At 43.1% G+C, this 576716-nt stretch overlaps 1 protein-coding gene across 1 annotated transcript; it reads right to left on the bottom strand.

Moving 5' to 3' along the window:
• Nucleotides 1-151249: 151249 nt before the first annotated feature.
• On the bottom strand, nucleotides 151250-408098 carry PDZRN3 (PDZ domain containing ring finger 3; the record flags this gene model as incomplete). Its single annotated transcript, XM_079712275.1, has 11 exons — nucleotides 151250-151349; nucleotides 152116-153698; nucleotides 154412-154528; nucleotides 155820-155921; nucleotides 158197-158259; nucleotides 159677-159775; nucleotides 175548-175635; nucleotides 178981-179228; nucleotides 385247-385354; nucleotides 391791-391877; nucleotides 407376-408098. 10 exons carry the CDS (start codon nucleotides 408096-408098, stop codon nucleotides 152130-152132), a joined length of 3204 nt encoding a protein of 1067 aa, XP_079568401.1. The 3' UTR covers nucleotides 151250-151349; nucleotides 152116-152129.
• Between the last annotated feature and the right edge of the window lie 168618 nt (nucleotides 408099-576716).

Below are 576716 nucleotides of genomic sequence, written 5' to 3'. Positions count from 1 at the left end.
CTGATTATGAGTCCACATTTGGTTTGCACAGATGGATTTGTCCACCTAACAGGTGTTACTGGGCCCTGCTCTGGGCAGGTGTGATTCTTAGACCTGCGTCCGTTTCCATCCTCACAGAAAGGCAGCGGCAGATTGACTGGGAAGCTGGTGCCACTGAAGTCTCTGGGTCCCTCCCGTGCACGGCCCCCTCCAAGGCTTTGGGAGGGCCTTTAGAGATTTTGAAAGTATCTTTATGCAAAATTGTATGACCTTCCGCTCCATCTCTGCGTCCACCTCTGCTGTCAGGGAGCACTGTTTTGAGATTTATGGGAGTGTTTCTGGTTGTCATAGTAATCGGAAGGGGGCCATGCTGGCCCTTGGTGGCAGGGTTAAGGGTTGCTAGACTGCCTGAGATGCACACGCAGTCTCACACGTTAGAGAATTTCCTTCCTTCCCATGTGAAGTTCAAATGACTTAACCAGACATTCTTGTAAGTGAACACTGGTTTCTGTTTACAGAAGGCAGGATCTTAGTGCCGTTCTCCACGTAAGTACAATACATTTTTGCATGGTTTTAATATACACTGAATCATCCAGGAATGCAACTGCAGTAAAGTAAAAATAGAGGGCATATTGTATAGTGTGCTTCATCTGGAACTTTACTAAGAATTATCCTCTAATTTTGAGGGGTCTGGGGGCAACAGTGCTAGTGGTTCTTAACCCCTGATATGGCACTCTTGTCTGAGTCTACACTGGCTGAGGTGTTCAGGGTGCTCTGATGCACATATATCACACAGGTATACTTACATAGGCTTTATTTAGACATGTCCAGTCCAGCCTATTGATGATAAGGAGGTCCAAGCATCTGACATCTTGGTTTTTTTTTTAAATACATTTATTTATTTATTTATTTATTTTTGGCTGTGTTGGGTCTTCATTGCCGAGCGCAGGCTTTTCTCTAGTTGCGGTGAGCGGGGCCTACTCTTTGTTGCGGTGCCCGGGCTTCTCATTGCGGTGGCTTCTGTTGTTGCGGAGCACGGGCTCTAGGCGTGCAGGCTTCAGTAGTTGTGGCATGCAGGCTCAGTAGTTGTGGCTCACAGGCTCTAGAGTGCAGGCTCAGTAGTTGTGGCGCATGGGCTTATTTGCTCCGCGGCATGTGGGATCTTCCCGGACCAGGGCTCGAAGCCGTGTCCCCTGCATTGGCAGGCGGATTCTTAACCACTGTGGCACCAGGGAAGCCCCTGACATCTTGTTATAGGTCTAGTTACTGTTGTTGTTCCAGGAAACTAGAGCTTCTGGGCCAAATCCATCCCATGGCCTGTTTCTGTACAGCCCATGAGCTAAGATTGATTCTTACGTCTCTAAAGGGTTGTGTATATAAAAAAATATATATATATGCAACAGAGACTCTCCGTGGCCCACAAAGCCTGCAGTGTTTGCTAAATGATCCTTTACCAGAAAGGTTTGCTGACCCCTGGTCCACCATAATAATGTTCAAGCACCTATATATCACAATACATAGTTAATTTAAATTATTTTCTTTTTTATTTCTCCTTTACGTTAGAGTCAGGACAAGGTATTGATTTGAGCAACTTGTCAGCTGGTAGGATATGTACTACTTTCTTTCTGAACAGTGGATGATGATGTTACCCAGGACCTCTCCATCTCCCGGCTCAAGGTGACCTTCATTCTCAAGCTGGCCCTTCCCACCTGGGAGCAGTGCTAGCTTTGGGTGAGGAGGAAATGCGTATCTCCTCATTCCTCCTGCCTCCAGAGAAGCAGGAACTTCTATTACCCTCTCTCTCCACAAGGGAGAAGGAGTGACGTCTGACGATATTTGCAAGAAGGAACTGGGCATGTGCAACTCAGTGGCCTTTTCTTTTTTGGGACGATCTGTCTTCAAGATGATCGTATTATTGGCTGTTCATGTGACAAGCTTACTAGGGTGGGGCCTGCCCGCAAGACAGATGCCTGCGGTTTTTAAGGCTGAAATTAGGGAGTTCAATTGTGACTTTAAGAAACTTCATCCTCCAGTAATAAAGCTGATTTTTTTGTGTGTGTGTGTGGTACGCGGGCCTCTCACTGTTGTGGCCTCTCCCGTTGCGGAGCACAGGCTCCGGACGTGCAAGCTCAGTGGCCATGGCTCACGGGCCCAGCCGCTCCGCGGCATGTGGGATCTTCCCGGACCGGGGCACGAACCTGTGTCCCCTGCATCGGCAGGCAGACTCTCAACCACTGCGCCACCAGGGAAGCCCTGATATTGTTTATCTGTATCATTAACTCCTATGTCAGTCTCTCTTAATTAGATTTGTATACAGGGGTGGAGAAAGAGTGGTATTTAACCACCAACTTCCAAACCCCATGTATGACCACAATTCATGGTTTCATTTCATCAGTTTAGCAACCTGGAAAGAAAAGTTTCCTTTCTCTGTTATCGTGTTAACACGTTATCGTGTTATCTGACCCTCCTTGGATAGGCCTGAGTCCCATGTGCACCCTTGAACCAGTCTTACAGATCAGCCACGTCTGAGGGTCAGCCCCACTGGGGTCACAGACACAGTGAGCAGAGAAAGGGTGGGTGTCTTAAGACAGTGCTTTCCAAACTGTAATGTACAAACAAATTACCTGGGTATCTTTTTAAAATGCAGGTTCTGATTCAGTAGGCTCCTCGGGTGGGGCCTGAGATTCTGCATTTCTGACAAGCTCCCAGGTGATGCTGATGCTGCTGGTCCACGGACCATCCTTTGTGTAACAAGGTTTTAAGGAACATTTTAATGCGGTTACCATAGGAGTAATGATGGTGGGCAGGGGAAAAACCCACAGATGCTCAGCATGCTTCCTATTGCCCACCTCTTCTGCTCAGTGAACATGAGTCCCAAACTTCCCATGAAACTTTCCTCAACAACTGCAATCCACAGTGATCTGTTTCTCAGTGATCTCTGTAATAGTTACTGTACGAAATTAATCCAACTTTAAAAAAATATTTTTATTTATTTATTTATTTATTTTATATAGCATGTTCTTATTAGTTATCTATTTTATACATATTAGTGTATACATGTCAATCCCAATCTCCCAATTCATCACACCTCATCCCGCCTGCCGCTCACCCCCCTTGGTGTCCATAGGTTTGTTCTCTACATCTGTATCTCTATTTCTGCCTTACAAACATGTTCATCTGTACCATGTTTCTAGATTTCACATACATGTGTTAGTATACAATATTTGTTTTTCTCTTTGTGACTTACTTCACTCCGTATGACAGTCCCTAAGTCCATCCACGTCTCTACGAATGACCCAATTTTGTTCCTTTTTATGGTTAATACTCCATTGTATATATGTACCACATCTTCTTTATCCATTCATCTGTCGATGGACATTTAGGTTGCTTCCATGTCCTGGCTTTTGTAAATAGTGCTGCAGTGAACATTGGGGTACATGTCTCTTTTTGAATTATGGTTTTCTCAGGGTATATGCCCAGTAGTGGGATTGCTGGATCATATGGTAATTCTATTTTTAGTTTTTTAAGGAACCTCCATGCTGTTCTCCATAGTGGCTGCACCAATTTACATTCCCACCAGCAGTGCAAGAGGGTCCCCTTTTCTTCACACCCTCTCCAGCGTTTGTTGTTTGTAGATTTTCTGATGATGCCCATTCTAACTGGTGTGAGGTGATACCTCATTGTAGTTTCGATTTGCATTTCTCTAAAAATTATTGAGGTTGAGCATCCTTTCATGTGTTTGTTGGCAATCTGTATATCTTCTTTGGAGAAATTTCTATTTAGGTCTTCTGCCCATTTTTTGATTGGGTTGTTTGTTTTTTTGATATTGAGCTGCATGAGCTGCTTATATATTTTGGACATTAATCCTTTGTCAGTTGCTTCATCTGTAAATATTTTCTTCCATTCTGAGGGTTGTCTTTTCAGCTTGTTTATAGTTTCCTTTGCTGTGGAAAAGATTTTAAGTTTCATTAGGTCCCATTTGTTTATTTTTGTTTTTATTAATCCATTGTTTATGATGGTAAGATATACGGATGTGAAAAAAAATCCTTGAGGAGAAATACATCCTTAAAAAACTAAAAGAAAGGAAGAAACATTGTTTCCCACATTGGAGAACTATTCTGTAGAGCTTTTACTCTAAGTCCATCCATTCTACAGGTAGATTGGGACTGAGAGGCTTCTGTGGCCTGGCCCACAGAATAGATAACTTGCTTTGCTGGAGAAAATTGGTTCTATATTCCAAACCAATAATTTATAAAAAACAGTCTTCTGGAACAAAAAAATACTTGGTTGAGCAAGTTTCTTTCATTGCTTGGGAATAAGCAAGAAATCTATATATCATTTGAGAGTAGTATATGCCAATGTGGTAACAGTGGTTTATCTGAAGTTGATGGGCTTGTTCCTTAGTTAGGTAATGCTCTATAACAAAACATTCCAAAACTATAGTGGCTTAAAACAACAGCCATTCATTTGACTCAGGAGTCTGCCATCTGGGCAGGGTTTGGCGAGGAGAGCTCATCTTTGCTCTACTTGGCCTCAGTTTGTGGGGGGCAGGTGCGGGAATAGGAAGCTGGAATCACCTGGCGGGTCACTGGTGTGTCTGGTGGAGACTCAAACAGCTGGGGCTGGACAGCTGGAGCTTAGCGTTTATCTCCTATTTAGTTTCTCCTTGTGATCTCTTCAGCATGGAGACTTCTTTCATGTCCATCCAGGGCTCCCAAAGCCCATGTTGAGAGAGACAGAGAGAGAGAGAGAGAGAGAGAGAGAGAGAAAGGGGGAAGAGTGGAGAACGCAGCTGCAGCCACATCACCTTTTATGACCAATCCTTGGAAATTATACAGCATCACTTGCACTGAATTTTAAGTGATCAATGCAGTTTCAAAGACCCACGTAGCTTCGAAGGGAGGAAACATGGATTCTCAATGTGAAGTATCCATATCACAGTGTAAGAAGAACTTGAGGGGTGGTGTGTGGGTGTATGTGTGTGTTTATAGCCATCTTTAGAAAATAAAAAGTGCCACAGAGGCTGTGAGTGACATTATAGCCTTTAAAAAATACATACCTTTTTGATTTTTTCAAGGAGAACATATTGTATTAATAACCAGAAAAAATTACAGTAAAGCAACTTTGATAAAAAGGTCTTTGTATAGGATCTTAGAACCAAAGACTTGGCTAATATATAGTGTGTTTCTTGGCCCTAATCTCCTAGCCCCTCTGATCACTGATTATGACCGAATCAAGCCTGCTCAGCACAGAACAAGCCATTGGTAACCAGGCTGGCCAAACCACAAACAAATTGATTTATTCTCAGTACTTCTTGATATTTCAGACCAGCAGCAAGTGAAAAGCTGAGGATTTTCTAAGTCAAATTAGAGAACCCCCGCCCCGAAGCACTTGTCAGTCCTTTCTGTTCAGTGGAACTGTGCAATTGCTGAGACTGGGGTTGGGCTCCGACAACAATATCATAGCTGCAGGACATGGCGGCAGGTGGAGTACAGCGTCTAATAAGCTCAAACTCCCCATCATGGCCTGGCCACGTAAGGAGAGCGACAGAAACACTCAGAGAATGAAAACGTCCATCAAAGGCCGACAAACCTCTGACATAGATTTCCTTTCTGTTACTAAAGAAGCTAGTTAAATGTGATGGAGCTGCTCATAAAAATTCTTTGTTGGTCCTAATGAAACAGCTCTGTATGCCCCATCTCCTTCCTTGTTAGGTGAGCAGAAAAGAGGCACTAGAATGTTCGGTGGCTAACACTGTAGTCTAAGGCAAGGAGACCAGTGACACCCAACTCAGTTGTCTTTTGGAATCAGTGATGACTCGGCGGTGAATTGTTTGAATGGTGGTCTTTGCCACTGAGGGGCTCGCTTTGTTATTGTAGCGAAAGTGCAGATGCTTTAGACCAGCGGGAGGTGAGGGAGACAGAATCTGCTCTTCCCTCCATGAGTCTAATGTGTTGCTTTTTTCTATCATCAAAGATGGTACTTTGAGGGCTTCCCTGGTGGCGCAGTGGTTGAGAGTCCGCCTGCCAATGTAGGGGACACGGGTTCGTGCCCTGGTCCGGGAAGATCCCACATGCCGCGGAGCGGCTGGGCCCGTGAGCCATGGCCGCTGGGCCTGCACGTCCGGAGCCTGTGCTCCGCAACGGGAGAGGCCACAACAGTGAGAGGCCCGTGTACCGCAAAAAAAAAAAAAAAAAGATGGTACCTTGAGGCAAGTGAGCTACTTCTTCTAGGGCTCAACAGAGGAGAGTGGTCTATCTGTTCCATGCTGGAGGAAAAACTGGTTTCAGAGGAATTAGTGAATAAGGTTCTTTAGTTGCAACATGGTCATTCTTAGGTTGTGGCCCCTCCTTACCTCACCTGCGCTGACCACAAAACATCTGGGGTGACAGGGCATTGTCTTGGTCCACATTGATTACTTTCTGTTTTCCAGTGTCCACTGCCAGGAACTTTGATTCTGGTGGCATCCTTGCTTTCCTGACATTGAAAGGGGTGGCCTCTTTGGCCAAGTAGGAGACCTGTGGCCTGTGGGCCCTTGTCTTCCTGTGCTCCACACAGCCATCCCTCCTGAGATATGGCCACCTCCCAGGGCATAGTCAGGGAGCAGGGACTTCTCCTGGCAATGTAGATTGTGACTGTTCTCAGGACCCAGAGACCCCTGTCTTCTTCCCAGTCGGGGGGGATTCCTCTTCCTCATCGTTCTCCTTCCTTTCCAAGCCTCTTGTTTCTTGGCTCATCTAGCATTATGGCTTTCCTGGAGGTGGGCTTTCATAAAACACCGAGAAGGTGGCAACATCAGTCTGCTTCTGCTTTCTTTCCTATTAAACAAACAAACAAAATCCCTGAAACAGTCTAGAAGGGACTGTCTACCTTCCAGGAGGGGAAAACAGAGAGAAAAACATATAAAGCAGCTTCTCAGAAACATACCCTTCTCTGTCACCAATTCTGGCATGGCGTGCTCTTCTGCAGATGAGGAAATCAAAGCCTGGGGAGATGAAGGGATTTGGACACAGTGATGTCATTAGAGGCTGCTCTAGGCCGAGGTTCTGCCAGTCAAAGCCCAGTATGTCTGAGTATGTCTCCATCAGTTGGAACCAACTCTGCTCGTCAAATGGGTAATGCACTTCTGAGTGCTTACTCTTGGCACGGCTACGACTTCTGTCCTCTGGACAGATAGGTGGACTGTCAGAACACCTTGGAATTCCAGCTTTCAAGCTGCCATAGTTGTGTGATTTTGGACAATTCACCAGCCCTCTCTTGATCTCCAATTTTTAGAATCTAAAACACTTCCTAAATCAACCTCAAGAGATGGTGAGGATTAGAGGAAAATTCTGGAAGTCTTCAGTGCGTTGTAAGCCCCCCAGGGGTGGGGTGTAAGCGATCAGAATTGCTATGATCTGCCTTTGCTTGCTTCAGACTTCAAGGGATCGTTTTCTTCACCTCTTCTAGTCTTGAAAATCTCCACAGAGTCCTGACGTCACAGTGTGGGCATTAGAGACATTTATTTGCTTATTATTGTTTTTATGACCTGCGACTATCTCTTGCCTCATTGGGATTTGACTCCTCCTACACAGAAGTAGTTTGGGATGTCATCCTGTTGACAGAAGTCACTGAACAATTAACCTGTGTCCTTGATAGTTTGTTACCAACCTCTATGCTTTGGTGATGTGTGGCCCTGGGCGTCTCAATGAACCATTGTTCCTCTCTGGTCTATTGTGAAAGGGGTTGACTGTGCTCTAGGGCAGCTCTATCCTGGAGGAAGAAGTTCTCCTTATGGAAAATAAAAGGTTCTTCTCACATCTGCTTTGCCAGTACAGCCCCTTCCCTTGCTCAAGACCTGTAGGTCTTAGGTGCCAAGTACAGCAGAATGCTTCTTTTGTAGGTCTTTGTTACCATCAGCATAATGGAACTCTTGTTTACTTAACGACTTCTTTCCTGACCAGATTGAGTCACCAGGGGTCAGGGCTCCTCTATTCTTTCTAGTATCCCCAACACCATGTAGCTGGATATTTCACATATTGTATTTGGTGGATAAAGCTTGTTTTGAGCTGAATTTTACTCCTGAGTTGCCTTCTCCAAACAGAATGGCTGGTGGACTTATGAGCTGTTGGTATTAACCTAGCAAGTTTATTTTGCAGATAAATTGCTTGTTTAACTGCAGAGGGTGAGTAGAGAGACTCATCTTGTGTCATGTAGGATTGCACCAGATAGTATGTTGAAGTAGGAGAAATCATGGCGTTGGCAGGCCTGATGTCTTTCTGCTGCAGCTGCCAAAATGCCTCTAGAATTACTCTGGAAATTGCCTTGAAAATAAGCAGGCTCAGAATTTCAGAAGGTCATGAGACCAGAATGCATATATGTTAGGTGTGAGGGGAGTGTTTAAAAATACATGTTTTAGGCTTTACCATCAGAGATGAATATTCAGTGGGTTTGAGATGGGACCCAGGAATCTACATATTTAACAACCCCAGATGTTCAGATGAAGGTGGTCCTCAGAACATGGTTTGAGAAACACTGATATTTTCTCCCAATTCCTGAACAAAAAGAAAACCGGACATCAGAGTGATTGGCAACATTGAGATTTCCGAAGTATTGCGTTGACTAAAAAAATTATTCACAACCTACACGTTGAGAGTTATGTGTTACTTGGTGGGAATTTTTAGGACTTCAAGCCCAGGAGGCAGCATCTCAAGTCAGCTTTAGAGAACTGCTCGGAGGAGGTGAGAGGGAAGCTAGGATGTACAGGAGTTTTGCAACAAAGGGCGCGTAGTCTGAATGTCAAAAGATTATTGTTAATTAAAGAAAACCAGATATCCCAAGTTAAGGAATTTAGCGCTTTTTTATGTATGGGGAGATGCAAGAGTCTGGGCTCACTGAAATCATTCCTTTGATATGCACCTCAGCTATCTGGGGCCAGTATCTTGGAGTTTCCTCAGGGCTCACCAGAGGGAGTGGCTGCAGTCTGATGGCTGCTATATGGCAGGTATTCTTTCCTTCCTGAGTTTCCTCAGGGCTCTCTGGCACACAGCAGCGGGCTGCAGTTGCTGCTGACTGTGACATCCTTTGTTTACTGATAGGGCAGGAAATATTCCATTTCTCAAATGAAAAGTTGCATGACAATATTTCAAAGAAGGATGAAATTCTTAGAATGCAACGTGGGCAAAATACACATTTGCAAGGTGAAGCTCCAATGTGGAAGATTGATGTTCTGGTTATCTACTGCTGCATAGACAACTATCTAATTTGTAGGCTAAAAGAACCATTTTATTTTGTTTTCGAATTTTGGGGGGTCAGGAATTGGCAAAGGACTTGGCAGGGCCGTTGGAGTCTGACTCACAGGCTATCACCTGGGCCCACAGAGCCGGAAGATCCACTTCCACTGGCCTTTACAATCACATGCCTGGTGCCAGCAGTGCTTCTTGGCCTTTCTCCGTCCACATCCTGCAACGCCTCTCTGTGTGGCTCGACCTTTCCGAGCGTGGTGGTTTCAGCGTAACTGTACTTTTTCACAGTGGCTGACTTTGGAGGAGCAGGAACAGGAAACCACCAGGCCAGTGAAGGGCTACTTGTATAACTGGTGCAGTGTTGCTTCTGGGGCATTGCACTGGTGAAGGCTGCCCAGGTTTAAGGGGATAAAGGAATATACTCCACCACCGGATAGGGTGTTGGGAGGTCTCATGGCAAAAAGAGCCTGTGGGTTGGAGGAGGTTGTTGAAGCCATCCTTGGAAAATACAGTCTGCCACGTGTAACGTGCCCGGGATTAGGCAAAGAAGAGTTCTCCTGGAGGATGCATGCCTAGGGTGGGGGTCCCATGGTATGTATCCTGTAGAAACAAGTGCATATATTGGTAATGAAAATGTTGGGGGTAGACTGTTACAGCACATGCTTAATAATCTCTATGTTTACAGAATGTTTACTCTGTTACTTTGCATACTTTCTTGGCATTTTTGAGAAACGCAAACTCCCATCACACACACATTTTCACATTGATTCTCTTCATCCTGTGTACCTTCGTGAAGAGTGAGACTCCACATAACACGTGCCTCCCATTTCCTGGATGGTCTTGGAATGTTCACCTGTACTCATGGGTCACTTTTCAATTTACATATCCTCTGACTTTTTTTTCCTAGTTAAAAAAATTCATAACCTCGTGTCTTTGCTCCCTAGTGGTATTTCTTCTTTTCCAATCATACTTTAAAATCCAATTTCATTGTCCCATTAGATGTGGTTCTTCTATTTCGATTTCTGCTTTTTCACTCTTTTGCAATTGGTGCTATCACATCAGTGACACTGACTAGTGGTCTTATTACACAAGAGGCAAAAGAATTGCTTTCCTCCGCTTTTATAAATGTCGTACCCACATTCGGGCTGTGCATAGATTTTGCTGAAATAACCTGAACTCGTTAGTTGTTCCACAAATAGCTTCTCTCTCTGTTTATGCTAATACTTTATGCTGAACAACAATTTCACACTTAGAACTGTCCCTGTTGGTTTGTCTGTTTTAAATGTCATCTGCTCATATTTATCAATGTGGAGTGAGCTTACTTAAATTGGATTTCTTGGGTCCAAGACACATCTGATTTTCCTAATGACCAAATAACCAAAAAAGCAGAACCGGTTAAGAAGAAAAAAAGAAATCTCAGGCATACACAATCTCCAAGCGGTCAGGGTTTGTTTAAAGCTGCTTTGTTCGGCAGGAATGGTTAATAAAAGAAACATTTCCCCAAAGACTTGTTGTGGTCTTTAATTAAACTCCTTTCGCATAGGTTTGTAATACAGCACTGGACAATATCTGGTCAGTTTCTCTGCCTCTCCTTCTTAGTCACAGGCTGGACTTGATTGGATCCCAGGTCCTAAGGGAACATTAGGAACAGAGAGAGGCAGGCTGCATCCGATGAGAAGTTAATTGTGTTTAAGCTGTGTTGGAAACCAGCCTCCCGTGCACCTCAGCTGAGAGCCAAGTTCAACATGCAGGTGCCCTGGCTGTCTGGCTGGATCCACGGCCAAGAGTTGTCTGACACAGAGTTTAGCAGCACAGAGGCTCGTGATCGTGGAAAAGGCCAGTCTGCAGCCTCACCATTTAGCTGTCATAGGCTCTGGAACAATGCACAGTGGAGGTGATTGATTCTGCTGAGGGGGCTGGAAGTTGGGGTTTTCTCTTTGAAAACAGTGCTCCTGGGCAGCAGTTTCAACACATAGTTCGTTAAGACCCAGAAGTGTCTTGTGGGAAAGCTCTGATGAATTGCTCTAAATGATCAGGAAACTAATCGCTGTTGGAATTGTTGAAGAAGTATTTCATCTGGCTTTCTTCCTCTCCTTGAATTGAAACTCACTATACCGGAGCAGACACATGCTGTGGGCCATGTTTTTAGAGGAAATGCGCCCTTTCCTTCTTGTCTGCACCTAGGGTGGACCACTCCCATCTCCCCCAGCCTTGGCACATCCCTGAACACACATCATTGGGAAGGGATGCTCAGAGGTCTTCTGGGGCCACTGTGAACATTCTCTTTCTTCATCTGGATGGTGGTGCCATACCCACGCGATTTACGATTACTTATCCGTTCACGTGTTTTACTTACCTTAGGGTGTGAATTAAGGTACAAAATGCTAGTAGTTGAGCATTTTTCAGCCTATAAAAATGGCAATTTTATAAGGTTAAACATATATTTTACAAGGAAATCATAAAGTAATGTAGTGCAAATACATCAGTATTTGATCAGTAGTCATGAGATGTACGTAGGGCAAAAAAAGAGGCATTTTCTATAATCTAGGTGTTGGTGGTAGTTATAGAAGCTATTCCATTAAATAATGGTCCTATTTTCTTTTGCTCTGAGAAACAGTGCAGTGTGGTGCCTCCACAGCAGGACATACTTGGGTTTGATCCTTTGCTCTACCGTCTACCAGCTGGTTGGCCTTGGGGAAAGCTCAGGGCCCCAGTTTTCGCATCTGAAAATAAGGCTGGTTAGTACCTATTTTCTAGGATTGCTAAGCAGATCATATGAAATAATAGAGTCGATCCTTGGACAATATGAGTTTGAACTGTATGGGTCCACTTACGTTCAGATTGTTTTCAATAAATACATACTACAGCACTACATGATCTGTGATTGGTTGAATCCCCAGTTGGTTTAAGCCACGGATGCATGAGCTGACTGTAAAGTTATACTCGGATTTTCTACTGCACAGAGGGTCGGTGCCTCTAATCCCTGCATTGTTCAAGGGTCAACTGTAGCTATCTTGCCAGATACATCTCCCACCACATTCCTTTCACATTTGATGCTCTAGATGCTCTGGACTTCTTTTCCCTTGAGTCTTCTGGGTCTTCCCTTCTGCCACTGAGTCTCTGCATGTGCTCTCCAGAATGTTCTTCTCCCATTTTCCCACTCTCCAGAATGTTCTCCCATTCCTTTGCCTACATGATTCCCCTTCCTGCTTGGGATCTCAGCTCCCTTATTGTTTTCTTAGCTGTCCTTGACATCTCTAGCTGGGTCATGATTGTTGACTTAAACTCTAATGGAACCCTGTAACTTTTCCTTTGTGACACTGATGACCTCTGTGATTTCAGAGTAAGACATGTGATGGTTTGATCCATCTGTCACCCTCATTTGACTGTGAGCTCCATATGGGCAGGAAATGAGATGTTTCATCGTTGTTCTCTGGGGGATCTGGCTCATAGTTGGGGTTCCAGAAATATTTAATGAATGAAGGGGCTTACGTTCTAGCCATTCTTATGATTTAAGACTTTCTGATATTTCTTGTAAAATAATGAAATAGGAAACCATGTACTTACGCACATGTATATGTGTTTGCATAAGAATAATTGATCAACCCATCAGCTTTCAGAAAGTCACTCTCGGCATTTTGTACAAAGTAGTGGGTGGGCAGTAAAGTGCAAGGTTTGAGAGCAAAGTCTTTGCAGAAGTTGAGGTTCAAGCTTAGCTCATCACTTGTGTGCTCTGTGATCTTGGAAAAGATACTTTTTCTGGAACTCAATATCTTTATCTGTAAACTGAATATTAAAAATAGCACCTATATGTTGCAGGTTGAATTATGTCCCTCCAGAATTCATATGTTGAAGTCCTAACCTCCAGCTACCTCAGAAAGTGACCTTATTTGGAGGAAGGGTCTTTATAGAGGTCATCAAATTAAAAGAAGGACATTAGGTTGGACCCTAGTCCAATATGATTGGTGGCCTTATAGAAGGGGAAATTTGGACATAGAAACACAGATAGAGGGAACACGATTAAAGAGATATATAGAGAGAAGATGGCCATCTACAAGCTAAGGAGAGAGGCTCAGAGATGGGCCCCAGAGCCCTCAGAAGGAACCCAAACTGTCAACCCCTTGATTTTGGACTTCTAGCCGCCAGAAATGTGAGGTGTTAAATTTTTGTTGTTTAAGCCACCTAATGTGGTACTTTGTTTCAACAGCTTTAGCAAACTAATATGCTGAATCAGTTTAATATGCAGTAATGCTTTGTGTTGAACAATCCAAAAATCTCAGTGACTTAGAGCAGAAAACATGCATTTTTCTTGCTTGTGGGCCTGTGGGTTGGTTGAAGTTCATCCAGACTCTAGACCAGTTGGGTTCTGATCCTTGTGCATTTCTCACTCTGGCACTGGCAGCTACCTAGGGCATGTTCTCTCATGGAAGAAGGTAAGAGAAATGCCCAACGCAAATGATGCAGACCCACTGAAAGTCTTTCATGGCACCATAATCATGCCTGGTAGCATTGCGTTGGCTAAAGCAAATCACCTGGCCAAACCTACTTCCAGTAGGCTGAAATAGATACACTCTGTCTCCTGTAGGGGGAGGCATTGAAAGCCACATGGAAAAGGCAGTGAAATAATCCAATTGACCACAGTACCTACACATCACAGGGTTGTCTTCAATAGATAAGATTTTGCAGGTAAAACTCTTTGCGCAGTGCCTGGCACCTAGTAGCTGTTCCATAAACGGTCATTGCTGTTGTTGTGGTTTTTGTTCTTATTCTTGAACAAATTCTAGTGTTCATCTTCAATTGCAAGTCTTCATGGACATTTTCCTTTCAAACAAGTAGAATTAGCTGAATAAATTGCATTAATACTTGGTTAAGTAAAAGTCTCTGTAGACTGCATTCTCGCATCTGTGATTAATTCTTTTAAATTCTTTTAAATTGCATGTCTGCTTCAGTGGATTGGAACAGAGATATGACTTCAAGCTTATGTTTCTCGTTAGGACATAGAGGCCACAATTAAATGTACTTTTTCTTCTTTGAAAAAAATCAAAGTCTCTTAAAATGGATTGTTGTGAAAGGACACATAAATATGTCTAAATCGATAGTTGAATTCTCCAAAGCACCATCAAGACAAAAGTGTTAAATGTTCTGATTAAATTTGTGATTGGTTAAGCTAGAAATCCATACAGTTGCATGTCACACAATATTTAATAAATGACATGTAGAGTATCTTAATTGTACCCATTTATCTCTTCCCTCTGCTTCTAACTGCATAAAGTTATCAAAATCTGGACACTCAAACATTTTTATTTCAACTTGCTTGGTTGGGCTTTGTTCTCTGTATTTCTTGCCGTATTGGGTCTGGTTTTGAGTTAAATATTTCTGACACAACCTTCATGACTCATTTACATTTAAATAGTAACAGGAAATCTCTTTGCCAAGAAGGCTATTGGAATCAAATTTTATACCAGATCTTTTCTTTTAAATATGTTATTATCAAATATTTTGTACATCAAAGTACTCTTTTGCTTTCCTTTTTGTAAATCTAAGTATTTTAGGCTGTATACAAATGTTTCATTTTTCATCTTGGGTGACTGTTATTGCTTCTGATGCTCATAATTTATGCCAGTTGCTATAATGTTAAAAATTAGAAACGGACTTCTGAGACGTTCATTGCCATTGAAGTTTTGTTAAAGAGAGTTTAAAATATAATGCATGCCCTTGAACTTGTTATTTCATGTTGAATGAGATCTACCTATAGGATAGGGAGTATATAATTATAGGAAAGGTGATGAAATCAAACAGATTCCTAATCAGCAAATTGAGGTGTAATTTACCTACATACAGATGATGAGAAGATTTAGTGGAACTTGGTGCACGTTGAGGATGATCAAGAGTAACTCTCTCGAGCTGGGAAAACAAGTACCTTTTTTTTTTTTTTGTAATTAATTAATTAATTAATTGTTTTTGGTTGCGTTTGGTCTTCGCTGCTGTGTGTGGGCCTTCTCCAGTTGCGGTGAGCGGGGGCTATTCTTCGTTGCAGTGGGCGGGCTTCTTGTTGCAGAGCACGGGCTCTAGGTGCGTGGGCTTCGGTAGTTGTGGCTCGTGGGCTCTAGAGCCCAGCCTCAGTAGTTGTGGTGCACGGGCTTAGTTGCTCCGCAGCCTGTGGGATCTTCCTGGACCAGGGCCCGAACCCATGTCCCCTGTGTTGGAAGGCAGATTCCCAACCACTGCGCCACCAGGGAAGCCCAAAACAAATATCTTTAATAGAGGCTCAGAGAAAAAAATTCTCAGGCATCCAAGTGGATTTCAGTTACCACACTGCCTCATATTCTAAGGAATTCTTTTAAGGAGGTATTCGAATCACAAGAAGGTTTCCAAGCTTGTAAGCCAACGTCAGTGGCATCAGCTTCATTAGACATTGTTATTCTAGATTTCTGTAGGAGGAAGAACAAAAGTATTGTGTGCTGAGATCTTGTCATGATTCTCCCTGAATTGGATTTTTTTGAAGGGCTGATTAAAACCTTGTTTAAAAATAACTTACATTTTATTGAGTGCTTAGTTTGTACCAGGCATTGAGGGTCTTACTTATATCAGTTCATCTTATTCCTCCCCAAAGTCTTTTTTTTTTGGAGGTGATGGATAGGTTTATTACCTTGATTACAGTGATGGTTTCATGGGTGTAGGTATATGTCCAAATTCATCAAATTGTATGCATTAAATATGTGTAGTTTTAAAATATATCAGTTACATCTCAGTAAAGCTTAAATAAAATGAGAGGATACAGATTTCTTGAGTTTGAAAATCTCCCCATTTTCCTCCTGAATCTTCTTTGAGGGAGATTTTTTTTTAACTTTTAATTTTATATTGGAGTATAGCCAATTAACAATGTTGTGATAGTTTCAGGTGCACAGCAAAGTGACTCAGCCATACATATACATGTATCCATTCTCCCCCAGGCTCCCGTCCCATCCAGGCTGCCACGTAACATTGAGCAGAGTTCTCTGTGCTCTACAGTAGCTCCTTGTTGGTTATCCTTTTTAAATATAGCAGTGTGTACATGACAGTCCCAAACTTCCTAACTAACCCTTCCCTTTGAGGGAGATCTTTGATGCCCATGTTTCTCCACTACACATCCTCCTGTATCTAGAATTCAGTGAAATTCCCCTGCGAAATCCTCATGTAACAGACTCACTGGGACAGGCAGGGCTGGGGGTGTCCTCCCCAAAGCCTTCTGGGGTAGGTCGTATTATTCCCATTTTCAGAAGACAAAACTGAAGCCTGAGGAGGCTGGGCAGCACGCCACGTGGTGGAGCTGCACGTGAAACCTTGGCAGCCAACCTGGAGTGTCCACAGTCTTAATCACTGTGCTTGTCTTCACACTCTCTTGCTGTCCTTGGTGCAGTCTCTCCCTCGTTCCCTTGGGTATATATATAGACACTATATGTGCTGGGCTCTGTTCTAGACACTGGGGATGAGATGTATTTACAACAGAAACGATGCCTGTCTTCAAGGAGTTGATAGTCTCCTGGGGCAAACAGACAATAAATCAGTAAGTGAACAAAACCATAATGCAATTTCAGGTTGTGCACAGTGCTATAAAAATAAGCCGTGTCGGGCTAGAAATGCTGGGAAGAGAGATGCTGTCATAGAGATGCTGATGTTTGAGAGATTTCCAGCAAGGGATTCAAGATGTTGAAAAATTCATCGACTTGCAAAGTGAGCAAGCATGCTCTCCCAGTGTAACTAAGGCTGTGATCTGGAATGTCCGGGAAACTCTTTGTGAATCTTTTACCACACTGGACCGCAGATGTAGAAAGTATAAATGCCTGTAGGCTGCATTTTGAATGATCTCAGAACAAACTTGGGACTTACTTGTTTTGCCCTCTTCGCCTCCCCAACCCCCGGTATCTTCCCTTTGAAAATCCAGGCTGGAAGAAGCAGCAAATCAACTGCTTTCTCTTTAATTGGGAAGACACTACAACTGAAATAGTTCCTCTGTATTACAGACCTAGTGGGGCAGATCAACATGGAAGGAACCTGCTGCCGTTGAAGAAGATTAGATGGTGGCGGGGGGGGATTTAAAAACATTGCAGAGTGATAGTTAGAAACCAGTATCGGACTATGTGTTGAAAACTATGAGATAAAAACAGCTCTTAATCATCTGCTTATTACTTCCTTTCTTCATTTAACCAAGTACTGATAGATTAACATCAAGGACTGTTGGTGAGCTAGGACGGGGATAAACCAGAAGAGGGATGAGCAATAGGCTGCCTCTCAAGTGCCTGCTCTGATCCTTTTTAGAGGCTTCATAGAGTGCAGTGTTGAGAAGGATTCTGAGGCTGCAGTTGGGCTTGGTGGTAAGAATGCTGTAGCCAGTAGTGTTTTCTGCTGGGAGCCCAGGTAGGAGGTGTGGTTCTGGGTCTGTAGAGTGGCACTGGAACCAGGTTATGGAAACCATTATACTCGGACTTCTCTGGCCTGATTGAAGTCAAGCAGTACAGTGAGGAAGTATAGCAGGTGGATGTTAATTAAGGCTGACTTCCTTCCTGTGTCCCTTATTTTCCTCCCTCCCCTGCCCTCCTCACCCCTCCATTCCCTTCCTCCTTCTCCTTCTCAGCCAAGTAGTACCATATAACAGTCTATTGTTGTGAAGATCAGAAGTTCTAGAGTTGGGCTCCTTGACTACCAAGTCTGGTTCTATCACCTTCTACTCGTGTGACCTCGTGCAAGGCACTTCAGCTCCCTTGTCTGCAGTCTGGGAGAACAATGCCTGCTTCCTCATGCCTCTCATTTCTGGTCTCTTGTAATATTACTGAGAGGGACTGCTTCTCAATATGTGACACATACACCCAAATTGGCAGTAAGTCTGAGACAATTTTCGGTGTTTGGCAGACAAGGTGTTAAATAATACTGTCTTACAGAGTGAGATGTGAGTCTTCTTTGGCTTCTCTTTGAATCCTTCTGTGAAATCAAGGATAAAGTCTCAATGTAGAGTGCTGTTCTCTAACACTTTTTCTAACACTTGCACATCTACCTTATTAGCTAAAGAACAGACCTGAGGCTCAGAGCTTTCTCTTGGGACCATCTCTAGCCTGAAATTAATGTAGTTTGTATCCTATAGCATTTTGGAGTTACCTTTCTTCATGGCAAGCGATACTAGTTTTATGCTGAGAGAGAGGATACAAAATTTCTGTTCACATTTTTGTGCAAAGAGAAAAAGTCTTTTTTAAGAAAAAATCCCAAATGCACAGTGGAATGGGATATAATCAGGACTGAAGCATGGCATGCACATGACTAATACTCTGGTGTGTGCAGTGGGATAGATGGAGAAGGACAGCAGAGATGGGCAACCAGTTGGGATTCAGTTTGAACATGGTTCTCTCTGTTCAAGCCAAACTGGGCTTCCCTCTGCCCTGCCACCAGCTGTTTGTAGGGCTTTTGCCAGATTGTTCCCTCTGCCCGCCTTTCCACTCCCCTTCATCTAGTATTTTTAATGTTTCAGATTTCTCTTCCTTTATCGCATTCTCAAAAAGGCCTTCCTTGATTCCGCATTCAAGGCCATATTCTTTGTTATTGGTTCTCCTAGACTGGTGTTCAGTCCTTGTGAGCACACACAGCCAGAGCACACATCTGGCTAATTGTATATTTCTTGGCAAATGTGTTAGTGGTGTCTGCCTGTGCTGTTGAACTCTAGGCTATATGTGGACAGGGTCCATGTGTATTTTAGCTCATCCATTATCCCCAGAACCTACTAGAATGTAGAAGTTATATCTTTGGTAGTTTACTGTAAATATCAATACATCAGTATTGACAATTTCATATATCTTTCCATGTGGGTTTAAGTCAACTTTATATTCTACTTTAGGAATAGTTAATGTTTGGATTAATGTAATCATGGACCCACACTCCAGGGCAGCCAACAGGTATCGCTATCTGAATATGCACCATTGGGTCTGTTAATTTACATAAGGGACATTAGAAATAAGTTTTATTACTTATGACACTGTTACAGATGGTGAGGCAGGCTTTCTTCAGGACCATCATGACAGGTGGGTAGTGTCCACTGCAATGGGATTTTACAGTGTGGGAGAGAGATTGGGCCCAACTTCGAATACAACATGAGAAAGCGGGGATTTATTCCAAAGGAGCGGATGGGGGTCAGTGGATGGGAAATTACTAAGAGGGAAACATGTGGGGCCCAGAGGATTCTGGCTAAACCAACTAATGGGATTCTTGCCGAGGACAGGCCAAGGTAATCAGACATCACCTGGGGAATGGTGGAGGATGAGGAAAGTGGTCAGATATTGAGGGTGATCGGTTATCGAAGATGTGGGGAATTTTGATTAAACTAATTCAGCAGGGTTCTTGCTAAAACTGGATTTTACAAGGGGTCTAGGAAAAGGTTCAGGAACCTGACTAAAGTGTGGTCAATAAATTGTCTTCGTCGGGGTTTAAAAATAAGGTTCATAAAGGTGCAGAAATCCGAAAGGTTCTAGTCCTCTGTTCAAGGGAGAATTCTGTTGCCTGAATTAATTACACAGAGTTGAACCTGCCTTTAGAACACTGTTGTATTTACCTCAGAGTGCATCTATGCAAAGTGCTTTATAAAGCACCTAAAAAGCCTGAGAACAGGGACTTAATTTTTCTCTGCGTAGGCCCAGGTGGTTTGATTCTCTGGGGACCTGCTTGCTCATAAACGTTTGTAGGGGTGGTGGAATTCAGCGTGAGACTTGCTTTAAATGTGACCTACCACCTGGCTAGGAACAGGGGTTTGAGGAGACCTGTGGTTCTCAGCCACCTCTAAACATTGGATGTTACCCATAGTCACTAAGAGAGCTCGGCAACCATTAATGGCCAGTTGGCTTGGTCATCGTACAACAAGAGAGCGATAGACCGTTGTTGAAGGAAGACCTGAATGGGAGGGGCGGTGGTGGGTTGAAGAATGTCGAGACGGAGTCGAAGGATCTTGATGATTGATTTACGTGGATGTGCAGGGCGGGCGGCAATGATGCCTGGTCCTGGGAGCAGGTTTTGAGGTGTGGGTTGGTTGAAGGAGGCTTATTATTCCATCTTGTAAACTGGGCTGGTCCCTGACTCTTTTAGGAAGCAGACAGTGTTGGGTTTTTTTTTTTTTTTACATCTTTATTTGAGTATAATTGCTTTACAATGGTGTGTGAGTTTCTGCTTTATAACAAAGTGAATCAGTTATACATATACATGTGTTCTCATATCTCTTCCGTCTTGTGTCTCCCTCCCTCCCATGTGTCTCCCTCCCTCCCACCCTCTCCATCCCACCCCTCTAGGTGGTCACAAAGCACCGAGCTGATCTCCCTGTGCTATGCGGCTGCTTCCCACTAGCTATCTATTTTATGTTTGGTAGTGTATATATGTCCATGCCACTCTCTCACTATGTCACAGCTTCCCCTTCCCCTTCCCCATATCCTTAAGTCAAGTCCATTCTCTAGTAGGTCTGTGTCTTTATTCCTGTCTTACCGCTAGGTTCTTCAAGACATTTTTTTCCCTTAAATTCCATATATATGTGTTAACATACGGTATTTGTCTTTCTCTTTCTGACTTACTTCACTCTGTATGACAGACTCTAGGTCCATCCACCTCATTACAAATAGCTCAATTTCGTTTCTTTTTATGGCTGACAGTGTTGGTTTTTGATAACCTCTCACCTCTCTTTCACTGTGGCCCATTGTGAGATATTTCTTCCCCTAGTGCTCCGTCTTAAATAACATCCTACCTGTCTGGTGTGCTGTGTGTGACAGCAGGCTCCCAGGCTCTGTTTTCCAGAAAAGGCACTTCAGAGTCATCTATTTACCCAACCATTGTTGTGATGATTATGGCGGGAAATCCCATGGGACTCCAGCCCATGTAAATAAATCTGTGGTTTCAAAAAAATCTTTTATATTCAACTCATTTTAGATTTACTGAAAAGTTGCAAAACTACTGTAGAGAACTCTCTGAGACTGCTCACCCTACTTGCCCTTAGCATAACATCTTATATAACCACAGTGTTATTATCAAGAATAAGAATTTGATATTGGTATGATACTATTAACTGAACTACAGACCTTATTTGAAATTCACCAATTTTTCCTCTAATGCTCTCATTCTGTTTCAAGATCCCATCTAGTCTCACATGTTGCCTTTGGTTCTTTGTCTTCGTGACCTTGATACTTTTGAAGAGTACTGGTCGCTTATTTTATAAATAAACCTCAATTTGGGTTTGTTCGACGCTTTCTCATGATTGAACTGAGGTTATGCATTTTGGGCATGAATTTAACATAAATATTGTATCCTTCTCAGTGAATTATACAGAGGGGTTCATGATGTTGACATGTCTCATTACAGGTGAGGTTTTCCTTGATCGCAGCTTGGTACGTTGGTGTTTGCCAAGTTTCTCCCGTGTAAAGTTACTATTTCCTCTTGTAGTTGATAAGCACATCTGTGATTTTAAACCTGGTAGTGTGCCAATGAGGGTACTGAAATTTTGGGTGGGAGAAATTGTCCCCCTCCTCCCAACCTTCCTTTATTTATTTATTTATTTTGCGGTACGCGGGCCTCTCACTGTTGTGGCCTCTCCCGTTGCGGAGCACAGGCTCCGGATACACAGGCTCAGCGGCCATGGCTCACGGGCCCAGCCGCTCCGCGGCATGTGGGATCGTCCCGGACCAGGGTACGAACCCGTGTCCCCTGCATCAGCAGGCGGACTCTCAACCACTGCGCCACCAGGGAAGCCCCCAACCTTCCTTTAAAAAGCATTCGTTTGAACACTTTGGCTTGTCCTGGAAAACCCACGCAGAATGGTTGATACACCTCAAATAAAACTATCTTTTGGCTGCTTCGGTGGCAATTTTAAAAGATGGAAAAAGTGATAATTCCTTTCTCCCTACCGCCATTAGTGTAGAACCTATCTTTGATCATTTTATCTTCCTGACTAAAAATGTTTGGGCTTCACACAACTGTAGGAAAATGCTCTAACTACTCCACATGCCACCGAGGACCCTCCACAGTAGGACTGCAATCTACTTTTCCATTTTCCTTCTTACTTTCTCTCTCCTGTGCCCTCCACGCCCACAGATCCCATATGTCAGCCATGTTCCACCAACAGCTGTCCTTGGGTCTCTGTTTTGGCTTATGCTGTTCTCTCAGCCAGACATCTCTTCTTTTCTCACCTCTCCCTCTTAAAATTCTTGTTTTGTGTGGATTACATCATTAGTTAATTACATCATTAGTAATTAAGCTATTGTCTCTTAGCTCCAAACCCACCTTTCTCTATTTTGCTTTGTGAGGCTTGGGACACTACAAACCACATTTCTGCTTCGGTCAACTGCTTCCTAGAAGGCTCTGCCAGTGTGGGGAATTAGAGGAAACTGGAAGCGATTTTATTCCTATGAGCATCACCCCAATCCTTCTTCTTCATGCCAGCAGTGGCATTTCCTTCTCGTAGCAGCACTGGAATTCATCTGCAGTTTTCCCAGCACTGTCAGAATCAGCCACGTTGTACCTTCTCAGACACTGGTCCTAGCTGCAGTGCCCTCTCCTTGAATAGCTGAGTCCCAGCCCCGTGGGAACCCCTCCTTTAAGCTCAGACTTAACAGCACCAGCCTGGCAGTACCTCATCCTCAAAGATCTGCATTTTCAGCTCTGCAGAGAACCTTCTCTAAGCTTTGAAGTTCTAATAATTCCAACCTCTTCCCTTGGTTCCTGCAGTCCTGGGAGTGGTAGCTTTCTCCCTAAGTGGTAGCTTAATGTTCCCTTTTTGCTCTTTTTTTTTTTTTGGCGGTACGCGGGCCTCTTACTGCTGTGGTCTCTCCCGTTGTGGAGCACAGACTCCAGACGCGCAGGCTCAGCAGCCATGGCTCACGGGCCCAGCCGCTCCGCAGCATGTGGGATCTTCCCACACCGGGGCACGAACCCACGTTCCCTGCATCGGCAGGCGGACTCTCAACCACTGCGCCACCAGGGAAGCCCCCTTTTTGCTCTTTGTAAAGTTAACAATCTGATCCTTAGGTAATGCTTATTTTTATTAAATTCTGTGTTACAAAACCAAGCAAACAAACAAAAAACCCTGGTATAGTTTCTGTCTCCTGATTGGACCCTGAATGATATGGACACTGGTAGCAGGAGCAGTCCTAAGAAACTGATGCTCCAAGATGGGTTTGGGGATTTGTTTCATGGGGCCCTAAGGCTTGGGCATGGCTGGGTTTTGCCAGTGGCAAGTGCACTGCTGGGACTCCATGCAACCAGTCACATCGTAATTTGTGGTACCTTCTGAAGCAAGGATCAGGGGTCCACGTGACCTCTGTCCTTGACTGTAATGGCAGTTGTGATGACTATTAGGATGACACGCTCAGATATTTAAGCTCTCAGTTCATGTCATGGATACAGAACCAGAGAGCTTCCCTGGCAATCTGAAAAAAAAAAAAAAAAACTCGCTTACTTACATCATAGTTGGAGATGATGGTGACTCTCTTTGTTATCATGTTTCCCTGGTTTGAGAGAAAGAGAGAGAATATGAATAAACCCAGCTTGGTTAAGAAGTCTTCCCCTGTACAATGAAGCTCTGGCCAGGCAGGAAATGCCACACAGTGGGAACAGGGCTGCCAGCTAAGGGCAGCTCTTTCCCACAGCAGAGGGTGGAGGCAATACACCAATAGTTGTCTTTTTTAAAAATTGAGATATAATTTACATATAACACTGTGTAAATTTAAGGGGTACAACATACTTGATACATTTATATTGCAGTATGATTGCCATCGTAGCAATAGCTAACAGCTCTGTCAGGTCACGTCATGTTCATTTGTTCTGGGAGCAATTCAGATCTAGTCTCTTAGGAAGTTTAATGTTTTGTTGTCTCTAATTAGTGTACTATATATTAGGTCTCCAGGACTTACTTATCCACCAGTTGCAAGTATAAGCCCTTAAATAACATCTACCCAATTCTCCTGCCCCCAGCCCCTGGTAACCCATTCTACTTTCTTTTGTTCAAGATTACACATATATGAGGTGTCACACAGTATTTGTCTTTCTCTCTTTATCTCACTTAGCATAATGTACTTAAGGTCCATCTATGTTGTTGCAAATGGTGGAATTTCCTTCTTTCTCATGGCTGAGTAATATTCCATTGCATATGTATGTGTGTGTGTGTGTGTGTGTGTATATATATATATATATATATATATATATATATATCTCACATCTTCTTTATCCATTCATCTGTTGATGGGCACTTAGGTTGTTTTCCTATCTTGGCCATTGTAAATGATGCTTCAGTAAACATGAGAGTGCTTATATTTGATAACCTCTTCTCATTTCCCTGGGATATATACCCAGAAGTAGAATTGTTGAATTGTATGGTAGTTGTATTTTTAATTTTTTGAGGAGCCTCCACTCTGTTCTCCATCGTGGCTGCACCAGTTTACATCACCACCACCACCAATTGCTGCCTCTAGAATAGGTATGGGGGTGCAGACCATGGCCCAGGGGAGGAAATCTAGTGCCTGGTCACCTTGAGGGTGGGGAGAATTGTTTTCCAGCTCAATCTCAAAAACAGAGTCTGATCTTTAAACTGAAATGTCCTCCGGCAGATATCTGAAGAAGTTGTTTTCAAGAAGGACTTTGAGATTCAGGGCCAAAGCTTGGCTGCGCTGCACCTTGGTAACAGAGCAGGACTCCGAGTGAGGGAAAGGGACATGCATTCCTTTTCTTCACGGAACTCAGTATGGCTTTAGAACAGCAAAGACCGAGGGTTGCTTGGTGCTGTGTGCCCCTTGAAAACCATGTGTGTTTCATCTTTGGGAGCCTTAAGGAGACTGCAACCCAGGCAGAGAAACAGCCTTCTTGAAGGGGAAAAGGGGTGGGCAGGGTGGGGCTCCTTCACCCAGCAGATGCCAACCGGGATGCCAGAGAGAAAGACACATCAAAAGGACTTCCCTAAATAGTGAGAGATTTTGAAGTGGGGTCTGAAGAGCCAGTGTAATTCAGATATAAGTGTAATTTCATTTATGCTCTCATGCTGGCGAGGCTTGGGATTGCTCAGGTTACATTAAAACCTGCCTAAACAACTTTACTTTTATTTTTTAAACATCGTATTGTTATTCTGTACCATTAGCCTATGGCAGGCTCTCCTTATCCTGAAGACTTAAGTGTTTGAAACCCAGACCCAGAGAATGGCAAAGAAAGCCGTGGGCATTAATCCCCTGGTTTTCACTTGCATGTCTTTTTCACTGGCATCTTTTCAGGGTTTCCAGGAGAATGAAGCCGACTGGCAAGGGGCTTCTGAGACTGTCCATTCCTCAAAGGCAGTTTGGGGTTTGTCATGAGCAGACCTGGCCAAGCACACGTGGGAAGAGCTCATTACTTGTTTTACCTGTTGTTTTAAAAAAGGGAGCTTTGAGACACTTGGAGTATCTTGCTGTAGGGGTTTTGGCAAAACATGTTTCAAGTGCAGGGGGCAGGCAGAACCAACAGTGGGAAACGGCAAATGAATGTCCTCTGAAGGAAGGCTGGTTAGGACACATGTGGATGTTGCTTGAGGATGTACATGAGGATACTTGGAGACCCTGTGGTATTATTTCTGAAGCCCTTTACTTATTATTCATGGTTTCATTATGGCCCCTTTTATTCACAGACACATCTAGGAGCCGTGGGGGGAGGGGCAGGTGCTGTGGTTAGCCTTAAAAAAATAAAAAAACTAAACATAAAACTCGCCATATATTTTAGAGTTATAGGTGCATGCATGTTTTCCCCCCTTCCATCAAATCTTGCTTTTCCATTTTAGCCACATAAATGGTTGTCATAGTGACATTTGCTTCCAGCCTCCCTAGCTTTGGTACGGAGCAGAAAGCTCAGACAGCATCCAGTGACCATCAATTCAGCTCTAACTGTCTCCTTAGCTCTCTGAAACTAATCAGAAACAAGGGCTGTCGTGGAGCCTCTCCTGCTATCACAGAACGAGTGAAAATTCTGTTGAAATTAGGCTACAACGGACCCTTTGTCTGAGTTACTCAGAATGGTGTTACTCATTTTTAGGGCAGAGTTTGCAAGCTCAGCATTTCAAAGAACATTTAGCCAGCAAAAGTCGTGATTTCTGTGAGCCAGCAGTAAAGTAGGACATTGAAATCCTTCTAATGATCTCTGCATATCTTGGGTCTGGAGTCGACCCTTAGCAGTGGTGAGATGGCTCAAGAAATAATTTTTCAAAATTTCTTCCAGCAGGGCCTCCCTGGTGGCGCAGTGGTTGAGAGCCCGCCTGCCGATGCAGGGGATACGGGTTCGTGCCCCGGTCCGGGAGGATCCCATATGCCGCGGAGCGGCTGGGCCCGTGAGCCATGGCCACTGAGCCTGCGCATCCGGAGCCTGTGCTCCGCAACGGGAGAGGCCACAACAGTGAGAGGCCCGCGTACCGCAAAAAAAAAAAAAAAAAAAAAAAAAAAAAAAATTTCTTCCAGCAGACTTCAAATTCTCCTCTTTTGTAATATTTACTAATGTTATTTTGTAAAACTATCTATTCAGATCAATCATCATCTCTAAAAATATTTCCTTAAGGATTTTTTTTTTCATTGAAAGATTTAACTATAATCTAGAGGCAAAGTCTTCAGGTTAAATTCAGCAGTTGAAGGTTCTAAGGTATTGAGCAGACGGTGGAAGACCGCTGAGGTGGAACTAATTTATGGGGAGGGGATGGAAAAGTAACTTCCTGGTCTTAGTTTAGGTGGAGGGTCCGTGAAGGACTGGTCATTTCCCTCAAGCCTTTCCTGGTAGGTCCTGTGGGCCTTTTGCTGTGGCCAGTCTAACGTCCATCAGAGTAGGACACACAGCTGTCAGCAGTGGCACAAAATATGAAAAAAAAAAAAAGGCAAAGATGACCTGGGATAATATATCATCCGGGATGCTTTTGGCTGCAAGAAAGAAAATAGCACCTAAAAGTGGCTTAATTTGTTTGGACTTATTTTTCTTCTCATAACAAGAAGTCAGGAGGTAGAGAATTCCAGGGTTGGTTCAGCCAACCCATAATGCCGTAGACCTTGGTCATTGTCTCTGCAGTTTTCTTACTTTTCCCCTCCTCCTGCCACTTCAAGTTCACATCCTAAGTTGTCATCATCCATTGTTGAAGGAGGGAGAAGATGGGCGGGCTCCGCTTGCTCTTCCATCTGTCTCTTTTTCTCTTTCTCACGCATTTTCTTTTTTAATCTGAGATATCTCTCTGGTCCTGCAGATATCCACTTATGTTCACTGGTAGCATCGTATCACACGACAACCCCTGGTGCCGGGAAGGCTGGGAAATTGAGTATCTGGCATTTTTAGTCTCTATTGTGGGAGGTGGAATCTGCCTACAGAGTAGGAGAGAGAAGTAAACGGTTGGGGTGGAGTGCTGACAACCAAAAATGTCAGGCAAAGGTGGAGTTGGGGAACTGAAAAAACTTCATGGCATTGCTTTGCCCTTCTAGTCTGACTTGTGAGGAAACTGGCACCAGAATAGAATAGCTGACCTGCCCACACAGCTTGGTGTCAGGTCCAGACTTTGAGTCTAGATCTTCTGGCTCACAGGGTCAGTGAGGTGGACGATGCCTAACATCTGACCTGCATATTCCAGCTGGCACAGTGAGGACTTTGTTTAGTGTGCATCAGCTTGCTTAATTTCTGCCTTTAGCATTGAGGGGCCCACAGACTTCTCAGAGCAGAGGGCACCGATGCTGCGACGTTTCGCTTCTCCTGCTGAAAAGTGGCCAATCCTTGCTTCCTAATAAAAGATCCAACGTGATTTCAGATGGTCCCCTTCCTAAGCTGTCACGGGAGATGTTCCTCATGTCTGTCAGTGGTCCTGATCATGTTGTCATTCTTGGCAACTAATTCCTGGAATGAATAATAAAATTATAATAATCTCGCACCAGAGGGAGGACAACCAATTTGTAAAGTCCATTAAGAATTGAGCAAAGGATTGTCCTCTAATGAGGTGGAGCACGTCACGGAGACCGTACATCAAGCTGCTCTGTCACCGATGCACAAAGGGATCCTGGAGGGAGGGGCTCCTGTAGGGCTGGGAGACAGGGCGGGTTGTCCTGGATGCACATGTACACGTTGTCATCGATCAGCTGCCAGAGAAGGGAATGGCAGGAAGAACACCAGCGTTCTCCATTGTGAGGCTTGAGGCGTGTTTATGTCACTAGTGATTCATTCGCGTAGGGCAAGAAGCATTACTCACCATTTCCTCATGTGCCAGAAAGAGAAATGGAATCAACGGGCATATCATCTCCTTGTTGGAAGATGACAGCTCCCTTATTATAAATCCCCAATAAATTGATGGAAGAGCCGTTCAAGCTTCATAGATATAAATGTTTCCTGGGATTAATGGAAAGTTATTCCTAGAAATGACTTACAGTTTAGGAACCAATCTTTGAATTTTGAGGTATTGTTTTTGGTTTTTGTTTTTCCTCTAGATGTCATGATGCCCCTCAAAGCAGCTGAATACAAACGGCAAAGTTTTTCCATTGACCCCTTTCCTGTACCCACCATTTCCCCACTTCTGTTACTAAACATTTATAGCTTAAGAAATGTTATACCTTCTTTTTGGAGGAAATCTTCTTCCTTTTGAAACTCCTTTATAGGGGAATTTAAAAAGTACAAATCTCCTTGTGACTCCTGGGGAGATGTAACCCTTACCTGGTAGCACAGAAGCTAAACTACTGCTTGTTACTGTATTTTAAAGAGTTAAAGTGTTTTGTTCAATAGATATCTTAGCATTTTTGCTTTTAGTGTCGTTTGTAAATCAGGATATTGAGCCACTTGACTGTCACTTTGGGAAGGGATTGTGGCTGCAAATGGCTTATTTGTTGAATTATCAGAGTGCTTCTCCCATGTAGCCTCTAAGGGTCATTTTGGGACTGTCACTTGGTATTTATATTAACGTTGATACTCTTTTTAACTGAGAGCTTTGACAAATGGAACTGGATCGTTTGTCCAGCACCAGGAGCATGTGGGCACTTAATAAGTACCAATCAATAGCTTTTGCTGATACTGGAATGTGGACCCATCTGCTTCCCAGATGGCTCCATGGGGAGAGATGTGTCGATAGCTTGTGATTTATTCTAAAAAAGATGCTAAGGGCTGACACTCTGTTGCCTTTGTTGAACCTGCGCTGGTTATGACGGTTACCCAGGTGATGCCGTTTCTGTCTGTCATTTGCTGGGGAGCCAGCACTACAGTTCCTCTTCCACCAGATTTGCTCTACTTTTAATTTGCCCCAAGAGCACCTGACTGGGGGGGTGAGGGTGTTGTCTGTAACCCTGCCAGCCTTCTAAATGGCTTTGAACCCACACCTCAGCCTCCTCCCTGGATTTCCAAGAAGTCAGAGTTGGCCATTCCACACTTCACCTAGCTTCTCCAAAGCGGGCAGAATTCTGGTGACTGCTACCTTCTTGTCGTTTCTACAGGAATTGATTCATTCCACCTCTTCCCGCCGCAGTCCCAATGCTACATGGATGTGGTGTATAACAACAGTTTACAGAATTTGAGGGGAATGGAGGAGGAGAGCACAGGGAACATGTTAAATCTGAGAATTAGATGTCACTTTTTTTTTTTTAAACCAGTGCCTTGGTTTCCCTCTCTAGGGGCACCCTCACAGGTGGTCTTGACGACTTAGGTTCTGGACTCCTGCCATGCTACTGCCCCCGCTCTCCTCTTTGCTTATTCAGTCGACAAATTTTGAGGATCTGCTATGCATCAGGCGCTAGACCAGCCGCTTAGATACAGACCAGTAAATGCAAAACAGACTCCAGCCCTGACGTGAGGGGGCTTTTAGTTTACAGTGGAGGGTTACAGAGGGGAGGAGAGGTTAACTGCACAACACACAGATGAATTCTAGCTGCGATAAACTGTGATGAGGACTAAAAGAAGGAAAACTGGGTTCTGTGGGCAAGATTAGTATTATATCTTCCCTGTTTCCTAGCTCTGTACATCTCGCCACTTTTACAGGTCACCTTTGAACCTGTGGAACTCCAAATCTCTCTCTCCTCATCTTTCTTTCTTTCTGTCTTCCTTCCTTCCCTCTCTCTTTCACCTCTTTTTGTTTTGATGGCCTCATTCCAGATCTGTCCCAGGTTGAGGATCCTCCCCTTTCCTACCCAAAGAGACTATCAAAATACTTCCTTAAAGAAAGGGCCACCACCTCCCTCCATAAGAAATATGCTACTACTTTCCTATGGGAAGACCTCAGGGAGATGGTTTTATTTTAAATTGCAATTATTTGCTTCCTGGAACACTGTCTTAATGTTTTGTTTTAAAATGTGAGATGTCCAAAATGAGAGTGTGGAAGTTGTTTTAGACGGTTTCTGGGAGAGTATTAACCAACAACATATTTCATAGTGATACAGGCATTTTCTCCACCTCTTTTTATTTTTATTGAGATATAATTGACATATAACGTTGCATTAGTTTTAGGTGTATAACATCATGATTTGATATATGCCTATATTGTGAAATGATTACCACAATAAATTTAGTTAACACCCATTCCACAAAGTTACAGTTTACACACACATATGTGTGTGTGTGTGTATATATATATATGTATATAATCCATGATTTTTTTTTCTTATTTCATTATTACTCCTTCCCTCCCTCTCTTCTCTTCCTTCTTTCTTTCATATTCACTGGAGGGTAAAACCTGATACTTATCAGTTGCCCATTTATGTGTTAGCAAACATTTTTATAGTACTTTTATGTTCCAGGCACTGTTCTGAGCACTCATTCCAAATTGATACTGGCGATTGGGTCCAAGAGAAAATCTCAGCTTGGTGCTGTTATGATTTGGTTATTTCCCCCTGTGAGTCCATAATGACCAGCTCTGGGCTCAGAAGCTCTGACATCTAGCTAGAGTTATAGAACTCTGTTTGGTTTTGTTTCATTTTACTATCTTATTTTAAAGATTATCTTCTACTTATAGAAATCGACTAAAAGTTTCTTTTAAAAATAAGTTTATTGTTAATGTGACATATAACATGATGGATAAATACACTAGGGTGGGTAGTGCCCGGATATAGCAAAATCATGGAGCTAACTAGACTGTCTAAACCTTGGAAGTCCTTAGTACCGTGTGTTTCAGCAGAGAATGCAGTGGGCAGGCTCATGTCGTGTAATGAGAATGGAAAAGGATATTGGGTTAGCGTCAGAAGACCTGGTGTGAATCCAGGTTTTGCCCCATCTTGTCTATGTGGCCTTGGGTAAGTCACTCTTCTCTCTCAGCCTTGATTTCGTCTCCTTCCAAATGATGATGGATACCGGGCTGCTGTAAAGATTAAATGAGAAAAAGCTTGAGGAAATTCTTGGCATGGTGTCTGGCAAGTAGTTGACGTAGAAAAAATGTTTGTTTTTAAGTGGGAATTGCAACATTTGATTGAATTAAGAATTAATTATTTAAAAACTGAAAAGGCATCATTATGGAAAGCTGCTGGGTTCCAGACCCTGGGTTGTCCATGATGGAGATGAAGGACTGGGCCCCATGCTCCAGGAGCTTCAGTGCCACAGGACAGACAAGACACATTTCACAGTGAATCCTGGAAGGAGAGTTGCGATCATCTTGAGGAAGAAGAGAGAGGTTGGCGCTATGGGAATATTTGACAAGCAGGCTTCACATTGACTGGGGAATGAAAAAGGTGTACCAAGACAACAATGATGACAAGAAAATGCTGAAACGGAGACCCTACCCGCCGCAAATGTGTAGGTGTCAGCCAGACAAAGAGGGGGATGAGAGAGTAACATTTAGTAACATTTAGACGATGAGCCTGCGGTCACTTCTACCTGAGAACTTCACGCTGACCATCGTGCACAGAAGAGATAAACTCATAGCAAGCTCCGTTTATGACATCCATAAAAGGGTTTCATCCATCCCCCATTCTCAAGGCCGTCCGTTTATAGTGGTGATCTTTCTTCCTGCTTTATATTACAGCCAAAGCTGTTCCTTTTCCAAATTGCCTGGCAGCCGGGGGAGTTTTATGCATGCCTGGGTCTCTAGGAACAAGCCATGGTTCCAAGGCCTCGATTTCTCCATCTCTGCTGGCCTAGTACACTCACCTCCTCCAGGCACTCCACTGTCCTTAAAATGAGAGTCTCATTCTGTGATGGCTGATTTTAAGTTTTCCTGAGAGTCATATTTGATGAGAACAAAAGACCAGATTAAATCCTGTATTAGATGGCATCTCCCTTTATATTTTGGGCTCATTTTGAAGAGAGAGTCTGTATCACTGTTCACCGTGATATGCCCTGTAAAGAGAGGGGCATGTCAGAAGCCAGGCCGGAATTAGGATGGAGCATATTAAACTTTTCCTATTCATTGGCTTAAAAAAAAATCCCTGTTCCGATAAAGGCAACTTGACCAGAAATGGGTGGTTGCACTAGCTTTCTGCTTCTTGCTTATTATTCCAAGCCAGGGACTCTTTCTGGTTAGGCAAGTTTGCATTTCTACTTTCATTGCTGTAAAATAGCTCCAGTTTCGTCTAATCTCATCTCTTGCTACTTGTGGGTATGCTAAGCATGAGCCATACCAAACGTTTTAGTTTCTTGAATAATACTCGTCCCCTCTCACTTCTGGGATCTGCTCATGAAGTTCCCGTTTCCTGAAATGCTCCTCTGCCTGGAACACCACCCACCACCCCATTCACCTGGATGGCTTCTTCCGGTTTCAGCTGATACATAACCCCTGGGACGCTCTCTCTGAAAAGGGCAAGATGAGGTTGGAGCCCCTTTCCTCCACACATGCTCAGATGAGGCTCTATAATTTTCCTACCAGGGCACTTATCACAACTGATTCTATTAGTCTGATTACATGTTAGTTTGACCTCCACTCTCTGCTGAGGCTGGGGCAAGCCACCATGTTTGCAGCTGTGTCTCCTGAGTCTAGCAAAATCCCTATACCTGGTGTTCAATATATATTTAAATGAATGAATGAATAAACTAATGAGGGAATAATGTGGGTGTTTTCATATGGGCTTGGATTTGCATTCAAAATCATTAAAAGTCAGTATTTTCCCCAGTCTCTTGATATGTTCCTTTATTTTCACCCAAGGCATATCCCTCTTAAAAATGTGTTAAAGATAAAATACTGCCTTGGGTTTCATCATCTCCATTGCTCAAGGCAGTCCTTATAGGGTAGTATCTTTCTTCCTATTTTATATTACAACTTGCCTAATTCAAAGTAGTACTACAGGAGTGCTTTTCTAATAGACTTCCAGCAGTGAACTCAGTGGCTGAAGCAGGATTGTTGAGGGTAGAATAAAATTAGTCCAAGCCTGACTTGGCACTGGCCAACTGACTTATCTCTTGAGTTTTTGGTTCCTCATCTGTAAAATAGGGATTTTCATAGTACCTACGTCATAGAATTGGTGTGAAGAGTAAACGTCATCTATGTGAATGAAGTATAACTCAAAGGTGACTGTAAAATATTCCTTAGAGCAATGGCCTTTCTCACCAACACATGTTGTAATGTAATTTAAAAGCTCACATTAATTTAATTTAATTTTTTTTTCACGTTAATTTTAAACAGCTAGGATACGGTGTCAGGCACTGGACAAGTACTCAGTAAATAGTAGCTGTTATGGTAATGCTCATTCATATTAGCTTATGAATACATGGCAGTGCTTGCCTCAATCTGGAGCACCCTGGAAAATGAAAGCATGTTCCAAACTTCTGAGAGGGAAAGCAAATGAACCCTCATCTCTGCCATCTTGAGAAGTCCTTGTCAAAAGATATTTCAAGCATCTCTCACATCAACCTTCCCGTCACCACCATCTCTTTGGTTCTTGCTGCTGGTGACCCCAGTGACTAAACTCACCCTGTAACAGGGATGATTGTGACAAGGGGCAAATGACTGTGAAGGAAAACTCTTGGGTAGAGGTTGGAGATGAACGCGTGCTTTGCAAATTTCCCTAGAGGCGCTCATCAGAGAGTTTCAACCAACTGACATTATTCATGATCTAGTGTGAAAAATTGGTGCTGAAGCCGCTTTGAGCTTTGAAGGTAATTTGAGCTTTTTATTTGCTTCGTAGATTTAAGATTCTGACCACTTTAGGGAAGTTTTGAAAGACGGGGCTAGCCTCTTTAACCCCACAAAGCAGTATTCACAGCCAATCAGACTGTTTTGGTTAATGAAATACTGTTGACATTTTTTTGGAAATCACCTTCAGACGTAATAATATGGTTTTATGCTTAGTTTTCATGGAACTGGGCTCACATTAGCATTTGATTCTTCTGTCCATTGTGCTCTTCTGCCTGGAAGTAGAAGACAGTATACCTGGAATGTCTTTTCTACCTCTGTAGATGAGAGTATACCTAGAAGTTCCGGAATTTGACCAGAATTGGATTAATAATAAATCTGGAGTTCACATAGTTTAATTATAATGATCATAATGATGGGCATGAAAGGGAGAATACAGCTGTCTTAGTACGCATGTTTGTGTGTGTGCATCTGTATATGAACATGTATATATTCTGAGATATATAATATGTGTATGTATATACGCATGCACATGTGTACATCCACAGGTAGAATTGCAGTTCATTGCTTTAAAACAGTTGTCACTTGCCAAGGTATATAAATGACGTAGAACAACCCTTTCAACTTGTAAATTATGTTTGGGACTGATAGTAATGTGAATGGGATCAGCCCTTTTTACCCGTCCCATTCTCCCCCAATTGATGGATCAGTCTATCATGACATCCCCCATGAGACATTCATAGCCTTGCTATCACTACACTTTGTGCATTATTTACAGTGGTGTGACTTTAAAATTGAATTATTGGCAGGACTTCCAGGTATGGCTGAATAAGGAAGTCAGTAAATCCTTTCCCCCCAAAACATCTGTAAAGCTGGATGAAATTGACACAGCAACCATTTCAGCATTCGGGAAATTAACCAACGGCATACAGCAATTTAAGAAGAATTTATGCTTGAAAATCTGCTGAAATTCAAGAACACTGGGGAAGTCTGTGGTGTGCTGGTCTGAAGCTTCTCCCCTTCCCGGCTCAGTTGGTGCTGTTGCAGTAGAATGGCACTTTTGTGATTTCGAGCAGTGGGTGACATACTGGTTTTTGGTAACCAGTATAGTGCTTATGATCTTGGTGACCAGCAAGTGGAGAGGGTCAGTAGCTCTACTGGCCTCAGTTTTCAGTCATGTTTGGGGCATGTTCTGAGGTTGTGTACATGTACAGCTGAGACCAGAGAGAGCCTAAGCTATTCATATACTCCTGGCCAACCCTAAACCTTTGCACATATCCACAGAATACATGAAAGGGCCTAGCAGGAAGCAAAAGCTGGGACAGACTTAAGAACAGCCTGACCTTTTTAAAAATAAATTTATTTATTTATTTATTTTGGGCTGTGTTGGGTCTTCGTTTCTGTGTGAGGGCTTTCTCTAGTTGTGGCAAGCGGGGGCCACTCTTCATCGCGGTGCGTGGGCCTCTCACTGTCGCGACCTCTCTTGTTGTGGAGCACAGGCTCCAGACGCACAGGCTCAGTAGTTGTGGCTCGCGGGCTTAGTTGCTCTGCGGCATGTGGGATCTTCCCAGACCAGGGCTCGAAACAGTGTCCCCTGCATTGGCAGGCAGATTCTCAACCACTGCGCCACCAGGGAAGCCCCCTAGCCTGATCTTTTAACGTCCACTTCTATCCTCTATCATCAGCAGAAGATAATAGACTTATTGGTTCCAGTGTTTGAGTACAACCTCTTTCTAGTAGCTGACTACTGAGCTATGCTGATACAACCCATATGATGCCAGGTTTAAAAGTAAAATCAAGAACTTAAAAAAGCCTGAACAGAAACAGTAGCGGGTACACACTTTGGAGGTGATAGGTTTCAAAGTTTAGCCAAGGAAAGTTTCTAAATAAATAGAACCAATGAAATAGCAACAATTACCATCACAGGGAAAAAATCAGAATCCAGAGTTGCTACAATACGCTATCCAAAATGTTCAGCATTCAACAAAGCAGATGAGACATACAGGAAAACAGGTGTGACCTGTAATTGGAAGAAACTGCAGTTAATAGAACGGTTTCTGAATGTGCCCAGATGTTGGATTTAGCAGACAAAGCTTTCAAAGCAGCTATTAAAAATATGTTCAAAGAACTAAAGGAAACCATGTTTAAACAACTAAAGGAAAGTGTGTTAATCACAGTTCTCCTGAGAAACAGGACCAATAAGATAAAACATATATGTGTATATGTATATATATTATATACACACATACATAAAAAGAAAAGGGAGGGGAATGGAGCCATGCTGGGGCAAAGTTTCTATACTTTATTAGGATCATGTTAGTATCAATCTGAAGTAGGTTGCAATAAATTGACACATATAGTAATTCCTAGAGTGACCACTAAGAAGATAACAACAACAAAATAACAGAGGAATTAAAATGATACACTAAAATTTATTTAATACAGGAGAAGGCAATCAAGGAGGAAAAAAGGAACAAAAAGGAAGAAAAAGATACAGAAAACAAAGTGGAAAATATAACTCAAACCATATCAATAATTTCAATAACTGAGAATGATCTAAATATTCTAGTCAAGGAGCAGAGAGTGTCAAATTAGATTTACTAAGAAGCAAGACAGTCCTTGAGAGACAACACAAAGAGCACCATCTAGCAAAGAAAAAAAAATGCATTTGTATAATCAACATGAAAAAATTTTGTGCTTTAGAGAACACCATTAAGAAAATGAAAAGACAGGACACGCACTGGGAGAAAATATTCAAAATTCATATATCTACTGAAGGACTGTAGCCAAAATATATTTTAAAAACTCTTACAATTCAATAATAGGAAGACAACCCAGTTTTTAAAAATGGTCAAAAGATTTGAAGAGACATTTCACCAAAGAAGATACATTGGATAGATGGCTAATAAATGTATAAAAAGATGCTCAACATCATAAATCATTACAGAAATTCAAATTAAAACTGACATGAGCTACCACTGCACATCCATTAGAATGGTTATAATCAAAAAGGTGGACAGTACTAAATGCTGACAATATGTAGAGAAATTTTATTATAAAGTACGGATGGGAATATAAAATGGTATAGTCTCTTAGGAACACAGTTGAACAGATTCTTAAAAAGTTAAAAATAACTCACCATATGACCCAACAATTCTGCTTCTAGGACTCTTTCCAAAAGAAATGAAACCATGAGTCCATATAAAGACATGTACACATAACACCATTATTTATAACAGCCTCAAATTGGAAACAATGTGAAGGTCCATCAGTTGTGACTGGGTAAACAAAACGTGGTACCCATACCTGCTGCAACATGGATGATCCTCAAAAACATGACGAATGGAAGAAGACAGAGGTAAATGACCACATGTTGTATGATTCCATTTATATGAAGTACCCAGAAGAGGAAAATCTAATAGAGATAGAAAGCAGAGCAGTGGTTGCCTTGGGCTGGGTAAGAAAGTAGGGATTAAATCAAAATGGACATGAGAGAACTTTTGGGGGTAATGGCTAAGTTTTATGGTATGGCAATTATACCTCAGTAAAGCTGTTTTTTAAAAAACACTAAATCGTTAAATATTATCTTTGGAAAATTTTATTAAGCCATTCAGATAAATTCTTCCAGTGTGTGGATTTCTGAACAAATGGTCTACTCTATGGTCACATCTGAGAAAAACCATTTCAAATGAATATCTGTAGTACATTACTTAATTTTACTTTGTATCTGTGCTTTACACATACCCAGAAGTATACTCTGAAGCTGCTGGTTTCCCAACTATTCACCTGTGTGGGATGTCATTGGCAAGCAATCTCTTGATGAATAAGAACCTTCCTTCAAGGACTGGACTGGTTAAATGTCAATTAGCACAGATTTTTTTAATAATGCTAATTTTGGGACACATTTTCAAAAGTATATTCATATATAGCCCTCCTTCATAGTATATTATAGGATAGAAATACATTCCCCTATAATCTGCATGCTACATTATATGCTCTCATTCAGTAGGGTTTGGCAGGTAGCAGCGTATGACTTTTGCTGCTGAGTGTCACAAGGTGTTTCATACAGTGAAAGCTTTTGGCCAGTTAGTGTCCTCCCATGTTATTTTGAGTGTGTTCTGTAATGTGTTCTGCATCCTCTCCTTCTGTCGTATTGTGCTATCACACACCCACCCCACTGCTCTTAAATATACACACGTGGTAACTTTCCCTCAATTTTGTTTTCAAGTCTCTGTTGACATGTCTGGCAGGCTCCCCTCCCCCTTATTGCTCAGGGGTGGCCGATGTGCCTCTCCTAACTGTCCCCTTAGTATTTCCTAAATCCTGCTTTCTTGCACTTACCGCACTTAAGACAGGCACTGCTGATTACCACTCCAATATCCATTCTCTCTTTCTTATTACTAGAACCCTGATTTTTCTCAGAGCAGCTGTGTGCCCAGTTAAAAATTCTTACCTTCCCAGACTCCCTTGCAGATGTGTGTGGTCATGTGACCCAGTAGCAGCCAATGAGATGGAAGGGCAAGTCTACGGGGTAAGATTTCCAGGCAATCATTTCCATTTAAAAGAGAAGTCAACTCGTCTGTACACTGTTTTGCCCTTGTCCTTTGCTTTGTCTCCTCTGTCCATTTGGAATTCACCTTTGAGCCTTGAGGAGCAGCAGGCTTCTTGTGAGAACAGAAATGAAGCCAAATGTTAAGGATGGCAGAGCGGGAAAATGAACTGTATCTGTGGCCTTGCTCACTGCAGGGACTGCCTTAGATGTCTGGGACTACCTGCCTTTGGATTTCTTTTCCCATGGAAACGTATCTGGTTAAGTCAAATCCATGTTGGATTAAAGTATTACGTGCAGCTGAACACATTCCTAACTGATAGTACAATCTTCTAATGGGCTATTTACTTAACTGGCTTTATTTCTAAGGAGTAACTTCCACAGAAGGCAGGAACCCTGTCTTGTTCCCTTCTGTATTCTTCGTGACTTGGTGATGATAATTGGCACAGAGTAGATGTTTAGTAAAAGTCTGTTGAATAGATAACTGGTTGGGTGAATGAGTCAAGGTGAAAATGTATGGATTTCCCCATGATTTGTATTTACTCTCTTTGGGTATTTTCTCGTAGGGAGCTGGGTCTTGAGACCCAATAAGACTTTTCCACATACTTTTTAGAGCAGGATTTCTCAGCCTCGACACAATCAACATTTTGGGCCAGATAATTCTTCATTGTGGGGAAACTGTTCTGGTTATGGTAGGTTGTTTGACAACATCCCTGGTCTCTGCCTGGTGGATCGCAGGAGCACCAAACTTCCTCCAGTTGTGACAAGCAGTGGTGTCTCCAGACATGGCCCAGTGTCCTCAAGAGGGCAAAATTGCCCCTGGTTGGGAACCACTGGTATGGAGAAGGGATTCTGAACTTGAGTTCTATGAACTACTGGGTAGTATGTGTGCGTGTATGTGTGAAGCCTGTAAATAACACACAAAATTTGTTACGTGTGTGTGTGCATTGTTTTGGGTGGAAGATCTGCATTTCTTATATATCCTCGAAGGCTAATGGTTCCAGCAAAGTTCAGAACCATTGCTCTAGAACTGTCAAGCTGCTTCTAAACTTTTCACCATGTTCTTTTAACCTCCTATACACTGTTGAACTTAATAGTTAGAGAGGCTAAGACCACTGCTTAATGACTAGGTAAGTTCTAATCAAGTGTTAAAGTCTAATAAACTGGAATTGCTTTGAGGTCCACAAAACAAGCCATTTGAAATATTTTGGAGAGCTGTTATAAATATGGAAATCGAGGACAGTATTCTTGTGCCTTGTAACATAATGGTCAATCCACTTAACAAAGGAGAATCAAGTTGCAGTTCTGAAACTCTAAATGCAGCAGTAATTGAATGAAAAGTAAGAAGAGAAACTCTCATAAACAGATTACTTAAAAATGGTCTCAGGTGAATATATACTGGCAGGAAAATTTAAATTATAAAAAAGAAATAAGATGGATGTAAGCATGACTGAACTGAATTTAATGGTTGATGTTCTCACTTACTTAATCACATAATGCCACTACTTGGGACTCTTACTGAAGCAAATCATTTGTTGCATCCAGAGGGAGCCATAATAATGCAGAACGTGCCATGAAATACCCAATTAAATTATTTTAACACGTTGGAGATTGTGGGCTGATGCATGTGTCTTAGTGTTTCCTCAGCCTGACAGTCTGGAGAGTATGATCCATGTTTAATATCTGGTTTGTATTTCTTCCCTCTGACCTCTGTGTGTGTGTGTGTGTGTGTGTGTGTGTGTGTGTGTACGTGTGGATTCATTGCTCTGTTGTAGCTCTGACAATGTTTGAGCATGGCACAGCCGGGAATATAAGGAATGAAAAGAATCTGTACATAAGACAGTCACCTCCTGCAGCACTCCTGGGGGAAGCTGGGAACGTGACATACCAGGAACTTGGAAATGAGGTTTCCTAAACTTCATACCACAGCAGAAGCTTATTACGGTGAATGTGCCGGGGGCACGTTCCTTGCTAACTGATAAAATAGAGCTGTGTGATGGAAACAACTTCTTCACTTGCTTGCTTGGTTTTTGGGGATCGGGAGTGGAGAGACTGTACACAACTTCCCTTTCCACCTGTAAAGTGTTTTTACAAATTTAACTTTTAATCATCCAGCTCATTCTTGACTGTGACCAAGTATGTAGATGACCCATGTATAATTTAATTATATATTCTGTGTATAAAAATTATATGCATTCATTAGAGAAAAAGATAAAAAAGAAAATGAGAATTTCCGTATCACCACCAAAAGACAACTGCCCAATAGTATATTTCCTATTCATATGTATTGAAATCTAAAAAGTTTCTTTTTTTTAAAGAAATAGTCTCATTAATACACAAAGCTGGGGAAATAGCCTGTAATACTTGGGCCCAGAAATAGCAGTTTTTCATTTTTGTTTTGTTTTGGTTTTTTGGCTGTGCTGAGCGGCCTGCTGGATCTTAGTTCCCCTACCAGGGATCGAACCTGGGCCCATGGCAGTGAAAGCGTGGAGTCCTAACCACTGGGCCACCAGGGAATTCCCCAGTTGTTCATTTTTGTATGTTAATGTTCCACTTCCCCCCCCAAACACTTTTGCACCCACAGACATTTGTAGATGGGATGTTACCCACCCATGGGTACCCATTCTGTCATGGGTATCTTTCCAAGGCAATAGTCAGACCAGTGTAGGAAACAAAACTTTATTGTTTTTATACAAAAGGATATGTTCTACGGGATAGGAGGAGAAAGGCTCTACAGAAAGATTTGCAAAAGAGAGTAATAATACCCCAAGCCCACCATGCTGATATAACCTATGCTAACACAGATGGACATTTAAAAACACATGTACATCCATTAATTCAGTTTTACATGGTATTGTAGAAAGCCAGCTTTCATCTACAAAGTGCTTTCGTGCAAACTATAGGAGGTACTCCCTTCCTGATGGATACAGCTCCTGCTTGCCCCATCGAGTACCGGTAGAGCTCAGAGTGCACACACATAAAGAGCAGACCTAGATTCTTTCACTCAGCAATATGTGGAAGACACATACTATCACCTAGAGATGTACCACCATCTCCACCTCAACAGCCCCTCTATAAGAGAGAACACTGAGTTTGGTGCCTGCTGCATTCTGTTCTGAGAGTTTTACAGATATTACCCTATTTAACCCTTTAACAATGACGTAGTGGGTACCGTTATTTTCCCCATTTCATTTATGAGAAAACTGAGGCACAAATAAATTAAATCGCTTGTCCAAAGTCATCCGGCTAGTGAGTAGCAGGGCTGGGATTTGAACTCTGCTCTTAACTGCTCTGCCATTCTAATTCATCTCTTCTTGGCTATTTCTTCTTCTTCTTCTTTTTCCTTTTAAAACAATGTTGCAGTGAACATTTTTATCTAATTATTTCCTTAGGATCATTTTCTACTTCGTTTTTGTTTAAATAACACGAAATGCCTGACACTGTTAAAAACATTTTACCAAAATTAATTCACTTGATTCTCCTACCAACCCTAGGAGTCAGTATTTATTATAAACTTCATATTAGGTAAGGCAGAGAGAGATTAACTAAAGTAAGTGCCAGAGCTGGGATTCCCACCCAGGCAGTCTGACTCCAGGACCTGTTCCTTAACCATCAAGTTATGTAGCCTCTTCCTCTCTTCAGGAAGCAAGGAAGTATCATGGGCCTTAAACTGGTTATACAACTACCAGATTATACTCAATAGAGAATATCCCAATGGATGATTTCCATATTAGGGAATTTTGTTCTAGCCATCTTTTCAGATGCACATCAAAATAGAATTTATATCATACCCTATATATAAATATATTTGTAATTTTTTATTAAAAGTAACTTAGAAAACAAAAACTAAAGAAAAAATTAAATTTGCCAATGACAAATCATGCAGAGATAATTACTGACGTCCTGTAGGCTATACAGTAGTTTTTTTTAATGGGAGTAGAACTATACACACATTAAAAATAAAATTGCTATCCTTCTTGGAATGAAAATGATTTTTGACACTAACAGTTATTTAAAAAGTAGTTTTTATTGTTTGTGTTACAGTGAATTGTAAAAATGAAGTATAATATATTTAACAAGTCGTTTAATGAAACAGATTACATTGAATTTTTGTTTTTTGCAGGAAAAAAATACTACATTGATGAACATCTTCATACATTATTCTTGGTATGATTTTACATTCCCTCAAGATATGTTCTTGGGAGAGAAATAATTCAGTCAAGGGCTATGAATATTTGAGGGCTTTATAGATACACTTTTAGCTAACTTGTAAGAGGCATTTTTCTAAGTTACTATAAACTATTAATAAGAACCATTTTACTCTCTGAATAATATGTGGTTATATATCTAGATCATACCTTACTTAACTCTTTCACTTTAGCGTGATGACTTTATTTAGAGTGGTGTTATTCAACCATTTAAAGTCCCCTTTTGATAAACATTAATACCTCACACCTCCTTTAATGTAATTTTTAGACAGTATTCAAATCAATGACAATTTTAGGAATGAAAAATTCATTTTGATTTTGAAAAATTATTCCCTTCAGCCTGAAAAATCTTTTATCATTTCTTAGAGTTCAGGTCTGATTGCAACAAATTCTTTAAGTTTTCTTTCATCTGAAGATTTTTTTTTGTTTTGCCTTCCTTCTGAAGGACATTTTAGTTGGGCATAGAATTCCTTTTTGACATTATGTTTTTCTTTAGGATTTTACAGGTATAAAAGCTAGTCCATATGATATTATCCCAAATTTTTCTGAGGCTCTGTATATTTTTCTCAATCCTTTTTCTCTATTTGCTTTAGATTTGGTAATTTCTTTTGATATAGCTTCACTTTTACTAACTCTTTTCCCTGTCATCTCTCTTCTTTTGTTAGGCCCGGCCACTGACTTAAATTTCAGATATTTTAATTTTCAGTTGGAGAATTTCCATTGGGGTCTTTTTTCATAGTTTCTATTTCTCTTCTCATTCATCTGGAGAAATTTTAAAGTGTACTTCATTAAACATTAGTTAGAACAGCTGTTTCAAATGCCAGCATGGGGTCATTTCTGGATTAGTCTCTATTTCCTCTACTCTTGCAACTAAGTCATGGTTTTTGATTCTTTGAATATGGAGTAATTTTGGATTGTATCCCCAATACTGTGATGTTATACTGTAGAAACTCTGGATTCCATTATACTCCTCTGAAGACTATTGATGTTTTTGTTTTATCAGGCAGTTAACTTGGTTGAATTCAAATGGTTAACTCTGACTTTTGAGCAGCAGCTCGAATCTCTGTTCAGTTCTTTTGTCTTTAGCTGAACTGCTTGGAAATCTGCCCAATTAATGTCAGCCAGATACTTGGGCAGAAACTACGTATAGAAATTAGAGTTCTTTCACTGTGGCTTTCTCGTCTCTCTCCTTACTTTCTAGTGGCAGTAGTTGACCCAGACTCTATCCTCTTGTTCCTCAGGTCAGAAAAATTGGGATATTTCTTTCAGCCACGTCGTGTGGAGCTCAGGCTTAAAGCTGTAGAGACAGGTAAGTCATTTTATGCCTTTCTTCCAAGTTTTGACTACCCTCTTGTTATTAAACAATGATTTGCATACCTATTTGTCTAACATATCTTTTCCATGAGAGCACAGGAAACCCTGTGACCCCAGCACATAGGCCTGGTACATAGTAGTATCTCTTTAAATATTTGTTGAGCAAACAAATACAGCCAGGAGATGCTGAGAGTCTAAACCAGGGCACACGCAATGAGGGTAGAGAAAATAGGGTGTGTTTAAGAGAAACTTCAGAGAGAGCTTTCAGGGAATTTGCTTATTGGCTAGATAGGTGGGGAGACTTGTGGAAGGTGGAGGAGCTGAGGTAAAACCTCAAGGACTCTATCTGGGGTACCTTGGTAGATGGTTATATAGGGTCAGTGAATGGGTGCTTGGTTTGAGACAGGACTTCTGAGCATTGAGAAAAATGATCCTTTGGTCTCTGCATGTTGTCTCTCCTAATTTTTTTTTTTTTTGCGGTACGCGGGCCTCTCACTGCTGTGGCCTCTCCCGTTGCGGAGCACAGGCTCCGGACGCGCAGGCTCAGCGGCCATGGCTCACGGGCCCAGCTGCTCCGTGGCATATGGGATCTTCCTGGACCGGGGCACGAACCCGTGTCCCCTGCATCGGCAGGCGGACTCTCAACCACTGCGCCACCAGGGAAGCCCTCTCCTAATTTTTGATTAGCATTTATCCTGCCCTTGGCCCATCCTTGACTGGAACTGAGATTAAAGAAAGAGCAGTACCCAAACTTCTAATTCTTCAGTCCTGATCAGGTGAGGCTGGCTCTGCTGAGAGAGAAATGAGCAAGTCTGGAATCCAGGGCATCTATTAAAGAAGGGTGTTTCTGTATGATAAGAAGCTGAGTATTGAAATGTAATCCTCCAAACCCCTGCATCCCCAGGACTGCATTAAATTGTTCCTATTAGTGTGATTGCTCCAAGCTACCCAAAGAGCAGGGGAAATATTAGAAACCCTGCAAATGAGGGGAGAGATGTTGGAAGCTGCAGCTCAGTCATGATTTAGGAGCCTCACTAAATTCATAAGCGGAAATGTCTGACAGCCTCGGAACCTGAAATCTTTCATCCTCCTGGTGGAATATGAGTTAGCTGGTGCAGTAAAATGAAAACTGGTGGTGAGCGCGGCAGTCAGGTTAATGTTCCCTTAGCAGCAGGGTTTGGGATGAGAGCATAATTACATGTAGAAACGGTGCCCTGGGCTTCCTTTCCTGCGAGTAGCCACGATAAAGGCGGCTTGTAATACCTGATGCCAGGACAACCTGCACTATCCAGAGGTTTCTCATTAGCACCTCTGATTTCATCTGGAGCCACAGGCTTTCAGCTAATCCTTCAGTGGAGAGCAGCTGCTCTTGCCGGCCTCAGTCCAGGCATTTAGCACCAGGAATGCCTCTCCTGATGGGCACCCCAGCCACAATTAAGAAAAACAGGTTTCCAAGGGGAGGAACTTGTGGAGGGCTGTGCCTTTCGGTCCCTATTTCTGTTCTGAGGCGGGGCTCACCAGGATGTCTGGTTCTCTGCCACCCCTCAGGCCATGCACTGGGGGACTGATTACCTTGCCATGGTCGGGGCCGGGGGCATTGCATGCTCTTCTTTTTTTTTTTTTTTTTTTTTTTTTTTTTTTTTTTTTTTTGTGGTATGCGGGCCTCTCACTGTTGTGGCCTCTCCCGTTGCGGAGCACAGGCTCCGGATGCGCAGGCTCAGCAGCCATGGCTCACGGGCCCAGCCGCTCCGCGGCATATGGGATCCTCCCAGACCGGGGCACGAACCCGTATCCCCTGCATCGGCAGGCGGACTCTCAACCACTGCGCCACCAGGGAGGCCCTGCATGCTCTTCTTGTCATGCCTTTAGAGGTGGAGACAAGGAGATGCTAAAGGTAGAAGCCGGCCCAGCAAATGGACGGGACTTGTAGAAATGCAGCCGAGAGTGCATTCATAGTATTTGCACAAGAGAACACCATTGCTAGCCGAAGGTCAATGACCCTCGCCTGTGGGCTCCCTCCCACACAAGCCCCAGCAATTAATTCTGAGAGAACCCAGGGGCTGTCTTGTGAGCGCTCAAAGCACGTCTCCTCTGTTTTTCTGTGCCAGCTTCCTCACTGCATTCCACTGCCCTCATGCACGGGAGCACATCTGCTGCACCAGCTTGGTCCAGCCCAATAGGCACTGCTGCTGGGCTTGGAGTTTCTCTTCTGCTGCTTCCCTTACACGTTGATGCCCCATTGCTGCCTGCCTAAGTCCACAGGCTCCCAAGGCTGGGATGGGGTGGGTGTCCGAGGGCTCCCCCTCCAGTTCCCTCCACGAAGTCACCTTGTGTGTGGTCAGAGCTTCGCGATATTCTTCTAGAAAACAGACCCTGCGCTTCTTCTCTGCTGCGCCTCTCTCTGCAGCTGTGGTTCACACCTCTGGCTCACAGTGGGTCACACATGCAGCCTTTTATAGACACTCTTGTCCAGGTCCCAGGCCAGAGCTTTGAACTTAGCATCTCATGGGCTGGGCCCTGGAGTGGTGGTTTTTAAGCTCCCCAGGTGACTCTAATATGTTGCCAGGGCTGAGGGCCCCCTCTCTGCAGGAAGCAGGGATGAACTTGACCTCAGTGTGGGCTGGGCAGAGGGTTGCTCTCCATACCCTCGTCTCCCCATCGCCAGCCTCAGAGGCCTGCAGGCTCTGCCCTTCTGCACAAATGGATGTCTGTCCTTGGATGGTACTGGCCACGGGCCAGCAGTTTGGCTGGAAGCCAGACTGTGGATTCCAGTTCACCCTTAAACATTTTAATGTAGTTAGTTCAAATATTACTTTGGCTTAGCTCACATAAATCTTATCGGAAGCCGTGAGCTCAGCATCACATAGACGGGAAAAAAATGTGGGGTGGGACACTTAAAGTAGCCACAGAATCCATTTCTAGCTGTGTGATCTTCAACAAGTAACTCACACTATGTGAATCTCAGTTTCTCCGCCTGTAAAATGGGTATAGAGTTTACCTGGTGGGGTCGTTACCATGTACATATTAAGTGACATGTGTGAAAGTATTTTGTAAGAGTAAGGCACTGTGGGAAAGCAACACCTTGGTATGTGATATTGACCAGCCATCTTGCAGATATAGGACTTGAATGACTTGTGGTATGAGTGGTTCAAAGGGGATTCATTACCACTCTTGGAAAGGCCGTTCCGAGCGCACATGCTGGGGGTGAAACCTTGATGTTTTATTTTTGTGAATGGGGAGCTGCTGCATCACTAGGATTTAATTCTGCGATCCTCTGTATGACTGCCACTCCTATGGCAGAATTATCAATTTTTTTTCCAGTACTGGGAATTCTGACCCTGGAATATTTTCACATTTTTCAAATGATATCTTCTAGACTGGAGGTTCTTAAGCACTAGAAGCATCAGAACCACCTGGAAGGCTTATTAAGACAGATTGCTGGGCCCTACCCCCAGGCCCAGAGTTTCTGATTCAATAGATCTGGGATGGGGTCCGAGAACTTGCCTTTCTAACAAGCACCCAGCGGCGCCGATGCTTTTGGTTCAGAGAGCACACGTGGAGAAGCCCCGTGCAGACTGCTTCTGCAGTGTCACGGCATTTCCTCCAGGGCAGCAATTCTTATCCTTAACTGCACATTAGAATTACGTGGGGAGCTTTTAAACATACTGATCTCTGAACCTCACCCCACAGCAATGGCATTGGTCTCTGGAAGTGGGCCCACGGTATCATTATTTAAAAATGGTTCTGTGGGTCATTCTCAGGTGCAGCCAGAAGTGAAATCCCATTTCCCTTCCCGTCTTATGCCCTATAACACATTTTCCACTCGGCAGCAGAGCCTGTTTTAAGAATACAAATCAGATTATCTCATGGCATTTCTGCTTAAATCCCCTCACTTACTTTCCGAAGTCCTTAGGAGAAAGTCCCAGCCCTGTGCCACAGCTCCGAAGCCCTGCCACACCTGCTTCCTCCCGACTCCACACCCCCGCTCTGACATCTGCACATCTCACCTATGTGCCAGAGCGCGGGCTTGCTTTCTTTCCTCAGATAGACCTAGCCCTGCCCCGAACCAGGGCCTTGCTCTTGTCCTCTGGCTGGGATGCTCGACCCCACCTCCCAGCACTGCTGTCTCCTTTCATCCCTCCAGCCTCAGCTCCAGTGTCCCTTCCTCACAGAGGCCTGCCTTGGCCAGCCTGTTAATGGCTAATGGTGATGCCCCTACTAAAATAAGTCCTTTCCCATCCCCCAGTTTGCGCACTCATATTTGCCTGATCAAATTTTAGTATCTTGTTTATTTATGGGATTGCTTGTGTATCATCTGTCTCTAGAAATCATTTTCATGAGGGCAGGGACCTTGTCTACTTTATTCATTGCTGTTTCATGTGCTTGCCAGGTAGAAGGGCCATAGATATATTTATCAAATGAATGAATGAATGATTGAACCCTCCAAATTATGGGCTACAGGAACCTACTCTGTTTGGTGACTGCAAGGCACCATCACTCCAGACACACGTGACAATAGACTCTTCCAGACCACTGAGCTCCAGTTGGCCAATACTGGAGGCCACATGCCCATCAGGTCATCTCTTGAGCTGGCTTGACTGCTTGCTGACTGCCCGTCACAGCTTAGGTCAGACAGTGCGGGGAGAGGCCAGGGCAGACCAGCAGTGCATTTGCATTTGGCAGGGAGATTTGACAGGGGTGATGGAGGGGCACTGGCATCCTTTACAACACGGTTCCCTTACAGAGGGATGGAGCCGTGCAAGTGTCAGTAATCGATAATTGCCTATTTTATGTGGATGGTTTATAGGCTAATCTCAATTAATTGTTTCTGAAAGAGCAGTAAAATTAGGCAGGGAGGCCATCCGCTATGATGCCCTGCGAAGTGCAGCAGCACAGACAGGCTATTAGCATCGCAGAGGTCACGGCAGTCTCGAAGTAAAGGGCGTAACGCCTCCAGAAAGAGATAAGACATTCAGCTTCCTGCAGAAGAAAAGGCTGAGAGGACAGAGTCTGTGCTGGAGGAGGGAGGTATAGTCGAGGAGGGTCAGACGGAAAATCGGGTGATCAGAGCAAGCAGGTCTCTTTCTAACACTGCATTTTCTTTTTCTCTTACACACACAAGTTTTTCACAATCAGTGCAACTCCCTCTTTGAAGTTGCAGTCTTTTCTCCTTGTCGTACAAAGTGATGCAGCGTGCACATTTCTATGTGAAACTGAAGTGAGGTGGAAAAAAAATTGTGCTTCTCCAGTAATTATCCTTGAATTCCAGGATAATTGGCAGGATAGTCCAAAATGTAGCCACCCTTGCTGTTTGTCAGTGAGAGGGTGTTAGGTGTGTGTGTGTGTGTGTGCGTGCATGCATTTATCATTAAAAAATTTAATAGTATAGGAGAAGATCTATAACTAGGACATCATACCTATGTGTTTTCCTTTGTATTGTGGTATAAGGTGTTTTGTACAAACCAATTTACTTTAAAAAGGATGGGTTAATTTTAAAGAAAACTAGTAAGGAACTATCGGAAGGAAGTAAGGAGATAAAGCAACAATTATTTGGGGTTTGAGAATTCCTGGGCACCAGGACTAGGATACCCAGACCTAAGCAAATGATTAAGCAAATTTTTTCTTTGTTTAATGGATGGAACTGGGAGAAAAATTGGCTTTGCTCAACATTTTCAGCATAAACACTTGAGAAGTGCAAGGTTAACCAGCCCCTTTGACCACCTGTTAATTCGTTGGGTGAGCTGAGCTTCCTCATGGTGGACCCACGGAGCAGAAGAAGATAGCAAAGAGACTGCAGTTAGCTGGAGTAACCAAATCAGTGTTGGTGTTTTTTTTTGTCAGTGGAAGATAGATGCTGCTGTCACATGACGTTGGCTTCCTTAAAATACCTGCCCTGCCTCTGGACACAAGAACTCATCAATCTTTCCTAGCAGCCTTTGACCCCAGCAGGAGGACAAAGTTGGGCAAGGCTTAGCAAACTTGGATCTCTTCCTAACTCAATTACTCGAGAGGGAACAGTTTGCACTGCTGGTCACACTAAAGTGCCATCAGTTGCCTGTCTTGTGGGAATGCCCCAGAATGAATTTAGCATGGAAGTATTTTCAGATGATTGAAATGTGGGCCTCTCACTGTCAACCGTTGCTAGTAGTTTTGAACACATCAGTAGGTGCTGACAACTGCTCTTAGCCCATTTCTCATGATGATTTTACTCTAATTGAAAAGAGACTTGGGTAGGAGAATTTCTTTTTTAAAAAATTTATTTTATTGAAGTATAGTTGATGTACAAAGTTGTGTTAGTTTCTGCTGTACAGCAAAGTTATTCAGTTATACATACATATATATATATATTCTTTCTCATATTCTTTTCCATTATGGTTTATCACGGGATTTTTTTTTTTTTTTTTTTTTTTTTGATACGCGAGCCTCTCACTGTTGTGGCCTCTCCCGTTGCGGAGCACAGGCTCTGTACATGCAGGCTCAGCGGCCACGGCTCATGGGCCCAGCCGCTCCGCGGCATGCGGGATCTTCCTGGACCGGGGCATGAACCCGTGTCCCCTGCATCGGCAGGCGGAATCTCAACCACTGTGCCACCAGGGAAGCCCTATCACAGGATGTTGAATATGGTTCCCTGTGCTATACAGTAGTACCTTGCTGTTTATCCATTCTATATTTAATGGTTTGCATCTGCTAATCCCAAACTCCAATCCATCCTTCCCCTAACCCCATCCCCCTTGGCAACCACAAGTCTGTTCTCTATGTCTGTGGGTCTGTTTATGCTTCCTAGATAACTTCATTTGTGTCATATTTTAGATTCCACGTATAAGTGATATCATATGGTATTTGTCTTTCTCTTTCTGACTTACTTCAATTAGTATGATAACCTCTAGGTCCATTCATGTTGCTGCAAATGGCATTCTTTCATCCTTTTTTATGGCTGAGTAGTATTCCATCATATATGCATACCACATCTTCTTTATCCATTCATCTGTCGATGGACATTTAGGTTGCTTCCATGCCTTGGCTATTGTGAATAGTGCTACTATGAACATAGGGGTGTATGTATCTTTTCGAATTATAGTTCTGTCTGGGTGTATGCCCAGAAGTGGAATTGCTGGATCATATGGCAACTCTATTTTTAGTTTTCTGATGAATCTCCATACTGTTCTCCATAGTGGCTGCACCAATTTACATTCTTGGGTGGGAGAATTTCTAAATATATAGTCACTTTGTTATTGGTGATCTGCGCTATTCAACATGGTAACCACTAGCCCCTGGGGCCATTTAAATCTAACTTAATTAAAATTAAATAAAGTTTAAAATTCACATGAAATGTAAGAGTTAAGGTTCAGCTTAAAATTCTCCTTTGCACCAGCCACACTCCAAATGCTTAATAGCATCATACGGCTATTAATACTGGATATCATATTATATAACACAAGTATAGAATATTGATTCAGGACAGAAAGTTCTTTGGACAGTGCTATATGAATGAATCTTTTCTGAAACTTTGGACAGTATCAGCCTGGTTTCAAGGAGGATCATTACATCCACAGGGATTAGAGTGTGTTGGGGTGGAGGTGTCAGCAATCAGCAGTTAGGGATGTTTTTCAATTTTCCAATTCCCAGCCATTTCTTAGTGTATTTGCATCACCCCAGAGTACGTCTCTCGTCAACATACCTACTCCATCTGAGGTTGACTGGCTTCTCCACATGAATGTGTTATCTGTTCTGGCTTTTAATTCAAAGGAATTCTTGCCATTTCTGGAGAGTGTTAATAGTCAATGAATCAAAAAGGGAAAGTCACAATTAAATCCATTCTTAAGACTTTCACCGTCTTCATTCTTAAGTCTTCCCCTTAAGGTGTTAAAATAGTCTGTGGTCAACACTTAACTTTTTTTTTTTTTTTTTTTTTTTGCGATATGCGGGCCTGTCACTGTTGTGGCCTCTCCCGTTGTGGAGCACAGGCTCCGGACGTGCAGGCTCAGCAGCCATGGCTCACGGGCCCAGCCGCTCCATGGCATGTGGGATCTCCTTGGACCGGGGCACGAACCCGTGTCCCCTGCATCGGCAGGCGGACTCTCAACCACTGCGCCACCAGGGAAGCCCAACACTTATGTCTTAAAGATACTCTCTACCAAAAAAGATGAAGAGGTGATCTAGAGGTGGGAGGAAATTTATTTTGGAATTTCTCTAGGTGGAGTCAGGACATTGGCTTTTCTAAAAGCCAGGACCGGCTGTGGAAACTCTGGACGTTTTTGTTGACTGGATCTTGTCCCTTGCACCACAGACTGCCTACTGCCCTTTGAGGGATGCAGAGGGACATTGATTGAGCCTCTGCTAAGAAAACAAGTATCTCCACTCGATTCAAGAAAATACAACGTGTCACACACTTAGTGAAAATCAATGATGCAGGAAAATTTACTGACTGCTATTCAAATCTCAGTTCCTCTAATTGTAGGGGCTGGAAAAGCCCTGGTTTTTGAAGTTTAGAGGTTTTGCTGTAAGTACAAGTCACTCGCTCTTTGGGTGACCTGAAAGGAGTCTCAATTGAGTTGTTTATTGTGATAATGACATGGGAGACAAGGGGAGGAAGCCAGTGACACAGACACACAGACTGGAGGCACCTGTGTTCAGAGCTGCTCCTGAGGCTGCAGGCTGACTCTGTAGAAGAGGATGATAAAACAGTGCTCTGGTGGGGTTTCTCAAAGCAGGAATCCTCTCCTGGCTCGCTTCACCCATGTCAGTCGTCCACCTCGCACTGGCTGGGATTTACGTTTATGACCCACCTTTAGGGAAACCTAGGTATTGCTTATAAATAGATAGATTTGAAGGCAAAGAGGAAAGAGAAAGGGAGCCCTCAAGGAGCCCTGGAATCGAAGAGTTGTCTGCTGTGGTCTGAGTTGAGGCAGAAGTCACCTACCATGCTCCATCCCTTCCATTAAAAAAAGCAATTTAGAAGCAGAATAAGAGAGTTGTAGAATGCAGGGCAGGGGTGAGCTGGAGGATGCAGATACGGAAAGACTGATGAGAAATTGTAACTGAGTATTGAACTGTGGGCAGTAATATGGTGAATTATAGCCCCAGCCCTTGAATGATGGCTGGAAGTCATCAAGTCTCAGGATTTTACTAAGTTGTCATTCACATGTTATATTAGCTGCAACTGTAACGGCTGCATCCCTCTCGGAATGGCTCTCCAGCCTATGTTACCACCCCCGTGGTACTGATTTTGGGTGGGTAGGCAGTGATTCATGGGGCCCTCCCCACCACTACCTTTCTTCCCCCTAGCTCCAGATTTTCAAGAGTCTTGTGTGAATTGTACTAGTTTAGCGACAACCCAGTAGGAAATCTCATCGTATTTGCAAATGACTGCTTGGGATTTGGGGGAGACAGGAGGATTAGGGAGAGAATCACCAAATATAAGGTGAAATCATTAAGGCCAGGAATAAGGGGACACTTAAAAATCTATCAGGGACAGGGGGCTTCCCTGGTGGCACAGTGGTTAAGAATCCGCCTGCCAATGCAGGGCACATGGGTTCGAGCCCTGGTTCGGGAAGATCCCACACGCAGCAGAGCAACTAATCCCGTGCACCACAACTACTGAGCCTGCGCTCTAGAGCCCGTGAGCCACAACTGCTGAGCCCGCATGCCACAACTACTGAAGCCCACACGCCTAGAGCCTGTGCTCCGCAACGAGAAGCCCCAACAATGAGAAGCCCTCACACCACAACGAGGAGTAACCCGCTCTCCACAACTAGAAAAAGCCCGCACACAGCAATCAATACCCAACACAGCCAAAAATAAATAAATAAATAAATAAATTTAAAAAATTTATCAGGGACAGAAGGGAACAGTTCTGCCTGGAGTTCTCACCCATTAACTCTGGCATCCCTAGGGAAGAAAAGAGGGGAAGATAAATATTTGGGCTGGTTCTCTTTCTGTGTTTTATTAACAGTTTCCACGACACTCTCTCCCTTTTTTGCTGAAAAACTTTCTCAGAGCCCTTCTCCGGTAGGCGAGGGCTCTCAATGAGATGCAGCTAATGCATCAGTAGTACTTAGGTGCTTTTCTGCCTCTTTATTCTCTGCTGGGATTTGGGATCGAAGCAGGCTTCTGCTGACTATCAGTGTTCATCCGGACACGACCCTGGAGTCTCAGTCCAACTCCCCACCACGCCTTGCCCCCAAACTTGGCTGATGGTGAAGGGTGACATTCATGAGAATCTTAAAATCTGAAGGTTTTTTTTTTTTTTTTTTTTTTTTTTTTTTTTACGTTGGGTGATGCCTTGACCTTGATCTTTGATCTAAAAACCCCCAACTTCATTCTGGGTATACTTTCACTGTAATTTTTTCTGTTTTATTCCATTCTATCTCCTTGATTTTAGGTAACATATTTAGCAGGTAGCTCTCATCTGAGATGTGATATAGTAATTAAAAATATATAATAATAACAGTAATAGTTATCATTATACTTTTAGTAATATATTACATATTAGTTATAGTAACATGTAATAATTGTTATAGCTGTATACTTTTTTACTACTGTTGATATAATAATGCTTTTTTTTGTCACTGCTAACATTTCTTGAGCTCTTACTCTGAGCCAGATGATGTGCTAAACACTAATCATGTATTATCTGATTTAATCCTCACAAAACCCTGTAGGTGAGTTTTATCATTTTACCCAGTTCATAACTGAGGAAACCGAGACTTACAGAATTTAAGGGATATGCCCTAGGACACACAGAGAGATGATGGCAGAGCTAGGCATTCTGCCTCTATTGTCCTCATTTGTCACCTCTGTAAACACTGCTCTGTGATTTGGTGGGGCAAGACAGGTGCCTCCAGGCCCAGGTGTCTGGCCCTCCTTCAAGCCTTCTGTTCTCCGGATGATGGAGAAGCCAATTTCAGCCTCCAGGATGATGTCATTTTCCAATGAATGGATGATGGCCCCAAGCCCGATTAGTTGGCTGGCGTGGTGGGTTTCAAGGTGGCTGTTTAGTGGATCATGGGGCCAGTGCACATATGGGTCGCCCCATCCTTTCTGACCCCGAGTGATGCATTGGTAGATGGGTGTGGGGCTCCATCCAGCAGTAGGTGCGTTCTGCAGGGTGCAGCCCCGGGGGCAGTGCAGTGAATCCAGTTTGTAGATTAGCAGGATCTCTCCTCCCACTGCTGGCTGCCTCATCTAAGTAATGGGCGAGGAACTGTGCAGGGAGCCGCGTGATGATGAATTACAGCTGGCGCCGGGGCTGGGAAGTGGGCAGAATCGACCCAGTCTTGTCTTTGTTCTCACTGACAAGAATAACAACAAATCCCAATTGCTGAAGGTAGAACCTTCCACCTCATCCCATGGGATCAAAAGGGCCTGAGTTTGCCTTATGCACTCTGCTCTGGGGTCTGCAAATCAGTGCACAGGGCTAGTTTGGGCAGCCACATGCGGGCATATATCTTGGGAGCACCAAAGAAAAAGCATCTGTAATTTGTCCTGTAACATATACCTGGGAATTTACGACAGTGTTGTCCTTCCAGCCCATACTCTTGAGCCCCTAGCAAGTCCAAAGGCCCACCCGTGGACCTCCCTGCTAGAGAACATTCCAGAGAGGCCACTTATCCCAGCTGAGGAGGGTTGCCTGGGGCAGTCACAGTTCACACCCATCATTCTAGAATAATTATTAATAGCGTCTCCTTTCACTCTTCAAAGTTCCTGTTGGAATATAAATTATATGGTCATTTTATGACCTTGTAAAGAACAAGAGTGCTGGAGTCTACAGCTTAAGTGTGAATCTTGGCTTTTCCTATTCAAATCTCTGTGGCCTTGGACCATTAGCTTTCTAAGCCTTCACTGCCTCACCTCTAAAATGGGAGGAATCATGGCCACTGTTTCTGAGGCCAGTTCTGAGGATTAAATGAGATGGTGTATGTGAAGGGCTTAGTAGGAGGGGCCTACATGATAAGCACTGTGCAGACTGAGTCTAGATGTGGCGGTGTGTGTGGCTCTTGTACATTCTGGAGTGCCAACAATGGAAAGTAGCTTGTTTTCTGTACATCAGTTGAATTTCTGGTTCAGACCCTCCTTTTCTTTGAGGCCGATAACACCAATCTGTGAGTCTCAAATTTTGACCCTACTGGTGAATAGCTGTGCTCCCTAAAGCAATTTTGCAATTCCTTACTCAGTGTCCTCTTCTGTAAGTTGAACTGATTGTTACACTTTGAGACTCTGGAAGCTGAAGCCAAGTGTCTGCTTTCAAATCCTGGCTCATGTACCCCATTGCCATGTGACCTTGGGGGGGCTTCCTTTGCCTCTTTGTGTCTGTTTCTCATCTGCAAAATGGGCATAGAATCTACCCTATAGGGTGTTATGAGAATTAAATGTGTGAACACACATAAGCCTCTGAACTGTCCCCAGCAAATAGTGAGCATTTGGTGAATGATAAATATAGTGTTATTTTTCTGGGAGGTATGAAGAAATGTTTTTAAAAGTTCATGATCCCAACATCTAGAGATATCCACCGTTAAAATTTTAGTGTATTTCCTTTCATTTATATTTTCATACCTAATATTTAAAAAATAGAGTAATGACAGACCCTTGGCACTGCGTTTTCTTAGGTCACAGTTTTTTCCCCCATTTCATTGGTGTTAAACTCAATTTTTATTAGAAGCATTATATTCCATCACAGGATGAAAATTATTTTTTATTCTCCTGCTATTATATATTTACATGATTTCTAACTTTATTCTCTTATTTGCTCAACAAAATATTTTGTTCAGCAAATATTTTGAATGAAAACTGCAGAAATTTCTGGACTCCTTCTTTGGTTACTTCCTTTGGATGGAGTCCTACCTGCAGAAACACTGGGCTGATGAATATTGATCATTTTTCAGGTTCTTGATATGGATTGTCAAGTCGAGCTCTAGAAATGTACCAAATTTATGTTCTTAGCAGCAGAGTGTAACAGTGCCATTTTATCACACCTTCACCAGTGTTCTTTTTTTTTTTTTCTCTCACTCGCTGGCTTTTGTAAACAACCTACCCTGTTATCTCTAGACCAGTGCTGTTTAATAGAACTTTCTGGGATGACGGAAATGGGCTGTATCAGCATTGTCCAGTATGGTAGCCACTAATCTCATGGGGCTATTGAGCTTTTGAAATGTGGCTAGTGCAACCAAGGAACTGAATTTTTAATTTAATTTGGATCAGTTTGAATTTACAGAGCCGCATGCGACTGGGGCTTGTAGTATTGGCCAGTGCAGCTCTGAACTCTACCGTGACCGTGGCGGAACAGCACGGTGTGTTGTCACCCTGGAGCTCGTTTTGTGTTTTCTTCTGGTCCACACGGGGGAGCAGAGTGACTGGCCAGACCACTGTCAGTTGGTGATATCGGGGAAATAATCTCCTTTTCCTCCAGTGTCACTCAGCAGCCCTCCCAGAAGGCCACCAGCCCCGAGAGCTGAGGATACTTCTTGCATTAAAGAAGATTTAATGTTGTGTACAAAACTGTTGGCCGTTTTCTTTTCCCTTTTGTCCAAGGTTGCTGCCTCTCATACCCTGTTATTTTTAGACCTATTTCCCAGGTGATGTAGAAGCCCTGGAATAGCGGTCCTGCTGCTGCTCTGCCACCGGCTCATATTGGTTTGGAAAGTGATGAGTTGGTTCTCTGCTTCCCGCCGCCCTTTCCACAGATGATGCCTCTCGTAGCTCAGAGTCCAGGGCTTCCACTTCTTACTCCGCAAATGCTTAGCTTGTAACACCTTCCAGTAGTGTTTGTCCTGGTCACATGACTGGTGACACACAGCGGTTTAGTGCAGGCCTGAGCTCAGGACCTCGAGCTGCGAAGTGTGACTCCGTCCGTCTGCTCAGCCCTGACCGGTGGGGCCAGAGTCGAAAGAGCCCCAGACGCCCAAGGCAACAGCTGCCAAATGGCTCTTGGCAGATGTGGAGGTGCCCTATGGCCTCCTCCTGCCCACATCAGAAGAGAAATTAATGTCACGCTGTATCTTCTTGTTGTTTCATTCTTGGCAAGCCCAAGCTACAGATAATCTCATTTATAAATAGATGCACTCATTTTCAAAACCCTGAAAGAAACAGGCAGCAAGAAGCAGTTTTAAAAAAAGGCTTAAAATCTGCTTTTGGGTAGCACTTGTCCACCATTCTGTTCAGATAAGAGTTCACTTGCGTGGTCCCCCTGGGGTCTGTCCTTGCCTTTTATTTGTTAATCATAACTTTTAATTCCACTAATTTAAGAAAAGTCCAGGAAGTTACACATGTAAACTCTTACGTATGAATTCGCTCTAAGGCAAATTCTTCCCCATATAGCTGGGACACTAAGAGACAGCCCTCTTGGACTGTGCCTATGAGTTTGCTGAGTGTCAGGCGTGAGCTCTGTGCTTCATGTGGATTATTGTGTTTAATCCTTGCAACATTTTCCTAGAGGCAGTGACGTTTTTATTTCCAGCTGCAAATGAAGTGGTTTTAAGGGTAGAGAAGGTAGGTGGCTTGCCTCATGTTACCCATTTAGTAGGTGATAAAGCTGGGATTGTATTCCAAGCAAATGGGCTCGAGGGTCTGTATGCCTGCCCTATGTACTTAACATACTTACAAAGGTGAACAAAAGTGCCAGGCACTGTGCTGGGCATTTTATGAGGATTCTTCTTTTATAATTATTTTTTAACTCTCCCAACAACCTTATAGGCTATGGGTACTACTCTTGCCCCCAATTTACAGATGCATAAACTGAGGCTTATAGACTTGAGGGAGGGGATCCCAGGTCACATAGGAAGGAAAGTGGTGGAACCTGGGTGGGCGAAAGTTTGGCTCTTCACAGAGCCCAAGTTCTTAACTGCCAGGTTATACTTCCACCCTACCAGTTTGAAGGTTTACATAGAGAGGTGGCCAAAGTGTCATTTCTTAGAGCTTGCCAACTGATAAATAATATAGTTACATGCTTTTCAATTAAATTAGATCTGTGGTGATTGGTGAGAGAGACTTAATGGTATACATCAGTGCTTCTTGAACTAATAGTCATGGTGAAGGACCAGATTTTAAAAAAATTTCCAGTCCAGAATAGCCCCACCATACATAGATAATGATGGTGCTTGGGCCACACACAATTCGCTAGGGAGCTGGAAAGACCCAGAATTCAGAGAGACTGGACCATGGAATTATATGGTATGCTTAGATGTCAGCATAGTCACCTTGCTCTAAAGGTTTCTCAATGCTTATCCTCAATTTCTGTACTTACGTCATTGCAGACAGGCAACAGAGTTCATGGATCAGTGCTGGCCATGGACCACAATTTGAAACTCATTTCCAAACATGAGATTTCAGGCTCAGAATTCAGGAAACACTCATTCTAGCTCTGCCTCTACCTTGTAGCGTGGCCCTAGGAAAGTCACTTAATCTCTCTGAGTTTAAGATTCTTCATCTGTCAGTGGATAGGTTTGGAGCAGACAAATACAAGATCCCCGCCAGTTCCAGGACACTAAGATTCTATGTGGATTTTGAGGGTCTTCTGCACTAGAGATGCCTGCGATCAGAAGTGCAAGAGCAACACACTTTTAGAATCTGCTGAAAATGGTCTGTTTCTTAACAGTGCCTGGCACAGGTGACTTGGGAGCTTTGCCTTATAAAGGGCTCTTGTGATTTACAGCCTGTGACACCCATTTGTTTGACAAATGAATTCCAAGGGCATGGGAGTAGGTTGAATTTGCTGAGCATCAAAGCATGTGCAATGTGCCCAAGTGAGTTTTGTGTGGTCAATCTTTGAGTTTAATTACAGTGATAGTTAAAATAACAGGAAATATAAAGAGGTTTGTAAAGTACAATTCCCTTGTTGGTTGTTAAGTCTGGTTTCTTTTAACATCAGTCAGGAAACTGGAGCTGGTGTCCTGGGTTTCTATATCAATAGTATTTGACAAAGTGATTCAAGGGCCCCTGCTTATATTGCAGCTTCAGTGAGATTCCTTTATTCTGTGTTTTCTAAATCCTCACCATCATCTAAAGTGTGGTCCATGGACCAGCAGCCTCGAAATCTCCTAGGAACTTGTTAGAAATGCAGAATCTCAGGTCTTACCCCAAACCAAATGAGTTAGAATCTGCTTTCTAACAAGATCCCCAAGTGAACCTTATGTATTAAAGTATGAGAAGAGCAGCTCGTGGGCACTGGAACTGCTCTTGAAAAGGTGAAAATGGAAGACTTAGTCATTCAGTGAGTGGCACTCGGTGGCCTGTTGGATGCAGGCCTTATACCGGGCACTGGCCTGGCGTTTAAAGGGGACAGATCTGGTCTCCTCCTCACAGAGAGACACCACATGGTCATGTACCTCACACTGAACTTGGTGCTCTGATAGGACCCATGAATGGGTCCATACGCATCCAGAAGAGGGTTGCTCACCCAGTCCACGGAGGTCAGGGAGGGCTTCCTGGGGCTATGGCTTTTAAGCTAAGACACAAAAGTGTGATTAAAAATACTGGCGAAATGCTGTTGCTCCTAGTTGGGGGAGAGGGACTTGCTTTGCTTTCTGTCCTGGAAGGTTCCTGATTCCCCTAGACCAGTGGTGTGTAATCTGTGGCCCACGGAGCCCAACCCAGCCCAGTATTTATTTTTGGAAATGAAATTTTTTTGGAGCACAGCCTTGCTCATTTCTTTATATATTGTCTATGGCTACATTCCTGATAAACAGCAGAGTTGAGTAGTTGCAACAGAGACTTTATAGCCTGCAAAGTGAAAATGTGTTTACCGTCTGCGCCCTTAAAGAAAACGTTTTCAGTCTTCTCTTCCAGAGCGTGGTTCTCAAAGTGTGGATTCCAGCTCAGCATCATCGGTGTTGGCTGGGGACTCTCTAGATGGGAAAATTCTCAGTCCCCAACCCAGACTCACTGAATCAGATTCTGGGGGTGAGGCGCAGTGATGTGTTTTTAACAAGTCCTGTTGGCAATTCTGATGCACAGAAAGTTCCAGAAATACTGCCTCAGACCGGGCTCTGCTGTGCTGCGGGACCTTCCCGTAGTCACATCTTCTCCCTAGACCGCAAGGCTCATTCTGTCCTCCAGACCCCAGCTCAGACAACCCGCTTCAGAAAGACCTTCTTTGGACACTGAGTCTAAAGGGGACTCCTTAGCCAGTCTGACCCATCACCTATGCTTCTATTTCTCATGGCCTCTATCCTATTTCCCCCACTTTTTAAAATTCATACCACACCCCCCTTTTTAAATCTGCAAAGTCATTCTCTCTTAGCTTCAGTTTCCTCATCTGTAAAATGGGGATGCTAATAGTACCAGTGCTACCAGCTTATTGGGGGGGAGGAATTGAGTGACCATGTTAAGTACTTAGGCTCTGGCACTTGTAGGTGTTAGCCTAAGGATGACACAGTGCTCGACAGGTGTCCTGTGGCAGGAGTCACTTGTCACAGTGAGTGAACTGGCCTTGGTTTGGAACTCATATCTCCTGGACTCAAAGTTCTTTTCTTTTCTTTTTTTAATAATTTTTTTTTATCATTGCGTTCTGAATTCACAGCATTTTAAAAAATTTATTTTTTACTTTAGGCTGCGTTGGGTCTTCATTGCTGTGCACGGGCTTTTCTCTAGTTGTGGCGAGCGGGGGCTACTCTTTGTTGCGGTGCGTGGGCTTCTCATTGCGGTGGCCTCTCGTTGCGGAGCCCGTGCTTCAGTAGTTGTGGCTCGCGGGCTCTAGAGCGCAGGCTCAGTAGTTGTGGTGCACGGGCTTAGTTGCTCCGCGGTATGTGGGATCTTCCCGGACCAGGGCTTGAACCCCTGTCCCCCGCATTGGCAAGTGGATTCTTAACCACTGAGCCACCAGGGAAGTCCCTCAAAGTTATTTTCACTGGGCCCTCTGTTTCTCTGTTCTGGTAACTGGACCAGTGGAATGTTGGAGCTGGTGAAGCTTGAAGGTCATCAGGTCTAATGCTCTTGTTTTCCAAGGGAGCTGGGCCTTGGTAGGAAGTCCTGTGTGCTCTGTTGCTGTGGAATGCTAACAAGTACTTGACATGTCCTATCTCGTTAGTTCCACAACCCCTCTCCGTGTCCCCAAGTTGAGGAGAAACACTCAAAGAATTTCAGTGACTTGGCTAAGATCAAGAGCGGTGGCTCACACACAAAGGTCTGTGTTCTTAACAATTTAATAAGCTTATCCAATGAGGTCACAAGGAAGTGTGATTTCTGCCTGTAGTGGCTCCTTCTGAGGTTGTGTTTTTCTGGAAGAGTAGGATCTCAGCCCCCAACCTTGACATCAAACTCGCCGGCACTCTTACTGCCTCTGCTGGTGTGGCATTGATAGCCTTCTCTCCATGGACACGTGATTCAGGGAAACCTGGGTAGAGGAAATGCCCAACAGACACAGTGGGCTCCCTTCCCTTGTATGTTGCGCTTCTTTCATGACCTTTGAAATGGTCAACACTGAACTCAGCACTGCTGGAATAGCCTTTCGCAGCCAATTAGCTTGAGATCTGGTTGGAGGTAGGGTGCAGGGGACAAAAAAAAAAAAAAACCCACAGAAAGATACTATGTAGGAAATTAAATTGTCAGGGTTACTTACAAAGGTAAGGGCAGTAACATACCCACTTAAACATGTAGAAAATTTCCCCTAAGATACCTATGGAAAAATATTAACATGCAATGAAGAATTGTTGGCAAAAACAGATACTTTCTTATAATTTCCTTGTATGTTTTAAGAGAGAGGCCCTTTGAAATGAAGCAGGCATGAGCCAGGTCCTCCTTGTTCATCGAATGAAACAATAGGAAGGGATGCTAGCTTTCCCAGGCAGCTCAGCTCAGGACTTTGTAATTACTTTCATCCTGATAACATGCTGGGCCAGGATATTTTTATTGCTTTGCAAAGAAGAAGTGCCCTCAAGTTATCTAAGAAAAGCCAGTCAAAGGCACGTTTATAAAGGTATTGACCTTAAGCTAATAATAAGGTGTGTGGCTGAGGGGGTGTGAAGGCATATTGGGTTTGTGCGGGGTTTGGAGGGAAGGGGTTTGTCCCTGGGAATCAAAGGGCAAAGGGAGGATCGGAGAGCTGGAACCTAGCAAGTGATGGAAATGCATGTGGATTCTTTTATTTTGCTCTGACTTGGAGAGGCCCGAGGTCGTTATAGAATGGAGATCGTCATGGTGCCTTGTGCTCATGTGGCTTTCCTTGAGGCAGTTTCAGTGTTTGGAAAGTGCAGGAAGAAGAAAAAGGGATTTAAACTAAAACCACTAGTTCAGTGCTTTGTACTGCGTCCTTTTCCAGAATGTCACAGAGCTGGAATCACAGAGGACGGGGCTTTTTCAGGTTGGATAATTACATTCTCAGTGACTGATTTGGAGACATTTAATCAACCAATAGGTTTATTTGCTTGGGTTCTGCAGGTGGCTATGTGTCTGGTTGCTCTGGAGGCTAACATAACACTGTAAAGCAAAACTTGGCACATTTTTTCCATACAGGACCAGACAGTAACCATTTTAGGCTTTGTGGGTCAAGAGGCAAAATCAAGGACATTAGGCAGGTATTTATAGAATCATTTATAATATAACCATTTAAAGATGTAAAAGTCAGGACTTCCCTGGCGGTCCAGTGGTTAAGAATCCATGCTTCCACTGCAGGACGCATGGGTTCGATCCCCGGTTGGGGAACTAAGATCCCGCATGGCGCACGGTGTGGCCAAACATACATACATACATACATACATACATAAATAAATAAAATAAAAGAGACCCTAGGGGATAGTATCCAAAATATATGAACAGCTCATACAACTTAACATTAAAAAAAAATAGATGTAAAAATCATTCTTAGCTCATGGGGCATACTGGATTGGGCCCACGGCTCTAGTTGGCTTACCTCTGACACTATAGATTTAGAGAGAGAACTCAGCATACAGACAGCCATCCCCTCTTCAGTTTGCCATGGATCACTCTACTCCCATAAGCTGACTGCTTCCTCTATTTACATCACCTCTCTGACCCGTTTAGGTAACTAAGTTTGCAACTCCTGGGCTAAAGGAATGAGCTCTAAAGCATAAAATCGTCCTTCAGATACTTTATATGTCATGTCTTCAAAGAGTTGGTGTCAGTGTTGGGTATGAGGGGAATGAAGACAAACAGTTGAGGGTGGGGAAGTGTTATGAGCTGAGAAAACAAGGGCTGGGGGCTCCGGTAGGTGGTTCTCTTTGGTTGGAGTAATCCATTAGAGCCAAAGCAGGCCTGGCTCTGCCATCTGCAAGCTGTGTGACCTTGGACCAGCCAGCTCTCCAAGACTCAGTGTCTTCATCCATAAAATGGGGATGATGGTCCCTGCCTTCTGGCTGGATAGGCTTGTTGTGAGACTCAGGTCATATTCTTTTATTATGTGAAGCTGTGTTGGGAAGTGTAGTATTTAGTATTTTTTTCTCCTGTATTTAGTATTTTTGACTTTGGATCATGGAAAATTGAATGAAGGTAAGTTTGAAGTGTGTTTTGAAGGGCCTGGGAACCATAGCCTAAGAGACCAGAATTGGAGACTCTTAAATGGTTTAGTTTTAGAAATGAGAAGAAAATGTGTCACCGTTTGACAGACAATTCTTCAGAAGCTGTTACTGTGTAAAGCCTGACGGATGAGACGTGTCCATTTAGAGACTTAATTAGGACAAACAGAGTAGCTCTCTTTGGTCTAGAGTCTGGCCCTTAGCCATGTGGCCTCCCACTGTCCACAGTGTCCTGACTGTGTTCATCTTTCAGGACAGGACTCAGGCTGGCAAGACTCACGTGACCAATGTCCCAGAACCAGACTATTAATGTATTCATTTCTAGTGAAAAGTTCAAGTGCCAAAGGGGTCACAGCGCTCATGCCTGGTGATCCTGTGCTTCTCTCCCTCTTTGCAGAACCATGTGGGAAGCGCAGTCGGACCCAGAAAGTTGCCTGGAGAGTGAGGTGTGGGCACCAGAGAGGCGAGTGAAGTGAGTCCACAGGTTTGGGGTGGGGGTAGCCTGTTTCTGTCATCTCCCAAGGTCCCGTGGATGGCTTTGCCCAGGAGACTGGAAAACTCAGTCTTTTCCCTGAAATTTACTATATCTCTCTGTAAAAATATATACCTATTTCCAACAGCCTTTGGAAAATGCAGACACGCACACACAAATAGAAGTTGTCTGTAATTCCATCAATCAGTTCTAACCTCAGTTAATATGTAATGGTAAGTTTTTTCTATGTGTATACACATTTTAAACAAGAATGTCATTATAGAATGCAATAGTGGACTAGTCAGGGTTCTCAAGAGAAACAGAACCAATAGGATCGATAGGTGGATTGATCCATCCATCCATCCATCCATCCAGAGACAGAGGCGATGGAGAGTGGGGGGAGTAGAAAATACCCAAGGAATTGGCTCTGGCTCACACAATTACGGAGGGTGAGAAGTCCTGGGGTGGGAATCAAGATGGCGGAGTAGCAGGATGTGGAACTCGCCTCTCCCCACAAATACATCAAGAGAAGTCCCAAGATCTGGGCCACCAAACTGGAGACCCTGGTGTAGCTCCAGTCCCAAGGCCGGCAGGCTCGAGACCCAAGTAGAGCCAATGTTTCAGTTCTAGCCTGAAAGCAGGACAAGACTGATAGTCCAGCTCAAGGCAATCAGGCAGGAGCTTCCTCTTATTCTAGGGCAGGTCAACCATTTTGTTTTATTCAGGACTTCAATGCGTTGGATTGGGGTCACCCACATCCGGGAGGGCCATCTGCGTTATTCAGTCTACCGATTGACGTATAATCTCATCCAGAAACACACTCAATAATATTTAACCAAACGTCTGGGCACCCCATGGCCCAGTCCAGTTGACAGATAAAAATTAACTGTCACAAATGCTGCTTTAGTATTTATATACCTTTTCCATATAATATATTGGGAATATTTTCCATTTCATTACATAACCTTCCACAACACCTTTTAAATTATACCACTTTTTTTTTTTTTTTTTTTTTTTGGTGTGTGGTACACGGGCCTCTCACTGTTGTGGCCTCTCCCATTGCGGAGCACAGGCTCCGGACGCACAGGCTTAGCGGTCATGGCTCACGGGCCCAGCCGCTCCGCGGCATGTGGGATCTTCCCAGATCGGGGCACGAACCCGCGTCCGCTGCATCGGCAGGCGGACTCTCAACCACTGTGCCACCAGGGAAGCTCCTATATACCACGTTTTAATGAACCATTTCACCATTGTTGTACGTTTACATTGTCCTTCCTAGGTTTTGGTGCACTTCCTAAAATCCTTTCTGAAACAAGAATAGTATAAATAAAGAAGTAATATACTCTATAAATAAGAGGAGTAATACAGTTAACCCTTCAACACCACGGGGGTTAGGGGCATCTCCCTCTGCACACTCAGAAATCCACGTATAACTTATAGTCGGTCCTCTGTATCCTGGCTTCCTCCTAATCTGGAGTTCCACATCTCCAGATTCAACCAACATTGAACTGTGTAGCACTGTAATATTCACTATTGAAAAAATCAGCATATAAATGGATCTGTACATTTCAAACCTGTGTTGTTCAAGGGTCACCTGTAAACATCATAGGGGATAAAATGCCTCCCCAGGCAATGATATGTTATTTCACTGTCAGAGATGGCCCATGGGTCTGACTCATGGGACAAGTCTAGTTGCATTGCCTGAAACCCCTTTATATAGATTCTTCTGTTTTCTCTCTGGTCAGCACCTCCCAACCCTTTCCCTGACAACGAGCACAGTTCCTGGCATATAGCAGGTATATGCCTCTGTGTTTCTTATCTAAAATTATCTCCCCAGCCCCTTATTCTGTACTACTATTGTTACCTTCATAGCACCTACCTCTATCTAAAATAGTCTTGGTAATTTATTACATATTTTTATGTCTTCCCACCTAGAATGGAAACTCTATGATGGCAGGGACTATTGTATCTCATGCACTTAGAACACAGGCACATAGTCAGTGTTCAATGAATATCTGATAAATGAAAAACAAATACCTGGGTGACTATCCTATGAAAAATCTCTGAATTTCTAGAATCAAATTTATTGGTCCAGGAGGGAAACCTACATGATTCTCTTCTGTAGTTAAAAATGGGACAAATATGAATCATGTATTGGTTAGCTTTTGCTGCAAGTACGCTGTGCAATTTTGATCATTTTTTGTGGTCTTCTTGAATCCACTGGTGTGTATTTCTGGTAGTATTCTCTCAAATCAGATTTTGGGAAGCATGTCCTACACAGTGGTCCCTTCCTGCTCTTTTGTGGCTGTGACATCTCCTTTTGTTAAGCTTCTCCACCCCCAAGAAAAGGCTCTCACTGGAAAGCTGGCAGAGAGTGTTTGGAACACCTGTGAGTCCATCCACAGAAGGCATGGGCCTTGCTAACCCTCCCTGCCAGGGGCCTGTTTTTTGGGGGCAGGGGCTCAGTGACAGAAGAGGGAGGGAGATGTGTGCCTGGTCCACAAAGACCTGCTGGGCCTTCTCACCTTTGACTTCCATGCATCCTCTTGCTTCCAGTAAGTGGGAGCTTTCTTTCATGTCAGTGGCGAAAATGTAGCCTGCAAAATATCAGGGCTGGTCAGATAAGGCTAGGCCATCGTGGCATAGAAGGCTGCCACAGGGGTTTGGCATCTGCTCCATGGGGAGATTCTGTCTGGCAATGAAAACTATCAATTGCGTATTTTGGTCTCTTGTGGTACAGAGCTGAGTTCTACTCTTCTTATCAACTGGCACATTACACTGTATTAGGAGTCAGCACACTTTTTCTGGTAAAGAGTCAGATGGTTGCTAGGTTTGGTTTTGTAGGCCTTGTGGTCTTGGCTGCACGACTACTCAACTTTCCTTTTGAAGCGTGAAAACAGCCCTGGACAGTACTGAATGGCATGGCTGTGTTCTAATAAAACTTTATTTACAGAAACAGGAGGTGGGCTGGATTTAGCCCATGGGCTGTAGTTTGTGCACCCCTGTGCTTTAGCACTGTGGTTGCAGATGTGGATTCTCAATCAAATGTGCCTCGTTTCAGAAGACAACCCCACCACTTTCTGGCTGTGTGACTTGGGGGCTTGGGGGAGGCAGCAAGCTACCTTAAATTCTGTCTCCTTGTCAGAGGAGATCTGGTGAGAAAACTGCTCAGCACAGGGCCTTCACGTTAGTTTTATTTTTCTCCAAGAAATTAAATCAGGAACATTTTACTTTTTACTGAGAGTTCCTTTAGTGGAAAAGAAAAAAATTCATTCTAAGGCAAAACATGAGACCCTTCTTTACTTAGGCAAAATGTGATCTTATGACCACTTGAGGCAGACAGTAGCTTAGGGCATCAGACAGGAACCTGATCCTCTAAAGAATGTTTTGCTTTGAAAGGCATAGAATAAACCAGGCCACTACTGGCATCTTTTAAAAATGTTAACTGTTTTTTTTTCCTAGAGAAAATACAAGTAGGTTTCTAAAATCAAATTTCTCTTTGTTTCCCGTACAAATGTACTTAGAATAGACAAAACGAACCCAACTTGCCTGTGAGACCTCCTCCATGTGGTCCAGCGGGGGCCGCCAACTGCACAGCCCCTCACGGCAGTGGCTGCCCAGTGAAATCTGGGGGGCCTGCTTAATGAGGGGTGAAGACAATATGGACTCTGGGATGTGGCCAGTTGCTTTTTCACAGTTGGTAGGCAGTGTTGCAGGTGCATTCTGTTAATGAGGGTTAATTTGTCTCATATTTTAATCTGACAGAATCTGGCCATGTTGCTAGTATTCCTTGGAGGTGACTTGGCTGTTCTTGGTTGGGATAAAGAGAGAAAATGGAGTGTCATTTGGGGGTTATTCAATGAGGAAGCAGTGAGCTGGAATTTGTAGGAAATCCTGCCTTTTGGGGGCCCAGAGTAACAATTACCTGGAGGGAGAGCATTTTAGTAGAAATGGCACATATGAAGGAGGCCTGAATAATGTTTCTGGAAGACTCCAGCTTGTAATGGCTTGCTGTACAATGAACTGAATCAGCAAATGAACTAGAGGCCTATTGTGCACTGCGTGTGTAAATTTGCTGGTTTCAGATATTGCTACCTGTGGGGTATTTGGTGGGTGCTACTCGGAGATGAACACAGATTCTTCCTCTCCTTAGAGACAAAAGTGTTTCTGAAAAAACTGGGTTTTACCTGAAAAATCAATCATGAAAAATAATAGGTACCTATTGAAAAGTTAAAATAAGTGAATAAAATGGAACATTTTTCCCTACCTTAAATTTCAATCATAGATTTTTAGATCTAAGTGTTGTTAAACTGCTTGGATGTGTTTTGAATTGGGTAGGGAGGCATACAAAAGCATACATGTATATATTCACAGTATTTGGGAAAGTTCTTTAGTTTGAGCACGATAGAAACCAAACTCCAATCGGCTTGAGATAAAAGTAGAATTAATAGCTGTGCTATTGGGAAGTCCAGGAGTGGATCTGGATTCCAGCCTGATTGAGTCCTGGGGTTCATTTGAAGTCTTCCCTCCTTCTTTCTCTCCCTTTCTCCTTTCCCATCATCTAGTTCTTTTCTTTTCATTCCAGTCCACTGCAGAAGGATCTCCTTCCCTTGAGGGGAAAGATGCTTACCTGTATCCCCAGGCTTATAACACATCAGTTCAGTGATCCCCCGTGAAAAGAGGAACTTGTTTATCTGGGGACCTGTAGATCAGTCCCAGGGAAGGATGGTGACAGCTCTGCTTGGGCCAATCTCTGTGGACAGCGGGGACTCTTAACACGACAGACCTGGGTCACCTCTCTTTGTGACCAGGTCGGGGGTGGGGTGTTATTTTGGGGCACTGCAAAGGACAGAACCACATGAACTCAAAGGAGAGGGAGTTGCTGACACCAGAAAAAGGAGATGGAATGACAATTAAATAAACACACGTATATGTGCGTGCACACACACGCGCATATTAATTTAAACAGAAAGAAGAATATAGAATCTTTGCTATTCTACAGCTTTATTTTTCACTTGGTGCATACCTGTCTGTGTGTGTATGTGTGTCCTTCTAGTTTTCTTTTGAAAAGTTAAATAAATTTCATAACCGGCATGCATTCTATTTTACCAAAGCCAAAGGAATGACCACTTAATGAAAAACAATCATTTCACATCCATCTTAAAGCATGTGACAATTTATATTTCAGTATTTGCTGTGTGTCTCTGACAGCTACCACCAAACTCCTAATTTCATTAAATAGATTTTAAAAACAGAGAGACACCATATTCTGTGTCGGATTGGCCTTTGTCAGCAGGAAACAAAGTAGAGCGTTCTGAGCCTTTAGAGAAGCCTCTTCACTTATTTCTTACTGCCTGGTGTTCCACTTCTGCAGCTGCTTTCCTTTGGGCTTGAAAAATGAAAATCTTAGCCCTGGAGGGGTGATGATTTTAGCAATGAATCATTTTTATCCCTTAAGGTAAATGAGTTTTCTAGAGCCTTTCTCTGCTTAGAGGTTTTTTTTGTTTGTTTGTTTGTTTGTTTTGCGTTACATGGGCCTCTCTCTGTTGTGGCCTCTCCCGTCGCGGAGCACAGGCTCCGGACACGCAGGCTCAGCAGCCATGGCTCACGGGTCTGGCCGCTCCGCGGCATGTGGGATCTTCCCGCATCAGGGCACAAACCCGCGTCCCCTGCATCGGCAGGCGGACTCTCTACCACTGCGCCACGAGGGAAGCCCTGCTTAGAGGTTTTGATAGGAGATGAGAGGGAATCCTGGACCCTGGGAGCGAGTGTTGACACAAAATACATGGGTGCTTCGGGGGACAAGGCAGAGCTCAGTGTTTCATTAGAGAAAAGATGAAAACCTCTCCTGCCTCTTGGGGATTTGGCTCCATACGTACCAAGACCTGTAGGCGTCCAGAGGACTCTCCCCTCCCCAATTTCTGCCTGTGTCCTTCTGCCTGTACACGCCCCCATCTGCCTGTGCTGTTTCGACTCCACACTTGTTAATATCTGCACAAAGCCCAGGCCCTTCTTGGTTTGTACAAGACACTTCCTCATCCCCCAAACATTAGTAAGCACAGTAACTTTTACTGAAAACTTCAGAGAATTCATGGAAAGGAATAACAGTGGAATCCATGTGACTCTTTTGACCACCTCTGGTGCCCACGTGATTTTTTTCTTTATTCCTGTCTGCCTTTCTGGGATCAAAAGAAATGCTTCTTTTGTTTCCTGTAGAATAGGTCTGTGTGAAGTTCCCCAGTTCTAATAACCCCAAGCACTTTTCAAGAGGCCGAATAATGTTCTCCATCGGACTAAAGCAGTGTAGGAGAAAGAACATACGTGTTGGAATCAGGCAGGCTTGATTTGAAATTCTCTCTCTTCTGCTTCCTGACTATGCAACCTTGGGCCAGTCCCGAAACCTCTCCAGACTCGGCTTCCTCGGCTGTGAGACGGTGGCCGTGACGCCCACTGGAAAGCATTGCTGTGAGCCTGCAATGGTGCTTCCCAGGCAGAAAGCCCAGAGCCTGGACACTTGTGGGGCTGGAGGATAGGGTACATGTAGCTCTGTAAGAGGTGGGGTTTAAAAGGGGAGCAGAAGCTACGTTATGGAACCTTCTAAATGTCAACCCAGTTTTTGACTTTATTTTGTAATCTAGTTAGGAGCCATTAGAGGTATATTAATAGGGCTGGGCCTTAGAAAGAGAATTCTGGGAGCATGGAGGAAGATGGGGGTGGTCCAGGCAGGCCCAGGAAGTGCTGATGAGCTCTGGTGCTAGGAAAACTGCACCACCACGTCTGAGGTGGTGTCAATGGAATTTGATAACTTATTAGATTCTAGCTGGGAGTCAGCTTCCATTCGTCCCTTTCCCTCTGTGTTTAGTTTTGTGATGTGATGCTACTCATTGATTATGCATATTATGATTTTTTCTAATCATTTATTTTAATTTTTTTAATGGCGACCAAGAGAACGCCTTTGCAAAGTTCTGGTTCCCAAGAATGAGGACTACTTCTCTTACCAAGGTCCCCTAGAGAACTTGCACCCAGCACACTGGGGGTCTTTAATACATATTAAATGAGCTGTTATCTTTGTACTTGTTTGCTGTGGAAAGTTGAATTGAGGGGTATGAACGGTAGGGCTCTTCGATGGACAATTTGGAAGGAAAAGAATCTCTCTCCCAGGCAAAATGGCAAACATTTCTTTACACATGGTAGTTATCTGTCATTACGGGTATCATCCAGAGTACATCTCTCAGTAGAATTCTATTGCTGCAATGTCAGACCGGATCCTCAGCTGCTGGCGTTAGAGATGGTGCTTTAGGCTTTTCTGTTGCCTACTCTGTGGGATAGGGGCTATTTGGAGGGAAAGGGATTGGAGAATGCTATGAGAAACTTTGTATATGCAGACAAAGCACAAAGCTGCTGGTAATGAGAGTTTCCAGTTTCGACAAAGGCACAAGGGCTTCAGAATTTCCTCACACCTCAGGTGTGAGAGCGAAATTTACCTCTAGGCTGTTTCAACTGAATTGCGTGATTGGTACTTCTTTGATAAACCCGTCTCTAAAGGCTTGGCGACCAGTGAGGCTGATCTTCCATAAGGTTGAACAGTTCTCAAACAACTTCCCTGGCAGTTTAGACGTGCACTGGGCTTTCCCCACCTCTGCCCCAGTCCTATTAGTAACGCCTCCTGCCTTGTTCTACTCTTGAGTTTTCTTACCGTGTGGGTAGACGTAGCATGAAATTCCCAATTTGTTTACGTCTGACGTGTCCCGTGTTTATCAGGCTCATCTCTCCATAATTATGAAACGCTGAGATGGACCTTTGAAATGGAAGCCCAATCTTATTAAAGACTTAATCATAGGTCTTCAAGTTATATAATTGCTTGTGATCTCCCTCTCTTGGTCCCTCTTATGCAAATTAAGTTTGGTATCTAAATTTCTGTAAGGTAATTGAGCTGGAAGAGGCTGCATCCAGTAAAACCCTATTCAAATGGTACAGAAAAGTGTGTGTGTGTGTGTGTGTGTGTGTGTAGGGAGACTGGATTCTTGTTATGTATTCTGCATGTTCATTTAATCTTTTTAGATGCATGTCCTTATTACTATTGTACATTGAAAATCATGTTGTCTTCCCTGTGTGAGCCCCGGAAAAGTGAGTCTTGCAAACCAGACTTGCTTGGCAGAATGATGAGCCTTGTTTCGTGGCCTGAATCACTTAAGTGCTACCTGTGAGTTAGGTGTGGGCGTCTGTGTCTGGATTTCTCTTGCTGTAGGATCCAGGAGCCTTCAAATCTCACTCCCAGAGGTCCATGAGACCCATCTCTCAATGAAACGAAAAACTTTTCCTGAGTTAGATAACGTTCGAGTCTGCCTAAGGGCTTGAGTCGAAGTGAATGAGAAAACGCAGAAGGCTGTGCTTATTGAACAAAGCTGCCCATCTGGAGTTCATCCAACCAAGGCTGAAATAAAATGGGTAAAAAAAACTGAAATGGGAGACTTTGCTTAGTTTTATTTCATTTTTGGCCTGCTGTAGCCAGAACTTTCCATTTGCTGGGTAATATGCACATTACCCCGTTATCCCTGTCTATGCTTTATAGCTCTTGAAAAATCAAACTGCCCTTTATGTTGACTGTTTTTCATCAAATACAAATGCTTACAAATACACTAAGGCATAAGGTCAGAAATCAATTCCATCTTCCTAAAATTACTTGCATGCGGGAGATGGCTGCTCCAGGGAACCTAGTTCAATATCTCATATTTTACACTTAGAGATTACTTGTTTAGTTTCCTAATATCTGGAACATGCTATGGGATATTTTCTCTTAAAGCAAAAATTCAATAGTGCTTGGTGAAAGGAGATCAGTGTTTAAAATCCAGGACTGGGCAGCACTGGAAAAGCAGTTGGGCTGAGGATACTGCTTGGTGGCTCCTCTGGACACTTGAGCATCTGATGGTTATGTTTTCTTTTTGTTTTTTTGTTTTTTTGTGGTATGTGGGCCTCTCACTGTTGTGGCCTCTCCCGTTGTGGAGCACAGGCTCCAGGCGCGCAGGCTCAGCGGCCATGGCTCACGGGCCCAGCCGCTCCACGGCACGTGGGATCTTCCCGGACTGGGGCATGAACCCGCGTCCCCTGCATCGGCAGGCAGACTCTCAACCACTGCGCCACCAGGGAAGCCCTGAAGGTTGTGTTTTATCACAAGGGTCTAGGAGTCCTTTCCCTGCCAGTGTTATTAGTGCCCTGCATTAGTGGTCTTATTTCTTTTCAAAGTAGGTAGATGTTTCTTTTCATGAATAAACTTAAATATTTGTCATAAAGACTGTTTTGTCCCATCGATAGATGTATCTTCACCCATTATGAACTGTGATGCGAGTGATTTGCTCCTAATGATAATGTAGTATATCAAAGCCCTTCAGTTACACATTATTTTGAAAGGAAATGAAAGCTTTCAAGGTTATTTCTTTCATAGCACCCCTCTCACCTGAATCCTGATAGTTTTCTTGAGTGGGACAAAAAGGAGTAGCCTTATATTCATTAAAACTTAGATGTATTCCTCCATCTTTCCAACTGTCTGTCCGTCGGTCCATCCATCCTTCTAATGCTCACCAAACACTGCTCTGTGCCAGGCACTGTGGTAGGAGCTGGGACAAGGGGTGACCGAGGCAGCCAGTGTCCTCAGTCTCATACGGCTCCCAGTCTATTGGGAGAAACGGAAAATAAAAAGGTGAAGAAAATACTAATAAATAAAATAATTAAAAAAATAAAAAAGTGATTCACATAGCAGTAACTGTCATGAAAGAAATGAAACAGATAGCAGAGGCACAGAGATGGAGCAGAAAGATGATCAGGGGACGTTTTCCTGGGGAGTCAACATTTGAGCCGAGAGCTGACCCATTAGAAAGACTAGTCCACGCCGAGACCTGGGGAAGAGCATCTTATGAAGAGGGAAAAGCAAGTGCAAAGGCCCTGACGTGGGAATGAATGTGATAGATTGGAAGAACAGAAAGGAAGCGAGCAGGGAGGAGTAGATGATGGAAGGAGAGGCAGCATGGAGTTGTGTTTAGATAGCGTGGACTTGGGGCTTCCCTGGTGGCGCAGTGGTTGAGAATCTGCCTGCTAATGCAGGGTACACGGGTTTGAGCCCTGGTCTGGGAGGATCCCACATGCCGCAGAGCAACTAGGCCCATGAGCCACAACTGCTGAGCCTGCGCGTCTGGAGCCTGTGCTCCGCAACAAGATAGGCCGTGATAGTGAGAGGCCTGCATACTGCGATGAAGAGTGGCCCCCACTTGCCGCAACTAGAGAAAGCCCTCACACAGAAACGAAGACCCAACACAGCAAAAATAGATTAATTAATTAATAAACTCCTACCCCCAACATCTTCAAAAATAATAAATAAATAAATAGATAGATAGAGTGGACTTGAGAGCTGTCTCTGCCTGGACTGGAATCCCAGTCACCCCACTTATTAGCTGTGTGACCTTGGATAAGTTTCTTAACCTCTTCTTTGATGCCTCGTAATTCCTCGTAATTTGTGTAGACACAAATCTTACAATGGCTTGGTTAAAAAAAAATTGCTAACCTAGGTCAGTACCCTTCCTTTGGAGAAGAAACTGAGCATTGTTTGCAGGTTTCATTTAAATTATTTATTAAGTACAGTATACAGGACTGTGTCCTTGTGGTAAGACATTCATAGAATGCTGCCAAAGCTAAATTCTGTGCTGTTTTCACGGTCAATCCTTCTCAGTATCCTTGAAGGTCAATATCTGGCTCTGATTGACAGTTATCTATACATATATATGCTTAAGTCATATGCATTAAAATACATAGTTTTGTTTTTATAGATGATATTAAAAACACCTTTAAAAATTGTGACAATACACGTAACATAAAACTTACCATCTTCACCATTTTTAAGCACACAGTTCAGAGTCATTAAGCACACTCCCACTGTTGGGCTAGAACATCTTGTTCTTGTTTGTTGTTGATTTCACTTCAGCATTATGTAGCTTTTCCTCATTCTTCTTGATCTCCGCTCAGCATTTCACAATGTATTGAATATGTTGTTCTTTGAATCCTTTCCGTATCAGCAGACGTTAGCTTTCTTTCAAGTTTTTGCAGTTGCAGGGAAAGTGAGTCTTTCAATTATCTTCCCCTTTCCTGCTAAATAATAAAACACAATCCAGGGTCATATTGGGTATAAGTGTAATTTTTCAATATTTCCTTGTTGGTTATAAGGCAGAATGACCCCTTCCTGTTTGGCAGAAAGACTTCTTGTAGTCAGAAAAGAAGTGATGGGCAATTGCTCTGTCGTAATCGTCTGAGGTTCCAAGCTGGTCCAAATGGAGCTTTAGCTAACGAATTATGGAGGTGAGATTTGTTTTAAATAAACTCCTACCAGAGAGAATTGCAATCTGCTTTGTCTCCTATTTGTTTTCCTTACTCATGATTTGAGGGGTGCCCAGATGGAGCCAGGTAAATAATGGCAATGTGATTTGTCATCAGATACCTGTCCAGCTCACCACCACCGTCGGGATTCACAAGGGTCCCGCCACACACGTGGTGGTGCTGGCAGCCCCACGCTGAGCTGAGCAACCCTTTAGTGGCTGAGAGAGTATGAGAGGGTTAGGCTTTCCAGGAGGTGCCGGCTGCTGAGTCCCAGGACCGGAAGCCCCCAGCACCCCCATGGATTGGTAACTGTTTTCCAGAACTTTCTCTATTGGCAAATCTTTGGAGTAGAGTGTCCTGTGTGCTGCCATCAAGGATCAGCTGTGGGGCTGTATGTGTATAGCTAGGACTGTTGCCAAGGAAGTGCCGAAAACAGGTGAATTAAACTGGTCAGGGTTTTATTTTGCCACCATGCTGTACATTACATCTCTAGGACTTCTTTATCTTAGAACTGGAAGTTTGTACCTTTTGATAACCTTTACCCATTTTTCCCACCCCACTATCCCCACCCTGGAACCTAGCAAACTGTCCTCCATATCTATGAGGTGCGTGTGTGTGTTGAGATTCCACGTATAGGTGAGATCATGCACTGTTTGTCTTTTTCTATCTGATTTACTTCACTGAGCATAATGCCCTCAGGCTTCATCCATGTTGTAAATGGCAGGATTTCCTTCTTTTTTATGGCTGAATAATATTCCAGTGTGTGTGTGTGCGTGTGGGTATGTATGTATGACATCTTTTTTAGTCATTTACTCATTGATGAATGCTTACGTTGCTTCCATGCCTTGACTATTGTAAATAAAGTTGCAGTGAGTGTGCGGATGCAGATATCTTTTCAGGATATTGATTCCATTTCCTTTGGATACATATCCAAAAGTGAAATTGCTGGATCATATGGTAATTTTATTCTTTATTTTTTGAAGAGCCTCCATACTGTTTTCCATAGTGGCTACACCAAAAAAAAAAAAAAAAAAAGTAAGGGTTTGAAAAGATGCTTTCATTCACATTCTACATAAGATTTAGAGATGTCGATCGTCCACATCAAGTATTAGTATTGTTGCTCTAGATTATTATTGTTGTTGTAACGATCATTATCGTTGTTACTACCTCTATTTCTACTTCCTGAAGTGTAGCTGTGGGGAGAAGAGAGATTATTCAATGGGCTGCAAGCCTTAGTCCGAATAATCCCTCCATAGCCCTGGTCTTGTCTTCACCATGGCCTATTTGCTTGCAAATAATTCTCTCTGCCACTATTTTCTAATGAGTAGGACTCATGGACCAGATTTTCATAAATTAGACCCTCTTTCCTACTGCCTCAGATCAGTAATTGTCTTAATATCGACTTGGCTTGAAGCAGTAGAGTTTAGTCTTGAAAGGTTTATTTTTTTTTTGGAAAACGACATGAATTTTTCTGCCTGACACTAAGGTTTGGCAAGTATATTAAAGAATGGGACTGTCTGGGCACCTTAAAGAGTCAAGGGAGTCATGGCATCTATGCAGCTAGGTTCAACTGCTTCCTACATCCTATGAAAGGCTGGATTTTTCTATGATCTTCTCAAAGAAAGAAGAGAACAACAGCAACAAGAAGACCAATGCCAACAACAAAAAGAAAAAGCAGCCCCAAGTGCCCCTGCCCAAAGGAACAATCCAAAATGGACCTTCTCAAGAAGACAAGAATACGGAATCTGGCTGATGTGGCTCTTTTGATATTTTGGATGGAGGGTGCACAGTTTTGTGTATTAGAAATTCCAAGTCGCCCAAAGTGAGGAGGAACAGAAGGATATGGAGCTCGAGTGATTCCTGTCCCCTTTGTCACCTACATGCCATTAATGCCCTCAGTGATCATTTGCGCTCTCTGTTGGGGACACGCACTCTGCACTTTGTAACTGACTGGTTCCATACTGTCTAAAGGAGGGGGTTACCGATCACGGGCCCCCAGACTCCCTTTCGCTCAGGGATGTTAAGTCATCAGTTGCCACGGCAACTGGGTCAAAGTCTGCAACACCGGTGGTGTGACAACCTGGCAGAGTCTTTGTCCAGGTCCGGTGAGGAGACTGTTGTCCTGGTGGTGTTGCCATTAAGAAAGTGGCCTCGGAGCTCAGGTTCAGTCTGGTTAATGGGTTTGTTCTTGATGAGAGTTGGCATTTATTAAGCATTTACTACGCGCCAGGCCTCGTGATGTGTTCCTTACATGCTTTAGGTCAATTAATCTTTATAGCAACCCCAGGAGGTGGGTGGTATTATTATCCCATTTTAGAGCCAAGGAAACTGAGGCTTAGAGGGCTTAACTTACCCAAGGTCACATAACAGCTGTTACTCTTTTTTTTTTTTTTTTTTTTTTTTTTGCGGTACGCGGGCCTCTCACTGTTGCGGCCTCTCCCGTTGCGGAGCACAGGCTCCGGACCTGCAGGCTCAGCAGCCATGGCTCACGGGCCCAGCCGCTCTGCGGCATGTGGGATCCTCCCGGACCGGGGCACGAACCTGTGTCCCCTGCATCGGCAGGCGGACTCTCAACCACTGTGCCACCAGGGAAACCCCAACAGCTGTTACTCTTATAATCAGGGCTCAGCTAACCTATGGCTCATGGGCCGAATCCAACCCCCACCTGGCTTTGGATGGCTCACATCCAAGAATAGTTTTTACGTTTTTGAAATGGTTTGAAAAAAATCGAAAGGAGGATGATATTGAGTGCCAGGTGATAGTTCTATGAAATTCAAATCCTGGTGCCCATGAGGAAACTTTTACAGTGACAAAGCCTCCTTCGTTCCTTTACATACGTACTATGGAGGGCATCTTTTGCTAGATAGCAGCAGGGCTGAGTAGCTGAGGCGGAAGTCGGGCGGCCTGCAAAGTCCAAGATATTTACTATGTGGCCATTTGCAGAAAAAGCCTGCCCACCCTGCTCTTAATCAGTGCACGTTCACCTATCTGTTGATCATCACTGACCATACTAGTCACACTCCTGTTACACTTGCTGTGTCCTGGACACTGTTCTAGCCACTCAGAAACAACCTTTTGTATCCGATGTCATCATCACCCCGTGTTCACCCATGAGGAATCCGAGGCATCAAGAAGCACGTTCTGGGGACTTTGCACCTGAACACAGATCCGTGCACAGGTGCCCTCATCGCCTGCATTTGACAGAGGAGGAGAATGTGAGACAGAGAGGACAAGTGACTTTCCCTGGGTTGCACAGGAAGCTGGAGACGGACGTACCCCCGCCGTCACGCTCCTCCGCGCCGCCCTCAGAGCACGCCAGGGCTGCCGCGTTTTTACGGAGCTGCCCTCGACACGCGTCCCCCAGGTGACGTTGTGCCCTCGGTGCCCCGGATGACCTGGCCACACCGTCTTTCATCCTTTGAGAGCCGGCTCCCCTCCCCACCTCGGTGCTCCCCACGCCCGTCCATCCATCCCGGCTAAACCGAGCCTCAGTAATGATCTCATTTGCATCTGGGAGGGAAGGGAAGATTTAGTTCAAAACCGCGTGGGCAAAGGCGTCTTCCAGTCGTGCGGCTTTTCAGCCGCGTGCTAAAGCCGGTCTCAGTAATTCCTTCTTTCCCTTCTCTCCCCGGGAACCAGAGGATTCAAATCCCAGCAGGCTGGCAGCAGGCCCTTCTCCTTTCAAGTCGGATAAGTGGAGGCTCACGCGGCATCTGCGGGAATAGTTTTGATGGTCTCACAAGGTGAGGGCAGCCCTTTCCTTTGAAGACAGTGCTTTTTAGGCCTTATTGCTGAGTCCCTGTTAGAATAAATGTATGTGGTATTTCTTGAAAGCTCTCGTGCCCACACTATGGATGCTTACGTAGGATGTCTCTTTTGGAGGCGTGAGAAGAGAAAGGTACTCCTTATAGTCTTCGAAGAGCTTCCCTTCCAGACCTTTCTCCATTTCATTCTAAGCCACCCTCCCCTCCCTACCCCCACAGCTTGCACCCATTGCAAGAAAATGCTCATTAAGCATCCCACAGCAAAGCAACTTCATTTAGTTTTTTTGTGACTTGTGTTCATTCCTAGAAATATTCATCCCCTGTAAAAAAATTGGACAAAACAGAGTTACACAGGCATCTGAATCGACAGTGAGAAAGCTCTGTTCTGTGTTTGTAAGTGTGGGCAGTATACTGGGAGGAGAGACGCTTGCATTTAAAACAGAAGACAAAATGTTTAAAAATCCCTTCTAAGGCAAGGCAAAGTGTGAAGCCCTACAGTGTATATTGCTTGACATTGACTCCTAGTGTGTGGGGAAGCCTAATTCCTATACGTGGCTGGGGATAGTTTTAGGATGCTCCCTGATGCAGGTAGGATTAGAAATCAGCTTAGAAATGAGAATAAGATTTACAGAAGAACACTGGGGCTGGATTAGCAATAGGAAATAGGCAACATCATTCAAGAAGTAAAAAGAAAAGAAACATGCTTGAATTCCTTAGCGTAGCCAGGTAAAGCACAGGTCAAGGATTGGCGAACTATAGCCCAGGGGCCAAATCTGGCCCTCTGCTGGTTTTTGTAAATACAGTTTTATTGGGGCACAGCCATCCCCATCTGCTTTTGTATTATCTCTGGTTGCTTTTGCCATGCAATGGCAGAGTTGCATAGTTACAACAGGGGCTGAATGACCGTGCAAAGCCTAAAATATTTACTATGGACTCTTTTTTCTACTCTTCATAGAAAACATTAGGAAGATGCACTAGACGTTGGTAAGAAAGCTGCACTAGGGAAATAGAATGGAACAAAAGGTGAGAAAAAAGGGCAAAAGAGGAAAGTTTAGAAGAGTAAGAGAAAAAGAAAAATAGAGAGACACAGAAGGCAAGAGTTTACTAGCTTTTGTTTGTGTGTATGTGAACCCTTTCTTTTAACCAAATATGTCATAACTGTTATTCATGGTACTTGGCAGTGCCACTCCCTGTGGGACTGTGGAATCACAGTAGAATCACCGTTGGCCAAAGGAACCCTATGACAACAGGTTGACCTGAAGAGTTCAGTGTCACAGAAAATCTGAAAGAAAAAATTCAGAACTCCTGAGAACTAAATAATGTGTGGATAAGAGCCGTGTGAGGCCTGAAGGCAAAAGCATTACCATCCTGCTTTAGATGTTTCACACTAAATTTGACAACCAGAGCCACTCACTAGGGTGAATTTAGCATTTCCCCAATTTCTAGAACATTCTCAATGGTATCACATGCTTGGTCAGGGAAGTTAGGGAAGTGCTGGGTAAATACAATTAAACTTGCTGCAGGACTTCTCCGAGCCTTTAATGTGGCTCACAAAGCTCTGGGAGCAGAAGAAAAGGTATGGTGCTTCTCAGATTTATTTGACATGAGTTTCATCTGGCTTTTCAAGTAAAGCCCATTTTGGGATGCAGTGGTGTAGGCATTATTTTGAGATTTTTATTTATTTATTTATTTATTTTGCGGCACGCGGGCCTCTCACTGCTGTGGCCTCTCCCGTTGCGGAGCACAGGCTCCAGACGCGCAGGCTCAGCGGCCATGACTCACAGTACCAGCCGCTCCACGGCATGTGGGATCCTCCCGGACCGGGGCACAAACCTGTGTCCCCTGCATTGGCAGGTGGACTCTCAACCACTGCGCCACCAGGGAAGCCCCCTAGGAACTTTTTAAAATCAAATTTAAGCCTGAGAGTCTGTACTACTGATTTTAATGTTGTTCTTGGAAACTTGTTCATGAAGTTTGGGTTTAGAGATTTTGTAATTGCGATTTCTCATCCAATTCTAAGCTCAAATTCTACTTTTCTCTTGACCCTTGAATTCTCTCCTTCCTGAGGGGGTAATGGCAAAAAAAGGGGGGGCTGAAAATGATAAAACTTTGTATTTGGAGACTTAAAGGTCAGTCACTGGAAAAAAATGAACCAGCATGTTGCCTCAATGGTCGTGGATGATGAGTTTTGGGTTTAAAAAAAAATCCCGTATTTCAAATACAGCACAGAATCAGCCCTAATTGACTGAACTGTGGGCTTCCAGATGAGTGTCTGGAAATTGGCAATCAGCACAAGTCCACATCTGCTGTGATAAACTCCTGACTGCACTGTGGCCTCGATCACACGAAGAAGCCTTACTCATTTTTCCAGTAATACTGTCCCCTCAATGCAGATTTTGCATCCTCTGTGACCTGCTTTGCAAACAAGGGAGGGCCACCTTAGGGGCTTGGGGAAGTGTGCAGGGTTTACTCAAAGCTCTAGGATAAACCCGGTGTATTTTCCTGGAGAATCTTTTAAAATAACTTTTTACTGAAGTAAAATAAACAAACACACACACACACACACACACACAGAAAAGTACACACATCCTGATGGTATAACTTAGATTTTCAACATATGAACATACCCACATAACCAACACTCCCAGAGTATCAATTTTAATCATACTTTATATTAAATTATGTGAAGCTATATTATCAAGTAATATACCTGATATATATTTTTTTGCGGTATGCGGGCCTGTCACTGCTGTGGCCTCTCCCGTTGCAGAGCACAGGCTCTGGATGCGCAGGCTCAGCGGCCATGGCTCACGGGCCCAGCCGCTCCGCGGCATGTGGGATCCTCCCGGACCGGGGCACGAACCCGTGTCCTCTGCATCGGCAGGCGGACTCTCAACCACTGCGCCACCAGGGAAGCCCCTGATATTTTTTTTTAATGAGATTTCAAATAACTTTCAGAGCTCTGCGTGTATCACTCCAGGCTCTGCCCTCGGAAGAGCTGGTATCCACTTCTAAGGGAACAAGTGGATGCCTCTTTGCTGTTTGGGGAAAAGTTTAGTGGCTGTTAGGTGAAAAAGTTCCAGGAGAAATGACTAGGCAGGTATGAGAAGTAATCAGCATCACACTGAGTCCTTACCGTGGGTTAAGCATTGCACATGTGTATTGTGAATGTTCACAACATACCTGGGCGTAAGCACAGCACGCTTGAAGCAACTGAGGCTTCAAGGCACAGTATCAGTTACAGAGCTGGGATCCCCGATCCTTCAGAACTGAACATCCATCCTCTTAGTCTCTCTGTTCAACTGCCTTCTGTGACATTTCCCTGTTTCCTTTTGTTTGGAGCCAAGCGATCTTACAAAGGAATGTTGTTATCTTTTTTTTTTTTTAATGAATTGAACATCCTGACTTCTTGTTGTAGCATTCTGAAAGCAGAAAATTCATTTTTAGGATAGAGATACACACCAATGGTCTTGTAACATAGCCCCCCGTCAATTTTACAGGAAAAGCAATCCAAGTTGAATTTGGAATGAATTACCTTCAAATGGCCATGCTCTGCAATGTACTACTGTAATCTGGGATATTGCAAGGAAGCTTAATGTGCTGGGTGATGACACGTATGACCATTATGTGGCTCTCCCTCATTGAATGCATTGGGTGCAACCCAAATCATAAATCTGCCAGCAGACAAAACATAAAATTTACATGCAAGATCAAATCTCTCCTGTCCTGATTTTTACACAAGGGTCACCAGTGGGTAGTAAATTAAGATTCAGAATAAAAGTTACCTGCAAGTGCTAAATCACTAGACCATGTCAGGATCATAGCAGTTTCTTTTGTGAATAATGTCACTGTTTGTTATCAGAGCCTGTGCTTAAATAAAGCACGGGTCGCTGTTTGTATAAGGAAAGGTGCCCTTTGTCCCTTAGAGATTTTGGATTTCTTTGGTCAAAGGTACTCACATTGTTTTCCTGAACAGCAGGATATCTGGTATCAAGATCTGGGTTTGAAAGCTAGATGTAGGAGAAGCAGACATGCTTGGATGGTCTTTTGTACTTATAAATCTCTGGCTACCAAGAAATTACACATATATTTCAATTTCATTAGCTTTCAAGAAATATTTATTGAGCACCTGCTGCCAGTTCCCGTGTTAGGCACTGAGTGTATAAATAGGAATAAGACAATTCCACTGAGAAATGATCAATCAGGGAACAGCACAAGAAAATACCACCCTAGGTATTTTAAGCAGGTAGAGGTTTAATGTTGGAAAGCAGATGCTTAGAAAATTGCAGGAAGCACCGAAGGAGTACTGTTAGCCCTGGCCTCCAGGGCTGATTCCATAAGCACCTCTGGTCATCAGGGAGGAGGTACAAGAACCATTGTCACCAGCGTTATTACCTCAACTGCCCCTTGACACACAGAGACTGGAGAAACCATGCTGAATGCTGCTGGACAAAAACCTTGTGTTTCTGAGCCCTTCCTTGGTGATACGAAACATCCTACAAAGGCAGGAAAATGGTCTCTGCTTCATATCTGCCTTCCAAAGCTTTCATGAGTGCAGTTGAGTTGCTGAGTCTACTTTATGTCCAGCTGCAAAGGAGTCTGGGAAGAGTCATTCCAGATACTCCCACTAGAAAGATGGCATGGAGATCAGGAGAGTCAGTCTGTAATATCTCCCACTGGAAGTGCAGCAGGGATAGATGTAAACATGCCTACTTTCAAAATAATATGTTAAGAACAGGCACTGGGGCTTCCCTGGTGGCGCAGTAGTTGAGAGTCCGCCTGCCGATGCAGGGGACACGGGTTCGTGCCCCGGTCCGGGAAGATCCCACATGCCGCGGAGTGGCTGGGCCCGTGGGCCATGGCTGCTGAGCCAGCGCGTCCGGAGCCTGTGCTCCGCAACGGGAGAGGCCACAACAGTGAGAGGCCCGCATACCGCAAAAAAAAAAAAAAAAAAGAATAGTCACTGTCCTCTGCATCAAGTGTTGCAGAAATAGAGGGAACCCATGCTTATCCAAACCTGAGGGCTGTCTGAGAAGTTTCTGGGCGGGTGATGCATCGGCATTGAATCTCAGAGGGTGAGTAGGAGTAATCCAGGTGGAGGGGTAGAGAAACAGCCATGGGGACAGCATGAGCAAAAGTAGAGGGCTGTGTTTGTGTGTGTGTGTGTGTGTGCGTGCACATGCATGTCTGCCTGTGCACACACACATACAAACCATAAAAAAGTCAGGGTAAATAAACCATTCAGTGTGAAGTGGGTTTTACTAGGCGATGGTGTCGGAGAGAGATGCAACTAGGACTGAGTTAAAGAAGGCCTTGTTTCCCGTACCCAGGAACGTGGCTACTCTGCAAAAGGAGAGTGTGTTATGAACTTTTATTGTTTTAATGTTTCCTGTACCTTTAAGAGTATCCCTTAATTCCTCTGGGGAACTTCTCCCCAGTCTCAGTCAACATGGCTAAAGTGAGGTTGACCCCACCCGCTGACTGCAGTGGAAGGCATGGGACCCAGGCCTGCCCAGTGAAGATATTGTATATTCCATGCCCTGCAAATAGGAGATTTGAGTCGAGCCAATCGGTGACAGTATGCATCAGACCATAGACTCTTACTGCATTTATTAGTAAATATAAACGTATTTAAACCCTCCTGGGGTTGCTAGGTGGAGATGCCGAGGTTCCCTAGGGGGATGCCTGAGAATGACATCAATAGAGAGTAGAACAAAGCCCAGAGTTGGAGAAAGACCGGGTGCTAGTAATTTTCCTTGCATCCATGAGCCATTGGCCATGCTGGTCACTAGCCTAACAGCATCCCCAGTTACCTGAGCCAGTAAACTCTCCTTTTCTGTTCAAGCAGTGGTGATTTGGTTGTCACTTTCTGTGGAAGGAATCTTGAGGGTTATTTGGGACCATTGAAATGTTTTAAGACAAGTATCAATACGACCAGACAGAATTAATGGGTCTAAGACTGAAAGCAGGAAGATGATTCTGGAGGCTCCTGTACTCATCCCACAGAAATACCGTGCAAGCTGGCTTCCATAGCGAGCAGTGGTGGAAGGGACAGATTTGGGAAATGGTTAGTATGTAAAGTCAGCAGTGCTTATGGCTGCTAATTTTATCTGGGTTGATGGCCACATTCCACAGCCTGGCTTGCAGCTTGGCCAGTCATGTGACTAAGTAGTAGCTGGTGGGAAGTATGCAGAAGTGATATATACCGCCCCTCTCCCATCAAGTCTTTAAAATGAAGCTGCTTATCCTCTACTTCTGCTTGTCCTCCTCCTTGCCCTCTGAGGGACTGAAATACAGACCTGGGGATTGTCGGCAAGCTCAGCCACGCAGATGAGACCAGCGCTCTAAGAATGACAGGGCTTGGGCTTCCCTGGTGGCGCAGTGGTTGAGAGTCCACCTGCCGATGCAGGGGACACGGGTTCGTGTCCCAGTCCGGGAGGATCCCACATGCCGCAGAGTGGCTGGGCCCGTGAGCCGTGGCCGCTGAGCCTGCGCATCCGGAGCCTGTGCTCCGCAACGGGAGAGGCCGCAACAGTGAGAGGCCCGCGTACCGCAAAAAAAAAAAAGAATGGCAGGGCTTGCAGAACCCTGGATTCTGATGGCCTCGTGGAGCAAAACTGCCTACCTCCTTGTGCGACTTACCACCTTCGCCTTTTACTGAGAGAGAAAGGAAACTGTTATCTTGTTTAAGCCAGTGGTTCTTAGTGTATCAAGGGCGGCTGACCCATTATTGTAACTAATATTTATATTTAGCGTGAGGACAAGGAAAGAATCCAGACAGAATGATTGCCAGTTAAATTTGTGTTTCAGAGAAATTGCTCTGGTGGAGAGTAGATTTGGAGGATGGCACCAGCTGAGGACATGAAGGCCAGTGCAGTGGTCCAAGGGGGAGAGAATGACATCTGGGACAAGGGTGTTAGTAGATGGGACAGAAGGAATTAGTGGATGGACTAGACATATATTTAAGAGCTAGAAGCAACTGGACATGATGAATGACTGACTTTGGGGGTGAGGGGGAAAGAAAGAGTCAAATCGCCTTAGGCCATTGGGTTGAAGATGGTACGGTTTGTTGAGTTTGGATAGGTTTGCAGAAAAAGAAGAAGAAGTGAAGTTGAGGCACACTGAGTCTGAAGTGTGACACCCAAGAGGGTATGTCCAGTAGGTTTTAGCAGACAGGGGCCTAAAGCTGGGGTAAAGATCTGAAAGTTAGCAGCAGGTAAATGGTTATTGAATTCATGGGTGTTGATGGAATTGCCTGAGAAGGGGACAAGGTCTAGAACAGAATTTCAAGGGTGTGATATTTCCGAAAAAGAAGAGTCCATGAAAGAGTGGTCAGAGAGGTGGGGGGAAGGAGGGAATAGGAAGATGTTTTGAGAGGAGGAGGAGGTTAGAAATAGCCTGCTGCTGAGAGGCTGGAAGAGGGAAGATTCTGGAAAGTGTCCACATGGGTTGATGACCTTGACAAGGGAAATTCCAGGGGAGAATTGGGGACAGAAACCAGCTGGGAGTGGTTTGACGAGTGAGTGGGAGTGAGATAGGGAAGACAGGGTGTGTAGACGATTCCTTCAAGAAGTTGGTTGTAAAGGGAAAGCCAGGGATTTGGTGGCAATTGGAAGATGACATTAGACTCAAGGTGAAACTGTACTTGGGATTTTTTTCTTCCCTGTTTCTAAGTCACATCAGCCTGTGAATTAGTGGGTCTGCAGAAAGGATGTAACATTTTCTCAAAAAGAGTTGGAAAGACTTATTTTAATGTTTTAGGTAGATGTAACAGGGCCATGTAAAGGTCTTTGCATCTGCCACCAGGTCCATAATGTACGTAACGGACTCACTTTGTACTTTGATTAAGCCAAGTGGCATTTATTGAGGACCTACTATGTGCTTAGCACCATGCTAAGTGCTGCGAGGGCTACAGAAGGCAAGTAAGATATGATTTCTGTTCTGCAAAAATAACAGTGGGTAACAGCCCAGCGTTTTGAAATGACAAAGTGCTCTTGAATATGTTTTCTTAATGTGAGTCTGATGGCCGCACACCTTAAGTGTGGAGTGCTGGGTACCCACAGGAGCAGAACAGCAGTAAGGGATCCACGTGTTCCCTGTCTCCAACCATCAAACCCCCTCCTTCTTGCTAGCAGCGTTTTCCAAAAACATGGACCCGAGGATGGAGAGTGGGCGGGAAGCAGAGCCCTCCCTTCTCCCTGCCATGACTTGCCAGGCCTTTCCTAAGGGCATCCAGCCCATGCACAGGATGAGTGGTGTGCTGGCAGAGGGACACATCAGAGCAAAGAAGCTTGTCGTTCAGGACCCTAGAGGTGGGTCGAGGTGGCTTTGGGTGACAAAGAACCCCGGGGGTTTGCATTTCATCGTCTTGTGCTAGTCAGCCTCCCTAAATCAACCTTTCATAGCTGGAAGGCTCTTTCAGATTGCCCTGAAATAGTGATGCACAGAGTGGAACAGAGTGATATACTGTCTTCGTCAGGTGATATTAAGGTAGATTGGGGGGGCAGTGGCATAGGGCATGGTTGGGGAGAAGTTAGTGTAAGGATAGAGTGTAAGGAACATAGAAACATCTGGCCAGGTCCCAGGAGGCCAGGGCCATCATGGAGAACACAGCGTAAGTTCTATGTCTGATGAGGGCTCCCAGGACAATAATAATGATAAATAATCATAACCAAAGCCACTAATAGTTACTGAGAGCTTATTACATTCTAGGTACTGTGCTAAGAGATGTGTATCCATTACTCTTTTTGTTTCGTTTCTCTTTAAAGTTTCATTTTTTGAATAGATAAGAGTCACAATTCAGAAAAGCATACATGGCTATCCCTGTCTCCTGGACAACAATGCTATTAATGATTTTGGTATATCCTTGCAGAGATATTTTATGCATAAGCAAATACCTATGTTTATTCTTAACCCTTATCTTGTTTCTTTTAAAAAACACAAACAGAAGCATTCTGTACACCTGTTCCACACCCAGCATTTCCACTTAATAATGTAGTATAACTTGCGGTTCTTTCCAGGTCAGAAATAAAAGAATCCATTTATTTTTGTTTATTTTGGGGAAGACAGCATTATATCCCACTGTTTGGAATAATAAAATTTGTTTAGTCCTCTACTAAAAGCCACTGAAACTGTTTCCATTTGTTTGCAAATACAAATATTTGCAAACCTTGCATATAAGTCATTTTCCATTGCAAATAAACCTGTAGGATAAATTCCTAGAAGTGTAATTGACACATCAAGGGGTATGTGCCTTGGTTATTTTGGTAGATAATGCCCAGGGGTCCCGCCTGGACATCTATTTATACGGCCTGCAGCCCTATATCTATTCTGTACAGCACAATGCGTTATTCAACTTTTATATTGTTGTTGATAAGCTAGGTAAAAACTGACATCTTAGTAGAGTTACAATAGACAGTTTTCTTATTGTGAGTGAGCATCTTTTTGTGTGTTTCGTCATTTGCTGTTTGGTTGTATGGTTTTTTTTCTGTTTTGGGTTGTCTCTATGACTTCAATTTCTAGACGTTCTTATTTATGAGAGAGGTTAACTTTTTGTCAGGGATGTGAGTTGTTGATATTTCCCCATTTGTTGCTCTTTTCACTGTATGTAAGTGGTTTTGCCATGCTGATTAAAAAGTTTTCTACATAATTTATCAGTCTTCCGTGTTTTATCAAAAGGGCGTCTCCATTGTGATGTTATAAAAACATATTCCCATGGTTTTTCTCCCAGGACTTCTGTGGCTTTATTTTTATATTACCATCTTTGATCCATTACTCTTTATTCTGGTGTAAGATCTAGGTACCTGTATCGCTTTGTGTATTTCTGATGGCTACCCTGTTATCCCAGCACCGTTTGTTGAAAACCCATCTTTTCTCACTGATTTGAGATGCTTCATTTATTATACACCATTATTTCATTTAATTCTTATGACAATCCTTTGAAGTTAGTGTTGGTCTCCATTGTACAGATGAGGAAACCGAGACCCAGCGAGGCTGCATTACTTGAGTCACACGTCTAGAAGTGGAGTCGCGAGGGTCTGAGCCCAAGTGGCTGCTCTGCTGTATTGTTTGTCGAAACAGCAGTTCTAGCAGTGTCTTGGTCAGGGGCTTGTGCCTCTGCTTGGCCCCAGTGTCCTCATGTTACTGTGGCTCTGCATTTGTCTGTCTCTGTTCCTGCTGTCCCTGCCACTATGTGCTGAAGTCCTCTTTGTGCAGCTTTTGGGCTCAAATGCTTTAAAGGGAATACTGATTGCGTCAGCCTCCAGCCATTCGCTGGAGCACTCTTGTTGGGCAGGGCTCTTAGGCAAGACTGCATCCTATGCCATGAGCAGCTGGCTGTTTGTAGATCCGCTGCCCACTCCAATGGTAGCCACAGCCAAGGTAGAGGAACCAAACTATGCAGTGTCAGCCACCGCAGAAGAGGAGTGTCCTCCAGGCTCAGGCTTTCCAGAGTGAGGCGCTCTGCTCAGCTGACTACGGGTATGAGCAGTGTGTGGATGACGTCTTGTATCCTCTGTACAGATTGAGACTCTTTGGGTTGTAAGTGACAGAAACCCAACTTGAACTAACTTGTGCAAAAGGGAAGTTTCTCTTCTAATCAAGCAACAGTAAAAGCTGTGATCTTATTAGCCCAGGATGCCTGGATTCGGGAACATCAAAACCATCAAGTGTCTGTCTGTCTGTGTTCTCTCCCATTGTCCCTCCTTCTCTTTCTGTGACTCCATAATTCCAGAAGAGGAGGTTCTGAGCTTACAACATTACAGTTCATGAATTTCAGGGAAAGATTCTGATTGGCTGGACTTGGGACACAGATCTTCCCTGAAACAATCACTACGGCCAGGGAGGGGAGGCGTGGGATATATGACTGGCCCAGGTAGCCAGGTGACCACCACCTGGGTGAGGGTAAGTGGGTAGGGTCATTGGAAGATCCAATAAAATCTTGTGGTTGGAATGGAGAGGGGCCGGAAGGTGGTGACTTTTTCCAAAGACCATCAGGCAGAGATAGAGAACAGATTTGCTCCACTTTATTCTGCCCTTTGGTTCAGAGCCAAAGCAAAGTACTTTGTGCGGTGTTATCTAATTTTGGCACTAAATACTGTCTCCTTATCTCCTTCCTATTTCTGGAAAAGGGCTTATTCTACTTAGAGGTTCCCATAAGTTTTACATCAGTAATTCTCTTCTTCGTTCGTGGCCACTGATCAGTTTGTCTTAGATAAATTTGTTCACATACTTATAGATTGTTTCATCCAACACATTTTATTGAATTCTCCTCTGTGCTGGTGTGTCTGCTCCGTTACCATTAATGTGGAATTGGAGATTCAAGATTTATATAAATGCTCAGTATTGGAGGTATTAGGAGAAATAGAAATCCCCTGGAATTAGCTCAAGGAGAGTGGTAGGAATCGATTAAGGTACATTGGAAACCAGAGCCTCAGGAAGCCACCAGAAGCGGGCCTGGAAAGTATTCAAGAGTTCTCCGGCACCTCTCCTGTCTGCTTCTGCCCTTGGACCTTTTTCCTCCTTAGGCTCAGCAGACTGACTCTCCCAGTGGTCCCACCCCCATCCCTGGAGCATCTGCATTATAGTTCTGAACACCTACAGAGACGAATTATATCAGTTTGCTAGGACTGCCATAATGAAGCACCATAAACTGGGTGGCTTAAGCAACAGAAATTCATTATCTCGCAGTCCTGGAGGCTGGAAGTCCTAAATCAAGATATCCACAGGGTTGGTTCCTTCTGAGGGCTGTGAGGTCTCCTCCATTAGCTCTAAACGATGACTTCTCTCATCCGCTTCTAAACTGCAAATGCCCTTGTGGTCATTCATTATTGGTGGGCATTGTGGTGATGAATTAGCAGAGAGCTGTTAAGACTGTCCCCCTTAATCTGGTAACTGATATCAGGCTGGCCCTGCCCAAACTGGGATCCCAGTCACATTCCCTAAGCTTTGTTATGCCTGGGAAAATGTGCTTCATTTGGTGAAATAGCTCTTTTGCTTTCTTATTTTCCCAAAGAAAGGAAAGCATTTTGTTTCAGAGTTATAAATGTTCTTCTTTTTTTTTTTTTTAAGAGAAATGGATAACACAGAATACTAAGAAAGTATAAAGCACTCCTAATCCCACCTGCCTGAAATGAGCACTGTTAGCAGTTTGGTGCACTTCCTTGCAGACTGTTGTCATTTATGAATAAATATATACACATGCAAACGCATGCACCCATGTGTTGATGTGTTCATGGGATTGTATCATATATAAATTTGCCTTTTTTACTAAAATCTTATTGACGTCATTCCATGTTAATCTGCATAGATCTACATCAACTTTGTAAAATAGCTACATAGCACTTCAAATCTATTTACTCCTTCTATTAATGGATATTTTAGGTGATTTTCACATTTTTGTTCGTGATTGTCCTTATCCATGTGTCTTTATGAATTTCTGGAAGGAGAATTTCCAGGTCAAAGGGTGTGCTCTGCCTTAGATGGAAAAATAGAGTAGGAATACTAGTAGCCTGGTAATCACACCCCTCTCCTCCGCTCCTGAAACACACACAGGCATTTAGAGAAAATTTGCTTCTGAGTGGCATCTGGTAGATGAGAGGATGTGGTTTTCCTGGTAGTGTTCTCTCTTGGCTAGAGTTTGCATCAGGCTGCTTATATTATTGGACACGATCTCCTTTGCTCTCATATGGCAGTTTACAGCCTCAAGCCCTGTACTGCTGGGGCAGCAGGCACAGACCCAGCGTTCAAGTCCCCACCCACCAGAGTAAGTGTTGATGGGTTTTCCCGTTCCATTTATGATCTAGTTGTAGATTTCTTCTCTTGCTGTGTCGGGGTTGAAACCTTGTTTGTGAGATGGCCTCATGCCTGCTGAACCCACACTGTGTGCCAAGCAGAGCAAGTGGTGGGCCTGCTGTGGCCCCAGAGGCTGGAGAGGGTGGGTTTTATGTTGACTGGTGTGGCCAGGTGATTTTTTCCTTTAAGCCACCCATGAACCTACAAAACAGCAACAAAGCATAAATCAACTGGCCCTTTGCTCTCCAGGAAAATGTCTTGGTGTCTGTGATTTTCGAGGCATCTGCGTTACAGAGGAGGATTGATGTGTGGCATTTTATTTAAGCTGGCATTACTCATTATGTCACTGCAGTCTGTTTCCAAATCGCCTGCACATGACAGATGATAAAAATCTGGCCATTGTGACATCTGGGTTGAGAGACAGTCCCCTGTAGGCCTTTGTCTCTGGGGGTGTTTATAGATCTCTCATTCTAGGCTTGTCTTTGGGTTTATGGAACCTGCAGAGAAACTTTGCAGGGAGGGCAGTGAAGGCTGTGTGTGTGTGTGTGTGTGTGTGTGTTTGTGTGTGTGTGTGTTTGTGTGTGTGAGATGCATACCCATATACACAAACAACCATCAGGCATACTGTTAGTGCATCATCAATGGAGTTCCACCTGGGCACAGATGTACAACTTCTTAAAAGCTTCACACAAAAATATATTTTTAAGAAGTGCCCCCTCACTCACTCATCATACTCCCTGTAGTTCATCCTGAGTTGATTGTGATTACTGACAGGCTTTGTGTTATGACAGCCTCTCATCAGCCCATCACTAGCCCCAGTGACAGTGCAGCAGCAAGTGATGGAGAAGGACCAAAGGAGAGGTGGGTCCACCAGGCTCTGAATGCAGTGGTTTGCAGGAGAGGAGGAGGTTCTAGCCTGTTTCTAAGAAAACCTGTGATATAGGATGTGAAGTAGGAGAAATAGATGAAGGGAATCCAGAGAGATTCTTAAAAATGCACATTGTTGGTGCGTTTGGAGAGAGATGAGACAATGCTAATTTTATCATTTGTAAGATAAATTATACATACCCAGAGCTTACTATGCATCAGGCACCAGTGCTAAGTGCTTTATATTTTATAAAGTACTCATAAAACCCTCTGTGGCAGTATTAGTCCCATTTTACAGATGAGGAAGCCGAGTCAGGGAGAAGTTACATCATGTGCCCAGGATCACACAGCTGTGATTTCATCCCGTTCCTCTCAGATTTCAGAGGCCCCTGTGTCTGCAGCCACAGCCCTATATGGTCCCACCAGTTCATGTGCAACTTTTGGTTTTGGGGAGAGTGCTTTTCCGAGACGATAAGTGAAATCGAGGCGGACATCATCTCATCAGCTATACATTTCCTTTCAACACTGGAAAGATGATTCTTTCCTTCTTTCCTAATTATTTGTAATAATAATTTGAGTTGACTGAGCATGGACTGGGGGCCAGCTGTTGCACAAAGGCCTTGACATGTATTATTGCATTTAATCCTCTTATAACCCTGTGATAGATCCTATTATGATCCGTACAATTTCCAGAACTGTTGCCTGTTTACTTCTGTTGTGTTTTGATCCCCCTCTCTGCAATTAGAATCCAAGCTTCATGAGGGTAGGGACCATTTCTGCTGGTTCTAACCCTAGCAAAGATGAGGATTCAGTAAATCATCACTGAATCCAAGAACGAATCCGTATTCTAGGGGCAATAAGTGACGCCTGGAGAGATTGGATAACTTACCCAAGCCTCAGGGCCGGCTAGTAAGTAGGGGGCCAGGGGCACTTTGATACTTTGTCTACTCCAGGTGAGAGTTAAGAACTTTACTGGCTACTCCAAGGGGATTAAGGTGGATGGTTATAATTAGGGGGAATCAGAATTTGAGGAAAGTTTTTAGAAAGTAAAAACCTGACCCATTCCACCTTGGGTAGGCAGTGCATATCAGCTGTGAAGAACTTTTAGCCAGTGCTCCTGCCAGAGAGCAGGGCTACCCACCTGGGGGCACGCTGGCCTCATGAGGTCCATGGCCCACCTGTGGTTGAGGTGTCAAGATCCCAGCCTAGCAGTTGGAATAAGCTGCACTTTAAAATCCTTTTGTGTCCAAATTGGGAAACATCAAGGTACCTATATGAAAACTGCACAAATGTTTTGCAAGAAGCGCCCTAGTTTCCCTGGCACATGGTGCTCTTAAGTTGGTCTTCCTATAAAACCATTGAAAATCGTGACTGTGGCTCTACAGGCAGGAACACTGTGCCCTAGGGACATCTTTCTCCAAAACCAGTAGGGGAGACCTCAAGGATGGCATTTTTAACAAAAAGCTTCTGGGTTACTGCAACACGGACCCCATTCCCGCTCTAAAGGCCCGAGCAGTTACCTTGCTTCTGGACAGGGGCTGTTGAGACTAGGCCAGGATGGGCCAAGAAGGCACTCATCTGGGCTTCGGATGAGAAACAGCCCATTTGAAAAGAGGTACCAAGTTCTTTTTGCCTTGTTCGTTTTCGTCATTTTTTATCCAGATCTATTAAGCACTCAGTGAGTTCTTTCTCTCACCTTAGGTGTGGTGCTAAGTCAGGGTCTCTCAGCCTGGGCGCTCGTGGCATGTATGGCTGGATCACTCTGCATTGTGGAGGCTGCCCTGAGCTGTAGAGAATGTGTAGCAGCATCCTAGGTCTCTGCTCACTGGAGGCCAATCACAGCCCCTTCTCATTTGTGACACTGAAAATGGCTCAGGACAATCCTGAACATCCCTGGGGAGGCATAATCACCCCAGGTGACAGCCACTGTGTTAAGTGACTTACATCCATTATGACACTAAATCTTCCACAGCCCACCAGATATTATTCCCCCTCTTGCAGGGTTGGAATCTGAGGCACAGGGAAGGTAAATGTTGCACCCAGTGTTCAAACCCTAGAGAGCAGGGATGTGTCCCCAGAGCTGAGGTTGGTTGGTTTATCGAAGTATAGTTGATGTACAGTATTGTGTTAGTTACAGGTGTCCAGCATAGCGATTCAGTATTTTTGCAGATTATATTGCATTATAGGTTATTACAAGATAATGGGTATAATTCCCTGTGCCATATCCTTGTTGCTTGTCTATTTTCTATATAGTAGTTTGTATCTCTGAATCCCATACCTCTGATTTCTTCCTCCCCATTCCATCTCCCCTTCAGTAACCACAAATTTGTTTTTTATATCTGTGAGTCTGTTTCTGTTTTGCATATACATTCATTTGTATTATTTTTTAGGTTTTTAGCTGCAGTGTTCTTGGTTGCCCTGACAAGTACAGTGGGGTCTTCCTAGAAACCCAGGTTACCTACCTGAGCTGAGCAATTTCTATTGAAGAAAAGGCTTCTCATTTGTTCCTTCTTTTGTTCAACACATATTTTTTTGAGCACCTGCGATGTGCCAGCCCTGCTCTGGATGCTGGATGGGATACAGCAGTGAATGAAATCATACAAATTCTGCCTTGTGGGGTTTAGAACTTACAAAAATGCGGCATCTCTTTCCCTGAACCCTCAGGATATGTGAAGAGGCAGTGTAGCCTCTCATCATACGGGGGCATCACACAGGTGATAGCTTGACATCTTGCTTTTCTTTCTATTTTTATTACCATGTGATTGTTGTCATTTGACTAATAGTGACCTCAGTTGAAGAGCTTTACTCCAGGCAAGCTGTGAATTCCTGAGCACTGCAATTCACCTTTGAAAACCAAACTCTATACAGCTTTGGTAGAAATTGAAGGAAGACTCAGGATCAGAAAGCATATGTATTTTTTTTAACATCTTTATTGGAATATAATTGCTTTACAGTGGTGTGTAAGTTTCTGCTTTATAACAAAGTGAATCAGTTATACATATACATATGTCCACAAATCTCTTCCCTTTTGCGTCTCCCTCCCTCCCACCCTCCCTATCCCACCCCTCTAGGTGGTCACAAAGCACCGAGCTGATCTCCCTGTGCTGTGCAGCTGCTTCCCACTAGCTATCTATTTTAAGTTTGGTAGTGTATATATGTCCATGCCACTCTCTCACTTTGTCACAGCTTACACTTCCCCCTCCCCATATCCTCAAGTCCATTCTCTAGTAGGTCTGTGTCTTTATTCCCGTCTTGCCCCTAGGTTCTTCATGACCTTTTTTTTTCCCTCTTAGATTCCATATATATGTGTGAGCATACGGTATTTGTTTTTCTCTTTCTGACTTACTTCACTCTGTATGACAGACTCTAGGTCCATCCACCTCACTACAAATAGCTCAATTTCGTTTCTTTTTATGGCTGAGTAATATTCCATTGTATATATGTGCCACATCTTCTTATCCATTCATCTGTCGATGGACACTTAGGGTGCTTCCATGTCCTGGCTATTGTAAATAGAGCAGCAATGAATATTTTGGTACATGACTCTTTTTGAATTATGGTTTTCTCAGGATATATGCCCAGTAGTGGGATTGCTGGGTCATATGGTAGTTCTATTTGTAGTTTTTTAAGGAACCTCCATACTGTTCTCCATAGTGGCTGTACCAATTCACATTCCCACCAGGAGTGCAAGAGTGTTCCTTTTCTCCACACCCTCTCCAGCATTTATTGTTTCTAGATTTTTTGATGATGGCCATTCTGACTGGTGTGAGATGATATCTCATTGTAGTTTTGATTTGCATTTCTCTAATGATTAATGATGTTGAGCATTCTTTCATGTGTTTGTTGGCAGTCTGTATATCTTCTTTGGAGAAATGTCTATTTAGGTCTTCTGCCCATTTTTGGATTGGGTTGTTTGTTTTTTTTGCTATTGAGCTGCATGAGCTGCTTATAAATTTTGGAGATTAATCCTTTGTCAGTTGCTTCATTTGCAAATATTTTCTCCCATTCTGAGGGCTGTCTTTTGGTCTTGTTTATGATTTCCTTTGCTGTGCAAAAGCTTTGAAGTTTCATTAGGTCCCATTTGTTTATTTTTGTTTTTATTTCCATTTCTCTAGGAGGTGGGTCACAAAGAAGCATATGTATTTTTAACGCAGTATTGCAAAGTGGCTGCTCAACATTTTTGCAAGCCCAATCGGTAAAGTTTTTTCTGAGTTTCTCTCCCTTCTTGGGTAGACGATGAGGTTTTGATGTTCTCATGAGTCATTTAATAATAAAGGTGTGGATCTAGCCCATTCAAACCCCCTCCTAACTGTCTAGAGTTGAGGTGGTGATTTTTTTTTCCAAAAGGGGGAATTTTCTTTCATTTTAGGTTCAGTGTGAATCCTTACCATAAGTTTCTAACACTGATGGAAGTCTTTTGATCAATGGTACCATAAACACAGGCAATTTTCTGCATCATGTTCGTAGACTTTTGAAATTTACAAGGTTTCTCTTTAATACAATTTTCTCTGCTGGGTAACAGGCAGTTTTATAGTCTATCCGTATTTATCATTAGGATGAAAAAAAATACCCTCACCTTAGATTCTTTCTTCTCCCAGGAACATAAATAATCCCAAATAACTAGCAATATCTTAGCCACAATTTGATTTGGTAGCTCTGGGGGAAATAGCTCCTATTTTGCTAACTGTTAAACCCCTTTCTACCACTGACATTTGAGTTTTGAAAGGCCTGGGCAAATTCTAAAATGTGTGCTATGAATCTGATTAATGTATACAAAAATGTCAGAATGTGGTTTTGAAATAATCATTACATGATTGAAGTTCCTCGGAACCCTTTTCACACTTTTATCTTTGGCTACTTTGGGGGAGCGGAAGAGAAAAGTGGTCAGAGTGGCCAGAGTTTTGAGGTTCCATTTGTGACTGTCATAGCTCACAAATTTATAGAATTGTTGAAAATCAAGTTACATTTCTATTATATTGGTACAATCAGTCAGTTTGTCATCCTGTTAAGACCGTAAGATCAAATCAGTTTTTCTCCCAAACGTGTAAATTAACCCATTTCAACAGTTCTTAATAGTTATTTTAAAAATAGATTTTTGGCCTCTGCTCTGTATACATCTAACCAACTGCTACCAACACGTTATAAAATATAACAAGATACATATGTGTGTAGCAGGAGATACATTAAATTTTAGGTGTATAAAAACTTATCTTTCCTTATTGGCCATTACTTATCAGCTCTTGTTCACAAGCCACTTTATCAAGACTATTTCAGATAAACACTAGTACAACAGGTAATAGGAAAATGACAGAAACTTAAACAAGATTGTTAACTTTTCTTTCACATAAAAAAAGTCTGGAGGTGGGAGATTGAGGGCCGACAGGACAGCACCACATTTGTGATGACTGCTCCTGGCCATTTATTCTCCTTCCTTAAAGCATGACCATTGACTCATCGTCCAAAATAGTTGCTGGGGTACCAAGCATCACATCAAGGTTCCAGGCAGCAGGACAGAGGAAGGAGAGAAGTCTCTGCTCACATTCTTTTAAGGAGACTTTGTGGGAGTCTCATACAACATGTCTATTTACATCTTATGGGCCAAAACTTAATTACATGGTCACATCTGCTTGCAAGGGACAGGGGCTGGGAAATGTAATTCTTTAGTTGGTTGGCAATATACACAGCTGAGAATCAGGATTCTTTTACTGAGCACATTGGACAACAAGCCACCCCCTTATTCCACTAGGGGAGAGATTCTTGCCAAGTGAAGGTAACTAGGACTTTTCCTGTTGAAAACAGCTGCTTTTGGGTTAACTCTGTCTCTCCTGAGTAAATATGGATTCTCTGCTTTTTTCTCCTTCTTTTCTCCCTGGGTGGCATCTGGTTAAGGAGGTTAGCAACCTCACAGGGGGACTGCTGGGTGGAAGGAGGTGCCTCTTGTTTGTGCTGACCCTCTGGGCCTGAATGGTTCCTGCTGTGTGTGGCCCAGGACACGAGGCTGGTAAATGCTGCACTGTGCCTGGTCTTGTTCCGTCTCTGGAGGTTGCACTGGCCCCCTGTGGCTGCTGACCACAGACCATACCTTCTGTTCGTGAGGTCTCTCCTGGCCTCTCCTGATCTCTCAGAACCTCGACAGCTGTGCCCTGGAACACCCATGAACTTCCCACCTTAGCACAGGCAGGTAGGGGGGACTCACAGGTGGGACATCAGGCCCATATCTTTTACCTTAAGTGTCCTCTTCCTCTCTTAGGTGGGTGTCTCAGAGGGGTGAGGACTCCCTATAGTTCTTCTAGGGGCGGGGTGTGCCAGCCCCCAAACTTCCACCATCTCCTTCTCTCAAGGTCCAACCCTGCTGGTGGACTAGAGAGAAAACTGAGGGCTCTGAGGTCTTATGTCTTTGTCCTGCTTTCCTTTTTTCTTATGTCCATAGGTTTCCCTGCTCTGTGGACTTGTTTTGGGGTAAACTGCCTTTTCCTTTCCCAATAAAGCTTCATGGCTGAGCCTTACTGGTGAAAGAATTGCAGGGGAAAAAAAAAGAAAAAGAAATTTATTGTAAGGAAAAATACTTTAGAAAATGTCCTTTGACACATGCAAAAGCTGCTTATTTTCTGGGTAAGTCAGAAACAGCATTGCAGTATCCTGTGTTCATGTGTATGTTTTCTTGGAGATGGCATAAAAATCAACTTTAATTCTATCCTGGTCCAATTAGCAACAACACAAACTTAACAAGAATCCTAGTCAAAAGTTGTTTATAATAATATTAGTATGTGGTAAGATTAGAATATGTACCATTTCAATGAATAGTGAGTGATTTGGATTTTTTAAAAAAGGTATTATCATTATTGTTTTACTACTGTTAGTGTTTTCGGTTCCTGGCATGTATTTGTTGAATGAATGAATAAATGAACGCCAGATCAAGACTGCTTAAGGGGGAAAAGAAACTAACAAAAAGAATTCACAGTTCTCAAGCTCGTCTTTGATTTTAACTTTAGATATTCTTTCCCCTTTGGCATTTTGATTGTCTTAATTCAAACCCAGATGCCCCTCGGCACATATTTTATCCTGCTCAGAGGCAATATGAAATTTACGCTGTCTGTCATGGGCAGTAATTGCTTTAGGGAGACTCATCAACACAGCCTCTCTCCAACCCCCTGCTTGGGGCTGCACCTCCTGCTACACATCAGCTTATCTCTGTCGAAATGCACGGCACCCACATTAAGAACATGTTTTATTCTGCATCCCTTCCTCAGTGACACTGAAAAAGGACGATCGTTACCCAGCTGAGAGGAGAGCGCCACTGTTTCTAAAGCAATAAACATTTTCACTCTCTTCTTCCCTGTTGGTGGCTATTAATTGTAAACTTTTGTGATATCAGGAGCAGTAAAAAGGGCAATAAAATTGTTCCTGTGAATTGTGGGGCTTTGGGCCTGTGGCATTTATTTGTTTAGATATGTATTTATTACTGAAAATATTTTTTTTTCTTTGAAGATCTAATAAGTCTGCTTGAGAGACCCAGGTAGCCACTTGTTTTATAAGGTGACCAAACATTAATCTAAAGATTAATGAAGCTCTGCCGGTTTCCTGGGGCTGTACAAGGTACTATGGCTTTTGGTCATACTTTCTTTTTTTTTTTGAATTCCTTTGAGAGATGAAAATGCCTTATGATTTCAGGCGGGCTTTATTAAACTGTAAGTGGAAGTTTGAGGCTTTGTAATTTATGTAAGAGAAATGGCCATCTCTGTAGTACTGGTATATCTGCTGGGTGTTTTATTTGTGGCCAACATTTGCTTTGGAGGGAGAAAGCTGGTTTTTCACTCGCCTCAGTGGGCTATTGGAATGATACCTCTGGGTCAGTTTGGATCCTTTGAGAAATTTAAATCGATTAAATCCCCTAAGCCCTAAATCACATTCTAAAGCAAAACCTAAAGAAATAGGAGTGTGGGTTTCTCAGCACCCCTTTGGTATGTGGGAGGCTGTCTGCCTCACCCACACTTGGAGAGAAAAGCCGCCCCCATTCCCTGGTCCCCATCAGTGGTCCCCTGCAAACTAAGCTAAATATTTATGTCCATTTTTTCTTGTGGCCAAATAGTACAGAAATATATATGTTCACAAAAGCAAATAATACAGAAATATAAAAAGTAGACAGTGCAAGTCTCTGGGTAAACCACCTTTAGAAATACCTATTACTTGATGCATATCAAATGACATAGATTCTAAAAGACATGGAAAATTTAGAATGTATGGGGACCATAGGATTTAGGAAATGGGGAAAAGTAGGGAAGATGTGGTCATTATGGAAATCAGTGATTCCCAGTTATACCCTCTGCCCATCTCGTGGGGATGGGGGTGAGATTCCACCAATTTCTGGTGAGGTGAGAAAATAAGCATAACATAGGAAAATAGGAATAATGTAAGTTCTGTTCTTCCTATTTTTGTGGTGTTAAAGTATCACTAGTGCAATAATAATAGATGTTAGTTAATGTTATTTTCTTAAATCCTTTCTTCAAGTTGTAGATTGGGTTGTTAATTCAAAGTACATAGTTGCTGCCCCAGCATAGAGGGGAAATATATATATCCTCTCCCACTCTTGCCCCTGAGACATCAGTCTTGGCCATCTGACTTGCTTTGGCTGTTTCGCTGGTCAACTGTGTCATTTCCTATGAGAATCTTTAAGAGATGATGTATGTTTCTCCATTCTTTCTTCCTTTTTCTTTTCTATTACGGTTTATTACAGGATATTGAATATAGTTCCCTGTGCTCTACTGTAGGACCTTGTTGTTTATCCATTCTCTATAACATAGCTCGCATCTGCTAATCCCAAACTCCCACTCCATCCCTCCCCCACCCCTCTCACCCTTGGCAGCCACAAGTCTGTTCTCTATGTTTGTGAGTTTGTTTCTGTTTTGTAGATAAGTTCACTTGTGTCATATTTTAGATTCCACATATAAGTGATATCATATGGTACAGTATTTGTCTTTCTTGTTCTATCTTATTTCACTTAGTATGATCATCTCTAGGTCCATCCATGTAGCTGAAAATGGCATTATTTCATTCTTTTTTATGGCTGAGTAGCATTCCTGTGTGTGTGTGTGTGTGTGTGTGTGTGTGTACACACACACACACATTTAGATTGGCTATTTAGGTTGTTTCCATGTTTTGGCTATTGTAAATACTGCTGCTATGAGCATAGGGGGTGCATGTATCTTTTCATATTATACAATAGTTTTGTCCAGATATATGCCCAAGAGTGGGATTTTGCTACATCATATGGCAACTCTATTTTTAGTTTTTTAAGGAACCTCCATACTGTTCTCCAAAGGGGCTGCACCAATTTACATTCCCACCAACAGTGTAGGAGGGTTCCCTTTTCTCCACACCCTCTCCAGCATTTGTTATTTGTAGACTTCTTGATGATGGCCATTCTGACTGGTGTGAGGTGACACCTCACTGCAGTTTTGCATTGCATTTCTCTAATACTTTGCGACGTTGAGCATCTTTTCATGTGCCTATTGGCCATCTGTATGTCTTCTTTCAGGAAATGTCTATTTAGGTCTTCTGCCCATTTTTGGATTGGGTTGTTTGTTTTTTTGTTATTGACTTGTAGGAGTTGTTTGTATTGTTCCTCTGTTTTTTCTTTTCCTTCTTCCATAAGGTAGGATCTCTTCCATCTGCCTAGGTCTCAGAGTGACGATGATGTGGAGCAGGGTGGCAGGCATTTTGTGTTGGGCATGTTGCATAAGGAGGAAATGAAACTTTGTTGTTAAAGCCCCTGAGCTTTGGGGCTGCTTGTTACTGCAGCCAACCGATACACTTGGCAAAATTAAATATGCTCAACCCTCCAGGGCCTCATCAGGTATTTAAAATTTTATGTCTATGAACTTTAAGCATCTGGGATCCTTGCTGTATGTCAAAATAAAATGGTCGGTAACAAATGTGACTGTTACTCTAGGGTATGCAGTCTAATAAAGTAGCCATTAGCTACACGTGGCTCTTTAGCGCTTGAAGTGTGGCTGGTCTGCATTAAGGTATGGTATAAGTTTGAAATACACACAGATGTCAAAGACAGCACAAAAAAATGTGAAATACCTCAGTAATTTTTATATTGATTACATGTTGAAATGATAATATTCTGAATCTCTTGGGTTTAAAATCAAATATATTAGTAGCAGTGATTTCACCTCTTCCTTTTTACTTTTTTATTTATTTATTTAGTTTTATTTGTACTTTTTTAATGTGACTACTAAAAAGTTTTAAGTTATGTATGTGGATCACATTAGATTTTCATCAGACACCCCTGCTCTAGGCTGTGGAGTCAAACAGACCTTGGTTTCTGTCTCAGCTCTGGCCAGTGTCTTCCAGTGAGACCCTGTAGAAGTTACTTCATGTCTTATACTCCTCACCTGTAAGCAGGGAGAAAATTTGTCTCCCAGGGATATTATGAGGACTAAGTAAGATAACGAACGTAAGTCGTGCAGCCCGTGGTAAATGGCCTTCTTCTCTCTCCTGCTTTTCTCAATAATGTATTTTTTAGGGGCTTACTTTTACATTGTAATTTGCTCTTTTTTTTTTTTTTTTTTTTGCCGGGGATGGGAGTGGGGCAGTTAATATCATGACTTCCAGATGCTTCTAGAATTCAGAACCTTGGAGTCATGAGTGAGATGAACAGGTTGGGCCAAAGTTTTGCTCTGAATAACATGAGTGAGGCCTTCTCATTCTGTTTGTATACTTTGTCTTCCCTGGAGGGTAGAGAATTGTCTTGGATTACTGTTCACCCTGATTTCATTATTCGCCTCTTTAGAAAATGCAAATGGCCTGGGCATTCTCTAATAGATTGTGTTGAGATGTTCATCTTGAAATCCTTCATCTTTATTGATTCTTTTGACACAACACATTTGGGGTGCCTGAAAAGCAAATTCCCCGTGGACTACAAATTAATTTCCTTCATGAATCTACTCAAAGATGCCAGGTTAGTTTGTTTATCCTGATGGCTGAGCCATGAGACAGATTGAGTCATTTGAAAAATATCTGTCTTACCAGTTTAAAACATTTTAATATAGAGACTTCCTTCTATTTTAGTTAGGTATTCAAATTCATTTATATGTATTTGTGTTGTGAATATCTGGAACCTTTTTGAGAGCTTTTTGCATATGTGAATAGCCATCTGTCAAGTTTTAAAGCATCATTAATATCGTAAACCTATTGATGCTTAATGCTGTGAGTTAGCAAATTATGAAGGTGCAAGCTTTATGCTCTATGACCCAAGTGTTAGACATCGCCCTTCTTTGTGACTCTCATACTACCTTTCAAAAAAGGTTTCTTCTTATTTCCATCAAAAAGGCCTGAGTTAAAGGAGTGGAGATTGGATCCAGCCTCTTGGGCAGCATGTAAAAGACCCCGGATTGGGGCACTTTGGTTGTCATTCCCAGTACAATCACCACTATCAACAGCCTATGTTGCTGGGCTCTGATATATATAAGGCACTACAGTTAGCGCTTCCCCAAGCTTCTGATCTCCCACGGTCCCTGTTAGCTCATCACATTGCTTGGGATACTCTTTTCTTCATAATGGGATGCTGGGTCTCCTTTATCCCCTTTCTTATTTAACTTCAGGTTCAGCTACAAATCAAGGATGAGCCAAAATAACTGATTTAAACAAGATTAAAGTTCATATCTCTCCTTTGTGAACAAAGACCAGAGGTAGCCATCCAGGGCTGCTAGTATGACCTCCCAAATTCCTTTTATCCTGCTGCTCTGCCATTCTCCACCTCATAGTCCACAGTGGCTGCTTGATCTCCTGCTATCATGTCCACCTACCAGTCAGCAGAAAAGAAGAAGGGAAAGAAGGGTCAGCCCATAGCCTTTTAAGTGAATATTCCAGAAGTTGCACATAACACTTCTGCTTACGTAAGATTGGCCAACACTTCATTGCTTGGCTGTAACAAGCTGCCAGGGAGACTGGGAGAGACTGCCTTGATTCTGAGCAGCTATGCCCCTGCTGAAAAGTAAAGACTCTATTAATAAGGAAGAAGGGGAGAGAGGATATTGAGGTTAAGAACCAGTAGTCTCCTTCTAATCATCTTCATTTAGTAATCCTTAAAAAGAGAGTTTTGTAAACCTTATTTTACAATACCTGATTAGTCCTTTCTCCCAGCCAGATGAGGGAAGTGGTATTATCTTCATTTTTCAGATAAGAAACTGAAGTTCAGAAAGTGCCTCTGTACTAAGTCAAGGGCACAATAATAATGGCAATTATTATTACTGTGAACGTTTAATGTGCATAACTGCCATTAATTTTGGTTCCTCCAAAATCCAGTGAGTTGGCTCTTTTATACCCCAATTTTATTGTACATAGGAGGAAATGTTGGATGACTTGTCCAAGGTCACAGATTACTCTGTAATAAAAGGAAGAACTTCAAACGTTTTGGACCCTTTTTCCTTTTCTACTGCTACCATAACAATTACCACAAACTTAGGGGCTTGAAGCTGTACCCATTATGTGGTCACAGCTCTATGGGTCAGAGGTCCTGTGGGCTTGGCTGGTTTCTTGGTTCCAGGACCCACAAGTCTGAAACCCCTGGGCCCCATAATCTGGGAAAATCTCCCTATTTTAAGAGTAGCTGATTAGTAACCTTAATTCCATCTTCAGAATCTTTTGCAATGTAATGTAATATAGTCACAAATTCAGAGGACTAGGGTATGGAATCTTTGGAGGCACCATTATTCAGCCAGCCACAGACTGTGACCCATCAAGAGACATACATTTTATGTTTCAACCCAGCACACGTACGTAACAGAGAGTTGAAGTGAGTTTCACAGACGATACTTACCTATTCACTTCTTTTACTTCAGTATTAAGGAAGCCGAGCATAACCCAGCAAACTGATTTCATGATGTACAGCTTGAAAAACACTGCGTAAGCTTCTCCCATTTCTGCCGCTATTACCTCTGTCTGGTCACCGTCCGCTCTTGTCTGGATTGTTAGGAGCAGCAGCCTCTCAGGTGCTATCTGTTCTTCTCAGCTCTCTCCCTTCCAGAGAACCCACCAACCCCGGCACTTTTATACTCCCTACATGTGTGCTGTTCTTGCCCAGATATCTGTATTCCCCATGGTTACCAAGCTAAGAAGCCTGGTGGGCATTTCTAAGAGGGACCCCAAGTGAGCTGCTAGCTGGTTTTCATAACCAAGGCTTTGGAAAAGACTATAACTTGAAAAATTGCAAATGAGTTCAACTTTGATCTACTGGTAATGTCTAAGAGTGGAGCACCGTGAAAAGCACTGTGAAAGCTCGCAAAGGACCGGCAGAGGGTACTGGAATCGATTAGGGATGTCTGCTGTCGACATAGGAGGGGAGAGAGATGGCTTAACAGCCAGACGTTTGCTACCTCTGGTGGTTAGTGGATGCCTGTCACACTGTCCTTACAATTAGCAAAACCAAACCAAATATCCCTCGAAAAGCAAAACCCAAATAAAAGGGAAGGAACTTTAAGCAGGACTAGATCTGAATTTTAAGAAGGAAAAGGTCCCCTGTATTTGTGTGGAGAACAAGATAAATAAGATACAGGGATTTGTAGGAGGCTGGAGAAAAAAATAATTTTTGTAATTTGGGCATGTAGAACTGGGAAGAATACAAATCACTCTCTTAGGCTGAAAGAATTTGTAGCTCATTAAAGCCTATTGCTGCCTTTACAACCATCCTTAGCTTCATAAATCTGCACTTCATCATTTTGTGAGGTCTTTGTTTTTTTCTTGGTTATTTTTCTGTTTCTTCAGACCAGAGGTCAGGAGCTTAAATGCCTGCAAGGAAGATGTTTGGAGCCAACCTCATGACCTGGTTGAAAGCCCTCCTCTGGAGTCAGGTCGTCTTGGTTCAAATCCCAGCTCTGCCACTTACACCGAGCTTGAATTTCAGCAAATTGCTTGACTTTTGGGGGCTTCAGTTTGTCTTTCTATGCTGTTAACAACTGGAGGTGCTGGGAAACTGGGTGACATTTGTCCGTTGATGATCTGTGGATCAAGCCTCCTGCTTCATAGGGTCCTTTGGTGGAAGACATAATGAGTGAGGAGCATGAGGCACGTAGTCAGTGACTGACAAGTGGTAGTTATTATCATTGCTTAGCTAGAATTGGTGGCTCTTGTTTGTACCATTGCTTAGCCATGTTTTAATTATTTCTTTACATGTTTCTTCTCCCCAGAGAGGGTAGACCAAAGGCTGGTTTCATCCTCTGTCCCTCTTAGTATCTAACAGAGTAGGCTGAATTTTCCGTCATGTTCTGTGTCCACTGGCTCCCCAGAATCTCCTCTCCCCACGGTGGCCAGATGGATCTTTCGGACGCCTACATCTGATCATGTTGTCCCTGGTCAAACTCTCTGATAGTTCCAGTGGCCCACAGGGCCCTTCATGGCCTACTTTCTTCACCTGTACACCTCTGACCTCATCTCCTATCCCACTTCATTCCACGCCAGCACACGGGCTCCTTGTGGTTCCTTGAACATACCAAACAGGCACCCACCTTAGCCTTTGTACTAGCTATTCCCAGCTTCTAGAACATTCTTCCCATAGAGATCTTCCTGACTACGCTTTTTAAAAATTGAAGTGCAGTTGTTTAAAAATATTATGTTAGTTTCAGGTGTAAAGCAAAGTGATTCAGTTATATATATAGATTATTTTTCATATTGTTTTCCATTGTAGGTTATTACAAGATATTAAATACAGTTCCCTGTGCTCTACAGTAAATCCTTGTCATCTATTTTATATATGTATATTTATATATTTATGTGTAGTAGTTTGTATCCATTAATCCCATACTCATCCGTCCCCGCCTTTCCCCTTCGGTCATACAAATCATAAGTTTGTATTTTATGTCTGTGAGTCTATTTCTGTTTTACATGTAGGTTCATTTGTATTATTTTTTAGATTCCACATATAACTGATATCATATAATGTTTGACTTTCTCTGACTGACTTACTTCACTAAGAATAATATTCTCTAGGTCCATCCATGTTGCTGCAAATGGCAATATTTCAGTCTTTTTTTATGGCTGAGTAATATTTCATTACACACACACACACACACACACACACACACCCCCCACATCTTCTTGCAACTAATTGTCTGTTAATGGGCACTTGGGTTGTTTCCATGTCTTGGCTGTTGTAAATAGTGCTGCAGTGAACACTGGGGTGCATGTGTCTTTTTGAATTATGGTTTTCTCAGGGCATATGCCCAGTAGTGGGATTGCTGGGTCATATGGTAGCTGTATTTTAAGCTTTTTAAGGAAACTCCATACTGTTTTCCATAGTGGCTGCACCAATTTACACTCCTACCAACAGTGTACGAGGATTCCCTTTTCTCCATACCCTCTCCAGCATTTACCACTTGTAGACTTTTTGGTGATGGCCATTCTGACCCACATGAGGTGATACCTCATTGTGGTTTTGATTTGCATTTCTCTAATAATTAGCGATGGTGACCATCTTTTCGCGTGCCTGTTGGCTGTTTATATGTCTTCTTTGGAGAGATGTCTTCTGCCCATCTTTTGATAGGGTTTTTTGTCCTTTTGATATTGAATCGTATGAACTGTTTGTATATTTTGGATATTAACCCCTTGTTGGTCATATCATTGGCAAACGTTTTCTCCCAGTCCATAGGTTGCCTTTTCATTTTGTTGATGGTTTCATGTGCTGTGAAGAAGGTTTTAAGTTTGATTAGGTCCCATTTGTTCATTTTTACTTTTATTTCTTTTGCCTTGGGAGACTGATCTAAGAAAATATTGCTACAATTGAAGTCTGAGAATGTTTTGCCTATGCTCTCTTCTAGGAGTTTTATGGTATCATGTCTTATATTTTGGTCTTTAAACCATTTTGAGTTTATTTTTGTGTATGGTGTGAGGGTGTGTTCCAATTTCATTGTTTTACATATACTTGTCCAGCTTTCCCAGTACCACTCGTTGAAGAGACTGTCTTTTCTCCATTATATATTCTTGCCTCCTTTGTCATAGATTAATTGACTATAGATGTGTGGGTTTATTTCTGGGTTCTCTATTCTGTTCCACTCATCTATATGTCTGTTTTTGTGCCACTTCCACACTATTTTGATTCCTGTAGCTTTATAGTATTGTCTGAAGTCTGGGAGTGTTATGCCTCTAGCTTTGTTCTTTTTCCTCAGGTTTGCTTTGACAATTCTGGGTCTTTTGTGGTTCCATATAAATCTTAGGATTATTTTTTCTATCTGTGAAAAATGTCATGGGTGTTTTGATAGGGATCACATTAAATCTGTAGATTACTTTGGGTGGTATGGCCATTTTTAAAATATTAATCCTTCCAATCCAAGACCCTGGGATACCTTTCCAATTCTCTGAGTCATCTTCAGTTTCCCTTATCACTGTTTTATAGTTCTCATCATGTAAGTCTTGCACCTCCTTGGTCAGGTTTATTCCTAAGTATATTATTGTTTTTTTGATGCAATTTTAAAAGGCATTGTTTTTTTTACTTTCCCTTTCTGAAATTATTAATTATAGTTATAATCACTTTTGCAAAGTTTTTTGGGTTGCTTTTTAATCTATGTACTGGCTTATTTAAGTGATCTTCAATCTTTTTATTTATTTGCCTTTCCTGCTGTGTTTTTTTCCTTTCCTGTAGATTCTTGCTTCTTTTTTGTTTAGATAAGACCTTTCAATATTTCTTTTAGGGTAGGGTTATTATTGCTGAATTCTTCTGGTTTTTGCTTGTCTGAGACATTCTTTCTCTCTCCTTCTGTTCTAAATGATAATTTTGCTGGGTAGAGTATCCTAGTTTACAGTTTTTTTCCTTCCAGGACTTTGAATATATCATGCCACTCCCTTCTGGCCTGCAAAGTTTATGCAGAGAAATCAGCTGATAGCCTTATGGGAGTTCCCTTGTGACTGACTCTTTGTTTTTCTCTTGCTGTTCATGGCTTTGTTTTCACTTCATTCACAACATTGCTCAAATACCACCTTCTCAAGAGAGGCCACCTATAATCCCCTTTTGTAAAATAGAAAACCCTCACCCCACCATCACTCTTTGTCCTGTTGCTCTGTGCTGTTTATTTCCTAAACATTTTGTCGTACCTAAGCATGTTGCATTTTTGCTTGATTTTTAGTTTTTTTAAAAAATTGTTGTTGTGGTGGGTTTTTTTTTTTGTTGTTGTTGTTCTTGTTTTTATTGTTGCTTTACTGTCATTGCCTATTTAAAATGAAAGCTCCCTTAGAGGAAGGACTTACTTGATTTTGTTCACGGCCGTATCTGCTGTCCCTGGCACCCTGCCCAGCATACAGTAGGCTCTCAATAATATTGATTGATTGAATGGCTAAATAAAATCCACTCAAAAGATTTTAACTGAGGCTCTACCATGTGCCAGGCACTGTGTCAGGCTCCAGTACATACACATTGAACAAGATTGGACAAGGTCTCTGCCATCTTGGATTTTGTGGTCGATTAAAGGAGACACACAGATAAGCCCCCAAATTTTCAAATGTGTGAAGAGAATTATGACAGAGGAGCTACAGGGGGCTCTGGAGAGAGATTGCAGAGGTTCCTATCTCATCTAGGGCCTTACAGAAGAAGGAATATTTAACCTATGCCTAGAGGATCAGTAAGACTTCAGCTGAATGACAGAGTATCTTGGGGTGGGGAGGAGTGTTTCAGGCTGAACTGGAAATTTAACCAATCACTGGAGACTTTCCTGACAAGGTGGGTTTCTGAGACTCCAGGAGATCTTTTACAAATGATAGTTGACACACTGTGGAGGCCCCAGCGTCTCCAAATAGTAGGGATTTGGGGGTGACAATTTGGTTGAAAGGGGGATTGCTTTGAAGCAGTATTGGTCAAGAAGAAATTTACACTTGGTTCTTATTTTATCTTCAGTGGGGGCTTAGGGTTCTGAGGAGGATTAATTAAGGCCCAGAGCCACTCTTGGCCACGTTAGTGCCACAACTGTGGATGCTTCTCAGAGAGGTTGTCTGGCAGACCTGATGGAGTATGATTTCCTAGACTAGGCAGAATAAGGGGTGGTGGCTTCTCCCTTGTCCCCTCTGTTAGCTCCCTTACCGTGAGGGAACCCACCCTCCAGGTCATGAGGATACTCAAGTAGCCCATGGAGAGGCCCACAAGGGGAGGCAGCGAAGGTTCCTGCTAACATCCAGCATCATGGGAGTGAACCACCTTGGAAAATATTCTTTAATCCCAGTTAAGTCTTCAGATGCCTGCTGCCCTGGCCAATATATTGAATGAGACTTTATAAGAAGCCCCAAGTCAGAATCACCTGGCAAAGATGATCTCGAATTCCTGGCCCACAGGAACTGCCAGGCAATAGATATTTGTTTTAAGCTGCTAATTTTTAGGGTAATTTGATACACAGGAAAAGATAACTCATCCAGAATGGCACTCCTATTATTTATTTTTATTTCTCTTCTTCAGTAACGAACACTATTCTCAGCTCTTATCCCAACTTCCAAACTTGTTCTCTTTCTGCTTTCTCTGTCTCTGTGTTAGGGATCATTACTGTCCCCACTGGATAGATAAAGAAATTGAGAAAAGGTTTTTGTAAAGAGTCTATAGGAAACCTGAAATTGGTCCCATCGGTGCCTTTCTATCACACCACATTTGTACCATTGATTGAGCTCTTACTGTGTGCCAGGCATATCCCTGTGAGCTTTGGCATACATTGTCTTATTTAATCCTTTCATCATCCCCTTGAAATGGGTACTGTTGTTTCCCGTTATTTTCAGACGAGAAAACTGAGGGTCAGAGAGGCTAAGTAAGGTGACTAAGATCACACAGTCGGTGACAAAGGTACTCTCTCACTCACTACACTTTTAGCTACACTCTGAGGAGCTGTCTGGGGTTTGGGGATGGAGGAATGGGAGAGGTGAGAGGGATGACGATGTAATCCAGGGTTTCTCAAGCTTTAACGGGCAGGCAAATCTCATGCAGATTTTGGTAAAATGTAGCTGCTGATTGAGTAGGTCTGGGCTGGATCATAGGAATCTGCATTTCTAAGAAGCATCCAGGCCCTGCTGCCACAGCTGGGCCCAAGCCACACTGTGGTTGGCACGGGCGTAGAAGACTTGAGATGGAAAATAAAACTACCAGGGGGACCCTCTGGCCCCAACCCCACGCCTTGTTACAAAGCTCTGGAGATCAGATGTCTTGGAGCAGTGAGTGCTGAGAAAGCCATAATATAAAAGGACCGGCGCTCAGGAGTTGCGCCTCATTTTGGAAGCAGTTAGCCAACTAATTTGGTTTAATCATCACAGGAAAATGCAACCAGAAAAGAGAAGGCACACAGCCTTCATCTGCCACGTTGTGTTTCAGGCTGCCAGACCTCTGGACTCTGGGCTTTCGCTGATACTACACAAAGGATTTATATATGGAATAAATATTCTTAAATCTTTGTAAGGTGCCTAAAACATTTATGGCTGTTTTAGTTTGCTTTGCATGCCATATTGTGCTCTTACATTAAGCAGTGTTTACACCATCGAGGTTTCCCATTAATCATTGCGGTCTGTTCCCAGCTCTCTTAACTGAGGGGAGATCTATTACAGTCCGCAACCAGAGCCAAATGATCTAATTTCTCCTTTGGCTGTTTCATCGAATGGTTCATAAACCGATGGCTGTTATTGTATTAGGAAGACACACTGTGGTCCTTGAGTGTCATGTTGACATGTTTACGTTTCTTTCTGTTAAGAGAAATCCTGATTAAAACGGAATATCCTTTCACAGGAGGACGTTTTATAACAATTTCGATCTGATGAAATTAAAAAATGGGGAACATTCGGTCTCCAACAAATGCTGAACTGGTTGAATCAATTTCGCTGAAAGAACAAAACAATCCCCCTCCTTTCGTCTTAGCACCCAGAACTATTCCAGTGGAGCTTTAAAGAACAAGGAGATTTTCTGGGTGAGGATGATTGTTGTCCCGGGAAGACGAACGTAGTGGTGGTATTTTTTGGGAGGAGACCTAGGGCTTGGGATGGGAGAACTTGATGGTCTTACTACTTCCCTGTCAACTGAGTATGTACACATTCTTGAAAAATAATTTTCTGGGTGTCTCGGAGTCCACCTTGACTCCTGTGAAATTGATCTTAAAATAGGTAAGAACTGAAGATAGCAAATGCCATTTTCTTTTCCTTTTTTTATTTGGTTGAAGTATAGTTGATGTACAATATTATATAAGTTACAGGTGTACAATATAGTGATTCACAGTTTTTAAAGGTTATCTTTCATTTATAGTCATAAAATATTGGCTATATAGATAAATGCCATTTTATTTTTGAAAAAATTTTTTATTGAAGTATAGTTGATTTACAATATCATGTAAGTTTCAGGTATACCGCACAGCAATTCAGTAATACATATGTATATATGTGTATATATATTCTTTTTCAGATTCTTTTCCCTCATAGGTTATTTTATAATATTGAGTATAGCTCCCTGTGCTAAACAGTAAGTCCTTGTTGGCTATCTATTTTATACATAATACTGACAGATGCCATTTTAAACTAATGTTAAAAAATGGAGGGCTTCCCTGGTGGCTCAGTGGTTAAGAATCTTTCTGCCAGTGCAGGGGACATGGGTTCGAGCCCTGGTCCGGGAAGGTCCCACATGCTGCGGAGCAACTAAGCCCTTGTGCCACAGCTGCTGAGCGTGCGCTCTAGAGCCCACAAGTCACAACTACTGAGCCCACGTGCCACAACTACTGAGCCTATGCTCTAGAGCCCCTGCTCTGCAACAAGAGAAGCCACCCAATGAGAAGCCCATGCACCGCAACGAAGAGTAGCCCCCGCTCACCGAAACTAGAGAGAGCCCACGTGCAGCAACAAAGACCCAATGCAACCAAAAAGAAAAAAAAAACAGAAAAGAATGGAGAAAAAGCAAAATTTCCTCACATAAATTTGGTTTCCATATATTTCTTTGGATTCTGTGTAAGTGTGCATGTGCACATGCATGTGTGTGCTTCCTTTAAAAAAAATTTTGTGTGTGTGTGTATTTTATTTTTGGCTGCGTTGGGGCTTTGTTGTGCACATGTTATGGTGCGTGGGTCAGTAGTTGTGGCTCACGGGCTCTAGAGCACAGACTCAGTAGTTGTGGTGCATGGGCTTCGTTGCTCTGCGGCACGTGGGATCTTCCCGGACCAGGGCTCGAACCCGTGTCCCCTGCACTGGCAGGCAGATTCTTAACCACTGCGCCACCAGGGAAGCCCATGCTTCATTTTTGACTGGAGGATAAATGGACATGATCATCTCTGCACCTAAGCCATATTTAGACTTCTTTATATACACACTCATGTTAAGAAGCACCATCACAAAAACAGCCTAACCTCTTTAATCACAGGATAGTTTTTAAGGAGAAAGCAAGGCCTGCAATCTATTTAAGTTATAAAATTACTTTAACTTTTTAAACTTCCCTTTATTAATCTACACATCCACAGTTAAAGCGCTCTGGAAAGAAACATGTTATTTTCCGCTTCACTGATGAGAGAATTTATAGATAAAATATATGTAAGTTCAGAAGTCATTTTTGTAAACCATTCCTTCCTTTCATTCACTGGGTCATCACTAGCAGAATGTAGGCAGCACACACCCATGCCATATTCCTCTGAAAACCACACACGCTGTCAGTCGTTTTCCCAAGGATCCCTCTTTGCTTTCAGCTGTCATTTTGCATATTTATAGACAGATTTGAACTAGCCGTGTCACTATCTGCCATGTCAACCTGATTAATTTGCCACAGTGTCCAAAATTACACATGGCAGTCAGGAAGGGAAATTCACATGTAATCACAAGCAGCCCGAATCAAGGCCAATGCGCTGAGCCACGAACCCTGGAGGCCCTTCCCCATTCGTCCATGGTCACAGCTGCTTTTGTGAACTTGAGGTGTAAGATTCAATGTTTTTCTTACAACTTATACTTTCTTTAATAATTCTTGCTGGAGTAGTATGCCGGTGAGGAGAACTGATGAAGGGCTAGAATTCACCATCGTTGACCAAGATTCCAAACCTAAGCTAAGTTTTGTGTGCAGGTTGACAGTCCCAAACAGTCCATTAAAGATACATGAATGCAGATGGCTGTATGCAGGAAAGTCACAGCTGTTCAACCCTGCAAGATCCGCATGCACATGTTCTCAGCCGAGGTGGTTAAAGCTTTAAGCACAAAGGCACAATAGGGGGTGTCCTTGTTTTGATATAATCACTCCTTACCTCTGCCCTTGCTTGCTTCCCTCCCCTACCTCCAGCATCATGAGGCCTGAAACATGGCCAGGCTTCCTGAGTCCCACGGGGCCATGATTATTCCATGATAACAGCACTCCCTGGAGTGGTCTTATTGGTACTATAAAAAGTGTTTATTGTGGAGAAAGCCGATATTTTTGGTGCTGGCAGGAAAGGCTATCGAGCGGTAAGCACAGCTGTGGTTATGATTCGAATGGATTAGACATCTCATTAGCTAATCAAAGGAATCCTAAAATAAGAGGGGAATTTGTAGATAGAGGCAGAGGGTGTTCAGAGTGAGGCCAGTCCTCCCTTCCCGTTGCAAACAGCAGCCAAGCTTCTCCCGGGTCCTGCTCGCTCCCGTGGCAGGAGAAAATGATTCCCTCCAGATCCTCCCCGCCCACAATCAAGCTCGGGTGCCTCCGTGGCCCTCTCAGTATTTCCTGAGCCAGGAGGTATGCTTTGTTTTTATCTCAGAGATTTGGAGCTGAGCAATGGGCGGCAGCAGAGAGTCACCAGAAGACCACCATAGGTGTGGGCATGATTTGCACCATGACCTTGGGGGTGCGTGGGTGGGGAGGCAGTGGCAATTCTCGTCTTTCTGGAGGGAACTGAACAGGTTACTTGTCCAGGCAGCACCCCCAGAATCACACCCGGGTGGAGTCCTCGGTGTAAGGTGTGGAAAGGAATCTCATGGGGTATCTGTAGCAGACACATCAAACCAGGTCTTGGTGTTGCAGGGCAATCAGATGCTGCCTGACACGTCAAAACGGGCACAGCATAGGCATGGATCGGCAGGGAGGGGTGAACTTGGGTGGTAGATGCGTTTGGTTCTCTCAAGCTGGTTTAACAGCCCAGATGGGTCTGCCTGTTTCTAAAATGCAGCCTTACTCTCGCCTCAGTGGCAAAATCCTCTTTGTACGTGGCTAGTGGAGACTCTGAGCCTTTTATCAGGGGCTGTTTATTGAGCACCTGTTATGTGTGCTGTGCTGTGTTTGGGTGGTAGAGGGTCTCACAGGTAAGTGAGAGCTGGACTTTGCCCTCGAGTCAAGGAGCTCAGAGTCTGGGCCATTAAGAGGTGATTCTTTTTGTTGTTGTTGTTGTTGTTGTTTTGCGGTACGCGGGCCTCTCACTGTTGTGGCCTCTCCCGGTGCGGAGCACAGGCTCCGGACGTGCAGGCTCAGCGGCCATGGCTCACGGGTCTAGCGGCTCCGCGGCATGTGGGATCTTCCTGGACCGGGGCACGAACCCTTGTCCCCTGCATCGGCAGGCGGACTCTCAACCACTGCGCCACCAGGGAAGACCAAGAGGTGATTCCTAACCTACTGTATGCTGTGACCCCCTTTACCACCTGGTGAAACTTTAGGCTCCCTTCCCAGAATACTGTTTTTAAATTAAGTGAATAAGTAACATAAGGACAATAAGGACATCAATGACACTGACAGTATCAAAATATTAAAAAAAAAAAATCTGTGATCTAGTACTAAATGTGTTTTTTTTAATTAATGCATTACTTAGCCACAGCTTGTAGTGGTTCTAATAAGTAGTTTCAAGTTAGGAATTTGTGTAAGGAATATTTTGATGTAGCTACAATAACTGTGACGTGATGTGAAAATATTTGCTTTTTTCTATGAATGACAAAGTCAGGGGTACTTGTTGCCTTTATAATTGAAAGATAAGCACAGTTTCAGCTAGATGTCAGTGAAGGGGGAGGTTTTTTTCATATATAAGTTCGGGGACTCTTGAATTTTCTCCTAACGGCCCAGGTTAAAAGCTGAGACCGGGGGGAAATATAGAAGTTCATCTGTGGCAGTCTCAATTGATAGTGACCTGGGTGATGGAAGCAGGAAGAGGGGAGATTATCTACCTGAAGGAGTCTGGAAACTCTTTGTGGAAGAGCTAACATTTGGACTAAAGGATAGTGCTCCCTGGGAATGGAAGTGGGGAGAGATTGAGGGAGACACGTGGTAGGTCTGGGATTCTCTTCCAACAAAATCCCTTCTTTCTCAGTCTTGTAGCTTCAGCCTCCTGTGTTGAGCTGGCACAGTAACACTCCTAGGTACAGTGTGAAGGCACACAGCCCAGATGCTGCCCCTCTGTAATCCCATGCCCAGGGCAGACATAACCAATCAATCAGAGTCCTAAACATAGATGTGGTCCCACAGATCCTAAGAGGAGTTTCAAATAGCCTTCCACTTTTCATGTGTATTTTGAGGTCAAATATACTGGCCATTGCAGCCCTAAACACAAAAGTGTCCTAAATAATGTCGTGTAGAAGGATGACATACGGTTATAAATTGAATACCCAGCTCCAGCTATGTGGGGTTCATGAGCCACCAGGTTGCTTGGTCTTGTTGTGTTCCCTCCATTCATGATACTTTTGTACAAACAAATGAAAGCAGATTGCAGTCAGCAGGGCTACTGACTATGGTGTTTGGGTGTGTCTTTTTTCCTATATCCACTTGCCACCTCTGCTCTTGTTTACTTAATATTTTTAAAACAAAATTTACTTTAAAAAACATAAATTTAGCATACACTGCAAGAAAACTTTAACTTGAAACTGTAAGTAGAAAATAGAAATTACTTGCCACAAATAGGAAGTAATTGTGAAAGTAAGTACTATGCTATTAAAAACAAATATTATTATTCAGTTCTAGTTAAATACTTTTGTCTTGAAGGCTCTGAGCTCAGGGCCTATTCCCTATCAATTAGCAGAAGACATAACTATTACAGAAGTTTTAAGGACCTATTTGTACCAATATGAGGCTTTTTTTTAAGAAGTACTGAAAGAAAATCGAAGAGGAAATAGCTTTCTCTCTGCTTTTCAATTTAATATTATCTGAAGCTTCATACAGAGGGACCCTGTTCCACCCTACCTTGTCCTATAAAGAAAATCAGAGCGAGGAGGCATCTGTTTCCGTGGAGTTAGAGAAGAACGTCATTTCACAAGATATAAGGCAATGGTTTATGCCAGCCACCTGATTCCCAACTAAATTGTGGATGAGCACTTTGCAGATTTCATCCCCTCAATTCAACTGTTATTTCCAGAGCCTGATTTGAGTGGGTCTTGAAGAGGCAGCTGGCATGGTTGGGGGTGGAGGTGCTCATTACCAAGGTAGTCCTTGGCCTTCATCTAGTCCCCATGTGTATCCCTGGGATCAAGCTGCGCTCAGCCTCACAATCAGCGCCACAGGTATCATAAGTCAGCGGCCAGGTCTCCTAGGAGCAAGTCATTTGATGAGGAAACAGCATGACATAGTTGTGGTTGTTTATGGGACATGTTCCCATGGCTTTCTTTCCACAATCCCCTGGGCTCCCTTCCCGCTGCCTTCTTATGTTTAAGGAGGGGCTGCTGTTGGCTTACAGCAGGGTTTCTCCACATCCGCAATGATTGACATGTTAGGCAAGATTATCTTTGTTGTTTCTGTGGCAGGGGCGGGGAGGATGGGGGATGGTGCAGGACTGTCCCGTGCACTGTAGGACCTTCAGCAGCATCCTTGTTCCCCTACACTATATGCCAGTAGCACCTCCCCCCTCCCCATACTGTGTCACACCAAAAATGTCTCTAGACATTGCCCAGTGTTTCCCAGGGGGCAAAATCCACCCACCCATCCCTGTTGAGAATCACTAGCCTAAAGGCAGTGTATTTCTTGGTGCATTTTGGGATGTAAACAGACGAAGCACCAAGGGGCTCAACACCACCTCGTGTCCTCCCCCCTTCAGATGCCTTGTGTCCTAGTTACCGGATGGGCAGTGAGTGAGTGGGTAATGGCTGGTAAGGAGACATGGTGTGGTCTTCTTTACCCCTGAAACTCCAGCCTGTGATGCAGCCCATGGCTGATATTAACACGCTGCTTGTAGGATGAATGAGTCTGATAGGCTGCAAGAGCCATGTTTGGTACTCAGGTCATCTGTGGTGTTAAAGACCAACATTACATTGCCTACAGAAGACTCACATAAGCTTTAAAGACACATGTAGCTTAGAGTAAAGGGATGGAAAAAGATATTCTAAGCATATGGTAACGAAAGAAAGCAGGGGTGGCTATACTTATATCAGACAAGGTGGACTTCAAGAATGGTGACAAGAGACAAAGAGATCATCATATAATAATAAAGGTCAATTCGTCAAGAAAGTATAATATTTGTAAGTATTTAAGCATCCACCGTAAGAGCATCTAAATATGTAAGCACATACTAACAGAACTAAAAGGGGAAATAAATAGCAGCACAATAATAGTTGGGGATTTTTTTTTAAAATTAATTAATTTATTTATTTTTGGCTGTGTTGGGTCTTTGTTGCTGCGCGTGGGCTTTCTCTAGTTGCAGCGACTGGGGCCTATTCTTCGTTTTGCAGTGCGCGGGCTTCTCATTATGGTGGCTTCTCTTGTTGCAGAGCACGGGCTCTAGGTGCGCGGGCTTCAGTAGTTGTGGCTCGTGGGCTCTAGAGCGCAGGCTCAGTAGTCGTGGTGCACGGGCTTAGTTGCTCCACGGCATGTGGTATCTTCCCAAACCCGTGTCCCCTGCATTGGCAAGCGGATTCTTAACCACTGTGCCACCAGGGAAGCTCTAATAGTTGAGGACTTTAATAGCCCACTCTCAACAATGGATAGGTCATCCAGACAGAGAATCAGTAAGGAAATAGTGAATTTGAACACTTTAGGCCAAATAGAACTTGCAGACATATACAGAGCATTCCATCCAACAGCAGCAGAGTACACATTCTTTGACATTGATCTTAGAAATAGTGTTTTGTATATGACACCAAAAGCGCAAGCAACAAAAGCAAAAATAAATGAATAGGATCACATCAAAATAAAATGCTTCTGCATAGCAAAAGGAATTATCAACAAAATGAAAAGAGAACCTATGGGATTGGAGAAAATATTTGTAAATCATATATCTGATAAGGGGTTTATATCCAAAATATATAAGGAACTTATACAATTCAATAGCAAAGTAACAAATAATCCAGTTGAAAAATGGGCGGAGGACCTGAGTTGACATTTTTCCAAAGAAAACATACATATGGCCAACATTTCCCTACATGAAAGGGAAATGCAAATCAAAATCACAGTGAAATGTCACCTCATTAGAATGTTAGAATGGCTATTTACAAAAAGACGAGTGCTGGTGAGGATGCAGAGAAAAGTGAGCCCTTGTGCACTGTTGGCGAGAACGTAAATTGGTGCAGCCAAATGAAAAACAGAGGCTCCTATATGATCCAGTAATCTCACTTTTGGGTATATATCCAAAGGAAAAGAAATCACAATCTGGAAGAGATATCTGCTCCCCTGTAGTCATTGCAGCATTACTTACAATGGCCAAGACACGGAAACAACCTAAGTGTCCACTGATGGATGAATGGATAAAGTGTGGTATATAAATATAATGGAATATTATTCATCTAGAAAAAAAATCCTGTCATTTGCAATAATGTTGATGAACCTTGAGGGCATTATGCTTTAGTAAAGTAAGTCAAACTGAGAAAGACAAATGCTGTATGATCTCACTTATGTGTGGAATCTAGAAAATAAACAAACAAACAAACTCATAGAACCAGTAGATCGGTGATTGCCAGGGGTGGAAGGGTGGGAGAAAAAGGTGAAGGTGACCCAAAGGTACAAATTTCCTTTTTAAGGTGAATGAGTTCTGGGGAGCTAATGTACAGGATGGTGACTATATTTCACAATACTGTATTGTATATTTGAAAGTTGCTAAGAGTGGATCTTAAAAATTCTCATCACATGCACACACACGCAGAAGGGTAACTGTGCGTGTGTGTGTAATCATGCTGCACACCTTAAATTTACAATATTACGTGTCAATTATATCTTATTAAAACTGGAAAAACAAATTAAACTTTTAGTATTATTTTGAAAAGCAGTGGTGTTTAAGGAAGGAGTTCCGGAAAGCAGTGCAGGGTCAGTTGATGGTACAAGTGGCTCTTCTAGTAAATGAAGAACAAGATGATGGCGAGTCACAGGGTACCATCATCAGTTACTGTGGGCCAGGCAACATGATAGGGTTTTACTTCTTTTCTTCCATTTGATCATTATGACAACCTTACTAAGCAGGTGTTATTGTCTGCATTTTCTAGATGACAATACTGAGGGTAGATAGGTGAATTCACTTATCCAAAGTCACACAGGTCCTTCCTCCATCACCGAGAAGCTATGTGAATTTCAGAAGGTCACGCCACTTTCTGTTCCACTTTATCCTCATTTCTAAAGTTAGGGAATTAGACTAGTTGTTTTGAGCTCGAAAGCTCTATCGCAAACTGGGTGGCTTAAAACAGCAGAAATATATTCTTTCACAGTTCCGGAGGCTAGAAGTCCCAAATGAAGGTGTCAGCAGGCCTACCCTCCCTCCACAGGCTCTAGGGGAGAATCCTGCCTTGTTTCTTGTAGCTTCTTGTGGCTCCAAGTCACTCCTTGCCTTGTGACAGCGTCACTCCAATCTCTGCCATCGTCTTCACATGGCCTTCTCCTCTTCTGTCTGTTCTTCTCCTTTCTGTCTCTTATAGGGCTGCTTATTGGATTTAGGGCTTACCTGGATAATTCATGATGATATCATCTCAAGACCCTTAATTATAACTTCAAGGAGTCTTTTTCCAAATAAGGTCACATTAACAGACACGGACGTATCTTTGGGGGGCCTACAGTTCAGCGCACTACGCTGGGCTCCTGTTTCCTCAATGGAAAAGGAAGAAACTCAGTAACACTAAAATTCTAGCCAGTCCTAAAATGCAGCAACCCTCAGCCCTTCAGTAGGATGGTGGCAGTGAGAAACAGATCTGAGAGACACTGAGATGGAAGAAAGAATCTGTCTCAGTTGTGGCTTTTATAGTCACCACTTTCCCTGACTGCATTGTAGGGCCAGTCCCAAGGCTGAGACACCGGATGGCCCACCTGCCTTTTATGCCCTTGGGGCAAGGTTTTCTTAGAAAATCTACCCCGGAATTGCTTTGACACCTGGCTCACCCCTCAGCTTGAGAAATCTCCCAGGTTTTCGGCTGTGTTTCCCAGTGGTCTTCCCCCTCCAAAGTAAACCAAGTTATCACTCAGAAAAGGCCTGGTGATATCCTCAGATTTGCATACCCCAGATGAGGCTGCAAAGCCATTTATCTCTTGAGAGCAGCCTGCTGTGGTCCCTTTTATTTTTTTTTATGGGATTGTCCTTAAATGGCTGATTAGTTTGGGGTGATTTATAAATGCTTCAGGCTTGGCAATTTCTTCCTTAATGATTGTACAGATTTGTGTCTGACTTTCAGCAGGCTTGGTTTTTTTTTTTTTTTTTTCGTTTGTTTTAGTGTATTTTCCCACTGCCCATCACCGTCTACCTACTGCTTCCAGTCTGAGTCCACTTCAGTCAAAGTCAACTTTATCTTTCTGCAAGTTTTCCCAGCATTTAAAAATTGCCTGTCTCTGGTCATTTATTTTTTGGAAAGGCAGAAAACCAGATACAGATAGTTTCTTCTTATTCCCTTCTATTCAGGCCCAAGAGAGAATTGCACTGACCTTGGTTCAGTTAGTTATCTTTTCTGAGCCTTGGTTTACTTGCTGGAAAATGGGAAAATGATAGAATCTTGTTCTACCTCATGGGTTGTTTGAGAATGGAATTACCTAATGTTAGGAAACTGCTTAGCACTATTCTCTGTTCGCAGTTAGCCCTTGATAAATGTTAGCTGCTATTTTTACTATTCTAATGATATGGCAAAAAGCAAGCATGAACAGTGAGGACATTTGCACGTTATCCTCTTAAACCCATTTAATCTTTTCACAGTTATTTATGCCTGGCCTCTTTCCAGTGAAGCTTATCTATGGGGAGTCCAGCTTTGCACCACTCTGTGATAATATACCCTCACGTGTTAAGTAACTCCTTTATATTTTGCTTTTTGCTATTTTTAATTTAATTTTTAGTGTAATACATGTACACCAGCTTTTTCTTATGCTGGTTACTTTTATATTTTTAAGAAACATGTTTGTATTGCTATTTCTTGACTTATGTATTTTAGACTACTCACAGGCTTCCTAAAATGGAGGATGGTAGATTCACCTTCTTATATACCCTCCCACAGAGACACAAACCCACATACATTTTCCCCTCTCCACATTCTTCCATTATTGTTATATTGTAAGCTTTGGTCAAATTAGTATTCTGTAATCATATTATTTTTATTATATAAATATCGTTCACTGCTGAGCCATGGAGTATACTATATAGTTAATTTTTCCTTTTCTGTGCAGACTTTTGTTTTTCCTGGAGTTAATAATTGCTTTGATTATTTATTTGAATTTGCTTAATTCTCTGTGTACTTGTCTCTCATTTTTTCTCTCAAATATTCTGATGAAACTATAAGGCTCTTCTCATTATAGACCAGCACCTCAGATAAGACATAGTTTCCTTTCCTGAGAGGCATTCCTTCTGTACCAACCTGAGCTGGTTATCCTGTAGGCCAGCTGTACCATCATCTTCCAGGGATTTCCTTTTACCAACAGGGAGTTTTCTTTCCTCTTGTGATAGGTATTCTCCTTCCTGTATCTCTTGGAAATTATCCTTGGTTTACTCACTCATTTATCTGGCACAAATCCCCTAGTAACTTGCTGAGAAAGGATACATAGAATGCCAGAAAAAAAAATTAAGTACATGTCTAAAAATGTAAAGACATTTTATTATTACATTTGACTAATACTTTATTTGGGTATGTAATTCTGGGTTGGATACAATTATTTCTCAGGGTATTTGAGGCCTTGCTCTATTGCCTTCTAGTTTTCAGGTTTAATGTTGAGAAGTCGAATGCTCATTCCTGATCTTTTGTAGGTGATATGCTGTATATATTTGCCTCTCAGGAAGTTCTTAGCTCATTTTTCATAGTGTTCTGAAATGTTCTAACGATTACAGTGGACTTTTAGCCACTGGCTTGTGCTGTGCATCCTCTGGGCCATTTAATCCTAGAAATTTATTTCCTGCTGCTCTGGCACGTTTTCTTGTTTTACATCATTGATGGATTACTTGCCTTTATTTTCCTTGTTTACCACTTTCGAGCCTTCCATTTTGGACTCTTTGGATTGAGCCTTTAATTTTATCTGTTCTCTTCTACTTTCCATGTACTTTGTCTTTTTGTTATATTTTCTGGGAGATTTTCTTCCCCAACTATTTCCACCATGTCTTGAACGGATTTTTTCTGCTATCATATTTTAAATTTCTAGATCCTTTTTGTTACTTTCAGAATGTTTCCTTTTATAGAAATCTGGTTTTGTTTCATGGATGTAATATCTTTTAGTCTCTCTCAGTATTGTGATTATGCTATTTGGAACTTTTATTCTGTTCCCTGTACTATCTTTTTTTAAAAATTCTGGATTCTCTTCCCTGCCCAAACTCACCCCAGTCTAATTTTTGTTTATTTTGGTTTTGCTCTTTCATTTTAGAAGATTGATTTAAGCATCTGGTTGTCTTTTCCCAGTCATATTATAAGAATCAGGGAAAAAGTTGCTGAAAAGTTAAGTGTGTATGTTCAGGGTATGTGTGTATATATGTTTTAAGTATGTGTATGTGTCTGAGATAGTTGTGTAGTGTTTGGTATTTGTGTGTATATGATATGCATGTAAGTGTGTTTGCTCCATGGGTTTGTGTGTGTTTGGGGCATGTATGTATATACGTCTTTGGGGTGTGTGTGTGTGTGTGTGTTTGGGGTATGTGTATATACGTCTTTGGGATGTGTGCGGGGTGGAGTATGTATATTTGTGTTTGTGTGGCGTACGTGTATCTGGAGTGTGTGTGTGCGTGCATTTCTGTTTGGAGCGGGTATGTTTGGTGGGAGGAGATTGATGGCTTCACTGTAAGGTAAGCAGGTGCAGTCCTGCCATTTTATCACGAGACTCCTCAAATGTCAGTATCTGGAGGTATTTTTCTCTCAGATCAGTCAGTTTTGCAAGCTAGGCTCTTTCATCTCTTGCCTCCTCCTGTCTGAGCTCTGCTCTCAGGATGATTGTCAAAGTCACAGTGGACAGGAGGGATGAGGCTCGCGCTATGGGTGGCAGACTTTCACCGCATCCCCGTGTTCAGTTTGATGCCTCACTTGAATTTTCACTGTGCCTTGAGTTCTCATGTTTGGAAAACATGTCTGGTCTGATATCTCCAGATATAAAAATCCCCCCAACTCTTGGGGTCAGGATGGGTCCTGACCTAGCCATGTGGTGTTAGGGGAGATGCCCTGGTGGTTTAACTATTCTTCCCTGGACGTTGAGCTAATTTTTGTTTTACCCTTATCGGTCGCCCCTCCCTTTAGAGATACCCGGTGCCTCTGATTCCCGAGTCTTTCTGTGGCCGGTTCAGCATTACAAGGTGACATCCTTGTTTTTTTCCGTGCCCACCCTCAACCCACGCACACTTAGGGCCCAGTGTTCTGTGTTCAGAACAATTTTTCTGATGTCTTTCAACTCTTGGCGTCTTATCTCCTATTCTCTTCATCTTTGTGAGTTTATACCTTTTTGTACTTTTATAGTATTTATTGAGATTTTGGGGAGGAAGCAGGAACAATTGCATGTGTTCAATCAGTGAAGGCTTTCTAGGAGTCTCAGTTCTTTTTGCTGCCTTATAATAAGGTCCGTTCATCTTTAAGCAGTGTGATGGAAACTGGGAGTCACACAGACACACACACATTTACATGTTATATATATATATTTCTGGGCTAGGTTCTATGCATTACGTGCTGTGCACGTTTGTTTCTTTCAACATATATTTATTGAGCACCTACCATATGGCCAGGAAGTGTTTTAAATTGGGGTGGGTGGGGATGCCCAGGCCAGCGGACATTTCTGTTTGGGGGAACTGGTATTCTTGATGGCGGTAGGAAACAGGCTATAAAAAATAAGCAAAGTCAGCGTTGTCAGGTGGTCTTCAGTACTGTGTGGAAAGTAAAAGAGGTGAGTGCTGGAACGTTACGAGGGAACTAGTTTAGATCGGGTGGTCAGGGCAGGCCTCCCTGGAATCAGGACATTTAAACTGACCTGTGAGTGACCAGAGGGAGGCAGCTTTGCGAAGGCCAAGGGAAAGGGCAGCAGGGACATCGGGAATAGCTGGAGCAAATGCTCCAGGTGGAAACGGATGTCACCAAAAAGCGTAAAGAAGCATAGACGGTTGGGGCTCTGTGAGTGATGGGGACGGCAGTTGAGAAGAGGCCGGGAGGCTCAGCGGGATGAGGCTGGGCAATCCTCTAGGCTGCGTGAGGCATCAGAATCTTACCCTACATGCCATGGGAGGCCGTTGGCAAGTTTTCATTTCTGTAAGGGGAGAGTAGGGGAAGCAGCAGGATCTGATTGCAGCTTTTGTCAGCTCACTCTGGATGCTCATTCTGGGGCAGAATGGAAGAAAGGAGGCCGGGCTGGGATCCACAGAACCCGTGGGAAACTCCCAGGAACTCCGGGAGAGGTGCTGATGGCTTGACCAGGTGGTGGGGAGAGGGCCGAGAGGGGCTTTGTTTTGGCAGCAGGGAAGGCAGGGTGTGCCGGTGAGCTGGATGTGGGAAGAGAGTCACCAAGGGTCATGTCGGGATTTGGGCCTTCCTCGGGGGGCGTCTAGGGAGCAAGTTTATGGAAAAGAGCAACTGAGGGCGTGGTTCCAGAATGTTAATTTAAAAGGAAAATGCTTTTTATTTCAGCCAGAAAAACACAACCGTCCTCAAGGATGAATTTTTACCGAGTGAACACAGGCACGCGAGCGCCATGGGGAGCAGGACATCGAGCCTCCACGTCACTCCAGGGTGTGGTGCGATCTGGAGTCTTCTGTGCACAAGGAGGGATGGGAGGTAAGTGTCTGGAACAGGGACCAGGTAAAAGTTTGGGAGCCATTGGCATATGAATGATATCTAAAGCCAAGGAGCTAGATGAAATGAAGTAGAAGGAGCGTATGGTAGAACTCAGAAGGTTTTCTGCTGCCAGACTGTGGGTGGTGCAGGCAGTCGGATTGGGAGCCCAGGGGGCGGGATGACACTAAGGCACTGAACAGCAGCTGTCGGGTAGGACAGACAGAGGATCACGGTGGGCCGGACGTCAGGAGAGGGTGTAAAGGGGCGCATGATTGGATACGCTGAAAGGTGCTGGGAAATTGGAGGAAGATGAGGTCAGTAATGTGCTCTCTGCCCTGGTTAGCCCGAGGGCCCCCTGTGACGCTGGGGCCTTAGTTACACTTGTGGGGATGGGCATCCAGCTGGAGTCAGTGACGAAGGAAACAGGCTTTGAGGAAGTAAAAACAGCAGGAAGATATAGAATTAGATGGATCACTGATGGGAAGGGAAACAGAGACATGCTGTGATGTTTGCAGGGGGTCCTGGGATTAAACAGGAGGATTTTTTTTTTTTTTAATTTAAGATGGGAGATGCTCTTTTTTTTTTTTTTTTATCATACAGTGGCAGGGAAATAATGATGACACGGGAAAGAGTGGATCTAAGCTCTCAGGAAGGGGAACATCCAGAGGACAGTTAATTTTAAGGAATAATGACATTTTCCTGATGAGAACAGAAATTTTAAGCAGAGAGGGGCATCTGCCTGCAGGTCAGGCTGTGGACGTCTCGGTGGGGTTCTTGTCTCACTGCTTCCCCTTTGTTCCTGAAGTGTCGACCTAGGGCATTGGCTGGGAGAGGGCAGAGGAGGGAAGCAAGGGGGTTTGAGGAAACAGAAGACGTGAAAGAGTCGTTGAGAAACTGGGGAAGTAAACTTACCAGAGAGGTACGGTTGGCCTGGAAATTCTCGGTGCGCACCTGGGATTTGTGGGCGTGAATTTCACGTGAGGTCAGCCAGCCCCGTGGTAACTTTGTTTCCTGCAGCCACATTCAAATGTTAGGTGTCAGCCTGGAATAGGGGGCGGAGTGCCATCACTTAGTCCTCCGACAGCGCTCCAAGGCGTGGGGTGAGCTGTCCAGAGACCAGAGCTTGTCGGTGGTGGGGCCGGAGTCCCCGTGCCTCTCGAAGCAGTGTCACCCTGTCCTGCAGAACCACTGCCAGGACATGGAGACAGACGGTAAGGTGAGAGGGCAGACGGGGACTTCCGGAAGTTGGGAGCTTTTTGATTTTTCATCTGAGCAAGGGACCTCTTGATTTGAGCATCACCGGAGATCCTGGTGCGAGGCGTCATCCTCTGCGCTTTGAGCCACGCTGTCCTGGAAGCTTATTCAGTGATGTAGCACCTGTAGAGCCCTGGGCACGGGGGGAGCCCGGCAAACCCACTTTGCCAGCTACTAAGGCCTCCATCAGTGTTAGCGGTGAGGATGATAATGACGTTTTTTCATAATTGTTCCTAAGGCGCCACTAGTAATTACTGTGCGAGGCCCATTGCCGACAACCTTCCTTCTCCCCAAAAGGAACAGGGGTTGGAAGAACAGACGTGTCTGTGGCAACCACTCAAGGAGAGAGCAGATAGCTGGGTGACCCTGGACAGCTAGATCGCACGCTTCAGTGCCTGCAGGAAAAACAAGAATATCAGGGTTTACACAAAGGAAAGGAGCCGCCTCTGTGTACCATTGCTCCCTGAGCATCCCGGGATGGGGTGCTGGGTGCCTTACCAACCAGCCCGAGCGGGTACCACAAGTCTCTCCCTGAGATGTGCTGGAGTTGCTCTTAGCACAATATTTATCTCACCACGTAAACCAATCTAGCTGGTTAGAAAAACAAGTTTTACTGCATTCTTAGGCAGTGCACTTAGGTGGCAGTGCACTTAGTGTTTCTGACAGGAGAGATAACTTACCAGCATAAAGGCTGGGTAAATTGGATTAAGGAATCACTGTGTGCTGAGAAAGCGGACAGAATAAATTTAGAAATGGAACAGAACAAGAAAAAAAAAATCAGGGAGGAAGAGTGAACTGGTGGCTGAGCCCAGCTGCAGAGCTGGAATCTCTGAGTTCAAATCCCAGGTCCTCTACTAGCTGTGTGACCAGGGGCAAGCTACTTGACTTCTCTGTGTCTCAGTTTACACACTCAGTGGGGAATTCAATGAGTAAATAGATGTATTTAAAAAGGCCTTTAAACAGTGCCTGTAAATAGTAACAGCTTGGTAATATCAGTTATAATATAACAGAACTTTGGAAAAGTTGGCATGTGGGCTCTAGGGGGCTGGGACCGGGGTGAGGGGTGTAAGGTGCTCACTTGTAGTATAACATTTAAGGGGTGCCAGAAAGCTCAGCAATCGAGATATAAAGAGGACTTTAACGTAATATTTTTAGAACATCAAAATGCATGATAAGAAAATATCAAAATTGTAAAATAAACATAAGATGTGACCCTGTAATTGTCTCACCCTGCCTCACTTGCCTTACTCGAATCCCAGCCCCGGATTTCCAGTAAAACTTTATTTACAAAAACAGGTGGCCAACACAAGGGCCAGAGGTTGATACTTTGGTTTCTTTTAAAAGGATTGCATTAAAATATTATTTATCCTTATCATTGAGGGTTTTGGCACCCCCTTAAATTTTACACTCAAGGTTAGTTCCTCGCCCTAGTCCCAGCTCTGGATGTTTTCTTTCTCTGAGAGTATCAGAGAAATTCTAAATCATACACTGACCTCAGAGCCCTTAGGGGCAAACAGGAATTTCCCCTGAGCTGGAGGACACAGACAATTAATCGATTTCATGCATGTGGCAGTTTGGGATAGAGTGAGGCTGTCGGAACTGCCCTGAGGTCCCCTTAAGACTAAACTTCCAACCCAGAAAGGAGAAAAGAACATCTGATTTCACAGTCTCCTTCTGCCTACAAAGTGTATTTTTGAAAATAAATTAGATGCAGCGGGGAGGGAAGGACCAAAGCACGGAGAAGGCTGGATGACAAATTCCAGGACCAAGAGTTGCTGCCTTTCGCTTTGTTGTTTTAACCTTCTTGGTGCTCTTCGAGAAGGAGGCATTTGTCAGCCCTGTGATCAGCTTTAGTGCCCTCCGCGTTTATAGCTTTGAATTGAATAGAAAGGACATAAACATATACTTTTCATCCATTTTCACTGTTACCTGCTCAGCTCAGACAACAGCTAGGATTATCACAGCCCTTCGGAGGGAGATATTATGAGCCTGTGGTTTATCCCCGCCCTAGCAGAGCCATAAAGACGGTACCTCTGTGTGCAGAAACACGCCGTTGTTAACGCGGCCCGGTCATTTTCAAAGCCCCCCACCCACCTTATTTGTTAGGATTAATCCCCTCTTTTCAAAGCTTAAAGTCAACCAGGGTTTAGCTCTCCCCTGACAGTTGCTCAGATGTTGCAGTGGGTGAATATGAAACGCAGGCTGTGAACTGACCTTTCTCGAGGGCAAATAAGCCTGAGCTTGGAGTTTTTGCTGCTTAGGCCCATCAGCTAGGGCAGTGGCACTTCTGCATCCTTTGGACCCAGAAGTCTGCCAACACAGCCACTCATTCCCGAGAGCCATGGAGGGAATGAACTTTCTTGCTGCCTTAGCTGCAAGCAGCCAGTGAGATGTGAGCCAGGCCAGTTAAGTGGCCCCGGCCTCGGGCCCTGTGGGTGGAAGACGACGGGGTGCAGTGTTAACCCGGGGTAACGTAATGCTGATGGGAGGCGTTGGTATGACTGCCACATCCCAAAGCGGTAGCATAGGGGTTGTGATTACAGATTTTGTAGCTTTTTTTTTTTTCATTTCCTTTACTAGTAGTCAAAGAAATGGAAATTAAGGTAACTGGATAATTAATAATTTTTTTCAAGATTTTTTGATGTGAACCATTTTTAAAGTCTTTATTGAATTTGTTACATTATTGCTTCCGTTTGCTGTTTTGGTTTTTTGGCCCTGAGTCATGTGAGATCCTCCCCAACCAGGGGTCGAACCCGCACCCCCTGCACTGGAAGGCGAAGTCTTAACCACTGGACCTCCAGGGAAGTCCCCATAATTAATATTTTAAAATTATAATATTCTTTGCTGCTGAGGGTATGAAGAGTGAGTTTCTTACAGTCTGCTGGTCAGATTTTGTAGCTTTGCAGAGAACTCAGCAATGAAAAGAGTCCTTCAACTATGTAGTCTGATGTGAAGGAAAGTGTATTAGAAGTCACTTAACAGAAAAACAAGATAAATCAAAATGCGTGCACACACACAGACACACAAATACCAAATGACCATCCTGTCCTAATGAGGAAATTCTGACAGCAAAACAAGGATTAATTTTTTTTCCTTTCAATACCATTCTTTGGCTTGGGTGCAGGTAGGGAAGTTGTTTCTTTGTGTTAATGTGAGTTTTGTGACATCCTGGATGGTATAAAAATTATTTAGTAGTTCTTTAAAAAATTCAGCTTATTAAAGTCATACTCTAACTTTTCCTTAAACTTTTTAAAAAATAAATTTATGTATTTATTTATTTTTGGCTGCATTGGGTCTTTGTTGCTGCGCACGGGCTTTCTGTAGTTGCGGAGAGCAGGGGCTGCTTTTTGTTGAGGTGCGCGGGCTTCTCATTGCGGTGGCTTCTCTTGTTGCAGATCACGGGATCTAAGCACGTGGACTTCAGTAGTTGTGGTGCGTGGGCTCAGTAGTTGTGACGCATGGGCTCTGTAGTTGTGACGCACAGGTTTAGCTGCTCTGCAGCATGTGGGATCTTCCCGGACCAGGGCTCGCACCTTTGGCCCCTGCATTGGTAGGCGGGTTCCTAACCACTGTGCCACCAGGGAAGTCCCTAGTTTTTCTGCAAACTTTTAATTCCAATTTCTTAATCTCATGATCTTGTTTATAAATCTCACATTTTAGCCATCTCATTAAAGGAGATTTTGTTTGTTATTTGAGATAATTTACTATTAAAAACATAGGTGATTAAACCTTTTAAAACATTTTAAACTTAATCTATTAGCTGATGTATTTAATTTCCTTTTTAAGAACTTCAGTTTATGCAGTCATATGGAGAGAGGGTCTTTACAGAGGCAGTCCAGGTAAATTGAGGTCACTGGGGTGGGCCCTAATCCTACATGACCAGTGTCCTTATAAATGGGGAAATTTGGACATAGAGACAGAGACACACAGAGGGAAGATGGTCACGTGACACTGGAGTCAGGATTGGGGTGAGGCATCTACAAGTCAAGGAACACCCGAGGCTACTAGAAGCTGGGAGAGAAACATGGAACAGATTCTCCTCTGGAGCCTTCACAGGGAGCGTGGCCTACCATCACCGCGATTTCAAACTTCTAGCCTCCAAAACTATAAGACAATAAATTACTGTTGTTTTAAGCCACTCAGTTTGGGGTACGGTATTATAACAGCCCTAGGAGTCGAACCCACGTACTAAGGATGTCAGTTTCTTTCTGCCGGTTGGAAGGATGTGCCTCAGCTTTAGAGTAAGTTGGCCCCATCTTATTTTTAGAAACCACTGTTGCTTTTCCCTGGCCTCAGTTCTTCTTGTTGGCATCTCCTCAAATGTCACCTCCTCAGAGAGGCCTTCCCTGACCACCCCCCCGGTAGCAGTGTCCACCCTCGGTCTTCACGACCCACCTGTGTTACAGGCTTCTTCAGTCTGGCGTCGTCCTGTTCAGGTATTTGTTTGTTGTTTATTGGCTCTCTCCTCTCCCATCCTTCTAGGACATGAGCTCCAGAAGGCTAAGGACCTCCTCTGGTGTCTACAGCAGGGCCTAGGACGTGATGGGCACCTGATCAATATTTATCCAATGGCTGAGTCTAAAGCAAGTTTGAGATAAAATAGAGCTCCCATCTCTAGTTTTTCACTCACTCCTGCAAGTTCCTCCTCCTCCTTTCTGCCTTCCCTGGAAGATCTCAGTGGCAAATCTAACTCCCTCCTCCTTCCTTCCCTCCCTTTTTCCCTTTCCTCCCCCTCCCTTCCATTGTTCCACCTCCCGCCCTTCCCCACCCCCCTTTATTCCTTTCTTCATCACAGTATCACCAAGCATCTCCCATGTCAGAGGCACTGTGCTAGGTCTCCGGGTGTCCTCATGGAGCTTAGAGTCAATCAGAGGTGACAGACATTCAAGTGATTGTTAGCATTTTCATGCATTTTAGGAAGTAATTTGATACATTTAGGAAGTATTCCAAGGTGCTCTGCGTGTTGACGATGGGGGACCTTTCTTAGTCTGCAAGGTGCCTGTGGATGGCAAAGCTTCTCTGAGGAGATGCTATCTTACCTGGAACCTGCAAGGAGAGGAGGAGCGACCGGGGAGAGAGGCGAGGAAGAGATTCTAGAAAATGAAACCGTGTGTGCTAAGGTCCTGAGTGGGAAAGAATGCTCTGGAAGAAATGGAAGAAGACAAATGTGGCTGGAGCACCAGTAGGGCTGGAGTAGTCATCCTCAGGATCTGGGGAATTTTCATAGGAGCAGTGAGAAGTGTAGAATTTAGGCATAGGGAGGACAGGATCAAATTTATTTTTAAAAGAGATCATTTTTGACTGCCTCGAGGAGGAGGCATGGGTGGGGCGGGCAAGACTGAATTTGGAAGACCAGTGAAAAGACTATAGTGGTGGCCCTGCTGAAAAATGCTGGTGGCTTGGGGATGGGGATGCCTGGGTGCCTGGGTGTTCCCCCTATGCGAACAGACAGCCATTTGTGTGGATGGTGTTTTCTCTGGTCGTCTAGCGATGGGATCTGCTAACACATTCCACGTAACTGGGCGGTGGAGCGTTGGCACAGCTTTCCGGCAAGTGGTATCTCTCAAAATGAAAAAGGATACTGCAGTTCCCCTTGTGGGATTGCTACATGATGAGACAGCGGAACAGAGCTGCAGAGATGATTCTGCTAGCACGTTTACCGCAGAGTCAGACATTGGCAACAGTGCAAAAGTCCCATCTTGTGGCGTGATTGAAGACATGTGTGTACCTGTGTGATGGTCCACCACGTGCCTGTGAAAGCGATGATGCAGATTTCTATTCATTGACACAGGAAAATGGCCACGGTGTCTTTTTTTATGGAGAGAAAGAAAGTTACAGAAATTATCCTGTTGTTGTAAATAAGCAGACAGTTGTGCTCCAGCATGCAGGCAAATATAGAAATGCTTCTTCGAGTATTATCTTGTGTAAGAGACTCTATAGGCTTGCTCTCATTCTGGCAGGAGAAAAAGACAAGACTGGGGGAGGGTTGAAGTGGTTGCTTGTGGAGACACAAGGACAGAGGCACAGTGACCTCATGGGATCACTCTCGGTCATGCCATTGCTTTTATGACTACCCTTGCACTCTAAAGGAAATCCTGAAAACGTGTTCTTGTTTATTTAAAGTGGTGCTCTTGATTTCACGACTGGTCAGAGGGTCATGCAGGGAGCGGTTAAGAGCCTTGGCCTTGGAGTAAACCCTGAGGGTGCCTGGCAGCCCTGCTGCTTGCTGTGTGTGTGACTTTGAACAGGTCACTTAGACGTGCAGAAGGCTGCCATCCTCACCTGTGCAAAGGCACACACTTCAGGGGGTTTTCTAAGAGCCAGCTGAGATTTAAGAGCTTAGCTCAGTACCTGGCACATGGTAGGTGCCCAGTAAATAGTAAGAACTTTTAGCACCTACCTGCTCCCAGACACCTGACAGGTTCTTCGTGATTTTACTTGACTTTTATAGCCCTTGGGGACACAGTAAAAGGAGGATCATGTAGTGATAAAAGCATGGAGTGTAAACAAGAACCTGGGGTTTTTCTACTCTTGGTTTTCCATGAACCTGGTAGGTGACCTTCAGTACCACTCACCCCCCTGGGCTAAGTCTCTTTAACTTTAAAGTGAGAAGTTTAGACCGAGAAAGCTTCCAGCTCTATAATTCTATGACTGCGTGGCCTGAGGACCTGATAAAACCTATTTGACTATCTTGCTGAGGCTTCCAGGTAGAGGCCGGTTATCTGTGTGCCCTAGGCTAGAAGTCGTCTTTAATGGACTCATAGCAAAGAATTCAGTTTCTGTTTCCTGATCCTGTTGCACCAGCTGATAGGCCTGCAGAAGGCTGTTATCAACAATTTATGGTCACCTCCATGCCTTGCTCTTATCAGCAAAGCTAATCATATTTTAAGCTTTTTGAGTTTTTCTGCTTGGAATAATTGCCTGCTTTTACTGCCTAACAAATCTTTAGATGATAGTTTGATTCCTTGGTGTGGGAGAACTGGAGGATGTTTCCTACAGACTCCAGCTCTTTCTGCCCCAGGTAGGGACCTATGAGGCGAAAATGGCAGTGACTAACTTTTCCTTTCTCTGCAGGGGTGCCATGGGCCTCCGTCTGGCTGGCTTTATATTGGCTGACTTCCTGCTTTCTCTTCCGTGTGTGTGTCTCTCTATCCATACTGCAAAGCTCATTACCAGCATTTTGCAATTACTTTCCTTAGTAAGTTGTTCTCAGCGATGTGATTGGGTGTTGTGAAAAGAAGTGCAAGATGAAAAAAAAAAGTTGGTAATGAAATAAAATTGGAGACTTTGTTGATTATATTTCTTTTTTTAAAAAATTTATTTTATTGAAGTGTAGTTTATTTACAATGTTGTGTTAATTTCTGCTGTACGGCAAAGTGATTCAGCTATACATATATATGCATTCTTTTTCCTATTCTTTTCCATTATGATATATCACTGGATATTGAATATAGTTCCCTGTGCTGTACAGTAAGACCTTGTTGTTTATCCATTCTATACATAATAGATTGCATCTGCTAATCGTAGACATGTTCTTTTGTGTCATATTTTAGATTCCACATACAAGTGATTATATTTCTTTCTTTTTTCTGGAGACTGATAAAGTGCCATGTCATATCAAAGTCACTGCAGAGTCCTGCAGTCAAGAAATAATGTTTCGCTTGGTTTAATCCAACGTATCCATATTCCTTTCAGAATATGGAACGTTTTCATGAATAATACTTCTTAGCATCTTGGTAAACTGATATTTTGAAAATATTCAGGATTGTGCTGTTGACCCTTGGAGCAGAGCTAGACTCGAATTACGGCTTCTGTTTAGAAGAATCCTTACGAAGTGTTGTAGGTTTGACCACCAGCTGCCTTGCTAGGGGGTGACTGCGTGAGTCGTCTCAGCCGAGGCTCCCTCGCTCTCCCTCCTTCCCCACCAGGCTGTGTGCCCCTTCTGGGGGCTCCGTGAAATGTCTTCTCTCCCCTGCTTCCGAGGCCTTTGTGTAGCTGGGCCAGGCTGCCAGGGTCAGAGGTGAGGGAAGCAAAACCTCCCGTTGCTCCAGCCGCCTTCCTGCAGCTCTGGAGCGGGCCAGAGGCCCAGTAGCTCTTCTGAGCCCTGAAATCCTAGGGGAGGGACCAGATGCTCCTCTGTCTTCTTGGTCATCTAACATTGGAAATCTGGGCCACCTGCTTCTTGTCTGGAGACTTGATGTTGCCAGTTTCCACTCCATCTTCCTCTCACATATTGACCCAGGGGTGACGCCTCTACCTGGCTCTTTGGAAACTGGCTCTGATTTTATTTAACTTTTACATAGGCACTCAAAAACCATGCAGTGATCCTACCTGAGAGGAAGCAAGTGGAGCAATAGGAAACTTCAGTATAAAGGGAGGCCGGGGCTTCCCTCGTGGCACAGTGGTTGAGAGTCTGCCTGCCGATGCAGGGGATGCGGGTTCGTGCCCCGGTCCGGGAAGATCCCACATGCCGCAGAGCGGCTGGACCCGTGAGCCATGGCCGCTGAGCCTGCGCGTCCGGAGCCTGTGCTCCGCAACGGGAGAGGCCACAACAGTGAGAGGCCCACGTACCGAAAAAAAAAAAAAAAAAAAAAAAAAAAAAAAAAAAAAAATGGAGGCCAGGGCCCATTCTCCTCTGTGTTCTGTGCTTCAGTGTGCTCGTTTGCTAGGGCTGATGTAATGAGATACCACAAGCTGGGTGACGGGAAGAACAGAAATTCATTCTCTCACAGTTCTAGGCTACAAGTTTAAAGGTCAAGATGTTGGCGGATTTGGTTCCTTCCAAGGGCCGTGGGTGAGAATCAGTTCCAGGCCTTTCTCCTAGCTTCTGGTGGTTTGCTGGCAACCTTTGGCATCCCTTGGCTTGTAGAAGCATCAGCTCCATCTCTGCCTTCATCTTCGTATGGCCTTTTCCCTCGGTGTGTCTGTCTCTAGATTTCTCCTTTTTTTTAAGGACATAAATCATAGTGGATTAGAGCCCACCCTAAGGATCTCATTTTAAATTGATGACCTCCTTAAAGACCCTTTCTCCAAATAACTTCGCATTCTCAGGTGCTTGGCGTTAGGACTTCCACATATTATTACGGGGGGGCGGCAGGGGCAGGGCAACCATAACTTTGAATGTGAGGGAACACCGGGATGGTGATGCTATTATGGCATCCCTCACTCCAGATAGAAGCTGGGGGAAGGAGGGCCGTTAACATTGCCTTGCCATGACCCGTGGGAGACTGTGGTATACACAGCCCCGGAAGCCTCACATATTTGGGACGGGCTTCCCTGGTGGTGCAGTGGTTGAGAGTCCGCCTGCCGATGCAGGGGACATGGGTTCGTGCCCTGGTCCGGGAGGATCCCACATGCCGTGGAGTGGCTGGGCCCGTGAGCCATGACCACTGAGCCTGCGTGTCCGGAGCCTGTGCTCCGCAACGGGAGAGGCCACAGCGATGAGAGGCCTGCATACCGCAAAAAAAAAAAAAAAAAAAAAATTGGGGACGTAGCATTCATTTCATGCTTACAGAGCATCAGTCAGGTTTGCTTACGTCATCTCATCAAATCCTTATGAAAAGCACCCCACTTCCCTAGAGACACTCCTCCCAGGTGCCTCCCCTGACCTCTCCAACCATATTTCCAGTCATTTTCCTCTTGTTTTCCTGCTCAAGCCACACAGGACTCATTTCCTCGAGAGGAATCCGTTATCAGGGAGGTAGGCAGAGGCCAGACAGGAAAATCAAGGGCAAAGGCATTTGCGACCTCTCTGGCAGAGGCTCTTACACATTCGAGTCAGGCCATAATATGTGCTGGGAGGTGACGGATTGTTGAGGAAGTTTCTCAGAGCAGCTCAGGCAGGATGTACAGAAGAGCTTATACTGGACAAAAGTCAGAACTAAAGCCAAAAGACATTTCTGTGTACACAGTGCACTCAGAAATTTGTTTTCCGCCCAGGGTGTGAAGGAAGCGGAGCTTGGGGAAGGGGAAATGGCCCCTCAGGGAGTCTAGGAGACGCATGTGTGCCTGAGAATGGCTTGGATGCAGGCAGTTGTGGCACCTCTAGGGACGTGTTGGTCCCCAGCTGGACAAAGCCAGATCCTCCACCTGCATCATGGAGCTGTACCTGTCCAGGTGTAGTGAGAGCCACACATAACTCTCAGTTTTAGGAAAGCAGGTTACATTGCATCCATGGCAGTTTTCCAGCCCCTTCTTGGCAGCTGGGGCCGTGGGAAGAGAGAAGGATGCTTGATTTTTGGAACCACGGTCTCATGAGGAGTCCGAAAATATGGATGGTGGTGGTCTGTGCTGGTCAACCTTATGTGTCCACTTGCTTGGCCATGGGGTGCCCAGTTATTCGGTTACACATTATACTGGGTATTCCTGTGAAGGTGTTTTTGGATGAGATGAATATTTAAATCAATAGACTGAGTAGAGTAGATTCCTCTCCCCAGTGTGGGTGGGCCTCATCCACTCACTTGATGTCCTGAATAGAACCAAAAGATTGCTATTCCTCTCAAGTAAGAGAGAGTTCTTCCTGCCTGATGGCCTTGGGACTGGACATCAGCTTTTTCCTGCCTTTGGACGCAAACTGAAACATTAGCAGTTCCTGGGTCTCGAGCTGACCAGCCTTAGGGTTAGGGCTGGAACTACACCATTGACTCTTGTGGGTTCCAGCTTGCCAACTCACCCTGCAGATCTTGGGACTTGCCTGTCTCCATAACTGTGTGAGCCAATTCCTTATTTAAAAAAATACCTTTCTATCTACATTCATCCATTCATCCATACGTATGTGTACACACACACACACACACACACACAGACACAGACACATGTGCACAGTGGCTCTGCTTCTCTGGAGAATCTTGACTAATACAGGGTCTCAGCTAGAAATTAGCAAACTAGGGCCCATGAGCTAAATCCAACCTGCCATCTGTTTTTGTACAGCCCATGAGTGAAGAATGGTTTGCCCTGATAAATATTTGTAATCGATTTGATGATAGGAACATTTATAATAACTTTGATCCCCAAGTAGGCAAAATGTTACCCCTCCACACCCTAATTCCATTCTTCTCATTAGTAGACCTATATTACTAAAAATTGTTCTCATATACTTTGAAATGCATCAATGAAAGTTGTGGAGATGTGTTTTCTCTCTTCTTATGTAAGTACCTACTTAACGTCCTTGATTTGGTGTCTGGGCCCACATATCTTAATATATTTACTGAAAAAGTTCTCTGGCCCATCATCTAAGTTCTGACTGTCCTATAACTGAAAAAATGTTCTGGGTATCTTAAAGACATCTATAGCACATTTCCCCCCCTTTATAACTTTATAAAGTATCTATGTTAATATTCTGCAGGTATCTTTTTAACATTAAAAAAACAAAAAGGAAATTTTCCCAATGGATGTAATTAGAGCAAAGATTGCATCTTTTTCCTGGATGAAGGTGAATTCAGGGGAGGAGGAGAACGGCTTCCTCTGAGTCTCTCAGGCCGGCTGGCATTGTGTGTTGTGCTCACCGGAACTGGGTCTTTACAGTGTCCTGAGTAGCAGCCTCGATTTGGCCCCAACCCCTTCCTCTGGCCCCAGGCACCTTGAATCACTGCAGTCGTGTTTGTCATTGCTTTCTTTCATTTGCCGCCGTTCATCTCCTTTTTATGAAGCCGCCTTGAATTTGTCTGGGAGCGTTCTTTGTTTATTGTCTTGAAGTGGTGAGAACTCGGCTGGCTTCAGAATACAGTGTAGAAAGTCAGACTGCCCAGGGTCTCCCGCCTTGCTTACTGGGTGACACCTGGGAGCCCCTTTGTCCAAGGTCACTGAGAGTTCATCCTGAGGGGAGACCCAGCCAGGCTCTGTAAATGATGGCCTCGGCTTCAGTAGGCCCTCCTTGGTGGTTTTACACGTGCCGCCAAACGAGAAAGGCAGTCGTGCTCACAGAGAAGCGTAGGGTTTCCACCTGCTCGTTAAGCTAAGAGGAGATCTACCTTTGTGTTCCTTGAGAAGGTAAGACTCCGGATCCCACAGTCAGAGATGGGACTCGTAAGATGCAAAGCGTGGCCTGTCAGGCAGTCTGATTCCATAGGAAGTTTTTTCCTACCCCAGGCCTTTTGTACTTGCAGTTCTAGTTGGCTAGGAACATTCTGGCCCACACTCTGCATGGCTGTCTCTTTCTCAAACTTCAGATCTCAGCTTAGGTGTTTAGAGTGGTCTTTTTCAGCTTAAAGTACAATAACCCAACTGAGTGTCCATTCAACATATTTTATAAAGCCCCTACTTTGTCCAGGAACTGTTCTAAGAATTAGGGATTAAAAACAACCAACCGAACAAAAAACTTCACAACCAAAACAGTCAAAATTCTGTTTATCTGCAGTGTTTCTCAAACTTCAGCATGCATCGGGTCATCTGAAGGGCTTGAAAAAACAGACCGCGTGACCCCTGAGTGTCTGAATATGCTGGTCTGGGGTGGTGCTCGAGAATCTGCATTTCCAATAATATCCCAGGTGCTGCTGGTCCGGGGACTCCACTTTGAGAATCACTGGTTTAGTGGGTAATGCTCCTCTCAGAGCACTGCTTGTTTGCTTAACATGATTTGCAAGTCTTTTTCTTTCTCTGTTTACTTGTGCTTTTTTTTTGCCTCCCCCCCGCCAGAATGGGTACTCTGTGAGAGGGGGATCATCTCCGCCTTATCCGCAATGTAGCCCTGGTGCCAGCAGAGTGACCAGCACATAGTAGGTGCTCCGTAGCTACTTGAAGGACTGAGAAGGAGTGAAGGCCGGCAGGCCGCAAGGAAAAGCTCTCTTTGCTGTTCCTCCCTGTGTCTGCTCTTCATTTCGCCACTTCCACGCTCCATGAGAAATCTTGGCAGGTGGGACGGGTTAGCTTGTCATCCCCAGTGAAAACCTCAGGTGTTCGCTCAGATGACTGCAGTGAAAACAATTCTTTATGCCTCAAGGGGGTAAGACTGTAGAGCAGGCAAGTGAGAGAGATCAGGGTATGGTGGGTGTCCACACGTATGGGATGGGTGGTGGGAGGGAGGAGATTGCAGTCGGAGACCTCGTGACATTTAAGCATCCAGACTGTTTGAAAAAGAGCTCCCAGAATTTGGGCAGTGAGATAACTCGTGTTGAGAGTTATCTTCGTGCCTACTTTTTTTAGATTAGAGAGAAGTCTGTGCTATGAAATCTCCCCACAGAGGCAACAAGAGGCCAGGCTTCTTTATGCCTGGACACAGACCTGCCAGTTACAGAAGAGCCCTAAGTGTCTTTGTACCTCCCATCTGGCATCTTAAGGAGTTTTCTAAAAAGCATTTTGGTATTATTTGGCACCATTTGTAATTGATGAGTCCTGCGAGAGAAACCAAGTGTCTTAGTCCATTCTGTCTGCTGTAACGAAATACTATTGACTGGGTGGTTATAAACAGCGGAAATTTATTTCTAACAGTTCTGGAGGCTGGAAGTCCAAGATCAGGATGTCAGCAAGCTCAGGTTTTGGGGGGAAGGCCCTCTTCTGGGTTGCAGACAGCTGTCTTCTTGTTGTGTCCTTACATGGTGGAAGTGGGGAGGCCTCTCTGCAGGGCCTCTTTTATAAGGGCACTAATCCCGTTCATGAGGGCTCCGGCCTCCTGAGCTAACTACTTCCAGAGGCCCCACCTCCTAGTATGTCACCTTGGGGAATTAGGTCTCAACATAGGAATTTTGGGGGGCACAAATATGCAATTCTGTAGCACTAAGGTAGGCGTGGCCCATGCCCCGAGAAGTCCCTAGGCCCAGGAGACATAGGTATAATTTGTTTCCTGGGCACCCAAATTGTAAAAGCATTCTCAGCACAAATGAAGGGTCACCAGCTTCCTTTTGCTTTGGATCCATTCTACCTCAGATGAGATCCAACGTGGCATCTGGGAGGACATCTGCAAAAACTGTGGACCCCCTAGGACTGCAAATAAAATGTGGCGCTTGTGTTCATTTTCTGATTGCAGGGGTGTGTGTGCAGCTCTCCTCAATGCTGGTAACAATCTACACACCCAAGAAGCCAAAGGGAATTTGGTTTGAGATGTTAGAAGACATGAGTTATTTTTTTAATTGTGATTATTTATATACATATGTATATACCTATATATGAATATATATCATAAAATTTGCCATTTTAATCATTTTTAGGTGCACAATTCAGTGCATTAAGTACATTCACACTGTTGTGGAACTATCACCATTACCTGTTTCCGAATCTTTTTCATCACTCTAAACAGAAACTCTGTACCCATTAAGCAGTACTTCTGCATTTCTCTGCCCCCCAGCCCCTGGTAACCACTTAAGTTTCTGTCTCTATGAATTTGCCTCTTCTAGATATTTTATATAACTTGAGTGATACAATATCTGTCCCTTTTTGTCTGGCTTGTTTCACTTAATGTTTTAGGGGTTCATCCATGTTGTGATGTGTATCAGAACTTCATTGCTTTTTTTTTTAATAACTGAATAATATTCCACTGTATGTTTATACCACATTTTGTTTAGCTCTTGATGGATACTCATGTTGTTTCCATCTTTTGGCTGTTGGGAATAATGCTACTATGAACATTAGTTTACAAATATCTTTTCGAGTCCCTGCTTTCAGTTCTTCTGGGTTTATGCCAGGAAGTGAAATGACTGGATCATACGGTAATTCTACATTTAATTTTTGAGAAACCACCAAACTGTTTTCCAGAGCCGCTGTAGCATTTTTACATTTTCACCAACAATGTACAAGGGTTCCAGTTTCTCTCCTCCTTTCCAACACTTGTTATTTTCTGTTTTTCTGATAGCAGCCCTCTTAGTTGATGTGAGGTAGTTTCTCGTTATGATTTTGATTTGTATTTCCCTAATGATTACTGATGTTGAGCATCGTTTCATGTGCATATTGGTCAGCTGTATATCTTCTGTGGAGAAGTGTCACCTGAAGTCCTTTGCCCATTTTTAAACTGGGTTATCTTTTTGTTGATGAGTTGGATTAAGGTGGGCCCCTATCCAACATGACTGGAGTTCTTTATGTATTATAGACAGTAACATTTATCACATAGATGATGTGCACATCCTTTCTCCCATTCTGTAGGTTGTCTTTTCACGTTCTTAATAATGTCCTTTGGTGTACAAAGTTTTAAGTTTTGATAAAGTCCAATTTGTCTATTTTTCTTTTGTTGTTCATGCATTTGGTATCATATCTGAGAATCCACTGCCAAGTCCAAGCTCATGAAGGTGATCTGAGGTTTTTTTGGACTAGGAGATCAAGTCAACATTTATCACATCTTTGCTTAAGACCGTACTGATACATAGCTTCTGTGAATCCCCTGAATGATATGCAAAATTTTCTGCTTTCTTTGGCACTTTACACGCGTCTCTTTGTTAAAAAATAAATAACACTGAAGCATTTTGGTATAATATGAGTTACTGGCTGATTGCTACGGAGTTTTGATTGCTCACATCTCCCAAGGCGTTACTTTGAGAGGCAGGTGTCCTGGCTTACCCTGTGGACCTTGAACATGCTCATTGAGTCTGGTAGTGGATCTATCACACTTGCAGGTCTTTTCTCTTTATATAGGATGAGGATTCACTGAGCTCTCGTGGGTTTTAAGAAACACAGTTAATATTTGGCCTTGTTACAAAATGTATAACTACACACCAAAGTATATACTTCCTTTGGAATTACACTTGATGCTAAATGAAGGAATGACTTCCAAGCCTGGCTTATAAATTGTGCTTGTTGCTCATAAGGAAAATGAGATCATGGTACATAAGGTAGGTATTAAAGAAGTGATTCTGGTAAGGAGGAGGGAAAAGCAAAAGGGTTAATGGAGTGGAAAATAGAAACAGGTCACATTCCTGGAAAGGCTGGGTCAACAAGATCCAGAAGATTTAAAACTCAGCTAAAAATTGGTCATGTATGAGTCTCCCTGTGGAAGTACCACTTAAAATGTTGGCTTGGAATCCAGCAAGCGGGCATGCCCATGTACTTAAGGAAACAAAGTCCATACATACTGGCAGCAGGGCTCAGGTCAGACTGAAGGGAGTTCTTAGAAGCTCATTTTTCCATCAGCCCCCAATACCCCTTGTCCCTAAGACTCAACTCAAAAACCAAATGGGCAGGTTTTGTTTGTTCATTCTGGGTAAATGTTAGGCATCTGCAAAGTCAACATTCCTTGCCTCAAACACCCTGCTTCTCAGAAAATGGAAAAGCTTAAATCATATGTAATTAGGATTTATTCAGCCCTTCTATGCTCCCAGTTCATTGGCACCGAGAAACTTCTTTCTGGAGGTGGATGGGCCTTTGGGACCTTGTGTCCTCTGCTTACGGCACTTTGGAGATCATTTATGAAGGCAGGAAGAGCTGATTGGGTGGCAGCAGGGGCTGGAAAGCCTCCGTCTTTGACAGGAGTCATCGACATTAGTTTATACAGCAGGGGACCATTCAGGAGAGTGTTTCAGGAGCCTGCCTACTTAGAGAAGCTGTGTGGCCCTGAAACGGAATTTCCTTCTTCATTATGCATGTGATGAGACCATTTCATCAGATCAGGTACTTCTCCTCTGGATGGTGGTAAAAACTGGTAGGAAAAGCTTTAGCTGGAAAGGAAGGGAGGAGGAAACTCACTTTTTGTCTAAGCTCCTGGTCTGTGTGTGCATGACAGGTGATGGCAAATGGAGCCCTGGATGGAGAAACATGTTCTAGCCAGAAGCCAATTTGCACTTTGTAGAAGTGAATTGACTAAGCTTATTAAGCTTCTCACCTGTCGTGGCATAGAAATGGGAAGCAACGTGGTTATAAACAGATTTATCCTTGGGCTGGAAAAAGGCAGAGGATGAAAAGGGTGGCAGGTTATCCAGACTCTTAATGACGAAATGTTGTGTGCCCCCAAAGTCATGTGTTGAAGCCCTAACCCTCAAATGTGATGGTATTTGGAGCTGGGACCATGGGGAGTTAATTAGTTTTAGATGAGGTCATGAGGGTGGGTCCCCCATGATGGGATTAGTGTCTGTGAAAGAAGAGAGAGAGACCAGAGCTTTCTCTCTCTCTGCCGTGTGAGGACCTAGCAAGAAGACAGCCATCTACAAGCCAGAAAGAGAGGGGTCACCACAACCCAGCCATACCGGCACCCTGACCTTAGACTTCCAGCCTCCAGACTGGAAGTGAGAAATAAATTGCTGTTGTTTAAGCCACTCAGCCTGTGGTATTTTGTTAGGGTAGCTTGAGCTAAGAAACAGTCAATTAGGTATGAACCTCTCCCAGAGTGAAAACCCATGAGCCCCTGTCATGGAGATGCTACTTCCCAGCCCAGTGATGAAGTGTGGGTACAAAGAAGTGGTCTCACTTTGCCCCTTAGCCTGTACAGCTCTTTCACTTTGAATGAGTTGCTTCCCTAAGTCTTCTTTGTTTTCTTATCTGCAAAACAAGGATAATAAACCCACCCATCTCACAGGCTATTTAAGGTTAAGCAAGTTAGTACATGTAAAACATTTAGTGTAGTTTCTAGCACATATTAGGTGCTCCATAAGTGTTGGCCATATTGAATAGGGATTTATGGTCAAGTGTTTGGTTCTCTCCTGTCTCCCCACTCTTACTACATACCATTCTCTTTTCCAGTGCTTTATGAGCTCAAGCCACACTGGCTGTCTTTTTGGTTAGTTTTAAATAAACCATCTCTCCCACCACAGGGCCTTTGCACGTGCTGTTTGCGTTGCCTGGAATATCACTTCTGTCTTTTCCTAGTTAACTCACATTCATCCACTGGCTCTCAGCTCAACCATGACTCTTGTGAGAGACCCTCCGTGAAATCCGTGGCACTAGCTCTCCTGTCTGTCGTCCCCTCTCCCGCTCTAACCTTGTTGACATTTTAAAAGTATTTGTGTGACGACTGGATTTTTATTTTCTTTCCCACTAGACTCACGCTCCATGAGAACTCATGGCCCTGAACACAGTGGGCACAAAAACTCCTGTCTGAACCAATCCATGCTGGCTTCTGACACAGTGCCTAGAGCACAGAGGTGATCATGATTCTTCAGAGCTAAAACTGCTAAATCAGACCCATAACGTCTGGACTGGCAGCTGAGGAGGAGGAATGAACGCACGAGTCAACGTAATCCTAATGTGTTTTCGAGAGACTCAAGACATCTAGGGAGTTTCATTGGGCTTTTGACAAGAATCACTGCATTGGTAAGCAAGTTTAAGTTTGCAATAGCCCCAATTCAAGTAAGGATCATTAATTCCTCATTTCTCATTTTAAAAAGATGCTGAGTGCATGAGGTCAGTGTTCTGCCATTGAAAGGCAAAACCACGTTCATTATAGGCAAAGCACATGCCCCCACAGACCGTGCCCTTTTAGGATTAGTTGAAACTGGAAGCTAAAGGAAAATGGATCATGTAAGCAGAAAAACCCATCTGAATGAAACCCAAAGAACCACACTTTGTTTTCTAGCTGCTTTCGGGAATTCACATTTAATCAAAATTGAAGAGTACAGCGGTTGCCGTGAGAATTCTTGCATCTCATCTCCGTTTTAATGATTTCTTTTTAATTAGTTGATGCTCCGCAGAAATCCTAGTGTGCTTAAAACAACTGGGAAACAGAAATAAAAGTGGGAGTTGCAGTTGCTTCTGGCAGAATTGTGTTTGCTTCCTTGGTTCTGGGCAATCTTGCTAACAAGTGACCTGTAACCTACCGCTAAGGCTACAACTAGATAATTATTTGGTTAATTTTCATACTTTAGTTTACAATCCTAATGAGTTCTCCGACTCATTCCCTAGGCAACGTGTAGTCCTACGTCGTCACATTTGTGGTTCTTGTTTTTGGAGTCTCCTGTTTTCATTTAGAAGATGAAAAGCTTAATTAGTGCCCCCAGTTCCTAGATTTTTATACATTGTCGTATGCTTTTGCCAGGAGTGTTAGGATATTTTGTCATTTAAAACTCAAAAGGGAACTGACTGAAATGCCTGCCACTTTGAAGCAGTTTCTTTTATTGTAATCATCACTAGGTTACAAAGAGTAGCATAACCCAAATGGACTTTAAGAGTCACTGCTTGAGAAGCCCGTGGAGGCAGAGTTGGGAAAGGTAAAGGGTTTGGCATCAGGCGGATGCAAATTCAAAGCACATCTCTACACTCAGCTGGACCAGGTTCTTAGTCTGAATGTGAACTGGTGATAAGGCCATTTGCCTGGCAGAACTGCCCTATGGATTTGGTGAGATGGTGAGGTCCCGTGTTTTGCACACCCACGCCTGATGGTCTCTGTATTGGTGCTATCCAACAGAAATAAAATGTGAGTCACATCTGTGATTTAAATGTTTCTAGTAGCCACCTTAAAAAGTAAAAAAGGTGAAATGAAGTATAATTATTTAATCCAAGATATGCAAAGTATTAACATTTCAACATGCATAGAATTCTTGAAATAGTTGACGTCATCTCTTTTTGGAGCCCTAAGTCTTTGAAATCCATTTTCTCAGAACAGTTCAATTTAGACTAACCATACTTTAAGTGTTTAATAGCCAGCTGTGGCCAGTGGCTACTGTACTGGAAAGTGTAGCACTGGATGATAAATAAATTTTCATTTCTTTCCCTTTATATTTTAGGAATAAAGTTGTCATCCGTCCAGTGGACTGGCTGTTACGGAGCCTTGGGACTCTTTTCCTCGTCGTAGTTCGGAAATCTGTTTAATCATGGGAGAAACGACCGTTAGCACGACTGGAAGAGTACAGGTATCCGTGGTTTGTTGAATTTTAATTGCTTTAATATGGATCTAATGGGGGAAAATGTACTCCTTGATATTTAAAATGGTCATTGAAATCAAAGAGTGCTATAAAATGCACCTAAAAATAGTGTGAAAAATATAGAGCTATCAAATTCAGTTGGTCTTGAGATTTTCGTACCTTTAGAAGAGGTCCATGAATGGACTTTGGGGGCACAGAAAGCCTCCAAAATTACATGCAAATTTTTTTGTGTTGTGTATTATACGTATATTTTTCTGTGGGGAGAATCCATAGCTTCCATCACATTCTTAAATGGGCCAAGGGAATGAAACAGTGTAAGCAGCTGTGGTGGTAGAAATCCCTGTTGGCTACAGGGGACATTCTGTTTACGTGGGAACTACGGTTTCATATCTGGGAGGGCAGAAGTTGTATGTCGTCTCTTGTCACCGTTAACCAGGAAAATCCCTCAACTCGCCCAGCAGCTTGGAAATGCCTGTGCTCGGAGGCACTTCAGGTCTCCTGGCTGATGTTCACTCCAGGGCATCCACTGGTGAGCTGTGTTTATATTTTGGTTGAGGGCACGGGACTGAATACGTTCCAGTCACTGTGCACTTGACAGCGAACTTTCCCCCGTGGGAGCGGCCATAAGGGCTATGGGAACGGGTGTTGGGCTCTGAATTCAAATCCCAGTTTGTTCATTAAGCAGCCACATTTGTCTCCTTGAGTCTCCTGCTCATTGATCATTGATCAAATGATTTCTCAGGTCCCTTCTGACTCCTTTTAGGAATTGATTTGCTAAATTCGGTTTGGGAAACCTCATATGACATTGCAGATTAGGACCAAGTGTATCCATATGAAAAAGTGATTGAAAAAATAAGTTGGAATTGAAGGGTCTGGAGTTGGGATTAGAATGTATGTTACTTTTTATTTCCCTCCACTTTTTCACACGGGGCACAGGCTGACCCCTAAATCCAGAGGCACCCGGGGAGCCAGCCCTGATTAGAAACCCCTCAACTTCAGTCTGATGGTACAGGACTGTTTAGGTGGGAGCTCTTTGCTCTTGTGGCCATGTACACCCCTCTGGCCTTTAATGAGAACACACAAGGCAGGAAGGCTATTTCTCCAAAGAAACCCACGCACTTAGTCTTATACCCAACCTGTGTATGTCTTGCCGCAATTTGTAATTCATCTGACTTGTGTTGGTTCTCGGTGACACATTAACTAGCAAGAAAGGGTGTGAGGTTAAGAGAGCTGGAGATGGGGTGCTGCTCCTGGGAGCCAAGGATCCAATTCTGTTGGAAGTTGAACTTGGAGAGTATTAGAAAACCATGGTGCTAACAGTCCACCTTTTGCAAACACTAAGGTAGCAGGTGTAATTATCTTCGCGATGCCTGGTCTGGAAGAGGTTATGAACAGATATCTTAATAGTGAGGAATAAATATATCGGTGTCGTTATCTACGTTGTTTGTTCTAATGGAAGTATGACTACTAATGACTAGTCTTAAGATGTTGGCTGCAAGGGAGGAACATGGGTTTGAACAGGGTGTGTTGGAGGAATCTAAGTCTCAGATACCTAAACACCTGGCCACTTCAATCCAAATTTCAGTGAGAAAACCAGATGTCTGGTATCATGGCAAATGAAAATGATACCCTTCGTAATCCCAGTCATTCGTTCATTTGTGTATGTATGTATGTATGTACGTATGTCTTTTTAGTAGACATTATAGCTGACATCTGTGTGAACACTATAATCGGGGAACAATTCGTAGTGAATTCAGTATTTGGGATTCTGTGGGTTGTTGCGGCGTGAAAGATACCAGTTTTGAAGCCCACCCGCTTTGGTGACCCTTGCTGTTCTATGAAAATATTGTGGTTTTTGCAGATGCATCTTAGAAATGGAAAGTTGGGCCTAGCTACTCAGAGATGTTACATATTACTGACAGGCAGTAATGGTGGCAGTAAACCAAAGGGGTTTCGTTGTGAACACGAGCTTGGTTGATAAACTTGCTCAGTTATTCCAGTTTATAGCATAGTGGGCCAAGCTGTGGCTTTCTGCAAGACAGACAGTCATTCAAATGTTAGATTCAACGGTGAGTTTGATTGCTTTTCTTTTTTCCTAACAAACAGACCTGTCTTTGGATTCCGGGCAGAATGAAGGTAGTGGATGATCTGAAACGCTCAAATTCTTCCGAGGCAGCAGGTAATACAATGAAGGAAAAAAAATACACACTGCAAAAGGCTTTTATTTTATAGGCACCACTGCAAAATGAGGAATCACTTCAAAACATATCAAATAGAAAATAATAATTTATTTTAACTTCATTTTACTTACTGTTTAGAACTAACCATGGTTCTCTGAATTTGCTCGTAAAAGTCTGTCCCTTTGAATCTACAAAGCAAAGGTTTACTACAGTGAGCACTTAAAATTCCACAAACCGTCTCCATCCACAACTTTCCTGTACATGCAAAGTCCTCCAACGGGTTGCAGTATCTGCAAACATGCTTTAAACTTCCACGAAGCTGCGTTATAGTTTGCCTTCTGTTAAAAACCTGTACACTCTCTTGGGAACTTTAACCAGGAGAAGAATGTTTAAATGCGTATCCCAATTCTAAACAAACAAACAAACACCGCTGGTTTGGTTATGTGTAGTATACCTCGTGAACCACAGTTTGGTGGTTTTTGGAGCTGAAGCTTTGACCTAATGTTAAACGGTCACTCACATATTATAAGGTAGGGTTCCATTAAAAATAGATACTGGCAGTCGTATCTGAGTTTTCGGCAGGCAAAAAAAAAAGTGTGTTTAACTTTCGTATATGAATATAGTGTGTAAACAAATTATTCTGTGAAGGTATGCTTAATAAAAGATCTTTTTGAAATTTAAAAACTTCATGTAAAAGGTAGTAACGAGTATAAAAAGTACCACTGCTATTTGAAAAAAAGCTCTGTGTTTTGCTAATATTGCCTTCCAAGACAGTTACGGGTGGTTTTTCTCCGCTTAAAATAGAGCTAAGACGACACCCAGAGTGAGTGGGTAGGGCTCGCTGATTTCGACTATAAACATGATGACGCTATTTATCTTATATACAAAAGCTTGCCGCATTGAACGAGGCAGGAATTGCTACCTCAACGGTAGTGTTCTCTCTTATGTACATACCGCAGAAGTGAAAATTATACAGTAGTCACCGATAGGAACGAATTGTATACTCTAGTGCCGTCTGGAGATTTCGTGCCGTGGGTTAAGAGTTCTTGGATCGTCATCCAGTTATCAAATATCTTTTTATTCCTCCTCTTCATCATCTTTTTGTGGCTGAGTTCCAGGATGTTCATCTCCTTCCTGTCGTCGGCCCCTTGCTGCTCCTTCAGGCAGTCGAGCCGGCTCTGCATCATGAACTCGCGCCTCCGCCTCTGCTCCTTGGCCTTCACCACGTGCTGCTTCCTCTCCTCCTTGCTCCAGTACCGCCCCATCTTCAGCTCGCTCACCGCATCGTCGTCCGTGGTCATGCCGCTGCGCTCCTCGCGGATCTTCAGCGCGCGCTCCCGCAGCAGGCGATCCCGCACCGGCCGCTTGGTGATGTAGCGCGTCCCGTCGCTCCGGATCTTCACTTTCCACTCCATTCTCGGCTCCGACTGGTTGGCCGAGTTCAGGTCCTTGCACATGCTCACCAGGCTCATCTGGCTTTGCGCGTACTCCACGGCCGACTTCTGCTGGATCAGCTGCATGTAGCTCTGGTAATGCTGCGCGTGCGCCGGGATGTGGGCGTGTTTGTAGGGGGAGTGCGGGAAGGGCGACAGGTACGAGCCGCCGCCCAGCTTCTGGCTGGGGGTGGGGCTCCCGCTGCCGTCGCTGGGTTTCCTCTCCTTGCCCTCCAGGGCCTGGCTGGGGTCCAGCTCTTCAGGGGAAGGGCTGTAGTCCGGGGAGCCGACTTCGGGATCTTCCGTGATGGAGAGCAGATTCCTTGGGGACGGCCCGTACGCCTCGGTGGTCCCCACAGCGCCTTCGATGCCGGGACCGCCGACGCCCTCGGCCGCTCGCCTCAGGGAGTTGTCGGGGGACATCTCCAAGGTGAGCGGGGTGCTCCGGCAGCTCTCGCCGGTATTGTAGGCGCTCGAGCTGTCTTTGTCGGACTTCTCGGGGAGCTCGGTGATGTCCGAGAGCTCGCGCCTGCGCACGTCAACGCTGGTGTTGTAGTTGCGGAAGCCGCTGTTGTGCAGCATCCAGGGCTCGCGGTACTGCTCCTTGAGCTGCTGCATCTTGTGCGCGCGCACGATGCTGAGGCACTCCAGCTCGATGCTGCGCAGCTCCTCGTTCAGCAGCTCCAGCTCCTTGTCCACGCTCTCCGGGTCGCTCTTGCTGGCGTCCAGGGGGCTGCCCGGGTAGTACAGGCCGTAGGGGCTGGCACTCTTCACCTGGCACTTGAGCTCCAGCAGCTCGCGGAAGCGCTCGCACTCGTCCACCGGGATGCCCAGGTAGTCGGCGTCGGCGCAGTCGGCCGAGATGAAGGACTCGTTGCTGAAGGGCAGGTCGCCGCTGCCCAGGGTGTCCTGGCTGCACGTGAGCTTCCTCTGCCCGGCCAGCGGCGGGGAGGCCGCGGGGGCGTCGTCGCCATTGTTCTCCTGCTCTGAGCTCTCGTCGTTGCGCGTGCTCTCGTCCGTCCGGCCCACGCCGCTGTCCTTCTCGTGCTGGTTGGACAGGATGGTGGCCGTGTCTGTGGTTCCCCCGTCTTCCTCGTGCTTCTTCTACACGACAGAAAACAAGAACACACGGGCACAGTGAGGGACGCTGGAGGTGCAGTTCCCAGGTGTGACTCTTCCTGTAGGAGGGGGGGCCTGGGAATTAGCTACGGGTTAACTACCCGGTCAGCCTGACCTGGGGGAGCCACTGAACCTCCTTCTCGGCCTCAGTTTCTGCACCTGGGAAAGGAGGACGATAGTCACCTTACCTCACCGAGTGATTCCAGCCATTCGAGGACCCCTGTGCACGCACGGGAAGCAGGAGGCACAGATGACGTCCTTCTGGCTCCTAAGGCCCTCGATTAGTAGTTAGGGTATCTCTGACAATGGTGGTGGCATAGAAGGGGCACGGAAAGGGTGCCAAGCAGCTCAGGTTAAACAGAGGGAATTGCTTTGCTTTTGAAAACATGACTTTTTCTTTCTCGGATCTAGCGATACATTAATGCCGGCACAGGGGGGTTTGGTTTCGAAACGAGTATCAGAAGGTCAGGGGTACCCGGGCATTACTGCTTTTGCTTTTACAAGCCACACGGCACTCTCGTGGTCAGGGAAACTACGGGCTTGCCTTTCACTCGGGCGAACAGAAAAGCACTTAGTTAGTTTGCTGGCCGTCTTCCCGGCGGCAGCTGGGTTGCTCAGGGTCTTCGGCATCCCGAGGGAGGTGCGGGGCCGGCTTTCCCTGCTGCTGGGAGGGCGGAGGGGCCGGTGGGGGGCGGTACCTGCTGCAGCACGCCGGCGGTGAACTGCATGGCCTGGTGGTGCTGCTCCTCCAGCATGTCCATGTGCAGGTCGTCCAGAAAGTCGTTTCTGTCGTCGTCCATCCAACCCTCGTCCAGCTGGGGAGAGGCAGCCGCCCACACATGCGTCAGCTGAGGCTCCTTTCGCTTTCATTTTATGTATTTATTTTTAAGAAAGGACAGTAACCCTGGGGAGAAATACTTCTGGGGCCCCCTCCAGGGGTCATCGAAATGCAGGCTGCCTGTCGTTTTGCTCTACGACAGACGACTACCCCCTGCTCACGGTGAAGACAGCTCCCACCCTACCCGTTGGGGGACAGGGCTCTGGTCTGCTGTTTTACTGTTGGAGGGGGAAGCGCTTTCCCCCAGGTTAGCTCCTTTCAGTGAAGGAGGCCACTGAGTAGCCCTGCCTGCTCTTCTGCTTGAAGGCCCACACACAAGTTTAGCAGACCCCCAAGAGAAGGCACTTACAGTGCAGAAAGAGTTCTGACAAAAAAGAAAAAGGTAGCTTTACTAACCTAGCCGTTTGTTAGTCTTGGGCAAGGCCTATCACTTTTATCAGGCTCTTCTCTCTCATGCCCGTAAAAAAGCAGACCACTCAGGGGTCTGACATTGACCACCCGTGGGCCAGATCTGGCCTGTGGCCTATTTTTGTTTGTTTAAAAACAGTGTAATTGGAACACAGCCAAGCCCCTTTGTTTACGTATTGTCTGCAGCTGCTTCTGCACTGCAGCAGCACCAGAGACCATATACACAGCTCCCAAAGCCCATCATACTTTTTCTTTGGCCCTTCAAGGAAGAGTCTGCTGACCAAAAAGTTTCTTTCCTTTTTTTACAGTAAAAACTGTACTACGTGGCACATGTACGTCACGATGATTTGATGTGCATATACACATAGTGAAATAATTACCAATCAAGTAACTAACGTACCTCACAGTTACTATTTTTTGGGTGATGAGAAAGAACACCTGAAGTTTATTAACTATAATCATCATGCTGTACGTTCCTTAACACTCTGCAGCTGTAAATGAGACCCACACAGAAACTGGTCAGGTCTCTGGAAGTCAAACATGTTGACGGGCATGACCCTGGCTGTTTTCCATGCCCTTATGTTCCCTCCTCTTTTCCTTCATTTCGCTCCCTGCATTAACGAACGTGCAGGGCCCGCCGTGTAAATGCCAGGGTGGATGTCAGCACGCTCCTTAGAAGGTCAAAAGGAGAAACAGATTGCAAGTCCGAGCAACTCAGATTACCTTTCTGGGGTACGGAGTACCTTCAAGTTCAGATTCGATAACGTGGGCAGTGTTCTGCAGGGCCAGGGACGTTGTTAGACTCTGTTACTGATTTTAGAACTACAGACCCAGCTTCACTGTGCCGGAAGCTGACTCACCTGGAGTTCGGGCCTTGCAATGAGCAAGGAAAAGTTCTTGTTGTCTTCACTGGTTAGAAGAGCCACAGCCTCTTCGCGGTTCTGTACCTCTATCCCGTTAATCTAAAAAGAAAAAGGTGGAGGGGTGGACAGGTAGCCTGAGTAAGTTGTGCAGAATCATTCTGCACTGTTGCAGGCCTGCATCTGTCACCACTCACAGCTGGAACAGAGAACTTCCAGGCAGCTTGAAAAGAATACGCTGGTTTTCAGAAGGAAAGGCCTTGCTCAAACTGACGCAGTGTCTCTGGTCTACATGACAGCCTCCCCGGGGGTAGTGCCCAGGAGGAGGCTATGTGAACAGAAGTAGCTGGGACTCCAAAAGGCAGCCCTGAGAAAAATCACAGCGTTGTGAAGAGGGAAAACATCTAAGCAATTTAATGACACGTAATTAAATATTCTCAGGCAGGAGTCTAAATGGAATATACTAAAGCATGACTACAGCTAATTTTCAGATATCGGAGAAAAAAGCAGCGATGGGCGTTGTACGTGAACGTGCTGGAATTATGCAGAGTTCTCTGTTCCCAGTTTCACACTTTAATGTTTTAAGGTGGGACAGAAGCTCAAGCGGGAGGGGGGTCTCTCACCATCACACCTGATCGCTCTCTGGCAGGATTTTGGCTTCCTGTCCTGGCACCTTCGAGCTCTGCTGGTCTGGGGGTCTCAGCTCCAGGGTACACAGCAATGGTCCCACGGAGCTGGAAGGGGAGCCTGCCCTCTGACTCTCTATGCCAGTGAAGGAACGGGCAGCAAAGGGGGTGATGGATCTGGGTCAGCGAGGGGATGTGGGGTTGTCCGGGAGGCAGGGAGGGCCAGCTAAGGAACTCAGTGCTTCCGTGGCCAATGGCAGATGCTAGTGGAAAAGAGCCACTGAAAAGGCCGTTACTCCTGAGGGTTCAGCCCCGTCAGCAATGACAGTCTGGGCTGAAGTCGGGCCAAGTGTAAGAATAAGCAGTGGAAAAAGGAAATGAAAATTACTCGCAGTGAGGTAGGCAGTGATACGTATAAACACAGTGGATTCGAAATGAGAAGACAGGAAGGAGCAGAGGTAGAAGCTAAGTCTTGAACCAGAGCCTCTCGATTTCTGTGAGATTAAAAAAGACTGTAATAGAATTACCATGGGAGCCAGCAGTGCCACTCCTGGGCATATATCCAGACAAAACTATAATTAATTCCAAAAGACACACGCACCCCAATGTTCACTGAAGCACCATTTGCTACGACAGCCAAGACATGGAAGCAACCTAAACGTCCATCGACAGATGAATGGATAAAGAAGGTGTGGTACATACAGACCATGGAATATTACTCAGCCATCAAAAAGAAAGAATGAGACAATGCCTTTTCCAGCAACGTGGATGCAACTAGAGATTATCATACTAAGTGAAGGAAGTCAGAAAGAGAAAGACAACTATCTTACGATAGCACTCATGTGGAACCTAAAATATGACACAAATAAACCTATTTATGAAGCAGAAACAGACTCACAGAGAACAGACTGGTGGTTGCCAAGGGGGATGAGGGTGGGAGAGGGTTGGATTGCGAGTCTGGGATTAGCAGAGGCAAACTGGTATATATAGAGAATGGATAAACAACAAGGTCCTACACTGTGTGTAGCACAGGGAACTATACCCAATCTCCTGTGATTAAACCGTAATGGAAAATAATAGAGTGTATACACATGTATAACTGAGTCACTTTACTGTACAGCTGTAACTAATGCAACATTGTAAATCAACTGTACTTCAATAAAAAATGTTACTTGTTAAAAAAATAATTAAAGCTTAAATTAAAAGACAATTAAAGGGAAAAAAAAGACTGGTCTCATTTTGACTCGGAAAGAGCAACAGGTATCCTTTACAGATAAAGAAACTACTCTCAAAAGCCATGGCATATACTAGTTAAATGCTGAGTCATGGAGTTTAAAAGATGGCTCAAACTTGAAATGTTGGTTCCAAAATTAATCCTTCAGAGAAAGCTCAAATGAGCATTATTTTGGTTCACAAGAACTGTGGGCCTGATCTGGCCCACTAATGTGTTGTCTGTGGCCTGAAGAGAAGGAAAAGGAAGGGAGATGAGCTGGCTCATATGCTGCAAAGCGCTGGGGCAGCTTTCCTGTTTAGGTGGGGCACGCGTCCTCTCTCCAGTTTGTCTCACGCCTCACCACACCCTGTTGCCAGGTATTTTCCATAGCTTGTACTTCAGCCATTACCTTCTCTGGCCTCACCACACACCTGGTATTTGCAACCCCCTGTTTGTTAACGTCTGCATTTCCACCCCAAAGCTATTATGAGAACCAGTTTGCTCTTTCTTTAGTGATAAACAGAAGAAGCTGACCTACCTGGATGATGCGGTCTCCTTCTCGGATGCGCCCATCCTTGGCTGCGATGCTGTTAGGGTCGATCTGCAACACACAGCAGACATCTCAGCACGGAGTGGGTAACTTAAACACGCACGAAAATAAACAACGGCCCTTTCCAAAGTCTGCCTCTAACACATAGTCGTGCTCGTCCCTCTGTTTTCGTTTTGCACCGAAATAAACAAGACTTAGGGTCATGCAGAGGGAGACGAACAGGGACTGATCTGTTTCCAAGCCCTTGCCAGGCTGTGTTCCGGGATCCTTGCACGGCAACCCTGCTACACAGCAGTGTGCACAGACCCTGGTGACCTGAGGGGATGAAGAGGCACAGCTGCCTCCTGTTGCATGCACAGGAATGAAAATCAAAAGTGTGCTGCAGAACAGGTTAAAGGGTACCCTTCATCATGTGGGCTAGAAACCAGAGCTTAATTATTTTACCAAATGTGTATATTAAATTTTGGAAAGTAACTTTAAAAATGAAATATAATTGAGACAAGTGGGATTGAGTTTGGGAGAGACACCCCCGAAATGCAGTAATGATGGGCCAAACTTAAGCTTGGTGGGGGAAGTATACCCAAAGGGATAATTATTAAGCCTAGCAGACACATCCCTTGATTCATCCCATGGGGATGGATTTTATTTCCTGACAACATGGGGTTTCTGTGCTTGCAAAGAGGGCAGTGCGTGGTAAGGTATCTATCCTGAAATCAGTTGCTTTGCATTGTCTCCTCTGGGAAGATCAAGATAGCTTCTGTCTATGTACTTTGAAGTTGCACTGAACTTAACGTGAATTCAACTATACACACCGCACCAAAAGAGAAGAAAAAAGAGAAACAGACACAGAAATACTTTAAAAAGTGTAAATGATGCCCTCCCCCATCCCATTCAATGAACACGAGAAGGGAAATGCGAATCTGCTCTTCCCTCGGGGTTGAACACACAAAGCCGTGTACACGGCTCCATTTTATGGCCGATTTGCAGGCTTCTGAAGGTAGTTTTGTCTTATGTGCCGACATTAGAACTTAACCCCTATGTAAAGACGTAACTCCATGGAGCGTGATAAAGGGGACAAAGAAATCTGTCTGCGTCTTTCCACAGACATCTCCATGAGCCAGAGTTAAGGTTGGTTAACACATAAAAGGCAAAAAAAAAAAAAAAAAAAAAAGAGACCAACTCTCTTGCTCTTGCTATATAGTTATAAAAAATCAGCCCCTGTGACAAAGCGAAAGAGAGGCATGGACATATATACACTACCAAACGTAAGGTAGATAGATAGTGGGAAGCAGCCGCATAGCACAGGGAGATCAGCTCGGTGCTTTGTGACCCCCTGGAGGGGTGGGATAGGGAGGGTGGGAGGGAGGGAGACGCAAGAGGGAAGGAATGTGGGAACAGATGTATATGTATGACCGATTCACTTTGTTATAAAGCAGAAACTAATAAAAAAAAAAATCAGCCCCGATACCTCGCTTATATAGATCCCAATGTCATCTTCATCGTCCGTCCGGTAGCATACTGTGAGGCCCAGCTTGTCCTGGCTGTTCATTCTGTAGAGATCCACTTCCTAGACAAAGAAAGGGCATGTCCCTGTGAGACCCTGGCAGGCAGTGAGGGCTGGGAGGACGTCAAATGCTTTAAAAAAACATTTCGTTTAAATGATGAACTGGATTCTTTGCATTGGATGTGGGCAGAGCAGTTAACTTACTAAACAAAAAAGTGATTACGGGCATGGGATCAATGCCCAGGGCATTTCTGACCTTTCAGTCAATATAAAGTCATTTTGAAAATAGTTATTTTATTGATCCCCCCAAAGAAAAATTACCCATATTTCACTCAGCGTCAAGACTTCTGGGGTCGGGCTTTTAAAAAGCATTCTTTCAACGTCTGCCACAAACAAGAATATTTCCAAACCCCAAACCATCCAGCCATTTCAGTACAAATGTCTCCAATGTGTTTGGTGAGATTATTTCCCGTTGTGTTCTGTTAATAGGCACAGTAACAGAACTTGCAAACAGACTACACATAAATTGATCCAAGGAAGGAGGGTAACGTGATAGCACGCGATTAACGCTTTCCCCAACAGCTGTGATATTTACAGTCGAGAAATTAGTTTCCGCCGCTATTACAGCAAATTAAGATAAAAGCAAAGCGAGCCCAAACGCGAGACACAAGGGCACAGGGAACGCCACTGTATTTGCCAATTAACCTGCGCTTTGGAATGAAGTCAGAACTTTGAAAACTGTTGGACCCTTGGAGGAAGTGGCGTGGTTCTCTGAAAGCGTTCATGGGCCAAGTCTCCCTTTCCACCCATCCTGCCAACCACCCACACAAGACGCAGCAGCACGAAGGGCCAAGGGCTGCCTGATGATAAGTTCTCAGGCAGAGGCCCCGGTCTGGTGTTTAGTGTTAGCTGCTTGCCAACCAGCAGGAGCTCTGAGATGGGGTCTGTCTCTGGAAATATCTTCTCTCTCCTGGCTCTTCTTGGTGAGGGCACAGTTGTTTTTGTGGTCAAAGCTCAACACAGTTACATAGCAGATACTTACGGAACCCTCCCCTGGGTGCCCAATACCATGGATACTTTCGAGACAGAAGAACAGGAGGTGCAAAGGCCCTGGGGCCAGGAGGGCTGAAGCCCTGTGAATGAGGAAGAGAGAAGCAGGCTGAGCATAGCCAGGCAGTGGGGCCAACGGGCCAGTGTTGGGGAGCTCGGATTTGATTTCAGCATCACGGGAAGCCTTGGAAAACTTTTAAGGTGAAGACTGCCATGATCTGCTCGATATTTTCAGCAGGCTTTCCAGCTGCTGTGTAGAGTATAGTATGGTGCTGAAGAGCTGAGGCTCAGAAGACAGGCAGACCTGTGTGCAGATCCCAACTCCAGCTCTTTCTAGCAGCTTCATCACGGGGTTTCATGGGCTTGTTACTATATCTAAGCCTGCTTCCTCACTAGCGCACATCACCCTGACACTTGGACAGGGTGAAGAGTCGCTGAGACGGGACTGCTGAGCTCTGAGCACAGTGACTAATGGCCCAGAGACGGTCCACAGAAAACCGCAGTACAATACGTGCAGGCAGCTTCTTGCCTGAAGTCAGAGCCGTTGTTTGCAGCCGAGTGCGTGTATTTCTCATGCCCCCCAATAAGATAATTTTATTTTCTGAATATTGACATGTTCATTAATTCAATGACTTCCTCATTATAGCTTTAGCAACGTGGCACGTTTCCCTTAAATGAAATCCCATTAATTTCTGATAATTTAGTTGAGTTGGATGGAAATTTCGTTTCTCGTGTTTTGAGAAAAAGACTAAGCAATCAAAGAGGTAGCACGAGTTTAACCACGAGGGCACATTCTTTCCAGGTACTTTGGAATAACCCATTTGCATACTGCAAATATACTAGGCCCACATCATCCTCATGTTTCAAACACATGCCCAAGTTTCTCTCTCAGGTTACACTTCATCTGGGTACAGGCAGAAGGGAAGACCTTCTCCGTTTCGGCGCTTCCTAAGAGGTAGTGTAAATCCGTGGAATTTCCTGATTACTCGTTTGGCTCCAGATGCACCACTGCAGCCCCACTGCTGCCACAGAGCCCTGGCTTCAAGGTGGAAGCCAGCTGGTTCTGGAACAAGTTCACGTGCAACCAAAGCAGAGAGAAGGGTAACTGGAGAGGCTGTAAGAAGAAAACTTAGAAAGATAATAAACATTGTGATATGACTTTTCCCAGAATAAAAATGATACTACAGGTTATAGTTTTCACTGAATGATTGGCCACCAAGGTGAACAGCTCTTAAGAAAGGTCAGAAGATACCAGAGCTCCACTGGGCTTCATTCTACTATGACTCAAAGTTTGCTTCAAGGTCACGGCGAGGCAGGTGCGGAAAATGAGGGCAGTGTTTAGAAATTTTATAGCACTTAGACACTGTCATGATAGCCAAGGATAGGATTAGCAGACTTGTCTCACTGACCACGGCGTAAGACTGCGTCAGGTACTACTGAGCTGAAGTGGCAAGGGGTGAGCTATGGAGTCACTCATGGTAGAATCACGTACTGGTCAGTGACATATTAAAAATTAAACCAACCGGCTAACCCGGTCCCCCCGGTCTTTCACCACTGACAGTCTGAGAAGCATGACTCTGTAATACACACGTAGAATTGAGGGCTCCATTTAAGAACTCGGCAAAGTGAAAAGTCTGGAACTGATGTCTTGGGAAAAAAACAGCATGACATACTAGGAGTATTCAAGTAGGAAAAAGGAAGACTCATAAGGAATGTGACAGATGAAGGTCTGACACGTAAAAACAGATTTCATGCATTTTGGCCTAGTCCCTAAAATGTGTGCAGTCTGCTATCTACAATCAATAGGATTTTGATCAAAACCTAACCTGAAAAGCATTCCTATGCTATTTTTGGTCAATATTTTTGATTGACAGAAATTTGAAGAACTACTATAACTAGAGACAACTTTCTTAGAAAAAAGCAGCAGGCTGGCATGGAAGATATCCTAAAACATTTGTTGCTTTGAAGTATTTTCACCTGAATCACTGATAATTAATCAACAACAGTATCTTACGTTCTTCCTTACTTAAACCCTTTTTATATGCTGCCATTAACCCCGTATGTGGTTCGAAAATTAGTTATAGATTCCCCATAAATGCTGTTTGGACTTATGTTACATACAACATGTGTTGGTGAAACATGACATTTTTGCCTGGTAGAGAAGAGATTCTGATTACCAGGTCTGTTTGCAGTCACTGATATTCTGAAAACAACGCTTCCTCACTATAGCAGAATGATATACAGCCCAGCACTGCACTGAGCCTTTAAATCCCACTGCAAATTTTCCCAGGACAGGCTGTCATGGGGACACTCACATTCTCGCTTTGGATGGACTCGACTTAAAAACTGCAAAGGCCAATTTACGTCCTTGCTGTGGAGGAGAAGCCCAGGCCTGACTGCAGCCTGAGGCATATGCTGTGTGTCAGGGCAGTGCATGGGAGGAGCCAACTCCAATCGAAACACTCGCCTGAGGATGTCCAAGCCCCACGCCCCACCCCAATTCCAGCTGGCTGCCAAGCACAACTTTAGCACTTGATCCTTTAAACCAGACTCAAGAAGGGGAGTGCAATTCTACTTTAAGGGCAGTCCTCTAGGAGCCGCTTTCTATCTTGAAAATGGTCTGGTTCTAAAAACGATGTGTGGTACTGGATAAACAGATGCCGGTAAAGCACATTTTCAGTAATAATAAAGCACAGGGGAACTTCCCTGGTGGCGCAGTGGTTAAGAATCCACCTGCCAATGCAGGGGACACGGGTTCAAGCCCTGGTCTGGGAAGATCCCACATGCCACGGAGCAACTAAGCCTGTGCGCCACAACTACTGAGCCTGTGCTCTAGAGCCCGCGAGCCACAACCACTGAGCCCATGAGCCACAACCACTGAAGCCTGTGTTCCTAGAGCCCATGCTCGGCAATGAGAAGCCACCGCAATGAGAAGCCCGCGCACAAGGAAGAGCAGCCTCCACTCGCGGCAACTAGAGAAAGCCCGCATGCAGCAACAAAGACCCAATGCAGCCAAAAGTAAATAAATAAATAAATTTATAACACAAACAAGCAAACAAAGCACAGGGTATTACTCTGGGGTTTACTCTAGGTATGTACTTGACAATGATGTTAAGATAGCATGGGCTATAATATTTCCTTGTGTTACCTGGATCTTCTTGGGAACTCAAAACAGAAGTTGGAGAAATATCACTTACAAGCCACACGAGGACAGAGACAAGACAGTGGAGTAGAAGGATGTCAGCTCACCGCTTCCTACGAAAACATCCAAACCACAACTAACTGCTCAACAACCATGGACCAAAAAACCCCTGGAAGCTACCAAAAAAAGATATACTACATCCAAAGACAAAGAAGCCACAACAAGATGGTAGGAGGGGGTGCAACTGCTATAAAATCAAATCCCATACCCACTGTGGTGGGGGGGGCGACTCACAAGCCGGAAAATAATTACACCACAGAAGCTCTCCCACAGGAGTGAAAATTCTGAGTCCTACGTCAGGCTCCTCAGCCTGGGGGTCTGGTTACAAGAGGAAGGAGCCCTCAGAGAGTCTGGCAGGGTTTGACTGCAGGAATTCCACAGGACAGTAGGAAACAGAAAGTCCACTCTTGGAGGGCACACACAGGGTCCTGTGCGTACTAGGAGCCAGGGAAAAAAGCAGTGACTTCATAAGACTCTGGGCAAGACCTACCTGCTAGTATTGGAGGGTCTCCTGCAGAGACGGGCATTGGCTGTGGTTCACTGAGGGTACAAAGACACTGGTGGCGGCAGTTCTGAGGAGTACTCATTGGCATGAGCCCTGCTGGAGGCTGCCATTTTCTCACCAAGTCCTGGCCCCACCCAACAGCCTGCAGGCTCCAGTGCTGGGATGCCTCAGGCTAAACAACCAGGAGGGCAGGAACACAGCCCCACCCATCAGCAGACAGCCTGCATAAAGTCTTCCTGAGCCTACAGCCCTCTAGGCATGCCCCTTGGCATGGCCCTACCCGCCAGAAGGACAAGACCCAGTTCCATGCACCAGTGGGCAGGAACCACTGCCTCCCACTGGGAAGCCTGCACAAGCCTCTCAGACAGCCTCCTCCCCCAGGGGGCAGACAGCAGAAGCAAGAAAAACTACAACCCTGCAGCCTGAACGGAAACCGCAAGCACAGAAAGTTAGACAAAATGAGATGGCAGAGGAATATGTCCCATATGAAGGAACAAGATAAAACCCCAGAAGAACAACTAAGTGAAGTGGAGATAGGCAATCTACCCAAAGAAGAATTTAGAGTAATGATAGTACAGATGATCCAAGATCTCAGAAAAATAATGGAGGCACAGATCAAGAAGATGCAAGAAATGTTTAACAAAGACCTTGAAGAACTAAAGAACAAACAAACTGAGATGAACAATACAGTAACTGAAATGAAAAATACATTAGAAGGAACAAACAGCAGAATAACTGATGCAGAAGAACGGATAAGTGAACTGGAAGACAGAATGATGGAAATCACTGCCATGGAACAGAAGAAAGAAAAAAGAATGAAAATAAATGAAGACAGTCTCAGAGACCTCTGGGACAGCACTGAACACACCAACATTCACATTACAGGGGTCCTGGAAGGAGGAGAGAGAGAGAAAGGACCTGAGGAAATACTAGAAGCATTAATAGCTGAAAACTTCCCTAACATGGGAAAGGAAATAGTCACCCAAGCCAGGAAGTGCAGAGAGTCCCAGGCAGGATAAACCCAAGGAGGAACACACTGAGATACACAGCAATCAAACTGACAAAAATTAAAGACACAGAAAAAGGTATTAAAAGCAACAAGGGAAAAGCAACAAATAACACACAAGGGCATTCCCATAAGGTTATCAGCTGATTTCTTAGCAGAAATTCTGCAGGCCAGAAGGGAGTGGCACGATATATTTACAGTGACGAAAGGGAAGACCCAACAACCAAGAATACTCTACCCATCAAAGCTCTCATTCAGATTTGATGGAGAAATCAGAAGCTTTACAGACAAGCAAAAGCTAAGAGAATTCAGCACCACCAGACCAGCTTTACAACAAATGCTAAAGCAACTTCTCTCAGTAGAAAAGGAAAGGCCACAACTAGAAACAAGAAAATTATGAATAGAAAAGCTCTTTGGTAAAGGCAAACATACAGTAAAGGTAGGAAATCATCCACACACAAATATGATATCAAAACCAGCAATGGTGAGAAGAGGAGAGCACAAATGCAAGAGATTGGAAATGCATTTGAAATTAAAAGACCAGCAATGTAAAGCAATCTTGTATATATATACACTGCTGTACCAAAACCTCATGGAAACTGCAAACTGAAAATCTACAATAGATACACACACACAAAAGACAAAGGAATCCAAACACAACACTAATGTTAGTCATCCAATCACAAGAGAACAAAAGAGGAAAGGAAGAAAAAAGACCCACAAAAACAAATCCAAAACAGTTAACAAAATGGCAATAGGAACATACATATCGATAATTACTTTAAACGTAAATGGATTAAGTGCTCCAACCAAAAGACACAGGCTCACTGAATGGATATAAAAACAAGACCTGTATATATGCTATCTACAAGAGACCCACTTCAGATCGAGGGACAGGTACAGACTGAAAGTGAGGGGATGCTAAAAGGTATTCCATGCAAATGGAAGTCCAAAGAAAGCTGGAGTAGCAATACTCATATCAGACAAAATAGACTTTAAAATAAAGGCTGTTACAAGAGACAAAGAAGGACACGACACAATGATCAAGGGATCAATCCAAAAAGAAGATATAACAATTGTAACTGTATATATGCACCCAACATAGGAGCACCTCAGTATATAAGGGAAATAGTAACAGCCATAAAAGGAGAAATCGAAAGTAACACAATCATAGTGGGGGACTTTAACACCCCACTTTCACCAATGGACAGATCATCCAGACAGAAAATCAATAAGGAAACACAGGCCTTACATGACACATTAGACCGGGTGGACTTAATTGATATTTACAGAGCATTCCATCCAAAAGCAGCAGAATGCACATTCTTCACAAGTGCCCACGGAACATTCTCCAGGACTGATCACATGCTGGGCCAACAAAGTGAGCCTCAGTAAATTTAAGAAAACTGAAATCACATGAAGCATCTTTTCCGATGACAACACTATGAGACTAGAAATCAACTACAAGAAAAAAAACTGTAAAACACTCAAACATGTGGAGGCTAAACAACAATATGCTACTCCACAACCACTGGATCCCTGAAGAGATCAAAGAGGAAATCAAAAAATACCTGGAGACAAATGAAAATGAAAGCACAATGATCCAAAACCTATGGAACGCAGAAAAAGCAATTCTGAGAGGGTACTTTATAGCAATACAATCTCACCTCAGCAAACAAGAAGAATCTCAAATAAGCAACCTAACCTTACACCTAAAGCAACTAGAGAAAAAAGAACAAACAGAACCCAAAGTTCGTAGAAGGAAAGAAATCATAAAGATTAGAGCAGAAGTAAATGAAATAGAGATGAAGAAAACAATAGCAAAGATCAATGAAACTAAAAGCCGGTTCTCTGAAAAGACAAACAAAATTGATAAACTTCTAGGCAGACTCATCAAGAAAAAAAACAGAGGGCTCAGATCAATAAAATTCGAAATGAAAAAGAAATTACAACTGACACCCACCACAGAAATACAAAGGATCATAAGAGACTGCTACAAGCAACCATATGCCAATAAAATGGACAAATTGGAAAAAATGGACAAATTCTTAGAAAGGTACAACCTTCTAAGATGAACTAGGAAGAAATAGAAAATATGAACAGACTAATCACACAAGTAGTGAAATTGAAACTGTGTTTAAAATCGTCCAACAAACAGAAGTCCAGGACCAGATGGCTTCACAGGCAAAGTCTCTCAAACATTTAGAGAAGACTTAACACCTACCCTTCTGAAACTGTTCCAAAAACATGCAGAGAAAGGAACAGTCTCAAACCCACTGTATGAGGCCAGCATCACCCTGATATCAAAACCAGACAAAGATACCACACAAAAAAAGAAAATTACAGGCCAATATCACAGATGAACTCAGGTGCAAAAATCCTCAACAAAATATTAGCAATCCCAATCCTCCAATACTTTAAAAGGATCATACACCATGAGCAAGTGGGATTTATCCCAGGGATGCAAGGATTCTTCAATATCCACAAATCAATCAGTATGATACACCACATCAACAAACTGAAGAATATAAACCACATGATCATCTCAAGCAATGCAGAAAAAGCTTTTGACAAAGTTCAACACCCACTTATAAAAACTTTCCAGAAAGTGGGCACAGAGGGAACATACCTCAACATAATACAGGCCGTATATGACAAACCCACAGCAAACATCATTCTCAGTGGTGAAAAACTGAAAGCATTTCCTCTAAGATCAGGAACAAGACAAGGATGTCCACTCTCACCACTTTTGTTCAGCATAGTTTTGGAAGTCCTAGCCATGGCAGTCAGAGAAGAAAAAGAAATAAAAGGAATCCAAATTGGAAAAGAAGAAGTAAAACTGACACTGTTTGCAGATGACATGATACTATACATACAAAATCCTAAAGTTGCCACCAGAAAACCACTACAGCTCATTAATGAGTTTGGTAAAATTGTAGGATACAAAATTAATACACAGCAATCTGTTGCGTTTCTATACACTAACAATGAAAGATCAGAAAGAGTAACTAAAGAAACAATCCCATTTACCATCGCATCAAAAAGAATAAACTACCTAGGAAGAAACCCACCTAAGGAGGCAAAAGACCTGTACACTGCAAACTATGTCACTGATGAAAGAAATCAAAGATGACACACAGATGGAAAGATATAGCATATTCTTGGATTGGAAGAATCAATATTGTGAAAATGACTATACCACCCAAGGCAATCTACAGATTCAATGCAATCCCTATCAAACTACCAATGGCACTTTTCACAGAACTAGAACGAAAAATCCTAAAATTTGTATGGAGGCACAAAAGACCCTGAATAGCCAAAGCAATCTTGAGAAAGAAAACTGGAGCTGGAGGAATCAGGCTCCCTGACTTCAGACTATACTTCAAAGCTACAGTCATCAAAACAGGATGGTACTGGCACAAAAACAGAAATCTAGCTCAATGGAACAGGATAGAAAGCCCAGAGATAAACCCACGCACCTATGGTCAATAAATGTATGACAAAGGAGGCAAGACTATACACTGGAGAAAAGACAATCTCTTCAATAAATGGTGCTGGTAAAACTGGACAGCTACATGTAAAAGAATAAAATTAGGGCCTCCCTGGTGGCGCAGTGGTTGGGAGTCCGCCTGCCGATGCAGGGGATACGGGTTCGTGCCCCGGTCTGGGAGGATCCCATATGCCGCGGAGCGGCTGGGCCCGTGGGCCATGGCTGCTGGGCCTGCGCGTCCGGGGCCTGTGCTCCGCAACGGGAGAGGCCACAACAGTGAGAGGCCCGCATACCACAAAAAAAAAAAAAAAAAAAAAAAAAAAGAATAAAATTAGAACACTCTCCAACACCATACTGAAAAATAAACTCAAAATGGATTAAAGATCTAAATGTAAGACCAGATACTATAAACTCTTAGAGGAAAACATAGGCAGAACACTCTTTGCCATAAACCGCAGCAAGATCTTTTTTGATCTGTCTCCTAGAGTAATGGAAATAAAAACAAAAAGAAACAAATGGGACCTAATTAAACTCAGAAGCTTTTGCACATCAAAGGAAAGCATAAACAAAACGAAAAGACAACCCACAGAATGGGAAAAAATATTTGCAAACGATGCGACTGACAAGGCGTTAATCTCCAAAATTTACAAACAGCTCATGTGACTCAATATCAAAAAAAAACAAGCAACTGAATCAAAAAATGGGCCGAAGACCTAAATAGACGTTTCTCCAAAAGAGACATACGGATGGCCAAGAGGCACATGAAAACATGCTCAACATCACTGATTAGAGAAATGCAATCAAAACTACAATGAGATATTACCTCACACCAGTCAGAATGGCCATCATCAAAAAGCCTAGGAGCAGTAACTGCTGGAGACGGTGTGGAGAAAAGGGAACCCTTTTGCACTGTTGGTGGGAATGTAGATTGGTACAGCCACTATGGAGAACAGTATGGAGGTTCCTTAAAAAACTACAAATAGAGCTACTGTATGATCCAGCAATCCCACTCCTGGGCACGTATCCGGAGAATAACATGGTTCGAAAAGATACATGGACCCCAATGTTCACTGCAGGGCTGTTTACAATAGCTAATACATGGAAGCAACCTAAATGTCCATGGACAGATGAATGGATAAAGAAGATGCAGTACATATAGACAATGGAATATTACTCAGCCATTAAAAAGAATGAAATAATGCCATTTGCAGCAACATGGATGGACCTGGAGATTATCATACTAAGTGATGTAAGTCAGACAGAGAAAGATAAATATCATATGATATGGCTGATAGGCAGAATCTAAAAAGAATGATACAAATGACCTTCTTTACAAAACAGAAACCGCCTCACAGATTTAGAGAATGTACTTACGGTTACCGGGGGAAGAGGTGTGGGGGAGGGATAGAGTGGGAGTCTGGGATTGACATGTACCCGCTGCTATATTTAAAATAGATAACCAACAAGGAGCTACTGTATAGCACAGAGGACTTGGCTCAGTATTCTGTAATTACCTAAATGGGAAAAGAATAGACACATGTATCTGTATAACTGAATCCCTTTGCTGTGTCTACCTGAAACTAATACAACATTGTTAATTAACTGTACTCTAATGTAAAATAAAAATTTTTTTAATTAAAAAAAAGATTTTAAAGTAGAAAAAATTAAATTCAGAAAAGTGCAAAGAAGGGAATGATCATTTATATTCTTATCACCCAGAATTAAACATGGTTAATCTCTTGACAGGAAACAAAACAAAACAAAACAAAAAAAAACACCAAAAAAACCCCACTATGACTTAGTTGTGGTCACTCCATTTCCAGGGGATGGTTGCACATCATAGAGAAGAGCCTGGTTGCTAATAGTTAAGCAAAGAGTGAACCATAAGAGGTTTTCAGAAGCTCTGGAAATACAACACTGTAAGAGCCGATACCATCTTGGGATCTGTATAGATTTAGGTTTTACCTTGGCTGCTCATAAAGAAGATTAATTACAGTAATGCAGTAGTAGTTGAATTGTGCACTAAAAGCAGCGTCTAGCCTTATATACCGTGCATGGTAGGTGCTCAATAAAACTAAATTAGCTTGAGATTCCAAGGCAGACTAAAGATCCAAATGAAAAATAAACTTGGCTCTGCCATTTAGCAAGCCAGGCTGCCCTAGGAAAGTCACTTCACTTCTTTGAAACTTCTCAGCTCTTCTACCATCTTATCCCCAGAGACAATATCTTGCGGCTCAGTGGAAACTGCCGTTCCTCCAACTTATTGAGTGGTTAGTAAATTCTCAACATTTCATTCTCACTCCAAGCTAGAGGTAGAGCCTTACACAATTGAGTACATCATGGAAAGCACAGAGGCATCAATACATATCTGTCTGTGATGATGGAGATAAGATGGCAAAGAAGAACATTAATCAAACTCGTTTGAATAATGTATTACCATTATCTGGATTATACCTCCCCTACCACTGGTGTCCTGTTGCTTACCAGTCTAGATGGACGGCTGGATAAAAATGAACAGCTAAGCCCGACATTTTAGATGAAACTGAAACGATAGCTCAATTGAGTAAAGTACGGGGGCCATTCCACCTTGGTTGATTCAAGCTTTCTGTTTCAACGACAGCCACTTTAATCAGAGGGCATCCCAGAGACTAATTTCGATGGCTTTTGCACCTCTAGGAAGACTGGTTACTGAAGCATAACTCTAAGACCTTATCGATCCAGAACTGCTTGTGCATATTTCTTGAAATCATCTCCACACTTTCTCTATCTATGCGTGGCACTGTCAGGGATGTAGAGATGTCTCTAGAAAGACTGCACTTGCCTTCAAGGTCCTGGCATGTGAGACTGGGTCACAAGGCATTTATTCCTTTATTTGACAGATGTTTCTTGGGTGCCTACCCCCTGCCAGGCACTGTCTGAGAACAAGGAGTCTAAATAGGAAATGGCCCTACTGGGGGAGGGGTGCTTTAGCCAGAGCCGTATGGAAGCTTCTCTGGAGATGAGCCACACTGAGCTGGGCCAGGATCTGGGGGGATAAAATAAGAGCAGGGGGCAGGTTCTGACTGCAGGTGGCAGGAGAAGAATGGTCAAGTGCTGATGAAATCGGGAGGGTGGTGAGGAAGCTGACTCAGTGAGGGCAGGGCCAACCAGGAAAGGTTTCCCGGAGGAGCCCTGGTGCTGTGCCTTAAAGGCTAAAGAAAAGGGCATAGGTTGGCGGGGACAGCCTGCATTGCCTCCAGGACGGTCTTGCTTCCCTTGAGATCTTATGACGTTACACTATGCAACCAGGTTTGGAGATCATTTTAGTCTCCCTGGTGAGAGCGTAGCTTTCTTTTCCTTTCTGGTTTCAAAATGACATCATCTAGACACAGCATACGTGACGGCAGCTTCACAGCCCGGCTAGGATGCTACTGATAAATCAACTGGGAAATTAAAACAATAGACTAAGGAAAAGAAAAGCCTTCTTCAGACGTCTATTTTTCCATCTTAATTACCCACAGGAAGATCCAGAGCAGGTGTTCAGTACCTGAAAATTTTACGGGTAATTATTTGGCGGCTCAACCCTCGGGTATACTGGGGTGTAATCCTTTTAATGCTAAGCAGTTTCACAGTAACAGGGATTGGACACTTACCTAAATATGATCATTTTGTGTGCTTTAAAAGAGAGAACATCTGTTTTTCTCTGTGCATTGCCTTCCATAATATCCCCCAACACTCATATATTTTCCTCCTATATAATATCCATGGAACGGGTTACTTTTCGAAAAGGGCGGATGTTGATCTAATTCAGCTTAAGACGAGAAGCGGTGGTGGGCTGAGGTTGGCCCCCTTACTCACAGCAAGCCTGGGTGGGGGGACCCAACAGGCTGATGGGACCTAGCAGAGACACACTGTTGATGGCTCTAAGAAATCTCGCGAGGAAGCGGCGATGATGGTGCATGCCATTCCCCCGGAAAACTGGGTCTGCTTTAGGAACGCCAGCTCTCGGCCATGCTGCTGTTCATTAACCTTCTCGAACTGACCGGGTGGCCTTCCAAAGTCATGCCTCTGCAACAGAGCCTTCCTGGAAGCATACACACTGTTCTCTCCCAGAGATTCTCTCCTGGTGAGGAGCCACGGAGAGAACCTACCTGAATCTTGACCTCAGAACTTGGGACGCGCCACTGATCCAAAACCACCAGGTTCGCTTAGTGAACAGAGATAACCTGGTGACATCCAAGCTGCTCTAAACAAAAGCCCAAACGTAAAAGCAGCCTTCCTGTCTGGTATGGACTCATGGTACTTCGTGATAACTGCTCAAAGAAGCTGTAGATGGAGAATGGCCACAGTTTGGTTTTCTAGATGAAAAGCTCATGTCTAAGCTAATGGCTGATGACCCAAAGGGACTATGAGCTCCTGAACGGCAGGCAGGGTGATGACTTGCTGACTTTGCTTTTCTAGCACCAAAAAGGATATTCAGTGTAACAGATGCTCAGTAAAAGCAGGCGAGCAGAAATGAATGTCAGCGTGCACACAGACTCTCTTTGTGCTTTCTATTTAATAAAAGGAAGAAGTCTGAGAAGAGTCTTGAATATCCATGAGGGGCTTAGTCATCTCTAGTCCATGGGACTTCACTCTGCCCGGATGGTGTGGGTGGTATTCGAGGCTCGGAGGCACAGCCTCCCACCATAGTGAAGGAAATGCACAAAGCCTCGATCGTGTGACTCACGACGAGGGCAAATGGAAGCCTGGGCTTCTCTGCCTGGGCCTGTGGCCTCCACGTCAAGGCCCCTGGGACTTGTGCACCGAAACACCTGAGGATCTTGGTTAAATGCAGATTCTGATTCTGTACGTCTGAGGGCCCAGATTCTGTATTTCTCACAATCCCCCACATGCTACTGTCCCAGTCTTTGCACCACACTTTGAATAACAAGGCTCTAGGGAGGCGTTTCAGAGTGGCCTCCTCCCACCAAAAGCAAGATGTTCTCAGATAGTTCACGTGGAGAAAGTTACTTCCTTTAGGAAGAAAGCCTCAGTTTGGGCTAGTCTTACCACTTCTGTGATACTAGCCCATCTCCTTAGAGAGAAAGGCAGCAGGAGGTAGTGGAGAGAATGGGCCCCAGGCACCCAGCCCTGGGCAGGTACCAGTGACAAGCACCAGGATTTAATAACACTGCCTCGTATCCACTGTATTTATTGGATGGCACCTTCTATTCATGTCAAGGGATGCTGATTTTCTGACTGAGCTAGTGATACAGCATTTCCCTTAAAATTTTCCTTAGTTTACAACCCAGTCAAAAAATGGGCAGAAGACCTAAATAGACATTTCTCCAAAGAAGACATACAGATGGCCAAGAGGACATGAAAAGATGCTCAACATTACTAATTATCAGAGAAATGCAAATCAAAGCGACAACGAGGTATCACCTCACAGCGGTTAGAATGGGCATCATCAGAAAATCTACAAACACATGCTGGAGAGGGTGTGGAGAAAAGGGAGTCCCACTACTGGGCATATACCCAGAAAAACCCATAATTCAAAAGACACATGCACCCCAATGTTCACTGCAGCACTATTTACAATAGCCAGGTCATGGAAGCAACCTAAATGCTCATCGACAGACGAATGGATAAAGAAGATGTGGTACATATACACAATGGAATATTAGCCCTAAAAAGGAGCGCAGTTGGGTCATTTGTAGAGACGTGGATGGACCCAGAGACTGTCACACAGAGTGAAGTAAGTCAGAAAGAGAAAAACAAATATCGTATATTAACGCATATACGTGGAATCTAGAAAACTGGTACAGATGAACCGGTTTGCAGGGCAGAAATAGAGACATAGATGTAGAGAACAAACGTATGGACCCCAAGCTGGGGAAAGCGGGGGGGCAGGGGGGACAGTGGCGGTTGGGGGATAAATTGGGAGATTGGGATTGACATATATACACTAATATGTATGAAATAGATAATTAAAAAGAACCCGCTGTATCAAAAAAAATAATAAAATTCAAAAAAAAATTTACCTTAGTTTAAAGGAGTTGGGTTAAGTTAAAGGGAAAGAGAAAGCAAACAGTGGTTCTGGTGTATCAGATATAACAAAACAACTGTAAGGCAGAGTGGGCCACATGCGGCAGAAGTTGTGGGAGCTCAGTGACCCTCCAGATATCACATGCAAACTCTTAGAGACGGGAGCATTTTTCCAGGGAGAGACCACAGCTTCCATCAGATTCTCAAAGGTGTTAGAAAGTAAGATGCAACTAAAGAACCCACTGCTATAAAGTTAACGAAATATCAAAGATTTACCAAGTCGACATCCTACTCCAAAAATCTAGCTCCTGAGATATTTGATAGCTTTTTAAAGACCTCTGCTTTGTCACAATGATCATCAAAAAGCAGTGTTGTCCTATAAAGGTTATTAAATAGCCCTTCTTCTTGCAAAGCAGTGTTCCAGGGAGGCCTCGACCCACTGAACGCGTTTCTTCTAAAAGAAATCCACGAGAGGTGGACATTCCATGCGCATCCGTAATCTCAATTCATGCTGATAGAGACGTATTAGCCTTCACAACAACTACTAAAACGAGACAAGGACGTGCTTCTTACCTCCAGCTCCAGCTCCTCTCTCTCCATCTCCTGATGGATGCCTTCAATGTAGTCATTTGGATCATAGTATTCATGGGCTGAGGGATGCCTGAAAAAAGATGAAAGATCATTAAGGCCCTGCTTCCAGTTCTAAGTATCTGTTCCCATCAGCCCATCACAAGGCCCATCAGTGCCATAGGGGCTGTTCTCAGAGGCTGAGGTCCTTACTCAGTTCACTTCTCTCTGGTTGCGTTTCCCGGCACAGTCAGGACCTCCCTCACAGTATTCCCACCATCTTCTCTAAAGCCCATTTCCTCCACAAGAAGGAGTTTAGATGCAGGTTGAGGGCGAGGGACAGAGTGGGAGATTGGGGTAAACACACGTAAGCTAGTATACAGAGAATGGATACACAACAAGGTCCCACTCTACAGCACAGGGAACTATATTCAATATCCTATGATTAGGGCTTCCCTGGTGGCGCAGTGGTTGAGAGTCCGCCTGCCGATGCAGGGGACACGGGTTCGTGCCCCGGTCCGGGAAGATCCCACATGCCACGGAGCAGCTGGGCCCATGAACCATGGCCGCTGAGCCTGTGCATCTGGAGCCTGTGCTCCGCAACGGGAGAGGCCACAACAGTGAGAGGCCCGCGTACCGCAAAAAAAAAAAAAAAAAAAAAAAATCCTATGATTAAACCATAATGGAAAAGAATATAAAAAAGAATGTATATATATGCATAATGAATCACTTTGCTGTACAGCAGAAATTAACACAACATTGTAAATCAACTATACTGCAATAAAAAAACTTGTTAAAAAAAAAATGCACGGTGAGAGAGGGACTGGCTTTGTGGCTTCCAGTGATCACTCCCTGCCCCACTAGTCATGTGAGTCAATGTGACTAATTTCTAACTCAGTCTCTAGGTGGGAGACAAACTCTTATTTACTGCTCATGGCTTCATTCTTAGATTTTATCTCTGGGGAGAAAAAAGCTTCACTTTAGGCAACACTTAAAGACATGTGCTGGCCTCTGAGATAGGTTCAAAGGGCTGTGAAACTGAAACTGCTATGCTGTCATCTAGGATGGTCTCTTTTCAAACTTTTTGGATTGTGTCGCAACGAGAAATACATTTGACATCACCCAGTATACACGTATACGTATGCAGAACATGTGCATACATGCACGCATATAATGCATTGTGTATATATGCAGACCCGCATACGTACACATGCCTAGGAGAACGGAAGCTTGCATTTCTCTAGGTTAATATGTGTACAGCACAATTCACAGAGCCCACCACCTCTTTGGAAACACCGCTAATGGAACCTCTAGGACCAAAGGCAGTGGGAATTACAACATGCTCAGTCAGGTCTGTGGCTCTGAAAGGTGTCAGATGCGGATGGAGAGCTTCAGCCTGATTGTTGGCTGGGGACCCAAACCTCCTCCTTCTCAAAGGTCAACAGAGCAATCAGTGGGCTCTGGTCTTCTCACCCAGGCACTTAGTTTTGAAACAACAGACCAGACATGAGCAGTCATTCAAACGATGGCTGGTTTTCAATTTTCTGCACCCATCAGGCAAATATGCTGCCTGCACTTAAGGAGCTGTTAGTACTGAGGATGCTGCTGGAAGGCCTGGGCTTTCAAGCCTCGAGGTAACACCCTCACCACCCCCGCATTCAGCCCTGATGCACACTCCTGCTGTCCTCTGACCTCGCAGCCAGAACCAGGAGAGCACTGACCTCCGCGCTCTTCTGACATTTCTCAAATTGCCCCTTGGGGGAAGAGCCATGTCATGTTAACTAGACTTAAGAGGAAATTAAGGGTTTAGCTTCTAAAAAGCCTGTCACTGTGACGGTTCAACATCGAAAGTCAGGAGTAGCCTTAAAGGCCTCATCAATATGAAAGGCAGTTTGGGTCTAAAACGTCAAAGAACTGATTTGAATGATTGTAGTCAGTGAATCATCCAGTTGTTTCCTAGCAACTGGCATGCTATGGAGTATTGTGGTTAAGATCTGGAAGTTGAGTTGGGACGGACCTGCCTTTCAATCCAGCTGCCAACTTACATGGAGTAGCACTGCTGAGCCTGCAGTTCCTCATGGCACAGAAGGGGGGACAGTCGTGAGAAATGGGTGAGATGACAGTTCTCTGCATACTGCCTTGTGCACTCCGAGTGTCAGACGGGATCGGGGGCCAGGGGGGTACTCCCTCCTCTACCTTTACACGCTGCCCGCCGCCCAATTCACTTTGTCACGCCTGGGGAATTAGCCCTGGGTTCTGATGACAGCTAACCGTCAGAACCACGGGATGAGAGGCCAGCCTCTGTCTGGAATCTGGTAGAACAACAGGAAACGTGTGGTCACTCCAGCTACTGAGTTACTCATAGGAATCCAACAGGTATCGCTCAGAGGATTTCCCTAGGAGGGGTGGAGATGCCCTTTGAAATAAGGCATCAAGGCAATGATCCGGACCAGGAGCAAGATGGAAGGAGGGACTCTTAACATCAGCCAGAGAGGCTAAGAAGGGGAGGTGGACACCTTGTCCAGAGATGTGCAAAATCACATCCGAAAAGCCACCTTAAAATGGACATCTTTTAAGCCACCTGTCCACCTGAGAAAATTTCTTGCTCTTCTTTTTTGTCCCTACATATTTTACATCAATCACTAAATTAACAGTGATCGCCACTATCATTTATCCAGTGCCTACCATATGCCACGCTGAGAACTCGCCACGCACTATTTCACTTAATCCTTCAACAATCCAACGAGATGGGAACTATTATTATCATCCCATTTTAATAGAAGGAAAATAGGCCCAGGGAAATAAACGACCCAAGTTACACAGCTAGAGATTAGGCTTTGTCCAACTCGAAGCCTCTGAACTACCTGATATCTCTGGCAGTAAGTAAGGTAAGAGGAGAGTCGTGTGTAAAGTAATTTACGTGATGCGTTGGATCACAGCTGTTATTTAATCAGTAACTGCAGTGCTTATACGAGGCATGTGTGAATTTACTCCATGGATCCAGGTTTGAAATGAGACCCAAGAAGGCAGAAGGCACAACCTCCTGGGCTCTCTTTACACTCACAACTCGCTTTGTTGTCTCTTTAAAAGAACCATCAGCATTCCCTCTAATGATAACTCCCAAACCTTCCCACTGCCATTTGCGGTGATTAACTTTTACTCGGAAACAACTTTTATGACATTTGTAAGTAATTTTGTTCTCCGAATATAATTTGAATAACTCCGCTCCAGGGTTATAACAAAGTAATTAATATGTCAGAGCGGTTTTGAGCAGGATTCAATTTATTGCCTCTATAAACAATAAAGTGAAACGTGGGCAACTTGGAGGAAAACTGTAAGATGTGTTCATTTTTTTCACCACATGGAAGGGGAGAAACCAACTTCTCTGCACTTCTGTACCACACTTAACACATTTAAGATTCATCATCGTGTGACTTACTCCTCGGGCAAGAGATAGGGATCCAGCACAGGGGGGGTGGACGAGGACATCTTGGTAAGAGCCACGATGTGCTCAAAGGTGATGTCCGTTTGGGTTCCCGTGTCCACCATCTGTGACTCTGACGGAGCCGTGAACATTTTGGTCCGTGGCGTTCGCCTCAACACCTGGACCACGATGGGCTCCTTAGCTGTCTTGAAGGCTTCCACAGCCTGGTCATGAGTTGCTCTGGATAAGTCTTTGCCGTTAACCTGTCGAAAAAGAGTAGAGGGGGACAGGATTATAATTAAGCAGAAACCGGAAAGACGGTTTTCGTGTGTCAGCAGCTAAAAGGAAAACGTGCGGGTGTCCGAGGACTTCACTGCTCTGTTTCAGGTTTCCCCAGGAATGCCTGGTGGGAAGCGGGTAGGTTTGGAGCTGTGCCGATCGGGCATGAAAGAATAAATCTCACGGCGGGGAAGGCTTGGCTTCCTACTGGAGTGTCTTTAATACAATTTCATCCCCTCCTCATCTTGCCTGTGAGAGAAAAGAGCAGCCTCAGGCTCACAGCCTTTATCGGGCCCTGCTAGCTAACTGGAAATTAATTATATTGTTCTGTTTTAATGGTGTGTATTTTCCCAGTTCCTGTCAGGTGAGATTAGTTTCCCTTTTATGGAAGCGATATGACATTTCCTTCTTAAATGAATGCCTTTGCTTTTCCTTAAAAAGTCATTGAGAATATTAAGTGATAATACAGGTCACAGGTAGATATGCTAAGTATCAAGGAGGAAGTCAAATGACCTGACATTTTGGCCCATGTTTGGGAAACAGCAGCTAGCTTAATTGCTGTGTTGTTTCCCACTGTGCACAGTCCTTTGCTACTGCTGCATCTTACCGAATGCCCACTGTCTACCACATGACTTAAATGAAGATGCCTCTTAACACGTCCGTCATCACAGTCATGGGACGCTGGCAAGACCAAAAGTATGTTTAACCCTCTCCCCTTATAGCCACAAATAAACTGCGTAAGATGACCTTGCTAGTTACTGATGGGTCAGAACTTCGGACGCTGCATCCAGGATTCTTTCCAACGATAGAATCCAAACTAACTGAACACGGCTGTCTTTAGAACAGCTTACACAAGAGGAAATAGAAGCCAGAGCCTTAGGTCTAGAAAATGAAGTTATTCCAAGCAACATGGAAGCTCAACTATTTCCTTTACCCTCCCCGTCCCATTCCCCACAGCAAAGGTCTACGACATTGCGTTCCGATAGCTAGGTGATGTCTAATGACTACACTCACATGAGAGTTATCAGGCTCTGAAATATTTTGATACCATACCCCAAGTGGCTGGTATACTGCTTAAAGGCAAATAGAAAATGATGGTATAGGAATCATATTCTGCAGAATATATGTTTGTAGAAGTTCCTTGGCTTCTCAGATCTTCTCTGGACAGCACCGCTGACAAACTCATGTCATTTATTTGTAAATGCCAAAACCAACACCGAACCTTTTCTAGTCTGGCATCTACATGCCCCACCTTAGCATCGCGTACTTCAAAGCACACTGACGATTAGGTCTGTCCTCTGAGGTAGAGCCCTTCGGTTCCTCTTTGCCCAGCAGAACATGAATACCGATTACACGGCAGTTTTGCTGTTTTTCTCCCTAAGCCCTTTCACTCTGGCCCTACAGGGACAAGAACTCTAGGTTGGAGTGCCTTGCAAACCACTGTTGGGTTGAGGAATAGATGTCGGATTCTTTCCTTGTAATGAAGCCCAAATGAATCGCCAGTGGAGATTATCAATGATTTGGATTCAGTCCACTTAAGTAATCTACTCTCATCATGAGGGAGAGTTAGGCAGAGCAGGAACTGTGGGCTGCAAAATGCCTCAGGTGCACCAGTAAATAAGTGAATGGCTGAACCATCAAACTCTTACCATCCCTCGCCCTGGAGGACTGGAAACACCAGGACTGAACACCACGGCCGTCTTCATTCTCCCTCCATGGAGGACAGAATGAAAGGACGTGAAGGAATTCTTCCTAGCTTTGCAAACCAGTTGAGCACCTTGACCTCTTCCCTGCTCAGAGCCTAGAACCCTGAGGGCTTGGGAATGAGGTGAGGGCAGGGGAATGAAGCCCAAGTTGGAGTGCTGTGACATTCGCGCCAAGGCCGAACTGTCTGAGCCGTATTTTCCATTAATGCGTGACACCGGGAGTCAAATCATCTACGAATGTATGATGCAATAGTAAATTTCTCCCTGGATTAAATGAATGCCATAGACAGCACCCTGAGGAGATATCGGTTTGGCCAACGCCAGCTCGCCATGCTGGGGATGGCTTGTGCTAAAGGTAGTTTTACCCACAGGGAACTCACAGGAAGACTTTTGAATGGGTCTGCAAGTTGGCCTTTTGCCAAACAGGAAGGAGCATGGGACTTTCTTCTAAGGGAGTCTGCCAACTGTGTCTTAAAAAAAAAAAAAAATCCATCCTAGGAGTCTTTACGTTTTATCCACATAATTAGGTCTTGCAAATACCTCAGCAGAAAGGTCAGCTGCCTGATAAAAAGCATCCCTCCTTGTTCCTCCTGCTTCCTCTCTGCTGAAAGAGCTTGGACTTTGTTTCCTTTCCACCAGATCAGAGAGCATTCCCTCTGGGGGAGACTTGAGATGTGGGTTTAATTGGCTTTAGCCCATTGTGGAGGTCTGGTTCCTTTTGCTTAGACATGGAGCCAGGTCTCTGAGGCCAGGTTAACACACTAAGGGACGCAGAGCAGAAAAATAGAGAATTGGGGTCTCTTGTTGGTTATTATTGAGCAAATGAACCGACCAAGATTAGAACCTCTTAACCCCAAACTTCTTGTCATATTTGATAACACAATCCTCATACTTCAGACCATTTTCACTTGTATTTTAACTCCCTGCAGCCCCAAACACCCCAATAGGTATAGATATTGCACAGATGTACTGTAAAGTTAGACAGAAGTGTAGCATTTGTTCCTATAGACATTCCCCTGATGTGTATAAAACAATGAGTGAAAATGCTTTTCTGATTAGGAGTATATTTTACTCAGCTTATTATTATTTTCTTTTACAGAAAAGTGATAGCAACTATTGCTTTCTTGTACGGGTGTTCTAAACCAATGCTAGAACCACTAAGCAGATGCTTAAACGGTACCTAAAAAAATTAAAAGATAGATTTGTCTGCATCAGTCTAAGCTAAGAAGATTCTCGGGGGCAAAGAGCTGCCCTTTGTCTGGGTGCACACGATTGCAAACGCAGGCAAGCTTTTCCAAATCTCTCTGATTTTGGGTATTATTAAACGGCATTGATGAAACAGCATCCATAACATCCCTAGAGCCTAAGATACAGAGAAAGAGGAGGTGGCAAATCCCAAGGGAGGCCAGGAACTTGGTCGGTGACTGTGAAGCGTCCTCTCATCCCCCACCAGGTCGTCACCCCCGCTCACGGCTGGGTCCCACAGAAAGGCAGTTCTGACCACTGAAGCTGAGGCAACAATTTCAGGAGCCCGGTGCCCTGTATATGTTAATCAAACACAGTTCAAATGTGCTGCTCCACAAGCCAGGGGGCCCACTCCTTTCTTACGGCTCAGGGCTGCAGTGCCCAGGGGCTGAAACTGTGGAATCAGACCAGGGTTAGAATCCGGACTGTCGCTTTGGACAATTTATTTCCCTCTGAGTCTCGGTTTCCTCATGTGCAAAATAAATGTAATTATAGTGTCATGCCTCTTAGGGTTATTATAAAGTTTAATGAGATAATCTACTTTACAGCCTAGCATGCACATCATAAGAATTTACTAAGATACCAGTGCTAATGGGGATCCTACCCCAGAATAGTCATTTTCCCAGGAGAAAAGAGTCTGCAAATCAAAGAAGCAAAATGCAGCCTAGTTAGGTAGTCTTAAAAGACATTTTTCAGGGAAGTTCCCAGCCCAAACGTTCCTGAGCTACCGACATACATATTGATATTTTCAGTCCGCAGTTTGGGATTCTCTGGAGCGGGCGGTGCAACGGATAAATCTTACAGGACGACTTGACCCCTGCCACACAAGCTTCTTGACAAGGTATTTTAGGCATCATTACATTCTCTTAAAAGACGATGAGACAAGGCAGGAACTTACTCTCCTAGACAATCCATTTTTGCAGCCAAATTTGTTTGCAATTACCTTGTGCACATAACACTTATTACCCTGTCATCTTGGAATCACATCACTGAGAGACTTAGCGAGGTGATGAGACCGGTGCACGCCGTCAGCCAACTGAGAATGACAACCTTTATTCCCGGGATTAGCATTACATGTACATTACACAAGACGGCGGTGATGATGGCTGCAATTACAGGCGCAATGTTCATCCCGTGACGTTTGGCCCAGTCAAATTAAATATCATTAACTCGCCCAATTGACCAGATTGCTTTTAAAACAGTTTATGCAGCTCTAAAACCAAGTAAATGGAATGTTTTGGAAGAAAAAATGCTGATGGTAAACTTTATTATACATTAAATGCTTAAGTTATTCACCTAAGGCTCTGGATGGTCCCCTGGGATGTAGGTGCAATTCGGGTGAAAATCCAATTGCTTTATCTCAGGGCAAACACCACTGCTGCAAAAATGACAGGACACTAAGGGACCTTCAAGAGGTCCTTTAGCATATGATCCCCAGGGACAAGATGCCGAGGGCATGGAAGGATTCCCTCCCGGTTGCATTTAAGCCTGGGTAGCATGACTGCGGCTCTTTGCATGAGGTGCCCGTGGGTATGTTTTCCGTGGTCCTGAGAACGAACGCAAAGCTGGTAGGTTTTTCCACATGGGGGTACATTTCATTGATAACCCAGCTGTCCATCTTTCACTCATTCACCAAGTATTTTCTGAGGTTACTCAGGGAGACTTATTCCCCTCTTGGCTGATGGGATACCACTTGGAAGAATTTCTTGGGGAAAAATGAGGCCACAGGATGTGCAAGCCACTTAAGAAATGGTCAGATGAAATGCACTGTGGGTAGCATTTCACTGTGGCATCTAATGAGGCGTTGGATCTGGCTGAGGAAGACAAAATCTACACACGCTGGAACGCTAATTAAGCTCACGACCTAGAAAGAGTCCTGGTTTTCATGGTCTACCTAGAAATTCCATTGGTGAAACTACTGTCATACGCTTTTTAAAATCACCTTTCAAAACCGGAGCCAGAAAGCTTTCAAAGTTCCCTACAACATAATTATAAGCATTTCGGGGTATTTTAAGATGTATTTGGAAAAGACATAGCATATTCCCTCTAAATTAGACAATACGTTTCTATTTATGGGAAGACATTTGGTTTCTGAGGATCGGTGTTATCACAATCACCTCGATTTCTATTACATGTGCAAACGACCCCAGTATAAAGTGCTAATGCAGTTTTCAATTCAGCCTACTATAAATTACGCCCTGGGCTAAAACCCCAGTTTTATAGGGTTCATTTAATTAAATACAGGGGCAGTGATTGCATTCTGTAAAATATCACACCTATGTTGTCAAACTAATTAAAACTTAGATTCCACTGGAAGCAATAGACGATAATAAACTACATACCAAAAAGTAAAAGGTTTCAAGCCCTGATTTAGGTTGGATTAAAAAAACTTTTTTCATTCAGGAAACTCCTGTCTGCCTTAATTTATTTCAAATTTATAGTCTGCTCTGGGGCTTGATAAGGGGAAGGCCAACTTATCTAAAAGAGAGGTATTATGGCAGTTAAGAAGGAATATGGGTCTTAGTGAACAAATGGTGTTCAAATTAATATGTTTCTGTGCAAAGTACTCACTTTCAAGACGGTATGAACAAGGAGACTACACTCACAGAGACCTCAGTTCCGATGTAGCAAAACTTACATCCTGGTGCATTTGGTTTGCAGTAAGGACGGCTGTGAGGTTTGTCCACGGAAATTTCTAAATGTGTCCTGATGTTATTTTCCTAGGTTTGCTATTTCTTCAACGGGAAGATCCCCTCATTATATTCTGAGTGCCCCGTGTGGATGAATGTACAGCCTGGGTAATTTTCCTATCAGAGGAGTCTTCCTTCTGTCAAACTTAAACCTATCATGTTTCAAACTGCTTTACTGTTTTGTTTTTTTTTCCCTAAATAGAGAATATACCTGGCTACCAGCCTCCGAGTGATAAAACAGATGACACGTCTTAAAGAAAGAAGCTAAAAATCACAGATGTACTCAGATTAAAAAGTATTAGTCCTACACTATTACAAGATGCTTTCTTCTCAGGTCAAAATCCTATCTTCATCAACAAAATCTTGCTTATCTCCTTTTGGAAGCCTTGATTTCATCACCCCGAAATCCCATTGTAAGCCATAGGTCACAGAGGTCCATTAAACTACAGTGGTTTTGAACCATTTTGCATCTTAAAGTGAACGTGCATACTTTAACCTCATCTTAAAGGTGGTAACTTAAAGAAGCAGCTCAACATATTATAGGAAAGCCCAGTGGTGAGTACTTGGAAACAAGGTGTTTCTACAGCTGAATCTCTCTACAGTCTAGGTCCCTTAAGTTCTTCTTTGAAACGCGAGTGTCTTTTCCAGCTATGTATTTAATGCTGGAGGAGGGACTGGTTTCAGGTTACAAGTCAGTTAAGTGCGGTCCTTCACATTCCAAGGGCTCACCGCTGTTCATCCCTGGAGGATGTTCTCGCAAATGTCTTCAACCATCCCTGCCCCTCTCTTATTCCTTCTTACTCATCTGAAAAGCCCTGGCCTATCTTTCTGGCCAATCACCTGCCTCCCCGTTTCCACCTGTAGACTAGTGATGCTGGAGGACATTCCCACAGGAGATGTCGCTGAGTCAAAGGGGATCACACCCTTCACAGCTGTTTTGAGAAGTGTAATTACATAGTTATTTGATTTTCGGTTGATGGCCGATATTTTCTCACGGGGCCCTAAGTTCCACAAGGGCAAGAACTGTGTGTTTTGTTCACTATAGGACACCCGGAGCTTAGCACAGCAGCTGGCATGGAGCAGCCTCGCAAATAATTTATCACCTGAGTGACCTATTCACGCGTCTGTAGACTGTCATGTTCCTCTCGCGCACATTTGTTGGCATTTCATGGTCTTTCCTACTCTTGAAACAAAAGCATTTTCTGCTCTGATCTTACATTCATAGCTAAGATGAACACAAACCTGATTATGTGTCCATTTTTATAACTGTCAGATTCCAAACAAGAATAAAACGTGTGTTGTATTTTGTTACATACATACATATTCCTTGAGGAGCACTTTCAATTTTAAAATGTCTCCTGTTCCATTTCTTGATACGATCCAAGTGGTATCAAGGAAAGTACCCTCTGCTCTTTTGGAGAATGAAATACACAAGGCCCAGAGAGGTCTTGGAGTGTTTGTGAAGAAACAAGGCAGCCCTAGCTAAGCTCTCCTGAAGTCCCTGGGTTCTGAACTTGCAGGTGACAAGGCGGAGCCACTGGAAGTCAGAAAGGAACCTCGATCCCCAATGGAGAGGAAAGAAACAAGAAATACCAAATTGACAGACCTCATCGAAAAATCAGAAAATGGGAAATTGCTTCTTTCTCTTTCTCAGACCATTCTCTCTCCTCCCCATATCCGTCCTCCCCCTTCCAGCAGTGGCGCAGACTCAACCGTGAGCAATGTGCCCAGGCCGGGAGGTGAGGAGGACGGGTGGGCTACAGGTGTGTCCACCCAGAGGAAGGGGGGCCCTTCTCTAATTCACAGTGAAAGCCAGAAGGGTTGGCCTTGGGCCCGCTCGGCTGCCCAGCTCTGGAGTCCGGTGTAGTGGAAGCGCGCGATGGCCTGGCCTACGGGCATTTACACTTGAGTCCTGGATACATGGAGGGGACTGCTGGGTGCTCAGCTACCTCACCCTGCGCCAGGAGGGCTGTCAACAGGGGTCCTCCCTGAGTACATCCAGGTTGAACACTCTGAGGAAGCTCTCTGTGTGGCATCGCGCACCTTGGTACCTAATGAGTGAACAGAATACGTGAGGCCAAATGCTGGAGTCTCTGACACGCCAATCGTGATACAGCCAACAGGGGGACAGCACCCTGCTGTCCTGCCAGACAAAGACTTAGTCTAAGCACTTTGTCTACGTTAACTCACGTAGTCTTCCCATGAGGGTGGTGCTACTATCATCACCATTTAACGGGGATGAAATCAAGAGACACACAGAGTGTTTGTGCATCTGAAGACCTTCCGCTAAGGATGCTGGTGGCTTTCACCTTGAATTGGGAGATGCACGCTTAGTTAAGAAGGGTTCACGCTTCTTTCTACACGTCAAGTTTACTGCATTTAACCATCCATATTGGCATGATCTCCTACGGTGACGGCAAATATAGCCGCACGGAGAAGGAAGAAAGTGTGGCCAGGTTTTTGCAAGCATCCCAGCAAAGCCTTATGAAAACCATTTTATGTCATTTCCATTTCCTTGGTATAAGCTTCATATTGGTCTCATAAATCTCTTGTACAAACTTAAATTTGTTAGTTGATTTCCTCAAAGACTAGAGAGCTGGCTAGAATAAAATATCTACCCTCAGGTCTCTGACCATTAGAGGAAGGGACGTGTAGGAAGATTCTTCCATCAACAGAATTGTTGTCACACAGGATTTACAACAATGTTTAGTGACGTTTTATGTCACCACAGTCATTTAAGTTTCAAGTGAGGAGGGGCTTCTAACGGATACTGCACGAAGACGGGCAAGAACAGGCAGGAGTTTTACATGTGATGAGGGTCCACGGTGAAGGTTGAAAGCTCCAGCCCTAGGGCTGGTTGCCTCGGCTTCAGTGTAGGCTGTGTCACTTATGTGCTGTAGCATCTTGGGCAAGTGAACCTCTCGGTGCCTCAGTTTTCTTACCAGTAAAATGGGTTTACAGCAGGACCTATCTCATTGGGTGGTGTTAGAATTAATTAGGCTGTGCAGAGAAAGTAATTAGGGTGCATGGCCCTGCACAGAGGGAGGGCTCAATAAACGTTAGCTATCTGTTGTCCTCGCTCATTTGTAGAATTACTGGGGAACCCATCATGTGCCAGGCACTGATAAAGTGGTAGCCAAGGCCCAGTAACACTGGGTAAAGAATGAATACTGTCGGGGCGCTGGGGTGAGACACACAGGGGTCTGAATCCCTGCTCCGTTTACCAGACATGTGACTTTGGGTAAATCATTCTATCCCTGTGCCTCAGTGTCCCCAGTTGGAAATGGGGGATATTAAAGTATTTCCCTCTTAGGGTTTTGAGACAAAGATCTTAGCACAGGGCCCAATGTTAGCGGTTGTTATAACCCTACAAACCTGGACAAATTACCTACCTCTCCCTGTGCCTTATCTCTAAATGGAGTTGTTAAGATTTGTTGAAAAGGGCTTAGAAGGGAGTCTGGCTCGTAGTCACCACTTTTACAGGAGATACTGGCCCACAAGTGGTTCCTAAAAATTCCAGCTGTCAAATTTCAGTAAAAATTTAACTGCAAATAAATCACATAAGAACACCCATAAAACAGATTTTACGTTCCACTCATTTATGTGGAAAAGAAAGCCTTTTCTGGATCCTGGCATCCATCTCAAGGATGTGATACTCTGAACTCCAAGCACTGGGTGTTTGCTCTGTGCCAGGTGCTGTGCTAAGTGCTTTACGTGCACAGTTTCACCCCATTTCACAGTAAGAAGGTCAATGGTGAGGTGAGCGGTATTACCTCTGCTTTTACAGGCCAGGAGTGCTGGCAGCTTCCTAAAAGATGTGCAGCTCATGAGCAGTAGAAATGGGATTTGAACAAGGCCTGCCCACCTTCAAGGGCATGCTCTAACCACGGGGCGGCACAGCTGGACTGCTATGACCCAACCTCAGCCTTGAAGAGAAGGGAAGTGTTAACGGCTGATTATACTGACCCCAAGAAGGGATTGGTGGGATGAAACAGTGTCATCAGAAAGAGAGAGGGGTGGGCCCTAGACAAGGAACATACCCTCAAGTGGGAAGAACAAAGATCCTCGTCAAAGGAGGACACTCGCTGGACGTGCCTTGCTGGGGATGGGTGGGCTCCTCCATGACGAACCAGGTGGGCTCACCTTTCCCAGGAACTCATGGTGGTAATAGCACCACGTGCAATGATATTCACTAACCCATCCCTTCCTACTTAACTGCAGAGAAGCTCAAAGCAGAGGGGAATCTATCTTTTCTCTAAATGCTTTTCTCACTAAGTTGTCTCATCAGATTTTAGCCTGTCTGTCCTACGAACGTCCATGTCCCAAGGCATGTTGTGATGCTCTGGCAACGGAACACCATTTAAAATAGTCCAATTAGGGCAAAAGTAGTCTTTTGTTAAAAAAGAACATTCTTGAGCAGTAATGAAATAAGTAGCCTCAGAGTTTCTGAAGCCTTTGAAACTTAAAGAGGAGTCAGGCCAAGAGAGCTAATTTTGAAAAATGCTTACTGGCCTTAATGACCTGCACTTTATTTGCTGCTCTTAACAAGATTATGAAATTTCCTAACTATCTCTAAAGAACACGAAGGTCAGGCAACAAACCAATGAATTCCAGAAAGAAAATCAAAGCTAAAGTTGATTCACTTTAAATAGAATTTCCTGGCTCTCAAGGATTTGTGTAACCTCAACAGTGATTTGGAATCTTGTTTGTTTGTTGTTGGTTTTCTATCCAAAGAAATAAACTTATGATGTGTATCACTTAGATGAAAACTAATATTGGCTCCTGTATCACCAACTAGTTCATTTAGTGGTCTACAGACTGATGAGTAAAACGTCTGTTAAAATGTCTGTGGAGGATCCTTGAAGAAAACGCTGTAAAAATTAAATGTCATCTTAGTGGTTAAAAATAATCAGTTGAGAAGGGCCTGGTGTCAGTATGAAAATAAAACTATCCCTGAATGTTTAGAGAATGGCTAGTTTTTCTTCTGTCCTCATATAGAAGTAATCATTAGTTGGCTTGTCCATAATCACCTTTCTAAATAAATTATGCTGTATCTTCTCAAATACCTCCAGTTTCCTAAAAAGCATTTTTAAAAGTTCCACATCAGGGGAAAACTAGAAAGCAGGGCTGGAATTCGAAATGTCCTCCAAAGACCAAAGCTACTTGATGCTTTGAACAAATAATGTCTAACACTTCTGAGTACTTTCTGTGTACCATACATGAGGCGTAGGCACTGTACATTCAATCAGTTATTCATGTGCAATCAGCACATGAATAACAAAACCTGAGAATGATTATGTGCCCAATACCCCTACTGAAACCCCAGTGCATTAGTGAGCAAAACCAGAAATGGGAGCTGCCCCAGGCAGTTCATAGTCTGGGTAAGGAGACAGATGCTAATAATCCTGTAACCGAGGGAAGGAAAGAGAACCTGGCAGGGTTAAGAGGGCAGGTGTTGGGAAGAGGGGGCTCCTCTGAGGAAGAGATGTTGAGGACAAATCAGAAGAATAACCAGGATTTACGTGGAGAGGAAGAGAGGAGAGATTATTGCAGACAGAGGGAGCAGCATGTGCAAAGGCCCTGAGGCTGGATGAAACCTGGTACACGAGGATCAGGATAGGTGGGACAGAGATGCTTATGTGATGAGACTAGCGGGGTGGGCGGGTGCAGACTATATTGACCCTCAGAGGCTACAGATAGGACTTTGGTTCTGAGATGATTTAAGCGAGGGTAGGGGGGTGGTGGGGGGGTGGGGAGGTGACAGGACTCAAAGGCTACGTGTTCAGGTTTACATCTTAGAAACATGATCATAGCATCTGGCTGCTGTGTGAAGGATGGAGTGGAAGAGGCTAGGAACGAGGCGACTGAGTGGCACAAGCAGACCAAAGAGATATTTGGAAAGTGGAGCCCTCCCAACCACCAGGGGAGCTCTTTCCATTTTCACAGGAAGTTGAGGCTCAAGAGGGTAAGTGACTTGCCTAAGGGTTCCATAGCTAGTAAACAGGAGACCAAGTTCAAGCTCCCCTGAACTACTAACTCCAAATATAGCATTCTTTGCAAAAGTAAGATACCTGTTGAGGTGTGACTATCAAGACAAAACAAACGCAAGCTCCTAATCTCAAAACCTTGAACTGAATAGGGACCTAGGCAGGTCCTGGGTTTCTTGATAATTTGGGTGGTTCTGCTGCTGGGTTACTTCCTGCCTAGAGGCTCTCTGTAATGGGCGGGGTCCTAAGTCCCCGCTCCCTACTCCTTCTTGGGGTGCTTTCCTCACAAGTTCACGTGGACGCTGAGAGCGTCCTGCCCCCGACCGAAGCTCCTAGTGATTGCTGGAGACTTTGCTTCTGAAGACTCTGGAATCCTGTATCTCCACCCTTTTGCCGGAAAACCATAAGGAGGTTAGATTAGAAGAGGAAGAACGGTTTATCTTGCTGATTGATTAAAAAAGCTACTCAATCTCGAATCTCAACAATTCTCTCTGCCAAACGGGACACATGTTCCCCAGCTTCAAAAAGGGGAGCCCCACCCACTTGCTCCTACAACTCTTTGTCCTTCACATAAACTGTCCCACCTTATTGGTGTTTTAGTATTAAAAATGCAAACCATGTCCACTGACAAGAATTTTTGGATTTTTAGTTTTGACCGTTACTGGACATGAGCAGTTCCTAGTGGTATTATGATAGCTAACTGGGGGCATTTTCGTTATGAAAAATTTCCTAATCTTCCCACAGGGAGAGCTAAGAAGGGAAAGAAAAACTGCAGAATTGAAGCCTGCAGTTTGGCAGGACAGCCCTTGTTTTGGTTTTGTTCTGTTTTTTTGGGACAGCCCTTGTTGCGCAAGTGTTCTCAGAGTGGGGAACATAACTCCATATTTTATGCTAACGGAATCATTTTGGAGAGTGATGCTGCGTGATTGGGGGAGGGGTGCCATTTCACTGCTTATCCAGTTGACATAATTACAGCACAAAAGCTAACCTCGTGTCTGTCCTCAACTTTGGGAAGATTCTATATTTTTAATTGCAAGTTACTGTTCAATTTGTTAAGGAAATTTAGGTTAGAGGAGAAAATATTTGCCTCTTTTCTGCTGGGTTGAGATGTATTTCTAAATTTGAATAACATTTCCAAAAGGAAAAACACTTCATCCTACCAGCTCACATTTCATCTGTAATTATGTACGACTATGCCGCTTAGGAGTGCTTACATGCAGTAGTGAATCCGGACACATCTTTCCTGGATTGCCAAAACAGTCATACTTTGCTGAGACCCCTCCCTTGCAACCAGAGCCCAGGAACAACTTTACATCAATAGATTGTATAAATCCTAAGTTATCTCCACTGAAATATGCAATTACCTCGTGGCTGCTGTGAGAAATTAATGCAGATTTCTGGAAATATTGGCTGTGAAAGAAGAACCAATGAAAATGAGTGGGAATAACCAACTCTGGAGACATCTACGGTGGAAGAAACAGAAACTGGGAAGATTTAGAACATTTATGAATCAAAAATAAACTTAAGTTGGTACTTCTTTCTCAAAGATTTATTAATGTGATTTACAAACGGCACGAAAAGAATAATGATGACATTCTAGGATATTTATCACCTCTGAAATAGGAACTAAAATAACTCTCCCTCTTGACTTCACAGGCACCGAAGGGCTTAAACTACGACCACATTATAATAATTGATCCTCGCTTTTTTGGTGATTAAACTCTGGGAAATAAGAATGGCAGAATAACTGCATATTTCAACTGCACAGAACACCTAGCACGTAGGAGGCCCATGATAAGTTTGTTGAACTGAGCAAAAACAAAAAATAAAATTAAAGATATTTCTAGAAAATATGAACTGGGTTAAAAGTACTAAATCACATACGCATGAGTCTTGTCATTGATAAATGCTGGGAACCAAGAAGATAAAGTAAGCAAAATATTATACTTTTTGTCAAGAGAAACCACGGGTCCTTTCTGAGCCTCAGTTTCCTCACCTGTAAATGAGGGGATTACTCTAGGTGATAATGACGACTTTTAATGTAGGATGAATCTCAGTGGACCCTGGGGCCCTGCTTGATTACTTCTGATTACCCAACACCTGGCCTATGCCTTACAGCCTTTCTAGACACAATCCCATAATCCCCTGCTCCAACAATTCAGTCACATCCTGGGAGCAAGACCTGTGTCCCTAAATCCTTTCACATCCTCTGGACACTCACTTAAAACCTCTTGATTTCATTTTCTTGCTCTCCATTTTGGTTACATGGAAGCATCCCATCAGGGTAGCAGGTCCTTTCAGTCATCCCCCTGACTCTCAGGTCTAGCAGGGGACAGAGAGGAGACGGACGCCTTGCCTGCAGCCACCTGGAGAAACTTTGTTTAGATGACAAAACAACCCTGAGTATGTTGCAGGGAAGCGAGCCATGGGGTGCTCCAATGAGAGGGTGGCCAGCCCTCCATTCTGCAATCTCTCTTCTGCTATTGGATGGTTAGAGAGCTTTAATAATGAAGCTGAAGAGGATAATCTTGTGAGAGGAAGGAGAATAAAACCGCTTGCAGGGGTGCAGGACTCTATAGTCTCTAGGATGGAGAAGAACCTGCAGCATTTTCTAAGATGATTTATTAGACATGGGTAGAACTTGCTAGAAACCTACCAGGAGCAAATCACCTGGGAAGGAATTAATGAACCAAACAAAACACTTGACAATGCAATTAGAATATGAGGAAAGGTAGCGGTTTTCCAAAGAGAGAGAGAGAGACAGAGAGAGGCAACTGTGTGTACATGATTTTGATTATGTCATACATAAGGCCGGAAAAAGAATGGAAAAATATTTTTGAAGAGTAAAGTTATCACAGGGGGAGAGGGAGATGGCTGGGGTTGATATTTGCAGTTTGGATGCTTCAGTATAGTTAGCAAGTGTGCCCTGATGGGTGGAAATTCACTTGCAGCTATGTTCCAGCAAAACGGTGCGTGGGTCTGAGAAACAGAAATAAGACTGCTGGCGGCAAAAATATGATTCCCCATCACGCACAGCAGTAGAGGGCAGCCATGCAAACACTGTGTTTCTCTTTAGTTGCTTTAGGCAACAGTAGTTTTTTCCCCTCTGTTTTGGTTTGGGTCAGGGATTTTTCCTTTTTAAAACCTTTTCTTAGTTGAGTTAGAAACCAAGAGTCTGAAGCTCTGGAAACTTCCCTTTGACCTCATTTCATTGTGCCTGTCGGAGGAGCTCACTGAAAAACAAGCTCGGCAGTGGTAACATTCGCTGTGTGTGTCCAGAGGAAACTTCTGGCTGAATACCTGTGCTAACTGCTATCCTAGGCTTTGCATACAAACTCTATCTGGGAATAATATAGGCTCCTCTTTATTGATATGAATGTATAAGTCTAAATACATACTTAAAAAATTTTTTTTAATTGAAGTATAGTTAATTTACAATGTTGTGTTAGTTTCAAGTGTATGGCAAAGTGATTCATTATATATGTATGTGTGTGTATATATATATTCTTTTCCATATTCTTTTTTTAATTTTAGGCAATAATTTTTTTTAATTGAAGTATAGTTGATTTACCTTTTCATACTCAGCATAAACCCCCAAATCATGAGAATATATTGTCCTTGGGCCTTCACTATTCATTCAAGGATAAATAATACGATGCTGGAATTCCTTCCTCCTTTGTCTGGACATTTCTTAACTGTGGCTGGATAGGGAATAGAATTGGTTCTGAAACCTCAGAGCCAATTGAGAAAAAAGAGATGCACTAACTCTCACACTGATTTGCCCCCCTTCCTTCAGTCTTAGGGGAACAGCCACATGCTCCCAGGTTCCACTACTTGGCAGACCTTGAACAGAAACTTCATCGGGGTGGGAGAGATGAGACAGACAAGCCAAACAACTCAAACTTCAATTCCTGCAAAGTTTCCAGAGACCTAGCCCTACCCTACAAATCTTAGGCTTACAAACTTGCTAGATCGAGAACTAAAAAGGAGAAAATGCCAGTCCGGGGGCAAGAGAGGAACCCCTTGCTAAGGAATTATTCCAAATGGGAACACATCAATATATGCAGGTAAGTGCAGCATAGGGTCGCTGGTATCTAGCACAGACAGGATGTGCAATACAAGTTACTCATGCCGGGCATTTCAAAAGTAGATAAAAAGGTACGGAATCCCAGATGTAAAAGACTACTATGATTCTGGGGGGGAAACATCCGCTGCTTTTCACCTCCTGATGCCACAAGGAATATTTTTATGAGGGATACTTATTTCTCTCTAGGTTTTTCCAACTCCTCAAATAGTGAGCAGCTGCCTGATAGAGGGAAATCGGTTCCTATCCTTTGGAGTTTTCTTTTATTAAAATGCAGGCCACTTTGAATGTTATGTGCGACAACCACTGACACTTTGGGCAGGGGAGGGGAATAATTATTTATCACATGGGGTAGAACAGGAACATGTCTGGTAATTCTATGGTAAACTGCTTAACACAGGGAGGAAACTGTTATCTTCCCAGATGTCTGACAAATTAAGTGTTTTCATTGGTTTAATGCTCTGAATAGTAGGTGTCTGCATTATTTAGTTTACGCATTGTTTTTTCACAAAAAAGACAACATTTTTGCCAAAGACTTCTTTATATAAAAACATGCAAACTCTTAGGAAATGTGTTTATAAAGACGCCAGCTCTGACTGTAGTCTTACGGATGTCTTCTCTTCTGTTACAACAAATGTTATGGTTTGAGAGGATTCTTTTATGGATGAAGAATGCTATATATGAAGAAAAATATAAAGTAGTATCCTATACTTTTTAAAGATCTTATAGCTTATCAACTCCCCCCCACCTTACTATTTGTGATTTACTTTCCTTCAGAATTGGGGAAAGGGGAGGTTTTAAAATGAGTTATTTCTTCTTGGGTCTTTTACAAATACTTTTATTTTATTAAATATTGAATAAATTTAAAAATATCAAAGATATATGTAATTGAAAACACTGCTACAGTGAAGACTTGTAAATCTCCCACCCACTTGGAGAAAAAGAACACTACCCATATGTTATCTTGACAAGCTGAACTTCCCAAGTCCGCGAATGATAAGAGCGCCATGAACAGCCAAGAAGAATGCACCAAGGTGGCTCTGGGAAGGGCCCTGCTCTATCAGGGACCAAGAATTACTGCATAACTACAGCAGGATAGAACAGATGCTCTAAGTGCAATACTGGTGCCGAGGGAAGAAAGGGAGCAGAACAGAAAAGGCCAGAAACAGTCCCTACCACACAGGGAAGCTGGTATTGCCCCATGATGGGGAAGAGATAGGCTTTTCTCCAAGTGGTACTGGAAAATCCATATTAAAAAAATGAAGTTGGGGCCTCCCTGGTGGCACAGTGGTTGAGAGTCCGCCTGCCGATGCAGGGGACGCGGGTTCGTGCCCCAGCCCGGGAAGATCCCACATGCCGCGGAGCGGCTGGGCCCGTGGGCCATGGCCGCTGAGCCTGCGTGTCCAGAGCCTGTGCTCCACAACGGGAGAGGCCACAGCAGTCAGAGGCCCACGTACCGCAAAAAAAAAAAAAAAAAAAAAAATCAAGTTGGACTCCAACCTTACACCATATATAAAAAGGTACTGTGAAAGGCAATATTTATATTAAATTTTTAGAAGAAAACAGGTGAGTAGTTCTGTGACTTCAAGGTAGAGATCATGTTTCCCAACAGAGACTAAAAGCACAAACTGTAAGAAAAGACTGATATATTTGATGACATTCAATTAAGGGATTCGGTTCATTGGAAGACATCCTAAAGAGAAGGGAAAGGTAAGTTACAAACTGGGAGAAAATGTACATAACTACTGAGGGACTCGTATCCGGACTATGTTTTAAAAAATCCTACAAACCAAGTGAAAAAGATGCAAAATCCAATAGAGAACTGGGGAAAGCCTGAACAGGGACTTCATACACAGAAAAAGAAACTCAAATATGAGGAATGTACATATGAAAAAAAATACAGTCAGCTCCCTGTATTTGGGGGCTTCACATCTAGGGATACGGACAGCTGACTACATTCACTTGACTACACCATTTTATGTAAGGGACTTCTGCCCCTATGGATTTGGGTATCTGCAAGGGCTTCTGAAACCAGTCCCCTGAGGATACTGAGGGTATGTGCTCAACTTCATTGATGATTAGGGAAAAGCAAATTTAAACCATAGTGAGCTACCGCGCCATATAAACTACATTGGAAAAATTAATAATTCAGACAGTACCAAGTGTCGACAGGCATGTGCAACAACAAGAATCTCTCTACCACGATGATGAAAAACAATATGGCATAAGTGAAACTGAAAAGGTCTACCCCCTAAATGCCCCCATTTCCTTCATATCCTCTCCTTCCTTCCCCTCTTTCCTTCCATCCATCCACTCATCCACCCACCTACATGTAATTACCTATGTTATCTAGTAGAGCAGTGGTTCTCAAAGGGTGGTACACACACCAGCAGCACCTAAAACCGGAGGGTGATGCACAGGACTTAGTGTTTAGACAAGCCTTCCAGGTGATTCTGATGCCTGTTCACATTCGAGAACCATTGTCCGAGAGGGATTTTTACACCTTGAGATTGGTGTCAGAATGAAAGTTACAAATGAGATTCCATTCTCCTCCCCCACTGTTCTTTGCTATCAAATAGGCAAAAAGAAAAAAAGAGGAAAAAAAAAGTGAGACTCTTCTTAATACCCAGTGAGTACGGGAGTGGGGGTGAGGAGAGGTGGACACTCACACACTGTTGGGTGTTACCCAGAGAGGCTTATTTGGGGGGTAATTTGGCAACACTTAATCAGAACCTCTAAAAATGCTGATCATCTGACAAAAGAACTAGAGATGTGTCCTAAGAGAATTATTTACGATTGGCTAATGATGTCGTTTAATTGACAGATACAGTTAGATCAAGTCCTGCAGCCTGAATGTCCCCCAGAAGTGGGGTCTGTAAATCATGAACTGTCATTATGGTGACAGCTAAATGACTCATCACCACAAAGAGGTCCCTGATCAAACCTACTTCCTCCAGATTTCTGAAAATCAGGATTCATTTGGGTAACAAGGTCCTTTCTAAAAACACATTTTCTTCTGGCAGGAGGACTCTGCCCATCATCATTCACATTAATCGGCATTACTTTCCCATTTACTACTGGGAAGGCAAGTGTTTGCAGAAGTAGGAGGGTCTGTGGCCAGGAGGACACAGCATAACTTCGGAGCCTGGGGTGGCTCTGAGAAGGACAGTGGTTAAAAAAACAACAACTGAAGGTTAGTGTAGTTTTATCTGTGAAAGATACACACACACATACACACACGTGTGTGTGTATGTGTGTGTGTTTATTTTATAGACAAAACTCCACTAACCTACAGTTTTTCGCTTGTAAACTAGAGAGTACACAACTATTTCCTTGAAAACTCTGCTTAAGCAAAATAACGTTTTTGGTATTCACCAACAGATGGTTAAATTTTCGATCTGCATTTGAATGTCTGAGATAAGAGCTTGTCTTGCTGCTTACTTATCTAGAGGAAGACTTAAGAAAATCTGCCAGAAAACTTAGGTAGCGAAAGAGTCCCCTTCCAGTACTTTTGGTTTAACATAGAACAGAGGTTCTCTAACTTGAACGAGCACCAGACTCATCCAGAGGGCTTGTTAAACACAGATTGCTGGGCGCCACTTGCAGAGATTCTGGCTCAGCAGGTCTGGAGTGGGGCTGGAGAATCTGTGTTTCTAACAAGTTCTCAGGTGACGGTGATGCTTCCGGTCTAGGACCAACCATACTTTGAGAACGAATGACTGAGAAGAAATTTCTGGAGACTCTTCAGAAGTCAGAAAAGCTTTCCTTGATCCCTACTGCCACTCAAGACCCGTGTTCTCCAAAACTGAAGACTGGTGCCACTCATTTTCTTTCACTTCTGCACTATTTCAAATGATTTTTTATTACAAGCTGAGGAGTAGAATCAAACGTATTTGAAAAAAAAATATCATCCTGCTAGTCAGGGGACCAGTAGACTGGGAATGAGACCGCTTCCCCAAAGTTCCCCAACAGACACACACAATGCAATATGCCCTTGGTGAAGAAATAGGAGAGGAGGCCACTCGAAGTAGATGAATTCATTCTTGACAGTTTTGGGCTTGCCTCTCCGCCGCATGGCCCGACGGCATCTCACTCATATTATGACACCTGCCATACCACTGAAGGTGACACTGCCAGGAACACGGCTTTGTGCGCTTCAGAGAGAGGATGCTATGCTCCCTGTTGAATCCCACACTGGCAGAGAGTGCGTGAGTTATTTTGGCTCTGGTGGGCCTTTACCCAGAGCTGCTGACGGTATTCCTTTGTACCTCCCCCAACTTAGCCATGGCCTCTCCCTGCATTATTGATTTGGGTAAGAAGTCATGTATAAAAACTGCATTTTTTCTCACTGCTCCATATGTTTGTTTCTGCCGGCCATGGCAGGCCTGTGACAGGAATGTGGCGAGCAGGGCAGTCCCCTCCCCTGTGACCGCCTGCCTCATGGCAGTGTGCAGCTATACTGATGGGAGCCATGAGAGGCCTGGGACCCGGGCTCACGTGTCATCGCGTAAAGCTTTCCAGACCAAAGTGGGACCCACTTGAGCCATTCCTCATTCAGAAGTTAACTTGGTAAATATGACCTGATTAGTTATTGGTTACGTGTCAGGCCCGGGGGTGCCACAGAGAACAAGGCAGTTTTCCTGGGGGCTGGGGTCGGAGACAAACGATAAGCAAGTTCACAAGTGCATGAGTTGTGATAAGTGGCCAGAAAGGAAATAAACTCTGCAGAGAAAGGTCAACGCAGGTGCAGGTCGGGGGACTCTCAGATCAGGGGTGCTCTCTAGGGAGAGGGACGTTTAAGCTGAGCCCTCAAGGATCAGTGAGCTACGCTGCAGGTGGAGGGGAACAGTCCGTTGGGAAGCCTTGGGAGGGAAGGAGGAAGGTGGGTTCTGGGTGCTGAATGGAGCCCTGTGGGGACCAAGGCAGATGAGGCGCAGGCAGGGGTGAGGCATGAGGCTTATGCAGCCCTAAGAGGAGACCAGGTCACACAGCGCCCTGCAGCCTGAGTGAAATGGTTCCTTTTATTCTAAGGGCACGGGGGAGCCAGGGAGCAAGGCACAGAGAAGCTCAGAGCTCAGAGTGTGGTTGGCTGGTTGAACCTGTTGGCTGAATGAATGAAAAATAAATGTCTTGTATCCCCTCTGCTCTCCCTCCTGGCCTCTTGGGTTCAAATCATGGTCATCTCCTCTCCTTCCGGGCTCCTAACTAGAGCCCTTGTTTCTTTTCTCGCTCCTCAACCCCCTACAGACACATACAAAACCCCACGTGGTCAACCAGCCCTGTGCTGAGGGTACATGTGGTGATGAGAGCTCCCAGGCAGTTCAATGAACAGAGAACATGGAAACCAAGTGGAAGGACAGGGATAGAGTGATGTGCAAGGTATCATGGGAATACTGTGTGCAGGGCCTCATGGGAAGGCTCAGTGGAGGGAGCTAGGGGTGTGCAGGGCCTCATGGGAAGGCTCAGTGGAGGGAGCCAGGGGTGCGCAGGGCATCTTGGGAAGGCTCAGTGCAGGGATCCAGGGGTGCGCCCGGCCTCAGGGGAACGCTTAGAAGGGTATCTAAGCTGGGTGGCAGCTAAGTGGCCTCAGTTCTATGGGGAAGCAGGACAACTCCCTTCTGGTTCCCCCACAGCCTTCTACTTACAGAAGAGACAGGGAGAAAGAAGGGAGTAAGCCCTGGTCTAACCCTAAGCTGTATCTTTTAATTTCTTAACATAAAAGTGGCTTATGATCCACTGTTAACTGAAGAGAAAACGAGAGCTAGTGACAGTAGCCCATGTTGAAAACAGTGACTTTCTCAGCCATAGACAGACAGGTGCCATACTCAATAAGGGGCCCCCAGTTTGTCAAGGCAGGAGGAGACGGGCTTTCTTTTTCCATACCTGCTTTGCTTAAACTAACTCAGAATGGAAAGCCATTTCTGAAACAAAGCTTTTAGAATCTATCGATAGGTCGTTTAAGCGAGCACACTCTTACTTGCAGCAAAAGGATGCCAGGCTCAACACTGCTGTGTAGAGGTCAAGTTTATGTTCATCTAATTGACCACCATTAACTCTGTACCACGACTGGGCTGATTCTCAGCGGACTCATCGTTGCTTTGCTTTAAAGCAGTAAATTCATCTAATTGAGTATTGAATGTAGCTAATGAAATATGAAAATAGGGCTGTGTACACTCAAGTTTCCAGAATATTCCTTAAACTTGTTGCTCTGCGTTAGCACTTCCTATAGAAATCTGTGTTTTCCTAGTCAACTGGCTTATTAATAGAGTGAGGGAGAAAGGGTCACAAAGACATATATCTTTAGTTTTCTGGCAAGTCACAGTCATTGGGTGAAGTTTCGGCTTTTCAAAACCAACAACATTTATGGCAGAAAGAGGCACAAATCCTCTTATATGATATTTGTTTGGTAACTGAGAGGCAAAAGAACATAAGCTTTCTCAAATCATCCATTCTTAAAGCTGCCTGGGGCGTTAATGAGAACTCTCCGTTCCACTCCCCCTCCCAGGCCCTGCCCCACGTGAAGGACCAGAGGCTCTACGGAAACCCCTCTCATTTGTAAGAAAACAGATCCAAGTAACAGCAGGCTGACAGAGGTGTTAAGCACACATGGCTCGAGTGAGACCGTGGTGTCTGCAAGAGAGCCCCACCAAGGCAAGAGCAAATTTTAAAAACCAACCCAAGTGCTCCATATAACATTGGTGGCTTTGATGAAAATGATTTATACAAGAGAAGAAGGCACAAACTTTAGAATTATAGCACAGATGTGGCTCCTGGCCCCATTTATAACTCCTTTGTGTTTCAGTTTCTTCGTCTTTGAAATGGGGATAATAACACCACCTATCTCTGGTGCTGCTGTGAGGATTTGATGGGGAAATGCATGGTCAGCGCTTAGCACAGCACTAGCATGTAGTAAGTGCTCGATAGATACTACTATGGTTAGAGTTTGGGAATAACAGATACACGCTACTATATATAAAACAGATAAACAACGAGGACCTACTATATAGCACAGGGAACTATAGTGAATACCTTATAATAACCTATAATGGAAAAGAATGTGAAAAAGGATACATACCTACATATATATGTATAACTGAATCACTTTGCTGTACACCTGGAGCACTGTAAATCAACGATACCTCAGTAAAAGAATAAAAATTACAAAAAAATACTGTGGCTGCTGAAAGGAATATCACTGCCATTTATCAACACATTTTACTTGCCATCTTGAAAACGTGCATGCAGAGTTTTAGAGACTGTGTTAGCTGTTATAATTTTTCATTTGAAGCGTAAGTCCCAACCAGAATTATTTCTCTGTTGTGTAATCAAACAGCAAAGGTCACTATGCTGAGTTTCTGGCTGACCTCAGAGGAGGCGGGAGGAATGAATGATACTGCCTAGTGTGTCACTCCTTTCCCCTCCCCCAGGCCTCCATTCGTGGGAAGAGCCTCCTCAGAGCATCCCCTGGGTGGCCTTCCCTGGTCCTGGAGGGGCACAGCTGGGTGGAGGGCTGGTGCCTGGCCTACGATGGAGTCACGGGCACAAAGCCAGCTGAGCCGCAGACCTCCCCATCTCTGCACACACCCCGCACAACAGGTCATCAGCTTTAGCTGGATTCCAGCCACAGCCCTAGAGCTGCGAGGCTCCCTGTCCCATTACCCTGTGAACGTGCGATCTCCCGGGCCAATGAATTTATCCAAGAAGAAGACTGCACCCCTTGATAACCTGAAAGCATCTTCCCACTTGCCCAGCCTTTCACTTTAACAGTGCCTCTGAGTATTCTAAGTCACCCTAGGCAAGTGAAGGCTTTCCGAAGCATGAAGCAGCTGCTAAGTTAAATTTTCAATCTCTCATAGGCAGGGGCCCTGTCTTGATGCTCCACAGGACGCCACAGTCACCGTAAGTAAAAGCACAAAGAACTGCTGTTAAGTCACCTGATCCTACAACCCCAGGGTGGGCAGCAGGCACATCTTATACTCTCCTTCGAAGAGCTCCAAATATCTCAACGCATCCCTTAACACACGGCACAGAGCACTGGGATGCGTGTTCTCTGTGCAACATCCTTTAACAGCCAGGCGACTTCGTGTGTTGTTGGTGTTTTTCTATTGTGATTAAAGGTACAATAAGGTATGTTTGCAACAAGAGGCAAAGCCATTGTTCTGCATCATTAAGTTCACAGCAGCCCCTAAAAGAAACTGTGGGCAGCTTGCCAAAGGCCCTAATGAAGAGCATCTCTTTGAATTATCTCTGGATGAGGAAAGGATCAAGTCTGAGCCCCAGAATATTTGATCCTCTTTGTGCTGCTGTTACAAGCGCTTACGGAAGCCAGACACACCGGACCTTCTGGAACTGTAATTTATGGAAATCTTAATTTCTCTGCTCTAATAAGGCTTTGCATAATAAGAGTGGGAATGCAATTATTAATTCCTGCAAGTGTTTTGTGAATTCCTTTATGCTACGGTTCAGGACTTCCAAAGAATGGGAGAAAGGGGAAATTTACTTAGTTGGCACAAGGGTAATGGGTCTGAAAAGTAGTTTGAGTTTCCTGAAAATAAATCTGCATGGCTTCCCAAATTGCTGACAAAGTGTATTCCAGATGGAAGTCATTTATCAGCAATTTACTGCACGATGCTTTGGCCAGAAATCTTTCCATATAAATCCACCTAGTAAGAAAACAAACAAACAAAACCCAGGCTCCCTCTTTTTGAAGGCAGAGAGGGGAGGAACCCAAATAACACAGACGAATAAAGCACAAGATAACACAGATTAGCAGGAAATGCGGCAGGGTTACCTTTTGGAGGGTGCCAGTTTAATGATTACATCTACAGCAATGTATGTGAAATAATACTTGCGTGCATTGATGGTTAAAAGAAAAAAGAGCAAGTTATCATAACTCCATTTTTACACAGAGTATTTATTTTATATGCAGTGGTGAGTGACCGTATACAACCACCTTGGTGATCATTTTGGCGTTCTGCTTGTTTCACTTCTGAATGCCTGACTCACTGAGCACCAGGGCTCACTGCACATGGTAACTTGGCAAATTTAGGATTACAACGTTACCATATGATCACATAAGGGGTGGGGGCCAGATCTCCAGTGGCAGTAGCACTTCTGCCCAGACCTCCAATGTGCCCTCGGACTGCTCTGAAAGGACCGGAATCCAGCAAAGCCCTGAGCATGAAGTCATACGTCAGAAGTATTATTTCCCAAACGTATTTAAGATGATTGTTTTTTGTAAGCTATGTGCTCTCCACACAGGAGGGTGGTGGAGGCGCCTAAGCCCCAAAAGATAAGATTTGTTTTGACCTTCTCTATGCCTCAGTGCCGGCGCGTGCACACACACACCCACACCCACCCCTTTTATTCACCCAATCATTAGAATTTGTCCACTGAGGCAGCCAACTCAGAAGCACCACTGTCTCGCTGTGTTTTTAATGCTAAGCGCCCTCTGCTGGCTCATGCAAAAATGGCACCCAATTGGCGGCTAATCAAATTCTTTTTTAAGCTGAGTCCTAGCCCCTTTAAAGACTATATTAATATACCATGTATTGTCATAAATTAAACAGCAAGCACCGTTTTTCTCAGTATAACAACCTTCTTCTAATGTGCTAATGTTACCATTCTGTTGTAACAGAATTATGATTTTCTGATTACTGGAGAAAAATTTGAAGGAGTTAGAATGATTTAAGGGGAAAATCATTCACTGCCAGGTATAGCAGTGTGAAAACCTCCTAGGTGAGGATAAGACTGGAATATTAAAAAATAAAACACTCAGCATGAACATAAGGTAAGTTCTCTGGGTCGTACCGTAAATACCCCATTTCGTCTCCACTGAAATTTCCTGCTAGCGATGCTGCAGAAGTTTAGAGGAGTCATCGGCTGTGGACGAAAGCACCCGAGATCAAGCCACTTGCTCTGGAAGTTCTTAAAGTTTTCACAGGAGGAGGTATAGAAACGGCAAGTGTGAAGCGTGAATCTGAACCACATGTTCTGTTACGAGAAGTTGCTGAGAGACTGAAGTGTGCAGTAGGCGCCTGCGCTCTCCTGAAAAGAGCGCCTTAGAACTATTCGTAAACAAGAGACAAAACCGTGCCAGCATTAATCATCCTCCACGTCTTCTGCAACTTGTTCAAAGGGTGCGTGACCACACGTTGACCCTGCCTAGGACATCTGTCCGCCACTCCGGGGAGAGCGGGCAATTGTAAAGGAGCTTTGTGACATTATAGCTTGAACCACACCTTACGGTCCTCAGCATCTATTGAAATATTCAAATACAGGCGCTTAGGTGCCACTGTAAAGGAAATCACCTAAGAGACTTAACAGAAAATACGCAGAAACGTCAGAGGGGCTGTCACATTCCAAGTACACACACACCCAGAAATCCCCAATCCCCAGAAGTTACGTTCAGCCAGGTGAGTGCCCGGCCACTCCCACAGGAAAAGAGGCAGCGCGTTGTTACCTGACAAACTTCGTAGAGTAATTTGTACTGCTGCTCCTCTGGCTTCTGCAGGCTGCACAAACTGCATCCCATGTTTAGAGAACCGGCAGACGAAGGCTGCAGGACTCGCCGGCGCCCGGGAGGAGCAGTGCCTTCAGCGTGCAGGCATGAAGGTGTCCTCGGAGAGCCTCAGGTGCCAGGTGCTGCGACACGACACTGCACGCTGGCGGTGCTCTCCTCAGAGGCTGCAAACAACTCTCTCCCCTTCCACGCTCCCTTCCCTAGCAGCAGCATGCACGCGCACACACAGACACACACGCGCACACACACACACACGCACACACACCACTCCCTCCTCTGAGTGACTCTGGCAGCTGGATTGTGGTCCAATGCACACGCTATATATACTGCCGCTCATGCATATTAATCAGCCCTCATTGACTATTCATAACAGACAATGATACAGAAGCTATAATTGCCAACCATGACAGTTGAAATTTCTCTAATTAACAAGCAAGTACTCCGGTGGCAGGGAATAATAAAAGACACTAACAGTTTCGCAAGCCATTTTCTGGCAGTTACAAATAAACATGACTGCATTTTGAGTCGGGTCTCTTAGGATAATCCTTAATGCATTTAAGCTAAGTAGAAATTCATTTTAAAATATACCATAAAATTTCTGATGATATAAAATATATTTAATGCTGTAGAAAATGACAGCATATAAACAGGTTTTATGGAATGGACATGTTTTGAATCACGTTCATGTAATATTTAGCGCTTTACTAAGCTGCAGGAATAATCCTCCACGTATGAATAAAATATAAAAATTTAAATTGCAAGATATATGCGTGAGTATGCAAAGTAACCAGGGGGGTGTAAGGAGAGAGGCTGCCCTAAAGGTGAGCAAGCAGATAATCATTGCCAAGGTGCATTTCCAATTCCCAAAGCAGAAAGTTATTTGTGAAAGGGCTTCCGGGCTAACTGGAAGGAAGAGACGCGGCGAGTCTCGTGCATCCCCACAGCCACGCAGCAGTGAGCTAAGTATCACTGGCTACTGCACATCTGTATCCAACGTTCTGTATCTGCCTAGACTTCTGTAGCTTTGCCCCGCCCTGAGTCTCAAAGAAGCAGGGACTTGCCACTGCCCACGGAAGGCGAGCACAGATAGGACTGAAGAAATTTGGTCTTGGCTGCATTGCTTCTTGCCCCCCTTTCATTCAGCCTCTGTACTTACTACGTAAGTTTGATGGCTGTAAAAAACTTAAAAAAAAAATTTATAAACAATCGTCCCACTACCAGAACGAAATGCACAGTCAGTTCCTTTTTTCTCAACCCAAGTGGTGGATGTTTAAAATTCTCACAATTGGGGGCTTCCCTGGTGGCGCAGTGGTTGAGAATCTGCCTGCTAATGCAGGGGACATGGGTTTGAGCCCTGGTCTGGGAAGATCCCACATGCCGCGGAGCAACTAGGCCCGTGAGTCCCAACTACTGAGCCTGCGCGTCTGGAGCCTGTGCTCCGCCACAAGAGAGGCCGCGACACCACACACCGCGATGAAGAGTGGCCCCCGCTCGCCACAACTAGAGAAAGCCCTCGCACAGAAACGAAGACCCAACACAGCCAAAAATAAATAAATAAATAAATAAAATTTAAAAACAAACAAATAAATAAATACTCCTGTTCTCTGTTAAAAAAAGAGAAATTCTCACAATTGCTTCCACAGCTTTCACCCCCTTCAGTTTATAAAGGCTGAACTGTTTCTCAGGAGGGCTCCCATGGTCTCCTGTCAAGAGGCATCACGGAGCCTGAAGAATAAAGCTCCCTTTCTCTGGGAACCAAGACACACCTGCAATGTGAGTAAACCAGTCCCAGTAAACTTCGGCTTGGGCTGGTGGCCAGCAGGCACAGCTGGTCCCATTTCTCGGGCCCAGAAGATGAGGCACAGGGATGGGGTTGGGATCAGCTAATGGCCTAGCTCCCTGGAGGGGGAGGACGGGAGCCTCTGTCTCAGGTCCTCACCTGGTGTCACCATCTGGGCTGGAGCACAGAGCTGAGGTGTGGCACCAGGGAAAGGACGCCACAGACAGAGCTGGGCAGTGGCAGTGACCTCTGACTTGCTTTGATGCTGGGAAGGGCCTTATGGATCCATGAGTGAGTCACTGAGACCTCAGTTTCCTAATCTCCAAGTAGGTATAATGTGAATGACCTTGCAGAGTTTTGTTGCCAGGATGTGAGAAAACACAGGTGGTTCAAACCCAAACCAGAAGCTATGTTTGTTCACCCCCCTGGCCTCATCCCCAGAGCCTTCCGTCAGGAAGTCCGCTCTCTTCTGCTCCACACTAGATCTCAGATCTGCCCACTTCTCTGTTGCCCAGGGCCCGCCATCCAGTCTCCCCTGGATGACATCAGGAGCCTCTTGCCCCGCTCTCTTCATCCTCTCATGCCTCCCCACTGACTACGCCTCCCCCAGTCCACTCTCCACATGCCAGGTTGTTCTTTATGAAGCAGGTATCAGACCACCTCTTTCATTTGCTTCGGGACCCTCCGATGACCTTTCGTCACACTTGGATTAAAATCAAACCCTCCACCAGGGCCTCCAATGCCCCATAAAGTCAGATCCTTACCCATCGATTGCTCCATCCCCATCACCCCCCACACTCCCTCCCTACCCCGCTCCAGGGCTCATCTCACTCCCACCAAGTCATGTCCTTTGTCGGGGCCTCTGCAAGTGCAGTTCCCTCTGCCAGAACGGCTCCTACCCTTCTTCTTACCCACCCAGCACCCCCATCTCAGCTCAAATGAAGCCTCCTTACAAAAGCTTTTGCCAGGCACCTTGTATGAATTTATTTCTCATTCCTCCAAATTACTGTATCATTTCAACCCATTCATTTCCTTTGCATCACTCTTCAAAATAATGAATGATACTGTCCACGCATGCTGATTTGCCAACTGAGTCTCCCTGGCTAGGAATTTCAGTGTCCTGAGAGCAGGGACCGGGTCTGAATTTCCACCACAGTCCAGCCCTGTGAAGGTGCTCGCAGAACACATACTCTGTGGCTCAATGAATAGATAAGGTTGGCCCAGCGGTCTCAGTAACTTTCAGTTAGAGCGCAAACCACAAGTGCCCCATGCAGAGGAAAACAGCGTGCTTGGGTCCCCTTGAGGGAATCACAGTTACTTTTCCTCCCCCAATGCTGTAGGCCTTCGAATTATTATTTTTTTTGGCAAGTTTTTGTGTTTCACAGTTAGCTTTTCTCGTCGTTTCACTGTACATCCCCAAATCAGTGTAGAAATGGGCCCTGGCTAGGTGGATGGGGAACTTCTGCCAATCCTTCTCCTCTTGCTTAGAAAACGTTCACATCTCAACCACAAGCCAGGCGAGTTTTACTGCATAATGCCCTGTACTTCAGAGCGGTGTTTCTCAAACTTTGGGGGCTTACAAACCCTTCACACTCTTAAAAAATCACTGACATCCTCCCCAAAGGGCCATTGTTTGTTTATGTGGGTTATGTCTACTGCAGTGTAGCATGTTAGAGGCAATGAGAAATTTTAAAATATTTATTCCCTAATTCATTTAAAAGAGCAATAACAAATCCATTACAGATTAATATAAACAACATTTTTGGAAAAGTTACCATATTTTCCAAAACAAAAACATTTTTTGAGAAGAATGGCACTGTTTTACATTTTCGCAAAACTCTTCATGTCTCACTAGATTGAAGACAGCTGGCCTTTCACAGTGCTTTCTGCATTCAGTCCTTCCTGATACCGGGTCATAGAGGAGCTTCTAGAAAACTCCACAGTACTGTACACTCATAAAGGAATGAGAGTGAAAGAAAGAGGAAAATAACCCCTTGGTATTCTTATGAAAATAGTTTTGACCTCAAGGACCCTCAGTGGTACCTGGGTCACACTCTGAGAAGGTCGCTTTAGAAGGACACATCCATGAGCTGGGTGTCTTAGAGCCTCTTGCTTGGGGGGAAGAGGAGGAGTAGAGAAATTACTCGTGCAAATTCAATTCATGGTTGGTTTTCCACCCATTTGTGACTAATTGGAATTATTTGGATTCATTAATTGGAATTAATTGGTATTATTTGGAATCAACAATATAAAACACTCATGTACCCATTACAGTCAAAACAAGACTTTCTTGTGATAATCTGCCTTAAAACTACCCTTTACTTTGGAAAATCATCTAGGGCATCAAGAATACGGTTTCGGGGGCTTCCCTGGCGGCACAGCGGTTGAGGGTCCGCCTGCCAATGCAGGGGACGCGGGCTCGTGCCCCGGTCCGGGAAGATCCTACATGCCGCGGAGCGGCTGGGTCCGTGAGCCATGGCCGCTGAGCCTGCGCGCCCGGAGCCTGTGCTCCGCAGCGGGAGAGACCATAACAGTGAGAGGCCCGCGTACAGCAAAAAAAAAAAAAAAAAAAAAAAAAAAAAAGAATACGGTTTCACTTTCAAAATGTTGCTTTCGCAGAGTATGTAAGAAATACAATTGTGTGAAGGGAGGTTCACCTATCTTGTGCCATACACAAGGCATTTCACACCATGAATCCAAAAGGCACAGAAAGTCTGTGAGCGACAGGAAGTCATTTACAACTGAACTGTTTTTGACAGAACAGCTGTCCCAGTAAAAAGGAAAACTACTGGTTGCCCAAAGGCGCACACTGTTCGCCGAAGATGCTGAACATCCTTTCCAAGTTAGTTATCACACCACTGGCAGGTGCTTCGTAGGTTCACCAGCGCACACGGCACCCTCCCCTCTTTGCACCAACTGACGCCCGCTTCTTCCTGCCTTCGTGGAAAGGAAAACTACAGTGCAAAGCAGGGTCACTGACGAAAACACACTGAGACAGACGGACAGAAGAGACACATACAGTGGGGGCTGACGGGGACCGGGGAATATCCTTTACAATCGTCCTTTGAACTTCCGTAAATCATCAGGGATGCTGCAAGAGTCAGCAGATGGAGACATCAACTCACGTTCACTTAATTGAGGACTCATCCAACTAATTCAAGCATATCATTTTCAGCACACAGACTGGGGCGTCTATTCATCTGACACCTGTAAGATGGCCTTCTTGTTTTTCCCACTGTATGATGAGCACGGGTCTCATCCAACTACAGACTTTCAGCCGAACTCTATGTTCTTCTGGGAAGAGCCACGACAAAAAAAGAGGAGGGACGACGGGGCCCAGGAGGAAACAAGACCATATGGAGCGATGGAGCCCCTTCGGGGCCGGGGCCAGCCCCAGCCAGTCGAAGAATAAATCCCATCTCCCCCCCATCTCTGAGAGACCTGCATGCTGGCTCTGCCTTGCTTTGGACTCTTTTCAGCTTTTTTCCAGATGATACGGATTCACTAACTTGGCTTCCTCCTGGTTTGAACCTCACTCTCACTACAATTCCTACCATATACTGTGGCTAGGATTCTCTCTCTCTCTCTCTCTCTCTCTCGCACGCGCACACACACACACACACAGCTGATAAACTCACTGCCCTCAAGACACAATCTAAGCCCCGTGCGTATGGCTCTGGCCTTCTTGCACTGCCCCAACTTCCTCTGTCTTCTCTGTTGTCCAGCAGCAGTTCCTGCATTAGGCTCCTTCACGCCTCTATGACTGTGCACCTTCCGGGTCCCTGGCCTGGACCGCCCAGCTCCATCACCTTCGATGTGCCCCTGAAATCTCCCCACCTCTCCCCACCAGCGACAGGGACCCTCCTCAGTGCTCACTGCACTTCTGCTGCCTCCTTACGGATGCTTCACCCTGCGTGGTCCTTCTGGGTCTGCATCCCCCTCTTCCTCCCTGGAGAGGGCTATTCCAGTGCAAGGCCCAGGCCTAATCCAGCTATACGTGTCCACCACCCTCCCCCAACCAGAGATGCTCAATAATGAATCAATACAGCATTGGGTATTTATGGAGCGCCCACTCTGTACCTGGCACTTTCCTGGGTTCTGAGAATATAGCAGTGACCCAAATGGACAAAGAAGCCTGTTCTTACACTCAAGATCAAGGCCATTAACCTGGAAAAAGCACTTTTTATGTCTGCTAGGGTCTGAATGTTTGTGTGCCCCCAAAAGTCGTATGTTAAAATCCTAATGCCCTCATGTGATGGCATTGGGAGGTGGGGCTTTGGGGAGAGGCTTAGGTCATGAGGGTGGAGCCCTCCTGAATGGGATTGGTGCCCAGATAAAAGCCACTCCACAGAGATCCCAGTCCCTTGCACCATGTGATGATACAACTCAAAGTCTGTGACCTAGAAGCAAGCCCTTACCCATCATGCTGGCACCCTGATCTTGGACTTCCAGCCTCCAGAACCGTGAGCAATAAATGTCTGCTATTTATAAGCCACAGAGTCTATGCCACTTTGTTATAGCAGCCCGAAGGAACTAAGACAGCACCTTCGGGACAAAAATTGCTCCTACAAGCCCCCCTACTAGTCATGGCCAGAGATTCAAAGTTACAATCTGTTGAGGAAACGGGTCAGTAAATTCTAGTTAACCCTCGTCTTTGTCAAGGTGACTTTTCTACAGCCTGTCTGAACCCCATTCAGTGACTTCCTGCACTGATTCTTGAACAAAAAGTAAGAATTGCTAGAAAGCCAAGTGTGGATGGAAACCACATCATCATAGGAAAGAGAAAAAGCAACTTCAAAGAGGTCAGAACACATAGAAAAATGTCAGATGAGTCGAAAGAATGTATCAGAGCAGCTAACGAGTGCCATTTTATTTCTGAAAAGCTACCTAAACTCAGAACATCTGCTCAGGACCTCAAATCTTATCTTTTAAAAATGAAAGGATATTCTTCCCTTGCCAAATGGATGGAGGTGCTGCTGTCCTGGGCTCCAGGTACCTGATGAGGTGCTGGGTGCTGGAGATGGATAGCTCACTGCTTCTACTGGGAGCCATGTGGAGAGAAGGCGCACGCTGGGCCCCGCAGGGGTGGGGTGGGTGGAAGAGAAGGTGGGCTGAGGGCAGCCTGGCCATGGCTGCTGCTCAAACCCCATGTGGGTGTACGAGCATCAGTCTCCGAGAGCTGCTCAATGAACCCCGAAACAGGCCGCCGGACACGACTGCAGCAAGAGCAAAGGGGATCAGCCCCTGGGAGGCTGGAACGTGGGCATCGAGGATGAACACAGCCAGCGGGAAACAGCTCCGATGGGCCGTGACTTCAACAGAAGCCCCGGGGATGCCCCTGGAGATGCTTTTATTCCTTGGAGCCCCAATGCACATTGTGTGTTTCTAGGGGGTGCCAGTGCCTCTATTTCCCCGAGGAGATTTGAAATTCCTATAGGGTGGATTCCTGAGTGAGTCATCTCTGTGACCCCAGAAATGCCTAGAAAGCATCTGACCCCAAGGAGGCTTCACTCTGAAAGGCATGTGGAAGTGACGTATGTCGTAGCCCTGTGACCCCGCCCAGGCTCCCAGCGACCCTGGGGGTTATCTTGGCCTTGAGGAGACCCTGGTGGGTCTGCTCCAACCACTGGACGTGAGACCTGACAGCCAGAAAGAAGATTCGTGGGCGGGAGTCCAGGCGGGAGAGATGGAGGTGACAAAGAGACATGTGGACACGGAGATGTAAGAGACAAGAAATGACCGGAGACGGTGTCGGGACAGGATGTGGGAGAATGAAGGTGGGAGCCCTGCACATGCTTTAACGTCCCAGGCGGCTGAGCTGTGAAGAGAGACTTGGACGAGAGAGAAGGAAAGCAGGTGACAGTACAGACAGCCAGGACGAAGACACGTCGGGAAGAGGGAAGTGGGGAGACATTCAGAATTGGAGTCGAGGGACACAAGAAAATGGCACCAGGCATGTTATCAGGGATTCAGGGGAAAGACTAGACTAACAGGCCAGAAAAAAAGTACATAAAGGGACAAATGAACATTATAAAACGCTGGAGGGACAGAGGAGGAGATGTGACCTCATTAAGTTAAAAATCGAAGTCAGAGGTTACAGACTCCATGCTGGACCAGCACGGCATCTTCAACAGTTTGGATCCGGTGCTGATTCAGTAAGTCAGGTGTTTTCACCTAAATGTGCAGAGTTCCTCTTTGCTGTTCTTGCTATTGTTTTTACATCTTTTGATACATTTTCTAGGTCTGGCACACAGGGCCTTGCACCCCCATGTGACAAACATGGGGCAAGTGCAGAGTCCGGGCTGCCGCCTTGAGATGGGGGTGTGGTCCTCATTTCCCTCCCAGGCCTCCTCGCTGGCAGTTTAAGCTGGAGTTGCACCAAGGTGCCCAGGTCCCCACGGTTGTTGGCTTAAAATATAAAATTTAAGAGTCTGGGTATAAGACCACAGGTGGAGACTACAGGCCGGGCTGCTGGGCGGCCCACCTCCCTCCTGCACCTGGGGAAGCACTGTTCCTCCAGGCTGGCTCTCCTGGGGGAATCAGGCTGGTCTCAGCTCAGCAGCTCTAGCCCAGGGGTGGTGGGAGGAATGCACCTGCAGGACTCACTGCCATGGGTGGAAATAAAATACCTTCCCCTATTGACTCACTACCTCCTTACTAATCGCTTGCTGTGAGCCAGGCACTATGGCTGAGGGATAAACAAAACAGAAAAGCCCTGCCCTCATGGAGCAGCCACCCTGGACTTGACTTGGGGCCTCCCCAGGACTGCAGCTGCTCTAAGTTCACCAATGGCTTCTCCACTGTCAAACTGCAACACTCCTTCAGTCCTTGGTCTGGGTAGCTTTTCTGCAGCAACTTTCCACTCAGGTCTTCCTGGGTCTACATCTGTATGTTCCAAACTTTCAGCCGTAGGGAGCTACCATGATTGTTGATATATTAGCCTCAACACTATTTACCTGATACTTTTCTTTAAAGCTACTCAATTGGTTTTATTTAAACACATGTATCTTTTTTTTGTTTTGTTTTGTTTTGTTTTTTTGCAGTACACGGGCCTCTCACTGTTGTGGCCTCTCCCGTTACGGAGCACAGGCTCTGGACGCGCAGGCTCAGCGGCCATGGCCCACGGGCCCAGCCGCTCCGCGGCATGTGGGATCTTCTCGGACCGGGGCATGAACCTGTGTCCCCTGCATCGGCAGGCGGACTCTCAACCACTGCGCCACCAGGGAAGCCCTAAACACCTGTATCTTAAAGTGAAACCTAATCCTGACTGTAAATGGGAAACCATTATCACTGGCTATGTACTGATATAAAAAATTACAGTAGGCATTATCACATGAATTCCAAAATATAAAAGCGGTTCGTTCTCATACCACAAATTCTTCTGATGTCTCACGTTTACCACGCTGTGTGGAATGTGCATCCACTTGGCACTCACTTTCAGCCTCACTGTGACCTGTGACCTTGCCCGTGTCTGTTTTGCCAACCTTCTCGATCTCCCCCTACCCTTGGACATCCCCAATCTCTTCACTCCATTTACGCTTTTATTGAGACTGTTAGCTCTAACGAGAATACCCTTCAACAAGCACAAACCTTTGCTTGTCGAAATGTGGACTGCATCCTTCAAATCCCATTCATATTAAGGCCAACCCCAATTTCCTCATCAAAATTCCTCTCCCGTTCCTGGGTGCTGTGCCAGAGCCATGTGCTACTATCTGCACTGTGCTAGCTTCTTGGGGGCATGTCTGTCTGTCTTCCCAATCACTGAGCTTGAAGCTGGCAAACATTACCCTGAGGGTCTGGGACAGAATGGTGACCGTGACCAGCTTCTTCCTTCTAAGAGGAAAGCTACAAGGTCCTGGAGACAGACACTCTGCCATGTTTTATGACCAATAAATAGTGATTAATCAGTAAGCGAGCATTTACCGAGCATCTGTGCTCCACACCGCACCAGCCAAGGGAGCACAGAAAAATGGTAAAACCTTGTCTCTGTCCTCAGGGAGCTCAGCACCTCCTCTGGAAGACAGGACTGAACTGTGAAGGGGGGCAAAGGGGAAGTCACCGCTACAGAGAGGAGACTGAGACACATTCATCCTAATAACCCCACTGGGGCAACTACAGCAAAGCTCCTTGGGACCACGCTTCTGGGTTTGTTGTGATTCCTCCAGCCTCTGTGGGGCGGGTGTGATTTGAGCTGGTGGCTGCAAGATGGAGGGAATTCGGACCTAGGAAGAAACGATCCAGGCTGGAGACTGAACGCACTTCCTGCTGTAGATGAAGCTGCGTGACAGGAATGGTTAAGCCCATGGGAATGGTGATCTGGAAAGCAAAGGGGTGCTGGAACAGAGTGACATCTGAGAAAGTGGCCTGGGATGTGAAGGGGGAAAGGTATAAAATGGCAAGAGGGTAACACCAGCGTGGAGCTCACATCGGAATTCAGCACTGGGTGTCCCAACCGGCAAATTACTCTGTACTTTCTTTGGCGGATGTCAGGTGGAACTGCAGCCATAAGTGGATCTGGGAAATGCAGCTTCTCTTTTTCATTCCTGGCCAGATTCTAGGACTCAGGATAGGCCCCTGCAGCAGACTGTCCTTTCCAATAGCCTGTAATTGAGCCACAGGCTACTGAACGGTTTGCATCGGAAGGAATTTGGAGGACAGGAGAAGCATGAGCTGGACGGATGACTTGGGCACTAAGCAGAAGCTCGTTCAATATTTTAAAGTCACTCAGAAGATAAACAAGTCATCGTGACAAAGAGACTTACTTGAGGAAAAAAGAGCATCGCAAAGTGAGGCTTCATAATTCACCTGTACCTATAAGGTTCATGTGCTATCAAGTCTGAAATTACTTATCAGGCTTCTATCCTGGATTTACTTTCTATATAAAATAGCACTTCAGAGAATAAGTAAACACTATTATGACCAATGGTTGGTTTTAAGAGAAAATGCTCTCTCACCAATGGCAATACAAATTTTTCTTTTTTTTAACATTCTAGGGGAAAATATAACGACGCAATATACTTGAGAACTGGGTAAGAACTATTGACGTTGTACTTAATCTTTAAAACTGATATACGTGTGTCCAAAAGCTAATAAAGTTCCCTCTAATATAAATGGCGGGGCCGGGGGGAGGGGAAGTAAAACACTAGATCACAGGCAGTACTCACGCTTCGGCTTCTGGTCTTATGGGCAGAGCCCAAGGGCAGAGAAAATTGAAGTGATTTAAAATAGTCCCTGATAGGATATATCTGATATTAGTGGGCTTGTTGAAGCGGCGGAACAGTAATATCGGAGAAATACAAAGGTGTAAAACCCATTAATGTGCGTCCAAATGTTTTGATGGCTGGACCTCAACATCTTTCAGTGATCTGCCCATGGGACGGGCAAACTTGTGCTGGGTAATATCAACGAGAAAGCCAGTGAGTGGGTGCTTTGAAACCACAATTTATTTTATGGGATGAAGCGAGGAACACTAACAGCTTCTTTCACTTTGCACCTTTCACTGTACAGGTGTCCCCGTCAGCATTCTGAGTTCTGCCCATCTTGTTTTTGCATCCATCTACCATGACCTACCTTGGGGCAAGGTATTTTATTATAGGAAAAGGAACAAATACACTGTTATGTCAGCAGTGGGTGTTCTTTCAAAGCTTTGCTTGACCAAGCCATACTCCACTCTCACTCACTTGCACACCAGCCAATCTGTGAATCGTGCCATGCACACTACAAAACGATACTTCTCCATCACTTGGAGTTCATGGACTGGTAAAATTAAAGGGGAAAAGATATCTGAGGACTAATAGAATGGCCAGATACATATCGTCTTGCAAGGACCTTAAAAAAACAAAAATCATCTGTTGGTATCTTAACTGAAAAAACAAACAAACATAAGAATCATTGGACTTAATCTAAGAATTAAAAAAACAGAATGAATTTATATTTCCAAAATACCGCACTGTCCTATTTGACTCTCTTTATAGGTTATTTGGTCGTTGTAGCTACAGACAGCCCACATTCCAGGGAAGCTGCAGAAGAACACGAAAGCCAGGCTGCTTCTGGTAATTTCCCTGACTTTAGGAAGAAGGGTTAACCAGGGCGCTCAGAAGAACAGAGGATTGAGCATGTTTTCTGCTCACTTCCTTCTTCCCAATACTGAACTGTAATGCACCATGCTGATCAGCTTTCTGTATCTTACCACCTTTTTTTTTTGTAAATTGAGGAATAGCTAATTTACACTGTTGTGTTAGTTTCAAGTGTCCAGCAAAGTGATTTAGTCATACATATATAGGTATGTATTCCTTTCCAGATCTTTCCCATCATAGGTTATTATAGGATACTGAGTAGAGTTCCCTGTGCTATCCCATAGGGCCTTGTTGTTTGCCTATTTTATATATAGTAGTGTGTGAATCCTGCCATCTGGACCAGCCTTCAGTGTTTCCCACGTCGACGGTGCCAGGTGGGGCTGAGCCCCAGCCCCTGCCTCTCCCCGCTGCAGGGGTTCCCAGCCTGCTGGGCCCTCTGCTCACAAAACAGCACAGCAGGATTCCCGAGGGATTCACGCCGACATGGGCTGAACCTTCCCTGCTTCTTTCCAACTTCTTCAAATCCACGCATTTTGCAATCCATGTATTTAACTCTGCTACCTCCTCTCCCCAAATTATTTGCATCGGTGGAGAAACAAACTTGGCGCACCTTCTTTTTTTAAAAATTGTTCTTATTGTGGTAGAAGTCACATAATATAAAACATGCTATTGTAAACATATTTAACTGTACAGTTCAGGGCACGAAGTGCCTTCGCGCTGCTGTGCAACCCTCACCATCATCCGTCTCCCGAATGTTTCATCTTCCTCAACCGAAACTCTGTCCCCACGAACACTAACTCCCCTTCCCTCCCATACCCCGCCCCCCGGCCCCCGGCATCTACCAGTGTATTTTCTGACTCTATGAATTTGACCATTCTAGGCACCTCGTATACGTGGCATCAAACAGTATTTTTCCGCACCTACCGTAGAAACCGCGTATCCTTCCATGTTCCTCTCCGCCAGCTTACGCCGGAAACGGAGGCCTCTCTGCTTCTGAACTCAGGCCCTCTGTGCTGGCAGCCGTAGCCTCCCAGACGGGGACCCCTCCCACCGTCTAGTCTAGTCTGTCCAGTCTGGCCCCTGCTGCCTGTCTCTTCCCTCCCCAGGCCCAGGGAAGTGTCCCCATTTTAAAGGGGGCGGGGCCACGCTCGACTCCGCCCCGCCGCCGCCTCCTCCTGGTCACTGCCGCGCTTCCTGACGGTGGTGTCCGCCGGCGCCCGCACACTTCCTCACCTCGACACCATGTGGGATGGTCGGCACCCCACCCCTCCCTCCCACAGCCAAACGCGCCCCACTAAAACTGTCCCATCTCGGGTCACACTACCCTCTCAACTGTCACAACTGAGGACCTTGTGCAAATCCTCGATCCAAACTATCTGAGCAGGAGGACATAGAGATCCACGGTCCAAGATGCACCTCCATCCGCTTTAGGGATAAGCTGCTGTCCAAAATGATTAGGGGCCGGTGGCCAAGGTCACCCAGCTGCTTAGTGGTGCAACTGGGATGTGACCCCAGCCTTCTGGCCACTGTGTTAGAGTCCTTTTTCCTAGACACCACCACCTGCCTTGCCTTCTCTGGTAAGGTCTGACCCTGTGGACCATCCACTCCATCTTAATTCCTCCTTAGTCCTCCTGTTAGCATATCTTCCTCATCTCCATGGATCCCCCTTGTGCTGGTTTCCCTTCCTCCTCCTCCCTTACAATTAAAGGGGGAACACCTAAGTCAATTAGAGAAAGAAGAACAAAAAACCCCCAAGGTTAGCAGAAGGAAAGAAATCATAAAGATCAGATCAGAAATAAATGAAAAAGAAATGAAGGAAACGATAGCAAAGATCAATAAAACTAAAAGCTGGTTCTTTGAGAAGATAAACAAAATTGATAAACCATTAGCCAGACTCATCAGGAAAAAAAGGGAGAAGACTCAAATCAACAGAATTAGAAATGAAAAAGGAGAAGTTAACAACTGACACCGCAGAAATACAAAACACCCTGAGAGACTATTACAAGCAACTCTATGCCAATAAAATGGACAACCTGGAAGAAATGGACAAATTCTTAGAAAAGTACAACCTTCCGAGACTGAACCAGGAAGAAACAGAAAACAAGAACAGACTAATCACAAGCATTGAAATTGAAACTGTGATTAAAAATCTTCCAACAAACAAAAGCCCATGGCCAGATGGCTTCACAGAAGACTTCTATCAAACATTTAGAGAAGAGCTAACACCTATCCTTCTCAAACTCTCCCAAAATATAGCAGAGGGAGGAACACTCCCAAACTCATTCTATGAGGCCACCATCACTCTGATACCAAAACCAGACAAAGATGTCACACACACACAAAAAAACAAATACGGGCTTCTCTGGTGGTGCAGTGGTTAAGAATCTGCCTGCCAATGCAGGGGACACGGCTTCAAGCCCTGGTCCAGGAAGATCCCACATACCGCGGAGCAACTAAGCCTGTGCGCCACAACTACTGAGCCTGCGTGCCACAACTACTGAAGCCTGCACGCCTAGGGCCCATGCTCTGCAACAAGACAAGCCACCGCAATGAGAAGCCCGCGCATCACAATGAAGAGTAGGCCCCGCTCACCACAACTAGAGAAAGCCCAAGTGCAGCAACAAAGACCCAATGCAGCCAAAAATAAATAAATAAATAAATTTTAAAAACAAACAAAGGTGGATACACTCAAATGCCATAGCCTTTCCAGTTTGACACTGGAACATCTAGCACAGATCTTAATATCCTTCCTCCTGCCTCTCTATGTACTCCTGTCAATGGCAGTTCAACACAGCAGAAATGCCCTCTTTCATCTAAAAATATCCTTCCCTTTCATTACTTATAAACACGCACCTACCATGTGAGGTTGAGCAGAGCAGAGTGAGGAGACAGGGCTCAGGGTTCTGACTACCACATTTCAAATCCCAGCTCCGCCTTTAATTTAGCACACGACTCTGGGACTTGGCCAGTTTCTTCCTAAGCCTCCGTTTCCTCATCTACGCACACAGGACTGTTGTGAAGACTAAAGGGAAAGCTTTTATGAGTTACTCAGTAGAGTGACTGCCTCAAAGCATTCGTGGTAAGTTCTCAGTCGATTTCTTCTGCTTCTTTTTATTTGAATTTTCATTATTAATGTCTGCCAGAGATGATGCTAAACCCTAGTTCCTTCTCTTGAGTAGCTCAGTGTCTTGTGCCCACAGACGTGTCCACTAAATGGTGCCATCAACTTTAGATGTGCTCTGACAGATGTATTCAGAGGCATGTGAGGCAAAGGGAGAAAAGAGTTCCTTCTACTTAGGGCACCAGAAAAAGCTTCCCTTGAAGAGCTGAACACTGATCTGAGTCTTGTTTTCCCTCCTGGGAATTAAGCTCCTCTATGGACCACATGCAAACTTTACATAAAAGGAAGCTTTGCAAAAGAGCAATATCATGGCAAGGAAAATCTCCCAAAACATTTAGAACAGAATTACTCAGACTTCGGGGTGCATCAGAATCCCCGCCTCTAGGGAAGTGAGAGGTTCGTGTTTGTTAAATGCAGATTCCTAACCCCTACCCATTCAGTAGACCTTGGCACCCTTGTATTTCATGTAGGTGGTCCCTGAATCATACGATAAACACCCTGATTGTGGGGAAGGGTGGATGCAACAACAGAGACAAACCAGTCACTTAAGATCATCACACGCCCTTATTTCTTTCTAGGAGTGACCTCCGTGGCCTGAGTAGCAAACATGCTTATGGTTTCAGAAGGAAATAGCTGCATTTCGCAAATGTCATGGCTTAGTAAATAGTTACCTAGTTTGAGGGTTCACCCCGCGAAATGGTTTGCATAGTCTGCCAGTCTCTTCTTCAGAAGGAAACCAGTTCACGATTCTCTGCTTTGTTCTAGCCACCAGGGGCAGGCAAGAAACACAGGCCGGTATAATTCACGGCCACCCCCGGAGGCATTCACAATAGCTAATACCTCAAGCCAGAGAAGCCACGGAAACACCTGGAAGGATACATCCACACCCGCAGCACCAAAGTCAGAACAGGGTTTTTCTATTTTAAAACAATCACCATGACGACCACGACCCGATTTCCAATGCTGTGAAGACCCTTGGTTTTCTCGCTGTGTTGCGGCTGGTGTGTGGTGCGCCTGGCTGGAAGGCTGATTTTCACGGGCCTCTGAACCTCGAATGTTTGTATGTTTCTTTGAGTTTCATTTGAAGCCTGGTCTTTGAGAGACTGGGGAAGAAATCACGGATAATTACAGCTGAGAATATTCTCAATTCATGGCGGGGCTAACAAGTGAAACTACAAGTAATGATGTAATCCAACTTGTCAAAAGGAAAATAAAAAGAGGAAACAGAAGGCAGGTCAGAGCCTTGGGACCCGGCATGCCGTGTCACCTTCTAATTAACTAACTGATCCTTTAAACTGTCAAACTCCAAGAGGAACTCCCTGGCTTGGCGTCTGATTAATATTCATATTTGGGCACGGGATGCTCTGATTTAGGTCCCAGTGGTTGTAGTTAAACGTGAGTCTTTAAAAAAGAAAGAAATAAAAACCTGCCTGGCCAGCCTCAGTCCCCAGGTCTTATATTCATAGGGAAATGAGGGAAGGCCACCCTGGAGTCTGTAATCCATGGCGAGCGCCGATCCTCCAAGGATGCACATTGATTTCTGAATCATGATGAGGACTTGTGTACTGAAAAAATAATTATTTTGCTTCTTCCTCCTAGCAGCCACATTGTTAATCACACTCCATGCCTCATGGTTAGATAAGGGAAGGATGCACGTAAAATTACATAGCATTCAGTAATATAATCAAGCATTTAATTTCAAACAAAAATAACTGAATATGTAATTTAATCAAAGCAAGCTAGAATCGATCATTTCGTTAAACTATGATAAGTGGCAACCTGGACTTTTACTTGTATGGCACAGGCTGCAAAAGAATACATTCCCTTGTACTACTGACTTCCCTTGACTAAAAGATGTTTTGATTGGGTTGAAACACCATTGAAAAATGGGTGGAAGACCTAAATAGACATTTCTCCAAAGAAGACATACAGATGGCCAAGAGGCACATGAAAATATGCTCATCATCACTAATCATTAGAGAAATGCAAATGAAAACTACAATGAGGTATCACCTCACACCAGTCAGAATGGCCATCATTAAAAAGCCTACAAATAAGAGATGCTGGAGAGGGTGTGGAGAAAAGGGAACTCTCTTATACTGTTGATGGGAATGTAAATTGGTGCAGCCACTACGGAGAACAGGATGGAGGCTCCTCAAAAAACTAAAAATAGATTTGATATATGATCCAGCAATCCCACTCCTGGGCATATACCCAGACAAAACTATAACTCGAAAAGATACGTGCAGCACTATTCACGATGCCAAGACAAGGAACAACCTAAATGTCCATCAACCGATCAATGGATAAAGAAGATGTGGTACATATATACCATGGAATACTCCTCAGCCATAGAAAAAAATGAAATAATGTGATTTGCAGCAACATGGATGGACCTAGAGATTATCATACTAAGCGAAGTTAAGTCAGAAAGAGAAAGACAAATATCATATGATATCACTTATATGTGGAATCTAAAATATGACACAAATGAACCTATCTAGGCAACAGAAACAGACTCACAGACATAGAGAACAGACTTGTGGTCGCCAAGGGGGAGGGAAGGATTGGGAGCTTGGGATTAACAGATGCAAACTAGTATATACAGGATGGATGAATAACAAGGTCCTACCGTTAAAGCACAGGGTATTATATTCAATATCCTATATCCTGTATTCAATATCCTATATTCTATAATCAATATCCTATATTCTATCTTCTATCCTACTATATTCTACCCATAATAGAAAGGAGTATGAAAAAGAATATATAAAAAATGTTTTAGCCCAGTGTGTAAGAAGTTCATGTTCTACCTACATGCTTTTTGTGGAAAAGGCAGTTGGCTTAAAAAAACAAAACCAGCATCCCAGACAGTGTCTGAGTTGGGTTCACACTCCCAGCCACCAACAGCCACGCAGGACACCCTGTGGGTTGCTTCTTTGGAAGATGGTGACATGAAGAAGGGTCCTTCAGAGACACTGGACTGGCCAGGCTTTTTCTTTTACTCTCAATTCACAGTTTGTTAAAGGCCTCCAAAGGAAGAATATAATTCAACTCAGTTCCAGAGCGAGTTCTAACAGCATTGGCTTTTAGAAACTATTTCCCAAATTCTAATTTGAGCCTTGCCTCTCAGGGTGTAATCCATCCTACATTACTCTATCCTGTACTGAGATGCCACGAATCCCGTCAGCCTTCTCTGTAGGCATTCTTCTTTATGCTTAGACCTTGTTAAACCTTCTTCAGCCCTTGCTAAACTTACCACTAAGCTATCTCAATTCCCATTAAACATGGGTGACCCTGCTAATGAATGCACATATTGGGATCATGATTCACACACATATGGAATACAAATGGCGTGGAACAGCTAGACTCAAGCTGATCCATTCGACCAACAGATATTGAGGCCTAGCATGTAATCAGACACAGTTCATTTCCTTTTTTTTTGAGGGGGGGGAGGGGATGAGGACATGCCACATATACAATGAATACATTTTAATAAAAGAATAGCCTCCTCTTAGTAAATAAATGTATACATTCCAAATGACTTGTGGGTTTTCCAGATTGAGAAGAAACACATGGTCAAGCTGGTTTAGGACATAAGCTCACATTCCAGAAGGCATTCAGGTATTTCTGCTAACTAGGGTAAGAGAAGGATGAAAACCACTGCACAGCACCAAGATTGTTCTGGCTGGGTCACACCCACCTGTGAAAGATGAGAACTAAAAAAGCCAAAGAAGAAAGGCTGGCCCAGCAGGACCCTCAGTTCTTTCAGCCCCTCTGGATGAGACCATCAAAATTAACGGTCAGAAATGTACTTGCCCTTGCTAATTATTTCTTCTTTTTTTTTTTTTTGTTCGGTACGCAGGCCTCTCACTGTTGTGGCCTCTCCTGTTGTGGAGCACAGGCTCCGGACGCGCAGGCTCAGCAGCCATGGCTCACGGGCCCAGCCGCTCCGCGGCACGTGGGATCTTCCCAGACCGGGGCATGAACCCGTGTCCCCTGCATCGGCAGGCGGACTCTCAACCACTGCGCCACCAGGGAAGCCCCCGCTAATTATTTCTAAGATGACTTGGAACATTTCTCATGCCCTTGAAAAAACAACAACAAAAAAGCTGACACACTCCAGATTCACTCCCACCCATGTGGAGTTGAGACCATTGGGAAAACCCACCAGGACTGCCAAGCCTGACCTGTGAACTCCACCCTGGAGAAATCCAGTATCAAGTCAGGGAAAGTCTTGACATCTCACTTCCAAAGTCAAGGCACAGTGTCAGTGGACTGTTTGCCAGGCGACATCCTGAGCTGTGTTTCCTGGAGCTGCAAATACTCCTTCGGGTGGGGGGCAGGCTCTAGGGACACCGAAAGTGGCTCAGTTCCACAGGCAGTAAAGTAATTAATGGTATCTTTCAGGGCAAGCGCCGTAAAGAAAAAAAATTGCTCTCAAATTTTGACTGCTAAGGAATGATTGGTACAGCCCCTATTTGTGTTGTGGGGAGTAGCTATGTGGGAAAGAGAAAGACCTAGAAGGAGAGGAGCATCTTGGCTACAAATATCCAAGCCAGACCCTCAGCCCAGTTAACAACTCTGAACCGCCAGATCATAAATGCTGAATATGCTGACTTTCAGTGTCTACGGGGAACACATGCCATGGATCAAAGAGCACACTGATTAATCCAACAGGGACCAAAGTCTGTCACTTCGGTCATGGTGCACGGATGTGCGAAACGGGGTCACTAAGGAGTAAATGAAGAGGAGAAAAACACCAAAGCAAAACCGGTTTCAGAAAGGGGCTCAACTGCCAACTCCCTGTCTATACGCAACTTGACAAGGTAGGTAAAGAGCCTTCCTCCCCAGCACATCCGCCCACGTGTGTTAAAGCAGGGCTTCCCCTTTCTTAAAACAGTGACCCCCCTGCCGATGCCAGGTAACTCTCACTCACACCATCGTCTTTTAATATCACATGAGATCATTCGCTTTCCCACTACTGAATCCCCCAGACCCACTAGCTTCTCGTCACACACACGGCCCTGTAAACACAGATTTAAAGATAACTCTGCTCACGTTGTTTACTGGGAAGTCAGTTCTCATAAGTAACAGGAATCCATTGCTAGAATAAACAGCGAACACAGGGAGAAAACTGTGAGAGCCCAACACAATCGGATCTCTACTGGTGTATGTAAGAAATGAGCTGCCATGTGTTTACAGGCCAGCTGGCTTGGCTGGTTGGAACACGGCTGCAGCTGAGGCCACTGTGGTGAGTCTGATTCCCATGTGAAAAGGACAAAGGGCCTCAGGGCTACAGAATGAATCCTTAATCTCCAACCATCATCCCACATATATACACTTCTGGGATGAGGGTGGAACATAGGACTAAAACAAAGACATAGCCGATATGGTAGATTGGTAGTGGGGTCTCAAGCAGAGGCGTGATAGGAGGTGGACTGATACCTAAGCAACAGACACTTTTCTTTGCCAGCAACGTGATGACAATCATTTGTTATTTTCCCCCAAGAGACCACAAAATGTCTGCCACACAGAGCTCTCCAGAACTGATATGGAAATATACACTTTGGGTAATTCTCTTTAAATTCACTTTCCTCTCATTTCACGGAGGGCAGAGCCATGTGATGGGAACTCCATGCTCACAGGGAACCGAAGGTAAGATCAAGTCAGTTCTGCCTGGGCGGGGCTTCTAGAACCATCCCAGAGCCCCCCAGCTGGAGGCGTTATTAAGGTACTCATCTCATACTTGGAATTCCAGAGTACATGCTCTCTTTCCGGGGCAACATATTTTATTTGGTTTCAAGTTTTGAGCTCCTGCAGTGCTATCCCCAACACCATGCTAGACACTTGACTAAAAGCATACAGTAGAATGAATTTGTAAGTTATTCACGAAGTAACAACTGCTGCCGACAAAACAAGCTTTCCACAGGAAATTCTTTTTTACAGGCCATGTGTTTGTTTTTTTGAAAGTCCCCCGCAGTTGTCCTTGACTTGTTCCTCTGCCTAATTTATTGGGCAGCTGTCAAACATACATATTCTCTTGTCTCATATCTGACATGTGTACAGAGAGGAATGACATCGGAAACGTGCCACGGACAGACAGACACTCTGAGACTGAATAATGAGAAAGAAAAAAAAAGTGTAATGATGAGAGAAAACAGCTGGGAGAAAGTATGCTACTTCCTCTGCAGCCAGGCAGGCCTGTGAGTGCGTTCACGGTAATTCTGGAAGAGGCCACAGAAATGGACTTACTTCACAGAAACACTTACTTTACACTGGCTTTTTTTTTTTTTTTAAAGCACAATAATTTCCATGTACATAAAGTCGTTTTCTTCATGCTTGAAGCATATGAAAATCTATATATACATAGTTTTTTATAATCTTATACTTTTAGACAATATCTATACAATACATATACATAGTTTTTTATAATCTTACTTTTAGACAATGATTTTGTCTACAATCAATATTGTAGACAACAATCAACGGTCAACAATGTTGATATTATAATGAAAAACACAGTTTGAATGACTTCCTTAACCGTCTCAGAAGAGAATGCCTAATGCCTCCAAGTGGGCCAAACAATATGATTCTGAAAACCTCACACGCACAGACCATTGATCTCCGTGTAAGCCCACGAAGCATTGTTACTGAGCTAACACTCATTCTTTTTGATCTCTTTCCATTTCCTGCATTGTATTCAGTGTTTCTTATCCTTGTCCAACATCAACAGGTCATTTCACAGAGGGGTCAGTGTTGGCCAATATAAATAACCATTATAAAACCTCTAGCACGCTTTAAGTCAACAACCAAAGTGGCCTACACTGTTTGAAGAATAAATTCCAAATATTTTCACTGCAGAGGGTAGCCAAGGCCTGTGAAAAGTACAGGTACAGATTACAGCTAAATAATCAGATGGCAGCAAGCTAACCTAGCACACGGTTCCCTATTTTTAAACCAGCTTGAAAAAAAATAGCAATGGCAGTGCCCCTTGGGCAGGACTGTAAGCCTGGGCTCTGTACCACAGGCAGGTATGTTTCAGAAGACTTTCATGCACGTGGCTGAAATGCCCGCCACATACATCAACACGAGGGGTCTCAGCCAAACCTACAAGAGCCAGCAAATTAGACAGCCCAGAGAGACTCAGAGGCAATGATTCTCCTAGTTTCTAGGTGCCTCTTCCCCAAGTCCCTGCGTGACCCATTAGCAATGACTCCCACCCACCCCACCTGAGCAAGGTGATGCGGTGCAACGTCAACGTGGCACCCAACTCTCCCTTGACAGGGGGGTCAGAGAAAGGGGCCAATGTGAATAGTTCAAGAATTACCAATATCTGGCTTTGGGAAGCACTGCATGTATCCTGACTCCAGATTTACCTCTTCTGCCTGCTTTACCTCGTTTGTTATTGGAATTATGTGCATTACCTAAAGAACACAGTCATTAAGCTGGGTGGAGTAGTATCTATAAACACTAAAGACCAAGCAAGCCCAGGATAACACTGACTGACCATGACTATGGTGAAGATCTACATTTATTGCTATGGAGAGATCGCTAGAACATGGTGCTGACTGAGAAACAGGAGGTTCTAGGACAAGCATGAACAGTGTGGAATTATTTTACACAGAGAACTAAATAGGTGGATTTAAAAAAAATGCATGTATAAATAAATGAATACATAACATCCAGAGGATGTTTATTCAATCTCATCTCTGTGTACTGGGATAACAGCTGATTTGAATCAGCTGTTATCCCAGTACATCATTATCATTATTATTTGTTATTTATTTAGTTTTTTGCATTGACATTTTGGTTTGATTGACTTATCATCCCTAGGAAATATGTTTGAATTTCTATACTTTCTTGCACACTGGCTGGTTTCTCCTGGAGTTCCATCCAAGTTTGCACCTCCTGTTCCAAGCTGTTGGTTTAGGAATGTACATATATTCCTACTGAACTGAACCCTTACCCTTAGTAAGTTTATAGATTTCATAATTGGGAAAAAAAGCTGTTTTCATATGAGAGAAAGAATCATCATGAGTAACGACCAAAGACTATTCCTAAATCGTCATCATCAATATACACTTTAAGAATTACTCTGGTGTTACGTCATTTACAGTAATTCTTAAATTACTTTAAGAATTACCATGGCGTTATGTCATTTAGTCATTACAGTAACTCCATGAGGTAAAAACTCTTGCCTAGAATATTCTTTCTAATTTATGGACAAGAAAGGTGAGGTCGGGCTTCCCTGGTGGCGCGGTGGTTGGGAGTCCGCCTGCCGATGCAGGGGACACGGGTTCGTGCCCCGGTCTGGGAGGATCCCACGTGCTGCGGAGCGGCTGGGCCCGTGAGCCATGGCTGCTGGGCCTGCGCGTCCGGAGCCTGTGCTCCGCAACGGGAGAGGCCACAGCAGTGAGAAGCCCACGTAATGCAAAAAAAAAAAAAAAAAAAAAAAAAAAAAAAAAAAAAAAAAGAAAGGTGAGGTCAAGAAGGTTAGGTAACCGACTCAGAATCACACAGTAAGTGCTGGAACCACAATTCAACCTCGGTTGATCCAACTGTAGAACTTTTGCTTTTACTGATCCCATGATGCTGTGCCGACATGAAGAAATGGCTATATTACAATCCCCACATTGGTAGAAAAACACGTTTCAGATCTGCAGGCAAGACATTGGCGACTACGTGCTACCTATAGAAATCTATTTTCTTAGCCTATAGAGACTTCCAGAAGTCAGGCATATATAATTTCTGAGCTTCTATTTTTCTCACCTGCAAAACAGGTATTACAGTAGATTTTGTTCTAAAGATGAAAACGTCATATTTGTTCCCAAAATCCTCTGAGAGGGTGGGATGCATTATGTCAGTTTAAATGACGACACATCATTTTTTCCAGTATTGAGCAAATAAAAGCATAAAACTGTGTTTAGGTTTTTCACACACAGATTCAGACTAGTCAAAATGTCCACTTTCTTCACTTTCTTCATGAGGCCAGCTGTCCTCCTCTGACCTCTGCTCATTTTCCTGATGCTATCTGAACAGACATGCTGATTTGGGTAGTTCCATGTTCATACTCAAAAATAATTGATGACATCAGCATAGTTATGGGAATTAGACTTATTAGTTAATTACAGAACCAGCAGAGGGAGCACAAAGCCTGCATAAATAATAACCATTTCTTCTGTGCTTCTTAAAAAATAGCAGTAAGGGCAGTAGTGAGAAACACATTTAAACTTCAGTGGTCAACAGTCAGAAGATGGTCCTTGCTTTATGGGAGCAGTGTTAGGTTAAAAATCCAATGTGTTACTCATACAGTCTAAGTACAAATGTTGGTTTCTTGGAAGAAAGTGTGTGTGTGTGTGTGTGTGTGTGTGTGTGTGTGTCTTGGTATCACAGTGATGTGTGTGTGTGTGTGTGTGTGTGTGTGTGTGTGTGTCTTGGTATCACAGGTGGTGGACTCAATAAGGTCAGATGGTGAGACCTGCCTAGAGTTGGCAAATATTCCCTTCACCCTGATATCAGAGCATCTTTCATTTTAGTGTTGTTCCTCCTGACAAAGTCCTCAGTGAACAGGCCCGTATTATTCTTCTAAGATACAATCAAGGTTTACATTTATGGTTGAATAAAATTTTGACCCAAGTAAAACAAAATAATGCCTATTGGTAAAAATATAATCATATTTCTAGAAATATGTGCCTTAACTGCTGCTAACATTTTATTATTTATTTATTTATTTATTCATTCATTCATTCTTGGCTGTGTTGGGTCTTCACTGCTGTGCGAGGGCTTTCTCCAGTTGCAGCAAATGGGGGCCACTCCTTGCCGCGGTCCGCGGGCCCCTCACCGCGGTGGCCTCTCCTGTTGCGGAGCGTGGGCTCCAGGCACGCAGGCCTCAGCAGCTGTGGCGCGCGGGCTCCAGAGCACAGGCTCAGCAGCTGTGCTGCACAGGCCTAGCTGCTCCACAGCATGTGGGATCTTCCCCGATCAGGGCTCGAACCTGTGTCCCCTGCACTGGCAGGCAGACTCTCAACCACTGCGCCACCAGGGAACCCCAATTACTGCTAACATTTTAAATAAATGATCATATTTTCAAATGTGAAGCAAATGATTTTCATCATTTCTTCTGGAATAATACTGATAAATAGTAAAGAGACACAGGCCTCGAACCAAAGTAACAGTTTCATGTATAATGGAAGTTAAGACAAAGGATGTCCACTTATCCATCCTTCGATAGGTTAGGTCCATTGCTTTAAAGACAGCTATGATCGCTACACCACCACCTAGCAAGATGTAAAATTCAGACACAGAGATGAATAATATAACAAAGGACTTATTTTCTATGCTATGAATTCCTTTTGTTGATTTCGAGAAGATGGTCTCCCCACACAAAGTGGGAAAATTAGAAAGGAAATAGTGGTACTTATATTGATGTATTAACATTTAAATTATAGAAATCCCAACAGTACACTAAAACACAATGTTTATTTTGAAGAAGTCTCTGCGGAGGGGGATGGTGAGCAGAAATCACGGCTTTGGCGCACATGCAGAGAACCATCCAGGCTCAGGAACGGAGACATGGTGTTGGTGAACAAATGGTACATATTGGCGAAGCATGGCCCCCATGTGGGCCTGTCTGGCTCTAGCTGGAAACAATTCAGGGATGCTGGGGGCAGCCACACTGCTAGGGTGCCTGCTGCTCGCACGTGTCTGCTTGGGCTTCTGCTGACCTCTTCTTCCACATCAAGCCCCCCTGTCTTGTGGGCACTGTTTCCCATCACCCTGCCAACCCAGTGCCTGCCACGCCAGGGACGTGGAAGGGCAAAGTCAGCAGAAATTCTGCTGTGGAAACTGGAGAGGCATTCAGGTGCGGAGACCTGGGGTTTGGATACCAATGGGGAAAACCACGCCCTGCCCTTGCTTTTCATCCCTTTTCTCGGTTAAGGACCCTGAACACAGTGGACCCTCCAAATGTGGCCCTCCTCAACTGGCTGCAGTTTACTTTGGGGTGCTTCGCTTTCTTCATCAACATGGTCAGAAAACAGGAGGCACCAGGGTGGTCCTAGTGGGTGGATTCACCTCTGTGTCCAGCAGGTGCCCATAACAGCTGTCAACTGACTGCTCCCAAATCAGAGGGCAACAGTGCTCCTTCAGAGACTGGCCACATCTGAGTGTTAGTTTCTTTCACTGCTTTGAAAAAATGCAAATGAGTTTATCTTACAGGCTCAGGTAACTCCCTGTCCTCTGTCTCACTGCAGATATTTCTGAATCTTGTCTCCATTTAAAGTAATTTTCCTCCAACTTTTGTGCATAGCTGAGGTTTTCATGGCAATCTAGGAGGTACTGGACACCTACTGTATACTAGCACAGTGCACATAGGAACCTTAGCTACGTGTTCTTACTTAGCCCTCAAAATAACTTTATGAGTTAAGCACTCTTTTATTCCAGCGTCATCGATGAGGAACCCAGGACCCAGAGCAGTTAGGTAACTTGCCCAAGGTCACCCTGCTGGGATGTGGTAATCAGAAGCCACATCCAGATGTCTGCCTGTGCAGTCCACACCTGCCTTTTCCACTGGACATCACTGCATCTCCCATTTCAAGTGAAGGAAGGTAGATGACAAGGTTTATGGGAGACGGGAAAATCTCTTATTGTTAGAATTCTCATACATACATCGTAGGGTTTTTGTTGTGGTGCTTTTATGCAACAGAAAGTTTGCTGGTTTTGAGAATTAACAGCCAAAGAATCCTGTGACTGAAAAAAAGAGCAATTGGTGAGAGAATGGCAATTGGGACAATAACGACCGACGCTAACATTCTCTCTGGTGAGCCTGAGTGAGTGCCTGATTATGAGTTGTGTCCTCCATGGAAAGGAGCTTTTTTTTTGGCTGGTCGGCATGCGAGATCTTAGTTCCCCAACTAGGGGATCGAACCCGTGCCCCCTGCAGTGGAAGCGTGGAGTCTTAACCACTGGACCGCCAGGGAAGTGCCCAGGAAGGAGCTTTCTTTTCCATCCTGACGGCTGAAGATCACCACAGACCCGATCGGCAAGCCAACTAGCGCCTCATCTGTCGGTGTCATTAAGACCAAAATAAATGGGACCAACATTCTGAAGCCTCAACTTCTGGTTTATCTTGACAGTCCGCTGGAAACTATAGGTTTCATATAAATTAAGAAATTTTAAAATTCTCCTCTGGGAGCATATTAGATTTCTAGCTAGTGTAGTGCAAACATTTTCTTTATTTACGATGCCTCATTTTCTAAATGAAGAGTTCTAGCATTGAATGTGATGTGAGTGCACTCTTAGTAAGCTTCTGTAATCAATCAAGAACAAAGAAACAAATTAGCAAGGCTTATTTTCATCCAGTTAGTGAATTTAAGCACAGCTCCTCTATGGATTAGGCATGAATACAGGGATTCATGTTCTATTTACTATTACTCATTATAATTTGTGTCAAATGGGTCTCAAAATGAGTAAATCAACACACAACACACACTAGCACTGGGTCTCATCCAATCATGTTAGGAAATGGTTGAAAATCTAAACCCTATAATATTTTAGTGAAAATAGCCAGCCTTGAAAAGAGCTAACCATTTCATCAGACCCATGTTACATGTGTAAGTTTTTATTTCTAGTATCTCACACCCATTCTTAGCCAACTTTGCAGATAATTCAGGAAGCTATATAAACTTAGGATAAGTAGTATGCATTTGGAGGCCTCAGAAATATTATAATAAATCTTTTGGACACTACCTTCCCTTCCCCCCTGTTAAGCAAATAAACACCAGTAAGATCTGTGTTAGTGGAACTCATCTCACAAACATATGAAGTGTTGATTACCGCAAATGTGTTTCTGTTAAAAATAGGTGGTTATGGGCTTCCCTCGTGGCGCAGTGGTGGAGAGTCCGCCTGCCGATGCAGGGGACACGGGTTCGTGCCCTGATCCGGGAAGATCCCACATTCCGCAAAGCGGCTGGACCCGTGAGCCATGGCTGCTGAGCCTGCGTGTCCGGAGCCTGTGCTCCGCAACGGGAGAGGCCACAACAGAGAGAGGCCGCGTAACACACACACACACACACACACACACACAAAAGGTGGTTTTCTTCATTCATCTGTTTAGAGACACTGTCTCCCGACCAGCACTCTGCAAGCATCAAGTTTTCATGATAATCTGAAAAAGAAACCCCAAACTTTTCACCTAGACTATGGATTTGCTCTTTCACAGAGAGATGTGGGAGACAGCATTAAGTTATCTGGATGGTTCTGTAGCCAGTGGCTGTATCCTACCACAGTCACATCACACATGTGTGAAAAAGTACATGGCACAGCAACTGCCAAGTCACCCACAGCCCGAGGTTCCCCAAGGACAGGGGTTCAGCCACGGGGCGGCCAGAGAAAGAGCCATGATTCACGTTGGCAGGGCCAGGGCCTGAACAGAGTTGTCTTTAATTGCCTGGTTGTCATCTCTGAGATACTCCTGGGTGACACTGTGGCCAGAGTAATGAAGAAAATAAATACACAGCATCCCGTATATTCCGGGGTCCTGAAATGCTCTATTTATTTGCTCAATATTCATTAACGAGGAAACAAAAAACTAGACTTCGTCTTTCATGCTTCACATCGATACCATCTATCATCTTTTGCTCCAGCGTAATTTGGGATGTGTGTTCTTTCAATTGTATAAAAAGCAAGGTGTCAGATAGATTACGCATTCGAAACAATGCTTTCTTTGTCCTTCCATTTTTCATTGTGCAGGCCTGTAGTTGGAAGGCTCAAAAAACCTGAATGGTAAATTTGCTCTAGAGGTGTAAAAATCACAATTTTATCACTAAAGTGTTCTAGGGCTTGTGAACCTTTAAAGAGAACCTGATTCCATTTAAGTTGTAGATGTTTTCTTCCTACTGCATAATGTAGCAAGAAGTCTAGCATTTAAGTTTGGGTACAAGGGCATGTCGAGGGAAAACCAAGCCCTTTGATCCCCTCTGCATGGGCCGTTGGGGGCTGGCCCCATTCTCTCAATTAACTACAGCAATGGCGGCAGCCACGTACATATGAAGTGGCCACCACCAGATACCAGGTCCCACGCTAAGCACTCTGCTCACATTATCAGATTTCTCAACATCCTTTTTCCATAAGCAATACTGGTCACACTTTTACAAATGAGAATACAAAGTTTAGAGGGCTAAGTATTACATCCAAAGTCGGGATTCACACCCAGGTCTGTCTTGCTTCCAAGCTCGTGTGCTTAATCACCAAAATATTCCACCGTCTTTAGTTGCTCTGCTTGTTTTGTGACTACTCACTGTTTAGACCACCAAGGATGGAAAGGAAAAGGCAAAGAAAGATGCGAGGATAAACTTTTAGCCTTGCAAGAAAGGTCTGCAGACATTGCGAGGAGAGAAGGCAAGCTGCCAAAGGAAGTGGCCTCTTATGGGGGGGGTGGTGGGGTGTGGCAGAATCCCTGCCCTCTTGGGGCTCACTGCACTGTGACCTCAAGCAGGGCCTGTCCTTACTCTATCAGACTTGGGAAGGAAGGTCTAGCAAAATCAAGAAGCAGGCAGCTGAGACCCTCAGATGGAAGAGGCTGATCCTAGGACAGTATTTGGGAGCAACGTGGTTGCTCAGTGTCAAGACGACCCAGGATGCTAGGAGCATGGGAAGCCGTTTTATCATTCACGCAATACTACTTATTCCAGCTGTTCCTCATTCCTTGGAAACTTTATATACAGACATTTACTCTAAGAGGATTTATAACTTAGAAAAAGGTGTCTCTTTTTAAAAATCTAGAACCAGACTCTGCTCTGCTAGGTTTTTGGATGCCCCTGATCACATCTTTCAGTAGCTAAGTTGTTTCCAGGCTGATTACCTGTACTGTAATGAGTTTAATTATATTGGAAGAGAGTATGCATCCTCTCTTTCCCCCACTAGAATAGAAGCGCTCACTGGAAGAGTTGGTGCCTTATCCACTGCTTTACCCCCAGAGCCTAGCCTGGTGCCTGGTATATGCTGGGCACTTGCTAAGTATTTGATGAAGGATGATGCGTACTTCCTTTTGTGTTTTTTAGTGTTTGCATCTTGACTCTCAGCCTCTCCCCTTTTTTTTTGTATATTTCCCTTCCTTCACCTCAGATCAATCATCCTCTTCCTAAAACAAATCGCCTTCCTTAGGCATGGTGGCAGAAGACGTGGACCGAACATCCACCAAGTTGCTTGTTTCCAGGCTGCAAAATGCAAGGAGGACATTTGGAAAACAAAACCCCAAATGAAACAAAATATCCCTTTCTCATTTTTCAAGGAAAACCTCTGAAGGGGCCGGAGTTGATGAACAAGACCCCATCTCTATACAAGGATGAAGCCAACTGCTGAGGATCAGAAAACAGCTACTGGGAACGCACCATTATTGTCACACATTATTTGTCTTTAGTGCCAGAGAAACAATTTTCCTTTAGCAATATCTCTGTCCCAGTAAAATTAAGAAAGTGCAGGATCCAAATTCCCCCCAAAGGAGTCAGCTTAAAAAAATTTACTAGCTCTACTGCCACAGGGATTTATGGTTTCTTTTTTAATAGTTGCAGTCTGCTATACTTGTTTCTTAGGTCACAAGGTAGATTCATTTATCTTTCTTTTGAACATTTTAAGCAAATTCTGGCCCTGCAAATTGACTGAATTTTTACATCGAGGAATACATTGTAGAACGGGGTTGGAATACGTCTCCAAAACAGGAAGACCTTAAAATAAAAACAGATACTGAAGTCTGTATTTTCCTGATTGTCAGTCAAGCTAATTATGCTCTACTCTGAAGCTCTATCAGGCAAGAAAGGAAAAGGCAATTGGGGGCTCTTTCTTCGCCTAGCCTGATGTCTGGGAATATAACACCAGTTTATTCACAGCAGGAGGCTGCTGTAATTGGCAGCTCCGTTTTCCCCGACTAGAGGGTAATTCTCTAGCGAAGAAAACACAATGTTAACAAGATTTTACAAATTTGACATATGGTATCCTATCTGAAATGACCAACAAAAGTTCCTTCTCTCCCCAAGCAAACAGTTATCTGTGGTTAGGACTACAAGACAGTACGATAAAAGTAGGTAAAGGCCCCTGGAGTTCTTTTAGGGGGCCCGTAAATCTCTGATCGTAAAAAAAAAAAAAAAAAAGCCAATTAATAACGAAAGGTAAGATACTCAGGGCAGCTGGGTCTCTGAGCTCTGAGAGGTGGATGAAATGACAGTAAAAACCTCACCTGGAACACTGGGCTACATTCCTGGTGTTCGATCATCCCTAAAGCATTTAAGGCGAGGATTTGGACCCAGGACAGAATCCTTCGTGAGTCTATTAAGGTGGAGCTGGGTGTGGGGAATCCACTGTGGGAGTGAAAGTAGGAACCCTAAGAGATGCACTGGACCTAGAGACGGTCCTGGGCTTACCTTTATCCCCACCCTAAACATACAGAAACACTAGAACGAATTTTTAGGGAGGGACAAATTGCTTTGATGTGACTCCAAAAACTTCATCACAACAATTCTTGTTTAAAACCATAAACCCCCAGTGAGACCTCTGCATTCTCCTTTAACTAACAAAGGAATGGAAGAAAGAAATTCCAGTAGGTAAAATACTAGGCAGAAATGTATAGAGAGTTTCCAGGAAAAGAGGAACAGGGAATTTTCCCTTTCCTCTTGCGCGTGTTAAGTGACGCATCGTTTCATTTGTTCTTGACAGGATGCTGGGTCGATTCCAAAGAGAGGAAAAAATGGGTCCCCAAGAAGTTATCCTGGATTCGCTAAGATACCCACAGTTTAGCGCCTACGGCCAGAATGCAGGGACTGACTCTCGCCAGACGCCATCTGATGTTCCATCTGACCCCCAGCACAGAGATGGTGCTCAGACTGCAGATTCATTTGAAGGTTGGTGATCTCAAGGGGGTTACACAAAGGGATTAATGAGCAACTCCCAAGCACCAGGTACTCGGAGTAAAGACACAGAGTCAGGTCAAGTCCTAATTTTCATGGGGAATTAAACTGACTTCTCTCACCTCCTGGTGACACATAATTGACAATCAACTGGAATCTGCCCAGGTGAAGGAAGGAAGAATAGCAGAGCCCCTTTTTGGTTTCTGTGCACCCAATGGCACACACACTCCAAATACTCCAGGAACAATATCTGTTTCTTCACTGAGATCATTTGCTCATTCGCTGTACCTGCCCTTTTCCTCTTTCCTTTCTGGATGTTCTCCGGTGGTGAACGCCAGTAGCACCTGAACTATTTTTAAGTGGTACAAGGACAGTTGAATAAACACTGAATCACATAACAAGAGAGTTTCGCTTTCTCTAATGTCTTTCTTTCTGCCAGAGTGTGAAAAAGCGAGAGTCTCAGTCTGGTACTGATACATCTTGCATCTCGCTAATAACTGCCGATCTCACAGGGAGGTAACAACATCAGAGCGTCCAAGAGCCAGTAGAACCCAGGTAGCACCTAATAATGGGCTGTTTTCATTGTCTTCATTTTTATGGCTATTCCTTCTCTTATGACAACCATGACTGATTTTCCATTTCTAGATGTGAGAGAAAAGTTTCATTTAAAATATATATTATCTCAAACAAAGTGAAATAAGCCAGTCACAAAAAGACCAACACTGTATGGTTCCACTTATATGAGGCATCTAAGGTAGTCAAATTCATATAAATAAAACGTAGTATGGTGGTTGCTAAGGGCTGGGGCAAGGAGGGAATGGGGAGTGGTCTAGTGGGTACACAGTTTTAGTTTTCAAGATGAAAAAGTTCTGGAGATTGGTTTTAGAACAATGCGAATATACTTAACACTACTGAACTGCACTCTCAAAAATAGTTAAGACGGTAAATTTCATGTCATGTGCATTTTACTGCAACAGAAAAGAAGTGGAAGACAAAGGTAGAGGAAGATGTGGCTACAGAAGACAGAGGTAACGTTGCTGGCTCTGAACATGGACGAAGGGGCCACGAGCCAAGGGAAGCAGGCAGGCTCTAGAAGCAGGAAAAGGCAAGGAAATAGATTCTCCTCTAGAGCCTCCAGAAAGGAATGCAGCCCTGCCAACACCTTGATTATACTCCAGAAAGACATATTTTAGACTTCTGCCTTCCAGAACTGTAAGATAATAAATCTGTGTTAAGTGCCCCTTCTCCTCCACTCACCCTGAAAAATATAGTTACTCAACGTTTTTTCTTAGAGTCAGTTAGAACGCATTTGGAAATGATGGTGATGAGGTACATGTCTAGGGGAAAATGGTTGTGTTTGCTGAACACATACCTTGTCTTCTGGGCTGTTAAGGGCAAACCAAGTTTTCCAAGATTTATTATACATAAGAGGCATCAGAGGAGAGGAACCAAGATGGCGGAGTAGAAGGACATCCTATGACTCCCTCTTGCAAGAACACCAGATTCACAACTAGCTGCTGGACGCTCATTGGCAGGAAGACACTGGAACTCACCAAAAAACATACCCCACATCCAAAGACAAAGGAGAAGCCACAATGAGATGGTAGGAGGGGCACAATCACAGTAAAATCAAATCCCGTAACTGCTGGGTGGGTGACTCGCAGACTGGAGAACACTTATACCACAGAAGTCCACCCACTGGAGTGAAGGTTCTGAGCTCCACGTCAGGCTTCCCAACCTCGGGGTCCGGCAACGGGAGGAGGAATTCCTAGAGAATCAGACTTTGAAGGCTAGTGGGATTTGATTGCGGGATTTCGACAGGACTGGGGGAAACAGAGACTCCACTCTTGGAGGGCACATACAAAGTAGTGTGCGCATCGGGACGCAGGGGAAGGAGCAGTGACCCCAAGGGAGACTGAACCAGACCTACCTGCTAGTGTTGGAGGGTCTCCTGCAGAGGCGGGGTGGTGGGGCTGTGGCTCACCGTGAGGACGAGGACACTGGGAGCAGAAGTTCCGGGAAGTACTCCTTGCCGTGAGCCCTCCCAGAGTCTGCCATTAGCCTCACTGAAGAGCCCAGCTAGGCTCCAGTGCTGGGTTGCCTCAGGCCAAACAACCAACAGGGAGGGAACCCAGCTGCACCCATCAGCAGACAAGCAGATTAAAGTTTTACTGAGCTCTGCCCACCAGAGTAACAGTCAGCTCTACCCACCACCAGTCCTCCCATCAAGCCTCTTAGATAGACTATCCAGCAGAGGGCACAGAGCAGAAGCAAGAAGAATGACAACCCTGCAGCCTGTGGAACAAAAACCACATTCACAGAAAGATAGTCAAGATGAAAAGGCAGAGGGCTGTGTACCAGATGAAGGAACAAGATAAAACCCCAGAAAAACAACTAAATGAAGTGGAGATAAGCAACCTTCCAGAAAAAGAATTCAGAATAATATAGTGAAGGTGATCCAGGACCTCGGAAAAACAATGGAGGCAAAGATAGAGGAGATGCAAGAAATGTTTAACGAAGACCTAGATGAATTAAAGAACAAACAAACAGAGATGAACAATACTGTAACTGAAATGAAAACTACACTAGAAGGAATCAATAGCAGAATAACTGACGGAGAAGAACGGATAAGTGACCTGGAAGACAGAATGGTGGAATTCACTGCTGTGGAACAGAATAAAGAAAAAATAATGAAAAGAAATGAAGACAGCCTAAGAGACCTCTGGGACAGCATTAAACGCAACAACATTTGCATTATAGGGGTGCCAGAAGGAGAAGAGAGAGAGAGAAAGGACCAGAGAAAATATTTGAAGAGATTACAGTCGAAAACTTCCCTAACATGGGAAAGGAAACAGCCACCCAAGTCCAGGAAGCACAGCGAGTCCCATACAGGATAAACCCAAGGAGAAACACGCTGAGACACATAGTAATCAAATTGGCAAAAAATAAAGACAAAGAAAAATTATTGAAAGCAGCAAGGGAAAAACGAAATGTAACATACAAGGGAACTCCCATAAGGTTAACAGCTGATTTCTCAGCAGAAACTCTACAAGCCAGAAGGGAGTGGCATGATATACTTAAAGTGATGAAAGAGAAGAACCTACAACCAAGATTACTCTACCCGGCAAGGATCTCATTCAGATTCGATGGAGAAATCAAAAGCTTTATAGACGAGCAAAAGCTAAGAGAATTCAGCACCACCAAACCAGCTCTACAACAAATGCTAAAGGAACTTCTCTAAGTGGGAAACACAAGAAAAGAAAAGGATCTACAAAAACAAACCCAAAACAATTAAGAAAATGGTCATAGGAACATACATATCGATAATTACCTTAAACGTGAATGGATTAAATGCTCCAACCAAAAGACACAGGCGTGCTGAATGGATTCAAAAACATGACCCATCTATATGCTGTCTACAAGAGACCGACTTCAGACCTAGGGACACATACAGACTGAAAGTGAGAGGAAAAAGATACGCCATGCAACTGGAAATCAAAAGAAAGCTGGAGTAGCTATACTCATATCAGATAAAATAGACTTTAAAGTAAAGAATGTTACAAGAGACAAGGAAGGACACTGCATAATGATCAAGGGATCAATCCAAGAAGAGGATATAACAATTATAAATATATATGCACCCAACACAGGAGCACATCAATATATAAGGCAACTGCTAACAGCTATAAAAGAGGAAATCGACAGTAACACAATAATAATGGAGGACTTTAACACCTCAATTACACCAATGGACAGATCATCCAAAATGAAAATAAATAAGGAAACAGAAGCTTTAAATGACACAACAGACCAGATAGATTTAATTGATATTTATAGGACATTCCATCCAAAAACAGCAGATTACACTTTCTTCTCAAGTGCACACGGAACATTCTCCAGGATAGATCACATCTTGGGTCACAAATCAAGCCTCAGTAAATTTAAGAAAATTGAAATCACATCAAGCATCTTTTCTGAGCACAACGCTATGAGATTAGAAATGAATTACAGGGAAAAAAACGTAAAAAACACAAACACATGGAGGCTAAACAATATGTTACTAAATAACCAAGAGATCACTGAAGAAATCAAAGAGGAAATCAAAAAATACCTAGAGACAAATGACAATGGAAACACGATGATCCAAAACCTATGGGATGGGCTTCCCTGGTGGCGCAGTGGTTGAGAGTCCACCTGCCGATGCAGGGGACACGGGTTCGTGCCCCAGTCCGGGAAGATCCCACATGCCGTGGAGTGGCTGGGCCCCTGAGCCATGGCCACTAAGCCTACATGTACGGAGTCTGTGCTCCGCAACAGGAGAGGCCACAACAGGGAGAGGCCACAACATTGAGAGGCCTGCGTACTGAAGAAAAAAAAAAAAAAAACCTATGGGATGCAGCAAAAGCAGTTCTAAGAGGGAAGCTTATAGCTATACAAGCCTACCTCAAGCAACAAGAAAAATCTCAAGTAAACAATCTAACCTTACACCTAAAGGAACTAGAGAAAGAAGAACAAACAAAACCCAAAGTTGGCAGAAGGAAAGAAATCATAAAGATCAGAGCAGAAATAAATGAAATAGAAACAAAGAAAACAATAGCAAAGATCTATAAAACTAGAAGCTGGTTCTTTGAGAAGGTAAACAAAACTGATAAACCATTAGCCAGACTCATCAAGTAAAAGAGGGAGAGGACTCAAATCAGTAAAATTAGAAATGAAAAAGGAGAAGTTACAACAGACACTGCAGAAATACAAAGCATCCTAAGAGTTTACTACAAGCAACTCTACGCCAATAAAATGGACAACCTGGAAGAAATGGACAAATTCTTAGCAAGGTATAAACTTCTAAGACTGAACCAGGAAGAAACAGAAAATATGAACAGACCAATCACAAGTAATGAAATTGAAACTGTGATTAAGAATCTTCCAACAAACAAAAGTACAGGACCAGATGGCTTCACAGGTGAATTCTATCAAACATTTACAGAAGAGCTAGCACCCATCCTTCTCAAACTCTTCCAAAAATTGCAGAGGAAGGAACACTCCCAAACTTATTCTATGAGGCCACCATCACCCTCATACCAAAAGCAGAGAAAGATACTACAAAAAAAGAAAATTACAGACCAATATCACTGATGAATATAAATGCAAAAATCCTCAACAAAATACCAGGAAACAGAATCTAACAACACATTAAAAGGATCATACACCATGATCAAGTGGAATTTATCCCAGGGAGGCAAGGATTCTTCAGTATACACAAATGAATCAATGTGATACACCATATTAACAAACTGAAGAATAAAAAACATATGATCATCTCAATAGATGCAGAAAAAGCTTTTGACAAAATTCAATACCCATTTATGATAAAAACTCTCCAGAAAGTGGGCATAGAGGGTACCTACCTCAACATAATAAAGGCCATATACGACAAACCCACAGCAAACATCATTCTCAATGGTGAAAAACTGAAAGCATTTCCTCTAAGATCAGGAACGAGATAAGGACCGACTATTATTCAACATAGTTTTGGAAGTCCTAGCCATGGCAATCAGAGAAGAAAAAGAAATAGAAAGAATACAAATTGGAAAAGAAGAAGTAAAACTGTCACTGTTTGCAGATGACATAATACTATACATAGAGAATCCTAAAAATGCCACCAGAAAACTACTAGAGCTAATCAATGAATTTGGTAAAGTAGCAGGATACAAAATTAATGCACAGAAATCTGTTGCATTCCTATATACTAATGATGAAAAATCTGAAAGAGAAATAATGGAAACACTCCCATTTACCACTGCAACAAATAGAATAAAATACCTAGGAGTAAACCTACCTGGGGAAACAAAAGACCTGTATGCAGAAAACTATAATAAGACACTGATGAAAGAAATTAAAGATGATACCAACAGATGGAGAGATATACCACGTTCTTGGGTTGGAAGAATCAATATTGTGAAAATGACTACACTACCCAAAGCAATCTACACATTCAGTGCAATCCCTATCAAATTACCAATGGCATTTTTTATGGAACTAGAACAAATCATCTTAAAATTTGTATGGAGACGCAAAAGACCTCGAATAGCCAAACCAGTCTTGAGGGAAAGAAACGGAGCTGGAGGAATCAGCTGCCCTGACTTCAGACTATACTTCAAAGCTACAGTAACCAAGACAATATGGTACTGGCACAAAAACAGAAACATAGATCAGTGGAACAAGATAGAAAGCCCAGAGGTAAACTCACACACCTATGGTCAACTAATCTGTAACAAAGGAGGCAAGGATATATAATGGAGAAAAGACAGTCTCTTCAATAAGTGGTGCTGGGAAAACTGGACAGCTACATGTAAAAGAATGAAATTAGAACACTCCCTAACACCATACACAAAAATAAACTCAAAATGGATTAAAGACCTAAATGTAACACTGGACATTATAAAACTCTTAGAGGAAAACATAGGAAGAACACTCTTTGACATAAATCTCAGCAAGATCTTGTTTGATCCACCTCCTAGAATAATGGAAATAAAAACAAAAATAAACAAACAGAACCTAATGAAACTTCAAAGCTTTTGCACAGCAAAGGAAACTATAAACAAGACGAAAAGACAACCCTCAGAATGGGAGAAAATATTCGCAAACAAATCAACAGACAAAGGATTAATCTCCAAAATATATAAACAGCCCATGCAGCTCAATATTAAAGAAACAAACAACCCAATCCAAAAATGGGCAGAAGACCTAAATAGACATTTCTCCAAAGGAGACAGACAGATGGCCAAGAAGCACATGAAAAGCTGCTCGACATCACTAATTATTAGAGAAATGAAAATCAAAACTACAATCAGGTATCACCTCACACCAGTTAGAATAAGCATCATCAGAAAATCTACAAACAACAAATGCTGGAGAGGGTGTGGAGAAAAGGGAATCCTCTTGCACTGTTGGTGGGAATGTAAATTGATACAGCTACTATGGAGAATAGTATGGAGGTTCCTTAAAAAACTAACAATAGAATTACCATATGATCCAGCAATCCCACTACTGGGCATATACCCAGAGAAAACCATAATTCAAAAAGACACATGCACCCCAATGTTCACTGCAGCACTATTTATAATAGCCAGGTCATGGAAGCAACCTAAATGCCCATCGACAGACGAATGGATAAAGGAGATGTGGTACATATATACAATGGAATATTACTCAGCCATAAAAAAGAACGAAATTGAGTCATTTGTTGAGATGTGGATGGATCTAGACACTGTCATACAGAGTGAAGTAAGTCAGAAAGAGAAAAACAAATATCGTATATTAACGCATGTATGTGGAACCTAGAAAAATGGTACAGATGAACCGGTTTGCAGGGCAGAAGTTGAGACACAGATGTATGTACACCAAGGGGGGAAAACCGTGGTGGGGTGGGGATGGTGGTGTGCTGAATTGGGCGATTGGGATTGACATGTATACACTGATGTGTATAAAATTGATGACTAATAAGCAGCTGCAGTATAAAAAAACTAAACAAACAAAAAAAAACCCTGGGCCCCGCAGTGAAAGCGCTAAGTCCTAATCTCTGGACCACCAGAGAATTCCGTATAACCTCTCATTTATTTATGGCAAATCAAGGGTTTTTTTTCTTCATTTTCATTTTAAAAGTCCACTAAGTGTATACTCATAAAAGAAATCATTTCTTTCTGAGTCACTAAGATATACTCATAAAGTAATCATTTCTGGGAGTAATAAATGTTCTGAACTAAATACATACAATAAATAATGCATCAGGACCATCGGGATGGATTGAAAACAGGTGTCTAACATGCTTCACATACAACTCAACAACAGGCAGTAATCTCTAATTATTACAAGCGTCCCCTTCCCAAACTCTCCATTGTGCTGACTGATGCAAATATGAAGTTAAGTAGCTCTGCCAACGTACCAACTGTGTAAACTTGGACTCGTCACCTAATCTCATAGCCTCAGCTTGTGCAACAGTAAGATGGGATAATCACCACTTCCCTCAAAAGAGCTATGAGAATCAAGTAAGAGGATGCCTGTCAGTTTTTGGCTCAGGTCTGATTCCTATTATGATTATGATTACCAGGCATTATGATCCTACCAAATATCTATTTTCTTTCTGGAAAAAAAAAAGGATTCAGCACTTTAATATAAATTAAGTCTGAGCAACTGCAGCCTTTCCATATTTTGAAGGCCCCATTATTTGCAGTCACGGTGACCTTGAATTCCTCCAACATGTCAGAGCAGGCGTGCTCTTGGGGATGGCTCTACCGTTTGGTCTGCTCTGAGCAAAATCCGCCAGTGCTGTTTGCTCGCTCACTGTGCAAGTGCAGTGAATGCAGGGGCCGTCCAAAAGCTTTAGCCATTTGATGTTTAAAGCCCGGCCTGAGTGCCAGGTTCCTCCACAACTGTCATTTATCAGCAACGCAATACCACAGGGATATGTATTCATCAAATGCTTATCGACTTACGCTGCAGGGTTTTTTTTTTTTCTCCCTTTCATAACATTAGAAAATACTGCTTCTGATTTAAATAGTTTTCGTTGCAGGATGGAAATAAAAAACAAAGTGCTATTACATGGCACCCATTTTCTGATTGGATGCATTGACTGAAGGTGAGCACTTACTCATGGAAATATATTGGAGGCTTAAGGCAGGGTTCCTCAAGCCTAGCACTACTGACATCCTGGGATGGATAATTCTCTGTTGTAGCGGCTGTCCTGCACTTTATGGGATGTTTAGCAGCACATTTTGCCTCTACCTGCTAGAAGACACTAGGACCACCCCCAGCTGTGACTACCAAAAATGTCTCCAGACATTAACAGATGTCCCCTGGTGGCAAAAATCACCTCCCATTGAGAACCACTGCATCAGAGGATGATATCAGTGCTGAGATTACTAACTGCAGCTGTTTGCTTAAAAAAAAAAAAATTAAAATGTTTAACATTGGAAGATTCACAGTTATGGCTACCAGTTGTGAATAGTTTAAAAGAAGCATTTTTATGTTTTTAACAGTGTCCATCCATCCAATAAATATAAATTAAATGTAATAATACGTGAAACGGCTTTGTAAACTGTAAAGTATGGTATTAATGATTATTAACATTATATCAGCATGCTCTGGGATTATACAAAGGATGGGTTGCTCAAGGAACTAACTTTTTTTTTGCCCCTGGCCGTGCCGTGGGGCTTGCGGGGTCCTAGTTCGTGGACCAGGGATCGAACCCGTGCCCCCTGCAGTGGAAGCGCAGACTCCTAACCACTGGACTGCCAGGGAATTCCCACAAGGAACTAACTTTTTATTAAGCCCATGCTGTGTGCTAAGTACTTTGCTCTTACCATCTTATTTGAACTTCATCCTCTGATTTTCATGGATGAGGGAACATGACCGAGGTCTTCAGCAGTACTAGGACCAAGGTCGCTCAGCAGATAAGAGGTGTTGGCAGGATGTGAATATAGGTCTGTAATTCTCTAAACTCATGCACTCCTATTTCACCCACTGTCTGCCATGTGTGTGGATACCATTCTCAAATGGGAGAGAGATAACTCATATATTCTTTGACATGCTTTTCTAGAAACAACGGCATCTATATCTAGAGAAGGCAGCAGGGTTGGAGTGAAATCTATAACCTGGAGCTAAAGCCCATTGAACTGGTTAACTTGGGCCTAAATTCAGGACCCGAGACCCACTGAACCAATCATCCAAACCAACTGCTCACAACCTGACATTCTGAGGATCAATTGTCCATACCTGCCTTCCTTTTTTTCTCCTTTAAATACCCAGAAAATTCAGCTTTGATGGAAATATCTGGGAGAAATAAATTCCAAATTGCCCTAGATAACAGGAAGAATTTAGATTCGTAATTTTTTAACTATAATAGGTTGAAATGTGTCCCCTAAAAAAGATTAGGGTGAAGTCTTAATCCCAAGTCCCTAAGAATGTGACCTTACTTGGAAAGAGGGTCATTCCAGAGGTAATCAAGTTAAAATGAGGTCACTGGAGTGGGCCCTAATCCAGTATGACTGGTGTCCTGATAAAAAGGGGAAATTTGAACGAAGAGGGAAGATAATGTGAAGAGACACAGGGAGAACGCCTTGCAAAGACAGAAGATTGGAGCGATGCTTTTACAAGCCAAGGAACGCCAAAGACTGTGGGCCAACCATCAGAAACCAGGAAGAGCCAAGGAAGGATTCCCCTACAGATGTCTCAGAGGGAGCGGGGCCCTGCTAACACTTTGGTTTTTGACTAACAGCCTCCAGAACTTTGAGTCAATATATTTCAGTTTTTTAAGTCACTCAGTTTGTGATTTAATGGACAAAGGAAACAAGTGTTATGGCAGCCCTTGGAAACTTCATAGAGTATCTATGTTTTGCAAATTAATCCACTGGCAGTTTTGGGGAAATGCATATGGTGTGTTTTCAGGGGGGTTCTAGAATACTGTATTCGTATGAGTGTAGAGCAGACTGAGTTTCCTGGGGTGGCTTGTCACTGCGTTGTGCTGGCCATATGCACACGTTGGCCCACAGCCATGAAGTCACAGGGCCACTGTGCCAGCTGACAGCTGGGTCCCAGTCAGCCTTCCCCTCTGGTTTTGCTCTCAAGGAGGCTGGGACTTCCTTGCTGTCTGTCACTGGCTGCTCGCCGCTTCCTGACCTCTTCCATCCACATATTCAAGGTGCGTCTCTCCTAAGTCCCATGCAAAACAGCCTCCTGGCTTTCGCCCCCAAGATCTCAAAGGTTTATACACATGAATTCTAAGGGATCTGTAAAAATCACATCTTAAGAGTAAAATTTCTATTGTAAGACAGCTATATAAATAGGTTCAGAGAAAAAGGAAGACTATTTACAAAACACAGAAACACAAGGGGCATTAATGTTGTACACCCACCTGGAATGCAGACAAAAAATGGGGATAAGTTAGTGGGCTGCAGGGAAGAAAAAAAAACAAAAAAACTGTTTGCGAAATTTCTTGAAGTATAACGCTGATCTGCTGTCTTTAAGAGACGGCTGTAGAGAAAAATCTAGGTGGAAAGTTAAAAAGTGCCCATCTGGCAATAGGAAGCAATGCAGACATCAACACAGCTCCTATGCGGTGGGCTAGGCTGGCGCTGCTATTGGATGATTTCAATTCTGCCTTTGTCAGAGCCTCGGGTGACGGCTTTGTTTATAGGTGTCCTTTCCTTCAAATCCGCCTGCAGGGACTCACCCATGTCATTTGTCAGGGGCTAAACAGCCCGAGGCCAAGAGTAGACATTTACTTACAGCATCTTCAGACTCTTTTAAATAGGCCTTTGGGATTTTGCCACTGACCGCTCAGTAGCAAGAGGCCCTGGGATGCCCTGCCCTGGGTGTTTCTTTTAATTGACTAACCTTGATGGTGCTGTTCAAAACCGCTGTAACCCATGCGTGCCCTCAGTCTGAAGCTTCGAATGACCTTTCTCTGGCCCTCAACACATATGGCGGAGACAATGCAAACATCATTTGGAAGAGGAGTAAATTCAATAACTCAATTACAGCTGCACCAAAGCGCCATTTATCAAACTCGGACTACAGCACTCTGTCTCTCTTAGACCTCTGGTTTTCCACGGCCAGGCATTTGGGGAAAGTCACTAATCAATTTAGGAATGATTAAATTGGAATTTGTAACACTTTCCATTATTAAACCTTCAATCTTCATTACGGCAACTTAATGATTACATCATGGTGGAGAAAAACAAATTATGGGGAGCTGGCATCGTTCAGAAAGCTGGAGTAGCAAGTAAATTGTCAAAAACACCAAAAGTCTAAAACACGTGGCTGTATAAGTGATGATTTGATGTGTTTAAGGCACACCTAATTGCTATTCGCTTTAGATAAAAATTGAAACGAGACATACTAGGCCTTTACTACATCACTGCTCTTTTTATACAGATTGAGTTGATTTACCTGGAGGGAATGGGTGGGAGCTGGGAAACTCATAAAATCCTATGCAAACTTGGATGTGTGCACATGAGCTTTATTCCAGGAAGAAGGTCCAAAGATCCTTATCAGATCCTTAAAGGGGAGGTGGTCTCTATTTAGTAAGCGAGGGCATATTCTACAACTTTCCACTATTACTTTCTATGCCCCTTGTCCTCTTTTTCTCAAACTCCAGTATTAGTTTTTGGACCAAAAACTCTTGTACAAAATTTTTTTCTCATTGTTTTAATGACCAATGTTTTGTGCAGGTTCTTTGCAAATTCTTCCGTTATCCATATTCTGAAGGTTCTGGCAGCCAGCAAAGGCTCAGCAGGGCTACCCATCTGACTTTAGGTACTGACGTTCTGGTGGGTTCTAATTGTGCGCAGCCAAAAAAGACAATGAAATTCAAAGAAGTGGGAGGATCATTCATGGCAAAGAATTGAAAAACCCAGAAATTGGAGATATACAGGCCCATTTAAACACTGCAGAAAGTTACAGGGTAGATATTGACAATGATGATGATAAAGATGATACGTAATATTGAGAGTTTATCGGGAGTCCAATGACGTTCTAAGCATTTTCATTAAAATTCAATATTCACTATAACCCTTGGAAGTAAGTATTATTTTTCATTTTACAGAAGAAGAAATGGAGGCTCAGAGAAGTTAAGTAACTTGCCCGGTTGTGGTAGCCAAGGTCCCAACGGTCTCTGTGTGGGACTCACACTCTTGCAGATCTCTCCCACACTGCACCATGGCTGGTCTGTGTGACCAACAGAACGTGGTAAAAGTGGCTGGATGTCACTCCACGATTAGGGTATAGAAGATACTAAGGCTTCTGTCTTAGGCGTTCTCTCTTTCTCTTTCTTGGATTACCTGCTCTCAGGGAATCCGGCTATAATGGCACAAAGAGACGCATGTGGTAAAGAACTGAGGCTTCCTGCCAAGAGCCACGGCCATGAGCTCAGAGGTGGAACCTCCAGCCCCATCCAAGCCTCAGATGTCTGCTGCCCCCAATAACCTGCCTACAGCCTTGTGAGAGATCCTGAACCAGAGCTCCTCAGAACCTAAGCCACTCCGGGCTCCTGACATTCAGAAACTGTGTGACAGAACGAAGCTTGCTGTTTGAAGCTCCTAGGTTTTGAGGCAATTTGTTACAGGCCAGTTACACATCTACTAAGCACTAGAGCTTGGATTCAAACCCAAGCCTGCCTGGCTGTCGAGTTCACGTTCTTTATCACGATGCTACCCTGTTTCCTCAGCGTTTCCGAAGCACTGCCTTATGCACCTAGTACCTCTTTTATGGGAAAACAAACTTGACTTCTGCTCCCCCTGCCACCTTTCTAGGTGCTTTTAGGCATGGCTATGGTCTTCCCCAGCCTGCTGATCAGCCAAGAAAAAGGTCAAAGGTAACACAGCTTACCAGCCAGACAGATGGGAGAAATCCCAGCGCTTAGCAGGTGTGCCCCCTCTCTCTGGTTTTATCGGCTTTGGAAGTTTATTTTATACACATGGGATTTCTAAGGCAGACGGCTATCCACGGTGTTCAGTGGGAAAACACAATCACATGTCATAATTAAACCTTATTTCTGAAAAAAGAGCAGATTAAACTCACCAAATACCATCTTCCACGATGGGGTTTACACATGAAGGTAAATTTACTCAATAATAAGGTCATTCTATGTGTTCCGTCTTCACTGGAAAATCGCCTACATTAAAACACTGCAGGCCCATAATTTCTTTGCAATCCAAACTTCATTGGTGGTGAGGGTGTCGAGCAAATGCTACTATTCGTGGCAACGGTGCAAACTTTTAAGCTCAGAGAACAGAGAGGCATTAAACAAAAGAGGGCCAGCGGGAGACCCATCCATTTCAAGCCCTGGGAAAGGTCCCCCTCGTCAAGTGAGGGGGGAAAATGAGCCGTGCGGCATTAAGAAAGGAGCAAGCTGTGAAATGAACCAAGGGGTAGATGGTGTGGCTCATGACCCTGCAGCCTCATAACACAGTCCTTCAGCCACGGGGTCGCTAATGAAGGGCGATGCCTGGAAATTAATGGAGTGATGTGGGGTGTGAGGGTGAAGATGGGAGCACGGCGATTTTTCCAGTCCTTTCTGCTCAGACTCAGGGCAGAACGGTTATTAAAGCTTCCAGCACTTTGATAAGTTAATATTTCACCATTATGTTATTAGAATGAGCGAGTCCAGGCATCAAGTATCCAAGCATCTTCTTTCTGAGACACAGAAGGGATCACGAGCCCTAGCAAGAAGAAAGAGAATAAAGACATGCCCATCTGATTCCAAGCTCTGAGGTTCTGATGAGGCAGGAGGCTTCCTCATCTTTTGTTTGAATTCGAAAGGCCCCTTCAGCCAAGTGGACCCTGTGATAATCCTCTACCGAGAGCTCACACCCTCATCACATCCTTCCAAAGCCTCACAAATAGATATTTATGGCAAATACAAAACACCCAGCGTGCTGACTTATGAAAGGCGATTTGTTCCATCTGTGAATTGAGACCTGAAACCTTCCTACTTTCATGTGAGCTGTCATTTTTCTCCTACAAATGAAATGAATAATTCCTCCTCATGGCAGTCAATTTCAAATTCAAAGGGTTTCCCCGCCCCTGAACCCATTATATTTTGTTGCATAAAACCCATCTCTTAAAATAAACCTCTCAAAGTTGTAAATTAAAAAATAAACTTTCTTGAGAAAATGTCAAATGCAGGCTTGAGAGAAAGGCCAGAAAATCCGTTTAAAGGAATACTGCAGTGAATCTGTCCCCAGGAAATTGGGGGGAAACACTCTGGTGATTGAATATAATAAATTCACTGTCTTCAGCCAGTCTGTAGTGAAATGAACCTTTAGCTAGGGGTTGCTATATGCTTTTAGAACTGACTGTAAGATGAGCTGTGCCTGCAGTGGAGGGAGATCAAAAAAACACAAAATATGTAGCAGAATATTAAAATAAAAGCCAGGGCGAGCAAACGGCAGAGGGGCCAACACAAGTGCTTGGTACCCTCTCTGGGTATGCAAATAAAAAGTCATCGAAAATACTCCCCCCACATGCATGGTGGTTGCACTGAACTTATACAATGGAACCAAATAATGACTGGTCAGGCTAGTACTCTTTCGGCGGCAAATCCTTAAGTCTGGAGAAGTTTTCCTAGGGTCTCTGGTCAACTTCCCATCTTTATGGTTTGGCAAGTGTTTCGATGTAGTACTCAGAAATGCACAAATACCACGGTGGTAGTCAGCCTCCAAGATGGCGCCAACGACCCCTGCCTCCTGGTGTGCACGCCCCTGGGTAGTCCCCTCCCACATTGTGATGGAGTTGTTTTGTGTGCCTAACAGAATACGGTAGAAGTGATGGTATGTCGATTCCAAGACTGGGTTATAAAAGACACCGCCGTTTACATTTTGCTCACTCTCCCTCTTTCTCTCTCTTTTTGATCATTTGCTGTGGGGGAAGCCAGCTGGCAACTCCTGAGCAGCACGCTGGAGAAGCCCACATGCTGAGGAACCAAGGCCTCCTGCCCACAGCCAGTGAAGACCTGAGGAAGCCTCATCAACAGCCCTGTGAATGAACCACCCTGGACACGGACCCTCCATTGAGCCTTCAGATGACCACGGTGCAGGTCGACATCCTGACTGCAACCTCGCTAGAGACCCTGAACCAGAACCACTCAGCTAAGTTTCCCCCAGATTCTTGACCCTCAGAAACTGTGTGAGATAGTTTTTGGTTTTGGTTAAAGCACTACATTTGGGGGCAGTGTGTTTGTTACACAGCAATAGATAACTATTACAACCACCACTGACACCATGTGTTTACTGAGTTCTTATAATGTACCAGACAGTATGTGAAATGCTTTTCAGGAACTATCTCAATAGTACATCACACCCTATTATGCAGGTCCCATTTTATTATTCCCAGACGCACCTTATGGGATTGCAGTAAGGATTAAGTGACATGTAAAGCACTTAGAACAGTGGCTGGTACACAGTAAGCACTTACTACATGTTAGCTATCAAGATTATTATTATTCCCATTAGACAGAGGAGGGAATCAAGGTCCAGCAAGAGAAAGTGCTTTGTTCTAGGCTGTACAGCTGAGAAGTAGCAAACATGAGTCTCTCTCATTCCAAGGCCCATATTCTCAACCCAGGAGGCTTACTCTAACAGAGCAGTCTTCAATAAACAAAATAAAATGCTATTCTCCATGTCTGTGAGTCTGTTTCTCTTTCGTTATTTGTGTCATATTTTAGGTTCCACATATGAGTGATATCATATGGTATTTGTCTTTCTGACTTACTTCGCTTAGTATGATCATCTCTAGGTCCATCCATGTTGCAGCAAATGGCATTATTTCTTGTTCTTTTATGGCCGAGTAAATCACAAACATAGAGAACAGACTTGTGGTTGTCAAGGGGGAGGGGAGGTGGGGGAAGGAAGGATTGAGAGTTTGGGATTAGCAGATGCCAACTAGTATATACAGGATGGATAAACAACAAGGTCCTACTGTATAGCACAGAGAACTATATTCAATATCCTGTGATAAACCAGAATGGAAAAGAATATGAAAAAGAATATACATATGTATAACTGATCACTTTCTGTACAGCAGAAAGTAACACAACATTGTAAGTCAACTATACTTCAGTAAAATTTAAAAAATAAAAGGGTACTGACTTTTAAAATAAAATAAAGTAAAATACATGCTAAAAGCAAAGGTAAAAAATTCCTGGATTGTCTACAATCTTGGATTAACCCTGATCTTGGATTCTTTACATTAAAACCCCCTTCATGTGGGCTGCTGACTGAGCCAACAGTATTTCCTAATGCTCTAAAAGTATTCTCAAACATTAAAAAATAATGAAAGAAATGACTTATCAACAAAAGCCCATAACAAATCAAGGTTTTTATCTGGTGTAAAAATTTATCGAATATCAATGACATTTAGAGCACTGGCTAATTGGAATTAGCCATGGAATTGGCTAATTGCAGTGAGTGCATTGTGGTGAGTCACTAAATCATGGCTCTCTTTAATCAAAGCAGAGAGAGGTGTATGTGCATCACTCTGGCCACATCCTGAACCTGCAGAGAAACCGTAACCTAAGAGTTTCTGTTCCTGGGTTCGCCAGCAGTGGTCGGATTTTAAACAAAGAGAGGTCCAGCCCTCTGACCCAGGTGGGTCAGTGCATTTTTCCTTCAGTGCATCCCAGGTGGGGTTATAATCTCTCTAAGATAAATAGGGATTAACAGAAACTGCCTACTGATACTGTTTCAAAATCACATGTTGACCAAGTCTTACAGAATCGATTAATCGATGTATAGCTGTTATCCCCAGAGCAGAACCTTAGATTGTATATAATTCACCACTGAATGAACATCGGTTCACCATGGAGACTCATTTATCATCAGCCTTTGTGCAACGGAAAAGGAAGAAATGTGGCCTGAATCCTATTCTACCTTCAAGAGTTCTCTGCTCCCTTGAGCTCAGGCAGCTTGAAAAAGACCCCGGCTTTTTCAGATCTCCTTTCTTTATGATACTATCATCGTCAATGAAAGTAACCCAGCAACTTCAAATAAAACTGCCACTCAGAGCATCCACGCTCTTTCAGCCCCCAAGGAGGAGAAGCTAAATCCCTTCTGTTTACTGGTGTTTTCGACTTGGGAAGGGAACAATTAGCAGAACCCAGCCCCGAGCCAGAGCTTCTCTTTTGTGGAGGGGCTCCTTTTAGCCAGCATACACTTTCCCACAGTCAACCCAGCGAGTTCCCTTTCTACTGTTATTCCATTGCTGGGCTACATCCAACAACTCGCTGAGAACTCCAAGGGGGAAGTCATCCCCCAGCCTGCTGTATGTAGCCCAGGGCAGGTACCTGGTAGAATCACTCAAACCCGAGATCCGGGTGTGGGCTCAGCCTGAGAAGCGGATCCCCCTTTGTGTGGCCACCAGCGAGTGCTTCGAGACGGTCTCTGTGATGAGAGCTTGGACCAATAGGGCCAGCCCTTCCCTTCCTCGACCAGCATCACCAGATGATGGAGTGACCCAAAGCAACCCTGTCTCCACTCCTGCACCCTGCCAGGCTCCCGAGTCACTATGTGGGAAGCTCAACTCAATATTCACAAGTGTCGTGGGCTCTCACATATTCACTAAAAAACAAGAGCTGCGATTCAAACCTGGCTGTGTGGGGTGTTATTTGGCAAAGTGAGAGGGACAGACTGAGCGGGATGGGGAGACGATGGGAGGAAGCGAAGGAAATCAGGTTAGGTGCAAGGGAGAGGGTAGTGCACGGAACACAATTTCCAACAGAGATGCTGGCACCAGGTGTTCCAATAAACCCCCTTGTTTGTAATGGGATTTTATTGGGGGCAATCCAATTACGGAGAAGTTCAAACCACCATCCTCAGGGTAAGACCTGAGGCCAGGTTTTCACTATTATATCTCTATTAATACTTCTCCTCACCAGACAACATGTGTCTACCCTTGGCCCTGGTGACTGCCCGTCAGAGAGCGCCCTGATCCCAAAACCACTGGGGCACAAAGGCCAGCCTAAGGTCTGGCAGGGCTGCAGCCACTGTGGTCAAAACTGTGGTCAACAGGCTCTGGAGTCCGGAAGGGTACAAGCCTCCTGGAGCTGAGCATCTGGGCAAGCCCTTCATGATCTGGTGTTTCTTACTGTCCTGCAGCGCACTCGACCCTCCCTGTCCTGCCTCTGTTGAAACGTGTCAGTTCAAGCTGCAGGCAAAGCAGGCTCAAGCCTCTGGTCCTCGGCACACACAGGGCTCTCTGCTCAGAAAGGCTTCCCAGCATTGGCCTGATGTCTTTTTGTCTAGCTCTCCTTGAAACCATGCTGATGGCATACTCTCTATTCTTTCCAGGAACCTGCTTCTATTCAGCTTCTCAAGTCTGATTGGAAAGCCCTCCCCGGACCTTGTCCCTACCCTCTGACCCACGGTGCTGGCCTCTGTAAAGGCACTTGCTTCAGTGGGAAGGACGGTGATATTTCCACCTCTCTCCCCATGGCACTGTGTGCTCCTTCACAGGTGGGGTGGGGCGCGATTCCTTCCTTCATCTGCACCCCCGGCATCCAGCACAACCGGAAATGGATCAGCCTAAACAACTGCTGTCCTACAGAAGGCCCTCACTCCTAATTCAGGGTGTTTCTAGTGGCTGCTGGCCCTGGACACGTACTGCTTTCTTAACCCCATGTCCCACATTTTCTCCGTCATCATGAAAAGAGGACAAGCAGCTTCTGTATCTCACTTTCTTGGGGTTACTGACTGCTTAATTACATGCGCTATCTCACCTCTAACACTTCTGTGAATCAGGTACTTGTATTCTTCTTCTTTTTTTAACTGAAGTATAATTAATTTACAATGTTGTGCTAGTTTCAAAGTGTACAGCAAAGTGATTCAGTTATATGTGTGCGTGTGTGTGTATATATATATATATATATATATGTATATATACAGGCACACATATATCAATATATGTATTCTTTTTCAGATTCTTTTACATTATAGGTTATTACAACATACCGAATACAGTTCACTGTGCTACACAGTATGTCCTTGTTGTTTATTATATATATAGTAGTGTGTATTTGTTAATCCCAAATTCCTAACTTATCCCTTCCCCCCTTTTGGTAACCGTAAGTTTGTTTTCTATGTGTGAGAGTCTATTTGTTTGGTAAAAATGTTCATTTGTATCATTTTTTTTAAGATTCCACACACAAGCAATATCCTATGGTATTTGTTTTTCTCTGTCTGACTGACTTCTCTTAATATGATAATCTCTAGACTTGTATTATTCTTTTTTTTTTTTTTTTTTGCGGTACGCGGGCCTCTCACTGTTGTGGCCTCTCCCGTTGCAGAGCACAGGCTCCGGACTCGCAGGCTCAGCGGCCATGGCTCACGGGCCCAGCCGCTCCACGGCATGTGGGATCTTCCCGGACCGGGGCACGAACCCGTGTCCCCTGCATCGGCAGGTGGACTCTCAACCACTGCGCCATCAGGGAAGCCCTAGACTTGTATTATTCTTGATTTACACCTGGGTGATACGGTTTGGGTAAGTGACTTGCCCAAGGTCACAACAGTCCAGTAAACGGCAGAGCTGGGATATGGCCCCCATCTGTCTTGACCCTGAAACCTGTGCTATTCACCACTATGCACAAAGTTCTTATTCCTACAGGGCTTCTAATGGGCTTCTGAACCCTCTGACACAGGACTATGTGTAGTGATCAGATGTGCCAGAGGTTAAACAGAATATAATGCCCATCCAGGAGTATATCACTTCAGAGAACAATCTCCTCCTCTTACCTTAAAAAAACAAAGAATAAAGAGAAGACAATTAATTCAACTTAATAAAAAGCTTTGATTGACAGGAGTCTATCTCCTACAAGACAAACAGCTGGACACATGGGTACCCACTGAGCTCAGAAGCCACAAACTGCCCATTCTTATTTCTTACCCTTGAAAAAAATGGAATAAAACATTCAAATTTATGAACAGGTTGTTCATAAAATTTAGAGTGTAATTTAAAAAAACTAAGGGATATCAGAGATTATCCAACCCACCTCACTTACTTTATAGAGGAGAACAGAAACGCTCATGAAAAGTGTAAAAGACTTGACCAAAACCACAAAGCTAGCCAGTGGCAACCTCGGGACTATACACAGGTGTCCTGAATCCCAGCCCAGTATTCTTTCTATCATCCAAACATAGCAAAACATTTTCAATGTAAGGGCATCTCTCACTGATTGGCCGTGACTGTAGGGGGCTCGGAGGAGAGGAAGGCAATGATTTATTAGTCACGCCTGGTTCAGGTGTCAGGTTAGAGCGCACAGGAGCAAGCTGTTCCCTTCTCAAGTTCCTTTTTCACAGAAATGTCTCCAGGTTTAATTGTAGTAAATTCATAATTTATCTCAAGAGCTGTTGTATCAATACCATCCCAAGTCAAGTTCCTTAGATTGTTACAACCCTATTTTTAAGAGAATACACATTTTGAGTTCCAACACAGGACCCCAGAACCCTAGACCCACCCTTAGAGGCAAGCTGTCAGAAAGGGAGATGAAGCTGGAACTCACTGAAGACTAATCCATTAGAGAGCCTCAACTCCTCATTCTCTTAAAAAAAAGTAGGTGACAACTTTAGATGGATACACCCTTTCCAGGTTGCCTCAGTGGTGGCTATCACTCTTCTAGGCTGTGTCACAATGGCCAAATCACACATTTACCACCTAGTTCCTTAAAGCATTTGAGATGTTTTTAAATGACATCTCCGACAGTCTTCAACTTCTTTTTTCAAAACATTGTGCGTGGGCTTCCCTTGTGGCGCAGTGGTTAAGAATCCACCTGCCAACTGAGGGGACACGGGTTCGAGCCCTCGTCCAGGAAGATCCCACATGCCACGGAGCAACTAAGCCTGTGTGCCACAACTACTGTGCTTGTGTGCCACAACTACTGAAGCCCGCATGCCTAGAGCCCATGCTCCGCAACAAGACAAGCCACCGCAGTAAGACAAGCCACCACAATGAGAAGCCCGCACACTGCAACGAAGAGTAGCTCTCGCTTGCTGCAACTAGAGAAAGCCTGCGCGCAGTAGCAAAGACCCAACACAGCCAAAAGTAAATAAAATAAAAATAAATAAATTAAAAAATAACAATGTATAAAAAAAACGAAACAAAAACATTGTGCACCCTAAAGTACCCATGGAATGTACTAAGAGAAAGCTCATCAGTTTTGGGATTGCCCCTGAGCAAGCTCAATTAAGTACCTAAAGACACCCCAGGGAGTGGGGTCGTGTCCTAGGATACCCACAGGGCTAGCCTGGGAAGCCCTTCAACAGTAAGAGTAAAGGACCCTGGGTTGCCACCAGGCACCATCCCATAGTAATATAGCATTTAAGGGGTCTTAAGCCTACACTGTTTCTGAGGATAGACTATATCCTGTCTTTCTGCAGGACAGATTCAGAAGCTATCCTACATGCCCTGGGTCAGTGCAAAATAAGCATCATTCTTCAACTTCCCTCAGTACATTTGCATGATTTTTCTCTGGACACCACAGGGCTTAGCAAATTGCTATTGATGGTTTCATATTTGCGAGTAAATTAAGCTCTCCAGCATTAGAGAACAGAAACCAACTAACATGCACACCTTGCCCTTGCATCATACTCTAGAGTAAAGATGGAACTTTCTCTCTACTTCAGAGAAGGCCAGCTAAAGAAGATGGCTGTGACTGTCATAGAGATATCGGGCATTTAAGTGGCTGATCAAAGCACTCCAAATGGAGAAAGTCACCAAGAAAAATCTACCAGGATTAAGGGAGGAGCTTCATTTTGAAGCAGTCCATAAGAAACCAGAGATGTGCTTTCTGGAACTCACTTTTTCCCCACTTGTACAGTCAACATAATGAAGATGCGAAAAAGAGCAGTTGGCATGAAGTATTTCAGCTAGATGCACTTGTGCAAGCAGGATGCTCCATCAACTGCGTCTTCACCGCACTGTCGGTTGTCCCACGGAAGAAATGTGCCCTGGATTCATGATGCTCAAGTGTTTACAGAGTAGGAGAAATTTATTTTTAGCTCACCAGATGCTATCATGCCAGCTACCATAATGCTCTTTCAAGTTTCCTGTCACTATCTCTTGTCTGGGCGATGCAGGTATCATGTAATTAGGCCAATATATACATACCTTTTCTTTAAAAGGCAAATGTGGAGGTGATATAAGTTAATTGCTCGCGCTATAAAGTGAGGGTGATAAACTTGTTGATCATGTTATTCACAACACAGAGCCTTAGGGAAAAAACCACGTGGAAGAATTTAGGATGAAGCTACAAACATAACTTTGTCTACCAACCATTGGGGCGTCTACTGACTTGGAACAATGGTCCAATCAAGAATTTGGTGGAAAAGGTACTAGCAAATGGTATTTGCGAACTATGACCCACATATGCTCCAGAGGTATCAGTGAAATCTCTCCACTTTTGCTCTTCCCTGATTTATTTTTGGAGGATGGACAGTCCATTCTCTTAGTCCCTTTTCTAGAACTGAAAAATGCAACACCATCAGTTGAAAGATGAGCTGGATTTAACTGGCAAGGCTAGGATGGGCATCCCAGATGGAGAAGACAGTGGACGCAAAGGCACGGAGGCAGGACGTTCCGGATGTACTTGGGACACAGGATGGCTACTGTGTAAGGTTCGGGTGAGAGCAGGCTAGAGAGGGAAGTGGGGGCTATAGGAGAGGCTGGGCAGAGCCCCAGACGCCAGGCTAAGTAACTGGCACTATATAGCAACCAGCAGAGCCTTTCTTCACAAGGTAAAGATACATCAGATACGGGTTTTAGAAAATTTTAGTGCTTGCAGGTAGTATTAAAAAAAGGATTCGAAGGAGAAAACAGAGGGGAGGGAGGGAAGAAGGAAGGAGGTATAACAGTCATGGCAAAGGTAACGGCGGGGGAGTTTAGGCTGGATATGCAGAGGAGGGGATGGACGCGAGAGACAATATGAAGTCAGAACTGGAAGGAAGTGACAGGTAGGTGGGCAAGGAAAGCCCAGAACACCTCCAAGATTTGTAGCTTGAGAAACTGGGTGGATGACGGTGATGTTAAGTAAGACTGGGGAGGTGAGGAAGATGGGGAAGAGGAAAGCACAGGAGGAGTATGGATTTATATACCGTAGGTTTGAGACACACTGACTTTGGAGCAGGGATGTCCCAGAGATAGGTAGCAATACAGATCTTGGTTCTGGAGAGGGGGCATGGTCGATGTGGGAGTTGCGTAAGTCATGACTGGCCGGAGCACGCATGAGAGAGGCGAGGTCAGAGGATCATTTTTCAGCGAAGGGGAGTGGTTGGCCACATGGCCCAGAGGGCCCAGGGTGAGGTAAGAACTGACAGTACTTGCTGGATGTGATGGCAGAAAGGCCCTACAAGGTCCTTTGCCAGAAGAGCTTCAGCAGAGAGTTGGGAGAAGCCAGGCTGCGACACAGAAAGTCAGGAAAGAAAGCAGGGATTGATTGTTCCTTCAAGATGACTGGTATTCAGTGTGAGAGAGAGATGAAGCAGGACTTCCAAGGGGAGGAAGGTGTGGTCTTGGAAGCGAGTGAAACACAGAACCTTGCCGTGTCAAGTGTGGTCTCTGGAGCAGCAGCATCACCCATGAGCTTGTTAGACACTCAGAATCTCAGGTCCCTCTCCAGGAGTAAGTGAATTAGAATCTGCACTTTAGCAAGATCCTCAGCTGGTGTGTTCACATATCAAAGCCTAAGTAGCTGGTATAAGGGAGGCTTGGGCTTTCTCTTTAAGCAGAATGGGAGGCCCCTGGAAAGAGGGAGCATAAACGTTCTACTAGAGGAAGTGAGATGAGATTAAAATAGAAAGAGTGAAATTAACCTTAAAATGAAGCCAGATGGGACATATATTCTAACCTTTCTTCCTTTTCCCAATTTCCAACAAATATACATGGGTGATGAAAGTAAGCTTTTTATGGGGTCCCGGTTCCCTAACTTGTTAAACAAGGATAATGAAGAATTACTTAACTGAACAACCAAAACTTTAACATCATCATCATGGAATGAGAAATACTTTCCTCAAACTCTCTTGACCTCTTTGCAGAATGAGTCTCCTATGGAATTCAAACCAATGACACAAGGATTTTTCAGAGGTTCCAATACTGCTCTTCACTCAGATCCTTCAGGGGAGACGTGGTTTTCCTACCACTACAGGGTTACTAAGTGCCCGGCAGCTTCAAAGTCAAATACAGTTTGACTGCATCACAAAAAATTAAGCTCTACTGTTAGGATAGGTGGTAGTATTTTAATCTTCCAACAACTTCCTTAATGAGAGCTTTGTCAGGTCCAAACTTACTGGTAGCAGGAAATGTTTGTTCGTTTTAAGCTGTAAGACCACGAAAAATGGTTTGTTTTTTTTTAATGCAGGCACTCAAAGAAACAGCCAGCATGCAAGGGATGACGATTAAATAAGTTAAGTCAATTTCAGGAAAATCTGATGTGTGTTAACCTATCCGTCTCCACTTGTAGTCTTCAGAAAGAAATTTGGAAAAACTTACAAGCAAGGCAAGGCTGATAAAAACCTATAATTACAACCAAAAGGCAGCCCATGTAGCAACTCTATCAAGTAATTAACAACATGTCTGGCAATGATTGCACATGACTCACTGTTTCCAATTTCTTTAAGTGAATTTTAAAGCTATTACCAATGCCCTTGCCAACACACAGCATGGGATGCGGCTGAGCAGCTTTTGTGCAAAAAAACTTTATCTTCATCAGCGGAAGGTAAGTGGATCAAGCTGACAGGAAGCTGGGAAACAGCACACTGCAAGGATAGAGGTGTGTGGTGAGGGAAATGGAAAAATAACATGCACATTACCCGACAGTGGGGTCTGGGAGATGCCGGTGGCTGGGAATGGCTTGCTTTTAGGTCAACAGCTTGAATCTAACTCTGATGGGCCATAACTCCAAATTCTATGGCCTGTGTAAGAGCCCATGGATGGGAGGGGTGGGATTACAATCCAGGCCCAAGTATACAGATAGGGATTTCCACGGCTTTAGAGTTGGCAAGGCACTTGTACACTGAAGAGGAGCATGAGGTGAGAGACAAAAGATCCTTGGGCTGACGGATATGATTTTCCGAAAACACTATTAAACCAAGCAACAAAAAAGCCATCCGTTTACTTAGTGGTTACAGAGTTTCTGTTTGGGATAATGAGACTGTTTGGGAAATAGTGATGATAGTTGTACAATACTGCGAGTGTAATGAATGCTACTGAATTGTACATTTAAAAATCGTTAAAATGGTGACTGTTAAGTTCTATTTTGCCACAGTAAAAAAAAAAGAAAGAAAGAAAAAGCCACACATTTAATTTATCCAGTCCATGAAAGTTTCCTCCCTGTAGCACTGGCTCAGCTGGGGGTCAGAGCTGGGAGATATATTGTTTTGTGACTATTTGTGAAGTTGCCAGAAGCACATTGGCATAAGTTACCTCTAAGCATGAGCATCAGACATGTTTTATTTCACATCAGGCAAGCTAAATATTTCGAAAGAAAGATATGAATAAATCAACCCTAAGAAATAGCCTCAAACCTATTATAAACTAAATGTGCCTTGTCTGGTTACTGTCTTTTGCTCCAAAGTTGGTGATCATTGTTTTTTATCCTACCGCCCTGCCCCCTGCCTCCCCGCCAATAAATTGGTTAAAACATATAAATATTCGAAATTTTTCCTCTGTGTGGGAATCACATGGATTTTCATAGTGAATATAATACAAAAATTCCACAATATTGATTGACTTTTAAAAGGTAGAGATCTACATGTCACTGTGCTTTATTTTTTTCCAGTAACTTCAATGTCTCCAAATTTATAGAGATGTGTCTAAAGTGACAGTTTCCGATTGTGGAATTCAAGGGAATTCTCAAAAAAAATTTTTTTTTAACCAAATGTAAGTAGTATTTTTTTTTTTTTTTTTGTGGTACACGGGCCTCTCACTATTGTGGCCTCTCCCATTGTGGAGCACAGGCTCCGGACGCGCAGGCTCAGCGGCCATGGCTCACGGGCCCAGCCGCTCCACGGCATGTGGGATCTTCCCGGACCGGGGCACGAACCTGTGTCCCCTGCATCGGCAGGCAGATTCTCAACCACTGCGCCACCAGGGGAGCCCCAAATGTAAGTAGTATTTTAATTCTGTCTTATTATTAGAAGGTCATGTTCTTCCTTAAAAAGAAAACAAATGATTTTTTTTAACTACTGGGAAAATAACACCAATACAATAAGTACTTAAATAATAAAATGTAGCAGAGGAACCTAAATTGTCATTTCATACATTCTCTGTACAACTCCCAGGAGAAGGCTGTCTTCCCTTTCTATGTTTCCTGAGAGGTGGACTAATCACTTCATTATACTCCGCAAGATGATGATGTCACAATTACCTGATCCCAGCTAATTACTGCTGTGACTGTCCAGGCCATTTCAGAGCTCTGTTCTCTTGTGACCTTCAAGCTTTCTTCTACTTTTCTTTTTCTTTCTTTCTTTCTTTTTTTTTTTTTTTTTTGTTGCAAATCCAGAGCAAATGAGCCCCATTAAGCAGCCAAAACATTCACCATCTTGAATTCTGCAAGTGTCTAAAAACAGTTTTTGTGTAAGCTGAGTAATTTGTGTCGCTGTTTAGGCAAGTGCACACAATTGTTGGAACCCATCTGACTTTCCCAACGACGTTACCCTCTCTGCCAGAAGTGGGGCCTTTTATTGCTCACAGCTTAAATCATTCACCTCTGAGGCCGTTTCACAGCAGAAGCAAGGCCTCCCAGAAACTTCACCTAATGGGAACCCCAGAAACCATCTTCTTATCTGACAGCAATGTGCAGCAAAAAAACACATCAGATATCTACTGCAGGCTGATTTTCCCCAATTTTAGATAAGCTCTTTTCAATAAGGTCGTGATGGAGGCCCTTGTCTTTCGTATTTCATGGGGGCAAATGAAAAAGCACAAAGTGTGGTTTGATTTTTAGATTAATTGTCAACACATGTGCTGACAGGTACTCTAGCTACTAGATGAAATCCCCCTTTAAAGGAAACAAACTAAAATCTAAACTTTCCTCTTTAAGGTCTCCCTGGGGTGAAAAAGCTGAGCCTTTTAGGCAGGAATTAACCCAAGAGAATGAGGTGTACAAAGATACAGGTGCTATTTAAGGAAAAGGGGGCTATGAGGAACAAAACTTATCTTGTCCCCAAATACTCCTTTAGATCTTTCCCACCTTCTCCCATGCTGCTCCCCTTGTCAATCCTCAAGCCCCAGCCACAGCATCTGCTTTCAGTTTCAACAAAAAGCCAAGCAATTTCTGGCCTCAGGGCCTTTGCACATACCGTTTTCTCTGCCTAGAACAACCTTCTTTCCCACTCTTCCCTTGGCTGCCACCTTCTCACAGCTGGGTCTTAGTTTAAATGACCTGTTATCCAAGGTGCCGCCTGCCTACCATCTCTAAGAGCCTGTCACCTTCTTGGTCTTTCTCTGCCCTGGCCTCCCTGTTTCTTTCTTACCTTAGTAGAAAATATATTCATTGGAAGGGAGGTGGCGTAGGTGTCTTCTTGACTATCTTTCTCTTTTATTCCTGTAGGGGCTGGCTTCATGCACTCAGATTGGTCCTATGCCTGGGGCTCAATATCCTGTGGTCACTGTCTTGAAACTTTCCATACTTCTATCTTTGAATTTGCATTTTGTAAATGAAATCTGATGGGACATCAGACATGTGCCGGGAGCTTGGAGACTCGGCTCAGGAGCAGTCCCCGGGGCCCTGCGTGACCTCCTCCTTCCTGCCTCTGCTGCTGACCTCACCCTTGCTAGGGACTGAGCAAGGGGAGCAGTGGAGGCATGTGTGTGCGCCTGTGGCATCCTGGGGCAGGGCAGGGCGGTGGCGGTGGTGGTCCCTGCCCCAGGCTGGCCATTCCACAGTATGTGTAGTGGGCCAAGCACATCCTGGCATACTGGCTGTAATACTCTTGGAGTTCATCCATCAGCTGTGGATTAGGGCTGCAGGCCCATGCAACAGAGAGATACCTGGCTCAACTCCCCACCCCGCCCCGGGTGACACACAGTGCATCGGGCAGGTGACTGGCAGGAAGGGGACCCGGCAGCTGGTGGCTGTGTGTGTGCCATGATGCAGGGCGGGGCGCCCATAAGCCTATGAGGGTCTGCACTGCACTTGCCCTGGGAGCAGCTCCATATCTGAGGGTGCATGGCATTCAACAGCAAATAAAAACACCATGACAGGTAGACAGAGAGACCATGGAAGAAAAGAAAGTGCTTTATGTTTTAGTTTTAATGACACTTTTCCCTGCTTTTTCAAACAATGAGGTCCTACCTTTCATTCTGCACTGATCCCCATAAATTAGGAGGCTCATCCTTTTTACCATGGCATCCTCAGCACCCAGCTCAGAGTAGATACTCAACTTCTGTTGAATCAAATGCTCTATCCCATTCTGTTTCGGGGGTGAGAGAAGGGCTTTGGTGGAGTTGCACTCCAGAAGACTAAATACAATCCCTGAGGTTGTAAATACAATATCTGAGGTGATCCTACCTGGGCTCAGGGGGCAGTTTCCAATTTTCCTACAGGCACCTGAGGCGGTGGTGTTTCAGACTGTTTCCCAGGTATCTAAAGCCACACATGTGATTACAAGGTAAGGACCCGATTTCGTGAGCAGCTTGTACAATCAGCCATATTACTTATAATCACATCTCTTCGTATGCGAACCTAGGGACTGACTAAAAATCCTCCGATGAACTGATTTTAATTGACACTACCTGCCCTGCAAAACCTTAAAGACATTATTTTTTTGGCAAACAACTAACTTCATCTTCATGCCCCAGCACACCTGTAGCCCTGGTGGGGCACAGTCCCCCTCCCCAAGGATGCATAAGCAGCAAGGCCTGCTTTCCTCCCTCGGGTTTAAAGGGCGAACTCCCCACAGAAGGCTCTGCACGGCTGCGATAACACTGCCTGGCCCATCTCACCACTGCACACAGAACCCCAGGACCCCTTCTACCCACCCAGAGAAGAGAAAACACAGAGCCTGGCTAGGAGTCTTGTTCGTATATAACCAGAACATCCTGAAGGTTTTCAGTTCCACGCTCAGTTCGGCTGAGAGAATCCGAGCCCCTGCCATCACTCCCTACAAGATCGGTTCTTGCTTCTTTTTGCACAAGTACCCGTGCCCGCCGGTGGCAGGTGTAGGCAAAATCCTCACTCCATATCTGCACCAGTGGCCGAACAAAGGTGTTTTTCTTCACCGGTTCTCTCGCTATAAATTCCAATGTGGTGAGCAGAGTCAGCAAAAACTGGGGATATGGGGTGACTTTTCTGGACTGCTGAATCAGCATGAAAGCCCACTTAAAGGGGAACAGGCTGAGGATACGGTACATTCAGACCAACATGACCTTTCCCGTGAAGGCCTGGTTCTTTGGCAGGTAAGCCACTGCAGAAGCCAGGCCTGCCTTCCTGAATAGGGAATGCCAGCAGTGGCTGCTGGTCTCTGGACCCTTGAACTTGAAAGGAACCCAAGGGACTTGGCCCAGCTGGCTGCCAAAGGAAACAGTAACTGAGGACCCCCCTGGCCAGAGGTAGGTGCGGTATGGCCGTCCTTAAATGCACTGGACCCCTCTTTTCCTGCCCCTCTCGGGTTGAAACTGTAATATCAGGAGTCCGTAAAAACCGGCCAAACTTTCCAAGTTCACGGTAAGTTCAGCGAGCCCCGGGAAAGCTCAAGGAGGCGGCTGCGATTCCCAACAGCCCGTTTGGCTCTCACTCACTTACGGTGACCCTCCGGCCTCCTGGGAGGCAGGCTGCCTAAGCCCCTGCACCACGCGGGTTCCTGCTCAGGTTACAGAAACTCTCCTGGGGCGCTGAGGAGGAATTCCTGCAACCCAAGCCATTCCCTACTTCAGGGGCTGCGCTAAAATTAGCCTATAAATGACTCAATGGCTCACCAGGGGCTCCTTTTTCAGTCTCCCGGACAGAACAAGCAGCAAGGAGGGGGATCTTGATGTCTGAACGCGTTTCACCCCATGCCTTGTTCCCAGCTGCTCTTCCCCACCTGATACTGTGTCTTGGAGCCTATTCTTGAGGATGCAAATTTATACTGCCGGTTGGGCTTTGCACCACTTGCTCCAAAACAGATTTGAAACTGCGAGAGGGGGAGGTCGTGAGAGGAGGGGGCTGTTAATTCAGATGAGGAGGCTTCCCAGTCCCTGGGAAGAACAAAAGAAGAGCCTCACAGGGAAGGTTCTTGATTGGACCAGAGGTCGGGCATGCCAAGGGTCTCCCAAGATGCGCTGCAGCTCCAGCAGCGGATGAACCTGGGAACCCCTGCAGCCGCTCTGAGCTTGTGCAGACCCCCTCCCCGCAAAAGAAACACACACAAACCACTGAAGAGAGCGATCTGAAAAGACTGCAGTGAAGAAATTTTCAACTGGTGTCTCTCATATTCACAAATCCTTGAAACTCCGTCCCAGGCCCTATCAGGCTCCTATGCCAATTTCAAGGGGGCTCTAATTTTTTAATTGGTTTCCAATGACTAAATAATGGATCTATTTCATCAGAAAAGCCCAGTTTTCTCTTTTCTCTTGCAAAAACCGAGAAGCACAAGCAGCCGCAGGCAGGCTTGCATCTCCTCGTGGCAGCGAATGGCTGGTTCTGACGGTGGCTTACGGCCGAGGCCAGGCTGTGTGCCCACGAGCCGCCACACGGCAGCCCACCTCACTCCCTTAGTCCTGTGCCCCCCGGGACTGTAGGAGGGAAATGTGTTTACGGCCCTTGTCTTATCACGTTCTGGAAAATGTGGGATTTACCAAGTGTCCAAAGCACGAGTGAAGGATATTCATTGGGTGCCCACGTGCAGGAGTTGTTCTCGGTGATCTGGGACTGTAGAGGTAAGAACGCACCCCCCAAGGGAGCTGAGAGCAAGGTGAAAAGATGAGGTGAACTCACAGAGCACTCAGGAGGCTGGGCGGTACTGAGGCTCTGATGCCTACGCTTGGCAAGCCACCTGGCTTTTCCGGGCCTCCTGACAGAGAAGCATTTCCTTTTCTTTTTTACTTACACTTTGGAAAAACCTTCCCATGCACAATTTTACAAAGGATGACATCTGAAGGGGATGGCGAGGGTATGTCCGGGGCCTCCACATGCTTGGCTTTCCTTTCTGACTTTAAACTTTTTCCTTGACCCCAGAGGGATCTCTATACTGGGATTCAAGGCTCCTTAAAGCCCACGTTGGGCCTCAGTGCCTGCATGATGCCTGAAGTCTCTTCATACTCTTATATTCTACCTGTCTTTCTGAGAAGCTTCACGGAAAAGGGAGGGTGGACGTGAAATGCGAGAATTCCCTAGCACCTGATGGAAGAAAATAACTGGGAAGGAGAGAAAGTGACAGCACTTGTGACCTCATATACACGGAGCATGTGACCCTGAACCTGTAACATGGAAGGTCAAGTACCATCTCTGCAGCATCTCCAAACCTGGTGGAGTGGAACTCATGATAGAGCATGACACCCCTCAAAAACAGCACCCTAGTAGATGAAGACTACGTGTGTTTACGTGTCTGTGTTTGTACACAGACACACGCACGTACACACAAGAATACGAGCCCCTGGGGAAAAAACCCGGGACTCAGTATCTCTGACAGGTGCATCTCTTGCTGCCTGCCTGTATCCACGCTTGGTAACAGCTCCTTGTTTCCCCTTGGGTCACTACCCCTTCTTCTTCTCTCAGCATGGTTCACCTGAAGTTGACTCCGTCACTAGTTCCAGTGCTGAGCATGTGTCTCAGGCCTGGCCAATCAGACTGCTACAAATCTTTGGCATCAGTGATTGGTTAAGGGATGGCACATGACCTAACCTGGGCCAATGAGAAACTGCCCTAAGACTTTTATGGAAATTATCAAGGAAAAAAAAACTTGCTTTTACCCTGGGGTTGCTGGGCTGATAAAATCAATCTTGGAGATGCTAGGGGCCACATTTACCACCTGGGGGAAAAACACGGCCCCAAACGAAGCCAACAGCGTTAGGCAAAGCTAAGAAAAGGATGACAAGACTGGAGTAGCTGGATCTAGCTGAGCCAAAAGCTAGATATGCCTGTATTTTTCCATTGCTTGAGCCAATGAATTGCCATTTGTTCTTTGTTTTGTTTATTGCTATAGCCAATTTGGGCTGGGGTTCTGACACATGCATTCCAAAGAATCCTGACCGAAGTAATCTTTCTTCACTGACCACCACAGTACTTTAACTTATATTAATACTTTAAATTCATACAAAGTCTTTCTTACTATAAAACCAAAAGATCAAATCAGAGAATTAAAGAGTAAAAGGCTGTTTTCATTATCTCTAACATTACTTATGAGAAAACTAATTTTAACCATACCATTCCCTAAAATAACACAATTTCCTTGGTTAACTATGAAGCTCAGAGCAGGACAGTCCTGACACATTTACATAAAGTTACGCCTCAGAAGATGTGTGAATAAAATCTATGTTTGCCTTATGCAAGGTCATTTGCTGTCATACAAAACACCAATAAAGGAACTCAAATAACTCATGAAACACCTACCAAGGGAAATATTTACAACCTATGACATAGCATTTGCAAAAAAGAGTCAAGGCAACTGCTTATGAAACGTATTATTGAAATGTAATATTTAAGAGCTGCTGGTTTTGGACATAATTCTTTAGTTTCAAGAAGCTGAATTTATAAAGCAATTTTTGCCTCTCCATGACCTTTTTCTTCTGCACTATTTTAAGAACACTTAGGTAACCTCATTTATTTACTTAGTTCCATGCACCATTCAATCTAAAAGGCAACATCTAAGGAGTATACCTCTTTTTTTAAAATGAAGAACACGATTTCAGGTTTCTTAACGTGCCACAAAATAGAAGATATAGCTTACTTTTCAAAAACCGAATAGACAAAAATCCAGTATTATAAAACAAATAAAGCAAATCAATAAAATTTTTTTAAAAAACAAAGCAAAGAAAATCAATCACTTTATAAAAATTATTTACTCAAGAAGTCTTTCCAATAGCAAGATGCACTTAGCAAGTGGCTTGCCTTTTACATAATTTTTAATTGCAGAAGTAATACACAAATGTATTATGCCTGTAAAAAAATTAAAGCATGCCCCATATAGCTAAAATTCCTCTGATCATCTCCTTTTCCAAGAGGAAACCGCTGTCACCTGTCTGGGTATGCCCTCCCAGATGTTTTTACTTATAGATCTATATTGTGTCATAGATATGTTTCTTTTCATAAATGCTATCAAACACTGTGTAGTATTTTGTAACTTCATTTTTTCTCTCATTAGTACATCTTAGAGATCTTTCCCTGTAGTGCACATATATTTGTCTCATTATTTTTAACTCCATACTTTAATCATTCTGTTGTTGATGGGCATTCAGGATGTTTCTGATTGTTACGTACAACACTGCAATGTACATCCAGGTATAAACCTCTTTACACACATAGGCAAGGGCTTCTCTGCGGGTGATTTACACTCACTTCTTCAGGCAGAGAGCTGTTAACGTAAAACAAGGTGGACTTTTAGGACAGTATTGGTAACCAACAAAAAACCCACCCAGATCCAAAGCAAGACTATCATGAACCAAAGTTGGTGTTTTGTCTACTTTTTAAGGCTCAGATCACTTTCTCTGCTTTTCAAGAATTCTTGTCACTTTAAGGAAAGCTGCCCAATTCAGACAGAAGCTATAGCTGGTATGCGAAAGCAGTTTTTTACTTGATCAATTACTCTGCTCTGCACCTCCCAAGAATTTCAGCACTGTATGATTTGAAGGATTGTTGATTCATCAAAGTACAGTCCTAAAGACGTTTACTAAGTCACAGTGAAGATACGTATTTGAAAAAACAAAACTGTTCCGTATAGATTAGCTTCATTTCTAAAATGCAATGTATAGTACATACAAAACAACATGCTCACACACAGTGCATGCAGTACAAAGAATAGTAAATTAAATACCCATGTCCCCAGCATTCAGCTTAACAACAATCTTCAAACTGTTGATGCTTCTTGAGGGTTCCAACCCAATTTCTCTATTCTACATCTTCCCAGGGTAAACATTATTCTGATTTTTCTGTTGATCTTTTCCTTTGCTTTGTTATTGACATTTTATTGTGGAAATATTCAACCCTACTCAGAGAGACTAACTTAATGAACCCCCATGTATGCAACACAAATTTGAACGAATATCAACTTTTTGCCACTCTTGTTTCATCTATCCCCACCCCTCCATTTTTTAATTTCCTGGGGTCTTTTAATGCCAATCCCAGAGAACATGTCATTTCTTACATAAATACTCATAATATTATCTCTAAATAAAGAGGACTTCAAAAGAAAACCTACCATGCCATTATCACACCCAACACAATGAATAATAACTCCTTAATTTCACCTAACATCCACCCATATTCACATTTTCTCAACACAAAGATGCTTTTCACAGTTAGTAAAAAAAAAAAAAAAAAAAAAAAAGTTAGGATCCAAACAAAAAATGCCCACATTATTTTGAAAGTATTTTACTTCAAGCTATTAAATGGCCAATCTTTCCCTCAAATTAGCATGCAATAATGAGGTTTTACTAAATAACTAATAACTCAGTGAGCATTACCAAGTATATTCAAGGAAGCTAAGCTAAGGACACTGTTTTCCCTTCCCCTCCCTCCCCATATCTGAGATAATATACAACAGAATCATTAATGTATGGGCAAAGCAATTGGTAGAGTTTTAAGATTCACAAGTGTATTGATGCGGTTAACTAAATAACTAAATTATATGGTGACTACAGCGTTACAATGTGACTATTATACACTCTGGGCCTTATTTTCCAAGCTTAAAAATAATTGGGTAGACACCACAGAGTATTTGGGCTAGGAGCTTGTTTATTTTGCTTCCTTTAAGGAAGCATATGATTAATTTAAACATGGCTATTCAGAACATTTACTTCCTTGTTCTGTTTGCTCTTTACACTCAGAGGGGGAAAAAATGTATGTTTGGGAAGCAGTAACATACATGCATTTGACAGGAACACTGTTAGGTAAATGATGAAACTGCTTCTGCGGGGCTTTGGTCCGGCCTTTCTTGGCGTATTTACGAATAGTGAGGAAATACATGAACACTCATCTTTAAGCTGAATGATCAGAATTCTGTGTGCTCAGCTACTTTTCTAAAGCAAAAGTCTCATGATAATTGCTGATATTATAGATGCATCTCGAGTTAAGAAAACTCAAAATCCAAAAGGCTCAAGCGTTAGAGGGTGATTACCGACGTTATAAAAATATTTCTTTATTATGGAAATTTTCAAACATATATAAAGGTAGAGAAGTAGTGTAATGAAACCCTATGCACCCATCACCCAGCGTAAACAGTTATCACCTCATTGTTAATCTTGTTTCAGCTACACCATCAATAGTTTTACAGTGGTGACATCACATGGGGATTGACTTGCCTCCATGAGTATCTTAGGAACATAAGGAAGTGAAGAAAAGTCACCTACAGCTGGGGCGTAGCACCTCCTAAGCTCAGCACAAGGCTGGGCACATAACAGGGGCTCAAACGTTTGCTGAACCCCTCAGGAGCCCACAAGAACCCCGCAACCTTCACCAAGGGAGAAGTGACCTCGGTGCGATTTGCTGATTTCTGAAGGGAGACCTGTAAAACCGCCTTTCTCCTCTGCATTTTCCAGTTGTGGTCAATCACCACGCCCTGTCACTCCACTGAAAATACAGTCATCCCTCGGTATCTGCAGAGAATTGGTTCCAGGACCCGCTGTGGATACCAAATCCAAAGATGCGAGCAACCTGGATCGTAAACATAGTACACTATCCCGGGCTGGTTGAATCCAGGCATGTGGAATCGTGGATACGGAGAGCTGACTGCATTTATTGAAAAGAATCTGAGCATGAGTGGACTCACACAGTTCAAACCCGTGCTATTCAGGGGTCAACTGTACCTCCTAGACCCGTCCCCCTTTCTGCAACCTCCTGACGCCACTCTTTCTTTCTTTAGGGTCCATCAGCGGGTGACTCCATTTGTACCCTAGCTTGAAAAGATCTTCATCTCTGTGGCTGGAATAAGTATTACATTCAGTGGTTAGTTTTATAAGGGCAGCTGTTCCAGAATTACTGCTGACATCAAATGAGAACACAAGAGTTTAACGCTGCTTTCATTCAAAATTAAAAAAGCAACAACAAAACCTAGCTACTTGAACAAAGAGTAAATCTTTGAGTATTGTTTCCTAACTGCTACATCTGAAACAATGAATGACTTGCTATTAGCTGTAACCTAACCCTACCTTTTCATACCAGTAGTAGAAAGGGAGTAGGTAAAATGCTCCAAAGCTGTGATGAATCAGTAACAAGCTAACTTTTTTTTTTAATAACACATACCGGGTAGGGCCACATGGTGGCCGTGTGACTCATTGGTCAGACTTGCTGCTGTTCCTGAGGTAAAAGCTGTGCATCCCGACGTCCTAGAAACCTGCCCTGTTCCTGCCTAAGGATGAGGAACTGCAACCAGGTGACTCCCAGTGGCCAGTGATACCACACGAAAGGGACAAATGGCCACATGGCTTATTCTTACGCTCAGTAAGAATGTGACTGAGTTTCCTGGACCCGTTTAGTAACCTGCCGATAGCATACCTGCTGCCTTTCCCCCTGCAACACACTCCAGGTCCCAGGCACTGGTACAGAGCTGCGGAAAAGACTGACGGTCCCTGATCTCATGCAATCTGCCTTTGAAACTGCAGAGCGTGATGAAGGATCACCCATGACCATGACCAAGGCATGAATCTGGTCAGGCCAGATTAACCAGAGATGACGCTGGTTAACACACAGCCACGAGCTACAGTCTCCACACCTGGAGGCTGACCACGAGCCGCCACCCTCCCAGGCTCTCAGGCCTGATCTGCAGTCACAGCCTCCCTGCTGAGTCCTCACACCAGCTCAGCACCTATCTCATTTCAGAGGCATCTATTTCTATTAGTGTCAGGCTCTGGGGTGGGTGCTCTAGATAAGAATGACTGCAAGAACTGGATTTCCTGGAAATATCCTAATTCTAATGACTCCACAGATGGTAAGAAACCACTGAAATTTCAACATCATGGCATCCAACTAACAAGCTCCAAAATGCCCATGCCTGGGAGGGGGGAAGATGAGGGCAAAGAGACCTTCTGTTGAATTATAAGAGGAAAGTAGGGGGTCTGGGGAGGCTTCCTGGCTCATGTCTGGGTTTGCCACTTATTAGCTGCATCTTCTTGGGTGAATTACAGAACCTTCCACGCCACAATTCCCTTGCCTGTGAGATGAGGGTCATGACAATACCTACCGCTATGGTGTGGCAATTAAATGACTTAATAGGCATTCAGTACCTAGAAAGAACCAGCCACAGCGAAATCTGGATGGATATTAACTAAAATTATGTTGTGGTTTTTACTGTTATTACTTGCCAGAGATTAATTGTTTGGAAAACCCAGTCCCCGTAGGATGGCGGGGGGGGGGCGGTTACAAACAGTACCAGGGGAAGGTCTAGCTGTTTTCAAAGTCGACTACTGATTGAACTTGAACTTGCCCTTTTAAACTTCTTTCCCTCCCCTCCCCATATCCACGTGAGGCGTGGCACATTTCACTTTGGTCCCTGACTGTCTCTGAGCTGAATTACTAGGACTGCTGAATGCTAATCGCCATGGCTCCAGCCTGCATCAGCATCACCGCCGGGGTAATCCCCCTAAAACACACACTCAACACGCTCTTCCCACCGACAATGCTTCCTTGTTATAGACTGGATTAAGGGCAAGCTCCTCCTTTTATTCTGGCCTTTCATTAACTCAGCCCAGCCCACCTGCCAGCTCCCACCTCCACGCAAGTTGGGTCAGCCTCTTTAAACCACCTACATATATATTCCAGGCCATTTCTACCTTCGTCCTATCTTCCTGACACCCAATCCATCCACGGTGGCCCTTGTGAATATCTCCATCAACCCTCTGCTCCTTTTGAGTGATGTCATTGCGTCTTTTGTTCAGCTCGGTTGGGTTCAGCTTCCTCTACGCAAGTCTTGTCTCCCAAGACGGACTCCCAATTTCTGAAGAGCAAGCAAGCGTGCTGTCACACCTTCTTCTTGGATTCCACCTTCCCTTTTCTTTTCCCACAGAAGTCCAGTCAGGTGACTCAGAAATCTTGTAATCCTCAGAACTATTTGGACGTGTTATCATTACAAACTCTCGCTGACATTTTGCTACGACTTCATGAACCTGATTCGAGTTGCAAAATCCAAACACGAAACCACAGCCGCCTTGGTTTTCTATGGGGCTCTTAATAAATGAACTAATTTCTCCACTTGATTTCCACCTCTGATTAAAATCATGTCCACTCCTGTGCCGAGTGAGGGGTATCTTTCCAAGTCCTTTCCACTCTCCATTGGGAAGTGGCTTTCAGAGATGATGCCCTGCACTCAAGGTCCCATCTACTCTTAGTAAGTATGCTTCTCTGGTTTGTTCCTACGTTCTGTGCCACCTGCCTGCCAAACAGGGCACACCCAGCCTGTCTCAACTTCCCCACCAATTCTCCGTACAGGGCATCATCATCATCACCCACCTTGATGACTGCAGAAGACTCTTAACTATTCCCTCCACTTCCAGTCTCTCCCACTTCTAATCTATCAATAACTCATTCAACGAATATCTCTTTTGTGCCTACTACACAGAGAGCATAAACAACAACCTTGGAAAGACAGGAGGCTACCACCCTAGGCTCACAGGGCGTCTAAAGGAAGCCTGGTTAAATCTGACCCTCTGGCTCCATCCACATTTGGTGGGAACAAGGTGGGTGACACTGTCATCTAAATTGTAAAACAAACCATCAGAAAACAAAGCTCCATGAGCTGTCGCCAGCTTTTAGATCCAATGAGACCCTTTTCTTAGAGCTGTTAAGCAAAGAGGAAAACACAACAGCAGACAATACCAGAGAAGATCAGGGGCCAGTGGTGCAGGCATCTTGATTCACTTGGCTCACGAGCACACAGAAGCAAGTGTAAAACCTTTTGTCTGAGGTAATTACTATGTTTTCAGTCAAAATTACAACTTGGTTGCAGCCCAAATGATAGCTTTTTATAGAGAAGATTCCATTTCCATCATGGTGTTCTTTACTGTCTAAATAAATGGCTTCCCATAAGAGAGAGATTGTCATGGATGTGAGAAGAGAAATAGAAGATACTCAGTTCTTGATACGTTTAGGCCCCTAACAAGTAAAATTATCTTCTTCAATATTCATCAATTCCATTTAGTATTTATCTTTCTGAATATTCTTTTACTGCAGTATTCTCCCAACCCCTGAACTCCCTCTCCCCCCGCTGCCAACATACGTAAGGCTGCTTGACGAGAGTGCCTATTTTGCGGTATATTACGTTATTATGTTCCGGACCTGACACCACGAATCCAGGCAAGCGTAAGAAATGATAACTTTCAATGTACAGCTACGGAGAAAGCAGCTCGGTCAAGGAGTGGTCAGTTGGAAGGCAAATCCCTCAGGGATCCAGGTATTTCGAAAGATAAGCTATGTGGCATCTTACAGAAAATCCTGGACTGCGGTATGTAGTGTGACTGTAGTCTGTCTCTTCTGTGGAAAGGAAGGATGCAGAGGTATGGTATCAGAGCGCCACCTTCTGGCAGAGCGATGACAATGTTTTACGCACAACACTTCCTAAAGGACAGTTACTTTGATCCTATACAAATAAAGAAAGAAAGAAAGAAAGAAAGAAAAAAGAAACTCTTCCTATGAGCAAAAGAGACAACACACACAAACTCAGCTGTGGTTTTGCATTATTGGGGCTGGGTATATGGATATCATTGATCCGAGAACTTTACACTACCAGGGCTAGTTATTCTGTCATTTTAGATAAGGCAATTTTATCTCAATGTTTCCTTGATCTCAACTTTAAAATTTTGACATTTTACGATAAACGTAAGATATCATCATGAAAAATTTTGGTAAGTCAGTCTTATTAAAAGAAACTAAACAAGTTTTCCATAGCTGTGTTTCCTTCATAGGCTAAGTCTAGTCTTATTTTAATGGTTCCTTCAAATTTTTTTCAATTAGGTGCTACTTTTAGGAGCAAATGTTCAAGTGATCCATTATTTATCTAGAAGATTCTCCTGAGGTCATAAATCTGATGTGAGTTCCATTTACAAGTTAAACATCTGGGAATGCATAACCAAGTTCTAACATTACACATGGATAATTATTTTTTAAACTTCAAGGAAGCATGATTTCATAGTTTAAATACCAGAATTGAAACAAACAAGAAGGCAATTTCTTCATTTTAAATCAATCCTTTATCCATAATGCTTTATTCTAAATATTATTCCCACTGCTGTCAACTCAGTCCCAGCTAACGAACAATGAAAAATCCTTCTTTTGCTTAGTTTGGTAGTTTTTGATTATAGAGGACATCATCTAATGCTTTTCCCCATGCACTTTGCAAAGTCTTAAATGAGAGAATACATTTCCAAAAATATAACACAGCATTTATTGTGTCTGAACTCAACTGTCTCAGTGCAGCCATGAATATTTCTCAAGAAACTTGGTCAAAAAGCTTTGAACATCTTTGGGGCAGAAAGGCATCGCAGACGAATAAAAAACCTACAATTAAAGCTTTTACACTAAATGTATGCATAGATCAAGTTGTGCTCTCTGAGACATAGGCAAGAAAGCAAGGTGGGTAGGGAGAGAGCCTGGACAGATGTGTTTTCATATTACGTAGACGACCTCTACATCTGAAATATAACTCAGTGAAACAGAAATCCCAGCTACGTTATTCCTTTTCCAAGGAGAACAGAGATGCAAATATGGTATCCCAAAGTTGCAGTGCACATGGTAGATGTTCATTTATTCATACATCAAAAAGATATATGCACCCCGATGTTCACAGCATTATTTACAATAGCCTCCTTTATTAAATGGAAATTAATATTACACTATTGGCTGTGCATGTGTGTCTGTCTTTGGTGGGTACATTCTTCTTCCCAGATGACTACCCAATGCCCCTCATTCTCACCATTAATTAAAACAGTTATATAGTTAAACACATAAGAATATGGGGTTAGTTAGCAAGTGTTGTGTAACAAAGGAATTCATATAAAATTTACCTGTGATTTAATTAGCTAATAAAGGGTCATTAATTGAGGGGCTAAAGAAAGGAAACATATTCTTTTGGACACATAAAGGCACCATTCAGGAAGAATAGATTTGTTTTTGTTCAGCCCTTCTCAGCTAGGAGAACCACCTGTGCAAATACGGGACTCAGGTCAGAGGACAAGCAGGGGTTTTATGGTACCAGGAAGATTTCCATCTCCATGACAACTTTCCTGGTCCCAAATAGAGAACGTTATTTTTCTGGAGTCAACATCTCAGCCGTACTAGCAGATACAATTCCGGCCCGGTTTGCATCTGAACACTCTTTCTTGGGCAGCCATCATGAATCAGGGCTGCTTGTGCAAAATCATTACTGATGGGTGATTACAGATACAGATCTGACTTTTTTTTTTTTTTTTCTGCAGTACGCAGGCCTCTCACCGTTATGGCCTCTCCCGTTGCGGAGCACAGGCTCCGGATGCACAGGCTCAGCGGCCATGGCTCACGGGCCCAGCCGCTCCGCAGCATGTGGGATCTTCCCAGACCGGGGCATGAACCCGTGTCCCCTGCATCGGCAGGCAGACTCTCAACCACTGCGTCACCAGGGAAGCCCAGATCTTACATATTTTATAATGACTCCATCTTCTGAGTGCCTCATTTTCAAGGAATGAAGTAATGCTCTGACTCAGTAACTCACTGGAACTACAAATGACTTTTTCCCACCTCCAAAGAATAGCACTTAGTATTTTTCTTTTTAACATTTTTATTGGAGTATAATTGCTTTACAACGGTATGTTAGTTTCTGCTGTATAACAAAGTGATCAGCTATACATAAACATATATCCCCATATCCCCTCCCTCTTGCGTCTCCCTCCCACCCTCCCTATCCCACCCCTCTTGGTGGTCACAAAGCACCGAGCTGATCTCCCTGTGCTATGAGGCTGCTTCCCACTAGCTATCTATTTTATGTTTGGTAGTGTATATATGTCCATGCCACTCTCTCACTTTGTCCCAGATTACCCTTCCTCCTCCCCATGTCCTCAAGTCCATTCTCTACGTCTGCATCTTTATTCCTGTCCTGTCCCTAGGTTCTTCAGAACCTTTTTTTTTTTTTTTTTTAGATTCCATATATATGAGTTAGTATACGGTATTTGTTTCTCTCTTTCTGACTTACTTCACTCTGTAGGACAGACTCTAGGTCCATCCACCTCACTACAAATAACTCAATTTTGTTTCTTTTTATGACTGAGTAATAGTCCATTGTATATATGTGCCACATCTTCTTTATCCATTCCTCTGTCGATGGACACTTAGGTTGCTTCCATGTCCTGGCTACTGTAAATAGTGCTGCAATGAACATTGTGGTACATGACTCTTTTTGAATTATGGTTTTCTCAGGGTATATGCCCGGTAGTGGGACTGCTGGGTGGTATGGTAGTTCTATTTTTAGTTTTTTAAGGAACCTCCATACTGTTCTCCATAGTGGCTGTATCAATTTACATTCCCACCAACAGTGCAAGAGGGTTCCCTTTTCTCCACATCCTCTCCAGCTTTTATTGTTTGTAGATTTTTTGATGATGGCCATTCTGACCGGTGTGAGGTGATGCCTCAATGTAGTTTTGACTTGCATTTCTCTAATGATTAGTGATGTTGAGCATTCTTTCATGTGTTTGTTGGCCATCTGTATATCTTCTTTGGAGAAATGCCTATTTAGGTCTTCTGCCCATTTTTGGATTGGGTTGTTTGTTTTTTTGATATTGAGCTGCATGAGCTGCTTGTATATTTTGGAGATTAATCCTTAGTCAGTTGCTTCATCTGTAAATATTTTCTTCCATTCTGAGGGTTGTCTTTGCGTCTTGTTTATGGTTTCCTTTGCCATGCAAAAGTTTTTAAGTTTCATTAGGTCCCGTTTGTTTATTTTTGTTTTTATTTCCACTTCTCTAGGAGGTGGATCAAAAAGGATCTTGCTGTGATTTATGTCACAGAGTAGCAGTTAGTATTAACTACCCATGTAAGTCACTAGATGTTATATATAAGGGTAACTGAGTTAGTATCACTTATGTGCATGCATATAGGCTAACTGTTCAGACAGTAATTAACAACATGATTGATTGATATGTGGGGGAAATACACAAAACAAAGCATTTCTGAGAAATTCTTTCGAAGTAAGTATGGGAAAAACACAAAATCACCACGTTCTTATACAACTGTGCTTGTGATGTGAAAAGGACAGTTTTTGCATCAACTCCAACAAGTGCTCCTGGCTCTTTGGAAATGACAGTCTATCAAGTTTTTGATTTAGAGCCAAATCCCATTTCTATTCTAAGAGAGCCCCACTCCCCAGGGAGGTAGTTCAGAATAGAAGATTATGAGATCACAGAACTGCAGGCCAAGAGTTTGCTCTTTTACTTAAGAGCTAAACTATACTTCTTCCACACGTGATGCCATTTTAGGTACGTGGTTTCCCATGAATCATCATTTTGGGCACTATTGGTAGGAAGTCCTTCTCTGACCACACTCTTCTAATAAACCCAGGTCCCTTAAAGATCTAGACTTTCAGGATTCAAGGCATAGAATTTGGCTCAGAATTAAAAGTCACAGAATTTAATTCATGCAACTTTCTTCACTGTGTCAGGCATGTTGTTGGTGGTTTTAATAGAACTGGACTACGACGTACTGGGTAGGAATAATATCACACAAAACCCTTCCAACCAAGATGGCAGAACACTGATTAACCAGATCAGAAAAAACGTATTCCACTGCATAAACCTGTAGACCTATCAGCCTAAATATTACAATTTTCAAACTGCCCATCTTGTGAAAGATAGTCCAAAACATTTATCAACTCTTTGAAGCCTAAAACCTTACGCATTATTTACTAATTTATTAATTATTAAATAAACAATTTGTTAATTAACTAAAGGTTGTTTATTTGTGTCTCTCAAATCTCAGGAAAAGGCAAACCAAATGAATGGGAAAGAATGTTTGCAACAAAGATGCAAGTGTTGCTATCTCTAATATAAATGAAGCTCTTCTACATCAGTAAGATAAAAGATGAACACCTCAAGCAAAACCGAGGGAAGGCAACAAGGCTTGCACCAAAGAGGAAATACGACTGGCTAATGAATAAATGAAACAAGGTCCAACCCAATTAGGTATAAAAACAAGTGCTAATTTAAATAACAAGGTGCTGGTTTTCACTTATCCCCTAGCAAAGGTTAAAAATGACCCAGTACTGGGGCTTCCCTGGTGGCGCAGTGGTTGAGAGTCCGCCTGCCGATGCAGGGGACACGGGTTCGTGCCCTGGTCCGGGAGGATCCCACGTGCCACGGAGCGGCTAGGCCCGTGAGCCATGGCCGCTAAGCCTGCGCGTCCAGAGCCTGTGCTCCACAACGGGAGAGGCCACAACAGTGAGAGGCCTGCGTACCGCAAAAAAAAAAAAAAGACCCAGTACTAATGAAAGGGCAAGGAGAAGAGCTGCTCAGATACTACCTGTAGGAAACCAGTAGCCCTCACCTTTCTAAGGAAATATCCATAATGGCACAAACACTCCAAGTCTAGAAACTTTTAAGAAAAATATATAAATGGGTGTAAGGTTTTATATATAAGAATCTTCAATATAGCACTGTTTATAAGGGTAAAAATGACAACGATAATATGTAAAGGAAACCGCAGTACAGCCACATGTTGACAACCACACAGCCATTAAAAGCACTGTAATGACAAAGGATATTGTTTATGATATGGTGCTAAGTAAAAAAAAAAAAAAAAAAAAAAAAAAAAGCTATAGTACCCCAGGAAAAAGGTGATCTCTTAAAAACTGTGTGTGTGTGTGCATGAGTGTGTAAACATACATTTTTATTCTCACTTTCTAACATACTTATTCATACATACACACCTACACAATAAACTACAAATAAGGCAGAAAGTAAAAGGGTAACAGCTTTTCTCCTGCATCGTCAGATGACAGGTGACTTCTCACTCTCGGTTCTTCCCGGTGCTTTTAGAAACAAGACTGTATTACTTCAGTAACTGGACGAAGTGCTGGAGTTTCATTACGTCAGGTCTAATTAGAATCAGCCAAATGAGAAATCACTGGCGGGTGAACACTTGGCAATGGAAGGATGGATTTAAAGGAAGATTTACCCAATCTCTAAAACTGTATATAGCAAGGAGGTCTCAGGCATTAGCAATCATAAGTCAGACTTCAACAAAATCTTGTAATTAAAACACAGCTACTGCCAGCCCCGTTCTCCCTTCTTAACAACGGGTGTGGCTATCAATGAGAAGCTTGCTTGAAAAACACCTCTCTTTCTACACAGTGCTGGACACCCCGGCTGAGCTGCAGTCACCTCCAAACAACCCCTCCCATCACACGGCCTCGGATGCAGTACTTGCCAAGGAAGGCCTCCCTCTCTCTGGTCATCAGAGCTTTGTGCATGAGATCAGTCTTGCATCAGCTCTAGAAATCAGGGGACAGCAGCATAGAAGTAAAAGAAAAACCATGGGAATGAAAGAAGAAAAGCCAACCAGTTGCTCCACGCAGAATTATGTCCCTGTGGCGGCCAATTTTACCTCTGAGCAACCCAAGAGGCTGATGGTGGTGCTTCCACCAGGGACCAGATCTGCCAGTGCCTTTTGCACGAGACCATCAATAACCCATGGGACCACTAGGGGGCAATCTCGGCGTGAACAGTTTTCTACAGTTAAGACAGACGAGCAAGAAAGCCTCTAATTTCCAACCTTTAGTTATTTGAACGGAACTAGCTCCCAGGTAAGGTCTGTTTTAAATTGTTGATTATAAATATAAGCAAGGTCTTTCTTTTTAACATCTCTGGAAATGTAGACATAAACGGCTTTGTGCTAGAGATCTGAGAAAGCGTATGACACACAAAATTGATAAGTTCGAGAATAAGTATTTTTTCACTCCTCTCTGTACTTCCGTAGCCATCTCCAAGCTTTCCTCCTCCAAAAGACAAAATAAATAAGTAAACCTCTGGCAACAGAGCTTCTAGTGTCCCTCTGAGGTTCTATTTATATATTATGACTGTGGTTTATACAGACAGACCTACACACGTTCTTTAGAGACAAAGATAATTCCACCTGCCCCCTGCCTCTCAGCATTTATCTGTAAGCCTCACGTGGCAATTAGTTACTTACTGCCTAGTGAGGGCCCTGCTACTGGCCTTTAATGCTCATAAGCTGCTTCAAATCCTTTGTGGAAGGAGGCAAGATACAAACAATAATTTTAAAAACAGGCAGGCTTACTCTGCTGTTTACATTTTTTATGTGTTTGACTTTTCCTTTCTTATTTCCCAAGGCCCCCGCGAGGAAGTGACTTTGCCTTCATATTCACGTTGGAAACCAGCCACCCTGAGATGGGATGCTCAGAGGATGACACGTTCATTGAACACCCACCACGTGGCCGGCGCTGGTGGGGTTCTGGAGGACACAGATCCAATCGGTGGTCCCTGCCCTTGGAAGGCAGAGGAGCTGGCCCTCTGCAGTGCTGGTCCCCTAATTTCTCGAACATGTGTGAGCTAGTCTGACCGTCTCACTCCCCGGGCCTCAGTTTCCTCCTCTGTCATAACCAAGGGGTTGACCGAGATGGTGACTAATGTCCCTTCTGGCTCTCCCAGCGCTGTGGGCTCCAAGGGGCATCTGTCGATATCGATTAACTTACTGAGGAACGAGGCTTTGAGCCCTGGAGGGCAGAAAGGTCTCGTCGGGAGAGTCGTAACAAAGTTTGATTTTCAATTGGGGTCTCAGGCTTTTCGGAGGAAAAAGAGCCTCTTCCCCCCACCATCTCAGCAACTGCAAGCAGTCACTGTCGGCTCTGATTGAATCATCGATTCTTCCCAGAGGATGCCTGAGTAAATACCAAACAGACAACTTCCTGCCTTGAGCCCCGGCCGGCGGCTCTTCCCTGTGACGTCTCTGAAAACCCACTGCAAATGTTTCCACCTGGGGAAACCAGGGGCCAGGGCCTCCGGCCACCCATTCCTTGAAATCAATAGCTGCAAATGTTTTGAAAACAACAGATTATCTTTACAGCAGCGGCAGCAACAACAAAAAGCCATTTGTTTCTTCTACGAGGACTGATTCATTTGCTGTACACTTGGGGGTGCAGGGGTGTGGAGGTGAGGCTCTCAACCAAATGTTTCCTATCAGAGGCAAGTACTGTGACGATCAGGACACCACTATCCAGATAGATGCGCCAGCAGCGTGGTAAATGACTGAGCCCGAGGATTACATACCATCCCTACTGCATTCTTTCTGTCCCCGCCGTCCACTTTCCTGTCCATTAATCCGTTGCCCGGAAATCAAGCACAACTCTCATAAATGGACTCAGCGGGGGCGTGAGGTTAAGTGCTTTTGCCTGCCATGTTCAGAGTCTGGTCTTGCCCAGGAACCAGCAACTCCATTCCTAGGTCTCCATCACAGAAGAAACGCCAGCACACATGCACAAGGAAAAATGTGCAGCGAAGCTCACAGCAGCATTGCTTGGAAAAGCAAAAACACAAAGCCAAAAGGGCAAACAACCTCAATATCCAATAACAGGGGGATGGATAAGGTATGTGCTGTAGCCTGGGGAAGAGACCTGAACCCAAGGGCAATCAAAGAGACCCAGAAGTAGAAAATACAGACAGAAGGAACACATATCACATTCACAGCAGGGACTGCCCTCTGCACTGGGGAGGGGTCTAGCTTGGAAGTAGGGCTGGGGTTAGACTCAAGGAGGGTTTTAGATGTATATATAACATTCTGCAACTTTAACGTGAGAATAGGAAGGAAACTGTACTCCGATATTCTCAATGTATAAACAGAGGATGAAAAAAACTCTGAAAGCAGGTGTGGCAAATGGGGCTACTTTTTAGGCAGCAGGAGTACAGGTGACTCAATTTCTCTCTATTTTTCACCCATCCCTCGTCCTCATAAAAAACAAAAACAAAACAAAAAAACAAAAAAAGCAAGCCTTTCTCCTCTGGGCTCCTGGATGCCCAGCATTTGGGAGAATGAAGTCCACGATGCAAAAAAAGAAGAGCCAAAGCAGGAAGCGGGTACTATTCTCTCCTTCCTTCTTGTTCATGCCAGAAAAATGGTCCTCTTTCCAACTGCCCCCCCTCCCTGGCCCTGGGTATCCCTGGATCCCCCTTTGGCAGCCAGGGGCCCCCAGAGCTGGCTTTCACAGTTGCATGAATCTGGTTGGATCCCACGCTTGGTCTTTCTTGTGTCTTTGGACAGTCTCTGTGGGGGCAAGTTTTCCATTCTCCTGTTCCAAGCGCTCCTAAAGGCAATGGCTTTGCTGCATGTCTCATCATGAAATCCCGGGCCTGGGGCAGATCAGGGATGGAGGAAGAAAACAGCAGTGTTTCTCACCACCCTCAAGTCCCGTCTACAGCTTCAGCACACAAAGCAGGGCATGTTGTACAAAAGCAGTTCTGCTGGCACACGGAAAACAAATCTGTGTAGTATTTGGACCAAGGCTTGGCGGCCTCATCTAAAACAGACATCTCATTGTGCTTGGTTTTAAAAGGAGCCCTTGCGAAGCGGGGGCCTTTTGGGCTGACAGTTAAATCACAACGGCCGGTATTTACACGAACGGCTTCCAACTGTCTGGGCGAATACATAATATTTCTATTTCACAGAAACCAGGGTTGGTTAACAACACAGAAGCTGGGGCTACCAGAAAGTAAACCTCTGATTAGTAAGAACGTGTTTCAAAACCAGACCTTACATACTTACAGGAGTGAACACAGTCCTTTCGTAAACAAGTTTGTTGTTGTTTTTCTGAAATCAAGTGACAAATGCAATAGATCAGAATACGTCCATCTATACGCGTCTCAAGACGGCTTTATGCTCATTAAATCAAGCCTGTGCCTGGGAGCGCTTTCAGCCATCTAGGCATTATTAGGGAAGCTGCGTGATTCTTCGCTTCTTATGAAAAGCTAGGAAAGCAGAGCAGCAGCGAACCATTCCAAATGTAGACAGGAAACACCTGGAACTCTCTATGCCACTGGGCCCACACTTTACATTTCAAAACAGAGGATTCTGAATTGTTCATAAATATTTGTCTTGTTTCAATAAAACACTCTTCAACCAGTTTCATAAACCCTCGGTTCAGGAGGCTAAAACATACATGCTACTGGTCGTCCACATTCTTTTAACATTGCATATATTTCTGTGGACAATATCCTGGAAGCATAAAACCCAAAGGAAGGTGTTTAATAGCGTCACAAGGGAATTTCAGTTTTTTGAGGGGAGGACAACTCCCCATCAAGAAAGCCCAAATCAGGCTTGTTTTTGAACAAGACGAAAAAAATACTGAATTGAAATATACATTACACCCAAATTTCCCTAACTTGCCTATTACGGTAAATAAGACCCAGACAAACCCTTCTAGAGACTTAGAAAAGCTTTAGTGTAATTGATTATTAAACCTCCAGCTACAGGGTAGAATCATACCAAAGGCCCTGTAGCCAAACGCTCATACTTGCATGTTGAACCCTTGAAAATGTTTTAAAAAGCTCTTTTTAGAGACTGAAATGAAAATTAACTCAGCTTTCTTCTTGAAAATTAGATTTTTGAAAGCTATTTTTCTTTATTTTTAGACTCGTCCAGATTTTTCACCCTGTACATAGACATGTATTGATTTCATTCGTTGTAATATATGCTTTGATAATCAGAAAAATGAAAATGTCACACACACATTTAGACACATAAAGAAGGAAGGGGCAAGGAGGAAAGAAAAAAGATGGGCCTTATTCAGAGCAGTTTAGAGATGCTGTGTGTCCCCCCCGCCAGGACAGACTGGAGTCCTGAGAGCATCTGTGAAAATTACAAGGGCTGGTTCCAGGGCAGGGACCCTGCCAGGAGCTGAGCTGACACGGGGAGGAGAGGGGCACTGAGATGGGGCTCTGGGATGGTGCCAGCCGGAGCCTCGAACCCAGCCTGCCTGCCAGGGCACTCTGACTATTCCCACTAACCCAGCTCTCCAAAGTCAAAAAGAAAATGGAGAGGCCCAGGGTTATCAGGAGTTAAGTGGAAAAGTAGGTCATGAGAATATGAACTTCTAAGCATGGTCCAAAGACTGCAATGAGTGAGCTGCTATTCTTTCTTTCTTTATTCCCCCTTTTCTTTCTCTTTCTTTTTAAGCAGCTGTGATTAAAAGTTCTTCAACTGGCCATAAACGGCTTACTCTGGTCCAACTCAGAAATATCAGCACGCTGCCTCCTCCCGCCCTCCACCAACCCCGAGTTAATGAAGGTTAGGCTTGGCGGTGATAAGAGATTTCATAGAAGCTCTTCGGAACCATAAAAGGCAGTAGTTAGAGGTAATGATAAACTAATTCTGAATACACGGGGCAGCAGACGCTCAGGCCCAGGTTAATGATTAACGTGCTGGACTCTGGCCAGTTAAGAAGTTGTTTAACCAGCGCCCCTGAGAAGCAAACCTGTTAACATTCGCATGTCCATAACGACGGCCACTGTTTTTCCCCCCGCATCTACACAGAACTGAACTGCAAGGAAGTTTTCACCTTTCCCTCATCAGACCACAACATTTAGCATCCAGGTCCTGAACTAAGACCCAAGAACGAGGCACCTGCAATCTTCTGGGATCCCTGAACGTTGCTTGAAACAATGCACCAAAGAAGTATGGGTCTCCCTCTAAAAGAAAATATTCTGACCCACCATTGAATGGTAACTGCTAAGAGAGCTTAGGCTGTTGTTCTTCAAATGAACTAATTTTTAATTACTCTTGCAAACAGACACCCACAAAATTTAGTCATGTTGATGAGATTATACTTAAAATAAAGGATGGAAAAGACGAATCCCATTAGTTTCTGTATCAAACCTTCCGTGACCTTCTTGTTGGGACCTTCACAGAGAGGCCAACCCATAATGAAGGGTCAGACGGCCTTTGTCAAACACAAGGGAACCGGAACCGTTTAGGGACATTTAACCTAATTTTAGGAACAAGACATCTGAAGAGGGTGATTAGAAATGCAAATGAAAAATCACCTTTCATTGAGGATAAGCAGGACAAAGGATTCTTAGAAGCCTCTGTGCTGTCTTCTGGGGTAGGGAATGCTGCTTTGATCATGTTGAAAGGCAAATTTAAAAAAGACTGAAAAGCTGGGTCTCCAGGGTAGGAGGTCTGGGGTCTGTTTATCCTACTTAGTTCAAGTTGGAATTAATGCATTTAAAGGTTTGGGATGACCCTAAACTACTCTTCCTCAGGGCAGGCCTTAGCCAAGTGGTTGATTTAGGCAAATGGACTATAATGAGTATCTGTGTATGTGTGTTAACAATGAAATAGTGGTCCCTTGAAGATTTTGGTTGAAAGAAGATATGACAAAAGCGGGGAGGCTGGAAGACTGGAGTGGCAGGGGAGAAGGTGGGGTGGTACCTAGGAGTTTACTAAGGTCTTTTTATCTGGGCAAATTCTCTGGTCTTGATTTGGGCTATGAGGGCCATGAATACACAAATACACTTGCATCCCTTCACTTCCAGTTAAGTCTCTGACCTGAGAAATTTCCACCAACAGGTATGGATCCTGCCTATTTTGCACTTCATATCAGGTGACTAGCCGACCATTCTGAGTTCTGATCCTCTGGTGGTTCTGCAACCCAATTAACGAACTGTACGAATCCCAGGCGAATGACCTATCTGACCTAGTTTAGGCAGAACTGCACCAACTCGTGAGTTAAGGTTGTAGAGCTGTGGTTCAACAGTGATGACAGGTACCAACAATGGCCTGTCACGTGCTCCCACGTGCAGATTTTCGCCTACATCATCCCATTTAATGCTTAGCAGCTCTGTAAGCCAGTTATCCTTCACAAATCCATTTGACAGATAAGGAAACAAGCTCTGCTAGATGACAAAGTGAGAAAGCAGTGGAAGCCGATTTACATCTGGTGTATCAGACTGTAAAGTGAAATTCCCTCGCATGTTTCCCAACATGAAAAATCAACCCCTCAAAAAAAGAGTTTACCCTTACATGCTCACTAGCAGTCTGGCACAGAAGGGCTCCAAAGATACAACAGTTTAGGTGTTCTTTTCTGACCAGATAATCTAGTGAGCCTCCCTTTCCACCAAAAATCAGCCCTGCATACAGCCTAGAACCAAATGTGCTTTCCTCCCACCCCAGGAAAGTTCCTATAAGGAAATGACCTCACCCGCACATTCTGTTTCCAATGTAACTCCACCCAAGACTTTTAAAAAAGATGGATTTCCACAGAAAAGCAGAGCCCAGGATCTATCCAGATCATAGTCAACTTTGGAAAACAGCTCTCAGCCCCCAAATAGATAACCCTGTATCTTTCCCTCCCCAACGAAGAGCTCTGGACAATTGTATTGCATAGATTAGATCAAGACTTAAAGCTAAATGTGGTCAGAACTGCTAGAACCATTCTCAAATGCATTTTAATCAAATTTAAAATTTTTTCAATAAATAGACTGCACTGGGGAACACTTCTTTCCCCACAAAGTATAAAATGTAAAAAGGAAAAACAAAAGCTTATCTACACCCCTAAAACAGCAGTCCCAAAACTTTAACCACTGGCAACAATTTCCTGGGTATCCTTCCAGGTAAAAGCATATACGTACAAACAGCCGGACCTCCATATCCACTGGTTTCACGACTGCAGATTCTACCAGTCGTGGATTTCCTACCATGAAATTTCTATCTGTGGACACAAAGGGACGACTGGATTTACTGTACCAGGCCACCTACATAAGGGACTTGAGTATCTGTGGATTTTGGTGTCCAAGAGTGGCGGGGGGTGGGGGGGTTGTTCCTGGAACCAATCCCTCTGGGGATACCCAGGGATGACTGTAGCAGTATATAGGTATCATTTTAAGAAATGATTTACACAGGTACTTGCTGTTTCAATTGATAATGAAGCTCAAAAATCTGTCCAACTGAGTACTTTCAGATCTATTTCATTCTATTTTTAATAGTGATTGTCATTAACTTAACATTCAGCTTGTTTCTAATTTGGGAGGAACAGCTATTTTGTTGTGGTGTTGGTTTTCCATTGCATAATGTTACAAATAGCATCACTGCCTGTGTGTGTGTGTGTGTCTTGTGTATGTGCACGCATGCACAAATCCTGGCATACTCTTTGTGACTTTATCCAGAGTGTAGATGCCTTATAATGGAATTTAAGAGCCAGTCAGAATGCACATTTTAATAGATATTGACAAAAGCTGCACCAATTTATACTCCCACCAACAGTTTATGAGGGTGCTTATGTCAACACACTCATCAATGTTGCATATTACTGGACAGTTACATCTTTGTTTTGCATTTTACATCATCTCGTTTTGCATTTTCTTGATTATGAATGAAGTTGAGTACCTTTTCATATATGTACTGAAGGTACTATTGGCTCACTTTTCTATCGAATAGTTTGTCTTTTTCCTACAGACATGTAGGAGCACATTAGGAAAGCAGGAAATCAGCCCTTTGTCTGCTCTTGCCAGATTATTTTTTATTCTATTTCTGCCACCATATGTCAGTTCTAAGTTTTATACAAATTATCCATCTTCTTCTTTATGGCTTCTGGGTAGACTGGGTAAAAAAAACCAGATTTAGATTCAGACCTATAAATAGGTACCCATGAAAAATGTAAAACCAAGCCTGGCCAAAATTATCCTAGAATTCTGACATTTACAACAAACACTCCAGAAAGAGATCTACACTTGTTACAGTACAAAGAGTTCTGGACACCTGCCCAAACCTTCCGGAGCACAGCACTAAAAAATCCATTTATGGTCTTGATCTGCTGCTGGTTCTGTTCATTTGCCTATAGACTTTGAGGATTCTCTTAGGTCAAGGCAAACAATAGAAAGCTGAGTTCAAATTGCTGAGCGGAGCTGTTGCCACAACCGTGCTGGAGTTCAGGTGGATCTTCCATTAATCATGGTTCCTCCAATCCCACCCCCATGGAAAAAATACAAAGGACTTATTTAATATTTGGTGAGAGTATTCATTGGCTACCACAAAGGAGGTGTGGAAGCACTCCAGATATCTGAGGGGAGGGGTGTGTGTGTGTGTGTGTGTGTAAGTGTGTGTGTCCTATCACAGGTGGTCCACGTAGAAGGAGAGAAATCGTGGATGCAGCGGAAAGACCAGGGTTTAAGTTCTGTAACCTCTGTTTACTAGCTCTGTGACTTTGGGTAACTTAGGTTACCTCTCTGAGTCTCAATTTCCTTGTCTAGTAAATGAGGATACTTCAACTATCTTTCAGGATTATGAAAGTAATAATAAGACCAGATAGCTGGGTCTAATTGCTAAGTGCTCGGGCTATGGTAAGTACTAAATTAATGTTATTTGCTATTATTATGTAAAATAATTCACTTGTGACTAACTTTTGGGAAAGGTATAATACAATTCCAAACAAATGACAGTTTCTTTAAAATGTATAATCCTGGTATACCAAGGATTTTTCCAAATAGGTCTTCTTCCTACATGAAAAGAACTCTCAACTTGACCATGGCATAACATGCTATTCCTACAAGCACCTAAAATTTAGTTATAGAAAAATAGGTATTAGATAAACAAGCAGAAACCCCCAAACTTAATATCACAGCTAGGTTTAGGTCCAAAAGGATGCTGAGCAACTCTTTAAAAGGTTGGAGGCTGGACCACTGAGGTGTATACAAGAGGATACTTCCGAAACGACAGGGAGGAAACAGAATATTTGTAGAATCTGTAGCCATGGCAATCAAAATACTCAGTATGCCATATAATTGAATCCGTATCTGTAATTTACACAACTGCTTTGAAAACTGGCTTCATATTTCACCAGCAAGATGATGTAAAGTTTCTGCAATGCACTTTGCTAAAACTTTCTGTGGACCAAAATATCTGCCAGCATCAAAATGATAAATGGGTTAAGACAAAAGCAGTTGACCTCACAGACATGACTAAAATAAGTTTCTTTGATGTGGGATACCATATAGATAGAGCAACTATAAGAGTGAGATTTTCAGGTCAAAGCAACAGAAGATAAAAACAGCATAGTGGATTCTCAAAATATTAAAACTAGAATTGCCATATGATCTGGCCATTCCACTTCTGGCTATATACCCAAAAGAACTGAAAGCAGAGTCTTGAAAAGATGTTAGTAGATCCATGTTATAGGAGCATTATTCACAATAGCCAAAAGGTGGAAGCAAACCAAGTGTCCACTGGTGGGTGAATGGATAAACAAAATGTGGTATATACGTACAATGGAATATTATTCAGCCTTAAAAAAGAAGAAAATTGTGACCTGTCCTACAACATGGATGAATTTTGAGGACATTGTGCTAAGTGAAATAAGCCAGACAGAAAAGGACAAACACTGTATGATTCCACTTCTGTAAGCTGCCTAAAGTAGTCAAATCCACAGAGACAGAAAGTAGAATGGTGGTTGCCTGGGGCTGGGGAGCAGGGAGATTGAGAATTGTTGTTTAATGAGTTTCCATCTGGGATGATGAAAACGTTCTGGAGATGGACACCGGTGATAGTTGTACAACAACGTGAAATGCACTTAATGCCACTGAATTGCACACTTAAAATGGTTAAGATGGAACATGTTACGCTATGTGTATTTTAAGACAATTAAAAAAAAAAAGAGTGGGCTTCCCTGGTGGCGCAGTGGTTGAGAGTCCGCCTGCTGATGCAGGGGACGCGGGTTCGTGTCCCGGTCCGGGAAGATCCCACATGCCGCGGAGCGGCTGGGCCCGTGAGCCATGGCCGCTGAGCCTGCGCGTCTGGAGACTGTGCTCTGCAACGGGAGAGGCCGCAGCAGTGAGAGGCCCGTGTACCGCAAAAAAAAAAAAAAAAAAAAAAGAGTGAGGTATACCTCTGTAGTGAGGTTCCCAGTAGGAAAAGGATGACATACTTAAGACAAATCAGGCTGACGTGCAAAGTAGGTATCGGAGGACCACAAGGACCAAAGGAGAGCATGTCCTACACAACGTTCCTTGAGAGATGTGGGGTGCTTCCCTCCACAGCTGTAGCCAGCCTGACATAACCTCGCAGTGGGAGGGTAAGGAATGAGTCCCCAGCCCCATTTTCCTTCCTCACTGTGATAACCTGCAGACCTCCCCATGGCCAAACCCACCTAGGAGCCAGGGAGCACTGGAACTGCTGAGAGGGTTCCCTGAGCATAGAGCAGGGGGACGGAAAGAAGGGATGATAAGAAACAGCTGGGGCAGAGACGAGGGGCAGTCCAAGGGACTTGAGACTGATCTGTAATGTTTCCAAAATTCTCAAGAAGAATGTGGTCCTGTGCTGCTTGCACAGTTCAATATTAATATGAAAATAGGTAAACGTCATCATTTAATTTGATTTGATAAAATGGAGATACCTCTAGCTCTTACAAAACTGAATTAGGTAGCCCCCGCCCAGGCATGTCCTAGGAGCCCTAAGTGAGCATTGTTACAATAGAAGAAGTTTCACATTATGTCAAGCTGTATCTATATCAGTGGTTCCCCAAGCGTGGACCCTGGACCAGCAGCATCACGTGACCTAGGAACGTGAAAGAAATAGACTTTCAGGCCTGACCCCAGGCCTACGGAATCAGAAACTCTGGGGTTGGGTCTCAGGGAGAGAGTTGTATGGGATACGGTAGGGCTGGAGTTCAAGGACAGATGCTGCCGGAGCCTGTGAGCCAGAGCTGCCATGTACAGGAGTACAGGCTGTACACTGTACAACTGAAGGAGATGCTGTTCACGCAGCTAGGATGAGAAGAATGGTGCCTCCCAGGGTTGTGCAGTGCAAAACCTGCATACTATACCTGGCAGTCCTTAAAACAGTGGGAAACTCACAGCAGGATTTTAACAGAGGGAAGACATGATCAGATTTGTCTGTGAAAAGGTACTGCTGGCACTGGGGTTATCTAGGAGAGGGGCAAGGAGGAACTACATCCAGCCACTCTGTCCCATGTATATCCTTGGGGTGGTTTATGAGCTGCATTAAGAGTGAACTAAAGTTAAGACATCTTAAATGGAATTCAAGTTGTCCTTACAGCCAAACCTCAAAATCAGACTACAGGATACTTGGGTCTAGATAAGCAGAGGGACAGGGGAAAGACAAAGGAAGACTTCAGGTTAATTTAGCACAGAGAGAGACACAAACACAAAGAGAGAGAGCAGGGAGGGGTGGGGAGAGAGAGAGAGAGGGAGGGAGGGAGAGAGAAACCAAGGGTTGAGAGATAGGAGGAGAGAGTTGGGGGGTGGGGAGAGGTGGACAGAGGGAGAGGGAAAGAGAGGGAGAAGGAGGGAGGGAGGGGGAGAGAGAGGGAGAGGGAGAGAGAGGGGTGGGGGTGGGGGGTAGGGGTGGGGAATGGAGGCTGAGAAGAGGCAAGCCGGTCTTGGTGAGGAAGACATGAGCTACTAGGCAGGCAGTTTGAAGAAGCCTGAAGCCAGAAGCCAGGGTGCAGGTCTAGCTGGGGATACTGATCTGAAAGCCATCAGCACCTGGATAGTAGTGAAATTACAAGCACAGAGAAAATGACTTGGAGGGAGTACGTAAACACTGGAAAATCTCTGCTGGGGACCGAGCCCAGGAGAACCTCTACCTTTAAGCAGAACAGGCTGGTGAAGATGTGTGTTGCACCTAGCTTGGAAGCTAAGGGACTGGAAAAAGCCAGCAGGGACACAACCAAAGAACCCTTGGTAGGGCTTCCCTGGTGGCGCAGTGGTTGAGAGTCCGCCTGCCGATGCAGGGGACACGGGTTCATGCCCCGGTCCGGGAGGATCCCACATGCTGCGGAGCGGCTGGTCCCGTGAGCCATGGCCGCTGAGCCTGTGCGTCCGGAGCCTGTGCTCTGCAACGGGAGAGGCCACAACAGTGAGAGGCCCGTGTACCGCAAAAAAAAAAAGAACCCTTGGTAGGGAAGAGTCAAGAACTTAGCTCGAGAGAGACGTGTCAGCAAGAAGACAAAGAAGGAGACAAGCACGGGGCAGCGTTGCCCATGGACTTTGTCCCCGGGGAGCATCCTTCTGTGGTCAGTGTGCCTGCAACCCCATCAAGCCCCCCTACCCCTGCTCAGCCTCAAGAAAGACTTCACGCTTCTGGACCTCAGGCACAGCCGCCCCCCATTCCCCATTATATGTCTCAATTCTGAGGAGCTAGAATCAGCTGAGGGAAGATTCGCCAAGCTTCAGAGCATCACAATGTGCATCTGGGAGAGGTGAGCTGGCAGATGGCACTGGATTAAAAAGTCGCTGCGTTCGCTCACCGCTCTGCGGTCTCTAGCACGGCAGTGTGGAATCAGGAACTCTATCGCGTGACCTAAAAACATGCGTGTCTCTCTGAAAAGACTTTGCACCTCCTACAAGACACTGAGGGGGAATGTAGGGCAGTTCTAGAGGGTCCAGGACTCTAGAAAGCCCACCATTCACCAGGAGCTTGCTGGAATCAATGATCACATACAAATCTGCTTTAGGTCTGAAGTATTTTTCATATTGCGTGGCCACTGTTCATGCAAAAGTTTCTACCACTTCCACCCTGCTACCTCACCCCTCTCTCAACTAGGCTGTAAACTCCTTGGAAACAAAGATCACCTTACTCATCTCTGTATACTTACTGCCCAAGGTGTAGCTGCCATGCAGCAGTCGACCCTCAAAAACATTTGTTAAATAAATGTGACGGGAAGAATGATTTGTACAAGCGTTGGTCGCATGTATACCTCTTCATTTATCTGAAGTTCTAAGACTTAAGTGTGTAAAGTAGGGTTGACAAACTCAGCCTGTAAGCCAACTCTGGCCCATGTGCAGTTTTTATAAAGGTTTCAAGCTTTTAAATGATTGGAAAAAAATATTTTGTGTGTGATGTATGAAATTATATGAAATTGAAATTTCTGTGTCCATCAATAAAATTTTATTGGAACCACAGCCATACCCATTTGGTAATGTCAACGGCTGCTTTGGGGCTATTTCAGTATTGCTGGGTAGTTGCTACAGAAATGGCACAGTCCCAAAAGCCTACAATATTTATTCCCTGGCTCTTTATCGGAAAAATTTGCTGACCACTGATATCCAGCAACACTAAATGAGGAGATAAACATAATAAATTCATCAGAATATGAACTTTCTGACAAGTAGAGCTCCTTTCACTTTGAGACTTTCCAGTCACTGGCATGAAAACAAAAGACATTTGAACATGAGGCATGAACATCAAAACATCTTAGTAGTGAAGGGCAGCAGGCTCTGGACTCAGAAGGGCATGCGTTTAATCAGTATGCTATGGTAATGTTTAACAGGTTACTTACTTTCTAAACCTCAGTCTCCTCAGCAGTAAAACAGACACAAAGATAAGACCTCTACTCAGGTAGTTGTTTGAAGAATCAAATAACACAGTGTATCTTTACCTGTTAACCTGGTATCTAACATTTGATAAAAAGAACTATAATACTTTTCCTTGTTGTCTTTGGAGGAATGCTTCACTTTGTGGAAAATGTGCTCTTTGATATGTGTCTCTGACATGAATTATTCATATCAGACTGCAGTTTTTGTGTTTAATGATCATAATATGAATTGCTACTCTAGGACCTAGCTGCTAACTATGAATTCACTCAAACCTCAACCACGGGTGTCTATATGAAAACTTAGATTCTTGTGATAGAGCAAGATGTTCTAGCCAATGAAATACGACAAGAAAAAAGCAATAAAAGGCAAGAGATATTTGAAAGAGAGAATTAATTCTCATTATTTAGACATGAAATGATAGACTTCAAACAAAAAAAAACCCTTAGAATAAACCTTAAAACTGTTTAAGTAGTTATGAATTACAAAAGCTATATGTATGTGTGCATATATATGGATACATATGCATGCATAAAGATATGCATATATACACACATATATATATACACATGCACAAATATAAAATATCAAACAGCAACTGAAACAAGTAGTGATTCTCTGCAGAAAAACAGTGTTTTACTGACATGTACAAAAGAATGTAATGAAAGAATATGAATTATAACACTTCAAATCAGTGAAAAATAAGACCACAGCAACAGAACAGTTGGTTAAAGGTCCAAAGAGAAATCTGGTGGCATAATGACAGGGATGGAAGGGCTTAAAACAAACCTCAATCTCAGGATTACACAGCGGGACAACACAGCCCTCCCATTGCTCAGATGTTGGCCAGTGCTTTCTTGAAGCTGCTTTCATTTAGGAGTGAGCAAATGCAACTGGCAGAAAGGAAGTAGGAGGCTTTTCAAAAAGCAGCAGGAAATGAACAAGTAAGGAACACATTCACTGAGATCCTGGCAAAGGATCCAACGTGTTCTGTAAAAGGAGTTTGGAGCCTGTGAGTCAATTCATTGGACTTAAAACCCAGGACGGAATAGTTTCAGTATTGTGGACTATATCTTTCGGGCAGATACCAGAGGGCATGCTTACCCTTCACTGGAACCTTTCTGTTCACCAGACTTTTTTTTTTTTTTTTTTTTGCGGTACGCAGGCCTCTCACTGCTGTGACCTCTCCCGTTGCGGAGCACAGGCTCCGGACGCGCAGGCTCAGCAACCATGGCTCACGGGCCCAGCCGCTCCGCGGCATGTGGGATCTTCCTGGACCGGGGCACGAATCCACGTCCCCTGCATCGGCAGGCGGACTCTCAACCACTGTGCCACCAGGGAAGCCCCACCAGACACTTTTATTCTGGGAGTCTGGGAAACATTTTTGGACTAGAAGGGCTGATTTTTAGTTTAATATAAAATACTGCAAAAAGAAGACAGGGCTAGATACCACCATCCCTTCTTATAGTCAAGGATGCAAATGTATCAAAATTTTTGGCGACTAGAAAACAGTGAAGCTGGGAGACCTAAAAAAAATGGAAATTTAAGTAAAAGTAGAAGTATGTACATATTTTTCCTTCTTATAATACAGAACTCCTTCCTCCTACAGATCTTCAAAATCCGTCTTTAAAAAAAGGCTTAAAAACTTCAGTGATGCGTATTACTGCCAGTAGCCTAAAAGAAATCACATGGAGATTTCAAGTTTTCTCTGATTAACAAATTAGCCCCTCTAAACACACCAAGTTCTGAAAAAGCCATGACCTCCGAAAGTAGGCTGTGACCTCAATGGGCCACTCATCACAGGCTGCCAGTGCTGGCTGCAGTGTGGTCAGGTGTGCCCTTGGGGATCAGAAAACCTCTTTATTAAAAATGAAAGAGAACTTGGTCTTCTCTTGTTGCTTTGATGTGAGATCAGCAATTTCTAATAAAAGGGATTTTTTTTTTTCCTGAACAGGGCTACAGAACCAAAATCTGAATTTAGAAGGGTATGTTTTCACTGGCAAGCTCTAGTTTAATTAATTTCGATTTATAAAGGAATAGCAAAGGTTAGTGACACTGTTACCCAGGCATGCAAATTCAAAGTGAACATAATCCTAGTTTACATTTTGGGAAAATAGCCAGTGTGTCTCGGGAGGTGAAATGTACCAGAGAGGGACAAAAGATATGTGATTTCAATAATGTTTTTTAAAGAAATGTTGCCTCCTGTGGCAGATTCGAAAGGTATGGGTAGGCACGAAAGGTTTCTTCGTGAAACCTTTCTGGTGGTCTGCGTAACGTTGCTCCGTTAAAAGCAGAGCAAATAAATTAGCATTTATTAATTTTATGCATAGCATATTCCAGCATTTACAATTGCGATGCTCTTTTGAGGGCTTCCTTGCACAGAGTTATGACTCTGTTAAATCTTTTTTTTTTTAAGAAAAAGAATGTATATAAAGGCAGAGGAACATCATGTTTTATGAACACATGTCAGGTTCTAAGGAACCAAGCCCCATAAAAGACCACTAAGGAAATATTTGGAAGCAGAACTTCAAAACTTCTCCTTCCTTCTGTTTTCCCACATTTGGGAGTGGGGAGGCGTGGTGCAATGTGGTCAGTTATAGGCGTTCATGAAAAGGCTGAATCTCTTTCATGTTCATACAATTGAACGTATGTAATAAAATAGAGAAAACACTAAAGCCACAGAGGCAGCTGCAGAATCTTTACTCAACTGATTGTGAAGAGATTTTAAGCTCAGAGTAGTCCTTACCAATAACCTTGGTCACTCATTTTGAGCAGCTACTCTATGTGAGTCCCTCGTATCCAGATTTTTCCCACCTCCAGACTTCAGCGTGATGTCCCGCCCCCATTGAATCCCTCTGCTCCCCACTTGTCACTTGGCTAACTGCAATTTATTTCTAGAGCTCAGCTTTAACATCACCCCCTCTGAGAGGCCCTCCCAGATTCGCCCCTCTCACTTGGGTCATCCTGTTTATTCCCTTCATAGCGCTTAGTGCAGCATGCTGTCATTATGTTTGCTTATTTTCATCCTTTCTCTACTGGACTCTGAGCTTCCTGAGGGCAGAGACCCTCTAGGCCAGTAGAGCACAGACATCATAATGTCATGGTTAAAATGCAGGTTTTAGATGTGGACTGTTGGGTTCCAATCCCAACTCCACCATGCCCTAGCTGTGTGACCTCAGCAAGTTACTTAACCTCTCTGGGCAATGATTTCTTCCTCTTACGAGGAGGTAGGGTTAGGAGTACCTACTGCATGTTTTCCATGATTAAAATCCAATGTGATGATGCAAGTAAAGCACTTAAAATGACCCCTGGCACATAATAAGCACTTCATAAATGAGCACTATTATTATTTGCCACTGTATACCTAGTGCCAAGTACAGCTCTCATGCTGAAAGGTGCAGCATAAATACCTACTAAATTGATACACTTTAATATAATTATATCAGAGTATTCTCACAACAATCCATGAAGTATTTCTACACCCACTCCACAAATAAGGGACTACAAAGATTAGCAATGCCTTTCTCAAAGTCTCACAGCACTCTGGAAACTTCCATCTCCTGAGCCCCAGCCCCACCAGCATAAACTGAGGACATTATCTCCACTGCGTTTCTCCTGAGAGGGTTTCACATCCACCTGTAGTGGGCAGGGGTGGTCAGAAACAAAGTACATACACAATAAACCTAGTAAGAACCAATCTATACTCATGAAACAATGTTTATTTGATTACAAAAATGGTGTGATGTGGATGCTCTCCTGTCCGGTCCTACAAACCCTTTGAGCCTCAGTTTTTACCTTCTGTGAAATGGGGATAATAAAGATGAAAGGAGATAATATATGGAGAAGCCCTTGCATAGGGTCTGGCATTAATCAGGTGCTCAAAGTGAGCAAAGTAGCACCTGCTACTCACTTCCTTCTCCTTCCCAGAGGATGTGAACCGGGAAATGATTTTTAAGGCTGTAAGTTACACTTTATCCTAGATCTCATTAATTCAATGTTGAGAAACCATCAGAAATAGCTATTGTGCTTTCAAAGAACAGGGCGGCTAAAATGCTGAGGTCCTTGAATTTGCAACAGATACTATATGAGGTTGGGCTATTCTTCCTAAGAGTTTCTAAGCTCTCTTAACATACAATACGAAGAATAAAAAAATCCCAAATCTGGGGCATAAAAAAAAATCATACATTCTGAGATATCCTTAGAATTCTTTGACTCATGAATAAAGTTGTTTCAGGGAAAGTGGCTGTCTTTCTTTGATCTATTTAAAGAATCTGCCCACTCCTAATATTAGAAGGATTTTTTTTTTTTTTTTTTTTTTAACCAGAACTCTAGTTAATGGGGACTCAACACTGGTACAAGAAAGACAAGGAGAATCCTAAATAATCATGGTTCATGTCATGTCCCAGACCACACAAAAAGACCACTTGACCTAAAAACCCAATGACGGAAATAAACCCCCGTTTACCTGGGTTGGGCAAAATACAAACAACAGAGCCGGAGGAAGATGGCGGAAGAGTAAGACGCGGAGATCACCTTCCTCCCCACAGATACATCAGAAATTCATCTACACGTGGAACAACTCCAACAGAACACCTACTGAACGCTGACAGAAGACCTCAGACCCCCCAAAAGGCAAGAAACTCCCCACATACCTGGGTAGGTCAAAAGAAAAAAAGAATAAACAGAGACAATAGGATATGGACGGGACCTGCACCAGTGGGAGGGAGCCGTGAAGGAGGGAAGGTTTCTACACACTACAAGCCCCTTCGAGGGCGGAGACTGCAGGTGGCGGAGGGGGAAAGCTTCGGAGTAGCGGAGGAGAGCACAGCAACAGGGGTGTGGAGGGCAAAGCAGAGAGATTTTGGCACAGAGGATCGGTGCCCTCAGGCACACACCAGCCCGAGAGACTTGTCTGCTCGGCCGCCAGAGCGGGCGGGGCTGGGAGCTGAGGCTCGGGTATCGGCTTTCAGTCGGAGCGCAGGGAGAGGTCTGGGGCTGGCGGCAGGAAGAGACCCTGAAGGGGTTAGTGCTAGCCCGGAGGGAGTCCGGGGAAAGGGTCTGGAGCTACCGGAGAGGCAAGAGACTTTTTTCCCTTTTGTCGCCTGGTGCGCGAGGAGAGGGCATTCCCCTCCCTCCCCTCTGCCTGAGTGAGCCAGAGCCCCCGAATCAGCGGCTCCTTTAAACCCGTCCTGTCTGAGCGAAGAACGGACGCCCTCCGGCGACCTACGCGCAGAGGCGGGGCCAGGTCCAAGGCTGAGACCCGGGAGTTGTGAGAGCAGAGACAGGGAAATCTCTCTGTGCAGCCTCGGAGGCAGCGGATTAAAGCTCCACGGTCCATTTGATGTGCCCTGCGTCTGTGGAGTGCATGAATGGACAGCGAATCATCCCAAATTGAGGAAGTGGACCTTGAGGACAAGATTTAAGACTTTCCCCCCCCTTTTTTTTTCCTCTTTTTACAACGAATTATCTCAAATTAAGGAGGTGGACTTAGCAAGATTTCAGACTTTTCGCCCTTTTCCTCTTTTTACAACGAATTATCCCAAATCGAGGAGGTGGACTTGGAGAGCAAGATTTTTGATTTTTCCCCCTGCTCTCTTTTTGTGAATGTGTATGTGTAATCTTCTGTGTAAGATTCTCTCTGTACTCGGTGCTTTGTGACCGCCTGGAGGGGTGGGATAGGGAGGGTGGGAGGGAGACGCAAAAGGGAGGGGATATGGGAACATATGTATACATATAACTGATTAAATTTGTGATTAAAAAAAAAATAAATAAATAAATAAATAAAATAAAATTTTCTTCATCAAGCATTAAAAAAAAAAAAAATAAAAATAAAATAAAAGGCTATTTTTAAAATATAAAAAAAAAAAAAAAAAAAAAAAAAAAAAAGATTCTCTCTGTATAGCTTTGCTTCCACCATATGTCCCAGGGTTCTTTCGGTCCGTGTTTTTTTTCAATAATTACTTTTTAATTTTAATAACGCTACTATATTTCATACTTTATTCTATTTTACTTTACCTGCTCTTTCTTTTTTTCCTCCCTTCCCTTCCTCCCTCCCTCCCTCCGCTCCTCCTTTCCTTCTTTCTTTTTCTTTCCTCCATCCCTCCCTCCCTCCCACCCTTCTTCTTTCCACTTTCTTTTTCTTTCCTTCCTCCCTCCCTCCCTCCCTCCTGTCTTTCTTTCTTTCTTTCCTTCCTCCCTCCCTCCCTCTCTTCTTCCATTCACTCTTCCTTTTGCTTTCATTCCTCCCTCCCTCCCTCCTTTCTTTCCTTTCTTTCCATCCTTCCTCCCTCCCTCCTTTCTTTCTTTCTTCCTTCCTTCCTTCCTTATTTCCCTTCTTCCTTTCTTTCAATCTCTCTTTCTTTCTTCTACTAATTATTTCTTTCTACTTTTTCTCACTGTTATTCTGAGCCGGGTGGATGAAAGGCTCTTGGTGCTGCAGCCAGGAGTTAGTGCTGTGCCTCTGAAGTGGGAGAGCCAACTTCAGGACACGGGTCCACAAGAGACCTCCCAGCTCCACATAATATCAAGCAGCGAAAATCTCCCAGGGATCTCCATCTCAACACCAGCACCCAGCTTCAGTCAACGACCAGCAAGCTACAGTGCTGGTCACCCTATGCCAAGCAACTAGCAAGGCAGGAACACAACCCCACCCATTAGCAGAGAGGATACCTAAAAACATAATAAGGCCACAGGCACCCCAAAACACACCACCAGACGTGGACCTGTCCACCAGAAAGACAAGATCGAGCTTCAACCACCAGAACACAGGCATTAGTCCCCCCCACCAGGAAGCCTACACAACCTACTAAAACAACCTTAGCCACGGGGGACAGACACCAAAAACAACGGGAACTACGAATCTGCAGCCTGCAAAAAGGAGACCCCAAACACAGTAACATAAGCAAAATGAGAAAGCAGAAAAACACACAGCAGGTGAAGGAGCAAGATAAAAACCTACCAGACCTAACAAATGAAGAGGTAATAGGCAGTCTACCTGAAAAAGAATTCAGAATAATGATAGTAAAGCTGATCCAAGATTCTATTTCCCAGATCCAAAATCTTGGAAATAGAATAGACAATATGCAAGAAACAGTTAACAAGGACCTAGAAGAACTAAAGATGAATCAAGCATCGATTAAAAACACAATAAATGAAATGAAAAATACTCTAGATGGGATCAATAGCAGAATAACTGAGGCAGAAGAACGGATAAGTGAGGTGGAAGATAAAATAGTGGAAATAACTGATGCAGAGAAAAATAAAGAAAAAAGAATGAAAAGAACAGAGGACAGTCTCAGAGACCTCTGGGACAACATTAAACGCACCAACATTCGAATTATAGGGGTTCCAGAAGAAGAAGAGAAAAAGAAAGGGACTGAGAAAATATTTGAAGAGATTATAGTTGAAAACTTCCCTAATATGGGAAAGGAAATAGTTAATCAAGTCCAGGAGGCACAGAGAGTCCCATACAGAATAAATCCAAGAAGAAATACGCCAAGACACATATTAATCAAACTGTCAAAAATTAAACACAAAGAAATCCTATTAAAAGCAGCAAGGGAAAAACAACAAATAACACACAAGGGAATCCCCATCAGGTTAACAGCTGATCTCTCAGCAGAAACTCTACAAGCCAGAAGGGAGTGGCAGGACATAATTAAAGTGATGAAGGAGAGAAACCTGCAACCAAGATTACTCTACCCAGCAAGGATCTCATTCAGATTTGATGGAGAAATTAAAACGTTTACAGACAAGCAAAAGCTGAGAGAGTTCAGCACCACCAAACCAGCTTTACAACAAATGCTAAAGGAACTTCTCTAGGCAAGAAACACAACAGAAGGACTATACCTACAATAACGAACCCAAAGCCATTAAGGAAATGGGAATAGGAACATACATATCAATAATTACCTTAAATGTAAATGGACTGAATGCTCCCACCAAAAGACACAGAGTGGCTGAATGGATACAAAAACAAGACCCATATATATGCTGTCTACAAGAGACCCACTTCAGACCTAGAGACACATACAGATTGAAAGTAAGGGGATGGAAAAAGATATTCCATGCAAATGGAAATCAAAAGAAAGCTGGAGTAGCAATTCTCATATCAGACAAAATAGACTTTAAAATAAAGACTATTAGAAGAGACAAAGAAGGACACTACATAACGATAAAGGGATCGATCCAAGAAGAAGATATAACAATTGTAAATATTTATGCACCCAACATAGGAGCACCTCAATACATAAGGCAAATACTAACAGCCATAAAAGGGGAAATCGACAGTAACACAATCATAGTAGGGGACTTTAACACCCCACTTTCACCAATGGACAGATCATCCAAAATGAAAATAAATAAGGAAACACAAGCTTTAAATGATACATTAAACAAGATGGACTTAATTGATATTTATAGGACATTCCACCCAAAAACAACAGAATACACATTTTTCTCAAGTGCTCATGGAACATTCTCCAGGATAGATCATATCTTGGGTCACAAATCAAGCCTTGGTAAATTTAAGAAAATTGAAATTGTATCAAGTATCTTTTCCGACCACAATGCTATGAGACTAGACATCAATTACAGGAAAAGATCTGTAAAAAATACAAACACATGGAGGCTAAACAATACACTACTCAATAATGAAGTGATCACTGAAGAAATCAAAGAGGAAATTAAGAAATACTTAGAAACAAATGACAATGGAGACACGACGACCCAAAACCTATGGGATGCAGCAAAAGCAGTTCTAAGGGGGAAGTTTATAGCAATACAATCCCACCTTAAGAAACAGGAAACATTTCGAGTAAACAACCTGACCCTGCACCTAAAGCAATTAGAGAAAGAAGAACAAAAAACCCCCAAAGTTAGCAGAAGGAAAGAAATCATAAAGATCAGATCAGAAATAAATGAAAAAGAAATGAAGGAAACGATAGCAAAGATCAACCAAACTAAAAGCTGGTTCTTTGAGAAGATAAACAAAATTGACAAACCATTAGCCAGACTCATCAAGAAAAGAAGGGAGAAGACTCAAATCAGTAGAATTAGAAATGAAAAAGGAGAAGTAACAACTGACACTGCAGAAATACAAAAGATCATGAGAGATTACTATAAGCAACTCTATGCCAATAAAATGGACAACCTGGAAGAAATGGACAAATTCTTAGAAATGCACAACCTACCAAGACTGACTCAGGAAGAAATAGAAAATATGAATAGACCAATCACAAGCACTGAAATTGAAACTGTGATTAAAAATCTTCCATCAAACAAAAGCCCAGGACCAGATGGCTTCACAGGCGAATTCTATCAAACATTTAGAGAAGAGCTAACACCCATCCTTCTCAAACTCTTCCAAACAATATCAGAGGAAGGAACACTCCCAAACTCATTCTACGAGGCCACCATCACCTTGATACCAAAACCAGGCAAGGATGTCACAAAGAAAGAAAGCTACAGGCCAATATCACTGATGAACATAGATGCAAAAATCCTCAACAAAATACTAGCAAACAGAATCCAACAGCACATTAAAAGGATCATACACCATGATCAAGTGGGGTTTATTCCAGGAATGCAAGGATTCTTCAATATACGCAAATCAATCAATGTGATACACCATATTAACAAGTTGAAGGAGAAAAACCATATGATCATCTCAATAGATGCAGAGAAAGCTTTCGACAAAATTCAACACCCATTTATGATAAAAACCCTGCAGAAAGTAGGCATAGAGGGAACTTTCCTCAACCTAATAAAGGCCATATATGACAAACCCACAGCCAACATTGTCCTCAATGGTGAAAAACTGAAACCATTTCCACTAAGATCAGGAACAAGACAAGGTTGCCCACTCTCACCACTCTTATTCAACATAGTTTTGGAAGTTTTAGCCACAGCAATCAGAGAAGAAAAGGAAATAAAAGGAATCCAAATCGGAAAAGAAGAAGTAAAGCTGTCACTGTTTGCAGATGACATGATACTATACATAGAGAATCCTAAAGATGCTACCGAAAAACTACTAGAGCTAATCAATGAATTTGGTAAAGTAGCAGGATACAAAATTAATGCACAGAAATCTCTGGCATTCCTGTACACTAATGATGAAAAATCTGAAAATGAAATCAAGAAAACACTCCCATTTACCATTGCAACAAAAAGAATAAAATATCTAGGAATAAACCTACCTAAGGAGACAAAAGACCTGTATGCAGAAAATTATAAGACACTGATGAAAGAAATTAAAGATGATATAAATAGATGGAGAGATATACCATGCTCCTGGATTGGAAGAATCAATATTGTGAAAATGACTCTACTACCCAAAGCAATCTACAGATTCAATGCAATCCCTATCAAACTACCACTGGCATTTTTCACAGAAGTAGAACAAAAAATTTCAAAATTTGTTTGGAAAAACAAAAGACCCCGAATAGCCAAAGCAATCTTGAGAACGAAAAACGGAGCTGGAGGAATCAGGCTGCCTGACTTCAGACTATACTATAAAGCTACAGTAATTAAGACAGTGTGGTACTGGCATAAAAACAGAAAGATAGATCAGTGGATCAGGATAGAAAGCCCAGAGATAAACCCACGCACATATAGCCAACTTATCTTTGATAAAGGAGGCAGGAATGTACAGTGGAGAAAGGACAGCCTCTTCAATAAGTGGTGCTGGGAAAACTGGACAGGGACATGTAAAAGTATGAGATTAGATCATTCCCTAACACCATACACAAAAATAAGCTCAAAATGGATTAAAGACCTAAATGTAAGGCCAGAAACTATCAAACTCTTAGAGGAAAACATAGGTAGAACACTCTATGACATAAATCACAGCAAGATCCTTTTGGACCCACCTCCTAGAGAAATGGAACTAAAAACAAAGATAAACAAATGGGACCTAATGAAACTTCAAAGCTTTTGCACAGCAAAGGAAACCATAAACAAGACCAAAAGACAACCCTCAGAATGGGAGAAAATATTTGCAAATGAAGCAACTGACAAAGGATTAATCTCCAAAATTTATAAACAGCTCATGCAGCTCAATAGCAAAAAAACAAACAACCCAATCCAAAAATGGGCAGAAGACTTAAATAGGCATTTCTCCAAAGAAGATATACAGACTGCCAACAAACACATGAAAGAATGCTCAACATCATTAATCATTAGAGAAATGCAAATCAAAACTACAATGAGATATCATCTCACACCAGTCAGAATGGCCATCATCAAGAAATCTAGAAACAATAAATGCTGGAGAGGGTGTGGAGAAAAGGGAACACTCTTGCACTGCTGGTGGGAATGTGAATTGGTACAGCCACTATGGAGAACAGTATGGAGGTTCCTTAAAAAACTAAAAATAGAACTACCACATGACCCAGCAATTCCACTACTAGGCATATACCCTGAGAAAACCATAATTCAAAAAGAGACATGTACCAAAATGTTCATTGCAGCTCTATTCACAATAGCCCGGAGCTGGAAACAACCTAAGTGTCCATCATCGGATGAATGGATAAAGAAGATGTGGCACATATATACAATGGAATATTACTCAGCCATAAAAAGAAACGAAACTGAGCTATTTGTAATGAGGTGGATAGACCTAGAGTCTGTCATACAGAGTGAAGTAAGTCAGAAAGAGAAAGACAAATACCGTATGCTAACACATATATATGGAATTAAAAAAAAAAAATGTCATGAAGAACCTAGGGGTAAAACGGGAATAAAGACACAGACCTACTTGAGAATGGACTTGAGGATATGGGGAAGGGGAAGGGTAAGCTGTGACAAAGGGAAAGAGAGGCATGGACATATATACACTACCAAACGTAAGGTAGATAGATAGTGGGAAGCAGCCGCAGAGCACAGGGAGATCAGCTCGGTGCTTTGTGACTGCCTGGAGGGGTGGGATGGGGAGGGTGGGAGGGAGGGAGATGCATGAGGGAAGGGATGTGGGAACAGATGTATATGTATGACTGATTCACTTTGTTATAAAGCAGAAACTAATAAAAAAAAAAAAAATAAATAAATTAAAAAAAAAAAAAAAAAAATACAAACAACAGACAACTCTTCTCCCACGATGAGCAGAGGGGTCAAGCTCCATTCGCGAGCCATCCTTGCAGGCAGCGTCCACAGGCTTATGTCTGCACACAACTGACCTGGACAAATCACTCATGCTGACTCAGAGCTTTGAAGGTCAAGGTCAAAGGGCAGTGGGCTCTGGGGTCAAGCGCCACCCACCACAGACTAAAGAGGCTGCGGGCAAGACCACTCATTACGGCTGTGGTTGGTTGCCTTGGATCCCTCCTGGCCTCGACTTGCCTAAGAAGCGGGTATTCTTTAGCAGCAGGTTTTAAAACCTGCTGGTTAATTCTTCAAACACCCAGTCCTGCTTTCTATCCAGTGTGTTCAGAAGGTGAAACTGAATGACCTCCCTTCTGAAGGTCAGGGAAGCTTGCTAAGGAGTTTGCAGACTACTGCTGGAGGGAAAAGCATTTCAATGGGAATAATGGCCAGCATGGCAAGCAGCAAGCAATTATCAATAAGGATTAGGTAAATGCAATACGCAGGAGAGCTCTTGTTAAAGTCAGACAGGATAACTAACATGGCCCCGACATTACTCCAAGGAGGGGCAGAGATGCAGGAAGGACTCAGATCACTCAGAAAGCTGCCCGTCTTTCACACATAATCGTGAAGTAATGTGGATGATTCCAAATTCTGCTGACTTAAACCTTCAATGGCATTCCTCACTCTACTTCTGGCTGCATCCTTAATTTTATTCACAGCATAAGAGGGCCATGTAGTGGGGACCAAAACAAACAGCAGAAAGTAACAAAAGGAAGCCATGTTCACGGACTAGTGAAATAGCATGAAACAGAATGAGGATTTCGCATGGGACTGGGGACCGTAAAAGGACTGTACGTCTTGCACACAATCTGACACTGAAGTCATCAATGCCTTTTGGAATGGAGAGGAAGAGGGATGGCCATGAGGAAAAGTGGATATTTTTAGTCTCAAGAACCTTTTTGAAACAAACAGCTGATAGGAATTGCTTTAAAACCTTGTAAGAAAGAAACAGCTAACCCAAAGGGAGAGAAAACTTTCTGACCAACCTATGTTCACTAAAAGAGCTCTAGCAAGAATAATACACACTTAAAAATATGTAAGAGCTTTTTGTTTTGTTTTATGTCCCCATAGCTAGAATGAGGGCTGCGGAATGAGGATTTGGACCTGGGGTCCATGAGTGCAAACACAAATTAAGCACCTCTGCTGGAATGAATTATACACAGAGACTTTCTACCTAAACTGGGCCTCATTTATTATCCTACTACATGAGGACTTAAAAAACCTTACACACGTGACCTGAAGGGCTGCTGGGAGCTCTGACTCCTTGTTCAGGACCTGTAAGGCAGAGACCTTAGAAGGGCTCTGATGGTCGCCTCTGGCCCTCGCCACTGGCAGATCAAAGCGCTCATCCAAGACATGAAGACAAAACTGAACTGAGGCCAGGGCACAGACCCATCCCTAGACGGGGACACAGACAGGTGGCCTGTGGTCTCCGTTGCGTGCTGTTCACTACACTCAGTCCCCACCCGCCCTGTTATCTCACACCCCTGCTCGTCTGCACTGCCACCTCTGGTGCCCGTCACCCCTCACCTCACCCAATACAGCTCAGACCGTCCATTTCCAGTTCAAGCCACCAAATGCTGTCCGTCCTCTGCAAAGCAACTTGTTAATAAGCAAGGGGGCTTTAGGGATGGGAAGTGGAAAAGGAAGATACAGAAACGGTATGACAGAGCCTGTCCCCAAGGGGATGGCAGGGTGTTGGCTGGGAAAATAAGAAACCTTTCTTTTTTAAAGATGCCTAGGTCTAACTATATCATCGTGATAGTCTTACTCATTAATTCTCAATTTAAAAAAAAGGGAAAGAAAAAAAAGAGGAAAAGAAGAAAAGGGAGAAAAGCGAAAAGGAAAAAAGCAAGAAATTAAATGAAATAAATGGGGCCTGGTTCTGACTTTCCTTACGGAACCTGGGCTGCTTTCTGGTGATCACATCCCTCTTTTCACAAGCCAGCTGGTCTGCCTTCCTGTCTATATCACATTAAAAATGAGAAGCAGAAAGAGAGAGGAAGTGGAGGGGGGTAGGTTTGTACTCAAAATCTAACGGTACGGAGAAGACCGGAAAAAAACACAAAACATAAAGTTGTAGATGTGTGAACTCCCAAGTATAGTTTGGGGCTCCAAAGAGTAAAAGAAAAGCACCTGATGCAGTGACCCCTCTCTGTTCTGCCGGGAGAGTCACGGCCATTGGAAAAGATTTGCATTATAGCCACTATCTGTTAAGACATCAGGAGAGTAAAGTAATATACTTTAAGAAGAGTTTCATCAAACTGGTACTATTCAGTGCACTCCTGGAAAAAGTTTTCATTCATTTCCTGACAGCACAAGATCAGAACTGCCATGCTGCCTCAAGAACTGCTCAGGCCGGAGTGAATTAATCAACAGGTGAAAATAAATGTTTCTCTTTGTGTGTTTGTTTTCTCCAGACACAGGAGTTCAGAACATCAACCAGGCTGGGTTGCCTAATCCTGCCACTTCGCTAGATGCTCTAAACTGGGCAAGTCATTTCATCTGTCTGTGCCTCAGGCTCCCTATATGTAAACAGGGGAGAGTAATAATACCCTCCTCATAGGACTGGTGTGAAAATGAAATGAATTCATGCACAGCAAGCCCTTACACCGAGGCCTGGCACATAAGCTCTGTAAGCGTTAGCTGTCAACATCATCATCATCATTATTAGCATGATTTCACTTCTCACCCTTTCACTTAAGCATAATTCCTTAAACGTCTGATAACCACCATGAAAGCCGAATGCAAAGCCACAGAACACAGAATCTCTTTACACTCTGGGGGTCAAAGTTTGACCTCACTGCAGTGGTTCTATTCAACCATACTCCCTACCAGCCTGAAGTGAGCTTGGAAATGCTGGAACAATGACCACAGAGATGTCTAGAGAGGTCTGGTTCTTTTACTGGGCACAGTGTAGACACTTTTTACAACTTAATACTAGTGCAATAAAAATTAAGTGGTTACATAAGACCTCTACCAAATGACAAAAACATGATTATTTACTGGTTCCCTACAAAATCCTTCAGAGAAATGGATGCTATAATTGAGAACTAGTTATTAAGAATCAATAACCTCAAGATCAATGCCAACATAGTCATGTTTTTATGAAAACCAAGGTAATTCTTAGTTCCTTGAGAATTAAGGAAGAAATCAAAATAATCGTCAAAGTGGTCTTGTAAAAAGTCTTGCTATACCAGGTTATGCCAAATCTGGGTCTAATACAAGAACCAAATGGCCTACAAAACTGTAGCTGTCATTTAAAGCAACATGTAGACCCTTAAATTGTAGTGAGAAAAATATAGATTAAATGTCAATTTTTAAAGTAAATTTAAGCCAGAAGTCTTAAATTTATTTCTCGGGGAGAAAATCATGGATATCTTTGATTTATAATAATTTCTTATACACCTCAAAATGTAATCAATCAAAACTTTGGAATTTTAAGGAAGAAATGTCATGAATTCATTGACTGGACCAGTGTATTGACTGACACCACTTTTGTCACCGTACTGTGAAAACTTTAGCAGGTTGTGATGAAGACCAGATAAGAGATATAGCTTTGAAGAGAAACAAGTCAGGGAAATGCAAAATTTTATTACTGGACTATAATTTTTAATTGTCTTTACTCAATCAAGAGCGCTGATTCTGTCCCAAAATATGTTTGGTAATGAATTATCCTGTTTGTTTTGGACCAACTAAATCCTGCCTTTTCTCTTGATTTCTCCATTGTAAGCTTTATGCCCTATTCTATTCATGGTACTACTACAATGTTCCCCCATTCATAATCTCTGTCATTACCATGTCTGCCTTTGTTATACTGAGGATGACTTGGATGTGTATCTATCCCCGCCCCCACTCAGTGGATGACTATGCGGGCTGATCTTCTTGCCTGACCCAGTGTCCCAACCCCCTCCCCGAATGCCGTTTTCCATTAGTTGAGGACAAAGCTGCATTGTCAATCAAACAGATAGCCTCCCTGGAAGGAGGCACCCCTCTTCTTCAGTCAGGGGTGTGCAAGGGGTTAGCTTTCCTTGCTAGAGCCAAACACATCTCAAGGCCCATATGTAGCCTCCAAACTTCTCAATGCCATACAGAGAAAATATACATGCTGGCTCAGTGAATCTGGTCAGCTTAATGTCTAGACTGGGTGTTGGTAACAGCTGAGGTACCCTCAGAGAGCAGGCAAGGCTCTACCATTGCTCAAGAAGGCGAGAAAGGAGCTCGGTGCACACATTCTCCCTGCGTGAAGCCACCACCCCTCAGCTCCTGCTGGTTGCTGGCCTTGAATGGAAGAGTGGGGCAGATACAATGTTTTCAGACAGTCTCAATTTTCAAATAAAGCCAGACACCCAGATGTCTCTGTAAAAATCTCTGGATTTTTAAATGTTGGCAACAAATTCCAAACATTTTTAAACACAGTGGTCAATAAGCCAAATACTTCTTTTAGCCACATCCAACCTACAGCCTGCCAGTTATGGAGGTGAGTCCCCCTAAAGGTCAGGCAACCTGAGTAATCATTTCCATCTCGACAGTATTTGCAAAGGACCAACAAATAATGAGCACCTACCATGTGCCAGGCACCATGCTAACTGCTTTCCATGAGTCACCTCATTTGGAACCTCATTACAAACTGACTGTAATATCGTTACCCAGGTTGAAGAGATAAACAAAGATGGTTAGGAAAGTTCAGACCTTGTCTAAGTTTTGATAGTCAGGCCGGGGCAGGGTGCGAACTTGAGTCTGTATGACTTTAAACCCTACCTACTTCCCACTGACCCACAGGATCCACCTAGAAACAATAGTAGAATAAAGTAGACCTTGCAGGAGGGGTTTACTGTGCCCTGGGGAAACAGCTGAGGTGGCATACGGATGCCTTTGTTATTTGTTGGGTATACAGTACCAAGCCTGCTGGTTGGGGGTCAGTGGTTTAACGCGGTCACCTAAATAGGGACAAGTAACGGTGTATCTGACCACGTTTCAAATTTATGATTCAGCCCTACAGCGTGATGACTGCTGGCTGGTGTGCTTCTGGCCAGAGGAGGTCAGAAACCTGGCCCCTAACTAGATTTGCAAGTGAAATCACTCTTAATAATAACAATAGCAACAACAACAATGATAATTTTTAAAAAGGCAAACCAGAAAAAATTTTTTAGAAGCCTTTACTCAGTGACACTTCCTTATAGCTCGAGGTTTCACATTTAACAAGTTGATTTTAATCTTCTTATTTCAACATCAAAGAAAGAAAAAACATTCAACATCAAATGGATCAGAAATGAAGTCTTTTACAAAAAAATTCCAGTAACCTCATGCAGCTCCCTTTCCTAATTACATGAACTTAAGTTTCCATATTCCTTAATGCTTACTTTTGGCAAAAATTAAAGCAAAAGCAACTGAATCCAAAATTAGTGCACAAGCCAGCTGCGACTTGTATTTGCCTTAATTTGACTTGACAATAGAGCGATTGTGAAGGATACAGCTTCCTCCCAAATCTTTCACCTCCACCCTCTCACTCTAACCATTTTTGAGAACAAACCTCCAGTTATTTATATAAAGCTGCACGACTACAAGAGTGTTTAACCGTGTATCAATCCACTACCTATTTGCAACCCCAAGTGCAAAAAAAAAAAAAAAAAAATTGAGAAAACATCTATCCGTGAGTATATTATAAACTCAAAGGGCAATTTTTTTATTCAAAAAAAAATAGCCTGGAATTGCGTGCGGCTACATTCCTGAATGCTTTATGTAACAGGAGTGGCTTACTGGAACTGCCGAGGTGACACGTGCCACACAGCAAAGTATCCACTAAATGTCCATAGGAACCGCTGCTCTCTGTGAAAGGCATGGCTACCTCTGTAGGAGAAGAGGGAAGTTCTTACAAAGAACTTTCTTATACAACGTGAGAAGCCCAGGTGAGAGACAACCAAAGAAATCAGCTGGGCACCCCACGCCACGCCTTCTACTCCCTCCCTCTGGAACATCCTTCGCCAATATCTCCTTCATCTCCTCCGGGTTTCTGTTTCCATGTCGCCTCTTCCACGAGGCCTAACCTGACCCAAGAGCACACTTAATGCCAACCCTCCACTCCCAAACTCCCGACCTCATTACCTTCACACTTTATCACAGCACTCAGCACCACCTCACATTTTGTCTATCAACTCATAGTTTATATCCTAGTTATGCCCCCAGGAGAACGGCATGTCTATGAGGGCCGGACCTTGGTCTGTTTTTGTTCACTGTCAAGTCCCCAGTATCATACATAATAAAACAGATATATATATATATATATATTTTTTTTTTTTTTTTTTGCGGTACGCGGGCCTCTCACTGTTGTGGCCTCTCCCGTTGCAGAGCACAGGCTCTGGACGTGCAGGCCCAGCGGCCATGGCTCACGGGCCCAGCCACTCTGTGGCATGTGGGATCTTCCCGGACCGGGGCACGAACCCGTGTCCCCTGCATCGGCAGGCGGACTCTCAACCACTGCGCCACCAGGGAAGCCCAAAACATATATATTTTTAAATAAAGTAATATACAAGTGATAGTTCATTAACAATCACGCCCACTAGAATGTAAGTGCCTCAAAAGCAGGGCTCCTGTGTATCTCAGTACCTACAACGATGCCTGACAAACAGGAACCAGTGCCTGAATCAGTGGGTCAGTGAAGGTCACTCCCTGGGTTACAGGGCAGCTAAGCCAATTCCATCGGCCAGGCTGCCGCATTCTTCCAAGTTCAGCCAAGTCTCCGGTGGACCTTCAAGATCCCTTTCTCCTTTTTTGGATCCTTGGAGGTGGATTCTGCCTAGTTAACCGTATCTTTTACGTGCTAATTTTATTTTAACTCTTAAAAGGGCACTGGTGAAGGGAACAGACTGATTCCAGTGGCCTCATGAGATTGGATGTTGTTGGAGAGGAATATATTTACGGGAACCCAGGAGAGACAATGACCAGGTCTCAGGTGGCTCAGAAAATTATGGGTCAATGGGCTTCCCTGGTGGCGCCATGGTTGAGAGTCCGCCTGCCGATGCAGGGGCCACGGGTTCGTGCCCCGGTCCGGGAAGATCCCACATGCCGCGGAGCGGCTGGGCCCGTGAGCCATGGACGCTGAGCCTGCGCGTCCAGAGCCTGTGCTCCACAACGGGAGAGGCCACAGCAGTGAGAGGCCCACGTACCGCAAAAAAAAAAAAAAAAAAAATTATGGGTCAAGACTGACAAGGAGTCTGTGAACCTCAAAGCAGGGGCTCCTAGGCCTTGCCCGGGCAGCCCTGGAAGCTCCCGTTTTGCCACACTTGTCATATATTTCCTATTTTTCTCCTCACTTCTTGCAGACGACACCTTGTGACACCAAGGATTCTTGGTCACTCTACGGCAAGGAGGATCAGCAAAGAGCGAGCAGTGCATGTCTATCCCTCCCCCCAGCATGTCCTTCAGTGTCCATCGGCCAGTATGGAACCCTTCTAGCTGGCAAAGGGCAGCCCTGAGGAAATCCATCTTGCCTCGCCGAGAGCAGGAGGCTCTACCATTGCTCAGAGTATTTGCTGCACCTCCTTGTCCTGGTGACGGCAGACTCACTCATGTCACTCACCAGGGAAATGGACTGGGAGGGAGTGTGGCCCTTCTGAGCAGGAGATTAAGGACCATCACCTGGCTCTGCACTGTCTTTCCCTTCCCCCTTGAGACCAGCAATGTCCCAGGTGGTAGTGGGGCACTCCTTCAGCCTGGGTTCTGGAAGGCTGAGGACCTGGAAGAGAGCTGCTGCTGACCGGAGAGGACTACGTCATGAGAGCAAGAAATAGACGCCTGTTGTTGTAAATGGCTGAGATTTTCAAAAGCTGTTACTGTAGCAGAGCTCAATCGGCGCAGAATGATAATGGCTTCATGGTAGTAATTAACTTCCTCACACTCCAATCCCTTCTTAAGACGTGTGAAAAAGGTCTCGTTCATGCCATAACAGTAACCAAAGCTTCCTCTTTCTACCTGGAATGGAGACTAACCAGAGCATCGGTAACGCAAGTGCCCAGTAACGGCAAAGGCCAACATAGGCCACCTATCCGTGTCCCCAACCCTACTCTTGATGCTTAAAATACGTTCGAAGTGAAAGCAAAAGCCCTCGGAAGAAATGCAAACAGACATACATCCACAGAACTGGCTTCCTGGGGAGAAATTATCTTGTGAAAGTTTCACCTGACAATTCACATGGGCAGATGGTTCCCTATTGGTCCATAACTGGAGTAACCGCACGCTTATAATCTGCATTTCTTCGACAGTCTACTGTTGTTACCTACGGTGTAGCCCTCACACCTAATGTGCACCTTGAAGGTGATTACAGAACAGTATTTATGGTGCACCCACATGGGTGGGACACAGCACAAACAAGCGAAGCAGACTCCAGCTATGCTGTGGAGTAACTCAGCTCAGGATTTAACTGCGGGGACAGGGAGAATTTACAAGGATATGAACTGGGGGTTTCTCCATAATTATATATTATGTAATATCAATATAAAAGGAAAAATGATATGATCTAGACAGACTCCCTTAAATACACACAATTTGATAAATGTGACTGAGAAATAAAAGCTAGAAGTTTTCTTTGATGCTCATTTGACTTTAAAAAAAATCCATGAAAGTACTGTAATTTCTTTCTCTGGGTCACTTTTGCTCATGGTAACCAATACAAATGTCTATGGCACTGCACTCCACAGTAAGTCATTTCTGACGTCACAGCATTTACCATCTTTAATGACTCGCAGGCACCATGTGTGTACCCCAGAGATGTTTAAAGTTTCATTAAATCGGACTGATTAATAAAATCTCAAGATTCAGCACTCCCTATCAAATTCTCTTGGAGTCCTTTCCGCTTGCCTGCAAGCTGGGGTGCCCAGATAGAAACGGAGGAGAAGTGCCCAAAACGGGACCCTGGAAGTGAACTGTGTGGTGGTCCAGAGCCGCTCGGACAATCCAGGCATCACTTCTGCCCGGGGGGACACTCCAAGGATGTGGTTTGCCAGCATGACAGATATGTGTCATTCAGGATCATCTGCCATGCCCACTGAAAACATACTCAGACACATCTGAAACCTCTGCGCCGTCGCAAAGATTTCCAGCTGCTTCTAATCCTGAGCACTGAGCACTTATTTTAAGAGACAAAGGTTTCTTTAAGCCAATATCCATAATTTAGAGACTGGAAGGAGGGTCTGTGTCTAGAATGCCACACATGTTCTTCAGCTGTCCCTGTCCTTAAATCCCCCACGATGGCAGGTCTCTACACAAGGAAAACATGTTTTCCACACTCAGGAACCAGTGCATCAGAGACCAGAAAGGGGATGCACCCAGAGGGAAATACGGCCATGTGGCCCTACTTCTGCTGGGTGGCAGAGGTAGAGGACATGGGGGTCTTGATCCCTCCAGGAAACATCTTATGCTGACAGAGGATTTCTCCTACAGGACAAGAGTCATTTTCATTGCACAGCATCCCAGGGCCATTGGAGAAGCCCCCCATTGTTGGTGCTAAGACTGGCGACTACATCTGAGAATCCAAGGTGCAGTTACCCTCCCCTTGAGTCCTCAAGCACAGAGCCAGAGCCCAGGCTGCCAGGGCTCACTGACACTGACCATGCTCACAGCTCACTATGCCTTTCAGCCTCTCCTGCAGTTAACTGAGGTCATGTTCTGGCCAACAGAAGGTGAGCAGAAGCCATGAGCATCACTTCTGAGTCTGACCCAGATTCACCGCCCCTGCCGGTTCCTCACCCACTTTCCAAGGGGAGAGATTCAGGAGTCCTACAGAAGGTGGGGCTGCAAGATGGGAGAAGCTGGGTTCCTAAACTGCTGCGAAGAACAGAGGCCCCAGCCCCTGCCAAACTGCATCTGGTGCTTCACTTGAATACGTAATAAATATTTACTGTGCTGAGCCTCTGAAGTTTTCGGGTCATTTGTTCCAACAGTCATCTACTCTAATACAGTGATAAATTTGCTTTAATTGGCCAGATGGCTTAAACCTATAATGCTGAACTAATACTTGGAAATGTGTTGATACTTGGCACCAACAAACCCTAGGTGATAGTCTCAACTTCCCATCTTTTTTTTTTTTTTTTCCTTTTTTTTGTGGTACGCGGGCCTCTCACTTGTTGTGGCCTCTCCCGTTGCAGAGCACAGGCTCCGGACGCGCAGGCTCAGCAGCCATGGCTCACGGGCCCAGCCGCTCCGCGGCATGTGGGATCTTCCCGGACCGGGGCACGGACCCATGTCCCCTGCATTGGCAGGTGGACTCTCAACCACTGCGCCACCGGGGAAGCCCTCGACTCTCCATCTTTTATAGAGCGCTACAGAATCTGGACAGTACGAGTCAAAGGATGGCCAGTAAGCCCCAACTATTACCTTCTCTAAGAGATGACAGGAGGCCTTTCTTTCACGTTCTCCTTGTGTAGAGACCTGCCACCATGGGGGATTTAAGTAGAGGGGCAGCTGCAGAACACATGTGGCATTCCAGACACGGGACCCCCCCTTCCAGTCCCTAAATGATGGCTATTGGTTTAAAGAAACTTTGTCTTTTAAATTGTGTTCAACATCAGCACCCAATTCACTGTTCTAACAGGGGCTTCTGGACCAAAATGACTTCCTGATGCTCCCAAAAAACTCAAGGGAACGTGGTCACGGAATCCATGAGGCATGTTGACAAATGAAAATGCATCAACTGTGTTCAGTTGTCCCAGGCCTGGGCCGTCACCTGAAGATCTAGGACTCGCAGAGATGCATCCCACTTTCATTTTCCACCTTCATTTAACACTTCAGACTTCCAGGAGTCTTGCATCTGTTTTCCAGCGGCCACGAAAGACATCCTCTAATTGCTTCTGGATGAAAAGCAGAGACTCTTAATTTCCTTGCACAGAATATGCACGTATTACACACTCCTGGCACAGTGTGGGGTGTCTCCTTCTCTGTAAGTACTGTGCTTCATCTAACTGGCAAAGAAGAACTTCTCAAATCAACATACTACTCCTAAGAGAGGCAATCTAGTTTTCTGAAGGTCTTCACAATGAGCTGTAGCCAGAACTCCAGGGACTCCAATTACACATATTTACCTGATGTACTTTTATAGGAAACATAATTCAAAAATTTCAGTCTGTCTTTTACCCTGCATACTATGCATTTTAAAAATGTACTTATGACGCCGAGCCCTTTCTTCTGTGGTTTCTCAATGCTACCACTCATTCAGAGTACCTTCGTGGTCTTTCCTTATGTGAGACAATGCAGTTACTCTTCAGCAATATAAAGCACTTAAGGGTTTTGCAAGCCTTGTTTTGCATCCATTTTTCTCCCACACAGAACATTTGAGTTTTCATCTGGTTTTAATCTTATACAATGATGTAGGTAAAGGCAAACTCCAAGACCTGGTAATTAAGCCCTCATGGCAGCCCAACAGATGCACGTGAGATGTTTGCTAACCGTAGTGGTGATGGTTCTACTCCTCTGAAGGGCTCCGCATGTTTCTTACAATGTCTCGAAAGTTCCTTATCTTGTTACTTCCACAAAGACACAAAAAGGCCAAACTGTTTCCTTGTAACAAAGCATATTCTCAAAGAAATGCTGTTTTTATAAAATACCTGCATACTTTGACAACAACCGTATACAGCTTTTCCCCCCACCCAGCCCCCATGGGAACACCACCATTCCCCCAAATCTGTCCCGTTCTTCAAGGCTGACAACAGACTTGTGTTTGTCCCAGGGTCACTAACTTTATCATATTTACTGAAATAAAACATAAGGTGATTATTCCTCAGAGGAGGCATTCCCCTCACATTTGGGTCCTTAAATCGGTTTTCACATTACAAGTCATTCTCTTACTTACTTAGTTTTGAACCACAAAACAACGTTTAGGGAAGCTGTGTTAGCATGAAACGTTTTTAATGGAAGAAACTTTGGGATGTCTGTGGAGTCACTGGAGGGAATCAGCTAAAAATGGGGTTCTGATGGGTTAAAAATGGCCACAAATTCTCTGCTGCTCCTTTCACCAAGAGGTGGGACTCTATTTCCTCACTTCAAACCTGGGCTGGGCCTTGGACTAATTCTGACCAGTGGCATGCAGGAGAGATGACACCGGGTGACTTCCGAGTGAGGTTTCAAGGACCTCTTGACTTCTACTCTTCCCTTTTGATGCTCCAAGTCAAACATACCAAGAGCCCACATTAGCCTCCTGGAGCAGGAAAGCCTACTTTGAGAGAGAGGCCCAACCAATATCCAGCGCCAATAGCTAAACACATGGTTGGGACCATCTTAGACATATTAGACCCAGCTGTCACATGAGTGAACCCAAGTGAGACAAGTGGACGAAGAGCCCACTTGATTTCAAGAATCATGAGGAATTATAAATCATTGTTCTAACAGCAAACTTGGAGATGGTTTGACACACAGCAAAAGATAACTGAAATCGAAGGGAAAAAATTGACAGAGGGCTTCCCTGGTGGCACAGTGGTTGAGAGTCCACCTGCCGATGCAGGGGACGTGGGTTCGTGCCCCGGTCTGGGAGGATCCCACATGCCGCAGAGCGGCTGGGCCCGTGAGCCATGGCCGCTGAGCCTGCGCGTCCGGAGCCTGTGCTCCGCAACGGGAGAGGCCACAACAGTGAGAGGCCCACGTACCACAAAAAAAAAAAAAAAACAAAAAACGACAGAGATGTATTATTTATTCCTGATGGATATATCTATATAATTCCAAGTGTCAGACACCACTGGAAAGAAGACTTTTAAAGATTAACTTGAAAGAGATCAGTAAGGGGTTAATTGTGGAAAGCACAAATATACTTTTATGGGATGATGGGAAAATACATTGAAAGGCTGCATGCATGAGGATTTATGGCTCGGATGAAACTTCCTGTGACATATATGACACAAGAAGTGCTGGGCCTCTAATAAAAGTATGGTGTGCACTGAAAAACTGCTGGATTAAACAAGCAAGTGAAGTTTTAATAAAACTGTTTTTATGAAATATGACAGTAAAAAGGCAGTGTTTCTAATTTAGCACATTATTTTTATGTGATTTACCTCAAACCCTAAATATGTACAGCAGAAAAAAATTATATTATTAGTTAACATTTGACTACTTTATCTGCATCTATCAAAGTTTATATATTGATGTCAGCCCCTTCCAAAACAAAACACGTTTTTGAATTTCTCACTGGGGAAATGAGGGAATCATCCTGTATTTGGGCAAATATGGTATTTTTTAAAATGATAAAACACAAAAGTATAATAAATGATTGGAGACTACAATTTGACAAAAGTTACTCTAAGGAGGTACAAAAGCTATATTTGTTTTCTGGAAACAATTACAGTACCGACTGAGATGACTGTGTATCCGATTCTGCGAACAGACTGTACCATTACAAGTGATAAAGGGAATGAACTAGTTTATCCTAATGTACACGAAAACTTCTTGAGAAACAGAGGTTCTGGGAGCTTGTGGGAAACTTTTAACTCCATTTATGGAGGTAATGAGGAATGGGAGTTGAATGTTAGCAACAAGTATTGCCTAACCTCATGAAAATATGTTCTAAATGGCTTTCCAGTCATCTAAATGACTCACCTGTGCTATACATAGATTTAAAACCCTACTAAGAAACTCTAAAAATATTTTTCTTCTAACTGTCAAAGCCACACATGTTCACTGTAGAAGAGCAAGATGCAATATCTCATCATCTCGCCATTCCAAACTGGCAAGTTAGCTAATACTTACTGAACATTCACTGCAGGCCAGACAGTGGTCTAAATTCTTTACATATATTAATTCAGTTAATCCACCTAAGCCTCTGAGTTATTTACCAGAATTATCCCCATTTTACAAATGAGGAAACTGAGGCAGAGAGAGATGTTAAGTGACTTTAGTTACACAGTCTGATAGCCAGGAAAAGGAAGATCTGGATGTTTGGGCTCAAGACTCAGGCTCTGAACCACCAGATATGCTGCTGCCAGGGGGCTGTCACTCTACTACTTCCTTTCAGTCTTTTTTCTACAGTATTTCTATGATGTACACATACTGGACTTATATTGAGATTGCTGTTGTTGTTGAGACACCTAATAACCATCAAGCAGAAACTTAGCTTTGCCACAAAATCTTTCCAGCTGTCTCCAAACCCACACTAATGTCTCCTAAGTGGCTAATTCACCTATTTCAAATTTTTAGCATTTTACACTGTGTTGTTTAGTTCAGTGTGTTCCATAGGTCACTGAGTGCAGGAACCATATCTTATTTTATTCTCATCTCCCAACCCTCTGGTACTGTCCAAAATTTTGTAAATGCTGGAAACATTTGGATGCCTGACATCTTGCCACCAGAGAGGTATCCAAGAAGAGTAGTATTTGAGTAACTGATTTTCAAAAACCCTTTGGAACTATTCTAGACCCTAAACTACTAATGAAAGAGATGTCATCAGAAATGAATGTTCTGGGGAAAACAAAGAGAAGATAAGAATAATCTGCAGTTTCTCCAGATAGGGAACTATTAACAATGGGGTCAGGGTTGGAAGAGGTGTCCAAAGTTTTATAAACGACCTGGGGAAGTAAGTATACAATAAAATTCCCGCTTTGATAGCATTATTAAATAATTACAGAGAAATGCAAAGCAAAAGAGAAATCAGCAAAATTATTGTACAGGTCTCCCTGGAAGAGCAGACAGCAGGGTGGTCAGTAGTGTCGGGGCAGGAACACGCTGGTGGATTTGTGTTGCTAAGAGCAAAAGCCCTGCCATCATATCATCACACTGCCTGGGTTTCAATGTCAGTGCAAACACACCATATCAGTGGGTCTTCAGCAACCAATTTTTCTAGCAGATCTATAAGTTAAATGTAAACAAATCTTTCCTTAGATCAAAACACAATAAACGGCATTCTAAGACCTCACTGCTGATGATCACTGCATGAAAACACACAAACACACTAACTTCATACAGTTATGAGGAATATCATCACAATTGGTACTTCATGAACCCCAAGCACTCATGTGACTTTCAAAACAAAACTGAAGTCGGACAGAAAAAAATGATGCCTTCCTCCTGTGTCCTACAAGTGTCTGGCACTGTTGGCCACACGGAGTTCTATTCTGGGATTCGTATTTTACCTGTATAAATGCAAATATGCCCAGTTCACATTTATGGACAGCTTTAAGAAGGTAAAGATGCTGTCCAGAAAGAATCCCCAAGGGCTCAGACCTGCTTTCTCTTTCCAGGCATCTCTAGCAGCAGTGTGCCACGACAAACAGCATCCGGAGCAGAGAGGACCAGGCATCCGATTTCAGCAGGGAGGCAAGTGCAGAGCCCCGCACCTGGGAGGCCAGCACTCAGCCCGTGGCATCTCCCAGGAGCCCTCCTCAGAACCGGAAGGGCAATTTCTGCAGTGAGATGGGGCAGCACAGAGAGAGGAGGGAGTTCCTTCTTACACAAACCAGGCAAAATTGAATCTTGCATTGAAAAGAAAACGGCCATTTCATCCAGCCTTGAAATTTATTCTTGCAAGTTTACAAATGCTATTTGGCTCTAGATAGACAGATAGACAGATAGACAGATAGACAGATAGGTAGACAGGTAGATAGATAGATAGATAGATAGATAGAAAGAAAGAAAGAAAAAGAAAGAAAGAAAGAAAGAAAGAAAGGATACACACACACACACACACACACACACACACACACATATTTTCCGTCCTAATGGAAACTTAAAAATGGAGGCATTTCTGACAGACAAAAGATTCAGTCTTTCCTTCAGGCTTTTCACTTCTTCCACAGTTATTTCCAGGGAAAGTTCTCAAGGCGGCTGGCAATGACGGACGCCACAGGCATATTTCCTAAAAGCAGACCAACTATTTAACTGAGAAATGAAGTTCACTGTAGGAACGGGTACAGCACAGTCAATCCTTGGGGCTATGACACAGGATATCTCATACTTTCACATCTGAAACAGACTCTGAAGACTGACTGCAGACCAACACGCACACGGCAAGGAAACAGCACTCCCCTGCCTAACTCCGATTCAGGACTTTTAGTTGTTATTATCAAAATAAATACCTTTCCATTATAAAAAAATTAAAGACTAAAACACGTATAATGAACTCGTTAAAGTTCCCTACGCTCACCCAGCTCGACCGCCAACCAGCAGCCAACCGTGTGCTTCTCCAAACTGCTGTTCTACCCCTAAGTATGTTGTTATTATTTTCCACAGATGAGGCCGCATGACACATTATGTTTTAAAACTTGCCCTTTTTACTGCATCTGAAACTGTTATGCATATTTGAACTGTAAAGAAAACTGTAAAGAAAAACTCTCAAAGGCACCGTTCCTTCATCGTGCCACAATATTCCGTTTTACTGAAACTTTGCCACTGACTGTCTTGAATCTCCACCATCTGGACTTTTTCCTGAAACAACCGAGTCAAGGAGGTGCCTTGGCATTTAGAAAAAGTGTAAGAAAAAATGCTGTATCATCAGGTAGTTGGTTTTATTTTGAGAAGGAAGGAACTGTGTGTTGGAGTTACTGTCAGTAACATTTTCTTTTTCTTTTTTTTTTTTTTTTGGTACGCGGGCCTCTCACTGTTGTGGCCTCTCCCGTTGCAGAGCACAGGCTCCAGACGCGCAGGCTCAGCGGCCATGGATCATGGGCCCAGCAGCTCCGCGGCATGTGGGATCTTCCCGGACCGGGGCACGAACCCGTGTCCCCTGCATCGGCAGGCGGACTCTCAACCACTGCACCACCAGGGAAGCCCCGTCAGTAATATTTTCTGGGGAGCTTATTATGAGCCGGCATCAACCTGTGGTCTGTTTCCTTACAGATTTCAGATTTCAGAATGTGCATGAGATCTGATATGAAAACCGAACCCGAATCTGTAACCTTTTCATCAAAATCTCCACAGCTGCTTTCCCCATTTCCAAGTACTCGCACACATATCTACCAAATATCAACAACAAAACAACAGAAACAATTTGCAAGGGAAACAAAATGAAAGAAAAAACATCCACTTAGGTTATTCCGTGCATTTCCCAGCATGCCGTCCCACACTGGCATTTAATAACAAGTAAAAAGCCAACTGCTAACTTTCACTGAGCCCAACTAGCACCTGTGTCTCGTGCCAGGGTATAAGTGGGGGCAGGTATGCTGGAGCCCGCCCACTTCCCCACCCAGGGATGATAGTCCTCAACATACAGCATCTTTATCTATTATGCTTTATGTCCAGTGCCTTTGGAACTCCTTTCAGTAACGCCTAAGAGGTGGTGAGGAGGGCACCTTCTTCCTCCGTAAGGTCATGATCTGAGAATCTGAGTTTAAGAAACGTTTGGAGAAGAGCAGATGGCCCTGTGAAAAAATCCTGTCAGCTACTGCTGTAAAGGTTACGAATACCAAGTTTTGATAAAACATTATATCACTTTAGCTATCTACAGAAACAAACACAAAATGGACCAAAGTTTAGACTGCTTAGAAATGCCTGAGTGCCTGGGACATACATAGTAATTCTGCTTGCATTTAAGTACTTAAAAGAGGAAGTAAGTGTAGTGGACCAAGCCAGAAGAAATTGCCGACATTCACCCATTTTGACCTACAACAAAAGGACACTGCACATGGCTCACCCTAGCAGTTCTAGTCTTTGAGACATTCTCAACTAGAAATGACTCAAACACGCAGGCAAAAATCCTCAGATCTCTAAACTTCTTGGCGACAGCAAAATTTTGAGAAAAATACTTTTTCCTCGAAGCCTTAGATTCTAATGTCGGGGTTTGGCCGCGTGCAACGGCAGAGTTTTTTTACACATGGTAGTGGAAGGGCTGAGGGGAGTTAGCGACGGGGTGAGTCGGGAGGAAAGTCACCACTTTTCAAAAATATGTATTAAAATTTGTACTTAAACAAAAGACAAGTGAGCAGGGAGTTATTCGCCTTATTTAAGAAATATCTGATGTAAGAAATAGTGTATTTTAAATGCTAGTTTCCAAAAACTGTTCAAAACACAATTCAACTTGCAAATATTGAATTCAAATTCACCTATAGCGAGGCCTGAGGTACAACTGCCACTGAGGGGCTTTGCACACAATTTAGGCTCATATGATTAAGGAGTAGTATATCAAATTGGGATTGGTCACTCTGAATCAAAATTCATCAGTCCTATTTACATGAGATGAGGCTGGTGCAATGCAAACCAAAACTTCCATGGGCCTGGCAAGAGTGAGAAATTCCCACTGCTATTCAAACTGGAAATTAACCAGCTGGTTGGTTACCAGCTCTGACTCCTGACCATGACTTGCTTAATGACTTTCAGTTCAGGGAAAGTCATCACTTTTTGAACAAAACCAAAGGTCCAGGCTCACCACCTGGCTCTGCCACTCCCCATGTGACCACTGGGATGGAAGCTCCGTCCACAAGAACAGAAGTTGTGTGAGGGCAGGGACTGCTTCTGTCTGGACGCTACTTCCCCAGCACCTAGAATAAGACCACACACAGGGAAGGCACTTCATACCCGTTGAATAAATGAGCAAAGCAGTGAATGGATCACACTGGGCTAAATTCACTGGATGAACGTCAACTATTATTTCTCCACCTGGAATGACAGTACTGAGAGACCCGGGGGAATTCAACAGACTGTGTGTATAGCATTCGTTTACCTGTAAACCTCAGATAAACAAATAGATTGTGTGCACAGTATTGTTTATCTTCCAAACCTTTTATGTCTGGAGAGTAAGGACCAGTTGGAAGCAGCACAGAATGAAGAAAATCTCACCTGTGCTCATGCAGCCAGTGGTCCTTACTATGTAGTAAATTTCAAGCCACTTGAAGGTACTTTGGCGATGGACTGCCAGCTATCTGTCCTCAGATCACAAAAGTACTGGCTTATTCACTTTGAGAAATAACTAACCAAATGAACCCAGCACACTCAGGCTAGGTCCTTTCACCAGTGAGGAAAGAGCTTCAACACGAGCATCTTTGGTAAAGGCTTTCCCTGCTATGGGATTTCAGGTGAAGCTCAGATTTCAAGGTTTCACAAGCGTTAACTCAGACTCTTTACCAACTCGCCTAAACATTTTACAATTGCTGTTAAGTATTCTTAAAATTCTGTTAAGAATGGTTCCCCCACTTACACGTACACAAAATGTATACATATAATATTTAATTATATTGTCTTCATGTTGAAACTAAGCATGGACTTTATCAAATTCTTCATACTGGAAGATAAAGAGTGCTTCTGCAGATAAATATCCTTGGAGTCCATGTAATTTATGAATAAGGGGATGGTTGTTATCACAGTGTATGCGTCCACATGCAGAAATAAACACACTGGAAAGAGCCTGAGTGCTGCAGCTGGGAGGAGAGGTAAGAACATTCAGGCCCAGCTCCGCTCCCCACTCCCTGCCTCTGCATTTCCACGTGCCCAGCTTCTGGCCCCCGAAAGGCCCAGCACCATCCTGAGAGAGGAGGAGAAACAAGCCGAGACGTGCAAAGACAAGGGCAGAATTCCTTCCACCCCACTCATGCCAACAGCCCAAGTGAGGAATCCTAAGCTCTGGAACAGCTTTCCATTAATTCATCATCCTTAGGATCAAGGAGGAAAATCCATCCGCCTCCCCACCTCTCACTAACCCACCTCTGGAAACAGGTTGACTCATTTCATGTCTGTGGTTTGACAGAGTAGAAGCTCTGGAGTCTTCGTGGCAGTGGGTAGTTTTTTCCCTTAAAGCTTATAAGCCTTTCTTGATGAAGAAAAATGAAAAAAGACACAACACTCCAAAATGTCATAAAATGATGGCCACGCTACCCCGAAGCCCTGTTTACAGTTGTGGGTGTTTCAGCCACCCTCCCAGCAAAACGACAGAAGTCACGGGTGCAAAGTAAACAGCTTGGTAAGAACCTGTGGCCGCGAGAGTCTGAGAGGGAGAACTTAGGGAGCGGTGAGTGGACAGAGGTGGAGATGGCTGCAGAAAAGCACTCTGAGCTCCGCGCCCGGCAGAGGCCCGCGGCTCCCCTGGCTGCTCTCAGCTCCCGGGCCAGAGGGAAGAGGCTTAGCTGCAAAACCACTGTGTGGAGGCAACTGGCTGCCTGCTCCAAGGAGAGCAGAGGGGAGACCCAACTCACTGCCATTTGGGGTGTAAGTGGCATGAGGGCCGCTCCCCTGGCACCCTAGGAAGGGGACAGAGAGTCTTCTCTGTTGTTGCTGAAGTTGTGAGTCCACTGAAGTCTAGCGACTAAAACCCTGAAGCTTGGTTTTATTTATTCTTGGCAAGTCCCGACTTCCTGGTTCTAAGGGAATGGAGGAGGCGCGCGGGGCGGGGGTGGGGGGTTAAAAGTCTCATAGAAAGGCTCCAAATGCTTCTTGGACACCGACGAGCTCTTACAAAACTACATTTTGATGAGCTACATGTAAATGAATCAAAAACATATGGATCTCATTTCCTTCATAATACACAGGGGTTTAGGAACCGAAGAGGTAGGGGAGGACTTCGCGAGATGAGTCCGGGCTCTGGCGAGAATGTTAAAGGGCGGGGGGAGCTTCAGCCATTTGCTAAACCTGAGTTAAGACGAAGACCACACCCACACCCACCCCTTCCTCTACGGGCCTTTGGGATCCACCAGCCAACTTTAAATGCTAGTGAGAGAGAAGCAGGACTACATACCCCAGAGTGACAAGCACCGGGGTCTGACGCTTTCTCTGATGAGGCTGGGTGACTTGGAAGTGCTCTGGAACCGGCTGAAAAATACTGGATATTTTGGGGGCTGCTGGGAATCACGAAGCAGAGAGTGGAAGGTCTTATGTCCCTAGGATTCCGCTAAAGGGAATGGGGGCGGCGTTTCCGTTAAGAGGTGTCTCACCGAGGTACCACAGCAAAGAGGGAATCCTACTTTTGAACACTCACCGACCGGAGATTCTTCGAAGCACCACCTCTTGGAGGCTTGACTATCCCACTGAGAGCTTGGTCGGTCCCCTTAAATCCCCGGGATGCAGGCAGGGGAGGGGCGGGCGGGCAGGCAGGCATCCACACTATGTATAGCAGTGCTTTGGGCCTGGGCCTTTCACACATGCGTTTTATTAAGCTAATGAATTATGAGAGGGTAATAAAGAAGCGAGGAGTAAATGAGGTTTCTGGAGCGAGGGTCAATCACTCAACACCTGGTTTGGCTAAAACTTAAACGGACTGCTTTAATTTTACCTGTCAGAAAGCTAGTGGCACGTCCAAGTCGAGAAAAGCGATTCTTGCCAAAGAAGAAACCAACAAATAAAACAAAAAGCAGGGAAAGAGATGCAGGTGAAAGAAGACCTACAGAGAAATGGCAAACAGACAGATGGTACAAAAACAGTACCGAGAACAGAGAAAGAATGTTCAAACAGCCGGAAGGACTTCCCTGGTGGCGCAGTGGTTGAGAGTCCGCCTGCTGATGCAGGGGACACGGGTTCGTGCCCCGGTCCGGGATGATCCCACATGCCGTGGAGCGGCTGGGCCCGTGAGCCATGGCTGCTGAGCCTGCGCGTCTGGAGCCTGTGCTCCGCAACGGGAGAGGCCACAGCGGTGAGAGGCCCGCGTACCGCAAAAAAAAAAAAAAAAACAGCCGGAAAAGAGAGAAAATGGTACGTAAAGTGGCACCTGCCCCGCCATCAGGCAGGGAGCTGGCTGTCTGGGGAGAACATCAAACATCCGCAGCACGATTTTTTTTGATAGGTCACATGCTTGGCGGCTTATCTCTTCTCGCCTCTGAACACAAGTACAATCACTTTCTGATAATAATCATGTTTAGCTTAATTACACAGAGGTTGCACTTGGACATTTCCTTCCTTAAAGCTGAAGCGATGCCATTATTTTTCATTTAATTGCAGAATAAGGGGTGCTCTGTTCGTGCAGTCCAGGAATTGCTAAGACAACAATGGTGAATAGCCATGGTCGTGCACAACTTCAATTTTCGTGATTACCATTAATTAAGGGTCTGTTCAAGGGAGAGAATGGGCTCTTTTCTTCTCTATCAGTCAGCACAGGGACTTTCCCCAAGAGAAGCTGCATGGCAGGAAGGAAGAGGGAGTCAGGCTGCGCCGTGGCTTGGGTTCAAAGCCCAAGCCCACAGGCCCAAGATGGACACGGAACAGCTGCTTTTACAAGTCCGCTCTTCCATAAAGGTCACGGGAAGGTAAGTGGACGGTGAGGCAGGAAGCCACGCTCTAGGGGCATGGCAGAGCTGGCACCCTAGAACATCAAATGTTTCATCATAGGTGTTTCACTGAAGGACTGAGGGAAGCGTTTGCAAAAGGAAATAGGAAAAGTCCTAAGAGTTGGGGAAAGAGAAATTTACGGAGTCCACTGAAATAAGAAATATACAAGCCTAGTCCCAGACTGTACATTCTGCAGCTAAAAGGTTCTCTTTTGGGGGCCAAGGACCATGTTTTGTATTCATCTTTGCACTTCTGTGCCACGTTTCATGTCCTCTAGAACATTAAAAGTGTTTCCATTTCATCTTTTCCCAAGCTACATGTCTCAGGAAAGCTGCACAATCTGTGGGTAATTTGCTAGCGTGAGCAATGATTCTACAGACCCCTGCAACATTTTCTACTTAAAAAACAAAACCAAAAAACTTCTCATCTGCCTTGAATCCAGTTCCTTTCAGATTCTGGGTCTCTAGTTGCCTGCTAGCGAGGATACTGGTTTAAAGAAAAAACTAATAGTCCAACTCGCCTAGGAAAAGAGAAATGTATTTTAATATTTGTGCCTAAAGTAGTTGTTCTACTAAAAGCAATGCTGGCTATTTGTATAGGCATCTTTTTTTTTTTTTGCGGTATGTGGGCCTCTCACTGTTGTGGCCTCTCCCGTTGCGGAGCACAGGCTCCGGACGCACAGGCTCAGCGGCCATGGCTCACGGGCCCAGCCGCTCCGCAGCATGTGGGATCTTCCCAGACCAGGGCACAAACCCGTGTCCCCTGCATCGGCAGCGGACTCTCAACCACTGTGCCACCAGGGAAGCCCCCGGCATTTTTTTTTTAATAGAATCATATAAAGCTATTGGAAAGATCACTCTAGGCCAGAGGTCAAAGCAGGTTCCCAGAACTAGTAGCATCAGCATGACCTGGGAGCTTGGAAATGCAGAATATGAGACCCCACCTCATACCTACTGCACTAGGAATTCTGCGGGTGCGGCCTGGTGGTCTGTGTTTTCATTAGCCCTTCAGGAGATTCCGTGGCATGCTCAAGTTTCAGAATCACTGCTCCAGGGCACTAGTTCTCAATCCTGGCTGTGTATTATTAATGACTGGAGAGCTTTAAAAACTACCAATAGCTGATCCCACTCCAGATCAATTAACCAGAAATCTCTGAAGGTGGCACACGGGCTTCAGTCTTTATTGAAAAGCTCCCCAATTGATTTTGTGCACAGTCAAAATAAAAAACCACTGTTGTTGGTGAGTAGACCTGCTCTGTGCAGTTTCAAGGTAAATCTCACTGCAGCAGACATTTTAGTGACCCAAAAGCAACTTAATTATTGTGGATTAAGTACTACTTTCTAAAAATAAAGGGCCATTTATATACTGTGGCTTCGACCCAAAGAAGTCTTTCTCTAACATCAAGTTTGGGTATTATAAAGAAATACAAGTGCCAGGGATCCGGGCAAGGAAAGGATGGACGAACGAATGTTCAAGAAAATAAATACTAATGAGAACCTACTGTATTGCACAGGGAACTCTACTCAATGCTCTGTGGTGACTTAAATGGGAACAAATCTAAAAAAGAGGGGATATAGGTATACATATAACTGATTCATTTTGCTGTACAGCAGAAATTAACACAGCATTGTAAAGCAACTAACTATACTCCAATAAGAATTGATTTTAAAAATAAATAAATAATGTTGGCCTCTGGGCCCGCATCAGAAATCAGCAGATTTGTCGAGACAAGGTTCATATGGACAGTGATGCTCCAAAGTGTCCCTGCCCTGCGGAAACAGAATGTTCTTTTTAATGTTTACAATGAGAGTACCAGAAAGAAAACTAGTTAAGGCTGAACAGTACAGAAAAGAGTTCTGGATGCTCTCAAGGAACCGTGGTTTATTTTTCTGATTCCATCATCCTCCCAGTCGATGTTTAAAGTGATAAACGGTAAAGTCATTCACTTAAGTTCAAGTGAAAGGAGATGACATGAAGATGGAAGCCAGTCCGACATCACTGTGTGCACAGGGTTTCCACCGGCTGCTGCTGGTCCTGGCTCAGAGGCTCAGGCAATTGAGAGCAGACCTGCCGCCAACCCCAACATCTCCTTACAGGAGGCAGCTGCCCATTTGCAGCGTCTGAAACATGACCCACACTCATCACAACCCAGGAAGGCAGTGCTCTGGTCTGACTCAGTTTCCTCATCTGTAAACTGAGATGTTTACCTCACTTCCCACTCCCTTCAAAGGAGATCATGCTTGGGAAGCCCTGCTCTACACAGTAAAGTTTTTATCTTCAAATTCTTTAGAAATAGGTTTAAGTGTGTACTTTTGCATAGCAGCTCCTTTCCCTTATTTCCCACTGTTGCTGTTTACCAATACCCCCCGTATTGAATAGGCTACTCCAGTAAATAAACTCTTTGTTCCTAGACTGCAGATTGTAAACGTGCCACTAGACGCTCTTCAGTTTAGGTTCTAGTATAGTTCATGTTCATCTCAATGTGATAGTTCACAAGGAATAGAAACAGTAAAGCACTGTACTTGCAACACAGACTCTGAGGTCAGACCAACAGAGCCCTACAGTGGCTGCTCCACTTACAAGCTGTGTAACCTTAGTAAGGATCATTTTGACTTGAAGCCTCAGTTTCTGCATCTGTAAATGGGGACAGTAATATTACCCACTTGAGGGTTACTGTAAGGAATGAAGGAATCCATTTTTCCTACCTGATTCTTAATCTAAGAAAACGCCTGCCTTAATTCCACAAATAGTCTTTAAAAATGCATAGAGACAGCAAAGTCGGACACCAACTTTAGCGGAGGCTTTACATGTCTGGGGATGGAGGGGATGGGATCAACCAGAGCTGGAAATTGGTAGACATCTTCCACCACAGTATTTCCCCCTTAAAAAACTTTGAAGACTATGGTAAAATGTCAACAATTAGTAGAATACGCCCACATCAATGTTTTAGTACCTCTTTACAGAATTTGAGTATATTTAAATCTCAAGTATAATATCTTATGAAAAATAAATTTAAGGCAAGCAAAAACAGAAAAGCATGCACAAAACCTTTAGATTTGGTCACTTGCGAAAAAAATGAACACCAACTCATAAACTATACAGAAATTATGTTTTTACCTATTTTCCAAAGTTACAGTATTACCAATTTTCAGTTTAGGTTTAATTCTGTCACTTCTATATTGTAGCTACGTAAGGAACTGTGTATGTGTTTTGAGAGACAGATATTGAAGTACACTTCAGTACAGAAAGTGAAAAAAGAAGAAAGGAGGGAGGGAGGGAAGAAGGAAGCAAAGAAAAGCAAATGTTACAAAAATCATGATCTGTATTTTTTTTTTTTTTTTTTTTTTTTTTTGTGGTACGCGGGCCTCTCACTGTTGTGGCCTCTCCCGTTGCGGAGCACAGGCTCCGGATGCGCAGGCTCAGCAGCCATGGCTCACGGGCCCAGCCGCTCCGCGGCATATGGGATCCTCCCAGACCGGGGCACGAACCCGTATCCCCTGCATCGGCAGGCGGACTCTCAACCACTGCGCCACCAGGGAGGCCCCATGATCTGTATTGAATGCAAGTAACGGTTACAGTTGTTCAATGTCCCTTTGGCTACACTTGAAACATACATAATTATTTTTCCTAAGTCTAATATTAGAAGCCTACAGATAAAATCCTGAAAGCGGTAAAGGAACATATTTATTGGGTACTACAACCTTGAAGCAGCAGACTAATAATCCTTTTGTTATATGTTATTTATTTTTCACAGCATCACAACGGCCGTTATGTACCAGGGAAGAAGCTGAGGCCCAGAGAGGGTTAGTAACTCACTTAAGGCCCATCGCTGGGAGGCAACTGAGCTGAAATACCCCATCCATGTCTCACACTGTCATGCCTGTGGTTGTCCAGGTCCCTTCACTGTTGCTCCTTCCTTGTGGACCGTCCCCTCCACATCAGTTCAGGGACAACTTCTGTCTGCAAAGGGAAATACCCCGGCCCCCTGGAGCACATTCACTTTCCAACTTCCTTCTCAAGCCTCTTCTGTCCCCACAGTCACTCCTCTTCTCTGGACCTCGGTGTCCTTTCCTCAACATTTCCTCTTGGATTTCTTGAGGGAATTAAAGGAATAAATGTGTACATGTACACCTACAAACCTTAGCACAGTCCCTGGATATAGGAAGTGCTAAATAAACAATCACGGCTGTACTGGTGATTAGGTACCAGTTAGCCCAGTAACTGCTCACCACTCAAAAGTTTTTCCCAGGGCTTCCCTGGTGGCTCAGTGGTTGAGAGTCCACTTGCCGATGCAGGGGACATGGGTTCGTGCCCCAGTCCGGGAAGATCCCACATGATGTGCAGCGGCTGGGCCCGTGAGCCATGGCCGCTGAGCCTGTGCGTCCAGAGCCTGTGCTCCGCAACGGGAGAGGCCACAACAGTGAGAGGCCCGCGTACCGCCAAAAAAAAAAAAAAGTTTTTCCCCATGAAGTGTCTCAGTGACTAACTTCAATTGGAGAGTAATCGTATCTAGACAGGAGGTTTACTGAGGAATTCACACAACGATCTCATTTGCTCCTCGTGGCCCTAGAAAATTAGGGTATTTTCTTCCCAAAGAAAAGCACGAACTATAAAAAGCAGATATTTTTGTTGTGTGTGAGTTGTGTGTGTGTGTGTGTGTGTGTCTGTATGTGTGAGCCCATGATAGTTTTCAAAAGGACATTTCATTTTTTTATCAACTAGATTCTGCAGAAACTAAGAGAAAGATTATATGAAAAATGACTGCTAAGACATCACTATTTGTGTAATTCAGCATATTCTAACTGGACTGATCTAGATGTCTGCCTACGGAATATTTGCCCAGAGAAAATAGGTGCCACTGCTTGGGAGAAGTATGATGGATAAACTGTTTGGAATTTGAAGATACTCAGATGTGGTATTTGGAAAACAACTCTTCAGAATTAAGGTAAATGTTTCTATTCCTGGATAAACAGAGCACAGTCGTCCAGAGCAGAGTTGCCCAGCATGATGACTCATGAATTCTCAGCAATGCAGCACTCCGTAACAAGCAAGGTCTACTAACTGCTCACCACTGTGGGCTGGTTCTCCGGTGGACAGATGACCTGAGGTGACCTGAGCTCCAATAATCTAAAGAGGCAAAACTAACATGTAAAGTAGAATAATTAAGGGCTAAGGCAGAGGCTACAAAGAGAGGAAAGCATTTTGAGAATGTAAATGGTAGTCTAAAGATAATTAACATTCTTTAAAACATTATCTCATTTATTCTTCATGACTGAAGTAAGACGTATTACCCCCATTTTATAGATGACGAAGCTAAAGGTCAGCAAAGCTAAGTATCCCAGAGCGAGTATTTGAACCCAGGCCCTCTGACTGCACAGTTCACATCCTGAAGCTTTCCAGTAGATGCTTTCAGAACACAGAATGAGAACCGTCAATACAGGCTGCAATGGCTGGTCGGCAAAGGTGACACGGAGAAGACTGTCTTCAGCTCCGGCAAAGCGACGGTAGGATATGGATACATGAGAAGGGCATGCACAGAGGTGAGGAGAGATGCTGAAATACGCAGGGCACACGTATGACAAGGGTGCTCATCCTGGCCAGTGTCCGTACACGGGGTATAAGGAAGACCAAAATGAGAAAGAATGGGGTTGGGAAGCAAGAAACCTACAACCGTACGCAAATGTCTCACTGGCAGCTGGAGATGCAAAGCAGAGGCAAATGAAGCCCAGAAACCTGGGCGGCACCAGCACAGAGCTACTATGTAGCTTTGAGATGGCAGAAGAGAGGGCCAAAGTCTGGGTCTGAGTGATGGCCACCATTCAGGGCAGGAGGAAGAACTAGGAAAGAAGATTATGCATTTTAATGTATTTATATACCCATCAGGTTCTATTTGGATCAAACCCCAGTTAGGAACCTTACTAGCTTTGTTACTTTGGTCAAATTAGAAAACTTCTCTGGGTTTCATTTTACTCAAATATAAAATGGTGATAATAAGAATACTTTTCTCACAGGATTGTTGTGAGGATTAAAACACACACACACACACACACACACACACACACACTCCAATGATACAACGAATGCTGGGCACACAGTAACTACTTTCTAAGTGTCTGCTTGTTGTTGTTACTTTTCTCATCATCATCATCATCATTGTTCATATAAGTATGGTCTATAGCACTGTGTGCAACAGGGAACAATTAGAAACAATCCTAATGTACCTTCACAGAGGAATGGCTATCCCATGGAATACCATGTGGTAGTTTAAAAATTTGAGTACAGGGCTTCCCTGGTGGCGCAGTGGTTGAGAGTCTGCCTGCCGATGCAGGGGACACGGGCTCGTGCCCCAGTCCGGGAAGATCCCACATGCCGCGGAGCGGCTGGGCCCGTGAGCCATGGCCGCTAAGCCTGCGCGTCCGGAGCCTGTGCTCCGCAACGGGAGAGGCCACAACAGTGAGAGGCCTGCGTACTGAAAAAAAAAAAAATTTTTTTGAGTATAGTTCTATGTATCCCAAGCTGGAAAGGCCTTCAAGATATAAAGTAACAGAAGTAAATAAGCTAGCTTCCAGAATTCTCATCCATATTCACTAATTCTGACAAAGGCAGTGATGATGATGTCTGTCATACAAACATCTTAGTAACTTCTCAGTAGAATGAGTCTTTGCAGACCCCTACATGGAAGGGAGAGCAGTTTTCTATACTGATGTATTTAGCAGGACCAAGCATCCTGGGAGGACTGAGCCAAAGTCCTCAGTGGCAGGGAAAGAACCAGATTCCAAAAAGCCTGACTGGCTGCCGCCTGCCTTAATCACCAGACAAAGCAGATAAGTTGCACAGGGGATAGAAAAATTAAACATGTCTGTTTTACTTTTTAGAGGCAATTAGGGATTTACGGCCAAAGTGTTGTAATTTTTTGGATCAGAGCCAGTAATTATTTTTTTCTCTCAAGGAAGATGATTATGCCATAATCATCGACATTTTAAAGGAACATTTTAGAGCCACTACTTTACTCCCCTAGAACAAGCACTAGTTCCTAAAACCTAGCCATGTCCCTTGGGACAACAAAGCAAATTTTTGAGTATGAGGCCTTGGAGAAGCTCTCAGAAGAAGCACCTTTGTTCTCAGAGTAAAACAATAAAACAGAACAGCTGCAATGGTTATCGAAAGGCAGAGCCAAACTCTGAATCCACAAACCCATGGGGAGAACCCTAATTTTCAGCGATTCCTACAGCCCAGGATGTTTAGAAACAGTTCAATTCTCTTAAGTAATTCAAATTTTCCCACTGACATTTTTGTAAAAACAATTGTTCTCCTTGGCATTCCTTTTGCTTATGAAAAGTAAGGGTTGTCTTCAGACTCCTTCCAGCATGATGACCTCCCATTCCACATTACTTGAGTCTGAATCAATGCCACGTCTCAAAGTCCTAAACTTTGGAAAGATAAAACTGACAGAGATATACACAGTGAATTTACAGGGTAGGAGAAGGGGAAACTCTATGAAGACAACAAAGGTCAGGATATGGAGAGGTGACAGGGAGGGGCCGATGGTAACCCGGGTCTTTACGTCTGAACTTAAAGTAACTATTGTGTCAAACGTGTAAATTAAAAAGAATAGGCTTAAACACAAGGCTGTTTCTAGCTGAATCTACGTCTTTCTTCCATGTCCTTATCCATAACTAAATACATACGTAAATTCAAACGAATACCAGTACTTAACACAAGCAGGGTGCTGTGCTAATCACTGATGAGGGCAAAGCGATCCTGAAGACAATAATTACAAAATATGCTAAGTATTCAAAGGGGAAAACTCCCGAAAATGCCCACCCCCCCTGCCCAATTTTCTTTCCCAAATCCACCACTGATTTGAGAAATTCTCTCGACTTTCAAAATCCTCATCTTAAAAAGAGCATAATTACTACAAACTCTCTACTCTTGGAAATTTTTAGAATGGCTTAAACATCAAGGAAATCTCAAGCAAAAATCATTCATAATCTGTATTTTTCACTTAAGAAAACAATTTGCATTAAAAGGTAAGACCTTGCCAAAACCAATTTCAGGCATTAATAATATAAAACTTACATAAAATAACATAGCATTATTTTATAATAATATAAAATTATATTAAAATATAATAAATAATCTAAGGCATACTGTAATTGTCTTCTTCCTGTTGGCGAATGTACTACTATGCCACCAAAAAAGAGCTTTCGAAATGTACATGACTATTTTCATCAAGAGATTTTAGATAGCTGAATTAACCAAAGAGAGGTAAAATAATATGTCAAAAAGTCTTTTTTTTTCCTTCAGTGAATATTTACCCAGGGCTTTCGGTGGACCAGGAATGGTGCCTGGTGCTGGGGATAAAACAGTGGACAAAATAGGGAGAGGAAGACATGAATCAAATAATCCTAATACATAATAACTACAAACTGTGCTTGGAGATGATTTCGTGCCAGGGATCAAAGGCAACCCTGAAGAAATGAGATCCCGAGCGGCTCTGCAAAGGACACCGAGGTCACAGAGCAGCTTTGCGGAAGCAGCCCAGGAACTGGGGAAGCTTCTAGCCCTGAGGGTCTTCCCCACTCGTCCCTATGGAGGATGCTGGGGGCAGTGATTCAAGTGCCATGCGTGGAATTCCACTGGGAGCCTGAGTGATGAGTAGCTGCCAGAGCACTGCCTCCACCCTCCCCCCTCCACCTGGGACTCTGCCTCCGGTCTCCCTTCCCCTCCAAGTGCCTGGGGGATGGGGTTGTTCTCATCCTGCCCCTCCCATCTGAGTACCTGGGGCAGGGTTTATGATGGTGAGACACAGCAGCAGGGCTGGTACGGGGGAAATAATAACGGGACCCCTGCACAGGATGGTGGAAGCCTGCTCCCGCTCTCCACCCATCCCCCCAGCTCCTTCCCAAGGAAAACATCCAGGGCCTGGGGTTTCTGAGCTCACAAACAGCCCAACGATGGGAAGCCAGCTGCTTTCAAAAAGAAACAACACAAGTACTCTTTATTTTATACGACCTTTTCCATTTTTGGAAAAAAAAAAAAAAGTAGCGTATTACAGACAACAGCTGCTTCAAGTTAATAAAATCTAAATTCTCTTTGCTTGAAAACTGATCACTAGTTGTAAGTTAGGAAGCTGGATTTCTGTGATGATTGCTCATCTTGTGATTTAAGTCCTTCGTTCTTGTGGTGGTTAAAAAACTGAGTGTATGGTTATTCTTTATTCTTAATTTAGGTCAATAATGACATTTAAAACCCAAAGCTTCAAATTAAAAACTATGCAAGCCAACTAGTGGGAGTAAATAAAAGTAATTACACATGTGGAAGGTATCTCAGCATTTTAATCCATCTCTCTGGCTATTTTCTTCCATTTAATATTTAAATGTCATATCTTATATCTAAAGATTAACATTACATTTCTGAAGAATATTTAAAGATACGAGGGACTATGCTGTCATAATGATTCCAAAAGGCAGGCAATTTAATAAGGTTTTAAAACACTGTTTCAAATCATGTAACTAACTCTATGAGCAGTGAGTTTTAGAACATAAATACCATTTAGTTCAACTTGTGTCTTACAAGGAGAGAAGCAAAAATAAGAAAATTCACGAAGTTAAGTGGTTTAATCTCAATGGTTTTCTTCCTATGCATAAAAATCAAAGAGTAGAAGACACACCAAAATATTAACAGCGGTCATCTCCAGCTGGTGGCATCTCACTCTGTCACATATTTTTCCGTACGTTCTATAAAATGAAAATACATTACTTTCATAATTGGAAAAAAGTTTATGTCTTTAGTATGTGCTTTTTGTCTTTAGGACTAATGAAATCAAGCACAGAAACTCTGTTTTCAAAAACAGCTCTCTGTAATGTAACTGCTATTTTTAAATAATAAAAATAAAATCCATGGCTAGCTGTAGACAGAGGAGCAAAGTTCCCTGGGCATGTGAAAACACAACCAACCAACCCCAGGCCCTCCAGGAACATATCTGGAAAGCTAGCAGGCAAACTTTTTTTTTTTTAAGTAAGTACTAAATATTAGTTTAAATGTCCTAATTTTTGCACAGTATGAGAGTTCTTTGTTAAGATACAAATATCACAGCATGGTTCAAAAGTATCATTATTTTGAAAACTAAATTTTTTTGCTCTAACATAATAACCCTCCCCCTGCCAAAAATAATTATGATAAGCTTAGAGTATCCACTCAATCAAAACAGAAAAGCAGGCAAAAATAAATGAGATGATTCATCCCTCACTGGCCTCTGCCCGATCTGAGGCACACCCAGTGCCCAGGCCCGGAAGTGTGAACGTGCAAACTCTCCTTCCTACTGCTTTTCCCATCCGTCCAGCCTCCCTCCTGCTCAGGGGCTGTGACCCCAGGACTGATAAGGCGCGGTGAGAACTAGGTGGCTCCAAACCTGAAAAGAGTCCATTCCAAGACCTCTGTCCATGCAAAGGGCAGGGAGGGGTGGGTTAAAATTTTAATGACCTAAACACGCTGTGTCAACTTCACATTAACCTCTTACGTCACGCACTGGCATGAGTCTTTGAGTTTCATCACTGCTCCCACAAGCCAGGAACACCTAAGAGCTGTACTGGGTGGCAGCGTCTGCAATAGGAGTACAAAAACTTCCAAGGACACGGGACTGCCCTGCTTGGCAAGCTGCCAGATGCTCCAAGTTTGCCCAACAGCTGATTACAGAGTCTACTATACACATGACACCAGGCTTCGAATACAAGAGAAACGCTACAGTAGTGTTGAAACAGCGGTCCTATCCTCAAGAAATGCCCAGGTGTACACCTAGCAAGCAGGTCACCCCGGTAGCCTCAGTTTCCCGGGGGCTGTACATGGCCGTTCTCTGGCTAATGTCTTTCAGTGGGTTTGGATTTATTACATTCTGCCTGGTTGGCAATGTCCTTCCCAACCTGATGGGCTAACTGAGAAAGAGTTACTCAAATCTGTGTTTCTTAAAAGTACAGTTGCAGCCCGGCAATGCGTTGAACTTTGTTTCCGGGGGAGGAGAAAATGGGAGCCCCTAATGATAGTGGCATTAATAAGAGATTAGGTGATGGCATTAAATGGGGTCTAATCTATAAAATATGTTGACACAGGAATCCAAACAAAAAACCCTCAGAACTTGTCTAAGGAGTTCGCATTAAGGAGAAACTCTCTGATGGGTGCTAACACATCTTAAACATCTCTCTCGCCCACTTGATAATTTCCTTTTGCACAAGGGCTGCAGGCCTTAAACTTGGTGCCTTCAGCTGATCTGAAGACAGTGCTTTCCCTGGACATTAAAGCACATTCTAGTTACTGCATGTGGCAGTTTTCCACTCACGTAAGGAGAGCATTATTTCCTTTTAAAATAAATTCACATTTTAGAAGAGTGAATTTAAATAAAAATATTAAATAAGTAACAGTATGGATCGCAGAAGAACTGGCGGTGGTATCTGGTTGACTGAAGTCTGGCCAAGGCTGCATTGCAGTTTTAATGTGCATGCAATTAAATACAGCAAGACAAAAACCTAAACAAGGAGAAAATGTCCCACCACAATATTATTTCAGTTCTTCCTGAGAATCAATATTTACACTTACAGAGGACATGTGAGCATACAATTCATTAACAAACCCCAGATAATACATTCTGTCAAAGGCAGATGCGGCAGACCTGCCCGCTGTCCCTAACATGATCTAATTAGCAAGGGCAATGTCAAAACTTCTATCTGCATGGGACGTCTCCCCAGAGTCTGCACCAGCCAGTGACTGCTCTCAAGGTAAACAACACTCGGGACTTCCCTGGTGGTCCAGTGGTAAAGAATCCAACTTCCAATGCAGGGAAGGTGGGTTCGATCCCTGGTCGGGGAACTAAGATCCCCCACATGCTGTGGGGCAACTAACCCCACGCCCCACAACTACTGAGCTCACGCACCTCAACAAGAGAGCCCACGTGCCCTGGAGCCTGCGCACCACAACTAGAGAGAAACCCGAACAGACCACATGCCATAATGAAAAGATCCCGTGTGCTGCAACTAAAACCCGATGCAGCCAATCAATCAATAAGATAACCAACATTCTGTAGATATCAACGTGGCTTTAATCCAAGAAGGCTTAAAATCTTGTTCCTCAAAGCCTTGGAAACCTTTCCCTTAAAGCCTCAAGAGAGCCTCTTTCATGTGCCAAGAGCTACACTTGGCGATTTACACATATTCCTCCTAATTTGACTATCACGAGGATCCTATACTTAGCAGTAGTAATGTAGCCGTTTCACAGATGAAACAACAGAGGCTAAGAAAGACAGTGACTGGAATCATCTTGAAGCTGAGTCTTCTTCCCCCACCCCTACCGTACAAGGGTGTGTTTGAGAATACAATCTCTGGATCCCAATTTACATACACATACTGACAAACAGGACCTTCCATAAGAAAATCTGCACTACTGTACACATGCCAGAAGAATTGGGAAATTATTTAAACACATCAACTCAATGGCATGTCGGATACATTTCGCCCCGTATCTGGAAATACTCAACCTACTCATACAAAGGTGCTTAAACAAACCTTTGCAAACTCTGCCAATTTGATCTGCTCCTTTTCTCATCATGCTGGGATGGTGCCTTGGCCTTTGGCAGATGGACCTCTTTGCATCAGCATCATATTAATTAAACAGAGACGGAGGTGTTGGAATAGGGATATTTCCGTGTTAGTACCGCCAGGACTAAGCCTCACTCACTTAATGATGCAGGAGAACTGCATTATGAAGATTAAGATCCTCTAACATAGAAAACCTCCTGGCTCCTGGAGACCATCACCAAGGGTCATGGTTCACGTGCATGAAGTGGGTTTGGCATTTCTGGACCCTGACATCTAGACGCTAGGTCTAAATGAGGCTTGTCAGAGACAAACCGGGAAAGACAGACGGAAAAGGGAAGAGGAGGACAAGCAATCATGTAAACAGCTCATGTGGGGAAACCATTTGAAAAATAAGCGAATTTGTCTATTAGCAGAAGACAACCAAAGGGATCCAGGAAATAAACTTTATACGACTTTCCTACCTACAGGGAGGAACTCTTTACTTCTCACTGATTGACTGGATACTGGAATAAAATATGTGTTTTGTCTGAGATCTGACTGATCTGTGAGCAGGATAATGCTTAGTTCTTACATCTGCTCAACTATTCTTGCGGAGCTGTTTTAAGAGAAGTAGCAAACATTCTGAAAGCTTTCAACCTCCCAACCATTAGGGCTCATTCCCCACTTGGATGAGCTCCTGCGCCCTCTGCCTGCTTCATAATTGCTGTGACCAGAGCACGCTGCTGCCCGTCTGTCCACTGGCTGGGATGGACTGAGTGTCCCAGCTCTGATTACTCAGTATTCCCAGAAGGAAAGGCTGCTGCACACACCACAGGGCAAGGGCTTCCCCGACCACAGACACTGTTTCTACTCACTAACGGAGACCCCCCACAAGTGTGTTCTAAACATGTGGGTGCTGAGGGTGCGAGCTTCCTTTCTCAGCATCTGATACGGCTAATCCACTCAGTTGCCCAGGATGCCAGTATTCTCGGGGAAACATTGAACTGCACTAGTGCTGAAAAATACTACTGGGTCCACATGATGTGCATGGGCAAGGATGCTGGGGTCAGTCTTCACATGCAGATCCTCATGCACTTTCCACCATGGATGAGGCCCATGTTTGGGAAAGGTCAGCCCGAACTCAAGTCCAGTGTTTCCATTTCTGGACAAGCAAACTTTAAAAAGAAGTTTTTCTTCCTCACTTCTTGGTATGATTTTAAACAGATAATCACAACTTGGTACAGGTAATATCTCATAGCAACCCAAATTATCTTTTCTGTTGGAAAAGCTGTTTTTTTTTTCATTAGGAATCCATCTGAGCTTGCTGGATTTCAAGAAGATATATTCTGCTTGCCAAACTCCACTGCCAACATCCTCTGGGAGATTTATAAAGTTTGGTCAAAAAACACCGTCTGATCTGAGTCAATTTCTAATCTCCAAAGCAGCACAGAAAAGCCTGAGTCATCGTGACTTACACATTCACAGGGATAAATGGACCGACACCCCTATGGTCCCTCTTACCTCTAAATACTGCACATAATAGGAGCTGACTGACACTTAATAAATTAATGTCCAACATATAAAAAAAAGCAATGAGAACTTCATTACAATGATCAGAGTTAAGCCAATAAAAGAAGTCTAATAGGTGATGTGATGCAGAGCGTATGTGAATACAGGACACTCTGTTACATGACCATGAGATGCAATTCTTATAAAACACTGGCCCAAGAAACCCCTGATGTTAGGAGGTGTTTCATTAGATTGAAATTAGACATGGTTTCCAGAGGCTCTTTGAAACAATAAACAAAAAGGCCCCATTCCTTGTAAAGCACGGACAAAATATGTCATTACTCAGACCTCAATTTGCTTTTGGAGAGCCATGTTACAAAACCATCCTCCAGCCCCACAAAGCCCTACTTACCAAGGTTGGCCCCATCTGAGGCACACCATGTACTTTATTTTTGCCTTCATTTAGTGCAAGAGCATCTAAAATTTACAAAATTGGGGGCATAATGAATACATATTGCCATTTTCCCCCCAAATCAGAGCTCGAATAGACAGTACCATTGAACAGCTTTTTGCACTTTCTTTACTTTTCTTCACTTTTTAATTTGAGGAGAGAGGAAGAGAATTCTTTACCAAAGGTTCCTAGATACACGCCTCAGTTACCTGTCACCTTCAGAATGAAGTGCACCTTCTCAGCATTTCCAAACCAGCTTAATCCCTTTTTCCATAAACAGAAAACACATTTTCAGACTTGAGGGCGATCCTTACTTAACCATGGGCTGCGACTTGTCAAATTATATTTCTATTTTTAAAAAATGGTAGATGAGCTGGATAAATCAAAAGCAGTGCTGAGGAGAAAGCTGAGCAGACGTGCAGAGAGGACATGCCTCTTATAATCACAGTTACACAGACTGAAACCCTGTATTTAAAACAAGTTATCTGTTTTCTGCATTTGACTGTGTTAACAATTTGGAACCTGAAGCTGAACATTTACGGCTACCATTTTATGTGATTTCATTCATAAGCCAAGGGCCACTTGCCTACTGTGGGATATTCCTGCAAATTTTCTATGACAGATAATAGGTTGTTTTTTTGTTTTTGTTTTTGTTTTTGCGGTACGCGGGCCTCTCACTGCCGCGGCCTCTCCCGTTGCGGAGCACAGGCTACGGACACGCAGGCTCAGCGGCCATGGCTCACGGGCCCAGCCGCTCCGCGGCATGTGGGATCTTCCCGGACCGGGTCACGAACCTGTGTCCCCTGCATCGGCAGGCGGACTCTCAACCACTGCGCCACCAGGGAAGCCCTCAGATAATAGATTTTTAAATGCCTGAGTTTTCCACCAACTTATAGGAGAGTGGAACAGTCTTGACAAGACCATATGGTCCCCAAGGGCAAAAATATCCACCAACTGTCCCTTTTAGGAAGGTTTGCCAACTCCTGCTCTAAATCTCATTGAACTCTTCCAACACTCTATGAGGTATATTATTCTTATCCCAATTTTTACAGAAGATGCACCTGAGGCCCAGAGAGGGAAAGCAATCTGTTAGAAGTAACACAGCATGAGGAGGCAAAAGCTAGGACGTGAAGCAGTCGGCCTCCAGAGCCCAGGCTCATCACCGTGGTGCAACCTGTTACTGGTGTTACGGTAATTCTGATCATCCACGTGCACTGTGTGGAACCCACACGTTCTTCCCTGGGCTCCTGGGCTTCCATGAGCGTGGTTGCAGCCTTACAGGTTGAACCTCTTCAGTCTTTGGTGTACTGCCTTCTTCCTACCTCTTGCCCTTCTCACTTCCTGAGCCAGCCCTTCTAGAACCAAACCTATATAACTCTACATCCAAGATCTCAAATCCAGGGCCTGACAAGCCCAGCTGAATGACTCAGAGGTGTAGACTTGGGACTGTCACTTAAAGTCTCCAAAATTCTGTTTTCCCGTCTGAAAAAGCTTCTTATAATCCTGGGATTCACCACCTGCCTTGCAGGGCTCTTCAGACTTTAGCTGGTGTCTCCCCCAAGGACACCTGTCCATGTGTCCCAGGCCCACCTTTTACTTAAGCATCTGGTCTACCCTCACTAGCAGCAGTATGGCTTCAATCCAGGGTGTGTGTCACAGGCAGCTGGGATCTCAACCTCAGCCCCGTCCAAGTTCCATCAGCTCCCTCCAGCACCTGTAGCCGAATTCTCATTTCAAAGCTTGAACCCCTGGTTGAGGTTTCCTCTCTCGCCAGCACTTCCTCTGGTGGGGCCAAAGGAAGTTATACTCTTCACCTGATACATACAGTACCCTATGCCCACTGGGTGATCCAGTCCTTCCCAGGGCTGGTCATGCCTGATGTCACTCAGGACCTTTTCTTCTCAGTGTCACAACCGCCCCCCTGCCCACCACGGTTAACGGCAAGCCTCTTCGTTAAGAACCCAGGCTCTAAAATCAGCCAAACGTGGGCTGGAATCCCAGCTCTCCTACTCAGCAGCTGTGGTGACACTGGGCTGGTTTAACCTACAAACTTCACTCTTTTCATTTGTAAATGGGGAATGATATAGCTATTGCTAGGCTGAAGTGACAGCATGCCAGTAAAGCTCTAGGCATGCTGCCTGGCACACAGTAAGTGCTCAATAAATGTTAGGCTGCTGTTCTGTTGACTTTTATCATTCTCATCATCACTATGACCATCACTCCCAATTGCTACTTTTACAATAAATATCAAAGTTACCTAAGTAGAAATTTGTTAAAGTGACTGTATATACAATGCTATACAATACTTTATGTGCTGTGTGTTCTCTGGGGCTATAAGGAAATAGTATATCCCCCCAAATTAACAGATGTGAACAAGTCCGTTAATCTCTTTAAGCCTACGTTTCCTCATCTGAAAAGGAGAAAAGTTGGATGAACTGACAGATAATGTTTCTTAATGCTGTCTCTAAGAATAAGGCTGATAAACCTTTATGCTGATTTCAACCTCCATAATATCCTGTAAAGATGGGACCAATCCGACAGGTTTCCAAACTGGCACTGTTTGTTGAAAATTATGTTTCTAGTGAAAAGCATCCCTGTTCTCATAAAAGCCAGGTTGGTCTTCATTCCTTAACCCATTTCCTGAAGCTTATCCTGTGAGATAAGGATTTTTATGTCAAAGAAATGAGTGACATCTGGGAAAAGTAAAAATAAACTCGATACCTTTTCTCAACTTCAGAAAAGTCAAACATCGGAAAGCCTAAACATTCCAAGTATTAACATAATTAGGGGAAAAGACAAGGTAGTGCAAGCTTGAAATTTCCAGAGACCACATGATGATTGTTTGACAATTTTGAGTTATATTTCTATTTTCTATCGCAAGAGAGACAGAGGGTGGGTTTGATTTTGCAACTTTGCAGTCAGACTTACTTGAACCAATTTCCTTTCATAGTTTGCACAAAATGACATCTCTTCTAGTACAAGAAAACCTCAGCTGGTAAACAGGTGTACTCACTTAGCACATCTGGATTAAAACACTATTTTAAAATCTTATCCAAAGAGTCTTATGACCTGTGAGCACAGCATTCATCTCATAAGAGAAAATACTGCAGGATGAAAGCAGGAGGAGCTTTCATCACAGAATTCCCAGGATGAAAATCTGACTTGATGGTGGGAACCATCCATCCAAAGAATTGTCACTTTGTTCCAGTTTTTGGTCAAATGTTCATTATCAGAGAGTGATTGACACACATCCGTGAAGAGGACTTTTAGCAGGATAAACCTGGAATGGCAGCGACTTTCCTGGTGGTCCAGTGCTTAAAGTCTGCCTTCCAATGCAGGGGACGCAAGTTCAATCCCTGGTCGGGGAACTAAGATCCCACATGCTGTGGGCAACTAAGCCTGCGTGCTGCAACTACTGAGCCTGCGCACTCTAGAGCCCATGCACCACAACTAGAGAGCCCACGTGCTGTAACTACTGAGGCTGCGTGCTCTGGAGCCTGTGCGCCACAACTAGAGAGAAGCCCGTGCACCACAACAAAGAGCCCATGTGCTGCAACTGAGACCCGATGCAGCCAAATCAAAAAAAAAAAAAAAAAAAAATCCTGTTAAAAAAAACCCCAAAAATACCTAGAATGGCAGAGACTTACTTACTGCCTGCTCATCTCTTTTTCACCTTTTCTTTGACAGAACAATCCACATTTTAGTCACCCTCAGAGAAAGTGAATAGATCCCAAGTGGTCCAAGCCAATCATGGTAATTCAGGTCCCATAACTCGATGAGGGGTATGGCCCCTTCTGCCTAGCAAGACACACTATAAAGGTGCAGTCTCTTCTAGGGCTTCTAGGAAAGCATCTTTTACACTAATACAGAGACAAGGAGATTATGCCTTGCTGTCGTCTCTGGAGGCTGTCACGTCTAGATGTGATGCCAGGATCTTCGGACCACGAAGAGACCAAGCGAACATGCTAAGGATGACCAAGGAGAACTTGAGTCCTTGACAAGAATACCGAGCTGCTCAACTCACTGACCTGGGAATCACCTAGTCTTTATCCCTAAGACAACATGCTTAAGCTGTTTTGATTTGAAAGTTCTACCACCTATAGCTGAAGATACCTCAAGTAATCGAGTTGGACCAGTGGAAAAATATAAGAGAAAAATCTACTTGTTCATTAGACAAGTTCTCCAACAGTCATTCAGAACTGGACTGTCCTGCCTCACCCAGATGGTGAGATGTAAAAAGAACAAGTTTTAAGAATCCTGTAGTTTGAACAACTTGGACACCTATCACTGAGGAGGGAGCTTTTTCAACGGACCTGGATACTTCCACAGCAAGCCTTCTAAACTACATGCAGATATGCTAAGAGTCAAAAAACAATGAGTAACTACACAATCTGTAAAAAAAAAAAAAAAAAAAAAAAAAGCCAGGTATGACTATTATTAGAAATAAAAGTTCAAGATCATGGCCTGGGTTTCCAAAGTTTAAAAATTCCTCAGGTGTTTAAAGCAAAACTGATGATTAACAGATTTTCATCAATTCTACTCAAGTAGAACAAGCACTGAAATGTCTTCTAATTCGAAATCTGTTATATTAAAAAAAAAATCCCCCAAAGCAAGTCTTACTTATCTGCCCGACATAATTCAGAAAACTATACATATTAAAGCATAAACCTATTTCATTGTTGGAAATGCGTTTTCATAACAATGTTTATACCTCAGTCAACCTTCCTTCAGTCTGCTTTCTGCCTTCTGAACATAAACATTCAATGAACAGCTCAGCCTTTAAAACCTCAACTACTACCCCCCTTGCTTAAATATTAACAAAGGGCCTCACAGGTGTCAGGCACCACACTAGGGCAACAGCTACAAAGATGGAGCCGCAGCCTTTAGGGAGTACATGTTCTTACAGTAGAGACAGACTCGTAAATAAAATTAAATAATAAACACTAACAGCAAGCTGTCATAAAGAAAATTAAAGCTCCTGACTAACGCTAAGAAGGGAATAAGTGGCAAAAGGAAACAACGGGTGGGGAAAGCAGTTTTACTTTCAAGGAAAATGAAGCCAGGCCTTTTTGACAGGTAGCATCCAAGCTGCGATGTTAGGGATAAGAAGAAACCCACCAAGGGAAGAGCCGTGTGAAGCCTGGCATCAAAGAGAAACGGATGCTGGAAGCCACAAACCTCAGTGATCTCATCTGTAAAATGGTGCAGATCATCACTAACTTGTTTATCTCCCAGGAGCTGGTTATAATTACAGAAAAAAAAAAAAAGTCGTCTTTTTTAAAATTCAAGGTTAAAGGCGCTACAAGCAATAAATGTCCTTATTATTAATCTTCCCTTGGAAACGCAGGAGTCTTTAGTTGCTCCAAAAATACACACCCATTGCTGTCTTGGGTTTCATACTGCATCTCTGAAGCAGTAAATTCAAACCAGTTTTGACTGGAGCAGTTTTATAGCCTTTGAGGTACCTGGAGATCCACAAGGCTCTCTCCAGGCAGAGCTGAAAATGACTCTCCAACAGAATTTTGGTAAATGCATGTCATTACTATAATGACCAACACAATGACACTGCAAAACTACCTTCGACACAGTCACCCAAGTGAGAAAGAGCCATCGGTGGCAGGCGGAGGATCCCGGCGCAACGCATTTGATATGGTAACACGTGGCAGCAAAGGCAGCTAGGAATGTGCTGGCCGACGACCAAACCCTGTTTGTGGCAAACTCTTCTTACAGCCCTACCTCCTTATGCATGAAATTTGCCACACGATTACGTCAAAATTAAATAATCAGCCACCGCGCTAAGAGAAAGTAAAATCCTGTGATTAAAACGAGTGACAAACCTATTAACAAGCACAGGGCCTGACGCTGAAACTGTTTCTATTTCATTGGGGTAAGCCAGACCTGCAGTTTTTCAAAGAGATTCGCATTGCAGCAGGGGGCAGGTCACAGAAATTAGGAGAGCTCGGCTAAAATTCCTGTTCAGCCCCGGATCCCTGAGGATGGAGGCATCATTACTCCCACTTCCAGACGAAAAATTGAGGTTCTAAGGAATCAAAAGACTTGTCCAAGGTAAGTGCTGCTGCTGAAATCTGAATCAAGCTCACCTGATCCCAAATCACGTGCCCTTTTGCTTCATCACACGGCCTCACCTGGTGAATTGTGTTCTGGTCTTTATTCCTTGATTCAACAGGAGTCCTAAGACTTTTTTGTGCAGGTCCTTCATAAGAATGTCAGTCCCTCAAGATGAACAAGAGGAACCTGGAGACTGCCTTATGAAATGAAGGCTGAGCGTCTCTCCAAACAGCCTCCGGGGAACCTCAGCACAAGCAGATAACTGATCCTTCACTGGAGGCGGGGAGTGGAGGGCACCTCATCCTTGCATGATGGGACATATTCCTGCCTCTTGGGTGCCACGTTTTTCCAAGCCTCTAGGCTTCTACACTGATAAGTCCCACTGCTGGAAATGCCCTTTTCTTCTCTGCTCTCTCTACCAAGGCTGCTCCCTCCTCGGTGAAGCCCTCTGAGAAGATCCACCCACTCCCCACACCACCACACTTGGGGACAGACCCCACCTGGCCCCGCACCGCAGGACACTCCGAGCACGGTGGCAGAGCGTCCCAGGGGCCTTCCTCATTGGACTGGGACTTCTCCAGGCAGGACCTGAGTTTACATTTCTTTTCCTTCCCAGTACGGAGCACAGTGCCTTCAAGTATCAAGTCTAAACAGATACTCATGGAGCCCCATGCCAGGCACTGGGCTGGGGGTGGCAGTGGTGGAGATAAGGGACTCTCACGAGGTTGAGAGAAGGGTTTCTGGGTGACTGGACATCTACCCTCTGAGTCACCTTGCCTGTCTCTTAAACATTGTTCCCTGCTTTCCTCATCTGTAAATGGGGAGGACAGTCCTGGTCAGGCCCCCAGAGCTGCTGTCAGGATGACAGGCAGAGAAGGCCAGGAGTCACTGACACCTGGAGAGGCTGAGAACACAATGGATGCTAGCTTATCCTCCCATCACTTTCTGTTCCCCACCACCGCCACTTCATTTACTTCCAGGCACTTAAGAGCCAGCTGACACACTTTATATCTGACTTTGCTTACTGCCACGCTCTGACCTACTAGGATGTAAGCCCCCTGAGGACAGGACTCTTGTTTTTGTTGCTGCTGGGTGCTAGCACTGAGGATAGTAACTAGCAGGTAGAAGGCCTCAAGTATTTCTTGAATGGATAAACGAGCAAATGAATAAGTGAACGAACAACTAAATACACAGATACTGGCTGACCAACTCATGGAGCATACAGCACCTAGAAGAGACCAGGAACGTTAACAAAATGGAAGACTCCGACTTGATATTTTATGGCAATATTTACAGGGATATTTCCTTTTTTACGCTAGTCACAGAGTAAAGGCTGCACACGCATTAAATTCTTGGAAAAGAAGTGATGGTCGATTTCACGCTAGGTGGCACAGGAGTCCTCACATCTGTACCTTACCTGTCCCCAGACTCCAGTATGTAATGAATGCTGCGTGAACCCACACGTTCACTGCCGACAGATCTCTGCTTTAACAAAGCCCTGCGGAAAAGGATGAGTCCTCTGGAAGGAAATCTTTCACTCCAGCTGGCCAGCTGCCTAGATTCGGGTTTCCTCAAAAGCTAGTCTTTGATTGACCAGAGCCTTCCTATCCACGAGGAGGCATCGGTGGAGGCCAGCAGGAGGCTCCACCCATCCAAGTGGCAATGCTATGAAGTTAAGAGGAAGAGGAAGTAGAGGGGAGGAAGGTCCCAGGAAAGAAGACCTCAAGCTTCATAATCCCTCTCTGGACTCACACCTTCCAAGACATTCCTAAAAAGTCTCTTAAGGTGCTTGCTTTGTTCTCACCCTTAACATCTTATAACTGCATTTGTGCCTGTTTTCGCAGATCCACCCGGCTGTGTGCAGTAAGAAAACTTATGCAGAGTCCAAGATACAGGTCCTGATTTTTATCATCATCATAGTCACCTCTTCTACTTGCACGAAAACCCTAAATTGAAAAGCATCGCTTACTCCATCCAAGGTATGGACTGAGTTTTTCAAGATTCCATTTTCTCCAAGCAGATCTTAACTATCACTTTACTCAAAATGAAATTAAGACATTTCACGTTAAGTGTACACATACCCACAATCCCAGTTCTCTAGCAAACTTTCTGCACTATATCACCTGTAAACCAAAATGCTCTGGAGTGCTTTTACTTTTCCTATGGCTAAAAGGTCTTTGTATCCCTTTCTTCTCGATATCCAGTGGTGAGAAAAGTGATTTATCACCTGCCACGGTAGCTACGCAGTATTCCCACCATAAATCGTCCTCTGTGACAAAACGCTTATCTTCAAAAACAGATAGCATCAACCATTACTGCTTTTTATGTCAATGTCCCTTTTATTTAAGAATGACTCTGTTTTCCTTATAAATCCTTAAACATATTAGTAGAAGACTCAATCGTAGCAAATGCCTTCAGTGAGGGGCAATCCAGCTGAAGCTGCGTTCTCGCTTCTAAGCAAAGGCAAAATCCCTAAGCAAACAAGTGCCACAGGGGCTTGGCCGAAGTGCATTTTTCAAAGACCAGTGCCACTGGGTTGAAGTCAGCTCCAGAGGGCCGCATACCTTTTCAATCAAAGCCACAGCTGCCCCAGCGAGAGCCCTGCCCCGGGAGAAGGGCCGGAGACCTCTATCTCTAAGAGCAGGTGGTCCCCCACCTCATCAACAGAGTTCATCTCTCACTCAGTTGCTCAGAACCCAGAGATCAGAGGCAGCGCCGTGAAAGCTGATAGGGACACACACACTTCCCAAATAGACAGGGATGTACCATCCCCATCCTGCACTGAGACAGGGCAGGATGAGAAATGTTACAGGGGCTTAGGTTTGGGGAAAGTGTCCCAGGCAATTTGGTACCTATCGTGAGCCAGGGACAATGGGATGGTTTCCAGAAAATTAAGCAGGTTTGTGTCAACAGAATTTTGACTCATACCAAAAAAAAGATCACAAGAATCGCTTCATTTAGCATCTTCCTTACACAGAGAGGCGAGCTGGAGTCAGGTCTCCAAAGCAAGTCTCTCTTTTCAAACCCGATAATCACAACAATAAAAGCAACACATCCAATCTGTTTGCTCATAGCTGTGTGTTTTCTAACTTTTGACCGATTTCATGGGTGGTCACGTGGATTGTCTTCCTCGACCTCTTATCCCTCTTTCAAAAATTTTAATCAGTTCTTCCCGAGGATCAAAGTCCATGTGGTCAAACTGCGAGTTTTGCTAACTCCTAACTCCGCTGGGTGGAAATCCAATGCTACGTTTTATTCCAGGAGACTCTGGTTGATTAGAGAAAAGAAGTCCTGCATCAATTCACCACAATGCTTAGAAATACCATGAACTTCCCTCTGTTCCTTGGAGTGTGCCTCCAGACCTCACATGGATGGCAGGGAATCAAGCTATCTGCTGATCTCTATGTCAACAACCCCCATAAATCACACTGTACATTCCGGCTGTCATAGTGCATATAATTCAGCCACAGCTGAATTATTGCGCCCCAGTTACAGGCACACCAGAGTCACTGCAAGCAGTAGGACAGAAGTATTAAAAGGAGCCATTCATCAGGAACTAATAAAAATAATCACACCAATCCAAGAGCGGTCGGGCAAAGAGGGAGACGCTTGATTTTACAAAAGCCCCCTCCACAGCTTTCTGATAAAAATGCAGATTCCTTCCTGCATTTGAGAAAACACTACATATATTCTGCTTGGATTTCAACAGTTCAAGGAGAAACGTGGAAAAACTTCTGGAGTTTTGAAAGGACAGTTACTAAAGCTTTCATGCTGGAGACCTCGGATAAACCAAAAAAAAATGCCACAAGCTCATCAGCAAAAGGGAGGTTTTCAACTCTCCTTTGGTGCCCCACAGTGTGTCCCTGGAACTGTGGCTTATCTCAAAGTCTATAGCAAAATACAGAGCTTGCTGATCCGTTGGCTGGAAACCAGCAGCGGCTTGTACAAATGAGGAGCTGTCTTCCTCGCCCCAAAAGTCTCTTTGAGGTCCGAAGGTGACCATCTCCTGCAGTACAAGAACCCAGAGCAGACAGCTAGGCATGATCTCCAGGGCTTTCAGTGGCCAGGGAAGGACAAGAGTGTGTACGATGCACCCCAGGATTGGTTGCTTTTATTACAAGGTGTAGCAAGTGACAATCTGGAATGCTGGAGCCCCAGAGCACCAGGAGAGAACGTAAGGGACAGACTGGTCTCTGAGATGAAATCTAGGCACAAAGCCAGACCTACAAATCAGAAGCAGTACTTTCTACCAGAGGTGAGCACACCACAGCCTGCAAGCCAAACCTGGCCCACCACCTGTTGGTTTTGTTTTGTTTCAACAAAGTTTCACTGGAACCTAGCCACATGCATCTGTTTACACAGTGTCTGTGGCTGTTTAAACACTAAGATATTGTTGTGTTGATTAGTTTCAAGGGACTATATGGCCCCCAAAGCTGAAAACATTTACTATCTGGCCCTTTACAGAGCGTAAACCCCTGTTCAATGAGAAAATGTCAATGTTATGGGCCATTTTCAGTCTTCCAAATCTACACAAGCCCTCCAAAATTACCTTTTATAAGGCTTCTTAATAAGCCAAAAAATATACAGTTTACCCCTCCCAGCCATGGGTCGTTACCACACTAGGCCCTCAAATTCACCCATGCTGTGACACTTTTAAAAAATCACAGCAAATAGTGAAGGGTGTTTCCACCCCACTCAAGACAAGCTGTTCACTCCTGCCTTGCCGTGAATGCGCACTTCAGGCTGCCAGGAAGAGCGTGTAGCCGGATTCTCAGCACAACCTCTGGACATGAGCAGTTTGCAGGAGGCAAGAAGGTCTGGAATTAAAAGGGCAAATGCCCGTTACTCTACCATCACAAGAGAAGTAACAGTTGTCAGGATTAACGAGCTGGCTCTAGCCCTGTCCGATATTTGACACAGCCTCTAAAGGAAAAAAAATGTCCAACATTAATTGCCTTCTAGGGCTAAAGGGCGTCCTCTAAGTACATTCTAACCCCCATACTCAGAGCCTCTTCACTGCTAATCTCCCCATGGAGAAAACCTGCCCCAGGGTAGAAGTGCCCTCTTGGCTAAAGCTGGATAAAGCTTCTAAACCCCAACAGAGTATGCACTTGACCATGTTAATTAGGCAGCGGGAGGCTGTGGGGCTGAGAAATCCTTCTCATCTCAGCCTCCTTCCCCGACGCTTCTTCCAAAACAGAAAGAAAATCGATGAATTCAGTCAAACAAGCACACTGATGACTGCAAAACAGCCAAAAGGGAGAAACCAACATTGACTCAACGTAAGAGACAGGAAGGCGATTTTTAAAACGGATTCAGGTTTCTTTCTTTCTTTTTTTTTTTCTCAGTTTAGTATTTTTCTTTAATCGATGATATTCTGTGTGTGCGACAGTCCAGTAATACAGTTCAGAGCGTGTTTTATTCTCTATGGCTGAAGTGCCTTCTTTGGACCTTGACTTTGCATCTGATGTGGCACGAACCTTTTTCATTTCTTCCCACACATCTTTGATTTTATGGTCTTCAAGCATGACTTTCTCCACACTGGGTCCAAGAGTTGAAAATGTCATTTTTAGCAAACAAATTTTCAAGGTTTCCTGTTTCTCGTTCCCGCACTTAGCCCGTTTCTATCTCTGGCAGTTCAGTCGTCGCTAAACAATGGCTTCATTTACAACACAAGTCCTATTGGGACAGCTGTCAAATACAACTGAGTTTTCTACCTCTCAGCTTCCCAGAGCTAAGTTGTCACTCCTTTGAAGTGTGGGACAAGAGAGCAAAGTGATGGTTTTTTAAAGAAAGGGGGGGAAAAGTTAATAAGGTAACACACAGAAAATCTCCAAGCTCCGAAGGATTTCATCTTTATCGCAAAAACCAGTACTTCTGTAATTCGACATGATCGCCTATAAAAACAATGAACACAATCAGCATTATACTGTACTTAAAAGGAAGAATGGGGTTTATAATTACACACGGAATTCTTGAGATGGCTCACAAACAACTACAGAGCAGATACAATATGTGTGCTGTTCACAGATCACAAAGGTGCCTAGAAGCTTCTGGAAAAGCCATCCTTGCAAGACCAACTCCAGTGTAACACCTTATACCGCCAAGAGTGCTTGGAGATCCCATGTCTAAGGCAAGTCCTCTTTCCCAACTAACATCGGTGACAAGCTCAAGGAAGGGCCACGCAAGAAGAAGGTGCTCCTAGAATGTTCATCTCATCTTTTTCTCCCAGAAATCGAACACAGTGACTTTCTCAAGGAGACACTTGAGAAATGGCACTCAGGTCTAATGGAAAACGAACCATCAAACTTGATCACGTTGACAGGTGGGCCAAAACTGGGACGTGTGTTTAAAGGACAAAGTGTTGATCGAAGCACAAGAACTTTATAAGAAGTCCAGAAGGAAGAAACACAAGAGCATGTGACAAAACACACAGTGTTGCGTTTGTGCACCTTGACAGTAAAGCCTGGGTCCAGCCCGGCTCTGCCACCCATCAGAGGGTGGGACGGGGAGCAGGTCCTTCAGCGTGACGTGGCTCCATTTTCTCACTACACAAGGAGGAGACTGAATGAACTGGTCTCTAAGGATCATCCTCCTGTTTCTACAATTCTCTATGTATGTTGATCAAAATCAGTTTCTGTATCATAACTCTGCAGCAACGCTCTTAAATGTATGTTTGACTGCCAAGAACACTTAAAGAGTGATGCAATCTGAAAGTTAGGGTGAAATATTAGAGAGAGAGAGAGAGAGAGAGAGAGAAGAAGGGCATCAGGATGAAGAAGGAAGGGAGGGAAGAAAAGGAGAGAAAACCCCAACTAAGTCACCTTTAGGTATCTTGTTATCATTCTGCAAGGAATAACCGTATGTCCTTTAGAAGAAATTACACATGTGTGTATACCCCTGCACATACATAGGTGCACACATTGGCGTAGGGAGCCACCTAATTCCTGCCAAAATCATTTCTTTACTGCACCCTGCCACCCACCCCAAACTGGGGAATTGAGCTCTATCAGGTGTTAAGGACAGATGAACCAAGTCCAAAGTGAGACTGATTAAAATAATGCAGTTGACATACCTGACGAGAGGAGTTACCAAAGCCACTGAAAAATAAAGCTGATTAAAAGGACAGTCCCCTACCTAAATAACTGATACAGGCTGAGCCAAACTGCATCCCCCAGATCTGAGCTGCATTTTGCCCCCACCACCAATCTACAACTCAAGACAGCTGCATATCTTTTCCAGATGCAGTGTGCCAAACAACGATGCCACAGCCCTGGCTCTTAGCGGAAACTTTCCACGTGCCTTTCTCTGAATGTAAAAATAAATAAGTGATCCAAACTACAAAAATGCAGAGAAACAAGTTTTCAGGATGATGCAAGGAGAATTCTAAGGCTCCAGAATACTAACAAATTATCTTTTCAAGATAATTTGTCAGAATACAAGCATCGACACCAAACATAAATTCCCTGAAAAGCCTGCTGAGATCATTGAACTTTAGCCTTTTATTATTTTGTGTGTTTGAGCTCACTGACTAGATACACTTGTTGATAGAAATCAAGACCTGTTTACCCCAGTTCCTGCAAAAGTGGACTTTGTAGAATTGACATCTTGTTGGTGTGGGTTACTATCCGTTCAGAGTGGTAGTTAAGAGCTGCAAGTAAATAAGTCAAGGTCTGGCTTCCCTGGTGGTGCAGTGGTTGAGAGTCCGCCTACCGATGCAGGGGACACCGGTCTGGGAAGATCCCACATGGTGTGGAGCGGCTGGGCCCGTGAGGCATGGCCACTGAGCCTGCACGTACGGAGCCTGTGCTCTGCAACGGGAGAGGCCACAGCAGTGAGAGGCCCGCGTACAGCAAAAAGAAAAAAAAAAAAGAAAAGAAAAAAAAAAAAGTCAAGGTCCTAGAGATAAGTACAATTTCTAGAGAAAGCACCAAGAAACTGAATTATGAGCAAAAAAAAAAAAAAAAAATCAGGAGTGGGGATAGACAGTATAGCGGTGGAGTAAGAAGTACAAACTATTAGGTATAAAATAAGCTACAAGGATATATTGTACAACATGGGGAATATAGCCAATATTTTGTAATAACTATAAATGGAGTATAACCTTTAAAATTTGTGAATCACCCTAATATACACCTTATATAACATATAATATTGTATAACAACTATACTTCAATAAAAATAATTTTTCAAAAAGAGAAAAAGAAACAGGATAAACCAAGCACAACACGCATTTTCAAGACACCTATCTTCGACGTGTCTATTGGTGAGGACTGCAAGGTTATCAGGACATTCATTTTGCTGGCCTCGCTTTAATCTGAAATGTGATGTGATATTTTGGGACATAACTCAAGTAATACTTTCCTTAAATAGAAGCACTCGCTCATGCATCGTTGACGTCTCATTCGATAGAAGGTCAATTTCCATTCATTCCTTCTGGCAAACACGTTTCCTTGCTCTCAAAGCCCAACTGAGAGTTTAGTGTAACATCTTTCCAAAAGCATCCTTGCAGAATGAAAAATCTGGAGGAGCGCGTGACCGGCCCAGGGGATTAGAAACTGTTACATGACGAACTTCTGCATTGAGTAGGTCTCTAGGGAACATTCTGTTCATGCTTTCTTTACTCATTGACTCTTTAGACTGTAAATGGAAAGAATGCATGCAAACTCTACGTGTAATCAGAGATGCAGGTGTTTACGACTACTAGGATTAATAAACAAAAACAGGAAAACAATGTTTACAGAGCCCTTGGTGCTGGGGGAATCCATGCTAAGTGTGTTGGGTACCGGACCCCATTAACTCCACCTGCCAGAGAGGCTGCCTTTTCCCACCCTGCTCTTTATTCCCAGGGAGGACCCCCTTTTACAGAACAGGCTAATGGGCCCCTCTGCTCAGCTGGCTTCAGTCACAGCAGAGGAGAAGAAAAAGACAAAGGAGAAAGAAGACCTGGATATTTGTCCTCCTTGTGGAGTGGCTTCTCAGCAGTAGCATCTTTCCAGAGACCAGCGCTCCTGTCTGTACAGCCCGCTCCACAGTGCACTCTCCTCCTGGCTTCTGTACCTCCTCCCTGCCCTCAAGCCAAAGAGGGTCACAGCGCTGCTCCTAGCCCAGGTTAGTGCCCCATCACCTAAGTGTCCCTGGCACTAGGGGTCAACAAGCAACGGCCCATGAGCCAGACCCAGCCTAAAGCCTGTTTTTGTTAATAAAGTTTTATTGGAAGCTACATCCCTTCAGGTGTGCGCTGTCCATGGCTGCTCTCACACCAGAACAGCAGAGTTAAGGAGCTCAAACAGAGGCAATGTGGCCCCAAAGCTGAAAATATTTACGATCTGGCCCTTTATGGAAAAAGTGTGCTAAAACCCCTGCCCTACACTCTTCCCATACCCTTGAAAAGATTCGTCTTACTAACGTCTCCTGGTTTATCCCACTGCAGGTGTGCCGTCTGTTTACTCCTGGGATTCTGAAGGACACTCAACTACTCCTGTGGAGTACCTTTAGTTACTATAATTAGTCCCATTTCACAGTGGACAAGGAAATTTAAGATTCCTTCAGGAGGAAATATGTAGGTGAAAGGAAAAGACAGGGAGAATGAGTTACCAAAAAAAAAAAGGCCAGCCAAAAAGAAATTTAAGGGGGCGGGGGGAGAGAATGACCGATTAGTGAAGTGTTAAAAATCTGTCAATACGTTAAGCATCTGGCGGATTTTCCTCCCTTATTTAAAAGATAGATGAAGAGCAGCCAAGAATCCAAGTTGCTTTGGCGACAGATGAGGAGCCTGCATCCCTTGCCATTTCTTGCTCTTTCCTGTTGGATATGAGGACCATTCATACTTCAGTGAGCGTAAAATAGAAAGATTCTGCTACGGAATTCTTTCTTCATTCATGAACGGTGGGAAAAACAGTTGCATGGGTTCTTGGCGAACAGAGAGCTACATGGTTAAACATGGTCCCTCCTGGCCAGTCCCTACTTCCTAGATTTTGCAAACTAACTCAGTAGCTTGCCCCATCCCTCGGTAACATCTGAGTCATCTCTGAAGACCCAAATCTTCCAGGGCACACTGATTCTGGAAGGCCCCACTCTGTGTGGCCTGAGACCAATCAACAGCTACTACTAGATAATAATAAATGGCCATCGATTCTGTTTACCAGTTATTTAGCACTTTAGACATGCCAAGGCCTATGCAAACACTTCATGTTCTTTTTTTTTTTTTTTTTTCATTTACTGACCCAAACAACTTATTTTTTTTCGTTTTTTTTTTTTTGCAGTACGCAGGCCTCTCACTGCTGCGGCCTCTCAGTTGCACAGCACAGGCTCCGGACACGCAGGCTTAGCGCCATGGCTCACGGGCCCAGCCACTCCACGGCATGTGGGATCTTCCCGGACTGGGGCACGAACCTGTGTCCCCTGCATCGGCAGGCGGACTCTCAACCACTGTGCCACCAGGGAAGCCCCCAACAAACTTATTTTTAAAAACACTACTGTGACTTTTATTTTTTTGGATGAGAAAATAAAGGTGAACAGGTATTGAAAACTGGCCCAAATTTATACAGAGCCTAAACTTTAACTAGCCTTTCTGAATGAGGCACGTCGAAAACTGTCCCTGCATGAGAGGTGCTGTCACTCCTAAGAACTGAGCAACGTGCCACTGACATTCCGACTATAACAACAGTACAACTCAGAGGTCACTTCATAAATCATGGCACCATTGTTCCTGGAGCTCCCGGTGGTTGGAAACTATTAATTTGATCCCAACCCTAAATGGACAAGGGTCCACGGGATCTACTATTAGGTACAGAATGTGTGTGTGTGGGGGGGCATGTTTACATCATAATATTAGACTAAGCTCCTTCAGACCCGTAGAGAAAAAGTTATGTGTCAAACCTCACTGGAGAAGCAATAACTCTAGATAAACTTATCCCAGAAAAGGAAGGTCCTTTCCAGCACTCCAAGTCACCATCTATCATTTTCCATGGTGTTTGATACCTCCTACCTTCAAGTCCTTATTTTGGGCAGTGCTGCTGTGGATGTTCCTTTATCCAGTTGGAAAATTGAAAGGCTGTTTTAGGACTGAGTTGATCTTGGCTGGAGGAGAATAATGATTTTCAGAGCTTTGTCTAGACACTGCAAACTTAAGAATCTTTAACAGGGGGCTCAAGGATGGATTCCAAACAGTCTGTGTGTCCCATGAAATTGTGTGTGTGTGCATGAGGGAGAGAGAGGGAATGGGAGAAGATGAGAGTATGCATTTTTTGGCAAAAAAACCCAGAACTCTCATCAGGTCCTTATGGGGGAGGGTGTCCTCAAGAGGAGTCCTCTCCGCTTCATGCCAGCGGCTCACAGAGCCAGGTGGGTCCAGGTAGAGAGGCCAGCAAGTCAGCCTGGAGCCTGTTCCTCTCCGTAACAAGCCTACAGCACCTCCCATCACTCTTTGAATGATGCCTTATTCATCAGTGACTCAAAATGACCCTGTGATGTCACTATTCCCCACAGAGTGGGATCCGACACAAACAGGAGAGGGCTGGATTGGACTCCATCCAAATGGTGTAGCTACTCAAGTAACATGGGGCCTCTTCTGCGGCCGTTTCACCTATAAGGCAACTTCTTGACATCCAGCCTAAGACACAAAATAGGGTTTTTCTTTCGTCTTGACTTCAGTATGATGAAAGAAAATGAAACAAAATATGCATAAGGACCTCTTCGCATACCATCTCTGTGGTTTGGTAATTCTCCATAAATGACTGTGTTTTGTTACTGTTGTTATTTTTCCAGAGACTGGCTTGAATTATATCTTGCTTCATAACAATAAAATTTACCTCAAATGAATTCTGAAATACAATACATCCACCTTTGCAGTATCCAGTCCAAAGTTTCCACATAACACATCAGAAGCAACCAGCAACTGTTTTTATTTTAGTAAAATGCCGTTTTTTTGTGGAGGGGGTACGAATTCTGGGGTTTGAGGTTTACCCAAGTATAAAATTTCAAAGTTCATACATACTCTCATATACAGAAGAACAGACCTATGCAAAAGTATAAGCAACATTCCTTCGGGATTCTTCTTCGTACAAAGAACCGTGTGTGTACGTGAATGAGTATGTGCACAAGCATGTGTGTGAGTGTGAGTGCAAGTGCGTGTGTGTGCATGGCTTTCTCCCAGGCAGCTGAGTAGGCAAAGAGAACTGATGGTTTGCTCACTACGTTTACTAATTTCTCCCCTTTTTAAAACAAAAACACTCCCTGTGCCATGACCATATGTGCTTAAATATTATCTTTTACTACAGAACCCTACAATATCACCAATGAACACCCAACTATGTTACTTTAGCCTTTGAATTAATGTGACTCTGCTTTTGGAAGCTACGTCTTTCCATACCAAGCCCTGGGGTTTGTGTGGTGAGTCTGTGCAGGGGTCTGAACATGTGATCACCTGATTCTATGTATTTTATGGGAAGTCTTATCTCTGATTACAAAGAAACCTTTACTCATTGTGGAAAATAAAATCTCAATAGTCACATGAATATATACAGCACACAATCAGCTTTTTGGAGTCCAAGGACCAGGTCCAAAGGGAACATCCACAGGGATGTTATGACGGCAATGTTGGCAGGTCCAAAAAATGCAAAATAACTGAAGGACGTATCAATACATGTGGCATCGAATAAGCTGGGGTCACATCCGTGTGATGAAACAGTATGCATTATTAAAGCTGATGAGTTATCTGTATATCTGTCGGAGGCCTATGCATAACACAATGTAAAGAAAGCAAGCCCAAGAATGAGTACAGTAGGGTCCCACTGTGTAAAGACAACGATCTAAAGAAGAAAAGAAATGTCTAACATCCCGTGTGTGCGTGTGTTTCTTTTTCTCTCTATTCACGGAGAAGAACATGTCCCAGGCTGAAATACGACTTACCTCAAACATAGGAGGAGGGAGAGGAGAGGAAGGTAGGTGGAGATCTGCCTTTTTGTTTTAAAACTTCTATTGTCTCAGTGATTGCAGCAACAACACATAACTTTACGACCTGGGCAGTGGTAAAGGAAGGTAGGTGGAGATCTGCCTTTTTGTTTTTGTTTTTGTTTTTGCAGTACGCCGGCCTCTCACTGTTGTGGCCTCTCCTGTTGCGGAGCACAGGCTCCGGACGCGCAGGCTCAGCGGCCATGGCTCACGGGCCCAGCCACTCCGCGGCATGTGGGATCTTTCCAGACCGGGGCAGGAACCCGCGTGCCCTGCATCGGCAGGCGGACTCTCAACCACTGCGCCACTAGGGAAGCCCCTGCCTTTTTGTTTTGAAACTTCTATTGTCTCAGTGATTGTAGCAACAACACATAACTTTATGACCTGGGCAGTGGTAATTCAATAAAAGATATTAGTTAAGAAGAGAACTGTGTATTTTAATAAATATTGATAAAAAGGTCTCAGAACCTATCCCCTCCTACCCTTCAAGTGAGGCCACTGCCGGCAACTCGCTGTGTGCAAATTCCCATTATTCTCTATGCCTACATTAACTAAAATAACTTTTTAAAACAAAATAAATTATAAATTATATATATACAAACATATACATATATAGTTCTGTTGTATGCTTGTTCACTTAATGAGGCTTCGACCCACTTTCCATGGACATGGGATCTGGCTGGGCAGAAACGTGACATCAAGGTGAGCACACAGAGAGTCAGATGGGGATTTGGATCCTGTCATCCTCAGCTGCCAGCTGTGAGACCCCAGATAAAGCCCTTAACCTGAGTCTCAATGGTGTCAATTCTATAGTGGGAACAAGACTACCTGCTACTGCAGGGCTGTGGAGAGAATTAAATGAAATGACACATTAGGATAATGAAGTTCCCTGCTTGATATATAGTCGGTACTCAGCAAATGCCAACCACCACTAAGAAGGATGTAGCATTAAAAATGTCACTGAAGGGCTTCCCTGGTGGTGCAGTGGTTGAGAGTCCACCTGTCGATGCAGGGGACACGGGTTCGTGCCCCGGTCTGGGAGGATCCCACATGCCGCAGAGCGGCTGGGCCCGTGAGCCGTGGCCGCTGAGACTGCGCGTCCGGAGCCTGTGCTCCGCAACGGGAGAGGCCGCAACAGTGAGAGGCCCGCGTACCACACAAAAAAAAAAAAAAAAAAAAAAAGTCACTGAATATTTGCTGTGTACTAAAAACTCATCTAAGAGCTTCTAAAATCTTGAGACATATTAACTCATTTAATCTGCACACAATTAATGAGATAGGCACCACAGTCCTCGTTTCTCGGACCACAAAAGTCCAGAGAAGTTAAGTAACTAGCCCAGGCTACACAGCTAATTGTATCAGAGCTGGGCTCCCAACTCAAGCAGCTAGCTTACCCTTCTCCACTCCACACACTGCTGCTTAATGCTGAGATTGTGGCAGGAGTTTCCAGAAGTAAGTTCTTCTGTAGGAGCATCTGTGTGGACCATGTCACAACAAATGAACCACACTAGCTAAAGCAGCCTCAGGCTAGTGGGTGATTTTCTCAGCACTGGTTCCCAGACCTTTTCACTTGGGTACACAGGTGTGCACTTACGCGGACATCCCAAACTAGCCCACCTGGGACATGCAGCACTCTCCCCCCATCTCTCCCCGTGTGTCCAACCAATTACACTCTACAAAGGAGACCCATCAGCCGGGAGATTCTCCTTCCCCCATAAGCACTTCCAGCATCCCAAACTAAATTTAACCAAATGGAGGGAAAAAATGGCCCATGTAAAATAGGACAAGGTGGCCTCAAATCTGCACCCACCTGAAACACGGTCCTTCACTGGATCACCCCAGGAGTCTGCACCCCAAGGGGGCAGCCCTTGACAGTGGCCAGCCCTAGCCCAGACAAGCTAGCCCATCACTAGCTTATGATGGAATGAAAGGTCTCACGGATCCTGATCAGGAGAATCCTATGACCAGCTTATTAAACATATAGGCAACCCCAGTGTCATATAAAAATAACTTATTTCTAATCTGCACATCTAGCCATGTGTCTACCTCTTCCAGGACTCCCCTAAATTAAAATCAAAGTGGCATTTCTGTCTCCTTAAAGGTCGAAAAGACCTCAAGTTCGAGCTCTGTCTTGTAGGTGGTCTGTAACATTAAACCATCAATTAGCTTTATACTTTCACTTCCAAGGCCACAGCAGTTCTTTTCTCTCTCTGACAAGGCCAGGACATTCCCTCTGTTTGGTGTGGTAAATGAAAAGAAAGAGAGGAAAGAAAGAAAAAGAAAGAAAGAAAGAAGAAGGAAAGAAAGAAAGAAAGAAAGGAGAGAGAGAGGGAGGGAGGGAGGGAGGAAGAGAGAGAGACAGGGAGGGAGGGAGGAAGAAAGAAAAAGAGGGAGGGAGGGAGCGAGGAAGGAAGGAAGGGAGGAAGGAAGAAGAAAAAGCAGGCCATTTATAAGCCAAGAGTTTGCTTCAATGCTCTTAACGAGCAGAATCTGGCATCCTTGTTACAGAAGCATCTTCTGTGATAGCTACTGAATCTCAGGTATCTTGGGGTGGGGGGTGAAGTGAGGAAGGAGGGAAAAAAAGAAGGAAAAGAGAAAAAGAGCCACTTCTGCCCAGGAAACAGGATAATGGCAGATAGACCCATTTTGCTTAGGAGTTGAACTTGAGTGCCAACAACACATTTTCCTCAATTAAGACGGCTACATTTTCAGCAGAAGTTACCAACTTTTATTTCTTAATTGGATGCTCCACTGAATGGTGTGTGTGTGTGTGTGTGTGTGTGTGTGTGTGTGTGTAAGAAAATAAATAAAAACTGATTTAGGAAAAGAAGAAAAAATTATTGCTATGAAAACAACCTAGTGTTTAAAAACTTTTTTTAAAGGTCCTTGAAATATCTATTTCGAGACCTCTGGAGTTATTTTGGCTTGGATTCTAGTGTTACAGGATGTCCTTAAAGAACATTTCATGGCAGTTCCTCTAAAGCAAATACAGATACTGTTTTGCATTCTTTCACTAATATTGTGCATTCTTGTTTGGGCACCAAGCAAAGCAAAATGTTACATTAGATGCATTCAAACATCACTGACATATGTTAACAAAAGCAGCTAATTATGCACAGAGCTGCCCATGATCCTTTCAGTTGGTGCAAGAGAGACATCACTTATTTTTTGAAGCGTTCATTGAGTGAATTCTGTCATCCCACATCCTGAAAGGTGAGAGAAACTGCATGATTTTTCGTTTTATCTCCTCCTTTTGAAACCTTTAACAAAAAATTATTTTTTCAAAATAAACTTTTTTGTGTGTGTGTGTGGTACGCGGGCCTCTCACTGTTGTGGCCTCTCCCATTGTGGAGCACAGGCTCCGGATGCGCAGGCTCAGCGGCCATGGCTCACGGGCCTAGGCGCTCCGTGGCATGTGGGATCTTCCCGGACCGGGGCACGAACCCGTGTCCCCTGCATCGGCAGGCGGACTCTCAACCACTGCGCCACCAGGGAAGCGCCAAAATAAACTCTTTTTAATGTGAGTCCAGGCTGTGTCCACCTTTGAGAGAGAACATTTCACTTTTAAGCTGGCTTGCATAGCAACACACAAGCAAATGCCCGACTCCAAACCAGTTTGGTTTCCTTTCTTGGCTCAAGGGTTTAAAGGAAAAATTAAGACAGTTGCTCTGTATTAGTCTTAGCAGTTTAGAGCTTAGGAATTCACATTTTAATGTTTCTGCTAGCAAACAGTATTAGAAAACAGAGCGGAAACTGTCTATGAAGCCATTTCTACCTGATTTCTTCATTTTTATTCACGTTTGCATTGTTTTTAGCTTAATGTTAATTCTATAAGGACATTCATCTTTTTTAATATTTTAATTTTACTGGAGTATAGTTGACTTACAATGTTATGTTAGTTTCAGATGTACAGCAAAGTGATTCAGTTATACATATATTCATTTTTTTAAGATTCTTTTCTCATATAGGGTATCAAAGAATATTGAGCAGAGTTCCCTGCGCTACACAGTAGGTCCTTTGTTGGTTATCTAAATATCTTATGTATAGTAGTATGTGTATGTTCATCCCAAGCTCATTCATCTATTTTCAGCTTGTCATCTTTTCTCACTAATACAGCACAGAACACAAATCTCAAACATTTTAGCAGAAAGATAACAGTGAAAGGGTAAAATACATCTGTTTACTACGCTGGGCTATAAACATCATCTCACTCATCATCCTGGGTGTGATCTGGGGGCAAGAAGCAATGAAGGCCTTTCCCAAGGCCTTTGTTTAGTGCTCTAAATGTGCATTTCCCTCCAAAGGAGCCCTCGGAAAGTTCTACCACGAATTATGGCTTCACTGACAACTTGGTTTGATAAACAACAGAATTATTTCCCGGAACAGGCATAAAAATTCCATGGCAACAACAGTGGCTAAACTTTCATCTAAAAACATGACACACTCAAAATAAAAGGGGGTGAAGGCATCTTCCAGAACTTAGTTGCTCTTGATTTTATATTGTTAAACGTGGGTCCTACAGGTGCGAAGACCGAAGTCAATGAGAGGACAGAGGTGGCCAATGTCAAACATTTTCCAAATATGGTGGTAAAGCCTGCAGCTTCATAAGCAAAGACCACAACTGTTAAACGAAACTCTTACTCTATCTCACAGAAACTGAGTTAACCAGAGAAGACACAACTTCCTATATCTTACTGCTAAACATGACTAAAAACAATGTTTTCTTAAAATATAAAGTCTGGGATTCATAAATGTAGGAGACTTTTTTTTAAGTTTAGTTTATAAAACCCAAGGTGGTATATCAAAAATTGAACTCTTGATTTTCTTATGATCTCATTATATTTATACTGCTTCCCAATAAAGGAACTCTACTTCTGAGTTCCCCCTGGCACTAGGAGATATGTCTATTTTAAGCTGATGCTATTCCTGTATGGACAGCTGGCAGATTCCACCTGTCCACAGGAGGTGTTGTCAAAGTCTCAAATGTCCCCAAGACCTCATGACATACTGTCACCTGCCTTTAAGGCTTCTAATGTTAGACTTCCTGCAGTTTTACCCTCAGAAGCTGGTCATGTGACTTGAAAATCTATTTCCAGGTCACCAGGCATCGGGCCAGGCCCCAAGAACACTGCAAATCCAGGGCTCAACCGATGTGGCCCTGCTCTCAGGATCTGACACTCAAGTAGGACCTGCCTTAGTCCCTCCATAATGAAGTAAATTTCCCAGGGGGCCCTCATCCTCAGGAGACCCCAACAGAGGCTGAATTCAGAAGCCATAGTGGGTATGGTTTACAAACTGCCCCACAGACTCTGGAAGTCAGTCACCACATGTGGCACAAAAAGCATCCACATCAAACACCAGGCAGATACACATTTCCTCAATGTGTATTGAGGGGAAATTACCCTGCACACCAAAGCTTCGCACATAGAAGCAAGTTAGGCTTCCAAAGGCTGGACCTAGGTCCCCTTTGTAGTTAGTCCATTATGACGCCAGTGACCGCTAATGAACGCCCTCCATCTGTTGGTGGCCTGCAGAGTCCATGAACTTTGCCTCAGGCAGGAAGTTCATAAGTGGAAAGGTGACAGATAGTGGAGCTTAGTTTTTGTCAATATAGTCATGTATCCTAATAGATCTGACTCCATTCTTTGGCAAGAGGCTGGGGCTTACATGTGCCATCAACAGATCATGTGCCATCAATAGGGTATAATGTCAAAAAAAAAAATCTGCTGCCAACATGGAATGTACAATTCTTTCCTCCACAGGAATGTTTCCAAACTGCTGGCCACTGCCTTTTAGTGAGCCATGCAATCAACTCAGTGGGTGGCAGACAGCATTAAAAGAGAAAGAATAAAATAGAAATACCAGACAGCTCTCCATGTCCTAAGGATAAATATCTCTCATGAACCTTTTCTCAATTTTTAGACACATATACCAGGACCTGCTCACATTAGTGAGTGCTGCACTGGGTTGTATATAAAGCATATTTCTTACCAAAAAAGTTTGCAAAATGCTCTTTTAAAGAGCAGGGCAGCAGGAGGGGCTGCTGGGGCAGGACTTACATATCTATGGGCGGCATCAGTTGACAAATGGGCACACTATACATAGCTACAATTGGAATGCATAAAGATAGTATAGATTTCCAAAAATGTATAAAAACAAAACTGTATCAAAGATGGATTCCCTGATGTCTGGCCTATTACACTATTATTCACCTTTCTGCCTTTGAAATTCTTTACCAGTGATGAAATTATTCCTCCCTGTGGTGGACTCAAACTTCTAAGAGCTCCTTCATCCCTCCACCAACCAAACTCAAGTGCCTACACAAAGTGTAGCTCAGACTGGCACATGGCAGCAGTGGGCAAGGTGAAGTCTGGAGCGTTTGACCTTATTGGAGGTGGCATAAAAGGACCCGAGGGACAGGATGAGCAAGGCATTCCACTGTCAATCTCCAACTTGTCTGATTGCCTCTAGGGGACAGAGTCAATCTGGGCCTAAGTGTTTCCAACACCATTTGGTAAAATAAGTGTTATCTACATGTAACATACCTACACAAAGTGTACATCTCCATGCGTATTCACAGCCTGAGCACATTCATTGACCATTACCCAGACGAAGAATAGGACGGCACCAGCACTCCAGAAGCTCTCCTGGGGCCTGTTCCCAGTCACCATCCTCACTTCTAACCCCATAGGATAATTCTGCTCTTAATCAAAGAGAAAGCAAGGCTCAGGCTCAGAGTCTTCCCCAAGCGACAGTATCTAGATGAAACTGACCAACTCTACACTTTTATGGTATTTATTTTTACTGTTATCTTCTGTTTACAGCACGTGAAATGGCTTTCCACTTGCAATCATGACATAGGTTTCCTTTTAAAATAAATCTAGGCGAAACAAAAGCTTTAAGAACAATGTGAAGTGTTAACAAAACAGGTGGTGTATGAAAGGCAAAAACTGAGCGGGTGGTATACAACTGACTTGACTTTGCGAAATGCTTGTTCAGGTTTGCTGATCAGCATGAAATGCTAAACTGGCTTAACTGACTATACCATACCCTGATTTTGCAAGGAGGATGGTGGATTCTCTCTCCTGTCGCAGGGTCTATCAGAAGAACTAATTTGCTCTCTTACATAGGCTTAAAACAGTTTAAGATCAGCACTCCCTGGAGATGATATGATGTTATTTTTTTTTTTTTTTTTTTTTTTTTTTGCGGTACGCAGGCCTCTCACTCTCGTGGCCTCTCCTGTTGCAGAGCACAGGCTCCGGACGTGCAGGCTCAGCGGCCATGGCTCACGGGCCCAGCCGCTCCATGGCATGTGGGATCTTCCCAGACCGGGGCACGAACCCGTGTCCCCTGCATCGGCAGGCGGACTCTCAACCACTGCACCACCAGGGAAGCCCACGATGTTATTTTTATAACCCTTCTGACTTGTACTTCTCACATGCATCACGCTTGGGAAAAAAAAACAAAAAAAGACTGGACTAAGCTGATTCCGAAGGAAAAAAAAATACTGATTTTTCTCTTCTTAAATCTCTACTATTTTAAGTTTTAAAAGATCACTTAGAACTGGGATCAATTATAACAAAAGGCCACAAACAGATCACACTGAATGCCTTTAGTGTTCTAATAATGGCAAAAAATAACAAACCCTTACATGGACTTAACTTTCAAACAAACTGAAGAAGAAAGGAAAAATATCATTGCAATGGAAAAAGCAACTTCCTTCCTTGGCCTCTTCTCTCTGAATTAGTGTAATTCCCTGTACGTTCTGTTAAATCTAGTAAATTTAAGCAGAGGAGACTCTGAATTTCACTTTTAAGATGTACTTAACGTGTCAGGCAAATTAACCTAATCTTACCTATGAACAGGCTTTGCAGGTAATTCAATAACCTTGTCAAAACAAAGATTTCCTTGCCTGCACTTTACATAATACCACCTGCCCAAAGGATTCTCCTTTCATTTCTCACAAAGTGTAAACAGAGGTTATTAAACAGGGACTACATTTGAAACAGCTTAAAACTTCATCCGTTTTGTCTTGGGTCTCCAATGAGCGGCTCATACAAAATAAAGATGAAATCTCACAAGCAACTCATGTGAAGCCAATGTATTCAGGCATATACACTTACTCACAGATTCATATATACGTATACTCATACAGGGAGTCATATATATACATACGGTTTTCACAAGCTCTTGAAGCAGTCCTAAAAAAAATCTTATTTGTCAAAACACGGTCTATTAAAGGTTTGTGGCTAATAAAAGTTAAAGTGTGGTTTAGAACTTGATGAAAACGCAGATACCGAGGTTAAGGTAACGTTTCTCTGAAAATGATTCAGCCCAATGCAGCATTTAATGTCCTTCTTCTATCTGATCACGTTTCCCCCTGCCGCTTCGTATACCAAAGCAATCAGTCCTTCAGATACCAAGATGCTGATCAGGGCAGCCGAACGGAGAAATTATAAACTTCACCAACTTTGTTACCACCATCATTAGTCCTTTAAAAGGAAAGGGGCAAGTAGATCTCATTGCGAGCTTTCAATCTTACCTTTTAGTCACCAAAGAAAATTAAGATGTTGCTCCATTGATACTGGGTTTCCAGCTTTCAGTAAAAATATGACATATTTTTTCTTGCTTGATTCCCTCTTCTAAAGTTCCTTTATCACCAGCAATTCTATTCCAAGCCCCCCAACATATGTTAATATTACCCCACCCCGAGGTTCCTATAAGCACACTGACTCTTTCAGATATTTCAGAGAATGATACCAAGTATCTGAAATCCACTAACATTGCTGTAAAAAATCATACATCATCCTGTTTTACTTGTGCCCCTACCATTTCATTTAAGCTAGAGTTTAGAGCAAGTAATATTATGTGCTCCATATGCAATTTCCATGTCTCATCAGATCCTAACAAGTAGGCCATTGTATCCTGTGATTAAGCAAACTGATTAAAGTTTTTTCAAGACACTGCTTACTATCTGTAAGGTTTTCTATTTTCATCTTTACTCTTTACCATATTTCTCAATTTTTCTACGTTGGTGTATTGCACTGACATCAATTTATAAACGTTACCCTAAAAAGAAGTTGATGTGAGTTGCCATCTTAAGGGAAGATTTTGTTCAAAGAAATACAAACTCCACAGTTTCAAGAAAATCCCAATATTTCTCATGAGTCAATATAAAAATGGAAATCTTAATCGGTTCAGGCACTTTAAAAATAGCTGATATTAAACATGCAATTGTTTTACTTTATTTTTAGAACAGTGAAGTCAGCACATATGCAATGAATTACCAGGTTCACACTAACATGTAAACTAAGAATTATTCCTGATTGATCAATTACCGTGATTTATATGGCCTTAGGAAGTGATAGCTGTTCCTCCATCCAGATTCAAAGGGTCACTAATTAAAGAAAAGAAATCTAAAACAAATTAAAATTATCTATTCACAACTGTAATTTTGGGTTTATGAAACTGTGCCAGAAAACCATCATCAAAGCACTGGCTTGTTAGAAGGTCCTTCCAGCCCAGCCTCTACAGAATGACAAGTAACAACACCAGCAAAGCTAACCACCTGGGGAGTGTTTATTCTGGAGCCAAATTTACAGTTTTCAGACACATGCATTATATTCTTAATTGTAGCAACTTTATGATACATGTACAGGCAGACCTCGTTTTATTGCACTTTGAAGGTTATTGCATTTCTTACAAATGGAAGGTCTGTGGCAACGCTGCGTCAGGCAAGTCTATTGGCACCGTTTTCAACGGCATTTGCTTGCTTCGTGTCTGTCACATTTTGATAATCTGCAATATTTCAAACTTTTTCTTGCTTATATTTCTTATGGTGATCTGTGATCAGTGATGTTTGGCATTTTTTAACAATAAAGTACTTTTAAATTAAGGTCTGTTACATTTTTTTTTAGACAGAATGTTATTGTACACAATAGACTACAGTATAGTATAAACATCACTTTTATATGCACTGGCAAACCAAAAAAATTCATGTGATGCCTTTTCTTGTGATATTTGCTGTACTGCAGTGGTCTGAAACTGGACCCACAGTATCTCCAAGGTGTGCCTAAATGGTGTCCATAATTTACAGAAGAAAGCAATGCTCAGAGGTGAGGAGAAACTTGTCCAAGGTCACAAGGCTAGCGATGGTAGAATTAAAATTCAAAACCTGGTGTGATTCCAGAGGCCGTGACTCCTAACCACTCTATACAACTGACTGCCTTTCTCAGGCCCCTAGTATCAGCTACCTTCCTCTGTCCATTGGTCTGACATGGAAACTCCCCAGAGCCAGGGACCACGTAGGAGCTCTCTATGCATCTTGGCCAATCTCAGTATTAGGGAGAATACAACTCACCTCCAACTAGTAGAACATATGCCTGCTGATGGCTTCTCTTCCACTGTGAGCCTGAGAACTCACACAACATGAAGATTTTCAACAAGCCACAAGCAGAGATCACTCTATATAATGCATCCCCCTCCCGATTTTTAAAATAAACACCAAATAGGAGTTGTATGTGTCTGGCTAACAAATTCTCAAATCGACGTGTGTAGAAACATGAATGTGCTAGCAACGATCATTCCAGGAAAAGAACAAAAACTGCCTTCTTTGGATAGTGACTGTCAGCAACTTCTAATCCACCCCAGAGTTTCTCCAGATAGTGAAAAATAAAACATAAATATATTTAGCTCATTTAAAAAAAAAACAGACTGGCACGTCTCTTTGGGGAGGTGGCAAGTGGCTAAGAAAGCAAACACTCTTAGGCTTTCAGTTCTCTTGGTCCCCGAGAGCTGTCAAGTGACTCATGAGGAGTAGCAGGAGAAGAGGAAGTGATGAAAGATGGAAATTAAGAGAATCCAAAGAGCCCAAAAGGAAGCAGGGAGTGCTAGCTACCCTCAGGAGAAGAGGGATGGGACCCAGACTGTCTGCAGTTCAAATGACTGTCAAAATAGACACAGACAAATAGACAAAACAGAAGAGCCAAAGGTCTTCTTGGAGCAACGTGGCACTCTGTGTGGCCAAGACCCCCATCCCAGCTGCCCTCCCCCCGAGGCTCATGGGAATCATTCATCATCATTACACGAAATCGTGCTGTTGCAGCTTCCCACCCTGGGGTACTGGGAGTTCTCAGTGAAAGTGGCATAACTGCAAATCAGCGCTTGCAGCCCCCAATCCACCTGAGTCTTCCACGTATCATTCCCAGTGACAATTCCTAATCTAACTCTCCCTGCTCCTGTTCCCAGCCCCCTCATCTATAGGCCCCGTGCTCAGTTTTTGTTTTCAAAATGATGTGGACCTACTGCTTTCAAAGGTTCTCCCAGGGCCTCTCCCACACAGCTTAATTTACATATACTTCATAGCTGATCATTTAAGTCAGACCATTCCAAACATACCTTTCAAGTCTGATAAAAGTGCACCCAGGGCTTCCCTGGTGGCGCAGTGGTTGAGAGTCCGCCCGCCGATGCAGGGGACACGGGTTCACGCCCCGGTCCAGGAAGATCCCACATGCCGCGGAGCGGCTGGGCCCGTGAGCCATGTGCTCCGCAACGGGAGAGGCCACAGCAGTGAGACGCCCGCGTACCGCCAAAAAAAAAAAAAAAAAAAAGTGCACCTAACTCTTTGTGTCTTACACCAACAGACTGAAAGACAAAAACTTAATTTTTAAAAAAATGACGTGGGTTCTTGTTCTCAAAACCCCCATACTTAAAGATAAGGGTCTAGATATGGTGTACAAAGAAGACAACTGAATATAAACGGTATCTTATCTGTACTGTTGTCAAGGGTTTGTTGTTTTGTTGTTGTCTGGGAATTACCAAAGATTTAATTTTTCGACCTAATCTTTATTCAAAAAATTTAATGGGGATGCCAGTCACTTCTGATTTATTCTTGATTTTAAAGTGCTTTGTGGATGATCTAAATAACTCTTTTTACTAAGAGTTGACCATGAGGGGAAAGATTTAAAACTTCTGGGAAGCCACAACTCCCAGAGAAGTACACAGTGTCAAGAGGAAGTGAACTCTGATAATCTGGGCAGAGAATGGGAGGGAGGAACTTCCAACAGCCTGGTTCCAGAGTCTCAGCATGAGCTGCCCACCCATCTCATACCTGAGGCCATCTGCTAGGAGCTTTTGGAAAAGAGAATGACAAGTAACGTACAAAAGGAAACACACAAGCAGGAGTCAGCTTTGTGATACTTAAAACTCAAAGGAAACTTCTGACTGATCATTTTTCCTCTTTACTGTTTTCTGGATTATAACAAAGAATACCCACTTCTCTGGAGAAGTCCAACATTATAGAAAGGTGACTTAAAAATGTAAAGTTCCCCCATAATCCCACTCTACAACTTTATATATAACTTTAAAATGTTTTATTAGCTCAGAGTACGTTTTCCTATGAAAAGACTAATATACATAAATGTCTTTAAAACAAATAAATTGCATCACGCCATATGTTTTATTCTTCACCTAACGTTTATCTGGCTGGTGTGCAGTGATGTCTGTTACAAAGATGTTCACTGAAAACCTAGTGTGTTTTTCTTAAAGCTAGTTTTTAGAGCAAAACAGTAATAAGAAAATAACAATAATAAGTATTACCAAGTCAATACATCAGCACAGTCATTAAAAAAAAATTAATACAAAATGTTATTTTTTTAAAGGCAACTGGGAGTAAAGAGGAAATATTTGGTATTAATTGGTCACATCGTTAATTCTGAAAAGTATGTCTGCCTCAAACAGTTCAAGCTTTCCTCAATCATCCTGCAGCAGCACTACATTCTGGCCAAAACACACAAGAGGAAAACAGATCTCAGAAGTATTTTGCTGACTTCTATAACTGGCTTTGGTATTAAGTTCTTGTATCAGATACTAAAATTTGAATTTGAAAAAAAACCCAAACAATTCTTCATATTGGCACTTAAGAGCAAAAAGCCTTTGACCTATGTTATCTCCTTGCTCTACTCAGACAGCATGACAGGTAGGGGAGACAGAGAGTAACGCTCTTCCCATTTTACAGATGAGGAACGCGAGGCTGAGCATTTAGCATACTAAGACCACAGAGCCAATAACCTGGTAGAAACCTAAACCTGGGGTCCTCATTTAAATCTCAAGGTTCTTGCCACTTCCACATGTGCCTGCTAATACTAAGGAAATCAGCTGCTTTAATTTTGCCAGAACTTCTATTACTATGGTATAGGCTATAAGAGTAAGATGAAAGTGAAAAGCGTGTTTAAACAGGGGGAGGAGGGAAAAAAAACCCAAGAGGCAACAAAGGTGTCCACTTTATTTTACGTCTGAAGGCCAAAAAGAATGACTGGTACATTATTATGAAACACACACCATCCCAATGAAAGGAGAGCCATTACTTCCAATGATAATGTCGTCCTTCCAAAAACATCGTATGAGTCCAGCCAGAGATAACAAATCCAGAGTCAAACTGTCACCCCTCCTCTCTTGTGTCCATGGCAAACATCACTAAATGATCACCACACTCACCCCCCACTTGATCCAGACATGGTCTCAGAACCCTGCCACATAGAAATCCAGGGTACAACACTGTCAACCAACCGAAATGGTAACTCAGATGAACCTCTGGTCTCTGCCTCTGGAAATGGAGAGTTGGGGTCCATTACTAATAAGGGGTCTCTAAAACCTGCTTATTTTTGCAGCTTAAAAAGAATCTTCTCAACATGGCTTGAATTATACCACATTTCTTTCATCAAAACAGATTATTTGTGTAACTGAGGTAACAGAGATTTCAAATTGACACGAATAGGTTTTACTTCTCAGGAGGATAATTGCCACAGAATTTTTTCCTCTCCTCTTCTGAGTGTGGTCCATGGCTATCAGTCACTACAGAGGACAACAGCATAGCCCCACGTGTTTATTTTTAGTATTACCTCCCAAATGGCTTGTGCATGTCTCTGCCTGTTTAGCAATAATAAGTTTCCTGCATACAGTTACACAAGAAGTTCTGAGCCTTTCTTACCCCATAATGAAAGAAAAATATACTTACAAAATCACCTACTTTAGGGCATATTTTTCCTCCCAAAATCAAACCAAAAATAATATGGAAAAATTTTAAACAATTTTCATCAACCATTTTTAATTCACTGATAACATCTAAGCAAAGATCAGAGTTTTGATTCAAAAGAAAAGAGTACATTCATCACTATTTCAAAAGGGATTCCTCTAGGAGCTGCAAATCTTCAAAGGAGGAGGACAAACAACCACGCAGACTTGGACTGGAATTAAAGGTACTGATACAGCCATGGTTTTCAAAATATATAAAAGGATGAATAGAAAAATAGGAGAGAGGTGTGTTGATGATGATACCATTGTGTGTGTATGTGCATATTTAGATTCTCTAGCTCTGTCTGCTGACAGTGCCTAGAAACAATGAAACCTCAATTATAACCTCGTATAATTATACATGATCACCCTAGCACCCATATTTTGTTTTCTAAATGCCACTCACTCTTCACTCAATGGCGTTAGAGCTACTCAGTGGACTTAGAGCTACTCAGTGGACTTAGAGCTACTTGGAAAAAGAGCTGATTCTAGGGCTGGGGCAAGAAAAGTACAAGATGAGCCTGGGACATCTCGTGGTGCCACAAAGTAAGGAAGTGCTCAAAAACTGATGGAAACCTGAGAAAAGGACAGACGTATTAGCTTGAAAGAGCTCCTTCTGGCCAAAACTGGCCAAGGTGACCACCAAGTTATAAGAATCCATGAGTCCATACTGAAATAGACAGACAGACAGACAGACAGATGGAGATAGGTAGAAAAAAACAGGGAGGAAAGGAACACTTCTTCTTACACATCATAAACATAGAAGGAATGTACTTAGTAAATCACACTTTGTCAAACATTATAATAATAATCAAGTCAAGTAAAGTCCATAAGTGGGTGCTAAAACCAGTGTATGAGAGTTTGAGTCGCAGCAGGGTATTTCCACAGCCTCAAAGTATCCCCCCACCCTCCCCGACAGGATATAAGACAAACGAGAAAACAGTACCTTTACAGCAGAGAGACGTGGCAGATAAGACTTCAACCAAGCAGCCCAAGTTAACATCACTAATAAAGGGACAAAGTGACATCGTGTGACCCCCGACAGGATGCGCTGAGAAGGACACACTATCACTTCTTTGGTATTCCTGCCCAAAATGTATGGCCTGAATCCGTACTCATGAGGAAACATCAGACAAACCCAAATTGAGAGACATTAAACAAAAGACCTAGCTTGTGTTCTTCGAAAACATCAGTAGCATGCAAGACAAAAAACTTGAGCCACTGCTCTAAAGGAAAGGAAATCAAGAACTATGACAACTCAGTAAAACCTATGATCTGCGGTTTTCTCTTGCTATCAAGGACACTGTACAGATTATTAGAAATCTGACTAAATTCTGTAGATGAGACAACGGGGCCCTACCAATATTAATTTCCTGATTTAGATAAATGGACTGTAGTCATGTAAGAGAAGGTCTTATTCCTAAAAAAATACACACTGATGTATTTAGGAATAGGGGGAGAGAGAGAAAGGGATAAAGTAAATGTAGTAGATGTTAATGCTGGGGGAATCTGGGTAAAGACTGTACAGGAATTCATTAATGCAAGTCTGAAATTATGTCCAAATGAAAAGTTAACGGAAGAAAAAGAGCGTCTTCCTTTTTCTAAAACTAAATGCTTTTTCAGGTGAATTCACATGCCACTCTGCAATTTTAGTTGGTGGGAGAACATCATCTTCACTAACAAATAGTAAAATCTCGCTTTACCAAGTAGCCTAGCTCGGGAAGGGAAGGCAGTGTTAGTCTGTTCTAGTCAACCCTGTAACCCAGTCTTTTTAGCAATGACAGACTAACCAAACCTAGAGCAAAGAGAACAGAGAATGACTGATTTACACAAAAGCCACTGAGCTTACACACCTTCTGTGACCACATGCTTGCGTCTTCAAATCATAACACTCCCAAGATGAACACGTATTTACAGAGGATTGTACAAAATAAAGGTTAGTGGCAACAGAGGGCTTCACTCCCTGCCTTCACTGCACTTGGAGAATTGCATTTACTATCTCAAAGCAGAAGAGGACATTGCATGTAGCCCAGACAACAACATGTAGCGCCAAATGAGAGACGAGCACAATGCAAGAATGAGCTTCTGAGCAACGCACCTTGCATCATAAGGTTTGGGAACAAGACAAATCTCTACCCCAGTCCTCCCTGGGGTCCCTATCATAACCCGAGGTACTGCTGGAAATCTGTGGAAGCATTTTTCATTGTCACAAGGACTGGGGTGGGGACCAAGGATGCTAGAAGCCCTAAACGCAGAGTCTCGGGCAATGAAGAATTATTGGGCTTCCAGAATAACCGTCCCGTATCCTGCCAGACATCAGTAAAGGTACAGTGACAAAGTTTTTATAATTACCTGAGGGTACACCCTAACTCTGTTTCACATATAAACCCTGAGGGTTTTTTTGTTTTGTTTTGTTTTTTGCAATTTAAATGCATACAGATTACACACCCATGTTCACAGCAGTATTAGTCACCACAGTGTAAAGATGGAAGCAAGCCAAATGTCCATTGATGGATGAATGGATAAACAAAATGTGGTATTTACTTCTATACATACAATGGAATAGTATTCAGCTTTAAACAAGATGGAATTCTGACGCATGCTACAAGTCCACAGATGACTGTGGAGGCCATCATGCTAAGTGAAATGAGCCAGACACAGAAAGATAAATACTGTATGATTCCACTTATGTGGGGCACCTAGAGTAGTCAAATGCGTAGAAACCGAAAACAGAAGGCTGGCGGCCACGAGCTGGGGGAAGAGGAGGAGGGGTGGGTTAACGGCTACAGTTTCAGTTTGGGAGGACAAAAAAGTTCCGGAGACGGATGGTGGTGATGGTTGCACGATCAAGTACTCAATGCCCCAGAAAAGTACACTTACAAATGGTTAAAATGGTAAATTTTATGTTACGTATATTTTACCACAATTTTTAAAAAATACACACACACACACACACACACACACACACACACAGAGAGAGAGACGTGTGTAAATCAAAGGAAGCCTGTATTTAATTGTGCCGTATCTTAACCACAATCTGTTCACCACCGTGGAAAATCCAATCGTGGACGGCGATGCTGCTTGTGGTGCCAAACTCCGCAGCACCGCCTTCCTGGACCAGCAACTTCCGTCGCCGGTGCACCGTGCCGAGCCCACAAGGAGATGCCAGCGTCTGGCAACAAACATCACAGTGTCTTCTAATGAGGCTGTGCCCGAGCATTTACATACCGACACATACATTTTATTATAAATGATCCTCCTGTTATTTTTCTATTAATGTCAGTATATAGGTTCTACCATTAGGTGTGCATGTATATAAATATTATTTATGAATTTCGTTTCATGAGAGCATTGATGGCATTTCTGATTAAAAAACGAGGTGAGCGTGCTTGGCTCTGATGTGGGTGAGAACCACAGCTCCGGTCTCAGGGAACAAAGGGTGGTAGGAACAGAGTAACCGTTAACAACTCCGCACTGAGCACGAGATTTAGTCAGTCTCTACGGATTTAATATAAGTGTCCTTTCGCCAGGATGAAAGTTCTTATGGTGAAAATCTAGTGGGAGTTTGCTCACTCCTTTGAAAAGGAAGAAATGTGGAGGAAAACTAGAAAGCCCCTGACTCTTCTTAGTGAACCCACGTGCACACTTAAAATAATCAAATTCATGCCTGGTAATAAACTCAGACACAGACAAGGTGAACAGGAGAACATCGTTTTCAGGCATGGGAATCACTGTATCATGTCAGAAGAGATTAGGATTTGACGGAGAAGGGCACGGGGTGTCAACTGCAATTACACATATGTTGTTTCTCTATTGTGATCATCCTCTTTCCATCTCAACACTGGGACATGATTAATATTTTACATACTGTCCAAAAGGGGAATGTGACTTACCAGAAACCGTACTAAATGTTTCAAACACAGATCCCCCTTTGCCAAGAGAAAATCCTGCCCAGCTGTACATTTCTCATTTGCAAAACATAAGAGCAATGAAATTCCATTACTTACAGAAACTGGCTGTTCCACCAAACCCTTGGCAATGGAAGCTGTACTTATCTTTTGGAACAATACTCTCAAAAAATGTATTCTCGGGCTTCCCTGGTGGTGCAGTGGTTGAGGATCCGCCTGCCAATGCAGGGGACACGGGTTCGAGCCCTGGTCTGGGAAGATCCCACAGGCCACGGAGCAATTGGGCCCGTGAGCCACAACTACTGAGCCTGCGCGTCTGGAGCCTGTGCTCCGCAACAAGAGAGGCCACGACAGTGAGAGGCCCGCGCACCGCGATAAAGAGTGGCCCCCGTTCGCCGCAACTAGAGAAAGCCCTCGCACAGAAACGAAGACCCAACACAGCCAAAAATAAATAAATAAATAAATAAATTTATTTTTTAAAAAAATGTATTCTCTCTTCCTTTAAAAAAAGACAGTAAGGACGCATTTGAGCTCTTGAAAAAGCGTCTTGCCCAAGCAAATTCCTGGTAGGGAAAATCCACTCCCCTGACCGGGGAAATAATAAGATTGACCCTAAAACATGCAGCAAAAAAGATCTCCAAGTTTAAGAACCCTTCAAAAAGTCAAGGGGGATGTAGCAGTATTAATGATGTACTTAAAACAAAATTAAGTATCCTTTTAATATGTAAACTGTCACACTGCATCCACTCCCTCAGAAAAGTAACTCTTATACCCTAACTTGTTCAGTTTGTTTTCTTGGGGAGATATAACCATCTGTTCCCCTAAGGATATAAATTGACCTGAAGTGTACTGCTTTGCACATTGCAGAATTCATCCAAGTGAGACCAGAAAAGCGAGACTCTGTCATCCTCTCCCCAATGCTCCCTCCCCCGGAAGCACATGGCCACATTCCGGCGGGTTACAGGAACTTCCCTCGTGGCTTATCCCATGGTCAGAGTTCCCACTCGGTCCAAGGTTTGAAACAGACCACAAATATACTCAAGAAATATAGATGCTATGCAAATGTGTGTTTGGAACATAAAACATCCAGTGGTCACAGTGCCATTTTTCCAGTTTCCTGTTTCATGTGCTATATTATGGCTACGGCCCACGGGTGAGTTTCTTATGGGCTTCAACAACTCATCCTGGATTCTTGTATTTAATTTTTTCCTCATAGGAAAGCCAACAAATGGAGCCCATGTATATATATATATATATATATATATATATATATATATATATATATATATATTTACCCATTAAAAGAGCAATCAAAATAGTCAAAACCACCAGCAAAATATACTCATTTGTATCAAACTTTGCAACAGGAGCCCACACAAGCAGGCCATGAATCACTCCTTCCCTTTCAGCAACTCGGAGCATGCTAGGACACTGTGTGACCCTATTCCAAGGTGTCCCGTCGCGGGGCGGACGGAGCTACCTACCTCCCCCGGCGAAAATCTATAAAGCCCCTAAGTAAAAGTTTAAAACGATGAGTGAAAATTGAAAATGAGGAAGTTGGTGATGAGATGAGTGACCATCCTGAATATCAACCTTGGCCTGCACATCCCCGGACAATCAACTAGTACAAGTGACAACAGGCAAAAAAGACACGCATAAAAGAGGGATACGTAGAAATAACTGTGTGCTGTGAGCTCTGAGGACGTTAGAGTGATTCCAAAGCCGACACAACGATCCCCTCCCTGGTCACCGATCTGAACAGCGTCACCATTTGCACCACAGGGACTGCTCATCTGGTTCTAACTAACACACGACTCCCCAGTGGTTTTCACACGAAGCTCTAACTGAAACACGCAAAACAGATGCGCGGCCGCCTGACAAGAGCCAAATCGTGAATAAGCCACTCGTAATCTGGCTTCTCTGCACCGAACATGAACAAAAGCTTAAGAGCAAGCCAATCAGCACCCAGTCTGGTCCCACACCATCGGAGAGGTCTGACTCCTGCCTCCAGAGTCACCAGCTGAGGCCTCCCTGCCCCACCGAACACCCTGCCTTGAGCCGGATGAAGACGGGATGCCATTAGGCCTATAGAAGACCCTGGCAGTGTCCACATACCTCGATAATCCTGTCGTGAATTTGCAGGCCTCCGTCCTTGGCTGCAGGTCCGCTGTCAACTATTTTGGATACAAAGATTCCTTCACTGGACGATCCATCTTGGTTGTCCTTTGGGTTAAAAAAACACACACACATGAATGCTAGGCATTAAGTTGATCATGAAAATCAAGCTTACACTCTTAAAACAGTAATGGGTTCTTGCTGGTGACACAAGTGGCAAGGGGGTAAAAGCCAGCTGTTTCCCCCGATTTCTGTTTGAAACTAAAATTAACATGGGATAAAATAAGTCAAGCCATGCCAAAAGGTATACAATGATAAGCCCCTGCCATCTCTAACCCACTGTTTTTCTACCCCTTGACTGCATCAAGTGTCAGTTTACCCATCCTTTCCAAAACATTTTAATGTATCACCTTCCTAAACATGTATTTCTTTCTTTCTTACACACAGAAATGGGATTATGCTCCCCACGTTCTTGGGTGCCTGGCCTCTTTCACTTAACTTTAAAAATGTTGGAGATTCTTCACCATCAGGCCCACTGTCTACCTCACTCCCTTAAGTGACTGGACAGTAACCCCACACAGGGATAATTAGCACTGTTTACAGTTGTTGCTATTAGAGACTGTGTCACCTCTAATTCCTTTCTATCTGTATTCTGAAATATCTTTGCTAGTATATACAGGGGCAAATCCCTAGCAATGGAACTGCTGGGTCAAAGGGTATGAGTATTTGATAGATGTTGCCAAACTACGCTTCAGAGAGCTTGTGCTTACAGCTTATTAGACAGAGTGTATTCTCATATCCCCACAAGCACAGAGTATTATAAAACTTTTAAATATCCAATAATCTGATGGTGAAAATAGGTGTTTTATCTTTGCTCTGATTTGCATCAGAAAAGCCCACCATGACCCCTCCCCCTTCCTAATAAATTCTGATCTCCAATCTTCTTGAATTCCTTTAGATCTTTCAAAGTCCAGACTGAAACTTTCTGGGAAAGAAGACAGCTCCATGCTCAAAGTCCTCCCTTTATTTAAAATCAAAAAGCTCCAACAAACTCATAAAAAAAAAACCCTCGCAGCTTGTTCATGAACTTCTTTCCAAATAGCACTGGGATGAATGCTCTCCAAGTGTGTGGATTAAATTTCTCGTGATTAACAGATGGATTTATAAATGCAATGGCAAAAGCATGTGTTGTTTCCAAACAAAAAGCATTTGGGAAGTAAGTTCAGGATGTTCCACAAAAACTCCAAAAGCTACCATCATGGCAATTTCCCTGACGTAACGCCATAAGAAGATCTACTTCAGTACTAATTTCTCTACATGGAAATACATCAAAATTCCATTTGTTAAAATATAATTATGGGGCTTCCCTGGTGGCACAGTGGTTGAGAGTCCGCCTGCCGATGCAGGAAACACGGGTTCGTGCCCCGGTCTGGGAAGATCCCACATGCCGCGGAGCGGCTGGGCCCGTGAGCCATGGCCGCTGGGCCTGCGCATCGGGAGCCTGTGCTCCGCAACGGGAGAGGCCACAGCAATGGGAGGCCCACGTACTGCAAAAAAAAAAAAAATTATGAAAATACAACATTTTCCTCTTTAAACTGCAAAACAACAAAAACAAACCTATATTCTAAAGAAGGAGAGACATGGCTTTGAAGTGGTTCCATCTACCCCTTGATGTGTAACAGCAGTAACCAAGGGTGGGAAAATGCACATTCTCCAGCTCTTCTCTCCCCTCCCTCCCCCGCTTCTCACAAAGACACACACACACTATACAATGTTATAGATATGACTCAAAAGACACCAAAATCACAAGCAAAAATGAACCTTAAGTGTTTTTCCCAACATTTATCCCCACAAGACAAAGATAAGTCTCTCACTGCCATCTGGATTCTATCAACACTCTTCCAAGAGAGAAGGGTCTGCAAGTCTGTGGGTGTTGTGCTGGATTAACCGGCCCCCAAAGGCACCCCTGGCCAGCATCACAGCACTCCGCTCGGGGCTTCACTGTCTGAATTTCTATGAGCCTCCTTTCTCTCTCACAGCCACTACTAATGATACACGAGTCCCAAGGCATCTGTGTAGCTCCCTACGTACCTATATCAGATACAAATACAAAGCAGCGCAACAGCTTCTATTTACCAAACACACATTAGATACCAAGTATGTAGTGAGCGTACTTTGTCCGCCATTTAATCCTCATAATAACCACAACTGGTATGTAATATTATTATCCATTTCATAGACGGAAAAGATCTGAGACAGAGAGGTTAAGTAACCTACTTAAGGTCACACAGCTAAAAAGTGGCACAGGTCACTTTCAAACTAAGGATAGGTTGATTCTCTTATACAAGCTCTAAGTGCAATGCTGTCTCCCACTGAGAAAAGTCTCAAAAATACACATGAATTCCAACATTCCAGGCTATGGGAATATTCCACTAGAGGAACCTGAAGAGTCTCAATGGACCACAAAGGATTTATGGACAAGCTTGAGTTCCCTAAGGGATGATGTCAATATATCAAATGAAAAGAGATCTGTGTTTACTCTGATGTAACTGTTTTGCATTTCTTGGCTGGGGAGAAAGGCGGGGAAAAGGGGATGGAATTTGGGCTTTGGCTTGTTTTGCAGAAAAATACATCGTACACAAGCAATTTTTCTTAAGGAGCATCAGAAAGTCCAAGCAAAAATCAGAGGCGAACAGGCAAGAGCAAACACCCCAACTGAGCTTAAATAAAGACAGTGGTAGGGGATGGGAACAGAATTCAAAAAATACAGAAAGCACAAAATCAAAAAAAAAACCAATCAAGCCCATCCCTGATGGTGAGACTTTTCTATTAAGAGCCATCTCTTTAGTCTTTGTTTGTTGGCTCCTGTCCTAACACATATTAAGGTAGAGCTATGCATCAAGGTGAACCAAGATGAATTAGGATTTGTTTGCTTTTCCTGGCTTGAGAAACAGAAAAATGAAAGGGACTGTTTTCATCCCAGGGGTGCCTGACAATGAAGTATATTTGCCAAAGGCTGAAGGGAAAGGTCTGATACACCAGACTGGCTGCTGTTTCTTTAGGGATAGGAGCACTTATGAATGGGTGATGTGATTTTGCTAAGAGCATCACGTACTGCATCATGCAATGAAAAGCCTTATGTCAGAGCCCCCTGGCTGGGCTTATGTCACAACCCAACCAAGCATCCAACACAGGAATTCCTTGGGAAACACACACGTCATTTGCACAGCGTTCTACTTCCAGTAACTGACAATGAGAGTGCATTGTTGCTCATCCTGGCTTTTTAGCATGTTCTCAATGACCTGCCAGATTTCTAGGCAACAGTGAAGAATCCATTTAGGTTTCCCTTTGCTGTTTCTGCTAATCAGGACAAGTTTTTAAAAACACAACGGCAAACACATGCATATGGAATTCAATTTTCCTCCCCAGGGCCATGCATGGAGTTCTTGCAAAAAGACCACATAAACTGAGAACACTTTTGAATGCTACAAAATTGAGTCTGGTTTGTGCTTAAATCACTTTTTTTAAAGGAAAAAGAAAATGACCTAAAACATGTTCTTTGGTAAGTCTGAGAAAAAAAAAAAACAACAACTGCATTCTAGTGAGGCTGGAAGCATCCTTTCACCCCTGGGGAGGTGCAGAAACTAAACACCATCTTTTCGGGCTTTCCCATAGTCGGCTGCCCAACAATTGTCAAGCCGTAGGCTTGCCTCTCCATTTCAGGCATTTTGCAAACATCAGGCTCTCTTCTTCTATATACGCTTTGGTGTGTGCAGAAGAGATCTTCCTAGTTTGGGCGCTTTTGGCTGCAGAAACTTCTAAAACATCTAAAAGTGAAATGCATCTTCGTTTACGGTAGTTGTTTCTTAAAACTGGTAATGATGGGTATGGAGAGGAGGACTAAAACTTATGAACAAAAACCAAGTACAGTCAACTCTTTGTTATTTGTGCCAAACGGCAAAAGGCGTTCTTGACGGTAAGTGGGAGAACTTGGGTCCGTCCGGTCCTGGTGTTTCCTAGGGACAATTACTGAGCCAGTCAAGCCCCAGCTGGCTCCCTCACGCCCTCCCAGAGCTGGAGAGCCTGACCCCGGAAGCAAGAACTGAATCAGAGCAGCACCGTGACATGCCGCCTAGGATCTCAGTCAACTGGAAAAAGGGGAAAGCGAAAAGTCCCAGCCTGACACAGTGTTAGTTTCCTATTTTTATTTTTTTAATGGGTGTCAGGAAAACCCTGCTAGGATTTTTGTTTTTTTGTTTTTTATAAATTTATTTTATTTATTTATTTTTGGCTGTGTTGGGTCTTCATTGCTGCGTGCAGGCTTTCTCTAGTTGTGGTGAGCGGAGGCTACTCTTCGTTGCGGTGCATGGGCTTCTCATTGTGGTGGCTTCTCTTGTTGTGGAGCACGGGCTCTAGGCACGTGGGCTTCAGTAGTTGTGGCACATGGGCTCAGCAGCTGTGGCTCACGGGCTCTAAAGCGCAGGCTCAGTAGTTGTGGCGCACGGGCTTAGCTGCTCCGCGGCATGTGGGATCCTCCCAGACCAGGGCTCAAACCTGCGTCCCCTGCATTGGCAGGTGGATTCCTGACCACTGTGCCACCAGAGAAGTCCACAATGTTAGTTTCTTAAGAAACCCCCCGAGACGATGGGAGACACACAAGGGTGCGTGCACAGTGCTGGGGTCCAGCCAAGTGGGACCGGCCCCTACCCCCGCCCACCTTCATTCTCCTCATTGCCTAGAAGCTTTTTTAAGTACGTTTTATAAGGCAGATAATGTATTAGTTCATCATTTTAATGACTATGTATCACCTACAACTAAGCTGTCACTTCTTGCAATAAACGGTGTGGAAGTTTCTTGCAAGAAACTGTGGCCTTGGCTAAAAGCAAAGGGAATTTAATCATAACCCGCCTCTGCTTCTCCAGCCTCCTTCTGACCACTTCCTGCCACCCCTCAACTCTGTTCCTGTCCTTGTCTGGGCTTCCCTGGGTCCATCCACTTTCTTTTAGCTCAGTGGTCTTCAAAGATGGGTACTTGCAATGCAACACATTGGAATGACAAAAAAGCATTTTAAAAATCATATTCATATTTTAACTTCATAATTTAAAATGACTCTTTTGCATGTAACTTTTATAAGACAGGTAACATTAGTTCAGTAGTGAATATATTTATAATCTGTAGCTAACTAAATATGCTCAATTTTATTTTATTTTTTTTAAGTAAGACTGCTCAACTAAATGTATTATATATGGACCCTCTGATCTAGCAAACTCCTACTCATCCTTCAGAACCCAGCTCCAATGGCCCTGCCCCAGGATGCCTCCTTCCCTATGGTTAACGGCCCCCCAACTCCACCGCCCCCAGGCATCTTTAGCTGGACCCAGGCACAGCGTGTATCAGTGAGAACAGTCCTTTCCTCTCCTAACTCATCAGTTCCTCCATCTGGACTTGAGCTCCATGAAGGCGGGGGCAAACATTAACCACAGCTGGATGGCTGACATCTTCTTATCCTTTAGGATTTGCCTTAATATCCCTTCCTCTCTTTCCTGATTACTCTAGCCAATGATGGCCCTTGCTCCTCGGTAGCTACCACATGCCATCCTCCCACTTTTTACCCTTCATTGTACTTCTCCCATCTGTAATTACTGTATTTACTTGTTTCTTGCCCAATATCACCCAGGACATAAACTCAATGACCACAGGGACCCAGTCTCCCTGGCCAGTATCTCCAAGCCCCTAGCAAACAGCCTGTGTTCAATACTTATTTGTTGAATGAGTGAATCTGATTTTCTCTTCCCTTCCCTTGACTATTTTCCTTCAAAGCTAACAAATGAGGAAAGGGTCAGCCCATAAAAAGAGCAAGAGATGACACATACTCGGGCAATCCAGCGTGAAAGGTGAGACCAAAACACATCCTCTGCCCCCCCACCAGAGCCCTCTTAGCAGACATTTTCTTTGCAATGAAATTGACAGATTTGAATTCAGTCTCTCCGTTCTGGAGGAGGGGGTCATGATGAATGGGGTGAACAGCTCCAGAGGGAAGAAAGAGCATGGGGTGCATTATCCCACAAATGGGGGAACTGCCCCTGACTGATGAAGGGCCGACAGAGCAGAAGCCCCGATCACATGGCCCGTCTCAGAGCCCCCAGTCTAGCAAAGTCACTCCGTGCAACTGCACACGTCTCACGCGACGTGCCTCAGCTCAACTGCTACCCAACCAGACACGCATCCCCAAAACTAAACAGCTAAGATGAGCTATTGTATGACTAGGACAATGCTACATTAGGAGACCACAAGGAAATAAAGATCCCCCAAACAGAATCACTTCGCTGTACAGCTGAAACTAACACAACATCATAAATCAACTATGCTTCAATAAAAAAATAAGATAATAAAAATCCCTGAGCGTGAAGATGTTAGATACACAACGAACTCTAATTAGAGCAGAATGAACTGACCAAGCTTTCCTACCCCTCACCCCCCAAACCCTGACCCCTCTTCCAGCTGCATTAGGGACAAGAAAAACCCATTTCAGCAATTAACATACCACACACGGCCGGCCACCGATAATATTGAATCCCAGGGAGCCGGAGTCCCGATGCAGGACAAGAGTCAGGCTTTTTGTTTCTTCACCCTGCAGGGAACAAAGGAGTTCAAAATTTTATTTACAAACAGTGAAAAAAATGGGAGGAATTTTCTTTCTATCTAAGTGGACTCATGGGCTGCTGAGCGTTAAAAATCCTATCATATGTATATGTATAACTGATTCACTTTGTTATAAAGCAGAAACTAACACACCATTGTAAAGCAATTATACTCCAATAAAGATGTAAAAAAAAAAAAGAGTGGATATATGTATTTGTGTAACAGATTCACTTTGCTGTACACCTGAAACTAACACAACATTGTAAATCAGCTATACTTCAATAAAATATTTTTAATTAAAAGAAAAGGAAAAAAAATCCTATGTCTCTAAGGAAGTTTAACCAGGGAGAACTTTGGGGGCCCATGATGAAACTGTCCTGTGCTGAAGAAGTTACAAACATTTCTTGATACCATCTAACCCTGGAGCAATCACTTAAGAACGTTTGGAGATGTCCAGACATGTGTAATGAATATTCTCTCAGTGACACCTCAGTTTGCAAACGCATCTTTCCTATGGCCAGCTCAGTGCAAGCTGGCTGTCTAGATGGCTACTGTCTGTCTGTTTCTCAACCAGTGTCAACAGCAGCATTCATGTTATGTCATGAAAGGTTCCAACAGCAATCCCCTCGGAAGTCTGTGTACATGTACGGCCCATCAATAGTCATCTGTGTTTGGGAGACTTGGGGGGAAAATGGCTCTTGAAAAGTCAGATGCAAACATGGGTGGGAAAAAGAAAAATCCTGAATCTTACTGAAAAAGGGGGAGGGGGCATTTTCACAAAGTAATGACTGTCCAGTCCTGAGGGGTTGCAGAGCGCTCAACAGAAAACACTCTGTTTAAGGTGGGCGGGGGGCGGTCCATGTGAGCCCCTTTAAATCAGACAAGCAGAAATGGCCCCAGCAGTTCTCAGAGGCGCAATGTTCAACAATCAAACAGGATGGAGATGCCAGGGCACCCCAACTAACACTCTCAAGTAACAGACAGATAAATAAAAATAGATTTAACCTTCTGCACAAACTATCACTTAATAGGCTTAGACATAAATATTAAACTTGCTGATACACCTCTGAAACAGTTCCAACTACCTGAATGGTATGCAAAACTCCACATGTACTGGCTATAAATTTACAATTGCTTCACTCATGTTTTCTGTTTAAACAGGGTATCATTTAAATGCGGTATTTTTTTTCACGCTTCTCAAAAACAGCACTGACAGCTTATCACAAAGAGGTTTTATTCTGATATTTATTGCTTCCTGATGAAACCTGCGCTTTGTACTTCTGCTGGGGAAATAGATGGCAACATCTGAATGACATGAATAATGCAAATATCTTATTCGACCTCCACGGTGGCAAAGAAAACCACTCTTGCCCACTGTGCAGTGCCCAGTGGTTTTTCTGGAGCACGGCTTCATTTATTGTTATAGTTGTCAATGTAAAACATTGTTCCATATTTGGCCAGGAAAACTGTATGTAACACAGCCACACACACACACACTAAAGACTAATGGGTCTCAGGGACTTCCCTGGTGGTCCAGTGGTCAAGAATCCATGCTCCCAATGCAGGGGGCACAGGTTCAACCCTTGCTCAGGAAACTAAGATCCCACATGCTGTGCAGGGCACGACCTAAGACATTAAATAAATAAATAAATAAATAAATAATAAAGGTTAAAGTTTCTAAAAAAAAAAACACTAATGGGTCTTAATGTGTAAAAGTATGTCCAAGCGCTTAAAGTTCTTAGCAGCAACGGCTGTTTCTCATGACTAGTTCGTGTATAGCAGAATTCAAAATATTTTCAAAAATGTCATAGAAGCCTTAGCATCAATTACTAAAACCCTGTAAAAACAAAAATGATAATTTATTAGTAGAAAAAAGCAGTTTCTGATGAAAGAACTAGGTGTCCTATAAGAACAACACAACAAAATCTTCATTTCTGCAGCATCATTTACTCAATGCAGAAAATACGGTCGGTAAATATAAAAGAGAAGCGAGTCTCTATCAAGCTACTGTACTTTAACAAAAAAAACCAGCAGAGCCTCAGTAATGACAACCTATTTATGAACTTTAAAAAAAAAACAGTCCTATTCATAGCACCACCATCCAGAGCATCTATCAACGCTATCAATCTTTATTGTTCATTTGGCCTGCAACAAGAGAACAGGCAACAATATTCACTGCTGTAAGAGAATAAAAGTTCAGAATCACCCTAATAGTTTTGAGATGTAAATACAATGATGTGCAATCTGAAAGAGTTTATATCTTTCTGCCTTGGAAACAGAAAATGTTGCTACGTCCATTTCTTGCTTTGTTATCTTAGAGAGGTGAAAGAGTTAGAAATACATGGGAATTTGAGAGAGTTATCATACATATCTTACATTTCTGGCTTTCATAACTAATCAAGGATAGACACTGTACAGTCACACAGTAATCCAAGGCAGATGTCTCTGGTTGAACAAGCTCAAATGATGCACAAAGGAGAATGCACAGCCAAATGATTAAAACGGACCAGTTTTAAATCGACTGTGTGACAACTATTTATTCTTCTAAAAAATGAAAGAAAAATAAAGAAATCTCATTGCATTAACAATGATAACAGCTAACATTTATTGGCTCTTTATCATGTGCCAGAAATTATACTGAGCACTTAAGTGCTTTATTTTATTTAATAATCCAACCAATGTTATCAACTGGCACTATTCCCACCCTCATGATACAGGTGGGAAGACTGAGCGAGAACAAGAAAGCTGTCCCTTGTCACAGAGCTAGTAAGAGGTCAAGCTGGGATTTAAACCAATGATCTCCCATTCTAGACCTTAATTACTGTCTACACTAACTCCCTTTTCGTGTGGAACATAGAAAAGAGTGCCATGTAGACCAGCAACGTATTTGGTCCTGCCCAAGATCGTTCCCTTGTTGGAGTTCCAAAAAGTTCCACAAAGGAACTCATCATAGGAGGTCTTACCCCGGAAACCAGTATCAGAACAAAACTCCAAACTCTTTAGTGAACTATTTATCTCCAGAAGACCCAACCTGAGATGCCCAAAGACACCTAGGTCTGGTCCCAAACCCAGAGATCTCTCTCCAGGGACAATGGAGACCAACTGAGATGATACCTGAAATAAGATTCCTCAGCCAAATAGCAATGTGCAAAGAACAAACAAGTCAACAGTCAAGTTAACTGTCTACACCTCCTTGCCAGATGCAATCAATCCCAGGGAAGAAAGAAAGGGGGTTCTCATTTTCTAGAAGTGTCTTGACCTAGTCTGTTGTTCAGGAAGGACAGACACTGGTTTTAGGTGACATGGCCTATTTTAGGACTAATTTACAGGACTGAGTCATCCTGTGGAAGATTCAACACATGATACTGGGAGCAATGACAGAGAAGAGAAAAGCACTGTCTGAGCCGAATTCCTTTCATTTCTCCATCTAATGACCAAAGGTCATTTCCTTTTCTCCGACACCCTGAGCTTGATCCTGATTTTTCCTTTCCACTCCCCTTCTCACAAGCAACCTTAACTATCAATACTTTCATTTAATTTCTGATTCTTCAGAAGAAATAATAGAGAATTTAAACACTAGGCTTCACACAACACCACGTTTAACAGGTTAACCTTACTTCCTGATTAATTATTTAACCTGCTCCTGAGTTCAAAATGCATCAGATCCAGGGCATTTAAATGATTCTCATTCAATTATATCCCACTGAGTGAAGAGAAGTACAAATGGAATAAGGACAAAGGCTCTCATCAATACTGTGTTCCCGGCTGCTCACAGACATTATGTTAATAAGTGACACTGTTCATCTAAAGGAAAATTTAACCTATATTGCTCTGTTTTGGTAGTTTATCAGAACCCACGCTTTGAAACTTTCTCAGTGGCTTGGTATAGTAAAAGAAGGGAAAGAGGACTTCCCTGGTGGCGCAGTAGTTGAGAATCCGCCTGCCAATACAGGGGAAGTGTGTTCGAGCCCTGGTCCGGGAAGATCCCACATGTCATGGAGCAACTAAGCCCATGCACCACAACTACTGAGCCTGCGCTCTAGAGCCCGCGAGCCACAACTACTGAAGCCCGCGTGCCGCAACTACTGAAGCCCGCGCACCTAGAGCCCGTGCTCCACAACAAGAGAAGTCACCGCAATGAGAAGCCCATGCACCACAACAAAGAGTAGCCCCTGCTTGCCGCAACTAGAGAAAGCTCACGTGTAGCAATGAAGACCCAACACGGCCAAAAATAAATAAATAAAATAAATAAATTAAAATATATATATATACCAATTTTAAAAAAAAAGAAAGAGCTCTGTTTCACAAAAACAACTGAATAACCGAAACATCAGCCTTGGGAGGCACGTATTATATCAATGCTCTACACCTGAGAAACTGAGACTTGAGAAATGCATACACTTGCTGAAGATCACGTGGGTCCAAGAGGGAGGGGCAGGGTTGGAACCCAGGTCCACAGGACTCCAACACCCATGCTGCTCCTCCTGGGCTGGTAAACGTGTGCACCCTACCCTAAATTCTTTTGCCTCAAAAGACACGGCTTTCACATTAAAATGTCATGAAGGATTAGACATCTAATTAGCTTTGTAATTAAGAGTTTTAAGCAAGGCTTCTTTGGACTATGCAATAACAGTGGCAAAAATTAGAGTATCTATTATACCCTGAAGGGTGTCATAAGAATACTACACCTTTGACAGGAACAGGGTGATGGTTAAGATCTTGGACTTCATAGTCAGAACCTGAGTTGAGTCTCCTCATTCTTAGAATGAGGATAATAACAGTTTCTTCTTGAAACATGAATGAGATAGACTATCACTGCCTAGTGCCCCCGTACAGGGCCTGGCCAATAGCAAGGGTTCCAAACACGAGCAGAGCACAGTGTGGGCCGGACACTAGCACATCTCAGCACTGAGGCCATAGTGCTGTTTAACCACATAAATGACTCTGCTACAAAATTCTGGAAATGAAGAATGTCTAATCCTAAGTTAACTTAGTCTACAGCAAGTTTGGGAGAGCTGAGGCCTGAAGTTAAGGAAATAAAGACAGTTGTACATTCATCCCAACATCTGGCCATCTGATGGGAGCTATTACATCCACGTGCACGTTCCTCCTTTTCCCAAGTCTGGAAAAAGAGCAGCACATTCTTGGAGGACTGCACAAGTGCCAGGAGACAGATTTTATCCTGGAGGTAGTGGGAGAGAGACATGATAAAGAAAACAAGGGGAGCAGCTCGGCGTGGACCTTCAGGGGCACGGAGATGGGATGGGCAAAGGGCACTGATCAGACGGCCGTGAGGCACCAGGAGAGGAAATCGGACACAGGACACCCCAGGCCTGGAGGGAGGTGGCCCTGGGAGCAAAGGGGGGTGGGGAACAGATGGTGGCTCTCAACAGGACAGGAGAAACATCAAGTCCAAGGAAGTGTGGGCTTGGATATGGACAGTGGAGGGAGGAGTGTGGGGCACAGGATACCCAGGTATTTGCTGAGACACTTGGACACCTCCCAGTTCTATCGGATGAGTGAGTCTTGATGGGCTGGGAAGAAAACAATAGGTGAAGAATAGAGGGCGGGGTGGGGAACAACAAAATTGGAAATGAGATAGCACCTCTTTGGCAGCTTTTCCTAGAGCCACCCTCTTCCTGAATGGCAGGGTCTCTTCCCTTCTGGAGCCAGGATTCAGGAGGGAGAGGCGCTCTCACCAAGAGCCCGGGGTGGGGGATGGAGAGGAAGATGCCTTCATATTCTGGAGTCCAGGGCCAGCACTGCCTCCTTAGGAGAAGGGGCACGAAGCTCTAGCAGATGCTCAGCACCCTGTCTCCACCCCAGGATCCAAATCAAGTGGACAGTCAGGCCCCTAGTGAAGTGTAGGGTCTCCTTGGGAGATGCTTAGGTCTTTAGGATTGAGAAAGGGCAGAGATAGAGGAACCCTGGAGAAGCGGGTGTGGCATGAGCCATCCACAGCCAGTAAGTTACAAGCAGAAATAGAAGCTCCAAGTTCAGGAACATACACTAGCTTCTGCTTAAAATAAGCTTGGCTATCATATTCAAACATGTAACTACCGATCAGTGTTAAAATCACCCAATTTGTAATCTGCCCCATTCAAGGTCTAACTGGACAAGAATTTGGGGAGGGGGAATAAAAGCCACAGCGAAAAAGCAGAACTCAAATGTACTTTGTCAAAAAGACACCTTATGGTGGCTGTTTTTCTTTTAAGTCCAAGAATGCAAACTGTCTTCTATGGTAGAGTCCCTCTTCCTTTCAGCATCACTCTGTCACTGTTCTCCTCCAAACAATCCAGCCTCAGAAGCTTGGACGCCAGCCATCTCCTAAGCGGTGTGGCAGCCCCCAAAGTCCATCATGCCGCTGTCAATGTGGATTCTTTCTAAAAACTCCTTTCCGCCCAGTGACGGGTGTTCCTTGATTATTGGTGTTGTGGGACTTGTAGCCGAGAACGGGCTAGACTGGAAAGCTGCCCAGTGGGTGGTGAGAACCGTAATTGACTGACCACTAGTCTGTGTATCTGGGGTGACACAACACCTCTCAACCTCAGATTATGCAAAACTCCCAGAGACTTGCACAGCTGGGAAACAGCTCTGTCTGTTGACTAGTGACAAGAGAGCGCAAAAATGTGGAGGGGCGGGGCTGGGGGGACCAGGAGGCAGAGATGGCTGCCAGAAATTTTGTCCTGAAGAGAATGGGGATGCCTTCTCTCCCTGCACCAAGATGTTTCTGTCCTCTTGGTTGGGCAAACTATGTTTTTAATGAGGAAGCAGCTTGGACCAAGCCCTCCCTGTAATTCCAACTTCAGTTCTAAAAGAAGAGATTCTTGGAGGAAGAACAGAAGGGGAAAACTGTTCAAGCCTAAGACTGAAGGTAGTCGTGGGAATGATGCTTGAAAATGAATTGGAAATGGATGAGACGGTCAACTGAAGTATTAGCAGCATTTATCTGTCACCAGAATAGGAGCAGAGAGGATGAAAGGAGACAAAGGGCAAGAGAAAACAGGCAGAAAGGAGCGAAGATATAGCTTTTATGGGCCATAATATCTACAGAACAGGACATATTCATCCACAGCCAAAGAAGATGTTTCTGAAAAATAACCTAAGACATTAAGATTGTCAGTGCTGCCCTAGGCCAAAAATATACACATATTTTAATCTGCTGCTATATTTAGATAACCTAAGAAATCCCTAAGTCTACTTCTCTACTTCCATGAGTTTGATTTCAAGTCTGTATCTTGCATTTTTATCATCTGCTCATCTGGTGAACGCCCACAAGCGAAGCTTTCACCAACATACAGACAACAAACCAAATTAAGGTGCTGCAGCATTTTCACATTTCCACTTGATAGACTACAAGGTGATTTCAGTTTTTGAAATGGGATCATCCAATTACCCAACTTGGAGCATTTTCTTGTCCAAATCAGCAACAAAGCAAAGGCTACCCAGCTGCAAAGTCCTACATTCTCACTTACAGGAAGGTGGGAGCTTGGCCTGGCCCATCCTTCTTTAGCTTTGTTAATTGCAGTTGGACGACTATAAATACAAGTAAACACACAGTGACCTCATCTTATTCGCGCCTTTAGCCTCCTCCTTTACACCTTAGCTTAGAGTTGCTACCCAGATGCAGTGAAATTTATTTGAATATCCCTCTTTCACAAAGTTTCCAGCACTGACAAGCAGTCAGAGAAGAGAAAGACAGAGATTCTGGTCACCCGAGGGCATTCCGTGGCTTGCAATGAGCCTGTAATCCTTCGAGTAAAAATCCCTTTCCTTCTTCTCTACTAAACCATCTCCAATTTCTAATGTTTCTACAGTGATTTACTTGAAGAACATCCCTAAACCTATAGGTACTGAATAAACATTCACTTAACAAATGTTCAACAGGGCTTCCCTGGTGGCGCAGTGGTTGAGAGTCCGCCTGGCGATGCGGGGGACACGGGTTCGTGCCCCGGTCCGCGAGGATCCCACATGCCGCGGAGCAGCTGGGCCCGTGAGCCATGGCCGCTGAGCCTGCGCGTCCGGAGCCTGTGCTCCGCAACGGGAGAGGCCACAACAGTGAGAGGCCCGCGTATCGCAAAAATAAATAAATAAAAATAATAAAAATAAATGTTCAACAAATGCTTGGTAAGCCTTACTATGCACATTATGTTCATCTCATTTAACCCTAATGCCAGTCCTATCAGCATTACCCCATTTTGCAGATGAGGCAATTAAGGCTTAGAGGAGGTTAGAAGATCCTCCCAGAGATCCTCAACAACAAGGCAGAAGGAGCACAGCAGCCCGGATATCACCAACTCCAGGGTCTGATACTAATCACATGACAGCTCAGTTCAGGGTACCCTGGAGCTGCTGGTGACACATCCAACCCTGACCCCACCACCTTAAAGCGATCTCACCCCCTTCCTGATCCACGTGCAGCAAAGACAGAGGGCACCTGAAAACAGCTTCTAGCAAAATTCTAGGGCTGACCCCTCTGCCCAGGACTCATTTCTGCAACCCGTCCCCCTGTGCCAGGGTAAAAGCTCATCCAACCACCCCTCCTGGAGAAGGGGCTCCTGCAGGGCCCACGTGCACACAGGCTGCACGTGGCTCCGCCCCTTAGGCTCCCTGTAAATAGACATACGGGATAGGGGAGAAAGATGGACGCTCGGGTCCATCTGTTAGTTATTTTCTTTACAAGGGTAATCATTATGTTACACCACTTCCCTTTCTTATTGGAACAGGCTTATTAGAAGACCATTAGTCTGGGGGGACAGAGGTGACCCACGGCTAAAAGGCTTGGCTGAGCAAAGAACAGCAAGACGTGTTGTTTTCAAAGGCACAAGTGGGTGTCTGATTGATCCAGGGGTGAAAGCCGCTCAAGTTCCCCTTTGCACCCAGCGGTGCCTGTCCCAGCGCCTGAAACGCAGTGTATAGCATGTGAGGAGCTGGACTGAAAGACCACATTTGGAAGAATTTCATTTACTTCCTACCATCAACCACTCTTTAACTTACTAGGTTCGAAATTAAGGAGATGAGGCATGATTCCATCCAGGACACCACCTCTTTTCTTTTTCTTCCCTTCCCTTCCCTTTCCTTTCCCTTTCTTCCTTCCTTCCTTTCTCTCCTTCTTCCTCTAACTCTCTTTTACAGGCAGGACCTGTTTTGTTTTATACTGCATGTGTTCCACACCAGACCTCTGAAAACAGGAATTACAGCATGGGGTGAACACACCTCATCACCATGGACCAGAAGCCATCAGACCAACTAAACGGAGCCAGAAAATGATGCTGGGGAAGCTGTTTAATCTTTGGAGTCTCTCTTTTTCCATCTGTAATAGGAAGGGTAATGGGCTGTGGGTACTGACCTCACAGAGTCTTCCTGAAGATGCACCCACATCTCTAACCCGCACAGTGCTTGCACGTATAGTAACAGTCCTTTGGAAACCCTGTATGAGACTTTGGAGGGGACACTGCCTCAGGAGAAAATACTGTTCTTATTTTGGTAACAGCCTGGAGTCAGGTGCTGAGTTCAAATCTCAGCTCTACACTTAGAACCTGTGTAACTTCTGGCCTTAACCTAGCTGTTTTATAATCTGTTTTACAATCCTCCTCTCTTACCAAAAAAGAAATGGTTCTACCCAATGAATAAGATGGGGAAGCTAATGTGTGTACATACACAATGTACCCTAAGTGTATGGCACCCAGTTAAACTCAATGAATGTTACTTCCTTTCAAGCTCCTTAGTCTACAGCCAACACAAAACCACCTTATAGATTCTCCCTCATCAAATATTTTTACAGAGGAGCAAACATCATTTGTGAACTCAGAAAGAATCACTTACAGATAAACGGCAACAGAATTCCCAATTCAAATTATTCAGTTATGATCATTCAAGCCAGTGTAGCTGGGTAACATATTTGTAAGCCAAATCCTAATTTTCTTTATAAATCACTGAAATGAAAGGGATGCAACAGCCCACAATTCCTTTAGCTGAACTGGGCTGTTCTGTAAGATACACCATGGAATGGCCACTTGCTGACACTTTTCAAAAACAGAAAAGACACTGAACTGTGAACATTCTAACAGATACATTTCAAACTGTTCTGACATCTGGAACACCTTTTTATACAATTGTCTATTAGATTCACTTATCTCCAGGAGTTCTGAAATGGACAAAATCGTTTCTGGGATTTGGGAGTTTACACAAATGGATCTGGGGAAACAAAAGCATGCCTCCCACAAACCTGGAAACAATTTTGTTAACTTGCAGGTCACGGAAAAACTCATTCTTTTTTAAGAGTGAGCTAACAAGCTCACTCTTGGTTAGCAATCTGAAAAGTTTCGACAGCTGACAAGACAGCCCTTTCGATCCTGAATTTATTCACTGAACAAAGACATACCGAGAGTTCACAGGGTACATGGTAAGAGAACTGGTGCCGGGATACGCAGCCCTGAAGAACATACACGTGGTCCTTCCTTTATTGTCCTTCACAGACAATAAACAGCTCTTCCCATTATTCAGTTACAGCTGTGATGAAGGCCATGCAGGCGGAGCACCAAGGTGAGAGTCTCAGGGCACCAGACCTAGTCTGTGAGGTCAGAGAGGGCTTCCCACAGGCAGTGATGCTTGAGCTGGGATGGGAAGGATAGAAAGGTTATCTAGTCATGAGCAAACCCTAAGTGCTGACAGAAAGGCAGGGGCTAGAAGGGGAGAGTTGGAAAACTTGCCAGTTAGCTAGCAATGAGCAACTGGAAAGACTATTCCAAGGAGAAAAAAGAGCAAGTGCAAAGGCCCAGGGGCAAGAAGGAGCTCAGGGACATATTCACGGACCTGCCAGAAGCCCGTGAACCTGGGAAGAGAGACTAAAGGGGAGAAGAGTACAGGCAGGTGGAGGCCAGCAGGACCCAGAGTGTGCTTGACCTTATATCCACCCAAGAGAAACTCAAGGCACAGCAGGGTTGAAGGAAGAGTGACATCAGATTTACATTTCTAAGAAATGATTCCCAGCTCGAGGTAACTGGAGGGGAGCAGGAAAGTACACAGAGGGAGCAGCTGTGATCTAGGCAAGAAGTTATGGGGGTTGAGACCAAGGCCAATTTTTGTCCCACAGGGAACAGTGGCAGTGCCTGGAGCTATCTGTGACTGTCACGACGTGAGGCATGCTTCTGGCATCTAGTAGGTGGAGGCCAGGGATGCCGCTCCACATCCCATAATGCACACAATACCTTCCCCACCACACACACACACAACCAAGAATTATTCACCCCAAGATTCTAATAGTGCTGAGGTCAGGAAACCCTGGTTTGGACCAAGGTCATCATCTGATGGGACTGGAGAGCAATGAACAGATTCAAGAAGTGTTTAGGAGGTATAATCAACCTGACTGAATGGCAGACTGGAAGTAGGGCTAAAAAGAGCAGAAGCTATCAAGGCTGGGTCTCAAGTTTCTCAACAATTCCAAGGAAAGTTACGCCCAGAACTTTCTCTTTCCCAGAAAGCCAAACAAGTTATTTGCTGTGGAATGCCTTTGTTCTTAGAATCAGGTGGACAAGTCAGGGTAGGAAACTGAGGCTGGGAGCCCAACTCTTTAACATCCTCAAGCACAGCATCAGCAAGTCTGTTGTAGCCCGGATGAGGCTTCAGATTGGTTCAAGAAGCCTTTCTGGACCATGTTACCTATCATATAACTGTTAGGCAGTCTGGGTTTTAGAACTTCACCCTGGTCTTTCAAAAAACGTTCAGGGGGCTTCCCTGGTGGCGCAGTGGTTGGGGGTCCGCCTGCTGATGCAGGGGACACGGGTTCGTGCCCCGGTCCGGGAAGATCCCACATGCCGCGGAGCGGCTGGGCCCGTGAGCCATGGCCACTGAGCCTGCGCGTCCGGAGCCTGTGCTCCGCAACGGGAGAGGCCACGACAGTGAGAGAGAGGCCCACGTACCACAAAAAAAAAAAAAAAAAAAAAAAAGTTCAGGAAGGGATGTTCAAACGATGATCAGTGAAATCATAACTGTGTGGAGAAGACCAACATGTGTTGATCTATATCTGTACTTGAGCCCACACTCTTTGTCTAGCTGAGTAGCTACCTAAAACGGGATAGGTGGCCCAGCATGAGCTGGTAGCTTGTTAGCAACGCAGAACCTCCCGCCCATACCAGCCCTGATGGATCAGAATCTCTAAGGGTAAAGAATCTGCGATTTAACAAGCTTTCCAGGTGATTCCAATCATGTGAAGGTTTGAGAAGACCCGTTCCAGCTCACCTTGTAGGGCAGGAGAAACAATGCCTAAGTAGGTCCGAACCCTAAATGCTCAGCTGGTATCAAAAGTCCGAAACCTTGTATTATTTAAATAATGCCAGATCATTTTATGGAACAAGTTCTAGGCCTTGAAGAAAGGGTATGGAAAAATCTTCTGAGTCTTTCTTATCTACTTCAGCTTGTAACAGAGAGGTAAATGATAGGACTTAAAAAAAAAAATAAAAGTGTTGTGCATGCGAGTTTCTAAGCAATATAAATCCTTCTGCTTTTTAGAAGAGAATAAACAGTACCCAGCAGGAGCAGAGAGTCTGGCCAATGAAATAAACAAGTTCTTAAACAGCTTGCAGTGGGAGGGGTCTGTCTGGCAGGCGCTGGAACAGCAAAAGCTTTCCATAAGGCCCACTGAGGGTTAATCTCAAGGCAAAAGGATCGCACTTCCCCCAACGGCCTGGGCTGGGACCAGCCAGGGTATGAGGCCAGAAAAAAGAACTAGTGCAGCTTTCAGGCCAGGCCATTCTTGGCTGTCCTCAGGCCCAGCAATGAGGTCCATAAAAGTCCCAAGCAGCACTCCAACTCCAGAAGGAAACTTTCTCTGTAAGCTCAAAAAGCAACATCTTGTCCCTAAGCTTAATGCCCCTGATTAGCCTACTGACTCACCCAACAGAGCTTCAAAAACTTCCACAGTTTTGATTCAAGTATCATATTTTTGATTCCGAGACGGAGTTTACCCAAACACTCCAGAAAGAAAACAGAAAGGCAAGAAGAAATAATAAACTAGCTTCACAATGAATGATGTATAAACTCTGGGGGAGTGAATGGCTTATTTATAAATAAGCATCACTTAAAACTATGCAGGAAGTCCAGATGACAGCATAAACAGGAGAAACTCCGGAAACTCCTTCACCCCAAACCCGGCGCCTGCTTGAAGACCCAGCTTTGCCCCTTACTTTGGTGACTCGCAAGCTCACGCCAGTCTTTTGTACGCCTGTGCGGTCCTGGGTGAGCCTCAGAGCTGTAAATATTTGCCCTTCGCCCAGAGCCGGCCAGCTGCTGAGGCTGCTGCTGACAGACAGGCCGGGGGCCAGGATGGGGTGGAGGCGGGGAGGGGGGGAATCGGAAAACTGGCAGGCCGGGTGTGCGCTGTGGAAGAGGGGGCTGGGAAAGGGCAGGGAGAGGCAAAGCACACAAGCAGACACAGGCCCCTGGGGGCCCCTCAGGCAAATACCTTCTCCTCCGCTGCAACAGGCAGCCAGAGTGGCAGCGGCAATGGCCCATGCCCCTCCCCAGTTGGTGAAAATGTGGCCTTTGCAATCACGGAAATCTTCGTTCTCATCTGGTGACTGTGCCCCACTCAGAGAGCAGGTGACAACAAATGGAGACATTTCTGGTTGTCACCACTGGGCAGGGGGCGGTACTACTGGTATCCAGTGGGTAGAGGCTAGGGATGCCGCTCAATATTTGACAATGAGGGCTTCCCTGGTGGCGCAGTGGTGGAGAATCTGCCTGCTAATGCAGGGGACACGGGTTCGAGCCTTGGTCTTGGAGGATCCCACATGCCACGGAGCAACTAGGCCCGTGAGCCACAACTACTGAGCCTGCGTGTCTGGAGCCTGTGCTCTGCAACAAGAGAGGCCGTGATAGTGAGAAGCCCGCGCACCGCGATGAACAGTGGCCCCCGCTTGCCACAACTAGAGAAAGCCCTCGCACAGAAACGAAGACGCAACACAGCAAAAATAAATAAATAAATTAATTAATTAAAAACTCCTACCTCCAACATCAAAAAAAAAAATTGACAATGCAAGGGACCGCCGCCCATAACAAAGAATTTTGGGGCCCAAAATGTCAAAACACCCCAAGGTGGACAACTGAGGTAGAGCCTGAATCCCAGCTCTGGACGAGTTCTATGACCTGAGCCTGCTTTCTCATCTCAGAGGATTCAATATGGAATGCCTCCGAAGTGCTTTGCCACAGTCCCTGGTACATGATAACCCCTCAGTAAATGGTACCTGTGGTTACACTGGGAGGCAACACGAAAGTGGTCGCGAGCTTGGGCACCAGTGGGTTCAGAACCCAATTCTGGCACCTAGAAGCTGTGACTCAGGCATCTGACCGCCTCTCGCTGGTCCTGAGTTTTCCTCACCTACAGAACGAGAAGCAACGTGCCTCCCTTACTTGATTACAAAGCGAACAGCTGAGAAGCATAAGTGCTTAGAACGGGGCCTGGAGCAAAGCAAGCCTCCGGTAGTGGTGGCTGTTATAATTACACCAACTCCCAGCACAAGGGGATGGCTTACAAGGGGAGGAGGTTAAAGATAACTGCAGGTGATGCTTGCTGAGCGTTCACTTTCCACGAGGCACCGTGCTAGATCCTTTTCACATGTTCTCTCCCTGAAGGGGGTAAAGAAGCTATTTTACATTTAGGGAAACGGAGGCACCTGGAGGTTAAGCCACAACATGACTCAGCTGTTTAGCCAAGAGCCCAGATTCGAGAACAGTTCTAATTCCAGAGGCCTCACTGTCAATTATCACTTTGTATTTAGTGGTGGTCCCTTTACTTCTTTCTGGAATTCTTTCAATCCCTAGAGGAATACTACAGAAGGGGCCTGTGTTTCACCCCCTGTGTCACATCTCTAGGGCCATACTTTACAACTTGAGGGAGCTTGAGCTGCTTGCTCAAGGTCAGCCAGCTAGTTGGCAGCAAAGCCCACGTCGGAATCCAGCTTTTACTCCAGAGGCCTCTCCTCTGGCAGCCTTCTTAACTTAATCTACACGGGCTGTGGGCTCCTTTTCTTCTTTCTGGAACTCCTGAGGGTGCACAGATATAGTTCACGCCGTGTGTCAGTATCTTACCCTGTGTGTCACGTGTATAGGAACCATGTTTCCCAACCTCCAAAGAGGCTAAGCGACTTCCCCAAGATCACCCAGCTGGGTCTGCAGCAAAGCCTTTGCACACTTCTGACTCTGGAGCCACACTCATTCTTACTCTGCGCTGGTCACGGATTCCTTCGAGTCTTTCCAGAACCCCTGAAGCTGCTGGAGCTATACTTCACCCTGAGTCTAATCTGTCAAAGGACCACAGTTCCCAAGTTTAGGCCGATTCCCCGACCTTGCTCACGGTGATCTATCTGGCAAGCAGTGTCAGAAGAGGGAGGCAGAGATGCTCCCGGGACCCCCGTGCCCAAAGGGACTGGGAGGCGCCCCGGGGACCCAGGAGCCCGGCAGGGGGTCGGGGCGGGCGGCGGGTGCCTACCTTGCCGCCGGGCGGCGTGGCCACGCAGCGGCTGAGCGAGTCGAGGCGTGCGCTGTACTCGGTGAACTTCTTCTGGTAGCGCAGAGCGGTCATCTGCAGCTCCAGCTGTGCGGCGGCCAGCTGCGCCACCAGCGACTTCTCGCGCTTGCCCGCGCGCAGCGCCTCCTTCTTGAGCGCCTTGTGCAGCGCGCCCAGGCGGGCCTGCAGCGCGCCGTTGTGCGCCCGCAGGGCCCGCGCGCAGCAGTGGCCGCCGGCGCGCTGCTCGCCGTGCGTCAGGGGCAGCCCGCAGCCCTCCTGGCAGCGGCCCACCGGCCGCGCGTCGCACGCGTCGCGCATGTGCGCCTCCACGTCGCGCCGCAGCAGCACCTGGCCGCAGCCCGCGTGGCGGCAGCGAGAGGGCGCGAAGTCGCAGCGCTCGAGGTGCTCGGGCAGCTGTTGCAGCTTGACCACCCGGCCGCAGCCGCGCGCCGCGTGCGCGCACTTGATGTCGAGCTTGAGGATGAGACGCTTGAGCGGCAGGACGTGGTTGAGCTCCTTGGCCGAGAGGCGACCGCGGCAGCGCGCCGGGCAGCTGCCCTCCTGCACCACCCAGGGCAGCACGCAGCCGGCGCAGAAGACGTGGCCGCACGGCGTGGTCAGCGGGTCCTCCAGGACCTTGTGGCACAGCGCGCACTTCAGGTCCGGGTCCACGTCGCCGTCGAAGCGGTCCAGCTCGAAGCCCATGGTGGCGGCCGGGGCCCGGGGTCGCCGCCGGGCGGCCGGCCGCCCCCTCCTTCCCTGCGAGGCAGCCGAGACGCGCCGGCTGCGCCGCCCGTTCTCTCGCTGGCTCTCCCCGGACTGAGCCTAATTGCTCCAGACTTCCTCGGAAAATGCCCGAGGAACAGAACTCCTCAGCCGTATTTGCGTGAGCGCGTGCGCACGCACATCCTGCCTCGGCTGCCTCCCGCCCGCCCCCTGCAAAAGGGGTGGCGAAGGAGGGTAGGAAGGCCCAGAGGCTCGCCAAGGGGACTGGCCCGCCCAGGACGCCAGCCTGAGCCCTTCTCTCCGGAAACTCCACTCCGCTCTCTTGCAGTTTTCGCTATGGGAGACAAAATGCCAGCCGAGAAAAGCTCACTAAGTTAGGCGCAGAGGGTCCTGCTGTCGCCCAGACGAGTTTTCCTGGAGCCCCTTCCGGGCCGGATCGCGACTTTTTACTCCCCTCCTCTGCCTCCTCTTTTCGTGGCTGATTACAGAGAGCGAAAAATATCGCGGGGCCCGCTATCTCAGCACTTACGGTCTTTATTTATTTATTTCATCCCGGGGAAAGTTACAGAGCCTGCGGGACGCTCCTGCAACTACAGATCCCACCAGAGGTTCAGCGGACCCCGAGGTTTGTCAGGCCAAGGTTTCCAGAAGCAGAGGGCGAATCTACGAGGGCCAGTTTTCGGGGACGAGAGAGAGCTGCTCGCCGGCTGCCAGGGTGGAAGAAGCTGCGGGGCTGGCTCCGTTCACTTCACCTAACACCTCTGAAGTGTCTGCAGTAAAGTGTGGCTTGCATTGTGCTGGGCCCTGATAAATCGGTTCCTTTAAAAATCATCAGTACAGTATTCTGAGAGAGCGTCGTACTTAAAAATTATTTTCCCCCATTACAAAACAAGTAACGCTGGTCTTACAGCGTTAAAAACCGCACAAGTGTAGAACTTGGAGAAGTTCCCCATAATCACCCCCACAATCATGTGAACTGCGTTCCTTCAGTTTTGTTTTTTTTTCCCTATATATGCACTTTGTTATATTTCCATTCTCCAGTTGAGGAAATTCAGGCTGAGAGAAGGCAAAAAATAAATTACTCTTGAAGGCCCTGTAGAGCAGTCTTTCTCAAATTTTAATGTGGATGCAGATTCTGATCCGGTAGGTCTGGGGTGGAGTCTGAGAATCTCCTTGTCAAAAGATCCTCCAAGTGGTGCTGATGCTATTACTCAATGGAATTCCACCTGATTGGGAAGTGGCCATCCATGAATCTGGACTTTTTTCTTCTGCTGGGGGGTAGCTTCAAGCAGGGCAGTTTTCAGCAACAGTTCTGAGTGTTGAAGAAATACTTTGGGATTCCAACCTAGGTGATCAATTCGTAGCATCATCCATGGATTTCCTGTTTTGTTTTTTTCCTCTCCCCAGGCTCTAGATGGCTAAGAAACATCCAGCCAGCATTGGTAAGAAAGAAAAATCAAGCTATGGCATTCTCATTTGGAATGTGCTGCCAGATCCTGAAAAATGAAGTGGAAAAGTTGCATCTCTGTGTTTAGTGTGGCTCTGGGGTCTGGAAAGTGGGATGACAGCACCCATTTTGTCTAATTGCTTTTACTTCTCTCCTTTATGTGGCTGCGAAAGCCCCATGACCTTCACTACTTAACTGTTTCACCAGAGTGAAAGGGTTGTGTTGATGTCCACAAGAATTACTTGTTTTGAACCGACCTTTAAAAAGTTGTCACTGATTAGATTTCTCAGTGCCTTGCTGAGGTCACTGGACAGTGTTCTTTCATCAGTGTTGGTGGCATTTGTTGTCTATTTGTGGTAGGGGCTTTCTTTTAATTGCTTAAATCGATTAATGCATTCCTTTGCAAGTTCTTGAGGTGGAATATAATTGGCCTTTGTTCAGATAAGCATGTACCAGAAATCCTCCTTCAGTGTATTTATTAAGCTGCTCACAGGTTCTCAGATAATGGGTAAGAAACACATTCTTTTACCAAAGGTGTGTGGGCCTGTCAGTTTCACAAGGTGGGCTAGTGTCAACAGGGTGATAATCTTCAAACCAAACTGGTTTTGAGAAACAACGAAAGCGCATCATACACCATAAATGGGAAATTACTGCTTACTTTGGGTGTAGGCTTCTCTGCAGGCTTGTTTCCCCCGCCCCATCCCCACCCTGTTGCCAACTGAGAGGCTGTTGATGAAATGCTACAGCTGAGGCCACAGAAAAGCTATAGCAGACTGTGGATTGGCCTCTTTCGGCACAAGAAAAAGAAAAGTCTGTCTAAACCACTCCTCGCTGGTTAATTTTAGAAGCAAAATTCTTGGAGGTCAGGAAAAAAAAAAAAAAAAGACTCCTAGAATGTCAGAGTTGGCAGATCATGCATACTATTTAGTGGCTGAATTTAATAGGGGAATTGAGAACCAGAAAGGTTAAAAGAAAGAACAGTTTAAGGACAAGTTTTCTCAGTTTCTGCTTTCAGTCAAGTAATTTTTTTGTCCTGTGCGTTGTAGGATTTTTAGCAGCATCTCTGGTTAGATGCCGGTGGTCCCCTTCCCCACCCCCTGCAGTGGTGTCAACCAGACATTGCCAGTGTCCTCGGGAGGTGAAACTGCACTGGGCTGAGGCTGAGAACCAGTGGTTTGGGGCAGCCTTTCTTTCATTGCTAACGTCAGACAGTGCTGCCAGCCCGTGTCCTCTGCTAGCTGTGGAATGACCTAGTGAATGCAGCATAGTGAGAGAGGTGTTAACTTGAAAAGTTGGGGCACCACGTGAATACACATGAATACAAATGGTAGGAAGCTGAACGTTTGGTGTGGCAAGTCATCTGAGAAAAGTAGCTGGTCATTCTGACATGGATTAGATACTTACTCAAGTGTCTCAGAAGCAGCCAAATGTTTATGAAGGGATGATTCCTTGTGGACAAGAGCATCAGTCCCTTTGCAAATGATTCTTATGGCTTCCGCCATCTCTGCCATCACCGCTTCCTTTTACGGTCCGATTCTGCACTTTCTAGCCAAGGCGTGGTCCCAAGCCTATCAAAAATGCAATATTCCCCGTCACTCTGATTTAGATTCTGTTCTTAACTCTCCGTTCTATCAACCTGTTTATTCAGAAGATGATGATAATAATGTCTACCATTTTTGAGCTGCTACTCAGTGCCGAGCATTGTACTCCCAGTTGACCTTCATTATTTCATTACTTCTCACAGCACATCAAGAGACAGATGTCTTGTTGGCCCATTTTACAGATGAAGAAACTGAGGTTTACAGAGGTTATGTAGTTACCAAAATGGCAGTCAGTAACATAGAAGGATTCCAGCACCCTCACTCTTAATGTCTGTGAGCACATGCTTCCTCCTCCACAACCCCTAACTGGGGACTTATTATCTTACAAAAGGTACAGATAATCACTCCACACCTCCAACATTACTCATCTCCCCTTTCCCTCTATCAGTCCTCAGTTTCCCCTGGGCTTTAGATAACTTGCGGGTTCAGTACTGGAGGAAGCGAAAAAAAAAAAAAGCAAGTTTTTTTCTTCTTGTTTTTGGTGGCTTTCCTAGGCTTAAATATTTGTACTCCACTACCTGAAATAGCACCAGAAAATTAGATTAATAAGCACCTTTTTTTTTAACCAAATAAAAGTACCACCAGAGAGTAGTAAGGTGTATCTGCCATCCACAAACAAGTGTGAAACGTCTCAATCAGATTGCTTGCCTCCTACCATAGCCAATGTCACCCATTCTGGGGCCCAGGAGATTCATTTAGCCTTGAGTAGGGAGAAGAATAGGTAATTTTTGACCCTGGAGACTTTGGAAGACGGGTTAGTCAGGATGACCTATCACAGTGGACGCATTGGACAGAGAACGGGAAGAGTTGGGAAAATGCGTGCTACAAATTTGTGCAAAAGTCTAATGCTGCATATTGGTAAGGACTCCATTGCTGTCTCTCCAGATGGGATTAGCTTCTACAGCACCATGTACATTCCTTGGTGTAACACTCATCACACTTGAAATCTCTGAATTTATCTAGTAGTTATTTATTTAGTGGATACTATATGCTAGGCAGGTGCTGTTCTGGCACAGCGGTGACAGGGGTAAACACGATGGGCGATGGTGCCTTCCTGAGCCCTCGTTCCAGGCTGGGGAGAGGCAAGCATCCAGAAACAAAGAGCTTCCTGAGACAACAGTGGGGTGGGATATGTTCTCTAGAGCAGGGCTGCTCAAAGTGTAGTCAGAGGCACAGGCATAACCCGGGAGCTTGTTGGAAATGCACAATCTCAGGCTTCACCCAGGACCTACTGAGTCAGGACCTGCATTGTAACAATACCCCCAAGAGATTGGTGTGCACTTGAAATTTGAGAAGCACTGCTCTAAAGACCATAAACCAAGCCGATGTGCTGGAGAGAAATTAGAGGAGACCGTTCCCAATAGAAAAGTCTGCTGAGAGGAAATGAGATGTTGCTTGAAAGATGAGATGGGCCAGCAATAGTCAGCAGAAGATTCCAGGGAGAGAAGCAACAGAAAGTGCAGTGGTCCACAGGGAGTCAAGCTCTTGGTTTACTGAAGTTGGACAGAGCATGCCTGGAACTTACAACAGGCTGAGAAGCGGGGAGAGTGAAATGAGATAAGGGTAGAAAAGCCAGCAGGAGCCAAACATCCAGGGAGTTGCAGGGCATACATAGTAAGGAGTGTGAATTGCTTTTAGGAGTGCTGGACAGACGGCACTGAAGGGTTTTGGGTGGTAGAGGAGCACATTTGGTCAAAGTCTAGTTCTCACTGAACGTTCTATTAGAGAGTCGGGGCCTCGTGTCCACATTCTGTCTCACGTATGTAACACTTAATTCATGTTGAATTAAGACACTTAATTCATGTTGAACAAATAAGTGTTCCCACTCCCTGCTCCATGTAAGTTCCTACTCCTAGGATCCTAAGCACAGGCTGATGCTAACGGCATGAGTGTCTGTGTCACAGGATGGGTTCAACAGGCCTCTGTGGCCTCTTTGGAGTATATATCATCACTTAGAACATTGTTCCCAGAACAAAATTTATCCTGATATTGGGAACAACCAAATCCCATAGGAACAGCTGGATCACAGTCGGGTGTGTGTGTGACAAATATGATTCTACATGGCATTGTAGACATTTGGAGCTGGAAGAGACCTTCTCTTTTATTCCACAAATACTTACAGAACAACTATCATGTAGAGAGCTTAGAAGGAAAGAATATGAAAAAGGACACAGGACCTAACTCCTACCTTTAGAGCACTTACAAGGCCCCCAAGGCGGCCAACTGAGTGAAAGTACAAATAGTTCTAACACAAAAACAAATGTATTAAGTATCTTATCCAGCCCCAACTACTCATTATCCGATGAGGAAACGGAAGTTCAAAGAAGTTAGATGACTTTCTAAATATTTATGATGAAACATAATGTCGTTGCAGATACCCTGCACCCCAGTTCAGTGGAGAAAGAATTGGACTAAGTGTCAGGAGACATGTGTGACACTGATCAGTGAGTGGCCTGGGATCCGTTATGAGTTTATGTAAATATGAATATGTATGTATAGGCAATTGAATTAGGATAAGCAAACCCCAAATTCTCAGACATCTCACGCTGAAGAATTTTTTTTTTCACTCTTGTCCCCTGGTGTGGATATCCATGTGGTCACTCAGAACACCAGGCCCCTTCCATCTCATGGCTCTGCCCTCCTCAAGTCCTCTCCTCAAAGTCATCTCCACTGAGTCAGCAGATGGGGAGAAAGAACGAAAGACTTCCATTGACCAGGCCTGGGAATGGCGTACGTTACTTCCACCACATTCTACTGGCTATAATTCAGTCACAGGGTCACAATAATAGCAAGGAAATCTGGGAAATGTACTCTAGCTATGTTCCCAGGAAAAAGAAGAATTAGGTTTTGTGAGCATCCAGCCAATATATCCATATGTGTGCATATGTATATGTGTGTACATACTTATGTGTGTACACACACACACACACACACACACATACATGCAGGAAAAAAGAGGATTATGTTGAGCTAATGTAACAGAACATCCAAATAGCCAGGGAATAAACGAGCTAGAATTTTATTTCTCTCTCAAGTAAAACCATATGATTCATACTTTGGAGCCCAAGGCTGCTGTAGTAGCTTCCAAGTCACAAGGACTCAGGATTCTTTTATCTTCCTGCTCTAACATCTATACGACCTGGTCTCTATGCTCACTTCATGGACCAGGAGGCCTGCTGCAGAGCCAACAATTCCAGGGCAGAAAAATGGAGGAAGAAAGGAAAGGCCAAAAATGACGACCCCTTACTTAGCCAGCTTCTTGCAGAGCTTCTCTGGAAGCCCCATCCAACTATGTTCTCTTACAGCTTAACAGCAACCCCTAAATGCAAAGAAGGGAATTTGTGAAATGTGGCCTTTTATGAGGGCACATTGCTTCATGGAATATTAAGAGGGTTTTACCACAAGCTATCACTTCACACTCACTAGGATGGCTAACGTCAAAAAGACAGAGATAATAACAAGGGTTGGCAAGGATATGGAGAAATCGGAACTCTCATGCAGTGCTAGTAGGATAGTAAAATGGTGCAGCCACTTTGGAAAACAGTTTGGCAGCTCCTCAGAATGTTAGGCATTGAGTGACCATCTGACCCAGAAATTCCACTCCTAGGTATATTCCCAAGAGAACTGAAAATATATATCAACACAAGAACGTATACACGAATGTTTACAGCAGCATTATTCGTGAGAGCCAAAAAGTTTAAACAACCCAAATATCCATCAACGGATAAACATATAAACAAACTCTGGTGTATCTATGCAATAGAATATCATTTGCCATAAGAAGGAAGGAAGTACTGATTCATGCTATAACATGGATGGACATTGAACACAGTATTCTAAGTGAAAGAAGCCAAACACGAAAGGCCACATATTGTATGATTCCATTTATATGAAACCTATAGAGACAGAAATTATTAGTGCTTGTCACAAGCTAGGGGGAGGGAGAAGTCGGGGGGTGCCCATAATGAATATGGGATTTCTTTCTGAGGTGATGAAAATCTTATAAAATTAATCATGCTGGTGGTTACATAACTCTGTGAATATACTAAAAGCTACTGAATCGTACACTTTAAAAGGGTGAATTTTATGGTTTGTGAATTATATCTCAATAAAGCTATTATAAAAACAAAAATATTAATAGGGTTCTGTTAGTAAGGAAGAAGGGAATTGTGGGTATTAGATATGCAGGTAGTATTCTGCATGTGTCTGTATTCCTGCATAAGCTCTTTTTTTCAAAATTATATCTATTAAACTATATTTTTTTAAATTACTGATTTGAATTGCATTAGAACTCTTTTTACCTACAAGTTTTTAACATCCAATTCACGGTGACTCAGGCATTAGAAAAAAAAAAAAAAAAGACTAGGCTACATCATTGAAAAGTCCAGGAGGTAAGAATGGCTTCAGGTATGGCTAAATCCAGGTGTTCACAAGAACACATTACATATCTGCCCTGCTTTCCTCTCGGTTGGCTTGCTTCTCAGGCAGGCTCTCCCCATATAGTTACGCAGCCCCTGCAGTCCAGGTTTGCATCTCACCAGCTTATCAACCCCAGCAGAAAGAGCGTCTCTTTCCTAACAGTTTGAATAAATGTTCTAGGCATTGTTGGCCAGCCTCAGGTCATGTGCCCATTCCCGAACCAGGGAGTGGGGGACAATCACACCCAGACCACAAGAAATGAAGGTAGGGGAGGGAGTGGTTTCCCAAAGAGATGCCAAAAAGCCAAAAAATGGTGCCTACTACAATCTTATTACAGAATTCATCACTAGTCCTAAAGGGGGAAGAAGCATCACCTGTAAAATATATGTACACCCGTTGTCTAGGAATAAAATTGTAAAAATCCATCAGCCTCCCTAATGGCTATACCCTGATTTGAAGCAATCATCTGCGAAGGGAAAACAAATACACATAACAAGTCAATGCAATGCTCTTTTTTTCAAATTTGTCTTTTAAAAACACAAAGTTTAATCTCTTACAGTTCTAGAGGTCAAAAATCCAAAAAAGAGTCCTATGGGGCTAAAATCAAGGTTTTGGGAGGACTGCATTCCTTGTAGAGGCTCTAGGGGAGAATTCTTTTCCTGACCTTTTTCAGCTTCTAGAAGCACCTCACATTCTTTGGCTCACAGCCCCTTCCTCTATCTTCAAAAGCAGAAGTATAACATCTTCAAATCTCTCTCTTTTTAATAAATACATTCAAAATGACTTTTTCTTTTTTCTTTTTTTGCAGCAATAGACCCTCTTCCTTCAGCTAAATTACATGAAGATACAGTTTCTAAAGTCAAATTTAAGCTATTAAAGTTTAAAAGATATCTGTCTTGTAGGCCAGTGCCGGATCCCTAGGCCCCGGGACCATGTTTGGCTTACAGTGGACACTCACTCAACATATAGATTGCATGTGTAACTTATTCAAATATTCACTGGTCCAAAAAAAAAAAAAATTCTGGTTTCTAAAACCTCTCAGATTGGGCTTCCCTGGTGGCGCAGTGGTTGGGAGTCTGCCTGCCGATGCAGGGGACGTGGGTTCGTGCCCCGGTCTGGGAAGATCCCACATGCCGCAGAGCGGCTGGGCCCATGAGCCATGGCCGCTGAGCCTGCGCGTCCGGAGCCTGTGCTCCGCAAGGGGAGAGGCCACAACAGTGAGAGGCCCACGCACCGCAAAAAAAAACAAAAAACAAAAAACAAAAAAAACAAAAACCTCTCAGATCTTTGATTATTCCTAAAGAAAAAAAAACCAAGGAATGCAATTTGAAGAGTGAGAGTTATAATCACATGGAATCCCCCATCAAAAATAAGACCCTCACAGATATATGGGAAGATATAAAATCATACAAAGAAATATTCATAAAAACAAAACAGAATCCCAGCACTGGTTTCGTTGATACATAGGACATTTTTTTTTAAATTTGGAAAACCTGCTTTTCCGATATTTAAGTTTCACTTTAAGAAAGCGTGTTCTTTAAAATAAACAAGCTCTTTAAAATCCTGGCAGCTCGGGCCTGTGATCTAGGAACTCATTCATTTTAATTTTTCTCCTGGTACCGTCTCCATCATTCTCATTTACTCTGTAAAATTATGATAATAATAATCCATGCTTACCTAACCTACGGTAATAATTACTAATTAACTAATTTTTATAAGTAGAAACCCTTGAAGCATGTACATACACAGTTGCTAAATATAATAATTTTAAGCTGATGGGGAAGATAGCACTTTCTGTTTTCAAGAATGCTGTCCCCTCCACAGGGATGGAATTTCATACACTGCTTCCCTGTATCTTCCATTACTGATGGATTTGACAAGCCAAACCCTGCAGAGTGATATCACTTTCTCTTGTCACCTAGGACCTCAAATAGCCAGAGCTGTGCTTGGTGTTTCCTCTTTACAGCAAGATACAAACCGCTATGGCACTGGCAGCAACAGAGGTCTGAGCTCAAATAATGTAGAATGGCGGCTCTCAAACTAGTAGATTTCCAGAGTACCTCCCTACCGCCTCCATAAAGTATAACGCAATTGCTTTCATTTAAATCTCATTGCATGAAAAAGAGGCTTACCCATGTTTGTGGGGTTTTTTTGTTTGTTTTTTGCCTTGCCTTTTCTTTTTATAATTTTTACAATCAAAGAATAACTTCTTTTCTTCTGGGAGGGCTTCAGGCAAAACATTTTTGAGATGTCAGCCAACCAAGAGAAATGTAACGTCACCGTTCTTTGAAATCTTGTCCATAAACTGTGGTTTTGGTACCCAAGTCAAGCGGGCACTTGGCAATGAAAAAGCTAAAACATAACATGAACGAAAATAGTGCTATGATGGTATGAGGTTTCTAGGATAATCGTTTGTTATATTTTAACAAACAAAAGTCACTTTAACCTTTCGTTCTCTTTTTATCACTGTACAGGAACAGACACAAAGCTGGCCCTGGGATTCTTTTTACAGGGGCAAAAAGCAATCATGGAAAAAAACCTCAGCAATGATAACATTCTTTGATACAGGTAAAGATTGAAAATATGTCCCAATGCTGGCGTACTGTCTGTAATTTTGGCAAATAGCACACTCCATCTTGACAGAATATAAAGAAGCTTAGAAGTGGAATCCAGAGAGACAAAAGGACTTGGAGGACAGTGAATCAGTTTGTCGTTGGTGGAAATCTTTGTCATAACTTATAATTTATCTGTGGGTTGTATAAGCTTCAAGATGAAGATAAAGCTGGAATCAGAGAGCTCATACTGGTTTTCTTTCTATTCCAGAATGGCAGAGTTTCTGATGGTTCTTTCAGTTGTAGGAGATAAGTGAAAGTGTGTTTCTAACTTGTGTATTATATGCTTTGCTTTTGTTTTTGGTTTCCAGTAGGGCAGTAACTGACTAGCCAGGTTAGAAACTACTCAGTTTGTAAATGGAATCAAGGGGTGATGTTCTCAGAACTGCACACAACTCCAGATAGTAGCAAAAACTTAGGGGTGCCTTTTGGAAAAAGTCAAAAGAAGTTTCACATTTCACACGTTAATTGGAATGGTGCATTTTCTTCTCCATCCAGAAATCCCCCATGGATGGACTTATGACCTTTTTGTTTGGGGGGCGGCGGGGGGAGTGGCATTTGATAAAAATGTATTGAATGGAACAAATAATGTACACATATAAATTTAACAGTTAAACTGACCCTAAGCCTTGAATACCACCAGTCTATTCATTAGAAAGAATTTAATCAAAGAAACAATATATATGATTGTGCTCTATATCAGGGTTTGGCAAACTTTTTTGGTAAAGAAACACGTAGTAAATATTTCATCTTTGTAACAGCTTTCTGGGCTCTCTGTCACAACTACTCATCTCTAATGGTGTAGCACAAAAGCAGCCGCAGACAATATGCAAATGAATGACTGCAGCTGTGTTCCAATACAGCTTTGCTTTCGAAAGGGCTGGATTTGACCCACGGGCTTTAGTTTGGCGACTCTTGTCATCTGTAAATACACTGCCTTTGTGATGAGACAAAACAACTAAACTTGAGACCATTAAGACCATCATAGTGAGATAGAGGGATATGGACTTTATGATAAATACACGCTCAATAAATAACAATACTTTGAACAAAGGAGACAGTGTAGGATCATGAACTTGGGAGTCAGAAAAACCTACCTTCAATTCCTGGATCTACCACTTATTGGCTGTGCAACATTTGCAAATTTCCTCAGTTTGCAAAAGGCACAGGTTATTAGCGCCTATTTCATAGAGTTGACGTAGACTCAATAGGGTAACATTTAAAGTAGGAAACCCATGGGAAGTGAAGTGCTTGGCACTACATAGCTGAATAATATAAACACTGAGTTACTGGCCATAGGGATGGTGAGGATTCTAGTGAACTGGCGTTGCTCATGCTTTCTGAAGTTATCACCTACAAATGAAGCCCAGATTCTCTGCCCTACAGCACTGGAATTCCAGGATCCTAATGCATGTGAATACAGACTGTGGATACGGAGCCACAGATACAGTGATACTGAGAGGCAATTTACTGGCACCCTTTACCAGAAAGGAATTAGAGGAAGAAGAGGCCCTAACAGAGCCACACATGAATCATCTCTCTCTTCTGAAGTTATTATCCTGCAAATTAGCTGGTTGGTCACTGTCACAATGTTGACAACCCCAAAAACAAATGAAGAGAGGAAGAATGCGATGTCCTCTCTTTTTAGAAAAAATGGTGCCAATAGTCCTTTAGGCAATTCCTTGAAATTGAATTACTGAGTGGTATTGTCTTTCAAGGTCAAATGTGTCCACCATGCTAAGTAGAAAACCCAAAAGTTCTTTTCAGGAGTTCTATAACTCAGATTGCCAAGATGCCTTCATTTCTGGAAACCCATTTTAAACCAATTAGGGAAATATTTATTCATCCTTCATTTACAGGGGCTGGGGGCAGAAACCAGAGAGCTATTCCACTGAGGCAGAAACCAGAGAGCTATTTCATTGAGGAAGTCAAAAGGTCATGTCTTATTCACCTCTATGTCCCTAATATTGAGCATTTACTAAGCACCTACCTATATGCTAGGTGCTTAGTAGATGCCCACAGAAGTACTGATTGAAATAAGAGAAGGTGCCATGGCTTTCTCAGGCTTCCAATGGCATAGACACACAGGTCTGGAACATTCTACAATTCAAAGCCCTTGCACTGCACCACAGGGCATATGGGAGACAGAAACCAATTGCAACGTATTATATGCTTGGCATAATTATACCATAGGCTTTTGTCTCCTTTGGTGCCACTCAGACTCAAAACACATGCTTTGCTTATGTCAAGCGCTGGGGTTGCCCACGCATTACACGTGGGACTTGTGAACTCCGTGTCCACATCCTGGGTGACTTCAGCCCAGAGTCTTATGCTTGGGAGAACCAGGATGGGTTTTTTTTTCCCAGAAAAGATGTTGAACAATAGGCATGTTGAGTCCTGGAGGAAAAAGAGGAAAGTAGCAGACAAGGACCAGCTGGGGCTGGATCACATGCCCAATGTGGACGACAGTGATCAAGTCTTTTCTGTTTAAAAAAATTATGAATAATGAAGCTGCGTTCTCTTAATTCCTCAAAAGGGAGTTTAATCTACAGGATGCTACAGAGTCTCTCCTCTAAATCTCTCTCCCAACCATTTACTTCATGTCTTTAACACCATCCTCATTCAAGCCACCGTCTCTCTTACCCGGATGGCGGCAATATTTTCCAAAGTTGTCTCCCCACATCCCTGCAAGCCCCTTCCACACTGCTGCCAGAGTGATCTTTTTTAAAATGGAAAAATGGCTCCAAAACACTGCTGCTTAAGAGATTCCCTTTTCTCTGAAGAGAAAAATTGTAACCCTACACTTCATTTCATCTCTAAGGCTGGCATGATCTCACCCTGCCTCTCTTCCCAGCCTCATTTTGTGCTTCTCTCTTAGCTTCAATTCAGCAATTGAGGACACTGCCAACTGTCCCCCAGTATCCATTCTCCCTTGTGCAGCCAACTGTCCCCCAGTATCCATTCTCCCTTGTGCATAAAAAACAAAAAACGCTGAGTTTCCCCCGGGCCCACGACTGCCCAGCCAAAAACTACATTGCCAGCCTTTCGCATCCTGGACAATAGGATGTGAGCAGAAGTCATGTTGTCCCTCAAAAGGATATACACCTCCCCCTCCCACTGGGCAACATGCAGACCAAGCCCACGTGACCAAGTAGGGGCCCAAACTACATCCTGTGGGCTAAACCCAGTCTATCATGTTTACGTCAATAAAGTTTGATTCGAATACAGCCACACCCATTCACTTAGGCGTTATCTGTGGCTGCTTTTACAAGACAGTGTCAGAGTTGAAAAAAGCTGTGATCAAGACTATATGACCTACAAAGCCAAAATATTTCCAATCTGGTCCTTCACAGAGAAGTTTGCCAACCTGTGCCCTAGGGGACACGGAGCAACAAGGTAGAAGGAGGCTGGGCTTCCGGCGCTAGAGAGCTGGTCATCTCAGCCAAATCAGTCCCTTTGGGCTGTTAAACATATTTTTAAAAACCCTATCTTGTTTAATCCTCTGTGTTTGGGTTTCCTGTTGAACAGTTCCTCAACCTTGATACGGATGACTTTTTTGGGTGAGATGATTTTTTTAAGGGGGCTGTGCTGTGCATTGTAGCAGCAGCACCCCTAGCATCTACCCAGTAGATGTTCAGGAGCGTCCATCCCCCAAGGTGTGACAACTAAAAGTATCTTCAGACACTGCCAAATATCCCTTGGCGGCTAGAATCACTCCTGGTCGAGAGCCGCTGTGTTAGAGCCGCTTAATCAGCTGTTCTAAGCATCTCTCTCCCCTTCACTGTGCCCAGATCTCTCCCTCACTACAAGGGACACTCCCGTGCTGTTCTCTCTTGCTCTCACCCCACCCTCACTTAGTTATCTCCTATTTAATGGCCGTGTGTCAGCTTCCACATCACCTCCTCGGGAGAACCTCCACGGGTCCTCCCACCAAGTAAATGCTCTCAGAGTCACCCATAGTTTCCCTGTGGAGCAACAGTGGGATGACTGAGGTTGTTCACCATTCATAGACACACAGAAGGCCACTCAATAAACAGTTGCCGACTGGCTTAGTGATGTGACATTGCAATTTTGAGGGGAAAGCAAGAGACTAGGAACGGTAAAGGAGGTGAACACGAGTCTTGCCACAGTCCTGACTGAGGGAGAGGGATTCATATTGCTGATTATAGGAGGGAGACGTGGCCAGAGAGAAATGGGGTCTCCTTACCGCCCAGCCCCAGAATTCCCATAAACCAAGAAACCTGCCTTCCTTCCACAGCAGCCAAAACATCTGCTAAAGTGGGTGCATTTCAGTATTTCAGAGCAACATATGGATTTCTACTTTGTCTTTGGTTTTGACATTGGTTGCATTTTAACCCTGTACTTTTCAGGCTAAATTATATACGATATGATTTATTAACCCTGCACTACCCTTTTTAAAGTCAAGTTAAAAATAAACCCTACAATCACATTTTAAATTCACACATAGATACATATGTGCACCCTACATTCCCCGGCCCCACCATTATCTGAATTAAAAGGCTAAACATTCAGAGGCGTCTAGATGCTTCTTTGGCACGAGGCCATAAAGGGAGATGTGCGTGGTCTCCTGAATGCCTTAAGATTTTTCTCCCTAGTCAATGAGTCAGTCCTCTCTCTCAATCCCTCTCTTTAGATTTCTGTGCCTTTAAAGCCAAAACTTCTTTTTTCAAGAGTCTTAGCATTCTAAAAGTGAACCTCTATATGTGTATAATAAAGGCACTCTTCTCATCTTCCACTCACTAGGTGATCTACTAATGGTTGCAGGAGATATGTTACCAACAGACCAAAAGCATGCATTTTGCAGTCAGATCTGTTGTTAAGACTTATTTCAACCAATTAGTCAGGATGCTATGATGACTGGGAGCAACTGCATAATCTCCCTGAGCCTTAGTTTGTTCATCTTTTTAATGGGACTAATAATGCTTACCTCAAGGTGACACTGTGTGGATTGAATAATACAACACGTTGCATAAAAAAGGCATCTGATGAATGCTTCTGTGATCCATGCACCCAGTCTTTCCTAGAACCCCTGAGACAGCCACAGACCTCCTTGAAGTGACCAGCTGGTGCATGGGACAGACAGTGACCGTGCTCTGCTAACCAGAGCATAGGGGATTTCCACACTTCTCCTCCACCCAACCGTGTGAGGTAGCTCCCAGCGATATTGTAAGGGACAGGTATTTCTCACACTAATTCTAGGACACACATGGTGGGCAGGACCCGCATGTCCTGACTCTTGCACGTGTGCAGAGCTCCACTGTATGCACACTTGCATTCGTGAGCACACAAAAAATACCACCCGCACACACACCTCCAGAGCCTTCATAACCTACTCAAGAAATCCCTACCCTACGACTTTTCCGGGGAAAACACTGTGCTAAGCTCTGTCAGTTTTTAAAGAAGCTGCAGTCATTTGCCCAGCTTCACAGCCCGGCTCCTCTACCTCTCGTTCTCTCCCTCTCCCCCTCCCCTAAAGCTGGGTAGAGTCATGGATCCGTGGTTGAAGGGTGTTCCTAACTTAGGGAAGCCTTGGCATGAGGAGAGGGCAGGATGCAGTATGAAGTCCCATCAGGGTGAGGATGGGCTGGGAAGACAGGAATAAGAACAAAATGTCAAGACATATCAAGCTGCAATTCTCCAGTTGAGTAGAGCTTAGCATCCAGACATTATATCCTGAGTTGGGTAATAATACTTATAACTATCATTTACTTTGCACTTACTCTATGACAAAAGCTTAGCAAAGAAAATACAAATTACGTCCTTTAACCCTCACAACAATCCTAGTGTGGTAGACACTCTTCCCTGCTTTTGACAGATGAAGAAAATGAAGCCCATAGTTGCCAAGACTTCCTGCAGACCTGTGAGTGACCCAGCAGAATGTCAAGCTCCTGGGTGCTTGATGCCAGACCCTGAACTCACTATGCCACAGAGTGGGGTCCCAGGGATTCCACATAGCGGGAAGGCTGAAGATTTTTGTGGTGGAGGATGCTAGCGGCCGCACCCAATCCCTTCTCCCCACCTATGGCATGATGCTATTGCTTCGACGTGGCTGCCCAGGCAGGCATGACACTTGTACACCTTCTTGCTTGGAGGTGGGACTTGTCACTCACATTCAGTAATGAAGTGTGACAAGAAGAGACCTGTGCCATGGCAGAACCAACATTCTTAAGAGTCAGGCATGCCTCTTCCATGTTGTTTTGCCCTTTCCACTAGCTCGATTCACACAACCACCAAGAACCAAACTATGACTGAATGTGGAGATGGAAGGAACTTGGGTCTCTGAATCACTGCGTGGATGTGAGTAAGGCTGATTAACAACACTCTCTGGGGACACTTCCATGAGGAAGAAATGAACTTTTATTGGGTTTTTTGCCATCATAATTTTTAGGCCTTCTGTGTCACAGCCATCAGACTATCCTAACTAATACAACTTCTCACTCTGCTTTAAGGAACAAAAATGGCCTCCAACTAGTCTAGCCAGCTAAAAAGAAGCCCCCAGACAGCATAAGTAAATGGAAAATGAATTACAGCTCCATGAAATAAACATCTCCATAATATGGAAATAAAATTAATTCAAACATGACTTATTAGACATGGCTATTATTAAAACTGTTTATACCCCATCTCCTTCCCTTCAAATAAAGCAAGGCAGGTGTGTGATAGAGAAAATGTGAGAAGACAGCAGACGATGCTAATAACATTTCAAACACTGGAAGGTGTTCTGACTATTCAATTATTTCAGATTAATAACAGGAGAATGAAGCATTTGCTTTTTAAAAAATTATTAGCTTCTTTTTCCTTTGGCCTGGAATTATTTTTCCTCATTTTCTCCAGTCGCACTTTTTTTTCAGTTGAGTGTCTGGCTTTCTGAGCCAGCTTGTCTTTTATGAGTTTTCCAGGTGCTTTGAAACCCTGAGTAATTAAGTGACTTCTGCGGGGTTACAAAGAGCTGTCAGATCTGCATCCTCTCTCCTCACCTCCAGCTACCCCCTTTGTATATTCCTCTCCACCTCCATGCACGAAACCTGACAGAAATGAGTCATATTTCTCAAGAAAGGAGCATACAACCTCTTTTAACCAACCATTGCATTTTAAGTTTGGGAATTCATATTTGAAATGCCAAATCTTGAAAGCATAAAGATTCAGAACTACCTTTGCTAAGGCTGATGCCTGATGTGTATTCCCAGACAACTGGAAACGAACTCTGCTTTTCTCTCATGGAGAAAGGGAAAGCGCATGGAATTAAAACACAGATGTGGCATCCAGTTACAACCCCCTGTGGTTCTGGCTTTTTGCTTTTATATGACAGGCTCAGAACAGGGACAATAGCTAGTACATGAACCTAATTACTCTGTGTGCGCAACTTGAGAGCTGCGGTCTGGACTTTGGTTTGATTTAGCGTTTTTGAATAGAACCTATAGAGTACAGCTAAGATGCATTACCGCAGTTGTGGTTTCTAAGCTGTCACACCCACGCAGAAATTTTGGGTCAGGCTCCATTTGTAAAAGCTACACATATTTCACCTTGCTCAATACCCTTTCCCGCCAAGTTTAGAAATGGGCCTGTAAGCTTTGTCTTATAAACGTATCCCTTAGGGTATTTGCGTTCAAAGTTTTCTTATTAGGACGCAGGCCCCTGACCCTGATAGAATGCTCAGATATTGGCCTTGGGGCAAGGGAAGACTGTAAAGGTTGCTTTACCCAACACAATGTCACCCATTCCTGTTAGAATCCTGAGTGTGGCCACTTCCATAAGCAGCCACCCTCATTTCTCTGACTTTCCCCATATCTGTCCATTTGTATTCTTACTCTTGAGGGTAGGAATCTGACCTCTTTTTTTTTTTTTTTTTTTTTGCGGTACGCGGGCCTCTCACTGCTGTGGCCTCTCCCGCTGCAGAGCACAGGCTCTGGACGCACAGGCTCAGCTGCCATGGCCCATGGGCCCAGCCGCTCCGCGGCATGTGGGATCTTCCCAGACCGGGGCACGAACCCGCGTCCCCTGCATCGGCAGGCGGACTCTCAACCACTGTGCCACCAGGGAAGCCCATTTCTTTTTTGACCTCTTAGTTTGGGAGCCATCCTGCAAGAGCCCACCCCAAACCCACACACAGCTACCTCCAGTGTTTCGTACATAATGCCCACCCACTAAAGGTAAGGCAACTTTTATGTCCATTGCCTGATGGGACAAACGGAAATTTCAGATGCTTCTATGTAGTCAGTGTAGTTTAGAGACACAAGTGACCTCTAAGCATGGCTGTTGCTTTTCCTGGTCCAGCACCAACATCCTCTTCTTCTAGAAGGGGCATTCTGCTTTTTCCTTTGAGGTATTATACATACACTCCCCTGCTTTCAGGCCAAGTCGTTGTCTGTATCTCTTGGATCTAGGAATGGGCATGGGACCCAGCCTGGCCAAACAGCATATGCTGGGCACAGTGATTGGCATCAGGTTAGATACATGACCCAAGTGCCATAGACTGAATGTTTGTGTCCCCCACCAAATTCATTTTAAATACTAATATCCAATGTGATAGTATTAGGAGGTAGATCTTTGAGAAGGTGATTAGGTCATAAGGGCAGAGGCCTCATGAATGGGATTGGTGCCCTTCTTTATCAAAGAGGCCCCAGAGGGCTCCCTTGCCCCTTCTGCGCATGAGGTTACGGCCAAAAGATGGCCATCTAGGAAGCAGGCCCTCGTCAGATACCCAATTTGCCAGTGCCCTGATCTTGGACTTCCCAGCCTCTAGACCTGTGAGAAATAAGTTTTTTGTTATAAACCACCCAGTTTGTGGTATTTTGTTGCAGCAGCCCAAACAGACTAAGACATCAAGGTAGTACAATTTGAAGACATCCACAATTTTTTCTAGAACTACTGGAATGGAAAGCTCTCTTTGAGTTTGCTCATAGAAGAATGTAAGTCTGGCCCTGTGACATACCACATAGAGAGAGCTGGCCTAGAATGAAGCCAGCAGAGAGGAAAAGAAAGCCAAGAAATAGTGAGTGACTGTGTCCTGGTAACATATAAGATCTCCTGGATCGATCTGTGCCTTTAGGCATATTGACTCTTGGTCTTACCAGTGTTTGAACAAATAATTACCTTTCTTCCTTAATATAAGTTGATGGGGGTTTCTGTCATGGTCACCAAAAGAGTTGATTACAATAAGGCCAGTGTAACTATATTCAATGATTTTCAACATGTGGGCCATGGAGAGACTTAAACCTGCTAAGGCTCCTTCCTTCAGTCTTTCTATTGCCTCATTCATTCGTATGACTTTAAATATCTTTTGTCTTACACTGACTCCAACATTTATATGTGCTGCCTAGATTTCTCCTTGGTGCCCAGGTTATCTCTCAATAAATTGTTTTCTAGTGCGTTTGCCAGGATGCTCAGAAACACCCCAAATGTTACTTTTCTAGAATTGAACTCTTGATTTCTCCTCCCAAACACATTCTTTCCTTGGTCACTCTCATGTCAGTGAGGGCCATCACCATCTGTTCAGTTGTCCAAGCTAGAAACTGGAGACACAGCTTTCATTCCACCCTCTCCTTCACCACCCACATTCAAGCCACAAACATGTCCTGTCTGTTCTACCTCCTAAATATATCTCAGATCTGCAGACTTCTCTCCATCTTTACTGTCTCTGCTCTAGTCCAAGAATGACCAGTTCTCTCCAGGATTATGGCCTAAGTCTATTTTCTGATTCTTTTACAGTCACTTTCGAATACATTCTCTACACTACAGCCATTAAAAATGGATTTAATTGGATCATGGCATACCCCTGCCTGAAGCACTCTGCTTCATGTTGGATGTAGAATTAACTTCTCACCGTGGTCTAAAGGGGCTCTGTTTCTCTGACTACATCTGCATCTCTGATATTTTGTACCAACTCATTGACCACGTATCCAGCCCCACAGGCTTTGCTTGCTGTCTAGGACATCTGCAGGCCACTTTAGGGGAAGGTCCTGGTGGTGTTTCCTCAACTGAGCATGCTCACCCATCCCCTTCAGCTCTTCACATGACTTTGACCTTTTTGTCCTTCAGGAGGCCAGCTTTATGGGCAGGTCATTCTCCATTTCAAACTCCACTCATTTCCTTCACGTACTTCCATATTTTGAAACCACTTATTTATTGGTATTTATTGGTTTACCTATTTACTATCTGTCTCACCACTATACCAAACTCCATGAGGGCATGTGGGCAGGTGGTGAGCACCTGATAAATACAACTGAATGAAAATGAGTTCTGTGAAACTCAGACAGAGAAAGAAATATTGTATGATATTGCTTATATGCAGAATCTAAAAAGAAATTATACAAATGAACTTATTTACAAAATAGAAACAGACTCACAGACTTAGAGAACAAACTTATGGTTACCTGGGGGGAAGGGATGGTTAGGGAGTGTGGGATAGACATGTACACACTGTTATATTGAAAATGGATAACCAACAAGGATCTACTGTGAAGTACAGGGGACTCTGCTCAATATTATGTAACAATCTAAATGGGAAAAGAATTTGAAAAAGAATAGATACATGTATATGTATAACTGGATCACTTTGCTGTACACCTGAAACTATTACAACATTGTTAATCAACTATACTCCAATATAAAATAAAAAGTTAAGAAAAAAAAAGGAAAAGGAGTTCTGTGAATCCATGTGTAGACATTTTCCACAGACACAATAAATAACATATGATGCCCATACACAAGCTCTTTGTCAAATGTTTGCAAATGCTATTGTGTGTACCAAAACACAAGTTCATTTACGATGTTAATGAATTCATAATGTCTTTTTGTCTTTAGGTATTTTCTTAATCCAGGGTTTTTTACATGAGATCTCCCCCAGTTCCACGTCCTGACCACCAGGCCCTGGTAATCTGTACAGGCCTAGACCCTAGCATTCCCCCATCCCTCTTTCAATTTTAAAAATTGGTCCTCATTAGGGTCTTCATGTTGAGAAACTCTAATTTGGATTTTTCAAAAATGAGGGAGATGTATCCTCAGGAAATCTTAAAAAATATAGATTTGATGAGAGAGTATAATAGATAATAAACCTGAGTGGAGGCTACAGGTTGTTTCAACAGTAATGCAATTATATCACTCCCCCCTGCCTTCAGCAAGTTGTGTGACTTATTTAAAGATGTTAATAAGAAAAGGGTCAACCTGAAGCTTATGTATAAAAACTGGAAAAATATAAACAAGAAAAATTGTATATTATCTCTCTCAAGATAACAAGAAGAAATACACAAAATATGATGGAAACCATTTCAAAGGAATTATATGCAATATAATCTAAGAAAATATTTTAAATAAGAGATGTAAAGATTCAAAGAAGAGGCTATAAATCAATAGAAGATGATAAACGTGAGTTGGCAAAGTTTGGGGAAGAACAGAAAAAAAAAACCACAGTGGATTTTCTAACAGATGAAACAAAAAAAGTCATAACTCCAAACTGATGATAGACTTAAAGAAATCCTGCAAAATAAAATGAAAAATACTAAAGATATAAAAATGGCTGTAGAAAAGATGATGGGTATGGACAGTAGACAAAGGAGATACAACTGATGTATAAATGGGGTTGCTAAAGAAGAGTGGCAACAAATGCAGTAGAAGAATATATTCCAAGATAAAATGGAAGAGAGTTTCTTGAAATGCACACTTTAATTTGAAGAGAGAGGCCCACACCACATTCTTGGAAAAAGTAACATATAACAATGAGCAAAGGATATATCCTGGAAGAAGTTAATGCCATTTTATTTAAAAAACAAACAAACAAAAAAACCCCAAAAGATTATTTTGAATGTTCTTCAGAAAGAATGTTCTTGCCTTTTTTTAAACGAGAAGAATGGGGCACTGGAAGGGGCGTGGGCGGTGGATAATCAAGTAACCTATGAGGTGGGAAGATGTTTCAGCTGGGATGCTCCTACTCATAAGAAACTCTGAGTCAAACTGGCTTACAACCTCCCTGCTCCAGCTGTGAGCCCTTAGCAGCAGGATTGCCTCACCTGGGAGCCTGTTAGACATGCAGAGTCTCAGGACTTATCCCAGATCTGTTGAACCAGAACCTGCATTTTAACAAGATCCCCTAGTGATTCATATGTACATTACAGTGTGAGAAACACTGGGTTAAATGATACAAGATTTACTGTCAGCAGTGTTCTCAATGTGGTAACACATTAGAATCTCCTTAGTAGCTTTAAGCAGTCTTGCCATAGAGCCTATACCCCATACTGATTCAACTGAAAAGTCTTGGATACAGGCAGGCTACTACAGTTTATTGTATTTTTTAACAGTCAAGGAAATTCCAGTATAAAGCTATAGTTGAGAACTACTGTATTAGAAACCTAGAAGTAGGTGGGATTTTAGGATTGGCTAATTCCACAGTTGAATAGAATCATGATAGATCCAGGATCTTTCCACATCTCTGCTTTGCCATCTTCAGGATTGACTTTTAATTCATAATGTGTCTTCCTTCTTTTGTCTTATTTTCCATCCCTCCTTCCCACCTTCATTTTTGATTTTCTCCATTTTCCCTGTCTTTCTGCTTTCCTGTCTGCTTTCCTTCTTATACACTTAAAGTAATATTGCCTGTAATTATCACCAAATATTAAGATGGTTATTTCTTGGAATTTTGAGTGATCTGAGGTATAAATTTAAAAACGTATATAACTATATTATAGTTCTCAAAATGATTTTTTTAAATGTGGGTTGGGTCCCCATCATTAAAAATATTGAAAACAATTGGCTTGGTCCAACACTCTCATCTTACGGATGAGGAAAGAGGCCCTAGAGCATACCATTAGATACAGCATGGAGGGGAGGGAAATTGAGGAGCGTCCTTGTGCTACTTGGTATGGCCCAGAACCATCAGTAATATCCATGGTGTTAGGGATGCCTCTTGGGATTAAGTGGCTCCCGCAAACTTCTAAGCATTTGGAGTCAGGTGAGGAAAAGGGGTGAGGAGGAAAGGATGGGATCTAGAGCAGGATTTAGCCAATGATTGGTGCCTTGGAGAGGCATAGCTCCTGAGACATTGCCAGAAAGAAAAAGAGAGGCTTCTGTATTGATGGCATCTTGAGCTGGCAACAGTTAGCAAGAAAAAAACCACACCACTGTAATTAGAAATGACAGGGAAGAAGACAGTTGTGTTCCAAGCCATGCAGAGCTGTGCCAGTGTGGGGTAGTCACCTCTCTAAGGAGGTGACCTTGGGGGAGAGATGTGAATGAGGTGAAGAGATGAATTTAAGGGTCTATTTCAGCCAAGTTATACCAAAGACTCAGAGCTTTTTTTTTGTTGGAGTGTTTGTTCGTAAATCTTGGTGGGTGAAAGAAAGACAAATTTTCCACTATTAGAGAAAGAACAGAATTGCTTCCTATGTTCACAGTTTACATAACTGATATTGTCTGCTTTTGATCATTTTGCTATGTTTCTAATAATTGCAATTCTTTCCTCTATAGAGTTGGGAACGGGTAAACCCTGCCCCATGAACTACCCTGACCCTGTAATTTTAGTCACATAGAATGTACTGTTATTATCTGGGACTATGCTGTCCAACATGGTGGTCACTAGCCACACACAACCATGAAGCACTTGAAATGTGTCTAGTCTGAAATTAGTTGTGCTATAAATACAAAATGCACACTTAGAATAAAAAAACTCAGCAATAATTTCCTTTATATTGATTACATGTCAAAAGGATAATATTTGGGATATATTAGGTTAAAGAAAAAATTATGTACATTAATTTCACCCAGTTTTACTTTTTAAAATATGACTACTAGAAAATTTTAACTTCCATATGTGGCTTGCATCGTATGTCTATTGGCCAGTGCTGTTCTGTTCTGGATACATTCCAAAGCTCAAGTCACTTCCCGAAAGCAATAGGTGAGCATTGGTATTTTAGATGGGTATGAGTTTACGGTTCACCCTTGAGGGCCTGGTTTATTACCAGAATGATTGAGGTATAGGCAGAGGCCATGATACTCATAATACCAATGCTCACTAGTGTGACTGTTACTATGACGACTGCTACTCTCCCTCTACAGTTTTCGCTACTGTTACTACTTCTACTCCAGCCAAAGCCCTCATTTTGAGAGTTCCAGGTACTGAGCCAGGTCCTTTTTACATATGTTCTTTCTGATCCTCACAAGCAGCCTGCTAGTGTACTTGGTCTTCTCACCATTAATAGAAAAGGCAACAGAGGTTCAGAGACATGAGCTCCTTTCCCCAGGACACAACAGGGAGTCAGACCTACGGTCTCCACTCTCCGCCCTTCTCACACTCACAGCCGCCTCCCTGATCTTTGGATGTGGGCCAACCACAGCCTTCCATTGTTGAGGGTGGTTTGGCCAGAGTTAGTCTAACAGGCTGGCCCCTCTCCAGTTAACAGCAGATGTGGAGCCAAAGTAAACCAACTGAGCTTCTCCAGAGGGTCGTTCAAGAGTAAGACACATGCTGGATATTTCAGTCAAAAGCCCAGGCCAGCAGGGTGGTGGATATCTCTGCCCAGCCTCCTGTTGACAGCCCTGAAATTCTACCTCCAAGATGACCATCTGCTCTGCTTACAAATAAGTGTAATCCTAGAGCCGACAAGAAAACCAAATTTCTGAATTCTCCCTTTTTCAGTGAAGGGTGGGCTTCAGATCCTCATTTTTGGAGCACATTTTCTGAGCTCTTGGCTTCCTTCCTCCCCCATCCCAACCTTATCCTTAGTTCTCACATTAAATGTCCTCCCCCTCAGCAGATCTTCTCTGCTCTAAAGGGGACCCCTTCGGAGTTTCCCTTTCTCAGTTCCTTGCTTATTTTATTCAAAGCAATTATGGCCATTACAAAGGTTTTTTTTTTTTTGCTTTGTCTTGTTCATCCTCCTGCTAAAAGTTAAGTCCCAAATAGACCTCACTGTCATATCTATAGCCTTTATCCCAGCATCTGAAACAAAGTCGGGGCTCAATAAATATTTGTGGTATGAATAAATGATTCCAACATATTTTCTTTTTTAGAAATTTTTCCTTTGCCCTAAAAGAGAGACTACACTTTCATTTGAGAAAATATCCTATGACAATTTAGTTTCAAATAATGACCATCAACCCACAGGTGCAGGAGGCTCAAGCTCTGTTCATTCTCATCTGTGTGACCTCGGGCAAGTTGTTTACTCTCTCTGAGCCTCAGTTTCCTCCCCAGTATGATGGAGGTAGTCGTATCAGTTTGAAGGATTATTCAGATGCTGCTCTAGAAGCATTTGGAAAACCCTTTGGAGCTATGCAAAGTAATGGGTTTCTATGGCAACATGCTGTGTACCAGAAGGCAGAACTTTAAGAAGCTTGTTGTAACCCCGTGGCTTAGGTGGGTCCCCAGTAGTAGAGCCTGAAATGAGGATTTGTGTGAGTGCGATTTATTAAGAAGTAATCCTGGGGAAAATGAGTAGAATAGAGTAGGAGTGTGAACCAGGGAATAGAAGGAGATCGAGCAAGGATGAACCACCTTACTGAAGGTGACTCATTCCCACCGGGGGTGGGGGTGGGGTCTGGACACAGCCAGGCTCATGCCTCAGTTGTCCCAACTGGGAGCGAAGGAGCAAGAATATTTAGAGCCCTACACCCATCAGTCATTGGTCAAGAGCTGCCCCCAAGGGTGGGAGTGCCTGGACTACCACGTCATCCTTCTATTCAAGGGGGCAAAGCCGGCTCCAGTAGCCCGAGGGCAGCTCTCCAACAGAGAACCAGTGTGCCGGCTGTTGGGCATGACAGTATTCCAAGAACGGGCGTGCACAGAAATGGGAAAGGGATTAAAGGGACACGAAGCAAGGAGAGAGCGTACATCAGGAAATTCCTGTCTCAATCAGGGACTATCATACTTGGCAATAGGGTTCAAGTTATGAGTTAAGAGTAGACTTGAGTTCACTACTACCTTGTATTTATGTAGCGTTTCTCTTTTCTCTTTGAAGTGCTTCTCCACATAACCCATGTGAAAGGATCGCTGAGAGCAGGCTTGGTTGGATCACGTGCGAACCATAAAAAAGTACATTTTCAAGGGCAAGAGGTTAAATAAAGGAAAGAGGTTCACTGGTTTTATAGCCATGAGTAGTCTGTATTTTTCAATAAGTCAAACCCCTTAGAAGACATGGCTGAACGGGCAAAGAACCCTCTCGGGGAAATTCATGATTTTACAATGTGACTTTCTTTGGGGTAAAGGGGAAAATGCAAGCCATTGGCTCAAAACTATTCATTTCATCATGGTCCTGAAAAAAAAAAAAGATGTGGTATTTTTTGTGACATAGAGGGAGTTTTCTAAAACATGCTCTAAAAGTATTACGTTTAGATTTTAAGTGTTGTTTTTCACAATCAACGCTTTCTTTCCATCCACCAGAGCGCTCCAACTTTACTGAATGTCAAGAGCTGACCCTTAGGGATACCACAGGCCAGGACGGAGCTATCATCCTATTAGCCTCTGGCTTGTCCCTGGTGTGGGAGAGTCCTTCTCCTTTTCGTCTCTCTGTGTGGAAGCTTCCATGGCTCAGTGGAAAGAGATCTGGTTTGGAATCAGACACTATCTGGTGACGTGACCTTGGCCAAGGGTTGGCAAACAGTGACCTGTGGATAAATCCTGCCTGCCACCTGCTTTTGCCTCGCTCGTGAGCTAAGAATACATTTCACAAGAAGTCAAACGAAGTGCCATCTGTGCCGTATGAAAATTATATGAAATTCACACTTTGGTGTCTATACATTAGGTTTTATTGGAACACAGCCATGCCCATTCACTGATGTTTTTCTATGACTGCTTTGGTGCTACAAGAGCGAAGTTGCATAGTGATGCACAGACTTAAGGCCACAAAGGCAAAGATACTTACTCTCTAGCCCTTTATAGGAAGTCTGTTGACTTGAACCAGGACAACTGCCTTGTCTGACCCTCACTTTCCTCACCTGTAAAATGGGATAATAATGGCACCTCCCTCCCAGCCTGGCAGCTTAATGAGGCAAAAGAATACACAGGCAAGAGCAGACATTCTAAGGCATTCTAACTACGTAACTTTGGGAAAGTAACAATCTCTCAGTGCCTCAGTTTCCGTTTCCAATGGGGGTAAGAGAGCTTCTGCCTACTCACTATGAGTTCATTGTACGTGCATCAGCTGGAACGGTGCCTGGCACACATTAAGTGCTAAGTGATGTCAGCTACTGCTACCCTTACAGGGGGTTGCGGTGAAGAGAAACACTCATGCTTATTAAAAAGAGGAGGGCCTCCCTGGTGGCGCAGTGGTTGAGGGTCCGCCTGCCGATGCAGGGGATACGGGTTCGTGCCCCGGTCTGGGAGGATCCCATATGCCGCGGAGCGGCTGGGCCCGTGAGCCATGGCTGCTGAGCCTGCGCATCCGGAGCCTGTGCTCCGCAACGGGGGAGGCCACAACAGTGAGAGGCCCGCATACCACAAAAAAAAAAAAAAAAAAAAAAGAGGAAAGCTGAAATCCTGTTCTTTGTTCAAAATGCCCAGCAGGGGCTCCTCTCACAGTAAAGACCCTCACCACACCGCAGAGGGAGAAAGGACTCTGCTGCCAGACTGCCTGAGTGTAAACCCAGGCTCCTTCACTCACTAGCCATGTGACCTTGAGCACGTGACTCCACCTCTCTGAGCCTCGGTTTTATCATCTGTAAAATATGGGTAATAATAATAATAATAATAATAATCCCCTCTGGATTTTTGTGACGATTAAATGAGGTTGAATGTGTGAAAAGGACTTAGAACAGTGCCCACCAGAGTAAGTTAGTTTTACTTTTCATATCTCTGAACAGCATTATAATAAATGCAATAAATGCATAATGATGAAAACAAAGTTTACACAATGATGACCTAAAAATCATCTCTCATTCACTAACAGGTAGATATACCATGATTTGGGAAACACGGACCGGCTGACAGATAGATGGAAGAAATATATGGAAGGCAAAGGGGAGCAGGTAGTAGCTTGTGTCTACCCTTCTAATCATCAGGATCTATCCCCAAATACCTGAGAACAGGAGAAGCATGAGACATGAGTATGGGTTACCTGCCTCCATATTTGGGGCTACGTTACACCCCTACCCACTGCTGTGCCCACTGTCCCCTGATCATGTCTTTCTTGGTTGTTTGGCCTGACTGCAAACCACTTCTGCTCCCAGCTCTCAGCTACTGTCAATGCCGCTTCAGTCACCATTTGGGGGAAGCTTCTCTGGCTCACATTCTGCCCTTTCTCACACACAGTCCTGGCCCTGCACCCAGCCTGCTGGCCAGGGGGAGTGGACCTCTGACATTCTGGCTGTAAGACATCTGAATATTCTCTCTGGGGAGATCCCAAGATCAGAGCAAAACAAAGCCCACCTCTCACTACAAAAGCTAAGAGGGTGGGATGTGTATTCACTCTCCTGCTTCCTGGCCCCATAGTCCATCAGGTGCGGAAACCCAGGTCTCTGAATGTCAGTGGAGTGACGGAAAGGAACAGGATCAGGTAGAAAGTATGTGCTGTAGCACTGAGAGCCCGGGGCCACGGGAGGAGCCGTCGGTGGCAATGGCTCCGCGGTAGTGACAATGGCCCCGGTGGAGCACGCTAAGGGGATCATTCCTGTGGCTAGACTTGGCTTTGCAGTGTCTGCCCCGGTTCCTGCCTGCTATGTGCTATCTGATATCCTTCCAATAAATTTCATCTCTGAATAAGCCAACCAGAGATGTTTCCATGCTTTGTAACCAAAACCCTGGCCAGAGCACCAGGGTTGGGGGACAGGGCTGTAGTTGAAAATCTATATTTACACTTAAGCCCAGCCTGGTGGCTCTCCCATCACTGAGCCAGAATCTCTACTGGGGAGCTCCCGGAGGAGCATAGACAAGGACCTACATTTGTACCTTAGCTGTCTTATTTTTTTAGCATCATTATTGCCCCATTCATCATTTTCTGCTAGCTGCCATGCTTTTCTTGCCTTCCACGTTCCTTTCTGACCATATACCATTCATCTGGTTTAAAAAATCTAAAAATGTTGGAAGCCTACGAATAAACCAGAAAGAAAGGGGAATTTTTTTTATTAAAAATGTAAGTCAAACTTCTTCAGATGAAGCCAAGTAACATTACTGGGAGAGAATTCTCTCCCATTTTCTTTATTGGATTTTCAGTGATTTGGTAGCACCGTGTCATCTATTCCACACAGGGTTTTTAACATTTAATTTCCTCTATTGTCTTGGGTTTTTTAAATGGCATGCAGACAGCACATCCTTTTGGGCTCCTGGAGGTGATATTTAGAGAAGAACTGAGGATAAGCTCTTCTCTCATGAAATACTGGAACAACATCAAGAAAATGTACAATATACACAGATCAACTTCCTCACACAAAGTAGTGTCTACTACCCGTATAATTCCAAAGGACAGAAGTGCATTCCACTGTCACCCAATAACTTAGATTTCTTCTTTCCAGTGGTTTCTATTTATAGCCTAATTTATGTCCCTTTTCAACACAGTTATTTGCTTAACAAATATTTACCATAAACCCATCTTCTTCCAGGCACATAAAGGAATGAAGAGAAAATATTTTTCCTTTTTATTTTTGTTTTTTTCAGATCAAGAGCTCACTGAAAACAAATCCATAGACGGTTTCTTATTCATCCATGCATGACTAGAGCCTATCCCTGTGCCTGGTATACAGCATGTGCTAAATAAATGTTCGTTGAATGAATGAATCTCACTCTCAGAGAACTCATGATATGGTGTCATGGACAAATATGTACAGGTGTAAATGCTGCATGAGGGGATTGGTGTTATTAATAGAGGTACAAAAATAAAGTAGGGTGGGGTGGGTACCCAAGAGAGGGAAGATACCAGTCTGTTTAGGGAGGTCAGGATGCAATATCGTACTATCTTTTGCATCCCAATGTAATGAGATCATTCTACCACTTTCAAGTCTCCCTTTTAAAGTAAATTGATGGAAAAGGGGGGATCATATTGATGCTCACAGTGGCTGCTGGGGCAGTCCTGCTGCCGTCTCTCTGTGCAGCCTCAGCATTATCCCTGTGTAGCTTCTGGTCTTGTCTTTTCTCACTGCTATCCTCTCTCACCACCTCTACCCTGGACTGGACTCCTTTTTCTTCCTTCCCCCAAAGCACTTTAAACAGAAATGTCATGGGGAGCAGTAGACTTTGACTGAGTTTTTGGGTAATCACAGACCATAGCCGATATAATACCAGATGCAATGTTTGACAACCCTGGCCCGAAAATCTGATTGACCACTCCTCATCCCCGTGACTTTTCTTGCTGGTCATAATCACACACACACACCCAGCAGCCTACACGCCCACCTCCCCCCATCACCAAATACCCAGCTGCTCACAAATTCTGGTGAGTGTTTCACGATGAGCAGGCAAGCTCTCCTCCACCTACTCTTACTCATGTCTGGACTTGCCCTTGCTTTTCCAAGACGTGTTGGTGGTGCCCTGCTACTCAAAGGACCATCAACACTGGCATCCAGCCTTAGCACAACCGAGCACTGGAAGGAGCTTCAGACTTAGAGATCTCACAGTTAGGCCGGAATCCCTTCTCCACTGACCGGAACTAGAGTGCTGGGTGGGGATGGAGAGGCATCTTTCCTCTGACACGCTTAGCACACAGTCAGACAGAGGCTCAAAGGTGTTTAATAACAGCACGAATGGAATGGGAGGGACATAGAAAGAGCAGCTGGCTGGGGAGGCAAGTTCCCATAGGAGTCAAGCACAGATAGATACAGGCTCTCAGGTTAGTCCTGGCAAGGAAAGGGGGATGTTCTTTCTTAGAAACGAGCCAAGAGGGCTTCCGTGGTGGCGCAGTGGTTGAGAATCTGCCTGCTAATGCAGGGGACACGGGTTCGAGCCCTGGTCTGGGAGGATCCCACATGCCGTGGAGCAACAAGGCCTATGAGCCACAGCTACTGAGCCTGCGCGTCTGGAGCCTGTGCTCCGCAACAAGAGAGGCCGTGACAGTGAGAGGCCCACGCACCGCGATGAAGAGTTGCCCCCGCTTGCCACAACTAGAGAAAGCCCTCACACAGAAACGAAGACCCAACACAGCAAAAGTAAATAAATTAATTAATAAACTCCTACCCCCAACATCTTAAAAAAAAAAAGAGTATAGCAGATATGATATTATGTAACTTCCAAGACTAGATCTAAAAAAAAAGAAAGAAACAAGCCAAGAAAGACACGATAGGCAGGATAAAAAATTAAATAAATCATGGTGTGCTTCCCCCCTTGATTTCTTCTGCACTAGATATGAATGGGAAAGTGTTGGGGAGTATTTTCCACTCTAAGATTTGTCCCAGGCCTCCTTGGCTGGGAGTGGGAACTGTAGCATATCTAGAAAGGGAACGCTAAACTTGGGAAAACCAGTCTAGGGAAACCAAGAGTTTGGATTTGTGGAATCAGCTTTAAATGTGCCTTACAGAACTCCAGATGCCCTTCAGTTGAATTTACAGGAGTTATTTCTCTTTTAAAAAATAAAAAGTCAGCAAGCCTGGCTCTTCTTTCTTCTCTTTGGTTTGTCTGGGGTCCCCTATATAATCTGTCAGTTCCAAGGATGGCTAACACAAGGAATGAAGTGTAACTGGATCCCAGCCACTGCTTTTATAGTCTGCTACCTTACCAGACTACATAGACGCATAGACTTTTCCAGCTTTACACTGAGAAGAGAAAAGGAAAGAGAAACAATAACAAACCACACCCTGTTGTTTTCCCAGGGTGTTCTGATTTTGAAAAGGGATTGTCTTACGATGAAGTAATGAACTCAGTCATGGGCTGTAGAAACCAATGTCACCCTCCCTAATTTGCCCAAGTTTGAAACCAGCAAAATACCATTTGACTGTGTATTTTTATTCCCTTCTACCTGCATGAACGGTAATGGGTAATGAGTTACTTATCAATTCTGTAAACCTCATAGTTGAGGCAAGTTCATGATTGGAAGCACGCTTGCAGTCGCTTAGTTCCACCCCTTACTGGCATTTGAGCCCCTTTACAAAGTCTCTGCCAAACAGTTGTCCTCCTTACCTGGGCCAGCCTCCTGTGTGGGAAACTCATCATCTTTTAAATCACTTCATTCCTTCCTTTGCCAGATACGACTGCTGAAAAGGCCTAATTTATAGAGCATCCCAGTCCATCTACCATCAGTCCTATTTCTACCCTATAAGGCCATACAGTAAATAGAATCTTCACTCATCCAATTGCTCTGGTCAAAAATCTGAGAGTCATTCTTTACTCTTTTCTGTCTCTTCTACTCACTATTCAATCCCCTGGCAAACACCATCAGATCCACCCTCAAATTTATACCAAGATTCATCACTTTTCACCTTTACTGTGACCACCCTAGTATGAGCCCCATCATTCTCCAGCCTGGACTGCTACCATAATTTGCTCACTGCTTACTATGCTCTCATATTTGCCTGCCTTCAGCTGCTGTCTATATATCACCCAAGGGGGATGCTTTTCAAAAATACATTCTGCTATTCACAATAGCCAAGACATGGAAGCAATCTAAATGTCATTGACAGATAAATGGATAAAGAACATGTGGTACATATATACACAATGGAATATTACTCAGCCATAAAAAGCATGAAATAATGTCATTTGCAGCAACATGGATGGACCTAGAGCTTATCATACTAAATGAAGTATGTCAGACAGAGAAAGACAAATATCTTATGATATCACTCATATGTAGAATCTAGTTAAAAAATGATACAAATGAACTTATTTACAAAATGGAAACAGACTTATGGATATAGAAAACAAACTTACAGTTACCAAAGGGGAAATGTGGTGGGGAGGAGGGATAAATCAGGAGCTTGGGATGAACATGTACACACTACTATGTATAAGACAGATAACCAACAAGGACCTACTGCATGCAGAGCACAGGGAACGCTACTCAATATTCTGTGATAACCTGTATGAGAAAACAATCTGAAAAAGACTGGATATATGTATCTGTATAACTGAATCTCTTTGTTGTACACCCGAAACTAACACAACATTGTAAATCAACTATAATCTAATAAAAATTTTTTTAATGTATTTTGCTCCCCCCTCCCGATACATTTTATCATGTTACTCCCTTGGTCAAAACTTTCTGGCAGCTCTACAAAGTCTCTATACTGTAGCCATACAAGGCTTGATGTGAACTGACCCTTGGCTCTTTTTCTCTGATCTATTCTCTTCCCACTCACCACTCTCTACCCATTCCTGGACATCCCTTGAAAAAAACAAAGGCTTTGCATTGGCTGTTCCCTCTGCCTGGAATGCTCTTCCTTCAGGGAGCCCTGAGGTTGGCTCCTTTACTTCATACATGGTTTTTGCTCGTGTTACCACCAAATATCAAATATCACCATCACTCTTCATAGCATTTATCATCTCCTGTCATTTGCTAAATTCATTTCTAAAATGTGTTCCTTGTCCATTATCTCTAACTAGATTGCAAGCTCCATGAGAACACAGATATTGTGTTTATTCACTTCTGTAACCCCAGCACCTGATACATTTCAATAAAACTGTGTTGTGAAAAGAGTGAATGAATAAATGACTATCCATCTTTCATCTTTCTTCCAAATAACTGTCCTTCAGTCATCTGAAGATGTTTACTTATCTCCATGTCAATCTTTCTCCAGAAAAAAACAATCTCATTCCATCACTGTTCTACACATGATTTCCAGTCCCCTCCCCTCCTGGTTCCCCCTTTTCTCTCCTTCATGTAGTTTGCCAGCTATCCTCTCACAGGGCCTGGTGCTGGACTAGAGCAGCAGTTAACTATATGGGATCTGGAATGACTTGTTTACCTTGATGCAAGTCACTTGATGTTCTTTATAATAAGCAATAGTACCTGCCTGAATTAAACAATTAAAAAGTGCACTTATTAGAAGTATAGGGACTGGCTCAGAGATCTGATTTAAAAAAAAATCAGGCCCTGGAAAACTGAGTAACAAGCAAAGCTTGGGGACCAAAGCAGTAGGGCCATTTCTTCAGAGCACTTATGTTGGGTGTTATCAGCTCTATTCTTTTCTGTCCTTGTTATACTCCATTCACGGCTCAAATACCTGGAAAAGGTAATGCTATGGGTTTGGTTTGATTCACATTCTCACCCTTTGGTCTGGAATATGACTGATGTTCAACCAAGCCTGTACATAATGATGGAGAGGTAGTTACCCAAAGAAAGAGGATGGAATGAATATTGGGCAGGCCAACAGGCAGATGCCCACTGCACTCTCTAACCTGCCATTTGCTGCCTTACTGATTATCTGAGGCTTAAACAAGATCATATGCATAAAGGCTTTGGCATAGGGCCTGGCACATAGCAAGCATAGTAGGCCTACATCAAGTAGGGGACCCAGATTGGAATTCAGTACTCTGGGGATGGTAGAGTGGGCTGACATTTTTCTCATTTCAGACCCTAGGAAGAGAGGCTTCCACTTTAGTGGAAGGCACACTTTCATCAGCCACAGTAATGGGTGACTCTAACTGAGCTTTTTATCAACCAATACCCCTGAGTTGTTACCGTCAGTATTTCTGCCAGGTCTTGAATCCCCCTCTCACATGAACACAGTTGACTGTTTGGTCCTTACACTTACCCCACAGCACTTCATCTTGTTGGATAATGACCCTCCTGGAGTCTATCTGCTACCAAAACCTTTTAGTTTTGTGTCACCTGCACATCTATTACCAGATTAACTGAAATCATAAGAGAAAGTTCATATGAAATTCTTTGCACATATGCAGCACAGCAAAAATTAAAGCTGTTATTTTAGTTATCATTTCGGTCTCCCAAGTGGTGGTGGATGGAAACTGCTTAGTACAGGCTCCATTTTCCTGGCATATGCCCAATTCCTTTTTCTTCTAGTTTCAGTTTCACTAGGTGAAAAATTGCCATGCGCCTTCCCAGGGCATGCAAATTTAACTACCTTACAAGCAAGAATATGTGGGGTTTTTCCATTAGCATCCGTCTTCTAGAGAGCTTCAAGGAATTTAGGTTTTCAGCAGATAGGAATCTAGTTCTTAAGCCATATGGGCATATGTTCTCCATCTTATAAGTCTGACCTTGGCTGGCTTCAAAAGCAACAGCCAGTGCTATTTCAGAGCAAATGTAATTTATATTATCTGATTGTCAACAATGCAATATCTCTACGCTACATGATCATGGTCAGGGAGATAGCTACAATAAGGACTTTATATGAATAGCTCTGGTTAGGGATTTAGGGTAATGTTATTTACATAACTTCAGTGTCTTCTGTGGAAACAATGCAGACCACTGATACTCTGTGAAGAACATATTAATGATGTATGCCTGCTGCCTGCACATCCATCACCTTTTTACAAATTGACTTAGATGCCAAACAAAACTCCTTAGCACTACTGTTCTTTTGACCGGAAGTAAATTCACTTCACCATACTAAAACAAAGGTGTCTTAGCATACAAAGAAATGATATATCCATGTGTTTTAAGCCATGGTCCATACACCTAGGTGCCTAACGTGTTGTCTGATACTGGCGTTATCATTCTATATTTCTATTTCCTGTGCCATTATAATGTTCATGTCTTTCCCATTAATCTTTCTTATTGACATTTATTATGTTTATATATTTGGGGAAAATAAACGCCTTTCTTGTTTTGTTCAAAAATGAACATTTTCAAGTTAACAAACTCATTGGATTATAGTTTTTTCGGCTTTCCAAATATAGGCATCTTTAAAGCATGCTGTGAGACCTCTGAAAAGTGATTAAAGGCCTTTGTCCCCCCAGACCAGCCCTTGGTCTTCAAAGGAAAATGATGATAGCCATAATTGAGGTTTAATGGAATAAAGCAGAGTGAATAGCTGAAAGGAAGAATGAGGGCTAAGGGCCAGTGCTGACCATCAGCAGATAACTTTTCTTCTGTCTTTGAGGATTCTCCATTCTGTAAGTCTGGTCAGGCTAAATTTCTGCTATTCTTAAACAGTCCCTGGATCCTTCGAGGGCGCTCTGGTTTCAATCCTCTTGGAGATAGGAAATGCTCAGTTGTGATAAGAGGCATTTGCAGGTCAGAGCGTGCAAGTGGCTGGGGAGGACAGTGAGGTTCGCTGAATTGTGGCAAAAGGACTCTAAACAAAGACCTCCGAAAGCGAGAGTCCCCCGCGGAGAGACATGCTGTATCCACGTGAGTCCCCCCTCCTCAGGCCTGGAAGGGATTCCACACCTTCTCAGAGCTTTGATGTTCCGAATGCTAGTTGGAAAATGTAAACCTGATAACGCTTCTCTCTCATCTATTTATTATTTGTACTTGGATGAATTCTGACCTCACAAGGCAAACTCCTGATCTCTGGTGTAAGATTCTTTATCTGGGCAATGTTTTTATTTTTGCTCCATGCTAGTTTTTAAACATCCCGGGGCCAGATTCCATTATTTCATTTTTCTTTTCTGCCTTGAGAAGGCAGCTGATGATTCCAGTAACTGGCCTCCTCCTTTCTTTTTTTTTTTTTAACTACTAAGAGGTAAACACAACCTGTGTCAGTTTTCCTAGAAGATGAGACCCAAGAGAACCTACAGGATGAATATACGTCTGAAATGGTGTAAGTAAGTAAAACAGAAGGCACTTTCAGTAACATGACATCATGACTTGGTATTTGGAAAGTAAGTATAGGCTGGAATTTAACGACAAAGTATGAATGTGGTGGAGGAAAATATAGGCTAAGGGGTTACGTAGTAAGACTGCAATCTCCTTTAGTGGCAGCATCTCAGAACGGATTCAAGCTCAGGATAATTTATGGAATTTGGTGCTGATCATGCAGTCTTGCGAACGGCCCTTAGGTCAGAGGATGGCTCTTATCTCAGGGCCTGTTTTGTATCATCCTCTCTGTTTCACTCTTCTGTGCAGCTGACGATCGTCAGAGCCCTAGGCTGCACTGTGGAATGTCACACGTATTATAACAAATGACCAGCCAGGCATGGAGGCAGATGCAAAGTGCACATCGTAGTATTAAGGACCCTGCTTGGCGTATCTCGTTTCACATCATGTGCGGGAAAACGATCTGCTTCAGGTTTTGTTGTATGGGATTATTTAACTTTGTGTACTGTGTGTCTGGTGGAATTGCAGAGCCTACTGGCATTTAAAACATGCTAGGCCATGCCAAGCTCTATCGCATCATTTAGCTGAAGTGGAAGAAGTGCCAAAGCCCTCAAAAGGCACCTCGAGACAGCGTGGAAGGGTCCTTAAGAAAACAAATCAGTAAAGAGGAAAATACTTGGAGCAGCAAGGCTCAAATCACTGTGCCTAAGATTTCCTGGGACTTGTTCCCTCCAACACCCCTGCCACACATTCTAGGCCACAACCATGGAGAATCAAATTCTCTAGGTTCTAGGCAAGGCTCTCTGTATTTTTAACAAACTCCACATGATCTGGAGGGAAGTCGTCCATTGACCACATGTTCAGAGACACTTATCTGCAAGGTGCTGCATGGTATAGGAAAGAACTCAGGCAGAGGAGCCCAGCTGGCATGGGTTTGGCTGCAGTGTTGCTCACTGATCAGATTTCTTAACTTCTTTAAACTTTATTTTGCTCGTCTATAAAATCGGTACAACAGTATCTCCCCTAAGTGTACTGATGTCAGTAAAACACCTAGTACACTGCTGAGTATATGATAGGAGCTCACTAAATCACAATATAATTCTTTTTTTTTTTTTTTTTATGGTACACGGCCTCTCACTGTTGTGGCCTCTCCCGTTGCGGAGCACAGGCTCCGGACGCGCAGGCTCAGCGGCCATGGCTCACGGGCCCAGCCGCTCCGCGGCATGTGGGATCTTCCCGGACCGGGGCACGAACCCGTGTCCCCTGCATCGGCAGGCGGACTCTCAACCACTGCGCCACCAGGGAAACCCCACAGTATTATTCTTATTACTACCATTATTTTAAAAAAATCATGTTCAAGGAAGTGCTAAAGTGACTTCAACACCAGACAAACTCCACAAAGCAGGGAATGGGGCAGTAGGGCCAAGCCAAGGAAAGGGCTTTGGATAACTGGTAGCTACCCTGCTATGGACTCCTTACGCTGGCCAGGCCATCCTTCTGTATTTGCAGTTTCCTTGTTTTTATTCTCTGTGGCATCTTGCTCTTTTCTTATTGAAAGGTGACCATCACAAAATTTGCTTTCTTACCACTGATTATATTTTCTGGTGGATATACCAGGAAAAGTATGGAGTGAAATATTCCTAATTTTCTTGATTTCCCCATGCCCATATGAGGCGATAGCCAATACCACTGGGACTGCTCTATTATTCTAAAGAAGTACTTGAAGACACAGTGACTATGGTAAAGGGAAAATGCTAGGAAGGCATGTTCTGAAACCCAGCTACGCTCTACAGTGATGGGAGCTGTGTGTGTGTACAACTCCATTTTCCAAAATAGGATTCAGTGCTCCAACGTACTGGTTGTGAAATGGATATAATATGTCAGAGGGTTGGTGCTGGTGCTGCTGGGGACTGGGCTGGTTTCACGGTTGGGTCACCCTCAAAGTGGCACAAGAGGGCTTCCCTGGTGGCGCAGTGGTTGAGAGTCCGCCTGCTGATGCAGGGGACATGGGTTCGTGCCCCGGTCCGGGAAGATCCCACGTGCCACGGAGCGGCTGGGCCCGTGAGCCATGGCCGCTGAGCCTGTGCATCCAGAGCCTGTGCTCCACAACGGGAGAGGCCACAGCAGTGAGAGGCCCGCGTACCACAAAAAAAAAAAAGTGGCACAGGGTCCCGTGATTAGAAGGACCCCACATTTGTTTTAATACTCTCCTGTTGCCATCTTGAAATTTGCAATAATATTGAACAAAGTCCCCATACTTTGATTTGGCTCTGGGCTCCATATTTTATAGCTGGTGCTGGGTCTAGATGAAGGTAAATATTAGGAAAGGCATTGAAGCTTATTGTGAGGGCCATATCAGAAAGTTTAAGCACAAATGTGCTCTGATTTATACTCTAAAGAGATCATTTTTGTTTTTTCTGCTGGGTAAGAATAGATCACAGGTGAATGGGAAGAAGAATTAAAGCAAAAAGACCAGTAAGAAAGGAGGTCATTTTAGTACCTGAGTGAGAGATAATAGTGATCATGGATTGGGGTAGACTGTGGAAGTATTATACTCCATGCCCCGGAAGGAATAGAGATGAGATACATTTTTTGTGGCAAAGCCAACAAGGCTAAAGTTTAACAACAAGAACAAGATATTGATGTTATAAACTTCTCTCATCAGCAAGATGGCTTCTTGTTAAGCCAGGGGAATGCTCACAGAATCACACTGGTGGGAACAGTAAGTCGTACATGAGATTTTTGGCCCTGACCCTGATGGCTTTCAAGCCTGGAGTCTAAAGACCAAGCCGAATGAGAGCTCTACAGAGCATGTTTCAGGCTGACCAAGGTCAACCACAGCCAGCCTTGTGGATGGGGTCAGAGGAAGATCCCAACTTGCAGCTGTGGCCCAAAGCCGCCTATGACAGCAATTATTGATGGCTGTTCTTTGTCCCAACTTGGTGCCAGTCAGGTGACAATGAACATAAGCAGAATGAAGAGGCTAACGTTGGATTGACTATGTGAGTACAAGCTTGTTAAGACAAAACAGCAGACAAACCACCCAAACATTAGTTAAATGGTTCCTTTTAGAGCTCCAATGTTGTGTAGACTAGAGGGGCCAGTCTTTAAATATTTACATGATTTCTGTTTATTACATTTTATTTTATTTGGCCTTTGGAAAATATTACAAAGGTTAATTGTATTATTGTTACTGATGATTAAATTCCATAATTAATTTTAAACTCGACATGACCTACTGCTATTTCTTTAATCTAACTATTGAGACTCCTTGGAATTTACATTAACCAAGTAATCAACATGGCTATGGAGAAGACACTAGGGCTGCAGCCTCTCATAGCCATAAGGTTGAAAGTCCATTCAAATTTAGGAACCTCAGAGACCCAAGCTTATTTCTTCCCCACCTTCAGTGGCTTTAATCATGCTTATAAAGTGCATTGAGCTACCATTATTTTTCTTTAATTTATTTAGCTTATTCTGATTATGGAGCTGAGGATGTCATATGGTTTTGAGATAATAAGCTTCTTTTGTAGTGGGCCCATGGCAGGCTTTTGTGCTTGCTCCCTTAAAATGGAAAAAGAAAGCTAGGTTGGCCATTCCTAAATGAAAAATGATGCTCTAAATCTGTGTGACACTGTGAGTTAACAAGTCTACAATCCTGTGCTCAAATGCAGATGGAATCCTACAAATGCTCACTGACCACCCATCCCTTTTTCTTCAAAAACAACTGAAACACAACTTGAAGGTTTTCAGATCACTTCTGCCTTGCACCTCGTTCTGTTGTGTTGGGTTTTTGCTGATGTAGTATCATCGTTTGATGAAATGAATGGAAAAGGCAGGGAGGAGCATAAATTCCTTCAAAAACAAGATGACAGGATCAAATGAAACCCTATCTCCTCAGAGTTAAAACGTTTAGCCTGTTTTCATGTATAAAGCACAAATAGGGCCTCAGAGAGGCATTGGCCAGCAGACATATATATTTGTTTTAATTTGTGTATTCAATTGGTCTTAGAATCCACTTTAAAAATACATAAATATTTTCCTTGGAAGTGCAGATACTTCCTGCATTTATGAAGGGAAAAATAAATGAAAGCTCTGTTTGTTTTGCATGACCAGATGTGGGCTGGATACAATGTGGGATGGAGCAAAAAAGAACTGGGCTGGCTTGGGGCCCACACTATCAGCAACTATGACTTGGGTGAGTCCCATGCACCCTTCCCCCAGCCTCAGTGACATCTGTAAAATATCAATCAACTAGTGATGTGAATGCTAAACTTTCTTTTAGTTCTTCAATTTGTCACCACTAGCAGCCACTTCCTTTTCTTCTTTCATTTCTGCATTTTCAATAATTTCAGGGACTTTTTAAAACTTGAAACTCTGTTTAGTATTTTTTCCATATTCTCACCTTCTCCCCCACTAACACTTTTGTTTTTTTTCTTTTACCCTCTGGTGAACCTCAAGGCAAACCAAAAGGTCTGTTCAGAGGGATTTGATTAGAAGTTTATTGATTTTTCTCACATTGGTCCATAGTCCTTTGGTTGTTTATAAACACACAAACTTGTATTTAGGTGTTTACAGGCAGAGATTATGTAAATAATTTTTGGAGGGTCAAGAAAACGTATAATCACAGAATGAGTTGGTTGTTGATACATTTTAAAATATTTGATTTTTCTCTTGGAAGAAAAAATGGGATGAAGAAATGTGAACAGCCCACGGCCTGCATGTATATTATGTAAACTTAGATTTAATCTAGTCCATCCATCCATCCACCCATCTTTCTTCCTAGCAGGAAACACTGATGTACGTTGTATAGTAGCAACATCACTCATCTTGGGAATGGTTTGAACTTCAGTACTATAAACGTTAGAGTTGCCATATAATTTCATTGTTTGATTAAGTAATGCTACTTTCCTATAACAAGCCAGTACACATATTCCAAGCATTAAGACACAATTATGAAAGGCCCAACGAGCTACATATTTGACAGAAGTATCCCAGGGCTCAGGAGTGATTTCAAGTCCCTCATAAATTATTCTAATACCACCTTCTATTTCCTTGCAGAGCTGCTAGCATTTTTCTGAATTTAACTTAATTTTTCCCCTAGGAAAAAGAAGCTTCACAGAAATTGACCACTGCTAAATGTTTATCAAAGTACAACTCCTCCTTTCTTCTGTATAATAAATGTCCTGCTGGAAACAGGATGGGATAAAACTTTGAAATATATTACTGGAACATACAATTTAAACTTTTACAGACATAAAATGACAAATATTGCATGATTCCGCTTATATGAGGTACCTACATCAGTCAAATTCATAGAGACAGAAATTAGAATGGTGATTGCCAGAGACTGGATGAGGGGGAAATTAGGAGTTACTATTTAATGGGTATAAACTTGCAGTTTGGGAAGATGAAAAGTTCTGGAGATGGATGGTGGTGATGGTTGTACAACAATGTGAATGTACTTAATGCTACAGAACTGTACACTTAAAAATGATTAAAATGGAAAATTTTATGTTATGTATATTTTGCAACAATTTTAAAGACAAACAACTGCACCAAAAAGAATGAAATACCTAGGAATAAATTTAACTGAGTTGGTGAAAGACCTGTACAATGAAAACTATAAGACACTGATGAAAGAAATTGAAAAAGACACAAATAAATAAATAGATGAATAAAAAGATATTCTGTGCTCCTGAATTGGAAGACTTAATATTGTTAAAATGTCAACACTACCCCAAGAAAACTACAGATTCAATGCAATCCCTATCGAAGTTCCAATGACAGTTTTTGCAGAAATATAACATACAATCCTAAAATTCATATGAAATCTCAAAAGATCTCTAATAGTCAAAGCACTCTTGAGAAAGATGCACAAAGCTGGAGGCATCATACTCCTTAATTTCAAACTATATTACAAAGGTATAGTAATCAAAACAGTGTGATATTGGCATAAAAGCAGACACATAGATCAAAAGAACAGAATAGAGAACCTAGAAATAAACCCATGCATATCCACTCAGTTAATTTACGACAAAGGAGGCAAGAATATACACTGGGGAAAGGACAGTCTCTTCAACGAATGATCTTGGGAAAATTTGACAGCCACATACACAAGAATGAACTAGACTACTATCTTACACCATGCACAAAAATTAACTTAAAATGGGATTGAAGACTTGCATATAAGACCTGAAAGCATAAAACTCCTGGAAGAAAACATAGGTAGTGAACTCCTTGACACCAGCCTTAGCAATATTTTTTTGGATCTGACTCCAAAAGCAATGGCAACAAAAAACAAATGGGACTACACCAAACTAAAAAGCTTCTGCACAGCACAGGGAATGGGCAACAAAATGAAAAGGCAACTACTGAAAGGGAGAAGATATTTACAAATCATATATTTGATAAGGGGTTAATATCCAAAATATATAAGGAACTCATACAACTCAGTAACAACTACAACAACAAAAACAAATCTGTTTTAAAAAATGGCAGAGAGGGCCTCCCTGGTGGCGCAGTGGTTGAGAGTCCGCCTGCCGATGCAGGGGATACGGGTTCGTGTCCCGGTCTGGGAGGATCCCATATGCCGCGGAGCGGCTGGGCCCGTGAGCCATGGCCGCTGAGCCTGCGCGTCCGGAGCCTGTGCTCCGCAACGGGAGAGGCCACAACAGTGAGAGGCCCGCGTACCGCAAAAAAAAAAAAAAAAAAAAAAAAAAAAAAATAAAAAATGGCAGAGGATCTGAATAAACATTTTTCCAAAGAAGACATACAGATGGCCAACAGTTTCATGAAAAGACACTCACACTGCTAATTATCAGGGAAATGCAAATCAAAACCACAATGAGATATCACTTCACAACTGTTAGAATGTCTATTATCAAAAAGACAAGAAATAACAAGTGTTGGCAAGGATGTGAAGAGAGGGGAACTCTTGTGCGCTATTAGGAATATAAACTGGCACAGCCACTATGTAACACAGTATGGAGGCTCCTCAAAAAATTAGAAATAGAACTACTATATGATCCAGCAATTCCCCTTCTATGCTATGATTTCTATTCATTAAAGTTTTTTAAGGTGTGATATATGGCCCAGAATGTGATCCATCTTGGTGAATGTTCCATGTAAGTTTGAGAAAAATGTCTATAAATGTCCATTATATACAGTTGATATAAATAAACTTTTTGAAGCTTCAAATTTAGCTTGTTCATATGTAGTGTGATATTGGTGCAAAATATAAATCATTCTGCCATTTTTTGTTTTGATTAGTAAATATTTGACAAGCATTCATTTTCTTCAAGAAGATCTTGGAGTGGAGTTAAATCTTCATAAAACTCTTGCATGACTCAACTGACGTGTATTGGCAAAGCATACAACATCATTAAAATCACTGTCTTCTAGTCTCATCAAGAGTTCTATAAACTGGTGATGATTTCTAGCATTTGCACACATATTAAACAATTTTTAACAACTGCACCCATGATACTTTTCATAGAGTTCACTTTAGTAAACTGAGCACAGAGAGTTTCAATATGAATCTTACAGTGAAGCAAAGCATTAAAGGGGTCACCCGTCTTTTGTTTTAGTTCCATTAGCTTTAGATTTTTAATCTAACATACCTGGAATACTGTCCATCATGATAGAAACTAAGTTTTCATGTCTAACTGAAATTCTTCTTTGACAGATACAAGTTGAAAAATATCTACATAACTTTGATTTTTTTTTGTTTGATTTGACATTTCTTAGTAAATTTGGAAGCCCTTTAAGACAAAACATACCCAGAGTACTAATTGGGCTGTGAATCATATGTCATACAATTCATTGAAAGCTAAAGTAAAGTACTTGCAATGTTTTCATAGTTTCATCATTTGCTCTTTGATATCGTTAGAAAAGTCTTGCATTCTATGGTCAATGGTTTTCCATCTCTGTTAAAGATCTTTCATTTTTCATATATTATTTTGTGTTTTCCTCATGATTTTCTAGCACAATTTTCATAATGGGATTAATTTATTTGACCATATCTCTGTCTTTAAAATGGTTTTCTTTTTTCTGTGCAAGAATCCAAGATGTTTACAGCTTCAAAATTAGAAGCCCAGACGCTGTAAAAAAAAAAAAAAAAAAGTTTATTTTTGGGCATTTAATTTGGATTTCAGATGACTATTTCAGTGATTCCTTTTTGAATATTGAGAGGAAACCTATTACCAATATTATGGAATAATATTTTGAAATAGACTTTTGCAGAATGAAAACAGAAATATTAGACTAAATCATTCTTTTTTTTTTAATTTGTTTGTTTATTTTTGGCTGTATTGGGCCTTCACTGCTGCACATGGGGTTTCTCTAGTTGTGGCGAGCCGGGGCTACTCTTCACTGGGGTGCACACCTTCTCATTGCGGTGGCTTCTCTTGTTGCGGAGCATCGGCTGTAGGTGTGCGGGCTTCAGTAGTTGTGGCTCGCGGGCTCTAGAGCGCAGGCTCAGTAGTTGTGGCCCACAGGCTTAGTTGCTCCGTGGCATGTGGGATCTTCCTGGCCCAGGGCTCGAACCCGTGTCCCCTGCGTTGGCAGGCGGATTCTTAACCACTGTGCCACCAGGGAAGCCTGACTAAATCATTCTTAGCTCATAATGATGACAGTGACTTTTCCGATCTTAATGCAGGAAGAATTTAGAAGCTAAATCCAGTGTTCATGGTAAATGTTCCTGGTTCAATCAGCCCTATCTGTCTTGGGCATGGAGTAGGAGTTGTAGCAAATATACTACCATCTGTTTGGAAAAATCTGGGATTATGAAGTCTAGCTGCTTATATATGACCTTGGGTAAAAATTACTTACATTTTCTGTTTTTAAAACTATGGAATATAACTACTAAACCAGAAACTAAAATAGCTCCATGACCTGGCTACAACCATTCTGTAATAAACTCTTTCTCTATTTGCTGCAAATTCCTTTATCTACCAAAAACCTTTCCTGCTTTTTCTAAAATTCTGCTGTTTTACAACATGACTTCTGCTTGCTGTGGCACCAGTTCTACTCTGTAGCCCCTTCATGGCACGGTTTCACTTCCCTCTACCAATTCTAAACATGGCTTAAGTGCTCCATGTTTCCCAGGTGGAATTGCTAAGAGCAATGATGTGACTCACCAGCTCAGCTTCTTCACATTTCACTGGCCAGCCTACTAGGCAGATATCCATCCCTGAGCCAATCAGCTATGGAAGCGAGGTCACTTGGGAGAAAACAGGACCATGAGGGCAGCAGTGGCTCTACACAGGGTGGCTGCCCTTAGGAAAAGGTGTGGGCAGGCAGGCAGGAATTAGTTGACACTGAAAATCCTCAGGATTGGCACAGAAAAACACTATAGCTCCTATTCTGACATACTGTAAACCAAATCATTGGAAAGATTTAGAAGAACTTTCTGAAGATGCAGAGAGATTTGGGAAAGAAAATTCTTTATCCCAGTATAATAGAAGAAAACTAGGACACCAATATTATCAGTTCTCCTCAAACTAATTAGGTCTAAATTTGATCTCACCCTTCTGCAATTTTCCATCCATAGCACTGCTGTATGCACCATCTTTCACCTTGTACAGATTCCTTCTCTGCTAGTAAGCTCCTGGCTGGCCTCCCTACAGCCAACTCTCTGTCTTTTGATTTGGTTTACGCACAAGAAGAGTATATTATATTACTTAAATGTGTGCTTGATTTTCACTTCCCAGAACTGAGTTGTCGCTTCTAATTAATTCCATTTGATAAGTAAATATTGAACATATACTACGCTAGATGTTTTGGGGAATATAATCATGAACAGGATATCTATCCTGCCCTTAAGGATTGTATAATCTAGAAGAAATTTTAAGACTTATAACCAATGATCTGCAATGCAAAGGAGAGAATGGTGTCCTAAGAGAGGTATACATTTTTTAAAAAATCATAAGCATTCAAAAGAAGTCTAAAAGTAATGTCATGCTGGTAAATACTTAACACCTAACTCTGGGTTGTGCACTTAGAGAAAGCACTGATTTGTAGTGACTGCTGGTTTCCATAATGTAAATATTCCCATTATGGCCATTTTCAAGCTGCCAGTCTAAAATCACTGAACACCTAGCTGGGAAGAGACATGTATTAGCTCACCATCATATAGTATTTCCATCATCCAGACAGGATACACATACTTACCTAAAAGAACATAGGTAGTAATAAAATGTAGTAAAATAATTAGGAAGTGTATTGTCTATGTTTTTAATGTAATTCATTGAATTCTAAGTTTAAATAATTTAATATTTAATAATGGTTGTATTTAACAACTAGCTTAGAAGATTCCTGAAAATTTAACGACTTCTACTGTCAAGCTGGTACAAGCCTACTCCAGCACACTGATAGATAAAGAGCCATGAGAACTTGGATTCTATAATTGAGTGAGAGAAAGATCAAAAGGAGGCCCTTGATTTGAGCCTGAAAGCACATGGAGGATTTAGCCTCTGGATACTGGGGTGCAGAGAGAGGCATATTCCTAAGAGAAGAAATCAGGAGAAGGAATCAGAAGACAAAAAGCTGGGGGCAAGAATGGAAAAAAATGAGTACACTGATTCTGTAATCCAACTCCATTACTGACTGTTGACCCAACTCAGCACTAACTCTCATCTCCAACTCCACCCATTTCGAACCAATGACAGTGATAACAATAATAATCATAATGACAGCTAATATTTGTTGAATTACTGCTCGGTGCCAGGTACTGTTCTAAGGAAAAAACCTTCCCGTTTCCTTGTTGACCATGTTGCTGAGCAGCCATTGCCTCATATGGGTGAGGCCACTTCATTCCCCCACTCACCACAGAGCCTGCCAGGCTCCATCCTCTTCCCAACACCAAAGCGCAAGCTGCCATTTGTCACTCAGTTTGCGCAAGCGCATTGAGCAGAGTGAAGCAATGTCTCTGTATCCATGACTCAGAAAAGGGGAAACAAAGTACAGATGACTACATCTTTCAAGAACAATGGGAAAGAGCATATTTCTTTGTAGAAGTCAACAATACTTCTATGTGTTTAGTGTGGAAATATCTGACCTGTTTCATTAATTTATATTCTATGGACACTCCCATCAACAAATAGTAAAATAAAAGACAATCAGTTCCATAGTCAAAGACTTGCTGTACATAGGAAGTACACAGTTCTAAAATGTGTCCAAACATGTTTAAGTCAGCGTGGAACTTGATATGCATCAAAACAGTTGTGAGGCAGGCTCTCTGTACAAGAGTTTTGAGCAGTTAGGATGAAGGGAAGAAAAAAAGAGACCACGTTTTGTTACTTTTGCCAGTTTCTCTTCTACCCTGTCTCTTTGGAAGCAATCCTCTTTCTAGCAATTTCAGATTAAGAAATTACAGGTGCAACTCACTGTGTTGTCACTCAGATTCCAAGAATGATGGGAAATAAAAAAACAAAAGGTGAAAACAAAACTAAAATGAATGATATTCCAGATGTGGCAAGACTAGTCATTCTGTGTTTATTTGAAAATCCATTTATTTTGGTAAAATTCACCTGTGCTCAAGTTGGAGGAAATGTCTACTTAGGGAGAAGCAGTTTCTACGGCTCAAGTTTAAAATTTGCTTTTTACAGTGGTAAGCCATATTGGGAGTGTATACCCTTAGAGGAAGTGATGAGCACCAGACTTTACCCCTATGGCCTTCCTCCCAAAAACCTATAAGGTCAGTCTATTCATAAGAAAAACATAAGAGAAATCCCAGTTGAGGGGCATTCTAACAAAATACCTAACCAGTGCTCCCTAAATTTGTCAAGGTCATCCAAACCAAAGAAAGTTTGAGAAAGAGTCTCAGCCAAGAGGAGCCTAAGGAGACACGACAACTAAATGTTACATGGTGTCCTGGATGGGATTCTACACCATAAAAAGGACACTGGGTAAAAATTAAGAAATCTACATAAAGTGTGAACTTCAGTTATAATAATGCATCAATACTGGTCATTAACTGTGGCAAATATACCATACAATATAAGATGTTAAGAGAAAGGGAAACTAAGTATGGGATATTTGGGAACTCCTGACTATCTTTCCAATTTTTCTGTAAAACTTACATTATCCTAGAATAAAAAGCTGATTTTTTAAAAAGTTAAAAAATATTTGTTCTAGGGCTTCCCTGGTGGCGCAGTGGTTGAGAGTCCGCCTGCCGATGCAGGGGACACGGGTTCGTGCCCCGGTCTGGGAGGATCCCACGTGCCGCGGAGCGGCTGGGCCCGTGAGCCATGGCCGCTGAGCCTGTGCTCCGGAGCCTGTGCTCCGCAAGGGGAGAGGCCACAACAGTGAGAGGCCCGCCTACCGCAAAAAAAAAAAAAAAAAAAAAAAAAAAAATATTTGTTCTTTAAGGAGAGATGAAATGTATAATTGGAAGGGAAGGGAGAGCACACGTGAGGACACTCGTCAGGATTACCTATCATGCCTCTCACAGGAACCAATGTTAATTGACAAACTCTACAGCTTGAGAGGCTCCAGAGAAACAAAAGAACTTGTTAATTACATAGGTAAAATGTGCGTGAGCGTGTGTGTGTGCGTGTGTGAGCATGTGTGTGTGCGTGTGTGAGCATGTGTGTGTGCGTGTGTGAGCATGTGTGTGTGCCTGTGTGTGTGTGTGTGTGTGTGTATGTGTGTGTGTCTGGGCAGGGAAGGGGGATTAACCAAATACTTTCTTAGAATTTATTTGGCTTGTATCTACAAAACACCCAAAAGGCGGATAGTCTTTCTGCTCTCCAGTAAAATATGCTGAGTTATATCAACATTATTTTCACATTAAAGATAAGCCCAGTTGTTTGCTGAGGGTAACATGAGGTATATGGCTTTAGAATCACCACCCCCAGACTTGCCAATAAACAACTTTAGTGAACTCAATTTTCTCTAATTTATAGTCAGCCTGTTTAAATTACTGTTATTTGGCCAGGATTATTTCATAGGGATTTAATTGTACCTGTAAGTCAAGTTTCTTTCACATTCAGCTCTTTATTCACTTTATTTCCCTCCCCCATGTCCCATTTTACATATGCTCCAACACATATCAATAATTTATGCCACAAAGTCTTGTTTTCACCTTTGTAACGACACACATATTCTGCATTGTGTAGTGATGTCAAAGGAAATGTGTATATTTTGAAAAGGTCTTGAATTTTTCATGAAAGCTGCTGGGGGCAAAAATGGCTATTTGCAGCTCTTTGGGAGAAGGACAAATCTAGTTTTTGAAAGGATTTCAGAATTGAGTCAAAACAACAAAGATAATATTTGCTGAGCAGGTATATATATATTTTTTATCCAAAACAAATTTAAGCATTTACACACACTAACTAATCCTTATAACCACATTGCAAGGGAGGTGTTTCTTGTTATCTCCATTTTACAGATCAGGAAACGGAGGCTCAGTCATGAGAAGTCACTAGCTCAACATCACACAGCCAAAGAGTGACAGAATTTAACTCAGGCTTTTTGGACCTCAAAGTGCAAGTGGTCTTCTTACAAAGTCACATATGTAACTTTCTCATATTTGGGCCACAATAGTTCAGACAGATTGGTGTTGCTTTAGTTCTAGGCCTAAATCTCGAAGCCCCAACTCTCCTCCTTTTCTTTAAAAAAGGAAGGTTGTTTTTCATCTTGTCTGTCTTACTTTCTTCTGGCTGCCTCTTAACTGACCATCAAATCAAGTGAACAAAGCCTGATGGAATTCTGAGCAGAACTCAAATAGAATGACATCACTGAGGTCTGTATGGTATACACAGTTTGAGATCATCCTGAGCTGATTGTAAGTTGAGGCAAAATATTCATTCACTTAGCATTTACTGAACTCGCTAACTATCTGCTAGAGCAGGGGTCAGCAAATTGTGGTCCACGAAACATATAGGTCCTGCTTCCTGTCATCACAAGCAAAGTTTTACTGGAACACAGCCATGCCCATTCAATACATATGGTCTATGGCTACTTTTGTGTGACAACACTGAGTAGCTGTGACAGGCACCATGTGTCCTGCAATGATGAGAATATTTACTACCTTGCCCTTTTCAGAAAACGTTTGTTGACCCTGTGCTAGACAATGATCAAAACAGACACAACCTCTATCCTCATGAAGTCTATAATCTCACGAGATATTTATCAAATAATCACTATATTATTAAAAATTGTGATACATGCTACGAAAGCCAAGTATAGCAGAGTGGGCAATGGGTTTTACTTGTGCTCAGCACTTGCCATTGGTTCTTGATATTCAATCATTTGGGCCTTATTCTTTTACATTAAAAAGTACTTCTTGCCTGGGATGGCAAAAATATCATTCATTTATTCAAATTCAGTGAATGTGTACTGAGCACCCACCATGTACCGGACACTGTCTTAGGCACCTAGATTTTGGAATCTTCCATTTGGCCTTAATCCTCAATTGGTTCAGAACCCAGGAAATGAAGTGGAGTTCTATTTGTTGGATGCCATCAGCCTCTCCACAGAGTCCATGGTAAGATCTGGCTCATTCTTATCCCTGAGTTCTCTGAAATGGCCTTGTGCCCTTATAGCATATCCTCTTTTTAAACTGAAACTAGTTTGAGTGGGTTTCTGTTACCCAGAACCCCCAACATGTGGGGTTTAGAGACTAAATCAGCTGGGTGAGCATTCGGCCTCATGGACTCTATGGTGGCAGGAAGCAATGGAACATGGCGTTGGCATGGCCTTTAGAAAGCCATGTCTGCCCCAGTTCCGTTCCTGGCTTTCTAATCTTCCTCCTCTGTGTGTTCTTCTCCTTCATCTCAGCCTTGAGGACTTGAACTACCACTACCCTCCTAGTGTCTTCCAGGCCATAGCTCTGTCTCAAGTCCTCATTCCCAGGTGTCTGCTGCTCAAGTAGACTTGAATGTCCCGCAGGTACCTCAATCACATCAATTTCCTCCATCCGTCTCAACTTGTTTCCTGTCTTGATTACACCCCTGGAGATAAATATGGATCATAGAAACAGCTGAAGCCACAAGCCTATGTCACACCCCAGTGGGGAAAGAGATTCAGGCTTTGGTGGAGGTCACGCTGGTAGGAACATCCAGGTGGATCCTGTCTCCCTGTCCTTAGGCAGGCCCCGTTCATCATCTTGAAAACATGCCTTTCCTGTTCCTCCTCACTCCGACCTCTGTCCCTCCTGAATCTTGACATGAATTTTGGATTCTGAATTCTTGAACTTAATTTTGTATTTTCTAATTCTGTGTCATCCTCAACCTTTGGATACTTATTGGCTATTCAGTGTGTTATATATGTTACCTAATACAGTCCTTAAAACAAACTTGTGAGAAAGGTAGAATTAGTATTAAAATCTATTCCCAGATGAGGGGGCTAGAAACCAACAGGTTTAAGTGACTTTTCCAAGGTTACACAGATGAATGTGTTTAGAGCTAGGATTCCAACCATGTCTGTGTAGCTCCAAAGTACAGGCTATTCTAATGCCTTCTTCCTATTACTGGGAATTGATTTCTGTTTCCTTCCTCCTTAATTGTACGACTTTGGGGGTCCCGATCTTATAACTTACTTTAACATCTATACCAGGGGTTAGCAAACTTTTTCCGTAAAGGGCAAGGCAGTAAATATTGTTGGCTCTGCGGGACATACGGTCTTTGTCACAACTATTTAGTTCTGCCACAGACAAAGACATAGACAACGACACACTGAGTGTGGTCATAGATAATACATAAATGATGGCTGTGGCCCTGTGCCAATAAACCTTATTTTGGACACTGAAGTCTGAATTTTATATAATTTTCACATGTCACTAATTACTCTTCTTTTTCAAAAACTGTATAACTATTCTTAGCTTGCAAGCCATACAAAGTAGGCAGTGGACCACTTTATTCAAATTCAGTGAATGAGTACTGAGCACCCACCATGTACTGAGCCACAGTTTGCCAACTCCTGTTCTATATCCCATTATCTGGATTTACAATTTTTCTGAAACCTTAATCCATTAGCAACCATTTATGGTGAGCTTACTATACACCAGGGTTCTGCGCATTTTACAAATATTCACTAATGTGGTCCTCATAGCCACCCTAAGAGGAAGATACTGTTATCATCTCAAGTTTACAGATGAAGAAAAGGAGCCACAGAGAGACAAACTAATTTGCTCAAGGTTGTACTAAGCTAGGAAATAGTGCACTTCAGATTGGAACCCAGGCAGTCCCACCCCAGAGCTGGCGTCTTAAGCTCGAAACTATGCCTCCTCTCTAGTTTCTATGAGACAATGTACTTTAAAGTGTTTTGAACTATAAAGGATTCTATAAATATAAGTTAATAGCTTTCATAATTATTAGTGGTACATCTCTATCTAGGTTTCCGAAGGGATTAGATAGCAATCAAATTGATGTTAATCAAAACAGAAACACTCAGGCATGCCGTGGGATGGTATCTATTTTTCTGTCCATCTTAGCAATAAACGTTTTTGAGCATTGAATTTCCATCTCCAATAAACAACGGAGGAGACTTCTTCCTGTGTAGAGTTCACTCCTTGCTCCCATCTCCCCTGAACTTGGCATTATGCCTCAATTCTGATTAAAACCAAAATAAAGCTGTATATATGAAAGAAGTTACATATCAGTAAGAGCTGCGATTAAGTGTTTTTTTCCCCCACTATTTCACTTCTTTCGGGTTCTTAAATTCGACAGCAAGAGAGACACGACTTAATTATGGAGAATACTTTGGAGCCAAATGGAAAATTATACTACTACTTCTCGGATGCCAGGGTAATTAGAGGCCAATTATCTCTCTCATTTGGCGCTAATGAATAAAGATCAATTAAAAAAATAATGTAACTGTGAATTGCTTTTATTGAGCAGAGAACTCTAAGCAGCTGAAATTGTCTGCTCTTTCAGTAATTGAAAATACTAAATGAAGGCAACCCAGAATGTGATTGTTTCCATGTAATTTTAGAGCAGTTTGATATTCAAAATCCATGCAGATGGCCAGAGCCTCGGATTAGAATCATTTCCTGGGTACAGCACACTGTTCTTTCTTCCATAAGGAGAGTCAAAACATGGCTCAAGCAATTCCTATTTCTCTAGCGATAACATCAGATTTGCTGGCAGGACTTTATTGTTGCTTCTGAGCCCGTCGTGCTTGCACTAAGATGGAATGTCTGATTTCCTTGGCTATTTTGTGTTTCTCCTGATTAGTATATCCATTTCATCAAATGTATTCTGAAAACAACATTTATTTTACTGTAAAAACCTGATTGAAAAAGTCATCTTCTTGATTAAAGTTTGAGATCCAGTTTATGTGGATATGGACTTACCTGCTGAAAGATCACTTGGAGTTCAGTTAGCCTTTTAACACAATGGTTAAATAGCCTCCACTTAAAAGAACAAGCTTATGCTCTTTTATTTTACTTTATCTAGCATATAGTTTTTCTCTCTTTTTTTTGCGGGGGTGGTGTAAGAATTTCATTTCTTTCAGTTTGTTTGTGGTCTGAATAAACATTCACATGAAGGAGTTAGAGGGTCATCTTAGGACCTGCATCTATGGATAAAGTAATGGCACCATTTATAACAATGGGATTCTGCTTGTATAAGGTCAATTATATATAAAGGCGGCTACTCAATTCTCTACTTCTCATCCCAACACACACTTCATACACTCTCTATAGAACTTTGCAATTCATGAGGTGTTTACCTCTATTATTTCATTACCCCTTCAAACAACTTTAGGAAATCAATCAGGTAGGTTTTACCCTCAATTTACAAAGGAAAAAGATGAAGCTTCAGAGAGCTTAACGGGTACCAACACATCATAACCAGAGCTGCTGAGTCCCACTGTGGTCTCCATCAATGGTGACCCCCAGAGTTGCACAGTGTGCAACCTGCAGTCATACTGGCACCCTAGTTTTGACCCCTTAATTTAGCTTTAAAGAAAATGCAAAAGAAAAGCAAAAGAAAATCCTGCAAGGCATGAGTCACAGTGAAGCCAAAGCTTAGAACATTCATTCTGTTAGCATTTCCCCAAAGAAAAAGGATTGGGTGTGACCAAAGTCTGAATCAGCTTTGGTCACTGGGGCTTGGCTACATGGCTGAGCAAGTGGGAACTCAGAAGAATAAATCCCCTTTATCTGGAAATGCAATCAATGCATCTGTGCCATGTTCTGATTGTTCAGTGACACTGATACAGAAGGATGGGGATTCTGAACTCAACAGTTAAGCTTTGGCTTTTGCCTTTCCAGCCCTCGGCACATCCCCAGGCCATGCACTTGTTGGTTAAGTTCCTTCAGCACTGTCAGGGCCTCTCACAAGGTAGGAAGAAAGTGAAGAAGAGCTGTTTATCCTTTCAGCAACCAGGGGCCTCAAATTACGACTGCCAGATGAGGCCACGCCTATGGTCCCAGAAGGGTAGTGACAGGATTAGAAGAAGATGCCATTCTTTTGTGTCTTGTAACTGCATCTCCCCACCTGGAGTACATTATGAATTACCACTGTCTTTTAAAAAATCCCATTATCACCTTGTAAATAGTACTCATAGCTCATTGTGTTTTCGGTGTGTCTTGTAGGTTAGAAGTGTAACTGTGCTAAGTGAACACATTTAAACTATTCCACAAATTTTCCACCCAATTTTGACATGCCTTCCTTAAACACAAGACAAACCATATCAACAGCTTAAAAAATAGGCAGTAACCTTTTTTTGCCCCAGCTCTGATAAGCTTGTTCAGTGCATCAGAGATGAAGACAGGATGCAGATGGGGAAGAGTGTAACTCTGAGGTCAGCACGCTTGGGATCAAGTTTGGCTATTCACATCTAAGCCTTGTACAAGGCAGTTCTTTTTTTTTTTTTTTTTTTTGCAGTACGCGGGCCTCTCACTGCCGTGGCCTCTCCCGTTGCGGAGCACAGGCTCCGGATGCGCAGGCTCAGCGGCCATGTCTCACGGGCCCAGCCGCTCCGCGGCATGTGGGATCCTCCCGGACCGGGGCACGAACCCGTGTCCCCTGCATCGGCAGGCGGACTCTCAACCACTGCGCCACCAGGGAGGCCCAAGGCAGTTCTTTTTAAATCTTAGTTTCCTCATCATTAAAATGGGGACAATTAAAATTAACTTCCTCATAGCATCGTGCTGAGAATTAAAGAGAATCTTGCAGGTCAAGGGCTTGGCACATAACACCTACCATATAGAGATGCTCACTAAATGCGAGACCTAATGATTTCGTTCAACTAAGATGAACACATCTATCTGTAGGGGAATTCCAGATGAGTGGCATGTTTTCCCAAAGGCACGGAAGATGGAGGGGGAAATGGGAGCTCTGAGGCTGCTGGGGTTGAAGCTGATGCTATGGTTGTTAACTAATTAATTCAACAAATGCTTATCAAGCTCTGCTAAGAAGAGACCCATACAAGGCATGGGAGATACAGTGGCAAACAAAACAACTGTCTGCCTGCCTGGAGCTTGCAATCTAGTGAGGAAAACAGATAAATAGATCTTAAACACATAGTATGTGCTATGAACAAGTGTGAATCAAGGTAACGGTGGGGATAGGGAATGATTAGGTTTGTGCACATTAGGTGTAAGTTCGGGGGTGTGTGCTGTTTTAATAGTGCAGACAAAGAACTCCTCTCTGATGAGGTGACATCTGAACAAAGCCCTGGAGAAAGGGAGGAATTCGGTTGCATTAGCGGGGAGTTGATTTCTGGGAAAAGGGAATAATATGGGCAAAGGCCCTGAGGTGGGAATGAACTTGGCCTGTTCAAGCAATAAGACCTCTGAATGTCTAGAGCAGAGGTTGTGTGTTGGGTGTAGGCACTGGTAGGGTTGAGGTCAAGAAGAGAATCAGGCAGGGTACATAGATCTATACGGACCAGGTTCATGACTTTGGATTTTATTCTGGATATATGGTGAAAAGCAGACAGAAATCATCTGATGTGCCTTTTTTTTTTTTCAAAGGTCATTTTGATTTCTGGAAGGAGGATTGACTCTAGGGGGCAAGAGAGGAAGCAAATAAGATAGGAGACTACTGTAGTTGTAAGAAATGACAGTGGTTTGGAATAGAGTAGCTGCCATGAAGGGCACGAGGAGTGGATTCATCAAGGATACTCTTGGAAGGTTCCATGGAAGGACTTGCTGTTGGACTGGGTGGGGCGTGAGGGAAAAAGAAGAGTCAAAGATTTACAACTTCAAGATTTCTGGCCTGAACAAACAGGTGAATAATAGCGTTCTTTACTGATGTGGAGAAGACTGAAACACAAGTGGGTTTGGGAGACGAAATCAAGAATTCTGCTTGAGATGCCTATTCAAATGATGCCAAGTAGGCAGTTGGATACATGGGTCTGAAGATCAGAGAGAATTGGACCTGGTGATACGAATTTGGGAGTCATTAGCTTACAGTTGGTATTCAAAATTCCATAATATATCTTAATATTTATTAACTCAAACATGAAGGTTCATCATGAGTCTCTTCTCTCATATGTTCAGCCGTAGGGTCTTAAATGTTGCTGTGGTTTTCTATAGTTCAAAATCATCTAGAAGAGTTTATCGAAAATGCAACTGCTCAAAGCTGTATTCCTTAGAAAATTATACCTGCGTTTATGACTTTATTAGTTGCTGTTTTGTATAATAAAGGTACACATATGTCTACTAGTCCATTCTCTTCCTTGGAAGCTCTTCCAACATTTGAGAAAAGAACTTGTAATAACCATGGCTATCAATACTGAGCACACTCCAAAGGCCAGCCCTTAATTCTCAGAACAATAAGGAGAATTTCAGGGGTGCAGACAGTGCAAGGGATCTGGTCACCAGCCCTAGCAAGAAGAGCAATGATGGTGATTTTTGTCCTGATGTGGGTACTTGGAGAGTGTACTGTCTGTATCTGAGACGTTGCAAAAAGTCTACCGACCCCCTTCTGTGATATACATGTGCTCTAGTGCTAACTTACTTGGAAATGCTGAGGGGAACACAGGAAGACAGAGCAGGGGAGAGATACTGAGTACTTTCAGTCTTTCATGTGAAACTGTGACTTGAGCTTGAAATTTGGCTTGGGAAGGCTCAGGTCTACATTGCTTGCAAGTGACATGGCTCGTACAAACTGGCTAAAGCAAAAAAGGGAAATTAACTGGCTCACAGAGCAGAACAGTTAAACAATTAACTTCAAACAGGGCTGACTCCAAGGGCTAAGATGAAGTTGTCAGGAGCATCTACTTTTTGAGACGTGGATTGAGAAGTGAGCAGTGTTACTCTGCAAACAAGGATCAAGTTTCCATTACCTGAAAGAAGGGGAAGACATGACAGAGAGAGAAAAGCAACACACGTCCACTATAGGCAGGAAAGGAGAAGGGAAAAGGGACCCTGGTTTCAACAGGTTATTTGAAAAGTGAGATTTGTGGTTTTTAATTCGTATTTTAAAAAAAACAAAACCCAGGATGATGGGCTTGCAGTAAAAAGGGTAAATATGACTAAGACTTGGACTTAGAAAGTTCTCTTCGTCCTTAGGGGAGGAGGAGGAACAGGTGATCAGGATGGCAAAGGGTTTGCTCAGACCATTTGGGCTCTAGTCCAGTTCGACCACGCACAACCTGTTAAAGTACACCTAATTTATTTTTCGGCTTTGAATCCTATCATTTCTGCAAAGATGGTGTTGACAGCTTGGCGCTGTAGAAAGGGGATGCATCTCACAGTCAGTCTGATATGGTTTCAAGTCATAGTTTGGCCACTTCTCATGTGACTCAGGAAACGTGTCTTTACCACTCTAAGCCTCAGTTTTCTCATCCGCCCAATGGGAGTGCTAGTGGAGTCTGCTTCTGAGGGCTCCGATAAGGATGCAATGAATCCTGTGTGCATATCATGCCTAGCACAGCACTCTGTACATGGTAATCACTCAGTCAAGGCGACAATGCCTCCTTTTCTTCATCCTTATCGATATTGCTCTTATTTTGGCTAAACTGGATTCGTAGTGAGTGATAAAATGCACATAAGGCCGACTCAAGACATTTTACTATCTGCTTAGGCTCAAAAGGATTGTGTTTTGTCTAGAAACAAAAATTTTTTGAGTGGCTAACAGTTTGGCTTTGGATATAGAAAGACGAAGATGCTCTATCTGGGACCAGGCTATCCTAGCAGTTAACCTCTGCAAGCCTCAGTTTCCCCACACAATAACCCTCACAGGCCTGTGAGAACAGCACGAATCATTCATCTATTGTGCTTAGCACAGTGTCTGTAAGATTTCAATAAATAAATAAATAATAATAAGTCTTAACATCTATTATTATCCTATAGTGATTTCTGCCAGGCTGCCTTGGGCCTTGTGAAAAGAAGGGTTCTGGAAGAAAGACAGAGTTTCCCTTGAGGATGATGTTTCTGTGGCATGATAAAGCTTCTCCACCATATGGATTGCCTTAGTCATCCTCGTTCTAGTTGGTAGGAATGTGACATCAGAGTTGATTTGCCTGCTGGGTGCCTCTTGAGGAGGGGCACCTTGATTCCAGTCCATGGATGATTTATTTAGTAACGCCTGGGAGCTGAGAGACACAGAACGTTCTGAGCAGTCAATGTGTTCACCTTGTCCCAGGGTGATTTCATGACTGTTCATTTGCTGTTTACAGGCTTAACGCTTTAATTTATAGACTCTGAAAGCACCGGTGAAAGCGACAAACTTGCTTTTGGATCGCCTAATATAGTTTATAGTGCAACCATAAATTTGGAACCATTTATGGAACATTATGACTTGCAAACATCTCCCCCAGTTTTATTACTCAGGCAAAAATGTGTGGAGCCCACAACTGCTCTAAAAACTGTAAAAGCATTAAAAAAAATTCAAATGGCACTCACAGATGACACAGGGCACGATGCTAGCTTTTATCTTGAGTAGTATACGGAAAGCCCAATTTTTTACTAAGATGTCAGCTCGTTTCAAAAAACACGAGATGACTGGCCTGGAATCCTTATTGAAAAGAACTTATCTTTGCTCTTTTTTCTTTCAAAAAAAAAAAAAAGAAAGAAAAAAAGAAAAAACTGCACTATGCTTAAGGAAGAATTTAGCAATTAGATGATTGCTGTAAAATAGCAATTGACATCGGCCCTATTTTTTCTACCATCAAAGAAGTTCAGTTTGAATAAAAGCTTTCTCCTCCACAATCTGACATTCTCCCTGAGGTTTATCTTACTCTAAATCATGATCTTACAATTAGGTCTGAACTTAGGGGTAAAACAACAATAACACAGACCAGGAACTTCCACAACAGAGAGCTTACTTGGGCTGTCTTGTGGTGTCTGATGCTATCTGGGTTGAGCTGCCTTTTATCCTCCTGGTGTTTAAAGGGAAAGGTCTCTTCTATTGCCTTCTCCCCCTGCCCCCCGAGCTATTATTCTTTTCAGTTGAACCTGCTGAGTAGACCCAGGCCTATGTGTGTCAGGACAAGATATTGTTATCATAAAAATGAATGTGGAGGTCACGCGTTTATCTTTGTCTCTTTGTCTCCCCCGCAGGATCCAGAGAAAGTAAAATTATAGATGAGGTGCTTTTGTCCAAGCAAAGTTCAGATGGAGATAACTAGCTGGGGTGGCGAGCAAAGAGAAACAAAACTGGGCAGCGAGAGTCTTGGGGGAGAAGATTCGGTTCTATGGAGTCCTGTAATTGGCATTACACAAGGGACCTTAGAAATAATCTAGTGTGACTCCATGAGGGCACAGGAGAGATGCAGCATGGGAGATTTGGGAAAGTGCGAATTCCTTCTGTACTGTTATTACATTAGGAGCTTAAGGGCTCAGGAGAGTACAGGTTAAGTGTGTAGGGTTTAGGGTCAGACAGTTTGGTTTGAATCTTGCCTGTGTCACTTTTTGGTTGTGTACGGGCAGGGCAAGAAATATAACTTCTCCAAGCCATAGTGCCCCGGCTGTCAAATGGGAAGGAATGTACATCATGCATTACGGAGTGTATTACCTAAAGTCATGGATGCAAGTTACAGCATGTTGTGCCTGACAGAGTAAGCGCCTTTCCTTCTTCCTTCCTTTTTTCCTTTCCTCCCTTTCTTTTTTCTTCCTTCTTTCCCTCCTCCCTTCCTTCCTTCGATCATTTATTCACTCAATAAACAATTACTGAATATTTATAATGTGCTTATTCTGTTCTTGGCACTGGGGATAAAATGATACACAGGACAGGGTTCCCAATCTCATAAAGTTTACTAAAATGTTAACTACTATTAGTATAATAAGTGAGGAAAACTGAGATTCTAAGAAGTTGAGTTATGCAGCCAATTAGTAAAACGACTCGAAACAGAGCAGGGTCTTCAGATTCCCATGCTTCTCCTTCACCCCCGCCCTACACGATGCTGCTTCTACTCAGTTTGTCACCTGCAAGGTTCTTTGTTAAAAATGGATTTTTTTAAACAAAATTTATTTTTAAGCATGGTTTTAGATTTATAAAAAATTGTGAAGACCGTACAGCGTATTCTCATATGCCTCACACTCAGTTTCTCCTATTACATCTTACATTAGTATGGTACATTTGACATAATTAATGAACCAATACTGATACATTATAAAGTCCATACTTTATTCAAATTTCCTTAGCTTGTTTTTTTTAAACCTAATGTTTTTTCCATTCTAGGATCCCATCCAGGATACCACATTACATTTAATCGTCCTGTCTCCTTAGCCTCCTCTGGGCTGTGTTAGTGTTTCTGTCTTTCCTTGTTTTTGATGACCTTGACAGTTTTGAAGAGTACTGGTTAGGTACTTTGTAGAACGTCCCTCAATTGGGATTTGCCTGATGTTTTCTCAAGATTAGACTGGAGTTATAGGTTTTTGAGAGGCAGACCACAGAGGTAAAGTGTCATTTTCATCACATTATATCAAGGGTACATATTACCACTTGGTATGTCACTGTTGATGTTGACCTTGATCTCCTGGACAAGTAGTATTTCTCAGGTTTCTCCCTGTTTTTTATCACTTTCCATATTAAACTCTTTGGAAGAAAATCACTATGTGCGGCCCACACTTAAGTGGAGAATTATGCTTCACCTCCTTGAGAGTATTTACGTGAAATACTTGAAATTCTTCTGCACAGGAGACTTCATTCCCATTAAAAATTATTTAATCATTTACTTATATCGATATGGATTCATGGATATGCATTTTATACTTTGGGTTATAATCCAGCACTTGAATTGCCTCTGCTTCGTTGTCAAAGATCAATTGACTATATTTGTGTGAATCTATGTCTGGGCTTTCTATCCAGTTCCATTGATTTATATGTCTATTGTTTCCTCAGGACCATGCTTTCTGATCACTTATAGCTTTACAGTAAGTCTTGAAATTTGGTAGTATGTCTTACAGCTTTGGTTTTATTCTTCAGTATTGTGCTGGAGATATTCTAGGTCTTTGCCTTCATATATATACTCTAGTATCAGTTTATCAGTATATACAAAGTAGTGGGCTGGGCTTGATTGAGGTTTATTGAAATCTTAGATCAAGTTGGTATGAATAGACATCTTAACAATGCGTCTTTCCATTCCACGAACACAGAATATTTCTTGTCATTTATATATCTTCTTTGATTTATATCAGTTTTATTGTTTTCCACATATGGATCCTATATATATTTTGTTAGATTTATACCCATTTTATTTTTTTAATTTTTTTTTTGCGATACGCGGGCTTCTCACTGTTGTGGCCTCTCCCATTGCAGAGCACAGGCTCCGGAAGCGCAGGCTCAGCGGCCATGGCTCACGGGCCCAGCCGCTCCGTGGCATGTGGGATCTTCCCGGACCGGGACATGAAGCTGTGTCCCCTGCATCAGTGGGCGGACTCTCAACCACTGTGCCACCAGGGAAGCCCCCCATTTTATTTTTTGATGCTATTATAAATGGTAATTTTTAAAATTTCTAATTTCAACTGTTCATTGCTGTTATATAAGAAACAACTGACTGCTGTATATTAACCTTGTACTCTGCAACGCTGTTATGCTCACTTACGTGTTCCACAAGGGTTTCTTGTTGTTGGCTTTTTTGGTTTGTTTTGTTCGTTTTCTTCAATTCTTTGGAATTTCTACATAGACATTTATATCAGCTGTGGACAAAGTCAGTTTTATTTCTTCCTTCCAAAACTGTATCCTTTCTTTCCTTCCTTTTCCTCCCTTTACTTTCCTTTTATTGTTCCTTTTCTTATTGTACCAGCTAGGGCTTCTAGAATCATGTGAACAAGGGTAGTGAGAAGAGACATCATCGACACGTTTCTAAACTTAGGGAGGAAGTAACTATTTCTCACCATTAAGAATGATGTCAGCTCTACTGGTTTTTGGTAGATGTTCTTTATTTAATGGGGAAAGTTCCCACTAGTCTTAGTTTGCTGAGAGTTTTCATCAGGAATGAGTGTTGGATTATGTCAAATGTTTTTTCTGCATAGATCAATATGATCATATGATTTCTCTTCTTTAAATTACAGATGTAGTGGATTATATTGATTGCTTTTAGAATTGAACCAACCTTGCATACCTGGACTACATCCCATTTGGTTATTGTATATAATTCTGTTGTTGGATTTTATTTGTAATATTTGGTTGAGGATATTGCTCTGTGATTTTCCTTTGTTGTGATGCCTTTATCTGTTTTTGGAGTTAGAGTAATACAGGCTCCATTGAAATGATGTGCATAATTAAATGCATTTCCCTCTAAGCACTGCTTTCACTGCATCCCATAGATTTTGATTAGGCATATTTTTATTTTCATTTAGTCAAGACATTTTAAAATTTCTTTGTGAGACTTCTTCTTTGACCAGAGGTTATTCAGAAGTGCGTGTTTTTTAAATTTCCAAGTATTGGGGGATTTTGTTATTCATTTCTGGTTTAATTCCATTGTGATCTGAGAACATCATTTTCATAATTTATATTCTTTTAAATTTGTTAAGATTCGTTTTCATGGTCTAGAATGTGGTCTCCCTTGGTAAATGTTCCATGAGAACTTGAGAAAAATGTGTATCCTCTGTTGTTCAGTGGAGTGTTCTGTAGGTGTCAATTAGATCAAGTTGACTGATAACTCTGGTCAAGTCAACTGTATCTTAAAATTCTTTTGCCTGCTTAATTTAATTACTGAAAGAGGGGTATTGAAATCTCCAGCTAGAATAGTCAGTGTGTCTATTCATCTTTGTAGTTTGATCAGTTTTGGCCTCACATGCTTGATAGTGTTGTTAGGTACGTACATGTTTTGTCTTCTTAGAGAACTGACCTCTTTATCTTTATGAAATGCCTCTATTTATCCCAGATAATTTTCTTTCTCTGATGCTAGCTTCCAATTTTTTATGTAGGGGGTGATCTCAAGAATCAAGAGTGAGGGAGTGAGGAGGGTAAAACAGGGAAGGAGCAAAAGCCCAAATAGTAGTTATTGAGGCTGTCACTCTGGGAAGTGGGGATGTGATTGTGCTGGGACAGCTAAGAAACATGTGGAATGCTTCCCAGAACTGTCCATTCCAAAGATGGGAGGCTGGAACATTTATCTACTAGCTCCCAACCCCCTCTGGATGAGGGTAGCTTCTGGGGGCATTAATTTTCTCACACTTAGGGGCTGGGCTTGCTCTGAGTCCAGTAGACTCCAGCAGTGCCACAGAAAATGCTAAGGCAGGATGTAAGGTATGGCCATGCCCTTGAGGTGAGTGTCACTTACCAGTGCAAGGTGGATGGAACTGTCCACTGCAGCTGTGACTAGAACAGGGAGCAGGCCAGGCTAAAAACATGCAGAGCAAAAAAAAAAAAAAAAAAAAAAAAGGCATCTGATATGATGGGTTCCTACTGCGATCTTTAGCATGGAAAATTGTTCTAAAATACTCCAGTCTACTTTCCTACCTGAGCAATATACCTGGATAATGCCAAGGGGTGCTACTTATGTGTTCTCACCATGCTGAAGGCCACCCCAAGTAAACATACTAAGTAAAACCAGCATGCTTCCTATGTTCTGCAGCTTTAAAACAATTCCTTTGGCTGTTCACTTCCACTTAGATGGCTGCTCCTAGATAAAAATCCTGAAACCTCCAGAGGTAGCAGGGCACACAGAATGATGCTGATTCCTTGTCTGAACATTGAAAAATTAGCAGGTCATCTCTGAACACCTCTTCTTCTCAAATCCCATTATATCCTGTACGTGTTTATTTCTCATGCTTCGTTTGCAGATTAAGTGTGGCAAAGGGGTACAGTTATCTGAAAGGATCTGTTAGTTAAAGTGTATCCAAACAACTCAGTTGTCTAACTGAGGTGTGGTACTTGCATATTCTTATGACAACAGGCCAGAAGGCAAAGGAAAGTATTACTGTGATAGTGAAAGTAACACCGCACACCGTGATGAAGAGTGGCCCCCACTTGCCACAACTAGAGAAAGCCCTCGCACAGAAACGAAGACCCAACACAGCCCAAAATAAAAATAAATAAATAATTTATTTAAAAAAAAAAAAAAAAAAGAAAGTAACAGACTCTACTTATGATGGGGGCAGTGATAAGTAAGCCTGAAACCCAGGACATTCAGTAGGGGTGTCTCTTTCTGTTTCCATGCCTGTTGATAATGGTATACGGAGATGGGCAACTAGTCCAACAAAGGCAAGGAAACTAAGGACTTAGACCTCCTGAAGGTGAGTATTTGAGTCATTACCAGGCAAGCATCCCAGCTGAAGTCCTAACCAAGACAGAAAGGTATCTAGAATGGCTGGTAGTAGAGACATCTACTGAATATCCGTTATAGCCTCAGGGCTGGCTGCAGTCACTTAGCCTGATTCACTAACCCCCTTGCATCAAGTCTTTATACACATGGCAGTGGCTGCCACTTTAAACATACTGTGTAATTGTTTGGACTGAGAGACCAAAAAGCACAGCCGAGTGGATCAAAGGGTAGACTGTATCAGACACACCTTGGGAACCACCTCAGAGCCTCTTATCTGTCTTATCTTCACCTCTTATTCTAGCCAATCTGAGATAACCCGTTCCACTCACCCTTCAGCCAGCTTCATGCAGGTGACACTGACAGTGCTTTACCTTAAGATTCCACTGCATGTCTCCTGCTTTCTGCCCTAGGATTTCTTTCATGGTTTACAGTGTGGGATGCCCTTGGGAATCCATTTGGCACTTGTTCAGATGCAGCGCATGGAGCAACAACTGATCCACAGAAAATAGGAGCCAGTGATAAAGGCTTCCTCTTTCATTCCTCTGGGGTGGATGGACCTGAGAAGTATTTCATGGAACTTCTCTGAAAGTACCATGGCATTAAGTATCCGGTCTACCCTAGCACTTGTCAACTCAAAATTGCATCCGTGTATTTGGTCTCAATCATTCCCTGTGTTTATCTGTCCATCTGACACTCCCAAATAAGCTACCTGCACTAAGTCTTTTTCTTAAGGGCTGCTTTCAGGGAGATCTAACACTAATCAAAACTAAAGCCGAGGGCTTCCCTGGTGGCGCAGTGTTTGAGAGTCCGCCTGCCGATGCAGGGGACACGGGTTCGTGCCCCGGTCTGGGAAGATCCCACATGCCACGGAGCGTCTGGGCCCGTGGGCCATGGCCGCTGAGCCTGCGCGTCCGGAGCCTGTGCTCCACAACAGGAGAGGCAACAACAGTGAGAGGCCCGTGTACCGCAAAAAAAAAACAAACTAAAGCCGATAGGAAAAGTAATTTTTATATGGACAGTGAATGCTTTCTCAATTTGATGTGAGTTAAGTAAAAAAGCATTTTAGGAATCTTTGCCATTTTAACTATCACATACACTGTTATTAAAAGCATCAAGAGTTGTATGCAGATATAGTACCGAGACAAGTCCTCTTCCAACCAGCCTATAACCCCTGTAGGAAACTGTTGAGTTGCCAGTGAGTCAGAAGTTCTGACACTGGGGGAAGCAAGAATAAAAAGTGTTGCCATCATTTAGCCGTTGAGAATGGGGCTGAAGGAAGGTGGAGCTTCTGCCATTGGATGGTGCATGTGGTTGCCATGTCTGAAAGCGCATTAGCATTTTCCTACTCTATTTGTCTCATGTTCTCACCACTGATGTTGCAATTAGCTACTGAAGAGAAAGGCCCTTGTGCTTCCTCTGACCTCTTTTCATCATGCTCTAAACTTCATTAAAGATAATTCACTAGAGATACTTCATTAAAAACCTGTAGCTTTTTCAGAATGTGTATCTTCCAATTATCTATTTATCTATAAGGAACCACCCCAAATATAGTGGCTTGAAACAACAAAATCATCTGGCTCCCGAATCTGCAACTTAGGCAGGGTATAGCGGGAACATCTTTTCTCTGTTCCACCTAGTATTAGCTGTGGTGACTCAAAGGCTGGAGTCTTCAGAAGGTTCCCATGTCTTGAGCTTAATGCTCCTCTGTGGCTGTGGGGAGAGCTGTTGGCCAGAGCATGTACACGTGGCTTTTTCATGGGGCTTGAGCTTCCTCACAGCATGGTGGCTGGATTCCAAAGGTGAGTATTTCAAGAGAGGGAGAGCCAAGTGGAAGCTCTATCACCTTTTCTAACACAACCTTCAGAAATCCCACAGCTTACTTCCATCTCATTTTATTCAATAGAAGCATGTCACTGATAGCCCATATTCAAGAAAAGGGGAATTAGATTCCACACTTTGATGGTCAAAGTGTTTATGACATGTTTTAAAATCACCATAGTGTGCATGAGAATAACAGCTCTCCTACTAATCATCTAGCTATGTCACTATTTTTCATGGACTCATTTGTTCCATGATGCTTGAGGTTATTTCGTGGGGCAATACTGTCCAGTAGAACTTTCTGTGATGATGTAGATGATCTACATCTGCTCTGTCCAGTACAACAGTTCACTAGCCACATGAGGCTGCTGAACACTGGTAATATGGCTAATGAGAGTAAATTTTAAATTGTACTAAATTTTAATTAATTTAAATGTAAAGAGGTGCCTGTGTATAGCAGCTACTACGTTGGGCAGCTCAGTTCTAGGAAAGCAAGTAAAGGAATAAGAGTTCAAATTCCAGCCATGATGTAAGTACTGGGCAGGCTTTCTAGTACAATGCTACGACATTCCAATTGCAAGCAAAATGCTTCCATGCCTGACTGCATTCAAAGGTACAAATGGAGATGATTTGGCCTAGGATGTCCTAGAGAGGAGAAATTTCCTGAAGTGTGGGTGTGGAAAAGTAGAATAATCACTGGTGAGAAGAGACAGGACAACTCCTCAGGTGGACAAGATGCTAGAACCATTTAGACATGCAGAGCCTTGCTCAACAATCCATCTCTTCACATGGAGACGATAGCCAACTTATTTTGGCGTGAAGTGTGAGTGCTGGTCAAGGTTGGAGCTCACAGGAGGATGACTTCTGAAATTCCTGTGTGCGTCTGTCTCCCATGCCTGCTTCCTTTAACCCCTCTGCCTCCTTCCCCTCATCCTTCCTGATCCTTCATCTCGAAACTTGTGATTTTGAACACACAATGTTGAAAAGATCATGGCTATCCCATCCAAATAATGAGCAATCATTATCCAAAAAGATTTCTTAATCCTCTCCTGTGTATAAGGCTCTACACTAGGTAGGTCAAGAAGAATTAATCTCTACCCTTGGAATGCCATCCTTTCATGGGTGAGATTTAATAGAAAAACTGATATTTATAGAGATCTTACAGCGTGCCAAATACCACATTAATATTCTTATGAATATAATCTCATGTGTCCTTTTAAAACCCTATGACACTGCAACTTCTTCAGCCATGCTTTACAGATGAAGAAACTGATGTCTAGTGAGTTTAAAATAGCTCACCCAAAGTAAAACAGCTATTGAAGTGGGTGGGTGGCTTTGAACTTAGGGTGAGTAAACGCCAAAGCCCGTGCTCATAACCACTCAACTACACTTACACCCCATTATACTGAACGGCATTTCCCACTTGTTTGGGGACTGATGTTTGACAAAGTTAAGTCATTAAGAGTTGGGGAGATTTAGCAGAGTTCCTGAAGGACAGCAAGATATTGGTCTTCAGGATACACCAGAGTGAAGGTAGTAAAATTTGCTCATCTATTCCAAAGACGTGGTAGGAGGTTGAGAAAAGAGTTAGCCAGAGAGGCTGTGAGAAAACTTGGCTTTTAGCATTACCCATTGGAAGAAAACATTTTTAAAACAGCAACGAGGTAACTGGAAGGGATAAGTGGTAAATGAGAGGCTTTTTTTTGAGAGTCACAGCCCTTCTATGAAAGGTTGAGTCCTACCAACTTACTCTACCTGGGCAGGAATGTTACATTAGGTGTGCATGTTTCAGTTTACTTAGCTCATCAGAAAGCCTTGAGGAATTGCATTCAAATGCCAGCAAAATCCTCCCTGAGACAGGGGGAAATCCATATCATTATGAAATCCAATTTGAAGGGCTTTGATTAGCTATAAGGAGGGGGAACTATCTCTGCTGAGGGCACACAGAAAGAGAAAGAATTCAATGGAATGATCACTTGTCTAAAACTAAGTATGGGATAGAGATTAATTGCTCAAGCCCTGGATTCAGAGACTTTGATTCAAATCCCAGCTCTGTTATTTACTAGCTAAGTAACTCTGGATAATATACTAAACTTCTTTCTGTATTCCTTGTTAGAAAAGTAGGGACAACAATAAGAATGATATTGGGACTTCCCTGGTGGCACAGTGGTTAAGAATCTGCCTGCCACTGCAGGGGACACGGGTTCAATCCCTGGTCCGGGAAGATCCCACATGCCGTGGAGCAACTAAGCCCGTGCGCCACAGCTACTGAGCCTGCGCTCTAGAGCCTGAGAGCCACAACTACTGAAGCCCACACGCCTAGAGCCCGTGCTCCTCAGCAAGAGAAGCCACTGCAATGAGAAGCTCGTGCACCACAAAGAAGAGTAGCCCCCACTCGCCGCAACTAGAGAAAAGTCCGTGCGCAGCAAGGAAGACCCAACGCAGCCAGAACTAAATATATAAATTAAAAAAAAAAGAATGATCCTGCAGGTTAGTTGTGAGGATTAGATGAAATAATTCATGTAAAATTCCTTGTGCAGTGCCTGGCACATAATAAATGTTCAGTAAAGGGTAGCTGCTCTTAGCTTTAAGAGGTCTGTAAGAGAACAGAATCCAGTATGGTTTCTGGAGCTGCACCACTTGGGCGTGAATCCCAATTCTACTGTCATAATAAATAATAATATTACATAATAAATATGTAAACTTGGACAGGTCATTTTATCTCTCTGTGCCTCAGTTTCTTCACTTACAAAGTAGAAATAAAAATAGCCCCTCCCACCTCACAACCATTAAGATGGCTATTATAAAAAACCAGAAAATAAGTATTGGCAAGGATGTGGAGAAATTGGAAATCTTGTGCTCTGTTGGTGGGAATGTAAAATGGTGCAGCCTCTATGGAAAATGGAACAGTGGTTCTTTAAAATATTACACAGAGAATTACTATATGATCCATCAGTCCTACTTCTCAGTATATGCTCAACATAATTAAAATTCCTAGTGAGTTTAAAATAGCTCACCCAAAGTAAAACATCTACTGAAGTGGGTGGGTGGCTTTGAACTTAGGGTGAGTAAGCGCCAAAGCCTGTGCTCATAACCACTCAACTGAGCTTACACCCCATTATACTGAACGGCATTTCCCACTTGTTTGGGGACTGATGGACTTGAAAAGATATTTTTACAAAAAACCCATGTTCGTAGCAGCAGTATTCACAATAGCCAAAAAGTGAAAGCAAGCCAAGCATCCATTGATAGATGAATGGTTAAACAAAATGTATATATATACAGTATAACATTCTTTGGCCTTAAAAATCGAGTGAATTGGGCTTCCCTGGTGGCGCAGTGGTTGAGAGTCCGCCTGCCGATGCAGGGGACACGGGTTCGTGCCCCGGTCCGGGAAGATCCCACATGCCGCGGAGTGGCTGGGCCCGTGAGCCATGGCCACTGAGCCTGCACGTCCGGAGCCTGTGCTCCACAACTGGAGAGGCCACAACAGTGAGAGGCCCGTGTACCGCAAAAAAAAAAAAAAAAAAAAAAAAAAAAAATCGAGTGAATTTTGGCACATGCTACAACATGGATGAACCCTGAGGACATTATGCTAAATGAAATAAGCCAGTCATAAAGGACAAATATGGTATGATTGCTCTTATATGAGGTTCCTAGTGTAGGCAGATTTGTGGAGCCAGAAAGTAGAATGGTAGTAGCCAGGAGGTGAGGGAGAGGGGCGATGGGGAGTTAGTGTTTAACGTGTACAGGGTTTTAGTGTGGGAAGGTGAAAAAGTTCTGAAGGTTGATGGCGGTGATGGCTGCACAAGACTGTGAATGTGCTCAGTGCCGTGGAACTGTACACTTTACAGTGGCTAAGATGATGAATTTTATATTATGTGCTTTTCTATCACAAGAAAGAAGAGTTAATATGTGTCAAGTGTTTAGAGTATTAGCGGGCAATCAGTATAAAGCTTTGCTGTGATGATGATGGTTATCAGTATTATTTATATTACATCTTTGTGCACTAGCCTTGTGTAATGCTGTGTAAATTAATATTCTCTTTCTGTCTCCATAGCACAAGGGTACTAATCAGCCAAGAGTTACACAGAAGATTAGCGCTTAGCCTAACCTACCTGAGAGATTCATCAGAACACTGATTTTTTTTTAGTGTATGAGAAAAAAATGAATATTAATGACTTTCAATTTCTTTCTCTTATCTTCACAACCAACCTTATAGCATCAATATAAAGAGGATAGGGATGTAGGAAGATTAAACTGACGGCTTTGATTTCAGGAACAACTTTTAAAAAATTCAGGTGTCCAACTAGTCACCGAGTCTAGGGGGAACTTTGAAAACAAATGAAATATGTCATCCCCTCATTAGTTAAAAGATTAAGAACAAATTCTGTGAACCATGAGGCTGGAAGAAATTGCTCACATGCTAAAATGAATAATGGTAATTTTCAAATGCCAAACTAGTTGAACTGTCAACTTCTGGGAAACTGTGTGTTCCCAGTGACAGTAATTCCTAAGGCTGAGGAGAGAAAGGAAATTAAGTGACAGGCTTGTTTAACTTTGCTAATTGCCAAGGCTGAGGCTTGTTTCTAGGTTGTACCTGAGAACCTGGGGCGCTGTGACCAAAGCTACAGATTGAGACAGCAGACTCCGGCACTGGACCTGAATATGGGTTATGTGTATTGACAGCCCTGTGATGGAGGTGAGGAAGTGGAGGGCAGGGGTAAAGTGCAAGGCCTGAGGCGTGAGACTGTCTGGTTTAAATCGTGGCTTGGCCACTGATTAGCCATGAGACCTTGGAAAAATTAGTCCCTGAGACTCAGTTTCCTCAGCCAAAAGTGACTAACAGCTCTTTCCCCAGAATTATTGTGATATTAGATAATAGTAGATAATTGATAATTAGACAATAATTTTGATTATTAAAAAATTATTAGACAATAAATTATATAAGGATTGATAAATACAAAATTAGATAATAAGGAAATAAGATAATACATGTAAATGTTCAATAAACATTAGGGGCAGTGGTGGTGATAATGATGCTGATAGCGATGATGCCAAAGGAACCTGGCACCTCATTCCAGTTCTGTCACAAACTCTCTGGGGTATGCTGGGTAGATCACTAAACCTTACTGTACTAGAAATGATATTAGCAACTTATAAGAGAAACTTAAAGTGCCCTACAAAATAAGTAAAGGTTTATAAAGGAAGAGTACTGTTCACAGTGGCTCAGAGCCTCAATGATCTAAGGGCTAGCCTATCTGTGAGGTCCTTGGCCCTTTTTCATTCTGGTTGCCTCATGGTCAAAAGAGGGTTGCTGTAGCCCCACACACCATGTCTGAATGCAAGTGACAACAACGGGCAATGGATGGCACCAGATATGTTTGTCCTCTCTCATCAGGAAAGCAACATTTACCCAGAAACCCTAGCAGAATTGTGCTTACAGCCTATTGGGCAGAACTGTGCCAAAGGCGACTTCTTGCAACAAGTAAACTTAGGAAACAACTATTTACCTGGGCACACTGCTGCTGTGAACAAACTGGGGTGATGACAGCAAGGAAGAAGGAGGAAGCAGCCTTAACTACCACACTTACACTTGCCCTCATGTTTTCCCTTTAAAAATGGTGTGAGATGCTGGATCCTAATTTACAGGTTTTTAAAAAATTTTTCATTCATTTTTTAATTTTATTTTATCTTTTAAAATTAAACCTTTAGCCAGACTCACCAAGAAAAAAAGGGAGAAGACTCAAATCAATAAAATTAGAAATGAAAAAGGAGAAGTTACAACTGACACTGCAGAAAAACAGAGGACCATAATAGCCTGCTACAAGCAACTATATGCCAATAAAATGGACAACCTGGAAGAAATGGACAAATTCTTAGAAAAGTACAACCTTCCACGACTGAACCAGGAAGCAATAGAAAATATGAACAGACCAATCACAAGTAATGAAACTGAAACTGTGATTAAAAATCTTCCACAGGGCTTCCCTGGTGGCGCAGTGGTTGAGAGTCCGCCTGCCGATGCAGGGGACACGGGTTCGTGCCCCGATCCCGGAAGATCCCACATGCCGCGGAGCGGCTGGGCCCGCGAGCCATGGCCGCGGAGCCTGTGTGTGTCCGGAGCCTGTGCTCCGCAACGGGAGAGGCCACAGCAGTGAGAGGCCCACGTACAGCAAAAAAAAAAAAAAAAAAAAAAAAAAAAAAAAAATCTTCCACAAAGGGGCTTCCCTGGTGGTGCAGTGGTTGAGGGTCTGCCTGCTGGTGCGGGGGACACGAGTTCGTGCCCCGATCCGGGAAGATCCCATATGCCGTGGAGCGGCTGGGCCCGTGGGCCGTGGCTGCTGAGCCTGTGCGTCTGGAGCCTGTGCTCCACGACGGGAGAGGCCGCGGCAGTGAGAGGCCCGTGTACCACACACACACACACACACGAAACCTTCCAAAAAACAAAAGTCCAGGACCAGATGGCTTCACAGGTGAATTCTATCAAACATTTAGAGAAGAGCTAACACCCATCCTTCTCAAACTCAAACTCTTCCAAAAAACTGCAGACGGAGGAACATCCCAAATTCATTCTATGAGGCCACCATCACCCTGATACTAAAATCAGACAAAGATATTACAAAAAAAAGAAAATTACAGGCCAGTATCACTGATGAACATAGACATAAAAATCCTCAACAAAATACTAGTAAACCAAATCCAACAATACATTAAAAGCATCATACACCATGATCAAGTGGGACTTATCCCAGGAATGCAAGGATTCTTCAACATATGCAAATCAATCAATGTGATACACCATATTAACAAACTGAAGAACAAAAACCACATGATCATCTCAATTTACAGGCTTTTTCTGTGAGAATTATGTCAGAAAGCGGACAATAATGACACCACAGCCCTCAAATTCAGCATGCATGATGCTGAAGTTGTTATTTTGTCAGTCTTCTGGATCACGGTTGGCAACTTATGTCACATGGGCCAAATCTGACCCTTGGGCTGTTTTTGTAAAGCCACTGAGTTAAGAATGGTAAATTTCACATCTCTAAAGGGTTGCAAAAACAAGCAAGCAAGCAAACAAATGACAAGACACGTAGGCAACAAAGACGCTAAATCACCCATGAAGCTTAAAACTATTTACTTTCTGGCTCTTTATGGAAAACCTCTATTGACCCTTTCTGGTCTGTGGACAGCCTGAGAGCACTGCTGTCATTCTCTTTATCTTAGGGTCTCTCTGACAGGCTCTGGCACATCCTAGGTGCTCAGTGAAAGTGTGATCCATGAATGTAGAAAGAGTGTCACGAATGACTGAATAAACTGTGCACCCATACACTATAAAGTGTTTTAGATTAATAAAGAGTTTCCAGTTAATCTCCCTTAATCTTCATAATAACGCTGCCTATTGATGCTCATGTTTCTTCAGCTAATGAAGCCTGCCCAGGACTTGTAGCTTCAAGCATCCCGGAGGCATCCAACCTGAGAATATCTTACTTACTTACTTCCCTTGTTTACTCTCTATGAGCGCAGGGCTCCTGTCTGTCTTATTCACTGACTACTGAATCCCCAAGTCTCAAAAAATATTTGCCCAATAAATGCGAGAATGAATTTGAGCCTTCCCACATGAGAAAATGTGGGGTCAGGGGACCTTCAAGATGGCAGAGAAGTAAGACGTGGAGATCACCTCCCTCCCCACAGATACATCAGAAATACATCTACACGTGGAACAGATCCTATAGAACACCTACTGAACGCTGGCAGAAGACCTCAGACCTCCCAAAAGGCAAGAAACTCCCCACGTACCTGGGTAGGGCAAAAGACAAAAGAAAAAACAGAGACAAAAGGATAGGGAAGGGACCTGCAGCAGCGGGAGGGAGCTGTGAAGGAGGAAAGGTTTCCACACACTAGGAAGCCCCTTCGCGGGTGAAGACTACGGGGGGCAGAGGAGGGAAGCTTCGGAGCCACGGAGGACAGCACAGCTACAGGGGTGCGGAGGGCAAAGCGGAGAGATTCCCGCACAGAGGATCAGTGCTGACCAGCACTCACCAGCCCGAGAGGCTTGTCTGCTCACCTGCCGGGACGGGTGGGGGCTGGGAGCTGAGGTTCGGGCTTGGGAGGTTGGATACCAGGGAGAGGACTGGGGTTGGCTGCATGAACACAGCCAGAAGGGGGCTAGTGCGCCATGGCTAGCCGGGAGGGAGTCCGGGAAAAAGCCAGGACCTTCGTAAGAGGCAAGAGACCATTGTTTTGGGGTGCACGAGCAGAGGGGATTCAGAGCACCGACTAAACAAGCTCCAGAGGTGGGCACGAGCCGCGGCTATCAGCGCGGACACCAGAGACGGGCATGAAAAGCTAAGGCTGCTGCTGCAGCCACCAAGAAGCCTATGTGCAAGCACAGGTCACTATGCACACCTCCCCTCCCGGGAGACTGTGCAGCCTGCCACTGCCAGGGTCCCGGGATCCAGGGACAACTTCCCCAGGAGAACACATGGCGCACCTCAGGCTGGTGCAATGTCACGTCTGCCTCTGCCGCCGCAGGCTCGCCCCGCATGCGTACATGCTCTCCCCCTGGCCTGAGTGAGCCAGAGCCCCTGAATCAGCCGCTGCTTTAACCCCCATCTGTCTGGGCAAAGAACAGAGGCCAGAGGGCGACCTACAGGCAGAGGCAGGGCCGAATCCAAAGCTGAACCCCAGGAGCTGTGCGAACAAAGAAGAGAAAGGGAAATTTCTCCCAGCAGCATCAGGAGCAGCAGAATAAATCTCCACAATCAATTTGACGTACCCTGCATCGGTGGAATACCTGAAGAGACAACGATTCATCCCAAACTGAGGTGGTAGACTGTGGGAGCAACTGTACACTTGGGGTTTGCTGTATGCAACTGACTAGTTTCTGATTTATATGGTTATCTTAGTTTAGTTCTTAGTGCGTGTTATCACTGGTGGATTTGTTTATTGGTTTGGTTGCTCTCCTTTTAAAAAATTTTTTTAATTTTAATAATATTAAAAAAAAATTTTATGTTAATAACTTTATTTTATTTTATTTTTCTTCCTTTCTCCCTTTTCTTCTGAGCCATGTGGCTGACGGGGTCTTGGTGATCTGGCTGGGTGTCAGGCCTGAGCCTCTGAGATGGGAGAGCTGAGTTCAGAATATTGGACCACCAGAGACCTCCTGGACCCATGTAATATCAATTAGGGAGAGCTCTCCCAGAGATCTCCATCTCAATGCTAAGACCCAGCTCCACTCAATGACCAGCAATTCCAGTGTTGGACACCCAATGGCAAATAACTAGCAAGAAAGGAACACAACCTCACCCATTAGCACAGAGGTGGCCTAAAATCATACTAAGTTCACAGAGCCCCAAAACACACCACCGGATGCAGTACTGCCCACCAGAAAGACAAGATCAAGCTTCATCCACAGAACACAGGAACCAGTCCCCTCCACCAGGAAGCCTACACAACCCATGGAACAAACCTTACCCACTGGGCTCAGACACCAAAAACAATGGGAACTACGAACATGCAGCCTGCAAAAAGGAGACCCCAAACACAGTAAGTTAAACACAATGAGAAGACAGAGAAATACGCAACAGATGAAGGAGCAAGGTAAAAACCTACCAGACCAAACAAATGAAGAGGAAATAGGCAGTCTACCTGAAAAAAATTTCAGAGTAATGATAGTAAAGATGATCTAAAATCTTGGAAGTAGAATGGAGAAAATACAAGAAACGTTTAACAAGGACCTAGAAGAACTAAACAGCAAACAGACAATGATGAACAACACAATAAATGAAATTAACATTTCTCTAGAAGGAATCAATAGCAGAATAACTGAGGCAGAAGAATGGATAAGTGACCTGGAAGATAAAATAGTGGAAATAACTACCACAGAGCAGAATAAAGAAAAAAGAATGAAAAGAATTGAGGACAGTCTCAGAGACCTCTGGGACAACATTCAACACACTAACATTTGAATTATAGGGGTCCCAGAAGAAGAGAAAAAGAAAGGGACTGAGAAAATATTTGAAGAGATTATAGTTGAAAACTTCCCTAATATGGGAAACGAAATAGTCAATCAAGTCCAGGAAGCACAGAGAGTCCCATACAGGATAAATGCAAGGAGAAACACACCAAGACACATATTAATCAAACTATCAAAAATTAACTACAAGGAAAAAATACTAAAAGCAGCAAGGGAAAAACAACAAGTAACATACAAGGGAATCCCTATAAAGTTAACAGCTGATCTTTCAGCAGAAACTCTGCGAGCCAGAAGGGAGTGGCAGAACATATTTAAAGTGATGAAAGGGAAAAACCTACAACCAAGATTTCTCTAAACAGCAAGGATCTCATTCAGATTTGACAGAGAAATTAAAACTTTAAAGACAAGCAAAAGCTAAGATAATTCAGCACCACCAAACCAGCTTTACAACAAATGCTAAAGGAACTTCTCTAGGCAGGAGACACAACAGAAGGAAAAGACCTACAATAACAAACCCAAAACAATGAAGAAAATGGTAATAGGAACATACATATCGATAATTACCTTAAATGTAAATGGATTAAATGCTCCAATGAAAAGGCATAGACTGGCTAAATGGATACAAAAACAAAACCCATATATATGCTGTCTACAAGAGACCCACTTCAGACCGAGGGACACATGCAGACTGAAAGTGAGGGGATGGAAAAAGATATTCCATGCAAATGGAAATCAAAAGAAAGCTGGAGTAGCAACTCTCATATCAGACAAAATAGACTTTAAAATAAAGACTATTTCAAGAGAAAAGAAGGACACTACATAATGATCAAGGGATCAATCCAAGAAGAGGATATAAAAATTGTAAATATTTATGCTCCCAACATAGGAGCACCTCAATACATAAGGCAAATGCTAACAGCCATAAAAGGGAAAATCGACAGTAACACAATCATAGTAGGAGGAGTTTAACACCTCATTATCACCAATGAACAGATCAACCAAAATGAAAATAAATAAGGAAACACAAGCTTTAAATGATACATTAAACAAGATGGACTTAATTGATATTTATATGACATTCCATTCAAAAACAACAGAATACATTTCTTCTCAAGTGCTCATGGAACATTCTCTAGGATAGATCATATCTTGGGTCACAAATCAAGCCTTGGTAAATTTAAGCAAATTGAAATTGCATCAGGCATCTTTTCTGAAGACAATGCTATGAGACTATATATCAATTACAGGAAAAAAACTCTAAAAATACAAAAAAAAAAAGGAAGCTAAACAATACACTAAAAATAATCAAGGGGTCACTGAAGAAATCAAAGAGGGAATCAAAAAATATCTAGAAAAAAATGACAATGAAAACATGACGACCCAAAACCTATGGGATGCAGCAAAAGCAGTTCTACGAGGGAAGTTTATAGCTCTACAAGCCTACTTCAAGAAACACGAAAATTCTCAAATAAACAATCTAACCTTATACCTAAAGCAATTAGAGAAAGAAGCACCAAAAAAAACCCAAAGTTAGCAGAAGGAAATAAATCATAAAGATCAGATCAGAAATAAATGAAAAAGAAATGAAGGAAACAATAGCAAAGATCAATAAAACTAAAAACTGGTTCTTTGGGAAGATAAACAAAATTGAGGAAACACTAGCCAGACTCATCAAGAAAATATGGGAGAAGACTCAAATCAACAGAATTAGAAATGAAAAAGGAGAGTAACAATTGACACTGCAGAAATATAAAGGATCATGAGAGATTACTACAAGCAACTCTATGCCAATAAAATGGACAACCTGGAAGAAATGGACAAGTTCTTAGAAAAGCACAACCCTCCGAGACTGAACCAGGAAGAAATAGAAAATATGAACAGACCAATCACAAGCACTGAAATTGAAACTGTGATTAAAAATCTTCCAACCAACAAAATCCTAGGACCAGATGGCTTCACAGGCAAATTCGATCAAACATTTAGAGAGGACCTAACACCTATCCTTCTCAAACGCTTCCAAAATATAGCAGAGAGAGGAACACTCCCAAACTCATTCTACGAGGCCACCATCACCCTGACACCAAAACCAGATGAAGATGTTACAAAATAAGAAAACTACAGGCCAATATCACTGATGAATATAGATGCAAAAATCCTCAACAAAATACTAGCAAACAGAATTAAGAAGCACATTAAAAGGATCATACACCATGATCAAGTGGGGTTTATCCCAGGAATGCAAGGATTCTTCAATATATGGAAATCAATCAATGTGATACACCATATTAACGAACTGAGTGATTAAAACCATATGATCATCTCAGTAGATGCAGAAAAAGATTTCAACAAAATTCAACACCCATTTATGATAAAAACTCTCCAGAAAGTAGGCATAGAGGGAACCTACCTCAACATAATAAAGGGCATATATGACAAACCCACAGCCAACATCGTTCTCAGTGGTGAAAAACTAAAACCATTTCCACTAAGATCAGGGACAAGACAGGGTTGTCCACTCTCACCACTATTATTCAACATACTTTCGGAAGTATTAGCCACAGCAATCAGAGAAGAAAAAGAAATAAAAGGAATCCAAATTGGAAAAGAAGAAGTAAAACTGTCACTGTTTGAAGATGACGTGATATCATATATAGAGCATCCTAAGGTTGCTACTAGAAAACTACTAGAGCTAATCAATGAATTTGGTAAAGTAGCAGGATACAAAATTAACAAACAGAAATCTCTTGTATTCTTATACACTAATGATGAAAAATCTGAAAGAGAAATTAAGGCAACACTCCCATTTAACACTGCAAAAAAAAAAAGAGTAAAATGCCTAGGAATAAACTTACCTAAGGAGAAAAAAAGACCTGTATGCAGAAAACTATAAGTCACTGATGAAAGAAATTAAAGATGATACAAACAGATGGAGAATATGTCATGACCTTGGATTGGAAGAATCAACACTGTTGAAAATGACTATACTACTCAAAGCAATCTACAGATTCAGTGTAATCCCAATCAAACTACCAATGGCATTTTTCACAGAACTAGAACAAAAAACTTCACAATTTGTATGGAAACACAAAAGACCCCGAATAGCCAAAGCAACCTTGAGGAAGAAAAACGGAGCTGGAGGAACCAGGTTCCCTGATGTCAGACTATACTACAAAGCTACAGTAATCAAGACAGTATGGTACTGGCACAAAAACAGAAGTATAGATCAATGGAACAGGATTGAAAGCCCAGAGATAAACTGATGCACATATTGTCACCTTATCTTTGAAAAAGCAGGCAAGAATATACAATGGAGAAAAGACTGCCTCTTCAATAAGTGTTTCTAGGAAAACTGGACAGCTACATGTAAAAGAATGAAATTAGAACACTCCTTAACACCATGCACAAAAATAAACTCAAAATGGATTAAAGACCTAAATGTAGGGCCAGACACTATCAAACTCTTAGAGGAAAACATAGGCAGAACACTCTATGGCATAAATCACAGCAAGAGCCTCTTTGACCCACATCCTAGAGAAATGGAAATAAAAACAAACATAAACAAATGGGACCTAATGAGACTTAAAAGCTTTTGCACAGCAAAGGAAACCATAAACTAAACAAAAAGACAACCCTCAGAATGGGAGAAAATATGTGTAAACAAAGCAACTGACAAAGGATTAATCTCCAAAATATATAAGCAGCTCATGCAGCTCAATATCAAAAAAACAACCCAATCCAAAAATGGGCAGAAGACCTAAATAGACATTTCTCCAAAGAAGATATACCAATTGTCAACAAACACATGAAAGGATGGTCAACATCACTAATCATTAGAGAAATGCAAGTCGAAACTACAGTGGGGCTTCACCTCACACCAGTCAGAATGGCCATCATCAAATAATCTACAAACAATAAATGCTGGAGAGGATGTGGAGAAAAGGGAACCCTCTTGCACTGTTGGAGGGAAAGTAAGTTGATACAGCCACCATGGAGAACATTATGGAGGTTCCTTAAAAAACTAAAAATAGAACTACCATATGACCCAGCAATCCCACTACTGGGCATATACCCTGCGAAAACCATAATTCAAAAAGAGTCATGTGTCACAATGTTCATTGCAGCTCTATTTACAATAGCCAGGACATGGAAGCAACCTAAGTGTCCATCGACAGATGAATGGATAAAGAATATGCAGCACATATATGCAACTGAATATTACTCAGCCATAAAAAGAAACAAAACTGGGGCTTCCCTGGTGGTGCAGTGGTTGAGAGTCTGCCTGCCGATGCAGGGGACATGGGTTCGTGCCCCGGTCTGGGAAGATCCCACATGCCGCAGAGTGGCTGGGCCCATGAGCCATGGCCGCTGAGCCTGCGCATCTGGAGCCTCTGCTCCGCAACGGAAGAGGCCACAACAGTGAGAGGCCCGCGTACCGCAAAAAAAAAAAAAAAAAAAAAAAAGAAATAAAATTGAGTTATTTGTAGTGAGGTGGATGGACCTAGAGTCTGTCCTACAGAGTGAAGTAAGTCAGAATGAGAAAAAAAAATACAATATGCTAACACATATATATGGAATCTTAAAAAAAAAAAAAGTTATGAAGAACCTAGGGGCAGGACAGGAATAAACATGCAGACTTAGAGAATGGACTTGAGGAAACAGGGAGTGGGAAGGGTAAGCTGGGATGAAGTGAGAGAGTGGAATGGACTTACATATACTAACAAATGTAAAACAGATAGCTAGTGGGAAGCATCCACATAGCACAGGGAGATCAGCTCTGTGCTTTGTGACCACCTAGAGAGGTGGGATAGGAAGGGTGGGAGGGAGACGAAAGAGGGAGGGGATATGGGGCTTTATGTATATGTATAGCTGATTCACATTGTTGTAAAGCAGAAACTAACACACCATTGTAAAGCAATTATACTCCAATAAAGATGTTAAATAAAAAAAGACAGTATGGTACTGGCACAAAAACAGAAATATAGGTCAGTGGAACAGGATAGAAAGCCCAGAGATAAACCCACACACATATGGTCACCTTATCTTTGATAAAGGAGGCAAGAATATACAATGGAGAAAAGACTGCCTCTTCAGTCAGTGGTGCTAGGAAAACTGGACAGCTACATGTAAAAGAATGAAATTAGAACACTCCCTGACACCACACACAAAAGTAACCTCAAAATGGATTAAAGACCTAAATATAAGGCCAGAGAGGATAAAACTCTTAGAGGAAAACATAGACAGAACACTCTATGACATAAATCACAGCAAGATCCTCTTTGACCCACCTGCTTGAGAAATGGAAATAAAAACAAAAATAAACAAATGGGACCTAATGAAACATAAAAGCTTTTGCACAGCAAAGAAAACCATAAATAAGATGAAAAGACAACACTCAGAATGGAAGAAAATATTTGCAAGAGAAGCAACTGATAAAGGATTAATCTCCAAAATATATAAGCAGCTCATGCACCTCAATATCAATAAAACAAACAACCTAATCCAAAATTGGGCAGAAGACCTAAATAAACATTTCTTCAAAGAAGATATACAGATTGCCATCAAACACATGAAAGGATGGTCAACATCACTAATCATTAGAGAAATGCAAATCGAAACTACAATGAGGTATCACCTCACACTATTCAGAACGGCCATCATCAAAAAATCTACAAACAGTAAATGCTGGAGAAGGTGTGGAGAAAGGGAACCCTCTTGCACTGTTGGTGGGAATGTAAATTGATCCAGCCACTATGGAGAACAGTATGGAGATTCCTTAGAAAACTAAAAATAGAACCACCATACGACCCAGCAATCCCACTACTGGACATATACCCTGAGAAAATTATTATTCAAAAAGAGTCATGATTGAAATATATACACTAGTATGTATAAAATGGATAACTAATAAGAACCTGCTGTATAAAATAAATAAATAAAATAAAATTATATCCTTAAAAAAAAAAAAGAGTCATGTAACACAATGTTCATTGCAGTTCTAGTTACAATAGCCAGGACATGGAAGCAGCCAAAGTGTTCATCGACAGATGAATGGATAAAGAAGATGTGGCACATATATACAATGGAATACTACTCAACTATAAAAAGAAATGAAATTATTTGTAGTGAGGTGGATGGACCTAGAGGCTGTCATACAGAGTGAAGTAAATCAGAAAGAGAAAAACAAATACCATATGCTAACACATATTTATGGAATCAAAAAAAAAAAAAAGGTTCTGAAGAACCTAGGGGCAGGACAGGAATAAAGACGCAGACATAGAGAATGGACTTGAGGACACGGGGAGGGGGAAGGGTAAGCTGGGACGAAGTGAGAGAGTGGCATGGACATATATACACTACCAAATATAAAATAGATAGTTAGTGGGAAGCAGCCGCATAGCATAGGGAGATCAGCTCGGTGCTCTGTGACTACCTAGAGGGGTGGGATAGGGAGGGAGGGAGGGAGACGCAAGAGGGAGGAGATATGAGGATATGTATATGTATAGCTGATTATCTTTGTTACACAGCAGAAACTAACACACTATTGTAAAGCAATTATACTGCAATAAAGATGTTAAAAAAAAAGAAAATGTGGGGTCATGTTTTAACATGTAGGTCATGCTCTTTGTCCTCATTGTGTCAGGGATTGGTGTGAACTCTGTTTACCTGGTTTGTTTTCCTAAGGAAAGAATTGTCCCTCATATTCATTGTACTTCGTGGGCTCATTCAGCTCTGAATTCACATTCATGACTCAGGTCACTGGGAACTTTCCCCTATTCTTATGGGAAATATACACGTGTGCATAAGAGCTCTGTTCTCACTCCATATACAGTGGTATCCAATTTTTTCTTTACATCCTCCAAGACTCCTCTGATATAAATGCCAGCTAGCTAATTCACGAACTCACCCATCATCAAGCAACGTTTGAGCCTCCTCTGCATCAGGCAAGGTGCTGGGTTTCATTGGTTCCTGCTCTAGAAAGATGCACAACCTAGATGGGGGACAGGTGACAGGCAACTAAGTACCAAGTGGTTCTACATATACAGACTATGAGGTGACATTTTGAGGTTGAGTTTTGTGTTTCTTTTTTTCTTTTTTTTTTTTGCAGTACGTGGGCCTCTCGCTACTGTGGCCTCTCCCGTTGCGGAGCACAGGCTCCAGACGCGCAGGCTCAGCGGCCATGGCTCACGGGCCCAGCCGCTCCATGGCATGTGGGATCTTCCCGGACCGGGGCATGAACCCGCAACCCCTGCATCAGCAGGCGGACTCTCAACCACTGCACCACCAGGGAAGCCCTGTGTGTTTCTTTTGAATGGTACCGTGTGTAAGGATGTGGTATCCACAGGGAGCCAGTTCTTTACTGAAGAAGCTGATTATGATAAAAGAATTGGTTAACAAACCAACCTTCACCTCTTAGGAGTGTCAACCACAGGGCAATTTATTGCTTTGCTAATTGGCTTTGTTTTCCTGGTTAGACACCCGCTAGGTCTTGGTATCTAAGCATAGGCAATGGAGATGGGAAGTGTGCAATACTAGCTCTCAGAGTTATCTGAGCCCTAGTCTGTACACACAAGTAACAGCATCATTAAACTCATGTGGTTTAACATGGGTGATGTTCTTCAATTTTTAAAATAAACTTCTTGAGATAATGTTAGATTTACAGAAAAGCTGCAAAGACAGTAAAGAGAATTCTGTAATCCTTTACCCAATTTCTTCTAATGTTATCATGTTACACATTTGTCAATACTAGGAAATTAACATTAGTGCAGTACTATTAACTAAACTTCAGATTGTGTTCAGATTTCACCAGTTTTCCTACTAATGTCTTTGTTTTCCATTTCACAACTAAATATTAATGTCATTCATTTTGGGGATAAAGAACTGTAGATAGAAGTGCTTTTTTCTTTTAAAGTCTATAAGTACGTGAGGTTACCTTTTGAAACTGCTTTGTTGCTATATAAATTCGTATAAAAAAGTAGTAAGATAAAGCCACTAATTTAAAATTTGCTTAATTTGAACGTATGCTTGTCAAAATAATTCACCATATTTAACATAGAGACTGACAAAGACAGACATATTATTTAGAAGAATAAAAGCACAAACTTCTTGGTTAATAATCAGTAAAGAAGTTGAAGCCTATGCCAATAATATATTCTAGCAAAGGGTAGTGTTTGCCTCCTAAAATATGTGTCTAAAATATGACAAGTACCCTATGGAGACTACTGTTAAGTGATAAACATTTATTCAGAAAAAAACTCTTCTAACTCTGATTCATGAAACTCTCTGTTCTGTAAATTCCCCAACATTATATATAATTAGGATTGCCTGTAAAAACATCTCCCATCTAACAGTCTGAGATTTTTCTCTGCTAGTTTTAGCCAATAAATAATTTTTATGGGCACACCAGAGAGATACTGACAGATTTGTGATGTCTGAATGGTGTCTCTCTACTGAATTATATTTAAGTGTACTAAACCTATGTGGTCACGTCACCTCCCTACGCTTCAGCTACTTTATATCTGAAAACTGCTCCTTCATGGATTTGGAAGTTCCCCTTACCTTGCACACATTCCAGAAGTTTAATTACTTTCAAACAAGCTGAAACAGGTTTCCGTCCTGTACTTGGCCCTAAGATTCGCATGGGATTAACGTGGAATATTTGAAACTATGAGAAGAGATGCATTTGGTATCTGTAAAGATGTTACATATCATGTATTCATGCTTTGACTTTAGCCATAAAGTAGCCTGAGTCTATTCAGGGTTTATCAAAGTCTGTTTCTCAAGAATAGAGAGTAGAGTGGAGGGCTGAGAATATGGGTGTTGGAATCAGGCAATGTTTTAAGTCTGAGCTTGGCCACTAGCTGTGTGGCCATGAACGAAATTACTTAACGCTTCTGAACCTCAGTTTACCACTCTGTGAAATGAGGATAGTAATAACGACCTCCTATGGCTACTGGGGGAATTAGTTGATGTTTAAAGCCTGTAGCACAGTGCCTGGAATGTCCTTAGCAGTCCGCAAATGTTAACTGCTATTATTATTATTAGCCTGTAGTATGTTCATAGGTCTTCCTAGAGAAAAGTTTGGGAAGCAGTGGGTTTCAAAGAGTTAGAAATGGTTCTTTAGTGCAATGTCTCACGGTAGAGTATGGGGGATTTCCCAAACATTTAATCAAGACATCTGTTTTCTATAAGCTAGTTGTATTCGTTTTCTGTTGCTGCTATAATAAGTTACACAAACTTAGCGTCTCAAAACAACACAATTTTTTTCTCCTACATTTCTGGAAGTCAGAGTCTGTAATGAGTCTTACTACTCACATTATCAAGGTGTTTGTGATGTTTCACTCCTTCTGGCAGCCCTAGGGGAAAATCTTCCCTTTCCAACCTCTACATGCTGCTGCATTCCTCGGCTCATGGGCCCTTTCTCCGCCTACAGTGCCAGCAGCATAACGTCTTCAAATCTCTCTCTCCTTCACTCCCACCTCTGCTTTCCTTGTCATATTTCCTTCTCAGATTTTGACCCTCTGGCCCTCCTTTAATAAGGACCCTTGTGATTAGATCAAGCCCATGGTGGGAGAGTCCAGATCTCTCCATGGTAAGATCTTTGAGGTCAAAAAAGTCTCGTTTGCCATGAAAAGTAATATATTTCCAGGTGCTGGGGATTAGGCTGTGGACATCTTTGTAAGACCATTATTCTGTCTACCATACCTGAACTAAGAGGTCTAGGGGTCCTGAGGAAATAATTATGAAAAACAGGGGACTGCACTGTTCAACAATTTAGGGGATGGGAAGCAGGCCAGGAAGGGTAAGAAAAGAATATAACTGAGACATTTTATTTACACTTCACTTTAAACTAATATGGATGGTATTCGAGTCAGGGTCCCAAAAGACAATGGATAACACAACAGGGGGTTATAATGAATCAAGGAAGTAAAAATAAAGGGACTTAAAGGTGTGTGCCAAGGACACGGGAACCACCAGAAGAGTCCCAATCTTTCAATCTTCCCTCCGTTTGACCTCCTGCTAGAGCTACCTGTTGACTGAACCCAACCACAAAGCCAAAGAACAGGAGGGCCTTCGATGTAGACTAGCGGTTTTCACACTTGAGCATCGTCAGAAACACCTGGAAGGCTTCCTAAAACACAGACTGCCGAGGCCTCTCCCCAGTGTCTCTGATTCCGCAGGTTCCCAGGCGAGTCCGATGCTGCGGTCCTGGGTTACACTTTGAGAACCTCTGGGGGAGACCGAACAGGTCAGCCTGCAGGGGCACAGAACAGGGCGGAGAAGGGGGAAGAATGGATTTGGAGGGGTAAACTGAAGATATCTGGCACAGCAGGCAAAGGGACAACAAGTTCTGAATTCAAGAGTGTTGACTGCCAGTACGATGGAGGTCCTAGCACAGTTGAAGTCCAAAAGGGCTGGAGGAATTGAGGAAGGTTTCATGGAGGAGGTGGAATTTTATTGAAGAGATTATAAAGATTTCAAAAGGAGGGACAGAGAGAGCACTCAGGTTGTAAGAAGGACACGGACTAGAGTACATTAGCATGGTCCCTTTTAGGAGATGTAATTGCCTAAAGAAAGCAGTCTTGCTCAGTGAGAAAGGCAATATTGAGGAGCATTTGGAAAATATTTATGTAAGACAGGGGCACAAAGATGGATAATGGCACGTGGGATTAGTAGGGGTGGCAAAAGGGAGCCAGCGCAGGTTCTTGAGTGAGGGAATAATATTGTGAATGACCAGGATGATTGGAAGGGAAAAGGGGACTGACTTGGTGATACCAGTTAAGAAAGCTGTTAAAATCCTTGCACTGTAGTAAAAACAAACAAACAATCTTCACTAGGTTTGGGAATGAGAGACTATTTCTAGTTCAGGCTCTGTTATTAACTAGCCGGGTAAGTTTGGTCCAACACTGAACCACTCTGAAAGGAGTGATTTTATTTTATTCCAAGAGTGAGTTGGTTGCTCGAAGAGAAGCGAGTACATAGGAGAGACATTTCAAATGCTACCCACAAGCACACCTAGAAAACAGCAACGTCTGACAACCAGGGCGTAAACTTTGTCAGTCTCTGGTAACAACAAATTAATCCTTGCTGGTGGTGACTTGCTGCTGACTGTGAAAGCATGATGGTTTACACTTCAAGGAGATAAAATATATCGGTAATTTGAAAAAGAAAAAGAAAACCTTTACATCACTGAAGTTAATTTACTTTAATTGATTGATTAATTTCATTAATACAACTGATAACTGAATTGCTGCCATACATGAGGACAGCAAACCTTGAAGACTTTGAGACTGTGCCTTAGTGTATAATAGCTCTTGCTGAAGAAATTTACTCTCTTCAAAGTAATAAACATGGAACCCACATTAGGCATCTGCCCTCCTGTGATGCTGGAGGTTTTGTATATGCACCAAGCATGGTGTCTACACTGTTCAAAAGGAAAGAAAAAAAAAAAAGGAGTATTGCTTTCTTGAAAGAGTTTTTATTTCTGTTCAAATATATTTTTTCCCCAGATGTATTTGTTTCTGCTTTATATTCTATGCTTTTCTTCTTTGGAATGTTTGGGAAACACAGAGTTGTTTAAGATAATCGACGTTTAAAAAGTTAATTAAGGTTCTGATATATTTCAGAATCACACACACACACAAAAGCATCAAAATGGAATTTTTTTCCCTGAAAAGATTGGCAATGCCAGGTCCGAAAAGTATATGAGGTTTTGCCCTCAGTGATACAATCTCTAATAACTTAAACCCATAGAGTGTTTACTAAGTGCCAAGTAAGATATTTCATGAAAAGTCTGTCTTTTCATCTACACAACAACTGTATGAAGTAGTTACTATTATTTTGAGAACACAGAAAAAAAAAAGAAGGAACAGAAGCTTAGAGATGTTAAGTGTTTACCCGAGGTCACATAGCACTGATGTGTGTGTGTGTGTGTGTGTGTGTGTGTGTCTCTCCTGGGTTTCAAATTCATGTCTGATTTATTTTAAAAGTCTAAGCTCTTTACCATTGTGCTATTCTTTTCCAACACCCACACATATACTGTTCTCTCTCTCTCTCTCTCCTGTTTTTTGCACTGGTGGTTTATACTCAATGGCTCTATCTTTCCTACTGTGTAAGTTATTGAATGCTGCATAACAAATTACCCTAAAGCTTACTGGGTTAAAACAACAAACATTTATTATCTCTCAGCTTCTCTGGGTCAGGAATTCAGGAGTGGCTTAGCTAGGTGATTCTGCTCCAGGGCCTCTCGTGTCAGCTGGGGCTACAGTCGCCTAAAGACTTGACTGGGGCTGCAGGATCCACACTCGAGTTGACTCACTCATTTGACTGAGGAGTGTGGGAGGTGCTGAGTTAAAAAAGATGTATTATTGCTAATTCCCGCAATGTCTTTCATAGGCTCTTACAGAAAGAAAATTCAAAGCATGCTGTGTTAGCATATCTTTTGAGGATCCTGAATGCTGGTGTGCAGAAAATACTAGGACTGAAGCTTTCCAAGGACAGCAATCATGTTTTCTTTGTTCGCTGTGTATTTGCCGCACCAAGCACACAGTAGGCACTCACAAATTTACTCGATGAGTGGGTGAAAGAAAATAAGATTTCTTAGTTCCTTTTATAGTTTGGGGATCTTATTAGGATCATGCCTGCAGCTTCCATACCTAGACGCTACCTCCACTGCCACCTCACCACTTCTCCTTACCCCTTTGTTATCTGAACTCCATCTACCCTGGTCTAATGAAATGGTCTTGAAAATCAGCCTTGTATTGCTCACCAACTCCTCTGACCTTCTCTCAGTCCTTTTTCTACCTGGTCTGACAGCAGCATTGGTCAAGGTTGGCTTGACCTCATAGCAGTCTCCTCTCTTAGTTTCTGTGATGCTACATGATCTTGACTCTCCTTCTCTCTCTGTGACCTTCTCTGTCTTTCTCTGAATTTTCTTCCCTTGTTATATGGAAAGTCACTGATATTCAGTCGTCCACTGAGGTCTCCTACCACCTTTCTAAATCCACTCCTTGGAGGTAGGAAGCGGGGGGTGGGATGAATTGGGAGATTGGGATTGACATATATACACTAGTATGTATAAAAGAGATAACTAATGAGAACCTACTGTACAGCACAGGGAACTCTACTCAATGCTCTGTGGTGACCTAAATGGGAAGGAAATCCAAACAAGAGGGGAGATATATGCTGATTCACTTTGCTGTAAAACAGAACTAACACAACACTGTAAAGCAACTATACTCCAATAAAGATCAATTAAAAAAAAAAAAAAGATACAAGGCCCCAGCTCCCAACACTGAAGGACAAATGTTAATGGACATTAAGGAACTAACTTCTGTGGGAAGTAACAAGAGATGTGAATGTGGCCCAGATCCTTATTTTGGACATTTTTTCCTGTCACTTTAGCTTGTCAGTAAACAAAAAGTCTACAGGTAAAAATAGAAATACATACATACACACATAAATAAATAAGTAAATAGATAAATAGATAAATAAATCTTCTCCTTGGGGATCTTGTCTCTACATGTGTCCTCAAATATCCTCTGTGGTTTACTCCTAACCTCACTTCTCTGCCTGCTTTTTCTGCATTCTCACCTCACACTTACGTTATCCAGCTGCTGGAGGGCTTTGGCACATGTCTAGAGGGGAAGTGAGTACCTCATCTCCTACACACACACACACACACACACACACACACACACACACACACAGAGTCACACATCCGCACTGTCACACACACACAAATATACACTCACTGCGATGGTTAATTTTGGGTGACAACTTGACGGAGGCATGAGGTCCCCAGGTATCTGGCTAAACATTGTTCTGGGGTTGTCTGTGAGGGTGATTCTGGTTGGAATTAACATGACTCGGTAGATGGTATAAAGCAAAGTGCCCTCTGCAGTCTGGCTGGGTATAATTCAATCCCCTGAAGGCCTACACAGAATAAAAGGTTGGGTAAGAAAGAATTCTTTCTCTCTACCTGCTGGTCTTTGAGCTGGGACATAAGTCATCTCCTGCCTTTGGACTTGAACTCAGACAGAGATGTACACCATCAGCTTTGCTGGCTCTCAGGCCTTCAGTCTTGGACTGGAAACTGTATCACTGGATCTCCTGGGTTTGGGTTCCTCAGCATCCTAATCAACTGAACCAACTCTTTATAACCTCTCTCTCTCTGTGTAGAGATAAAGATATATAGACATAGGTATCCCTACATGTATCAATAGGATTTATATATCCTATTGTATCCTATTTGTTTTGTTGCTCTGGGGAACCATGACTAATACACTCACACAGCCACCCCTAATCACACCCACAGTGACGCTCACATAAACAGCTCCTTGCTAATGGACTTCCCAATTCTGGATCCTGCATCACAACGACAAGGAACAAGCTTCAAGGTAGCTTTGAGTCCCCTACTCCCTCATTCTTTAAAGCCGGCCAGTCATGAAGTCCTGTTGGTGCCTCTTTTCTGTGATGTCTTTCCAAGACAATTAAAAAATTATTTTAAAAAATACTTTTAGTCTTATAGAAAAGCTGCAAAATAATATACAGCCTCCCCATACACCCATCAGCCATCTTTCCTTAGTATTAACACCTTATGCAACCACTGTGCAATGATCAAAGCTAGGCAGTTAACATTAGTACAATACCATTCACTCAGCTACAGGTTTTATTCAACTTTCAGGACCCCATATTGTACTTTGTTGTCCTATTTTATTAGTTGCCTCCAATCTGTGACAAGGGCAATGTTCATCTTTAATCACTTGGATAATATGATGTCTTCCAGGTTTCTCTACTGTAAACTTACTACCCTTTGTAATGAATAAATGTCTTGGAGGAGATACTTCGAGACTATACAGAGACACAATTTCTCCCCAGTAATTTCAGCATTCATTGTTGGGTCTTGCCTGCAATAATTACTGCTGTAGTGTTCTAATGATGATTTTCTGCTTTCTTCATTCTTTTGACCTTTATTTATTCCTTCCACTCCACTTGAAATTAAAAATATTAACAATAGTCACTAATAGTGCTTTGGGTATTTACTTTGTGTCAGGTATTGGTCTAAGTGTTTAATATTCACTGTGTCGTTTAAGGCCACAGTAACCCTTTGAATTAGGTACAGTTATACCCATTTTACATTTTAACTTGACCATGGCAAACAGGAGGGGACCAGGATCCACCTATGTTGATGTAATGCTAAAATCTATACCAGTCCCTACATAATGCTGCTACTACTTCGGTTCACACAGTCATTTCATTAGAACTTCTGTAAGAGAACTCCCTGCAGCAAGAATCTTACCCACCAACAGGTCCCATTCACTTCCCTAAACCGTAATTCTATCATGGCATTCCTCTCCTCAATACATTTCAATGTCTCCCATTCAAGATAAGATGAGATCTGAAATTCTTAACCCACATGGGCGGCCTCTAACATCTGACCCCAAACGCACCCTCTATTCCCTCCCTATATCCGTTCTCCACTCCAATCAAACTTCCTCCTTACCGTGGCCTGCCCATTCATTGGGCTTTCTCTCGCTCTGCTTTGCTGTATATTTCATTTAGCTTGCAACGCTCTTCGTCTTTCTCTGCCTACTGATCCTGCCCATTTCTTAAAGCTCATGCACAGGGGAAGTGGAAATGCCACTGGCTCTGTCTTCCAAACCTATTCAGAACCTGGCTCAATCCGCCTCCCACTGCTAAGCCCCAGTTCCAAGCCCCCATCCTGTCACTGCTGGAGTTCTGCAGGAACCTCCTATCTGTGTCACCCTCTACCCTTCTCCGGCTACAGCCTATCCTCCACACAGCAGCCAGAATGATCTTTTGAAATGTACATTAGAAGAAGGTCACTCCTCTCCCAGACCCTGCAATGACTCTGTTTCACGAAGGTTATAAATCAAAGTCCTTGGGAAGCACCCAACCGGATCTGCTCCCCCACCCCACTTCCCCACCTTCCCCTCTCCAGCCTGACCTCTTTCTACTCTCACCCTTGCTCACTCCATTCCAGCCACACTGACCTCTGTGCTGTTGCTAGAATATTCCAGGTACAGTGAGGCTGCAGGGCCTTAGCGTTGGCTGGATCCTTTGCCAGGAATGCTCTTCCCCCAGATATTCACCCGGTTAATTTGTTCAGCCCCTTCATGTGTTTACTCAAATGTTATCTTCTCAGTGAAGCCCAATCTTACCTTGAAAATTTCCAACCTCCCTTATCTGACTCTGTTTTCCCTATTTCCACAGTACCCGGCACCCTCTAATAAACTCTAGGCTTTACCTGTGTTTATGTCTATGGTATATTGTCTGTCTGGAACGGGAGTGCCAGGGAGATGGGCATCTTTGTCTGTTCTGCTCACTGACATATTCTAAGCACTAAGCACAGAACTTTGTAGACAGAAGGGCTTCGGGAAATTTTTCTTGAATGACTGCAGTGTCTCATTCACAATGAACTCCCACTCCTATGGCATCCTATGACATGTACAATGTCCAAACCATTCTTTTGGCTCATATCAGGTAGGCACTGCCTCACTTCATTTCTGTACCTAAGTCCTGTCTCCTCAGACAGGATTAGACTCTAAGGACTTAGATTGTAAGTCTGGAGATGTGACATCTGTGGTTTTGTCCTGCTGAGGATCCAGTCCAACTTCTTTGGCTCAGCACTGTATATTCCTTTGTGAAAGCTATCTTTCCCCAACTCTCAATCTATGTGGTTCTGGTTGGGCTAATATTACTCCACACCCCAGGGATGGATGTGTGACCCATACCCATCTAAAGAAAACATGGCATTGCCCAGTAACAAAGATTGGTTTGAGGATGGCTATTGAGTCAGTTTCCCCAGGTACTGCTGGGGAAACACTGAAGGTACTATTTCTGTTGAGATGGCCAGAAGCCGGTATTTCTCTTTGCCACTGTTTTTTGAGGTCCTGACTAGAAATAAAGCCTATACAGAGGAAAGCAGAGTCCAGAGATGGAGAGTGGTAGATTTGTACCATCATTCCCTAAGCATCTAGATCCAGTGGTCCCTAAAGTCCATCACTAGAGATTCCCAGGTACAAGGGCCAAAATATCCTCTTTTTACTAAAACCAACTTTACTTAAATCAATAGTACAGTGCCCTATACTATTTACTTATTCTCAACCTTGCTTCACAGAGGATTTAAAGAGGCTTACAAAGGTACAAACAATTGTATGATTAAAAATGTTTCAAGGAAATAAGACAAAAAAGCAAACAAACCCATAAAAGATGGAACAAAAGGGAAACATGGAAGAGCTTAGTCCACAAATGTCTACCAGTAAGTCCTGTACATTTTTAGTAGTTGCTCACACGTTTAGCTCTGATCTTTGTAGAGCCAAGGTATAAAGGAAAATACAGTTGATTATAAGAGTCACAGGGGACATAAGTTAAAAGACATAAGACTGTGAGATTTCAGAGTGGAGGGGCTGGTCTTACTTACCACCTGTTTCTGAAATTCTGTAAGTTGGTTAAAAGGACTGAACAAATGAATGCGAACAAGTTGTACAGAGGTGCCCAACTATTCCTGCTGTTGAGGCTACAGGGAATTATCTGTAATGGTGTATCTAATACTTGGTTCTACATAATTATTCAGAATCACACAAATCAGTCATCAAGGCCCCTTCTAGGGTTGTCAGCATTATACATATACAAATGTTTATGGACATTTTTTGACCCAAAGTGAAAAGAACCCTCCAATTTTCATTCATTTTATGGGTATGTTTTGTTTTGTTCAAAAAGTGGGCTGTTTACAAAGCAGATTCTGTTTACCCTCACAACCTATTTTTTATGCCCTGACATTTATATGCTCCTTGAGGCAAGGAGATTAACCTTATTTGTTTACTTGTTTTGCACACAGCTTTGAAACTGTAGGTGATTACTAGTTATACACTGACTGATAACCTCTCATTACTCTGAGTACTTTGTCCTCTTCAGCTTGCATCTGTCAGCTCCACCATGCAGCCAACACACTGGCCTCTCTGTTCACTGACCTCATCACTCCCCCAGATCTCTCCTGCTGTCTTACCTCAGTCAACCCACTCCGAGTCCAACGCTAGACTTTTCTCATCATCACCAAAAATTGTACTTCCTCCACTTCTTCCAGTCAGAACCATTCTCCCTTTAAATCACTTCCTTCTAGCCACCCAGGAGTTCTTGCTCTATCTTGAAAATGCCAAGCCTATTCCTGCCTCAGGACCTTTGTACTTACTGTTCTCTCTACATGAAATCTTCCTTCTCGAAATCTTCACATGACTTGTTCACTTATTTCATTCACTCTTCCTCAGAGACACCTCCCCTGACACTCTACCTACGGTTACCTCCTACCCCCGTCACTCTCCATCCTTCTGACCATCATTTTACAAATGTGCTTCTTCCATGACTGCCCTACTAGAATGGAAACTCTCTGAGCACATGAAAGTTCCCTGTCTTATTCACTGTGAATCCCTAGTGTCTGGAACAGTTTTGAATGCAGTAGATACTGAATAAATAGTAGTGGAATGAATGGAGAGAGTTTATAATTTATTGGAAGATGTCTTTTTACCAGACACAGGACAAGGTGTGCTAAAGGGATGAGTAAGCCAGTCCCTGCCCTCAAGAAGCTCCCAGTCTTGCACAGTGAGTACTTCTTGATGTGTCTTCCTTAGACCGGCAGCATCCACACCACCTGGAAACTTATGAGAAAGGCAGACTCTCAGGCCCCACCTGGAACCACTGAATTAGCAGCGCTGAGGGTGGGACAGCCGTCTGTGCTTTAACAAGTCCTCCTGGCAAACCATATGCTCTGTGGACTTTAAGAACCACGGTTCTAGTGGGGAACTCAGACCTAAACAAGCAATTAAGAGTTTAGGGGGGGCCAGTGCCATTGGCAAACGCTTGACATTTTAAAGAAATTCTTTGTTAAAAGTCAGACGGCTGTGCCAGTACAAATAAATCCCTCCAATCTACTTGTCATTTTCCATTTTCTTATCCTTTTCACTTTTCTAAAGGGAGTGAACTTATATTTCAAACAGAGGGGAAAGAAAAACAAAAACAAAAACAAAACACAAACAGCAGGTCCAAGACCAGGGAGCTGTAGCCTTGTTTAACCAGTTTTCTAAATCCAGTTAAACTATCCTATAACTCTTGAGGGTGGCCCACGCTCTGTGTTGTTTAAACTACAGAATCTCCACACGAATGGGAACAAGAGGCCCAATGTTGTCTGGTGTGAGCTGGCAGCACACCTAGACAATAGGAGTCACTCTCAAAACAAGGACCAAATACAGAGTGAGGAATCCAAACGTCAGCGGAAAGTTAGCCTCTGTCCAAGAAAGCAGGCCAGCCTGATTTCGGACCCCTTCTGTCTGCACTGCCCACCTGGAGCATCTCTGCTCAAGGTTTCTGTCTGTTCACGAGCTGTTGTCAGCATAGTTTTTAGTGAACGCCAGTGGGCTGTTTCCCTACCACCCTGATGACAAACACCAATCAGCCTTTGCAGCTCCCTCTGATTTTAGCTCCAGATAAAAGAAGACCCCCTGGACATTTACACTTCATATTTACCTACTGAGCAAAACTTGGTGAGCCAGTTTAATTGGCCTGAATACCTCAGACTTGCTATCAGCAGATAAATCAGCAGGAGGCACTTAGAAAATTAGGTTGGCCTTAATCTTATTTTAAAACTTGGAGTTGTAGCAAAAAAAAAAGAAAAGAAGAAGGAAAAAAGAAAAAGAGTTTGACTGGGTTTTGAAGCAGTGAAGTGATTGGCCATTTCAAATTTTCTAAGATGTCAGCTGAAGCCCATATGAAAACAGTTAAATGTTATTCTAAGAGATTCCAATATACTAGGAATATGATAGGGGACGTTGAATGGAAAATTCTGTAATTACTATGTTCATGTTTCATGGTAAAATATATTCAAGATTAACTGTATTCTAATGGAATGGTACATGTATCCAAAACATCTGGGAGCAGCCTTGTTGGGTGGGAAGGAGGAATAATTTAATTAGGCCACAGATAGAGTTTTCATAGAATTCCTGGTCGTACAGCACTAGGTTTGAATTTCCTCTTTCACAACTTTGAGCCGCTGGTCATGAGATCAGCATTGTTAGGAAACAAAGCTGGGGCGCAGCCTGATCTTTTCTGTGCTACCCACGTGGGGCTCTATTTGACCCAGTGGGAGTGGTGAGGGTCAGGACAGACGCTCGACGTATTGCTCGTATACATAAAGCCCTGTGTGGGTTTCACAGGCATCCACTGACTTTGGAAACCAGTCAGTTTCCCTGAAAATATACACAACGTTAAACCACAGGCTGAGTTTTCAATATGTTGTAAACATTCTCACAGCGAGAGCAAAAATAGCCCGCTTTGATGCATGGCCTGCCAGCGCTTGCTCTTAAGAGTGGCCGAGAGGAGGAGAGAAGCTGGGAGAGAAAAAAGTAAAAAGAGAAAGAGACACAGAGAGAGAGACAAGAGAGAGAACAGAGGGAGCACAGGATTGAGAGAGAGTAAAAGACAGACAGAGAGAGATACAAAGAGAGAGAGAGAGAAGAGATTTCAAAGTAAACCAGCATCCCTAAGTAACCTGGAATTTTCAACTTCCTAAAAAATTCAGTGGGACAATTCAAGGTCAAGGGTTACTTGGAGGCTCCTTGGGTAATAATAAGACACATTGGTTGTGGGAGGGTGATGGTCATTGGCACAGCTGCTGGCTGGCTGCCTGCCTTGTTCCATAACTTTAGAACTTAACTTGGATTTGGATTCATGCAAATATGACCATCAGGGAGGAAACAGTCCCCCATGACCTCCAGAATGAATTTCTCAGCAGGGCTCATCAGTACATCATTACTGTGAAGCAAGGAGGGGTTTTCTGGGGTTTCCCAATTTCCAATTCTTGAGCTTAGAGACAAAATAATAACTGGAGTCCATTCACAGAATGCAGAGAGACGGGGAAAATGCAAGGACAGATGGCGTTCATGATACTTAAGAGTGCGTACGTATAAGAGAAAAAGATATTCAAAGGAAATAATGCTGATTATGTTAACATTTTAATTTTAAAGGTTTTTAAAAAAAAATTTAGGTAATGGTATTTTTGTTTTATTGTTCTCTGTAGTTTTCATTGCCAATTTACCAAGTTTAACAGTCATGTTTTTTATAGGGGCATTTTAACTGGGTTTTAAAAACCTTAACACTTGTTTAAAGCCATCTCACTTTCACGTCATTCAAAGGAGTTGGCTCCTGGATCTCACAGACGCAATTTGAGAACTGATGCTCACTGTTTCAGCCTACCACATTTGCTCGATTGAATGATATATGTGATTCCAAGGCCTTTGCAGATCGCCAAGAAAGCTCTGGGTTTTTGCTTCAGCCAGGTACTTGGGTTCAAATCCCAGGTTCACAGTTTGTTAACTGTGTAACTTTGGAAGAGTTAAATATTTTCTCTGTAATTCAGTGACCTCATCTGTAAATTGGAGATAATAATAATACCTAGCTCAAGGGTTCTTGTGGAGGTTAAGTGAAATGATATAAATTAAGCACTCTGAATAATACCCAGAATGTGGTAAGTGCCATAGACCCATTAGCTGTTATTCTGGGTCAATCATTCGTTCCTACATCCAACTTTTACTGATCAACTACTCTGTGCCACATTTCCTCTGACCCACAGGGTCTTTGCCACTATAGTCCCCTTTGTCTGGAATGTTTTTCTCCTTTACATTTGATTAAACTATATCTCTCTTTCAGATCTTAGCTCAAATGTCAATTTCTATTGAAAACTTTCCCTGAACCTCCAGAAGAGATCAGATTCTTAATGTCCTGAGCTCCTTTCCTTCATAGCATTGATTGGAGTTTGTAATATTTATTTGGCTTTTATTATTTGATTCCTGTATGCCCCTCACTAGACCTTCACCATATACTCCATAAGAGCATGGACCATGCAGGTTTTTGTTCACCATTATGTTCTCATGACTAGCAGAGGGTAGATGCTCACTGAAAAAGGTGGCACGAACCAGTGGGTAAGGGTGCCGTCACTGTGCTGAGCATTAATGATGAAAAGCTCATCAGTCCCTGCCCTCAAGGAGCTCACAGTCAACTAGAGGTTGGAGGTCAGTCTGGAATCAATCTCAACTGTCCAAGTGAATAATGAGAGGCCCGACTGAAGGCAGCAACACTCAGCTCACTCAGCTCACTGGCCTAGTCACCTGCTGTGGCAGCTCCAGAGCAGCTGAGGGCATGGTCCCAGGACCAATGAGAATCTCTGTAGTCAAGCAGGATAATAGGCCCCCTCACAAAGTTGCATTTGGGAATCCTCAATTCATATTTACTCTCTGGTCAACTGTTAGCTGGAAACTCCAGGAAGTTTCTCTTTGTTTTTGTGCCAGATAACTTATTCAGGCTGTTCCTAGCCGTACTTCTGCAAAACTTTCCTCTTGCAAAATAATTTTACATTTTAGTTGTGAGTTCAGTGTTATTTGTGATTCTCTGAGGTCTACTCTCTCTGGAATTTGGCCTAAATCTACTGTTCTGTGCATAACATTTGACTGCATCATCAAACCTTTCTTGTTGTTTCACTTCCGGGCACACTCAATCCACTTATGTAGTATAGAGGAAAGTGGAGACTGGAGGATTTCATCTCAAAACTTAAATCAACGGAGACTGTGTCTTTATTTCTACCTTTTTTTTTTAGCTTGTAAGAACAAAAGCATTACAGGATTGAACATTATCAACATGTATTTATTAACTACTTACTATCTTAGTGGGTTCTGAAATTTAGGTCTTTAGGTTATAGGACTTTAATATCTCTGCCACCAGCTGACTATATGACCTAGGGTTAATCAATTTATTAATAATGTGTTGTACCCTATGTGCCTTTTCTCTGAATTATGGGGATAACTGTAATACCTGCACTCTCAGACTTCTTTGAAATTTAAGTGTGATAATTCATATGGCACACTTAGAATCATGCATGTGTAGAATAAGTGCACAATAATGGTAGGAATAAAGATGCTGATGTTGACAATATGCTCCCAAATTGTGAAGTCCATTATTTTCTCAGTCCAGGAATTTAAAGTTGTCCTGGACTGGCAGTGTATCTAGTTATGTGGTAGAAGCAACTCAAATTATCTCTGGAGAAAGGAATTTCAACTTAAAACAAATACAATCCCTATGAACACTTCTTAAGGACAATGACCAACATACCATTAAAAATGATCAAGCACATAAGGAAACAAGGCACCAAGAATGAGAACCAGCAGAAAAAATAAAGAGCAAAAGCAAAATTATAAAGACTTCAGATATTGGACTCATGAATAAAATATTATAAAATGACAATTTTAGAATGTTTAAATAAAAGGCAAGCTTCGGAATACCTACAAGTTATTACCCAACTCCAGAAATGGCAGAGATGAACTGTGAGTTATCCTTGTAGCTGAAAATCTTTTCTTTCTCTTCTCTCTTCACCTTGGCCCTCTAATTGGCCTGTTCTCCCAAGGTCTACTTTTAGGTCTAGGCCTGGCCTTGAAAGCTAATCCTTATGGATTGGGGTCCAAAAACATGCTCTTTGGTATTTCCCTTCCCTTGAGGAGGAGGGTTGATTCTACATCCTACAGTTCCTGGGAAGAGTTGGAAATCTTCCCATGAAGGGACAGATATTCTGGGATCTCAGCTTGTCACAGGGTAGTAGCAAATTTCATTCCCTGACTTCAGTCCACTTTGGTTCCTGTTTCACGCAAAACAAGCCTCCAGCCGGTTAAAAAATAAGGAAATGTATTAACAGTTGGGCTGGGATTTAGGGTGGGTTAATTAGCAGTTCAGCCACAGACCCAGATTCTTTCTTTCTGCCTTTCTATCCACACCACTGGCTTCAATCTACAGCTAGTTCTACTCATCCTCTCAAGGTGGCTGTCAGGGGCAATTAGACATACGTTTGTCTTTACTCAAGCCCAGTCAGAGACAGTGAAAGAGGCTCTTCCTTAAGCCAGTGGATAAAAGTCTTTCATACAATCTGGTTGGGCCAATACAGGTCATGTGAATACTATGGTCTAAAAGATTTACTGATTGGCTTAAGCCTGAATTCCTGAACCAATCACTAGCAAGGAAGAATTCATTTATATAACTTGTTAAACAAGTGGCTCATTGTTCTCCAAGTGGCTGAAACTAGACTTGTGAGGAAATTTGAGGGGTGGTTATTGTCCTCACAATGATTTGGGGGTAACAAGTAGACGAGAAGCTAAAGGTCTTGCAAAGCATAAAGAGGACTGCAGGAGAGAGTAAGGCATTGTTGAGACCATTGGCACTGAATATGTGACTGAAACCATGTTAAAGCCTCTATATAAACTTTTAAGATTCTGGCAGACAGATGCAGATAACTACTCATTTTAACAGCTGCAGGAGACAGGTCTCTTACGTTCACAGGCCAGGAACATGCAAGAATCAAGAGCAAATGTATTTCCACCCATGTGACAGGCAGGGTCTTGGTGTTCTGGCCTGGTGTCAGGCCTGAGCCTCTGAGGTGGGAGAGGCGAGTTCATGACACTGGACCACCAGACACCTCCCAGCCCCATGTAATATCAATTGGTGAGAGCTCCCCCAGAGACCTCCATCTCAACACTAAGATCCAGCTCCACCCAACGGCCAGCACTCCAGCGCTGGATGACGCAAGCCAAACAACCAGCAAGGCAGGAACACAACCACACCCATTAGCAGAGAGGTTGCCTAGAATAATACTAAGTTCACAGACACCCCAAAACACACCACCAGATGTGGTCCTGCCCACCAGAAAGAATAGATCCAGCCCCACCTACCAGAACACAGGAACCAGTCCCCTCCACCAGGAAGCCTACACAAGCCATTGAACCAACCTCACCCACTGAGGGCAGACACCAAAAACAATGGGAACTACGAGCCTGCAGCCTGTGAAAAGGAGACCCCAAACATAGAAAGTTAAACAAAATGAGAAGACAGAGAAATATGCAGCAGATGAAGGAGCAAGGTAAAAACCCACCAGACCAAACAAATGAAGAGGAAATAGGCAGTCTACCTGAAAAAGAATTCAGAGTAATGATAGTAAAGATGATCCAAAATCTTGGAAGTAGAATGGAGAAAATATAAGAAATGTTTAACAAGGACCTAGAAGAACTAAACAGCAAACAGACAATGATGAACAACACAATAAATGAAATTTAAAATTCTCTAGAAGGAATCAATAGCAGAATAACTGAGGCAGAAGAATGGATAAGTGACATGGAAGATAAAACAGGGGAAATAACTACCATAGAGCAGAATAAAGAAAAAAAGAATTAAAAAAATCAAGGACAATCTCAAAGACCTCTGGGACAACGTTAAATGCACCAACATTCGAATTATAGGGGCCCCAGAAGAAGAAGAGAAAAAGAAAGGGACTGAGAAAATATTTGAAGAGATTATAGTTGAAAACTTCCCTAACATGGGAAGGAAATAGTCAGTCAAGTCCAGGAAGCACAGAGAGTCCAATACAGGATAAATCCAAGGAGAAACATTCCAAGACACATATTAATCAAACTATCAAAAATTAAATACAAAGAAAAAATATTAAAAGCAGCAAGGGAAAAACAACAAATAACACACAAGGGAATCCCCATAAGGTTAACAGCTGATCTTTCAGCAGAAACTCTGCAAGCCAGAAGGCAGTGGCAGGATGTATTTAAAGTGATGAAAGGGAAAAACCTACAACCACGATTACTCTACCCAGCAAGGATCTCATTCAGATTAGATGGAGAAATTAAAAGATAATTACCTTATAAGAAGGTGGATTAAATGCTCCAACCAAATAACATAGATTGGCTGAATGGATACAAAAACAAGAACCGTATATATGCTGTCTACATGAGATCCACTTCAGACCTAGGGACACATACAGACTGAAAGTGAGGGGATGGAAAAAGATATTCCATGCAAATGGAAATCAAAAGAAAGCTGGAGTAGCAATTCTCATATCAGACAAAATAGACTTTACAATAAAGACTATTTCCAGAGACAAAGAAGGACACTACATAATGATCAAGGGATCAATCCAAGAAGAGGATATAAAAATTGTAAATATTTATGCACCCAACATAGGAGCACCTCAATACATAAGGCAAGTGCTAACAGCCATAAAAGGGAAAATAGACAGTAACACAATGATAGTAGGGGACTTTAACACCCCACTTTCACCAATGGACAGATCATCCAAAATGAAAATAAAAAAGGGAACACAAGCTTTAAATGACACATTAGACCAGATGGACTTAATTGATATTTATAGGACATTCCAATGAAAAACAACAGAATACACTTTCTTCTTAAGTGCTCATGGAACATTCTCCAAGATAGATCATATTTTGGGTCACAAATCAAGCCTTGGTAAATTTAAGAAAATTGAAATCGTATGAAGTATCTTTTCTGATCACAACACTGTAAGGCTAGATATCAATTACAGGAAAAAACTTTAAAAAATACAAGCACATGGAGGCTAAACAATACACTACTATATAACCAAGAGATCACTGAAGAAATCAAGAGGAAATAAAAAAATACCTAGAAATAAAAAACAATGAAAACATGACGACCCAAAACCTATGGGATGCAGCAAAAGCAGTTCTAAGAGGGAAGTTTATAGCAATACAATCCTACCTCAAGAAACAAGAAAAATCTCAAATAAACAACCTAACCTTACACCTAAAGCAATTAGAGAAAGAAGAATAAAAACCCCCACAAAGTTAGCAGAAGGAAAGTAATCATAAATATTAGATCAGAAATAAATGAAAAAGAAATGAAGGAAATGATAGCAAAGATCAATAAAACTAAAGGCTTGTTCTTTGAGAAGATCAACAAAATTGATAAACCATTAGCCAGATGTATCAAGAAAAAAAGGGAGAAGACTTAAATCAATAGAATTAGAAATGAAAAAGGAGAAGTAAAAACTGACTGCAGAAATATAAAGGATCATGAGAGATTACTACAAGCAACTATATGCCAATAAAATAGACAACCTGGAAGAAATGGACAAATTCTTAGAAAAGAACAACCTTCTGAGACTGAACCAGGAAGAAATAGAAAATATAAACAGACCAATCACAAACACTGAAATTGAAACTGTGATTAAAAATCTTCAAACAAACAAAAGCCCAGGACAAGATGGCTTCACAGGCGAATTCTATCAAACATTTAGAGAAGAGCTAACACCTATCCTTCTCAAACTTTTCCAAAATATAGCAGAGAGAGGAACACTCCCAAACTCAGCCTACAAGGCCACCATCACCCTGATACCAAAACCAGACAAAGATGTCACAAAGAAAGAAAACTACAGGCCAATATCACTGATGAACATAGATGCAAAAATCCTCAACAAAATACAAGCAAACAGAATCTAACAGCACATTAAAGGGGTCATACATCTTGATCAAGTGGGGATTATCCCAGAATGCAAGGATTCTTCACTATACACAAATCAATCAAAGGGATACACCACATTAACAAATTGAAGGATAAAAGCCATATGATCATCTCAATAGATGCAGAAAAAGCTTTAGACAAAATTCAACATCCATTTATGATAAAAACCCTCCAGAAAGTAGGCATAGAGGGAACCTACCTCAACATAATAAAGGCCACATACGACAAACCCACAGCAAACATTGTTCTCAATGGTGAAAAACTGAAACCATTTCCTCTAAATCAGGAGCAAGACAAGGTTGCCCACTCTCACCGCTATTATTCAACCTAGTTTTGGAAGTTTTAGCCACAGCAATCAGAGAAGAAAAAGAAATACAAATCATAAAAGAAGAAGTAAAACTGTCATGGTTTGCAAATGACATGATACTATACAGAGAATCCTAAAGATGCTACCAGAAAACTACTAGAGCTATTCAATGAATTTGGTAAAGTAGCAGGATACAAAATTAATGCACAGAAATCTCCTGCATTCCTATATACTAATGATGAAGAATCTGAAAGAGAGATTAAGGAAACACTCCTATTTACCATTGCAACAAAAAGAGTAAAATAGGTAGGAATAAACCTACCTAGGGAAACAAAAGACCTGTATGCAGAAAAGTATAAGACACTGATGAAAGAAATTAAAGATGATACAAATAGATGGAGAGATATACCATGATCTTGGATTGGAAGAAGCAACATTGTGAAAATGACTATACTACCCAAAGCAATCTACAGATTCAGTGCAATGCTTATCAAACTACCATTGGCATTTTTCACAGAACTAGAACAAAAAATTTCACAATTTGTATGGAAACACAAAAGACCCCGAATAACCAAAGCAATCTTGAGAAAGTAAAATGGAGCTGGAGGACAGGCTCCCTGACTTCAGATTATACTACAAAGCTACAGTAATCAAGACAGTATGGTACTGGCACAAAAACGGAAGTATAGATCAATGGAACAGGATAGAAAACCCAGAGAAAATCCCACGCATATATGGCCACCTTATCTTTGATAAAGGAGGCAAGAATAAATACTGGAGCAAAGACAGCCTCTTCAATAAGTGGTGCTGGGAGAACTGGACAGGGACATGTAAAAGAATGAAATTAGAACACTCTGTAACACCATACACAAAAATAAACTCAAAATGGATTAAAGACCTAAATGTAAGGCCAGGCAGTATCAAACTCTTAGAGGAAAACATAGGCAGAACAGTCTTTGGCATAAATCACAGCAAGATCCTTTTTGACCCACCTCCTAGAGAAATGGAAATAAAAACAAAAATAAACAAAGGGGACCTAATGAAACTTAAAAGCTTTTGCACAGCAAAGGAAACCATAAACAAGATGAAAAGACAACACTCAGAATGGAAGAAAATATTTACAAATGAAGCAGCTGACAAAGGATTAAACTCCAAAATATACAAGAAGCTCATGCAGCCCAATATCAAAAAAACAAACAACCCAATCCAAAAATGGGCAGAAGACCTAAACAGACATTTCTCCAAAGAAGATATACAGATTGCCAACAAAGACATGAAAGGATGCTCAACATCACTAATCATTAGAGAAATGCAAATCAAAACTACAATGAGGTATCACCTTGCACCGGTCAGAATGGCAATCATTAAAAAAATCTGCAAACAATAAATGCTAGAGAGGGTGTGGAGAAAAGGGAACCCTCTTGCACTGTTGGTGGGAATGTAAGTTGATGCAGCTACTATGGAGAACAGTATGGAGGTTCCTTAAAATACTAAAACTAGAACTACCATATGACCCAGCAGTCCCCCTACTGGGCATATACCCTGAGAAAACCATAATTCAAAAAGTCATGTACCACAATGTTCATTGCAGCACTATTTACAATAGCCAGGACATGGAAGCAACCTAAGTGTCCACCGACAGATGAATGGATAAAGAAGATGTGGCACATATATACAATGGAATATTACTCAGCCATAATAAGAAACGAAATTGAGTTATTTGTAGTGAGGTGGATGGACCTAGAGACTGTCATACAGAGTGAAGTAAGTCAGAAACAGAAAAATACCGTATGCTAACACATACACATGGAATCTAAAAAAAAAGAAAAAAACAGTGTTGAAGAACCTAGGAGCAGGATAGGAATAAACATACAGACTTAGAGAATGGACTTGAGGACACAGGAAGGGGGAAGGGTAAGCTGGGACGAAGTGAGAGAGTGGCATGGACATATATACACTGTCAAACGTAAAATGGATAGCTAGTGGGGAACAGGTACGCAGCACAGGGAGATCCGCTCAGTGCTTTGTGACCACCTAGAGGGGGCGGATAGGGAGAGTGGGAAGGAGATGCAAGAGGGAGGGGATATGGGGATATATGTATATGTATAGCTGATTCACTTTGTTATACATCAGAAACTAACACAGCATCACAAAGCAATTATACTCCAATAAAGATGTTAAAAAAAAAACAGGTCTGCAATATAGTTTCATACAATAGTGAATTGTCCTCTGATCTGCAGGACATTAAAAAACAATAACAGCTTTATTGAGATATAATTCATATACCACAGAATTCACCTATTTAATGTATAGGATCCTTTTTTTTTAAAGATTATTCAAAGTTGTACAACTATGATCACAACCAATTTTAGAACATTTTCATCATTCCTCTCCATGGCAAATAAGCCCCCAAAGCAATTACTCAGCCTGACCTGCAGCTCCCCAACACACACATCCTAGAAACCTAATCTATCTTCTGTCTCAAAAGATTTGCCTGTTCAGGATATTTCATGTAAATGGAATAAAACAATATGTGGCCTTTGGTGACTGGCTTCTTTCACTTAGTATACTGTTTTCAAAATTCATCCATGTCATAGCATACATTAACACTTCATTTTTTTAAGGGCAAAAAATACTCCATTATATGGATCTACCACATTTTATTTATCTATTTGTCAGTTGAGGGACATTTGGGTTGTTTCCAGTTTTGAGCTGTCATCAATAATGCTGCTTTGGGCATTCATGTACAAGTTTTTGCGAGGATACATGTTTATATTTCTCTTGGGTATTTACCCAGGAATGGAATTGCTGGGTCATATGCTAACTCTATGTTTAAACTTTTGAAGGACTGCCAGATCGTCCAAAACATTTTCTATTCTTACTTGATCTACAGATGGAAATAACCCGTTTCTAATTATTGGAGTGCATGATATGACCCTCATTTACACATAAACATGAAGCATTGTTTTGCAAGTTACTTCTGCACATTGAGTTTTCTAAGAATGCAGCCATTGTGTTCAAGAGAGGGAAGACTTCAGTATGTTTGTTGGGAACTTGACTACCAGTTGGTCATCGTTTCAGGAAAATCACTTCACTGAGAACCACACTGTCTGTTATATTTGAGTTGCCAACAAAATACACCTTTTGTCAGTCTACACCAGTGGTTCGTAACCAGAGGTCATCTTGCCCACTGCCCCAGGGCTCGCTGGCAATGACTGGAGATGTTTTTGGTTGTCTGGGAGGTGGGTAAGAGATGCTACTGGCATCTAGGAGGCAGAGCCCAGGGATGGTGGTAAACACCCTTCAGTGCTTAATAAGGTGGCCCCTACAGCAGCAAATCATCCACACTCAAATGTCAATAGTGCTGAGGTTGAGAAACCCTGGTGTATACACATAGTTCTCGAATTCACAGTGCACCTTCCCCCAAGCACTATCATCCCACTATTTATTATGTGTTTTAGTGGAGCCATGCTGGGGCATTTTTTGATTGAAATGCATATAATTTTATTATATGAAACTTTTATTTATTCTTTGTATGGCAGTTACGAAATTATACTGATTTCACAAAATATGTATCTCTGAATTTCATTTCACGATAATATAGGGATGCTACAAATTACATAAATCTGCTAGAATGGAAGCCAGTGGTTTGGGCCTCACTGGGAGCTGGGCTGGGCTCCCTCTGTAAGCACTGGGCCCTGGAGGGGAGAGCTGAACACCAAGGGGAGCTGGGACTCTATGAGGAAGAAAGGAAGTTCTAGGAAGACAGTCAGCGTGGGCACTACAATTTCCAGTTTGTCAAGACCCTGGTTTTTGATCCCTGGGAAGACTGAATGTATTCCTTACCTTGAATGACCACCTTATACCCTGATCACCTTATACCCCCCTTTCTTTTCTTGCTTAAATTGATTTCAGTAGATTCCATTATTTGTATCCAAAAAAAGGCCGGAAGTAAAACAAAGGCAGGTGGGAAAACAGAAGTGGGAAAACATAGGATGGCATTCTCAGAAGCTTAAAGAGGGACTGCCCTTGATATGACTTGAACCTGGTTTTCCCAGTGGTTCTTATCAGCAGTGGATGTTGTTGTGGAATGTCTCCATCTAAGAAGATGACAATAGATGGAGAAATGGAACTTTCCTACTGAGAAGGGCGCAAAGCTGGCGTGTAGACCGCAGAGACCCCACAACAAAAGATCTGTCATGGGACGAATAAGAGCTGAAAATATTTCCTCCCCCTGGGAAGTGGGTGCTATGAAACTTTCTTCTACTCAGCCATCAAGCAATGCATTTCTTGGCTGGTCTGTAAGGAAAGAGGTAGCTCTATAGTTTACTCAACCTTTTCCTTGCAGTTAAAAAATGGAGTGTGGGGGGCTTCCCTGGTGGTGCAGTGGTTGAGAGTCCGCCTGCCGATGCAGGGGACACGGGTTCGTGCCCCGGTCGGGGAGGATCCCACATGCCGCGGAGCGGCTGGGCCCGTGAGCCATGGCCGCTGGGCCTGCGCGTCCGGAGCCTGTGCTCCGCAACGGGAGAGGCCACAACAGTGAGAGGCCTGCATACCGCAAAAAAATAAAAATAAAAATAGAGTGTGCATGAGATTCTCAGCGTGGGTGTGCATGCCCACATGTGCTTGTTTTGGTTAAAATTCAGATTCCTAGATTCTGCCCTGAAGGATGACTATCTCAGAAGGTCTGGTGGGTCCTTGGGAACCTGTATCTTAAACAAGATGCTTCTCCACCCCGTCTGCTCCTCCCTTGACTCCCTTTGATTCCAGCTCTGAGAATCCTGCTTTAGACATAATGATTCTGGTCTTTGTTCCTGACTGAGGCAAGAGTTGAGAAAGAAAACACTGCCAGCGTTTTTCCTGCTGTAGAAAGCTTACTCATATCTGTGTGTCAGCTTCGTTTTCTGGCTGCTTACAGAGGGCGAGAGAAGTTGGCTCTTCCAGGGCTGGCTGACATTCCCTCTGCAATGGAATTTCCTTTGCTGCAGAACCTGTGGCTTGCCTCATGCTGTGCACAGATTTTGTTGCTACTCAGGAAGATTTCCTTGAAGTCGCCTCAGTCGACCAATGGTTAGGAATGGGGCGTGTGGGCCCTGGGATCACATGATTTGCAGTACGGCCCGTCACACACAATCTGGCCACTGAGGGGACAATGCCTATTGTCACCCCTCAAAGGGTTGGGCCACTGATTATGTCAGCTGCCTTATAAGATATGCTTCTCATGCCCTTGTAAACGAGTTACTCTTGATAAAGACCAGGGTTAGAGGAATTGATAGATGTATTTATGTATGTATATAACCCCTGATGGGTTGAGGTTTGTGTGTTTCCAATGGACTTTGATGTGGAGGAGAAAATACATTTCAACAAGAAATCCCTGTTGGAGAGAAGCCTTGGGTGCCCTCCCCCACCCTCCAAAGGCTTCTGAACCAGACAGAAAGCAGTTCCCGGGGAGATGAAAAGTTGAAGTGCTGTGGAAAACAGTAATTTCAGCCAGGATTGCTGGTGGGTGTGGAGAGATGACTTGGATTCATGAAAAAGAATCAGAGAAGCTGGAAAGGAGAAATGTATTGCATATAGTTGTTATGCCTTTTTCCTTCTGGGAATGGGTGCAGGAGCTTCAAGAACAGGCAACATAGGACAAACAGTAGTGTTTAGGAAAACCAGAGAGGTAAATGCTTCCTGCCAAGGCCAGGTGTGTCCTCAAAAAGAATTACGGACCATTTTGCTGACAGAAATGTTTCCAGCTCTTCAAGGATAGAAAATACCAGGCACTCATGTCACACTGCCAATGGATCACTGCACATTTTCTCACTCTAGGCAGCCATTAGCAGTTGATGAGAGTCAGCACTCAAGATGAGATAGAGGATAATTAAATATTCCCCAGGGAAGATCTGAGAGAATATCTCAGACTAGGTAAGATGTAGGAACAAGACTAATATCAAGGTTCCAAAGCCTCATGAATCTTGGGGGAATCCTCTGATTCCTTTCTAAGGACTCTGGGGAACCTGGGATAGTTTATATCAGTGATAATAAAAGCAAAATTTTTGTGTGTGTGTGTGATACGCTGGCCTCTCACTGCTGTGGCCTCTCCCGTTGCGGAGCACAGGCTGCGGATGCGCAGGCTCAGCGGCCATGGCTCATGGGCCCAGCCGCTCCGCGGCATGTGGGATCCTCCCGGACCGGGGCACGAACCTGTGTCCCCTGCATCGGCAGGCAGACTCCCAACCACTGCGCCACCAGGGAAGCCCAAGCAACTATTATTTATTAAAGCTTTTCAGTGTACACTGAACTATTTTTGTGTCGTTTCATCCTCACATCAGTGCAGCGAGGGGCTGGCATTCTCATTTTGTAGATGAGGGAACTGAGGCTCAGAGAAGTTAAGAAACTTGGGTGAGATCACACAGCTAGGGAATGGCTGAGCTGATATTCAGACCCAAGAAGTTTGAGGGCAGAGTATCAACTTTCAGCTCAGAGGCCTTGGGCGCAAGATGATCTCCCTCAGTCTGGGTGAACACAGAATGTTATAAAGGCAAAGCCCAAGACAGACTTTTGGCCAGCTCCCTCTGATGCATTTATCCCCTAAATTGCCTCTGTAGAGATTTCTACCATCCACCATCTCCCTTCTCTGTTTGCAGAGGGTGGGCTCTATAGGAAGGAGAAGCATGCAAAGATTGTAAGCTGACGCCTTGCCCTGGTCATTTTCATGACTTATGAGCACATATCAGACATACAGTTGCCAAACACCCTTGCATGATACTCATTTTCCTCGGGTCCCAGCTGCCTGTGAGTCCAGAAAGAAAGCTGAGGCCAGCTCCAGGGTCAGCTCAATGAACAGATGGGGATGAGCAGAAGTGACACCTGATCATTCCTCGGCATCTGCTGGGCCGTCGCGGCTGCCTCGGCTGGCCGATGCCTTGACCTGGCTAATGTTGTTGGTCATCCTGACGCCGGCTGTGTTGTGTCACTCATCCCAGCCCCTGGGGTGACTCCTAATTCCAGAGGGTTTCCTTCAGAAAGTCAGGATGATAGTGCTCTGACTGTTTGCTCTAATTTTGACCTTGGGTTGGCCTTCAGCAAACAAACCCTATACATGGGGTAAAGGAGTATCTAAGATGCCTGATTCTAGGGAGTTTACTGAAAACACCAGTCTATCTCCAGGTACTTCCTTTCTTGACATTTGTCATCTGACAACAACAATACTCATATACTTGCTATGATTAGCTAGATTTTCTTGAATATCATGCTAAAAGAATAAGGAAACAGGCTTAGTTGGGTGCACGGCCACAGATCTCATTTATCATCTACCTCTCTGATAGTTACTGAGCACCTATTATGTGTCAGTCCACATTAATGGGGCACCGTCAAACCAACGATGAAAAATTCAACTTCATTACTGCCACTTGGAGCTCCCAGTCTACTGGAAGAGGTTGCAAAATAAGCTGGTTAGAAACAGATCAGTATAATTATCATTTGAGCAAAGCTATAAAGGAAAAGAGCCTTTCCAGGACTGATGTGTGAAGAGCCAGAAGCAGAAAAAAGTTTGGCTTGTTCCAGAAACTGAAAGGTGGCCACGGGGGCTGGAGTGTAGCAGGCCGTGGGGATGGGGCAGGAGATTGGGAGGAAGAGACAAGCACAGGTTGGATGGTTCAGGGTCAGGCTAGAGAGCTGAGATTTTATGTGAGGTTCACTGGAAGTCGTTGAAGGGTTTTAAGCAGGAAAATGGCATAATGTAGGCAATGTTTTAAAATATAATGGTTTTTTTGTAATGTGGAGAATATTTTGGACAAAGTTAGAGTGGAAAAAGTAACACAAGTTAAGAGACTATCACAATACTAAAAAAGAAAAAAAAGAAACTAAAATGGCTATAATGGGAACAGAGGAAAGTCAGAGATCTCTCATAATTCTTCTTTCTGATTATGTGGGAATAAAATGACAACAGGTAGATGACCTGGGTGATGTAACTTCTCCATTGTGAGTTTAAAAATTCTAAGATAACATCTAATTAAAAATGACACTTCTAGTAATGTCTTATGTGGAAGAAAACAACTGAACACAGGTTTACTGCAAGAATGTTCACTACTACAATGTTTATCGTAGCAAAAAATTATAGTCTGAATGTCCCAAATATTCAACCTAGGAACTTGTTTAACATATCACAATTCATCTATATAATTTATGAAACAATTTTCATGAAACGATTATCGCATATATAAATCTATTTGATGATACGGACGGTTATCCATAATGAAAAAATGGAGTGAACAAGGCATATTTAAGATCAATACGGACAACACTATACCCTTTGGGGGTTACATTTGCGAAGAAAAATAAAAATCTGTCAAATGACATCCAAGCAAATATTAACAATGGTGAACACTAGGTGCTAGACGTTAGGGGTCATTATAAATCCTTTATATTCTCACATCTATTTTCTGTTTATTTTACTATATACTAGAGTATCATTTTATATAATTTTAAGAAGTTAATTTAAACAATTTCCTATATGTATGTAGTGGACTGGTAGTAATAAACTTCATAAACAAGCTGCATATATACTTGTCTGTGTTATTGTTAAACACATAGCTTTACTCACTGAGGCTTGGCATGTGCCTTATATCTTTTCTCTTTGATCTTGCTTATCATCTTCGTTTACTGCCTTCTGCAATATCCTTCCTACTCTCCCTTCCTCCTATCTAAATTCACTCTTCCATAGTAGGTTGACCACATAATTTCTCATGCAAACTATGACAATTTTGAGAATGAAAAGGGCCAATAATACACCATTAAGTATGAACTACTGTTGTCTCAGCCAAATCAGTACATCTGGTCAACCTCTTACAATCCCTTGTTCATTTTGCATCTCCTCTGTAATACTCTTTGCCATTTTGAACTCTAATCATTTACTCCATCCTCTGGCAAGAGTTGTAAACACACCATTTGTTTTATATTCTTTTCCATAAAGTTCTTTACATCTTTGACCGTTATTGACCATTTCTTCTGCTTGTGTCTTCTTTGTCGACTGGACACCAAGCTCAGTGATGGCAGGCACTATATTGTCCACCCACCCTCCTTCACTTCAATGCTACATGTCTCTTACCTAACAAATGCTCAATAAATATTTTCTTTATTTAGTAGTAAAATTATTACATCATTCCAAGCAAATGAAAAAAAAATTTACGCAGGTCAGAAAGAGAGTTAAGGCAAGCCTCCTGGGAAGGTGCAGCTAGCACAAAATCTGCCAAATCAAGCCAGGTTTCCAGTTTTCCAAGAGTCAGGGAGCACTTTGGATGTACTCTAACCCAAACTGTGGAAATTGGGAACAAATGCTTTTGGAAACCTCATGTTTGGGGGTGGGGGATGCTTTGCAGGCTTGTAGGCTACAGGGCAGTTTCAAGTTTTGGTACACAAGGCTTGGGAGTGAAAGTCAGATGTGATTAAAAATACACGTCTTACAGATGTCTGGATGCTGTTCAAATCCCCAAAAGTGTGATAGAAAACCCAGTTGCTTTCCAGATTTTTAGGGCAGAAAAAAAGGCCACCATGGCCCCTTTGTCTCTTTATTGAATGGGTATGTTCAAGCGACGTTTTAAATTTGTAGTGTTATCTCAGCTGCTTGTTTAGCGCCCCTTCTCACTGCCCTGAAACCGAAAGCAGGGTAATTGGAGGAACATGTGACATGTCCCAAGAGATGAAAAGTCCTTATTATTTTTAGCATATGCTAAGTAAGCCTAGGTAAGTGCAACACACATATAAACATAAATTATGGGAAAGAAAAAAGAATAAAATCCTGGATACTGTCTCCTTGATAGCAAACAGAACAAAATTACTTTCTTTCAACATTTTCCTATGTTCTCATTTTTAAAAAGAGAATTTAAATTTTATTTATTTTACTTATTTTTTAAAAAATATTCTCTAACCATATCCAGCTGTCTGGCTTTGTTTATAATAAACTGTTTACTCCTCATCAATTTAAACATACAATCTGAACATCTGTCTCCTTCAACCCCAGCTTATTTGCTTTAAGTCTTCATTTTAGCTTGAACTTGAAGTCAATGTCTTTTTCTCTGGGGCTCAAAGGAGTGGCAGAGACCCCAGAGATGTTTCCTTGCAATGGGCTTGAGAGGTATGTCTAATTTAAAAATTCACAACCCACCCCCCGAAAAAAGAAGGAAAAAAAAAATCAGTCTCTGTTACACAGGCAGAGAACAAAATGGGAAAGAAAGGCACTTTGTTTTGCCAGACAAAGACAGGCTATCAATTTTCATAAATCTGCATTCCCAAGACAACTGCTCTCATCTGGTAAGAGGTCTATTTCTTTGAACTTACATACCAAAAAGTATTTTTTCCCTTGTCCTAGAAACTGAAGAATAGTTAATAACAGTAAAACTTAAGTAATATAACACAGATAATTTAGTTAACTTCAACAATTCTATTTTATAAAGATGGGAGTCCTGGGGGTGGGAAAGTGGTCCACAGTCGAAGAGGGAAGGTAATAAGTGCAACTTATGCAATATGCCTTCTGGTTTTCTAGAAAACATTATTTGCAACCATAATATGTGTGTGTGTTTATGTATCAGTTTGCTAATTATAAGATGGACATTTAAATATATTAAATAAACACTAAGAACCTAGCACATCTCAAACAAGACTGACAACCTGTTATTAAAACTATTTTGCTTCAGAGTCAAATATTACCAACTTTTGCCAGTTTTCAAGTCTTATGTTTCTTCCTGTTCTTTTTAATCTTCCCCTCCAGTTTTTTTTTTTTTTTTTTTTTTTTTTTTTTTTTTTTTTTTTTTTTTTTTTTTTTTTTTTTTGTGGTATGCGGGCCTCTCACTGTTGTGGCCTCTCCCGTTGCGGAGCACAGGCTCCGGATGCGCAGGCTCAGCAGCCATGGCTCACGGGCCCAGCCGCTCCGCGGCATATGGGATCCTCCCAGACCGGGGCACGAACCCGTATCCCCTGCATCGGCAGGCGGACTCTCAACCACTGCGCCACCAGGGAGGCCCCCCCTCCAGTTTTAACCACTGACATACTAATATTCTTGTATAAATAAAACCCTAGCCATAGATATCAATACACACCAACACCAAGCATGCATATGTACAGTATCTGTCAGGCTTAATCCATTTTTTAGTGAAGTTTCAGAGCTGGGTCTTTGAGACAAACAGGGCCTGTGTAACAAGGACTGCCTAATATACACATACGCCGTTATATAATGAGGTCCCATGAATCACTAAGCATAAATGGCATAGATCAGTTGAAACAACATACTGAAAGAGGCCAAGACTTCGATCTTAAAAATTGGTAGTGATTCCCGTATATTCATAGTATTAGAGAGTCCCAGGGTTGAATTTTTAGGGTCATCGAGACTAGGGATTCCCACCTGGCTGGTGATCTGTCACTTCATATGCCTGATAGTCATTTAATTCTCCTGACCTCTCTTCTAGAGATTTTGACTCAGCAGGGTGGGATGGTTCCTGCAGGGGCATTTTTCACAGGTGCTTCAGATAATCCTTGTGACGGGACAATATGGACAACAACACTCTAGACCCCTACTGCTCAGAGTATGGTCCATGGAATGGCAGCATCAGCATCACCTGGAAGCTGGTTAGAAGCACAGAAGTGCAGGCTCCACCCCAGGCTCACCAAGTGAGAATCTGAACTTGAGCAACATCTCTAGATGATTCACACACAGTAATGTTTGAAAAGCATGGTATAATGACTGCCACTGTCTTTGTTACCTATCTGCAGCCCCAAACTCCGTTTTATTTTATCCTACTTTTGGGCACCTAAATATATTCTACAACTTTGTGTTCTGAATCTCAGTTCAAGGGACTGTGATTTCATGAGGCTGAACTTACTGGTTGAAGTAATTAGTCTGGTCCAATGTGTGGTTACTCCTGCAGGGGAAGAAACACGCTCTCACAAAACCCCCAAACCATCAGCCAAGACAATTATCCAATATAGCGTCAACCAAAATACCTACTTGTGTGATGGAATTACTCCTGTTGCAAAGCCTCGTTCTGATGGGAAGCTGGGTTGACTTGAGGTGACTTAACAGCAGGATGAACCTTGTATGTCTTCACTGAAGCCGTGGGGTGCTGGGTAAAAGCCTGAGTTTTGGAAACGAAAAGAAATGGGTTTTTTGAGTCCTGGTTCTTCCACTTATAACCAGAGTGTTCTTGCGCATTTTTTCTTTACTCTTTGAACCTCAGTTTCCTCTTGTGTTAAATGAAAATATTAAGAGTCCCTGTTTATTGTGCATCTCATCCTCACATTGTGAAGCCCATCACTGAAATGGCTTTAAGGAGTACAGTAGTTGTTTTTTGTTTTGTTTATAACTGAGGTATAGCTCATCTACTATGGAATTCACTTCTTTAAAGTGTGTAGGGAATAGCTTTGGGGCTGATTTTGTTGGATTTGGGGGATTGTGTTGGTGTTTTAAAGGCCAGGAAGTTTTATCAATGGGTAGTCTATGTACATATAAGCCAATTAAGGAGACTTGAGTGGATCTCATTTAATTTCCAGATCTTGGTGGTCCTGTTAGAGACCCAGGACATTACCCACACATATGTGTTTTGTTTAGAATGAATCCTCTTTGCTTGAACTCTGAAGCTAGTTCTTGTATACCTGTGACTTCATTTAATATTTATTATTGAGCTTGTCAGATCCATAGGACTTTTCAGTGACACTGGCTTTCTTTGAGAACCATTTGTTGAACAAGGCCAGTCCAAGGGGGATTGGAGTAGGTGGCAGATCATAGTGTAGGTGGCCTTGCTTCCAGCCCAACATGTGAATTCAGTGATTTCAAGTTAAAATAAAATTTCAGGGCAAGAGATATAAAAGTCACCAAAAGCAAAACACACGGCCTGGAGTTTGGCAGTGGGGTGAAGGAACAAGGATGGTTCTTTTGGTGACTGCTTATCTATGCACATGAGTCTTATATCCTGTTCAGTATCACCCATCTTACTTCTTCACCTACTGCTCCCAGAGGCACTGCCCACTGCAGGGTCTCCTCAATATTGGACAGAATCCCACTGGTATCTGCTCAAGCACTGATCTGCTAATTATATACAAGCCAATTCACAGAAAATACTTGGGGTTTCAAAATTATTTTTCCTCCAATAATAATTTGCTTTAGCAATAAAAGAAATACAACTGATAACAGTAACATTTTATTCACTTACCCAATGAGTAAACATTTTTTTTTGGAATGACTATATTCAATCTTGGGGAAGTTACTATCAATCACTTGTTCTTAATCATTGGTGATGAGACTTGAAGTAAATATGACAATATATAGTGAGAATCTTCAAAAGTTTTATCTTTTGGAACATTGTACTTGGACTATCAACCCTTAGGATGAATACAAAGAAATTATTATGAAATATTCACCTCTACCTTAACAGGTTTTCTTTTTCCCACAGAGTTATGGGTTAGCAATTATGAAACTTACTTTCAGTGTAAACTAGGATTGAGCAAATCAGTGAATAGATTGTGGATAGTAGTAGCCATGTTTTAGATTATTTGAGAATGAGGCTACATATATGAAAAGGTTTGAAGTTAGAAGAAATCTTATTCTGCTGAATTGGATTTGGAAGTCATTCCAATTGGAGGTCATAAAACATGTATTATTTTTAATACATATAGCCATGGATACAGTTATAGATATGGATACAGACAGAGATGGGTGTGGGTATGTATACACACATGTACATATGAGAGTATGTATATACATATTTGTATTTTCTAGCTCTGTTGGTTGAAAAGATCTAGAAGCAGTAACACCTTGGTAGCCACATGCACACCTATCTCGGTTTGAAAATACCATTTCCCGCTAAAAGCAAGGATGGCTCTTTGGGGAAATAGCTGACTCCAGGAGAGAAGCAAAAAAATAAACAAACAAAAACAAAACCAAGATGGACCTGAAACTTCACATTATTCAGGAAAGTATGAAGTTGTCAAAGAATTAGGGGTCATGCCAAGAGGACACAGGAGCTAACGCGAAGGAGCCCCCCCTGGCTATATTTGAGCATCAGAATAGTGACAATAACAGATTAAGACCTACTGGGTAAAATAGGAAACCATAAGTCCATATTGATATAAGTAAATTAAGGAGTCAAAGAAAAGGAAAATTTCTCCTTACAGGAGAATGTGCCAATAAATGAAAAATGAATGACGGAATCAGAAAATCACCATTTGGCAAACATCACAATAACAATTCATTCAAGCTAAAATAAATAGTGAATAGATACTAACACCAGTGGGTCAAAGGATATTTACATAGCTTCACCAAATGCATATCAATTATAAAGGGGAAAAAGGTATCTTTAGAGTGGAGAATCCTGGCAGACACCACCTTAACCGAGTGATCAAAGTAATGGGACAAATCAACATCATGGATCTTATGAAGAAAACAATATCACCTCTAGATTATTCCTGCCCCAAATGAATAACCTGAAACTACTCATGAGAAAATATCCAAGAAACCCAAAGTGAAGGACATTTTACACCATAACTGGCCAAAGATGTCAATATCATGAAAGACAAAGAACAGATGAGGATTGTCCTAATTTACAGAAAACCAGAGACATATGACAACTGAAAACAACATATGATCCAGAATTTTCTTTTGCTGTAAATATTATTATTTGGACAATTGGAGGAACCTGCATAAATTCTGTAGATTAGATAATAGATACTGTCAATGTTAATTTTCTATCTTAATGCTTATACATGGTTGCGTAGGAGAATATCCTTAATTGTATGAAATATACACCGAAGTATTTAGGGGTAAAGATGTATCATGTCTGCAAGGAACTCTAAAATGGGAGAGGGAGAGGGAGGGAAGAAGGGGAGAAGAGAGTTTCATAAAGCAAATGTGTTAAAATGTTACAATTTGGGAAATCTGAGTGAAGGCGTATATGGTAATTTTTTATACTATCCTTCCAACTTGTCTATATGTTTAAAACTAGGTCGAAATAAAAAGTTTAAAAAAATGTACCAAGGCTGGATAATTTCACTTTGAAAAGTCTCCCTTAAGGACATAAGAGGACAGATAACTATTTATGTACAAATATGTTTATCAAAGCATTATTTATAATAACGAAAAACTAGAAACACTGTACCTGTTGAATAATAAGAGAATGATTAACTGATTATACATAGCAGTTAAAAAAACGTAGCCAGTAAAATGAAAATTTTCAAATAGATATATTAAATGGGAAATGCTATAATAGTAATTATAAATATGAACTCAATTATGCAAATTATATATAAAGAGGAAGTACATTAATATGTTGATGGATTATTACTTTAAAGAGAACCAAAGAACTAAAGATTACACTTCTAAAGTTTGATTTTCAGTTTGTTCACAATTAATGTATTTCTAATGAGAAAGCAAAGACTTTTTGTTATTTTTATACCTTCTAATTTGAGATTCTCCTTCATTTGTGCAAGGGCTAGGTTTTCAATAGAGGATTTCTTAGTCAAAAAGTAGAGAAATCATTTTAAACACAAAATTATTTCAAATGTTAGGCACTTCAGAGATCTCAATTTATAAATACTAAGTATGCTAATTACAAATTGCAACTTGTTAACACTTTGGTGGCTTAGTTATTTTTTTACTGCATGTATTTCATAGTAATATGATTACACAATGTCCTGGAATACGTGTTTCTTCTATTTCAGATTTGCCTTCCCTCTAATAAATGCAAATTCTATACATTATATATCCTTCTGAAATGTGAGTTCCAAAGATGGGAGGTGGCTTCTGGTAAAGTGGCAGATACTTTCTATAGAGAATGGAAGACATCACCATAGGGGTTGGAGCAATGATTCCTCTTTCATTTAAAGAGTTTATAAAATGTTGGCAAAGAGAGAACTTGACTGAAGATGACATAAGAATATTTTAAACAGTTGCTAGTCACGACTATATGTATATATCTATTTTTAATATAAAAATCTCCAGGGTTATATAAGTGACTAGAGAAGATCCATTTGTAATTTGCAACCTTAACAATGGTAGTGGTGAAGGATGTCATGCCAATGTTTCCATGGCTGAGAGTCTTCTCTGGAATCAGACACACATGGTGTTCATTGAGGATTTCTTCTTTGGAGGTGGTTGGTTTAGGGACCTTGACATTTTTGGGAAAAAAAAAAAGATTATGCAGAATGTCCCATCTTACTGAAAGAAGGGATCTGGAGAAGAATTCACAAGGGGAACATTTGTCAAGCAAAATAAAAAGTGTCTTGAAGTTGGGGTTTACCAAAACCAACTTGGTAAATGAAAGCCAATAATAACAACAACAATGAACATTTATTGAGCATCTTCTGTTTGCTCATTGTTTTGCCCGACTCATCCCCATATTGCTAGTTTCTAAGCTGGGAAGCCTGGGAAAGATAAAAATAAAAATTGTCTTGCAATGACTTAGCATCGTCTTCTATGCTTAGCACCCAAATGGCTCAAGGAAGACAGCCTGGCTGACTCGTTTACGAGAGACAGGAATTGAGTTTGAGGAAGAAATCCCGGAAGCTGGGCTTCAGGTAAACTGGAGGGCTTGGCAAAGGAAGGCATGAGGCAATGTTTCCATTAGGAATGACTTGGGGAAAAAAAAAGAGGCTGGAAAGGAAATACCCATGGGCTCTTGCATTGCCAAGAAGAACATGACTCACCAATGAGAGATTTGTTATCTGAGCCTCTAAGTACCTTCTTGAAAAGTGATACTTTTCCTGAGGTGGATTGGACTCAGGAAGAATGAGATGTGGGAACCTGGATGGGTTCCATTCTGAGGGGGAGTGACAGGAGACTGCACTCTGCCGCCAGTACCTTAGAAGCAAGGTATTGAGTTTCCCCCGGACTGTATTACAGATGTACAAGCCCGATGGGCAGTTGGAGCACAGAAGCCTGACCAACTCAAACTAGCAAATCTCTTGCACTGAGCCCTTACTCACTCCTGCAATCTGTCTTTTCTTCCTTCTCTTCCTCCTCCACATATTCTCCCACATGTCGAAATTCTGCTTTACTTTAAAGGTTAAGCCACAAATACAGTCTCCACTGAGGAATCTTCCCTGACCCTTTTCAGTAGGAACTAGTTGCTCCCTTCTTGCTGCTTTCATAGAACTTTGCTTATTCTTCTCTTTGTCAAATCACATTTTACGTTGGTATAGCACGTCTTCTACTGAAACAACTGGTACAGATGTAGGTCTTCTCTGCTATTGCGAAACGGCTTTGAGGGCAGGAACCCAAGTGTTATCTTGTTGCCCCTAGACTATCATTCAATGCCTTGCCCAAGTAAAAGATCAATAAGTATTTAATTTTGGAGTTGAATGGAAGAGGTCCATCTGTGTGATATACATTCATATAGTGAAGATGGTGAGAAGCAGCTAAGAGGTATAAGCAGGTGGGAGGGTGTAGGTGGATATGATGCTATAGAGAGTAGATCTAGAGTAGTCAAAAAAAAAGTCAGCTATATCCTTTCCTCTTCCCTCTCAAATGAATCTGTGAATTGATCTTAAGTTGGTAATGATACTTAAGTCAGTGAAAATTAAAGTGAGGGCAGCATGAAACTGCTGGAAGAACACTGGATTATAACTCTGAATGTCTTCCCATCTGACTTCAAGAGGCCATTTAACTCCCATGCAACATAGTCTCCACCCCTTCAAAACAGAGACAAAGCACTTGCTGCCCTTTCCACTGGTCTGTTGTCAAGATCCATGAAGTCACTGTGAAAATGACTATAAGCTCTAAGGACTCCTTAGGATTGTTGGACCAGTATCATTGGCATCCCCTGGGAGCTGGTTGGAAATGCAGAATCTCAGGTCCGACCCGAGAACTCCTGAACCAGAATTTACAGTTTCATAAGGTCTTCAGGCAATCTGCATGCATGTAAACAGTTTCAGAAGTACACCGCTAAAGGGCTATCAAACATAAGGTACAATTGTTGTTTACAAGGTTCCTGTGTGTTGGGGAAAATAAACATGGGCTTGGTCCTGAGGACTCAGTATTGGAAGGGGAATCAGACTGGAGAGTGAAAGGATGCTGACACCCATGTGTCCTACCAGTAAGGCAGGAAACAAAAGTTCTATTCTGTTCCATTTAAACTGGTGGACATGCCAGTCCTTCAGATATGTGTTGCTCTGATGCCACCTTTGCTTAGAACTTCTCCGTGTCCTTTTCCCTCATCAAAACTCATCTGTCCTGTGTTCCTTGTAAGAATCCTTGCCACATAGAAACCAGAAATAAAGTACTGACTCAGTGTGCTAAGTTGGTATCTCAGACATTTATATCATGTTAGAGATCTTCCCAACACAGCACCTTCATCCCAAAGAGTTAAGAAGATGGTGAAAAATCTGGAGTGTCAAGCAGGACCCAAGGGGCTCATTAAACAGCACCATGTAGATAATCATGGCTATTAATTACCATAACTTTGCATATCCCAGAGTGGCAGGGCTATTGCGGGACTGTAGGGGTGGCATTCATCTATGCACATTAAGAAACTTGAGAAGAATCTCGAAGGAGGGTGGAAATAGTCATGAGAGCTACCATATATTAAGCGCCTACTGTGTGCTGGACATCACGCTGACATTTTACCTTTGCAGATATCATTCCATTTGTACCACACTTGATAATTATGCCTATTTTCTTAGCACAGCAGTTGAGGTTATGAAACTTGCCCAAGGTCACACAGCTAAGAATGCAAGAAACAGGGCTCTCAAAAGAAGTACCTGTGGATATTTTAAATTTAATGCCATAAAAACAGATGTAATAAAATTTAGGAGAACTTATTAGGACACACAAAAAACTTTTTCCTCTTCCACATGAGATAATATGAGGAAGAGGAAAATTCTTTTTTTTATTTATTTCTGCATGACATAATATGTTATACTGGAAGTCAAGACTTTGGATAGTAACTAGAATAGTCTTTAAACTTTGTCATCGATTTTGTACTTGGAAAATAAAACCAAAAATACTCCCCACTTTAATTATACCTTCATTTTGGTATTTTGCTGAATTGCAAACAGTTCTAAATATGAAGATATGATGAGGGTTAATTGAATTTGACCCGGAAGGAAATCTCCACATGTTTACTTGTGCCCATAAAGTCTATCTTCAAGAACAAACTATATATTCTTCCTTTATATTTTTTTAAACCATAGATTCTAAAGAACAAATAATTGTGAAGATACTTTTGAGCTTACATGGTTGAGAAAGGATAGAGTATTAGTATACTCTTTCTATTAATTTTTTAAGAAAATTATAATTTTGTGCTCTTGTCTAGGGAAATAGTCACCTGCGATCAGGGCCCCCCTTTACTCCCCCATACCAAAATCTGCAGATGCTCAAGTTCCTTACAGATAGAATAATATTTTTGATCCACATTTTGTTGAATCCGAAGATGTGGAACAAGTTAATACAGAGGACTGTGTATATGTTCTACCAGATGTGTAATACCACAATTTTAATTTCAGAAAAGTGGGACTTTGGAATGATATAATATTAATATATTTCATAATAACAGTCCTTGAAATTATCCTACTTCTTTTCTATTAGTTACAGTGTTAGGGGCTGAAACACGTTTGACGATGTTCTTCCCAACCATTGGGGAACACAGATGTTTAACTGCTTACTAGTAGGAGTCATCAAAAAAAAAAAAAAAATAGCGAGGCCACAACAACAAAAAATCTTTTTGCAAATATGTAACATTAGTGCATCTGTTCTAAGAATGTCACGTAATTCTCTCTAGCTCTATGCTAAAAGGGAAGCAAAGAAGATTGAAATTTATAGGGGAAGCAGGAGTGTGTCAAAGGGTTAGGAGTATGGATTTGATGTCAGCCATGGCTTCAAGTGCAGCCTCTACCACTTCCTGTGGGGATTTCAACAGGTTACTTAACCCCTAGTTCACATTTTGCTAATAAAATGATGACACAAGCAGTATGTGTATGATGTTGACAGGATTCTTTGGAGAATTGGATGAGATAATCCATGTTAAACTTTAGCATTGGACCTGGCCTACTGCAGTTAAGAGAAAGCTATTGTTATTGAAAGTCACAAATGTTACCTCTGATTATTTCCAAAAAAGAAAAGAAATTCTGTCTTCAGTTATACATGGGAGCTCTGGATGAAATTGGGGTGAATAAGAATTGGAATTGTTGGAATTTGCTGTAGAACTTGGCCATCCTGACCCCTTCCTGGCTTCTGCCCAATTGGCAAGAACTGTGGTTTCGCACTGGGTCCTGTGAGTCCTTAAGTATCAGAAGATGACAGTTGGGGCTCCTTAAGAAAGTGGAGTCTTGCTGGATATATTTATTTGTGTTTGTGCCAGGCCCTTTAAGATGCCCTAAAAGTGTGCCAAGAATTGGATTTTCAGCGTCCTACCAAATCTGAGAATTTGAAAACCAATGTCTAGAGCATGCTGGGAAATTTGATAACTAGACCAATATGCAGTGGATAATATTCCCCAAAGAGCAGCAAAACATCTTAGCTCAGGCTGTGGCTGATACTTCTGTTCTTAATTGAAATGTTTCTGCTTTAAAAGCTAGCGATGGTCTATGCTAGGGAATGATAGAGTATTATGTGGGAAAACGATAAATTGCACATGAACTTTTTCATCTTTTGATAATTATGGTTTCAATTTTATTGTTTATGTGTAACAATATGGATGAAATTATGTCTTCTCAGCAGCTGGTTTGAGGATTTTTTTTTTAACTGAGGAAATGTGGCCTTTGCTGAGGAGTTATATTCCGCCAGCTGTGGGGAAGGAGAAAGTGTGGGGCTGGGACAAGTTTTTATGTACAGGAAAGAAGGATGGGAGGGAGGGAGGGAAGGAGGGAGGGAGGGAGGGAGGGAGGAAGGAAGGAAGGAAGGGAGGGAGGGAGGGAGGGAGGGAGGGGGAAGGGAAGGGGGGAGGGAGGGAAGGAAGGGACTTTACATTTATAAGCATCAGACGCTGGAGTGGAGTCAAGGAGCCAAGGGAGACTGAGAGGGCAAAGGGTAACAGATGAGAGAGAGGAAAACCCACTGGTTACTTGGAAAAGAGCCCTGATCCAAGAGAAGGTCTAGTGGGGACCTTTATGAGATAAACACCATGGGCTCTGAGAAAAAAGCATTCTCTCTCTCACTTAAAACTTCCATAGAATTTACATTGCTCATCAGAGCTCATAGTTTCAGATTCTTTTTGGAAAAGGAAGAAAGGAGCTGAGGCTGCCTCAAACTAGGCGTGAGGAAAAAGCAGCGCCTGCATGGGAGGAAACCAACATATGGTACACACAAGTGGCACATGCTAATTTTGGAAAAGTGAGAAAATCTGGGTGAGCACAAGGAAGGAAAGAAGCCATCCAGATTTATAGCACCCCAAGATAGCTATTGTTAATATGCTGATGCCTTCTGGTCCTTCTTCTAGATTATTGTGCACATTTGCGTTGTTCCATTATACTTTTCTTTAAAAAGAAAGTAGGATCCATGTAGTACACACTCCTTTATAACTTTTTTCATTGGTTTAATCACACGCTGGGGCCATCTCTCTATGTGTAAGTTGTCATTGGTAGAGGCTATATAGAATATTGATACTAGAAGTACTGATTCCCTGGATTTTGCTATTATAATTACTGGTCTGATAAATATCCTGACAACTCAGTCTTGCAGACTTACCTGGTTATTTCCTTCAGATACATTTTCCCTCCTCCCTTTCTTCCTCTCTATTACCCTTTGTCAACAAACAGCTGTCTTAGTTAGCTTGGGCTGCTGTAACAAAATATAGTGTGGACTGGGTGGCTGAAACAACAGACATTTATTCCAAAGTTCTGGAGACTGGGAAGTCCAAAATCAAGATGATGGCAGATTCACTTTTGGGGGAGAGCTCTCTTCCAGATTTGCAGATAACCACCTTCTCTCTATGTCCTTACATGGCAGAGAGAGAGAGAGAGAGAGGGAGGGAAGGAAGGAGGGAAGGAGGGAGAGGGAGAGAGAGAGAGAGAAAAAAAAAAAAGCTGCCTCTCCTCTCTTTATCAGGACACTAATCCCATCATGGAGGTCCCACTTTCATGACCTCATCAAACTTAATCAACTCCCAGAGGACTCACCCCCAAATACCTTCACACTGGGGGGAGGGGTAGAGTTTTAACATGAATTTTGGGAGGGACACAAAACATTCCGTCCATAGCAGTTGCTGAATGCTTCCTCAGTGTTGGGGGCCCTGGGTGAAGTTCTGGAGACACAGATCTGTTAACCTTCACTTGAAAGACACAGGCATTAATCAAACAGCCCTGAAGAAAAACTACTAAATAGCTACTGAAACAAGTGCTATACCAAGGAGATTTATGGTCCCATGGGGACCTAGAGTGAGGATTTGACTAATTTAGGGAAGTCATGGAAGACTTCTTTGAAGAGGTAACACTTGAGCTGGGATGTGAAGGATGAATGGGAATTAATTAGGGCAAGAGAGAAGGAAAGAGGATCACAGGAAAAAGGAAGAGCAGATGCAGAGGCTTGAGGGCAGGAAGGAATATGCTAGAACAAAGGACTAAATGAAGATCAGTATTATGAAAGTAGACTTACCCAGGAAGTAGCAAGGAACTGCTACCGGCAAAGAATATAGTATGTCCAAGCCTTATTTTAAGTAAAATTACCCTTAAGATACGTAGTATCACATTTAATTGTACTGTTTTAAATACTCCACTGAGTGTCAAACTACCCCAATGAAAAAATTTAAATAAGAATCTATTGGATGTTGGATATCGTGTTGAGAAGGCTGAGTAAACCTAAGCGAACCTGAAAACAATCATTTAAGAAATACCACCTTCATTGTGTTTGTGACTCCTTTTAACAGCCCACACTTAAAAGCTCACACTTAAAAGCCCACACTTAAAAGCTCATCTGAGATGGGCTTAGAGAAGACACATATATCACCAGTGCACAAATCAGCAGAATACCTAGACGGCCTCAGTCACACTTGGTAGGCTCCATCAAAGGACAATGTCCCCAGTCACTAATCTTGGGCCCTGTCTTTTCTCAGCTAGCAAAATATGCTATCTACAGAGCAAAACAATGTGGACCCAAGGCAAGAAGGCTATCATTCAGCTGATAGAACTCCATGATATTCTTGGACAAGGTACAGAATTAGAACATAATTTCATGAAAATGTCCATGTTTTTTGATATGTCTATTTGTTGACAACACTCGTGAGGCCTGTAAGGAAAATACTGTTTATTACTCAAATGTAATATTTGGCAATCACTTCAGATTCACTTGCTCCCTCATCTGGGTACCTATGTGTCAGGTGCAATCAACAAGACCATGCCAGTGGCCCGCTTTGTCTTACGCTCATTTTGATGTAAGACAAGGCTATCAGGTTGCTTGCTTCACTTTTAGTTCCGTGATTTTTCACAGGAACAGTGAAAAATGAAAAAAAAAAAAAAAAAAGAAGAAGAAAAGCAAGGTTTGAAAGCCACCTCTTCTTTTATTCACTTTCCCAATCTTTTATCCAATATGTAACCTGGTCTTATTTTCATACTGATGAAAATTAAGATCATATTGCACAACTAATGTCTTAGTTTCACAGGGAAACTCAGAAACTTTGATCCATTTTAGTTATAAATGACTAAGTTCATTTTAAAGTTATAAGTCATTAAGTTCATTTTAAAGTCTGTTCTTTTCTTAAAATGTTCCCTTACTCTATGCTAGAAGTATAACTTTTCTTTGCAGAAGCTTTTCGGGCTTTTTCTTTCTCTTTGTTAGTGGTCTAGAAGGACCCCAGTTTAAAGCTCTTTATCTATGCTTTCAGAAAGACCAAGCTGGCAGCAGTCAAAAGTAAACAGGCTTAGTTTTAAAGCAAGTTTCTTCATTTAAGAAACAACTGATTTAATTGCCAAAGAACTGAGGGGAAAACAAAGAAAATGGATTGCTAGGAAAACTCTCCAGTCAAACCACTGCACTCAGTGAAAATCATAACAGTGCTCCCCCCTTATTCACTGGAGATAGTTTCCAAGACCCCTCCCGGCTGGCAGTGGATGCCTGAAACCATGAGTATACCAAATTCTACATATACCACCTTTTTCTCCTATACATACATACCTTTGATCAAGTTTAATTATAAATTAGGCACAGTAAGAGATTAACAATGATAACTAATAATAAAAATAGAACAATTATAACAGTATACTGTAAGAAAAGTTATGTGAACACAATCTCTTTCCCTCAAAATATCTTATTGTAAAAAATTAATGTCTTGGGGCCTCCCTGGTGGCGCAGTGGTTGAGAGTCCGCCTGCCGATGCAGGGGATACGGGTTCGTGCCCTGGTCCGGGAGGATCCCATATGCCGCGGAGCGGCTGGGCCCGTGAGCCATGGCCGCTGAGCCTGCGCATCCGGAGCCTGTGCTTCGCAACGGGAGAGGCCACAACAGTGAGAGGCCCGCGTACCGCAAAAAAAAAAAAAAAAATTAATGTCTTTCTCACCTTAACTAAGCACTTGTGATGCACTGTGGCCATAACTTTTGCAGTTTGAGATGCAACGGCAAAGCTAGCATGAGTTTATTTTGCCTCCTTCACAATTTCATGGATAGAAGATGCACCTTACCCTAGATCTAAACAACCTCAGCAGACGATTTTTCTCTTCCCTTATTAAGTCGAGAACTCTCACCTTTTCACTTCAAGGAAGCACTTTAAAGCTTCTCTTTGGCACAACGGACTGGTCAGCGTCACAACTCTTATGCTTTGGGGGTCATTATTAAGTAAAATAAGGGTCCCTTGAACACAAGCGCTGTGATAACCCTGACAGTGGATCTGATAACCCAGATGGCTACTAAGTGGCTAACACGCCGGATATGCTGGACAAAGGGATGATTCCCGTTCTGGGTGAAACCAAGTGGGACGGCAGGAGATTTCATCACGCTACTCAGAAAGATGCACAATTTAAAACGTATCAATTGTTTATTTCCAGAATTTTCCATTTAATATTTTCAGACCACAGTTGACAGCGGGTAAATGAAACTGTGGGAAGTAAAACTTCGGATAAGGGGGGACTACAGTAAGGGCAATAGAGGAAAACAGTGTGCTCCACTGAATGCCTCATCTTGCGTCCCTGAATTCTCCTTTTCAAGTATATAGTCAGTGTGCCAAATATTGGCTCTGTGTAGGCCAACCGTTACATACAGCCTGGCACCAATTTTTTTTTTTTTTTTTTTTGCGGTACGTGGGCCTCTCACTGTTGTGGCCTCTGGGAGCACAGGCTCCGGACGCGCAGGCTCAGCGGCCATGGCTCACGGGCCCAGCTGCTCCGCGGCATGTGGGATCCTCCCAGACCGGGGCACGAACCCGCATCCCCTGCATCAGCAGGCGGACTCTCAACCACTGTGCCACCAGGGAAGCCCTGGCACCAAATTTTTAACAGTTGTTTAATACAGCACAGCTAACTGGTTCTGTGTAATTGGAATATGTGGATATGATTTCGAAAAATCTCCAACAAATACAGTTCCAAGGAAGCTCGATCCACCCAAGGGTTTCTTTTGAGCTCTTAAATGCTACTTGAATCACTTTTTAGCAACTGAAGTTTCTAGTCATCCTCTCTTTATAACACTGTCTTTTCTACTTAGAGGAAACCTGATCTTTTTCTCTCAAATCCGTTTTCAAGATGAACAAAATGAGATTTCGCTCTCACAATGTGCCAAGCTTTGTTGGGAACAAAAACAAAGGGAGAAAGAAAAAAATAATAAATACGGCAACAATTATTCAAAGCATGATAAACGATGATATAAGAAGCAAACCGTAAGTGTGTCAGAGGCGTTGGGGGTGGCACACCACCAGGGTAGTTCCGAAGTGTCACAGAGAATTGGGGTTCATCAATAATTTCACCCCACAAATAAATGATCTCCTATCTTGTTCTGGAAATTGTGATTATGAGGTCACACCGAGAGGATATTCTACCACTAAGGCTGCTTTATGTAAATTTCTTTTTCTTTTTCTAGTTTAGTGGCAAGTAAAGCAGGTAGGATAAGGAAATTTGGGTCTTCGTCCCAGCTCTGCCATTAACTTGTATTTTAGTCAGCTACTGTCTTAATTACGCTGCAAAACAAAACACCCCAAATCTCAGTGGCGCACAACAATAAATATTTATTGCTTGCTCGCTGGACTGTCAGTTGGCATGTACTGCTCTGCTTCTGGCTGTGAGTCTATGGGTCATTACCAATCTACTCCAGGCTGCCAATCAAGGTCAGGCCTACTTCAAGGGTCTCTCATGCCTGGGTCAGACTGAAGGGGCAGTGGCTACCTGGGGCATATTCTTCTCATGGAGGAGGTCAGAGGGCAAATGGAAACATGTAATTCCTCTGAAGACCTGTGAGTGCAACTGGTACACTGTCACATCCACCCTCAGTGACCTTCCTTCCTTTTCTGGCCAAATGAAGTCAGCTGAGCAAACCTAAGGTCAAAGAAGGGGGGCAGGGATGAGGGAAGAATCCTCCTCCCTTGGAGGGGGGTGAGGAGTGGATATTGGCTGCACAATAATAGACTTTGCCATAGCCGAATTTCAAGTAACAACTGTATTTTCTGTTTTTTAAATTTGTAAATAAGGCTTTGGATCACATAGGCAGAGAGAAATCTATCCTGCCAAAGATCAAGTCAGGTGACAAGGGTTATTAACTACCCTTTCTGAAAGTCAAAATTAAATAAACTTAATGATTTCCATAAAAATCATTATTTAGGTTGAGTATATTTAAGCATCCGAAGGTCAATGAGAAAGTTGCTGTTGCTTTTTAGCCTCTTGAATTTTTCTATTCCAGCCTCTTGGAGAAGAAGGCACACTCAGACAAGTAAACAAAGCTAGCCAGGTTGCATATGGCAATCTGTCACCTCCACCCCAGGGGTTTTGTGACTGGGTTAAATCAGGGTTTAAAAACTATGGCCTATAGGCCAAATCTGGCCCACTGCCTGTTTCTGTATAGCCTGTGACCTAAGGATGGTCATTTTTATATTTATACATGGTTGTAAAAAAAAAAAAAAGAAAATAATATTTTATAACTGCGAAAATATACAAAATTCAAATTTCAGTGGCCACAAGAAAGCTTTATTGGAACATAGCCACATCCATCCATTTGCGTATTATATCTGATGGCTTTTGGTGCTATAGCAGCAGAGTCAAGTAGTTGCCATGGAGAACACATGGCCTGAAAAGCTGGAAATATTTGCTATATCTTTACTGGCCTACTACAAGAAACATTTGCCAACCTCTGGACTAAGTGATTTACTCAAATACAAAATACCATAAGTCTATATGGTCCTCAAACAGTTTGAAGTCTAGTCTTAAATAGGTTTGAAGCCTGACAGTTCTGTACCATGAAACAGAGAGGTGAGCCCAAGATCTGATGAGTCCATTTGTACCCTTGAGTGTACATCACTTTGAGAAAGCAGGAAACCCAGATGTAGTGGTCCCTGGCTCTCCCCTAATGTGCTCCACAGACTACAACTTAAGAGTCACTATTTTCTGTAATGATGGAAGCAGTACCACCCCTCTGCTGCTTAGGTAAAATTCCGTATTCCTCCCCCTAGGTGTGTCTTAGCACTGGCCAGAGGTAAATATTCAGCTACTCAAGGGCTTATTGCACATGCATCCACGTCATCTCGATTTATGTTTCATATTGCATTTTGAGTAATGCCATACACAGCCCCTCCGTCAACAATAATTTACATTTCATGGTGGCTTACGCAACAATTTGTTTTCTGCCCGTTGCTTTTCACACACATTTTTTTTTAAACCTTCGTAAGCTTAGATATTGATTTAACTTTTGTTTTATAAAAACAAATGCCATCTCACAAGGGGAGATGGCTCTTGTTATAAACACAAGCGCGTAAGACTGTAAAACTTAGTGAAATTCACAACCAAACGTTATAATAAAATGGCCTCAGGACAGAAACAATCTAATCAGCCTCCAGTGAGTCACAGATGATGGGCTGGAATCATACACAGGTGACTGAGTTGCCTCACAACACACACGGGACGAGGGGACATACATTTTATGACCCAACTCTGCGTGCCCTGTCGTGCTTTATTGTTTGCATATTTCTGTCCAAACCTGCCCTGGCAATGTAGCTGCACAGAAATTATAGTCTGCAAACCACCCTCATTAGGAGAAGTTAACAAATATTTCACCTCCTGAGACAGGACCAGTTCCTTTCAGAGCAGCATCCAGATGAAACTCAAGCTTTGGGGGCCCTGGCTGAGGTTTGCAGCTTTGAAAAGGAGCACAAAGGGATAACTTCCCCCTCCTCCCTATTTGTTTTGAAGGCTTCTTTTGATAATTCTGCGGGGGAATAGAAAATATGTTCTTACAACTTGTACTACATGCTTTACGGAGTTGAACAGAATCACTGAGAAAGCTGACATGACTTTTAGTTAATGCAATATAAATATCTGAGCATCTTGGAGGAGTAGCAGTATGAAGACAGCTTTCCCAACTTTCACTCCAAAATTAAACTGTGAGCTTTATCACGAAACTTGGTAGGTGCTGGGAGGGCACTGAAATTACTCAGGGAGCCATTTGCTGCACTTGGTTGCCTGCTGGTGCTGAGCAAGGCAGGTGGATAGCACGAGTACATTTTAAGAAAGATAATGCTAGCCTTGTCACGGCATTGACTGATGCTAACAAGGGAAAATGTATGGGCTCATCTAACTACATGAGGCTACTGGTGACTTAGAAAAATATCTATCCAATTTGAAAATAAATGAGTAAACAATATTTCATTATTTTGAGAGCAAAGCAAATACCTCCATTTTGGGAATCACACTAGCCTTGGCACCATCACTACCAGTGACTACTTCCAAGGGTATCTGCAGTCCTTTTTTGGTGCCTTTTAGGTAGCAGACTGGTCAAGGGCACACTCTGAAACCAGACCACCAGGGACAGAGTCCTGGTCTGCCATGTATAAGCTCTGTGACTTTCAGCAACTTAGTCAGTATCTCTGTGCCTCTGTCTCCCTTCCAGAAAGACCAGGATAATAATAGTAGCTACTCATAGGGTGATTGTGTTGATGCTATGAGTTAATTCATGAAAAGAGCACAGCACCTGGCACACAGTCAGTGCTTCATTGATATCAGTTATTATTAATTATTTGGTATATATATTCATACATCCACACAGGACACTACAATCAGTTATTTACAAAGAAAGATGCAGAAGTAACATTTATTGCATACCATGGGCTAGGTCTTAGCTGACTACTCTCTATTTATTATCTTATTTAATTCTTCTAATAATCTTATAGTGGAAGATACTATCTCCACGAATGAGAAAAAAAAATCCCAAAAGGCAAACAAATCAGAAAGTGCTCATCAGCTATGGCAGAGCTAGTGTCAGCAAGTGGCTTATAAATCTACACCTGGTTAAAGAGCTGGGACTTTGGATTTAACTGCTGCCTCTATCTCTTACTGTGATCTTTTTAACCTCTTTAAATCTCATTTTTCTCCCTGCAAACACTACCCAATAACAGAAACTACTTCATGGGTACAGCAGAAACTTTAAATGATATATTAATACCTATGAATGTTTAGCACAGTACTCAGTAGTTGAAAGACAGTGATCAGTAGCCATAAGTCATTGTAACATAAGATCTGTGTGTATCCGTGGCTCTCTGTTGCCCCCTTCACAACATTTATTGTGTTGTTAACCCACCCATCACCACTGTCAAAGAGTGAGCTGTGTGATAGTGGTTTCTTCTCCCCTCTGTGGATCACTGTGTCTTTTGCTTCTGGCACAAAGATTTTGGCACACCTCTGGTCATCAGTAAATACAATAAATAGCTGTTGAATGGCTAAATAAATCCATTTTTATATTTAAGTCATCCATTCTTGCGTTTTCAGTGCAAGTATAAAAAGATACTACACGTACAGTGGAATATTATTCATCCTTAAAAAGGAAGGAAATCCTGCCACATGAGACAACAGGGATGACCTGGGGGACATAATGCTAAGCCAGGCACAGAAGGACAAGTACTGCATGATACCACCTAGATGAGGTATCTAACATAGTCAAGCGCAGGAGCAGAGAGTAGAATGGTGGTTTTCACAGGGAAGTGGGGAATGGCTGTTCAATGGGTATGAAGTTTTAGTTATGCAAGGTGGTCAAGTTCTAGAGATCCACTGTACACCACTGTGCCTACAGTTAATAATTATAGTGCACACTTAAAAAAGTTTGTTAGGAGTGTGGATCTCATGTATTCTTAACACAATATTGAGAGAGAGAACATTAGAACTGAAATTCTTCAAAGAGTTCCCATCTTAATTTCAAGGGAACTTTGCCCAAGAAACCTCTTCTGATTTTTCTTTTAATTTGGCTTGAAGAAACTGATATCTTATGAATGACCCTAATGGGCCCTTTTGTTCTTTAAAGAAAGAGAAATAGCAATGGAAACAAGAAGTGATCATGGCCACCTGGGACTTGAAAGATGCTGCTTAGTGATATGGCACCATCACCATCAAACTGCTACCAACTTTAGCTCTTTCTCTATGGAGCAAACTGTAACAAGACCTTTTAAAGGATACCTTATTCAGCCTTCCCATCAAATCGATGAATGCAGATTTTCAGTCCTATTTTCTCAGTGAAAAAAGGAAGATGTCCAGAGAAGTGAAGTGACTTGCCCAAGGTCACACAGCGGCCATGTGTCAGATCCAGGGCTGAAACATGGCTCCATCTGACCCCAGAGCCACACCCTTGCTGTCTCCCTTTATTCACCTAGCCTGTCAATATTCATCAAGTATCTACCATTAAGTAAGTAAAATTTTTAAAGAGTTTAGAACAGTGTCAGATACAAAATAAGTGCTGTGTGTGTTTAACAAAAATAAATAAATCCTTGGCTTGAATGGAATCGATCAGTGAACAAAGCACACTACAATCCCTGCTCTTGTGAAGCTTACAAGAGGGGACATATAACAGAGGGAACACATGATAAACAATGTGTATAGTTAACAAGTAGTAGAGTCGGGCAGAAGGTCATAAATGCATGGAAAAATAGATCAGGGCAACAAAGGTGGCACAGGACTATTCATAGGGGTGGTAGGTTGCATTGCAACGTGGTGGTCAGGGCAGGACTTACAGAGAAGATAAACTCTGAGTGAAAAGTGGTGGCTCTCTCAGGGAAGGGGACTCCTGACAGGGGACAGCCAGAGCAAGGGGCTGAGGGTGACTGAGGTACAGCACAGCACGCAGGCCACGTTTCGGGACTGGAGTGACCAAGGGCCAGAGAGGCAGGAAGGGATGTCGCAGAGGTGATGGGGTGAGGGGTGGTGGTGGATGCTGTGCAGGGTATCCTCTCAAGCTGCTGGAGTAGGACCCCACACCCTGACTCAGAGAGGCTGGTCCGTTATTTGGAATTCCTGCTTGCGGACATGTAGAAGGTCTGAGCAACCCCTTCCAATGCTGACATTTTGGGGTCGAGAGAGTTAAGATAGAATATTCAGGCGCCAGCTGGTCAGCAGGGTCTGCTCATTCCATGAACATTAGATCATGCAAAGGGCAAGGGTTACTTGAGTGACTGCAAACCTATAACGTCTGTCAGCCATGCACAGATAAAGGGGCCACGAATAATTTGTAAAAAAATGAGTATGCGGGCTTCCCTGGTGGCACAGTGGTTAAGAATCCTCCTGCCAATGCAGGGAACACGGGTTCGAGCCTTGGTCCGGGAAGATCCCACATGCCGTGGAGCAGCTAAGCCCGTGCGCCACAACTACTGAGCCTGCACTCTATAGTCTGTGAGCCACAACTACTGAGCCTGCGAGCCTAGAGCCTGTGCTCTGCAACAAGAGAAGCCACCGCAATGAGAAGCCCACACACCACAACCAAGGGTAGCCCCCGCTCGCCGCAAGTAGAGAAAGCCCACACACAGCAATGAAGACCCAATGCAGCCAAAAACAAACAAATAAATAAATAATAGATAAAAAAGAAAAATGAGTATGCAACTCAGGGATGGGCACTCTGGGGAGAATAAAGGACTGAGCAACCACAAGAAATCTAAAGGTGTTTGTACATATATATGCATATGTGTGTACATGCATGTGCATACATGCATCTGTGTATGAATCTATGTACATACATTTATATATGTGTGTGTATATGTATTTAATTCAATTAAATCACTATGTAATAACTGCCTACCATGTTCAAGTCCCAGTGAAGAAGTCACGAGATTCTTATGACATGGAGTGAATTTTCAGGCATCTTGAAATACTGGAAAGAGCACTGATATTTAGAAGTCAAGAGCAGGGGCTGGCAGACTTTTTCTGTGAAGCGCCAGAGAGTAAATATTTTAGGCTTTGTGGGTCACAGAATCTGTGCTGTAACTACTCAACTCTGCTACTGAAAGCCTTGGAGACATCATGTAAACAAATGGGCGTGGCTATGTCCCAATTAAACTTTATTAACACACACGGGGAATTGGCTCATGGGCAGTAATTTGCCATCTCCTCAGCTAGAGACTTGTATTTCTATTAGATCTGCAGAAGTAGCTATCTACTGAGTGTCCCTTCTCACCGCCAGGACCATGCTAGGCGCTTCTCCTACTAATCCTAACATAACTATTACAGCATATGTATTATTATCCCTATTTTGCAGATGAAGGAATAGAGGCTCTGCTCAGAGAGGGTAAGCAAATTGCTTAGGGTCACACAGTGATTAAGTTGCAAACCTGAGCAGCAAATTGTGAAACACAATTCCATACGGCATGTTCTTTCTATCACAACATGCTGAAGCTCACAAAAGAGAAGAGAAATGCAAAAAATAAGCAGATATTTATCCCTTTGTCCAAAGTATGAAAAACCAAATGGAATTAAACTGAGATTTTAGTCACCATATATTCTTGCATTTACATACATTTACAATGTCCATTTCAGCTTTGGGGAAAGGAAAAAAAAAGACACATTTCCACTTTGCCTTCTTTGGCATGTACGTAGATTTCTCTCCAGAGATTTCAAAGCCGCCAGACCCTCAGGTTCTGCATTTCTCTTGGAAACAATCTGTGCTTTATGAATGATGGTGGGGCTTTTAGGCTGTGGGGTATAAATTAATGCCCCCCTCTTGTTCGGCGCGGTGGGTTGGCAAACTCAAGGATGAAGTGAGCAGAGTGAAATGCAAAAATACTTTTTGAGTCACGTGCAAACTTAGAAGCGGTACAGAAGTAAGGCCCCACCACCCTGTGATCCTCCATGCCCTCTTCCCATGGGGGCTCCGACCAGCTCAGCCTTCGCTCCTCAAGGAGAAATGCCGACCTCAGTCCTGACTCACGGGCCTTGCACCTGCCCTCTTTGCCCGGAATGCTCTGCCATTGGATTCTCACAGGCCTGGTGCCTCTTGTTATTCAGGTCTGAATTCAGTCCTCCTCTTTTTTACAGGAACTTCTAGGAATTCCTAGTCTAACTTTTCCAAGTGCAGGTCTTTCTCTAGCACACTAAGCTCTGCTCATGTTTGGCATCAAACACTTCCTATCTTGTTCATTTATTCATTTACTTTTCATCTTTTGTTTTCTCTGATTAGCTCATGTGCTCCATGGAAGCAAAGAACCTAGTTTTTTTTTTTTTTTTTGCGGTACGAGGGCCTCTCAATGCTGTGGCCTCTCCCGTTGCGGAGCACAGGCTCTGGACGCGCAGGCTCAGCGGCCACGGCTCACGGGCCCAGCCGCTCCGCGGCATGTGGGATCTTCCCGGACCAGAGCATGAACCCGTGTCCCCTGCATCGGCAGGTGGACTCTCAACCACTGTGCCACCAGGGAAGCCCAAAAACTTGTCTGTTTTGTTCATCACTGCCCATGGTGCTCAGGAGAGCGCCTAGCACAGAAAAGGCATTCAGAGAATGTTGGTTGAATGAATGCATGATCAACAGCAGCAGAAAAACACCTATACTGAGTGCTTATTATCTGCCAGGCACTGGGCTGAGCCTTTATATACACTCCCTCACTCATCAGTTTAACAGCTCGACTCCTTCAAGGAACGCTGATTATCCCCTCTTTACAGACGATACAATGGAGGCTTGGAATGGTCAGCCCCACAACGGCACTGCTGCACAAGTGATATGCTATTCCCACCCCAGTCCATCTGACTTAAAGCTGCTGTTTGCAAGATATGGGGGAAGTGGAAGATTGAACTGCACATTTATCACCCTGAAAGATAAAGAAAATGTTCTAACCAAGGGGCCAAGAGCCACGTCAAGAAAGGAAACAGAAGTATTCCAGCCTCCCTTTCTCAGAACGCCCACACAATGGGGAAGGAATTGTCATCTGCGTCCAACTCAAGGCAGTATTGAAGAAGGCGCAGCAGGCAGGCCATCCGCACGTGTTCACGGACATCCAGTAAGAGCATGAGGCCACGCCTTGCGCTGGCATCCCCGCGAAAGCAGCTCTTTTGTCATGTGTCTTTGCTGCATTTTCAAGGTGTGTTATTAAAGAAACCACCTTAGGGGACATTGGTGATCGCAGTGGGGAGCCCTCGTCTCTGCCCAGCCTGGCGTGCCTGACCTCTGCTCTGGGTGTGATAGTCGTCACCTCTGCTCATTTCATGGGCTGGATTAAGAAGTGACACTTCATAAAGCCTTCTCCAATTCAGCCCCTTCCATTTGCGCTTTTGGCACATTTGCTTTGAGTTTCCGCTTTGATGTTGGCCCTCATTCAGCTGCTCTGGGCCTTGGGGGCGGGGGGTGGGGTGGGGGGTGGGGGGGTGGAGCTCCAGCAAGCAGGAGGAAGGCTTCGTGCTTGAACTGGCACAGTGATTGATTAACCCTTTCTGTAACTTATCTGGTGAAAAAGAGACGGCTCCGCCAAGCAGGCTCCAGATGGCCACAGGATGCAGGCCACACGTCCTGAGATGCTGATTTCAGGGGTTCTAATACTCTGGAAGGGACTGAGTTTGACATGTGGCCATACTAACATGTGAACCCTGGGAAGACTGAGTGCCACAAGTGCCTCTAAGGAATTTGCAAGTGAAGATTTCATTCTCTGAGCAAATTTTTATCTCAGGATGGCCCTCGTCACTGCATGGCAAGAAACCAATCCAAACAGAGGGGACAAAAATAAACTCAAAATTAAGCTTATTTAGAACTTATTTTGGTTTTGTTTTTTGTTTTGTATTTTGTATACTCCTCTGTTAACTCCCAAGCTTTCAGTATAATTGGGTAACAGGAAAATAAGAAAGAAAAAAAGGAAGGAAGGAAGAAAGGAAACAAGGGAGGGAGGGAGGAAGGAAACTACAATACTAACTGTAAATAACTGACCTTCTATAGAAGTTTATAAACACAACCCTGTTGCTCCAACATTCAGTAAGTAAAGCAATATTTTCATTTCTAGAACATCCCTTAATATTTTAAAGCAAGAGATACTTGCTTTCCTTTTCCATTGATTCCATTATTCCAAACAAACTTATTTTGGGGTAAAGTCAAAATAAGCCAGCTCTGTTCTCTTGCTTAAGTGAAAAAGAAGGGAGTGTTTACAAACATGTTTTGAATCAGACTTTCAAATTTTTATTTATTTATTTATTTTGCCATTTACCAAACATGTTGCTAGTTCTTTCAAGGAAGAGAAAGTACCTTGTGAAACATGACTCAGTTCTCTCTGTGGCTCTACCCACAGGTCCAGCCTTTGCAGTTACTGTTCCTGAGGGCGGGAGAGTCATGAGTTCACTGTGTAACTTAGGAACAGATTACAGCATCTGGGCCAACCTCCTCACACAACCTCAGAAACCAAAACAAAAATCAGAACAAATACGCCCCGCTCTGTTTCTTAAGTATGTTTGCAGTGGGAAACTGGATGCAAATGTACAAAATGGTTCAATATTGTTTTGGGCATATGCTAAAAAACAAACAAACAAAAAAACAGTAAGACAAGGCACCAGTTGTAACTGGTAACAGTAACTCAAGGCATGCCATTGGACCAAAGCACCTTCAGACTCAGTTATCAGATGTGTGAGTTTTACCTGCATCTCACTTCCTCTGATTAGTGCCATAGAGAAATTGTTATGTACATTAGGCCTTGGCAAACTGGCTTTGATGCTGTTGCAATGGGGCCAGCCAATATGCAGACTTCAGCTGCGCTTCTTCCATATCTCACCCAGGGCAGACATCACTAATCGATTACAGCACTCTTTCCCACTGAGTCCATGAGGCCTCAGAATCTCGTCCAAAAGAGGCGCCAGGTGGTCAGTCCTTCAGTGTTGGAATTCTCATCACTGTGAAAACTTACTGGGGCTGTCTCCAGGTGACACAAAAGTATTCCTACTATTGCAAGCCCCCTCCTGGTATTTGTACCCTCATGTAATTCCCTCACTGTGAGTGTGGGCTGGACCTAGCCACTCACTTCTGGTGAATAAAATATGCAGAAGTGATGATGGGCTGTCACTCCTGAGACTAGGTTACAAAACACTGTGACTTTTAACTCACTGGTACTTGCTCTTGCCCTCTCACTCTGAAAAAACCCGCTGCCATGCTGTGAGCTGCTCCATGGAGAAGCCACCTGGCAAGGATCTGAGGGGTGGCCTCTGGTCAATAGCTTGTGAGGAACTAAGGCTCTCAATCCAAGAGAAAGCCAGTGACTGAACTCTGCCAACAACCAGGTGAGTGACCTTGGAAGGTGATCATTCCCCAGCCAGGCCTTGAGATAACTGCAGCCCTGGCCAATATCTTCACTGCAACCTTGGGAGACACCTCGAGCCAGAAGACTTCCAACTCACAGTAACTATGCGATAATAAATACCATTGCTTTAAGGCCACTAAGCATTGGGATAATTTGTTACGCAGCTAGAGATAACATAGCAAGATTTTAGCAGACTCCATGAAAGGAAAGAGGCAGGGAGAGAGGAAACATGTTAGAATAAGCAAACAGTTTCTGAAAGGGAATTCAAATTTCCTCTGGGATGAAAAAAACCTTAAATAAAGTCACAGTTCTGGGCTGGGCTGGGTTACTTGGTTTGGGGATTTTATCATTCTTATCAAACATTTATTACATATTTAACCTAAGTATGGCCCCCTGTGAGATCTTGGAGATACAAAGAGGCAAGACCTGGTCTCTATCCTTAGGTATCACATCTATTAGGAAATAGATGCTATAAGCTAAGGACATGAGGTAAAATAAATGTAGTGGACATTGTTTTCATTTGCACAGCAACTATCTGGATTCTTTTTCAGTTTCACCAGGCTGACTTTTCTTGAGGAAAACAGCTGGATGTCTCCTAGGCCCATTTGGTCTAAGTGGAACTAACCCCATCTTAGGTCAGGTCTGATACCGAGCTTGCTAACTTGGCAGAATATAAGCTTGGGGATGTGGGTGACCATGGTTACCTCTACTCGGAGTGAACTGGTTTGAATTCTACCAAAGAGAGGAAAGAAAAGCCAAGAGAAGGAAAGAAGCACATTCTTTTTTTTTTTTTTTTTTGGTACACGGGCCTCTCACTGTTGTGGCCTCTCCCACTGCGGAGCACAGGCTCCGGATGCGCAGGCCCAGCGGCCATGGCTCACAGGCCCAGCCACTCCACGGCATGTGGGATCCTCCCGGACCGGGGAACGAACCCATATCCCCTGCATCGGCAGGCAGACTCTCAACCACTGCGCCACCAGGGAAGCCCAAGAAGCCCATTCTTGACAAACTCTTTACAGCACCTTTCTCCAAGTGCTCTTGTACTGGGATTTTCAGTTCTATTAGCCAAGAAATCTGCACCCCCATCTTTTTTTTTTCCTTTCCCCTTGTTAACCCTACACCTGTTTGAATTGGGTTTCTGTAACTTGCAACTGAAATAATCCAGAATAATGCAACAGGAAAGATGTGAAAATATAGGAATTTTAAAAAGCTAGCCCCTCATCAAGTTGGTCTTGAGATGGGCCTGGATCAATAGGAGGAGAGGGTCACATCTAGGCTGTTAAAGTTCTCTGGAGACAACTCAGATAGAAACAGGGACATCACTTCTGATGTGAATTCTGTGGGTGACTCTCAGTCTGCCTGGACTCATGTGAGAAAATGAGCCGGGATATCAATAATGTTCATTTATTCATCAAATATTTATTATGTACCAGCTATGTGTTAGGAATTGTTTGGCGGGGCGATGCTGAGGACACAAGAACAAAACAAAATGTCTGTGCTCCTGTGCTCAGGGGGTATAGAAGTGTCTAGTCTGTTTAGGAAGGTAGATGATAAAAAAAGTCTATCAGTATATCTATCAGTGTATGATAAGGCTGGTGGTGATAAACGCCAGGAGAGACAAAGCAAGTAAGTGCTGGATAGTGATCCTGGGGGCTAAAGAGGATGGGTGCCATTTAGATATGGTGGCCAGGAAAGGCTTGTGGTAGAGTGAAAATGTGAGCAGAGATATGACTGAAACATAGGATGATTCGTGCAGATATCTGGGGAAAGTCTTCCAGGCAGAGGTAAGGGTGAGTACAAAGGCCTTCAATTGGAATGGAATATTCATTTTAGGATTCTCTATGTATAGTATCATGTCATCTGCAAATAGTGACAGTTTTTCTTCTTTTCTGATTTGGATTCCTTTTATTTCTTTTTCTTCTCTGATTGCTGGGGCTAAAACTTCCAAAACTATCTTGAATAATAGTGGTGAGAGTGGGCAACCTTGTCTTTTTCCTGATCTTAGTGGAAATGGTTTCAGTTTTTCACCATTGAGAATGATGTTGGCTGTGGGTTTGTCATATATGGTCTTTATTATGCTGAGGTAAGTTCCCTCTATGCCTACTTCTGGAGGGTTTTTATCATAAATGGGTGTTGAATTTTGTCAAAAGCTTTTTCTGCATCTATTGAGATGACCATATGGGTTTTCTCCTTCAGTTTGTTAATATGGTGTATCACATTGATCGATTTGCAGATACTGAAGAATCCTGGCATTCCTGGAATAAACCCCACTTGATCGTGGTGTATGATCCTTTCAACGTGCTGCTGGATTCTGTTTGCTAGAATTTTGTTGAGGATTTTTGCATCTATGTTCATCAGTGATATTGGCCTATAGTTTTCTTTTTTTGTGACATCTTTGTCTGGTTTTGGTATCAGGGTGATGGTGGCCTCAGAGAATGGGTTTGGGAGTGTTCCTCTCTCTGCTGTATTTTGGAAGAGTTTGAGAAGGATAGGTGTTAGCTCTTCTCTAAATGTTTGATCGAATTCACCTGTGAAGTCATTTGGTCCTGGGCTTTTGTTTGTTGAAAGACTTTTAATCACAGTTTCAACTTCAGGGCTTGTGATTGGTCTGTTTATATTTTCCATTTCTTCCTGGTTCAGTCTTGGAAGGTTGTGCTTTTCTAAGGATTTGTCCATTTCTTCCAGGTTGTCCATTTGATTGGCATATAGCTGCTTGTAGTAATCTCTCCTGATCCTGTGTATTTCTGCAGTGTCAGTTGTTACTTCTCCTTTTTCATTTCTAATTCTATTCATTTGAGTCTTCTCCCTTTTTTTCTTGATGAGTCTGGTTAATGGGTTATCAATTTTGTTTATCTTCTCAAAGAACCAGCTTTTAGTTTTATTGATATTTGCTATTGTTTCCTTCATTCCTTTTTCATTTATTTCTGATCTGATGTTTTTGATTTCTTTCCTTCTGCTAACTTTGGGGGCTTTTTTTGTTCTTCTTTCTCTAATTGCTTTAGGTGTAAGGTTAAGTTGTTTATTTGAGATGTTTCTTGGTTCTTGAGGTAGAATTGTATTGCTATAAAGTGCCCTCTTAGAACTGCTTTTGCTGCATCCCATAGGTTTGGGGTCATCGTGTTTTCCTTGTCATTTGTTTCTATGTATATTATGATTTCCTCTTTGATTTCTTCAGTGATGTCTTGGTTATTTAGTAGTGCATGGTTTAGCCTCTATGTGTTTGTATTTTTTACAGATTTTTTTTCCTGTAATTGATATCTAGTCTTATAGCATTGTGGTCAGAAAAGATATTTGATATGATTTCAATTTTATTAAATTTACCAAGGCTTAATTTGTGACCCAAGATATGATCTATCCTGGAGAATGTTCCATGAGCACTTGAGAAGAAAGTGTAATCTGTTGTTTTTGGATGGAATGTCCTATAATTATCAATTAACTCCATCTTGTTTAATGCATCATTTAAAGCTTGTGTTTTGTTATTTATCTTCATTTTGCATAATCTGTCCATTGGTGAAAGTGGGATGTTAAACTCCCTTACTAGTATTGTGTTACTGTCAATTTCCACTTTTATGGCTGTTAGCATTTGCCTTATGTATTGAGGTGCTCCTATGTTGGGTGCATAAGTATTTACAATTGTTATATCTTCTTCTTGGATTGATCCTTTGATCATTATGTAGTGTCCTTCTTTGACTCTTGTAATAGTCTTTGTTTTAAAGTCTATTTTGTCTGATATGAGAATTGCTATGCCAGCTTTCTTCTGATTTCCATTTGCATGGAATATTTTTTTCCACCCCCTTACTTTCAGTCTGTATGTGTCCCTAGGTCTGAAGTGGGTCTCTTGTAGACAGCATATGTCTGGGTCTTATTTTTGTATCCATTCAGGCAGTCTACGTTTTTTGGTTGAAACATTTAATCCATTTACATTTAACGTAGTTGTCGATATGTATGTTCCTATTACCATTTTCTTAATTGTTTTGGGTTTGTTTTTGTAAGTCTTCGCCTTCTCTTGTGTTTCCTGCCTAGAGAAGTTCCTTTAGGATTTGTTGTAGCACTGGTTTGTGGGGCTGAATTCTCTTAGCTTTTGCGTGTCTATAAAGGTTTTCATTTCTCCATCAAATCTGAATGAGATCCTTGCTGGGTAGAGTAATCTTGGTTGTAGGTTTTTCCCTTTCATCACTTTGAATATGTCCTGCTACTCCCTTATGGCTTGCAGCGTTTCTGCTGAAAGATCAGCTGTTAACCTTATGGGGATTCCGTTGTATGTTAATTGTTCCTTTTCCCTTGCTGCTTTTAATATTTTTCTTTGTATTTAATTTTTGAAAGTTTCATTAATATGTGTCTTGGCGTGTTTCTCCTTGCATTTATCCTGTATGGGACTCTCTGTGCTTCCTGGACTTGATTGACTATTTCCTTCCCCTTATTAGGGAAGTTTTCAAGTATAATCTCTTCAAATATTTTCTCAGTCCCTTTGTTTTCCTCTTCTTCTTCTGGGACCCCTATAAATCGAATGTTGGTGTGTTTAATATTGTCCCAGAAGTCTCTAAGATTGTCCTCAGTTCTTTTCATTCTTTTTTCTTTATTCTGCTCTGCGTTAGTTATTTCCACTGTTTTATTTTCCAGGTCACTTATCTGTTTTCTGCCTCAGTTACTCTGCTATTGATTCCCTCTAGAGAATTTTTAATTTCATTTATTGTGCTGTTCAGTATTGCATGTGTGCTCTTTAGTTCTTCTAGGTCCTTGTTAAACATTTCTTGTATTTTCTCCATTCTATTTCCAAGATTTTGGATCATTTTTACTACCATTACTCTGAATTCTTTTTCAGGTAGACTGCCTATTTCTTCTTCATTTGTTTGGTTTGGTGGATTTTTACCTTGCTCTTTCATCTGCTGTGTATTTCTCTGTCTTCTCATTTTGCTTAACTTACTGTGTTTGGGGTCTCTGTTTCACAGGCAGCAGGTTTGTAGTTCCCATTGTTTTTGGTGTCTGCTCCCTGTGGCTAAGGTTGGTTCAGTGGGTTGTGTAGACTTCCTGGTAGAGGGGACTGGTGTCTGTGTTCTGGTGGATAATTCTGGATCTTGACTTTCTGATGGGCAGGACCACATCCAGTGTTGTGTTTTGGGGTGTCTGTGAACTTATTAAGATTTTATGCAGCCCCTCTGCTAATGGGTGGGTTTGTGTTCCTGTCTTGCTAGTTGTTTGGCAAAGGGTGTCCAGCACTGTAGCTTGCTGGTCATTGAGTGAAGCTGGGTCTTGGTGTTGAGATGGAGATCTCTGGGAGAGCTTTCGCCATTCGATATTATACGGGGCTGGGAGGTCTCTGGTGGAACAATGTCCTGAACTCGGCTCTCCCACCTCAGAGGCTCAGGCCTGACACCCGGCCAGACCACCAAGACCCTGTCAGCCACACAGCTCAGAAGAAAAGGGAGAAACAAATAGAAAGAAAGAAAAATAAATAAATAAGTAAAATAAAGTTAGTAAAATAGAAAAAAAATCATTAAAAAAAATAAAGTAATAAAAAAAAGAAAGAGAGAAATAAAGAGAGCAACCAAACCAAAAAAGAAATCCACCAATGATAACAAGCACTAAAAACTCTACTAAAAACAAACAAACAAAAACAACAAAAAAACAAAAAACAGACAGTCAGAACCCTAGGACAAATGGTAAAAGCAAAGCTATACAGACAAAATCACACAAAGAAGCACACACATACACACTCACAAAAAGAGAAAAAGGAAAATAGTATATATATATAAAAAAGAAGAGAGCAACCAAATCAATAAACAAATCTACCAATGATAATAAGCTCTAAATACTAAACTAAGATAAACATAAAACCAGAAACAAATTAGAGGCAGAAAGCAAACCCCACATCTACAGTTGCTCCCAAAGTCCACCTCCTCAATTTGGGATGATTCATTGTCTATTCAGGTATTCCAGAGAAGCAGGTTACATCAAGTTGATTATGGAGATTTAATCCGCTGCTCCTGAGGCTGCTGGGAGAGATTTCCCTTTCTCTTCTTTGTTCACACAGCTCCTGGGGTTCAGCTTTGGATGTGGCCCTGTCTCTACGTGTAGGTCCCCTGAGGGTGTCTTTTGGGAAGTGTGAGGCTTTCTGCCAGCATTCAGTAGGTGTTCTGTAGGAGTTGTTCCACATGTAGATGTAGTTCTAATGTATTTGTGGGGAGGAAATTGATCTCCATGTCTTACTCCTCCGCCATCTTGAAGGCACGCCCCTCCTTTAGCCCAGGTATCTTTGTGAATTAGAGTTTTCTCTGGATATATGCCCAGGAGTGGGATTGGTGGATCAAGATGTGAGCTTTTACACTGAGAGCAATGGGCAGCCAGAGGAGTGCCATGATCTGACCTGTCAGGCTCTCTCTGGCTGCTCTATTGAAAATAACTTTCAGGGGACAGAGGTGGAACAGAAGACCACCTGAGAGGCAATTGCAGCAGTCCTGGCAAGAACTGATGGTTAACAGCTGGGGTTGGATTCTGGATATAATTTGAATATAAAACCTCTAAGATTTGCTGACTCATTGCCTACAGTGCATGAGAGAAAGTATGGTTGTCTTGGAGGAGTAGATGGAAGGCTAGGTCTGCCTTTAACCAAATGAGGAAGACTAGGGAGGAGAATCTGGCTTAGACTGCTCAATGTATGGTGACTATCAGACACTTGAGTGATGGAAGAGTTGGATGGCTGGATTGGATGTGAATCCTGAGTACTAGGGAGAGGTCTGAGTTGGAGATACACATTTGGGAGACAGTGAGTAAAGCTATTTAAAGCCGAGATGGTGAGATCACTTAAGAAGTGAGTAAAGACAGCACACAGAAGAAGTTCAGTAGAATCCTAAGACACTCCATCATTTAGAGGCTGTTGGAAGAAGAGGAGGAAGTTGCTGGAAAAGAAACTGAGATGAAACGTTTGAGCCACAGTGCTTTATAACCAGGTATAAAACAAAAGCAATAATCTTTCTGCTTCTGTTTTTCTCTGTTTTACCTAATATCACTTCCCTTTCACTTAGTACAGTACATTCTCATTAAATAGTAGGAAAGCTGGTTTCTAAGTATACAGAAACACTATAGCAGAGTTTTCTTGCTCAGAGATAAATTTAAATCAAGACATAGGACACTGGCCTTAAAGAAGATACAGAGTCTCTGCTGCAGTGAATGGTGAATGCAGGATGAAGGGCAGGGGCTAGGGAAATGAGGCAAGTTTCAAGGAATCTGGTGGGTATTGGAGTCACATGAGAAGTCAAAACCACGAAGGCCGACAAAGCTGAAATAAGCAGCTACCCAGTGAGGGGTCAGAGGACACAATGGGCAAGAACTGTATTAGATAAGGATCCAGCAGGGTTGAGACCTTGAAAAAGAAGGTGGGAGGTTCAAATCCAGGTCCAATACCCTGACCATGGGCTTCAGGGCCAGCTGATTTTTAAACTTTTAAAAAATGGCTTGAACACCTTTTATTCTGCATTTTGGGGCCTCCTTGCCCCCATGGAATTGCCAAATTTTAAAGCTTGGCTGTATCACTCACTCACCTAGAATGATAATTTCCTCACCTATAAACAAGGACAAAGCCCACTGTGAATAATAATAATAACAGTAACAACTAGCACATCAAAGTGCCTTCTGTGTGTCAGACACTGGTCTGAAGCCTCAGACCTTTCATACTTCCCATTCCCATTTTATAACTTCCCATTTCGCAGATGAAGAAATTGAGACTTAGCAGTTAAGTGATGTGCCGAAGTTCCCACAGCCAGTGAGTAAGAAAGATACAATTCAAACCTAGAGCTTTGCAACACAGTCCTGGCAGTGTCAGAGGCAAGTGGGGTCAGGGTAAGTAAGTGCTAGGGTAAGTGGAGCTAGATGAACATGGGTTTGAAGGAGGGGCTGTTTGGCCATGGGGACCAAAGTAGGTGTTGAGCAAAAGTGATGGCAGGGATCATTTGGAACACACCCCAGGAATGTGTACCAAGGTCTGCCATCTTGGATCAGAATATCTGCCAAGCAAAAGAAGTGTCCTGATGATTTAGATGAGTACAGGGAACCAGGATATTGTGCTTCTTCCAGGCCCAGGGTCTGTGATCAAGAGCCTTATCCCCCTAGAGAAGGAAGGGGTGGAGCACACATTTACGGAGAATCTGTTTAGCTAAGTGGCCAAGGAGCTAGGCACTTCCCCATGTACGATTTTAGTAACTTCTGAGAACATTTCAATAGGGAGGTATAACTTCCCATATGTTATAGATGAAGAAACTAAGACTCAGGTGAGTGACCTACATAGGCTTATCCAGCAGGGAAAGGGAGGAGGCCGGTTGCTCTTTCTTATACTCCTGGGGAAAAGGTATTCTTTCCTGTCTCCAAAACAAGTACAAAACCAGATGTGTCTTTTATTGCCACTTCAATCTCTTTTTGTAACAGTTTTGCCCCAATCCCACAAACAGTTCTGGGGAACTATGAGTAGCGAAGACCAATAGTCCTTTCTTTCCCTCCTGTTTCCTCTCCTCTTGAAGTCTCTTCAGCAAGCTTGAAACTTTGTCTTCATTCCCTTCCCCCAAAGTGAAGGTTGCTGTCTTTTGGTTAACTCAGAACTGCAGGGATAAATTCTTGGGAGAATCATGTGCTTTTTATTATTATGTTGTTTATTCATATACTTGAAACACATTTATATTGGTAGGCTATTCATGGAATAAAACATTCAGATGAAAAAAGAAAAAACAAACCAGCGAGTTTGGTAGTCATCTTGAGGAAACAAAGAGAAGCCTCCTATAGAGAAGCATGTTTAACTCTTCCTGTCTCATTTCCTAATGCGGGAACCCCGTTGACCACCACCATGCTTGAGAGCAATCCCAGCTTCTCCACGTGAAAGTCACCATGACAGAGACTCTGCACTTGTTGTTATCAGTACAAAGGAAACAAGTTGTCCAGAGCTTACTGGAATCCCATGCAAAGTAAACAGTCAGTGCCTACAGCTTACCTGCCTCCAACTTTCCATGTCAAACTCCATGGCGGGGTTATATGTTTTTATGGAGGGCGGGGGGGAATTAATGTCTAGTAAGCACTGTGAGCGAGCATTCTGCAGCCTTGCTACTCCAAGTGTGGTCTGGGGACAAGCAGCATTGGCATACGTGGGGATGTGTTAGAAATGCACAATCTCAGACACCATCCCAACCCTACTCAATCAGAATCTACATTTTCACAAGATTCTTGGGAAAATTTTCCTAGCTATTAAAGTTTGAGAAGCACTGCTCTGCTAGGCATTTCATACGTTTAGAGAACAGGTATTTATGTCCATGTTACTTAAATGAGAAAACAACAGATCAGAATGGTTAAGTAGCTTGGCCCAATTCCTGCCTAGTCTGTGGTAGGTCCAGTACTTGAACCCTGTTGTGTCTGACCTCAAAGCTTGTCTATTTTCTACTGTTTCACATTACTTTCATTTTTTCCCCTAAAGGTTAGGTTGCAGTGATCTGCTTTCATTTCAATGAGAGGAAACATGAGACCTGAATTTCCACAAGGAGAGACTTAGTGAAGCAAGAATTAGAGGCCCCATTGATGGTGGACCAAGGGAAGCACTGGGCAAGTCAAATGCAGACAGACTCTCATAGGTAGCGGTGAGAAGGGCACAGCCTGGGGATCTGGGCTGCTCTGTATATGTACTCAGGCCAGGGTAGTATGGCCTGGAAATACATCTGTGTGTGCTGGAACCTTGCAACCATGTCTGGCCCTTCCCTTCCTCCCATGCCTTTGAATGAGTGGTAGACAAATCAGCAATTTTCCCCCCTCTAAGTTCTCTAAATTAAATTTGATAAAGAGTGACCTTGAGGGCTTAATTCATCCCACAGATGGGCATTATTTGGCCTAAATGATGTTGGCCCAGATAATGTGGTAAAATTCTCCTAAAATGCCAACACATTTACAAACTTTTTTCATGAAAGTATAACATACATACAAAAAAGTGCATATATAAGCATCCAGCTCCATAAATTTTCACAAAAAAACACGACTGTGTAATTAGCACCAAGATCAAGAAACAGAACCAGCACCCAAAAATTCTACTTGTACTTTCTACATAAGGGTTGTCAATATCCTGACTTCTAATTTTATCAATTACTTTACTTGCCAACATTAAAAAATTAGAAGATTTAACAGAAAAATCTGAGACTTCTGGCTTCTCCTGAAAACATGAAGCATCTAGCAACACTGGGCTCATGTTCTCACAGAGCAACCATCAGCTGGACTTGAGAAAGGACTACTCTCTTTAATAAGGCATGCCCTCTTCAGTCTGCCACAGTCCCCAGCACTCCCTACTACCCAATACTTAGAGCTAGTGGCAATGGTCTTTAATCAGTGCACTTGCACTTAAAATAGAATTAAGTAAAAACTTTTCTTATATTCTCTTGCTTCCCTAATTTACATTATATTTACATTATATGCCTGGCCCCTAAAGGCATTTGAGTTTGAAATCCCTGCTCCAAACTTGAGGATTCTTTATATAATTGTGAACCTCATAGAGTGCCTCAAATATTTTTTTTAAATGTTTTTGTTGGAGTATAATTGCTTCACAATGGTGTCTTAGTTTCTGCTTTATAACAAAGTGAATCAGTTATACATATGCATATGTCCCCATATCTCTTCCCTCTTGCATCTTCCTCTCTCCCACCTTCCCTATCCCATCCTTCTAGCTGGTCACAAAGCACCAAGCTGATCTCCCTGTGCTATGCGACTGCTTCCCACTAGCTATCATTTTACATTTGGTAGTGTATATATGTCCATATATACACTACCACTCTCTCACTTTCTTCCAGCTTACCCTTCCCCCTCCCCGTGCCCTCAAGTCCATTCTCTAGTAGGTCTGCATCTTTATTCCCGTCTTGCCCTAGGTTCTTCATGACCGCTTTTTTTTTTTTTAGATTCCATATATATATGTGTTAGCATACGGTATTTGTTTTTCTCTTTCTGACTTACTTCACTCTGTATGACAGACTCTAGGTCCATCCACCTCACTACAAATAACTCAATTTCGTTTCTTTTTATGGCTGAGTAATATTCCATTGTATATATGTGCCACATCTTCTTTATCCATTCATCTGTTGATGGACACTTAGGTTGCTTCCATGTCCTGGCTATTGTAAATAGAGCTGCAATGAACATTGTGGTACATGACTCTTTTTGAATTATGGTTTTCTCAGGGTATATGGCCAGTAGTGAGATTTCTGGGTCATATGGTAGTTCTATTTTTAGTTTTTAAAGGAACATCCATACTGTTCTCCATAGTGGCTGTATCAATTTACATTCCCACCAACAGTGTATGAGGGTTCCCTTTTCTCCACACCCTCTCCAGCATTTATTGTTTGTAGATTTTTTGATGATGGCCATTCTTACCAGTGTGAGATGATATCACATTGTAGTTTTGATTTGCATTTTTCTAATAATTAATGATGTTCAAATATTTCTTGAGAACAGATGTTACAACAATCCTTTCTTATCCTCACAGTTTGGTTTTGGGGGTGCTAAGTTAAGTAGTTAATTATACTTCTCAAAGTTCATGCAAAGGAAAGAAGATTCAACTTCTTCACAGATTATTTTCCTTTTCCTTTGTCTGGCATTGCTAGGTGTTTTTGTAGAGGGTTGGGATGTAGAACCACCAAACCCAGGAAGGGAGCTGAGCCTATAGCCTGGGCAGGTACTCAGGAATGACCACATCCAGACCTGAGTTCTGAGGCTGTTCTTTTGCTGTGCTGAAATAGTCATCCACTCTCGCTTAATTTGCCCCAAGTTGTAAACTGGTGAAAAAATTGTTCTCATGGAATGGGTGTTGCTCCAGAAAATTTCACAGGAGAAAGGAAAGTAAACCAGGAACTGGGCAGAAGCTTTCCAAATGAGGAAGGAATAAAAACAACAACAGCAACTGTATCATTTCCAAGTTGGAAGGGTGGGGGTCTAAGGAGGGCAAAGCCAAGCCAGGATGAACGTACAGCCCCTTTCTCAAGGCCCTACATCCTCTGTGGAGAGAAGCTTTATCACACCTTAAGAAAACCACTTTGATTCAATCAATCCGGTGAAAAGAAGTACACATTCCCTGTCGCGTAACACAGGTATGAAAAGATTCCCTGAGTTAATATTGGTTGAAAATAAGTTTAAGAAAGGTTTTGATGAATGGTTCTAGGCTAATAAAGGGAAGTTACGGGCCAAAGTTTTCAGCCTTAAGGTTGATGTCAAAGAGGACAGGCTTTCCCTCCCTTAAAGTCCCAGGTATTGAGAGATTAAATTTGGGGCTGGATCATTTTTAACAAATAGTATTGGGAAAACTGGATATCCACATGCAAAAGAATGAAATTGGACCCTTAACTTACACTACATGCAAAAACCAACTAAAAATGGATAAAAGATTTAAATATAAGACTAGGAACTGTAAAACTACTAGAAGAAAACATAGGGGATAAGCTTCATGATATCAATCTTGGCAATAATTTCTTAGATATGACACCAAAAGTACAGGCAACAAAAACAAAAACAGACAAGTGGGACTATATCAAACTAAAAAGCTTGACAGAAACAATAAAGTGAAAAGGCAAAGGAAGCAATTACCAGTGTAAAGGCAACCTAAAGGATAGGAGAAAACATTTGCAAACCTCATCCCTGATGAGTTAATATACCAAGCATATAAGGAACTCAAACAACTCATTAGCAAAAAACCAAATAGCCTGATTAAAAACTGGGCAAAGACTTGAATCGACATTTCTCCAAAGAAGACGTACAGATGGCCAACATATATATGATAAGGTGCTCAACATCACTAATCATCAGGGAAATGCAAATCCAAGGCACAATGAGCTGTCATCTCACGCCTGTTAGGATGGTTATTATAAAACAAAACAAAACCCAAAGATAACAAGTGTTGGCAAGGATATGGAGAAACTGTAAGTCTTGCACACTGTTAATGGGAATGTCAAATGGTGTAGCCAGTGTGGAAAACAGTATGGAGATGCCTCAAAAAGTTAAAAATAGAATTACCATATGATCCAGTAATCCCACTACTGGGTATTTAGCCACAAGAGTAGAAATCAGGATCTTGAAGAGATATTTGCATACTTGTGTTCGCTGTAACATTACTCACAAGATACAGAAACAACCTAAGTGTCCACTGGTGGATGAATGGATAAAGAATTTGTCATGTGTATATACAATGGAATATTATCCAGCCTTAAAAAAGAAAGGCTATCGTTCCATGTGCAACAGCATGGCTGAATCTTGAGGACATGATGTTAAGTGAAATAAGGCAATCACAGAAGGACAAATACTGCCTGATACCACTTGTGTGAGAAATATAAAATAATCAAATGCAGAGAGTAGAATGGTGGTTTCCAGAGGCCAGAGGAAGGAGAAACGGGGAGTTGCAACTCAACTGGTATAAAGTTTCAGTTATGCAAGATGATTAAGTTCTAGAGGTCTGCACTGTGCCTACAGTTGACAATACTACACTGTATACTTTAAAATTTCTTAAGAAGGAAAAGCTCATGGGTATGTGTTCTTTCCACAAGAAAAACAATTGGGAGACCTGGATACACCATTTGTTCTTAAGAAAAATGAAAATAAACCCCTTGGTGAGAGGAGACTGACCATCCCTCAGGTTCTGCAATATGCTAATCAGTTTGTGTGACCTCATAACAGCAAAGGTCACAACCAGCCTTAATCAAATGCTTCTTGTATGTGTCAAGCTCTTTATCAGGCACCCAGGTGACACAGCTCATATAATTTCAAAACTGACCCTGTGAGGTAAACGTGATGTAATTACTCATTTTACAGTTGAGGGAGATGAGGCGAAGAGGTGTCAAGTCCTATGTCCAAGCTGCCAAGCTCGGGCTCTAAAGCACGTTGTCTAATGCCAAAACCTTCTGCTTTTAAAAATCACACCTATTGTCTCATCACCACTAAAGCAAGGGTTTACAGTTGACCCCTGGTGCCATCACCCCTCCCCTAACTTTCTAATTGGGATGATAAAGAGATAAAGGGTCAAGTGGATGAGCATTTAGCTGGGCTCAGCTTTTCCTTTGTCAAATAGCATCACATGGAAAGTATGAGGTGTTGTCACAGGAATAATTGGCCACCTGGGAGGGAGGAGGAGAGCCATTTGCTTGTGAAAATCCAGGAGGGTTCTTCTAGATTCTCCTGGTAACTCTGTACGAGGAAGTGTCTTGAGTACATTTTCTATTCCAGAAAGACTGCTGCTAAAATGGTCTGGGTTAGGAATGTGACAGAGCTCTGGCCCCCCCGAGCATTTGGTATGGAAATAAACAGCAGAGCTGATTATCTCTATTCAAGCTTAAATGAAACCGTATGAAGAGCTCAGCCGATCCCACCTCCACCATCCCCACCTCATCTCTTAGGAAAGACGGATGATTTTTGGAACATCTATTACAAGAGCTTTTTCTTTCTCCCCTCCCCCGAAACGGGGCCCTTTCCTCTTCTTCGCTGTGCCCTGGGAATCAGCAATACCTCCACTCTTTCCCAAATATCTAGAGGCTAAAGAAACCCCAAACCTATCTGCCAAAGCTCCTTCTCCTGAAATTTTAAAAGATTACATCTTCAGAAATGTAATCGGGATGAGTAGGATTCATTGGCGCTTTGTTCATTAAAGTTGCATTTTGCAAGAGCCATTTGATGTCAAGTTAGTTTTTTTTTTAAGTCTTCTCCCCGCTCCCACCCCCAAGTCTTTTATCTTAGAACCAGGAAGTCATATTTTGCCAGGCAACTATGAACTGTAACCACAAAAAGTTGGAGATGGGTTCAAAGCTTAGGACTCACGAGGCTTGAATCCATTTTAATGTTGGCAGAAGGCATTCCTCACTCACTTGGTGGGGGGGGATGCACATCCACGGGGGCTGCTGGGGCAGCTGTGTTATTGGTGACATGGTTGGTGGCTTGTTCTCACAGTCTGAGGAATGTGTGAGCAAAACAGCCTTGTTCTGGGAGGTGCTGTACAGGCTGAAGGGGTTAGTTTCATTTTCCACTTGGACGCAGTTGTGGAAAGAATCCGTCAGGAGCCTCTCCCTCTTTCTGTGCTCCCTCTCTCTGAGCACAGCTGTAAAAAGGGTGACCATTGGTTCTCTTACACTGGGGAAAGAAAAGCTAAGCCGTCACGAGGGTTCACTCTAACACTCAAAATCTAGTGGGCGATTTTCTCTCCTTAGTTGCATCTCCTTCCGTCTAACCTTCCTTGCCTCTCAGTCTCTAGCCTTCCACAATATAGAACAGCTCGGGTTCCCTGAGCAGAACTTGTGTGGTTTTCTGACTTCCTTAAAGCCTTTGCACAGATGTGCCTCTTCAGAGACATTTCTCCTTCCCTCAGGTCTTCCTGAAAGCACCCTGGTACTCCTCAGACTACTTCTTGAGTATCATCTTTTGTGTCAAGGCTTCCATTAAAACGACCTCTGTCTCTAAATTTCTGGGACACCACAGGGAAGAGTTCATCACTCTTTGCTGTTTGTTTGTTTCACCTCCCTGTTCCGTGTATTGGTCTTCGAAAGCGCTTTTGAAACTGATTATCAACTTCTATGAGTCTGTTTTAGCCATCCAGACCAGTGCTGTCCAATAGAATTTTCTGCAATGATGGCAACGTGCCCTATCTGCATTATGTGATATGGTACCTATGAGTCACATAAGGCTATCAAGCTCTTGAAATGTGGCCAGTGCACTCCAGGAACTGGATTTTTAATCGGACTTAATTTTGCTTACTTTAGATTTAAATAGCTGCACATGGCAAGAGGATGCCGTATTGGACAGCTCAGCTGTAAACTGTGACCTTCTTTAGGATAAAGCCAATGTAGTGCTTATTCCCCGGGCTTGACACAATGCCTGGTGCATAGTCAGAGCTCAATCAACATTTAGTGAATTCAAGTACTGTATATACTTATGACAATAATCCTACCAGGCAGATATTACTAAATCTGGTCATTTCATCTTTATATGAGTCAAGTGATGAAGCCAGGATAGGAACCATAATCTGTTTAAAATCAATCCCCCATCCTTTCTGTTTCCACTGGCAGTGCTTTGGTACTTGGTGAGCAAATGTGTAGGTAAGTGGTTACACATACGAGATAGGTAGAAGCAACATTTAATAGAACAGTTAGTTGTCTTTATACAGTTAGACATGCAAAGACTTGCTTGTATAAAAGCCAAGAGAAAGAACGAAAAAAGGCAGGCTGGCACACTGCTTATGCATCTTCAGTACTGTGCACAAATTTGAAGGATATATTGGTTACATGGATCTCTTTGAAAAGAGTGTATCATAAAAGAAAAGTTACAACAGCCAACAAATTGGGCAGCTGGTATGCAATTTGTGACTGTTAACTTTCAAAAGACGATAGCCTCAGAGTTTGGCAGATAAAGATCAAAATGGTGGAGTTTATGCTGCCACCTACTGGTCATCATTTACAGTGAACTCGTGCTTCAAGATCTTAAAAAGAAAGAAAAAAAAAATTCCGGATGCTTGGGTAATCACAGTTACCTATTCTTTTAATTTGCTATTACTTAGCCTTACACATGAAAAACAGTTTTGAAGTTATTCCAAATTTGAAGAAAACTATTACCATGCTTCAAATTTTCCTTTTTTTTTTTTTTGCAAATAAATATAACCATCTGGAGTTTTTAATTCCTCCTCTCCCTTCCCCGCCTCCCCCCTCCTCCCCACTTCCTCCTCATGTAGCCGAACTGCTTACTGAAATCTGACAATAGTTTTAGTTGGCTTTTCTTTGATTCACATTCTATCTCCTGTCAAACGATTGCATCAGGATCAGGCTGTATTATGATGGGACTAAATATAATCCTGGACCCCAATCAGGTCCCGAGTTTCTTCCTCCCTACATCACATCTGTTTCTAGATCAGTGTTGACGGCTGCAGCTGAAGATATACAGTTAGGCCAAACGTTGGGATTTGGTGATAGTGCTGACTCAGATACTCCTAGTCTTAAGAAATCTTAGAGAAAGTTCCAGTCATAACCATTGGCGGTAGATTAATCAATACTATCTGCCGGAAATCAGAACTTATGCTGCCATCTGGATCAGCCATAAATGCCCCAAAGACAATACGGGACATGAGATTTGATATTCTATGACTTGGGCTCCCTGCAAAGGGATCGAAACAATAGCTGGTGATTTTACAGGGGTTTGAATTACACCGCATACCCCTCTGCCCCTACATGTTCATGCAGTTGGGAGTAAGGAAAGCCCTGTGAGCCTTGCGAAGTAGATGAAGAGGCAAAAAGAAGCGTTTCTACTTTGGCTCATAGAGAGATTGTTCATACAGATATGAGCTTCAGTGGACTTTTAGTGACTGAAGGTAGAAAGCCCATTATGCGACCTCCCCCCTCCAGGATCTCACTGCCTAGCTGGGTCACTGTTCAACCTTCAAGCATCTGTGCTCGAAACAGCTCCTTGGATATAGCTTACTCGAAATGAATTACATTAACACATATCCATTAACTCATTGATTTAATTATTCACTGACCCAACATAATTGAATACACACTAAGTATCTGATATATTGCTAGGGACACAAAACAGAATGAGAAATGACACTAATCTTCAAAGGATCCATTGCTCTATTTTTGAAGAACTCTTACTGTGTGCCACATACGATGTTAAACAATTTTATAACTATTATATCTGTTATTCATTGGTTCAACAGCGTTCAACTCAGGGCCTACTCTCCCTTACGCACTGTGCTGAGTGTAAAGATGAACTGGTACACAAGCTGGATATGGTTCTTGGCCTCATAGATATTGCTGCCATTTGGGAAAGGCAGACAAGTAAACAAAGAAACATGGCGTGTTTAACTTCTGCAATTTATTTTAGACACTTAGCATTTGATTTGCTTTCTATACTGAGAAATTTCTTATTGAGATGGAGCAGAGACCTCTTCCAACTATAAAGGCTGAAGATACTGGGTACATTTTCCTAGCATCTCTTGCAGCTATGTCATAGGCATGTGAAATTGGTTGTGCCAATCAGATAACACCTTGCTAGACTCTGAATAGGTTCTATTGTCTCAAGGAAGGGACAAGGCACTTTATTTCTCTGATGGTGGCTGTGATGGGGGATAGCATTTCCTTCACCAAAATCTCTCCAAAGCATGATTTTAGCTATTTTTTCCTGCTGCTAACTTTAAGCTGAATTCTCCAGCCTTCCCAGTGATGCTGGGGGCCTCTTATTACTCTTTTGAAAGTTCCTTTTCTGTTTGGTCAGCCTGAGTCACTTTTTGCTGAAATGAGGTACCCTGATGAGACCCACTGTGACATGGAAATGACAGGGATGTGGTACCATCAATGCATAGCAATCACTGCCCTCCTAGAGCAAGTTACATCAACACTTGCATCTTAACATACACAGATGGTCAGGCACATGAAAAGATGCTCAATATTGCTAATTATTAGAGAAATGCAAATCAAAACTACAGTGAGTTGCCACCTCACACCGGTCAGATTGGCCATCATTAAAAAGTCTACAAATAACAGATGCCAGAGAGGGTGTGGAGAAAAGGGAACCTTCCTACACTGCTCGTGGGAATACAAGTTGGTGCAGCCACTATGGAAAACAGTATGGAGGGGTCCTCAAAAAACTAAAAATAGAGTTGCCTTATGATCCTGCAATCCAACTCCTGGGCATATATCCGGAGAAAACTCTAATTTGAAAAGACACATGCACCCCAGTGTTCATTGCAGCACTATTTACAATAACTAAGACATGGAAGCAACCTAAACGTCCATCAACAGACAAATGGATAAAGAAGATGTGGTACATACATAAGATGAAATACTACTCAGCCATAAAAAAGAATGAAATAATGCCATTTGCAGCAATGTGGATGGACCTAGAGATCATCATACTAAGTGAAGTAAGTCAGAAAGTGAAAGACAAATATCATGTGATATCACTTATATGTGAAATCTAAAATATGACACAAATGAACCCATCTATGAAAAGAAACAGACTCACAGACAGAGAAGAGACTTGTGTTTGCCAAGGGGGAGGGGCTGTGGGGGGAGGGATGGACTGGGAGTTTGGGATCAGCAGACGCAAACGATTTTATATATAGCATAGATAAACAACAAGGTCGTACTGTATAGCACAGGGAACTATATTCAGTATCCTGTGACAGACCAAAATGGAAAGGAATACTTTAAAAAAGAATGTATATATATGTATAACTGAATCACCTTGCTGTACAGCAGAAATTATCACAGCATTGTAAATCAACTATACTTCAATAAAATAAATTTTTAAAAACCCAATTGTATCTTAAAGACTAGTAAAAAGTATCCAGCTTAAATAAGTTGGAAGAAGGGGCCAGAAAAAGGGTAACAGGCAGAGGAGCAGCACAATTGCAAGCCCAAGGTAATCCTTTTAGGTACAAATTCCTAGGTCTTTACCTATGAGGACACTGAGACGGATGAACAACAAATCCAGGTGTGATTGTAGATTTCCAATTCACCGTGGCTCTTTGACAATTCAGGACTGGAAATATATTTATTCCAGTGGTCTCTGGTGGTATTTTTTCTTAAATTTTTATTTTGAAGTGTCCATATACAGAAAAATGTCCAACCTATAAATGTACAGCTTAAATTATGGAGCCCTCATTTAACTACCACTGAGATCAAGGACTTAGAACACCAGGTCCCCCGGAAGACTCCCCTCTAGCCCCTTCCAATCAATACCCTTCCTTCCTCCCCAGAGGTGACCACCATCCTGGCTTCTAACACCATAGTGCTTATACATGTTTTTCTACTTTGTATAAATAGAATAATACATAACGTATTCTTTGGTTTCTGGCCTCCCTCACTGAACATTAATTTCCTAAGATTCATGTATGTCATTTGTAGCTTGTTCATTTGCATTGCTGTACAGTATTAATTGCATAGATTTACTTATATTTTATAGGTGATGGGCATTTGATTATTTTCAGTTTACAGCAAGTATAAATCATGTGGCTAAAGACATTCTCATACACATTTCTAGTATGTGTGAATAAATTTGTTGGACATATACATAAGGGAGGAATTGGAGGTCACAGTGTGTGTGTGTGTGTGTATACACACACACACACACACACACACACACACACATATATATATATATATATATATATATATATACACTTTAGTGGATAATACCAAATAGTTCTCCAAAATTGCTAAAGCAGTTTAAGTTCCCACCTGCAGTTTATGAAAGTTCCAATTTCAACATCCTCTGAAATATGTGGTATGGTTAATCTTTTTAACTTCAGCCATTCTGGTAGGCGGAATGCTATTCCATGGTGATTTTAATTTGCATTTCCCTGATGACTAATGATGTTGAGCAACTTTTCATATGTTTATTGGCTGTAGCCCAAGTACTATTTATCAGATGGCCACTTCTTGGCACGTATTTTAGGGTTAAGTGCCTTAAGGATGAATGTATAGGATTTCCAAAGAGAGTGAAGTCTTTTTTTTTTTTTTTGATTCTCCAAGTTCATGGTTTTCATCATGTCTCTTAAGATAGATACCCTCTAGATTTGTGAGGTTCTGTTCTTTCTCAGGAAGTGGCTTTCTTGGGGGCAAACTTTCTGTATGTAGAGTTGGCTCAATAAATGTAGAAAAATCAAGGACAGAGGGAGGCTAAAGTGGCTGAGGCCCTTGGCTGGGTCACTAATGGTCTCTTGGATGTTGTTTGGTGAACACTGACCTTGACAATATTTGTATTTTCCCCCACATTCACTGGTAAAAGTCACGATGGACATGTTACTGTGAATTTACGATGCTCTTTGAGGGGTTTGGGTTAGTTCTGTAATAAAAATTCTGGCATATGGAGACATACGTCTGGTTCCCACACATTTAAGGCTAGAGAGACCAGAGCTACATTTTCCTAGGTCAGCTTACTGATGTCTCCAGAGATAAAAGGCACCTCCTGATTCAAGGCTTGCTCTGAAAATATTTCTGGCAAAGAATTTCCAAGTTCCATTCTCCTGGGATGATCAAATTGAGTGCTGTTTTGTCTGTTGTTTCGACAAACACACTTTGGCAGGGGAAAGGGTTTATTGCAGGCCTTTCTGCTTTGATTTCAAGATTTTTATAATCAGAGGCAAGAAGAAAATTGTAATCAGTGAAAACCATTCACTCAGAATACAGAGTAGTGTACAAATACACAGTAACAGAAATTGCAGCCTTTGGGGTTTTGCCAAAGGTTCATTACACCTCTCATTGAGAGGTTTTCAATCAGGTTAAGTCCATAACCCCTACTATCTTTAGCTTTATCCCATGATACATAAATAAGATTCTAGCCTATTGTACCAATGTCATTATGTCCCCAGTCTCCCAAATATATGGACATCAACTACCAACAACCCTTTGAACAAAGCCCCTTTTAGCCAGGAATTTGGTTGTAAGCAACAGGCTCTGACTACAGTTATCCTAAGGGAGGGGGAATTTATCTACAGAATATCAGAAACTTAGAGACTCAGCAGGAAGCTGGGGACTAGACTTGAAAAACAGACCAGAATCCAGAGGGCTGCAGAGGCCTGGCATCAAAGACCACAGCAGTGGTCACGTGGCAGGAGGTACAGCCCATCACGAGCTAGACACATTGAAATCTCTCTTCTGGGAAAATGCATCTCAAGTAGACACATGAAAATGGGTCTTGGAGTTTATTCATCTCATGGCAGCACCTATGTGAATAAACTCTCCATGACTTTTACAAAGTAAAGGCTGGAGCTTTCCTGACTCCCATCTTTACCTATGCATAGTTGTTCATCTCTTCCATGGATTCAGTGGATTACCCAGTACTCTTCCAATAAATGATTTCTATGGCTGTTGCCAGAGTTTTCTCTTACTTGCAACCCAAGAAATCTAACAGAGATGTTAATGATGGTAGACATGGCCCAGGCTTGTGTTCTGCTATAAGAAGGATGAGAGAGAAAATGTCTTTAACCTTTCAGTAAAGCCAGAAGGCTCATGCAGTCCAAGGAGAGGTTCTGCAATTGGCCTACTTCTTGTATCCATCACATGAATCACTCCTTGCTTTCACATATGAAGACCCTGGATTCTGGTCAAAGGAACGTAAATGGAAGTGGTGTGTGCAACTTCTGGGAAGTATCTTTAAGGAAGGGTCATGACCTTTTCCTTTATCTCTTCCAGTGGCCTAGAATGAAGCCATGACAGCAAGAACTGAAGCAGATATCTTGAATCATGATGTGAGCTTGAGAACAGAAGGCAAGAATGGTAGAGAGCAATATAGTAGGAGTCTAAGTTGCTGGAAAAGTAGAATCCCATTCCAGCTCTGAAATACCTACACAGACTTTCTCATAAAAAAGAAATAGATTTCTACATTTTGAACAGCTGTTATTCTGATTTTTGGTTAACTTGCAGCTAAAAGCACAGAGCATTTCAGGCCCAAAAAAGAGAATTCATTAGAGTTATGACTTTCAGACTTTAGCACTCAAAAAAAATCACCTGGAGAGCTTGTTAAAACATAAAGCTCTGGATCCCACCCCCAGGGGTAGAACCTGAGAATCTGCATTTCTTACCACCTCCCAGATGATACAGAAGACCCTTGGACCACACTTGGAGAAGCACTGTTCTAGGGTTTTGAGGCAGAAGAAAGTATGGCACATTCAAGGAACTGAATCAAGGTTAGTTTGAGAGGATACTGGGAGGCATGGCATAAGGATGGAGAGGTAGGCAGAGGGACAGATCATGCAGGGCTCTGTAAGCCAGGAAAAGGAATGACAGTCTTCTAAGTGCAGTGGGAAACCAAGAATATTGAAGAACCACTGAAGAATATTTCATTCTCTACTACAGGAGAATGGATGGCAAAGGACTAGGATGCTACATCAGTTGGCAAGGCCAGAGAGGCCAGTGGTTTGGTACACGGTGGTAACAGTGGAGATCGAGTCAAGATATATTTTGGAAGTAAGAATAACAAGTACTTTGCTGGCAGATTCAATGCCTGGAATAAAAGAGGAGGAATCAAGGATGATCCCCAGGTTCTTGTCTTGAGCAAATGGGTGGAACCTTCGTAAGATACAGTAAGCAGATGCCTATGTGACCAACCACAAGGCAGAATTTTTTTTCAGGGATGGTAGTCCCCCGCTCTCATTTTCAGGGATGGTAGTCCACCACTCCCATTTGTAGTCCACCTTTTGGATTACCCCTCTACCCCAGCCTATACACTGCAAATGCCCAATAACCCTCTGGGTGGGTCAACCTCACCCACTTGACATCTCTTCTAAGCACTTGTGCCTTAGATGTGGTTTAGAATTATTTTGCCTATTTTCCAAAGATGATCTCCAAGGTTTTGTTTTTGTGTGTTTGTGTATGTTTGTCTTCCATTTGGCAGGACACACTGTGATTCTTCAGTCTCAGGGCACAGTGAGTTCTGAGAATTCTACAGTTCTGGAGATGTCTGGGTATGTTGGCCAATGTGTACAAATGGTCTGTCTTCCAGATCATTCCAATTATAACTGACCTCATTATGGAATGAATATTACAAGAAGACTTGTTAAACTTTCTTTGGTCTTACCTCCTGTAACTTCCTGTTGCACGTAGGATAATGTCCTAAGTCCTTACCAAGACCCTGTATCATCTGACTCCTAGCTACTCCTCCAGGTTCATCTTGGCTACCACCTTCCCCAATTTCTTTCCACTTGAGCTTCTCTGTTTACACACTCAATCTGCTTTCTCCTGCCTTGGGGCCTTTGTACAAGCTATTCGCTATTTGTAGAAGGCCTTTCCCCACTGGTAACCCAGCCAACTCCCAACTATGCATGATCAAGCTTGAATGAATGACACTTCCTCAGGGTTACTTTCTGTATCTTCCCCATCCCCTTTCTCATCCCCCTAGATTGGACAGACTTCCTTATTAAATTCTCCTGAGGCTTCCTTAACAGTATTTTGCAAGTGTACTGTAGTTTAGCCAGTTATCTATAGGTACTTGTCTTATTATTACTTAGAACATGTTTTCTCAAGCGGACTATAAATGCTGTGAAGGCAGGGAATACACCTGCCTGGCTTCCCTTGGTATGTCCTCAGAGCCGGACATACAGTAGGTTCTAAGTATTTATTCATTCATTGACTGATTTTACTTATTCTTTACCTCTAGGAATAACCATCATAGGCTCTTAACAGCTCAGATTGTTTTCAACTCCAAAATCATGCACTGACCTTATTTGCAGTCCAGTGCATTTGATGGGCAATGCAATACAGCTTCCCAAATGTCCATAATGTTGCTTTTGTCTTTTGTTTCCAACAACTTCAAACTTAGGTTTCTCTTTAAAAAATCTGTCTGTAGACAAATTAATTCTCTGTTCTGATTCTTAATCAATTTCAATAGAGGGTTCTTTTCTGTTAAAAATTTCTTCCCCTGATTGCTATTTCTCCTTCCCTTTACTATGAGTACTTTGGGGAACTTAATTTGGATTTTCCTCTATAGTCAAACATCATCAGTTCTCAAATAGCGTCCCCTACTTCAAAGGAACAAGAAGGAACATTCTCTCCAAAGTACCCACCCAATCTGTGGTTGTTTTTCAGTTTCCTAGATTAAAGTTAACTGCCTCTATCTTCAGATGGTAAAATTTCTCTAGCTGGGAGGTTTTCTGCTCTGTGCACTTTTATGACATTTTGTAAGCATTAATGATATGCTACAGCATTTTTGTAGAGTACTATAACAGAGAATTATATATTAGAGAAAAATTAAGGCCATCAAGCCTGTAATCAGGCCTTAGGAGAACTGCTGAATATCTCAAATGCGTTTTGGATTCTTATAAAATTTGGCTTGGCATTTATATGGAGTTCCAAGCACTTTTAATCTCTCTCATCTTCATGATCACCCCAACTCATGTATTGTGGTTTTTCCATTTTGCAGAAGAAATCAGCAAAAGGGATTTATAGATCAAGTCAGAACTGGTAAAGGCAAAAGCAGACTTTTCAATTTCTGAGTCTATTTTTAAAGTGAAGAGAAATACCTTTAGTTACCCAATCTTCCCAAATGCTGGACTTGACTAAAATATAAATATCAATTAATATCCCAAACACAAGACAAAGAAAGACCTAAAAGACATGAATCTGTTAAAAGGCTAGCAAGTAACAAGTCCTCTGATGGGCTCTTAATACATGTTTTTAATTAATGCTCACAACATTCATGAAGAAGAGAGAGAAGGTCTGTGTAGAAGGTAAGAAAACAGGTTCCACAATTAGGTAACTTGCTCCAGGTCTTCCAGTTAGAAAACAGTGAGGCTGAGATATAAACCTAGATCTGAATGTTTTATCATTTGTGTTCTTAATAAGACATGAGTAATGCAGACCAGGTGTCTGCCCTCATGGAGCTTACATTCTGGGGGGTCTGAAAGGTAAACCGATTCACTGACAAGATGATTTGAGAGATCTAAGGTGCTGGGAAAAACATCCAATGGGATCAAGCAAAGCAGAGTGACCTAGTGTAGGTTGTGAGGCTGGGGCGGGGCGGGGGCGCTATTTTATTTTCACTTTAAAAAATTACTTTAAAATATCTTTGTCAGGAAAAAATTCAAATACACAAAGTAAGAAGAATAGTAAAATGAACCCCCATGTAACCCTAGCCCCTTTCAACAATGAGCAATCTTATCTCCTCTCTATCTCCACCAACTCTGATTACTTCATTTATAAATATTTCATGATGTATTTCCAAAAGATAACTACTCATTTTTCTCTTTGTATGCAATAGCAGACCACCATTATTACACCTCAGGAGAAGCTAACAATTTGTGATATGAGTTTAGATGTTAGGTCTGAGGGGAGGCCCACTGTGGGAGGCACATTTTGAAGAGATCCAAGCGTGAAGAGCACCAAGCTTTTATTTATTTTTGTTTTTGTTTTTTAGACAGATTTAAAGTGAGCTAGGGAAAAAGGATTCCTCAAAATCAATTTTTGTTGTTCCTGGTCAAACATGAAGTGTACAGAAAATTTCCTACTCAAGAACAGAAAATCTATGCTTTTGGTATAAGCTATGTTGGGCTTGTTTCCTTCTTTACATGACAGATAGGTGTAGCTGAATTAATGAAGGAGTGCAACAGCAACACAGAAGACACATAACCAATACTGAATCAAGGCCAGCTGTGAGCCCTGATGCATCTTTGGTGTAGAATCCTATGGCCGAAATAGTAACAAGGTCTTTCTGCCACCTCCTTGATCCATAGCTGGCCAGACTGTAGATGCTGCTGCCTCACTTTTTCATTATTTCTCCTTTGAACACCCACTTAACTGAACCTTTCTGGAACCAAGAGACCAAAATACTTTTTAAAAAATCGGATTTCCTCCTACCACGTTCAGAAGCATCTCTGTGCTTACTTGTTCTTTCCCTGGGTGAAGATCAGCCCAATACAGAAGCAGCATTAACGTTCCCTTGCTGGCAGTTCCATCCAACGTCTCTGGGCAGGCGTTTCGCCAAGCCCTCTTCTGCCCATTTGAAACCCAAATCCCTTGAATAAGCCTCAGTGCCACCTTTGTCCAAAAACCTCAAGAGTCTAAGTCCATGTTGATCTGCCTTGAAATTATAAAGGGGCATATTACTGTGGAGGAAGATAAACTGTGTTGAAATAACATCCAGAGTGGTTGTTAAATAAATTCAGGAAAACCAAGACATTCACTGTTAAGCCGAAACTCTGTCCTCAACTCACCTCGAAGGCAAGAAGTAGGCAGAGAAACCACATGCTGCGGGCTGACGTTGCTAACTTGGGACAGATTTTAATGTCTTCGGCGGCTCTTTCACTTAAAAATAACGTAGCTTACCAACTTCTAGTAGTCTCTGAGCTACTGTTCCAGGCATCTAAAGAGGTGTACTTTAAGCTTTAGCTTAAGAAAATTTTACTTAAGATGGGAGAAACTCGGGTTTGTTTCCTAGTTCAGTGATTTTATTGCTGTACAACGCTGGAGGATCACGGAACTATCTGGAACTTTATTCTCCATCTCCACAAAATGGGAATATTAAGATTTGGATTATATGGTTGCTTTGAAGATCAAATAAGCAGCACGGGAACATGCTTCGAGAATGAAAAGGTCCAATGCAATGTAAGCGTTGAAAAATAGAAATACTCTGAGGAGTGATGCAGCTGTCCTTTGTGACTGACGAGGATTTGTTTGAAGCCTGGGGACCAATTTGATTTAAAAGGGATTTATCAGGTACCTACTGTGCATTTAGGATGCTTTCCATGTTGCCAAGTGAG

The sequence above is a fragment of the Hyperoodon ampullatus genome (genome assembly GCF_949752795.1).
Source record: "Hyperoodon ampullatus genome assembly, chromosome: 10".
NCBI lineage: Eukaryota > Metazoa > Chordata > Mammalia > Artiodactyla > Ziphiidae > Hyperoodon > Hyperoodon ampullatus.
Note: the sequence above shows the minus strand (reverse complement) of the source record. Positions and strands in the feature narration are given on the sequence as shown.